The 485,127-nt window shown below is 40.3% G+C and overlaps 2 protein-coding genes, 1 long non-coding RNA gene and 1 other non-coding gene across 20 annotated transcripts; 2 read left to right on the forward strand and 2 right to left on the reverse strand.

The window, feature by feature from the left end:
- Nucleotides 1-2,602: 2,602 nt before the first annotated feature.
- Nucleotides 2,603-2,676, reverse strand: trnat-cgu (transfer RNA threonine (anticodon CGU)). The gene has a single exon. It is a non-coding gene; the product is annotated as a tRNA-Thr (tRNA).
- A 61,989-nt stretch (nt 2,677-64,665) lies between these two features.
- Nucleotides 64,666-86,648, forward strand: cln5 (CLN5 intracellular trafficking protein). 2 transcript variants are annotated; one of them, XM_069890309.1, is made up of 4 exons: nt 64,666-64,880; nt 70,166-70,340; nt 74,289-74,514; nt 82,650-86,648. In XM_069890309.1, the coding sequence occupies exons 2-4, from the start codon at nt 70,257-70,259 to the stop codon at nt 83,168-83,170; spliced, it is 831 nt and encodes a 276-aa protein (XP_069746410.1). In that variant the 5' UTR covers nt 64,666-64,880; nt 70,166-70,256; the 3' UTR covers nt 83,171-86,648. The 2 variants fall into 2 exon arrangements, with proteins under 2 accessions (XP_069746410.1, XP_069746409.1); XM_069890308.1 differs by lacking the exon at nt 64,666-64,880 and adding an exon at nt 67,374-67,578.
- Nucleotides 86,649-90,668: 4,020 nt separating this feature from the next.
- On the reverse strand, nt 90,669-381,994 carry mycbp2 (MYC binding protein 2). 16 transcript variants are annotated; one of them, XM_069890291.1, is made up of 82 exons: nt 381,848-381,994; nt 378,037-378,233; nt 374,362-374,604; nt 344,785-344,856; nt 344,223-344,319; nt 342,801-342,874; nt 342,521-342,659; nt 339,823-339,899; nt 338,783-338,987; nt 336,634-336,798; nt 336,380-336,538; nt 333,913-334,117; nt 329,117-329,262; nt 328,215-328,319; nt 324,066-324,173; nt 319,880-319,999; nt 309,145-309,226; nt 308,941-309,058; nt 303,983-304,187; nt 303,252-303,405; nt 293,557-293,729; nt 290,428-290,553; nt 290,206-290,333; nt 289,731-289,822; nt 285,818-285,952; nt 285,052-285,135; nt 284,836-284,932; nt 282,914-283,106; nt 277,601-277,875; nt 276,443-276,664; nt 275,058-275,249; nt 274,242-274,448; nt 274,005-274,136; nt 273,522-273,700; nt 265,018-265,160; nt 264,045-264,145; nt 263,726-263,944; nt 263,109-263,328; nt 258,277-258,395; nt 254,229-254,316; nt 254,000-254,049; nt 253,749-253,921; nt 253,522-253,666; nt 240,937-241,143; nt 235,827-235,882; nt 235,622-235,737; nt 234,112-234,209; nt 233,446-233,562; nt 231,589-231,729; nt 216,637-216,861; nt 214,921-215,053; nt 199,716-199,841; nt 198,494-198,538; nt 190,652-190,735; nt 187,965-189,620; nt 187,239-187,408; nt 178,322-178,566; nt 175,835-176,002; nt 175,566-175,723; nt 168,053-168,276; nt 167,714-167,863; nt 164,448-164,608; nt 157,679-157,835; nt 156,128-156,355; nt 155,064-155,129; nt 154,423-154,659; nt 146,627-146,716; nt 145,575-145,652; nt 141,812-142,078; nt 141,133-141,407; nt 138,474-138,570; nt 129,571-129,690; nt 129,368-129,469; nt 116,490-116,618; nt 113,297-113,429; nt 111,678-111,781; nt 111,347-111,535; nt 99,141-99,248; nt 98,566-98,775; nt 97,635-97,742; nt 96,734-96,899; nt 90,669-91,846 (listed from the first exon to the last, which is right to left on the reverse strand). In XM_069890291.1, exons 1-82 carry the CDS (start codon nt 381,900-381,902, stop codon nt 91,731-91,733), a joined length of 13,479 nt encoding a protein of 4,492 aa, XP_069746392.1. In that variant the 5' UTR covers nt 381,903-381,994; the 3' UTR covers nt 90,669-91,730. The 16 variants fall into 16 exon arrangements, with proteins under 16 accessions (XP_069746392.1, XP_069746399.1, XP_069746396.1 ...); XM_069890298.1 differs by having other exon boundaries at nt 216,745-216,861; nt 333,913-334,120; XM_069890295.1 differs by having other exon boundaries at nt 156,128-156,352; nt 168,053-168,252; nt 333,913-334,120.
- On the forward strand, nt 262,858-264,585 carry LOC138738994 (uncharacterized). The gene is made up of 3 exons (XR_011341941.1): nt 262,858-262,998; nt 263,490-263,661; nt 263,749-264,585. It is a non-coding gene; the product is annotated as an uncharacterized lncRNA (long non-coding RNA).
- Nucleotides 381,995-485,127: the final 103,133 nt, after the last annotated feature.

The following is a 485,127-nucleotide window of genomic DNA, read 5'->3' on the forward strand; positions in this document are numbered from 1 at the left end:
TTCTTTTGTATTTTGAAAAAGATAATCAAAGATTGACGTATTCCTTACTCTTGCAATTTAAAATAAATTTAGCAGTTTCAATATTTTCCTTTTTTTTCTACAAAACATCTGTTTTTGAAAATCGAAACTGGAAATTTTTTTTGGGGGGTGCGGTGCAAGTTGTGGGCCTTGCCTTGGGTGCAAAATAGTCTGGCCCTGACCCTGGGGGGAGTGTATTGTAATCTTTTAAGGCACAACCTTTGAGATCAAGGTGCTGCATTTATTAACAAGTTAAAAAGAACCATCACAAAATAGAAGAGTGAACAGATCTTACTTTGAATAAACATCTGGGGCTGTCACATACAAGGAGCAGCTATCATCAAAGATGTTCTTTGCTAATAGAAAGAAATTACCAGTAAGAAACTAGGAAGGACTCAATTATAGGCTAAAACATTGAGGCAAAGGACAACCTGGGCCACATTACATGCACACAAAACGGTGATCACGTGATTATCACAATAATAGCATTGCTATGATGTCCTCGACATTACGCCAAAGAGAACATGCTCGGTTCTTGCTATTGCTATCAGGAAAGGAGTACAGGTGCCACAAGACTCGTATCACAAGATGCAGGAATACTTGCTACCTTTCTGCCATCAGACTCTTAAACAACACACTTAATGAGGAGAACACAAACTGACATGGTTAGAGGTGTGAAGCCCTCGTCTGAAATATCGGAACAAATCAAATGTATTCCTCCGTGCATGTTATTGACTAATTAGGTGCTTTCAAATTGCAACTCCTGGGTAGCCCACCTGGGGCCCAGGTGAGATGACCGAGTCCTGCACCTTTCAAATAGCAGCCTAGCCTTTCTTTTAAATCGCCAACCTGGCAGTTTAAGGGGGAATCCTGCCCCTGCGATGATGTGGTGAGTGACACGTCACGCAGCCAGAGGGAATTCCCCTGGTCCCTGTGTTCTTTCTGTTTATAGTTCCAGAGTAACAGGGTGAGACATTTCCCCTTTTCAAATAGGTGGAGGAAGACACCTGGGCAGGTTTTGACCGGGTTTGCCTGCTTCGGCCCTTTCAAATAGCCCTGTATCTGGGTCTTCAACTTAGTAAATTGCCCGATAAACCCCATTTTACAAGGCAATTTGAAATGGCTTACTGGCAACAATAACAATATTTCTTAATTGAACTGGATGGTGGAGATTGCAATAGAATAGTTCAGTGGTAACGGGATGAAGAAGGAAAAAATGAGTTGTACTATTGACCTGGTGTCATTTTATTCATTATGAATAGGAGGGAAATAGGTATTGGAGACAGAATTTAACTCCTTTCCAAATCTCACACACAGTGTTTGTGCAGAAATGAAACCAACAACCTGAAAGGTGAGTTCCGGGTCTGGGACCCAGAGAACAGAGCAGAGACTAATCAGTTTTTGTTTATTGGGGTCTAGTGTGGTGCAAGTGGTGAATATTTGTACGTCACCTTTCCAAACAAGAGCTTTAATAATCCAGTTTAAATGTAACAATTTGTGAGGAGTACTTCTCGTATAGTTAAGTGGTGGTGGCCTAAGTGCAGAATATTAGAGGCAAAACTCTTCCCGCCATCGAAAAAACTGACTTGGAACACGCTGCCATCAGAGAGCAGCAGAAACCATCAAGGATCTACATTACGCCAAAGAGAACATGCTCGGTTCTTGCTATTGCTATCAGGAAAGGAGTACAGGTGCCACAAGACTCGTATCACAAGATGCAGGAATGCTTGCTACCTTTCTGCCATCAGACTCTTAAACAACACACTTAATCAGACTCATCTAAGGAATTTACTTTGCACTTGATTTATTATTGAATATTTATTTTTTCTGTATTTGCACAGTCAGTTTGTTTACACTTCTTTCTTTTATATACATATATTTTCTTGAGTTCATTTTACACTAAGGATAACTAGAACTTCTATCTAGCCCGCAAGAAGAAGAATCTCAGGGTTGTATGTGATATCATCTATGTACTCTGATAACAAATTAAAATCTTGAACTTTCAGAAACAACAGCTGCTGATCTGACCTCAGGAACTTTCTTTGCCCCATCGTTAAACAACTCAATCATATATGTGAGATATGACATTCTACACAATATTGTGCTGACCGTCGCTAATCGACTTTTGTTCTTCCAGGTGCATGTTCTTCCAGGAGTATTTATCTCTTGGAATACTCTGGTCTTACCAACCATGGATGTTAAGCTCGCTGGCCTGTAGTTCCCAGACTTTCGCCCCTGCAGAGCTTCTTAAATGGAGGCACCACATTTGCTGCCCTAATCTTCTGGTATCTGAACTGTCTTTAATGGGGGATAATTTTCCATTCTCGCTTTCCCGAAATCCAGCCCGAACCATTTCTGAATTAAAATTGGTGTCTCGACAGCATGGTATTTATTTCAAAGTTTCGCCCCTTCTTTCTACTTAAATTGTCAAACCTTTGGAATACAAAGAGAAATTTATGCTGTATTGCTGTTCTTTCTTATTTCATTTACATCTTTGATGGTTGCAAACTTATTGAGGGCCTAAATTACAGCATTCTTGAAATTCTGTAGTAATGCTGAGAGAAAATTAGCACTTTCATGCAAAAGGCTTCGCTGGGATTTGAACCCAGGATCTCCTGTTTACGAGACAGGCGCTTTGACCAGTTAAGCTACGAAGCCAACACATGGAGGAAATTACTACCAAATTCAACTCTATTTGCATATGCTTGCAACTTTCTGTATACCTTAGTGTACACTTACTTATATTCTAGTAAAAACTCAATGCTGGAGAAACTCAACAAGTCAAACATAGCAAAGGCAAACATACATAACTGACATTTCGGGCTTGAGCCCTTCATCAAGGTCTGGGAAAATGTCAGCAGGCGTCCAAACAAAAGAGAAAGGGAGAGAGGTGTGGTCTCAAAGGCAGGAGGTAATAGGTGGAGAAGGGAAAGAGGGCACAGCACCGAGCAGGGGGAGAAGGGATGGTTAGGTTAATAGAGAGGGAAGGGAAGTTGGGAGGGAAGGGGGAAGAGGAGAGCAGGTTAGCAGAGATAGGAGAAGTCGATGTTAATGCCATCCGGCTGGAGAGTGCCCAGACAGAAAATCAAGTGTTTATCCTCCAATTTACAGATGGTCTTTGACAGACATATGAGTGTGGGAGTGTGGCACAGAACTGAAAAGTTTGGCTACTGGGGAGTCTCTGTCACTGGTGCATACAGAGCGAAGGCCTTCTCTACACTAGAGAGACTGGGCACAGACTGGGAGATCATTTTGCTGAGCAACTTCACTCCATCTGAACCAGTGACAGAGACCTCCCAGTAGCCAACCATTTCAGTTCGGTGTCACATTCCCATCCACACGTCTGTCCATAGCCTCAAGTATTAATCAACTAAGACCACCTATAAATTGAAGGATCAACACCTGATTTTCCGTCTGGGCACTCTCCAACTGGATGGCATGAACATAGACTTTTCCTGTTTCTGCTAACCTGCTCTCCTCTTCCCCCCTTCCCTCCCAACTTCCCTTCCCCCTTCCAGCTCTCGACCCCCTTCCTTCTCTATTCACCCAGCCACCTCTCCTCTCCTTGCTCACTGCTGTGTCCTCCCTCCCTTCTCCACCTATTATCTTTGTGACCTCACCTTCCCCTCTACTCTTTTATTCAGTTGCCTGCCGACATTTTTCCATTCCTTGCCCGAAATATTGGTTCTGTATATAACTTTGGTACATAAAGGACACTGTTTGACCTGCTGAGTTTCTCCAGCTTTACGTTTTTACTTCAACCATGAAGATTTTTGTGATTTACCTCATTTAAATTCTAGCCCTTTTGCTCTCCATCTATTTCCAAAGATTGTATAATCAGATCCAGAATCAGATTTTGGACGTTACTCAACCAAACCAGTCATGAATTGATAAAGTTTGCTGGCAAGGGTAAAAATTTGCTGGAGCTATTAAATACTATTAAATCACTCAATGACAGAATCATCCGAAGAATAGTCGACCTTTGTTCACCTGAAGTACACAATTTGACTCATTGTCTCATCCACATTGAGATTCAGTTTGTTGTCTGGCACCATTTTACGAGCCTTTCTCTGCAGATGGGGCCAACTGATCACAATCTGCAAATGATGATTCTGTTGGAAGTGAATCTGGTGAGTCAGCAGGATGACACAGCCTGAATTCAGTTGGAGAGGCAACTGGCGGGTAAACTGTCCTTGCTGGGATTCATCATCACTCTCTGCAGCTGGATTCTGGACTTCTTGTCGAGAAGATCACAGTCAATATGGGTTGGTAGCAAAGCCTCAAGTCCCATCACTGAACTCAATTCAGACTGTGTCATCCTGCTGACTCACTAGATTCACTTCTTCCAACAGAATCATCGTTTGCAGATTGTGATCAGTTGGCCCCATCTGCAGAGAGGAGGAGAAAGGCTCATAAAATAGTGCCAGACAACAAATTGAATCTCAATGTGCATGAGGCAATGAGATAAATTGTGTACTTCAGGAGAACAAAGGTCGACTATTCTCCGGATGATTCTGTCATTGAGCGATTTAATAGTATAACATTCCTGGGCACTCTCCAACCGGATGGCATTAACATTTGTTTGTCAAATTTGTGCAAGACTGGGGGGCCTATATAAGTTGATTTGAGTTTTTATATAAAGATATTATTGGTATTTAGTAATAATAGTAGATATTTCAAAGTTGAGGTTTGCTACTTTTAATGTTCGAGGATTGAATAGTCTGATTCTTCTTCTTTGCTTTGCTTCGCGGACGAAGATTTATGGAGGGGTAAATGTCCACGTCAGCTGCAGGCTCGTTTGTGGCTGACAAGTCCGATGCGGGACAGGCAGACACGGTTGCAGCGTTTGCAGGGGAAAATTGGTTGGTTGGGGTTGGGTGTGGGGTTTTTCCTCCTTTGTCTTTTGTCAGTGAGGTGGGCTCTGCGGTCTTCTTCAAAGGAGGTTGCTGCCCGCCGAACTGTGAGGCACCAAGATGCACGGTTTGAGGCGAAATCAGCCCACTGGCGGTGGTCAATGTGGCAGGCACCAAGAGATTTCTTTAGGCAGTCCTTGTACCTCTTCTTTGGTGCACCTCTGACACGATGGCCAGTGGAGAGCTCACTATATAACATGATCTTGGGAAGGCGATGGTCCTCCATTGTGGAGACGTGACTTACCCAGCGCAGTTGGATCTTCAACAACGTGGATTTGATGCTGTCGGCCTCTGCCTTCTCGAGTACTTCGATGTTAGGGATGAAGTCACTCCAATGAATGTTGAGGATGGAGCGGAGACAACGCTGGTGGAAGCGTTCTAGGAGCCGTAGGTGGTGCCGGTAGACGACCCATGATTCGGAGCCGAACAGGAGTGTGGGTATGACAACGGCTCTGTATACGCTTATCTTTGTGAGGTTTTTCAGTTGGTTGTTTTTCCAGACTCTTTTGTGTAGTCTTCCAAAGGCGCTATTTGCCTTGGCGAGTCTGTTGTCTATCTCGTTGTCGATCCTTGCATCTGATGAAATGGTGCAGCCGAGATAGGTAAACTGGTTGACCGTTTTGAGTTTTGTGTGCCCGATGGAGATGTGGGGGGGCTGGTAGTCATGGTGGGGAGCTGGCTAATGGAGGACCTCAGTTTTCATCAGGCAGACTTCCAGGCCAAACATTTTGGCAGTTTCCGCAAAACAGGACATCAAGCACTGAAGAGCTGGCTCTGAATGGACAACTAAAGCGGCATCGTCTGCAAAGAGTAGTTCACGGACAAGTTGTTCTTGTGTCTTGGTGTGAGCTTGCGGGCGCCTCAGATTGAAGAGACTGCCATCCATGCGGTACTGGATGTAAACAGCGTCTTCATTATTGAGGTCTTTCATGGCTTGGTTCAGCATCATGCTGAAGAAGATTGAAAAGAGAGTTGGTGTGAGAACGCAGCCTTGCTACACGCCATTGTTTATGGAGAAGGGTTCAGAGAGCTCATTGCTGTATCTGACCCGACCTTGTTGGTTTTCGTGCAGTTGGATAACCATGTTGAGGAACTTTGGGGCGCATCCGAGGCGCTCTAGTATTTGCCAAAGCCCTTTCCTGCTCACAGTGTCGAAGGCTTTGGTGAGGTCAACAAAGGTGATGTAAAGTCCTTTGTTTTGTTCTCTGCACTTTTCTTGGAGCTGTCTGAGGGCAAAGACCATGTCAGTAGTTCCTCTGTTTGCGCGAAAGCCGCACTGTGATTCTGGGAGAACATTCTCCAATTAAGCATAAACGATTCTTGGCGTATATTAAGAAAATTAAAATTGATATTGCCTTTTTACAAGAAACACATTTGAATGTGAAGGAAAGTGTGAAATTAAAAAGGGACTGGATTGGGCATGTATATTCTTCCTCATTTAATTCTAGAGGTAAAGGTGTAGCAATTTTGAGACATAAAAATTTATCTTTTGAATTACAATTAATGGAGGAAAAGGCAGGATGTAGTCTTAAATTGAATTGTAAGATTTTTAGTGAATTTTGGACTTTACTTAATATTTATGCCCCAAATGCAGATGATGAAATATTTATTTCAGATGAATTTTTATGTTTGGGTGCGGCTAATGATAATATTTTGGTTGGTGGTGATTTTAATTTTGTTTTGGAACCTTTATTAGATAAATCTCCAAAGAAAGTTAAAAAATCCAAGATGGCAATTCAGGTCCAATCGTTGATGAAAGATCTTAATTTAGTAGATATTTGAAGATGTCTTAATCCGATAGAAAAAGATTTTTCATTTTATTCATCTAGACATGAATTGTTTGCAAGGATTGACTTATTTTTAGTATTGGCACATTTACAAGGGAAAATACAACAAGCAGAATATAAAAGTAGGGTAATTTCAAATCATTCTCTGTTGTATTTTACATATGAAACTTCTGAGAAAATTCAAATAGCTTATCGTTGGAGATTTAATACAATGTTGTTAAAAATATGGAATTTATTGAATTTTGAAAAAACAAATTAATTTTTTTTGAAAGAAAATTCTAATTCTCTTCAAAGTAAGATTGTATTATGGGATGCTATGAAAGCCTATTTGAGAGGACAAATAATTAGTTATACTTCTAAAATAAAAAAAGAATCGATTAAATCAGAGTCTTGAATTAGAGAAACAGATTGCTGGGTAAGAAAAGAAATTTCAGAAAGATGCTACAGAAGATCAGAAAATAGAATTATCTAGGCTGAAATTGAAATATAATACTTTGCAATCTTATCAATTTGAATGTGTGATTAATAGGACTAAACAATGGTATTACGAATGGGGAGAGAAAGCACATAAGGTATTGGCATGGCAATTAAAGAAAGAACAGATATCGAGGATTATTGATGCTGTTAGACGGAATTCTCTTATTATTTATAAACCTCATGAGATTAATGATGAATTTTACTCATTTTATAAAAAGTTATATACATCTGAAGGAAAACAAGAAAATGGATCAATTGATCTTTTTTTAATCACAGTTGAATTTACCGATATTAGAGGATGCAGATATACAGGAGTTAGAAGAACCAATTACTGATTCAGAAATTAAAATGGCTATGCTGGAAATGCTGAACGGTAAATCGCCTGGTGATGATGGATTTTCGGTTGAATTTTATAAATGTTTTTATGATGATTTGTCTACAGTGTTTGGGGATGTATTACGTCAAGTTGGAGAACATTATGAATTACCTGAGTCTTGTCTAGTGCTTTAATTGCAGTAATACAAAAAAAAGATAGAGATCCTTTGAACGTATCTTCATATAGACCAATTTCATTGTTAAATGTAGATTATAAAATAATAGCTAAAATATTAGTGAATAGATTGGCAAAATTTTTACTAAAGTTGATTCATATTGATCAAACAGGTTTTATCAAGAATAGATATGCTTCAGATAACATTTTGCGCGTGATTAGTTTGATTAATAGATTTCTACAATCTTTAGATCACCCGATGGTGATATCCTTAGATGCAGAAAAAGCATTTGATAGAGATTTTTTTAACTTTACTTAAAATTTTATGACATGAATAAAATAAAAATTACATTTAAAGAAATAATAAAAAATAAGATAATAAAAATTAGAATACTACATCATTAAACTACACAAATTAACCCCCCCAATAATAACACAACATTAATCATCTAATTTAAAATTAGTCCAACCCTCCCCCCAAAATAAAGAGTGAAGAATTAATTAACAATATTGTAAATAAAATAGAAAAAAACCCACTTACAAAAAAAAGGATAAAATTTAACAAAAAAAATTACTAACAACAAAAAAATATCAATACTAAAATAATACCCTTAAACATATATTTAAATCAAACATAATACATGTATTTAACAAATGAAATCCACTTTAAAACTAAGTTCAAATATCAACCACATATCTGTTATACAAAAAATCATAATTAATGATACATAAATACAGAATTTCCATTAATACCAAGTTTCCTTTTATGGTTCGAGAGAACAAAAACATCCCTTAGAAAAACAATCAGATAAACTTTTTATTCCCTTCCCCTTCCCTTATATAAAAAAAAGAAAAAAGTTCAAACTCTTATAAAATTCTCCATATTCTTCATTTATAACATCTTCAAAATTCTCTATCGAAATTAACTTAATTTTATTAAACTCTTCTCCCTAAATGTATTTGTACTTAATTTTCTTCTTTTTCTTCTTATCACCTTTCCCCTCATCTTCCTCTTCATCTAATTCAACATCCTCAATTTTTGACTTATTATCTTCTGTGACATCATCCTCTTAAAAAAAGAAAAAAAGAGAAAAAAAACCTTAAAAAAAGAGAAAAAAAAGGAGAGAAAAAAACCTCCTAATTCCCTCTCAATTACAATCAGAAAACAAAAAGAGTTTTTTAAAAAATTATTTATTTTTTAAAAATAATTTTAAAAATCCTTCACTTCTTAACCCAAAAATTAAAAAGAAAAAAAAACAGGTCGGAGGTCACAACTACCTCCTCCTGTTTAAACCACCCAAAGCGGTAACTCCCCCAAAATATTGGGTGTGAGATAACTCACAGATAGCTGATGACTTCTGGAAACTAGTGTCCACCCAGTTCCCTCTCCCAACTCCCATTTCATTAAACTATCATCATTATTTAAACTATTTAAACTCTTCTCAAAAAAAAGATAAAAGATTTATTTTTTTAAATCAACGTTACCACTTCAGTCACCATTGCTTCCATTTCTTTTAAAAATCTGGATCCCACCTTACATCTCTACTCTCTTTGGAGACCTTGAAGGACTACATCGGTCCTGAAACTGCATGATTGGTAGAGACTGAGCAAAGTCCATAACCTCTTTAGGATTGTCAAAGAACTTTGGCTAATTTCCATCCTAAAAAATCTTCAGTACTGCAGAATACCTGAATGTTGCCTTATGTCTTTTTTTCCACAACCGTTCTTTCACAGAATTAAATTTGCGTCATTGAATCATAATTTCTTGACTCAAATCTTGATAGAAGAAAACAGGATTATTCTGAACCATCAAAGGAGATCTATTTTGCTGGGCATTTCTAGTGACCGTACGTAAAATTGTCTCTCTGTCACAATAGTTTAAACAATGGATCAAAACAGATCTTGGATTTTGTCCTGAAAAAGATTTTCTTCTTAAAACTCTATATGCACGTTCCAGTATTAAACCTTCAAGGAATTTATCCTGTCCTAACACTCGTGGAATCCATTCAGTAAAAAATTTCTATAAATTTCTATGCCTTCTGGCAAACCAACAATTATAACGTTGTTCCGTCTGGATTGATTCTCCAAATAATCAACCATTTTTGCTAAATTTTTATTTTGGATCTGCAATGTTTCAATTATTCTATTTTCATCTTGCAGTTGATCCTGTACATCGACTAAACCTTGATCACACATTTCAAATCTTTCAATGGTTTCAAGCTTAAAAGCTCCATTAATGACTTCCGCCATCGCATTAATCTTGGAAATAAATTGTTCAGAAAATTAGCTAAGTGACTCGATACAGAATATATCTTAACTTCAAGATCCTTAACAGACATTTCAACAGAAGTAGATTCAGGCATAATGGAGTCTTGCTGTTCCTTAGAGACCACGGGATCTTCTGTCCCTTCCCTTAATTTTGTATCTTTTCTAGCATTTTGACTTCGTTTAAAAATCCCTCTCAAAGTCCCCCCAGCAATGCCAGGAGACTGAAGATCAGAGTTATCTTTAAGCCAAATCTCTTTAATCATCTTCACTGAATCGATGTCTGGAAAAACCTTTGTAATTGAAGATGCATTTTGCAGCGCCACCACTGTAGCAGTCAAATGACAGCTCTTTAACTCTCCAGCTGGTGGCGCCCCAGCTGATTCAACTGTCAAAGACTGAGTAACAGCACTCACAATGGCCGTTGTGTGAAATACTGGCACCCGTCCAGTTCCTTGGTCCAAAAGCTGTTGAATGTGACCTTCAAAGAGCCTCACCGGCTTAAAACAGAGCTTCAATGCCGAACTCTGTACGTCCTCCTCTGGATCCATTCTACACTGAGTCCTGGCTTCTTGTAAACAAGTAGGCTCAGACAATTTCGGAAAATGTAGTTTTTTAACAGTCTGTTGATGTTTTCTTTTACCTCTTTTTTTGCATATAAACCATTAGGCACTAATCCAACACCTCTTATTATTTATAAACTTTTAAAAGAACTTTAATGGGCACTTAAAGACAAAACAATAAATCAGAGTCAGGAGAGGTCTGCAAGGCACGTCTGTTCCCTACGCCATTTTGCCACACCCCCACACCCCCCCACCCCCGCATTTGATAGAGTCGAATGGAATTTTTTGTTTAAAGTTTTGGAGAAATTTAAGTTTTGTCCTTCTTTTATTGGTTGGATTAGGGCTCTATATAGTAAACCGGTAACTAGAGTATTGACGAATGGTTTGATTTTGGAATCTTTTAAGTTAACTCAATCAACTCGTCAAGGTTGTCCTTTATCACAAGCTTTGTTTGCATTAGTGATTGAGTTAGTGCACAGTTGATAAGACAAAATACACAGATACAAGGTATGAAAGTTTTAGATGAGGAGTATAAAATTAATTTATTTGCTGATGATGTATTGGTGTATTTAATAAACCCAGCTCAGTCACTTTTGCATTTGAAGGAATGTTTAATACAATATGGATGTCTTTCTGGATATAAAGTTAATTGGGAAAAAAGTGAAATATTACCAGTAAGTGAAGGAGATTATTCAGTTTATAAAAATATTATTAATTTGAAGTTGACTGATCGAATTTAATATCTGGGTATAATTTTGAATGTTAATTATCAATCTTTATATAAATTAAATTATGCTCAGTTAATGAAAAAAAATTAAAACTGATTTGATTAAATGGAAAGATTTACCTATTAATTTAATGGGAAGGATAAATACAATTAAGATGAATATCTTTCCGCGTATACAATATTTGTTTCATTCTATTCCGTATTTACTTGATAAAATTTTTTTTGAGATTTGAATAAAAGGGTTAGGGAGTTTTTGTTCAGGGGTAAATTTTCAAGAGTAGCTTTGAATAAATTAACTTGGAAATATGAGTTAGGGGGACTACATTTACCACATTTTCAAAATGATTATGAAGCAGCCCAACTTAAATTTATTAGTTCATTGATGGATTTCGTACAGGCTCCTAGTTGGGCTAAAATTGAGATGGCAAATATTTCTGAATTTGAAATACATCAATTTTTGTTTAGGTGCAATATAAATTTGTTACAAGAAGATAATGTGCCTATATTAAAACATTTAATGAAGTTATGGATAAAGAAATGTAAAATGATAGGCTCTAGGGGTAAATTATTGGCTTTGACTCCATTGTATAATAATCAACTTATTTCTTTTTCAATACATAATCATAGTTTATTGCATTGGAGATTTAAAGGTGTGAAATAATGGGAGATTCTTTTAAAGAGGGTCAGTTTTTATCTTTTAATCAGATGAGGGAAGATTTTGGTATTGATAAGAACTCTTTATTTCTTATTATCAAATTCGATCTTTGGTAAAATATATGTTTGGTAGAGATATAATTTTACCTAAAATGACTAAATTTGAGACTTTTCTTATGAAGGTACCAGAGAAGGGTTATATTTCATCTATGTATCAAATATTACAGGATGGTATGGATAAAAAGGGTTAGGATAGATCTAAAATTAAATGGGAAGCGGATATTGGTTTTATTTTTTCTGAAGATGATTGGTTAGATATCAGTTATGATAGTGTAACGAGATTGATAAATGCACATTATGCAATGATCAATTACAATTTTTTACATCAATTATATTTGACACCTGAAAAATTTTAAAAAATAAGGTTATAATGAATCAGATTTGTGTTTTCGATGTGGTGATACAGTTGGAACTTTTTTTCATGCTGGTTGGTTATGTATACATGTACAATCTTTTTGGAAGAAAATTCAATCGTTCTTAGAATACCTGTATAAGATTAAAATAGTTGTAGATCCAACAGTATTTTAATTGGGTAGTTTGCAACCTCTGAAAGGTTTAGGATTAGATAAGTTCCAGCTTGCTTTTGTATATTTAGCTTTATCCATAGCTAAAAAATATACTGCTAGTACGTGGAAAGATACAAATATGATTGATATTAATAGATGGCATAATGAGATTAAATATTGTTTAATAATGGAAAGATCATGTTTCATATGATAAATATAATTTTTTAATTAATAAGTGGCTGTTATACTCAGAATATTTACATTTCAATTTAGATTGACTAGATTTCAATATGAATATTTAACTTGTTCTTTAATATTCTTTCTTTTTTTCTTTTTTTATGGCTCTCCTTAGGAGAGTTGGCTGAAGGGTGGGGGGTTCTTTTCTTTTTTTTCTATATATAAAAAAAGTTCATGTTCATGTTTACCTGCTGCATATGTCATATATTTGTTTTTTGAATGAATAAATAAAGTTTAAAAAAAAACTATGTGCAAGAGCAGAATTGAGAGTGTAGTATTTGGGTGCATCATTGCAAGGGACAGCAGTTGGAAAGAAATGGATTAGCAGTCAATACAAAAGGTAATTAAAAAGGTGGCAATCACTGGGGTCTCCCTTTCCTCTATTGACATCATTCACTGAGAGCATTACTTAAATAGTGCTCAAAGAATCATACAGCAACCTTTCCATCCCCTACCATCAAGAGGAGGAGGAACGGATCTGCTAGAATGGCGAATAGCTGCTTCCCACAGGCTGTGTGCTTGATGATCAGTATTCTGTAACTGAGTAAATCATTCAAAAATATTGATATATTTTATATTTGTATATTAATTTTAAATTACTTGTGCAGCCAGATGACAATAAACTTGAACTTGATGTGGGAGAAAAAATGTTGACGTTTGTGCTGCAAATCATCATCTAGGGCAGAGAGAAGGTAACCAATTTAACGAGAAAGATGGATAAACTGGGGTGAGTACGCAGTTGCTGAATTAGGGAGGGATGACAGTTAAGGGGTAGGGGTGGAAACTGAGGTGTTGAAAGACATTGGCACTAGACTGGCAGGTGCCAGACAAAGTGGGAGAGTTGGAATCCTATAAGAATCGTCAAGATAGACTTCCATTGATGATGTTCATCCCGATAATTTCACCAGCAGATTAGTTTGTACTCCACATTCCAGAATCCACTGGCACTGCTTTCTTTCAGAGGAAAAAAAAGTTGTCAGGATCCTAATAGACAGTGAGACCTTTGACTACATGGTGAAGATGGGTGTCAAAGATTGCAGTAGGATCTTGACCAGATTGGCAGGTGAGCAGTGAAATCATGATGGAAATGGAATAGAACAATGCAATGTCATGTTTTGGAATGTTTAACATGGGTAGGTAAATTGTAGGGATCTGGGGAGTTCACTGAGGCAGAAGATCCTAGGACGAGATGTTCTCGAACCTTGAAAATGGCATCATAGTGAGATTAGGTGGGCAAATGATTTTCAGTCCATTGGCCTTGGTCAGTCAAGAGTAGTATTGAGTAGAGAAGGTGGCAGAGAATTTTGCAGTTGTGTAAGACTTTGATGAGGGACTTCTGGTTGGCTGCAACATACAATCGTCAGAAACTCCGACATACTTATATTTTTTCTACCTATTTTACAACCAAAATTCTCCTTTCCTTTATTCATGCTTACTCTAAAATGGCCAAAAGAAGTAACCCCAGGAAAGTCACAGCCTGGGAGGACGTGCTCTGGAGAGTGAAGAAAGAAAATGGTACCTCGATGCAACAGATTGTTAGGCCTTGCACACAACCAGCAACAAGGCCACAGCAAGCAGAGAGGCAAGTGGACCCCCCACTACCCAACAGTACTGGTACTATCACCAACGATGGGGTGCGGGGACCCATCGATGCCGCCCAGCCTGCGCATTTCTGGGAAACAACGTGGCCTACTGTCATTAATGGCTGAGGTGGTTGGCCAACATGACAGCCTCCTCCACATGTGGGACTCTCAGCACCGAACCCCCCCACTGGCCTATGACTCCGGGAACAGCAAGCCAGGCCCTGACCTGAGGGCAGCGAATAGCCCCATCATAAGAACTTTGGGCATCTGCACCATCCCCTTCCGCTTTGGCAGCCACCAGTTCACGTGATCATACATGATTGCAGTAGTAGCACAACCACTCCTGGGAGCAGACTTCCTGTGAGCTCACTGCCTGCTGGAGGACCTTAAAAGGCAGCGTTTGGTGCATGCCAGGACTTTTCTAACAACACCCCTGAGGGAAGCCAAGTTACTTGCTCCCCACTTCGACTCCGTCACCGTGTCTAACAACACATTTACGCGGATCCTAGTGGAGTTCCCTTTGATGGTGGCACCAATTTTTCTCCACTGAACCAAAGCACAGGGTAAGACACCACATCCTCACCGAGGCCCCCTGCTCCACACCAGGGCATGCCGCCTTCCCCCCGAGAAGCTCACACTTGCCAAGGAGGAGTTTTTAAAAAATGGAAGAACTGGGGATAGTTCCGACAGCCCCTGGGCCTCCCTCCTGCACTTGGTCCTGAAGGCAGCAGGAGGGTGGAGGCTGCGTAATGACTGTCACCACTTTAACGAGGCCACCATACCCGACAGGTACCCTGTGCCCCACATCCAAGACTTTACCACCAACTTACAAAGGGCACAGGTGTTTTCAAAAGTCAATCTCATCAGGGGTTATCCTCAATCCCAGCCCATCCCGATGACATCCCCAAAATCATCATCATTACCCCCTTTCAAGTTCATGAGAATGCCCCGTGGACTTAAAAATGCAGCCCAGACCTTTCAGAGGCTGATGGATGTGCTGGGTCAAACCCTCATTTTCTCCAATCTTTCATTAATTCCACGACACTGGTGGAGGCTGCGGCATTTTTTGAAATTGTGCTAAACTCTGACGAGAGAGTTTGCTAAACATGGTCTCTCCTCAGCACCAGCGATAGCGGATATTTGTGACGAGCAACTTCAGAGAAGAGAGTAGTTCAGTTGTGACTAACTTATTCAGATTTATAATCCTATTTCCACTGGTGTTTCTTGGTTCCACTAATAAAAGAGGAAACGTGCACATCACTGCTCCAATGGTGCACACACCACTGGACATTTTCTTTAATTTCTCTGGACATCTGAGATTTTAATCAACCCTTGTGAACCTTCAGTCACATGTCAAATGTAGCACAACCTGAAACCAAGAGCCCTTCATCCTGAATGCCAAATTTAATAAAATGTACGCTCTGGTGCACTCAGGCTTGTCACTATGTGCCACCATGATAAATATATCACAATCTTGTTTGAAAATACGCTAGTTCTCAGCAATGTTACCCTGGAAGCCAAGTGGGTTGGGTCGACTGAATCCATCCTGGAGTGCGGTGCTGGTTCCTCACTTTCAAGTCCTTTGGGAAGCCTCAAGCTTGGGTCGTCCCTACCTGACACCATGTTTGTCAATGGGGTAGTAACAACATGACTCGAGGAGAGGTTATAACAATAACTATTTATTACTATCTGCAGGTAAGTGGGAGCTCTGTACATGGTGGCCACAACGCGCCTGGATTCCGTTGAACTCTGGCCCACCAATCTGGAGCTCGCGCGTGCGCAGACTGCTACCACGAGCTCTGGGGCTGCAATGTGATTGCAGCAGGGGCCGAGCAGCTGGTCTACAACAATCAATACTTCATTTGGAATCTCTTCAGCTACCCCTTTCGGAACCCTGGCAAGAGGCTTTGCATCCAGTCAAGGTAAATTAAGCGACTTCTGTGCTTTCAACATATCAAAAATCTTCTCCTTTGGTAAGAGCGACACATCACTTCTGCCGCCTGAATTGCTCGGACTTCAGGCTTGATACTAATGCGTCCCGTGGCGAAGACAAAATAATAATTCAGTTTGTTTGTCATTTTCCCCCATGTTGGGTGCTATTGGTAGCCCAATAATGATGCAGACAGAAGACTGAGGGGAACGATAGGCTTTATTAAGCAAGAGACTGCTGACCTGGGTCTAGGCTGGGAAAATGAGCAGGAAGGAGAGGGGACTCAACATTTATGGCCAGGGGTTACATGGGAAGGATCAAGGGAGGAGCTAAAGTAGGTGGACCCTCGGAAGGTGGGCCAGCCAGTACATACAGCCATATCACCACATTCACCCCCCCCCCAACCTTTTTCAAAAAGAACGCACTGGTAATAAACAAAACCTGGAACAGCAAAGACAATAAGATTTAACAATCAACAAAACTGGCCGAGGAAGCAGGACCCCCTCCCCCCTCCCCCCCCCCCCCCCCCACCACCGGCTAGAGGTTGAGCAGCACAGATGGCCTCCTCTGTCTGCCAAGCTGCCAGGGAACTGGCGTTTCAGTACGGTGCTCCTCCAAAGAGGGGGCTGACAGGGGAATGTCTGCTGCCGGAACTGTGGGGGTTTGGGTGCTGGTGGTGGACTCCTGAAGTGCTGGGGGGGGGGGGTGTTCTCCGCTGCTGCAGGAGGGGTAGGAGCCTGGACATCCAGCTGCAGGTTGGGCAGCTCAGACTCCAGGGCTGTGCCTGGGTATGGCACCATAGGGTCCGCGGCGTTGTCAGCAGCTGGCAAGGCAGTCTTGGGATCTCCAGCCCTTGCCAGGTCTTGTAAGGGCACCATCTCCTCGTGGCCATCCGGATACTTAACAAATGCATACTGGGGGTTGGCATGAATGGGGTGTACCACTTCAACCAGTGAATCTGTCTTATAGCCTCTGACGTGCTTCTGAAGGAGAACCGGCCCTGGGGATGTCAGCCAGGGAGGGATGGAAGAACCATTCGCCGACCTCCTAGGGAAAGCAAAGAGGTGTTCATGTGGGGTGGTGTTAGTTGTGGTGCAGAGTAATGACTGGAGAGCATGGAGGGCTTCTGGCAAAATGTCCTGCCAGCGGGACACTGGTAAATATTTGGACCTGGGGGCCACGAGCACTGCTTTCCAGACAGTGCTGTTCTCCCTTTCCACCTGGCCTTTACCTCTAGGGTTATAGTTGGTGGTCCTGCTGGTGGCTATGCCTCTGGCCAGGAAGTACTAACGCAGCTCCTCACTCTTGAACGAGGTCCCCCGGTCACTATGAATATAGTCGGGATACCCAAACAGAGTGAAGATACTGCTCAGGGCCATGATGATCGTGGTTGAGGTCATATCCGGGTAGGGGATTGCAAAGGGGAACTTGGAAAATTTGTCCACCACCATCAAGAAGTAGGCATTCCTATTTGTGGTAGGGAGGGGGACTGTGAAATCAACACTGAGTCGTTCGAAAGGGCGGGTGGCTTTGATGAGGTGTGCCTTCTCTGGCCGGTAGAACTGAGGCTTACATTCAGCACAGATTTGGCAGCGTCCGATCGTGGACCGATCATCCTTGACAGAGTAGGGGAGGTTCCTTGACCTAATAAAGTGATAGAGCTTTGTGACTCTGGGGTGGCACAGACTACTGTGCAGGCCCTGGAGATGGTCGAGATGTGTACTGGCACACGTCCCCCAGGATAGGGCATCCGGGGGATCATTGAGCTTACCCGGCTGGTACATGATGTCATAATTGTAGGTGGATAACTCAATCCTCCACCTCAGAATCTTGTTGTTCTTGATTTTACCCCGTTGTTTGGAGCTGAACGTGAAGGCCACTGTCCTCTAATCAGTCAACAGGGTAAATCTCTTACTGGCTAGGTAGTGTCGCCAGTGGCGCACTGCCTCAATCATTGCCTGCATCTCCTTCTCGACAGAGGAGTCCCGGTGTTCGGGGCCATGAAGGGTATGGGAAAAAAATGCTACCGGCCTGCCTGCCTGGTTTAATTTGGCGGCCAGCGTGAAGTTGGAGGCATCACTTTCCACTTAGAAGGGGATGGAATCAACCACGGCTTGCATCGTGGCCTTAGCGATGTCTCCACGGATCTGATTAAAAGTATCTTGGGCCTCCGCCGATAGTGGAAATGTGTTTTTTTTTAAACTTTATTTATTTATTCAAAAAAAAAATAATTTATGACATATACAGCAATTAAACATAAACATGAACAGTTTTTTTATATAGAAAAAAAAGAAAAAATAAAAAATAAAAAAAAACAATATTTAAAAAAAAGTTTAATATACATATTAAAATCTAATCAATATAAATTGAAATATAACATAACATAACATAACAATTACAGCACGGAAACAGGCCATTAGGCCCTTCTAGTCCGCACCGAACCAAACACCCCTTTCTAATCCCACCTCCCTGCACAATGCCCATTACCCTCTATCTTCTTCTCATCCATATACCTGTCCAACCTTTTCTTAAATAATACAATTGACTCCGCCGCCACTATTTAAATATTCCGAGTATAACAGCCACTTATTAATAAAAAAATTATAATTATCATGCGAAACATACATAATTTTTTCCATTATTAAACAATATTTTATCTCATTATGCCATCTATTAATATCAATCATATTTGTATCTTTCCACGTACTAGCAGTATATTTTTTCGCTATGGATAAAGCTAAATATACAAAAGCAAGCTGGAACTTATCTAATCCTAAACCTTTCAGAGGTTGCAAACTACCCAATTAAAATACTGTTGGATCTACAACTATTTTAATCTTATACAGGTATTCTAAGAACGATTGAACCAAACAGCATGAAAAAAAGTTCCAACCGTATCACCACATCTAAAACACAAATCTGATTCATTAAAACCATATTTTTTTTAATTTTTCAGGTGTCAAATATAATTAGTGTAAAAAATTGTAATTGATCATTGCATAACGTGCATTTATCAATCTCGTTACACTATCATAACTGATATCTAACCAATCATCTTCAGAAAAAATAAAACCAATATCCGCTTCCCATTTAATTTTAGATCTATCCCAACCCTTTTTATCCATACCATCCTGTAATATTTGATACATAGATGAAATATAACCCTTCTCTGGTACCTTCATAAGAAAAGTCTCAAATTTAGACATTTTATGTAAGATCATATCTCTACCAAACATACATTTTACCAAAGATCGAATTTGATAATAAAGAAATAGAGTTCTTATCAATACCAAAATCTTCCCTCATCTGATGAAAGATAAAAACTTACCCTCTTTAAAACAATCTCCCAAATTTTTCACACCTTTAAATCTCCAATGCAATAAACTATGATTATGTATTGAAAAAGAAATGTTGATTATTATACAACGGAGTCAAAGCCAATAATTACCCCTAGAGCCTATCATTTTATTTTTCTTTATCCATAACTTCATTAAATGTTTTAGTATAGGCACATTATTTCTTGTAACAAATTTATATTCCATCTAAACAAAAATTGATGTATTTCAAATTCAGAAATACTTGCCATCTCAATTTTAGCCCAACTAGGAGACCGTACCAAATCCAACAATGAGCTAATAAAGTTAAGTTGGGCTGCTTCATAATAATTTTGAAAATGTGGTAAACGTAGTCCCCCTAACTTATATTTCCAAGTTAATTTATTCAAAGCTACTCTCCATGTAACTGTTTATGGCATGGAAACAGGCCATGTCGGCCCTTCAAGTCCACGCCGGTTCACTTAACCATATAACCACTTACAGCACAGAACAGGCCAGTTCGGCCCTACTAGTCCATGCCGTAGCAAATCCCCACCCTCCTAGTCCCATTGACCAGCACCCAGTCCATACCCCTCTAGTCCCCTCCTATCCATGTAATGATCCAATCTTTCCTTAAATGTAACCAATGATTCCGCCTCAACCACATCTGTCGGAAGCTCATTCCACATCCCCACCACCCTCTGCATAAAGAAATTTCCCCTCATGTTCCCCTTATAATTTTCCCCCTTCAATCTTAAACCATGCCCTCTAGTTTGAATCTCCCCCTTTCTTAATTGAAAAAGCCTATCCACATTTACTCTGTCTGTCCCTTTTAAAATCTTAAACACCTCTATCAAGTCCCCTCTCAATCTTCTACGCTCCAGAGAAAAAAGCCCCAGACTGCACAACCTTTCCTGTAACTCAGACCCTGAAATCCTGTCAACATTCTTGTGAACCTTCTCTGCACTCTTTCTATTTTGTTTATACCTTTCCTATAATTTGGTGACCAAAACTGCACACAGTACTCCAAATTTGGCCTCACCAATGCCTTGTACAATTTCATTATAACCTCCCTACTCTTGAATTTAATACTCCGATTTATGAAGGCCAACATTCCAAATGCCTTCTTCACCACACCATCTACCTGAGTATCAGGCTTGAGGGTACTATTTACCATAACTCCTAAGTCCCTTTGTTGCTCTGCACTCCTCAATTGTCTACCATTCCATGTATATGACCTATTTAAATTTGCCTTTCCAAAATGCAGCATCTCACATTTCTCTGTATTAAATTCCATCAGCCATTTCTCAGCCCACACCTCCAGTCTTCCTAAATCACCTTTTAATCTATGGTAATCTACCTCACTGTCTACAACACCACCAATCTTTGTGTCATCCGCAAACTTGCTTATCCAATTCTCTACCCCTACATCCAGATCGTTAATATATATAACAAATAATAGTGGACCCAGGACCGAACCCCGAGGTAGTCCACTAGTCACCGGCCTCCAATTGGACAAACAATTTTCTACCACTACTCTCTGACACCTTCCATCCAACCACTGCTGAATCCATTTCACTACCTCCTTATTTATACCTAATGTCTCCACCTTTTTTCCTAACCTCCTGTGGGGAACTTTATCAAAAGCTTTACTAAAGTCCAAATAGACAACATCCACAGCTTTCCCTACATCAACCTTTTTTGTAACACCCTCGAAGAAGAAAATTTACCCCTCCATAAAAACTCTCTAACCATTTTATTTAAATCTCAAAAAAAAATTTATCAAGTAAATACGGAATAGATTGAAACAAATATTGTATACACGGAAAGGTATTCATCTTAATTGTATTTATCCTTCCCATTAAATTAATAGGTAAATCTTTCCATTTAATCAAATCAGTTTTAATTTTTTTCATTAACGGAGCATAATTTAATTTATATAAAAATTGATAATTAACATTCAAAAATATACCCAAATATTTAATTCAATCAGTCATTTCAAATTAATGATATTTTAATAAACTGAATAATCTCCTTCACTTACCGATAATATTTCACTTTTTTCCCAATTAACTTTATATCCAGAAAGACATCCATATTGTATTAAACACTCCTTCAAGTGCAAAAGATTCCGAAATCAAACCATTAGTCAATACTCTAGTTACCGCTTTACTATATAGAGCCCTAATCCAACCAATAAAAGAAGGACAAAACTTAAATTTCTCCAAAACTTTAAACAAAAAATTCCATTCAACTCTATCAAATGCTTTTTCTGCATCTAAGGATATCACCATCGGGTGATCTAAAGATTGTAGAAATCTATTAATCAAACTATTTAAGCGCAAAATGTTATCTGAAGCATATCTATTCTTTATAAAACCTGTTTGATCAATATGAATCAACTTTAGTAAAAATTTAGCCAATCTATTTGCTAATATTTTAGCTATTATTTTATAATCTACATTTAACAACGAAATTGGTCAAAATGAAGATACTTTCAAAGGATCTCTATCTTTTTTAGGAACTACTGTAATTAAAGCACTAGAACAAGACTCAGGTAATTCATAATGTTCTCCAACTTGACATAATACATCCCCAAACACTGTAGATAAATCATCATAAAAACATTTATAAAATTCAACCGAAAATCCATCATCACCAGGCAATTTACCGTTCGGCATTTCCAGCAGAGCCATTTTAATTTTCGAATCAGTAAATGGTTCTTCTAACTCCTGTATATCTGCATCCTCTAATATTGGTAAATTGAACTGTGATTAAAAAAAATCAATCAATCCAGTTTCCTGTTTTCCTTCAGATGTATATAACTTTTTATAAAATTCATCATTAATCTCACGAGGTTTATAAGTAATAAGAGAATTCCGTCTAACAGCATCAATAGTCCTCGATATCTGTTCTTTCTTTAATTGCCATGCCAATACATTATGTGCTTTCTCTCCCCATTCGTAATACCATTGTTTAGTCCTATTAATCACACATTCAAATTGATAAGATTGCAAAGTATTATATTTCAATTTCAGCCTAGATAATTCTATTTTCTGATCTTTTGTAGCATCTTTCTGAAATTCCTTTTCTAACTCATCGATCTGTTTCTCTAATTCAAGACTCTGATTTAATCGATTCTTTTTTTATTTTACAAGTATAACCAATTATTTGTCCTCTCAAATAGGCTTTCATAGCATCCCATAATACAAACTTACTTTGAAGAAAATTAGAATTTTCTTTCAAAAAATATTAATTTGTTTTTTCAAAAAATCAATAAATTGTAAAAAAAAAATTAAATCTTCAACGATAAGATATTTGAATTTTCTCAGAAGTTTCATATGTAAAATATAACAGAGAATGATCTGAAATCACCCTACTATTATATTCTGCTTGTTGTATTTTCCCTTGTAAATGTGCCAATACTAAAAAGAAGTCAATCCTTGAAAACGATTCATGTCTAGATGAATAAAAGGAAAAATCTTTCTCTTTTGTATTCAGACATCTCCAAATATCTACTAAATTAAGATCTTTCATAAACGCTTGGACCTGAATTGCCATCTTGGATTTTGAACTTTCTTCAGAGATTTATCTAATAAAGGTTCCAAAACACAATTAAAATCACCACCAACCAAAATATTATCATTAGCCGCACCCAAACATAAAAATGCATCTGAAATAAATATTTCATCATCTGCATTTGGGGCATAAATATTAAGTAAAGTCCAAAATTCACGAAGAATCTTACAATTCAATTTAAGAATACATCCTGCCTTTTCCTCCATTGATTGTAATTCAAAAGATAAATTTTTATGTATCAAAATTGCTACACCTTTAGCTCTAGAATTAAATGAAGAAAAATTTACATGCCCAACCCAGTCCCTTTTTAATTTCACACTTTCCTTCACGTTAAAATGTGCTTCTTGCAAAAAGGCAATATCGATTTTCATTTTCTTAATATACGCCAAGACTCGCTTATGTTTAATCAAACTATTTAATCCTTGAACATTAAAAGTAGCAAACCTCAACTTTGACATATCTACTATTATTACTAAATACCAATAATATATTTATATAAAAACTCAAATCAACCTATATAGGCCCTCCAATAAAAAAAAATCACAAATGAAAAACTATAAAAAAAGAAAATCCCCCCCCCCCAAAAAAAACTACCAAAAGGTAGTAATCCCCTAAATAAAAATTGGGTGTGGGTCACCCACCAGTGGCTGATGAACTTAGTGCAAATCTCTCCCTCCCCAACCAAACAATCAATAACATCAAACTATCATAATTACAAAAGAAAAAATAGAATAAGAAAATTCTTCTTTTCATCCAAGAGATTCCAATCTCGAAGATCCCATTTCAGAAGAAGTTGGACTCTTTCCATTCCCGTTTTTCCCAATTCTGCCATTTCTTCTATTTCTAGAGCAACCAGATTTTTCTTTAGGAGATAATGGTGGACTACGTCTTTGTCCTCTTATATCTGGCAATTAATCAGCAAAAATCATTGCTTCACAATCAGTTTCAAAAAACCAAAATTGATAGTCTCCATAAAACACCTTCAACACTACAGGGTAACCAAAAGTAGACTTATTACCTTTACGCCACAAAACTTCTTTAACTGGATTGAATCGACGTCGATGTTGAATGACCTCTTGACTCAGATCAGGATTAAAAATGACTCTGCTGTTCTGAATCAATAATGGGGTTTGTCGTTGTCTCACATTTTGTACTGCAAGTTGAAGTATTGCTTCTCTATCCAAATAACTCAAACATCGAATTATTACCGGTCTCGGTTGTTGACCAGCTGAGGGTGTTCTTCTTAAAGCTCTATGGGCTCTTTTCAGTGCCAATCCCCCCAGAGAAATATTCTTGTCCTCATAGTTGCAGAATCCAGTCTTTAAAGAAACGAAGAGAATCTTGTCCTATACTTTCTGGCAAACCAACAATTTTCACATTATTCCTTCTGCTTTGATTCTCCAAATAATCTATTTTTCTTTCTAGCTCCTTCTCATGTTCTCCTAATTCTATGACTGATTTTTCCACCTTCAACACTTATTCTGTGTTAGAAGTCAGTTGTTGTTTACAGTCCAAAAAAGTAGTCTGAATTTTTTAAAATTCTTCATAAGATGCATCCACATGTGTCTTAACCATATTTTATTCTGAACTTATACCAGCATTCATTTGAGCCATTTCATTCATTTGAGATGTCAACAAAGGTTTTATAACATCTTGAACAATAGCATTCAATTGCATACACTGTGATTCAGTAAAGCTCAGTTCTGCTCTCTCTGACATAGTGGCCCAACAAGGTAACTGCAGCTCCTGCTGCAACTCAACAGAAGGCATTTTAAAAGTTTTACTGCGGATCTGGATTCCCAGTGACGGCACCCCAACTTCCTCAGGGGGTCACCGCTGGTCTCCCCCTGTATCTCGTTGTTTTTTCTTCAATTCATGAAGAAAAATTATTTCTTCATATTGAAATGCTACCTGATGCATTACCAACAATGGAGTCATCTTCCTGTGTGCTCCCTCCATTGAAATCGAAAGGCTTTCCAAATCGGGGTCCACTTCTTGGGAACCACCACTTTCTTCCAGAAAACGGGTAATTCCAGCGCCATCCTTCATTTGGTGAGTAATAGGTTTTTTTTTCAGCCCCCATAGGCAATCTTTGGGGTTTAGACAATTAAGAGATTAAGCCTAGGCCCCAAGATGTCTAGGCCCCAAATCTTCAGCACTTCGAAAATGTAACTTCTTCTCGCATTTTGCACCGCCAGTCGAAGTATCACTTCTCTATCCAAATAATTCAAACATTGAATTATTACAGGTCTCAGTGGCTGACCAGGTAAAGATGATCTCCTTAAAGTTCTATGAACCCTTTCCAATACCAGGCCTGCAGAAAAAAAAAATTCTTGCCCTAGTACTTGTGGGATCTAATCTATAATGGATTTTTCAACCTTCAACATTTTTTCTGTATTAAAAACCACTTGTTGTTGACATTCCAAAAAAGCAGACTGAAATTTTTAAAAAATATTCACAAGATGCTTCTACACATACTTTAAGTTCAATTCTGAACTTATCCTTTGAGCCAGCTCATTCATTATACGCTGATTGACAGCATTTAATTGGTTAAATTGTAATTCAGAAAAGCTCAGCCCTGCTTTCTCTGACATAGTGGCAGAACCAGGTAACTGCAGCTCCTGCTTTAACTCAACAACAGGCGTTTTAACAGTCCTACTGCGAGTCTGGACTCCCAGCGACGGCATCCACACTTCCTCAGGGGGTCGACGCTGGTCTCTCCCCGCAGCTCGCTTTTGTTTCAAAAACTGATGGAGAAGATCAAGATATTCAGGTTGGAGTGCTTCCTGAAGTGTTTCAGGCAATGGAGTCATCTTCCTGCGTGCTCCCTCCATTAAAGTCGGCAGGCTGCCAGAATCGGGATCCACTTCGTGGGAACACGCACCTTCCTCCTGAGAATGGGTAATTCCAGCGCTGTCCTTCACTTGATGAGTAGTAGACTTTTTTTTTCCGCTCCCACAGGCAGTCTTTGTAGTTTAGGCACTGAAGAAATTAAACCTGAGGCTGTAGCAAGCTGTTTAGGCCCCAAGTCTTCAGTACTTTGAAAATGCAACTTCTTCTGCACTTGAGATTTAATCTTTTTACCATTAATGGCCATAATAGTTCCTTAATACTTTAAACTAAAATTTAAGAAGTTTAAACTTGAAAACAAAGGGTTAAAAAACGGGTACTTAAAAGTCCGGCCAGAGAGGTCGAGATTACACGTCTAGACTCTACACCATCTTGCCACGCCCCCGTATTGATTCAGAACAGCAGAATTTTTTTCTATCTTGATTTGAGTCAAGAGGTCATTCAACATCAACGTCGATTTAATCCAGTTAAAGAAGTTTTGTGGCGTAAAGGTTATAAGTCTACTTTTCGCTATCCGGCAGTGTTGAAGGTGTTTCATGGAGACTATCAATCTCGGTTTTTTGAGGATGATCAAGAAGCAATGATTTTTGCTGATTCATTGCCAGATATAAGACGTAGTTCACCATTGTCTCCTAAAGAAAAATCTGGTTGTTCTGGAAACGGAAGAAATGGTAGAAATGGGAAAAACGGGAATGGAAAGAGTCCAACTTCTTTTGAAATGGGATCTCCGAGTTTGGAACTTCTTGGATGAATAGCAGAATCTTCTTATTCATATTTATCTTTTTACGTTATTATGATATTTTGAGATTATTGCTTTTTGTTTGTTCGGCTGGGGAGGAAGAGATTTGTTCTAGGTTCTATTAGTCATCAGCCACTGGTGGGTGATCCACATCCAAATTTTGTTTAGGGATTACTACCTTTTGGTACTTTATTTTGGGGGGGGGGGTTTCTGTTAATTTTTTTTATTTTCATTTTATTTAGCTTTTATTTTGTGATTATTTTTTCTCCTATTGGAGGGCCTATATATGATTATTTGAGTTTTTATATAAAGATATTATTGGTCTTTAGTAATATTAGTTGTCAGCCACAAACGAGCCTGCAGCTGACGTGGACATTACCCCTCCATAAATCTTCGTCCGCGAAGCCAAGCCAAAGAAAGAAGATATGTTAAAGTTGAGGATTGCTACTTTTAAGGTTCGAGATTTATACAGTTCAATTAAACGTAATGATGAGGGACAGCTATGGTATTGATAAGAATTCTTTTTTTTTTTATTTTTAAATTTGATCTTTGGTAAAATGTGTGCTTGGTAGCAATATGATTTTGCCTGAAATGACTAAACTTGAGATTTTTCTTATGAAGGTACCAGAGAAGGGTTATATTTCATTTATGTATTAAATGTTATAGGAGGGTATGGATAAAAAGGGTTGGGATAAATCCAAATCTGTATAAGATTAAAATACCTTTAGATCTGATAGTATCTTTGGATTTTAGATAAATTTCAATTTTCTTTTGAATATTTAGCATTATTTGTAGAGAAAAAATGTATTGTTAGTATGTGGAAAGATACAAATATGATTGATAGTAATAGATGGCATAATGAGAGGACATACTGTTTAATAATGGAAAAAATTACATATGTTTCGTGTGATAACTATAGCTTTTTTATTAGTAAGTGGTTGTTATATTCAGAATATTTACATTTTGATTTATGTTGATTAGATTTTAATATGTCTGTTTAATTTTTCCTTACTAGTTTTTCTTTATAACTCTCCTTAGGAGAACTGGCTGAAGGAAGGGAGGGGTGGGGTTCTCTTTTTTCATTTTTTTTCTATAAAATATAAAGTTCATGTTTTTGGTTTACTGTTGTATATGTTATTTACTATCTGTATTTTGAACGAATAAATAAAGTTTAAAAAAAAAGAAAATGTAACTTCTTATGAACTTGAGGGTTAATCTTTTTACCATTAGTGGCCATAATAATTCCTTAATACTTTAAACTAAAATTTAAAAAGTTTAAACTTGAAAACAAAGGGTTAAAAAACAGGTATTTAAAAGTCTGGCCAGAGAGGTCGAGATTGCACGTCTAGTCTCTACACCATCTTGCCATGCCACCGTAGTGGAAACGTGGTTGACCGAATTAGGGGATGGGCCTTATTGGTGTAGTTAGGCACCCACTGCGCATAGTATGAGAACAGCCCTAGGCATCGTTTCAGTGCCTTCAGGGTGCTCATGACAGGAGTTCTCGAAGTGGTCGAATGCGGTCAGGGTTGAGAGCAATGACATCATGTGCCATGACGCATCCAAGAAGGGCCAAGCGCTCCGTGTTAAACATGCACTTGTCCTTGTTGTACATGAAGTTAAGTAACTCATCTGTACGCAAGAACTTGGCGAGGTTTGCGTCATGGTCCTGCTGATCATGGCCACAGATGGTGACATTGTCGAGGTAGGGGAACGTTGCTGTCAGCCCGTATTCCTCCACCATCCGGTCCATTACTCTCTGGAAAGCAGAAACACTGTTAGTAACACTGAAGGGTACCCGCAGGAAGTGGAAAAGTTTCCTGTCGGCTTCAAATCTGATATAGATTCGATCGCTTGGACGGAGGGGAAGTTGGTGGTAAGCCAACTTGAGGTCAATGGTCGAAAAAATTCCATATTTGGCGACCTTATTGACCAAGTCGGCTATATGGGGGAGCAGATACGCATCCAGCTGGGTGACGTGGTTGATGGTTTGACCATGAGGACCTGTGCTCTCCAGGGACTGGTGCTAGGGGCTATGATCCCCTCCGCCAGGAGTTGCTGAACCTCAGCCAGGATAAATTGAATATCCTCCAAACTATAGCACCGAATCTTGGTAGCGATAGGTTTGCAATCTGGCGTGAGGTTCGTGAACAGCGATGGAGGGGGCACCCTTAAGGTGGTGAGGCCGCAGGTCGTAGCCGGAGACCGAGTGCCGGATGGTGCCAAGGACCGAGTGCCCATACTGCTGGACGGTGCTGGGGATTGGGTGTTGAGACAGTAATGGGGGCTGTCCATTTGGTCAGGGATGGTCACCCGAACCGAGGGCTGCAAACGGTCAACGGTGGTTGGGGGGCCTCTGAACACCATCGCCACGCTCCTAAACTGACTCTGAAAGTGAAGCCCTAGGAGGATCGACGCGCAGAGGCGGGCATGACTAGTAAAACAAAGTTGTTATAACATTCCCCCCTCCACCATCAGCAATGCTACAGAAAACCCCTGAATACTCATCTGTTGGTCCTTGGCCGCCATTGAAACCATCCTGGTCATGGGTCTGTCCAGGTGGGAGAGTCTTTGGACCACATCAGGGTGTATGAATCTTTCTGTACTGCTGCTATCAAAAAGACAGTTAATTTTATGTCCATTCACCTCGATCTGCATAATTAACTTTGAGATTGGGTGAAGACCAGCTTGATTTAGTGTCACTGAAGTGAGGAGTGGCATTTCTTCATCGTCCTCGTCGGTGGGGAGGCCCGTCCAAGATGGCGACCTCCATGTTGACCATGCCGCATAGAATGAAGAAGAAGCCAGAAGTGGAGTCGAGGTGACCAAAAGTGATGTCACTAGTGCGGTAGGCCAAGGTACCGAGGCTGGGAGTGGTAGCCAGTAAGATGGCGCTCCCCTCACCACACAGAGCTTTCAATGGTTGCTTCTTCAAGTTGTATAGAATGTATCGGCAGCCGACTATATTCTTAAACCTGGCAGAAATTATAAAAAAAATTTTACTCCTGTATATAATGCGACCCCCCCTACTTTGAGCTCGAATTTTGGTACAAAGTTTTTTGCATTATACTCGAATATTTACGGTAATTACTATTGAGCGAGGTTTTTCATCTGACTGCAGCCATGGTCTGAGGGCTCGATGTGCTTTTTCAATTGGGCCTTCAAATTGATTTACCCCCAGAACCTTAATCGTCCATCCTTGGCGGAACTGAATCATGTCGTGCTTCCTCCTAGCCAACAATTTTAATGTTGTTCCTCCTACTAAACTTTTCTATCTTATCATTTTTTGCTGAATTTATCTTCTTCTCAACAATTTCTTCCTTAACTTCAGACTCCAATTTTTCCAGCTTCTGCTCTACATTTTCAAGCTTTTGTTGAATTTTCATAACTTCCTGATTTTCCTCCCCCTCTGTTCTTGTACTCACATCATGTTTGTTGATAACTGCTTGTAATTTTCATTCATATCCTTAACTTCAGATCTTAAATCTTCTATTTCTTTTTGCATTATCTTCATATGATCCCACGTTTCCCATTCCATCTGTTGAACAAGCAGGAACAGGTCAGGGACCAAGCCAGTTTCATGGACTAAACTGCATATATTTTAATCTCATTAATCAGAATGGCTGCAAAATATTCATGCGTATGTTGCAAGGGAGGGCTAGAGACTACTAAACTGCATATATTTTAATCTCATTAACCAGAATGGCCGCAAAATATTCATGCGTATGTTGCAAGGGGTGGTTAGAGACACAAGGGGTGAGATTGAGTAGGAGAGGAGATTTATTCATCGAGCTTTGAAGGCTGAGGGGGACATTTTTGAGGTATAAAAATAGGTGACTGGTGACAGTCATTTCCCATGGTTTGGAGAATCTAAAACTAAGGGCATTAGCATAATTTGAAGGGCAACTCTGTGAACAAGGCTGGTGCGGGATGTGGAATGAGCTGCCAGAGGAAGATGTAGATGTGCCTACAATCACGACCATTACAAATCAGCCAGAGGGACTGCAACTTGGTTGCAATGGACGTTGGGGAATCAGAACCTTTGAATGGATTCCACAAATATGAAGGATGTGGGCAGAAAGAAGGCAAACAAATCCTTGCCTTCATTTATGGGACATTGGGGAGAAGAGCAGTGAGGTTAAGCCACATTGATCAACGTGGGTTAGGTAACAGCTGTTGTAAGGTAAAACATCATGAGATGGGAATGTGTAGGGAGTTACCCTGTACAGGGCAGTAACAAGAAGGGGAGGTGTCCTTGTACTCCTGTTAGGTAAAACATCATGAGATGGGAATGTACAGGGCTGTAACAAGATGTAAATGCATCCTTGTACTTACAAGATAAGAGAGACATTGATGGATTGAGAGGCAGGAAGCTAGCAGGGAAAGGATAGCAACAGTTTTAGTCATTGGACAAGTAATGATATGATGATGTTCTAAGCATGTATCCAAGGGTATAAAAAATCACCATTTTGCTGATAACGGCAGAATGCATTCTCCGACTAACTTTGTTAGTCGCAAGTGTTACAATCCGGTAATAAAGAACAAAGAACCCTGATTTCGACTCAGCCTGGTGTTTGTCTCACTCATTCATGAACAAAGCAGACCTAACAATTTGGTGACCCCGACGTGATGGGTGAGTGAACACTGGACGACGGTTTCTGTTTTTTCTGACAATCATCTCAGCCGGCTGATAAAAAGGTCCAGAGAAGCCTGTTTTAACAAAATTCTCTTTTTTTTAAAATCTTTATGATTGTCAGTAAGAACTGGAGATCGGACAAATTAGACGACCACAATTGAAGGTCGCATGCCAGGATTGTAACACGTAAGTGATTACAGACAAGATAAAAGTCCTTAAGGTGTTTGAATGACATTTATTAAGTGCTTCGCAAGAAACTACTAGAGTTTAAAAGTCTTTATTGTGTCGTTGCAAAGTCCAATAGAGTGAGAAGGTGGTCTATAAACAATTGAGGACCTGAGTTTTCTGCCCTAAACTGGTTATTAAGAGGAGAAATCTCCCACGTGAAGGTTGGGCTTTGAAAGAAAACAAAGGTTCAGGCTTATTGGCCTCAATTGTATCTGAGAGACTGACTTATAAATGTCCGGTAGGTATGATAATGTCTGTACACTTGAGAAGTTAAGAATTTATTTCCCCAATTCGCCGTGGTTGAATACCACAGCAGACACTAGAGACCTTGAGACAACAAAAAAAGTACTCAGGGACGCCTGCCTGGTGAACAAGAACGACGACAGAAGGCTGCGACAGCTGTGTCCGGATCAGGTAGGAGATATTAATGAAAAAGTTGACAAACTCCTAAGAGACACCCAGTTTATTCGAAATACTTTTGATAAGTTAAATGAGGGTATTCCCAACATCACCAAGGAGATAAAGTTACGTAAATTCATAGATTGGTACAGGGAAACAGGACAAAAGTATAGCCCAAATATTTGGTTTTCTAGTTGTAATTTAACTTTCAGACCCCTTTGGGAAAACAGAGAGTGGAAAACGAGCAATCAGAGTATACAGGACAGTCTGAAGTCAATTGGAGGACAAGACTTAGAGACTGTTCCTTTAAAAGATATTAGTCATCCAGCTTGCAAGGAGACATTTTTAAAAGCAATTTTCGTTGACATAGATCCCCTAAACGGACAAAAACCTAAATTAAAACAGGCATTAGAAAGCGGTCCCGCAGCTATGGCTGTACAGTTGCCTGCTAAGACTTTTGACCAAGTTATTAAGGAAATTAATCAGGAATTAGAGGAGCGAAATACCAGTAATGCGGCATTGGAAAAACAAAAAATGCTCCGAAAATGTGTAGACCGCTGGAGGAAGAGGGGTTGGTTACCCGGGGGCACTGAGATGTTCCTGACAGGTGAGGGAAAAAAATTTTAAAACGTAGAGGCTTAGATAAGCTGGAAGAAACAAAACACAGAAGGGAAAGGAAAAGTGCCTGTTTCCAGTTTCCAGCCACGAAGTGTCCGGGTTTGCTCTCTCCCTCCCTCCTTTCACCCTCCCCCCTCTCTCTTCTCTCCCCCTCTCTCTCTTCTCCCACCCCCCCTCCTCTCTCACCCACTCCCTCTCCCAATCCCAATCTGTGGCGGTGCTGCCCTGAAATCCCCAGGTTGGGCAGGGCAGAGAAATACAATTTGGTTTTAATTTTGTGCCCACAATTCCAGCTCCGCATCAAATGGGATCCTGTTTTATCCTCTCTCCCTCCCTTTTTCCCGCACCCCCACCATTGCGGGATCAGGGCAGACATTGTGGGCTGACGTGTAGCTCACTCGAGGTGGGAGGGAAGGAAGGAGTGATAGTTCCCAGTGGTGGGAGACCCAATCTGATCCAGACCAGTGATCACAGGATGAGAACCTTTTAAAACCTTTGAAACGAAAGTGTTAATCTGAAGACTTTTCTCCCAGTGGGGCCAGTGCAAGGCATTTTCTCTCTCTATCTCTTGTGCTCTGTGTATCTGCCTCTCTATCTCTTTCTCTCGCTATGCTCTCCCTCTCTCTCTCTCTCTCTCTCTCTCTCTCTCATAGTCTCTGGATGTATGTGATGTCATGTATGTACTCTGACAATAAATCATTTATAAGTGAGTCTTATACAATTAAACAAAACGGGACACAGAAAACAAAATCTTTAATCGCGAGTCAGCAAAAAAGAGGGTGAGAGACAAGGAGATGCAGTACCGCGATGTCCTAGCTATATTCGAAGAATTTGGTCTCCCTGATAACCCACCTATTATGGCCCCTGTAGAAATAGCTTGTAGACCCCCGCCCTATGCATATGTGGAGTCACAAGGTGCCCCTGGCACCCCAGATGGGATCCTGGAGTCACGTCCCTTATATCCAGATATTGAGACACTGGGGTGTGACAAGAGCCTCGGGAATAGGGACACATCAGACGAGGTACAGGCCCCTTTAATAAAAATAGAAGGGGGAGTAATAGATGTAGAGACCCCTCTGGAGTCCAAGAAAATAGAAAAGGAGTTAGAGATACAGAAATGGAACATGAAAAAGGTTCAGGATAACATTAAAAAATTAAACAGAGATATTAATGTGCTGGGGCAGATCAGTGAGGATCAAAAAGAATTAATGGTAGGTGTATTGAAGGAAGTGGAAAAGATAACTACAACACTGTCAGGAGAAATTAAAGCTGAAGGAATGGTAATAGGAGTAAAGGACGAAAAGTGTAGTACAGATGAGGAAACGAGATACGATCCACCATGGGAGGAAAGTAGAAGGAAAAGACTCGGGAGGGAGAAAAATAGACATGCCTACCTGGACATAGTTAGAACAAAAGAGAAAGATGTGAAACAACTAAACTATGGCCGAAAAGATTATCTTAGAGATGAACGTGACCAATATACCTTTGACCCTGAGACATTGGAAGCTGATAGGGACAGTGACAGTGACGAAGAAGAGTCAGAACAAGGTGGGATAAATAAATGCATGCCAAGAGTAAAGAAGGAGCAGAAATCCCCAAAATTGAGATATCAATGCCCATTACTGATCACGGGACGGGGAACTCAAAAATATGTACCCTGGTCACGAATGGACTTAGAGAGTTTAACGAAAAAACTACCTCCGTTGAGTAATGGGGCTAGTCCATGGATTTCTTGTTTTGAGCGAGAAACCTGCCAAGAACAATTAGCACTCGCAGATGTCAGAACTATCATGATAAAATTAAAGGCAGAAGGGGCCCTGAAGCAAATAGAGAAAATTGTAAGAAGCAGTAAATTGGGGGATGAAATAGAATTTAACCCACTTTGGAATAAATTTTGGGAAGCACTTAGAGAAACATTTCCTACACCCTATAGTTTGGATGCCTTGGTAACCCTTCAACTAAAGGAAGGAGAGACTGCACACGAGTATTTCACTCGAGCATGGGACTTATGGGAAACAGGGACTGGAGAAAGACCCGACCACAGCCCCTTAGGAAGGGCTCACTTTCGTAATGGGATAATAAACGGACTACCTGCTACGGTTCAAGCAAAATTAAGGGACATTGTGGGATTAGAGACAATGTCAGAGGATTTGTGGAAAAGACACCTGACACATGCAATCAAACGACATCGTCAATCAGAGCATGCTAAGTCAGAAAGTGCGTCCCAGAAGGAGGTGGACAAAACAACCGATAAATTGGTGAGAGCCATAGAACATATAGGGGTTAAATTAGCGGCCCAACAGATAGTCCCACAGGTCATGGGGCCAGTGATAAATCCGGGACCCCAAGTAAGAAATGGTTGGGAAAGACAGCTAGGTACAATGTATAGAGGGGAACATGCAGTATGCTGGTACTGCCAAAATCCTGGACACTACCAGCGGAACTGTCCGGAGGCTGGGAGAGCAAGGGGAAAAAGATTACCCTCTATGAGAGGCTATCGGGGAAGAGGAGGAAACTTAAGAGGACAAGCAAGGGGTAGGGGTGGACACATTGATGGGCCCCAGAGAATCGGGGGGTGGCAGAGTGATCAACAAGTCCAGGCACCTCAGTGTAATGACTATATTGAGGAAGGTGCTGAATTTGATTATTGAAGGTGCCCAGGAGAATCAAAAATCACGCCTCCCTGGGAGCCACCAAAAATTTGGGGGACGGTAAATGGAGAAAAAATTGAATTTATGGTTGACACAGGGGCAGCAGTTACGACAGTGATTAAAAAACCCCCAGGGAGCACATTTTCGGGCAAAACATTATCTACAATAGGATTCTCCGGGATAAGGGAAACACAGCCCTATACAGATAACATCGACATGACATTTGGACGACAAAGGGTTAAAACGCCTGTCCTGGTTGTGCCAAGTTGCCCCATTAATTTATTAGCAAGGGACATTCTTACCAAACTAGGAATAACCATACAATGTTCTGAGAAGGGCCTTCGGTTAACATACCCAGGGGATACAATAAGAAGGGGAGGACAGTTTATAGTAATGACCCCATCTAACGCTTCAGAAGACTCTGTGGAGGTTAGTATTTTCTGGAGTCGGCTACTGTATGATGAACCAGGCCCAGGGCTGATTAAACAGTTTTTTGAGTGGAGGGCCAGTATTCCTCGGTATGGGGATTACCATTATCCACTAGATCCTATGCATGTTACATTAAACTACACCATCCACGCGGACCAGGAATATGAGGAGAGGTGGGACTCTCTAAAAGAAGGGAAGACAGAAACGATACATTGTCCATTTATCTTTGTAGGTAAGGAGGGAATAGCTGCTATGGTTGTCATGACAGAAGAACAAATGGAGTGGTTCTGCTTAGGAGTAGAAAGTGTGCCTCATGTGACCTTGGGTATTGACAAAGATCATCACGCTCGACAGCTGGGTCCGATGGTAAAGGAAGCGATAGGGTGTGAATACAGGCAGACAGAAATCCCGGGATATTCCACCCCGGAGGGAGGAAAATTTGTCAGACTGAATATTGAAGCATGGGACCAGGTAGTGAATGAGAAAGTAGAAAGAGACCGAGCCATAGAAGGAGAAAATATTGATCACAGAGACTCAGACAAATATCTTTCTAATCTGAGTCCACATATATGGACAACGGGGCCCTATGATGTGGGAGTAATAAAAGGAGAGGTATTTCTAGAATTGGCCAACCCCGGGCAGAAACCAATATGGAGAAAACAATACCGCTTGTCGCCCAGTCAGGAGGAGGGTATTAAAGGAACGATAGAAGGGTTAATGGAGTCAGGGGTTTTAAGGGCGGCACCTGACAGTATGTGGAACACGCCCATCATGCCTGTTCCCAAACCGGGTAGAAAAGACTGGAGGATGGTACACGACCTCCGGGAGATTAACTTGGCTACCAAGACCATCGGGAGACCAGTCCCAGACCCATATGTAGCACTTAGGGCTCTGAGTCCGGAGCACGAATACTATACTGTCATTGATCTGGCAAACGCATTCTTCTGCTTGAATTTAGCTGAGGAATGGCAAGACTGGTTAACTTTCACTTACCAAGCACATCGGTACACATACACTAGATTACCTCAGGGTTATAAGGACAGTCCAGGATCAGGCCCTTAGCGAAATCCTAATGAAATTAAAGCTCCCGGAAGATGTTACACTGATTCAGTATGTAGACGACCTACTATTAGCAGGGAAAACGCCACATGGGTGCCTGACAGGGCAGCCAAACAGGTTACTGGTTATCATGAACATATACAGGGGATGATTTTGAGGTCCCATAACAAAAAAAAATGAATCTGAAACTAAGGAGACTTGTAGCAGATTGAATGACTACACAGATGAGTTTTGTGGAGGAAGAGTGCTGTACAACTGGCTCCCCGCTAACTGGGATGGTCGGTGTGCTCTAGTAACCCTTAATGCGCCAGTGCTGATTGTCAAAAGGCAGGAGGGAGACGAGGATTCCCTAGAATTGCGCCACACAGAGAGTTGGCTGTGGAGAAAAAGGAGGAGTGTTGGACTCTTGGGCCCGGGAGGAAGGAACCCTGATGGGGTATGGATTGATGCCATTGGCCAAGCCCGGAATATTCCGGACGAATTTAAATTAGCCGATGAGATTGCAGCTGGGTTTGAAAGCTTTCCTGTTTTTAGTGCAATATTTCCCATCACTGTAAATAAGAATGTTAATAGAATCAACCTTATTCACTATAATGTCCAGCGCCTTGCAAATTTGACCAGGGACGTTGTTGAGGCAATACATCAACAACTGTCAGAAACTTCCCTTATGACACTTCAGAATAGGATAGCGATTGATATGGTCCTGGCAGAGAAAGGTGGAGTGTGTGCTATGTTTGGAGATCTATGCTGCACTTCTATCTCTAATAACACAGGGCCAGATGGATCACTCACTAAGGGGTTAACGAAACTTAGGGCATTGGCGAAAGAATTAAAAGCCCAGTCTGGAGTCTCCAATCCTGTTTTATCCTGGTTACAGGGAGTGTTTGGGAGATGGAGCACATTGTTAGGACAACTTTTGCTGGGTTTGTTCATTTCTGTATCAATTTTTATCACTTGTGGCTGTTGTTGTATTCCATGCATTCGAACGCTGGTCACGAGGACCATAGAGAAAGCCTTTGCTGACCGTGATGAACTGCCTCCGAAATATCAAGCTGTGCAGGCTGTGGAGCAAGACTATCTCACATTACAGGAGGCGGAGAAAGTTGCTGAGATCGATCTGGAGTCTGAAGGGGAATGTGATGGGAAGGAGGGATTGTGAATTAGATTGTTACACATATAATTTTAACCTTGTTTGTAACCCAAATATTATAACATTGATTGTAACACAAACATTATTAATCAGATTGTAGAACAAGTATTATGAATTAGATTGTAGACCATATGTTAACTTGGGAATTTACTAATGTACGGGGGGTTAGCTAGTTTTTTGCTTGGGGGCAAATGGGATGAAACTTGTAAACGGGCAATGGGATCGGGGTGACGGATGGGGGGTGTACGCAAAGGAGGGTTGGGGGAGCCCTCGCCCACCAGCCGAACTGCCCTGTGAACAGAACCCGTATAGAGCTTGGCAATAATAGGCGAACTAATGTAACGCGGTGGTAGCATAGTCAGGGCGAGATTGTCCTCTAAAGAGGACAAAGGAGGGATTGTAAGGTAAAACATCATGAGATGGGAATGTGTAGGGAGTTACCCTGTACAGGGCAGTAACAAGAAGGGGAGGTGTCCTTGTACTCCTGTTAGGTAAAACATCATGAGATGGGAATGTACAGGGCTGTAACAAGATGTAAATGCATCCTTGTACTTACAAGATAAGAGAGACATTGATGGATTGAGAGGCAGGAAGCTAGCAGGGAAAGGATAGCAACAGTTTTAGTCATTGGACAAGTAATGATATGATGATGTTCTAAGCATGTATCCAAGGGTATAAAAAATCACCATTTTGCTGATAACGGCAGAATGCATTCTCCGACTAACTTTGTTAGTCGCAAGTGTTACAATCCGGTAATAAAGAACAAAGAACCCTGATTTTGACTCAGCCTGGTGTTTGTCTCACTCATTCATGAACAAAGCAGACCTAACACTGTCCATGGGTTAATGTGTTGGGCCTGGCCCTAATCGCCTGAGAACGCAGGTCTATGAGGCTTATTCAATACACTGAGATCAGATCCAATTTCAGATTTCAAATTTCATATTTATTGCCAGAAAATATACATGACATCACATACATCCCTGACATTGTTTTTCCTGTGGGCAAGGCAGAATTATCACTTATTGGTACTGCAAAAAGAAAACTGATTCAATGTAAAGAAATGTAAACAAACTGACTGTGCAATACGGAGAGAGAAAAAATACAACACAAAACAGGTCCCTTCATCCCTTCTAGTCTGTGCCAAACCATTTTGTTTTGCCTGGTCCCAGTGACATGCACCCAATCCATAGCCCTCTCCCATCCATATACCCATCCAAATTCCTCTTAAATATTAAAATTGAGCCTGCATTCATAACTTCAGCTGGCAGCTCGATTCACACCCCCACCACTCTCTGTGTGAAGAAGTTTCCCCTCATGTTCCCTCTAAACTTTTCCCCTGTCAACCTTAACCCAGTCATCTGATTTTTATTTCACCTACCTTGGTGGAAAAAGCCAACCTACATTTACTCTGTCTATCCCCCTCATAATTTTAAATACCTCTATCAAATCTTCCCTCTTTCTTCTATGCTCAAGGGAATTAAGTAACTCAGTTCCTTAAGTCCAGGCAACATCCTAGTAAATCTTCTCTGCACTTTTTCTATCTTATTGATATCTTTCTATAGTTAGGTGACCAAAACTGCACACAACACTCCAAATTTGGCCTCACAAATGTCTTATACAACTTTACCATAACATCCCAACTCCTGGACTCAGTTCTTTGATTTATGAAGGCCAATGTGCCAAAAGCTCTCTTTTCAACCTAATCCACCTGTGATGCCCCTTCCAAGGAATTATGTATCTGTATTCCCAGATTCCTCTGTTCTACCAAACTCCTCAGTGCCCAACCATTTACCGTGGATGACTTTTTTTGGTTTGTTCTTCCAAAATGCAACAGAATCGATAAATTGGAATGGGACTTCCTGTTTAAGGTACTGGAAAAATTTGGATTGGGACAAGCATTTATAAATTGGTGAGAACATTATATCATAAACCCCAAGCCAAAATTATCACAAATAGACAAATATCTCCAGTGTTTGAGCTGAGCAGATGTAGTAGACAAGGTTGTCCTTAGTCGCCAGTTCTGTTTATATTCGCAATTGAACCACTTGTGGAAACCATTCGACGGGATCCAGACATAAATGGACCAGGTGGATTTGCTGATGATGTGTTAGTATATTTGACAGACCCTGAGGGATCATTGGCCAGACTAAGGATGACACTGAAAGATTATGGGAAGGTCTCAGGATTTAAAATAAATTTGGACAAAAGTGAAATTATGCCTTTGACTAAAAGTGATTACAAACCATATCAACAAGGAAACAAGAAGGTATCAGATATTTAGGGGTAAGAGTAGAAAAAGATTTAAGCAATAATATGTTATTGCTCTGGAAGATAGAGGAGGACTTGGCTAGATGGAAAGGTCTGCCTATAACGTTACTGGGCAGAGTAAATTGAACCCCATTATAATGTGGTGGTTCGGGTCCAAAAAAAATTGGATCACACTAAATTGGGGACACAAAAACATGGTTTTCAAAAAATAAAAAACATGTACATTACCTCTATTTGCAATCATCTTTTTTATTTCTTACAATCATCATTTTATTTTGTAAAAAAGCAATCGAGTGTTTGTTGCCTGAACGCAGCAGGTCGCTGGCGGCGAGAGAAATCCAAAATGCTTCTGGCTGGAGGAGCTTTCTGTGATCCACATCCTGGCCAGGTGTCGAGGTCGTCAATGGCTTCATACACTTACGGGGGGTGGGAGTGGAGGTTCCTCACTGTCATCCTCCTGTGGTTCGGAACCGGTGTTATAAGCAGGAAGAAAAGTTTTGTAAAACCAATCCTCAAAGATGACACTGGTCATCCAAACATTGCTGCTATGCGTGTATTCGAACGGTAACAACTTCATGTTGACATGGTGGAAACAGTGGGGCAAGCAAAATTTGCCAATCATGAGTATTTTTAACTCATGTTCCAGTCATGTTAACACAAAACAACAATGTCCCATGATCTTTGCATTGTTTGAACCCCTCACATTGATGGGTGTCATCTTTGCTGGACAGCGTATGGTCTGGGATCATTTTGTAGCAGAGGCCTGTTTCATCACAGTTGTTCACTTGTCCTTCGATGTAGCCACTTTTTTCTAAGAGAATTTTTAGTTCTGCCGGGTATTTTCTGGTGGTGGCACTGTCAGCTGAGCGAATTTCTCCAGACACTAACACTTGAGAAATCCCGTGACGGTGTTTAAACTGGTCTAGCCATCCATTGCTAGATTTGAACTATGGGGTTTCACAGTTGATCAGCTGGTCAAACTTCTCGGCTTGAACTTTGAGAATAGGCCCAGAAATTGGAAGGCATTCTGAGCGCACTTGAATGAATCACTTGTACAGGGAGTCAGAGGCCGACATCTTTGGCTGTCTTCATGCATTTGGCCTTTAGTCCTGCCTCTTCTTCAACTTTCCAAAGTGACGCAGGTAACTTAACTTCCTGAGATTTCCAGCCACGAAGTTTGATTCAGGTATGTTGAGGTCACGTGCAACTTGGGTTTAACTTGTATTCCTGATCGCATCCAGTGCGTGGTTTATCTTTCACTAAAAAAGATGGTTGTCTTCTAACGGTGTGCTCCATTTTGATCTGAAAACAATTTCAATTCCGGAAGAAAGGAAAAGGAGTCCACTGGCTGATTGCGCTATACCAGGATTTGTGTTAAATCGGGTCGCATTAAATCGGGGTTCCACTGTATCAAAATGAAGGTGATGATAAAACTGCAGTGTCTTTTCCAAACACTGCCCATTCCGTTGCTCTAGAGCTTCTTCAAACTGCTCAGTGAACGTGTCAGGAACTTCTTGTGGAATGGGAAGGTGGCGAGATTCTTCATGGAAAAATTAACATGGGAATGTAAATTAGGGAGTCCAAAACTACCAGATTTCAAAAAATATTATTGAGCTTCACTGCCCCAACTCTCTGCCTCAGTTTTAACATTCCCATCTCGAGTTCAAACGTCTCCTTATACCTCCAGTAACTTCCAGTCCTGTGACCTCTGAAATCTACGATTTCCCCCATTTTGTACCTTCACATCCCCTCTCTTTTCAGATAGGATACTGTGACCAGTGGAGTTGTTTCTGGGTTCTCTGGTACTGGTCACATGTATGAATGATTTCCATGAGAATACAAGAGGTTTGCAGAGGACATCACAATGGATGGTACAGATGGTGAGAATGGAATTCTCAGGTTACAGCAGATAGAGATGAACTGAGGAAGTGGACACAGGAATTGCAGATGGAACTGAACAGTTAATGCAGCATGCTACATTATGGTAAGTGTAGTGATAGAGTACTGTCACTTGACAATGGATCATGCTGCAGTTTAGAGAATTCCAGAAATCTGCAGGAGAGTATGTTTTCCAACATGTGACTTCTCAAGCCCTCTGCATCCACAATCAAACGGTAAAGCAGAGAAAGGAGTTCACGTAGTTAAACAGTTGCTCAGGAAAGCAAAGGACAGTGGCTCAGATCTGTATCTAGCTTTACTGAGTTACAGAGATTCACCACTTGAACATGGCATGTCACCAACTGAGTTTCTGATGGGACGTAGACTATAAGGTGACATGGTCCTATGGAGATCCACACAAAAGCAACATTCCCCAGATGCTACCATGACACAAAATATAGATATGTTTTTGGGAGATAAACGGAGGCAGGTTTTTTTTTATAAGAGTAGGTCACATACAAACACTTTAACAGATCTTATTTAAAATATTGGAGCTTGTTCATGCTAGGAATGTCAGGCCCAGAACCTTTACAGAAGCTCTGGAGAGTCCCCAAGAGACTTCACTAATGGATTGTTGTTTACAGAAAGGCAACAGATAAAAGAACTTGTCGGAGCTGCCTTCTGACTGGAGTGGAACTTGCAGATCTAGGAAGGTTATGTGATTTTGCAAGTAGAGAGAGAAAAAACAGGTTTTCTATGTGTGTGTGAGAGCGAGAGAGATCACTTTTACAGTTTTACAGTCAGCAGCAGCAACTGGGACTGGAAGAGGACAAGCTGGCAAGCTTGTGGAAAACCCCATTTGGAAGATGGATTGTGAGTGCTTAGTTCAGCCTGGTCAAAGCCCTTGTGGTTCATGCAAGAGGAGAGGACTGGCTTTCTAATGTTTCACTTGAAATAAGAGAAACAAGAAGGAATTCTGTGGTAACCAAAAAGAAAGAGGTTATCATCTGGAGAATCATGAGGGGGCAAGTTTCTTCGGCATGACACTGAAGTGGCTGATTAAAAAAGGAATCAGTTGTGGGTGTCAGTGTGCAACAAATCTCTCTATGAAAACTGACAAGAACCTTCCTGAGTGGTAACCATTTACCTTTCAAGCACCACAGCCTGGTGAACTTTATAAATGTTAAATTCTGTGCACAGTATAAGAGTTGCTTGCAACCAGTGAACTTGGAGGAGTGAGAAGTGAGATTGGTTTGTGAATCAAAGAACATTTCTGAACTTACACACACATTACATACACATGCGCTTAGAATTAGAAGGGGGCTAAATTAGGTTAATTAAGTCAATAGTGATGTTAAAGTGTGATTCTGTTTTCATGTTTAAAGATAATTAAAGGCAACTTTTCTTTAAGTAACCATTTGTTTTAGTGAATATCTATTGCTGCTGGGTTTTGGGATCCTCTGGGCTCGTAACACTACCCACTCTGTCCCTGACTCCTGGTTGTAGCACTCTCTCATTATGTTTTATAAAGAAAAAAGAGATGCACACCTAAATGTTTGTTTTGCTGATCTTCCTGTCATGTTTGCGTTGAACTTTAAATTGAAGGAAAGCTGTATTAATGTGTCATATTTGATTAAACATCTCAAGGAAAGGGCATGTAGTGATAGAGTTCTACACCCAGGAGGAGTCAGAGACAGAGTGTGTAGCATTGGGGGAAAGTTGTTGCTTCTTTAGCAGATTCAAGGTGGATGCCTTCCCATAAGGTCTGGCATGTGTTTGTTCTATTCTTAGTGCTGGTTGCTTAGTTAACAAATCTAGTTGTTTTAAAAAGAGCCCAAGTTTCTTCACTGTAATAAAGAAAATCACAGAAAGTGAAATGAGGACAGGAGTGTTGTGGAACAGTGTACACAGTCTTAATTTTAATTTAATTATTTTGAGTTTAATTTAATTTAATTTAGACATACTGCACAGTAAAAGGGCATTTCAACCCACAAGTGCGTACTGCCCAATTTACCTGCATCCCCAGTATGTTTCAAATGGTAGGAGGAAACGGGAGCCCCAAAAACTCACACCATCGCAGGCAGAACGTACAAACTCCTTACTCGCAATTCAAACCCCGGATCTGATCGCGGCCACTGTAGAGGCCCGTTAACTGCCACGCCAACTGCGCCACCCGTTCCCATGAAAATTGTGTTACAGGAAGGCAGGGTGGGGAACAAGGTGAATGGCATGCTTGCCTTTGTCAGCCAAAGTAATGAGTGCAGAAGTTGGGGTGTGATGTTCCAGTTGTACAAAATGACACATTAATACAGTTTTATTTCAATTTCAGGTTCAATGCAAACATGACAGGAACATCAGCAAAACAAACATTTAGGTGTGCATCTCTTTTTCTTTATAAAACATAGTGAGAGATGGCTACAACCAGGAGTCAGGGACAGAGTGGGTAGTGTTACGAGCCCAGAGGATCCCAAAACCCAGCAGCAATAGATATTCACCAAAACAAAAGTTGCCTTTAATGATGTTTAAACATGAAATGCTAGTTGGTTCACACTTGAGAGTGTGATGTGCAGTTCTGGCTGTCACATTGCAGGGAATGTACAATTATACTGAGATTCATGAGATGTTTTCTGGATTGGAGGGCCTGAGTTACTAGGAGAGGTGGGATGGACTACTTCCTGGTTTCACTGGAGTGAAAGAGGTTGAGGGTGATGTGAAATGGAACATAACATTAAGAAGTTCCCTGATAGGGTTGATAGGATCTGCTTCCCGTGGAGGGGTGTGTAAAACAGGAGCGAATGAGTTGAAGGTGAGAGTGAAGGAGTTTGAACGAGATTTGAGGAGTAAATGTTTCACACAGAGTGGTTGGTGTTGGAATGAGCTGCCCAAGAACGTGGTGGACACTGGACACAGGAACAGTGAAGGTGAATAAGCATCGAGGCACGTGAAATTAATGCAGCCAGGTGGGATTAGTGTGGACAGTGATGGTGGTTATCATGGAGATGGTGGGCTGAAGGGCCAGCTGGCAGTGGCTTTACTGCCAGGGCTCTCAGCCTCTTTCCTCACTGAACCTCTTGACTTCTGAGATGATTCGAGCTGAGGTTTGACAGACTGTGTTCCCACAGGACTGTGGTTGGTCTCTCCTTGTCCATCTCTTGCAGAGCAATACTGGAGATGCAATGGAGAGACTTTGTGAGTCCTGAGCTGGGTTGAACAGGTCTGTGTCCCTCCAGAGTAGGGGTGGCTGATGCAGAGTTCTCTGTCCACACTGGTCTTAATGGGCTGTGACTTCGCCGTGACTTTCCCTTATAGTTGCTACCCTATAGCAGTGTCCCCGCAGAGCAGTGCTGGGGTTGTTGGATTCAGACTTCAGATTCATTGTCAGAGGACACACATACAACCCTGAGATTCTTTTTCATGCCAGCCAGGCTGAAAACAACTAATTTAACATATACATGTAAACAAATAAAAAATTGTAAACAACTGATTGCAATACAAATAAATGAAAAACATAAATAATGTGCAAAAGTAAGAGTCCTTAAATGAGACTCTGATTGAGTTTGTCGTGAAGGAGTCTGATGGTAGCAACTGTTCCTGAACCTGGTGGTGCGAGTCTTGTGGCACCAATACTTTTCCTGATGGCAGCAGTGAGAACAGAGCGGGTGCTGGGTGGCGTGGATCCTTGGTGATTGCTGCTGCTCTCCGACAACAGTGGTCCCTGTAGATGTTCTCGATGGTGGGGAGGGTTTTGCCTGTGAAGTCTTGGTCCTTTGTCCATTTCATCATGCTGAGCTTTACACACAGGTGTATTGGTGTTCCCATGATGCAGCTGGTCAGCACACTTTCCACCACACATCTGTAGAAATTTTCCAGGGATTCTGGTGTCAAACCTCTCCAATCTCCTGAGGAAGTAGACGCACTGACGTGCTTTCTTCTCAATGCCATTGGTGAGTTGGGTCCAGGAAAAGTCCTCTGAGATAGTGAATCCCAAGAACTTCAATTTACTTATCTTCTCCATCTCTGATCCCCAATGATCATATGTACATCTCTGGTTTTCCCTTCCTGAAGTCAACAATCAGCTCCTTAGTTTTGGTGACATAGAGTGCAAGGTTGTTGTTGATGCACCATTCAGCCAAGTTTTCAGTCTCCCTCCAATTTGCTGACTCATCCCCTTCCTTTATACAACCCACTACCATGGTATCATTGGAAAATCTGTAGATGGAATTATTGACATGCCGAGTCACTCAGTCATAGATGTAAAGTGAGTAGAGCGGGGCTACGAACACAGCCCTGTGGTGCTCCAGTACTGATGGAGATTGTGGAGGAGAAGTTCTTGCCAATCCTCACTTATTGTTGTCTGGAGGTGAGGAAATCCAGGATCCAATTACACAGTGGGGTGTTGAGTCTCAGGTCTTGGAGTTTGCTGATCAGTTTTGAGGGGATGAGGGTGTTAAATGTCAAACTGTAGTTGATAAAGAGCATCCTAATATATGTATCTTTGCTCTCTAGATGCTCCAGGGTTTTGTGTTGAGCCAGTGAGATGGCATCTGCTGTAGACCTGTTGCTACAGTAGGAGAATTGGAATGTTTCTATGTCACCACTCAGACAGGAGCTGATGTGCTTCAATACTAATCTTTCAAAACACTTCATCACCATTGATATGAGTGCTACTGGTCGAAGGTCGTTAAGGTAGGTTACCACAGTCATCGGGCCTGTCTTCTTGATTGACGCCTGTTTGAAACAGGTGGGTACTATGCCCTGCTGGAGTGAGATGTTGAAGATATCCATGAATACATTGATAAGCTGGACAGCACAGATTTTTAATACTCGGCCTGTACTCCATCCAGACCAGATGCTTTCCTTGGATCACTCTCCTGAAGGCAGCACACACGTCATCCTAAGATTCATAGAGGAGAGGATCAGGGACATGGGAGTACACAGAGGTTGTTCTTCCTTGTTCATGTGGTCGAATTGGGCGTAGAAGATATTGAGTTAATCTGTGAGTGAAGTTTTGGTATCTCTTACTGCACCAGATGTGGTTTAGCAGCAGGTTATGTCATTTAGGCCCTGCAACAGCTGTCGAGAATCCTTCATTGTTTCCATTTTCTTCTAGAAACTCCACTTCACTCGGGGGATGGCTTTTCCTTGATCATACCTGCACCTTCTGTAGTGATCTGGATCTCTGGACTTGAATGCCTATGATCTGGCTCTCAATTCCAATTTCATTGTTCATCTGGGCCCTTTGCATGGGGAAAACCCTCAATGATTTGATGGGGATAGACTCATCCACAGCTGTTTTGATAAAGTCTGTGTCAGCCCTGGTGTCCTCAGCTGAGTCCTTGAACACCACCTAATCTGCTGACGAAGAAATCCTGTCACCATCCATCAGCCTCCTCAACCACCTTCTAGCTGTCCTGATCCTGAAGTCTCTCTTTTTAGACTCTGTCTGTATGAAGGCAGAAGGAGCACAGCCAAGTGATCCGAGTTGCCAAAATGCGGTCTCGGGAAAGAACGGTAGGCCTTCTTTACCTTTGTGTAGCAGTGACCGAGTGTGTTGGGACCTCTGGGACAGCAGGTTACACGTGGTTGGGCAGGGTTTTCTTGACACAGACCTGGTTAAAGTCACCAACTAAGAGTTGTAGTGCATTGGGGTGGGCCATCTCTTGTTTACTGACCACATCATGCAAGTGCCTGTTTATAATTGGCATCGGGAGGGATACAAACTCCAGTGAGAATCACTGACAAAAACTCTCAGGATAGATGGAAAGGCCTGAACTTAATTTAGATTTGCTCTAAGGCAGTAGAACAGGAGGTTGGCATAACCCCAACATCGTGCACCACCCAGTATTAACAAAATAAATCACACACCAGCCCCTCTCTCTTTTCCAGAATCCGAGTTCCAATCCAGTCTATGAATAGTGAAAACGTCTGGTTGGACAGGGGTGTGTTAATTTATCAATTTAAAAAATAAAAGTAAGCTGCGTATATTAAAATCAAAAATTTGAAATCCTAATAAATTTCCAAAGATGGGATTTCCCGCCTGCAAGCTCACACCAAGACACAAGAGAAACTTGTCCGTGAACTACTCTTTGCAGACGATGCCGCTTTAGTTGCCCATTCAGAGCCAGCTCTTCAGCGCTTGACGTCCTGCTTTGCGGAAACTGCCAAAATGTTTGGCCTGGAAGTCAGCCTGAAGAAAACTGAGGTCCTCCATCAGCCAGCTCCCCACCATGACTACCAGCCCCCCCACATCTCCATCGTGCACACAAAACTCAAAACGGTCAACCAGTTTACCTATCTCGGCTGCACCATTTCATCAGATGCAAGGATCGACAATGAGATAGACAACAGACTCGCCAAGGCAAATAGCGCCTTTGGAAGACTACACAAAAGAGTCTGGAAAAACAACCAACTGAAAAACCTCACAAAGATAAGCGTATACAGAGCCGTTGTCATACCCACACTCCTGTTCGGCTCCGAATCATGGGTCGTCTACCGGCACCACCTACGGCTCCTAGAACGCTTCCACCAGTGTTGTCTCCGCTCCATCCTCAACATCCATTGGAGCGCTTTCATCCCTAATGTCGAAGTACTCGAGATGGCAGAGGTCGACAGCATCGAGTCCACGCTGCTGAAGATCCAGCTGCGCTGGATGGGTCACGTCTCCAGAATGGAGGACCATCGCCTTCCCAAGATCGTGTTATATGGCGAGCTCTCCACTGGCCACCGTGACAGAGGTGCACCAAAGAAAAGGTACAAGGACTGCCTAAAGAAATCTCTTGGTGCCTGCCACATTGACCACCGCCAGTGGGCTGATAACGCCTCAAACCGTGCATCTTGGCGCCTCACAGTTTGGCGGGCAGCAGCCTCCTTTGAAGAAGACCGCAGAGCCCACCTCACTGACAAAAGGAAAAGGAGGAAAAACCCAACACCCAACCCCAACCAACCAATTTTCCCTTGCAACCGCTGCAATCGTGTCTGCCTGTCCCGCATCGGACTTGTCAGCCACAAACGAGCCTGCAGCTGACGTGGACTTTTTACCCCCTCCATAAATCTTCGTCCGCGAAGCCAAGCCAAAGAAGAATATGAAGAAATGACCAAATCTAATGAATTAAACAAGGATTTAGAAATAAAAATTATTCTCCAAAGCACCAGAGAATAATGTACAAACCCACTTAACATTTCCCTGTAGCTCAGCTCCTCAAGTTCTGGCAACATCCTAGTAAATCTTGTCTACACAGTGCAATCTTTTTGATATCTTTCCTGTAGTTAAGTCACCAAAACTGCACACAATATTCCAAATGTAGCCTCACTAATTTCTTATTCAACTTCACCAGAACATCCCAACTCCCATACTCAATATTTTGATTTATGATGGCCAATGTGGCACAAGCTCTCTTTTTTTTGGGAAAGAATATTTGGGTCAGCTCAACCTCAAGGGCTGAAGGGCCTGTACTGTGCTGTATTGGTTGATGATCTACCTGTTAGGGAATTATGTTTCTGTATTCACACATCCCTCTGTTCAACTGCACTCCTTAATGCCCTATCATTTACTATGTCTGTCCTCTCCTGATTTGTCCTCCAAAGTGCAATACCTCACAGTCTCTCCCATTAAATTCCATTGGCCATTTTGCAGCCCATTTTTCCAGATCTTGCTACAAGTGTTGAAAGCCTTCCTCACTGTCCAAACACCTATCTTTGTGTCATCATTATTTTCAAGGTCTTCAGTTATCATTTTAGGTTTGAGCATCTCCCTGACTTTGAGATGTTTCCTATCTCTTTCCTTTCTGAAATATGAGGACCACAGTTGCTATAATTCAATGAACAGGAACAATTCCAGAACACTTCACTTGAAAGCTATTAAACATAATGATCGCTGTTCAATCCAAACTCCAGGATATATGTAATTGTGTCTTTAGAATTTGCAGGCTTTCATAATTTCCCTTTGAATATTTTAACAATTTGTTTTATCCCTTTCTGCCATATTATTTGTTCAGAATCAGGTCAATTTTCATGAATGTGTGTTGTGAAATTTGTTGTTTGAGGAAGCAGCATTGTGTTTTGAACAAGATGCAAAATTACAATTTATCAATTACAATTCCATAAATACAAGATTTAAAAAACACTAGTGCAAAAAATGTGAAAAAGTGAGATGTGTCTATAGGTTCATTGTCCATTCAGAAACTTGACAGGAGAGGGGAGGAAGTTGCTTTTGTAGCATTGAATGTGTGTCTCAGTCTCCTGTACCTCCTTCCTGATGCTAGCAGAGAGAAGAGGGTATGGCCTGGCTGGTGAGAGTCCTTGATGTTAGAAGCTGCTTTCCTGAGGCACCACCTCTTAAAGATGTCTTTAAGGGAATGAAATGCCATAAAGCACAGAAAACAGGCTATGCAGCCCTTCTAGTCTATGCCACTAGTCCCAGTGACCTTAATCATTCCGTAACCCTCCAGGCCTCTCCCATCCATGTATCTATCCAATTTACTTTTAAAACTCAGGGGTGAGCCCACATTTACCACATCAGTTGGCAGCTCGTTCTACACTCCCACCACTTTGAGTGAAAAAGTTCCCATAATGTTTCCCCGAAACCTTTCCCCTTTCACCCTAAAGCCAGGTCTTCTCGTATTTATCTCTTCTAATCTAAATGGAAGGAGCCTACTCACATTTACTCTGTCTATACCCCTCATAAGTTTGTAAACTTCTATCAAATCTCCCCTCATTCTTCTCTGCTCCAAGATATAAAGTCCTAACTGGTTTAATCTTTCCCTGTTACACAACTTCTGAAGACCCAGCAACATCCTAGGAAATCTTCTCTGCACTCTTCCAATCTTTCTGTAGTTTAGGGACCAGAACTGCACACAATGTTCCAAATGTCGCCCCACCAACCTCACCAGAACATCCGAAATCCTGTTGTCAATACTTTGATTTATGAAGGCCAAGATGCCAAAAGCTCTCTTCACAACCCTGGCTACCTATGACACCATTTTCTGGGAATTCCCGGTTCTGATACCTGGTACTCCTTCAACCAGTTCGAGCCAGTCTCCAGCAGTTCGCAGTCCGGCGCAAGTCTCCCAACGGCAGTCTCCAGCAGCTCACACCCTCTGTGGGTTTCCTCGCCTTGAGTCACCAGCAGGCCACCTCTTTCAACTGTAGAGCCCCCTCATTGGTCCGCCACCATGGTTACTGTCCCCACAGATCATCTCTCTGGTTCTCCTTCTCAGACAGGGGATGGTCTCCTCGTTTTCTGTTACCCTGTGCCAGTCCTCGACTTCCCTGGAGTCTGCAACCCCTTGAGGCTGCTGTCAATCAGAAGCACCGCCATCTTCGATGCAGACCCCGCAGTCGCGGGATTTTAAATAAAACCTCCTTCTTCTCCTTTAATGAGCCATTCAAACCCTGTATGGAGATGACAGCAGTCATCTGGGCGGTAGGATCCTGTGGGAGTGCTCCTCGCTCCCCATGGGTCCACGCCGGCAGCGCCGCCATTTTATGTATCTGTACCATGGCTGCACCATTTCATCAGATGCAAGGATCGACAATGAGATAGACAACAGACTCGCCAAGGCAAATAGCGCCTTTGGAAGACTACACAAAAGAGTCTGGAAAAACAACCAACTGAAAAACCTCACAAAGATAAGCGTATACAGAGCCGTTGTCATACCCACACTCCTGTTCGGCTCCGAATCATGGGTCCTCTACCGGCACCACCTACGGCTCCTAGAACACTTCCACCAGCGTTGTCTCCGCTCCATCCTCAACATCCATTGGAGCGCTCACACCCCTAACGTTGAGGTACTCGAGATGGCAGAGGTCGACAGCATCGAGTCCACGCTGCTGAAGATCCAGCTGCGCTGGATGGGTCACGTCTCCAGAATGGAGGACCATCGCCTTCCCAAGATCGTATTATATGGCGAGCTCTCCACTGGCCACCGTGACAGAGGTGCACCAAAGAAAAGGTACAAGGACTGCCTAAAGAAATCTCTTGGTGCCTGCCACATTGACCACCGCCAGTGGGCTGATAACGCCTCAAACCGTGCATCTTGGCGCCTCACAGTTTGGCGGGCAGCAGCCTCCTTTGAAGAAGACCGCAGAGCCCACCTCACTGACAAAAGGCAAAGGAGGAAAAACCCAACACCCAACCCCAACCAACCAATTTTCCCTTGCAACCGCTGCAATCGTGTCTGCCTGTCCCGCATCGGACTGGTCAGCCACAAACGAGCCTGCAGCTGACGTGGACTTTTTACCCCCTCCATAAATCTTCGTCCGCGAAGCCAAGCCAAAGAAAGAAGATTCCCAGATCTCTTTGTTCCTCTGCACACCTCAGTGCGTCACCATTTACTGTGTATGTCCTATCTTAGTTTGTCCTTCCAAAATGCAACACCTCACACTTTTTCTGCATTAAATTCCATCTGCCTTGTTCTTGTCAATTTTTCCAGCTAGTCCAGAGCTCTCTGCAAGCTTGGAAAACCTTCTTCACTGTCCACAATGGCTCCAATCTTAGTGTCATTTGCTAACTTGCTGATCCAATTTACCACATTATCATGCAGATCATTCATATAGATGACAAACAACAATGGTCCCAGCACCGATCCCTGAGGCACCCGACTAGTCACAGGCCTCCAGTCTGAGAAGAAATCATCCACCACTACTCTCTGTCTTCACTCATTTAGTTAATTTGGAATCCAGTTTACAACCTCTCCATGGATACCTGGTGAGTGAACCTTGTGAACTAGTGTCCCATGTGGGACCTTGTCAAAGGCCTTACTAAATGTCCTTTTTAGCCAGGCGGTCTCACTTCTTGGGTTGGGCCATAACTACTGGCTCGGTGGGGTCGAGGTGGGCTGGCTTTAACCTGTCCACCATAAACAGTTCCGTCTTACCACCGATATCCAGTGTGAAAGTGGATCCTGAATGCTGGACAACTTTATACGGCCCTTCGTATGGTCTTTGTAGAGATGCTGTGGACGTGCCCCACCTGATTAAAAATGTACTCTGCTGAATACAGCTCGCTGGGGATGTAAGAGGCTTATGTGCCATGTCTGGGCAGCGGTGGGGGTGTAAAGGAGTCCAACTGGGCCCGGAGGTGGAGAGGTAGACCGTGCGGTGACTGCTGGGGTTTGTGAGGTGCGTTGATGAACTCCCCAGGTAGGGCTAGCGGTGCACCGTAGACCAGCTCAGCTGATGACGCCTGTAGGTCTTCTTTGGGTGTCAAGCGGATGCCCAGGAGCACCCAAGGCAGCTCGTCCACCTAATTGGGGCCGGTGAGGTGGTCCATCAGTGCCGACTTAAGGTGGCGGTGCAATCTCTTGACTAGCCCATTGGCCTGTGGGTGATAGACCGTAGTATGATCAACCCCCAGCCTGTTGGCAAAGACAGAGGTGAACTGGGTGCCTGTTAGGTAAAAACATCATGAGCTGGGAATGTAGAGGGAGTCTCCCAGTGCTGGACCGTAACAAGATGCAGTTGTGACCTTGTACTCTCAAGATAAGAGTGGGGATGACAAATTGATGCGCAGGAGGCTAGCAGAGAGGGACAGCAACAGTTTATTCATTGGACAATGTCATGGTATGATAATTTACTAAGTACGTATCCTAAGGTATATAAAAAACACCATTTTCTGATTACGGCAGAATGCGCCTTCTCCAACTAACACTGTTAGTTGCAAGTGTTACAATCCGGCAATAAAGAACAAAGAACCTTGAATTCGACTCAGTCTGGTGTTTGACTCACTCATTCATGAACAAAGCAGACCTAACAGTGCCCCGATCACTGGTGAGGTAGTTCAGGACGCCAAACCGGGCATCCCAACTGTTCAAAGGCGCACGGGAGCAGGAGAACATGGAGGCATCTGGCATCGGGATCGCCTCAGGCCAACGAGTGGTGCAGTCTACTACTGTGAAAGGTAACGGTTACCTCGGGAAATGGGTAAGGGTTCGACAATGCCCACATTTATGTGGCTGAACTGTTCTCGGACGTGTTCGAAATCTTGTATGGGCACTCTGGTGTGCCTGTGTACCTTAGAAAGCTGGCAATGGGTGCAGGTTCTGGCCCAGACCACAATCTGCTTCCGAAACCCGTGCCAGACAAAACGTTCTGCCACCATACAGACCATGGACATGATGGAAGACTTGCCTGCACCACTGCTGGGGAACCACTGGATGCAGGGTCTCCATGGAGACATCACACAGGACGGTGCCCTCACCGTGTGGAGTAAGGAGGGCCTGGATCTGGGCGAGCTGGTCGAAGTCGAGGCCAGTTGTCAGCGCGCAAATGGCCGGTCATGCGAGTGCGTTGGCGACCACATTGTCTTTCCCCGCCTTGTGCCAAATGTCGGTGGTGAACTCCAACACGAAGGAGAGGTGACGCTGTTGGCGGGCCAACCAGGGATCTCTTGCCATAGTGAGTGCCTGAGTGAGGGGTTTGTGGTAGGTAAAAATGGTGAAAGGCCTCCCCTCCAAGAAATACAAGAAATGACGCACCTCCAGGCACATGCCCAGCAACTCACGATCGAAAGCGCTATACTTGCGCTCTGGCAGGTGAAGGAGTCGGCTAAAGAATGCCAGTGGTTTCCTCTGTCCCTTCACCTGCTGCTCCAGGACGGCGCCGACGGCAGATGCATCGAAGGAGAGCACCATATGCAGGTCAGTGCGTGGGTGGACTAGCAGGGTAGCCTTCACGAGGGCATCTTTCGTGGCTTTGAATGCCCCGCTGGCCTCTGGAGTCCAGGTGAGTGTCTTGTCTCTGGCCATGATGAGGGCGAAGAGCAGTGCATGACGTGCGCAGCACCTGGAATGAAGCGGTTATAGAAATTGACCATACCCGCAAACTCCTGTAGCCCCATGAGGTTGTCCAGGTGTGGGAACTCCTTGACTGCAGCGACCTTCGTAGCAGCAGGTGTAGCTCCTTCGGCTGTGATGGTATGGCCCAGGAACTGCACGGACTCTTTCACGAACAGGCATTTGGCCGGATTGATTGTTAGGCCGAAGTTGGCCAGTTGGGGGAAGAGGGTACGCAGGTGAGACTTGTGTTGTGCTTGGTCTATGCTGGTGACAAGGATGTTGTCCAGGTAAATGAATATGAAATACAAATTCCTGCCCACCGTGTCCATGAGGCGCTGGAAGGTCTGGACAGCACTCTTGAACCCGAACGGCATGCGTAGGAATTCGAACAAGCTGAAGTGGGTGATGATTGTCGTTTTGGGTATGTCCTCGGGGTGCACCAGGATTTGGTGATACCCGCTCACCAGGTCAACCTTGAAGAACACCCTCGTGCCATGCAGGTGGGCTGTAAAGTCCTGGATGTGAGGGATCAGGTAACGGTAGGGTACTGTTGCGCTGTTAAGCTGTCGATAATCTCCACAGGGCGCCAACCGCCGGAGGCTTTCGGGACCAGGTGGAGTGGTGAGGCCCAAGGACTGTCGGAGCGTTGAATGATCCCCAGTTCCTGCAGATGCGAGAACTCTTCCTTCGCTATCTGGAGCTTATCCGGCAGGAGCCGGCGTGCCTTGGCATGGACCCGCGGGCCTTGGGTGGGGATGTAATGAAACACCCATGGCGTGGTGAGACGGTGGAGAACTGCGGCTTGAGGAGGGATGGGAACTCGTCCAGGATCTGCTGAAATTCATCCTTGGGTGTGCTGACCATGGCCATCTGCGGCTGCTCTGTGCGGGAAGTGTTGAGACGAATGGATTGGAAAATACAGGCATCTACCAGTCGCCTACCTCGAATGTCAACCAGGAGTCCATGGGCGAGGAGGACGTCAACACCTAGGATGGCGGTTGGGAGGGACGAAACGGTGAATCTCCGCGAGAACTTCTGCTGGCCAATCTGGAAGTGGACGGTCTTGTCTCCATACGTTCAGATCTCCGTTGAATTGGCTGCACGGAGGGGAGGTCCTCGAGGCCAGTTCCAGGACTTGATGGCTGTGGCTGGGATGATGCTGATCTGGTCCTTGGTGTTGACGAGGAAGCGTCGGCCGCTGACTGAATCCCTCATGTAGAGAAGGCTGTGTTCTTGTCCAGCCGCCACAGCCATTGCTCGTTTCCCTGGAATGAGCAGGGCTGATGTCACTTCCAAGCCTTGGCTCCCCAATGCTGGTGGATGAAGTGGATGGCTTGCTTCTGGCTATGCTCTTTGAGGCCCCTGCAGGGGCTGGGTGTTCCACCACAGTGCTAGAGGAAGGCTTGGCGGGGTCATGCCCGTGACTCATAACCTGCTGGACTGCTGAGCCCTTTGGGAATTGTTTGAGCCATAGCTCCTGACGCTTTTGAGTGACCTTCCTAGCATCAACGAAGCTCTCTTGGGACAGTAACGGCCAGATGTCTTCAGGTAGATGGTCGAGAAAGATGTGCTCGAAGAGTGGGCAGTTGGTGTGATCGCCCATGAACACGAGAATCTCATCCATCAACTCGATTGGGGTTCTGTTCCCCAAGATGTCGAGACACCATGCTGGTGCCTGGAGAGTCCAAGGGAGCCGGTGAGCACCCGCTTGATGGTCCCGTACTTATCTTCCGTGGGTGGGTGCTGACCGAGGTGCAGTACTCGCTTGGCAGTAGCCTGGTCCAGGGCGGCGACCACATGGTAAAACTTGGTCGAATCTGATGAAATCTGGTGGAGTTGAAACTGAGCCTCTGCGTGGCTGAACTAGGTCTCCAGCTCCTGAACCCTGAAGTCAGGAAACTTGATGGCTATAGCATTGATTGAAGGGTCATTCATGTCGGGTTCACCAATTGTAGCGGCGGCTACACTGCTAACTGAAGGATCACACAACCAGACGGGTTGAGTTCAGTGAGCAAAACTTATTTATTGCAGGCTACCTGGCTGGTCTTGTACTCCCAGCACAGCCACTCCATCCAGGTTTGGTCATTCTCTCCTTTCATCAATTCCTACGCTATCCTGTCAGCTCCATTCATTTCCGCTTATTCTTCCTGTGCCCCACTCTCGGATCCAGGGAGCGAGAGACATAACAAGAGAGGGTGGAGGAGAGAGGGGAAAGAAAAAGAGACAGGGAGTGGGAAGCAGGAAATGGGAAACGGGACAGGAAAAAGGGGTCGGGGTATGGGTGGCTGGAAATAGGGTGATGGAAAACAGGAGATGGGAAACAGAGTCGGGAACAAGGTTGTGGAGATTTCAGAAAGGGACACACTGGCGGGAAACGGGTTGGGAAAGAGAAGGCGAGAAAAAAGGAGGCGGGAATCAGGGGTGGTCAGCAGTAAGCGGGTAGCTGGGGCAGGGAAACATGGGGTGGGAAACAGAGCAGGAATCAGGGGGCCAACTTTTCCACACACACTTTCACTCTGTCTATTTCCTCCCTTGTCCCTGTTTCCCGCCAATTCTTCCAACACCCTCTCCTTCCAGCTCTCTGCCTCGCCCCCCTACTTTCTGCAGACTCTTTCACTCCCATTGTTTCCTGTCCTGTGTTATGGCAAACAGGGAATGGATCACATTGGGCAGGCAGCAGGGGACAGGAGGAGATTGGGAAACTCGGGGTGGGAAAGAGGGGTCAGAAAACAGGGGGCAACAACAGGGGACAGGAAACTGGGACTAAATTAGGGAGAAGGGAGTAGGAAATACGAGGCTGGCAAGATGAGACATAAATTGGGGGTGGGAAACAGGGGAGTGAAAAGGGAATCTGAACAGGGGGTGGGAAACAGGAGCAGGGCAGAGGTGCCGGGAAAGAGGGATGAGAAACAGAGAGTGGGAATTGGGGCAGGGAACAGGTATGATACATGCGTCGAGAAACAGTAGGTGGGCAGCAGGGGGTGGAAGAAGGGGACAAAAAATGGGTGGTAATCAGGAAAAGAAGCAGGGTGCAGGATCAGGGGTTTGGATCAGGCAGGAAATGGGGCAGGAAGCAAAAGGAAGCAGGGAAAGGAAATAGAGGGCAAATGGGTCGAAGCAGGAAAAAGGGTCAGAAAGAAGGGGGTGAAAAACAGGGGGTGGGCAACAAGCAGTCAGGAAAACAGGGAGAGTCTCCTGCTGGCACAGCATGGGGTAAGTTGCTGAAAGCACTGCTCCGATCTTATTTTAAAAAAAATCTCAGTTGTAAATAACCATTATACTTCTAACTCGAGCAAAAGTGGATCTTTCTGTTTTATGGTTTTGTGTCCTCTGAGGATGACGATTGGAAAAGATGAAGATCTTAAAGAATCTTCATCAGTGTCTGAAGGTATTATCCAGGCTACGTCTTGGCTGGAAACGAAGATGGAACATGTAACAACATCTACGTAGAATTTGGAAAGAATTGTATCGAGCATGAAAAGTCAGCAAGAAGCTTAGGGCCACTGGTACAACAGTGAGTCTCGGAGATTCCAATACCTGGGTCAGGAAGACCACTGCTCTGGAGGAAGGAAATCCAAGATCCTACACGGTCAGAGCAGAGGATGGTCAAATACTGAGGAGGAATCAAAAGAGCCTGCTGGAAATGCAAATGTCCAGCCTGCACAGCAACGGAGGAAACACCAACAGTGCTAGACAGTAGTGGACCAGTGGAACCGAAACGTGCACCTGTGTTGAGAAGATCCACATTATCAGCATTATCCAACAGACTGAATCTCTAAAAGAAAAAACTTTAAAAGTTTGTGCTGTTGATGTTTGTGTTTATGTTGGTGTTTAACTTAACATTGAAAAGAATACTGTATTACCATTTAATGTAGCTAGATTGAATATTTTAAGGAAAGGGGATGTGGTGATTGGGAGTTGGTAATCCTCCTGACAACTAGAGGGCATTGAATGTGTATTAGATGCACAAAATAGTTGTATTCCACGAGGTCATGAGTTGTTAATAAAATATAAGTAATATAGAAGAACCCAAGTTTCTTTATCACAATAGAAAAAAAAACACAAGGGGGTCCTGGCACAGGGAGCTTGGTGCAGGAGTTGTTGTTGAAGCTTTGGCTCGAGAGGATTCGGAGAGCAGAGGCAAAGAATCTGCTTATTTAAGTTAAGCTATGTTCAGATATGAAATTGGCATGTTAACAAAGAATGGTTCATGCAGATGGCAGCGAGGGTGGTGGAATGATCCAAATGTAGTATGTGGAAAATCTGGAAGAGCACAATTGTCACTGATGACTACACCTGCAACATTTGCATCCGGCTGCAGCTCCTAACACACTGTGTTGCAGCGGTTAATCATTCAGGAGATAGAAGGGGTGATAGATGGGATCTACAGAGAGCCCATTCAGAGCCAGCTCTTCAGCGATTGACGTCCTGTTTTGCGGAAACTGCCAAAATGTTTGGCCTGGAAGTCACCCTGAAGAAGACTGAGTTCCTCCATCAGCCAGCTCCCCACCATGACTACCATCTCCATCGGGCACACAAAACTCAAAATGGTCAACCAGTTTACCTATCTCGGCTGCACCATTTCATCAGATGCAAGGATCGACAACAGGATAGACAACAGACTCGCCAAGGCAAATAGCGCCTTTGGAAGACTACACAAAAGAGTCTGGAAAAACAACCAACTGAAAAACCTCACAAAGATAAGCGTATACAGAGCCGTTGTCATACCCACACTCCTGTTCGGCTCCGAATCATGGGTCCTCTACCGGCATCACCTACGGCTCCTAGAATGCTTCCACCAGCATTGTCTCCGCTCCATCCTCAACATTCACTGGAGCGTCTTCATCCCTAACATCGAAGTACTCGAGATGGCAGAGGCCGACAGCATAGAATCCACGCTGCTGAAGATCCAACTGCGCTGGGTAGGTCACGTCTCCAGAATGGAGGACCATCGCCTTCCCAAGATCGTGTTATATGGCGAGCTCTCCACTGGCCATCGTGTCAGAGGTGCACCAAAGAAGAGGTACAAGGACTGCCTAAAGAAATCTCTTGGTGCCTGCCACATTGACCACCCCCAGTGGGCTGATATCGCCTCAAACCGTGCATCTTGGCGCCTCACAGTTCGGCGGGCAGCAACCTCCTTTGAAGACCGCAGAGCCCACCTCACTGACGAAAGACAAAGGAGGAAAAACCCAACACCCAACCCCAACCAACAAATTTTCCCCTGCAACCGCTGCAACCGTGTCTGCCTGTCCCGCATTGGACTTGTCAGCCACAAACGAGCCTGCAGCTGACGTGGACATTTACCCCTCCATAAATCTTCGTCCGCGAAGCCAAGCCAAAGAAGAATAGAGAGACAGTCACCCCCAAAAGACAGGAAGCAGCTAGTTGGGTGTCCTTTAGGAGAGGGAAGGAGAAGAAGCAGTCAGTGCAGAGCATCCTTGTGGCTGTTCTCTTCAACAATAATTATACTGTTTTGGATACGGTTGGATGGAGGGAGAAAACGGTCTACTAAGGACAAGTCATAGTGGTTGTTTCTGGAACAGAGTTTGGCCCTTCAACTTAGAAGGGAAGCAGGGGAGAACAGGAAAGTAAAAGTGATTGAGGTTTTAATAGTTAAGCAGACAGATAGAAGATACTGTGAACAAGATCAAGACTCCTGGATGGTCTGTCCCAGGGGCAGTGATGACTCCGATTGAATCCACAGCATTCTCAAGTGGAAGGGTGAGCAGCTCGATGACATGGCCCATGTTGTTTTCATTGACATAGGAGTAGGGATGAGATCCTGAAGAGAGAATATATGGAGTTAGGAAAGAATTTAAAAAGCAAGACCTCAGGGGTGGTGATCTCAGGATTGTTGATCTCAGGATTGTTGCCTGTGCCACGTGCCAGAGAGGGTAGGAACAGGAAGTTGTGGAAGATGAATGCATGACTGAAGAGTTGGGGCAGGGGACAGATTTGTGGATCATGGGGATCTCTTCTGGGGAAGGTCTGACCTGTACTAAAAGGACGGGCTGCACCTGATCTGCAGGGGGTCCAATATCTGGATGGGCAGGTTTGCTAGAGCTGTTGGGGAGGGTTTAAACTAGTTTGGGAAGGTTGGGAATCAGAATGTGAGGGCAGAGATTAGTGTAGAAGGACAAAAGCAGGATGCCATGTGCTCTTGAGTTGGGATGAAGGACAGGGGGGAGGAAGCAAAAATGTAGTCATTTGGAGGGAATGAACTTAGAGCATGGATCAGTGTGTGCAACTACGATGTTGTGGCTATTATAGACACTTGACGTGAGGAAGGGCAGGATTGGCTGATGAAGGTCCCATGGTTTAGGGGTATGAAAAGGAATAGGATGGGAGGTAGAAAGGGTAGGGGTTGGAGGAGTAATGTTACTGATCAGGGATAATATCATAGCTACAGAAATGGAGGACACTGTAGAGGGATTGTCTACGGAATCAGCGTGAGTGCAAGTCAGAATAGGAAGGGAGCTATCCTCAGGATAACTGAGGAACTGATTAGTATGCAGATTTTGGAACAGTGCTGGAATTACTGGGAGACTTCAATTTCACAAATATTGATCGCCACCTCCATTAGGTGGCACGGTTGGCGAAGCGGTTAACACAATGCCATTACAGCGCCAGCGATTGGGACTGGGGTTCCAATCTCATGCTGTGTGTAAGGAGTTTGTACCTTCTCTCCGTGTCTCTGTGGGTTTCCCCCAGGAGCTCTGGTTTCCTTCCACCACTCGAATCCTACTGGGGATTGTAGGTTAATGGGTGTAAATTGAGCTGCATGGACTTGTGGGCCAAAAGGCCTGTTATCGTATTGTATGTCTACATTTCTCCTGAATGCAAGGACAGATGGGGCAAAAATTGTCAGGTGTACCCAAGAAGGATTCCTTTTCAGATTCAGATTTATTGTTAGAGTACATAAATTACATCACATACAACCCTGAGATTCGCTTCTCTTGTGGGTGTGGCAGAGGCAGGGTCAGTGCCAGAACGTATGTTAGAGAGGGGCATTAGTGATTTAAAGGGATCTCATTCAGTGGGGCGGGCAGCTGAGCTGGCTGGTTTACAGGGGGAGGGGTGCTAGCCGTGGATGGCGGCGACCGTATGGGAGGCACAGCACCTTGTTTGGGGGGCAATGGGCTCCCCCCTAGGTGCTGACCCTGGGAAACAGAGGGTGAGGAAGAGGTGTCTGGAAAAAGAGAGTGGGAGCCAAAAGGTGGGAAACTAGAGGGAGAGGATCAGGGGTCAAAAAACAGGGAGCGTAGAACAGGAGGAATGAAACAGGAGGTGGAAAGCAGGATCCAGAAAGAGTGGTCGTAAAAGCAGTGGTGCAAAATAGGGTGTTGAAAGAGGACCAGGAGCAAGATGTAGGATGTAGGAAATGGGCGGGAATCAGGGGGCATGAAATAGGGGACAGGGAAAACTGAGCTGGAACCAGGGTAGGGAACAGGTAGGCAGGAAATGAGTGGGGGGAACAGACAGGCAGGAAATGAGTGGGGGGAACAGGTAGGCAGGAAATGAGTGGGGAGAACAGGTAGGCAGGAAATTAGTGGGGGGAACAGGTAGGCAGGAAATTAGTGGGGGGAAATAGGTAGGCAGGAAATTAGTGGCGGGAATAGGTAGGCAGGAAATAATTGGGGGAACAGGTGCACAGGAAATGAGTGGGGGAACAGGTAGGCAGGAGATGAGTGGGGGAACAGGTAGGCAGGAGATGAGTGGGGGAAACAGGTAGGCAGGAAATGAGTGGGAGAACAGGTAGGCAGGAAATGAGTGGGGGGAACAAGTAGGCAGGAAATGAGTGGGGGGAACAGGTACACAGGAAATTAGTGGGGGAAACAGGTAGGCAGGAAATGAGTGGGAGAACAGGTAGGCAGGAAATGAGTGGGGGGAACAAGTAGGCAGGAAGTGAGTGGGGGGAACAGGTACACAGGAAATTAGTGGGGAGAACAGGTAGGCAGGAAATTAGTAGAGGGAACAGGTAGTAAAAAGGGTGCGGGAGAAAGGGGGAGAAAATTGGAAGGGGGCAGGAAAGTGCATGCTTGGGGTGGAATACAGGGCCATCAGAGATAGAAATGGTGGAAAGAGAGAGCGGGAAACAGTTAGTGAAGTTCTGGGGGCTGGTACAGGCAGCAGGGAATAGAGGTGGGTGAGGAGGCATGGAACAGGGGGTAAGAAAGAGGGGTCAGAAAAAGTGAGTGGAAAAGAGGGAGCGCAAAATAGGGCATGGGAAAGTGGAGTCCGGTAAAAGGGCGGGAGAAGGAAGGTGGGAGGTGGGTGCCAGAATGGGGGTTGGTAAGCACAGGGAAAGAATGAGGGGACGTGAAAAAGTGGGTGGACACATGGGGTGGGAAACTGGTGGCAAAAAACAGGATGGGGGGAAGAGGGGGTGAAAAACATGAGGCAGGTAACAGGGAGCAGTAATCAAGCAGCTGAAACCGTGGTGAGAATCCTGTAATCGGCAATAGCCAACTGGTGTATGTAGACTATCAGCCCGAACCCCTCCAGAAGTGCTCAAGGAGTAATTTGTGAAACACCTATTTGCAGATGCTGTGGTTATTGTAATGCACAGAAATGTTGGAAGAACTATTGCTGCAGACAGAGCCAAGGTGCTCAATGAAGTGATCTCCCAGTCTGCAACCTGTCTAGTGGGCTGGATGCAGTAGGTGACCCCTGCAGATTCACAAGTGTTACTTCACTTGTAAGGACTGTTTGACTTTAAGGGCCCCCGAATAGTGGTGAGGGAGGAGGAGTGGGCATAAGTGGGGCACCTCCTCCAGTCACAGGGATAGGTGCCAAGGTGGTGATTCGCGGGAAGGGAGGAGTAGATGAGGGAGTCACAGAGGAGCAGTTGCTGCGGAAGGTGGAGAGGGGAAGAGAAATGAAGATGTTTCCCGGTGTGGGATTACAACTCAGGTGGCTGGAAAGGCGGGGGATGATTTGTTGGACGTGGAGGTTGGTGGGGTGGTTGATGAGGACAAGGGGAATTCTGTTTTTATTGCACATGGTGACAGGGGTAGCAGATGTGATACAGACTGGGAGATCACTTCATTGAGCACCTCGGTTCTGTCTGCTGCAATAAGTGGCCTGCCCCATTCCCTGCTGACATCTCTGTCCATAGACCACCCGCACATTGGAGAAACAGCACCTGGGCACCCAAGCTGGATGGCATTAGCATCGACTTCTCTGGTTTCCATTAGCTTCCCCCAAACTCAGCTCCATTTCTCCCTCTGTCTCCTTGAGCTCTGTCCCTCTCCTCCTTCTATCTCCTTTCCCCCAGCTCTGCGTTCACAGAGCCACCCCCCACCCTGTCCCCTCCCCTCCTATCAATTCTCATGTTTCCCGTCTCCTGTCCATTAACACCTTTTGTCTGTTGATCTGTACTCCTCCCTCTGGCTTTTCCTTCCTTCTCCCCAGCCTTTTTTCAGGGGCCCATTTGTTTTTTTACACACATAAGAAGGGATCAGGTTCAAAATGTTGGTTATATTACCTCCTGTGGACACTGTGGGAACTGCTTCCTTCCTCCAATTTCTACTAAGAAGTAATTTTTGCTCAGTCAGTTAAAAGCAGGAAGGAAATGCTACATAATAAACAATTAAAACCAATCTAGTCATAAGCCCCTTTCACACTTGCCAGTAATCGAACACCAATCGGCCTTTCAAGTGTCCAGTGTGAAAGCAAAATCTGCTCAATGCCGGCGTCAGGTGACATCATCTCGCCAGGGTTTGCTGGCCTTGACCCCCTAGTACAATCCCCGGCGTCAGCATACGCCGGCATTGAGATTAGGCAAGTATGAAACAGGAAATTGCATTACAGGCACTTCCTATTGAAGTTAGAACACCAGGGATAGACCCTTGCAAATGTGAAAGAGTTCAGTGTCCCGGTTAGGAGTGGTCTAGTGTGAAAGGCCAAACCCCCATTCCTACCCCCGGGATACTGCATGGCCGATTTACTGGGATGCAAGTGTGAAAGGGGCTATAGTTACAGCTGGCCCTGCTGCAAGAATTTATATCTCAACAGTAAAATGTGACGAAACATTCCAAGCTGCTTTCAGAGGGAAGCCTAGGAAGAAGCAATTAGTCTGAGGAGAGAATTGCAAGTAAAACACCATGCATTTTGACATTTTAAATCCATTTCTTTCAAATTCTGATGCTCTCAAAAGGATTCTCATAATGATTGTTGTAAAAGTGCTTTTTTCTAATTACCCATTTTGCATTCATAAAATGAGAATTGGACAAATATGTAACAGCTCTCCTGTGCAGGAATTGCATGGATTGTACTTGCCACTCTTAAAACCCCAGGTTTATGAGACTGATCTTCTCATTTTAAAAAGCGGATTTACATTGCAACTTACATATCCCATATGTGGAAATGCAAAAACTGCAGATGTTGAAATCTTTAGTAAACAAAGACGAGTTGGAGGGACTCAGCACGCCAGGCAGAATCCGTGAAGAGAAACAGACCATGCTTTGGGTCAGGGTTCTTTCATTAGATTGAGGTGGGAAAGCGACTATTGATGGTAAACAGTAAGGCAACTGGTAGAGCTACTGCCTCACAGATCCAGTAACGGACTTCAATCCTGGCTTCCAGAGCTTCTGTTTGGAGTGTTACGTTGCACCAGTGACCATATCAGTTTCTTCCATAGACTTTTGGCCAGATAAGTTTATTAACTACTCTGAATGTGTGCAGGTGGATGGGAGAATCTGGGGGAAGCTGATGGGAATGTGGAGAAGATAAAGTAAGAGTGTAAATGGACTTTTCAATTTCAGCACCGACTTCAAGGGTCGGTTTCCACACCCTAAAACAGACAAAACAGAAACATTCGTTAACTGTTTTAACTTTGGAACAATGGAGGATAAGAGGCCTCTTTTTAATGTGCATAAAATTCTGAGAGGCAGAGAGGATGGACAGATATTGCCTTTTTCACAAGGCAGCAATAGAACATATGTTTGAAGTAAGTGGTGGCAAGTTTAAAGGAGATGCCAGAGGTTGTTTATTTTGCACAGAGTGGTGGGTGTCTGGAATGCATTGCCGTGGGTGGCAGTAGAGGCTGTTACAACAGGGACATTCAAAAGACACTTAGATAGGAAAAAGTATGCAAGAAAAATGCAGGGTTATGGACTTAAACAAGAAGGTCTGCAGATGCTGAAGTTGAGTGCAGCACACAAACGTGCTGGCGAAACTCAGCAGGTCACGCAGAATCCTGAGGGAGTAAAGGGGAACTGATGTATATTGGGCCTGGGCCCTTCATCAGGTTAAGGCAGAGTTTGTCAACCATTCTCTTTCCACTCACATCCCACTTTAAATATTCCCTATGCCATCGGTGCTCTGGATTGCTTAAGGTGGGATGTGGGTGGAAAGAAAAAGTTTGAAAACCAGTTTTATTCGTACCTAATTGACTCGTTATGTGCACAGTTTCATAACTCCAAAGGAAATAGGCCAATGACAAATTTTCTCAAAATATTTCAGTAACAATTGGGTCTCGAGCAGTGATTCTCAACCTTCCCTTCCCACACACATCCCACCTTAAGCAATCCCTTACTAATTACAGAGCACTGATGGAATAGGGATGACTTAAAGGAGTATGTGAGTGGGAAGGGAAGGTTGAGAACCACTGGTCCATGAGGTGAGGAAGGGAAGGTTGAGAACCACTGGTCCATGGGGTGAGGAAGGGAAGGTTGAGAACCACTGGTCCATGAGGTGAGGAAGGGGTCGATTGGTCGTGGAGCAGGATTACGCAGGTCAGTACAACATTGTGGGCTGAACGATCCGTGCAATGTTACAGGTGTCGTAAGCTCAAACAGTGCTGAGAAACAGCAACACGGTCTATCGCACTTCCCAGCTGCCAGCCGCCAAGACGTCGGTCACTCCCCTCCCTCAGCGGGATCCGCGTCTCCAGCAAGTGCCACCCATCAGCAGACCCTTCAGTTCTCGCCAAATCCACCTGGCCGTGCCCTCGCAGGGAGAACCACACACACACACACACGCAGATGATAGGATCAGCGGAAAAGAGAAATTGTATCACGGTCTGTGGTTGCCGAGGGGTCTCCGGGTCCCCACCCTGGTGGCTGAACCCCACGGGTGACCGGCTGGGTCCCTTTGACTGGACTGGGAGGTATGAACTTTATAAAGTGCCCCCAGGCCACTTGCATCTTTCAGAGCACGCCATGAAGTTCGATACAACTGGCCTCCTCGTCCTGTCCCACCGCTGTTTGGAGTGTTACGTTGCACCAGTGACCATGTCAGTTTCTTCCATAGACTTTTGGCCAGATAAGTTTATTAACTACTCTGAATGTGTGCAGGTGGATGGGAGAATCTGGGGGAAGCTGATGGGAATGTGGAGAGATAAAGTAAGAGTGTAAATGGACTTTCCAAGTTCAGCACCGACTTCATGGGTCGGTTTCCACACCCTAAAACAGACACAATACAGAAACATTCGTTAACTGCTTTTCACTTTTCCACTGAATGCACAAGGATGCAATGAGTCGGATTTAGATGCCATTCGCCTGGGTCTCCCTTTTCCGGATTTCTGTTGCTGAACATCTGAATCACTGCCCCCCTCCCCTCCCTCCCTCCCTCCCTCCCGGGACCTGCCTCCAAACACTGACCAATGTTCCAGTCGGCGCGGCCCAGGAAGTGATTCGTGCGGCGGCTTCGGCTCGCGCCCGAGGAGGCCGGCCCAGCGAGCTGCGCTGAAGGATGGCTGAGCCCGGCCCGTGCTGGCTGCTGTGTCTCTGGCTGGCCCTGCAGCGAGTCCCGCCGGCTGGCACACAGCGCAAGTGGCCGGTGCCTTACAGGTGAGCCCTGTAACGGAGCGCGCCCCCGGCCCCGCTCCTCCCGGTTCCCGCTCCCCTCGGCCCGTGTGTTTCCCCAAACCGGGGTGGGTTTGACTCAGGGTTGCCCGAGAGAGCAGGGCGGAGTCATGTCCGCGATCCCTTCAATGAGCACGGTCACAGGCCCTTTCAACCCGTGTCGCCTAGGTTTAAATCTCCTTCCTAGGAAGACCAAGGCTCAAATCTTTTCCTTCCTTTCATCCGGTGAGTGCGTGACGCGCCGTCGCGGGGGGCAGCCGGATCCCCCTGAAATCGCTGGGTTGGCGAATGAATGGGGCGACCCCCCCTGCAGGTTTAAAAAGTGCTGGAACTGCCTTCGACCCATTCAACGCACCTGGGACCCAGGAGCCCCTAGAACGTTTCGGATGGAGGGAGGAAATCGGAGGACCCCCCCCCCCCCGGGGAAAACCCACGCAGACGCGGGGAGAAAGTACAAACTTCTTACAGACAGCGCGGGATTCGAACCCATGTCCCGATCGTTGTCGCTGTAATTCTGTCCGTTTTACTCTCTCCCCCCCCCCCCCACCCCCCCCATAATTTCCGGGATAATCCACATTCACAGGGAGAACACACACAAACTGCAGATGCTGGAATCATAAAGAGAAATTGTATCATGGACTCAGCACGTCAGGCGTGTCCATGGGCTGTCGTTGCCAAGTGGTTCCAAACCCCCCCACAACCCCAACCCCAACCCCACTGGTGACTGAAGATAATCCACAATCGCATCATTAGAACCTGTTTGCTTAAATTCACAAAAGTGAATGCAAAGTAATGATCACAAACCAGAATTTGACCGATCTTGCACCTGACCGTGACTGTATTACCTTTGCCAAGTTCCCAGGACCTTTAATATGCTGTAACTAATTACCAGCCACTCAGTCTTACACTATATCTCGTTTTGAACGGCTGGAGGAAACTGGAGCCCCCGGGGAAAACCCACGCAGACACAGGGAGAACTTACAGACAGCACGGGTTAAGTGTAAATTGAGCGTTGCACTTACTGCGATTTAAGATACAACGCTGAGTAGAGGTTTAAATAAATGTATATACAGTGCATACCTAGGCCAAGTGGCATCGCTCTTCCCGTTAAAGAAAATTGTCACATACTAATCCTTCAACTAATTGGATAAAAAGAGTCCTGGGGGCCAAATACTTATTTTTGAGACTGACCCCTGGTTCTAGACACCCCAGCCAGACACACATCCCTGTATCTCCCCTGTCAAGTCCTGTTTGAATGAGGCCACCTTTCATTATCAGAAGCAGAAAGAACCCAAACCCACTCTCTTGGGGATCCCAAAAACCAGCGGCAGATATCCACCAGGACAATAAGGGGTACTTAAACAAAAGTAGTTTTTAATTATATTTGAATAAGAAAACAGAATTAAATTTTAACTTATTGCTATCAATTTACTTAACATACTTAATCCCCCCCCCCCCCCCAATACTAAGTGCAGGTGTGTGTAATGTGTATATAGGCTTAGAAAAGTTCTTTGGATCACAGTCCAATCTCACTGGTTGCAGGCAATTCTTGTACTGTGCACAGAAGTTGGCATTAATAAAGTAAACCAGGCTTTGGTGCTTAACAGGCAAATGGTTACCACTCAGGAGGGTTCTTGCTGATTCTCAGAGAGAGAATGATTCCTTTTCCAGGACATCCGCAACTGATTCCTTTCCAATCAGTCTTGCTGACGAAACTTGCCCCCTTCAGGGTTCTCCAGATGATCCTCTTTCTTTCAAGTCACCTTTCAGACCGCCAGTCTTCTCCTTTGACTAGGCCATCTTTCAAAGTTTGCCTGCTCGTCCCTCTGGAACTGATTTCTCTATCTCTCCTTCTCTCTTAGCTCCCTCCCTCTCTGAGAGCAAAGCTGTTCTCTTCTGCCTGCAAAGATCACATGCTCTCCCAGGCAGGCTGCTGTATGTTGCTACTTTGTGCATATTTTGCAAAAAACATTCTGCAAAAGTCCTGGAAAAATTTTGTGTTTTAAAATGTTTGTATGCAACCTGCTCTAACAATCTTTCCAATCCACCTCTAAATACTCTGTCACACAAGTAAATCCTTCATTGAATAGGAAAGCCAGGTTCTATGCAGAATATTCTAGATGTGATCTTATGAAGACTCAGTGTGACCAGTAACTTGCAAGACAAGAAACAATATGCTACATAATTGGGGTAAGATAATCCTGGAAGTAATGGTTAATTTGTTAAAAATGAATCACATTGTACACTTAAAGCCAAGACGATCTCAACCAATTTTGAGGCAAATCTTGTTTATTTCGCAATGAATTTATCTTAATTAACAAAAGCTTTTTTTAAATCTCCTTTTTAAATGCCCATATTCTATATTTTTGCATCACCAATCAAAAGATTACAGTCACTGGAAACTCTCATTCTGCAGGTAAATAACTCAGCTGCTGTTTGTCAGGTCATCTTTATTACATGGGCGACGAGTTGGTTCCTGTCACCCCACTAGATGTGGGTCATGAATATGAAGTGTTCTTGTATAGATTTGTGTTGCGATTCCTGCTCTATCTCACTTTTCTCATCTTTCTAGACGATTCGATCACCGGCCCACACCTGACCCATTCTGCCAGGCCAGATATCCTTTCTGCCCGACAGGCTCTCCTGATGGGCAGATTCCTCTAATGAAAGACCAGGATATAATTGAAGTTTATCGGCTTCAGACTCCTGTCTGGGAGTTCGTTTATGGAGATCTTCTTGGACTTTTTGTGAGTGTTTATGTTTCTTAACGCTCTGAGATTTTTTTTCCAAACTTTATTTATTTGCTCAAGATACAGGTAATAAGTAACATATATAACAATAAACTAGACATAAACATTATATTTTATAAAAGAAAAAGGAGAGAAAAAAAAAGAGAAACTCCCCCCCTTCAACCAACTCTCCTAAGGAGAGCCATGAAAAAAAGAGAAAAAAAAATAAAGAAAAATGAAGCATACTTATTAAAATCTAATCAATGTAAATCAAAATGTAAATATTCTGAATATAACAACCACTTATGAAGAAAAAAATTATAATTATCACACGAAACATATGTAATTTTTTTCCATTATTAAACAATATTTCATCTCATGACACCTATTAATATCAATCATATTCATATCCTTCCATGTACTAGCAATACATTTTTTAGCTACAGATAATGCTAAATATACAAAAGCAAGTTGAAATTTATCTAATCCCAGACCTTTCAAAGGCTGCAAACTACCCAATAAAAATACCGTCGGGTCTAAAGGTATTTTAATCTTATACAGGTATTCTAAAAACAATTGAATTATGCTCCGAGATTTTTTTTAAAAAGTTCTATTTTAATGCAGCCACAATCTTACCAGCTCCCTGCAATTTTGCAGCAAGACCTTAAAAATTTTAAAATTCCTCCATTATTTTAAGTTGTCTGAAATTTATTTCTTTCAGTCAGCGGCTTTTTTAAAACAAAATCATGAGTTTTTTTTCTGTGAGGAACTGACCCTCACTCTTTATCGTGGGGGTGAGGAGGGGGGGTTTAGGGGTTAAAAATAGTTTTTTTTTAGTCTTAGTCTTTAGTTGTTAGGGGGAGATGCCGAGATTGGTATTGTATTAACTATGTTACTTTATACTTGTATTACTTTATTTTGTATTTTTTCTGTACGTGAATTACTTACTTTCTTTATATGTTAAAATTAATAAATAAAGTTTCAAAAAAAAAAGAAAGGAACTGACCCCGAGGATTGATCAGGGCAGGATGTGAAAGTTGGATATTTGGTCTGCCTTTGTCCAGAAGGGCAGAATACATAAATTCAAGGTGACATTGCAATTTAATACAAAATTAGCATGATGATCAGAAGCAGTAAGTGTTTTTTTTTGGGAGTAGAGAAGCGGGGATCGGCACTGAACACTTTACTGTTTCGCGTGTATTTCAAAGTGAATGTAGATTATACAATGAGTAATTATGAAGATGCTGCCAAAAATGAGAGAAGAAGGTTGGCCATTTTCCCACTTGATCAAGATCTTGAGATAAAGGAACAGAAGTAGGCCATTTGGCCCATCGTGTCTGCTCCGCAACGCCACCCTGAACTAAACCATTTGCACATCAAGTTCCAAATTTCAGCCTTTTCCTCATATCCCTTGATTAATTAGATACCTATCAATCTCCCCCTTAAACTCCACCAATGATCTGGCCTCCACAGCTGTATTCCACAACGCATTCCACAAATCCACGACCCTCTAGCTAAAGAATTTTCTCCTCATCTGTTTTAAATGGGTACCTTCTAATTCCAAGACTGTGCCCTCATGTGCTGAATTCACCAACCAAGGGAGACATCTTATTCACATCGACTCTGTCCAATCCTTTCAGCATTCAAATATGTTTCTATGAGAGCCCCTCTCATTCTTCAATACTCCACAAATATAGGCCAAGAGTTGTTAAATGTTCCTCATATGTTCACCCCTGCATTCCAGGAACCATCCTGGTAAATCTTCTCTGAAGTCTATCCAACATCAATACATCCCTTCTCAGATAGGGGGCCCAAAACTGCACACAGTTCTCCAAGTGAGGTCTCACCAGTGCCCCTCTTTACTCTTATACACTATTCCCCTTGAAATGAATGCCAGCATAGCATTTGCTTTCTTTACTGCCAATCCAACCTGATGGTTCACTTTAGGTTCTACTGCACAAGGATCCCCAAGTCCCTTTGCACTTCCTAATTTAGAATTTTCTTCCCATCTCCAAATAATAATCTGGTTGTTTATTTCCTCTTTCAAAGTGTACAACTGTACATTTCTCAATGTTGTATCCCATCGGCCATTTCTTTCTCCCCTCCTCCCTCTGTCCAAGTCTCCCTGCAGACCTTGTTGTAACTTAAGACAAAGGAATAGCAGATGGATTCAACTAAAAAAATGTGAAATGATACATTTTGTGACATAAAATGAAGTCAGGAAACACAGAGTGAATGGCAGGGCCCTGGAGAGTTTGAGTTAGATCTTGGTGCACAAGTATCTCGTTCCAGGCAGACCGGGATGAAAGTGTGCAGAATGCTTGTGCTCATTGCCAAAGGCACTCGACAGAGGAGTTGTGATGTCAAGTAACAGTTGAACAAAGGGTTGGTTGGGCTGCACTTGGAGTCCGGTGCCCATTTCTGGTGGTGTTGCAGGAAAAAATTGATTAAGCTGGAGAGGGTGCAGAATGTTTCACAGGAATATTACCTGGATGGGAGGACGTGCATTACAAGGAGAGATTGGATAGGCTGGGACAAGTTTCTCTGGAGTGGAGGAGGCTTGAGGAGAGCGAGAATATAAATATCTACAGTTCAGTACAGGCCTGTTGGCCCACAGTGTGCTGACCGAATAACCTACTCAAACAACTGCCTAGAATTTCCCAACTGTGCAACCCTCTTTTTCTCCCCCAGTTTTATTTCCCCATCTAATAGTCTCATTAAACCAGTAGTTCCCAACTTTTTTCTTTCCACTCACATACCACTTTACATATTCCCTAGGTCATCGGTGCTCTGTGATTAGGAAGGGATTGCTTAAGGTGGGATGTGGATGGGAAGAATAAGGTTGAAAACCACTGTTTTAATCATCGCTAGTTGACTCGTTATTTGCACAGTTTCATAACTCCAAAGGAAATGAGAATATGACAATTTATCTCAGCAAAATATTTCAGTAACAATTGGGTCTAGAGCAGTGATTCTCGACTTTCCCTTTCCACCCACATCTCACCTTAAGCAATCCCTTCCTAATCACAGAGTACCAATGGCCTAGGGATTACTTAAAGTGGGATGTGAGTGGAAAGAAAAAAGTTGAAAACCACTGTTTTAATCGTCCCTCATTGATTCGTTATGTGCATGGTTTCAGAATTCCAAAGGAAATGGGCCAATGACCATTTTTCTCAAGCAAAATATTTCAGTAACAATTGGGTCTGGAGCAGGGATTCTCAACCTTCCCTTCCCACCCACATCCCACCTTAAGCAACCCCTTACTAATCATAGAGCACCGATGGCACAGGGATTACTTAAAGTGGGATATGAGTGGAAAGGAAAAAGTTGAGAACCACTGGTCTAAAGTTCCCATTGTACCTGCCTCCACTAACGTGCAGATTGGAGGAGCAATGGGGTAGTAGCAATATGGATTCAGCTGCCAAGATACATTGATAGAAAAAATATAGGAAAATGGGATTGGAGTTGATCATTGGGTTTCCTGGTTGGTCTGGATAAGTTGGACAGTTTGAGCTGTGAACAAACTTTGGTAGTTATCCATTTTGCAGTCGGGAGGTTGGCGGAGGGGGACACTGTTATTTGGCAATGGCGCTGCCGCTGCTTTTCTTGAAATGAGCTGCTGGTCACCCAATGCCCAATTGATGTGATTATTGATTAGAATCGTTCCAGTCGTAGATGGACTTTTTTGAGCATTTTATCTACACTCATTAACAACCAAGAATTAGGAATGAAACAGCTTGGCCCAGCAAGAAAGAATGGGATAGTTGAACTAGAAAACAAGGTGCCTGCTGTAGGTTTGCCTTGATATTTGGAGGTTGAGATATTCATTGTCCTTATATTTGGATGAAAAATATGCAAACTTTCTGCAAATCAAGCAGATGAAGGGCATTCTGTCTATTTGTAGGGTGCAGGCAGATTATATTTAATTCTGCATTAGAACAATGATAATTTCATCCCTCTTCACAGCATATTATGCATGATGCAATAGGCTTCAGGAGCACCCTGACGGGTAAAAACTACACAATGGAGTGGTATGAGCTCTTTCAACTTGGGAACTGCACCTTCCCACATAAGCGACCGGGCCTGGTTGCTCCTTTCTGGTGCAATCAAGGAGCAGCCTGTTTCTTTGAGGGAATAGATGATCTGCATTGGAAAGAAAATGGGTCCTTGGTGAAAGTTTCTGAAGTAACAGGTAAGTGTACAAGGATTGATTTATTTTCCAGGGTGGGACTTTCAGCAACAATAAATGGGAAAAGGTGAAAGATTAGAATACATGGAACATGAATCAGTCTTTCATGCTTCTAGAAAATGCTTTTTAAAAAAAATCAATGAAATTATTTAGGCTTTGTGGTCTGCACCGTAATTCAAAGTTGTTTGTTGCATTTTCACAAAACATTTGTTGAGATTGTGATAGATTTCAGAGCAAAACCAAGTCGTGTTGTCCCACTTAATTTGCTGTACTTTATTCTCCCTCATTCCCAACCCATCCAATCATTCAGTTACCAGAGGCAATTTACATACCTAAAATAGCCTTCCAGCATGGGGTACGAAAAGAGAAAGTAGAAGGTCCTGGAGGCCGATTATAAAATCGCAGCCGCACCGGCTGCCCCGACGGCTCCCGCCGGCCACCCCTGCCCTGATGGCTCCCGCCGGCCCCTGCTTTCCTGATGGCTCCCTCCCACCACCCCTGCCTTGAGGGGGTCATGGAGGGAGAGGGGTGAGTGGGGAGATGGGTCGCGGGCTGACGGCGTCATCAGCCCGCCCCTAACCAGCCACTTGCAGCGGCTGTAATTTGTGTGGGATGGCGGATCGCAGCGCTCCACCAATTATCATTCCCTGAGAAGGGTTGCATTCGGCGGCGGCTTTGGTGCATTCAGAAAGGTGAGTCTCTAGGCAGAAGGGTGGAGAACCTCTGCCTTTACAGTCGGGCATTTTCCTTGCTTTTTTTTTGAAGACTTTATTTAAAATTTTATAACATGAATACAATAAAGAATTACATTTAAAGAAAAATAAAAAAAAAAAATTAAAAAGGTATGATTACAATATTACATCAGAAAACTACACAAAATAACCCCCCCCCCCCCGTTAATTGTAACACAATATTAATAGTCTAACTTAAAATTAGTCCAACCCTCCCCCCCAAAATAAAGAGTGAAGAGTTAATAAAATTGACAATATTATATATGGAAAAAAAATACTCACTTACAAAAAAGAGATAAAACTTAACCTAAAAAAATTCTAACAACAAAAAAAAATTGTCAATACTAAAATATCACACTTAAACATATATTTAAATCAAACTTAAATGCATATAATTAGCAAACATCTTATCCTGAATTGAAAAAGATATCCTTTCCATAGTCAAACAAAATTTCATTTCCAAATACCACTTATCTAAAGTTAGTATATTTCTATCTTTCCAAGTAAGTGCTATACATTTCTTAGCCACAACTAAAGCTAAATAAATAAATGAAATCTGATAATCCTCTAAACCTAAATCGATTAATGATTGCATGTTCCCTAATAAAAATATATCGGGATCTAATACAAGATGGATATTATATAAACTGTTAAAAACAGATTGAATACCTTTCCAAAACTGTTGCAATCGATCACAAAGCCAAACAGTATGCAAAAGTGTATTGGCCGTCTGATCACATCGAAAACAAGAATCCAACTTACTAAAACCAAATTTTTTAAATTTCTCCGGCATTAAATATAGCTGATTAATAAAATTATAATTAATCATCGCTAGTCTAGCATTAATTAATTTCCGAATACTATTCTGACAAATTTCCATCCAAGCTTCTTCAGCTATTTTATGTCCTAAATCTTTTTCCCATTTCAACTTATCTTTATCCCAGTCTTTTTTACTATCAATTTCTTGTAAAATACAATACAAATCAGATATATATCCCATTTTTGGTATTGAAAGTACATATTCTTCAAAACTAGATTCAGGCAATAAAATCATATGTCGACCACATAACTGTTTTACAAAAGATCTTAATTGATAATATACAAATATAGAATTTGCACTAATACCATATTTCCTTTGTAATTCATCAAAGGAACAAAAACAACCCTCAGAAAAACAATCAGATAAATTTTTTATTCCCTTCTTTTCCCATTGTTTCAAAGTGGCATTGGAGACCGTAAAAGGAACAAGTTGATTATTATATAATGGCAATCTTCCAGAATATATATTTTTAAGTCCCAATTTTTTAAGTTTACTTGTCCATAAATTCAATAAATGTTTCAATATTGGCACATCATAAGTTCACAATAAATTTTTATTCCATCGAAACAAAAACTCATGAGGAAATTTTTCTAAAATAACCGCCATTTCTATCTTTACCCAACTAGGTGGGTCGTCCATATTCATTAATGCACTAAGAAATTTGAATTGAGCTGCTTCATAATAATGCTGAAAATTCGGTAATAAACCTGCATTTTCCTTGCTTGAAGAGGCCTAAAGTTTCAGGGAGAGTGCATGAACCTGGGCACTGGAAGGGCACAGTATTAACATATGAACTCTCTTAAAACCTATTGGATCCAAGTTGTCATTTGAAACCCGTGCACTCATCGCCTAAGGTCTGCACAAATTCAAGAAGGTAGCTCACCAGCGCCACCTCGAAGGCAATTGGAGATGCTCATTCAGCCTGTGAAGTCCACACCTCTTGGGAAAAAAAAGTAAAGAAAGTGGAGAAATGTGATCTTGTCACAAAGTTGGCATTTTACGATAAAATCAGCCTTGGCTGTGTGCAGTTTTGATCTTAATAAGAGCCATCCACAAGGACTTGAAATGCATGGAGCCATCTGAGTTTGTTCAGTGAGGTTTGCACTTGAGTTTGTCATAAGTTCGGTTGCAAGTTTACAGAGTGGACTGTATTGATCTGCTTGCAATATAGTTTATCTGATGAAAGTGGCTGTCCAGTGCACCCAAGCTACAATAGAACAGGCATAGTGCATATTCAGATCAATGAATAACCTTTTAAAGTGGAAGCGATGTTGAAATTGATCGTAGCTGAAAGCAGGAAATAAGCCACTGCATTTTGACGGCGCTAGTCTCTGTTACCAAAGATGGATGAACTCTGATTTGTTACCCAACACGCAACACACTTAGAAGATTAGCTAAAACACAGCATATAATGAGGTCAGATGAATGTACAGTTGAGTCTGGATTCTGGCCGCAGCAGTTTTGTGCAAAATTTCAACTCTTGGCTAATTATTTCTGGTGATAGATTCAATTTTTCTAATTAAAATCAGGCTAATGCTATGTTAACAAGCTGAGTCAATTGGATTGATTTTTGGAGTGCAGGATTTATCTCTGACAGTAGCTGTATGCTAATCAGCATGGAGCTCATGTATTTGTTAAAAGAAAGATAAAGCAATAGTAAAAATAAGCAGCTGTGTTCCCACATAACCCATCCTTATTAAAAATTCCTCTTATATAGAGTGTGCGAAGACAAACCTATTTTTTTCTGTTATTTAATAGGCCTTTTCAGATAGCCCAAAAGTTGGTATGTAAAGGCGGAGAAACTCCGCCAAAACGCATAATGACCTACCTCTCTGAATGTGCAGATATGGTCTCTGAGCCGCATATCCAACTCCTCTCCGAGAGGGATAATCTCCACAGTGCAGCCCTCCACCGATCTATCTGAATTGGCATCTGTGCTAGGCGACTGTTTGGGGGCGGGCTGATGATGCCGTCAGGCTGAGATCCATCTCCTCGTTCACCCTTCTCCCTCCGTTAGGTGTGGCGGGGCAGTGGGGCCGTCAGCGGGGGCAGTCAGAGTAGCGGGAGCTGTCAGAGGGTGATGGCGGGTCAGTGGGGACAGTCGGGGTAGTGGAGACAATCGGGGCGGTCGGTGCGGGCTGGGATAGCTCGGCCTTCGGGGCCGCTCTCTGTGGCTCAAAATGCGGCAGTGCAATGACCATCTTTCCTACCCACAATCCCCCACGCAGCTGGAACTGTTCTGGGAAACATAGCTGCATGGGGGATTATGGGTAGGGAAGACGACCATTGCTCTACCGCATATTGATGATGAGGTGGCACTACGGCACCAGTCGCCCCGCCTCCACGGGGATCCGGAGGTGCCTCTCCTTTGAATTGGATGCTGGAGCAGCCTTTTAGGGCTGATTTTCCAGATTTTCGATCCGCCCCATAGCCAGTCACCAGGCAGAGGTCCAAACTGAAGTGGCTTAATATCATGGATTTTTTGGGTGGGAGGGGTGGGGAGAACAAACCCCTGTTATGTACCTCTGCCCTATGAAAATGCTAAACAGGGGCCCATACAACTTGAGTTTAAGAATGGGGGGTAATCTATCAAATTGATTGTAACATTCCAAGGGGCCATGACAGGGTGGATAACAAGTTTTTCATGTAGGAGAATGTTGAATGAGGGGCATAGTTTCAAAACAGTTAAACACCCAGGTTTGTTTAAAAATTCTTTGTTCAGGTTAGTGAATCTCTGGAGCTCTCTGTCACAGAATTGTGGAGCTTGCTCACTGAGTTTAAAGTTATTGTCAGAGTGCATACATGACATCGCATAAAACCCTGAGAATTATTTTTCCTATGGGCCAGGCAGAGGTAATTAAACTGTATTTGAAGCATTTGAATTGGAGCTAGATATATTATTGAAAGAATGGGGGATTGGCATTTATTGGCACATGGACGGCCTGATGATCAGATCAGCCATGAACTGATTGATTAGCAGCACATTCTGAGCGGATGTGGTCCACTCTTGCTCCTATTTTCTTGTGAGAGTACAATCCTCCATCCTCAAATTGCCCATCACATGGCTGCTAATTTGTTCCTTTCTTATACCAAAAGGCCTTTCAATCAGGGAAACACACGTCTGTCAAAGCGGAGGTCCTTACGCCTAAAGACGTGGCTCTCTGGAAGCGCTGTGACTGGCTCCGAGGTGCCGATTCCAGCCATTCTTGGGGGAGGATAATCGGCGTGTGCAGCGCTTCATCACTATCAATCCTGGGCAAATCAGCTTGCATCAGTAGGAAGAGAAACAGTTTGGGATTTCATTAAATGTTTCCTGACCTGGAGAGAAAAAAGGTCTGGTTTAATATTTTATTCATTTACTGTATCTTTAATATTTTTATTCTGAACATCCCATGTTATTTCTGCATAATCATAAGATGACTTGAAGTGGGGTCAGTCACGTACGACCAATCTTGGAGGTTATCAGGAAAGTTGACGAAGGCTGTGAATGTTGGGTACATGGACTTTAGAGGGGCCTTTGACAAGGACCCATATGGGAGGTTAGTTCAACTGCAAGCGGCTGGTTAGGGGCAGGCTGATGATGCTGTCAGCCCACGGCCCATCTCCCCATTCACCTCTCTTCCTCCAAGGCAGGGGCAGCAGGCGGGAGCCGACAGGGTAGTGGGAGCTATCAGTGGGGGACGTCGGGACAGCAAGGGGCAGTGGGGCAGTGGGGCAGTGGAGGCCATCAGCAGGGACTGGCGGGGTAGCGGGAGCCATTGTAGCCTGTGGGAGCCATCGTGGGAGGCCGACGCGAGCTGCGTCAGCCACATCGGGTCGCTTCAGCCTTCGGGGCCACTCTCTGTGGCTCAAAACATGGCAGAGCAATGACTGTCTTCCCTACCCATAATCCCCCACATAGCTGGAACTGTTCTGGGAACCACAGAGTGGTTCCAGCTGTGTGGGGGATTATGGGTAGGAATGATGGCCATTGCTCTGCAGCATATTTAGGACGGATTCTTAACATATGCCTTCTGGCAGGGTCAGTGCCAGAATGAATTTTAGAGGGGGGCATTAGTGTATTAGAGGGCTGCACAGAGCAACGCTCGTAAACTCACTTGGGGTGGGGGATGGATTGCCCGCGGATGCCCCCCCTTGACACCGAAGATGAAAGTGAAGAGGTTTATCAGGAACACGATAGGAAAGTGGTGTGAGTGTGTAAGTAAGCTGCCATCTGATGTAGTAAATGTGGGCTCAATCTTGAGTTTTAAAAATAGATTGGATAGGTACATGGATGGGAGAGGCCTGGAGGGTTGAGGGGTGGGAACAGGTCAGTGGGACTAGCGAAATAGTAGTCAGCACAGATTAGAGGGGCCGAATTGCCTGTTTTCTCTGCTGTAGCATATTTATTTTTCATTAATTCTGCAGTTTCCAGGTAAGAACCTATTGATCAGAGGACATTGGCCTCAAACTTCAGTATGGGTGATCCTTTACCACATGTTTATCTTTCCCTTGATTTCCTGGGCCCTAAAAAATCTAACAATGTCAGGTACCCACTAATTGCACATTGAATTGCAAGATCCCAGTCCCCTGCCCTATACCAACTGTGGCCTTGAGAATGGTGATGGTCTTTTCAATTACTGTTAGTAGCTTGGTACATGAAGTGTTGATGCCCTGGATCTAGAATGAAGATTGGTGATTGACCACATTTGTAGTATCCCAGGAAATGGAAAAATGACTTCCTCCTAATCAGCAATGCATTTGAGGAAAAGAAAATAATCTTCATAGGTTTGAGGCCAATGTACTCTGTTGAATAGGTTCTTTCCTGGAAACTGCAGAATTAATAAAAAATAACTATGTTCTCAATGTGACACTATATAGAATGCTACAGCAGAGAAAACAGGCAATTCAGCCCCTCTGTCTGTGCTGACTACTACTTCGCTAGTCCCACTGACCTGTTCCCACCCCTCAACCCTCCAGGCCTCTCCCATCCATATATCTATCCAATCTATTTTTAAAGCTCAAGATTGAGCCCACATTTACTACATCAGATGGCAGCTTACTTACACACTCCCACCACTTTCCGATCGTGTTCCTGATAAACCTCTCCACTTTCATCTTAAAACTATGACCTCTCGTATTTATCTCCCCCAATCTAAGTGGAAAAAGCCTACTCACATCCACTATGTCTTATACCTCTCCTAATCTTGTAAACCTCTATCAAATCTCCCCTCATTCTTCTTTGCTTCAAGAAATAAAGTCCTAGCCTGTTTAATCTTTACCTGTTACTCAACTCCTGAAGTCCCGGAAACATCCTAGTAAATCTTCTCTCCACTCTTTCAATCTTACTGATATCCTTCCAGTAGCTAGGTTGGCCTCACTAGTGTCTTAAATAACCTCAACATAACATCCCAACCCCTGTACTCAATACTTTGATTTATAAAGGCTAAGATGCCAAAGCTTCCTATACAACCCTGACCACATGCGACACCATCTCTCTCTGCTCCTCTGCACTCCTCAGTGCCCAACCATTTAATGTGTATACCCTACCTTGGTTTGTCCTTCCAAAATGCACCACCTCACACTTGTCTGAATTAAACTCCATTTGCGTTTTTTTTTGTCCCATTCTCCCATTTGGTCCAGATCTCTCTTCAAGCTTTGAAAATCTTCTTCACTGTCCACAACCCCTCCAATCTTTGTGTTACCTGTAGACCTGCTGATCCAATTCACCACATTATCATCCAGATCATTGATATAGACAACAAACAATAATGGTCCCAAAACAGATCTCTAGGCACCCCACTCGTCACAGGCCTCCAGTCTGAGAAGCAACCATTCATTACTACTGTCCCACACAGACAATTTTGAATCCAGTTTACAACCTCTCCATGAATAGCTAGCGTCTTAACCTTCTGAACTAACCTCCCATGTGGGACCTTGTCAAAGGCCCCACTAAAGTCCACGTACCCAACATTCACAGCCTTCGTCAACTTTCCTCAAGATTGGTCGTACGTGACTGACCCCACTTCAAGTCATCTTATGATTATGCAGAAATAACATGGGATGTTTTGAATAAAAATATTAAAGATACAGTAAATGAATAAAATATTAAACCAGACCTTTTTTCTCTCCAGGTCAGGAAACATTTAATGAAATCCCAAATTGTTTCTCTTCCTACTGATGCAAGCTGATTTGCCCAGGATTTATAACATTTCCTTTGTCATAATCCTGTGCCTAATCTGCTGTTGTGGCAGTAGAAGTATGGATTTCATCGAGAAATACTGAGGAATCCCTTTGTTTTGTTATTGACTTTTTGTCATGCCAGTGAGGCAGAGAAAGATGCCCTCATATTGGTTCGTCACCTCCCTTGGTATTTGTAGCTGGGCAGTGTAATTTGGCACGGGATTGACCTATTTCCATGCTTCCGAACACTTACGGCAACCAGCTTGATTTGTAAAATCTTTGCGCCAATCTATACAAGTCTTGTATTAGGGTCCACTTGTTTCTCTGACCTTGTGACACAATATCCTCCCAAAAGGATTAATGAATATTCATTTCATACTTTCATGTTTATTTCAATATATTAACTCTTATTTATCTCTATCCAGGTGAAATATTTAACCAACTGGCCAAATGGGTGAAAGAAGACAACAGAACTGGTATATACTATGAAACATGGACCGTTCAATCTGATCCTAGTCCAGGCAGCAAAATATGGTTTGAATCTTATGACTGCACAGCATTTGTGTTGAGAACTTATCAGATGTTGTCAAAATTGGGCGCTGTCTTTAAGAGCCCAGTACAGACCAATTATACCAGAATATTTCTGTATAGTGATGAACCTACTTACCTAGGTAATGACAGCTCTATATTTGGGCCACACGGCGACAAGACATTAGCAGAAAAGATTATTTCCTTTTATCTTCCATTTAGACCTCCACATTCAGCAAAAGAATTCATATGGAGTCTTTTGGAAATAGTGGATGAAGTTATAATGCATAAAACCTTTTACCTTTATTTCAATTATGAATATTGGTATTTGCCAATGAAACGACCCTATATTAAAATAACGTATGAAGAAATCCCTTTGCCTTCTCAACAAAACAAATCCAGTACTTGGCATACTTGAGGAAAGCGAATACTCACCTGCAATTCTTGGCTGGTTTTCCAAAAGCGTGTTATTGTGTGCGCGTGCCTGTAATTTTTTAAATTCATTTTTGTGTCAGTAGACATTCAAGCAGCAGTAGAGTGAACTTCACGGCTGAAGAAGATTAACTGGTCATAGAGTAATTAACACTTTTTAAAAACATTTCAGTGATTTTATTCAAAACTTCCCCAGTGTTGATTATCAAACGCTCAGAAAAGGCTGCTAAGGTTGTTGACAGGTAATCAAAGAACTGGTTAGATATTGGATTATTAACAGATTGTAGAGTTACGGTGAAATTGGAGTGGTCAAATGTGCCACATACAGCACAGCCAAGGTCCAGAATGAAAGAAATGCATTGGAAAATGGTGCAATAGGCATGTTGTAGAGATTAGCACAGCGGCCGGGGTTCGATTCCTGCGCTGTCTGTAAGGAATTTGAACACTCTACTTGTGTCTGCGTGGGGTTTCCCTGGGGGCTCTGGTTTCCTCCCACCATTTGAAATATTCCAGGGGTGTAGGTTAATTAGGCAGTACGGGCCGAGGGCTGAAATGACCTGTTACTGAGCTGCATGTATAAATTTTAAAAAATTATGATCTCACCTTCATGGTCTAACTTTGATGTCACACTCATGTGGATATCATGGATTAACATTTAAAATGATTGCATTTAGTGTTCAGCCTTGTGATCAGCTGTTAGGCCATTATTTAGAATCCATTACATTGATGGATCTTGGTCATGTCCGTGTTAGACAAAGCAATGCAGGTTTATTCCCTGAAAGACATCAGTGAACCCAATTTTTTTTGTGGCTGTACATCAGTTTCAGGGCATCACTACATTCCAGTCATTCCATCCGGCCTTAATTGCTTGATTAATCCTGTGGCGGGAGTCAAACTTGTCCAGATACCTCTATAATAGATCAGGAGATGAACAGTTGTGCAACTTGATCATTCTGCTACATTTGCTTTTCTTCCCTTTACTGTGTGTTGAATTGCTGATTTACATTTGTATTATCCCTTGATTAAAACTCTCAATTATCAACTAATTGTACATCAGCTTTTCACAGCATCACACATGCTAAAGGTACTAATTTCACAGCTATTAACACATCCCTTCTTTGTTGTTCAACTGAAAATATTTTCTGTGAGTCAGGATCTTAATGCAAACAGTCTTGCTGGGACATCCTGAATAATTGTCATTCCCAATTCTGTATAAATGTGTTAGAAGGAGGGACAATGAACAGATGTCACCAGTTATATTTAATGAGTGGGTGAGTGTACTTGCATTCTCACCAACCTTTCTAACAAATAAGAACTGACATGAATGTGACAGCCCAGTAAAGAACTCGCCTTACATGGGCGATGTTATGTTGCATGTCTACTGTGTTTGATGACATTTAATATCAGCCTCTCCTAACCAAGGTTATATAAACATTTAAAATGTTTTGTGAATTCATGTTATGAAGAGTTCTACTTAATAACTGTAAAGTGGGGAAGGGGAGGGAGAAGGCACAAAAATTAATTAAACGTGCAGGCCTATCTGGAAAATTCAACCCGATTATCTGCACTGATTTAAACAAAAATTACTACCCAACCGCACCAGCAAACATTTCTCCATGCTGCTTGTGAATACATGCAGACCTATTGGACAATCGACGTTTTGGTCTCATTAGGTGAAGAGAGGTGTGCCTGGTCTTTTGCCAGTACTAGCTCTGACTCTGTTAGCTGGAGAAGCATCATCCTGAGTTTGAAGGACTGCCAGATTACATGGTGTCTGAGGTGCATGGAAGTTCATTGCCTGTGTCATCTCTGCATCTTGCAGTGCTTCCAAAGCACGTCGCCAAATGTGTAACTATTGTAAAAGCATAAATGCTGGAGGAATTCAGCAGGTCTTGCAGTGTATATAGATATATAACCCACATTTTGGGCCTGAACCCTTCTTCAAGGTATGAGTAAGGCAGGTGGCTAACTTAAAAGGCCTGGTTTTGGTGGGGGGGGGGGGGTTGGCAGATAATGGGCAGTACAGAACAACAGACAAAAGGTGTTAATTGGATATGGATGGGGCATGAGAAGGTGAGAATCGACTGGGGGAGGAGGGAGGATAGTCTGGGGTTCTGGAAGCAGAGCTAGGGGAAATGACACAGAAGGAAAAGTGGAGAGACAGCTTAAGGAAAGGAGACATGGGGGGGGGGTGGGTAGAGGGTGTTAATGAAAACCAGAGAAGTTGATATTAATGCTCAGACAATATGAGGTGTTCCTCCAATTTGGGGTGGTTGCAGACTGGAAGTGCACGAGACCAGACGAGGAATTGGACGGGGAATTGAAATGGATTAACACTGTGAGATCCACCTTATTGCAGCGGACAGATCCAAGGTGCTGAATGAAGCGATCTCCCAGTCTGCTTTGAGTTTCTCCAATGTGGAGACCACAACTGGAACACCAGATACAGTAATGACTCCTGCAGATTCACAAGTGTTGTTTGGAAGGATGGTTTGAGGCCACAAATGGAGGCGAGGGAGGAGGTATGGGTGCAGGTGGAGCATCTGCAGACACAGGAGCGGGCGATTGGTGGGAAGGGAGGGTGTCAAGGAACAAGCAGTCCCTGTGGAAATTGAAGGTGGCTGAAAAGTACCATTAGAATGGTTCTACAGTTAGCGAACCAGTTAACACTAAGTGCTAACATTAGCAAACAATCCCAACATGTATTCCAAAATGAAAGGCTGATGATAAAGCACATGCTTAATTTTCACCTTAATTTCTGCTACAATGCAGCACAAAAGGTCATTTCACAGCTCCCCCAGTATACAGATTTATTTTAGTCACCAATTACATGGTCTTTTCTCTTTAGTTTTATATTCAGGAATCTTTTAATCAAGTTAATATACAGGTTGAATACCATACTCATATCCGAAGTTCTGAAATCCAAAATGCTCCGAAATCCAAAACTATCGACACCGCCAGACCTATGTGCATTACTCACTGTGTTTTGCCATCCAGTAGAATATCTAGTACTTGGTGCTGCATTTATCTTCTTTTGTAACCAGAGATCAAGAACAAGACATTATTTTCATGAGAATTCTGAAATTCATCTCCACCTAAAATGCCATGTTTGAGTGTAACGTGACCAGCAACATTATTGTGTACTTTTGATCAAAACTCAGCATTGCAGGTGGAGATTGAAAGCCTGCCGTTGTTTAACACCTGATACAGGTGTTTCTGCTGATGCTACTGTGATGCTTGTTACCCATAATCCAAAAAAAATCCACTTCTGGTCCCATCCATTTCAGATAGGGGTACTCGACCTGCATAGGGAACTTTAAAATTATAATGAAGCTGCATTGTATTTACTGGAGTACCAAACCTGTTAATTCAATTTGTAGATGTATTAGAAAGTGTTCCATGCTTTGGTTGTAGAAGGTAATCACAGCTGAAGGAATAATAAAAAAAAACTGATGGTTTCTGAATTACTGACATGTTTGTTGCATTATCTGCAGAAACAGCTTAACAATACCTACATTACATCAGCCTGGCCTTGTTAATGGCACACGTATCCAGAGGATGGCCAAAATGTCATGAGAAACTGAGATCTGCCATATAAACAAACTGCATCATAAGAGACAGGAGGGTTCAATGCACATTTGCTCAATTAACTATTTTTCTTCTCAGGATCTGTAGTTTTATCCATCAATTAGGCTGAAATTTGCACAGTAGCACAAAGAATGGATCTTTGTTAAAACAAAAGACAATCTAAATATGTTGACAAATGGGAGATATTTCCATCAATGGCCTTTTGGTATTGTGTTGGTGACATTGGAGCTCTGGTAGTAAAGGATTACTGAAGGTGGTAGTTGAGTGGAAAAAAAGAGGTTGAGAACCACTGGTTGAAGATCAGAAGGGAAGCCAAGTGTCAACAAAACACAGATAGGTGCAGGTTACTCAGGCCCTGGAGCCTGATTTGTTGTCCAATAGGATTATGGCTCATCCAATTTTGAATTCTGAAATCTAAGACCGAGTTTATTAATTACAAGTTTTAAAAGATACTTGTGTGCTTGAAACCAGTCTGTAGTATCATTGGCTTTGAAGCACAGGAAATTTATCTAGATCCTTGGCAGGTTGCAATGGACATTTGGATGAATATTTCCAATCAATGAAATTTGGCCATAAACAATTTAAACAAATCACCTAACTTCCTTCATCATTTGTATCATACATGGAAAGGCATTTACAACCAGATGACTATTTTCACTTCCATGCCTATCCTACAGCCAGCTCTAACTAAATCTCACTTAAAGCTGCTTCTATGCTGAGCTTTTCCAAATGCCTTTAAACTTTCTGGAACCAATATTGTGTTCTGGTCAGCTGCAGAATTCAAAGTATATTATTTGATCTGTGAATTCAGCAAATAGTTTGTTATTCTGACCTTGTTTGGTGTAATGATTTCCTAGTGCTTTAAGTTGGAAAATGATCACTGTTTTCACCCAACTAGTGGTGATTCTAGAATCTGATCCCTAAATCGATTCATTAATAGCCTGAATATGTCTGAGATTGTCCGATCTCAGAAGCTAAGCAGACTCAGGACTGGTCAGTACTTATAGGGGAGACTGTCTAGAAACACCAGGTGTTGTGAGGGGCACTGGAGAAAGTGGCGATTCTCTGTCTGCCTTACGGTCAACAAAAGTTGAAGAATTTCATGTATGTTACATTCTAAATGTAGTATTATGTGACAATAATGGAACCTTTACATTCTTTTGCAAGCAAATACTTCCCTTCTAAAATGCTCTGTTTTGATATTCATTTTCAATAGTCAATTAGACCATAATAGAAATAATCCATTGAAGCTTTCTGTACATTTCAACACAATATTCAATAACCATTTTAAATGAAAAATCATGCAGTTATATATATTCACTGTACAATCTAAAGCATGACTACAATTTGGGGAAGAATTCAATGAATGGAGAAAACTCAACGATGCACTAAATTTTTAAAGATAGTGTGAATCAGACTCTTGTTGCCAGATTGTGGAATCACACTGAACATTAAGGTCATCCGTGAGTCTCACATGTTCTTGGGTTGACTGCTGGAGTGAATTGTGTGTACCTTGAATCAAAATATTTTCAATTAATTGATTAGCTTATGAATAGAGTCCAACTTGCTTTCTTGGAAAGGCATTTTCCTCTCTTGACTAACTTGTACTCAAACAAAATATTATAAACTATTATGGAGAAGTGTTGTTGCTGGAAAGGTACTTCAGTATGATTTGACATTTCTTTTATGGCAAATGTCTCAGACTATCCATTCACATTAAAGGATTGCGATTCTGGATTTACCATCAGTTTAGGAACACTGGGAAATAGCAACAAGGTAACATTTTATTATGGAAAAAGGTAACCAAACAAGGAAGCAGAATATAAATTAACAAATCTGCACTGAACCATAAACATTGCTTCAAGATGCATCTTCAAAGTTAATCCTTTGGTAAGAATCCTACAAGAATGGAATAGAAATATTTGGAAATTTGCTGACAGCTTGGGGTGAAGAAATTTCATTCAAAATTGCATTGAGCACAAATGGATCAAAACTTGAGGAAAATGTTCATTTGAATTTGGTCAAACAAAATTATCAATGAACCAGAAAATAATTTTTGACAACCACAGACTCTATAACAATGGTTTGTGTGCAGTCAGTTTCTTATATTTATAAGTTTAGACATACAGCACAGTAACAGGCCCTTTTGACCCATGAGCCCATGATATCCAATTACGCTTGATTGACCTACAGCCCCAGTAGTGTTAATGAAATGAAATATACACATTTAGATTCAAAAATTAAAGTTAAGGGACTCCTCTGAGGTCTGCAAACAATTCAACTGTGATGAATGCCAAATTTATTTGGAACAGGACAAAAAAAAGTGTTATTGACATTTTGAATTCTTAAGTTTGGCTTTACCAATTTGAAACAAATGCTCAAAAAAGTGCAATTTGGTGGATTTCCAAGTGAAGGTACCACAGGAAAAAAATATTTGCAGCATCTTGGGTCAAATGCATTAAAGGGCTGAAGGTTTTGCAATCCTTGTCATTGCTGAATGGAATACATACACATTTAGAATTTCTGCTGTTTGGGCAATCCTTCTGTGCACTTTGATGCATGTATCTGACGCTTTCAGTGCCATCCTGATGGTGCCCTTCCATTTGGAGCAGTCATGAATGAGAGATTTCCAGGCATCTGGAGTTTGAGCAGATTCATGCACATTTTCCTCTGCCCACCTGTTGATTGTTTCTCATCAGAGTGTCAATTGCAGGTTAGTGTTAAGCATGTAAGTGATGTGGTCTGCCCAAAAGAGCATGCTGAGTCCAAGTGCAACCTCATGCCAGTCAATGTCACAAAGTGTTTTTTTTTTAAAAATCCCAGGAGATGGTATCCAAATCAAGAATGGGCAGGTCAATGTTTGGAATGAAATTGATTCACATCATTTTGCCCACATGGAAAGGAATATGTGTAGTGCTGAGAAAGAAGTTGTTTGCTACCATTGCTCGTCTGTGACGGCCTGCTGCTTGAGCTTTTTCAATTCAATATCGAAGATTAAATAGTTTGAATGTTCACACATTAACATTTTATGTGTTGCTTTGAGACATGGGGATAAGTAACCAACAGATCACCCATTGACATTAGAAACTAATCACCCATTGACATTACACGTTTAAAAAAAGTACCTTTTCAATGAATGGCATAATTTTGGGAAAATGCCATAATACATTACTCCTTGCACAAGCACATTTTAACCACAAATGGAACAAAATTTGTCATTTTAAAAAATATTTTAGGCACAAATACCTCATGCATCATAAATCTGAGAACCTTATGTTTTGATCATTAATTTTGATCATTAATCCTTGGTTATTTCAGTTCATAACTTACATTTAAACTCTCAGGTTTTTCCATATAAAACCATTTTTGCTTTGTATGCATACAAAGCAAGCTTTTGCTTGGTTTCACTTGCATCTAGTCAATAAAATATTGCAAGAATGTATTTGTGATTTCTTCTTTTATTTTACAAAATCTGAACCTTGGCAGAAGAGTGAATGGAGAGCAGTGAGAGCACAGAGAAGGAACCATTATTTTGGGGATTTAAAAAAAAATGAAAATAGGAGGCATTCTACTCGTGCAGTTGGGATGTTAGGCTTTGCATTTTGGGAAAATGCCACACGAGGATTCCTTTCAGAAAGCTGAAGGGATGGAATTCTGGTTTTCCCATTTGCAAGCTCTGGTGCTTGGAAAAGTAGATTTTCAATATGGAAAATAGTGAATTTTATAACCAATGACAATTTAAAATAGCACAAAGCATTTAGTCTTCTATCACCCAAGTGGAAAATCTTGCTTGAAGCAGCATTCGATTAAATAAATAAATAAATAGATAGATTTTTGTAAAATATATATATATTATAGTCAGAGATACAGAAAGATAACAAAGGGACATTCAGATGCACTATTTAGTACTTTAATAAACATGTTTAGTTGAAGCAAAAGTCTTACTTATATAGGGTAAGTTTACAGCATACATGGCAAGTCCAATCAATGCAATTTAAAAAAAAAACCTTTGAAACTTGTGTGACAAATTGACTAAGCAGATTATTTCTTCCCATAACAGGGGAAATGTTGCTCTAAGACAACTGTGCAAAACAGATGTTCTGATATGCTTTTGAAGTGAAAAGTTATAAAGCCCCTGAAACATGAAGGCAATTTTAAAATGTATCTGCACCTGATTCACAAAAGTGAATACATTAGCACAATGCACTCTTCTGAATTATGATTCAATTCCCACTTCCAACTAAAACTCAGTCAGTATTCTATGTACATGTACATATACACACACAGTGACTGAATGATTTCCCATTCACACAACAGATTTTCACTGTATAAAAATGTACAGCGGTTTTATTGACATATACATTCCATATGTTTGCAGCTGCAAGATAGGAGGCACACCCAGTATTGCACTTCATTAAAATTTCAGGCTCAAACATAACCCTAGAAGTTTAAATGAAAATTGCAGTGTAACATAGCAAATTTGTAATACACCTAACACTGATACCATATATACATTATGATATTCATACACAACAAGCCCTAACACATCCTCAACAGTCTATCAAATGAATCGGAATATACTCTCAACCTGTGACATGTTGCAATTTCCAAGAATACTATACAGGGTGAGCCAAATGTTTTACTCGGCGTACTTATCACAATTCTTCAAATGGGAGCTGTCCTCGCATGAAATCCCAATTGCTTTCATAAAAAGCATCTCCGGTCAAGGTATCGTCTGGGTGTGTGATGCTTTACAGCCGAGGATTACAACTGCAGCATGCGAAAACTTCACAAGTTAAAGCCTTTTAGAAAACTTGAGTCACTTACAGCAATATGTACACATTTTTTTAAAACTTTTGTGCACCACATTAGTCTCTCATTCTGATGATTGAACCAACCTAATTTGCTGACTTCAGAAACTGAAGATACAAAAAGGTCAAAAGAAATCTCCATTACATTTAGAATGTATGAGCATTTCTGCATACGCCACAACCCAGAGCAAATTCCTCTCCAGTGGACGGGTGAACAACATGAAGAGGACATTCAGGTCCTTCAAGCTGTTTCCCTTTTGGACCTGAAAAAGATAAAATGCAATTATTAGAACCAAATTAAAAGTGGGAATCTATTGTTTCAAAATCTTTCGATAGCTCCTTGGCAAGGTGTGAAATTAAAAACTGAAAATGCAATTCCACTGCTATTCTACTTGTATAATTAAAAAAAAAGACATACAGCAAGGGTACAGGCCATTTTGGCCCACAAGTCCATGCCATCTAATTTACACCAAATTAACTTACAACCCGGTAATTTTTCGAGTGGTGGGAGGAAACCGGAGCCCCTGGGGAAAACCCACGCAGACATGGGAAGAACGTACAAACTCCTTACAGATAGCACGGGATTTGAATGCAGGTCCCAATCGCTGGTGCCATAACAGTGTTGCGCTAACCAATTTAGCAAAAGACAAACAAACAATAAGCGATTAGAAGAACCACGCTCATTATGTGAATCATTGCAGACTTTTGGGCATCAGAATGAAGGAACCAGAAAGGGAAAGTGGAAATAAGTTGAAAAGTGGACTTGAAGCAGTTGCTTCTTCTGTGAGATCTGTATATTTCATACATCATACACATGGTATAAAAATGCAGGATGGAAACACATTATAACAATTTAAGGGAAAGCTGAGAGGAAAGGCCAATGGAAAAGCCAAGTTAAAATCTTGATACATTTGACTTATGGAAAAGGTTGATCATTGAGAAACAGTAGAAAGGAAATGTCTTACTGACAGGAATATCACACCAATATCTCTGTCCTCCCCGGTAAAAGTACAAATGCCAAATCAAGTTGATGGTCTGATGAGAAAAATATTTTTCTGCTACAAATTAGTTATTTCAAGGTTAAACTCCAAAATACATTTTTTTCCTGACAAATTCATAGCTTTTGTTCACAACTACAAAGTAATTTGGTATCCTCTCGAGGGACTGTTTGTTGGAGTTTATTTCATTTTAGACCCACAAGAGCTCAGAACAGTGGGGGAATGAACTCTGAATGTCATATATCATTGTTGAGAAAGATTGTACTGTTGTTTTGGATTTGTGTGAGCCTTGTAAAAATCAAAAATAAAATATTTTAAAAATACTATTTTTACCCTGAAAATTAGGTATCTGAGAATGGAGAAACTGTCTGAGTTGCAAATATATGAAAAAAAAAAAATCGGTATTTGGTAAATTGAACTTTTCAGAAAGTTGTTCAAATGATGCAAAGCAGTGATCAACCTTTCAAGGTTGGAAGAAATTATTGGATAGAATAGGATTGGAAAGAGAGAAACCATAAAATCCAAAAAGTTTTCTGAACCTGGCCTATATCCTTACAGTGCATCTAACCACCAAATTAGATTTATCGAAAGAAAAGGGCAGTGGGGATCCAGGAAAATCTGGAATAGAGAGATTTTTAGCTGTTCGCAACTCCATTGCTACTGTAAGGTAAAAACATCATGAGATGGGACTGGAGAAGGAGTCACCCAGTACTAAGGAGTAACAGGATGGTGTGACCTTGTATGCTCAAGATAAGTTTGGCACTAACAAGCTGATGAGCAGCAGACTAACAGTGAAGGGTAGCAACAGCTTATTCATTGGACAGTGTAATGGTATGATAATTTATTAAGTGCGTGTCCTGGGGTATAAAAAAAACACCACTTGCTGATATCGTTAGAATGCGCCTTCTCCACTAACACTGTTAGTTGTAAGTGTTACAATCCGGTAATAAAGAACCTTGATTTCGACTCAGTCTGGTGTCTGACTCACTCATTCTCGAACAAAGCAGACCTAACACTACCCACAATTGGCAGTCGAGTTGTTTATGGAAGTGTATCCAAAACGCAAGGTTATGTATATTGGAAGTGTATATTGGAAGTTTATGGAAGTGTATCCAAAACGCAAGGTTATGTATATTGGCTGTCCAATCATAAAATCTAATGAGTTTAAAAAAAAAGGTTTAGGGATAAAAGTCAGTACTGACTGAAAAAGACAGAAGAATTTAGGCAAAATATTCATTTTGATAGTTAATTCAGCCCAACAGAGATGTGGACAAGGGTGTCCACTACTTTAGGCACTGTTTCACGTTTTAACAGGGTAAGGACATTTTCTTTAAAAATACACTTGTGTTTTCTTGTAACTGTAAAACCTAAATAAGTTAACCGATCTTACACAACCTTAAAAGGAAAGTTAATATACACTGATGCAAGTATATTCACAGGGAAAAGTTCACTTTTATGCACATCTAGTTTGTACCCTGAAAACTGACTAAATTAAGTAAGTAACAATAGCATAGGAGGTAGGGAGGTATCAGGGCATGATATGAAAAGCAAAAGATCATCTGCATAAAGGGAATCCCTTAATACATGTTTAATACATGTTAGCATTAAAACATAGTTATCAGCACTGAAATGGATATTAGGCCACATTACCCACCCACCAACCCCTCTCCCTTCCCTCCCATACACTAATACAACAAGGAAAAGATTATGTAAATTAAACAAATATAAAGAACCAAAAATCTATTGAGTCACTGACCCTTAAAGGAAAAAATATAAAGCCAAAGTAAAATTAAAAAGATACGAAACAAGAGCACATCATCTGCGCCCTGACCCACTTCATGTATTTCAGTTGTTCCACTATTAGTGTGGATTTTTACCTTTCTTATATTTTGGAAGGGGTGTAGTTCTATCTGCACACCAATGTGCTGCAGATACGGCTGCCACATTCTAATGAATGTGTCATATTTTCTCCTTAAATTGTACATGATTTTCTCTCCATATTCCACAGTGTAATATTTGGTTGGGAGTTAGACTTCTACGTGACTACTATACATTCCCAGGCTACTGACAAGGCGACCTTCACAAACTGAATTTGGTACCTGGACAGTTTAAAACTCATGTCCATAATGTTACCCAGAAGGTACAATTCTGGATCCTGTGGAAAATCCATCTTTGTAATTTTTTTCAGAATGTCCCCCAGAAGGATCTTACCTTTGTACACAACCTGGTTGTGTACAAACTTTATCCATGGATAAAGGTTCCAATCTCCACACCACATCTGAAGCACAATTCTGAGATTTCTAATTTAGATTTATGTAATTTTTGTGGTGGGAGGTGCAGTTGATGCAGGAAATTGTGTTGCACCAACCTGTATCTGACATTAATAACTGCTGTCATGCTGTCAAGACACAGGTCTGACCAGCACCACTTGTGGTTTGTTTTGCCCAAGTCAGTCTCACACCTTTCCCTCGACTTCTTTAAGCCTAGCTTTCGGCCCTCACTTTGGAATAGGAGATAAACTGTAGAGATGAACTCGTATTTATTCCCCTTTTTGAATTAGGATCTCCATGTCACTACAGATGGGCAGGGCCTTAGATGGTCCCAAACTATCCCTTAATAAAGAACTTAACTGGAGATAGCAGAAGAAAATTTTATTGGACAAATCATATTTCTTTCTTAGCTGCTCGAATGACATGAGTTGTCCTTGATACACCTGATCCCCTTTCGGCGCCAGGTGTCCAGGATTTTATTATCTAGAGTCATGGATATTAATTTACTCTGGGACAAGGGAGATAGCCCCACCTTTATTCCATTACATTATTTTTTGCCGTCTGAATTATATGTTTTAATATGGGGTTACCTGTTTTCTTTAATATCAATTTTGTATCCTATTTATACATGAACTCTCCTGCCACCTTTTCTCCTACCCGTGTGTCCAATTTGTGCCCTGGTCGGGGAAACCACCTCCCTCAAAGAGTGAGGAGATAAACCTTGACATATGAACATTGTTGATGTGTTTTTTAATTTACAACCCACTCTTAAAGGTTTAATATCCATTATTTATGATAAGCTGGTAGGTTTAAGATCTGCCCCCTTGATAAAATTAAATCTGCATGGTACAGGATTTAAGCCTTTTATTGTTGGATGATGTTTGGGATTTAATCTTTAAATTAGTTAACTCCACATCCCTTTGTGGCTGTCATTGTTTGTTGCAATTGAAAGTTGTGCAGAGGGCTCATATGTCCAAAGCTAAATGATCTCTTATTTATCCAGATGTAAATTCTTGTGATAAATGCAAGAGAGACGAGGGTTCTCTTATCCATATGTTTTGGATGATCCCTAGCCTTGAAAAATATTGGAGGGATGTTTTCCAAACCCAATCCTCAATCCTTCAGTTGAATCTTGAACCTAATCGTCTGGTCGCCCTCTTTGGTACCTACCCCTGGAGAAGTTGATGTTGGTTTGACTCCAATTAAATCTCAGGTTCTGTCTTTTGCTTCTCTTTTGGCCAGACATGCAACATTACTAAGATGGAGGGATGCTGCTCCTGCCCTGCCCTGCCCACCCTTGCTAAATGGTTGTGGGATATTATGTTCTGTTTACATCTAGAAAAGATTAGTCATTTTATTAGTAACTTGGATATGTTTCCAAACTTATGGGAACTCTTTCTGAACTAATTTTAGAACCTCTCGTTTTATTATAAGACCTGTCTTCCAACACTTTATTGTTCCAGGTACAAGGTAAACATGATTCTAGCACTTCGGCTTGGTAACGGGCTCAAGAGGTGGGGGCGAAAATGAAAATATAATATTCAGGATAAAATTATATGATGTTCTGTTACCTTATCAATGTACCCTATAAATTAGACAACTTTGTTGATTTCTGTATATTTGACATTTCTGTTGTGTATTTTACAAATTTTCTGAATATATCTGTTTACTCAATAAAAATATTTAGAAAAGAAACGTGTAAATAAACTAATTCCCCTTAACTGCATCGATGATGATTGAGCTTGGATTATCTTTTGAACCCCTCAGCCCACAATAACGTCAATTTTTGCATTGGACACTCATTGATAAAAGCTTATTGAGGCAGAGTTCCATTTCCATTCTCCTTGGCATTTTCTCACCCAAAATAGGAAAAGCATACTACCTGCAGGACAATGGGGAAGTTCTTCCTTCGGGATACTTGTCATTCGTTGGAAGTCGTCATGGCAAGCATTGCAGAAATGTGTTGTTCCAAAGCAAAAAAACACTGCCACAGAGCAGCAATACCGACACTTGTACTCCAGGAAGTCTGTACCATGCTTGGGACACATCTGTTGATGATCATTATACAGTAGTATAAACAGAGAGTATTTTTACTAAATAACTCAAATTATTCACACAATTGAGAGGAATTTCTGAAAAAAAATCCTTTTTTGATGGCTTAATTTTCAAGTTCTCTGAATTAACTTTCAAGCCATCAGTGCTTTAATATCGAATAGGAAGAAAGACAACGCTCGAATAAACAAGTCAGAGGCTATACTTCAGTTAAGTAGCGCATTTGTGAGATCAGTACTGTATGAAATAGGGGAATCTTTCAAGATGAATTTGAATGCATTGGAAACAGACAGATGGTTTACTGGACTAAGACCTGGAGCACGCACTTTATGAGTACGGATGTAGTAGGTGGCGTGTTCTATCTGTTGGAATTTAGAAGAGGGAAACTGATTGAAACAGGAGATTGTGAGGGATCTTGACAAGCTGGATGTGGAGAAGATGTTCCCTCTTGTGAGAGAATCTAAGACAAAAGTCATGCTCTAAAAATAAGGGCTTCACTTATTTAAGAGAGAGATGAAGGAAATTCTTTTTAGAAATATAGTCTGAATATTTTAACGGGAGATGTAAACATATACCAGATAGGAATACAGAGCTGAGGTTAGAGTGAAATCAGCCATGATCTGATTGATTGACTAAACAGACTTGATTCACCGACTGTTCTATTTCTGCTTTTAATCTGTATGCTCATTTCACATTTAAGTAAATGGCAGAACATGCTAAACAAAGAATACCTGTGCTCTGGAGACATCTGAGCAAGCACCACAAATCAATTCCCTTGGGTCGTAGTCATCGCCCTGGCCTGCTTCAGCATCACATCTTGCTTCACCTCCAAAATAAGCCTATTCAAAAAGACGTCAGAATTGTGCCCTTAGTTTCTTTTTGGCAAGGAAAACTAAGTAAGACTTGATTGAATAAACAGTTTAAATATAATCCCTTGGAACTTAAAGCCCAGAAATGGGTGTTACTTCCTCCAATATATCTTAACATCCATTTTGATTGCTTTATGTAATCCTCAAGTGAAAATAAACTGGGAAGACATTTCATTAAATCCAATCTACTATTCATGTATTTTTTTTAAATGGCACTAGAAATCCTCGTTAAATTTTTGATTGGATCAATACAAAAGGACCAAATGGTGAAACTAGGAAATAAAAATTGCATAAGTAATTGATTGCATTCATTTTTTGGGCAGCTGAGGAACAGCTCACCCAACTGCTTCTTCTTTCCTTTGGAGCCTCTCCTCCTTGGGAAGCCCTCAATGGGGTGGCACAGCCTCGAGGGGCAGGCAAGCATCAAGCCGCAAAGTACCTGAGCTGAAGGGTCATTACTCTGGTAAGGTGGCCTGCTGGTTACTGTGGAGAATGGAACCTCCTGGCTCCATAGGATGTGGCTGGTGCACTGCCTGTAGAGCCTGTCTGCCTTGTTTCAGTCTTTGGAAATCGCCTCCCAACCAGCAGCCTCACAAAGAGTCAATCACGATCTTCAAAGAGGTTATTGTTCCCCATTGACAACATATGCCTGATGGGGAGCTAATGCCCTGTGAATCTCTGAAATAACTTGACAAAATGATTTTGCAAAAGGGAAAATCATATCAATTATTACAAGCACAAAATGACAAATGACTCAAAATCCAAATACAACATCTGCAAATGTGTAACCTACCTTTTTACATTTATAGCAGACATAGTAAGCGTATCTATTCATTGCAAAACCAGCAGGATCATTATGAAAACGAACACCGGGAGTTGTGATGGCATCACTTTTGTGTAACCCTTCATATTCTAGCCTCATTAGGGCCTTCCTTTTTACATCTTCATACAGGCCTTTGATAGGATCAAGCAAGTCCTTCAATACAAGATGATATATTTTGTTCTGAAAATATATAATCACATGAAGTTCATCATTTATGTAAACAAGAAATGTGCAGATGCTTAAAAAAAACTCAAGCAACATACAAGTCCTCAGAAGACCAAGCAGCATCCTGGGAGGCAACAGTCAACGTTTCGGGTCAGAATCCTTTCTTTATCAAGAGGAAGATACAAAGGTGAAATTACATGTTTAAAGGGGGAACGCAGGAAGAAGGGGCCAGAAGGTGTGAAAGGTGGAGTGAGGGTAGAGAGGGAAACCATCAGGAGGGGAGGGGAAGAAAAGTTAAAAAATAAAAGTTCATTAGGTGGTCAGTTCAGAGATACCAAGTTTAATCAAGTGTCATTGAAACAAATCCGTTTGATGCTCACCTTACATATTGGACACGCCATAAAACCAAAGGTTATTCTTGGACCAAGCCACTGATTTTCAAGAACCCGTCTACAGCAATGTAGATGGAAAACATGACTACACTCCAACTTGACAGCAAAAAAACCCAAAAAAAAGTCAATCAGTTATGTAGATACAGGCTTTAGACATTCAAATAGACAACAGATTTTTTTCCTGCAGAACATTACAGCGCAATGTAGGTAGGCACTTTGACCCACAATGTTGTGCCGACCAATATATACCGACTCAAAGAAACTAAACCTTCCCTATCTCATAACCCTCTATTTTTATTCCATTCACGCGCCTAAGAGTCTCTTAAATAGCCTTATTATTTCAGCCTCCACCACCACCCCAGCAATGCATTACAGACACCCAAAATTCTAGTGTAAAAAAACGTACTCCAGACAGAGAGCAGCGAGTGGTGGGAACCAGCCTAGGTGAGTGAACAGTTTTAAAAAGGGCAAGGGCAACTGAAGAGTTGAACAGAGTGTTGATTTGAGGCAGTATGCACTTGAAATAATTGGCAGGGACAAATAAAAGGAGGGGAAGCTAAAGACTCAAGAGGCTTTGGCAAGCTTGCTTCCAGTGGGGTAAGGCCAGGTGAGGTAGTGTAATCCTTTAATTAAATTAGGAGTAGATAATAGAGTCAGCTAGGGCAGTGGATTGCTCTGATTGTGGGAAACCTGGGACAGCATAATTGTCCCTAATGTCTACCCCTGCAAAACGTGCATCCAGCTGGAGACAAATTGAGTTAGGGATCTGGATGAATTCTGTATCATTTGAGAGGCAGAGAAGATGATAGAGAGGAGTTTTAGGGAGACAGTCACCCCCAAAAGTTAGGAGGCAGGTAGCATGGTGACTGTCAGGAGAGGGAAGGGGAATAGACAGAGTGCAGAACACCCCTGTGGCTGTTCCCATCAACAATAAGTATATGGTTTTGGTTACTGTTGGTGGGAATGACCTACCAGGGACAAGTTGTAGTGGTCACGCACCTGGCATTGAGATTGGATCTCAGAAAGGAAGGAGGGAAAAAAAGAGAGCTGCAGTGATTGTTAGGGGGACAGATAAGAGGTTCTGTGGGAGAGATCCAGAATCCCGGATGGTCTGTTGCCTCCCTGGGGCTGCTATCTCTCGAATCCAGTTCTTGATATTCTCAGGAGGAAGGGCGAGCAGTCAGATGTCGTGGTCCATGTAGGGACCAATGACGTGGGTAGGAAGGAAGAGGAGGTCCTGCGAAGAGGGTTTAGGGAGTGAGGTATGAAGTTGATGGACAGGACCTCCAGGATTGTGATCTCAGGTGTGGTACCCATGCCACGGGCTTGTGAGGCTAGAAATATGAAGTTAATGTAGCTAAATATGTGGCTAGAGAGATGGTGCAGGAGGGAGGGCTTCAGGTTTGTGGACAATTGGACTCTGGTCCTGAGAAGGTGGAACCTGTTCGGATGGGGTGGTTTACACCTGAATAGGAGGGGGACTAACATCCTTGTAGGTAGGTTTGCTAATGCTGCTCTGGGTGGGGGTTAAACTAGATTGGCAGGGGGAGGAGAACCAGAGTGTTACAGCAGATAGTGAGGTTGAGGGGGATAAAGGTCATGCAGAAATCAAATGTTTGTATAAGTCAGATGATCTTCAGGCGTAGATGGCATGTGGGATTATGATATCATTGCCATTAGTGAGACTTGGTTGTAGGAGGGCAGGACTGGCAGCTCAATGTTAGGGGGTTCCATTGTTTCAGACGTGATAGAAGGGAAGGGATGAAAGGGGAGGAGTGGCATTGCTAGTCAGGGAAAATATCACAGCTGTACTTATAGAGGACATCCCAGAGGGTTCATTTACAGAAGCCATATGGGTGGAGCTGAGGAACAGGAAAGGTGCGACTGATAGGGTTGTATTATAGACCACCCAATAGTCAGAGAGAATTAGAGGAGCAAATCTGTAGAGAGATAGCAGACTGATGTATGAAACAGTAAGTTTTAACTTTCTACATATTGACTGGGACTCCTGTACTATAAAAGGGCTGGATGGCTTGGAGTTTGTCAAATTTGGTCAGGAAAGATTTTTCTAAATCAAAATATAGAGGTACCAGATTATAGAATATAAAGGAGCTACTATTCGCTTCAGGGAAGATTATCCACAAGAAGTTCTTATTGAAAGAGGCAAATACAAAGGAGTAATGGCTGAGCTCCACAACTGGCAATGCAGACCTTCCCTCTGCTTTCCTGCATGTTGAAGATCTTTCCATAGGTTGGTTAATCTATGTGGTTGAATTCCATAGGCCAGATGGAAGTTCCTCCAAGAAAATGTTAACATAAGAGTACAGCAAGCAACCATTTAACTAGATTTTACTTTTTTATGTCAGTTTATAGTCATATTAAAATGGTGGAATACTCTTCTAATTTTTTATTTTCTGCTGTGAGAGTCAGAATTAAATATAATGTTAGAGACTTCCCAGTTTGAGACCGAGGATTTGATTAGGTTTAGGTTTGCATGTAGCTCCATTGTGGAATTAATCAGCAATGGGATGAGAGTGGGGGATTTTCTAGGTTAGTTTTATTGTATCTGGGTATCTGTGGGATTTCACTTTTAAATATAAAAATCTGTTCCATATTTTGGTCTTTGCCAATTTTTTGGGTTCCTCTTCCAAATGTGGTCTACGCATGTGCAGAGATTTTCACTTTTACAATTTTTAAATAAACTTTTAAATGGATGTTAAAAAATTGTAACTTTGTTTTTTTTTCTAAATATTAATAAGCAATTAAACGAAAAAAGATTTAAAAAAAAAAAGTTTCAAGCCAATATTACTTTTGCGCAAGAGATACACATTTGTAAGGAGGATGAAAATTGCTTTTTTTCCAAGTTATACAGAGGTTTGTAATTTCATTCCCTGTCTCAGTTTAAAGTTAAAGGTGCATGATCTTTATTAATTCTAAAGATCCATTTGGGGATTTAAAAACTATTATGGATCCCAATGGGTAGATTGTTAATAGTGACAGGTACATTGAATAATAAAAAAAGTTGCTTTGGTTAACATACATGCTCCTAATGTTGACAATCCAGATTTTTTTTAAGAAGGTGTAGAACTCTGATTATCTGAAATCGGATTCTCCAAAATCCTCATTTATCTGAAAATGTTTTAAAATTCCAAATTTTTTTCGGAGCTGAAATGACCTCACAGGTTGGAAAATACAAACACCTGACATGAAGTGCGAACGACGATTGTCCTCGTTTCAGGTAACTCACTCCCTCTCATTCCATTTCTTCTTTCCCTTCCCCTATTGATTTTTCTCTTCCTCTCAAATTGCATTCCACTGTCTCCCAGCCACAAGCGGTTGGAAGAATCCTTTGTCATCATGGAGAGCAGGCTCCTGGCAGCAGTGGGGACTTTGGGGTCTCAGCAGCAATGGGGCCTTGGAGTGGAGGTGTTGGTGATTGGCTGCAGCCAGCACTTTTTTGGTGAGGATTAACTTAATGCTTAGAAAGCCTTCTCTTGTTTGTTTTCGTCTAAACTCTGATACAAGTGATTTGTTGTTGCTATTGGGCTGTTTTTAAAAAATTACCAGTCATCTGCAAAAAATGTTTATCCGACATAGGCCTGGTCCTGACCATTTTGGATAATTGGAGTTGTAGTTTATACACTGATTATGGGTGGAGATTTTAACCTTATTTCAATGATTGATAGACCTTCCTCTAATCAGAATCTTCCTAATAAATCTGCTAGTTTTATTAACTTTTTTTTGGTTATTATGGATTGGTTGATATATGGAGGCTTTTACATCCTAAGGACAAAGACTTCTTTTTTCTCATGCTTATCATAGTTATTCTAGGATTGATTATTTCTTACTCGGACTGGTTCCCTTGGTAGCGGACTGTCTATATGATCCAATTGCTGTTCCCGATCATGCACTCTTGAAACTCTCTTAAATTTTCTGATGTCATTTCCAGAGTTCAGTAGTGGCAATTCAATTCGACTTCAAGATGAGAAGTTTGTAGACTTTATTAAGGAACAGACTTCTCATTTTTTTTAAAAAACAAATTCAACTGAGGTAATGTCAAGTCTAATTGTTTGGGATACATTTAAGGCACACTTGCAAGGACAAGTAATTTCTTATTCAGCAGGGTTAAGGAAATGTACAAAAGAACAATTGTTATTATTGAGTTAAAACAAAAATTAATAGAAAATACTCAAGGAAACCTAATATGGATCTCTATAAGGAAGGAGTAGAACTCTAAATGCGATATGATTTGTTATTAACATATCCTAATGAGATACAATTGTTTAAATCAAACCAAAAGGCCAATTTTATGTACATGAGATAAATCAGGTAAATTATTAGCTGGACAATTAAAGGTAGCTATGGCTAAAAGACACATTTGTAAAGGAGATGGCAATATTGCATACAATCATGATCAAATTAATAAGACATTTCAGGATTTCTATTCTGATTTTATATACATCTCAAGTTCCTGATAATACTATAAGTATGGATAGATTTCTGCAACAATTGAATATCCCTAAAATTTCTTCTAATGATCAACTTTTATTGGAAGCTCCAATATCGGAAATGGCAATATTTAAAGCTATTTCCTCTCTTCAATCCATCAAAGCTCCAGGCCTGGACGGTTATACTGTAGAGTTTTTTTAAATGCTTTGCTAACATACTAACACCTTGGTTGTGTAGGGTATTTAATGATTCTGCGCTGGATGGGTCACGTCTCCAGAATGGAGGACCATCGCCTTCCCAAGATCGTATTATATGGCGAGCTCTCCACTGGCCACCGTGACAGAGGTGCACCAAAGAAAAGGTACAAGGACTGCCTAAAGAAATCTCTTGGTGCCTGCCACATTGACCACCGCCAGTGGGCTGATAACGCCTCAAACCGTGCATCTTGGCGCCTCACAGTTTGGCGGGCAGCAGCCTCCTTTGAAGAAGACCGCAGAGCCCACCTCACTGACAAAAGGCAAAGGAGGAAAAACCCAACACCCAACCCCAACCAACCAATTTTCCCTTGCAACCGCTGCAATCGTGTCTGCCTGTCCCGCATCGGACTGGTCAGCCACAAACGAGCCTGCAGCTGACGTGGACTTTTTACCCCCTCCATAAATCTTCGTCCGCGAAGCCAAGCCAAAGATCTCTTGGAACTTTGCCATGGACATGTTATGCAGCATCAGTTTCAATAATTCCTAAGAAAGACAAAGACCCTTTAGATTGTGTTTCCTATAGACCAATATTATTGTTGAATGTTGATTCCAAAATTCTTTCCATTATTTTAGCTTTCAGATTGGAAAATATTCTTGAGTAATTTCTAAAGAACAAACAGAATTTATAAGAATTGATTTCACATTTTAATATCTGTAGGTTAATGAATATCTCTATTGACTAAAATACCGGAATGTATATCGTTAGATGCAGAAAAGACTTTTGATAGAGTAGAATGGAAATATCTATTTGAAATTTTGGAAAGATTTAATTTCAGACCTGCTGTGGCTACATACTCCTGTTGCTGTAGTAATTACTAATAATCAAATATCCTCTTTTTAAAACAAAAATATGTTTTGAGGAACTAGACAGGGTTGTCCATCAAGTCCTTTATTATTTAACCCAGCCTTGGAATCTTTAGCGATAGCATTTTGTGACTCCAGTGATATTCAGGCTATTAACAGAGAAGCTGTAATTCATAAGGTATCTTTATACACAGATGATCTTTTAGTATATATTTCAGATTCTAAGAAATATATTACTTCAATGCTGATTTTTCTTTCCCAACTTAGCATTTTTTTCAGGATATAAATTGTATCTCCAGCAGAGTGAACAATTTCCAAAGAATATGCATGTACCTATCTAAGAGCATACACCTTTTAGAGTGGTTAAAGAACATTTTACATATCTTGGAGGTTAAGATCACTAAAAATTTAAAGATTTATACAAATTTAATTTTCTCCCTTTGATTGATGATGTGAAATAAACACTTTCGCCATTGGCCATAACTTTAATAGGTCATATAAATGCTTTGAAGATTATACTTTTTACCCAATTTTTTGTATATTTTAAGCAATTCCAGTATTTTTTTTGACAATATTAACTCTAAAATTTCTTATATGGAATAATAAGAAATGTACTCGAGGGTGAGTAAATTTAATTTGCATAAATTTAAGAAAGATATTGGTATGTCTTTATCCGGATATCAAAAATCCAGAAAGCTCCAAAAACCGGCCAAGTTGGGAGAGAGATGGCAGCACGAGTTGGGTGGGTGAGGGGGACGAGACCGGCAGCGCGAGGCAGGCGGGTGAGAGACCAGCAGTGTGAGGCAGGCATGGAGGTGAGGGGAGATGGCAGGGCGACTGGAAGGGGGTTGGGGCGGATACAGCAGCACAATTCAGGTGGGCTTAAATCTGACTTTCTGAAATCCGAAAAAATCCGAAATTCAAAACATACTGTCCCCCAAGGGGTCCGGATAAAGGATTGTGTACCTGTATTAGATTTCATTACTGGGAAGTTAATACTTGTTATAATATTTTCTGGGTATTTTATTCTGACACACCTGATCGCTATCATTGGTCAGATTCGGAATTGAAATCCGTACAGGGGTATTCATTAGCTTCCTTATTGGGAGCTGCTCTTCCTTTTCCAATTTCTAAGATTAGTCGATATACCTTTAACCCAATATTTAAACATTGCGGATTTGGTTTCAATTTTGGAATTTTTTTTTATTTAAAACATTTTAGTTTATCGAGTACAATTTATATCAACTATGTTTTTTCTCATCACCTATAATGGATCAAACCTTTACTTTGTGGAAAAGAAAAGGAACTGTCTATTTTTGAGATCTGTTTCTAGTGGATGTTTAATGTCTCTTGATATAATATCTAACAAATATAATATACCTAAGTCACTTTTTTTTAGATATTTCCAAGTTAGAAGTTTTTTTAAATGAGATGTTACCTAATCTTCCTATATATCTAGCTGATTTGGTTGATTGTCTTTCATTTGAATCCCTCCCATAAGGAGGAATAAGGTATCAGTAATATTTACAATAATTTACTAAAATTGCAATTGATCTCTCATGATAAAATTAGAGGAGCTTGGAAATTGGAACTTCAGTCACTTCTCCCAGAGGAAATTCGGGAAAATATTTTTGGAATCGTTAATACCTCTTCATTATGTGCTCAAAGTGGTACATTGGGTCCATAAGTCGAAAGATAAATTGGCCTGTGTCTTTCCTAATTTTAGTCTTATGTGTGATAGACACATACTTCTTCTTTGGCTTGGCTTCGCGGACGAAGATTTATGGAGGGGGTAAAAGTCCACGTCAGCTGCAGGCTCGTTTGTGGCTGACAAGTCCGATGCGGGACAGGCAGACACAGTTGCAGTGGCTGCAGGGGAAAATTGGTTGGTTGGGGTTGGGTTTTTCCTCCTTTGCCTTTTGTCAGCGAGGTGGGCTCTGCGGTCTTCTTCAAAGGAGGTTGCTGCCCGCCAAACTGTGAGGCGCCAAGATGCACGGTTTGAGGCGATATCAGCCCACTGGCGGTGGTCAATGTGGCAGGCACCAAGAGATTTCTTTAGGCAGTCCATGTACCTCTTCTTTGGTGCACCTCTGTCACGGTGGCCAGTGGAGAGCTCGCCATATAACAGGATCTTGGGAAGGCGATGGTCCTCCATTCTGGAGACGTGACCCACCCAGCGCAGCTGGATCTTCAGCAGTGTGGACTCGATGCTGTCGACCTCTGCCATCTCGAGTACTTCGACGTTAGGGATGAAAAACCTCACAAAGATAAGCGTATACAGAGCCGTTGTCATACCCACACTCCTGTTCGGCTCCGAATCATGGGTCCTCTACCGGCATCACCTACGGCTCCTAGAACGCTTCCACCAGCGTTGTCTCCGCTCCATCCTCAACATCCATTGGAGCGCTTTCATCCCTAACGTCGAAGACACATACTTAGTGGCCACACTAATGAACATGTTTTGGTCTTGCACTGCATTGGAGATATTTTGGATGGATATTTTCAAGATTTTGTCAATTATACTGGGTGTTAGATTGCAACCTAACCCACTGACTGCTATTTTTGGAATTATAATTTCAGATGTGGGTCGAGTTCCCACTTCTGCACATTGGGTTGTAGCCTTTACTACACTGTCCGCCAGAAGAGCCATTCTATTTAAATGGAAAGATCCTAATTTTACCATCTTTGATGCATTTGCTCTTTCAAGTTATGACATGTTTAAGTTTAGAAAAAAATTAGAAGTTGTACTTTTGATACCTCTTAAATTTGAAGAGACTTGGTGTCCTTTTATAAACTATTTTTGTCGGAGTTAATCTTGTTTTGACTTCACCTTTCAGACTGTTTTACATTTCAGTTATACTTTTATTGGAAAAGACCAGATAAATAGTTTGTATTGATCTGTTGTAATGAACTCTCAGTTTAGGCTGCCAAGCCCTTTTTTTTGTTGTTGATGTTTTTTGTCTATTTTGGTAGGTTAGATGGGGTTTTAATAACTTTTTTTTCTCTTTTTTGAATATTCCAAATTGAGGAGAAAGGGACAATATTGTTCAAAATGTTATGTTACACATTGTATTATTTATTGCAATATATTGAGGTTTCTGCTTTTACTATTCGATTCTGTATTCAATGCTCCTCAAGTACTGTTTACTTCTCATGTGTTTTAAAAAAAGATTCAAATATAAGAAAATATAGAGGTACCAACGAGAGAGGATGCAATATTGGATCTCCTATTAGGGAACCAGACAGGTCAAGTGACAGAAGTGTGTGAAGACGAACATTTTAGGTCCAGTGACGATAATGTCATTAGTTTCAAGTTAATTATGAAGAAGGTCCTAGAGTTGAGATTCTAAATTGGAGAAAGGCCAAATTTGTGGAAATGAGAAAGGATCTCAGATTGGGCCAAGTTGTTTTCTGGTAAAAATGTGTTCAGTAAGTGGAAGGCCTTCAAAAGTGAAATTTTGTGAGTGCAGAATTTGCACATTCCTGTCAGGATTAAAGGCAAAGTTACCAGGCGTAGGGAACGTTGGTTTTCAAGGGATATTGCCGATCTGGTTAAGAAGAAGAGAGAGTTGTACATCAAGGTTTAGGTAACAAGGAGCAAATAAGGTACTAGAAGAGTACAGAAAATGTAAGAAAATACTTAAGAAAGAAAACAGGAAAGAAAAAAGAGACAGGTTGGCAGATAACATGAAGGTAAACCTGAAGGGTTTCTACAAGTATGTTGAAAGTAAAAGGATAGTAAGGGACAAAACTGGTCCTCTAGATCAGAGTGGTCGTCTGTGTGTGGAGTTTCACGAGATGGGGGAGATCTTAAACGGTTTTTTTTTTTGCTCAGGAAATTGGCAGAGTGAATGATGAAGGAAGCAGTAGTGTCAAGGAACTTATCGAGATTGATGAGGAGGAAGTGCTTGCTGCTTTACAGTGAATAAAGGTAGATAAATCCTCTGGGCCTGACATGATATTCCCTGCGACCTTGAAGGAGATAAATGTAGAAATTGCAGGTGCCATGACAGAAATATTTAAAATGTCCTTCACCATCGATGAGGTGCTGGAGGACTGGAGGGTAGCTCATGTTGTTTTGTTCTTTAAAAAAAGCTCCAAAAGTAAGTCAGGAAATTACAGGCCTGTGAGCCTGATGTCAGAAGTAAGTAATTTATTGGAGGGTGTTCTGAAAGATCAATTCACAATTATTTGGACAGCCAAGGGCTGATTAAGGACAGTTAGCATGGCTTTGTGCGAGGTAGGTCGTGTTTAACTAATCTTAGTTTTTCGAGGAAGTCACCAAGAAAGTAGATGAAGGAAAGGCTGTGGATGTTGTCTACATGGACTTTAGTAAGGGCTTTGACAATTTGGTTCAGAAGGTTCAGACACTAGGTGTCCATGGAGAGGTTGCAAACTGGGTTCGAAATTGGCTGAATGGGAGAAGACATAAGCCTCTTTTCCACTGGCATCTTGTCCCAGGAATCAATTGGGACAGGGTTCAGTGGAAAAGGAATTACGTCATTTCTTACCTCGACCCCTATTCATATCCCCGACGCTGATAAAACTAGTGGAAAAGGGACAACAGAAAGTTGAAGGTAGAACACTTCGATCCCTGGGAATGAGTATATTCAATGAAAAAGCAATTAGTGTCCCAGTTAAGGGTGGCCCAGTTGAAATGGGACAAAAGGCTTCCTATCCCAGGACACTGCACAACAAATTAACTGGGATGCCAGTGGAAAAAGGGCGAGAGAGTGGTATTGGATGATTGCTTCTCAGACTGGAGACCTGTGACTAGTCGGGTGCCTCAGGGATCGGTGCTGGGACCCATTGTTGTTTGTCATCCTATATCAATGATCTGGATGATAATGTAGTAAAATGGATCAGGAAATTTGATGATGACATTAAGATTTCAAAGCTTGCAGAGGGATCTGGACCAACTGGGAAAATGGGCCAGAAAATTGCAGATGGCATTTAATGCAGAGTTGCAATTTGGAAAGACAAACCAAGGTAGGATATCTACAATAAATTGGTTGCAAAGAAAGCTTTGGCATCTTGGCCTTCATAAATCAAAATATTGAGTACAGGAGTAGGAATGTTATGGTGAGATTGTATAAGACATTAGTGAGGCCAAATTTGGAGCATTGTGTGCAGTTCTGGTTGCCTAAAGATTGAAAGAGTGCAGAGAAGATTGACTAGGATGTTGGCAGGTCTTCTGGAGTTAAGTTATAGGGAAAGATTAAATGAGTTAGGACTTTATTCCTTGGAGCATAGAAGAATGAAGGGAGATTTAATAGAAGATTATATAATTATGAGGGGTACAATGAGTAAATGCGAGTAGGCTCGTTCCAATAGATTACGAGAGATAAATATGAGGGGATGTGGCTTTAGGGTGAAAAGGGATAGGTTTAGGGGGAACATCTTCACTCAGAGTGGTAGGAGTGTGCGATGAGCTGCCATCTGACATGGTAAATGCAGGCTCACTCTTGAATTTTAAGAATAAATTGGAGAGATACATGGATGGGTGAGTTCTAGAGGGCCATCAGAATTTTTCAGCGGACTAGATGAGCCAAATGGCCTGTTTTTTCTGTAGTGTTCTATAGTTCTATGATGTCTTCCCTAAACCTCCCTCCCTTCAGTTTGTACAGATGTCCTCTGGTGTTTGCTACTTTTGCCCTGGGGAAAAGTTGCAGGCTGTCTATCTACACCTTTCAATCTGTAGACCTCAAAGTCGCCTCTTGCCTTCCTTCACTCCAAAGAGAAAAGCCATATCATGATGCAAAACACAAGAGTTCTTCAAATGTTACCAGTTGAAATCAATATGTATTCTTGATACACAGCAAAAAGGGTTGAATAATGTTATAGGAATGGATGTCGTGACAGGAGAAGCCAATCAATTTCTATCAATGGAAACACGGTACATTTGGAGAAGAATTAGTCCAATTAAAATTGTCAGCAAAATCGATTTGTATTTGCAGTTGCAGAGTAAACACACACGGTACATGAGAAGTATCAATTTAGTCATGCAAGAACTTAGAACAAATAATAAAGGTTTAAACATGCATCCAGAGGGTGGATAAGTGAATATGGGATTCAAGAAATGAACTCCAGTTACAGGCATGCTTGTTGATAGTAGTCAGGTGAAAACAGGGATAGAGAGTTGAAAGTTTAGATCTGCTGCAGGAAGTAATGAAGTGATAACGCTTTAAATGTGGAAATTTAAAAACATTCAGACTAGGAGTTAACGTATCAGCGATTTCTTGGGACAACTTTAGATAGAGGTAGCAAAAGATACCAGTCTTTTTTAATATATAAATTTGCTAAATATTACTCACAAATTGCTGCCAAACTGCAAAATCAACATTTGCCTAAGTGTGTGTGTGTTTTCTTTCCCAATCATCACTGAACAGTTTTAAATGAATTTTAAACTGCAGGAAAGGACACTCTTTTGATAAGAGACTGTCTCCTGCACCGTTTAACATTACTTTTCTAGATAGCCTGCATTTTGTCTGTGTAACACTGTACTCTGCACTTTTTGCCACACTGTAACACTATACTCTGCACTTTGTTATTGACGCACTACTTATTTTCAAAGGTTGATGCATGGAAGGCACTCAACACAAAGCTGTTCACGGTCCTTCACTACATGACAAACAATTCAAGTTTTTAGATTCTAAGTTAATGTCCATGAAAGAAATGCTTTACCTGAACTGCAGGAGCTGCCGAAAGTGCCTCTGTAAAGCATATCATGCACATATCATCAGCATCTTGCTTGAGAGACACTGCATTTTTGTCACAGCCGTGCAAGCAAGGTAAACAGTGCTCTTCATCTTTAACTCCCCCACAGAGATGGCCGCAGGAATGGGTCTTGCCACAGGCGGTCTTAGCATATTCCTTGTTATGATGAGTAAAAGATATTGTGGTGAAACTAAACATCTCAGAAAACCCACGATACATTTTGTGTGTCAAATTATTTGTACTGAACTGTTAAATTCGTGCTCGATAACATTCCGCATGAGGGTCTTATTTTACTCACTTGACAGTCTGCATCTGAACACACCCCACCCACTGCTGATAGCTCTGTTCCATTTCTTGACCCGCAGAATCGACATGTTTCTGAACTGCTTGATGCAGGTTTGCCTATAAATGAAGAACCATTTCAAATTCAGTTGTCGCTTAATGTGAAACTAAAGCAAGCCCTATATTGATGCACTACTTTAATAACATACTGACCACATATACAAGTGCCAGTAACTGAGAAGATCACATGCAGCAGATTCAACTGATGGCTATGATCAGAAAAGGCACAATATCCGTAACTGAATTTCTTTCCCAGCTGAAAACCTAGATTAAATAAATTCATCAATGTAACAGATAACTAGTGGAAGAACTCAGAAGGCCGGACAGCATCCATGATGAATTTGGGATGCCCTGACGCCAGCCCCGTGGATGCAGTCTGATCTATTGAGTCCTCCAGCAATTCCTTGCTTGCTCAATTTTCCAGGACCTACAGATTTTGTTTCTAACTGATTTAACTTACCAGTTAGAACGAGATGAAGGAACAGTTAACATGTATCATGATTTGTCATAAACAATCTATTTTCTTTGCAGAGCTTGCTTAGCCTATGATCTTTAGTTTTTAATCTTGGGAAGAATAACATGATATTCAAAGTTGCAATGTTCCTAGCTCTTCAGATGTGGTTTTATCTCCATATACAAATCCAATAATATGTTGAAACCTGTCAGTATGAATAATTGCATAGATTCCTAGATAGGCAGGACCTATCTGCCTGGCATTTTCCACTGTTAAGTGAGGTCCAACATTATCTGGAGGAACCACACCTTGTACTCCACCTGGGCAATCTACAGCTCAATGGTAAGAACACAGAATGTTCTAATTTCAGGTAATGTCCTTTCTCTCTTCCTCTGTACCATTTCCTCAATTCCCCTTTTTCCTTCCATTTTCCCAACTATTTTTTAATATCCCTTTTCCCGACCACCCCTCTCCAGCATCCCACCCGTTCTCATTGCCATGCCCTTTCATTCGCTGCCCTCCATCCCCATTTCCTTTATGGATTCTTCTTCCCTGTTCCCTGCCTCTGGTTTCATTCCTATCTAATCACTCACTTCTCCCTGTTATGTTGCACCTTCCACCATCTGACCCTTTTTCTTGCCTCTCTCTGTTTGTCTGGCATCTGCCAATCTACTGCCTCTGTCTGTAACTCCCAGGTTCATCAATCCCATGTGGCCTCCTGTCCTGCCCCTCCTACCCTTGCATTAGTTTTTCTTCTCCCTAACCACAGTCTTAATGAAAGGTTTTTTAAAAGCAACATTAACCATTCTTTTTCTCCCACAGGTGTTGCTTGACCTGCTGAGTTCCTGCAGCACATTGTGCTTAGTACATGAAAGTCAGCCTTTGTAAGAACTGCTATGTTGCACACATTGATTGCCATGAGATTTAAAGCTGGTATAACTGGTAGAAAAGTGACAGTCATTTGCTGTCTTGAACTTTTGAACATGCTGTCTGAAAATACTTTTATTATTTGTATTTTATAATTCTGACTGTGAACAAATATTTCTACAACATTAATTTAAAAAATGCAAGAGAAGCAATTCTAATAAAATATGGTATAATGTTGGGATTTCAATCCTGACCTGTATGTTCTCGGAACTCCACCATTGCTTTCATGGTTTTTGAGTCTGCAAGTGCCATAAGCCAGAACAGCTTGGTTCTTCCACAGCCTTCATGAAGATCCACTTTAATTGCTTCCTCCTCCTCCTTAAATACCTATAAGTTCAAAACTACATTAATTCAATTGGAACAATCAAGTGATTTATCATCTTGATAAAATTCTGCTCAATAAATTAGCCATGCAGTGAGCAGCACCTTTCAGAATAATGACAATTGGTGTTAATGATAAAAAGGAAAGCCCAAGCAGAGCAATACATGGGCATGAGGGAGGAAATGGGGGGGGGGGGGGGGGGGGGCTGCTTCTTACAGGTAAGGTAATGTCAGGTAGGATCTTAGCATATTAACAAAGAATAAATAATGGAGATGGCAGTTAGAGCAGTGGAGTGCTCTGAATTCAGGATGTGGGAAATCGGGGAGAGCACAATCGTCCCTGATGACAACATCAGCAAGAGGTGCATCCAGCTGCAGCTCCTAACATACTGTGTTAGGGATCTGTAGCTGAACGAAGTCCGGATCATTCAGGAAGCAGAGGGAGTAATTGAGAATAGCTACAGGGAAAAAGTCACCCCCAAAGGTCAGGAAGATGGGTGATTATTAGGAGATAGAAGGGGAATAAGCAGTCAGTGCAGAATACCCCTGTATGAATATACCACTTGAAGAATGTGACCATTCCACTTAACAATAAGTATACTGTTTTGGATACTGTTGGGGGTGGGGTGGTGGGTGAATCCACTAGGGTCAAGTCATAGTGGTCAGGTCTCTGGCACAGAAGGGAAGGGGGTAGAAGAAAATGATTGGGTATTCGTTAGTCGAGCGACCAGTTAGGAGTTTCTGTGAATGAAATCAACATTCCTGGATCGTATGTTGCCTCCCGGACATCTTTGGTCAAGTCCACAGCATTCTCAAGTGGGAGGGTAGGCAGTTAGATGTTCACATTGGCCCCAATGACATAGATAGGAGTATGGATGAGGTCTTGGAAGGAATATAGAAAGTTAGGAAGCTAAAAAGCAGGATCTTAATGGTGGTAATCACAGGATTGCTGCCTATGCCACGAAACAGAGGGTAGGAATAGGAAGTTGTGGCAGATGAATTTGTGGTTGAAGAGTGGGTGCAGGGGGCAAGGTTTCATATCATTGGAATCTCTTCTGGGAAAGGTCTGGTCTATATAAAAAGGATAGGCTACACCTGAACTGGAGGGGGATCAAGACCCTATTAGGTAGGTTTGCTAGAGCTGTTGGGGAGGGTTTAAACTAGTTTGACAGGAGAATGCGAATGCAGAGAATATGGCAGATGGCAGATGGAATGTGTTGTGGGTTTATGAGGAAGGTCAGGCAGGGACTAAGCATACATGCAGTCAGTTTCAGGGTTTGAATTGTGTCTATTTCAACCCTAGGAGTATTAGGAATAAAGGGGATGAACTCAGAGCCTGGATCAGTGCGTAGAACTACGATGTTGTGGCTGTTACTAAAACTTGGCTGGAGGATGGGCAGGATTAGCTGATGCAGGTCCCGGGGTTTAGGGGTTTTAAGAGGAATTGGATGGGAGGTTAAGGAGGGAGGCGTGGGAGTAGGATTGTTGTTATGGGAGTCTTCAATTTTCCAAATATTGACTGGCACGTCCTGACTATAAGAGGGATAGATGGGGTACAATTTATCAGGTGTGTCCAGGAAGGGCGGTACGTTTAGCATAGTGGTTAGTGCAACACTGTTACAGCACTATCAACCAGGACGAGGGTTTGAATCCCACACTGATTGCAAGGAGTTTGTATGTTCTCCCCGAGTCTGCATTGGTTTTCCCTGGGAGCTCTGGCTTCCTCCCATCGTTCAAAATGTACCTGGGTTGTGGTCTGTTGGGTGCAGTTGGGCCAAAAAGGGCCTGTTACTGTGCTGTATGTCTAAATTTAAAAAAATAAATTTAAAATTTAAGGATTCCTGGCACAGTATTTGGACCAGCCGAAGAGAGGAAGTCATACTGGATCTCAAACTGAATAATGAACCTGGTCAGGTGACAAACCTCTCGATGACCACATCTTGACAATAGTGACCACAACCTCCTGAGTTTTAGCATAGCTATGGACAAGGATAAAAGAAGACAAAATGGGAAAGTGTTTAATTGGGGAAAGGACTATGGAGAGAAAATTGGGATCAGATGCTCATGGGAGAAAGGTCGGAACTATCGGGGTGGATGTTTAGGGACCACTTGTGCTGGGTTCAGGAAAGGTTTGTCTCACAGTGACAGGGAAAAGATGATAGAATAAGGGAACAGTGGTTGAGAAAACAGGTGAGGCAGCTGGTTAAGAGGAAGAAGGAAACATACATCAGATTTTGGAAGCAAAAATTAGGAAGGGCCCCTGAGAATTATATGGAGTGGAGAAGGATGAGAGGTGACTTAATAGAGGTCTACAATATTCAGAGAAGTGGAGCATTTTCCCCAGGGCAGGAGTACCAAACACCAGAGGACATCTGTACAAAGTGAAGGGAGGAAAGTTTTGGGGAGACATCAAGGGTAAGTTTTTTGCAGAGTTATGGGTGCCTGGAATTCCTTGGCAGGTATGGTGGTGAAGGCTGAAACTTTAAGGGCATTTAAGAGACCCTTAGGCTCATGGATGGAAGAAAAATAGAGGGTTATGAGATAGGAAGGGTTTAGATATTTTTGGGAGGGTAGAAATATATAGGTCAGCATATCACTGAGGGCTGACGGGCCATATTAACAGTCAGATGAATCTACATTTTTCCTTCTGTTAATAAGAGTGATTGCTTTTCAATATAAACTCAAATTTGTTCATTTAACTTTTTTTATAAACGGGGTAAAATAATTTTTTTTTGTCATTTCCTGACGGATAAAATAATACAGTAAATTTTGTTTACTTGCAGGAACATTTTCAGAAACACCACTTGAAGAGTGTGGAAATTGATAACAACTGAACTTTATTTTCACTTTTCTAAGATTTTGGTTCTGGATTAATTAGTCTTTTTACCAACAATTGTTTGTAAACCATTTAGGGACCCGAGGTTTCTGTCATTAAGCCTTCTACAAAAGTGCAAAATATCACAACAAAGCTGCTCTAATATTAATTAATTGCTTACAAAAAAGAAATTCTAAATCCTTGCCTGGCCTTCAATTGTATTTTGTGACTACTTTAATTTTAATTCTTGCCTGTCTTTGATGAGATCTCGTCCTTCTGTGAAGATGGAGGAACCGGTCACAATCCGTGCAAAGATTCCCACACACATTGCAGTGGATAATTGCTGGAGTCTCACCATCATCATGGTTGTCACACATTGGCTACAATTATCAATGAAAATAAATAATGTCAAAGACCACACCTGTCATAAACTGCACATTTGATGAGCATTATTGTCTGTTGTACATCTGTGAAAATTCCTAGGCAGAAGACATTGCAAAAAAAAATTACAATCTTTAAAATATTTAATACCTACAATGTGATTTGGACAAACAATACATTTCATTCTTGAGTGCAATATATGTGATTTTTCCTTTCTTTGGCTTGGCTTCGCAGACGAAGATTTATTGATTAAACTGGACTTTATTTGAAACTTTTTTCATTAATTTGAACTTTTAATTTTTAAAAAATATTCTGTTACTTTTTATCTTTCTTTCTTTCTTCTCTTTGGCTTGGCTTCGTGGACAAAGATTAATGGAGGGGTAATGTCCACGTCAGCTGAAGGCTCGTTTGTGGCTGACAAGTCCGATACGGGACAGGCAGACACGGTTGCATCGATTGCAAGGGAAAATTGGTTGGTTGGGGTTGGGTTTTTCCTCCTTTGTCTTTTGTCAGTGAGGTGGGCTCTGCGGTCTTCTTCAAAGGAGGTTGCTGCACACCGAACTGTGAGGTGCCAAGATGCACGGTTTGAGGCGGTATCAGCCCACTGGCGGTGGTCAATGTGGCAGGCACCAAGAGATTTCTTTAGGCAGACCTTGTACCTCTTCTTTGGTGCACCTCTGTCTCGGTGGCCAGTGGAGAGCTCGCCACATAACACGATCTTGGGAAGGCGATGGTCCTCCATTCTGGAGACGTGACCTACCCAGCGCAGTTGGATCTTCAGCAGCGTGGATTCGATGCTGTTGACCTCTGCCATCTCGAGTACTTCGATGTTGGTGATGAAGTCGCTCCAATGAATGTTGAGGATGGAGTGGAGACAACGCTGGTGGAAGCGTTCTAGGAGCCGTAGGTGATGCCGGTAGAGGACCCTTGATTCGGAGCCGAATCTATACACCACATAACTGGAGGGACAGGATCACCCTGATCTTGCTGTCAAGAGGTAACAATGCATGTACAACCTAGTCATTACTTTCAACTTTAACAACTTTCAACTTCAACAATAGACACAAGGATTACACTGTGTTACAAGCCCAGAGGACCCCAAAACCCAGCAGCAATAGACATTCACCAAGACAAATGGTTACTTAAACAAAAGTTGATTTTAATGATCTTTAAACATGAAAATAGAAACAAACTTTAACTTATATTATTATCAACTTACTTAACATAACCTAACCCCCTTCTAATTCTAAGCGCACGTGTGTGTAATGAGTGGTAAGTTTAGAAAAGTTCTTTGGTTGACAAGTCCAATCTCGCTTCTCATTCTTCTAAGTTTTCTGGTTGCAGGCAATTTTAATACTGTGCACGGAATTTAACATGTATAAAGTTCACCAGGATTTAGTGCTCAAAAGGTAAAAGGAAGGTTCTTGTAGGTTTTATAACCATATAACCATTTATGGAGCGGAAACAGGCCATGTCGGCCTTTCGAGTCCACACCAGTTCACTAGAACAACTCCACTAGCTCAAACCTCCTGCTCACCGCCAATACCCTCCAACCCCCTCACCTCCATGTACACATCATCCAACTTTCTCTTAAATGACAGAAGGGACCATGATTTGCTCGATACGTTAGAATTCATTTTGCCATGGCCATCAGCAGTTATATCATCAGTGAAGATAAGTGCGCCAGTACCTGTGGCAGCCAAATATGCATAACACCCCCACTACCATGTTTCACAGAGGGGGTGGTATGCAGTTCCTTTACGCCTCCACTTTGCATACAGGTTAATCCTGGTTTCATCTGTCCATAAGACCTTTTACCAGAATTCTGCAGGCTCTTTTAAATACTTCTCGGCAAACTGTAATCTGGCCAACTATTGGTTTGCATCTCACAGTATAACCTCATGTATTTCTGTTCATGAAGTCTTCTGCCTACAGTGATCATTGACATATCCACATTGGCCCCTGAAGAGGATTTCTGATCTGTCTGACATACATTTGGGGATTTTTCTTCATTATGATGAGAATTTGTAGAGAGAAATATTGTTCCAGGACATCCACAACTGAGGTATTTCCCTCAGTTACCTCAGTGTCTTACTGATGAAACTTGCCCCATCAGGGTTCTCCAGATAATAACCTCTTTCTTTCAGGTTACTACAGAGTTCTTTTGTTTCTCTTATTCCAAGTGAAACATTAGACAGCCAGTCTTCTCGCCATTTTCTACTCTGGAGCTTCTGTTTCAGTTCCAGCAAGCTTCTGCTGCTTTCTCTCTCTCTCTCTCTCTCTCTCTCTCTCACACACACACACACACACACACACACACACAGTCTGACCCTCAGTCACTGCTTTCTCCCTCTGCTTGCAAAAACCACCTGACCTTCTCCATCAAACAATAGGAGTCAGTCTTTCTGGTTCATCTGTTGTCTTTAGGTAAACAAGAACCCATAATGACCTCTCTGAGCACTCTTGTGAAAAGCCATCATGTCTCTGCTGTTGCTTTAAAGATAATAGTCCATTCATTCCACATCAGTCCAATTAACACCTACTTGTGAAGTCTCCATAGCCATTCTTCATTATTTCTGTAAAGTCACTCTGAATATGAATTCTTTAGTATTTCAAATAAGATCTGTTTTAAAGTGTTTGTATGTAACCTACTCTAACTTTTCCCAATTTATCTCCTGCAAAATATTTCTATATATTCTGTCACAAGTGCAATATACAAAATTGCCAGAAAAACTCAGCAGGTCACACAGTATCTATAAGAAACCCATGATGAAGGGTTCAGGGTCAAAACATCAATTACCCTTTTTTCCTGTAGATGCCTTGGGACCTGTTAAGTTTCTCCAGCACTTTTGTGTATTGTGAATACTTTCAACTATTCAGTTGCTATAAGATAGTAATTAACAATGAAGCATTGTATCATGAAGGGGCATGACAGCACTGCCCTCTAGATGGTCAATCAAGGGTTGGCCCTGCCCCATCCATTAGTGCACACATTGCCATTGGCTAATTTAAATTCCTCTGTAATAATCTTAACTGGTTTTGAATATTTTATTTTAATTTTGTGGACAACATGCATTAAAAAAATAACTATTACAACTATAAAACAACTATTAGTTGTCCATATCTCCAAACAATCCCAGCCCTCTTCCCCCAAAACAAAGCCCCGAAGTAAAGAAAATAGATAAGAGAACAGAAAATTCAGGAGAGAGAAGAAACTGTCGGGATCTGGGATCCAGTTAATCGGATCTGATTCCTTTTTTTAACTAGATCTCTAATAGGGGAAAGAACAGAATAAGTGTCCCTCATATTTAACCCTGTGTTCTGCAAATATGATCACCATTCCAGCAAAAAAATGTAATACCTCTTCCTTAAATTGTACTAATTTTCTCCAGAGGAACACAACTATGCATTTCTGCGTTCCATCGGGCTATGTCCAGAGGTAAAAGAGACTTCCAAGTAACTGCAAAACACTTCCTGGCCACTGCCAATGTAATTTTAAGAAATTCTAATTGATACTTAGTTTCATTTTGGATTTTATGTCCACAGTATTTCCGAGGAGAAACAATCCTGGACTTTGTGGTAATTGTTTCCCAATAATTTGGCCTAATAAAATTCTTAAATTTTCCCAAAAGGGTTTCATTTTAGAGCATGAGCAGATAGAATGTAAAAAGGTACCTGTTTCTTCACCGCATCTAAAACATATCTGATATATTGGAATTTTTTTGAATGTTTTATTTTAAAAGTTTTTCATACATGTAATAATTACAATATAATAAATTTCAAAAAACTAATTAAAGTTACATACATAGTAATTTCACCCCATCCCAAAACCCCCTCCCTTCCAACTTCCCTCCTCAGAAAAATGTATATATGTGTGTGTGTGTGTAAGTATTGTATTACTCCATAAGTATAAAAAGAGAAAGAGAGGTGTCATCCAGCACATATCTCCAAATTCTTCATAAACACTCAGAAGAGAATCTCTAAGGTCTAGAGGCATAGGAAGGATGTCATTACAAATTTAATCAAATTTGGGTATACGGGCACTTAATTTGCAAAAAATGTAGAGTACTTGTTCCTCAAATTGTATGTAATTTTTTTCCCAAAGGGACACAACTTTGAATTTCTGCATGCCACCTTGGCATACCCAAAGATATATCAGACTTACAAGTAACTGCAATGCATTTCTTCACTACTGCTAACACTAATTTAACATGCTCCAATTGATAAATTGATCATTTTAATTTTGGTCTCGTACCTTCAATAATTCCTAATTAAAAATAAATCAGGACTTTGCAGAAAGACAATTCTTATAACTTGTTCAAAAAAATTCCTTTGATCTGTCCAAAAGAGTCTTATATTGGGACAAGACCAAATTGAATGTGTGAAAGATCCTACATCTTCACCACACCTAACTCATTGATCTGATAAATGTATTTTGATCTATTCAAACTTCTGTGGTGTAAGATATAGGTGATGTAAAAACATTATATTGGACTAATCTATATCTTACATTAATAGTATTAGTCATACAACCCTACATAAATTTTCCCATATTGTTCATCAATTGTAATATTTAAGTCTATTTCCCATCTTCGTCTAGATCTATGAAGTACTCGTTTGGGAGTTCCTGCTTGTAATAATGAATATACCACAGAAGTAACTTTTTGAACAATTCCTCTCCTAATAAGTTCTATTTTAGTACAACATAGTTGATCCAAACTTATCTTTGAAATATGCTCAATTGAAAATAACAAAAAAGAATATTTATGTGGTATAGCATATTTGTTCCTTAGCTGCTCAAATGACATTAATTGACCCCTTTCATAACAATCTTCAACACTTACAATCCCCTTACAAAACCAAATGTTCCCTTGAAAACTAGAAGGGGATTTTGAATCAGTGGTTTTTTTTTAGGCGAAATAGACCCTCTTACACCAACATCACCATTTATTTTTTTCCAAATATTAAGCAAATGTTTCAACAATGGTGTTTCCTCACCAGCAACATTCAATTTTGGTTCACACTTATACACAAATTCTTCTGCTTTCCTCTCTCCTATTTTATTCAGTTCTATATTAACCCAAGTCAATTTTTCACTTTAAATAAAAATGCAAGAAATCGCATTTGCAATAATAATTTCTAAAATTAGGAAGCTGTAGACATCCCATTCATATTTCCATATTAACCGTTCTATAGAAACTCTTGACATTTGACCTTTCCAAAGAACTTCCTCATGTTTATTTAATTCTTGAAAAAAATTTTTGAGGTATTAAAATAGGTAATGTTTGGAAAAGATATTGCATTCTTGGAAATATACTCATCTTTATACAGTTAACCTTTCCAACTAAAGCTATAGGTAAATTAATCAATTTTAAAAATCTTCCTCAATCCTTTTACGCAATGATAAATAATTCAAATTATATAAATTCTTCTAATTACTCTCCATATGTATACCTAAATACCCTCTTTTGGCCATTTAATCTGAGTATCCTTTTGACACTTTCTGTTAATGGCATAATTTCACTTCTATCCCAATTTATTTTTATAACCCAAGATTTTACCACATTCTTCCAATTGAACATAGAGTCTTCGTAAAAGATGTCTCGGGGTCCATCAAATATATTAGAACATCAAATAAACTAATTTTATGTTCTTCTTGACCAACCCAGAATCCCTTAATTTGTAAATCAGCCCATATTACCTGGGGAAGTGGTTTTATATCTGAAATAAATAAAGCTGGGATAAAGGACATCCTTGTCTATTAGATCTTGTCAATTTAAAAGGCATTGACACTTTAGCTTTAGAATTATTGTATGATGCTCGAATCCAATTTAAAAAATCTTTGCAACAATGTTATAATCCACATTTAATAATGAAATAGGTCTATAAGAATAAGTTTCAAAGGGGCTCTATCTTTTTTAGGAATCACTGTAATTATTGCTATCGAAATTATTTTGGAAGAGTATTGTGACAGAGTATTTTGAGGTGGTTTGGGAGGAATTGTTAGAGTAGCTTGGATACACACATTTTAAAACACAATGTTTGCAGAACTTTTGCAGAATGCCTTTTGCAGAGGAGCAACAAAGTAGCAACATTCAGTAGCTTGCCTGGGAGAGCATGTGATCTTTGCAGGCAGGCCAGAACAGTTTTGCTTGCAGAGAGGGAGGGAGTGAAACAGAGAGGAGAGACACAGAAATCAGTTCCAGAGGGACAAGCTAGCAAACTTTGGAAGGCTGCCTGGTCAAAAGAGAAGACTGGCAGTCTAAAGGTGATCTGAAAGAAAGATCTGGAGAACCCCGAAAGGGGCAAGTTTCGTCAGCAAGACTGATTGAGAAGGAATCAGTTGCGGATGTCTTGGAAAAGGAATATCTCTCTGAAAACCAACAAGAACCCTCCTGAGTGGTAACCATTTGCCTGTTAAACACCAAAGCCTGGTGAACTTTGAAATGCTAACTTCAGTGCATAGTACAAGAATTGTCTGCAACCAGTGAGATTGGACTGTGATCCAAAGAACTTTTCTAATCTTAAATATACATCACACACACCTGCGTTTAGTATTAGAGGGGGCTCTGGAGATTTTTTACCATGTAAGGAAGCCATGGCTCTACCTCCATAAATGGGGCATTAGGTTCAGTCTGTTCTTCCAAACAATCCAAGGAGTATAATCCGTGATAAATAATTATTTATTTTTATTTTCATATCTTAAAGACTCCAAACTATATATTTCAAATAAAAGATTCATTTATTTCTTATATGAAACTACATCAGTATCTTTTTGAATTGTATTAATTATTTTTAAAGCTGATTCCACCTTTAATTGCCAAGCCAATACTTTGTGATCTCTCACTTAGTTCATTGTATCTTTGTTTTGTTCTTATAATTGCTTTCTCAGTTCTAAGTTTGTAATATATTAAACTGGTTTTTTATTAATCAAATGCCTACTTTTATCTTTGGAAGTACAATTTTGCAGGTCCTTCTCCAAAACTGTAATTTCTCTTTCTAATTGGTCGACCTCTCTCATATATTCCTTTTTAATTTTAGAAGTAAGACATAATTTGACCTCTTAAATGTGCCTTTAAGGTATCCCATATAATGAATTTACCATTTACTAAACTCAAATTTGTATCACTAAATATCCAAATTTGTGTTCGAACAAACTCACAAAAATCCTTTCTTTTCAATAACAAAGAGTTAAATCGACTTCTCCTTATCAGGCATTTCAAACATTATTAACAAAGGTAAATGATCAGATAAAATTCTCAGTTTATAATCTACTTCAAGGATCCTAGCCTGCATTTGAGCCAAAATCAAAAATAAATCAATTCCAGAGTAGGAGCCAAATCTACTTGAATAAAATGAGTAATCTTTCTCTCTAGGATTAAATCTTCTTCATAAATCTATTAAATTCAAATCACTTATCGAAACCAATGTAGTAGCTTTAGCTGCTTTTGCGATATGTTAGTTTAATTTATGCAATTTCTGTAAGGTAAGAGACAGCTGATACAAAACACTATATTGTACAAATCTATATTTTTCACTAATTGTATTTTTTCATATAGTCCTGACATAAATTGGACCTGTTTTCTTCACCAATACTAATAGTCAAGTCTGATTCCCACCTTGTTTTGATTTATATAACTCCTGCTTAGGAGTGCCCAACTGAAATAAAGATTACATTACAGATGTAAACTTGCTTGTGCTCCCCTTTCGAATCAGAATCTCCATTTCACTACATTGGCAACATCATGGTCGGTCCTAATTAATCTCTTTAAAAAAAAAACTCTTGATTGGAAGTAGAGGACAATTGTTTTATTAAGAATATTATATTTATTTTTTTAAACTGTTAACAGGTCATTAATTTTCCTTACAGATAACAATCTTCCACATCCTTGATCCCTTTATGGGACTATGCATGTAGAATTTTATTATCCATTATTAAAACAGAATTAATCTGTTTTGAGTCAAGGGCATTTTTGGAGATATTTTTCTTTTTGATCCAATTATTCAATTTGTACCAAATATTCAAAATGTGCTTTGTTAAAGGTGCTTCCTTTCCACCAGAAATAGAATTAATATCCCATTTATATACAAGATCTTCTGCTACTCTCTCTCTGACTTTGTGCAGTTCATTTTCCACCCATGAAGGCTTGTCTTTTCTGTCAGAGAAATTTCATCTGGGCCACCTTATAGTAAGTAATCAGCTTAAACCTGCTGGCACTGAGCCATTAGTCCCCTGTAAATACCTAGGCTGGACCTTCCAGCCCTCCTGTACATGGCCTTGGACTATTGTAATTGGCTGTTGTAATTGATTAGTCCATGCTGGCAATGAGCCATTGGTGCTCTGTAAATGACCTGGCTGGACCCCCTAGCCCTCCAGCACTATAAAGGCTTGTGTGTTTGAGTCACCCTCTTTGCCACCTTCAAGGGACCACCCTGATTAACTTCAGGTTGAGGATCGTTGAACGGCGCTGGATAAATTGCTAATAATGTGTACATTGTTATAGGGTTGGGAGTATTTTAATTAGTATCCCAAGTCTGTACTTGCACTGTCAAGGGGTGGCAGGAATTGTATTGTTTTTTTTCCCTTGATTGTTATATGTACTCAGTTTGTGTTTTGTGTGTGTGTGTGTGTGTGTGTGTGTGTATTTCATCCTTGGTGTGATTTTCCCACGCTCGCTATAAATTATGTGTTTTATTCCTGCTACCACTTTCCCATGGTCACTGTAAACTGTGCACATTTGTGTGTTATTCCTGTTACCATTTTCCCATGCTCATCTTTTGTCAATAAAATAATTTACCAGAAGATGGTGTCCTCGCTTTTGAAACCCATCAAATCTGTTTTCTCATTCATAACAAGTGGTTATTAACTCCAACCTCAGTTATTCAGTTTCCATGGGGGAGTGGATTCAAAATCTCTAGCTCCACAGACAAATGCACCACAGTTGAAAGAAAGCACTTCAAGATCAGTTAGGATAGCAATGAATGAATGGTTTCAATAAGGAATTTTATTCAGAAGATGGGGCAAAGATGTATGGAAAATGAAGACATCAGACTTTTAGCCAAATTATTGGAGATATAGCAACATTATTCTAGAGGAAAAGATTGGGACAACTTATTATTTTAATCATTAGATTTTCTAGTAAATTCAGATTTGTTTTACCATGGTATTTATTTGCATAACTCAAAAACCCACATCTTTTCTTAAAGTTACACATAGTGAGCAGCCTATTACATTTCTAATTAAATGCAAAAGGAAGAAAGATATTATTCATTACCTATCTTTTGTATTTATTATCTTGTGCTAATTTAATGTAGAACATGGTAGCATTTTTTCTTAATAAAGTTCCTGTTCAACTGCAACAAGTAAAGAATTTCAGTACATATGTACATTGTACAATGTATATGACAATACACATTATCATTATTAAATGTATATTTCTTACATCAACAATAATGTAGTGCATATAGTTTAAAAATAACTCACTAACTGGAAGATGTACCACTGGCCAATCAACAATATCCTTTTACCGAAACCACACCTCACTGACCAGCAACCAGCCCATCAGGTGTGTACCTGCCCACAAGCCTGCATGCGCACTGCCATTGGCTGGCCCCAGTCATTGGCCCATGCTCAGCAGTGTGGGGCATATTTAAGTCTGTGCGAGCTTTTTCTTGCTCTCTTCCACATGGCAATGATCCTGCCTGGATCGTGGTCGCTACGGTAGACTTTGTCCATGAGGATTACAGGTAATGGGACACTATATCCCCTAAGGCCAGCCAGGGTATCCTGGTGTACAGAGACACTGGAGCAGAGCCACAATCCTCCGTACTCCCCAGGGTGGGAGATTGCGAAATCCCCGCGGGAAGTTTATTCCCTCAGGATCTAGCACTAAGGGAATCCTCCCCTCTTGCCTCCCATTGCACTGAGCCCCTTCCTTCCCTGACAGGTCCCATGGTCTGCATGTGAGTTAGTGCAAATGCTTGTAGGAGTGTATGCAGCTAGAGAGCCATTATGCTGTTCTGTCGGTTGATTTATTAAAGATCATTGGTGATTGTGATCCGAGTCTTGGAGCTTGCTTTCTGCTGCACCCCACGAACCCTTCCATGCAATAAAGAAGGCAACAACCAAAAGCAAAAGAACAAGTTTCTAATGATTAAAAGAGATAGCAGACTACCATATATACCGCTGTATAGGACAACTCTGTATAGGACGACACCAAAATTTCCACACAAAATATTGGTTTTGAGCAATACCCTTTGTATAAGACATTCCCACCCCTCACCCCAAAATCTGGCATTTACCGCTGACCAGAGGATGCTGTTAAAGGCAAATCACAATATTTTAATTATAAATTACCACATAAATTACCATGTTATTTGTTCATTTTAAAATAAACCATTGTAACAGGCCATTTAAATCCTGTACAGAGCCAATGGCAGTCAGACCAGGTGGATGGACTCCACAGAGGAGTGCTGAGACTTTGCTGATGACCAACAGAGCATGCGTGAGATTGCATCGGAGCCAGAGGGAAGATGGCAGAAGTATTGAGACTTCATCGTCAAGCGAAGATTTTTTAGACCCAGCATATAGGACGACCTGATTTTGAGGTAAAATTTTCAAGTTTCGAGGATCATTCTATATGACAGCATATACAATAAATCAAATCTTCCCTGGCCTACATTTATTTAGCTTAACTATGTCCAACATTCAGGTAGCTTTGTGGACAGCTCATTATCATTGCCAGATATATTTAAAGTCTAACCCTAATTATTGTCCTTATTTTCAACACCATTTGAGATTGATGAGACTCCATGTGTTCAAGTACAACCCGACAAAACAGCATTCTCCAGCCCTCAGTGCAAAATATGAAGATACACAATCAGACATAACACAGACAAACAATACATAGACAGGATAAATATACATTTATACAAACACATAAATAAATAAAAAACTAAATAAATATTGTTCAGTAAATATTAGAGTCGCAGATGGTTAGGTAAGTTGTTCCTTTGGTCGTTCAGCATTCTCACATGGGAAGTTGTTCCTCAGCCTGGTGGTGCTGGCTCTGATACTCCTGTACCCCTTTCCTGGCAGGAGTGGCTGCAAGATGCTGTGTATGGTGTGATAGTGGTCTTTAATGATTTTGCGAACACTCTTTAATCAACAATCCCACTAAATCATGGTGATGGGTGTGGGGGGACCTTAGAGATCCTCTCTGCTGCTTTTATTGACCTCCAATCCATTTCTCTACAGCAACCATACCACTCTGTGATGCAGCCAGCCAGGATGCTTTCCATAGAGCTCCTACAGAAGGTTGACATGATGGTGGCCGGTAGCCTTGTCCACTTCAGTCTTTTAAGGAAGTGCAGCCACTGTTGCTCCTTCCTGATAAGTGAGTTGTGTGTCCAGGATAGGTCACTTCTTAAGTGGACTCAGAGGAACTTGGTGCTTTTCACTCCCAAGCTATTAATATGTAGTGGAGGATGGTTGTCCCCGGACCACGATTATCTCCTTTAACTTGTCCATGTTGAGAATCGGGTTGTTATTTTTGCACCACATCATGAGATTTTTCACTTTTTCTCTGTAGTGCGACTTATCGTTGTTGCTGATGAGGCCAACTACTGACGTATCATCAGCGAAGTTAACGACTCTGTGGGAGTTGGATCTGGTGATGCAGTTGTGGGTCAGTAGTGTGAATAGGAATGGGCTGAGCAGATAGCTCTGAGGTGCACCTGTGATCAATATGACAGTGCTCAATGTGGTGCTTCCCACTCAGCCAGGCTCTTGTCTGTTAGGAAGTCCAGAATCAAGTTACAGAGGGGTGTTGAGTCCCAGCTTCTCCACCCAGCTGTTCTGAATGCTCAGCTGGAGTTGATGAACAACAGCCTGATGTTCACTAGGTGGGTCAGGACGGATTGGAGGGACAGGGTTACAGCATCACCAGTGGAATGGTTTCTTCTATCAGTCAATTGAAATGGGTCCAGTGAGGTACACTTTGATTTATTCCATCATCAGACGCTCGAAGCATTTCATAATAGTGGAGATCAGTGCGGCTTGTCATTGAAGCTTGTTGCTGTCGCACTCTTTGGTACTGGGATGATAGAGGCTGTCTTGAAACCCACAGGGACAATGGACTGGTGCAGTGAGGTGTTGCATGGCTTCCTCATTTTGCACATGTAATAAACCAGTCATACGCTACTCATTACTTATCTAAGTACATTCATGACCCTGTATTTGCCTAGATTAAATCTCACCTCCCATTTATCTCCACCTCTTTTCTTTGGCTTGGCTTCGCGGATGAAGATTTATGGAGGGGTAATGTCCACATCAGCTGCAGGCTCGTTTGTGGCTGACAAGTCCGATGTGGGACAGGCAGACACGGTTGCATCGATTGCAAGGGAAAATTGGTTGGTTGGGGTTGGGTGTTGGGTTTTTCCTCCTTTGTCTTTTGTCAGTGAGGTGGGCTCTGCGGTCTTCTTCAAAGGAGGTTGCTGCCCGCCGAACTGTGAGGCGCCAAGGTGCACGGTTTGAGGCGATATCAGCCCACTGGCAGTGGTCTCCACCTACCTCACCACTAACACACCACACTAATTACTTTGTGTAAAGCACTTGATAGTTTGAGACCTCAGTGGCCTTCCTGTTTGAATTATTGTCAAATACTAATTGCATTGGATTTGAATCCAGCTAACTTGTATGAAAAAGAATCAACAGTCGTCCAAATGTATTTAAAACTCTTTTCCTTACCATTTGTTTTTGCTGGCCATCCTTCCTCATCCATCTGCCAGAGGAAAGCCTATCAACATGGTCTTGATCCAGCACACACAGTGAAGCCAGAGCCAGCCATAACTGTGAAGCAAAATGACAGAATTTCAATCCAAGTGCCAGGTACATTCACTTTTGCAAACTTTATTTCTTATATACTTTCCACATAAAGCAAATATTATTACCCTGGTTGTTGTTGTGCACTGAACAGGCACCCTATATTCTTCCTCCATTTTTGTTAGGGCAATTATTGTTTCAGCGATAGCATTCTTTGTAACACGAGACCACGCTTCTGACAGGTGCCCCTATAAAAAAAATCCAAACACAAGATAATATGTTGGTCTATTTCTTGTTTTTAAACAGTTCAAATTGGAAGTCCTTGCTTTTTTTTGGTTTTTTCCCCCCAACACTAACGCATATTGTTCAATGGAGTACGGCAGGGTGTGATCTGCCTAGCTAGAAGATGAGGTGTCACTCACCACACTTATATTGGACTTCATTGGTAAAAGCATGCAAGGCCAAAGTGAGCACAGGATTGAGAAGTAAAATGACTAAGGAATGGAAGTTCAAGGTCATGTTTACAATCTGAATGATAGTGTTCTGCAAAGTCGTCACCCAATCTGGGCTTTGCTTTTACTCATTTAAAGGTTAATAAAGCAATGCATTTCAGTCTATACCAATTTTCATTCCTAAATCATTTTTTGATTCACTTGATTCGATTATATCATCTTGTATATGGAAGGGTAAGGTTCATCTTCAAAAACCTAAAAGGAAAGGAGGCGTGGTTTTATCTAATTTAATATTTTACTACTGGGCAGTCAACATATGTAACTTTATGTTCTGGATACATTTTCATAATTGAGTGGACAGTCCAGTATGTGTAGCAATGGAGCTGAATTCTGCCAAAAACCTTTCCATTCTAGCTCTTAGATCCTTATTTTCCTTTTCTTTAAATAAATCAATGGATAATCCTATTGTCAGGCAAGCCGTTAGAGTTTGGGTGCAGTTTAAAAAACATTTTGGACTTCATGGTCTTTCTCTTTCAAGCCCTATTTTATCCAATCATCTTTTTCAACCTTCTTTACAAGATCCTGTATTTTCATGATTGGTTTAGATTAGACATTGAACGTTTCATTGATAATAGTTTTGTGCCATTTGAACAGCATTCTAAGGAGTTCAATTTACCAAATACTAATTTTTTCAGATCTTTGCAAATCTGACATTTTCTTAAATTTCTTATCTAAGTACATTCATGACCCTGTATTTGCCCAGATTAAATTTCACCTCCCATTTATCTCCACCTACCTCACCACTAACACACCACACTAATTACTTTGTGTAAAGCACTAAGTTTGAGATCTCAGTGGCCTTCCTGTTTGAATTATTGTCAAATACTACTTGCATTGGATTTGAATCCAGCTAACTTGTATAAGAAGACCTGATGCGAACATTGGTTATGTATTATTCAGTCTACAACATTCTCGCACAGGTTAATATCCATTATTTATGATAAGTTGGTAGGTTTGAGACATGTCCCTCTAGTTAAAATTTAAAATGCCTGGAAATAGGATTTAAGCCTTACATTAACCGATGAAGTTTGGGATCTAATAGTTCATCCTTATGTTCCCATCATAGTCCATTACAATTTAAAGTTGTATGTTATCAATTTAAAGCTCATATGTCTAAAGTTAAATTATTTCGTATCTACTCAGACACAAATCCTTACTGTGATAAATGTAAGAGACAAGATCTTTAATTATATGTTTTGGACATGTTCTAGCCTTGAAAAATACTAGAGGGAGGTATATAAACTCTCTCTTTAATTCTAAACGTAAATTTAGAGCCTAATCCTCTGGTTGCTGTTTTTGGTACAATTGGAGAAGAAGATATTCTTCTAACTCCAATTAAATGCTGTATTCTGTCTTTTGTATCTCTCCTGGCTAGACATGCGGTAATATTTAGATGGAAGGATGCTCACTCACGCTCAATGGCTGAGGGACATTATGTCCTGCTTAAATTTAGAAAAGGTATGTTATCAATTAATAATTCAAACATAAGGATTCAAAAGTTATGGGGACCATTCTTGAATTACAATCACATCCTCTAGACTTAGTTATTTAATTTTTTAAATATTTGCTGTTTTATTTCATGAACAAAGTACATATTTTCTTTAATCATACACTTTGGGTTAGGGGATAGGTTTAGAATCATGGTGCATGTAAAAAAAAATTCTTGATGTAATTTTGAATTATGGTTATATATGCTTTATAACTTGTTGAGTTATCTAATTTGTCATTTGTTATTAATATTATGAATTCCATAAATGTTTTGAATGTACATGCTCATTACTGAAAATCAATAAAAATATTGAAAAAGAACAATGCAATGGAAATAACTGGATGTGCAAATGAATAGTAATACTTCAGATTTTCAGATTTATTGTCAGAGTATATACATCACATACAACCCTGAGATTCTTTTTACTGTGGGCGAGGCAGAATTACCACTTATTGCAAACTGTACACAACTTACACATGTAAACAAATAAAGAAATGCAAACAAATTAACTGTGCAATACTGAGAGGAAAAAAAAATCAAAGTGCACAATTAAGAGTCCTTCAATGAGCCCTGATTTGAGTTTGTTGTTGAGGAGTCTAGTGGTGGAGGGTAGCAGCTGTTCCTCAACCTGGTATCTTGTCGCACCTTCTTTGCTGATGGCAGCAGCGAGAACAGAGCATGTGCTGGGTGGTATGAATCCTTGATGATTGCTGCTACTCTCTGACGGCAGTGTGCCCTATAGATGTTCTCGATGGTGGGGAGGCTTTTGCCTGAGATGTCCTGGGCTGTGTCTACTATCTTTTGCAGGGTTTTCAATTTGAAAGACAGTTTGATCATCTAGATAGTGAGGAAAGATCGCCATTCCATCTCTTGGGTAAGTGCTACGAGGGGATTACGTGAAGGGCATTGAGTAGTGAATGAGGGGATAGGAAAAAAAAGGCTATTGGAAGAACTCAGTGGGTCAGAAAGTTTCAGAACAATGCAGGGTATCAACCGGAAATGTTGACCCTCCCTTTGCATTCACAGATGCTGCCAGCACCCTGAGTTTCCCCACAGCTTGTTTCCTTTTGCCCCAGTTTCCAAATGCAATATTATCAGGAGGCACAGTGGAATTTCACTGAATTTTGAGCAATGAATAAACAAATGTTTTGACAAAAAGAACGGTGACTGCACTTAGCTTTTGATTCAAATTTCCAATATTTGCAGTTTGTTTCTCATCTGGAACTGCAAGAGCAGGACTTGGAACAAGAAGAGGAGCATTAAAAAGCTTTGAGAAAAGTTGGTGCTCATTTGTTTCTCATTGGTAACTGCCAGAATGGGATTTGGAACGAGAAGAGAGTGTTAAAATAGCATTGGGAAAGTAAGTGTTGTTTCAATTTCTCCATTGGCTGCATTGGGTCCAGCCCTTTGAGGCTTGGGCTTGAAAGGCTTTGGCAAGCAGAGGCTGAGATGGTTGTGCAGGAGTTGAGATAAAGTAAGGACAACCTGGTCGAGAAACAAAATAATGCAGCAAGGAGGAACACTTAAGGGCAGCTCTTACATAATGTGGCTAGTCACGGAAGCCAACAGTATGACAACTTCATTTGTGAGAATTGCATCCAATTGGAGCCCCTTACAAACTGTGTTAGGGAATTGGAGCTGGAGTTGAATGAACTCCAGATCATTTGGGAGGCTGAGAAGGTGATAAACAGGAGTTACAGGGATGCAATTACATTTAGGAGGCAGGACGAAGGTAGCTAGGAGGCTGGGTGACAGTCAGGAGAGGGAAAGGAAACAGGCAGGCAGGGCAAGGTACTCTGTGACCATCCCCCTCAATAAGGATTAAAGGCAACGTTAACAGGCCTAAGGAACCTTGGTTTTTGAGAGATATTGGGGGATCTGGTTAAGAAGAAAGATGTATATTGCAGGTATAGGAAACAAGAAGCAAATGAGGTACTTGAGGAGTATAAACAATGCAGGAAAAAAATTAAGAGGAAAATCAGGAGGGTTAAAAGATATCAGGTTGCTTTGGCAGATAAGGCAAAATTCTAAGGGCTTTAACAGGTATATTAAGAGCAAAAGGACAGAAAGGGGAAAAATTAGTTCTCTCATAGATCAGAGTGGTTGGATATATATGGAAATAAAAGATGGGGGAGATTTTAAATGAATTTATTTCATCAATATTTACTCTGGAAACTGGCACAGAGTCTATGGAAGTGGGGCAAATAAGCAGTGAAGTTATGTGACCTAAACAAATTGGAGGAGGAGATGCTTGCTGTCTTAAAGTGAATAAAGGTGGATAAATCCCCGGGGCCTGACAGGGTATTTCTTCGGACCTCAAGGGAGGAAAGTACAGAAATTGCAGAGGCCTTGGCAGGTATATTTAAAATATCCTTAGCCAAAGGTGAGTTGCTGGAAAATTAGATGATAGCTCATATTATTCTGTTGTTTAAAAAATGCTTCAAATATAATCCAGTAAATTATAGGGCAGATCCTGACATCAATAATAGGCAAGTTATTTGGGGTGATCAATGAGATCAGATATAAAAGGAGTTCGATACAGGTAGACCCTGACTTATGATGTTCTGACTTACGATATTTTGTTATCAGAATCTGTTTTGAATAAAGGTAAGTCAGGGGTCAATGACTTTTTCAATAAAAGGTGATTTGGAACGTGTGCATAGACGGCTGTCACTGGAGAAGAAGGGAGAGAGAGCGACAGTGCATGCGTTCCAAATCGTCACATAGGTTGCAAGGTGATGTCACTGCCCCTAGTTACCCAGCGCCATTTTGGGCTCCCGGCAGGAGCGGGGACTTCGGCCTTTCAATGGCAGCAGCGAGGAGCTTGGCCTCCTGGCAAGAATAGGGCAGGTTACTACCAGAACTGGTAGAACCCGATTTACGATAATTTCACCTTACGATGTGAGTCCCGAATTAAACTCCATCATAGGTAGGGGTCTACCTGTAGTCAGAGAATGATAAGGGATAGTCAACATGGCTTTGTGCATGGCAGGTCACATTTGACATATCTTATCATTTTCTGAGGAGGTTACCAGGAAAGTTGATGAAGGAAAGGCTTTGGATATTGTCTACATGGACTTTAGAGAGGCTTTTGACAAGGTGCCAATGGGATGCTGGTCAGGAAGGTTCAATCGCTCGGTATTCATGGTGAGATAGTAAACTGGGTTCCACATTGACTTTATGGGAGAAGCCTCCAACCGTGCATCTTGGCGCCTCACAGTTCGGCGGGCAGCAACCTCCTTTGAAGAAGACCGCAGAGGCCACCTCACTGACAAAAGACAAAGGAGGAAAAACCCAACACCCAACCCCAACCAACCAATTTTCCCTTGCAACCGCTGCAACTGTGCCTGCCTGTCCTGCATCGGTCTTGTCAGTCACCAACGAGCCTGCAGCAGACGTGGACATACCCCTCCATAAATCTTCGTCCGCGAAGCCAAGCCAAAGAGAAGACATGGACTTTAGAGAGGCTTTTGACAAGGTCCCAATGGGATGCTGGTCAGGAAGGTTTAATCGCTCGGTATTCATGGTGAAATAGTAAACTGGGTTCCACGTTGACTTTATGGGAGAAGCCACAGAGTGGTAGTGGATTATTGCCTGTCTGTTTGGAAGCCTGCATCTAGTGGAGTTCTCAAGGATCACTGCTAGGTTTATTGTTGTTTATCATCTATATCAATTATCTGGATGATAATATAATAAATTAGATCAGTAAATTTGCAGATGACAAAGAATCGATGTGTAGTGGACAGCAAGGAGGGCTTTCAAAGCTTGCAGAAGGATCTGGACCAGCTGGAAAAATGGGCTGAAAAATATAAAATGGAATTTAATGCAGACAAGTGCATTTTTGAAGGACAAACCAAGGTAGGACATACACGATAAGCAATAGGGTACTGAGGAGTGCAATAGGACAGAAGTATCTGGGAACTGTAAGGTAAAAACATCATGAGATGGGACCGGAGAAGGAGTCACCCAGTACTAAGGAGTAACAGAATGCAGATGTGACCTTGTACACTCAAGATAAGCTTTGCACTAACAAGAATGATGAGCAGCAGACTAACAGAGAAGGGTAGCAACAGTTTATTCATTGGACAATGTCATGGTATGATAATTTACTAAGTACGTATCCTGAGGTATAAAAAAACACCATTTTGCTGATAACGGCAGAATGCATTCTCCGACTAACTTTGTTAGTCGCAAGTGTTACAATCCGGTAATAAAGAACAAAGAACCCTGATTTCGACTCAGTCTGGTGTTTGTCTCACTCATTCATGAACAAAGCAGACCTAACAGAACATAACTGCTTAATTCCCTAAAAGTGGTGTCACAGGGTACATTGGCCTTCAGAAATCAAAGTTTTGAGTGGAGGAGCTGGAATATTATGGTAATGTTGACTAAGACATTGATGAGGTCAAATTTGGAGTATTGTGTGCAGTTTTGGTCACCTAACTATAGGAAAGATATCAATAAGATTTCAAGATTTACTCAGATGTTACCAGGACTTGAGGGAAGAAGTTACAGAGAAAGGGAAACTTTATTCAGATTTATTGTCAGAGTACATATAGGACATCACATACCACCCTGAAATTATTTTCCTGCGGGCAAGATAGAATAACCACTTACTGGTAGTGCATAGAGCATAGATAAATGCAGGGAGATTTGATAAGAGGTATCCAGAATTATGATAGGTATAGATAGAAATGCAAGTAAGCTTTTCCCACTTCGGTTAGGTGAGATCCAAACCAGAGGACATGGTTTAAGGGTGAAAGAGGAGAGGTTTAGGGAGAACATTCAGGAGAATTTCTTCACACAGAAAGTGGTGAAAGGATGGAACAAGATGCTAGTTGAAGTGGTGAATGCAGGCTCAATTTTAACAGTTAAGAAACATTGGACAGGTACATGGATGAGAGGGGTATGGTCTGGGTGAAGGTCAGTGGGTCTGGGCAGAATAATAGTTTGGATGAAAAGAGCCAAGGGGCTGTTTTACGTGCTGTAACGTGGTTTTTTCAGCATATGCCAGTTTCAACAACACATGGGGAGGTAAGTTTGTAACCTGTGCTCTTCTAATTCTGATTTATGTCTCAAATAAATGTACAAAGACAAATTAGGAATGACTGTCCTTACCTGATTTCTCATAATTGCCTTTTGGATAAACGTAAAACCAGTTGTAACAACAGTTTGTTGCTGTCCTGTTACCTTTCCAATCCAATCTTTGATCATGAGAGAAATATTCTGTCTGTATTTCTCAACGAGACCAAGTAAATATTATAAACGTAGAAGGGCAGCATGATGCTGAACCAAGCCATGAAAGACCTCAACAATGAAGACGCTGTTTACATCCGGTACCGCACGGATGGCAGTCTCTTCAATCTGAGGCGCCTGCAAGCTCACACCAAGACACAAGAGAAACTTGTCCGTGAACTACTCTTTGCAGACGATGCTGCTTTAGTTGCCCATTCAGAGCCAGCTCTTCAGCACTTGACGTCCTGTTTTGCGGAAACTGCAAAAATGTTTGGCCTGGAAGTCAGCCTGAAGAAAACTGAGGTCCTCCATCAGCCAGCTCCCCACCATGACTACCAGCCCCCCCACATCTCCATCGGGCACACAAAACTCAAAACGGTCAACCAGTTTACCTATCTCGGCTGCACCATTTCATCAGATGCAAGGATCGACAACGAGATAGGCAACAGACTCACCAAGGCAAATAGCACCTTTGGAAGACTACACAAAAGAGTCTGGAAAAACAACCAACTGAAAAACCTCACAAAGATAAGCGTATACAGAGCCGTTGTCATACCCACACTCCTGTTTGGCTCCGAATCATGGGTCCTCTACCGGCATCACCTATGGCTCCTAGAACGCTTTCACCAGCGTTGTCTCCGCTCCATCCTCAACATTCATTGGAGCGACTTCATCCCTAACGTCGAAGTACTCGAGATGGCAGAGGCCGACAGCATCGAGTCCACGCTGCTGAAGATCCAGCTGCGCTGGGTGGGTCACGTCTCCAGAATGGAGGACCATCGCCTTCCCAAGATCGTGTTATATGGCGAGCTCTCCACTGGCCACCGTGACAGAGGTGCACCAAAGAAGAGGTACAAGGACTGCCTAAAGAAATCTCTTGGTGCCTGCCACATTGTCCACCGCCAGTGGGCTGATATCGCCTCAAACCGTGCATCTTGGCGCCTCACAGTTCGGCGGGCAGCAACCTCCTTTGAAGAAGACCGCACAGCCCACCTCACTGACAAAAGACAAAAGAGGAAAAACCCAACACCCAACCCCAACCAACCAATTTTCCCCTGCAACCGCTGCAACCGTGTCTGCCTGTCCCGCATCGGACTTGTCAGCCATAATCGAGCCTGCAGCTGACGTGGACTTTTACCCCCTCCATAAATCTTCATCCGCGAAGCCAAGCCAAAGAAGAAGAGAAGGGTAGTGGAATAAGTCATCCATTGGTTTAGCATGCAGGACTAATTTGCAAGCCACTCTGAAAAGCTTTTGTTCTGAGAGAACAAAACTCTTAATTTTCAAACTGAAAAAAAATCTTTTACACAATTAATTTGGTGCAAACTCTGATAATGTTTTCATGAAATTAGATTCACCTTCATATTCTTGCATTTAAAGCATTTAGGTTTGTCATTTTAACATGTTGATATACAGTACAACTCGAATTATCTGAAATCAGATTCTCTGATATGATGGGGATGTTATAGTTTAGTGACTTGATTTAAAGGACACACCAATACCACAGGGTATTGGCGGCAGCCAGGATTTTTTTGGTTAGATTTAATCATTATTTTAATGCTTTAAAAGCCTGCCCTTGTTTGTTGATTTTTAAACACTGTTACAAGTGATTTGTTGTTGCTACTGGGCTGTTTTTTAAAAATTACCAGTTCTCCGAAAAAAACTGCTTATCTGACATAAGCCCAGCCCCGTCCATTTCAGATAATCGGAGTTGTACAGTATTTATTCTATTAAATTAATTTTTTTCATGAAGGTTTATTTTAATGAAGCACAAGATCAGGTAATTGAAACTTACTGCTGCCATATCCTTTATTAGCTTGATTATTATTTCAGAGATTTGTGGGGGTGTGGAGCCTTTCATCCACCAGTGACTTTCCCCTCGTCGAATAGAGCTGTGGAAAAACCATGATACATCAGGAAAATTATTTCATATTATTTGGAAGTAATTTTAGCTTAGCATTATAGTAAAAAAAAACAATTCTTTCAGAGTTAAGAAATAAATCATTAAATTAACTTAACTATGTAAAAAGTAGGTGACTAAAGTGACTTGTGCATCTTTCCAGGTAAATCATTGAGAAAGTAACATGCAAGTGCAGCTAGTAGTTGAGAAAGCAAATGCGATGTTGGACTTTCTTGCTGGAAGATTTACCTGTGAGAGTAAATGTGCCTTATTATAGTTACCTCGGGTTTTAATGGGACCTCATTTGGAGTATTGTTGTCAATTTTCATCTTTTACCTAAAAAGACAGACTTACTAAAGAGGGAGTGTGGCAAAATTTAAACGTGCTGGTTACTAGGATGGCAGGTCCTATTAGGTATATTAAGCCTCTGCTCTCGAGCGTTTCGAGACTGAAATTTAATATTCTTAAATGGTTCAATGTGACTTGACTTTAATTTTACATAAACAAGGAGAATGTTTCTTTTGGCTGAAGAGTCTCGAACTAGTGGGTGAGAGACACAAATTTCTCAAGGATAAGTAAATTGTGTTTTATTCATAGTAAATACTTTCATCTTGGAAGGCTGTGGAGGCATTCAATTTTGTTTAAAATGGAGTCTGATTGTTTTCTGGAACAAAGAAGATCAAAGGATATTGGAATTGGGCAGGCAAAAACAGGTAGAAAAAACAAATACTACAATCACAGCAAATGCATATTTTGTGTTTCACTCTGTTGAGGTAGAAGTTAGGTTTTGGTCTTATTGAATGGTGGCAATCAAAGAAAATCAAATCACGAGTGGAAGGGGCAGAATTGTAAGCAGAAGTGTGCAGCATAAATTGTAATAAGTCAAAGTTTAAGGTTCAATATCTGAATGTTTGTGGCATTTGTGACAAGATAGATGATTAAGTAGCCCAAATAAAAATGTTGGATTTAATAGCTCTTATATTGACAATGTTTCAGCATGACCAGGACAGGGACTTGGTGTTCTAGGTTATTTGCTGTTCTAAAATTCAAGGCAAAAGGAGAAAGGAGGTGGCATAGTAGTGTGAATTAAGGAAGGTATCATCATGGCGGTGACCTCAAAACATACAATATCCTGAAGCCAATGACAAGTAAATGATAAGATGTTTTCACCAATGGTAGAGTCTTCAATGAGGGTACATGGATGCAAAACAAGGTGTAGTCATTCTAAACTACACACTGTGGGATTTTTTTTAAAACCTCTCAGAACTTGGTGAATCTCTGGAAATCTCCAGTCCAGAGGGTTGTGGAAGTTAGATCAATGAAGGTACATGGAGATGGTAGATGCATTTTTGAAAGTTTGGGGAATTAAGAACTACATGGAACCACAACAGAAGAGAAGATCAATCATAATCACATTGAATGGCTTGAGGGGTCTACTTTCTTATGTTCTCTTTAGTACGGAGGAGCAGGAGCTGATGATCCATTTAACAATATATTTAATCTGTTCAGATTGCTGCCCTAAGAAATTGATTTGTTTTGTATGCATTGACAAAGCCAAAAAGAAAAGTACATTTTTTTTTTAGGTTTTTAAATCCCTCCTCCAAAATTAATGCTATATAAAGTAACTTCAGTACCGAGACAGAGGTGCACCAAAGAAGAGGTACAAGGTCTGCCTAAAGAAATGTCTTGATGCCTGACACATTGACCACCACCAGTGTGCTGATATCGCCTCAAACCGTGCATCTTGGCGCCTCACAGTTCGGCGGGCAGCAACCTCCATTGAAGAAGACCACAGAGCCCACCTCACTGACAAAAGACAAAGGAGGAAAAACCCAACACCCAACCCCAACCAACCAATTTTCCCTTGCAACCGTATCTGCCTATCCCGCATTGGACTTGTCAGCCACAAACGAGCCTGCAGCTGACGTGGACATTACCCCTCCATAAATCTTCGTCCGCGAAGCCAAGCCAAAGAAGAAGAGTATAAATATCACATTAAGAATTTTGAGATTCCTCCAAAACCAGTGAGACTTTCAATGGGTGCCTGACACCACCACCACAAAGATCCCCCTCAAACTAGATCTAAACCCAACTTAAAACTGTTGTTTCTGCTTGCTCGCATAGCCTTACAAAATCTTTGAACACCCGATCAAACAACATTGTAGCAATATCACCACATACTCTTCCGTGCACTGGCACAAAGTTAGATTGACACTATGTTCCGAAAAATTAAAAGGCAAATCATAATACTATAATAATGGTAATCATGCCTAATGAGTGAATAAAATACAGGCATGGCATTCCTTCAGATGTCAAAATATATATGTAATTTAATTTCCATCTTATCATGGCGAATTATGCCAACACAATGTAAAGCATGTACAAACAAAATAGCTAACTTTAGACCAAACACTATTTTAATTTTTTTAGCAATTTTAAATTAAAATTTACCATGATAACTATTTCTCCTTTCTGACTGCAATAGCGAGAAATACATTATTGTTAAAACATTGGTAGTATTAACATGACTTAACTGGAACAGAGATGATCTTACCCAGAGTTGAAGACTGATGGCAATGTAATTGAAGTCACCCCTTTCCCAGCAACCATGCCAGGAAAACTACTCCCTTTGGCTTTTAACTGCACAGTGAGAGCTTTAGAAATGCATCCTAAGAACATATCCAAAATTCCTAATTTATTCCAATCTCCTTTTTCGGTAGAGTGAATAATGTCACTGATGTCTGCTGGAGGAAGAGATTTCACCCCTATTATACTAGCAAGTCGGACTGGTGTTACTTCTGGCAGAACGCGACGCAGCAAAGATGTCACCTGAAAACAAAGGAGACTGAATTTTAGACTATTTTTAAGTGGACTATTCCATAAAACATAAATGGAAGATAACAGTGTAGAGCGCATCGAAAGAACCAGACCTGTTGATCCAAACGAAGGCTTTTATTAACTAAAAGACTGGAGCATATCACAAGTAGGTCGACCAGTCCAGAATGACCTGGTCTGGCTAGGAGCAATCCTTTCAGACCTGCCAGTAGGTGTGACTACACTCTCAGCCAATCACAGTCATCCTACAGTACAATCTATACATATACACATTGGTGATAGATTCTGTACTATCACATTCAGCAATTTACAAAATATTAGCACAAAACCAGGCATTGCTGGTCCTAAAAAATTACAACTGATAACTAATATTTTTCTTCACCAGAACTAATACTGACCTGTCTTTGAACCCTCGGTGAAGCTGTATGCAACAAAGAGAAAAGGTCTTGTAATAAAGTGAGTTGCTGGGCCAAATATTGTCTTCCTACATTGGACCCACTCAGAGCAAGCACCATGGATAGAAGCTCAAAACAGTATGCATCTGAAGAAGCATCCTCATCATTTGGCTGAGAATTAGCATTTTCCTTGCTGGATATGGCATGTTCCCATTCTTCACGCACCCGTGTGGCTTCCATTCGTATGGCCTGGACTATATGTGCACATACCTGTCATGAGAGATAATCAACTGGTCTCAAGGATGAAATCTAGTACAGGTGTCAAGATCAAGTTTGATTCAACAATTTTCATTTCATTGTATATTTAACAAAAATATGCCAAAGCATAACTTACTGACAACTTGGGCAGCACGGTTGGCGCAGCGGTTAGCTCAACACCTTTACAACGCCAGCGATCGGGACTGGGGTTCCAATCCCATACTGACTGTAAGGAGTTTGTACATTTTCCCCATGTCTGTGTGGGTTTTCCCTAGGGGCTTCAGTTTCCTCCCACCATTCAAAACATTATGGGGGGGGGTGTAGGCTAATTGGGTGTAAAGTGGGTGGCATGGACTTGAGGAACAAAATGGCCTGTTATCGTGCTGTATATGTCTAAATTAAAAATGTAAAATTAAAATAAATAATTTTTTTTTTAATTAAAATCTGATACTGAAACAACAAAGTATTGAAAGCTCAGACAAGAGGTTTACTTCCAAAAGCATCCTAGAAACCAGAGGAAAAGGCCTGGAGAGATTTAGGGGTGAATTTGAAAACATGAAGCCATGGGCAAAAGAGGAACTACAGACATGGTCTTTGCCCTCAGACAGCTCCAAGAAAAGTGCAGAGAACAAAACAAAGGACTCTACATCACCTTTGTTGACCTCACCAAAGCCTTCGACACCGTGAGCAGGAAATGGCTTTGGCAAATACTAGAGCACCTCGGATGCCCCCCAAAGTTCCTCAACATGGTTATCCAACTGCATGAAAACCAACAAGGTCGAGTCAGATACAGCAATGAGCTCTCTGAACCCTTCTCCATAAACAATGGCATGAAGCAAGGCTGCGTTCTCGCACCAACCCTCTTTTTAATCTTCTTCAGCATGATGCTCAACCAAGCCATGAAAGACCTCAATAATGTCTTTATTGTTTACATCCGGTACCGCACGGATGGCAGTCTCTTCAATCTGAGGCGCCTGCAAGCTCACACCAAGACACAAGAGCAACTTGTCCGTGAACTACTCTTTGCAGACGATGCCGCTTTAGTTGCCCATTCAGAGCCAGCTCTTCAGCGCTTGACATCCTGTTTTGAGGAAACTGCCAAAATGTTTGGCCTGGAAGTCAGCCTGAAGAAAACTGAGGTCCTCCATCAGCCAGCTCCCCACATCTCCATCGGGCACACAAAACTCAAAACGGTCAACCAGTTTACCTATCTCGGCTGCACCATTTCATCGGATGCAAGGATCGACAACGAGATAGACAACAGACTCGCCAAGGCAGATAGCGCCTTTGGAAGACTACACAAAAGAGTCTGGAAAAACAACCAACTGAAGAAACACACAAAGATCAGCGTGTACAGAGCCGTTGTCATACCCAGGCTCCTGTTCGGCTCCGAATCATGGATCCTCTACCGGCATCACCTACGGTTCCTAGAACGCTTCCACCAGCGTTGTCTCCGCTTCATCCTCAACATTCATTGGAGCGACTTCATCCCTAACATCGAAGTACTCGAGATGGCAGAGGCCGACAGCATCGAATCCACGCTGCTGAAGATCCAACTGTGCTGGGTAGGTCACGTCTCCAGAATGGAGGACCATCGCCTTCCCAAGATCGTGCTATATGGCGAGCTCTCCATTGGCCACTGTGACAGAGGTGCACCAAAGAAGAGGTACAAGGACTGCCTAAAGAAATCTCTTGGTGCCTGCCACATTGACCACCGCCAGTGGGCTGATATCGCCTCAAACCGTGCATCTTAGTGCCTCACAGTTCGGCGGGCAGCAACCTCCTTTGAAGAAGACCACAGAGCCCACCTCACTAACAAAAGACAAAGGAGGAAAAACCCAACACCCAACCCCAACCAACCAATTTTCCCCTGCAGCCGCTGCAACCGTGTCTGCCTGTCTCGCATAGGACTTGTCAGCCACAAACGAGCCTGCAGCTGACATGGACATTTACCCCTCCATAAATCTTCGTCCGCGAAGCCAAGCCAAAGAGAAGAGCCACAGAACATCTGTGGCATAGGGTGCCATAGGTGTTCTGTGGTTAATAAGGTGGTAAGTGAATGGGGAAAAAAAAGGTTGAGAACCACTGGTCTAGGTATAACTGGAGCAGATATTTTGAAGGCAGGAGATTACAAAGAAACATGAAAGGAATTAACCATAAATCAGAATAGGTCAACAACAGAGATGTTGTGTCAACGGATACATATTGTGGAGAAGTACATAGATTTGAATAAAGCCCATTTGATTTTGATTAGAAGCCGAAGTGCTACTTGTTAATAAAAAGGTTGAAGGGAGCTCAGTTGGGTAGCAGTAGTTCTGGTGACAGCAGCGGAGGCCCTGATAGAATTATGACCTCAGGTATAGTTTGTGGCATTTGCAATTTCTTGTAAAGACAGTTTCCCCCGGGTGCACATGTTTCTTTCCACATTTGTAGAATGTATCGGTTGATGGGCTACTGCAAACTATCCATGGTGTAGGCGAGTGGCAGGCAAATCCAAGAGAGTTGATGTGAGAAAGAATAGATTGCAGACAAAGAGTGGGGGCATGTAGATGGCAGGATTGCACTGTGAGCTGGCAAGGCTGCATTGCCTCCTTTGATGTCGAAAGGATATGTGAGATGCCAAAAAAAAAAATCAAACATTTTTTTTGCTGGAAAACTAAAGGATTTGTGATGGGTTAGGGTCCTCGTACAGGTCTTGAGAGACTGTGCGGTCTTGAGAGCATATGCGGTTATCCCTGTTCTGATTGGTAGGGGACATGGATAATCAGTGAAGCAGCTTTAATATCCTCTGCTTATTAGGTTGTGAACAAAGCAATCTGAAATATTTGAGACAGTGAGCCTGCTTCTAATTTATTACCGGGATGATTGGATGTTTCCATATTAATTGCCCATTAAAATACAATCCATTCCAGTCACCAACTCAAAATGCTGCTTCTACCACCAAAGTAATAAGTACAAGTTAACTTCAGACATGAAAAATATTAAAACTTTGAAACAAAACATGAGCAATAATTATATCCAATACTGTAAAGTTGAAGCACCAAGATAAAGCTATATAATTACTTTCATGTAATATTACATGGCATTGGTTCGCTGGCATTCTAAGAATTTTGCTACACATTATGTTCAGCTCAGCTGATTCCTATCTGACACATTCTAGCATTTCGAACTTGAACCACGCATATTACATGCTAAGCGAGAAATGAATAATTTTTGGCTCTTGAAAGTGGTTTTTCTTTGAGGATTATCTGAATCACCAGCTACAACATCTTTTTGAAACTGTCAGTTGCTGTGAAACAGTTACTTTTCAATGCACGCTTCAAAAGACTCTATCTTTAAAGAACTATGAAGTCTGTGAAAATTTAATTTGAGAGAATTACTTAAGACCAACTAAACTATAAGAAAGAACAAGAGGAGGTAATCAAAGTGGAGCATGAGGTAGTTTCCAAGTAGCAATCCAAATTCATCAAATGCCATTTAGGAGAAATAAAAATGATTCGCTTCAGACCTGTTTTTGTAGATTGGTTAACTTGCTTCTGCTAAATATGATTCCGACCATGTGTTCTTTTAAGTCAGCATCAGATACCTCCAAGAAAAGATTAAATAGTCATTTTAAAGGCAGCAGCAGCACTTGACAGAAATTATTCCTCGACTTGATCCACAACAAACTATTTGGCCCCATCCAAATCATCGAAAAGCCATATTCCAACTGAAGAACCAAAGCTCAGAAATGGTAACCTGCTGACATTCCAAACAAAAATAATGAGTTCCTTGTCACCAATCAGTAACATCACTGGGGGGTGGAAAGAGATTGTATGACACTGCATTTGTGACCATCCTCAAGGAAGGAGACTAAAATTACAATTTGTAGAGGAGACATGCCACAAGACACGTCTTTGCCAGGGCCTTCCTCCACTGCTTTCTTCAGGGGGCTAAGGAACTGCTATTGGATTAACAGTTTGTGGCCACTTAATAGCACAACTGGCATAATCTTCACTGGGCAACAACTTGGAGAATCACATGGAGCAGCAACCACCATAAGATATAAGCCTTAACTGACTTTGATTCTGTTCATCAAGAGGGACAGTGGATTATCATTAAAACTGGCTGTTTGTAGAAAGTCTTGCTTCTATTACACAATGGCATACAAGCTGACACCTTAACCAAATGGTTCACAGCAGACCTATTCTCAGTGCAGACCAGAGTCAAGCAATCCTACATCTTTATCTGAACATTTAACATTTGTTTGAACCTTTCTCGAAATAACTGCAAAACTCACCAATAAGCACCCTCAGGACACATTGGAACCTACTCAATCGATGCCACACCATTCCACTCACTGAACTAAAGTATTCACTTTATATTTGGAAGTTGAGCTCGAAGTCATAGTGCACTCCATCTTCAGTGGTGGGGCTAATGAATCCTACACAGGCCTCAGAATCCACCCCAGAACCAAAAGGAATGGCATGGTATCAAATTAAGTTTGACTCAGTGGCCACTGAGTGGGTAGAGGAACTATTGACAATAAATATCTACCAGGGCATAGTTTCATTCTCATACCTTTTCTTCTCCCTCAGGTGAGGACAAAATTGTTTTATCTTCCAACTCAGGTGTAGGTTCTGCATCACCACATATTAGTTTGCCAAATACCTGTAAACACATTAAAAAAAAACACCAGATCTATTCAGCAACATTGACAACTTAGATAATTTCATTCTAATTATGGAATTAATTCAAAGACTGTGCAGTATATTGCCTACTTTTACCTGGATGGCCACTAAATGCATAACATCACTGGTGAAGAGGATCAAACAGGTATTTTTAAGGAAGCAGATAAAGAGTAAATTATACACACACACACACACACACACACACACGTATTTTGATTGAGTAAATGCTGCAAGTCCAATGATTTGTTTGTGAAACTGTTGCTAAAATCTTAAAATGATTACAGAAGCAGAAGGAAATTGATCAGAAGTCCTTTGAGGAGCAAGCCTGTTAGAAGTTGCAGATCAGCAAATGTCATGGCATCTTTTAAAAGAGTAGAGAATGTCTGCTATGGAGAAGGTATGCAGAGCAAAATGAAGTCTGGGCAATGTGATTAGTCTTACAAAGACAAGTGTAGATACCACAAAGAAAAGAATAACACCAAAACAGTGAATGCAAATACCGTATTTTTACGCATATAACACGTGTGTTACATGCATATTTTACAAACCAGGCATTCCCTGCATGTTACATGCATGTGCACGTTTTATGAGAATATTTTTACATGTTGAAAGAACGTGCACAATTAAAAGTGGGCATTTGAAAGTCAAACTAGCAATTTATAGTGAGCGTAGGAATATAATAGAGGTATTGAACGAATGCACACAATTTATAGTGGCCGTGGGAAAGACATGCCAGCAATGTATACAGGATGTGGGAAGATAAAACGAGCATGAGAATATAATAGTGGGGTAGAAAGAATGCGCACAATTTATAACGTTTGTGGGAAAGATGCGCCGGCAATTTAAAGTGAGCATGGGAATGTTATAGCGAGCATGTGAATGTAATAATGGCAAGGAAAGAACATGCACAATTTATAGCTAGCATTGGAAATTTTGATTTTGGGAATATCTCTTTGCACTGAATGCCAAGGTATTCCTATAAACAGGACATTCTGGCCAGGGCACTACACCTTATCAATGTAAATTGTCCAGACCCCTCCCTGAGGGAGGAGATTAACATATCAAGTCCTCTGATTTGAGACAACATTAGAATTAAAATCCTGCTCAACTTTGAAGCCTATCTTCGATCTATTTAATTGATTCCTCTCCAAAGCTTGTTAACGTGTTGCAGAAGGATATCATCTATATAATGGGCAACTCTGGGTGTTATTTGTGGAAGATCATCTGTGGCTGAAACTGGCGCTTTGCCTCATGTCCCATTTAAATGCTTTTGCTAGTTGGAATTTAGAATACTACATCTGCACATTATATGAGTGTGTGCGTTATTTGAGTGAAAATACGGTAGTTGTGTCATGTACACTATCTACTTACATTCAAAAATACTATTCACTATCTCTTTAAAGATACCTTAAAATCTCCTTGCCATTTATGCCTTTTCTCCAATCTCCCTTTTCTTTTCAGAATCCTTTCAGTAGTATTGGCTTCTTTACAAATGGGAAATTTCCATGCAACTTCATTTTCTCTTCTTAGATTCTGTGTTGTGTATTCTACAAGAACCATATTTATTGCCCATTTCCAACTGCTTTTGAGAAGATGGTGAATTGCTATAGTCCTTCGGGAAACGATACTCTCAAAATACTTTGGATGGATGGGATATTCCAGTATTTAGTTGAATTTAGACGGAGAAGTGATATAATTTCATGTCGGAATTGAAATAATTTGAATCACTTATCATCAGTTGCACCGAGTTACAGTGGAAAAATTTGATTTTGCATGCCATCCACTCAAGATAACCCTTTGTAAATACACCAAACGGTGCAAAAAATAAAACAAAAATGCAGAACCTGGTGCTGAAGAGAAAAGTATATTTTAAAAGAAAAAATGCAAGGGCTATGATGAAGAAAGTTTTGTGAGATGGAGAGGTCACCTTTTACTTATTAAAGAATCTGAGAACAGTAGGAAAGAAATTGTCCTTGAATGTGGTAGCACATCTTCAGACTCTTGTATCTTCTGCCTGACGGAAAGAAGAAGAGGGTGTGACCAGAGTGGGAAGGATCCTCAAATATGTTGGCTATTTTCCCAGAGCAATGGAAAATATAGGTGGAGTTGATGGAGGGGTGGTAGGTTTGCTTGATGGCCTGAGCTTCAATCATAACTCTGGAGTTATTTGTGGTCTTTGGCAGAGCAGTAGTTCCCTCACTGTGATGCATCTGGACAGGATACTTTCTATATTGTATCTATAAAATTTGGTAAGAGACATTAAGATCATGCCAAATTTCATTAAGCTTCTGAGGAAGTAGAAGTGTTGGTGCACTTTCTTGGATATTTTTAGATTTAAATTTAGAGCACGGTAACCGGCCATTTCCGCTCACAAGCCCAAATCAACCTACACCCATGGTACGTTTGGAATAGTGGGAGAAAACCAGAACCCCTGGGGAAAACCCATGCAGACAGAGAGAGAATGTACAAGCTTCTTACAGACAGGATTTGATCCCCGGTTCCGATCACTGCTCCTGTAACAGTGTTGCGCTAACCACTACACTAAACATGGATGCTCAGACTGGAAGGCTAATTTTCCCTTGTACCAGATGGCACTTGTCCTTGGTAGTAGAGGCTACAGTTTTGTTGGTGCTGTCAAAGTACCCTAAATGCGTATTTTATAGATGGTGGAGTGAAAAAACGTTCAGCGTGCAGGCTCACTATGTCCTAGATGGTGTTAGGTTAGTGGGTTGCTGAACCTATGCTCATTCAGCCATATGCATAGTTCATCATTGTGTATTGTTAACACTTTATATGGAAATGTAATTCAAAATCAAGGGATGGTATTTAAGCTCTCTTTTTTTATAATATTGAAATTGACACAGTCTGCCACTTACATGACATACATTAGTATCTCAAATTTACTTTAGTTCAATAAGCTTTGTGAAGGAGTCTCCAGCAAATCAACATTATCAACTGTTTTCCCCATTATTTCCCTCTAAACTTTGGCAGTACCATTTCTGCACTACCCTTCCATTTATTACTGCAATTCAAGCTCAAGTTTATTTGTCATCCAATATACCAGTATAACCCAATGAAATGTTTTCCAGTCCACAGTGCAAAACATGCGTACAAACATGACACAGATAAGCAATACATATACACAGTACATATATTAAAATAAATATTATTAATAAATAGTAGAGTGTTGGGGGGTTGTTTTAGCAGGGATTCAGTAGTCCCACTGCCCATGGGGGGATGCTGTTCCCAGCCTGGTTGTTCAGGCTCTGATAGTTCTGTATTTTTTTCCTGACATGAGTAACTGGAAGATGCTGCCTGTGGGGGAAGCACTGGTCCTCCCTGATTTTGCAAGCTCTCTTTAAATAATATCCCAGTAGATTATATTGATGGGGGGGCGGGGGGTTGAGGTGGGGAAGTAGACTCCAGTGATCCTCTCTGCTGCTTTTATGGTTCTGTGAATTGACATTTGATCTGGTGCTCGACAGCAACCATACCACATTGTAATGCAGCCGGCCAGAATGCTCACGATAAAGCTCATGACAGAATGGTGCCCTGTAGCTTTGCCCGCCTCAGCCTTCTAAGGAAATTATAGGTTGGTGAGCCTGACATCGGTAGTAGGTAAATTATTGGAAGGTGTTCTAAGAGATCAGATATACAATTATTTGGATAGTCAGAAACTGATTAAGGATAGTCAACATAGCTTGTGCGTAGTAGGTCGTATTTAACCAAACTTATAGTAGATTTTCAAGGTTACCAGGAAGTTGACTAAGGAAAGACTGAGGATGTTGTCTACATGGACAAGCTCCCACATGGAAGGTTATCCAAGAAGGTTCAGTCATTAGGTATTCATGGTGAATTTGACAACTGCATTTGATAATGGCTGGATGTGAGAAGCCAGAGAATAGTGGTGGATGATTGGTTCTCAGACTGGAAGCCTGAGACTAGTGGTGTGCCTCAGGGATTAGTGCTGGGACCATTGTTGTTCGTCATCTATATTAATGATCTGGAATGATAATGTGGTAAATTGAATCAGCAAGTTTGCAGATGACACTAAGGTTAGAAGCTTTGTGTTCAGTAAAGGTTTTCATAGGATTGCAGAGGGATCTGGACCATACATGGTAAATGGTGGGGCACTGAGGAGTGCAGTAGACCAGAGGCATCTGGGAATACATATACACAATTCCTTGAAAGTGGCATCACAAGTGAATAGAGTTGTAAAGAGAGCTTTTGGCATATTGGCCTTCATAAATCACAGTATTAAGTATAGGAATTGGGATTTTATTGTAAAGTTGTATAAGACATAGATGAAGCCAAATTTGGAGTATTATGCGCAGTTTTGGTCACCTAACTACAGAAAAGATATTAATAAGATATAAAGAGTGCAGAGAAGATTTACTAGGATGTTGCCCAACTTCAGGAACAGAGTTACAGGGAAAGGTTAACAGTTTAGCAATCTATCCCCTGGAGCGTAGAAGAATGAGGAGAGATTTGATAGAGGTGTTTAAAATTAACAGGGGGGATAGTTGGCTTTTTCCACTGAGGGTAGGAAAAATACAAACCAGAGGATGTAGATTATGAGTGAAAGGGAAGAAGTTTGGGGGAACATGAGGGGGAATTTCTTCAGAGAGTGGTGGGAGTGTGAAATGAGTTGCCAGCTGTAGTGATGAATGTTGGCTCGATTTTAACATTTAAGAAGAATTTGGACAAGTACATGGATGGGAGAACTGTGGATTGGGTGCAGGTCAGTGGGACTAAGCAAAACATTTTTTTTTGGCATAGACCAGAAGGATGAAAGGGCCTGGTTTTGTGTCGTAATATAGAAGTGTAGGCACTGTTGCTCCTTCCTGACAAGTGAGATATTGTGATCCAGGATAGGTGACTTCTTAAGTGAACTCAGAGGAACTTGCTGCTCTCCACTACCGAGCCATTAACGTGTAGTGGAGGATGGTTGTCTCTAGTCCTCCTGAGGGTGGTCCGCTGGTCCATGATTATCTCCATTATCCTGATATTGAGACTCATGAGTTTTTCCACCTTTTCGCTGTACAGGTATCCCCAGCTTTTCAAACATTTGTTTTATGCCACTTTGCTGTACATTAGTACCTGTTTTCGCTAATCCAAAGAGGATTTTCGCTTTTACAAAAAAAGTGAGTGAAAAGTTGCAGTCTCCGGACGGGCTGTCAGTTGCCATGGCCAGACTCAGGGTGACAGAAGTGAGCAAAATAAACCGCAACAAGAAGGACTTGCGAGAGCTGGCCTTGGTGGCTGCCATGTTGTATTTGGCTTTGATCTTTTAATAATTTGAGAGCAAACAGGAGGAGGAAGGGTGGATGGAATGATAGAGGAACTGAGCGTAAGAGGCTTGGGAGGGAAAGGCTTGGGACAAAATGCCCAAGGATATAGAGACCCGAAGGCGGAGCTGGCTGAGGAATGAAAAGCTGGAGGTGAGAGGTGGTGAGTGGGTGAGAGAGAAGAGGTGTGTGTGTGTGTGTGTGTGTGTGTGTGTGTGTGTGTGTGTGTGTGTGTGTGTGTGTGTGTGTGTGTGTGTGTGTGTGTGTGGGGGGGGGGGATGCGTGCATGGGGTGGTGCTCGGGTTGTGATCTGGAAAAGTCTGGGAATGCTCAAAAAGTTTTCCCATATATATTAATGGTAATTGCTTCTTCATTTTATGCCATAGCAGAGGAGAGCAGGGGATACTTTTCATGCGACTCACCGTTGTTGCTGATGAGGCCAACTACTGTTGTGTCATTTACAAATTTGCTGACTCTGATGGAGTTGGATCTGGGGTCAAAGTCGTGGGTCAGCAGCGTGAATAGGAATGGGCTGAGCATACAGCCTTGAGGTGTGCCAGTGCTCAATGTAATGGTGTTTTATATTCTGCTGCCAACACAGAGACTGTGGTCTTTTCTTTTGGAAGTCCAGAATCCAGTTAAAGAGAGGGGTGATGAGTCCCAGTGAGGACAGCTTCTCCACCAGCCTCTGGCGTATCATTGTACTAAACACTGAGCTGAAGTCAAGGAATAGCAGCCTGGAGTATTGATTTACAATATGTCTACTTTTGGAAAATTTACCTTTTTTGTGACATATTTGTTAAAACACATTTGCAAGCTAAAACTGACAACTCTAGTCTTCCATCACTTGTCATAACACTTCATTATCTGCTTTCAGATTCCTTGATAGCCAACATGCACAGAAAACATTCATATCTAATATAGAAAAAATAGTTCATAAAAAAAGTGATGGACAAGAAAATATTTCAGCGAGAAGAAAGATAATTAGAGGCCTGGAGACGAAATTTTGAGATGGGTGAAAGCAAAGATGCCAAATGTGAAGGGAAGCAGAATATATAAAAGAGGTCAATCATTGAAAGGGAAGAGATCTTGGAGCTCCATAGTGCCCATCAGCCAAACCAATCCAAAAACAATGCAACATCCCTGACCCTCCACTCCGACCTGACCCATCTAGAGAATTATGCCTCATACACCTGACAGTTGTTCTTTGACTTCAGCTTGACACTCAACACAATCATACCTCAATGGGACTCAGTACCCCTCTCTGCAACTGAATCGTGAATTAATGATTGAAAGGCTACAGTCTGTCCGGGCTGGCAGCAAAACCTCAAGCCTAAGCACTGGCACACCACAGGACTGTATGCTCAGCCAACTACTGTTCACACTACTAACTCATGACTGTACTGCCAGGTTCAGCTCCAATAGAATCATCAAGTTCACAACACCTTCTCATTAGACAGGAAGGCACAACAGCACCTAAGGAGGTTGAGGAGGGCAAGGCCACCATCCTAACAATGTTCTACAGGAGCACAATAGAGAGTATCCTGGTTGGTTGAACCAAGGTGTGGTATGATAGCTACAAAGCATCATATTGGAGGTCAGTACTGAGGGTGATTCAAACTGTTGAAATGACTGGGGTCACTTCTATCTATGGGGAGAGGTGCTTAAAGAAAGCTTGGAGAATCATTGAGGACCCTTATCATCAATCCTGAAGTATCTTTGAGACACTAACTTCAAGGAAGAGATACAGGAGCATAAAATTCAGGACAGCCAGCCTGGAAAAGTTTATTTCTGCAGGCGGTGAGACTGTTGAACAATCCTAGAAACCTGTAAATTATTTTTATATGCATTTATTTTTGGATTACTATGAATATATGCCATTTGTGTGTAGGTTGTCCTGTGTGTTTGTGTGCATGCACAATGGTTTCATCGGGTTGTGTGTGTATATATACATACACAATCAGATGAAAACAAACGAACTTGAACTTGATGGAGTTAGCAAAGGCAAGGCCACGGATGAACTTAAATACATAGTTAATATTTTGAAACAAGGCCCTGGTTGATAGAAAGCAAATGTGAATCAGCAAGTGGATGCTGAATGAACAGGAATTAGTGAAAGTCAGAGTGCAAAGAGGACATTTTGAACAGTATTAGTGGTGATGGGCGATAAGATAGTGGGAAGAAAACAAGAATAAATGAATTACATCATATTTATGACAAAATCCACTTTTAGTCAAACACTTTTTGCCAAGTAATGGAGTTTTCCTGATGCTTAAAATCTTTACGAATTCACATTCTTCCTTGAAATATCACTTTCTGGTTTGCCACATTGCAATGCCAAAGATGGTTAACAGTGGTCAATTAAAGATTCTGAATTATGTCCAGAAGTTCAACTTGCCTGTGATGTTATAAGTCGGAAAACTCGAAGTGTCTCCGCTTCACAGTTTTTCTGTTGAGTAACACTTGCTGACATTTGCTCTCCAATTTTGATGCTTTCACTGTCCTTCCATCCCAAAACTTTGACTTGGCGAACTCTCAGCGTGTTCTCAGGGCCTTTGAGTTCTATTTTAATTGTATGATTGTCTCCTGGAAGCTCACTAGTTACCCATCCCATATGCCTGGAGTCCATGTCAGCCTTCAAATACATAAGAGAGAAGAGTTACCCATTTTTATTCTGAAAAGCAAATCCTGCTGAAATACAAAACTAACTTTTAAACAAATCAACTTCGTCTTATAAAAAAACCCAGCAGAAATAAGTTTCTGACTGAAGACAAAGTCTGATACAGAAAAAAAACCCAGCCGACATTTTAATTCATTGTTCTTGCATAAGTCTCATGGGAAATCCTCCCCCTGGTGCCTGTTTTACTTACATACAAATCAGTGATGAATATCCGCACTAATCTCTTTTTATGCAAGGGATTTTCAAAGTTTTGACAATGGTTATGACATCCAATGTTTAAATTATTAGTAAATAAATCATGAAGCTCGCAATGACAGATTTCATAAAGGGGGTGGGGGGGACGGGAGAATAAAACATACTTGTTTAATTCTGCTTAGATCTTCAGTTGCTTTTCCAGAATAAAATGTCATGGAAGATACCTTGTTCTGTATTGAGAGGAAAATATACATTTCAATTGCAAATACCTAACCAAAACAATAACGCTCATGTCATGCTACAGTTTTTGGTTAAAATGTTGAATAAGATGATAATATGCTGTTATTTTGGTTACAAATTAATTATACAATGGATCCATTCATGCGAAGGGGAATAATAGAAGGGATATAGAAGTGGGAGTAAGATTAATTAATGTTTTGTTTTTAAAGAGAGCCAACACAAGGAACAGTAGGCATATGGCTTACAACTATAATGAATAATCGCCATATAACACGATCTTGGGAAGGCGATGGTCCTCCATTCTGGAGACGTGACCCATGGCGAGCTCTCCACTGGCCACCGTGACAGAGGTGCACCAAAGAAAAGGTACAAGGACTGCCTAAAGAAATCTCTTGGTGCCTGCCACATTGACCACCGCCAGTGGGCTGATAACGCCTCAAACCGTGCATCTTGGCGCCTCACAGTTTGGCGGGCAGCAACCTCCTTTGAAGAAGACCGCAGAGCCCACCTCACTGACAAAAGGCAAAGGAGGAAAAACCCAACACCCAACCCCAACCAACCAATTTTCCCTTGCAACCGCTGCAATCGTGTCTGCCTGTCCCGCATCGGACTTGTCAGCCACAAACGAGCCTGCAGCTGACGTGGACTTTTTACCCCCTCCATAAATCTTCGTCCGCGAAGCCAAGCCAAAGAAAGAAAATAATGAATAATATTTGTAAGAGCAATATTTGTCCAAAACACTCGTGATTTTGCAGAATTACCATGATAATTAGTCTGAAGATTTATGGACTTTTGTCAGATTGAAAAGATTAAAAATAGAGTGGGGACATAAAAATGCCGGCCTTGCTATTCAGAAAGCATTTAGAAACTACGCAATGCATCCACAAACCATAAGCTTAGAGCAAGTGTGAGCTTGACTATGGAATACCTGTGAAGAGTATTGGAAGTGTGCCAAACTTAGAAGACATTAAATATTCCTTATTCTTACCCCCAAGTCACGAGAATTATCCACATGCACAGATACATAACGGGCACATATTCCTTTCACACAATTTATGGTGATGCTCTTTGTTTTGTTCTTGTCTTCATCACCCGATTCCCAGAATGTTTCTGTCGATCCATCTGTCAAACTACCAATCATGGCTGGTCTACTTGATGTTTTAATATCTACAATCCCTGTGAGATCCTTCAAGCATGTTACTGCACAAAGCTCCTGCTAGGAAAGGTAAAAGAGAATTTGATTTTCCCTCTTAATAAAATGCTGAAAGTGGACTTTTAAAAAAACCCAAAAGCAACAATAATTCTGAGCTCTTATTAGAATTTCTGTGGTAGGAGAGAGATGGAAGGAGGAAATAAGGGAATAAAGGATCAATTTGCTACTCAAACCTTGTTGTCCCAAGGTTCTAAGTAGCCAATTTATAACTGGGTTGGTGTAAAAGTTTCAACCATATACTAAAGGAAATCTTTAAATATGCATTGGGCAAAAATACAAAATTAAAGTGATTAGTACTATGTTTGAAATGATGAGAAATTATCAAATCAACTTCTCCCACAAATTCAGAAAATGCAAGTGTTTCTCCACTGGGTCAATGAGCTTGTGCAGCTGAGCAAGATATCAGATGCCTCAAAACTGAGCCAAGATCGCTGACTTTCAGAGGAAGGACAGATGAGCAACATACAACATCTGACAGTTTTGCTAGGGAGGGGGTGGGGAATGGGAAGCAATATAACATTTTCCTCACTATGTACTTTTGGCAAGTATATTGGGCAATGACGGATTAACCGTTAGGCTAAGTAGGCTTAAGCTTAGGGGCCCAGAAGGGAGGAGGCTCTGGCAGGGAGGGGAGCCCAACAGAAGCTGGGACATTGGGATCCTGGGTAGGAGTTGAGATGTTGGGCTCCGGGCACCAGTGGGGGCCACGGGCAGGAGCGGGGGAATCACGGGCTCCCGGGCAGGAGTGGAGACCACGGCTCCCGGGCAGGAGCGGGGATCCCAGGCTCCTTGGCAGGAGCAGGGGATCACGGGCTCCCGGGCAGAAGCAGGGACCTCAAGCTCTACAATTCTTTCAACCCCAAAAGTTCAATCGATCCCCCCTCTCCCAACATTAATCAATCCCTGGCATTTCTTGATCCCTTAGATAGTCCCATCGACTCTCCAAGGGTCAATATCAACCACTTTAGAGACCCCTGATATGTTATTTGAAGTAATTTAACATCATTTTATTCTATTCAAATAATGGTGGGGCGGGGGCAAGGTCAAGGGGAGCCTTACTAAAGCTCAGACTAGGAGCCCGGGTGGTAGTTAATCTGCCACTGACACTGGGTGAGAAAAGTACGAGGTTCATTATAAATCTGTTGGTGAACATCAACATTTTGAACCAGATAGTATATCCTCAACAATACATTAGACCAGAAAATCGTGGACAAATTTTACACCAGATCAACTCAATTTGTTAATAAACCTCTATTCATCCCCATGAGCTTCACTTCATTTTATATCTGTTAATAAAATAAAATATAACACAAACATTAGTTTTACCTGATTTAATACTTCATAACCAGATTGAACACTGATGTTAAAGCTTTCTTCACTGTCACCATCATCAGATTTAGAAAGAATGTTATTGATGTGGTGAAAAACATTGCTCTGATGAAGGAATTGATGATCAGACTGCTTGAATTTCAGACTCCAGCATCTATATTAAAAAAAAATTCACAGAGTGATTTCAATACATTGGAACTTGAGATCGTACAAGGAGAGGAAAATAAAAAGCTTTTTGTCTGGAGAACCAAGGATTTGACCTGATGTGTACTAGTTACCCACTAAGAAGCTATTTTCAACAGCAATTTTAGTTATGCTCATTGGGATGTAATGTGCAATTTTACTTGACTCTAAATGTGTGCATTCCAAATCACTAAACAATGCAAATCTGAGCAATCCTACACTTCCAAGTGCCACATCAAGTACTGTAAAGGCAGTGCTGCTGCTGGTACAGACCAAGGAGGGTGGAGAGCGGAGACACAGTACTGGTGCGACGGGTTCATCCACACGGTCCAAATGCGGTGGCTCCATATAGGCTTTAAACGGTCTAATAAAGGACTTGACTATATTTGTGAGCAAAATCCTGCAATTGCGAGGTCTGTGCCCTTGATGGCAGCGCCTGTGCTCAGAAGCAGCCATGAGAGGTTGCAAACTTTGGAGGAACAGTGAACCAGTATAGGGCACCAGAAACAGGGATAACACCACGCCACCCAACACACCCCCCCGCCACCCCGCTGAGAAGGAGAAGCATGGGGGCCAGCCCTACAGGAAGGTAACAATGGCAGTAGAACAGTAAAGGCCTCAGTGGCTGAAGGACCCACACAGGCTATGGATGGCCTATGGTCAGAGACCCGCACAGGGAACCAAGTGTCAGAGCCTGATTTCAAGAGGATGCTGAGGGCAAGAAGGGATCCTGAAGAGTCTTGGGCGCTGAAGGCTTCTTCATCATAATGGAGATTTGGATCTGGATCTCAGGTTGCCAATGGATTTGTGCCTGTGCAACTGCAGAGACTGCAGGTGCACTGGAGGCAAATGCACGAACACAGTGAGTGAAGGGACACTCTTTTGCTTCTCTTTCTCCTATTATTAGGGGTACTGGGCAGATGGCAACTGTTTGTTTGCTTTACGACAGATAAATGTACGTTACATTTTTGATGTGTTATTACATGACAATAAAATGAAACTTGAACTCTCAAATTTTATGTGTGAGAAAACATCAGTGAAACATTCACACTGAGGTGATTTAAATAAGCATAGAACATTACAAGCCAGAAACAGGCTCTTCACTCACTATGTCTGCACAGAACATCATGCCAAAGTAAAATAATTCTCTTCTGCCTGCACATCATCCATATCCTTCATTCCCTGCATATTCCATATCTATCCATCAGTCTGTTACATCCAACCCTGGCAGCAAGTTCTGAGCATGAAAAACTTCAGTATGAAAAACATTATACCGCACACCTCCTTTTCTACTCTCATGTTTGAGATTTTTACTCTGGGAAAAAGTTTCTGACTGTCAATCCTTTCATAATTTTATAAATTTCTATCAGGTCTTCCCTTAGCCTCTGCCTCTGCAGTAAAAAAGACAATCCGTTTGTTCATACCCAAGCTCTTGGACCACCTGTACATCATAGCTGTTAAGAGTTATGCCATTAACCGTATACTTCCCCATAATATTTGACCTTCCAAAGTACACCACCACACATTTGCTCAGATTGAACTCCATCTGCCATTTGCCCACCCATGCCTGTAGATACATATCCAGCTGTCTCCTTTGACAGCTATCTACAACTCCAGTAATTAAAAAAAAAATTAAGTTTAGACAAACAGCACAGCAACAGGCCATTTCAGTCAATGTCACCTAATTAACCCCCAATACGTTTCAAACAGTGGGAGGAAACTGGAGCCCCCGGGGAAAACCCACGCATACACGGGGAAAACGTACAAACTCCTTACAGACAGCACAAGATTTGAACCCCTGGCCCGATCGCTGGCGCTGTAACAGCGTTGCCAACCGAGCCACCCAACTTTATATCAACTGCAAACTAACATACTTACCATCTACATTTTCATCCAAGTTATTTCCATTTAGCACAAACAAGGAAGGTCCCAGCACTAATCCTACACTAAACCTGCAGCTGGAGTAACACGTATCCACCACTACTCTCTTCTATGGGCAAGCCAATTCTGAATTTAAATGATCAGTTCCATAGCCTGAGAGCAATTTGTTCCCCACACCCAGTAAAAATAATTGAAATTTGTGCTTGGCCCGAAATGTTGGTTATGTATCTTTATCTTTGCAACATAAAGTACACTGTTTGACCTGCTGAGTTTCTCCAACATTGCGTTTGTACATTTATAGCTTATCTGTTGAAATAGAACATTCAAGTGGGTAAGTTAATACCCATTGAAATTTTAAATTTCATCTGGGAACTTCAACAGAAATCCTGCAGCAAAACAAATTTCAGGATTTAAAAGATAATCAGATTGTGGTTTTATTAAATAAAAGCACAAACCGACATTCTGAAAGGCATGGATTAAACAAGGACATTAGCATGGGCTTAAGAAACTCATGTCCAACTAACAATTTACTATTTTATGAAAACAACAAGTTTTACGAAATACCCCCCCCCCCCCCCCCCGCATAACACTAATATGTAATGGAAATTCACTCTATGATATTCACAAAATGTAAGATATAGAATAATGTTTTGCTTTTATGGAATTTATGTGAGAATAAAAAAATAAACACAAAATATGAAAGAAACAAGAATTTTTGTCAAGAGTTCATGTTATGAAAAATTGTGATATTGTTGATATACTAAGATCACAACCTCTCTGTAACATGGGGGTTCACTGGCATAATCTACTGTCTTTGAGGTTGAACTGCCACATCACTGTCTCACTTCCACTCATGGGACCACCACAAGGTCCTTAGGAGACTAATACCCAGAAAAAGTACAATTGCAAGGTGAGATTGTAGCTGCAAGCGTTGCTCGAGCACAATTTCATGCATTACATTTTTTCTTAGATGATTCTAGCCAGGTCCAATACCAATGCCTACAAGCCTAAAAGAGAAACTTAAATTTGCTGACACCCCAAGATACTTTAAGGTATGTGTCTTCAAATAAGGTATGTGTCTCCATCCACACCAGTTCTAAAGCAGGGTAAGAGAGGATAGTTACTGAAACACAAAAGTCTGCAGATGCTGTGATTGTAGTAAAAACACATAAATGCTGGAGGAACTCAGCCAGCCTCACAATGCCCATAGGAGGTAGATATATTTCCGACATTTCAGGCCTGAGCCTTTCTTCAAGGAATAAGCAAAGAACATGAAGGATCTGGTAGTGCATGAGACCATTGATAGACAAGGGAATGGGACAGGGAAATGAAAAGGGCGGCCACTGGGAGATTCACACTATTGTGGCAGACAAAGTGTTCAACAAAGTGATCTCCAGTCTGTGCCTAGTCTCTCCAATGTAGAGGAGACCACAACAGGAGCACCAGATGCAGTACAGGACACCTGCAGCTTCACATGTGAAATGTTGCTTCACTTGGAAGGACTGTTTGGGGTCCTGAATGGTGGTGAGGGAGGGGGTGTGGTGTAAGTCACAGGGGTGGGTACCAAGGGGACAATTGGTGGTGAGGGAGGAGTAGACAAGGGAGTCACGGAGGAAGTGGTTCCTGCGGAAGGCGGAGAGGACAGGAGAATATGAGTCTAGTGTTGTGATCATGTTGTAAGTGGTGGAAATGGCAGAGGATAATGTGTTGGATGCGAAGGCTGGTTGGGTGATAAGTGAGGACAAGGGGAATTCTGTTTCTATTGCATCTGGTGGCAGAAAGGGCCAGGGCAAATGAGCAGAAAGTGGACGAGTTGGGGGATAAGGGCTGAGTTCCTTGCAGGGGACTGGGTGTAAAGAAGTGTAATCAAGTTAGTTATGGGAGTTTGCGGTTTGTCAAAAATATAACCAAATAATTATTACAGCACAGAAACAGGTCCTTCTAATCCATGCCCAACACCTTCTCCCATCTAGTCCCATTAACCCACACCCAGTTCATAACCTTCCACACCTCTCTTGTCCATATACTTATCCAACTTTTCCTTAAATATTAAAATCAACCCCTTCAATCTCATCCATGTTCTCTTGTTTGAATTTCCCCCACTCTCAATGGAAGAAGCTTGCCCACATTTACTCTATCTGTCCCCTTGATAATTTTAAATACCTCTATCAAATCACCCCTCAATCTTCTATGCTCCAGGGAATAAAGTCCCAGCCTGCTCAACCTTTCCCTGTAACTCAAACCCTGAAGCCAAGGCAACGTTCTTGTAAATCTCCTCTGCACTCCCTCTATTCTGTTTATATCCTTCCTATTATTCAGTGACCAAAACTGCACCTAATACTCCAAATTTGGCCTCACCAATGCCTTATACAACTTCAACACGACATCCCAACTCTTGTACTCAATACTTTTGATTTATGAACGCCAACATGCCAAAAGCTTTCTTCACCACCCTATCTACACGTGACTCCACTTTCAGGGAATTAGGTACCAGAATTCCTAGATCCCTTTGTTCTACTGCACTCCTCAATTTTCGACCATTTAACATGTATGACCTTTGCTGATTAGTCCCACCAAAATGTAGCACCTCACACTTCTCAGTATTAAACTCCACCTGCCATTTTTAGCCCACTCTTCTAACTGTCCTATATCCCATTACAAGCTATGATAACCTTCTTCATTGTCCACAACATTACCTATCTTCATATTATCTGCATACTTACTAATCCAATTTATCACTGTATCATTTAGATCATTAATATATATGACAAGAATTAATGTATCCAGTACCGATCCCTGAGGCACTCCACTAGTCATCCATCTCCAATTTGACAAACAATTTTCCACCACTACTCTCTGGCATCTCCCATCCAAACATTAGTGAATCCATTTCACTACTTCAGCATTAATACCTAATACTTGAACATTCCTAACTAACCTCTTATGCAGAACCTTGTCAAAGCCTTACTAAAGTCCACATAGGCAACATCCACAGCCTTCCCATTGCCAACCTTCTTAGTAACCACCTCGAAAAAGTTTATAAGGTTTGTTAAACGTGATCTACTACGTTCAAAATTCTCAATCTCCCTTGAAAACCAAGGCTCCCTATATTTTCTAACCTTTCCTTTAACCCTCATGAACAGACCGACTCTACTCTCAGTTTCCTCTTCGAATATCCTCGATTTATCTGTTACATTCTTCCCAGAAAACCAAATATCCCAATCCTTTTGCATCTCCTTGCAATTTGCCTTGTTCCAATCAAGAATCTCAGCCTGAAGCCCAGCCCTATCCTTCTCCATAATTAACCAAAAACTAATAGTATTATGATCACTAGACCCAAAGTGTTCCCCAATGCAAACCTCTGTCACCTGACCTATCTCATTCCTTAATAGGAGATCCAATACTGACCCCTCTCTAGTCGGTTCTTCTATGTATTGAAATGTCTGTGGGATGCTTGTCTCTCAAAATGGAGTCAGAGAGATCTAGAAAGGGGAGAGTTTTGCAGGAGATGGGCGAAGTGAATTTGACTTTGGAGTGAAAGTTAGCAACAAAGTGAATGAAGTTGATGAGCCCAGCATGAGGTAGCACCGATAGAGATAAAATGCAGATAAAGCAATTACAGGACTTAACAGGAGCATAAGAATCTTGCAGTATCCCAAGACAACTTTTCAAACCAAACTAAAATTATTTACAACTTGCTGCTGATAAAAATTCATGAGAAATTAAAATATTTTACAATTAGATAGGAAAATATTGTCCAGGTAAGTGAATTTCAAAATTGGTCATCATGCTCTTGGAGGCATCACTGAAATTTTATATGTACGCAATATCACTAGCTCTCCACTCAGCTCTGGATCACCTTGAAAACATAAATACAGCTCAGTCTTCATTCTTCCCTCAGTGCTTGTCAAGAAGCTACAAACTCTGAGCCTCTGCACCCCCCTGACTTCCTCATCGGAAGACCACAGTCAGTACAAATTGGAAACAATGTTTCCTTCTCGCTGATTATCAACACAGGCACACCCCATTATACACCCACAACGGTGTGGCCAGGCACAATTCCAATGCTATCTATAAATTTGCCGATGACACCACAGTTGTCGGCAGAATCACAAACAGCAATGCAGAAGCGTACAGGAGGGAGATAGATCAGCTTGATGAATGTGTCACAACAACAACCTTGCATTTAACGTTGGAAAAACAAAGGAGATGATTGTGGACTTCAGGAACATAACCCAATCCTCATTGAGGGCTCAGCAATGGAGAGGGTCAAGAACTTCAAATTCCTGGGTGTTGTCAAAATCTCCAAGGATCTGTCCTGGAGCCTCCATGTTGATGTAATCACAAAGAAGGCTCGCCAGCGGCTATACTTTGTGAGGTGTTTCAGGAGATTTGGTTGGTCACCGAAAACTCTCGAAAATATCTACAGATATCTACCACCATCAGGAAAAAGGTACAGGAGCCTAATGACAAGCCCTCAGCGGCACAAGGACAGCTTCTCCCCTGCTGCCATCAAATTCCTGAATAATCAATGAACCAAAGACTTTGACTTTTCGTGCACTTTTTTAAAAATTTATTGTTATTAGGTGGTTTATATGAATGTTTCCACTATGATGTTGCAGCTGCAAACACTGAATTTCATGACTTGTTAATGACAATAAATCCTGATTCTGATCTATTCAACAGAAGAGTAATAACCTACCGTAAAGCCATCTGTTGCAGTGAACTGCCACTGGGGAGTGACATCATCAAGTCTGAAATAGTTTGCAGGAGACGGTGGAAAGTTTGAGGTAAAGGGTGAGCTGCTTCCCCAGCGATCACAATATCAGACAATGGATGCTCACACACTCCAATATCTTTCTCCTAATAGATATTAAGAATAAAGGCAATTAGTAGAATCATCAAGAAAACTGTTTCAGATCAAGAAATGTTGATACTTTGATGGTCGGTTTTGTATTGTTATCTTTGCTGCATGAAGTACACTGTTTGATCTGCTGAGTTTCTTTGGCATTGTGTTTTTACTTCAGATTATCAACATCATTGCTCATTTTCAGATCATCTTCTTGGGAGGACATAACTAGGGCAAAGATACTCCGTATCCATCATTACGGTACAAGTGGTACCACAAGATCAGATGTGGAGTTGACCTTTGGAAGGTGCCATTTAATCCTGACCAATGCAAGACCAGAAAGACCTGAGAGTTCAAACTGATTGATGGCCGCGAGCCTTGCCTACCTCAGGCTTCTAAGGAAACCCTTTCTATCCACATATCTGTCTAAATATCCTTTGAACACCACAACCATACGAGAGGAGTCATGTGATGGAGTAGTGGCCAGGAGGGTAAAACCAGCCCTCTCCAGAAAAAAATAAAAAAAGTCAAGAAAAGACAAAGTTCAACACTTAAATCGGTACGGACTAGAAGGGCCGATATGGCCTGCTTCCATACTGTAATTGTTATATGGATATATGGATATGGATTGTTTCTTGAAAGTGGCAACACTGATAGAGCTCTGAAGATGGCATGTGGCACTCTTGTGTTTATGTGCCACATGCAAAATTGTGCTTCAACTTTACAAAACACTGGTTAGGTCAGGATTGTGTGGACAGTTTGGGTCACCACACTAAAGGAAAAACGCAATTGTGGCAGAAAGGGCGCAGAGCAGATTCACCAAGATGCTGTGCACTTTGGAAGACTTTAATTACAAGGAGAAATTGGTTTGCCTGAGATTGTTTTCCTTGCAGCAAGAGCCGGAGTGATGACATGGCATGTAAAATTATAAAGGTAGATAGAATTATTTTCCCATGTTGGGAAACAAGAGAGCATAGGTTCAAAGTGAGAGGGAAGAGTTTTAAAGAGGATCAGAAGTGGCAGAGTTGTTTAAATTAGCACTTGAAAAGGCAAGGCATGGAGCAATATGGGCCTTATGTGAGCAGAGGATTCGTTAACATGGAATTAGTGGGGCTGTACATCTCTAACTGTTGAAGTTATTGATCCATTTATAATAAACTTATGAATGAATGACATGCTATTGGGTGAACTGGTAGCAGAAACAAAGCAAAATGTACTGTGTGTTTACAGAAGAACTAAAAAAAACCACACATTTATAACCTACAAAAACCACAAAGCACATGATCAATGAAGGACCTCCTACTTTGTGCAAGCTACTTATTTGGCTTCCATTCTATCAGTACCTAGACAGTATAATTTTTTCCAAGTATCACATGCTCCAGTTTTCATTTGTGGCCAGAAACTTCTTTGAAGAGATACCAAGTCAAGGAGTTTTAATTATATGGCTGAATCCTAATACACTTCAAATTGGGGCTCATTTTTGTTTGCTTCTGCTCAAAGTCAGCTTTACCCCAGATGCATCAACATCTGAAAGCCAAGCCAATGGTCTGGATAACTGTGATTACCAGCAAATCTCTATCAGTACTGGAACACCACAGGACTGTGTTCTTAGCTCCCTGCTCTATTCACTTTAGACCAATGACTGTGTGGCTCAGTACAACAACACCACCTACAAATTTGCCGAAGACATACCAAGGTAGTGGATTGTACCATACAAGAGGGATAATGAAAACAAAGCTGAATGGTGCACCAACGACGACCTTGCACTCAATGTCACCAAAAGTAAGGAGCTGATTGTTGACTTCAGGAAGGGAAAGCCAGAGGTGTACAATCCAGTGATCATTGGGGGATCAGAAGTGGAAAAGGTGAGCAAATTTAAGTTCTTGGGAGTCACTATCTTGGAGGATCTTTTCTGGACCCAGCACCCCAATGGCATCATAAAGAAAGCACGTCAGCATCTCTACTTCCTCAGGAGTTTGCGGAGGTTTGGTATGACACCAGAAACACTGGTGAATTTTTTTTACATAAGTGTGGTTAAAAGTGTGCTGAATGGCTGCATCACCAATGGGGGACACCAATACCCCTGAGCATAATGCCATGCAAAAGGTAGTGGACACTGCCTAGGATATCACAGGTAAAACCCTCCCCACCATCGAGAATACCGACAGGGAACGCTGCCGTCAGAGAGCAGCAGCAGCAATCATCAAAGACCCTCACTACCCAGCACACGCTGTGTCCTTGCTGCTGCCATCAGGAAAGAGGTATAGGTGCCACAAGACTCACACCACCAGGTTCAGGAGTAGCTCCACCATCAGGCTCCTCAACAACAAACTCCATCAGCGACTCATATAAGGACGCTTACTTGTGCACTTCATTGATTTTTTTAAAATTCTCTCTGTATTGCAGTTTATTTACATTCATTATCTGTTCACAGTTCTTTATTTGTTTACATGTATACACTGTGTACAGTTGTTTTTGCACAGCCAATTAGTGGTGATTCTGCTTCGACCGCAGGAAAAAGAATCTCAGGGTTGTTTGTGATGTCATGTATATACTCTGACAATCAATCTGAAATCAACAATAGTCTGTTTGCATTGACTTGAAGAAAGCAGACTTCGAATATCTGTTGATGGCTATCAGTTCAAAGTAACCTTGAGCATGTGGAAAAATATAATTAAAATGGTTAACCAGCCAATTGTCAAAGAATCCTCATATTCAGCTAAAATAAAGCATGACTTTTTTTTAATAAAAAACAGCCAACATGGAGTAAAAATAATTACAATATACAGAAAATTATGAGGAAAAAATGAAATATTACACATGTAAATTGCCATCCACATCAAAGGGACTTTGTTTCAGAGCCAGAGTTTGTTCACCAAACCCGTAAAAATTCAACTTGCTGTATCTGAATATAAAACAAATTGAGGAATTGCTTGAGGTCAGTGAGCACCTATGGAGGAAAATAGACATGACACCTCAGAATACCACCTCAGAACAGAAAAAGGAGAGGCAGTGGAGAGGGAGAGGGGTCAGTGGGCAATAAGGTTAACCAAGGAAGAGGGAAGATGATGGACAGATGGAGCCAGGTGGGGTGAAAGCAGAAGCAGTGTTTAACTAACCTGTTCTCCATTCTCTTTGTTCACTTTGTTATCATCAACTTCTTCATCTTCTGATTCCAAGGGAGCTGGAGTCAGAGATGCCACAAAATACCACAGAATGTCATGGAGGGCAGTTGTCTGAATTACACTGCACAACAGCCAATTGAAGGCCTGTTAAAATTGAAAAACAAGCACAAAATTAAGGCTTTTTTTTTTAGCTGAAATTTCAAAGTGATAATTAAATAAAAACGATGCATATATTGATCCTGTATTGAATATTAGAATTACCTGATCATTAGAATGATCTGATGAGAACATCAATGCAGAAATTGAATGAAAATAAGTACCAATTATACTGACCTCCAGTGCATACACTCTGCAAGCAGATTTCCTAAGGGCATGTCTCATTGCCATTTCCAACCCTTCTAAATCATGGTGCTGGATGACAAATGCTAGAACAGGCCACTGGAAATTTCTCTCTCCCTTGGACAGAGAACTATGAGCCGAGATAAGCCGAGAAAGCTCAGGAGATGGATGTCGAAGAAGAGATGAACCCACTTCTACTCGAGAAGAAAATTTAGTAACTAAAACATTTAAACATAAATAAAACACAATGACATTTTTCAATTCTAATTACTTTAACCGATGTTGTGATTAGCACAACATTACAATGGCGCTAGCAACCCGGGTTCGAATCTGGCGCTGTCTGTAAGGAGTTTGTATGTTCTCCCTTTGTCTGGGTGTATTATCCCCAGGTTCTCTGGTTTCCTCCCACTGTTCAAAGTGTAGAGGGGTTTTACTTTGATTGGCGTATTTGGATAGCAAGGGCTTGTAGATTTGAAGGGCCTGTTACCGTGCTATACATCTAATTAAAAAATTTTTTTTTTTGGTCTATCTAAACTTCCAACAACTTGCTACAATCAGTCCAAACACCAATATGTTGAGAAGTGTGGCCTATCACTGTGTGATGAACCAAATTCTGATTGTAAAACCTGAGTTTTAACCATGTAACTAACTCAAACTTCCCACAGAAACACCAATTCACCCATTTTGCTTCCAAGACTTCATCTTCTTCAAATAACCCCCCTATTTGGCCTCTACTTAAGCCCAAGCATGTGTCGTGCATCTAATTTCATTCAATATTCCACAAGCAAGCCAGGCTCGAGGGACATAAAACCTGTCATTTCCAACATCTTGAACCAGCTTTTATTTGCCTAGTTAATCTACACCATCCTGTGCTGCCGTGGCTTTCTGTAGAACTTTCCTTTTGATGCTTTTCCTTGATTTATTATTTCTTATCTTTCCATTTCTGAAAATAATACATGAATTTGAATGACTCCTATCTCTCCACAGACAGCTCCAGATCCTTCATAAGTCTGCAAGCCCAAGCATACCTTTTAGAAAAAATCAGAACGAAATGTTCCAATTAACCAGCTTTCTTTTAAGAATTTTTTCACACTTATTTGGATTTTCTTTTGCTGTGAAAAGATATGCACTGATCTCGCGCTATCTGTAAGGAGTTGGTACATTCTCCCCATATCTGCTTGGGTTTTCCCCAGGCGCTTCAGTTTCCTCGCACTAATTGAAATTGGGTGGCACGGGCTTGTGGGCCAAAATGTTATCATGCTGTATGTCTAAATTTAAATGATAACATTTTTAAAAATATTCAAAATGAGATACAAATGTAGCGCATTCAGAATCTCCTAGCCTTTCCTGAATATGAGAAAAATATTTTTTATGTAGGTGTAAATTGATTAAAATAAGAGTAAAGAAACAGCAATTAAATTATACCAAATTATGGACAAATCAGTCCAAAAGGATATGATTTAGTTGCCATTTCAGAAATGAGTTTGCAGGGTGGAGAAAATTGGAAATTAAATATCCAAGGAATTGATTAATGCAGAAGAATGGGTGGGATAGTGCTCTTAGTTAAGGATGAGATCATGGCAAAAGTGAATTATATAAGAAGCAAAATGTTGAATCCATTTAGGTAGAGATTGGGAACAGTAAAAAAAAATCACTGGTGGCAGTTGTCAATAGCCACCCAATAATAACATTACAGTGGCAGAGGCTATAAACCAAGAACTAGCAGAGACATGCAAGAATGGAACATCAGTTATTCAGGTTGGTTGAGGCAACCTTAAATGAGGACTTCATAGAATTAATTCAAGATAGCTTTATGAACATGCCATCTTGGATCTGACCCTGAGCAATAAGACAGGTAAAATTAGTGATCCTCTTGGAAAAAGTAGCGGTCCTCTTGGAAAAAGTAATCTGCCCCAAGCAATAAGGCAGGTAAAATTAGTGATCCTCTTGGAAAAAGTATGACTGAGTTTCTCATGCAAAGGAAAGGTGAAATAGTTCAGTCTAAAACAAGTATAATATGCCTGAACAAGGGTATGAGGGAAGCGTTGGCCAGAGTAGACTGGGAATGCAGGCTATATGGAGGGACAGTTGAGGAACAGTGGAGGACTTTCAAAGAGACTTTTCACGGTGCTCAACAAAAATATATTCCACTTAAAAGCATGGACAGTCAGGGTGGGGAAATCCAGCCTTGGATCACTAAGGAGATAAAGGAAGGCATCAAACTAAAAGCTCATGCGTACAAAGTTACCAAAAGCAGTGGGAAATGAGAAGATTAGAAAATTTTAAAAAGCAACAAAGAACCACAAAGTGAGCAAGAAAGAAAGGCTAGATAGATTATGAAAAAAAGATTTGCACAACATATAAAAATGAATAATGAAAATTTTTATCATTATATAAAGTCGAAAAGAATGGCTAAAGTGAAGGTTGGTCCCTTGGAAGATGAGAAGGGGGAATTGATATTGGGTAATGAAAACATGACTGAGGCTATGAATGACTATTATATGTTTGTATTCCTAGCCAAAGGCAGAGGTTATGGATGTGATGGGAGGTGAGGACCTGTCACTAAAGAGGTCATACTGAACAAATTGTGGGTCTATAGATAGATAGAAAAGTCCTCTGGTCCTGATGGAATACACCCTAGGGCATTGAAATAAATGGGGGAAGCTTTGGTGATTATTTACCAAAATTATTTGGACTCTGGGCATGTCCTGGCATGCCACTTTTCAATAAAGGATGCAGGCAAAAGACAGGGAACTACAGACCAGTTATTTTAACATCTGCAGTTGGGAAAATGCTCGAGGAAATAGCGATCCATCAGCCAGACGCATCATGGATTCAACAAAGGCAGGTCCTGTTTGACAAACATTGGAGTTCTAAAGGGATATAATGATCGCAGTAGATGGGGGGAACAGATGGGTGTTGTTTACCAGGATTTCCAGAGGCGTTCAATAAAGTGCTGCATAAAAGACCTTCATAAGGTAGAGTTAGGGGTAATGTATTAGCATGGATAGAGGATTGGTTAACCAATAGAAAGCAGAGAGTTTGGATACAGGGGTGTTTTTCTGGTTGGCAATCAGTGGTGAATGGTGTGCCACAGGTGTCAGTGCTGGGTCAGCAACTGTTCGCAATATGCATGAATGATCTGAATGCGGGGACAGAGTGCAGTGTATCTAAGTTTGCTGATGATACTAAATTGAGTGGAAAAGCAAATTGTGCAAAGGACACAGAGAGATATAGATAGGTGAAGTGAGTGGCAAGGATCTGGCAGATGGAGGACAATGTTGGTAAAGGCAAGGTCATCCACTTTGGAACAAAAAATGGAAGATCAGATTATTATTTAAAAAGCACATGATTGCAGCGTGCTGCCATGGAGAAGGACTTGGGAGGGCTTGCGCATGAATTACAAAAGGTTGGTTGGCAGATGTTGGAGAACCAATTGGATCTAGTGATCATAATTCTGTTAGTTTTAGGGTAGTTTTAGGGAAGAGCAAGGAGAGGCCTAAAGTTGAGGTTGTGGATTGGAAAAGAGCAAATTTCGAAGGGATTTGGGGAGTATTGAGTGGGACAGGATATTTTCAGATAAGGATGTTAATGAAAAATGGAGGATATTCAAAAAAGAAATTTTGAGGGTACAGAGTAGTTATGTCCCAGTGTGGATCAAAGGAAGGGCTGGAAGTCATAGGGAGGCTTGGTTTTTGAGGAATATTGGAAAATTGGTTAGGAGAAAAAGGGAGGTGTTCAAGAGGTATAAAGAGCAGGGAGCTGAGAAGTTGAAGGAGGACTACAAGGAGTGTAGAAGGAATCTTAAAAAAGAAATTAGAAAGGCCAAAAAAAGGCATGAAGAGGCTTTGGCTGACAGAGTAAAAATAAATCCAAAGGGTTTCTATAAGTACATTAAAAGTAAAAGATTAGTGAAAGATAAAATTGGACCCCTTGTAGATAGCAAGGGTAGGCTGAGTAAGAAGTCTGAGGAAATGGGGGAAATTTTGAATGATTTCTTTGCCTCGGTATTCACTAGGGAAAAAAAATGTTGAACCAGTTGAAGTAAAGAAAAATAGTGGGGAGGTCATGAAGCATATAAGGATAACCGAGGAGGTAGTGTTGGCTGTGTTAAAAAAGATAAAGGTGGATAAATCTCCCGGACCGGACAAAATATTCCCTAGGACACTCAGGGAGGCAAGTGGACAGTTAGTGGGGCCATTAACAGAGATATTTAGGATGTCACTGGCCACGGGGGTGGTGCCAAAGGATTGGAGGGTGGCGCATGTGGTTCCTCTGTTTAAGAAAGGGTCCAACTGCAAACCTGGGAATTATAGGCCTGTAAGTCTGACGTCTGTGGTGGGCAAGTTGATGGAAAGTGTTCTGAGGGATGCTATTTACAAATTTTTGGAGGTACAGGGATTGATAGGGAGTAATCAGCATGGTTTTGTCAGGGGTAGATCATGCTTGACAAACCTGATTGAGTTCTTCGAGGGGGTTACAAAAAAGGTTCAGGAAGGGAAAGCTGTGGATGTTGTCTATTTGGACTTTAGTAAAGCTTTTGACAAAGTTCCCCACAGGAGGTTAGGAAAAAAGGTGGAGGCATTAGGTATAAATAAAGAGGTAGTGAAATGGATTCAGCAGTGGTTGGATGGGAGGTGTCAGAGAGTAGTGGTAGAAAATTGTTTGTCCAATTGGAGGCCGGTGACTAGTGGAGTTCCTCAGGGTTCGGTCCTGGGTCCACTATTATTTGTTAGATATATTAACGATCTGGATGTAGGGGTGGAGAATTGGATAAGCAAGTTTGCGGATGACACAAAGATTGGTGATGTTGCGGACAGTGAGGTAGATTACCGTAGATTAAAAGGTGATTTAGGAAGGCTGGAGGTGTGGGCTGAGAAATGGCTGATGGAATTTAATACAGATAAATGTGAGATGCTACATTTTGGAAAGGCAAATTTAAATAGGTCATATACATTGAATGGTAGACAATTGAGGAGTGCAGAGCAACAAAGGGATTTAGGAGTTATGTTAAATAGTACCCTCAAGGCTGATACTCAGGTAGATGGTGTGGTGAAGAAGGCATTTGGAATGTTGGCCTTCATAAATCGGAGTATTGAATTCAAGAGTAGGGAGGTTATGATGAAATTGTACAAGGCATTGGTGAGGCCAAATTTGGAGTACTGTGTACAGTTTTGGTCACCAAATTATAGGAAAGATATAAACAAAATAGAGAGAGTGCAGAGAAGGTTCACGAGAATGTTGACAGAATTTCAGGGTCTGAGTTACAGGGAAAGGTTGTGTAGCTGGGGCTTTTTTCTCTGGAGCGTAGAAGATTGAGAGGGGACTTGATAGAGGTGTTTAAGATTTTAAAAGGGACAGACAGAGTAAATGCGGATAGGCTTTTTCAATTAAGAAAGGGGGAGATTCAAACTAGAGGACATGGTTTAAGATTGAAGGGGGAAAATTATAAGGGGAACATGAGGGGAAATTTCTTTACGCAGAGGGTGGTGGGGATGTGGAATGAGCTTCCGGCAGACGTGGTCGAGGCGGGATCATTGGTTACATTTAAGGAAAGACTGGATCGTTACATGGATAGGAGGGGACTAGAGGGGTATGGACTGGGTACTGGTCAGTGGGACTAGGAGGGTGGGGATTTGCTACGGCATGGTCTAGTAGGGCCGAACTGGCCTGTTCTGTGCTGTAAGTGGTTATATGGTTTAGATGCAGCAGGCTGTCAAGAAGGCAAATGGAACGTTAGCTTTCATTGCTAGATGGATTGCTGCAAATGAACAGGGAACAGGTGAGACCACATCTGGAGAACTGCGCACAATTCTGGTCTCTTTACTTGAGGAAGGATGTTCTGGCTTTGGAGGCAGTGAAGAGGAGGTTCACCAGGTTGATTCCAGAGATGAGGTATTAGCCTTTGAGTCGTCTGGGACTGTAATCGCTGGAATTCAGAAGAATGATGGGCATCTTCTTTCTTCTTTAGCTTGGCTTCATGGACGAAGATTAATGGAGGGGTAATGTCCACGTCAGCTGCAGGCTCGTTTGTGGCTGACAAGTCCGATGCGGGACAGGCAGACACGGTTGCAGCGGTTGCAAGAGAAAATTGGTTGGTTGGGGTTGGGTGTTGGGTTTTTCCTCCTTTGTCTTTTGTCAGTGAGGTGGGCTCTGCGGTCTTCTTCAAAGGAGGTTCCTGCCCGCCGAACTGTGAGGCGCCAAGATGCGCGGTTTGAGGCGATATTAGCCCACTGGCGGTGGTCAATGTGGCAGGCACCAAGAGATTTCTTTAGGCAGTCCTTGTACTTCTTCTTTGGTGCACCTGCCTCAGTGGCCAGTGGAGAGCTTGCCATATAACACGATCTTGGGAAGGCGATGGTCCTCCATTCTGGAGACGTGACCCACCCAGCGCAGCTGGATCTTCAGCAGCGTGGACTCGATGCTGTCGGCCTCTGCCATCTCGAGTACTTCGATGTTGGTGATGAAGTCGCTGCGATGAATGTTGAGGATGGAGCGGAGACAACGCTGGTGGAAGCGTTCTAGCAGCCATAGGTGATGCCGGTAGAGGACCCATGATTCGGAGCCGAACCGGAGTGTGGGTATGACAACGGTTCTGTATACGCTAATCTTTGTGAGGTTTTTCAATTGGTATGTAAAATTACCAAAGGCATAGACAAGATTGAGGAGAGAAGTTGTTTCAATTGGTAGCAGAGACCAAAACTAGGGATCATAGCCTTAATATGCATGGCAGTAAATTTCAGACAGAGATGAGGAGGAACTGCTTTTCCCAAAGGGTAGTGAATCTATGAATTTTTCTTGCCCATTGAAGCAGTGGATGCTACCTCAGGCAATATATTTAAAGAAGGTTAGATAGATTTAAGGGATATGGGGAAAGGCAGCTAGGTGGAGATGAGCCCATCATCAGATCAGCCATGATCTTATTGAATGTTCAATGAGCCATATGGCCTAGTCCTGCTCCTATTTCTTATGTTCTAAATTTTACATTTTGGTGCCTGAAGACTGGAAAGAATAAATAGGGAGAAACAAGAATGTGAGGTATTCAGTCTCAATTTAAATTCAGGGACAAATATGAGAAAACATGTGGGTCTTCAATATGAAGGAAAATTGCCAATGGAACTGGTTGTATCCACAAGAGATCAGCGAAATAAAACATCTTTAACAATTAAAATAAGACTTAACATTTTCTCACTAAAAGGGTTGTATGACCATAATTAATAACAGTCACAATGTTCAAAGTATACGTAAACTAAACTGAGCACGTCAGATAATAGACAGCGACTCCCCTGTGCCTTGCAATATAATAATACATATAAATAACATCAAGTTTCCCATTATTTTGACAAAGTTTAAGGCAATGTATATTCTTTAGGTTGGGCTTTTTGTTCACCACAAAGATGCTATTTCCCATTTTATAACTGCACATAATTTTAATACATCTTTGAGACAAAAGAAACCTTTAAATTATTTATGCATTATGAGAATTGTAGGTTCAGAATTGTCTGACCTGCATCACCACTGTTAACTCTGCGCCTGGGAATTGCTTTCACGCGAGCAGGTGATGTTGAGTGTTGTTTGTCATACTCTGATGCAACAACTGAGTATGATCGTTGAAACACACTACGTTTTGTTGTATCATTTTCCATGATAGGACTTGTTTCAAGACTATAAAGAGGCAGACACAATGCACCAGTGAAAAAAGAACAAATAAAAAGGGCACTGAGGTTCATGAGACTCAATCAAATGTTCTGAATAAACAATTTTGCTTGAACATACCTGGGAGGCATTGATTTCAGATTAGTTTCTGGCTCATCAAATACATGAGGGCAAGCATCAGGTGTGACAGAAATGTAGGGTGCTGGTACAGAGGTGGAACGTAGATACCTCATTTCATCTTGGAATAGGTGATCGTCATGGAAGCCAGCAAAGTTTTCTGAATGTTGTCTATTTGGCAAAGTTTTACAATTGTGAATCAAATTTGAATTGCAGCAGCAAATAAAAGGTGTTTTATAAATTAATACCTGCTCAGAAAGTAAAAAATGGAAAACAAAATTTTATCTTAAAATTAATTTTGAGGATCAATATTATTCAGTGAATGAAATTCAGTCTGAATCAGGTTCATAAATCAGAACTGTCTTTTCCATTTGTAATAATGCAATGGCCAAATGGCATTCTGGTGTGGTACACCATATCAGAACAGCAAGGAGTTGGACTTTTGGTAATATCTGGAATCTCAGAGCTAAGGAAGGCAATTAATCATCTTTGCTCCTGGCTATTGAGTAAGGTAAGAAAATAAAATAGGGTTTCTAACATTTAATGTCTCGTGACTTCCTACAGGCATTTATGCGGAGCAATAATTTCAATTCAGCCCTGATAAACATTACAATCCATTTTTCACATTTCCACAATGACTTGTGTTCCTAATTTTGAAACAGTCGAGTGAGAAATTTTTTTTAATGCAATTCTGTACGCAGCTCCATGCTGCTTTAATAAAAGCCAATCACCCACTTAATATTGAAAACCTGCTTTTTATTTCCATCAGTCCTATTTCTCTCCCCTTCCTACACTCCCATAAACTTCCACCTCAACCCAACTAACAACCAGTTTCACTGTAAGATGTTCAAGCTGTGATAAGTTTTAAGACAATGTCTGTCATACTTTAACCAAAACAGAATGTATTCGGTTTAAATTGGAAGAACGTTATTTAGATTTGGGAGGGACACACATAATATTACTGAGTTTCAGTATTTAATGTCATTGGGCATACTGATTCCATTACCTTTGTTCCTGGTTATCTAATACCTGTACTTTTCTCAGTTATAACTAAAGAACATGACATACACGCATTGAAATGAATGTTTCTGAAAGAATTGTATCCAGAATGCTAGAATTCTCATTTTGCCAAGTTGTAATCAACGTGCAAATGAGTCAGAAAGTTCAGGTAAAGTGAAACAAATCAAAAGTTGCAAATCTCTACAACATAGTACAGGATACAGGTTGCCTATGTTTTCATTGCCTTGTTTTATTATTTTACCTTGTTGGATAAGCATATTAATGACTCAGTAAACGTACCACTGAAACTTTGTGCTGGAACAATTTTACTACCTTAAGTTGCTTGTCAAAGCCACATAAACCAATTACAGTACAACTCCGATTCTCCAAAATCCAATTCTCCAAAATCGGCCTTTATCCAAAAATTTTTCAGAGCTGAACTGACTTCACAGGTTGATAAAAAATCCACTCGACATGAAATTAGAAGGACGATCGTCCTTATTTCAGGGAACTCCCTCCCCTCTCTCTTTCCATTTCTTCTTTTTCTTCCCCTATTGACTTTTCTCTCCAACTTTCCCTCTGAAACTGTGTGCCACAGTCTCCCAGCCAGAAGAAGTCGGACGAATCCCTTGTCCCGGCGTTATCAAGGAGAGTGGCCTCATGGCAGGAGCGGGGACCTTGGTGGGGAGGTGTCAGTGATCGGCGGTGGCCAGCAGTTTTTTTTGGTGAGAATTAAATATTATTTTAATGCTTAAAAAACCTTCCCTTGTTGCTTGTTGCCTTTTCAACATTCTTATAAGTGATTTGTTGTTGCTACGCGGCTCTTTTTAAACAATGACCATTTATCCAAAAAAAAAACCATTTATCTGACATAGGCCTGGTCCCAACCATTTTGGATAATTGGAGTTGTATTATATAAATAATGAATTATAAGAATTTCTATGGGGCAAAAGATTTCATGCCTGCAAGTAATAAAATCATTTGAGAACATTATGGGATAAAAAAAAATGTTGATGTGCAACAGCCTCAAAGCAACTTGATAGTTGGTTGAAATGAATTAAGTGTTGATTACATTTTCAGGTAAAACACATGTTCAAGAAGCCAGAGACAAAAGTTATTTAAGTTCCTTGTAACAATGCTATTCCTAGCTTTAAGAACTGATGTAAGAGCATTTAGCCTAAAACATCAACTACGTAAAACGCCACAGTTTTTACCTGCCCTGTTGAGAACACCCTCCCACGCCTAAATCTTTTGCTTTTATTTGACATTTCCAATATTTGTGTATTTTAGTTTACATTTTCTGTTTGGATTGTATTGACTATGACAAATACAGATAACTGAGCTGGTACTCAGGTAAACAAATTTTTTCCCCACTAATGTATACAGCATATTTTCATTAAAGTTTGTTTGTACTAAGAATGTCACCATAAAATGTTATCAGATTTTGTGAAGCATTCCTTATTAATTTTGAACAAATCTTTTCTACTGTACCTGGCAAGTGTCTGCAGGTATAAGCATGGATATTTGTTGGGCAGTTCGTCAGAAATGCCCTCTTTCAAACTTGGAAGATGTTGATGGAAAGGTCTTGAGTTATGGTAACAGAGGATATTTGGCTCTGCTGCACTACTCAGTGAGAGCAAGAACATGGAGTTTGCTTTAATCACTTGATGAGCTTCCATGGAAGGCAACGCTCGTGGTGTCTTCACCTGCACAGGTTTTTTCCTGGCTTGCTTAACCTTGAAAGGAAGAGCATCACAAAGTGTAAATCAAATAAAAAGTCAAAACATTCACATAAAATATTATAATTATTGTATTTCCAAAATTAGTAATGCAGAAATCAAAATTATTCATCAAGGACTTAATGAACATCTAAATTTGAGTGAATACATAGCAATAGTACATAACATCATGCACAAAAGCCACATTCGCCTGCAGTGCTTTAGAAGAGTCTTAGTGTTTATGCTTAACTGGTCAGGAATGAGCATACATTAGAGTGACCATTTCATGCCAGGCCTCTACCACCTAGAGGCCAGATACAAGCACGGAGGGAAAACATAAAACTTACCTTTAAAGGAGCAGTCCCTCCTGCGCCACATTCACGTTGAGCGACGCCTCATAGCACCTTCTGAAGCCAATGGAGGAGGGGTGACAGGTGCCATAGTGCCACCCGTCATAAATATGCGGAAGAGCAATGGCCGTCTTCCCTTCCCATAATCCCCCATGCAGCTGGAACTACTGTGCTTCCCAGAACAGTTCCAGCTGAGTGGGGGAATTACGGGTAGGGAAGACAGCCATTGCTCTGCCGTGTTTTGAGCCGCAGAGAGCAGCCCCAAAGGCAGAAGGGGCCCGATGAGCCTATCACAGCCCCCGCCTGCCGCCCCTGCACTGAAGGCCCCCACTGCCTAACGGCTCCCACTGCCCCTGCAGCCCTGATGGTTAGCGCCGCCCTGACGGCTCCCACCCGCCGCCCCTGCATTGAGGGGGTCATGGAGGGAGAGAGGTGAGCGGGGAGATGAGTCGCAGGCTGACAGCGTGGGGGGGTGGGGCACAGTGCTGCGCTGATTATCCTTCCCCGAGAAGGGTTGCATTCAGCGACTCAGAGCTGCCCACAGCACATTCAGAAAGGTAAGTCTCTAGACGCAAGGGCAGAGAACCTCCGTCTTTGCAGTCGAACATTTTCCTTTCTTGAAAGGGCCTAATAATGAACAGAGTGGCAGCAGAAGCCTGTGGTGCCACCAGGACGTAGACTGTGAACGCAGCTTCACAAGACTCGTTTCCTTCTAATTGGTTCACTCAATAGCCTTTCTCTTCACTTTACCTCAGTGACAAGAGAGGGGTTACAAATAAAATCACAACAATGGCATCCTTAATTTGAAATCTTCATCATTCAGATAAATTGTTCTCAAATTTTTAATGTGGCTTCTCAAAAAGTTAGCATGACAGCAAGTTGAATGGTGTCACAAGAACCTTGCACTCAATGTCAGTAAACCAAAGATTGTGGACTTCAGGAAGGGGAAGCTAGGAGTGGGTAAGAAACTTGATTTGGTATGTCACCAAAGATTGGCAAATTTCGACAGGTGTACTATGGAGAACATCCTGACTGGTTGCAAAACTGTCTCGTGTGGAGGTGCCAGTGCACAAGTTAGGAACTAGGTTACGGAGGGTTGTAAACTCGGCCAGCGCCATCATGGGCATTAATGACATATTTAAGAGGAAGTGTCTCAAGAGAGCAGCATCAATCATCAAGGACCCTCACCATCCAGGTCATGCCCTTTTTTTCATTCCTACCATCAAGGAGGAGGCACAGGAGCCTGAAAACACACACTCCACATTACAAGACCATCTCTCTCCCCTCCAGCATCAGATTTCTGAACAGACAATGAACCTATGGACATTAGATTACAGATTCTCTTTTTTTGCAGGACTTACTTCTTAAAAATTTTGTATTTAAATACCATATATTTTGCTCTATAAGACAACCTTCAGATGAGATGGGTCCCCAATTTCAGCCTGGTTTCATAGTTTTATCATATAAGATGACCTCCAAAAATAAGTGTGAAGACTGATCTGGTGATGCGTTGACTGAACTGTTGGGACAAGGCCAGAAGGCGGATGTTATCATGTCTTCCCAGCAAAACAAAGAAAGCATGAAGCAAGTCTGAAGTTAAAAGTAATTGAAGTGGCCAAGGCAAGGTTCACACATGCCCATCGTTATTGAATGAAGATCTACCGGGACCAATGCCTGAAGAGGGCGCACAAAATCAGTGAACCGGTGCGGACTCGAAAGCCCAACATGGCCTGTTTCCGCTCCGTAAATGGTTATATGGAATCTAGCAACCGTGCTGCTGCGAGGACATTTGAGATAAATGAGAAGATGGTAAGAGAATGGGGGAAAGAATGAAGATGTTTTAAGAAAAATACCGATGTTCGATGAGAAGAGGAATCATTCGTTGGCAGAGTTGGAAAATCAGGTTGCAGAATAAGTACTCGAACAGAGGCAAGGTTGCTACCTAGTCACAAGAAATAAAATCAGAGCTTATGTTCGAGGTGGGCAAGGTCAAACCCAGAGCACAGTAAATTTTAAAGATACAGTCAGCTGGTGCAGCTGCTTTCATGAACAGGAAAAATCTGGTAATATGATTTATAGTGAGACACTGACGATAAAGTCTGAATTCAGACTGGGACCTGTATGACAGTGGAAACAGTGAGACTCTGGATAAGCTTGCTGAGTTCTTTGCCTTAGTGATTTTAGTGAAATAGTGATTTCGAAGGATTTTCTACAATGAAAATTTCTTCCTAATATACCAGTAGCTTAAAAATTTGTTGTTGGGTGAGGTCTGATTGAGTTATGGAACCAATTGAGGGGTATTTTCAGTAGAATTTCAAAGTTATGTTTTTATATCTAGCCTATAAGTTGACCCGTTTTTGGTTTATTTTTAGTGCTTCAAGGGTCGTCTTATACACCGAAATATAATTTGGTTTTTTTTTTGTAATTTTTGCAACGTACTGCTGCTGCACAACAAGATTTCAGGTCAGGTATTGTTTATTCGTCGCAATTAACATCGAGAGAGCTGGAGAGCGAGAGAGAGGGGGGAGAGAAAGAGAGAGAGGGAGAGAGAGGGGGAGCAAGAGAGAGAAAGTGAGAGAGAGAGGAGAGAGAGGGAGAGAGAGTACCCTGACCCACAACAAAAACTGCCTAACAATTCAATGCAGCAATTTTCCAAGGCCAAACAATGGTACAAGGAGACAGCTATATGTTATAAATTTTTTAAATGACATGTTCATGAAAAATCTGATTATGAGAACCACACAGAATGGAGGTGTTTCAGTTTTCTCTCATTCAACGGTACTGAAGATAATTTGTATTGTAGCACAGAAGCTAAATGATGTGAAGCTGTGAATAATTAAATTCATTGTAACTTTATTTTATTAGTTAACATTTGCATAGTTATATTTGCATATTTTATTTGTATTAATAAGAGTGGAGGGAGAGGGAGAAATATTATATATACACACACATACATGCATACACCACACATAATTCTTATATATCTATATGTATATTGCAGCATTCGTGCTAAGTGGGCATGGAGAAGAATGACACATACACCAAAATCTAGAATTCAAGACTGCTTTATTGCACTGGTCGTCGCATTTATATGGGGTCCAGGCACGGACATCAGGGACCCGTGTCATTGGAGCAGGTTGGCATTCCCACCACAGCTCCTGTCTTTCTGCAAACTGGAGTTCACCTGGGATGGCCAGTGTCACCCCCAGGTCTGCACAATTGCCACATTTGTCAGCCATTTTGTGCGCCAGTCCACGTCTTCTTGCGCAGGCCACTACTATATATATAGGCATACTTTATATAACACGTTTAATATGTTCCAAACAAGTTCAGTGCTATGTAAAACTGCACTGTTCAAAGCATTATTACAATGAACTTTAATGTAATATGTTCCAATCTATTCTTTTACCTTGAACTCTTATGCAACATGTGGATAAAATATTTAAAAGGGATATATAAAACTGAAAAATGACAAAGATCTTTATTGGCAATAAGTGAACATTGTTTATTTAAGGAAATATTTGTATAATGTAGTTTGCAACTTTTAGATCCAGTTCCCTCTGCCAGTCTCTGGCAAACTCAGCACACAAAGCTCATCATGCATGGTCCATCAAGTGAGGAGGGCTGGGGGTGAAGGGCGTTTCGTGGCTGCGGAGTCACAGAGCCAGGTGATAGTTGGATGCCTGCCTTCGGTTCGGGATGTGGACCTGGGAAGGGGCCCGACTGCCCAGGACAGGGATCGACCTCTCGGGTAGGGATTTGCACTTTTAATTTGAAAATAAGTAAATCATTGAGCAAGTGGGATTTTGAATAGACTGTAAATTACATGCTGAAAGAATGGCTCACCAACCTGAAATCATACCAAAATAGGCACAAGATCAATCAAATATATCATCAATTATACAAGATGCAAAGAGAAATAAAAATTAGGCTATTCACTAATTGTTTCTGGTGAAGAAGTGCAGAACTTTTATTTGTCTCTGATCAAAGATAGAATGAAAGTAAATGACCGACTGCTCAGGATGGGGACTGACTGCATTATATCAAAACCCATGTAATTCAAAACCATGTGGGTTACGTGGGCAAGTTCTGTGGGTGTGTGTGTTTTGTGCATGTACACATACAGTACAACTCCGATTACCCAAAATCAGATTCTGAGATCCTCAATTCGGAAAAATGAGAATATCCAAAGCACATCAGAAATCCTCATTTATCCAAAATTTTTTGTAACAGATATGACCTCTCAGGTTGAAACAAAATTCATTAGAATTAGAATAACAATTGTCCTCGTTTCAGGTAACTCCTTCCCCCTCTCACTTTCTCTTTCTTCTTTATTTTCCTCTATTGACTTTTCTATCCAACTCTCCTTCTCAAACTTTGTGTAACTGTCTCCCAGCCTCAAGCAGTCGGAAGAATCCTTTGACCCGGCAACATCAAGGAGAGTAGTTTCTCAGAAAGGAGCAAGACCTCGGGCTCCCAGGTGGCATTCTCTCCCCTCCCCCTTACCCTCTTCCCTCCCACCTCAGCACACCAGATGCTGACTCTGAACCCTCCCCTTAGCCTACTTGCCCAGTGTGTGTATGTGGTAGGCCTAGGAGAGGATTCAGATTCGGGATTCTGGCATTGGAAGCTCCGGTGACCAGGGAGACCAGAGCTCGCTGATTTGCTAGTGAGTGTTCCACCGGCCCGGGAAGCCTCCGCAGGGATTAACAGTAGCAGTGAGTTCCTGTCGGGGACTGCAGCAGCAGTAGGGTGGTCTCGGTGATCAGCAGCAACCAGCATTTTGTGGCGAGAATTGAACATTATTTAAGCAGCCCATTAAAATCAGCAGAATACGTGTATCGGCTGATGCCAATCCTGACACCTCCCCTCCACCGTCGCCCGACCTGCCTAAGAGCCCCGCTCGATCCCAGACACCTCTCCACTGCTGCCTGAAGTCCACATTCCAATCCCCAACAGCTCCTCATTGACAATCACCAAACTAGCCCAAGAGCCAAAGGTCCCCCTCTGAAGACTGACACCTTCCCATTGCCATCACCAAACCTGCCCCAGAGCCCGAGGTCCCACTCCAATTCCACCCCCCTCACTGCCACCTCTTTCCCCCATCTGATGCCACAAAAATATCAGTGCCCCTCCCCCCCACTGCGGTTACCATAATTCCACTGATTAGCTTGTTCTCGCGCCAACTCTGGGGACAGCAGAGAACCAAGTATAGTGGAGGGTAAAGAAGAAACAGAAAGAGAGAGGGGAGAGAGTTACCGGAAATGAGGACAATTTTCCCATGCGATGGCTGGCCCATCAACTTCCTCCAATTGCTCACTGATGTTACCAAACTGGCGCTCACAGCACGCCAGAGCCCCACATGAGCATGTCGGGTGAAATGATTTTTTCCAACTTGTGATACGTTGCCACCGAAAAATATTCAGATAACTGAGAATTTCAGTTAAGAGGTTTTCAGATAATCGGAAACGTAGTGTGTGTGTGTGTGTGCACGTTTGTGTGCGTGATTTTTTAAAATTGTATAGATTATATATATATATATATATATATATATGTGTGTGTGTGTGTGTGTGTGTGTGTGTGTGTATATATATATATATATATATATATATATACACACACATACACACACACAACACATCCATATTTTCACACTCACGCTTAAATATAAAAATGGTAAAGCTTTCTTCCTGGGACCTACATGCAGAAATAATATGAAGACATTTGCTTCTCTTTTTGCAGGTTGCAAATATTCCACAAGGAAATATTCCAATTCAAAAAAGAGCTTCAACACCAATCATCCTCAGATTGCCATGGTCTCTCACACAACCAGAACTGAGGAATGATTAATTATCAAATGCAAATTATGCATTATGCTCTAAATTGGGTGCACAGTGTGGGGATTGCTCCTTTGCCTTTGGGTGTAATGCATGTCATTAATGGAAAGTCAGAAGCAGAATTTATTGTCATGAACAAGCCACAAAATTCGCTGTTTTGCAGCAGCGTCATAGTGGAAGTGTTTATATAAAACATCTTACAAAACTAAATTAAAATAGTGCAAAAAAGTCAAAGTTAGGGAGTGTCTGTGGTTCATTGACGATTCAGGAATCTGATGGCAGTGGGGAAGAAGCTGTCTTTGTGTGGCTGAGTGCTCATCTTCAGGCTCCTGTACCTTTTTCCCAAGTGGTAGCAGAGTGAGGGCATGGCCTGGATGGTGGGGGTCCTTGAGGATAGAAGCTGCTTTCTTTAGACACCGCCGCTTGTAGATGTCCTTGGTGGAATAAAGACTGGTGCTCGTGATGTCAGAGGCCAAGTTAACAACCCTCTGGAGCATTTTCTTGTCCTGAGCGATGGCACCTTTGTGACATACCGAATCTCCTCAAAAACCTCACAAAGTCTGCAGATTTTCGTGTTTTACTTCACGAAGTATAGCTGGTGGTGAGAATTCTTCATGATTGCATCAATATAGAGGCTCCGGGATCATTGACACCCATGAATTTGAAGTTCTTGACCCAGTCCACTACTGAGCCTTGATGAGGACGGGTTCATGTTCTCCTGCCTTCCTCCTGAAGTCCACAATCATCTGCTAATGTTGAGTGCAAGGTTGTTGTAATTACACCATTCAACGAGCCGACCTTCTCCCTCCTGTACGCTTCCTCATTGCAGTTTGTGATTCTGTCAACAATTGTGATGTCATCAACAAATTTGTAGATAGCACTGGAATTTTGCCTGGCCACATGATCATAAGTGCATAGTGAGCAGAGCAGTGGGCTAAGGAGGCATCCTTGGGGTGCGCCTGTGTTGATAGTGAGGAGGAGACATTGTTTCAAATTTGTACTGACTGTGGTCTTCCAATGAGGATGTCAAGAACTTTTCTCGACAATCTCTTTCTGAATGGTTTATCTGGAAAACTATAAAGTTTCCTGCTAACAATATCGATATCACTAGGCATCTTAACACTGCAGGAAAGCACTGATTCTACTTTGTCCTGGAGAAATTCCCAGGAATTCTGGACCTCCCGGCCCTTTCCTGGGAATTTGTCCTCTCCGGCAATTTAGGCGGAGTCTTGCCACCAACTGATGACACATTATGCAGGAATGAGTAGGCTCCACCCATTCGTCGATTGCCCATCTGCTCCCTCTCGGCTGTCAGTTGCTTGCTCACCCGCTCCCTCCCTCCCCCCTGGCCATCTGTTTGTTGGTCACTTGCTTGCCTGCCCACTCCCTCTCCCTCCCTCCCCAGCTGACTGTCGCTCACTTGCCTGCCCGCTCCCTCTCCCTCTTTCTCCCCTGGCCGTCCGTGAGTCAGTTGCTCACTTAGCTGCCCGGTCCCTCTCTCCCCCTGGCTGACTGTCGGTCGCTCACCTTTCTGCTCTCTCTCCATCACTCTCGGCTATCTGTCTCACTCGCCTCCTCCCTCCTGTTGGTAGGTCATTCACTCACCTGCCTACCTGCTCCCTCCCCCACTCTGTCCATCGATGGCTCACTCACCCACCCCCTCCGTACTTTGGGGCCGCTTCGGCATGTTGCAATGGTGGCACAATGAGGGATGAACGGCTGACTTTGTTTCCCATAATCCCTCATGCAGCTGGAACCACTCTGGGAAATCTACCTGCGTGAGGGATTATGGTTAATGAGGACAGCCATTCATCCCACATTATGCTGCTGTTGTGACAGGCCAAAGTGGCCCGATGTTGTCCAGCGGTTAGTATCTCTTAATTTTAAATCGCCTACATGATGCAGCACGCAAGTGCAGACATCACAAAGCTTCCCTGCTTGGCCATTTGACTCTTCGCACTGCAGGGAGAGGGTGGCCCGTTAAAATTTCCTGGGGCCTACCTCCCCATTTAAAATTCCTGAGATGACCTTTTCACACCGCAGGTTCACAGGAAAATTTCTGGGGCATTTCCATTTTACAATGCGGTGTGAAAAGGCCCACCGTGGAGAGAGATCCAGAAAGAATACAATTTTGAAAATAATTCATTTTTCACGTAATACATGTTTAAATATTTGTACCATTTAATACCTTGAACTCAAGACATTTGATATTAAAAGATCAATATCATAAATGTGTAGCTAATGGTAAACGTGAACTCTGCATGAACTTCTGTCAGCATATAATCCAGCAAATGTCATGACAGTGCCCAAGAATCACAGGATTGCAACACTCATTAAAAGTCTGACAGTACACATCAATAAAATGTGAGAAATTTTTACAAATTTAGCCCAAATTCAAAATTCTCTTAGGATTTAAGAGACAGCATCCAATTGCACAATGGAACAATATTTTCATGGTGGTGCCTTTCGGAACATTAGCCAAATTTCATCACATGGCACGTACCTTTTCACGCGCTGCAGCTTGTTTTTCCCGGAGATATTTCTCCCTGCAACGATCACATACCAGATACCAGGTACTTCCTCCAACACCTCCATCACCACAGTTCCCCGCCCATCCACCACAGAAGTGACCAATGCTATTATAGCCCTGTCCTCCAGCATAGCGACCACAACCTTTACCAAGATAAAAAAAAGTCTTTTATAGATGAAATAGGAGGATGAAAAATTATGTTTAGAACCATATCAAAAAATCTCTCATAAAATTGACTTGAATCATAGATACAAACCCTAGCCCATATCCATTTCTCCAATTTCAGCTGAACAGGAGTGAGGATCTGCACTTCAAAATGGATGGAATAGGTGACCTGTTGTCCAATGCTGAAATACCCATCCTGACCACAGGAGCAGCGTAATCCTCTCATGTTGGGTAGAGGTTACTACTCAAGTCTCAATGAACATTGATTGCATTAATTATAACAGGGATACTTATCAGAGGCTCAAACTAAACCAATTGAAATAACACCACCCATAGCATTTACAGGCAGCAAGACAGTTCAAACATTCTGTTCAATAGCAGTATCACTGGCTCAGACCTCAAACTCAAGCTCAATTTGCCACTGCCTTTCAAACATAATCAGAAAACTAATTCAATTAAGTTATAATGTCAAAAGTATAATCCCTTTTGATTATTATGGACACTTTAAATTGGTTGGACAAATAAATTACTGACCTGGATGAACTTGTCTCATGTGATACGTTACTGGATATTGATGAGATTCACCACACAGTTCACATATAGTGTCTTTCTCAGGACCTCCCATTGCAAGCTGCGCCATTTCTCCAAAGAGATTTCCTCGTGGTCTTGCTTCTGCTTTGTCTTTCTTCTTCTTTTCTTTCTTGCTCTTTTTGTTATCTTTCTCATTTTCTTTTTTCTTCAGTACAGCACTTGAACCAGGACTAGGAAAGATCATGTTCTGAGTGGCTGCTTTTATGGTTGCCATTGAAATATCCTCCCAAAAGGCAACCAAATGCTGCAAAGTCAGTGGCAACGGGGACTTGCTCTTCATGGAATAAAGGCTCGAAGGTTCGTAGGCTGATGAATCTACCTTTCCATCTTCATTTTTCTCAGGCAATGGAGGTTCTTTAAGCATTGAGAGGACTTTATTTTTATTAATGCTGCCCATTTTCGATATATCTGGACCATGAGGAGAAATATTAAACATATTTAGAGCGGATGATATTTCCAGTGAGTGCCTGTTCTTTAACTTTATCTCTCTTTCCTCTATACCTGGTTGGTTGTAAAGGCTGCTTCTCATGGGTGTGTGTTCTTTACTCAGATCAGGATTGAACTTCAGGAAAGATGAGCACGCCATCGCATCATGGACAATCCCTTCATGCCACAGAAAAGCTGCAAACACAGCACGAGCACATTCTGCAACTGAAGGAGACATTGCTCGTTTCGGAGGCTCAACAGATAAAGAATTACTTTCTTCCTTGAAAATAGTCGCCATCATTTTCTCCTTCTTGGGTCTCGTGTGTCTGCCAGTACTCTTCCGACTCATCTTCGGGGATGATCGAGTTTCTTGTTCTTCTTTCGGTGGAGCTTTTCCGATGCTGAAATGGACCTTTGGGGAGGAGTCATCAGAGTTTTGTATTTCAGATATTCTTTCAGACACTGTATCTGAATTGCTGGTTGTTGTCAGAGTACTCGATGTACAAATCGCAACTATCTCACTGTGAAGATTTTCTTGCACGACCTGAGGGGAGGGCACTCTGTTTTCCATATTGGTGACAGGTTTAACCTCCTTGGGTAGCAATTTTGGTTTGGGCGAAGTTGAGCGCCCACGCAGGTTCTCGGTAAGAGGAACTCTTTTCTTGCGAACTGTGTCAGGGTCCAAAGTATATGAATCAGACTTTGATCTCTCCCGTGGTGGATCCAGTCTAATCTTTGAAGCTGTATTAACTTTATGAGTTAAGTTTCTTTCATGTGGAGAATATGGCCGTGAAGAATTAGGACTTGATGAGTTGCCCTTCCCAGATAACTTTTGTTTTGGCAACACTGATCGTGAACCTGGTGTTGGTGACTCTGCCCTTGGTTCGATGGTCGTCTTCTCATCTGTTTTCAGAGACTGTAATGTATTGTGATTTGGTGAAAGAGATCTACTATGAGAGTCTGACCTCAACTTAGCAGCATCAGATTTAAGAATTAGAGATTCACTAGCAGTCAAATATTCCGCATTTTTGGTCTTTGTTTGCTCCACAGCAGCTTTGCTGATCCGACCCTCAATTTTTTGCAATCGATTTTCAGTTTTGTATTTGAAAGGCAAATCAAAGTTTCCAGAAGGAGTGGAAGATCTTCCAGATATTACAATGTTTCCTATATCACCTAAAAATTAAATTTGGAAAATATTCATGTTATCATCTCTGGAACAAAACCAGCCTATTTCATTATATATCCCAAGGCATGGCACATTGGGTACGAATTTCTGGTAGGGTTTCTTTAATTTGTGAATTTAATGTACCGGCAGATTTTCTTTTCAATAAAAGGGTTCTTTATTGTATTTCAATAGAGGAAGGTTTAAATATTTTCTTCAGATGAACATTGAAACTGCTGTCTCATTCAAGTGAACAGGAGATTTGATCTCAAATTTCCTTCAAGTAAGCTGTTTACTTGACACTGTATTTCATCTTTAAAAAAAAAGTTTTGTTGCCAGACCACCCTTGAAAAGTGATACCACTAAAGGGCTGTTGCCCGTAGTACAACTAATTCCTTCCATGACTGCAATGGGAATAAAGTACAACATAAATAAACTTTCCTTTAAAATCCTACACAAAACATTTTAAAGCCAAAGTGAAAATGTTATCAAACACTCCTGTTCCTCCATGTCGATTCTTGAAAAGAAACCTGTAGTCAAGCTTGGGTTAAATTTCACACAGTCCCACATTTTGTGAAACTTCTCTTACAAAGAAACAAATACTGTAGTGAGATTGACAAAATGTAATTACGTTCTCAGTTGATTCCACTTGGATGGATAACTATTCATTCTGAATTGAATAAGATTAATTTTCATATTATTAAATTGAAGCCTTCAAATATATCACAATCAATAAACCACATTTGGTTTACCCAAGTCCTTTCAAAAAAGGAATTAGCATTGCTCACAGACAATGAAATAATTAAATCGTCAACTCCATCTTCAGGAATCTCTACAACTTTGCGAAAATACTGTTACTGCACTAGAATCGTGAGATAAAATGCCAGGAGCAAGTATGGTTAGTGTATTACCCTACAATTTTGAATTTCAATCTGCAAATAAGAATCAACATGAATGTATAAAGAGCAAAAGCAGCACTGTTGTCTTCTGCAGGATTTCAAAAGTTACACAGTCAGATAGCGAATGAACACTATATACCCACCCTTTGACTTCAGAGCTATAGAGCAGACACTTGAACCAGGCCCTGTACATGAGCGCTCACGTGAAGCAAGGCTGCGTGAAGTGTCTACAGAGGAAGACAGTGGCAAATAAGCAGCAAAAGATCCAATGATAGAAATACCACAGCAGCAAGAACAAGCAGAGCTATTTGCAGATTTTTTAAATCTACAAACTTAGCTTTTAAACTAAGCTTTCAAAAGATCTAAAATAGTCTTGTTTCTAATTCTTACAATTGACCACATTTTGACATTTTCAGTACTAATCCAATTGACCCAATCATTTTTTTGTTAAGACTAAAACTTTGCAGACAATAAAGAGCACCCCAATGTGCACAAGTTATTAACATGCAAAGGAATGTGGCAAAGTATGAAGATAGGCATGGAAACTCAAAATTAATTTGGTGCACTACTGTAGGAAGAGGTGTTCAAAATACAACAGTAAAGCCACAGGAAGGAATATGTTAGGCTGATGAGACAGACTTACTCAGAAGCTGCGGTTGAGACTGTGGCAAAGAAAGGGGTTGTCCAAACACAAATGGGCTGTGAACAAGGGAAGAAGAAGGTTTTGCAGCTTGACCAAAGACACTAGAAGCTGGAAGCAAAGGCTGTGACTGAATAGTATTCAGTATGGCGCTGAGCTGGTCACCTGTAGCAGGTAAAATTATGTAAGACGAGATTTAACTCCCTTAAACCCTAGTGATATTATAAAGCTACTGAAATGCATTTGATCTTTGATGCCAAAGCTCCACAGCAATTTATATAAACACATTCAATGAAGAAATGAAGACCTGCATTCTAAAATCATTTATTCAAATAAAACGCATTAATTCTTTGATTAGTGGGATAACCTAACAAACAAGACTAAAGTTGTAGCAATTTATAGTTCACTCAGAATAATTCCATAATCAGTGACGTTGTGAACATCTACGAACTAATTTCAAGACAAAGGCCATCATTGATTATGACAAGCCGTGTACACCAGGAGCAAAACAGACAAACAGGATTAATCACTGGCTTGTACAACCTTCTGAACAAAACATCCCAACTCCTCAACTCAATACTTTGATTTATGAAGGCCAATATGCCAAAAGCTCTCTTTACAATCCTATCCACCTGTGATGCCACTTTCATGTAATTATGTATTTGTATTCCCAGATCTCTTTGTTCTACCACACTCCTCAGTGCCCCATATCCTTTCTTGGTTTGTCCTTCAAAAAGGCAACACCTCATACTTGTCTGCATTAAATTCCATCTGCCATTTTTTAGCCCATTTTTCCATCTTGTCCAGATCTCTCTGGAAGCTTTGAAAACCTTCGCTGTCCTCAACACCTCCATTCTTAGTGTCATCTGCAAATTTGCTAATCCAATTTACGACATTATCATTAATATAGATGACAAACAACAATGGTCCCAGCACCGATCCCTAAGGCACACCACTAGTCACAGGCAACCAGTCTGAGAAACAATCATCCACCCCTACTCTTTGGCTTCTCCAGTCCAGCCATTACCGAATTCAATTCACTAATTCACCATGAATACCTAGCATCAGAACCTTCCTGACTAACCACCCGTGCGGAACCTTGTCAAAAGCATTACTAAAGTCCACGTAGACAACATCCACAGCCATTCTTTCGACAACTTTCGTGGTAACCTGGAAAATCTCAGTAAGATTGGTTAAACATGACCTACCAAGCACAAAGCCATGTTGACTCTCCCTAATCAATCCATGGCTATCCAAATAATTGTATATCCAATCTCTCAGAACACCTTCCAATAATTTACCTATCACTGACGTCAGGCTCACCAGCCTATAATTTCCAGGGTTACCTTTGGAGCCTTTTTTTAAACAACGGAACAACATGAGCTACCCTCCAATCTTCCGGCACCACTCCCAAGGCTAAGGACATTTTACTTATTTCTGCCAGACCCTGCATTTCTCCACTAGCCTCCCTCAAGGACCAAGGGAATATCTTACTTAAAGTAAGTAAGGGTGGATAACAGCAAACACTTCTTCCTCTTTAATCTGTATAGGTTCCATTACCTCACTGCTTGTTTTTCTTACATCCACAACTCCCCTTTTTCTGAATGAATATTGATGAAAAAAAAAACATTGAAGACCTTTCCCATCACTTTCGGTACCATACAAAGCCGACATTCTGATCTTCAGGGGGTCCAATCTTGTCCATTACTATCCTTTTACTCTTCTTTGGCTTGGCTTCGCGGACGAAGATTTATGGAGGGGGTAAAAAGTCCACGTCAGCTGCAGGCTCGTTTGTGGCTGACAAGTCCGATGCGGGACAGGCAGACACGATTGCAGCGGTTGCAAGGGAAAATTGGTTGGTTGGGGTTGGGTGTTGGGTTTTTCCTCCTTTGCCTTTTGTCAGTGAGGTGGGCTCTGCGGTCTTCTTCAAAGGAGGTTGCTGCCCGCCAAACTGTGAGGCGCCAAGATGCACGGTTTGAGGCGTTATCAGCCCACTGGCGGTGGTCAATGTGGCAGGCACCAAGAGATTTCTTTAGGCAGTCCTTGTACCTTTTCTTTGGTGCACCTCTGTCACGGTGGCCAGTGGAGAGCTCACTATATAACACGATCTTGGGAAGGCGATGGTCCTCCATTCTGGAGACGTGACCCACCCAGCGCAGCTGGATCTTCAGCAGCGTGGACTCGATGCTGTCGACCTCTGCCATCTCGAGTACTTCGACGTTAGGGGTGTAAGCGCTCCAATGGATGTTGAGGATGGAGCGGAGACAACGCTGGTGGAAGCGTTCTAGGAGCCGTAGGTGGTGCTGGTAGAGGACCCATGATTCGGAGCCGAACAGGAGTGTGGGTATGACAACGGCTCTGTATACGCTTATCTTTGTGAGGTTTTTCAGTTGGTTATTTTTCCAGACTCTTTTGTGTAGTCTTCCAAAGGCGCTATTTGCCTTGGCGAGTCTGTTGTCTATCTCATTGTCGATCCTTGCATCTGATGAAATGGTGCAGCCGAGATAGGTAAACTGGTTGACCGTTTTGAGTTTTGTGTGCCCGATGGAGATGTGGGGGGGCTGGTAGTCATGGTGGGGAGCTGGCTGATGGAGGACCTCAGTTTTCTTTAGGCTGACTTCCAGGCCAAACATTTTGGCAGTTTCCGCAAAGCAGGACGTCAAGCGCTGAAGAGCTGGCTCTGAATGGGCAACTAAAGCGGCATCATCTGCAAAGAGTAGTTCACGGACAAGTTTCTCTTGTGTCTTGGTGTGAGTTTGCAGGCGCCTCAGATTGAAGAGACTGCCATCCGTGCGATACCGGATGTAAACAGCGTCTTCATTGTTGGGGTCTTTCATGGCTTGGTTCAGCATCATGCTGAAGAAGATTGAAAAGAGGGATGGTGCCAGAACACAGCCTTGCTTCACGCCATTGTTAATGGAGAAGGGTTCAGAGAGCTCATTGCTGTATCTGACCCGACCTTGTTGGTTTTCGTGCAGTTGGATAATCATGTTGAGGAACTTTGGGGGACATCCGATGCGCTCTAGTATTTGCCAAAGCCCTTTCCTGCTCACGGTATCGAAGGCTTTGGTGAGGTCAACAAAGGTGATGTAGAGTCCTTTGTTTTGTTCTCTGCACTTTTCTTGGAGCTGTCTGAGGGCAAAGACCATGTCAGTGGTTCCTCTGTTTGCGCGAAAGCCGCACTGTGATTCTGGGAGAATATTCTCGGCGACACTAGGTATTATTCTATTTAGTAGAATCCTAGCGAAGATTTTGCCTGCAATGGAGAGCAACGTGATTCCCCTGTAGTTTGAGCAGTCTGATTTCTTGCCTTTGTTTTTGTACAGGGTGATGATGGTGGCATCACGAAGATCCTGAGGCAGTTTACCTTGGTCCCAACAAAGCTTGAAAAACTCATGCAGTTTGGCATGCAGAGTTTTGCCGCCAGCCTTCCAGACTTCTGGGGGGATTCCATCCATACCTGCTGCTTTGCCACTTTTCAGTTGTTCGATTGCCTTATATGTCTCATCCAGGGTGGGAACCTCATCCAGCTCTAGCCTTAGGGGCTGTTGAGGGAGCTGGAGCAGGGCGGAATCTTGGACTGAGCGGTTGGCACTGAAAAGAGATTGGAAGTGTTCTGACCATCGGTTGAGGATGGAGATCTTGTCGCTGAGGAGGACTTTGCCGTCTGAGCTGCGCAGCGGGCTTTGGACTTGGGGTGAGGGGCCGTACACAGCCTTTAGAGCCTCGTAGAAACCCCTGAAGTCGCCAATGTCCGCGCTGAGCTGGGTTCGTTTGGCGAGGCTAGTCCACCACTCATTTTGGATCTCCCGGAGTTTACTGCAGAATATACTGCAGAAACCCTTGGTATTTTCCTTCACATTATCTGCAAAGCAACCTCATGTCTTCTTTTAGCCTTCCTGATTTCTTTCTTGAAGTTTTTCTTGCATTTTATTATACTCAAGAATCTAATTTGCTCCATAATGCCTATACCTGTCATACACCTCTCTATTCTTCTGAATCAGATCTCCAATATCCCTCAAAAACCAAGGTTCCCTATGCCTGCTAACCTTGCCATTGATCCAGACAAGAACATACAAACATTATACTCTCAAAATTTTACCTTTGAAGGTCCACCACTTAACTCGCACGTCCTTGCCTGAAAACAACTTATCCCAATCCACACATTCAAGATCCTTTGTCATTTTCTCAAATTGGCCTTTCTCCAGTTTCGAAAATCAAACCATGTTGAGCTACATTATCCTCCTATTTCTAACCTCACTAGTAAGTGGGAGGGGTAGCAATCCTGAGATCGCAACCCTGGAGATCCTGTCCTTCAACCTAGCGCCTAACTTCCTGAACCCTCCCTGCAGGGCCTCCTCACCCTTCCTACCCACAACATTGGTCCCTACAAGGACCACGACATCTGGCTGTGTTCCCTCCCTCCTAAGAATATCGTGAACTCAATCAGACCCTGGCACCAGGGAGGTAACATGCCATCCGGGATACTCAATCTCTTCCACAGAACCTCTTATCACTGCAGCTCACCTCTTCTCCTCCCTTCCTTTAGGCACAGGACCAGACTCCATCCAGAGACCTGAAATCCATGGCTTTTTGCTAGTAGGTTGTCCCCTCCAACAGTATCTAAAATGGTATACTTGTTATTGATGGGGATGGCCACAGGGATGCCTGTCTTTTCCCTTTCTCTCTCCTGACTGTCACCCATCTACCCTCCTCCTGGCTCCTAGGTGTGATAGTATCCCTGTAACTCCTATCACTCCCCTCTGCCTTTCAAATGATCCATAGTTCATCCAACTCCAGATCCAATTCCTTAACTCGTCTTGTCAGGAGCTCCAGCTGGATGCACTTCTTGCAGATGAAGTCATCAGAGATACTGCTGACTTCCCTAAGGACCCACATTTTGTAAGAGGAGCATTCCACTGCCTTAGCTGCTATTCCCACTGTTTATGACGACAGGAACAAAATATGATATCTAAAAAACCTGCCCTTACCTGTGCCTACCTGTTGAATCCTTTTAGTTCCTTGAATAGGGTGGCCCTTTCTGACTTCAACTCCCAACTATTCCTTGCCTCTTACCTGTTCTTGCTGAAGCCTGTTGAACCAAAGCCTTACCCCTCCGACTCAGCCCATTTTGACCATAACCACTCCCCCCTTTTGATTAAGTTGTTGGCACAATGCAAAATAAATAATCTGCTTACAAAACCTCAAGAGGTACAATTGGTCACAATTACAAAGAACTTGCACCCAGAAATTCATATTAGTACACAAGTAATTAGCCTTCCATCTTATTGATTTCTTTGCAGGATTTTCTTTCTTTAGTTTCCCACCTAATGTGTTGGGATTTGAACTCGGGTCTTTAGATAAAGAATTCAGGTCTCTGGATACCTGTGAGTAATTTTATGCTACCATTGCTCTGTAATTCACAACATTGACTGAGACATCACAACAGAACCTTGGTGGGCTGGAGAAGGATGTAGTGAGAGAATCACATGGAGGATGTGCTAGGGGTTTTCAAACTCCCCCTCTGAACTCAAATTCCACTTTAAGTACTTTGCAATTAGTAAGGGATTGCTTAAGGTGGGATGTGGGTGGAAAGAAAAAGTTTGAAAACCACTGTTTTATTCGTACCTTATTGACTTGTTATGTGCACAGTTTCATAACTCCAAAGGAAATGGGCCAATGGCAATTTTTCTCAAGCAAAATATTTCAGTAACAATTAGTTCTTAACCTTCCCTTCCCACTCACATCCCACCTTTAATAATCCCTTACTAATTACAGAGCACCTATGGCATTGGGAATACTGAAGATGGAATGTGAGTTTAGTCGGGAAGTTTGAAAACCACTGTGCTAGATGAATCTTTACTGCAGTCATGCCTACTAATACACAAGGAATGAGTGAAAGAAATTTACCTTTGCACTCCTTAAAAAGGGATTTGAACATGCTCAATTATTGGAACCCATTAGAAAGGTTTTTGTATGAAAAACAAGGTGTAGAAATGGTGTTTTTATTTCTTTTGGTTCCATTGTGGCTTTCCCAGCTCATGAACCTTATATGCAGCACATTAAAACAGTGTATGAAACAGCAGCTATTGTTTCACTATGAGGAAGAAAGTATAACATATTAATCAGTTAATTCAATGGTTCCCTTGTATAACACTTTATAGCTAGTTTTAGGCAAGAATGTAGAGTGTAAATCAGTTCTGATTATGGTTAGTGCTGATCTAGTCAAGAACCGGGATAGGAAAACAGTCTGTCTGATGCAAAATAAATGTAGAATTAAATTATCGTATATTTTGGCGTAAAAGTTGACCACCAGATAGGTCGACAACCCCCCCCCCCACTTTTTTTTAAGCCTAATTTTAATTGTTTTATGGTATATCCGGCATACAAGTTGACCCCCATTTTCTAGCTGTCCGGGCCTCCCAGCAACAACCCAACATTTTTTAATACATCTCAAATCGGCAAGTAACAAAGCTGTAAATTACCGTAAACAAGTAAAAAGAAACAGTAAAAAAATCCTTGGCCTACTGGGCAAGAGCAGGAATCTCAGGTTACGTGGCAGAAGTGGCACCCTCATTCTCCCAGCCAGAGGGGGAACCTCGGGAAGGAGCAGTGATTTTAGGCTCCCAGGTAGGAACAGAGACCTTGGGCTCTATAATTGCAGAATGTGGGTTTAGGCGGTGCTCGACAGTGAGGACCTGTTGGGGAACGGCGCCGCTAGCAGTGGGGAGGTGCTTCTAGGGTCAACTAATACGCCGAACTGGTGATTCCAGGGTTGACTAATACGTCAATTTCAGGGTCGACTTGTACACCAAACAGTTTTTTCAAACAGTTTTTTCCCTGAATTTAAAGTGTCAAAAGTATATCTGGTGTACAAGTCGACCCCAATCATTTGAGTGATTTTTGAGGGTTTTATGACTCGACATAAGCCCAAATATATAGTAAGTAGGATGCAAACAGAACATATCAGTGAATAATTTTTTTCACGTGACAGATTGGCAATCTTCAGCTGCTGTCCTTGAAGATATTTTTTTTTAAATAAAGGTGGAAAATTTGAATTCAGAATCTTTCCAATCAACTGAAAACACGCAAAACATCAGAGGGCACAAGAATTGTTGATTAATGCAGTGTGAGACTGAAAGGATAATCTTATGAACAATTTTGTTGAAGTTCTTAAATCACACGCTCAGAGTTCAATTTTACAAATTAACACACTCAGATAACATTGATTTACCAAAAGAAGTTTCTGTTGAGAATGTCATACGTTACTTTATACTTGATCAGTGTCAAGTGTCTTGGTGGGTTTACTTGAATGAAATTACATAAGCACTGTATTGCAACTTACCCGGTTCAGTAAAGGATTCCAAATCAAGGTCAGTCGCCACTTCATCTTCAAAAAAATACAGAAATCTAACATTAAACTTTCCTTGTCATAGTCTAGTATTTTAATTGCTATAATTGCTAATATGGAAACATGGGACACAACTAGCAAAACAATGGTAAACAGTGCAATTTATTGTACAAGTTATAAGATGCCATTCCCTTACCCTCAATATTTCCTTTGAAAGCTGCTGGGCTGTTTTGAATGACATCCTGTGCCCTCCATAGCTTATAGAAGCACTTATGCTTCAAAGTTATTTGTGCAATAAAGTCCACCTCTGCAATACAAACTCCAATTCTAGCCCAATACTAAGGAAACCTCTGCTGCTCAAAGTTTAGTCATTTGTTGCATTAGATATTAAACTAAGTTCTTTCTGATTTACATGTATTTTTATGATCTCTAAATTTTCCCAGTCATCCTGATGCATATTAAATTTCTTAAATGTCTTAATATTCCACAGCAATTCTATAGGATACCCAAAAGACCCATTTGACTTGTTGGCTGTAATTTATGCAGAAAACGATTTGTTGTTAATTTTTTTGAATAAATCAAAAACAGCAGAAATATCACCAGAAAGTGAGCCAACCAGAGATTCTCAAGAAAAAATACAAAATATGATAGCTGCAACCAAGTCAACTGTTCATAGAATTCTTTCCATGTAGAAATTATATGTGGGGAAACAAATAATTTGTAGTGGGCGGCATGGTTAGTGTAGCGGTTTGTGCAACGCTGTTACACCACCAGCAATTGGAACTGGGGTTTGAATCTGTTCGTTCTCCCCATGTCTGCATGGGTTTTCCTCAGGAGCTCTGGTTTCCTCCCCCTGTTCGAAACGTACCGGGGTGTGGGTGGTGATGAAGGTTAATTGGGTGTAAATTGGGCAGCATTGACTCGTGGGCTGAAATGGCTTGTTACTGTGCTGAATGTCTAAATTTAAATTAAAAAATAATTACCTAGTATAATACTATAAAACTATTCTACATTCATTTTTCATCTTTTGTGCAAAAAAAAGATACATTTTGTAATCTGGCAGTATCAGATTATTTCTTCATATCCAAATATTTGGCATAAAGAAATTTGAAGCGTGCTGAAAAATAAAGTGACTATGGTTTATCCTGTATGGAAGAGAAACAAATTTATTAAACAACATGCAAGTTCAATAAACTACACAAATGAACTCACACACCTTTCGTATTTGCAATGCTATAGTCAAATCCTTCAGTGTTGTTGCCACCAGCACCTCTGTTGAAAGCAGGAGCTGTGAAAGGACTGGGAGGCGGTGTCTGAGGTGCTTGATCCAGTAGTGCTTGTTCTGTCAAAGACAACAAATTAAGGGCTTTTTTGAAACAAATCTAGAGGAAACAAAAATATTTTTATTTGAAGTCAAAATTCATTAGCTCAAATGTGACTTTTTTCCGCACTTAATTTTCAAAATTGAGACATGTTTGCAAAAGTTTAAGGTTAATCAACAATGTGATCCTTCCAGCTTGCATCAGAGCAATCTAGAAAACCTCTTCCTGATGCCAGTGGAAGAGAAAGAGTGGAAGAGCGAATTGGAGGTGGAGGTGCGCAAAACTCCAAAAATGACAGAGAAGCAAGAATAATCCTTTGTTGTAGCATACTAAGCCTTTTTAACAAGTTTATTTTAAGAACGGTGTTTGAACAGCTTTAGCATTTCACCCGGTGAGATTACATTGAAAATAGTTCTGGTGGACTTCTGGACTGGTGACTGCATGGTATTGGAGGCAGTGTTAGGTTATTCAATCAATTTTAATCATTTCCCACTTAATAATCTTTAATCTTTAACCAAAGTGGCTTAAATTTGATCTCTTCAATATTTAACATCAATGCTTTTGAAAATTATGACAACCAGAGGAGCCAAAGCTGCTAAAAATGGTAAAAATGGTCACTTTTGACTTCAGACATATTGAAAAATTAAGCATGAGAAATAACTGCAACAGTGAAAGAGAGTCTAAGAGAAATTGATTCTAAGCTTGAAAAAGCAATTGAGGAACATTTAGAAACTGCAGAGGTTGGTTTAGTGTCTGTTAACGACCATATGGATAAACTAGAAACTCGATGTGATATATTGTCTGCCAGCAACTCCAAGTTAACCTTGAAGGTGGTTGATTTGGAGAGCTGAAGCAGATGCCAAAATGTTTGGATCTTGGGCTTAAAGGAAGATACTGAGAAAGGCAAGTTAACTGATTTCTTCTCAAATTTACTTGTGGAAGTGTCTGGAAGAGTTTTTTTTTACTACTAAGCCTGAACTTGACAGAGCACACTGGTCTCTGGTCCCAAGGCAACCTCAGAACATCATTCATGTTTGGTAATTCTTCATTTTCATTACAAGCAAGAGAAGGATCATGTTATTCATGAAGCTCGACGGAATAGAAATTTGATATATCAGGATCAACAAATTAGATTCGTTGAAGATTTTTACTTTGAATTTATGGAGATGCAGAAAGAATATAGAGAAGTAATGATTGAGCTATATAAGGATTTAGACCTACTTTGTTGTATCCAGCCAGTATATGGATCACCTTGGAAGATGGCTATAAGAAATTTTTGAATTGGCTGGATGATGCTCACAATGTTTAAGCTGACTCCATCTCAACTTCAAGTGTGACATGAACTAATAGTCTGTGCCTGAAGTTGTTCTCGTCTTGATAGGGGATTTTTTTCTTGGTTGAGGGGAATTCTGACTGCTCTTTTCTGGTGTTAATTGAAGGGTTAAATGAATTTATTAATCTTACTTTATTCTTTCTTTTTTTTTTGGCTTAGCTTCGCACACGAAGATTTATGGAGGGGTAAATGTCCACGTCAGCTGCAGGCTCGTTTGTGGCTGACAAGTCCGATGCGGGACAGGCAGACACAGTTGCAACGGTTGCAGGGGAAAATTGGTTGGTTGGGGTTGGGTGTTGGGTTTTTCCTCCTTTGTCTTTTGTCAGTGAGGTGGGCTCTGCGGTCTTGACAGTATTCACTTATTTTGATTATTCATTTATCAGTACCAAAAGTGATAAACTGTATGCATTTTATTATATGACCATGGGAAAGTAAGTTCACACGGTTAGTTTATTATTATAAGACCGTGGGAAAATGCAGTCAGCACTGAAATAATGAATACACACTTAATCTATTTTAGGCCTGGAAAATTTTATAATAATCAAATATAAGTTTTAGAGTTCATATTACTGAGCTTGGAAAGTTAAATATGGATTTTTATAGTTAAAGGAGCCTTCTTTCTTTAATTACTAATGATTTGATATTATTCTGAAGATTTAAGGTTTAAAGGTTTTGATGATGTTAACAATCTGCATGTATTTTTCCATTTTAGCTGATAATGGGAATGAGACATGTTTCTACAGTGCATGTTCGTATATTGTTTATCTTTACAGATAACCTTGTATTTCTCACTTTGGTTAAAGTTCCTTTCTATAGAATTCTTACCTTTTTTAATATATTAAGATTTACAGTAGAAGTGTGAGGGTTAAATGTATTTTTTGAGCGGGTTGCAAACTTGTCTTGCAACCTTCAGAGTTGGGAAGCTTGGTGGGATGGGTTTTTGTTTGGGTTTTTTATGTATTTGCAAGGTTATATTTGTTTCATTCTTTACATATTTTGTGTTACTGTGTGGTTTTAAGGTGACAGTTCTTGGAATGGTGACACAGTTAGATAATTTTCATAGTATTAATTAATATTAATTAAGACTCATGATTAACCCAATTAGATGTATCATGGAATATTAATGGTATGAATGGTACAATTAAATGCTGTAGGGTATTTGCTCATGTTAGGGATCTAAAGGCTGATATCGTTTTTCTTCAAGAAACCCATATCAGGAAATCTGATAAGGATAGGTTTGTGTCTAAATGGAGATGACAATGTTTTCATTCTTCTTCTGATGCTAAAAATCAGGGGAGTTACCATTTTAATTAAGCAAAATATCCCATTTGTATATCATAACACTTTATCAGATAATTAAGGTTGTTATTTTACTCTTATATGTAAATTACATAATAAAATGGTTGTTTTTGCTTATGTATATGCCCCTAACAATGATGATCCAGAATTTAAAAAAATATTTTTTTCAGCTCTACCTGAGTTAAGTCAATACTCACTGGTATTGAGGGGCAGGGGTGGGGGATATTTTAATTGTTGGGTAAATACTGTTCTAGATTGTTCTTCTTCTAAACCTGCTGTTCTAAGTAAATCTGCTGCTGTAATTCACTCTTTTTAACAAATTTTGGTATTTCAAATGTTTGGCTTTTTTTTAAGATCCTAATAGCAGAGAATTTTTTTTTCCTAACTGTGCATCGTAGCTATACGAGGATTGATTCTTTTTTAATAGGTAATCGATTAATTTCATGTGAATACCAAGGAATAGTGATCATGCTCCTGTTATATTGTCTTTGAACTTTCCTGACATCACTTTTACAAAGAGGCATTGGCACGTTAATTCTACCTTACTCTCAAATAAAGATTTTTTGAACTAAATGAAGAGCAGATTCAGTTTTTCTTCACTACAAATTCATCTCCAACAATTTCTAACATGATTGTTTGGGATACTATGAAAGTATATCTGAGAGGGCAAATTATTGCTTTTCAGCTAATATTAAGAAGAAAACTAACAAGGAAAAATTAGATTTAATCGAACAGATTAAATACATTGAATTACAGTCATCACAAGTTAAAAATCCTGATTTATATGAAAGGAGGTTTGAACTTAAAACTAAATTTGATCTTCTTTCTACTTATCCCATTGAGCAGCACCTTTTGAAAAATCTAGTAATCTTTTGGCTAGCCAATTGAAAGGAATGGCTGCTGAGAGACAAATGAATAAAATTCAGATGAAACTATACTACTGACCATTCAAAAATAAATGATGCATTTAGAGAATTCTATACCAGATTGCATACTTCTGAATCTAGTAATGATAGTACTTCAACGCCAGATTTTCTGGACCACCTTAATTTGCCTACACTTTCTCAGGATTAACGTACAAGTCTGGAGGCACTAATTTCTCAAGAGGAAATACTTTTTGGCAATTTCCTCCTTACAATCTGGTAAATTTCCAGAACCTGATGGGTACCTCATGGAATTTTATAAATCCTTTTCCAAATTGCTTGTGTCACAACCAAGTTCTGTGCTTTTTTTAAAAAATATTTTATTTAGTAAGCATATATAATGTCAAAAATTAAGAACATTACAACATAGTTACATAATAAAAAATTAACAAGTATATGTTGAAAATCTATTTATAAAAAAACTAAAAACTACAAAAATCCCTAGTGACCTACCAACAAGGTCGGGTCAGATACAGCAATGAGCTCTCTGAACCCTTCTCCATTAACAATGGCGTGAAGCAAGGCTGTGTTCTGGCACCAACCCTCTTTTCAATCTTCTTCAGCATGATGCTGAACCAAGCCATGAAAGACCCCAACAATGAAGACGCTGTTTACATCCGGTACCGCACGGATGGCAGTCTCTTCAATCTGAGGCGCCTGCAAGCTCACACCAAGACACAAGAGAAACTTGTCCGTGAACTACTCTTTGCAGACGATGCCGCTTTAGTTGCCCATTCAGAGCCAGCTCTTCAGCGCTTGACGTCCTGCTTTGGGGAAACTGCCAAAATGTTTGGCCTGGAAGTCAGCCTGAAGAAAACTGAGGTCCTCCATCAGCCAGCTCCCCACCATGATTACCAGCCCCCCCACATCTCCATCGGGCACACAAAACTCAAAACGGTCAACCAGTTTACCTATCTCGGCTGCACCATTTCATCAGATGCAAGGATCGACAATGAGATAGACAACAGACTCGCCAAGGCAAATAGCGCCTTTTGAAGACTACACGAAAGAGTCTGGAAAAACAACCAACTAAAAAACCTCACAAAGATAAGCGTATACAGAGTCGTTGTCATACCCACACTCCTGTTCGGCTCCGAATCATGGGTCCTCTACCGGCACCACCTACGGCTCCTAGAACGCTTCCACCAGCGTTGTCTCCGCTCCATCCTCAACATCCATTGGAGCGCTTACACCCCTAACGTCGAAGTACTCGAGATGGCAGAGGTCGACAGCATCGAGTCCACGCTGCTGAAGATCCAGCTGCGCTGGGTGGGTCACGTCTCCAGAATGGAGGACCATCGCCTTCCCAAGATCGTGTTATATGGCGAGCTCTCCACTGGCCACCGTGACAGAGGTGCACCAAAGAAAAGGTACAAGGACTGCCTAAAGAAATTACTTGGTGCCTGCCACATTGACCACCGCCAGTGGGCTGATAACGCCTCAAACCGTGCATCTTGGCGCCTCACAGTTTGGCGGGCAGCAACCTCCTTTGAAGAAGACCGCAGAGCCCACCTCACTGACAAAAGGCAAAGGAGGAAAAACCCAACACCCAACCCCAACCAACCAATTTTCCCCTGCAACCGCTGCAATCGTGTCTGCCTGTCCCGCATCGGACTTGTCAGCCACAAACGAGCCTGCAGCTGACGTGGACTTTTTACCCCCTCCATAAATCTTCGTCCGCGAAGCCAAGCCAAAGACATAATAAAAAATTAACAAGTATATGTTGAAAATCTATTTATAAAAAAACTAAAAACTACAAAAATCCCTAGTGACCTACCCTCCCCCCAAATTAATCTAATCCCAAAACTAATCTGGATAAATGTGAGGTTATCCACTTTGGTAATACAAACTGGAGGGCAGATTACTATTTGAATGGCAATAGATTGGGAGATAGGGAAGTGCAGAGAGACCTAGGGGTTCTTGTGCACCAGTCACTGAAGGCCAGCATGCAGGTACAGCAGGCAGTTAAAAAGGCAAATGGTATGTTTGCCTTCATATCAAGAGGAATAAGGAATAAGGATACCTTACTGCAGCTGTACAGAGCCTTGGTGAGACCACACCTGGAGTATTGTGTGCAGTTATGGTCGCCTTATCTGAGGAAGGATGTTCTTGCAATGGAGGGAGTGCAAAGGCGATTCACCAGGCTGATACCTGGAATGGCAGGAATAACTTATGAGGAAAGATTGTGCAATTTGGGATTGTACTCGCTGGAGTTTAGAAGATTGAGAGGGGATCTCATAGAGACATATAAAATTCTGGCAGGACTGGACAGAATGGATGCAGAAGGGATGTTTCCAATGGTGGGCGAGTCCAGAACCCAGGGCCATGATTTGAGGATAATAGGCAAACCATTTAGAACCGAGATGAGGAGGAATTTCTTTACAGAGGGTGGTGGATCTGTGGAATTCATTGCCACAGAGAGCAGAAGAGGCAGGTTCATTGAATATATTTAAGAGGGAATTAGATATATTTCTTCAGTATAAGGGAATTAGGGGTTACGGAGAGAAGGCGGGGACGGGGTAATGAACTTTAAGATCAGCCATGATCTCATTGAATGGCGGAGCAGGCTCGAAGGGCCGAATGGTCTACTCCTGCTCCTATCTTCTATGTTTCTATGTTAATATACAAAATATTAATTGAAACTATGACAAATAATTCAATCGGATTTCATCAGTTTACACTCAAAGACCTCAAAAACATCATAGTTATATTTTTAGGGAAAACTTCACTGATCAAGAAATTTTAAAAATAATTTAAATTTCATTAATTTTGCATACGCACCTCAAATTTGCAAAATAAAAAAATATATATTATTCCTTAAATTATACGTATTTTTTTCTAATGGAATACAACTTTGAAGTTCAGCATGCCATCTGTCTAATGTTATTGAAACATCAGATTTCCATGTTACAGTGACACATTTCCTTGCTATTACTAAAACCTACTTAACAAAATTTAATTGAGAATCTGATAACAATAACTTAGGAGTAACACTTTTAAAATTTCCTAACTAAAACAATTCAGGATTTAAAGGAAAATTCACTCCCGCTATCCGTTGTAAAAATTTACTAATAGAAACCCAAAAAGGCCTTTAAACAAGACCACGTGGAATGAAGGAAAGTTCCAATTTCTATTCCACATCTAAATCACTGATCTGATCCATCTACTCAACTTCTGAGGAGTAATATATAATTGATATAAAAAAATATAATTAATAGTATTAATAGTATTTGTCATAACTTCTTTACACAAATTCTGCCAAACATTGATCTATTATCATGTCCAAATCTCATTTCCATCTTTCCATTGAATTAAACAACCTATTTTAGGTGTCTTTTCTTGAATATATATTCAATTGAAATAAATTTTTTAACTATTCCATCAACTATAATTTGTTCCAAATTTGAAAGATCACTGAAAATCATTTCCAGTCCCAATTGTTCTCTCAAAAAAGCTCTTAATTTAAAATAACAAAATAATGTGTTAAAAGATATACCATATTTAACCATTAATTGATCAAAAGACATCAATCTATTATAATAATGCCCTAAATTAGATATTCCCTTATTATACCATATATTTAAAAAAGGATTATCTTTTTAAAAAAAAGCAAAGGATTAATTATTGGTGTTTTTAATGAAAGAATATATCTATCAACTTCTAATTTTACTTTATTCCAAATATTCAACAAATGTTTTAATCTTGGAGCTTCCTTATCTATTACATTAGATTTAAAATCCCATTTATAAATAAACACATCTGATTTAACCTATCTTATTTAGTTCAATAATTTTACCAAACAAAGACTAAAAATTTTAATTGTGCTGCTCTCTAATAATTTTTAAAATTGGGAAGTTGCAATCCTCCTTGCTCATATTTCCATGTTAATTTTCCTAATGACTTTTTTTTAACATCTTCTCTTTCCAAAGAAATTCCCCAACTTGTTTAGTTAAATCCTGAAAAAGTTCTGTGCTTAATGACTCATTTAAACAAGGGAATCTTTCATCATCTTTTGATGAAGCATGTATTTCTCTTATTCTGAAAAAGGGAAAGGATCCATTTGAAAGTGCTTCTTACAGACTTTAGTATTCTTTACAATTCTTTAGTATTGTAGATATCCTGACAGGCAGGTTTAATATAGATGTTGGATATGGTTTAAACTAATTTGGCAGGAGGATGGGAACCTGATTGATAGGGCAATGGATAAGAAAGAGAAAATAAGAGAAGCTTTTGATAAGGTCCCGCACAGGAGATCAACTGAGGGTGGTATTGAGCATGGTATTGGGGGTAGGGTGCAGACATGGATAGAAAATTGGTTGACAGACAGGAAACAAAGAGTAGGGATGAACGGGTCACTTTCAGGATAGCAGGATGTGACAAGGGCTCAGTGCTGGGTCCTCAGTTGTTTATCATATATAATGATTTAGATAAGCCGATTATAAATAACATTAATAAATTTGCAGATGACACGAAACTGGATGACAGCGTGAAGTGTGAGGAGGATGTCAGAAAACTGCAGGGGGACTTGGACGATTAGGTGAGTGGGCAGATGAATGGAAGATGCAGTTTGGATAAACATGAGGTTATCCACTTTGGTGGCAGGAATAGGAAGGTTTATTATTTAAATGGAGTCAAATTAGGCAGTGGGGAAGTGCAACGTGATCTATGTGTACTTGTACGTCACTAAAAGCTAGCATGCAAGTTCAATAAGCTGTGAAAAAGGCAAATGGCACATTGGCCTTCATAAAAAGGGGAATAGAGTATAGGAGTAAAGATGTACTTCTGCAGTTGTACAGGGCCCTGGTGAGACCACACCTGGAGTATTGTGTCCAGTTCTGGACACAATTACAGTTCTAATTTGAGGAAGGACATTCTCGCTATTGAAGGAGTGCAGCATAGATTCACAAGGTTAGTTCCCGGAATGCGGGATTGATGTCTGCCGAAAGGTTGGATAAACTGGGGTTGTATACATTGGAATTTACAAGGATGAGGGGAGATTAAAGGAGTGGACACAATAGAAACTGATTACATGTTGGAGGAGACTAGGACGAGAGGCCGTCGTTTAAGAATACAGGGAAGGCCCTTTAGGAAAGAGATGAGAAAATTTTTTTTTACCCGGAGAGTTGTTGGTCTGTGGAATGCTTTGCCGCAGAGGGTGGTAGAGGCAGGTTCTCTGGATAAGATCAAGAGGGAACTCGATAAGTTTCTTGTGGACAGGGAAATTACAGGTTATGGGGAGAAGGCAGGGACAGGGTACAGATAGTGGAAGATCAGCCATGATCTAAATAAATGATGGTGCTGCCTTGATGGGCCGAATGGCCTTCTCCAGCACCTATTGTCTATAGCAAAATTTTGTCTAAAATATTGGAGAATATTTTACCATTAATCTTTCCTGAAGATCAAACAGGTTTTATTAAAAACTGTTATTCTTATTTTAATATACTCCATTTATTTAATGTTTTATATTTATCTCCCACTCCTGCCCAAGAATGTGTTCTCTCTTTAGATGCAGAGAAGACTTTTGATCGGGTGGAATGGGGTTAGCTGTTTGCCACTTTGGAAAAAAATTAATTTTGGACCATGTTTTATTAAATGGATTAAATTATTATATTTATGTCCTACTGCCTAAATTCTTACTAATTAATGGGGTACTCATCAAGGTTGTCCTTTAGGTCCATTACTTTTTGACTTGGAATTAGAACTTCTAGCAATTGCTCTTCATGAAAGTAGAGATTTTATAGGAATCCATAGGAATGGTATTGGACAGAGGGTTTCTTTATATGCAGATGATCTTTTGGTTTTTGTATCTAATCTAGATATTTCTATACTAAGCATATTAGCTTTGCTTTCTCATATTTGTCAGTTTTCTGAGTACAAGTTGAATCTGCATAACATTTACCTTTAAATGGTTCTATATCAAGATATTTTAATTTTCCTTTTAAGATTGTGAAGGATCAATTTACCTATCTCAGTATTACAATTATTAGGAATTATAAACATCTTTTTAAGAAAAATTTTTCTACTGTGGCGGCCCTTCACAGCTCCCCCACGGGCCCTCACAAAATGAAGGACGAACACGACGATCCAGCAGGCTGCATAAGGCCCGCAGCACTGCCCTCCAATTGGCCACAACCAAAGGAGCTTAACTGGCCTATCAGGGAAAGCGACTCAAAATCAGTGCTGAGGGGGCTTTGAGCACGCCCCTCAGCTTGAAAATAAAAGCAGGGGTGTGAGCCCAATAAAGCTCAGTGTTAACTACACTCAACTGGGTTCGTGTCGTTCTTTCTGAGCCAACTTGCACGCAACTATAACCTCTTCTGCGCTATAAGCTCCGCAGAGCCATAGCTTGTAGCAGCTAGCTGCTACTTTATTTAATCAGGTAAAATTACTGCTATCAAGATGGTCACCTTTATCTATTCCCATGATTGGTGGCATTATTTCTATTAAAATGAACATTTTACCTAAATTTTTGTATCTTTTCCAATCTATTCCAATTTTCATTCCCAAATCCTTTTTGACTTATTGGATTTGATTACATCTTCCTGCATATGGCAAGGAAAATGTCCTCACTTAAGTAAAGCTGATCTTCAATAAAGCTAAAAGGAATAGTGGATTAGCATTTCCTAATTTTAGATTTTATTATTGGGCAGTCAATATAGGTAATTTGCTTCTTTTGTTACACTTCGATAATCTACTTGACCGCCCTCCATAGGTAGAAATGGAACTGAATTTTACTGAAGTACTTCTATGTTGACAATTGCAGGGTCATTTTTTTTATCCTCTTCTTTATATAAACTGAATGATAATCCGATCATTAGACATAGCTTGAGAATATGGGCACAATTTAGAAGGTTTTATGGATTTCAGAATTTTTCTCTTGCCAGCCCTATTATATCTAATCATCTTTTTTAACCTTCTTTGCAAGATACTGTCCTTAATGACGGGCACAGATTGGGTATTAAATATTTTAAAGACCTTTTTATTCAATCATCAGAAATGTGGGTACGTTCCACCACAAGTCCATTGATATAAATGGGGACATAAGTGTGGTTTCCAGCAGGCTTGAAGTCCACAATGATCTCCTTGGATTTCTGAGTGTTAAGTGCTAAATCAGCATCTGGCTGTCTGGTGCGCTGACAGCAATTTAGCACTTAACACTCAGAAGTCCAAGGAGATCATTGTGAATTTCATCCCTATAGGCCGTATCATCATCCCCTCAGATTAGACCAGCCACTGTGGTGTCGTCTGTGAACTTGATTATGGAATTAAAACCATATACAGGAATGTAGTCATAGGTGAAAAGGGAATTCAGGAAAGGGTTCAGCATATAGCCCTGGGGCACACCAGTGTTCAAGGTGAGAATGGAAGAGAAGAGATCGCCTAACTTAACAGAGTGGGGCCTATTAGTCAGAAAGTCCAAGATCCAATTACAGATTGAAAGCCAAACTAAAATCAATGAACAGCATTCTGACAAAAGAAGTAAATCACGACAATCTGTAGATATCGTGGTTAAAGTAAAAACACAAAATGTTGGAGAAGCTCAGCAGGTCAAACAGTATCCTTTATGTAGCAAAGGAAAAAATACAGAACTGACATTTCGGGCTTGAGCCCTTCATCAAAGTATGAGAAAATGCTGGAAGGTGTCTGAATAAAAGAGTGGGGGGGGGGGAGAAGGGGTGGCAAAAGCAAGAGATGATAGGTGGAGAAAGGGGACAGCAGCAATGATGGGGGGATGGCTGGGTGGGTGAGGAGGAAGGGAGGGAGAACTGGAAAGACAAGAAAGGGGGAGGGGGAAAGAAAAAGTGAGCAGGTTTAGGAGAGGCAAGAAAAGTCAATGCTAATGCCATCTGGCTGGAGAGTGTCCAGATGGATGGACGGAAGTCATTCAGACTCGTGGCGGTAGGACGCTTCAGCACTAGTACAATAGTGGCATTCCTGAAGCTCATGGGAACAACTGCCTGGGCCAGGGGCAGATTGAAAATGTCCATGAAGACCCCAGCCAACTGTTCTGCATAGACACTAAGCACAGAGTATACTCTAAGTATACCATCCGGACCAACTGTCTTCCGTAGATTTACCCTACTCAGAGTAGCCCAAACATCAGACATGGAAAATGAGAGAGGCAGATCATCAGGTGCAAGATCCACTTTGAAGGTGACCTCCTTGTTCTATCAATCAAAGCAAGTGTAGAAATAATTAAACTCCTAAGAGTGGGAAGAACAGCTGGAAGGTAAAGGTAAATGTTCCATTTTTGCCATGTAATACAACATTTTTATAATGTAACATTCTTTAACTTTTGTCTACTGTAAGGCAGACAGAGTCAGTACTTTGTCCAGAGCCTCTCACAGAAACCTACAGTACCTGGAGTTCCTAGATGGTCGTTCCTCCAAGTACTGACCAGCCTGTGCCTGCTTAGCTTCCGAGATGTCACAATCCCAGGCATATTCAAGGTATTAGGTGCACAATTCTAGATGGTTTATAGTCTGAAATGATCTGTATGCCATGCCACATGAGCTGGGGCGGGGGTCCAAGGAGTTGAAATGTTCTTTGGTCTTTTGTTTGTATCTTTTGTTAAGTCTGAGAGATTCCCTCCTTAGGTTAACCCTAGCTGAGCTGTAGGTTTCCCAGTCTCCAGATCTGACAGCTAAATCTGTGCCTTAGAGCAGATGGCGAACCTCACTGTTCATCCATTGTTTTCAATTAGCAATATTTTTATTTGGTTTTGTAATGTCTCTCCATCCACACCCTTGTTGATATATTCAAAGACAGAGTTGGCATATAAATCGATAGCAATCTGAGAATCTGTGATAGTACGTGAAGCAAAACACTCCCATCTGTATGTTAAAAATGTTGTTAAAGAACAAAGCCAGCACCCTCAAGCCAAATCTTAATAGTCTTCATTGTGGGTTTTACACATTTAATGATTATTTAATCTCAGATCCCTGACTTTCCGCAGATTTCTGAGGCAAACATTCTTGATACACTTTTTGATCTACAACTTTCTCATTATGGTTCAATAGGATTTGAATCTTTCATTCTCAGATAAGGTGTGGGACTATTTGTAGTCTGATTAATATGACCTCTCTTTGTCCACAGCACTGTTTGTTGTAATTTGAAGTGACCCATAGAGTACATTCTGAATAAAGTTAAATTGTCTCATTTTTATTCAGATATAAATCCTCTATGTGATAAATATAAAATTGGTGAAGCTTCTTTGGTTTACATGGCCCTAGTTTAGGAAAAGTTTGGAGAGATATCTTTCAAACATTATCGGTGATTCTCAGGGTCAAATTTCAACCCTGCCCTTTAATTGCTCTATTTGGATCATTTCAAGATGATGTTTTACTGAATCCAACTCAAAATTGAATTTTATCTTTTACTTCATTGATATCCAGGCATGCAGTTTTGATTAAATGGAAAGACATCACCTGCACATGATATTATTTAAATTATATTATGTCTTGTTTAAGTTCACAGAAAATTAGAGTCAAATAATAACTTTCAAAAGACTTTGGACCCATTTATGGACTATAATCATAACCTAAAGAATTTGGGTTGTTCTGAAGTTTTGGTGCTGTGCTGTCCAACTCCAGGTTATTGTCACTGGATTCCAACGGCTCACCTTTTAACCTTACTTAGTGGTATGGGTTTTGAATTATAAGGGGTTTTTTTTAATCTTATCTTTTGAATTGTACATTACACTATATAACTGTACTGTTCAATTTAGCATAATATAAACAGCAATAAAAATATTTTAAAAAGAAAAATTTGAAGCCTAAAGGATAATTTTACATCTTTAGTATTCTCAATAAGATATGTGTAGACAAACAAAGCTTGCATTGTATCAAATAGATTTCCCAAAATATATCCTTGAAACTGGTAAGGTAATGTAAAGGGACTATTTCATGGTAAAAATCAAAACTTTTATAGTTTTAAATATTAATGTGTGCTCTGTGCAAGAATTACAAAGTAGTTTCAAAGGCTGCCCACAATACAATGTTGGATGGCGCTGCTTCCTTCTCTATAGTGACATTATTAAGCTTAATACAGGTTGTAATGCCCCCCATTTCTCATCAACTTCTATTGGTGTACCATCAACAGCATACTTATTGGATGCATCATAGCATGGTACTAAAGCTGCCCAAATCAAGATCAGAAAAAAAACTACAGAATTCAGTGAATATAGCTCAGATCAAAACATAAACTTCCTTCCCCTCCAAGGACTCTATCTACATATTCCGCTGATTCAGGATGGCAGACTGAAGGACCCATCGGACCATGGACATATCCTCTTTTACCTCTTCCCTTCAGAAAAGCTTAAGTATGTGAAAATAGGTACCAAGAGGCTGAGAGATATTTTCTTCCCTGCAGTTGTCAGGCTCCTGAATGAACCCCATAAAAGTGCTCTCATGCTGCTCCTCAATTGTGATAATTGGTTTTCTTTTTATAATTTTAATCCTATAATGTGTAAACTGTGCTCTTTACATGGCTGTATGTAATGCAAGAGATTACTGTTGGCCTGTCGCAGAAGAACACTTCACAATCTACAAGATAGTTTTCAACAAATCTCAAACTTCCCACCAAATGCTGGTAGATACTACACTCCACATACAGGCCCTGATTTTCAGCATTTGAATTAATTCATAAAAATCTGACTTCATTTCTACAAGCTCTCTTTCCAGAATTAAAACAGGGGTAAGGGCCACTATCTCCAGGATAAACTTTAAATTAAAATTTTTAATTTATAAATTATTATACTTCAACATACAGCACGGTACAGACCATATTGGCGCACACGTCCATGCTGCCCAATTACACACAATTGACCTACTCCCCCACATGTTTCAAACAGTGAGAGGAAAATGGAGTGCCAGGGAAAATCCACACACACACGGGGAGAACGTACAAACACCTTGCAGACATTGTGGGATTTGACCCTGGTTCTGATCACTGGCGCTGTAAAGATGTACGTTAATGCTATGCCAACCGTGCTGTCCTACTTTTATGGGACAAGAATTTTATTATCCCTCCAGTTCTCCAGGTTTAATCTATTTCCTTGTCACATGGTTGATTGAATGTGGTTGGGCTCCTACCAGATTAATTTAAGAAAAACTAATTTCTAGGTGTGCCATATTTAAAAGTGATGGCACCAAATGTGAAAGGAATATTATAAAATCGTCTCTTGATGACAGTCATCAATCCTTAATACTGTGAGTGCAATTAAAATAAAGCAGCTAGTTTGTTCATTTTACAAGATAATATTGATGTTAAATTTTGGATAAAACTTGGTAGCTCTGAAAGGCTTTTAATGTCAGATTTAGTTTTCGATAAAGTTGTATTACACATTCAAAATACAGAAGAAAACCTCACAAGCTTTACTAATGGTTCTTTAGTATAAAGCCCAAACTCAAACAAATTATTTGTACTGGCATGTCTGAAAATTTAATATGACATCTTTACTCTAATTTTCTCTTTCAATAGATTGACAATAATCTTGCAGATAGAAGTATTCCAATGAGAATAAATAAATTATGAGCTACCTACCCTCTTGATGCCTCAAGTACTGGTTACCACCTCTGTCTCTGGCCAACGACCACGCCTCACCATCACCACTTTCACAGAACTCCACCATGCTGTTTTTATCAAGTTGGATCCACGTTCCCTCATGGTTTGTCACCTATTATACAAATTACACTTTCATTCTCATTCATGCTTAACAAGGGAATTGTGATCCTTGTAGAACTCAAATGGTTTCATGTTTTACAGTTCATAATTGATTAAAAATACCCCTTTTACCTGTGAAACATTGCTAAAAGCAATGTTTAATTAAATACTGAACCTGAACACGGTTGCTTCTTGATTTCCAAAGTTTTAAGCAATGACTGAATTGAGACACAATGGGCCAGAATTTGCTGGATCTCACCACACCTGGTTAGTTGAGATTTTTTTTTAACAACCTAAATCTCCAAATATTCTTAATCTTCAATCTGTTGGACGTGTGAGCTGATAGTGCAAGAGACGGAAAATAATCTTAGGGACTTGATGAAAACAAAACCATTGCACAACAAAGCAATTAGATGAAACAAAAGCAAAATAAAAGGACAACAAAGGCGACATTGAGAGAAAGAAGAAATGAAATGAGAGATGGAAAGAGCAAAAAAGTATAAGAAATACCTTAAAATTGAGTTTCTACAATTTTCATTGTTCTGTTTCTGGGCCAGAGAGATTAATTGGTGATCATTAATAATGATGTTGAAAAGGTACCAATCATACATATAATTACTAGATTTAATTATTAGTCTGAATTAGAAAAATAGTTAAGATACAAAGAGAGCAACCAGGAAAAATGCAGAGTTTAAGTACAACATAGTTACTGAAGTTAATGTTGGAGGAGGTTCAGTTACCCAGCAACATGCAGCAATTCACAATTCATGGGGGAATTTTATCCTTACCCTAATTGCCAGTCTATTTGCCCATTAGTTACAGCATGCCTCTTTCACATTATGTTATTTTATTCAGCAAATTCCAGCCCAATATATTTCCAAGAGTTGTCTGTTGTAATTGATTTGCAATGTACAAAACTATTTGCAATATGTCTTTAAAGTACCATAGTTTATAAATAAGAAGGACTGCAAGAGCAATGTCTGGGTCAGAGTAACTACAAGATTAGAAATGAGTCCTGGTTTTCACAGTTCCATTTAACATACTAAATTTGAAAATTAATTTCACATTAAAATGCACAGAAATATCAGGTTCTCTTAATTTCAGTAAAATCTGGTTTATAACTCAATTATTTAAATGACTACATATAGCTTTCAAATTATAGAAAAGCAAAGAAAACAGAGATGTGTATCATCAATTTGTATATCACTAAATATAGCATTTTTTCAATCAAACGGCCATTTAAAGATGAGATTAACGTGTAATATAATTAATAATGAACATTAGTTTCCGAAATTTAGAAGAAATGAAAAAAAAATCAAAGCAACAGATCATGTTGAATCACTGACAAAAATAAAAATTACAGCTCAGAGGCAGAGTATGCACCAGCAAATTAGCAATTTTGGTCAGCATGGTATAAAAGCTCCATCATTTGTTAAGCACCCAAAAGCCACAAGACCTAGTTTAATGAAGAAATTATACCAATATCAGATGTCCTCATATAAAACTATGCAAAAGCTTGAGAAGACATCAATTTTGAAGCATTTGCTCTAATGTGTTGATTGGTACCTGCAATAACACACTTTCATGAATCCATACCTCGCCTAATGCCTTGACTCTGTTCCCAAGTACTAACATTCCAATGGGGATACCTCTAAGGTTAGGGCAGCTCCTGATGTTGTGCCCTGAAGGCCCAGTCTTCACTACCTTATATACTCCTGGTCCGCCTTGCAGGAACATCTTTTCCTGCTCTTTCAACACTACTTCATGGGACCGACGTGAATTTACTTCTCTGAAGTAATCATCAGTGATGGATTTGGGTTCCTACAAATACAAAAAATCAATTGATACATTTATGTATTTACACATTGCTCATTAGTCAATTTAGAATGCAGAACAGAAACTTCTGGTTCTTTGCTTGATAGACCAAAAATAGTATTCATGCACAAAGCACAATGTAATCTATTTAAAAGGTATAAAACTACTGCCTTTGCTGTCGAAGTGCGTGTAAATAGCCCAAGTTGGAATGTAATAAAGGGTGCTGATTGAAAGTGTCGTAGAATGAGATTCACACAATTCTTCCCACCAAAGAATGGCTCAAGGGATATTTTGGCTCTAAGATTCAAATTTGGAACACTTTTCAGGATCAAAAGCAAAAATGATTTCTGCAAGGTCATCGTAAAAAATTGTAAAAAGGCATCCTGAAGCATATTTGTGGTAGAGAAAGCCACCACAATCATTTAATTAGTAACTGGCATGAACTATTCTAGATACTTAAAATATTTATATCTTGCAGAAATCTGAACAATTATAATCTAGTGAAAGAAAAATAAGACTTTGATATTGTGGCTGATAGAACAACAAAACATAATATGAAACTGATGCAAAATGAATAAGACTAGAAATATTCAGCAATTCCAAAAGCATCTGAAAAATACATAAGAACATATTTTAATGAGGTAAAAGAAATAAAGTTGCTCCAGGTGGAGAATAAAATGATGCAGTTACAAGTTGTATAAGATGCTGTACTTTGATTGGGCAAACATGGTCCAGATAATGAACTGCACAAAGGAAAAGCCCACAGGGGAAAAACAGAATAAAAAGAACATTAACATCCATAAAATAAACCTAGAAATGAAAACATAAATTTATAGCAAGGGGAAATACAAACCAATCACACCTCCTTCATGAAAATGCAAAACACCTGCAATATCAACAAGATACTTCCCATATCCCGAGCAACAGGTTGTTGTCCTTAAACTTACTAGCAATTCATCTGATCTCTTCGAAGTTTCCTTCATACATTTTCATGACTTTTAATCTATTGATCCCACTAACAAATATGTTGGATCACAACAGCTTTCCAGGGAAAATATTAATGGACTCCTTGATCCAGAAATCATTCCCACCTTGCTATCCACCGACAGAAACAAATCTCTTCCCAGAAAGTAAAATGCATCAATTCACAATGAGTTCAATAAGTAATCAATATTTAGAAGGTAGCAATTTTGAATACTGTATAAAAAATACAGAGAGATGTTTTATATTATGCCTGTTTGTACCCTGTGGAACTGGAAAAATTAACCTGGAAAATGCCAAGTTATTCAGGAGAAACTGGTATCAAGATAGTCAATAAAGACATTCATTGTTGGCATGACAAGTTCAGATATGTTCAATATCTTTGTTTAAAACCACACATGCCCATTTTTAAACTTGGCTGATAACAAAAAAAGTCTCAGAAGTCCACAATCTAGTATCCATATACCTGATTAAAGATAACGCAAGCAACATAGCTCGGCAAACGTAAAGCTGGTCCTTGAAATGTGATGTCAAATGATTGTGAAGAATTTTTATCTGAGACAGTCACCATATTAGCACTGCATTCTTTTAGTCCAATTTAACATTATCATTTCTAATTAAAAAGCCACAGTTACAAACTTGAGGCCAAACTGCAAAGTCACATAATCTTGCCAGATGTTTGTATTTGACATCATTAATGAGTTTATCGTTGTATACATTGTATAATGCATAAATGCATCTTCCTTGCTTCAGCCCAACAGGTTAGTCATTAAAATAAAAGACTACAATAGCATTCATAATTGAATTAAAAAGAGACAATAAATACAATAGATTTAAAAATGTACGCAATTACCATGATGCAAAAAACAATGTGACAAGGCAATTGTGCAGTCCTTTTGTGATATTGGAGAAGTCCATGATTAAAACCAAGTACCATAAATATTTGAATATAATGCAAAAAAAATTTCCCACTTAAAATTAGGGTGGAGGGGAGGGGTCGCATTATACATGAGAGTAAAATTTAAACAAAAAATTCTGCAACTCGCGACTTGGGCCGGAGAGATGGCAGCGCGACTCGGGCGGCCGGGTGAGCAGTATACGGCAGCATGACTCAGGCGGACGAGCGGTAGACGGCAGCGCAACTTGGGCAGGCGGGTGAGGGGAGGTGGGGGGGGTTCTTATTATACACGGGGGTAAAAAATTTTCCCCTTTGCCCCTCAAAATGGGGGGGGGGGTCCCGCATTATATATGGAAAACATTATACACGAATTTTTATGGTAAGTAATCCAGGACAAGGGGAGGTTCAAGAGCCTGATAGCTGAAGGAAAGCAACTGATCTTGAACCCAGAGGTGCTGGTCTTCAGGCTTCTGACTGAAGGTAGCAGTGAGAAGAGGTTGTGACCAGGGCAATGTTGGCTGCCTTTTTGGGGCATCGCCTCACATAGATGTCTTCAATGGGTGGTAGCTCAGAGCCTATGATGGACCTGGCTATGCTTGCTAACTTCTGCAGCCTTCTTTATTCCGGTGCAAATCAAACCGTGGTGCAGCCAGTCTGGAAATTTTCCACAGTGCATCTATGAGTTTGACAAAATGTCCAATGACATACCAAATCTCCTCAGACTCCATTGAAAGTAGAGACATTGGTGTGTCTTCTTCACAGGTGCCTCAATGTGCTAGCTCCAGCAGAGGTCTTCTAAAATATGGACTCCAAAGAACTTAAAGTAGGTAAGATGAAATGAATGAAGATACCCTCCCCACCTCTATCCCATCAATGAAGACACGTACATGGTCCCTTACCCTCCCTTTCTGAAAATCAACAATAAAATGATAAGCTCCTTATGTCTTGGTTACGTTGACAGCAAAACCCAAACAGATACTTCCAATTGATTTAATGATGGTGAAAATGACATGGTCAATCCCCCAGCAAAACAAATAAGTCAATTAATCTATTCTCTTTCTGATTGAGATTAAACAAATAAAATAGCCACAAACGGAATGAGATTAAACATAGCAACTAAAATGCTGAAAATATTTAATTATTTTTAAAACATGAATTTCATTTATGATCCATTTTATCACATAAACATTTTAAATCTCTTTATTCTTGCATTGGACATGTTTCTGATGCAACACCAAAAATAAAGTTAAGTAAAACTGTCTCAAAGTATTCTTTATTGGTTTTAATGAAGGGAGGTTGGAGTTCAAAAAATGTCAAATTGGATGTTCTTTTGTTGAGGTAAATTCAAGACAAGGTGCAGTAAAATTTTCAAGACCAAGTGAAATCAAAGGATACGAGGTTCAGGCAGTCAAGTGATTCATAAGCTGTGATCTTAATAAATACTGGAAAGGCAAAAGCCAAATAGATCACTCTCTCTTTTAATTAGGAAACCAAAATGTCACATCTCAAATGTAAAACACAGGATTCTGTTCACAGATATTCAGAATAGTCTCATGCAAGACTGAATTTCATTTTTCATATCTCAAATGTGGTTGGCATCCATCAGTCTTCCATGAGACCATTCTGAAGACCTGATATTTAATGCTGTAGCACAATTCAACTTTTGAATGATCTTTTTCCACTACTTTAAAGAAAATGCACCTTTACATGATTATGATACCTCATGCTACAGTTGCTTCCCACAGGAAATTACCCTGTTGCACCAATTCTATTACAGTAGTTAAAAGGGCCTGCACTGCAATGCCCACAGCATTTGACCACAATTAATGCCAACATCATCATCCCAAGTCCCTTCACATCTAACTTCTTTCAGGTCTCACATTTCAATCTGTGACTTCAACGTTTTTTCCTCTGTCTCAGCACTCAATTTTATTTAACCTTCCAATAGCACAGCATCGATAATCACAAACCCCTGATCACTTATAGTTCAAGTCTCCTTTTTTGTTCACCATTTATAATCAGGAAGTCTTATGCATCATTCTTCCAATCCACTTCATCCACTAATGTTGCACATTAGAAAACGGCTCCCAGTCTCCCAATCATTCCTTCCCCATCTATAATCAAGAGAAGTAAAAACACAATGCTTGAGAGACTCAGCTGGTCAAAGAATGTAGCAAAGATAGATACACAACCAAAGTTTCGGTCTTGAGCCCTTCATCAAGGGAGGAGCATGGTCCCAACGGCAAGAGCCAATAGGTGGATAAGGGAGGGAGGGCATTCCAGCAGCCAGGGGAAGATGGCTCTGTGAATGGAGAGGAAAGGGGGTGGAGAGCTGGAGGAAAGAAAACAATGGGAAAGGGAATGGAGGGAGAATGGAGAGTATGATAGCAGAAACTAGAGAAGTCGATGTTAATGCCACCCAGTTGGAGAGTACCCAGATGGAAAATCAAGTGTTGTTTCTCCAATTTACTGCTAGTCTTGGTGGGATAGTACATGAGGCCATGGACAGACATAGTAGTGGGGCACGGAATTGAAGTGGTTGGCTACTGGAGATCCCTGCCAATGATGTGGACAAAGTGAAGATGCTCAGTGAAGCGATCTCCCAGTCTCCATTGTAGAGCAACCTACATAGGAAGCAGTGGATGCAGTAGATCACTTCCACAGATACGCGTGTTGCTTTATTTGAAAGGACTTTTTGGGGCCTCGAATATTGGTGAGGGAGGAGGTGTGGTACTTACTGCAGCCACAGGGGTAGGTGCCAGGGTGGGAGGTTCAATTGGTGGGGAGGGATGAGTGGACGAGGGAGTCACGGAGGGAGTAGTCCCTATGGAAGGCAGAGAAGGGAAGATGTGGTGTAGCTCTGTTGTAGGTGGTGGAAATTGTGGAGAATAATGTGTTGGATGCAGAAGCTAGAGGGGTGGTAGGTATGGACAAGTGGAAACCTATATGTTGTGTCTGGGTGCAGAGGGGGCCAGGTCAGATGAGTGGGAAATGGAGGAGATGAAGATATGGGCTGAGTTGATGGTGGTGGAGGGGAAGCCATGTTTGTGGAAGAAGGCAGACATTTCAGATGATCTGGACTGGGTGTGAAGAAGTGTGGTCGAGGTAATTGTTGGAGTTGGTAAGTTTATAAAACGTCAGTGGAAAGCTTGTCTCCCAAGATGGAGATAGAGAGATCAAGAAAGGGGAGAGTGTTGCCAGAGATGGACCAGGTAATTTTAAGATCAGGGTGAAAGTTGGCAGCAAAATGAATTAACTTGACAAGCTCATCCCAGTGCATGAGGTAACCCTGTTTAGTCATCAATATAGCAGAGGAAGAGTCAAGGGGTCTTGCCTGTGTAGGCTTACAGCATGGATTGCTTCATAAAGACCACAAACAGGCAAGCATTGAAAAATGTTTGTTGAGTCAAAGGAGAAGTTAATAAGGGTAAGAACAAGTTCTGCCAGGTGTAGGAGGATGGTGGTGGAGGGTGACTGGTTTGGTCTCTTGTCAAGAAAGAAACAAAAGGCCTTTGAGACCTTCTGTTATGGAGATGGAGGTATAAAGGGATTGGATGTCCATAGTGAAAATAAGACTGTCAAATTCAGGGAATTGGAAGTCATTGACAAGATGGAAGGCATGTGAGGTATCACCAATGTAGGTGGTGAGGGATTGGACCAGGCGAGAAAAGATGAGCCATGACTATACTAGTTCAGTGGGGCAAGAGCAAGCAGAAATAGGTCAACCCAGATAATTCGGTTTATGTAACATGGTTAAGAGGTAGAACCGGGCAGTGGGGGTTGGGAAACAATGAGATTGTAGGCTTTGGGAGGGAGGTGACCAGAGATGATGAGGCTGGAGATGGGTGTTGGAAACAGTGGTTTGATCTGGTGTGGTCAGGTCCTGGGGAAGGCATAAGTAGGAGGTGGTGTCTGAGAGGTTATAATCAGAAGAAGTCCTTTGAAACAAAATTCATTCCAAAATGGCACACTGACCATCAGCTTGCTGAACGAGTTTTGTGGCTGTAATAAGATATTAGTTAGAAATGCAGTACTTAAATAGGAACAAGCTGAGAGAAGAGTACACACAGAATAATGAATATAAACCAGACATTTTACAAGTCAGAGACCAGAAGGCAGGAGGAAGAACAAAGAATGAAAGAATCTTAAACAAAATACAAGAAACAATAATGAGAGAAGATTTAAAATAAAATCATCGACAGAAAGAGATACAAATCTGTTTTTTTCTATTAATATCAGAGAGCACAATTAACTTCAAACTTTTGGTCCCAGGGAGGGAGGAGTCACGTGATGGAGTAGTGGCCGGACGGTGAACTCCAGCCCTCTCCAGAAAAGTCGGGAAAAACAAGAGAAAATACAAAGGCACAGAAATACAAGTTAAAGAAAAGTGAATATAAAGGTGGAAAGAAGATGGAGACAAAAGGAGAAAAATCAAAATCAACGGAAAGAAGAGAGGAAGAGAAGACAACGGAGGAAAAAGGTGAAGGCCTTACCTGTCCGAAGAGGCCCGCTGTGGAGAGAAGACCCCACTACCTCAGGTCGGTAGAAAGAGAACTACAACAATGGCTCACAGAGCCGAGTAAAAGTGCGCAACCGCGCATGCGCGACTCCTCGCGCATGCGCGATGCGCATACAAAAAAACACACGGACGGGAGGGGGGACCAGCTGGGGAGTCGATCTCCACAGCCGGCAACGACAGCTGCAGAACACCTGCAGCAAGAAGAGACCACAGAAGACAATAGAAACAAGAAAGAAGAGGAGGAAAGGGCAGCAAAGAAACAACAGATGGTCAACCTAGAGGAAGAAGAAGAGGAAGAGGAAGAGTACAGGGAAATAGAAGAAGAAAAGATAGGCAAGGTAAAGGAGGTACTGGCTCTTGTTAGAGGATACATGGAGTCATTTAAAGAATGGCAAACACAGGAATTCAATGATTTAAGAAGAAGAATAAACAACACAGAAAAGAAAATAAATAAAATGGATATGACCTTAACAGAAATGGGGAAAAAAATGGACAAGATGGAAGAACGGGCAATAGCAGCAGAAATGGAGGTAGAAGACTTAAAAAAGAAATTGGAGGAATCTAATAAAAAAACTAAAGAGACACAAGAATTACTAGCCCAAAAAATAGATATAATGGAAAATTATAACAGAAGAAATAACATAAAGATAGTGGGCCTTAAGGAAGATGTAGAAGGCAAGAATATGAGGGAGTTTATAAAAGAATGGATCCCTAAGGCCCTAGGATGTCCAGAACTACAGCAAGAAATGGAAATAGAAAGGGCACATAGAGCATTGGCCCCTAAACCACAACCACAACAAAAACCAAGATCTATTGTAGTAAAATTCCTAAGATATACTACAAGAGAAAAGGTGCTGGAGAAGACAATGGAAAAAGTAAGAGAGGGCAACAAACCACTGGAGTATAAAGGGCAAAAAATCTTCATTTATCCAGATATAAGCTTTGAACTCCTAAAGAAGAGAAAAGAGTTCAATGCAGCAAAAGCGATTTTATGGAAGAAAGGATATAAATTTACACTGAAGCATCCTGCGGTATTGAAAATATTTATTCCAGGACAACAAAACAGACTATTCTCGGATCCAGAAGAAGCACGAAAATTTGCAGAACAATTACAAAAATAGACTGAGGGATGAAGACGGGTAATGAGAGCAAAAATTATCACGATTCATATGTATGTGGGTAAAGACAAAAATAGACTGAGGGATGAAGACGGGTAAGGAGGGTAAAAATGACCACGATTGATATGTATGCGGGTAAAGAGGTATAAGAGTGAATAGAGACAACGGGCATATGTGAAAGTATCTGTAATTAGAGGAAAACATAGAAAGTATAGACAAGAATTAATAAGGGAAGGTAATGGAATAGAGAGAATAAGGAGGGAACTAAAAGAGTGACCTCTGTGACATATAAAAAACGAAATCTTTTCTGGGGGGGGCTGGGTGGGGGGAAAAGAGCGGTCACTGCAAAATCAGTTGACGCTTGCGAGTGGATTCGCAAATCCAAATGGAGAGGGGAGATGTGGTTGTCCGACAAGGGATAAAGGGCAACTCAGGAGGGGAAGGGGAGATTGGGGATAAAGAAGATAGAAATAGGAGAATAAGGAAAATGTTGGATGTTGTAGGAATGTTGTCTGGTAAAGAGTTGAAAATAAGAAAACAGAAATGGAAAAGGAGGAAAGGTAATGATGGAAAAACGGAAAGAGAAGATAAACAAAATATAAAATGGCTACGCTGAACTATATGACTCTAAATATTAATGGAATACATAACCAAATTAAAAGGAAGAAACTACTAAATTTACTGAAAAAGGAAAAAATAGATATAGCATTTGTCCAAGAAACACATTTAACTGAATTGGAGCACAAGAAATTAAAGAGAGATTGGGTAGGACATGTAACAGCAGCATCGTATAATTCAAAAGCAAGAGGAGTGGCTATATTAATTAGCAAAAATGTGCCATTTAAAATAGAAGAGGAAATAATAGATCCAGCAGGGAGATACGTTATGATAAAATGTCAGATATATTCAGAGCTTTGGAATCTACTTAATATATATTCACCTAACGAAGAAGATCAAAAGTTTATGCAAGATATCTTTTTGAAGGTAGCTAATACGCAAGGGAACATACTAATAGGAGGGGATTTCAATCTGAATTTGGATCCAAATATGGATAAAACGGGGAAAAAAATTAACAGGAAGAACAAAGTAACCAAATTTATAATTAAATCAATGCAAGAAATGAAACTTGTGGACATATGGAGGAAACAAAACCCAAAAGAAAAGGAATACTCATACTACTCGACTAGACATAAAACATACTCAAGGATAGACCTATTCCTGTTATCAGCCCACATACAAGGGAGAGTTAGGAAAACGGAATATAAAGCTAGACTATTATCGGACCACTCACCCCTGTTATTGGCAATAGAGCTAGAAGACATCCCTCCAAGAATGTATAGATGGAGATTAAACCCCATGCTACTTAAAAGACAGGATTTTAGAGAATTTATTGAAAAACAATTAAAAATGTACTTTGAAGTAAATACGGAATCAGTGGAAGATAAGTTTATACTATGGGACGCAATGAAAGCATTCATTAGAGGGCAAATAATAAGTTATGCAACCAAGATGAAGAAGGACTATAATCAGGAAACAGAGCAGTTGGAAAGGGAAATAATAAACATAGAAAAAAAATTAGCAATAAAGGAAGATACAACCAAAAGAAGAGAATTGGCGGATAAAAAAATAAAATATGAAACATTACAAACATATAAGGTGGAGAAGAATATAATGAAGACAAAACAGAAATATTATGAACTAGGGGAAAAAACACACAAAATCCTAGCATGGCAGCTTAAGACAGAGCAAACTAAGAAAATGGTATTGGCAACAAGGAAAAAAGACAAACAAATTACATATAATCCAAAAGAAATTAAGGAAAACTTCAGAGAATTCTATGAACAATTATACCGAACCGAAAACGAAGGGAAAGAAGGGAAAATAGATGAATTTTTGACTAAAATTGAACTACCAAAACTACAAATAGAGGAACAAAATAAATTAACAGAACCATTTGGAACAGTAGAAATACAAGAGATAATAAAAAATTTACCAAATAATAAGACACCAGGAGAGGATGGACTCCCAATAGAATTCTACAAAACATTTAAAGACCTAATAATACCGCCCCTCCTGGATGTAATCAACCAGATTGATGAGACACAAAACTTACCAGATTCATGTAAAACAGCAATAATTACAGTGATACTAAAACAAGGGAAAGATCCACTCTCACCAGCGTCATATAGACCAATATCTTTGCTAAACACAGATTATAAGATAATAGCTAAACTATTAGCGAACAGATTAGCAGAACAGGTACCGAAAATGGTAAATTTAGACCAAACTGGATTTATCAAAAAAAGACGCACAACAGACAATATTTGTAAATTTATTAACTTAATTCATGCAGTAGAAGGAAATAAAGCACCGGCAGTAGCAGTTGCTTTAGACGCAGAGAAGGCCTTCGACAGAGTAGAATGGAATTACTTGTTCAAAGTATTGCAAAAATTCAGTTTACCGGAGAAGTATATTAATTGGATTAAAGCATTATATAAGGGACCGTTAGCGAAAGTGACAGTAAATGGACATGTATCAAAGCAATTTAACTTAAGCAGGTCAACGCGGCAGGGATGCCCACTATCACCATTATTGTTTGCGCTAGCTATAGAACCACTAGCAGAATCGATAAGAAGAGATAATAATATAAAAGGAATAAAAATAAAAGACAGGGAATATAAAATCAGTCTGTTTGCGGATGATGTGATAGTGTACTTAACAGAACCAGAACTATCAATAAAAGAACTATATAAGAAATTGAAGGAATATGGAGAAGTGTCGGGATACAAGATAAACGTAAATAAAAGTGAAGCAATGCCTATGAATAACGCGGATTTCTCAAAATTTAAGGAGGAATCCCCATTCAGATGGCAAACGCAGGCAATAAGATACCTAGGTGTGCAAATAAACAAAAATCTAGGCCAATTATATAAACTCAATTACAATCCACTAATGAAAAAATTACAGGACGATTTAGAGCATTGGAAAGAGCTACCACTAACACTGATAGGAAGGATAAACTGTATTAAAATGAACATTTTTCCAAGGATACTATACTTATTTCAGGCATTGCCAATACAACTGACAGAAAAATTCTTCAAAGAGTTAAAGAAAATAATAAGGAGATTTTTATGGAGAGGGGGGAAACCGAGGATAGCACTAGACAAATTAACAGAATGGTATAAACAAGGAGGCTTACAATTGCCAAACTTCAAAAATTATTATAGAGCCGCACAATTAAGGTACCTATCAGATTTTTATCAAACAAGGGAAAAACCAGACTGGACGAGACTAGAATTAGATAAAATAGGGGAAAAGATACCTGAACACATATTATATAAATGGGACGAAAAATTGGTACAACATAGAACTTCTCCAGTATTACACCATCTCCTCAATATATGGAAGAAGATACATGTAGAAAGAAATAAAATAAATTACCAAATACCAAAACTAATATTGACGCAAAATAAGCTACTCCCTTTTACAATAGACAACCTTGCCTTTAGAAAATGGGAAAAAAAAGGGATTAAAAGAATAGAAAATTGTTTTTCAGGAAGTAGATTCTTATCCTTTGAACAAATGAGAGATAAGTACAATATAACGGGAGATACAGCGCTGGCATATTACCAACTGAGATCCTACTTGAAAGATAAATTAGGAAGCAACTTGAGTTTACCAGAGGGAAGTAACCTTGAATATGTGATTACAGATACAATGTTAATCAAAAGATTTATAAAAAATATGTATATTAAACTGCAAGAAAAGGAAAATGAGGAAACAAATGGTAAAACTAAACAAAAATGGGAACAAGATTTAAATATAAAGATAAAAAAGGAAACATGGGAGAAATTATGTTCTGGAACGATGAGAAATACAATAAATACGAGGCTACGTATGATACAATATAATTGGTTACACAGACTATACATTACACCGCAAAAGTTAAATAAATGGGACCCAACAGTATCTGATAGATGTTTTCGATGTAAAAAAGAAAGGGGAACAACAATTCATGCAATCTGGACATGTGAGAGAGTAGAAAAATTTTGGGATGATCTCAATCAGATATTAAATAAAATAACAGAAAACAATATACCAAAGAATCCAGAGATCTTTCTCCTAAGTAACATAAAAAATAAAGAATTTGGAATTGACTTGGAGGATGCACAAAAAAGATTTGTTAAGATAGCCCTAGCTGTAGCAAAAAAATGTATTATGTCAACCTGGAAATTGGAAGATAATTTGAAAATACAACAATGGTATATAGAAATGAATAAATGTATTCCATTAGAAAAAATAACATATAGTTTAAGAAATAATATTGAAATATTCGAACAAGTATGGGAGCCTTACATTAAATACAATAGCGAAAACCTACCGGGAACAAACATTACCTAAGTTGATGGAAGGAGAAGAGAAGAAAAAAATGGACTCAGTAGAATTTCTGGTGTATTTTTGTTGAATGACAACATTGTCTAACTGAATTAATGCAACCTAGATTGTATAACTAAAATGGATGAGAGGGGGGAGGGATGGGGGGGTGGCTTGGGAGGAGGGAGGGGGGAGGGAGAAAAAGTCACTGTAAATGTGTGGAAAAGAAAAAGTGTATATCATGGCTATTGTGATTTATGGTGTGAAAAATAAAAAATTTAAAAAAAAAAAAAAAAAAAAAAACAACTTTTGGTCCCAGGTCATAGAAACATTTCAGTGGTTTTAGATCAATTGCAGAAGTTCATTCTACGCAGCACAGCACAAATATAAATTGTTTTACTTAGAACACCAATGGGGGCAAATAGCAACAATGCAGGGCCAGCCCAGGAAGAGTAGGTGAACTAAACATTTGATTTAAAAGACTGCAACTGTATTTGAAATGAGTAATTAAAAGACAGAGTTTTTGCACTAATGGGCAAACCGAGAAGTTAAAGGATGAGAAGCTAGCAGGCTGCATCAATTTCAATAGTGAGAGTTTTGAGGAAGAAAACAATGGATTAAAGTTCTTGCAAGGTTATAAAAATTCAGATATCTTTTCTTCTTGCAAAGAAGTATCATCAATGTTGGAAGATCTCATGCTTTCCATCAAAAACATTGTTTTTAGGACAAAAAATAAAGACTTTGCAATCTAACAATCTCTGCACTGCAATTTCACTTTTATTAAGAAGAAATCTGCTTAATCAACTAGAGGATGTAAACTGAGAAACAAAACTGCAGTATAACAGTAATTTAATATGAACAGCATTTATCTGTAACGATATAATGCCACAACTAGTGCACACTGTATGACACGACTGGAAGCAAAAACCTAAATAGCAATTGGAATTAACTGCTGTTTATAATAGCATTAAAAGGTAGTAATTTCACAATGTTTCCTTCCCCCCTCCCCCAAAAGAGTGTTGCATTCATTAAAATCAAAACCTATTTCATTATATTTATGGATAAAAGCAAAATGTGAAAATTAAATGCAGAAAAATGAATGTTACTTAGTATAAAGCACGGTTTTAATGTGCGTGATTAATTTCACCAAAGCAATAAAGCAAAATTCCAATACACAACACTGAATGTACTAAACTAGTACCTCTCTTTTGACTTTTTCTTAAGCTTAAATATATGTAAGGTAAACCTCCACTAGCAAATTTTGTACTGCATGCAACACATTCCACCACTTATCTTGCAACACAGAAGTACAAGCATTAGCAATAAGACCCATGGCATACACATTAGATATCTGCATTTGAACTGTTGGTAATAAACCAGAATGATTTGGTTTGCTGGTATTTATAATTAACAATACATGTGTTTAACTTTCACTTGAACACCACTGTATTGCATCCTTCCATTAACCCATATGCTGCCATTAGTGAATAATTTGTAAATTTAGACATTCCTTAGTGCTTATACATTGTATTCTACTGAAGCTGGCTTTGCTTACATGCATTATGGTTTAATTTTATGGATGTTTGAAAACAAGTTAAGTTGCAATAGTGTATTTTAGGCACAAAATTTAAACACTGGAAGAGTCCACTCTTTTGCATTTTTTTTCCATTTAGTTTGAATATCAGCACAGGTTAAAAGCGCAAGCCAAAAATGATTAAAAACCTACCAGTGTTGCAAATCTACAATCAAGTACCTTCCATATGTCTTTATTGTTCTAAAAGAAATTCCAATTCCTTCCAATTTAAAACATTTTTATCTCTTATTTTTATTTCATAGAATGAGAACTGCCATTGTATATTTAAATTCTGCTACTGAAGTGGACCTTATTTAAAATTAAATTTATCTGTATTCTTCCCTTATCCCCTACTAGAAAACAGGTAGAAGCAAAGGTATAGCATGTGGCCAACTTGAAGAAAGGACAAAAGGCTTCAATTTAAATACAGACCTAAACAATTGACAACTGGATAGGATTTTCTAAGTATTCATTTTCCTGCTTTTTCCCCCATATAACATTATATTTTGAATATTAATGGTGTAGATAATTAAAGAATCGAGGACAAATAAAAAATGGTCCACATATTTGAAAAATCACTCCCCAAAGTGGTTCACATTAGTCTACACTGCATCAGCCATCATTCTCTCTGCACATCCAACAAAAAAAATACCTGACTGTTTATCAACATCTTGCCTAACTAAATGGGATTGAACAATAAAATGGCATCAGTGACTCAAGAATTACGGAAGGCACTGCAGCAATTAAATGGTGATTTGTTTAGATATTTAATCAAATATTTCTTAAAATCTATTTAGTCCATATGTTGGCAGAGTTGTATCTCCTGTTGATATTTTCAGCTACTCAGTCAACATGTTTCCCTCAATTAAGCTCAAGAATGGTTTTCATGAATTAACTAAAATAATTTCACTCTCTCATCTACTAAAAATATTAGGAGCTGCATTGAATGTTTCAAATATTTAATTAGCTTGGTGCATTAGTTTCCCTGCATTAACTTCATAACATGAAAGCAACTCCTTGATTAAGAACAGACTGTCTCTTCTCATCAAACTAGATTTTAGGCTTTATTAAAATCATAGCCTTCCAAATCAATGGGCTTCATCCTTTAAGAATTAAAATTGCTGCATGAATTCTAAGAGTTAATATTAAAAGGTGGGAGCAAATAGATTTTTAATCAATGCATTTTTAGCAAATAGTGCATCACACTGCTCAGACAGCAAAGGGGTTAAACTGCCAAAACAGGCATTTCACCATTGGCACCTTTACTTACATCAATAGGGACCAGAAGGCTCTTGCCCAGGTGTTGGTTAAAAGAGAGGCACCAGGCTTCAGTGTAACCATTCATGTTGGGAACATACTTCTTTACAGTCTCATCATTCAGTCTCAGCCATACCCCATCATCATTGTGGATCTATGGGAAACAAGCAACAAAAACGAGCCGTGCCCTCCTGTAACTGCCCCAGTGCTAGAAAGGACTATGAGGCTCCAGACTAGAGAAAAGGTGGGCATCGTAGACTAGATTTTAGCCTGGAGTAAACTGTAAAATATTTTTTGAATAGATGACAGAATGACCAGCAGAAAATCAGAGCTCGTATCTTTTATTTAACATAAACTGCAATGATAAGTTGCAAGTTGCTTCTGTTTAAAATGGTGCAAAAGGGCCCATTAAATGCAGGACAAAGCAAGTCCAGGGAAGTAACTTCCAAACCACTATTCATCATGTATTAAAGTTCCAGCCATCCTGTGTACATTACTCTCATTGCAAACTTATGACACACAAATTAGTTTTAATATATTTAACTGACCCAATTTGCTAATTACACTGGACAAAGCAGATTTTGCTTCCTGAACATTTTTGGGTGATTTTTATAGATTTTGGGCTGGTGATCATGAAAAATCACCTTTTTAGATACCACCTATTTTTCTGATTTCCTGTCATATTTTGTCTACTCGTATATTGCCCACAAAGCAAGCTGCTTTGGTCAGTCCAAGCATGCCTGAATATGCAAATGTCTTAGGTCTGGGCATGCTTAGACAGGCTGTAAAAGCAGCTCACAGATACAGATGCTGTGCATTATATTTGATAGACTGAATGCATGTTGATACACATGTTCTTTAGCAAAGTGAGTGGATTTAACAGCAGCTCTTATTGTCTTCTGGAAGATTCAACACAGCAGAAATATCTAGTCAATGTCACAACAGTTTTGTTACATTTGTGACGATTATACATACACTTAGTGCTCAAAGTCAAAGCATAATTGAACTTATTATGAAAGCCTATGAGCTTTAATTTGGTTGTAAAGACAAATCCTGGGCTCCTCATATTTGTTGTACAATATTTAGTCAACATGAGAGCTTGGCTCTGAGGTACATTATGCCATTTAAACATTTAATAAAAGTTTATTTACTGTTTCTCCAACTTCCTACGTGATACAGCAAATCTGAAATTATCTTTGTGTTCCATCAAAATCCCCAATTTGTTTCTCAGGAAGCAAACCTTCTGAAAAAATTTGTTGTGCAGTATTATATTGCCTTTCTACAGTAATGGTTCTGTACATCCCAGCTCTAAATCTGCCCATATTTAGTTATTGGTGCGGAGCTGGAAAGCCCAATAATCCCATTTCTAATGGGAATACAGAGTTTGTTTCTTCATCCAATAAGCAGACCTTATCTGTTGGCAAGTAACATCTAGAATTCACACAATTTTCATGTTGGTACAAACTTATCTGAACATAATTAGCATATATTTTATTGACTGCATGAATACACTAGAATATTGGTAATGTTCCTGACTATTCATGGAGATACATTTTATGACTCAAGATTAATTTTTATTTGACATGTATCAAGTAATACATGTAAAGCCTAGAACAAAGATGCCCACTTACAGTATTTCCAGACTGTAGCCTCAAAGTTACTTGCATGTGTCAAAGCAAATCAAAAATGAAACTGCACATATAATCTAACTTGCTGCAAAAATTACTGAAGCTTGCGATGGATAGACTAATAACTTTGTTCCTCTATTGCTAGCAAATTATTTAAAGAACTTCCCCCAATATTTATGCAGAATTTTTTTTTTTTTTAAATACCTAATCTGTCAATCCTCCTCTTAAGTAATGTTCTTTACCTCATCATTGAAAGTGATGGTTCCATTGACCTTTACTATGCCTATCTGCTCACTCTGAAGAGAAGGATGGCTACGTATACGAAGCCCTGCACTGTCCTTTGTCACAAATTTGCGGACCTGAGAGAAGCAATGAAACAGTAAGACAAAGAAATAAGATAAAAAGCTGTTCAGGTTAAAAAGCCACATGTTAAACAGGTAAACTAATATAGCTGTAGATTAAAAAGCTGACACCAAGGAATTTGTTTGTATTAAGTGAAAGTTTCATGAAATTGGCTGCTTCATTGATATAGTGTGAAAATGTTCCATGCACATTATTGTTTTATTGTAGATACAGCAAGCTGAACCGGTATTTCTGGAGTCAACCGGTAAACCCTTAAATTGCATGAACATCGACAAAAATTGGGTTATTCCCAACATGTAGCAAACAAACTGTATACAAGTGTCATAATCAATCTGTAAAAGAGTATAACAATTAATACAAGGGGACGAGTATAAACAGTTACACAGGAGTTTTACATGATCTGTAAAACTTTTTTCCAACACAAATATATTAATTTATGAACACTTAGAAATTTGATGTTTCCATTACTTTCACAATAAGAATATTAAAGTACCAGCCACTCTCCTGCAGTAAAACACATTTATGGTGAGTTATCTGGTTTGTACCTTGTTTGGTTGTTGTTCAATCTTTGGTTTAACCATTTGAGAGCATGGAGGTATCATCCCTTTTGGTGGGTCTTTTACCTCAACTTCCAGACCAGCATCTGTCAAGGTAGAAAAAGAAACTTCATTTAAAAATACAGCACATCAAGAAAGAATACTTTAAAAATAAGTCAGTCTTAAAATCGAACTTTTTAATATATAGGCAAATGTTGAGTTCAAAATAATGGAATTAAAACATTTTGCAATAACTGATTCAATGCACATGAGAATTTCAAAATGATGAATCCAAATAGCTAAATGAATTACATCAATAATGCTTCACAGTGAAAAATCTAATTTAAATGCCATTCAGAAAATCAGAAATTGTTCACTATTATTAATAAAAATCATTTCTTGGTGTGAGTGTTTGAAATGGGAGAGATATTCTTGTGCTTATTGGAAAAAAAAATCAAACTTAACTTGTACAGATGGTCTGAAGACTATTTGGTTCAAATCATTGACTTTAATCAAAGCAATAAAGGCCAGAACAGCCTTCTGCTTGTAAATCTTCAAGCAAAAATATCAAAACATGCTCCTCTCACAATACAGAAAAGACTGACAGCTGATGAAGCCACATGCTCATCTTAGCCAATTGCCAACATATCACATTTGGGATTCATAATATTCCAAAACTGAATTAATTATAGAAATTTAGCATTTATAATTAAAACTTCAAAAATAGATAAATTGAAGTACAAAAACAAAATAAAACAATTTAAAAAACCTTGAATTAAAAACAGTGGCTGTTCTTTGTGAGGTGTCTGAGGAGATTCAGTATGTCACCAAAGACTCTCGTAAACATCTACAGGTGTACAGTGGAGAGCATTGTGGCTGGTTGTATCCCTGCCTGGTATGGAGGCACTGAATCTCAGGACAAGTATAAACTCCAGAGGGTTTTTAACTCAGCCTGCAATATCACAGGCACCAGATTTCACTCTGTTATTATTATTTTATGTTTTTAGTAATGTCGTAAGATGGTTATAATATGAATGTTTCCACTATGATGCTGCAAAACATCAAATTTCATGACTTGTTCATGTCAATAAATCTTGATTCTGATTAACTTTGATTCTTTTCAGTCAAGATCTTTCATCCAAATCAATAAGAAGCCTGTGTGGATGCCCCTGCAGGCACATTGTTGGTGTATAGCAGTGACAAGCTCAGACTATGTATATTCATACACAGCTGGTGCAAAAATCCCAAAGTACCTGGTACTTAAAAGAGAAATCTATATCATGTAAGGAAATTTTGGCTTTTCTCCACACAATACAACTCGATATTGAAGTGGATGATTGTGCTTTCAAAATTCCAAAGGGCTACAATGGCAGAAAACAATGCAAAGGACAAGACTAAAATAATAATAAAAAACAATTTCCAAAGTATTTACAGGTAATTGTGGAAAATAAGACTGAAATCCTAAACCAGATCTCTATGATGGCATTTTCCAATAATAATTGCAATTCAATATGCTTACCTGTTTCAATCCCATCTATTGTGACATGGATAGTGTAAAGACCTACAGCCCCAGGGGTCCAGTTTGCACTGTATGTACCATCATTATTTGCCCGTATTAACATATTTTCACTTGGTCTAAAAGGTTTAAGCAAATTATAAAAGAAGTCAAACTCAACCTTTGTTATGGTGCTTCACAACAATACTTTTTAGGTTTGTAATTTTACCTTTTAGGTGTGGGTGATGCAAATCGAAGTTCTTCAAATGAATAATTTTCATATGCCTGCAGAAAGACAATGTCATATAGAAGAAATGCAACTCAAAGGGAAAATAGCACAATGTTACAAGTTGACTCACCAGATAGCTACTTGGTTAACACCTGTCAATGTGTTTCGCATTATTTCAAGACTGGCTAGAGAACGTAGGCCCTTTGGAAGATGAGAATGCAGAAATGGCAAGGGCTTGAATGACTAGTTTTCACAGTGGAAGACATGTCTAACATGTCAAAAAGTAATGTTAAAGCTGCAATGAGATTCAAGGACCTCAATTCTACTGCTATTGCTAGAGGTAGCACTGAGCAAATCAGTGGGTCATATAACCATATAAAGGTAGACATAACCCCCTAGTCATGATGGAATGGATCTCAGTAAACTGAAAGAAATGGTTAAAATTATGGTGGATGCACTTGTGATAAATTGACCAAAATTATCTACTCTCGAGGCAGATGCCAGCAGATTGAAAGACTCCAAAAGTCAAGCTATGACCAAAAAAAGTAAGAAAAAGGCAGGTAACTAGGGCTAATGTCTGCAGTCAGGAAAACCTTAATGCTATCATTAAGGATGAAATATTGAAACATCTGGATTGTGATCATTTCATCAGTCATAAATTCTGGAAGGGCAGGTCACATTAACAAATTTAATGGAGTTCTTCGAGGATAGAATAAGAGCAATGGACAGATGAGAACAGGGGAATGTTGTATTCTCGGATTTACAGAAGGCATTCGATAAGGTGCCATGTAAAAAAATTATGAGGATACATGAGTTGGGGGTAATGAAATAAATATAAGCCAAAGAGTTGGGATAAATGAGTCTTGCTTTGGTTGGCAATCTATATAAACACACACCCACACAAACACATACACCCACACACATATACATGGTAGAATCAGGATTTATTGTCATGAACACGTCATGAAATTTGGTGTTCTGCAATAATAGTGCATGAAAAGTAAGGCAGTGTCTTTGGTTCACTGATTATTCAGGAATCTGATGGCAGAAGGGACGAAAGTGTCCTTGCGCCATTGAATCTTTAGACTCCTATACCTTTTCCCTGATGGTAACAGAGTGAAGAGAGCATGGCCTGGGTGGCGGGGTTTTTGAGGATAGAGGCTGCATTTTTAAGACATCGCCTTGTATAGATGTCCTTGATGGAGTGAAGTCTGGTGTCTATGATGTCGCAGGCCGAGTAAACAACCTTCTGGAGTTTATTCTTGTCCTGAGAGTTGACACCTCCATACCAGGCAGTGATGCAACCAGTCAGAATGCTCTCCACAGTACACCTGTAGAAATTCACAAGAGTTTTGGTGACATACCAAATCACCCTCACAAAGTATAGCCGCTGGTGAGCCTTCTTTGTGATTGCATCAACATCAAGATTCCAGGACAGATCCTCAGAGATGTTCTCAACCAGGAATTTGAAGTTCTTGACCCTCTCCACTACTGAGCCCTCAATGAGGACCATGTCATGTTCCTCTGACTTCCTCCTGAAGTCCACGATCATCTCCTTGGGTTTTGGTTTCATTTAGCACTAGATTGTTGTCGTTACATTATTCAACGAGCTGATCTATCTCCTTCCTGTACATTTTCTCATTGCCATTTGTGATTCTGCCAACAACTGTGGTGCCATTAGCAAATTTGTAGACAGCACTGGAATTGTGCCTGGGCACACAGTCATGGATCTAAAAGTAGACCAGTCGGCGAAGCACACATCCTTGGGGTGCACCTGTGTTGATTGTGAGGAAGAGACATTGTTTCCAATTTGTACCAACTGTGGACTTCCAATGAGAAAGTCAAGGATCCAGTTGCAGAATGGGCATCGAGTTTGTAGCTTCTTGACCAGCCCTGAGGGAATAATGGTATTGTAGGCTGAGCTGTAGTTGATGAAGAGCAGCACTATGTATGAATTGCTGTTTTCTAGGTGATCCAGAGCTGAGTGGAGAGCTTAGGTACGTGTTAATTCTGGTCATTATCAAACTCTCAAAGCATATGTGCATATATATGTATATATCAGGGTTGTGTGTGTGCAATATATAGGGGTTGTGTGTGTGCAATATATAGGGGTTGTGTGTGTGCAATATATAGGGGTTGTGTGTGTGCAATATATAGGGGTTGTGTGTGTGCAATTATATAGGGTTCTGTGTGTGCAATATATAGGGGTTGTGCGTGTGCGCAATATTTAGGGGTTGTGTGTGTGCAATATATAGGGGGGGGGGGGGGGGGGGTGTGTGCGTGCATGCGTAAGCCATACCACAATTTATTCCCGATCAAGTATTGTCCAATCACAGATACTCCGAGCTCACCATGAGCTTAATACACATATATTCTTATTACTAATATTACCGATGTAAATTTTAATAGGTACTGTTGAGTTTTTACATTTTATTCATTATGGTATTTAAGCATGCATATGTACAATATAGAGGTATAGGCAAATATGTATGTGCACATTGACCTCACCAAAGCCTTCAACACCGTGAGCAGGAAAGGGCTTTGGCAAATACTAGAGCGCATCGGATGCCCCCCAAAGTTTCTCAACGTGGTTATCCAACTGCACGAAAACCAACAAGGTCGAGTCAGATACAGCAATGAGCTCTCTGAACCCTTCTCCATTAACAATGGCGTGAAGCAAGGCTGTGTTCTCGCACCAACCCTCTTTTCAATCTTCTTCAGCATGATGCTGAACCAAGCCATGAAAGACCTTAACAATGAAGACGCTGTTTACATCCGGTACCGCACGGATGGCAGTCTCTTCAATCTGAGGCGCCTGCAAGCTCACACGAAGACACAAGAAAAACTTGTCCGTGAACTACTCTTTGCAGACGACGCCGCTTTAGTTGCCCATTCAGAGCCAGCTCTTCAGCGCTTGACGTCCTGTTTTGCGGAAACTGCCAAAATGTTTGGCCTGGAAGTCAGCCTGAAGAAAACTGAGGTCCGCCATCAGCCAGCTCCCCACCATGACTACCAGCCCCCCCACATCTCCATCGGGCACACAAAACTCAAAACGGTCAACCAGTTTACCTATCTCGGCTGCACCATTTCATCAGATGCAAGGATCGACAATGAGATAGACAACAGACTCGCCAAGGCAAATAGCGCCTTTGGAAGACTACACAAAAGAGTCTGGAAAAACAACCAACTGAAAAACCTCACAAAGATAAGCGTATACAGAGCCGTTGTCATACCCACACTCCTGTTCGGCTCCGAATCATGGGTCCTCTACCGGCACCACCTACGGCTCCTAGAACGCTTCCACCAGCGTTGCCTCCGCTCCATCCTCAACATCCATTGGACACATAACATATAAACACCAATTATAGGACTGGGCCTATGTTGGATAAATGTTTTTTTTTGGAGAACTGGCCACATTTTATAAAGAGCTCAGTAGCAACAGAAAATCACTAGTAACAGTGTTTACACAACAATAAACAATAAGGGAAGGCTTTTTAAGCACTAAAATAATGTTTAATTATCACCAAAGAAAAATGCTGCCCGCCGCCGATCACGGACAAACCTAATGCAGCCGCTGATCATCAAGTCCATCCAACTGCTGCCAATCTCCGAGTCCACTCTACTGCCACTGCTGATCCACGACACGAACCACCACTGCCACAGATGTCCGTGGTGGGGGGGGGGGGGCTTCCTGGGCCAATGGAACACTTACTGGTGAGTTAGCAGGCTCCTGTCTCTCTGGTCACTGGAGCTCTCGACTCCAAATCCTCCTCTAGGCATACCACACATGCACACTGGGGAAGTAGGCCAAGGGGCGGATTCGGATTCTGTGTTCGGTGAGCCATGGATGGGAGGGGAGAGAACTCCACTAGGCCCAAGGTCCCATTCCTGCCTGGGAGCCCTTGGGACATCATTCTCCTTAATGATGCCGGACCAGTTTGAGAAGGAGAGTTGGAGAGAAGTCAATAGGGGAAGGTAAAGAAGAAATGGAAAGAGAGAGGGGAGGGAGAGAGAGAGGGGATGGAGATACCGGAAACTAGGTCAGTCATTGTTCTAACTTCATGGCGAGTGAATTTTTTCAACCTGTGAGGTCAGTTCGGCTCCAAAAAGTTTTGGATAAATGAGGTTGGAAGAATCCCTTGTCCGCGCATCATCAAGGAGAGTGGCCTCCCAGGCAGAAGCGGGACTCGGCATGGGTGATTGGTAACAGCTGATGGGAGGAAATTATGTACAGGTGAAGACTGGGTCAGTGTCAGGCTGCAACATCGAGAACCAGGATACCAAGCCAGAACAGCCCCTGCCGCAATGAGCCCATGGGGAGATTGAAGGCTGCTGACTCAACAGTAAATGTTCCACCAGCCCGGAAAGCCTCAGCTGTGGATCGGCGGCAACGGTGGGGACATGTTGGGAATTGGTGGCGTTTGAGAGGTCTCGGTGATTGGCGTGGCCCAGTATTTTTTTGGTGAGGATTAAATGCTTAAAAATCCTTCCCTTATTGTTTGTTATTGTTTAAAGATTTACAAGTAATTTGCTGTTGCTACTGGGATGTTTTTTTTTAAATGACCAGTTCTCCGAAAAATTCAGTCATTTGAAATGGGTCTGGTCCTGACCATTTTGGATAATCGGAGTTGTACTGTTTTTTTTATATATATATCTCACACAAACACACACACACGCATGCACACGCGCACACCTCAGTGACACTAAATTGATTGGAAAAACAAATTTGCAGAGGATGCAGAGATATTCAGGCATGTTAAGTGGGTGGGCAAATGTCTGGAAGATGGAGTATAATGCTGGTAAATGCAAAGTCATCCACTTTGTAAGGGAAAATAAAACATCAGACAATTTAAATGGTGAAAGACTGCAGCATACGTTTTTTGCGGAGGGACTTGGCAGTGCTTGTGGGTGAATGACAAAAGGCCGTCTACAGGCACACAGGTATTCAAGGCAGCAAATGGAATGTTGGACATCATTGCTACAGGTATTGAATTTGTGAGGAGGGAGCTTCTGTTGCAAATGGTGCAAGTACTGGGGAGGCCGCATCTGAAGAATTGCAAGAGTTCTGTCTGGCCTCTCACTTATGGGTGAGGAAAATACACATAATTACCTTCATCATAGTGATTGCTGTATATCGAGCTTCTTTTACAACCATTGGTTCATAGGATGCTTCCAGCTTGGGAGATGGCAATCCACCAAATGTCATATCAGTACTTGAAGCAGCCATCGGAGGGTTCCCGGGAACACGGTGCATTTTTTTAGTATTCTCCTGCTGTACAGATTTCTTTTGAGAGAGAGGAACAGCCTTCACCTCAACCTGCCATGAACAAAAATAAACATTTTAATAGATGTCACTACTGTTATATGCTGGGTAGAAGTACAATAAACTTTAATACAGAAATTATTTGTGTTAATGTGATAATGTATGCCAGTAAAATTGCATTTTTGTCCATCAGAATCACCCCATTCCACTCTACTTAAGTATATTTCCTCATGACGAGAGGTATTTTAAGAAAAAGGACAAGATTAAATAGAGAAAACAAAATAGGACTTTCATTCCTCTCCACCCCAACTCCCCTCCCCCCCATGAGAGTTAAGATTGAATCTCATTCTTCTTCAACCGTATGCTAAAGCAGCCAACTCAACCTTATGTATTTCAATGGTTGTAATACATTTAAGTCCCCAATGATTTTATTTAAATTTAGATATAACATCAAGGCAACAGGCCTTTCAGGACTACAAGCCCATGCTGTTCAAATACACCCAATTAACCTACAACCCCTGTACGATTTGAAGGATGGGAGGAACCAGAAGCAACCGGAGGACACCCAAGCAGATATGGGGACAATGTACAAACCCCCAACAGACAGCACTGGATTCTAACCCGTGTTGCTGGCACTGTAATAGCGCTGTGCTCACGGCTACACTAATCATACTGCACTTAGATATTATGCACCAAAAAAGATTGATTAGTGGGCCAATAAATAAGAGGGGAGGCACAGGGAGCGGCCAGCGAGAAGCAGCCGAGTGAGTGAGTGGCCCAGTTGGTGAAGGAGTGGGGCTTTGAGGCTCATGAGGCTTCGGCGAGCAGAGACTGAGGATGAGCATATCTAAATTGAGGTAAGATGGTCACATTTAGTTTAATATATATCTTTTAATATTTACACTGATAAGGTACAAGGAGAAGGAGGAAGGATGAGTGTGAGGGCAGTTTTCTGCTCCCTTCCTCACATGTGGGAAGTCATCTAACCTCCCAGATGTCCACAAGTGCACGAAGTGTACTGAGCTGCAGTGCCTAAGGGACCGAGTCAGGGACCTTGAGCTGCAGCTCGATGACCTCACTATGGTCAGGGAGAGTGAGGCCATCATAGATAGGAGTTATAGTCAGGTGGTCACAGGAGGAGGGGCAGTGGGTTACTGTTAGGAAGAATAAAGAGAAAGGTCGGGCTCAAGAGATAGCATCTGAGCCTGAAATCCTCAGAACTCGGTACTCCTCCTTGAGTACTGAGGAAGGGGATAGTCAGGCTAAGGTAGGCAGAGGTGTAGGGTCAGCCTCTGTAGCCCAGAAAGGAAGTAATAGGAAGAATAGGGTGATAGTTATCTGTCTCTGGTGAGACAGAGGATTTTGTGGACGAGATAAAGAAAACTAGATGGTGGTTTGCCTCCCTGGAGCCAGGGTCCCGGATGTGACTACGCAAGTCCAGAACATCCTAAAGGGGGAAGGGAAAGAGCCTGAGGTCGTGGTTCATGTCGGTACCAACGACATTGGTAGTAAGGAAGAAGTGGTCCTACAAAATGAATATAAGGAGTTAGGCAGGAAGGATGACTAAGGGTGTAATCTTTGGATTACTTCCTGTGCCACACAATACAATAGTGAGGATAAAAATAGAGTCAGGTGGAGATTGAATGTGTGGCTGAACGGGTGGAGTAAAAGACAAGGTTTTAAGTTCTTGGACCACTGGGACTGTTTCTGGGAGAGATGGGACCTATACTGTAAGGATGGGTTACATCTAAATCCCAGAGGTACCAGTCTCCTGGCAGGAGCATTTGCTAGGGCTTTAAACTAGTAAGGTTGGGGACAGGGGTTCATGTCAGGGAGGATGACAAGAACAGAGTCTTTAGGCAAAGAAAAAAGTTTTTTTCGCACAATCTGGAGGTGGAACAGCAGCAGGTAATAAATAGTGGCCATAGTAACAATTGTAGAGAGAGTGAGACGCAGAAAGTTAAATGTGGAAGATCTCTGAGATGCATTTATTTCAATGCAAGGAGTGTGGTAAACAAGGTGGATGAACTAATGGTGTAGATTGACACATGGCGTAATGATGTGATAGCAATTTGTGAGACATGGTTGAAGAAAGGTTGTGACTGGCAGCTAAATATTCCGGGATTTCGCTGCTTTAGATGTGACAGAATTGGCGGGGTACGAGGGGGAGGTGTGGCGTTGCTTTTCATGGAAGATATTACAATGGTGCTGAGACAAGATAGACTGGAGGAGTCATCGCGGGAGGCTCTGTGGGTTGAACTAAAAAATAAGAAAGATGAGGCTACAAAAATAAGGATATATTATAGGCTGCCAAAAGACGATAGGGAACTGGAAGAACAAATGTGCAGGGAAATAGCTGAGATGTGTAGTAGAAATAAGGTTGTGATAGTTGGGGATTTCAGTATTCCTAACATTGATTGGGAAACACGATCAGTGAGAGGGCAGGATGGCTTAGTCTTTGTATAATGTGTTCAGGATTGCTTTTTACTGCAGTATGTTGACGTGCCTACTAGAGGGGAGGCAGTTTTAGATCTATTGTTAGGGAACGGAACAGGGCAGGTGACGGAAGTGTGCGTTGGTGAAATCTTTGGATCCAGTGATCATGGGTCCATTAGCTTTAACTTAAATATGGAAAGGGATAGGTCAGGTTCGAGGGTGAAGGCCTTCGAGTGGGGGAAGGCTAGATTTGAAGAAATTAGAAGGGATTTGCAGAAAATTATATCGGCTGATCTTTTTTCTGGAAAAGATGTAGAGGAGATTTGGAGGGTATTTAAAGAAGAGATATTGAGAGAACAGGATCTTTACGTGCCAGTCAGATCGAAAGGCAAGGCCAAAAGTTCAAGGTAACGGTGGTTTTCTGGAAAAATAAGGAAGTTGGTTCAGGATAAGCGGGGGGCATATACTAAATTTAAGAAGCAAAAAATGGATAAGATGTATGATTATTACATAGATTGCAGAAAAACCTGAAGAAGGAAATTAGAAAGCCAAAAAGGTATGAGGTGTCAATAGCTGATAAAGTAAAAGTGAATTCTAAGGGTTTTTACAGATATGTGAATACTAAAAGGAGGGTTAAGGATAGAATAGGACCGCTGGAAAATGAGAGTGGTGAACTGTGCGAGGAACCGTATCAGATGGGAGGAATATTAAACAATTTTTTCTCATCTGTGTTCACAAAGGAAAAGGACATTGGACGATGTGAGATAAGTAAGGGAAATGGCTGAGTTATGGAAAAGATAGGGATTAGTAAAGAGAGGATTTTGGAGCTTCTAAGGTCAGTAAAATTGATAATTTTCCTGGTCCTGATGGGATTTTCCCCAGGACGTTAAGGGAGGTCAGGGAGAAAATAGTGGAGGCACTGTCAGTGGTTTTTCAAAGGTCACTGGAGGAGGGTGTGGTGCCGCTGGATTGGAGGGTTGCTAATGTAGTTCCATTATTTTAAAAAGGCACGAGGTGTCGGCCAAGTAATTATAGGCCTGTAAGCTTGACTTCGGTGGTAGTTAAAGTTATGGAGGGTATTCTAAGAGATGGTGTGTACAAATATCTAGATAAACAGGGATTAATCAGGAGCACCAAGCATGGGTTTGTGAAGGGGAAGTCATGTTTGACGAACTTTGTTGAGTTTTTCGAAGAAGTGACAAGAAAGGTGGATGAAGTTGTTGATGTAGTTTATCTGGATTTTAGAAAGCTTTTGATAAGGTTCCACATGAAAGGTTAGTAAGGAAGGTTCAGTCACCAGGGATTAATAGAGAAATATTAAGATGGGTTCAGAGGTGGCTGGAGGATAGACAGCAGAAGGTCATGGTGGACAATTGTCTGTCAGGATGGAAGCCTGTGCCTCAAGGATCGGGGCTAGTTCCCCTGTTGTTCATAATTTATATTAATGATTTGGATGATGGGGTGGTTAACTGGGTAAGTAAATACGCAGACGATACAAAATTAGGGGGAGTGGTGGATAACGAAGAAAGTTTTCAGGGATTACAGAATGATTTGATTTGTCTGGAGATTTGGGCTGAAAGATGGAATTAATGTAGAGAAGTATGAGGTGCTTCATTTTGGTAAAAATAATCAAAATAGGACATGTGTTGTAAAGGAGAGGACATTGGGGAACACACAAGAACAAAGAAATCTTGGAGTTATGGTGCAGCATTCCTTGAAGGTTGTTTCCCATGTTGACAGGGTGATTAAGAAGGCATTTGGTATGCTAGTCTTCATAAATCATAGCACATAGGAGCTGGGAAGTGATGCTGCGACTGTTAAAGGCATTGGTGAGGCCAGGTTTGGAGTATTGTGTTCAGTTCTGGTCTCCAAATTATGTGAAGGATATAGATAAGGTGGAGCGGGTGCAGAGAAGATTTACAAGGATGTTGCCTGGCTTAAAATACCTAGAGTACAGAGAAAGATTGAAGAGGTTAGGACTTCATTCATTGGAACGTAGATGGTTGAGAGGGGATTTGATAGAGGTGTTTAAAATTTTGAAGGGAATAGATAAGGCTAGATGCAAGTAGACTCTTCCCCGAGAGGAAGGGAGATTAAAACAAGAGGACATAAGTTGAGGGTAAGGGGGCAAAATTTTAGGAGAAACATTAGAGGATGCTTCTTCACTCAGAGAGTGGTGGCTGAATGGAATAATCTTCCAGAGGAAACAGTTGAGGCAGAGTTAATTCTTTCATTTAAGAGGAGGCTGGATATATACATGGATAAGAGGGGGTTGGAGGGTTATGGGAAGAGAATAGGCAGGGGGATCTACTGGAGTTGTTTGAGTGAACCAGTGTGGACTTGAAGGGCCAAGATGGCCTCTTTCCATGCCATAAACTAAATGGTTATATGATTCACCCTTTTAAACCAGAAAGGAATATTGACATTTTTAAAATCAATCAGGAGACCAAAAGCATGAATAGTGCTTTTTCATACATCTATTATTCTTTAATTCATCTCACAGCATTCAGTGAAATTAAAAAAAAATTCTTAACTGAGCCAATCAGAAAGTAGGCTCTATCTTCAAACTCTTCATATTCCTCTTTTTCATTTCAATGTGACTTTTAAATGAACGACATGATGCAGATTCACACAATTATGTTTCAACTATTTGAGGCAAAAAATCTCAAATGAAGGCCTGATGAAGTTCAAAAGTGAAATATAAATGGATGATTTCTTTTTTTTAATATTTTATTTAAAATTTTTAAACTCAAACAGTTCCAATAATTCACAGTACAACAATCACATTCATCAAGTATATACACATTCTTCTGTGGAGTCTGGTTCTATCCCACCCTCACCACCTCAACAGAAATCAACCAAAAAAACACTGACCATTTAAATAAAGAAACTTACATAAAAAGGCAAAAATACTCCAGACAAATCTAATCCTTCTGTAATCCCTGAAAACCTTCCTTGCTATCCACCACTCCCCTATTTTTGTATCGTCTGCGTATTTACTTAACTGAAGACAAGTAACAAATTAAAAAGGAAAAAGGGAAGAAGAAAGAAAAAAAGACCACATCAACCACAGGGTCTGTCGGGACTGAACACCCATCCTCTCAGGTCTCTTACATTCATCTTAACATGATTGGCCTGATTGGAATGGACCCTCCCACCCTTCCCCCCAGGAGAGGAAGAATAGGGGGGAGGAACAGGCAGCTAAGCATGGGGTGGGGGGGGGGGGGGTGGTGGGAACACCATATCCTTGCACCTATATTACACAGGTATTGTTACAAGATTTTTAAGTACAGTTTCATATTTTTTCCTTAGGTTATAGGTAATCTTCTCCAAGGGAACACAGATCTGCATTTCCATATTCCAACACACAATGCCCAGATGAGAGTCTAACTTCCAAGTAACTGCTATGCACTTCCTGGCCACCACCAATGCACCAAAGCGATCAACACAAACTGGATTTGAAATTTGGACAGCTTCATCGTAATCCTTAGGTCCATGATGTTTCCCAACAGGAATAACTCTGGGTCCTGTGGAGTCTCTTTACCTATGATCTTCTCTTAGGGCTTGGCCTGGCTCTACCCAAAAGGGCCTCACCTTGGAGCATGACCAGGTTGAGGGCACAAAGATTCCTGTCTCTGCCTCACCTGTTCTGAAATTTCTGGTTTACCTATATTCAATTTCTGCAGCGTGAGGTATATCTGGTGAACAAAGTTATAATGCACCAATCTATATCGTAACACCTAGGTCCAACTCCCATCTCTGCCTTGACCTATGAAGCCCCAGTTTCGGGCCTTCTGCTTGGAACAGAGAATGCATTGCCAAAATAAACTTTTTTGTGTTCCCTCTTTGAATCAAAGTCTCCATGTCACTGCACTCTGGTAGCTCGATGGTTGGACCCAATTTGTCCCTCAAATCTTTGAAAGTAGCAAAAGAGTGTCTTATTTGACAAATCATATTTAATTCTTAACTGCTCAAATGACTTGAGCTGCCCCCACTCATAACAGTCCTTGATACACTTGATCCCCTTATGGCACCAGGTGTCCAGGATCTTGTTATCAATAGTCAATGGTATTAAATTATTTTGAGTCAGAGGGTTTTTGGAGCCAACCCCACCTTCTGACCAATACATTGATTAATTTTGTTCCACACTTATAGTGTATGTTTTAGTATGGGGTTGTCCTTCTTGCCAGATAATAATTTGGCATCCTATTTATAAATAAATTCTCCTGCTACCTTCTCATTTACCGTGTGATGACCAGTTTGCACCCTTAAAAAACGAGGCGATCCACCTCGACTGGGTTGCCCAAAAATACTTTTGAAATCAAGTAATCTCAATTCACCCAGATTATAGTCCTCTGCATTGAAACCCTGGATACCTTTCTGTTCCAAAAAAATCTACTTACCTGTGTGTAGAGGTTTTGGAAGAATCTCCGGGGCAATGCTATGAGCAAAGTCTGGAAGAGGTATTGGAGTCTCGGCAACACATACATTTTTACACAACTGACCCTGCCAATCAATGTGATAGACAAGGTCATCCACCTATTTAGGTCCTCTTCAATTTTTGTGAACAAGGAGACATAATTAAGATTGTACAAATTTGATATATTGTTGTCGACATTGACTCCCAGGTACTTAATCCCCATTTGTGGCCATCTCAAATTGACTTTTCTTTTCCAATTCACTTTTGTCCACCTTTGTGAGTGGCATAATTTCGCTTTTACCCCAATTAATTCTGTACCCAAAGATCTTCCCATAATCTTCCAGTGTGGAATGAAGCCTGGCCAATGAGTTTACAGGGTCTGCCAGATATATCAGGACATCATGAGCAAATTGAGATTTTGTTTTCTTCCTGGCCCACTGTGATTCCTTTAATGTTAGAATTTGGTGATTGACTTCTGCCAATGGTTCAATAGCTATTATGAATAGAGCTGGAGAAAATGGACACTCCTGTCTGTAGGATCTAGATAGTGGGAAGGCTGAAGGTACTTGCCTATTGGTCACAACTTTAGCCTTGGGCACATAGTGCCCTAATCCAATTTATAAAAGTTGATCCCAACCCCATTTTCTCCAGCACTTTGAATAAATAGTCCCACTCTAATTTGTCAAATGCTTTCCCTGCATCCAGGGCCATAGCTACACTTGGATCACCCCTTGATTGTGCCGTGAAGAATGTTCAACATTCTACTTATATTATCTGCAGCCTGTCACTTCTGCACAAAGCCTGCTTAATCAATATTTATTAATTTTGGCAAATGTTTTGCCAATCTATTTGCGAGAGCTTTGGCAAGAATCTTACTGTCCACAATCAGTAACAAGATGAGTCTGTTTCAGTGGGTCCCAGTCCTTTTTGGGAATCACCGTGATGACTGCTGTTGAAAAGGATTATGGAAGAGTACGGGTCTCCATTGCTTGATCCGCAACCTTTCTTAAAGAGGGAAATCAAAAGATCCTTAAATTCCCTGTAGAATTCAGGGGGAACCCGTCCTCCCCTGGAGACTTGCCAGCTTGCAGTAGACCTAATGCTTCCTCTATCTCTTCTGTTGTTAAAGGGGCATTTAGCCCCTCCTGATCTTCTGGACCTAAATTTGGTAGTTCCAATTTTGAGTCTGTTCTACATAACTGCCAGAAATTGCCAGAAAGTATCATTAATTTCCTTCGGCTTGTACGAAATCCTGTCATTCCCCTTTTGTATTGCATTAATTGCTCTCGAGGCCTGTTCTGCCCTCAGCTACCAGGAGAGAACTTTATGGGCCCTTTCCCCTAGCTTACAATATTTCTCACAATGGTCTTCTCTATTCTATAGGTTTGAAGTGTATTATACCTGAGCTTCGTATTTGATAATTATATTTTTCCTCTGCCTGTTCTTTGAAAATCCTTTTCTAATCCAGTAATCTCTTGTTTCTTGTTTCAATTACTCCACCTCTCTCGAATATTCTCTCTTAGTAGTTTTATATCCAATTATTTGCCCTCTCAAATATGCCTTTAAAGTGCCCCACATGAGAAATTTATCCGTAGTAGAGGAACAGTTAACTTCACAGAATACATCTATCTGGGTTCCAATAAAGCTACAAAATTCTGATTTCTTCAACAGCATCGCCTGATTATCCAGTGTAAGTATAAGGAGGGAATGATCTGACAAAAGTCTTGCCATGTACTCGGTTTCTGTGACCCTTCCCTCTATTTGGGCTGCCAAAAATAAATCTATGCTAGTACAGATTGCCTCAAGTAAAAGGAATAGTCCCTCTCCCTTGGATGCTGCCTTCTCCATGCATCTGTTAAACTTTGCTCTTTCATAAAAGTCAATGTGGCTTTGGCGGCCTTAAGCCTTGTTACTCTTTTCATCGACTTATCCAAAACCAGATCCAGACAAAAATTAAGTCCCCTGCTTTCTCGACCCTCCCCCAATTTTAAAAAGATATCTTGAATAAATTTCTCATTCTCTAAATTAGGGCATATTATTCAATAGGGTGCAGGACTCCGAATATATCTGACAGTGTTCCACTACATATTTTCCTGATTTATCCTTGACCACATTCTCCACCCTAACTGGAACATTTTTCATATCAAAATCACTACTCCCCTTGCCTTAGAATTAAAGGAGGATGACATTACCTGACCCACCATCTTTTTAACTTCTGATGCTCTCCTTCTGTAAGGTGTGTCTCTTGGAGAAAGGTTATATCCACTTTCATTTTTTTTGATGTGTACCAAGACTCTTTTCCTCTTCAACCATTAATTCATTAACATTAAAACTCAGATAATTAATTGTATTAATCATTGTCTTGGAGATCCTCCCCACATTTATGCTTCCCACCCCCCCATCCCCACCACTCCCCGTCCAATGTCCATCCAATCTTTTATCCTTGACCTTCCGGACCAGCACCCTGAGTCTACAATACATCCTGCAAAAACAGCCATGACAACAACGCAGACCCAACATCTTACAACATAAACCCCAGTCCCCTTGTTTCCTCTCTCCCTAATCAATCCTCTTTTCTTAGATCACTCCTCCTTCCTCCCTCTCCCATCTGTTCTCTAGCTCTAGTGCCTCTCCCTCTATTTTATGGATCATGCATGATGTACCCATTCTCCTCCCCCTTTTCTACTCCCCCACCCCATAGCCCTCCCAGATAATCCATTTTTCTCATTGACAAATATATACATAGAGAATCAATAACCTTTCCTGTTTAAATATCATCTTATGAACTTCAACTCTTACAGTTAACAATTAACTAAATTTGAATACAACTATTCAACCCTTAACGACATAATCTTTCCATCTCTGACATTCACATATTGTTTTACATATTTTATCCAAATTTACCAAGCTATCATACTGAATGATCACATTTCAGTTTTCAGACAAGTATTAATCATATATATTGCTTATATATTGACTCTATGTTCATCTTTCCAATAGCTCAATATTTTTAACGTCCTCTCTTCCTTTAAATCATTAATGTTCACTTTTTGACCATTGGCAGTTTGTTGGCATATTCCATAAAATTCTTTAAAAATTCCTTTTCCCACCGCTGGGCATCATTACTTTCAGTGTCACTGGATGGCAAAGGGCAAATTCATGTTCTTTCTGCCTGAGTGCCCTCAGAGTTAAACTCTTTCCTCCTTTTTAACAGTTCTGTGCTAATGTCTGGGTAAAAAAATATCTTTTGCCCATTAACCTCCAATGGTTTCCCCTTTCATTTGCACCAACTGCTGCTGCACGCAAAATTCTTTCCCTATTCTGGAACCTTAAATGCTTCAAGATAGAGCTTGGCTTCTGACCAGGACAGAGGCAAAGGACTGATGCTCCCTTCCTATTTCTATATTATCCCCCACTTGTCTCCGCCCAATGACTTTGAGATCCAGTCTTGAAGGAAGGTAGTGATGTCCCTCCCTTCTATACCCTCCCTTAACTGAACAATTTTAACATTTGTTTCTTCTTCTATAATTTTCCAATTTTAGCCACATCTTCTCTTTATGCTTCCTTTTCTGTCTCCATTGTGTTAACTCTATCAGAGTTTTCCTCCACCTTATCTTCCACATCTGCCACCCTGTTTCTTAACCTACTCAGGGTCCCCTGAATTTTATTTAGCCCCTGGTCCAAGAAGTCTATTTTTTTTTAAAATCTAACTTTTCACAGAGGTGTCTCACCCCCTCTCCATTGCTTTCAAGACATCTCTTGGGGAAGGGTCTATATCCCCTCTCTATTGGATCACTCCTTCTGATTTGCACCTCCAGTTCTCGTTTCTACTATCACTGTCACTCCTCCATCTCCTGCTGTTGCTCCTCCACCTCCTCGCACCATTGTAGGGCTGATCTCTGCATTTGCAGGGTCCTCCCATCTATCCAGACTCTTCCCTTGCTCCGGGACGTTCCTGTTCCGCCTCTCGGCCGCCATTAATGCTTTGAACATGATCGTTGTTTTCAAGGCCTCGTCCCAGGCTCTTCCTCTTATGCTGGCTGCTTAATGCCCTTCAATCCCATTGCTCATTGGGAGTTTCAAACCTTTCTGGCTCCTTCTGTGTTGAAGGCCCGTCTCCGACGTTCCTTAACTCCTCCCACAATTCCACTGAGGGTATCTCTCGCTGGTCGGTTCCCAACTCCCAGCTGTTCCAGGAGAGGGAAAGCACCACCCCCCCCCCACCTTGACCTCGACTCACCTCCACCTACTTTCTTATTTTGTTCTTCGTATTGCAGGGAGGGGGTCTCTTCCACTCCATTCTTCGTCTCCAGTGCTGGCCTCGGGTCGCTTCCGCCACTTGGCAGGCTGGTTCAGTTACTTGCTTGTTTTTCTTCGTCCTTTTCATTTCCTTGTACCTTCTTCTGGCTCCTCCTATGTTTTTATTTTTTTGGCCGTTTTTAGTAGGTCTCAATTATTTTTGTCTTCTCAATCTGGGTTCGCTCCTCAGCTCCCATCAAGCGACACCACCACCCCCCCCCCCCCCCCCCCCACCCCATGAGATGATTTCTAACCAAAATGTTTCAAGTAAAAACTACTGGATTACACGATATTTACTCAAGTTCACCAAAGAAAGTCGGGACATTTAGAGTATTGTGTGTTGTTCTGCTCATCATATTACAGGAAGGATGTGGAGGCTCTGGGGAGATTGCAGAAGAGGTTCATTTGGATGTTGTCTCTGTTAGAGAGTAATAACTACAAGCAGAAATTGGACAAACCTGGACTGTTTTCTCTGGAACTGAGGGGGTGAATTGATAGAAGTTTATAAATATAAAGGGTTGTCTTTTTTCCCTTCGGAGTGAAAAAAATCAAATACAAGACGGCATCACTTTAAGATTGAATGGGGGTGGGGGAGTGGGAATGAACTTAAAAGATATTTACAAGGAAAGTTTTCTTAAAGAGTGGTAGGTACCTCTCATGTGCTGCCAAATATGATAACAATGCTCGGGAGACATTTAGTCAGCATATGACAGGTGGGGAATAGAGGGATTATGGACCGTGTGCAGGCAAAAGGGAGTTGTTTTAAGTCCTTGTGCAATACTGTTCTACATTATACAACTAAAGAACTTAAATAGTATGTAACTTGAATATAAGCATTAATTGTTGGTCACAATAAACTATCTCCAGGTTTCAAGTTATAATTGCACAGATGGAATCTATATTGGATATCTTGTTCAATTGTGTTTAGATTTTGTAAAGCTCAATCAATGTGATTGATAGAAATGGAAATTCATCACTTTTAACAATAATGTTAATTGAGATGGTAATGCAAACATCTAACATTTAACCCTAGTACTGTCATCTCTGTACTTTATGAAAGAAAATGTGTTTGAACTGAAAAAATATTACCTAGATTTTCCCCACGAGTGACTCAGAGTATTAATTGAAATGTTTCTTTATTGTAATTATTTCTACCAGCAAGACATTTCCTTTCCTTCCAAAACATAGGCTTATGTTTAATCACATATAGTTTATTACTAAATAATACGATCTTCAGTTTGTACTTCGATCACACTTTCTTTTAATGAGTTTTATACCTTTAGATTTTGAACATGAACGACATCTCCATATTGGTCCTTAGTCTGAACTGTGATGGTGGCAGGCCAGCTGCATTTGATGTAATCTTTATTCAATATCAGGGAAGTTTTCTGTGGATCTGCGTAGGAATCCGGTTGAAGCCATCTAACAACATGGAGAACAGCAAAAGAAATAACTTATGTTTTAACAAATGGATGAAGTTTAAGATTCTAGATTAAAATATTACCTTGCAAGTCGTCCACCACTGGAGCCAGGTATGCAGGCAATGAAATCCTCCAAAAATGAATGTTCATTGCTCTGCAGGTGGAGGGGAAGATTACCATCAAGTGCCTCCAAAATAGTCGGTGAATGAGACAAAGCAAGCCCCTTTCCTAATAAGCCAGCATGGTTTTTGCAGACCTGATAAAAAAAGAAATATGTGAGAGCTAAAAATAATGAAAACAATCAGCTATTTAAATATTGCAATTGACAGCTTACCTGCAAAGCTGATTCCTCAAGGAGTTCAAGATCTTCCTCTACTTCATTGCCTGTCCAAACACAGTTGATTTAAAAGCAGTGTAATTTTTATTTTACATTGTATTTTTTACTACTAATCAAAACATGACAATATAATTCTAAGTAATGCATGATGAATCCACCAATAAACTAAGAATGTTGCACAAATTCCTCTGAGTAAATTTGTGATGGTTAAAAGTAACATCCATACCAACAGGAAGTGCGAGGTCTTTTTTCATTAGCGATGCTGCACACATACTTCCAAGGTATGCCAATTCCTTTTCTAGTTGTAGGATTCCCTGTAAAACAAATATACTTCTGTGCCATGTGCCTCATTTAAAATTAAAGAAAAAGAGCTTTTGGATGGGACTTACAAAAATAAACAAACCTAAGGTTTACTTTTCCAGTATGCAAGGGCAGTCTTTGTATGGTTTTGGATACCCGAGTTAAGATCATAAATTAAAATCAGAAAGTCTAACCCAAAATATTTCAATTACAGGAGGTCTGTACAACATCATGGATTTGGATTTGAAAATTGGTGCAACCTTGTGGCAGTAGTGGTTAACTGTTCCATTCTCTAGTTCATGAATTCATTTAATTATTGTTCAACTCCAACTAGATGCATGAGAAAAGACTACAATTGACCCTCATACCAAATGTTATGTCAGACAAATGTGAGAATTTTCTCTCCAAAGAAACTCAGCATTTTCAAAATGCTTTTATTTCAGATCTCCAGCATCTGCAGTGTTTTGCTTTTGAATACAAGGATTTTGAGGCCATCCAGAAATTCAAGGGAAGTATACACAATAAATGACAGCTCCAAGGTGATTACAATAAAACAAAGCCACAGCACACTTGCAGCAATGCTGAATTTTGCATCAGTCTGACAATTTCAACAAAAATTACCATTTATCAGTGTCATTTTCCACTCTGTATGAGTGGAAATGAATAGGCATCAAGACAACAAAATCTGTAAATTATTGAGACTCGAGCACCAAGAGTGACACTTTTAAAAAAGAAACATCTCCATCCAATTCAAAATAATCACTGCACACAAAAACACTGGGAATCTTTTGAAATCTAGAGATGAGATCGGCATCCGATAATTTAAAACAATTCTAAGACTCCAACACTCAGTCTAATTAAAGGGTGCTTCACTCCACTCCAGGAATGAGTTTTTTTTAAACTCTGTGCTTGCTAACATCAATGATCGTAACACCAACAGAATGATGAATAGGATTGTCTGTAACACTCAATAAATTTCACTTTCAACTCCACTCCACTACTCTCACCTCCTGAAATTGGTTCCCCTCTGCCTTAACCCCATTCCTCATTAATCTTCCGTTACATTTTTGGGATGGATGGCAGGTAGTAGAGGGGTGGTATGCGCACAGATACAAGGCCTGGTGAGTCACTGATCTCTAAATTTGTCCCAACTTCAAAGGCCTTCACTTAAATTCTGACAACTGATCATCAAAATTGCAGATATCTATATAGATATGGTGCATCCAGCACTGGAACGAAAACCAAGGTGAATACATAGAAACATAGAAGATAGGAGCAGGAGTAGGTCATTCGACCCTTCGAGCCTGCTCCGCCATTCAACAAGATCATGGCTGATCTTAAAGTTCAGTACCCCGTTCCCGCCTTCTCTCCGTAACCTTTAATACCCTTATACTGAAGAAATAGATCTAATTCCCTCTTAAATATATTTAATGAACCTGCCTCTACTGCCCTCTGTGGCAATGAATTCCACAGATTCACCACCCTCTGGGTAAAGAAATTCCTCCTCATCTCGGTCCTAAATGGTTTGCCTATTATCCTCAAACCATGGCCCCGGGTTCTGGATTTTCCCATCATTGGAAACATCCCATCTGCATCCATTCTGTCCAGTCCTGCCAGAATTTTATATGTCTCTATGAGATCCCCTCTCAATCCCAATTTGCGCAATCTTTCCTCATAAGTCATTCCTGCCATTCCAGGTATCAGCCTGGTGAATCGCCTCTGCACTCCCTCCATTGCAAGAACATCCTTCCTTAGATAAGGTGACCAAAACTGCTCACAATACTCCAGGTGTGGTCTCACCAAGGCCCTGTACAGCTGCAGTAAGGTATCCTTGTTCCTATACTCAAACCCTTTTGATACGAAGGCCAACATACCATTTTCCTTTTTAACCGCCTGCTGTACCTGCATGCTCGCCTTCAGAGACTGATGTACAAGTACCCCTAGGTCTCTCTGCACTTCCCCATCTCTTAATCTATTGCCATTCAAATAGTAATCTGCCCTCCGGTTTGTATTACCAAAGTGGATAACCTCACATTTATCCACATTGTAGTGCATTTGCCATGATTCTGCCCAGTCCCTCAATTTATCCAAATCACACTAGAGTTCCTGACCCCCCTCTTCTGTGCACACAACCCCTCCTAGCTTAGTGTCATCTGCAAATTTGGAGATATTACATCCAATCCCCTCATCCAGATCATTAATGTAAATTGTGAACAGCTGGGGTCCCAGTACAGATCCCTGTGGTACCCCACTGGTCACCACCTGCCACTCAGAAAACAAGCCATTTATCCCAACTCTCTGTCTTCTATCTGCCAGCCAGTTCTCAATCCACATCAATACTTTGCCCCCAATCCCATGAGCCTTGATTTTGGAAGCCAGTTGTTTATGCGGGACCTTATCGAAGGCCTTTTGGAAGTCCAGGTACACCACATCCACTGGCTCTCCTCTATCTATTTTACCTGTCACAAAGTGATGTGGAGTGTTTCAAGCCCAAACTGCTGTCGGAAATTTGTTATTTACACGTGAGAAATTTTGGAATTGAAAATTATTTGATTTTCATCTCCTTTTTTATTATTTTACTCTCCTATTTTGGGTTTTTTTTAAAACTGTTCTCAGTCCCTGCAAAATCTCTTCGTTGGTTTACCAGACGAGGTTGTGCTTATGTGTGTATTTTTATCTATATATAATATACTTATATATTTTGGCGAATAAGTCGAGACGCAAAACCTTCAAAAATCACTTGAAAAATAGGGTTCGACTTATATGCAAGATCAGTGGTTCTCAACCTTTTTCTTTCCACTCACATCTCACTCTAAGTAATCCCTATGTCATTGGGGCTCTGTGATTAGTAAGGGATTGCTTAAGGTGGGATGTGGGTGGAATGAAAAAGTTTGAAAACCACTTTTTAATTGTACCTAATTGACTTGTTATGTGCAGGGTTTCATAACTCCAAAGGAAATGGGCCAATGACAATTTTTCTCAAGCAAAATATTTCAGTAACAATTGAGTTCTAGAGCAGTGGTTCTCAACCTTCCTTTCACACCCTCATCCCACCTTAAGCAATCCCTTACTAATCACAGAGCACCGATGGAATAGGGATTACTTAAAGTGGTATGTGAGTGGAACAAAAAAGTTTGAGAACCACTGCGCAAGATATAAATTTTGAGACCTTAAATTCAGATCAAAAACTGTTTGATGCTGATTCTGCATGTAAATCAACCACTGCCAGCGGTTCCATTCCCCAACACCTCTCCTGGGCACCGTCATAACCCACCGAGATTTTCTACAATTATAGAGCCCGAGGTACCCGGTCCTATGCAGGAGCCTGAGGTCACGGCTCCTGCCCAGTAAGCCAAGGTTGGTGCTCTGGTGAAAAAGGTCATCAATCCTGCCACGTGGTAGAAGCAGTGCCCTCATTCTCTGGAGCAGGAGTGAGAAGTTCCCGGTCCTGCAGGGAGGACGAGGTCGCCATTTCCACCGGAGGATCAAATCGCTGCTCCTGCTCCAGAGAACGAGGTCATCACTCCTGCCACGTCGGCCCAAGATGCCCATTGCTGCTGGAAGAACGATGTTGTTGCTCCTACTTGGGAGACCAAGTTTGCCGCTGCTGTCCCGTTAGGCCGAGGATTTTTTTAACATGCTTAATTTACAGGTTTGTTACTTGGTGATTGGGATGTTTTAAAAAATGTTGGGTTGTTGCTGGGACTGATATACAATAAACCTTTAAAGTTAGGCTAAAAAAGGGGAGTCGACCTATCTGCCAGTCAACTGAAATGCCAAAATATATGGTATATTAAAAATATATCTATCTGCATTATGATATATATATTTTTTTAAAGTTTAGCAATTTGATGAATTCATTTTTAAAGATGTCCTCATTTTTATTTTATTGATTCCATTATTTTGTTTTACTTCCACAGCCAAACTTTTATATGCCTTTCATCTTAATTGGATAATTACAAAAATAAAAGTACCTCTTCAGGACCAGGACTGAATTCGTAACCCACAACCACACATTTGAAACCATAAAATGAGGCCTTTTCGTCTTTCACATAGTCTGATGCAGTCTCCAAAGAGAAGATGGCTTCATTTCCTATATATGTATATAAAAAAATTACATTTGAATCTTAAAATAGAATGCAAAAAAATCCACTGATATTTCCATGTATCATCTGGCATGCAAACATTATATTTTGGACCACTTTCAGCTTCATTCATTTTCACAATTTGATTTCTCCAAGGTATTTTCATTTTCACAAAGATGCCTGAATTTTTACTTAAATTCTTAAAACAATAGAAAAGGTACTGCCTCTACACATACCTCTTGGAATGTTTAAAGTTAACTGCTGGAATTATTGAAGAGAATGTGAGGAATTTAGTTAATGGTAATTATTGCAGGATCAAACAACAAAAGGCAAGAGATGAATCTAATTTCAGGACACTTATCCAAAAATCTCTGCCTCACAATGGGAAATTTCAATCCCCCGGTTTGCCTTCCACTTCTTTTATTACCCTAAGTTTTGTTTCCTGTTTCTTTGCTACAGCATTTCTCTCTCACTCCTCCCAAGTCCAGTATTCTTCATTTAAACGTTATTCCTCAAGACGCAGAATACATCCCAAGGTAATGAAACATTAAGAAACTCTTGGTATTGTAGCAACCGTGTTGCAGTACAAAATGAAGAACAAGAACATGATCAGATGTAGTCGAGTCACAGTTCAATAAAAGTCATTTACTCAAACAGTCACATGCAACTTTTATAAACACCGTGCATGCCAAATGATGTCATTGCACTGTGACGTCATGACATCACTCAGAACTCCCGAGCCGGTTTGATTAAACCTCCAGTAAGCCGCTACATTCCCCACCCCCCACCTCACCCCACGAACCGGTGATAGGAGACTAAACCTCTGGTGCCATTATTGTCCACCGCTTTTGGGCGGTGGTCGTCCACGCCTTTGTATTGGGGTTCGTGGCAAGGGCCGATCAAGGTCAAGATGACCGTGCCTTTGTCAGTCAATCGTAAATGTCTCTGGATATCCAGTACACAAGCTGTTTCGTAGCACTCTGAAGGGGCCCCCATAGGCCCGTGTGCACCTCTACACACAACCACAAACTCAACATTCCCGGATGGAGGTCCTTTGGGATGAAGGGTGGCATTGTTCCATGCCTTGATGTGGGAACTGGGGCCAATTTTCCAAGTTGCTCCTGAAGTCTGCCTAAGACTTTAGTCGGTGGTACCTCCTGTGTGCGTGCTGTGGGCACGATCTCCCCAGGTACCACAAGCGGGGCTTCATAAACCAACACTGCCAATAAGGAGTTGAGATCCTCCTTGGGTGCTGTTCTTATTCCCAGGAGGATCCAGGGCCGCTTGTCCACCCAATCAGGCCCTGAAGGTGGGCCATCAGTGCAGCCTTCATGTGCCTATGGAACTGCTCCACCAGGCTGTCGTATGTTGGAGCTGCATTCACAGCAGTCATGACAAAATATCACAGAGTGCGGAGGTAAACTGTGGGCCTCTGTCGGAGGTGACGTGTGTGGGTAGGCAGAAATAAAAGCGCATCAATCAATCATAGGAACTGCCTCAGGCCATCCAATGAATATAGTGACAACTACCTAGATCCTCATGATACCGGAAGCAGGCCAACAATGTTGACGTGAACGTGGTCGAATCTGACTGCGGTGGCTGGAAAAGCTGAAGCAGTGCCTTTCCATTTTTTGCAGACTGGCAGCCCGTCCACATCTTTGCTCAGAACATGACCTACTTTTTGAGTCCATGCCTTTCAAACTTGTTTGCTATCAGGCGGAATGCCACTCTAATGGAGGGGTGGGACAGTCCATGAATGAATGGCATTGAAAATGCAACATCTCCACGCAGCAGGGACAGAAGGGCAAGGCTGACCTGTGGAAACGTTGCACAGAAAGGTGGTTCCTTGCGGCTCAAAGGCTACATTCTTGAGTTGCAGGCTTGTGACAGCAGTTCTGTAAGCCTGGAGTTTGTTGTCCTGGCACTGAGCTTTGGCGAGCGCCATGTAGTCTACACACGGAGAAAGGGCACGTACTACTTAAACAGAGGAGCAGGACAGGGAGTTTGCCACCACATTACTCGTACTAGAGATATGTTTTATCCTGGTTGAAAACTCGGATATGTAAGATAGGTGGCGTTGTTGACAGGCTGACCAGTGATGTGAAGGCGAGCGTTAGCAGTTTGTGATCAGTAAACAGCGTGAAGTCACTGCCTTCCAAAAAACAGCGCAAATGTCTGACCGCTAGGTACAGAGCCAGCAGTTCCCAAGCAAGGGTGCTGTATTTTGTTTCCGGAGGGCGGAGGTGTCTACTAAAAAATGCTAGAGGTTTCCATTGTCCATTGGTGTACTGATCCAAGACCCCCCCCCCACTGCCATGTTGGATGTGCCTATTGTCAAGGTGGTTGGTGCATCCATTTGTGGATGGACCAGCAATGTAGCCTTCACTAGGGTTTCTTTCATCTGCTGGATGCTACCGTCATCTTCTTTGTCCACTTGAATTCTTTGGTATCGCTGGGCATGAGGTCGAAAAAGGGTTGCATAATATGAGCTACAGAGGGTAGAAAATGATGATAGAAACTGACCATCCCCACAAATTCCTGGAATCTTTTGATGGTATCGAGCCTCATGAATTTGAGGATGGTTCCCACCTTGCTAGGCAACGGAATGACATGATGACCCAAGAACTCAATGGAGGGCTGTCTGAATTTTCGCTTGGCAGAGTTCACAGTTAGCTCGAACTCCTGTAGGCAGTGGTAAACGCAGATGCTGTAGGAGCTCTTTGTGGGGGTGGGTAGCTGGCGACGAGTATGTTGTCCAAGTATACAGAAAGGAAGTCCGTGCCACGCCCCATTGCATCCATCAGTTACTAGAATGTTTGTGCCCAAAAGGTATTCTCAAAAATTCTAAGGGACTGAATGGCATTATGATGGCGATCTTGGGCACATCCTCTGGGTTTACAGGGATTTGGTGGTACCCATGCACCAAGGCAATTTTAGAAAATATTCTGGCCCCCTGAAGATTAGCTGTCAAGTCCTGTATATGGGGCAGTGGGTAGCAGCCTGCAGTGGTAGTGTCGTTAGGACACCTGTAATTCCCACCAGGTCTCCAGCCTTCCTTGAGCTATCAGACCTGCGTATGATTCAAAGTTCTTCCATTTTGTGGAACTCCTGTTTTGCAAGCCACAACTTGTCGGGTGTCAGGCACTGGGCTTGGGCATGTAGAGGAGGTCCTTGAGTGAGGATGTGGTGTGCAATGCCTTGTTTGGTGTGGCAGCGGAGAACTGGGGAGTGACAATGTCCGGAATCTCCGCAAGAAGTTTGGCGAATTTGTTGTTCGAGTACTCCACGATGTCTAGGTGCGGGGTGAGTAGTTTGGCTTTTCCAAGGTGGAAGTTTGGAATGTTGTGGTGTTCACCAACCAGTGCCACTAAGGAAGCCGGCACCCAGCAATTGCTGGGACATAGAAGCAAGAATGAAATTCCATGTGAACATTGTCACCGAATTTTGGGGTATAGTCCATGTGCCGTACATATGAATCAAATTGTTATTCACCGCAGTGATGCCAGCCCCATGCTTCTGGTACAGGTGTCAAACCCTGAAGGATGAAGGACACTAACCTCCGCACCTGTGTCGACTAGAAATTTGTGCTGGGGCAGTTCATCCCAGATGTACAGTAGGATGTTACGGTGGCCAGCCGTTGTAGCCATTGTCATGGAGCCATATTTGTCTGGGGGAACGTGCGCTCTCGGCACCAGTACTTATGGAGCCTGGGCCTTTGGGTGGGACGCAGCACTAATTTCTTTGGGCCTTGTGCCTTCCTGTTCCACGCGCCACAGAATGTCTGCACGGGCGGCCACTGTTCGAATGTTATGAATGTCCTCATCAGCCAACATGAGGCGGATGTCTTCTGGCATATGCTCTAAAAACAATTGCTCGAAGTGCAAGCAAGGCCTATGGTCGTCTCCCAGTGCCAACATGTTGTTTATTAGCTCCGAAGGGGCACAGTCCCCCAGGCCATTGATATGGAGGAGCAGCTCGCCCACATCATGAGAGACTGTAAATCCAGAGAAGGAGGGCTTTTAGGACTTCATACTTGCCGAGAGCTGGTGGGTCCCAAGGGAAATCCATTACTTGACTGGTCGTGTTCTGATCGAGGGCACATGATAGTACTTAGTGGCATCCACTTTGATCTCGCAAATGTGGAACTACACCTCAGCTTGCCCGAGCCAAACTTCAGGTTGAGTGGTCAAAAAGATAGGTAGTTTGAGCAAAACCACTATGTTGTCCATGTCGGGTCCAAAATCTGTTTGGGCCCATCAGGGTCACCAATGTAGCAACTGGGTCACAATGTGAAATGAAGAATGAGAAAATGATCAGACCTCGTCGAGTTGAAGTTCAGTAAAAGCCGTTTACTCAGTCACACACAGCTTTTTAAAACCCACACGTTCCAAATGACATCTTCGCATTGTGACATCATGACATCACTCGGAACCTCCTGAGCCGGTTCGAATAAGTCTCTGGTGAGTCTGCAGCATCTCTCTGCTGAGAACTGAAATTTCCATTGTTGAATATAGATATTACTCAAGCATTATTAAGCAATACTCCAGCCTAGACAAAAGCTGTGAAGCAGGTCTGAGAGTCAGCTATTTCACAAAAAATGAATGTCACCAGGTATTATTTTCCTTTTGATACAAATATCATAAATAATATAAATTAATATATTTTAATCAGGTTTCCATATTTTAATAAAATATGTGCCACATTGGTTTTCTTCCTCATACCTGGTAAAATAAGGACTGTGGTCGGCCATCCAGTGGAACCAGAAAATTTCTTTAATTCTATCCATGAATTAAGATCATGGGTTGTATTTTTAGGACCAAATCCTGAACTTTGGGCAGGTTTATTTGGAATCAGCAAACGGAGGGCATCTTCCGGCTGTGCGGTACCACATAATGGGTCAAACTCAACAGACATCCACCTCACACAATCTGGAAAAGTTACCTAAAAAGAACAAAGGCACTATTTTGATCTCCATAGCTTCAACTATTCAATGTTTCCTTGTGAGGATCCAAGTTTCAGTATAACTTAAAAATGATTAAAATTGAAACACTTTCAAACAACCTTAATCATTTTGTTATAATTTAATATTCCAATTTTTACAGGTCAGAAAAATAACAGCAATGAATGGAAAACATAGAAAAAGTACATACAACACATGTCCACATCTTCAAGGTATTATTTGCCATAACGTGAACATTGACAAATAACCTGATTTCGAGACCTCACTCTCGCTACTTATTATCCCAAATGTGACGTGGATCTTGAAATGAACTAGTGAGTTTTAGAAGTCATATTTATTTAAATTAACATTTGTAATTCTGATTGAATTAGTACATACCTTTAATTGACTGACACTTGCAGGCTTATACGGATGATCACTCTCCACCACAGAATAATGATTAGATGTCGTACAAGCTGAGAGGCCTTGCTCAGGCTGGTTGCCTGTTGCACTGTCTGTTGACTGATTTGGATTGAAGGCAGGTGGAGCATATTTCTGATTTAATGTTGCAACTGGAGGCAAAAGCTCATGTACAAGACCAAAAACTTCAACTGCAGCCTATTCAAGAAAAGCAAAACGATAGGAGGCAAAAGACAAAGAAATAATTCTGAAGATAACCACATTAATAAAACCAGCACTGAAATGAAAAAATACCTACTTTTGGTACATTAGCAGCAACTGGTGCAATGTAAGCCAAAATAAGTGGAAGCAGCATTGATAATAGGCTGGACGAGCTGAGTAGTTCTGGAATATCTTCAGCTGAACAAAAATAGAAACTGTTTTATCCATTCTTATAGTTTGAGATCAAAACATTGCATTGTTCTGATGTAAATATATATTACAAAGGAAGATCATTGTTTTAGATAGCTGCATGTTTGCTTTTTTTCTGCAATTAAAACCAATTTGTTGAATCTAATGAAAAGGAACAACTTCAGTGCAACACCACTGAATCAAAATAGGCTCAAGATAAATGAGTCTGCATCACACTTAACATCATCATCAAAAGTAAACTGATATACAAGATCAATGGAAAGGAAGCTTCAACTAGTTTATGTACCAAATATGTAAATATTGCTTAATCCATGCTGGCCTGCTTAAGGTCAGATAGATACTTTCTTCCCAAACTATTTAAATATTGCTTTTCTCAATTGTGCAAGGTCTGAAGTTCAATAAATACCAAGAAAATTCAATGTAGCACCTTTAATACCAAAATACAATTTTTTAAAAATTTAGACATACATACAGTGCAGGATCGGGCCATTTCAGTCCATGAATTGTGCTGCCCAATTTACACCCAATTAGCCTACAGCCCTGGTATATTTTGAATGGTGGGAGGAAACCAGAGCACCCGGGTAAAATCCATGCAGGCAGGGGAAGAACGTACAAACTCCTTACAGACAGCATGGGATTCGAACCTCGGTCGCAATCGCTGGCACTGTAAAGGTGTTGTGTTACCAACCATGCCAATTTTTAATCTGCTCAATTTGACTTGCTCTTCCCAGCTCATATTGATTCCTTCAACAGCTCAAACACAGCAATTATGTTACAAATTATTTGCTTTGTGGAGCATGATTTACATACAACTTTATAGTTTATTTCAATTGAGCAATTTAAGAAGACGCCATTTTTACCATCAACTGCCAGAGCTCTGTGCAACAAATCTTTAGCTGCGTGAACAACAGCAGACACAACAGAAAGGGCTCTGCTGCAGTTTTTATCTTCCTCATTGGCTTTGCTAAGCAATTGTGACTGCAGATCTCCATCAAATTCACTCCTATAATTTAAAAGAGCACATGTTAATGGCGCGAATCCCTCTTTACTGGTGATTTATTGTGCGTTATAATCAAAACATTGTGACATTAGCTCTTTTGTTCAAACCAAAAACCAGTCAGTCACCACACTGTAGAAAAGAGTATTTACGACAGTGAACAGAGAAAAAACCCAGACATCATATTATTGATAATGCAAAAGGAAAAACAAATCCAGGAACAATGCTTTCAGTCAATATTATGACCTCAAATATGAGCAGAATCGACATATACATAGAGTGAACTATTTCAAAACATGTTCTCGCACTAACTAATCTGACCCATAGAATAACATCAGAATTGGTGGCAATGTTCTAATTTTACAGCGACAAAATAACCTGGTATAATTTGCACTCCTCCTTACTAATCCATATTTGCACTGTAAATTGACATGCATGGTTTTGAAGTAAGATGATCTTCACTTTGATGCTTTCAATTGGCTTTCCGCACACTGACCTCCATTTTCATCAACTGAACAACAAGATTAAAACCAGTATTAAAATTCTATCATCCATAATCTACCCAGAGCCTTCAACCATTTCATTATCTTTCTTTGGGTTTCCCTATGAGTCATTTTTGATCCAATACTTAAACTTCAAAACTGTCTCCAAAGTCCACCACGACCTCAGTCTATCTCTTTTGTTTTGCAGCTTTCCTCAATCCAGCATTCACATTCCACTCAATTCAGGATAACTGTGCATGCAATTCAACTTGCTTGATTATCTTGAGTAGTTTTGTTTGAAAGCCAGCTTCATTTCACCTCTAATTATCTCCTACTCTGGCCAGTCTTAAACCACAAAACAAAAAAACCTAAAAGTTCCCCGAATACTGTGCAATCCTCTGACCTGAAGATTGAAATTAGTAATAAAAACAGACAATATTAAAAATATTCAACAAGTCAAGAACCAAGAACAAATTTTGATTTTCATTTCAGGTTGCAAATATCGCTTCGATTTTCTCATAACAACAGGAAAGATATCAATAAGATTGAAAGAATACAGAGATTTGCAAGGATGTTGCTGGGACTTGAGAAACTGAGTTACAGGGAAAGGTTAAACAGGTCAGGATTTTATTCACTGGAACATCAGAATACAGGGAGGGTATTATGAGGAGCAAGATAGAGTGAATGCAGGCCAGCTATTTCCACTGAGGTTAGATGAGACAAGAACTAGGAGGAAAGGGAACATTAGGGAGAACTTCACACAGCATGCTAAGAGTGTTGAACAAGGTGAAATGTTGAAATCGATTTTGACATGTAAGAACAATAGGACAGATACATGGATGGGAGGGGTATGGAGGACTATGGTCTGGGTGCAGGTCTCTAAGTAGAATAATAGATCAACACAGGATAGATGGGCTGAAAGGTCTTTTTCTGTGCTTTAATGTTCTATGGTTCTATGGGTAGGAAAGGGGATCAAATTGACATTGGCTCAAAGGCATTTTTTGGGATTCAGCAAAGACAGGAATTTGATTAATGTGGAATATTGATTTTATTATCAGATTTGGAAACTTTAGCATGCAAATTTATCTTGACTTGAGTTTGAATCCAATCCAGAATGATAACTTTCTTTCACTGACACCTGACATTGTCTACAAAATCTGTCTGGACATAAAATCTAATACTAACCAAAAGTTAGAACATGATGACAAACTGTTCCAAATTCAGTAACTCAACAATATTTACCATGGTAAATTTATTGTTTAAGCTACAGTGAAACCCTGATTTTACACGTGCCGATTTAATGAGAATTCAGATATAATGCAATGATTGATTTTATATACTTGTATACATATACATGCATATGTAGCACATTAATGGAATGCACAATATAAATAGTAATTTACATAGCTCAGCAAATTATAAAGGTATGTAAAGCATATCAATAATATATAAAACATAGAAACATCTGATTACTTTAACACGGATAGTTATAATTCTAAAACCCATCCCCTTATGGCTAAAAAAGAAAATAATGTAACTGATTCCTGGAGTTAAATAACAAAATATTAAAGTTTAAGTTTTCTATTATGCCTAAAAACTGTGGAAAAGATTCAAGAATGGTTCCCACAACATTTGAAACCTTCTATTTTGAGTTATTAATTGAATAACAAATCTTTTGTTGGTTTAAACAGGACATAATGTCCCTTAGCTACTGAGCATGGGTAGGCGGGGCAGTATCCTTCCATCAAAGCAATATTGCATGCCTGGCTAAGAGAGAGGAAAAAGACAGAACTTTTGATTGGAGTTAAAAGAACCTCATCCTCTCCAATTGTGACTAAAAGAGCAACCAAAGGATTAGGCTCTAGATTTAAATTATGGATTAAGAATAAAGTTTGAAACACATCACTATCCTTCAAGACAAGGACACGTCCAAAACAAGTGGATTAAAGAAGGCTCTCCCCTCTTACATTTATCAGTGCAAGGGTCTTCATCTGAATAAATACAAGATAATTTACCTTTAGACATATGAGCCCTATGAACAAATTTAAATTGTAACAATGACATGCACATAAAGTTATGGTATTAACCAAAAATATTGAATCCCAAACCTCATCCAAAATCCTGTTCCCAGCCATTTTTAATTTTAACTAAGGGAACATGCCTTAAGCCTATCTTAAATAATGGATATTAGACCTTTATGAGAAAGTTGTAAATTATAAAAAAAAATCAATAAAGTTCACAACAGGCACCCGAGGAAAATTAAGTATCTGAGATTGGTGTCTGATTTGCAGATATTTGAAAAAAAATGAGTATTTGGTCAGTTGAACTTTTCAGAAATCTGTTCAAATGGCACAAAACCAATCTGTAGCAATCATGAAAAGCAAAATCAAGTAAAGGTTAAAAAGATGATTGGACAGAATAGGACGTGAAAGAAAAAAAAAGCCATGAAATCCAAAATGTTTTCTAAACTGCACCCAAAATCTCAGAGTTAGCCTGACAACCAGATTGTCAATTGATTTATTTACGGAAAAAGCAAGTGAGGAACTAAGTGCTGAGATTTAAAAAGAAGTTTTTAGCAGAATTCAACTCCATTGCTACCCAAACTGGACAATCCATTCGATTATGATAATGTATCCAAAACATAAGTTTATGTATATTGACCACCCAATAATAAAATCTGAAATTAGGTAGCGCCACAAAATACCTTTGGATTTTTGAAGATGAACTTTAGACGAGGGTACTTACCCTTATTAAAAGATGATATAATCGAATCAAGTGAATCAAAAATTAATTTGGGAATGAAAATTGGTAATGGATTGAAAATGATATAAAAATGTTGGTAAAATATTCATTTTAATAGAATTAATACAACCAATCAAAGACATAGACAGGGGCAACATTGGAGACTGTTTCACGTGTTTTAATAAAGCAAGGATATTTTCTTTAAAAAGCTGCTTTTGATTCTTTGTAACTGTAATACCAAGATGGGTAAATTGATTTCTCACAATTTGAAAAGGAGATAAATGTATACTGATGCAGGAACATTCAAAGGGAAAAGTTCACTTTTATGCAGGTTTAATCTATGTCCTGAAATATGACTAAATTTTGAAAGTAATGATACCAGGGAGGGTAAGGAAGTGTCAGGACTAGATACAAGAAACAAAAGGTCATCACCATAAAGGGAAACTTTATGTTTAATTCCCTTTCTACAGATCCCTAAAATATTCTCACCCTCTTGAAATGCAATCACTAATGGCTCTAAGGCCAAATCAAGAAGTAATGGGCATAAAGGACACCCTTGGCGGGTTCCCCATTGGAGATTAAAAAGGTGTGACTGTTGAAAATTAGTAAGAATTTAAGCCGTAGGGCATGAATACAGTAATAAAACATGGCCGAAAATTGAATTTTTACAAAATTGCAAATAAATATCTCTATTTTACCCAATCAAACACTTATCTGCAACTAAAGATAGAACACATTCAGGAACCACACTGGGAGGTAAATACAAAATATCGAATAATTGACGTATGTTAAAATAAGAAGTTTTTAATAAAACCAGATTGATCTCCAGAAATGATTGATGTTAAAATATTCCCATCCATGGGCCAATACTTTCACCAAGATTTTCACAACAATATTTAATAAAGAAAATCGGCCTGTAGGAGGAGCACTCAGCTGAATCTATACCTTTCTTTACTATGAGAAATATACATGCTTTGTTAAAGGTTACTGGAAGATTACCTTGCTTAAATGAATCCGATAACAGAACTTAAGTGCAGTGAAAGCAATTGAGAAATGATTTAAAAAATCTAACAGGAAACCCATCAGGTCCTGGAGATTTTCCAGATTGCAAGCAATGAAAAAATAGCAGAAGCTATTTTCTCTTGCAATATAGGCTTATCTAATCTAGCTTTGTTAATGAAAGAAAGTGAGGGAATATTTAATAGATCCAAAAAAAAAACTATTCATCGAACTGTTATCATCTGGAAATTCAGAAGTATAAAGTTTCCTGAATGTATCATTTACCTCAGAATGATCTGCAGTAGTGTTATCATCTCCATTCAAATCTTTGTAATTTATCACTTGGCTTCAAAACCTCTCAACTGATTAGCTAAAAACTGACTAGATTTGTCGCCGTGAATATAAAATCAACTCTTTTCAAAAGTTGGCATTCAATCAAATTTAGTTTTAAGTTCAATTTGTTTTTTTTATATAAATCTAGGTTTTTAATTTGAGCATGTTTTGATCTATTTGTTTAATTTAATTAACTAATTCTAATCTTAAATTCACTGAATAAGAAATAATCTGACCCTGAGAAACACTTTCATAGCATCCCAAACAATCAAACTGGAAGAAAAAAAGTTATCTGCTCTTCCATAAATTTCACAAAATCATTATCTAATAGTAAAGTCGAATTTAAAAGTCTTTTTATTTGAGAGAGGCCAGGAAGGGTCATGGATACCACAGGGGTGTGATCTATACTCTAATAAACATAAAAACAAGTCCATGGGATCAATTGATTATCAATAAGAAAATAGACAATTCACAAAAAAGTGTGATGAATGCCTGAAAAGAAAAAAATACTCTTTCCAACTTGAATGAAGAAAATGCCAAATATCACAGATACCATAATTAGATAAGAAAGAGTGAATTAATGAGGCAGATTTACTCATTGTAACAGGGTTAGGGGACAAACGGTCCAAAGCAGGATCTAGCCAACAATTAAAATCCCAACCCAACACCAGAGAGTATAAACTCAAATCTGGTAGAGAAAAAAAAGTATTTTAAGAATCCACATTATCTACATTAGGGACATGAACATTAGCAAAAACTACTATTTTATTTAAAATTTCCCCAAAACAATAATACAGACACTCCCCGACTTACGACTGTAATTGGGACCAAAGGATCAGTCATATCTTGAAATGGACACAAGTTGGAATTTTGTCCATGTGTGTGGAGTATCAAAGTCTTAAAGTAAACTTTTTCATCAAATGTTGTATTTGACAAACTGTCACAGGGATACAGGGCACGCAAGAGCCAAAATGTGCATACTTATTTTGTTAGTTGGCGTCCCATGGTCCATCGGCTGGCCGCAGTCACCTTGATTCCTGTGCGCATGTGCGAGTCTTCGGTTGCCGCATGTGTAGTGGGTTCGTGTATTGGAGTTCAGTTGGTACATGTGTGAGAATTAAGTGCCCTGACGATATTGAATTTGCACCCTTAACAGTTGGTGCGCATGCACCAACTGAAGACTCGCACATGGGCACAGGAATCAAGATGACCACACCCAGGCTATGGACCCTAGGATGCTGACTAACAAAGTATATATGCACATTTTGGCTCTAACATGACCTTGTTATAGTTTTTTAAATATTATAAACTGCGTAATTTATATTTTTTCTCATATGTATATTTTTTTTAATTCAGCCATATGTGCAGGTGGATAGAAGACGCATTGGTCACAAGTCAGGGAGTATCTGTATCTCAGATACAACATTATAATGAAATAAAGGAATATTTTGATTAATAAGATCGAAATCCCTCTGGCTTTAGCCTGAACTGAAGAATGAAAATGCTGCCCAACTAAGGAAATTAATAGAATTATCCATATTTTTAAATTAAAGCTGAAAGTTGATTAGCACAATTTAATATCCAAATTTCAGGTGTTAGTCTTGCAGTTAAAAATTAACATTTTAATAAAGTGATAACAACCTTAAGAAAATAATCCCCCTGCCTCCCCTCCTTCAATCCCAAAAGCTAGACAGCTGTTGAAGATACCAAGAGGCTCAACAAAACATTCTTAACCCAATCTTCCTGTTGGAGATCTCAACTCAAGCTCCATTCTTGTTAATGTAAATATAGTCAAAACTTCTAAACATTACATAATTTTGCTAAAACTTCAGCCATATTTATGAAAAAACTCATTAGAATTTCTCATACAGTTCTAAGAAAAATATTATATAATAAAGACAATTTTACTGAGAAAAAATGTATAATTCTCAACATTCTTCACTTAGAAATGTAATAGCTCAATACTTTATACAAAAAAATACCTTTGTAATTTCAAACAAAGTGGATATTTTACCCATAAAATGTTGCCAAAGCAAAGTACTTTCCCAATAAATGTTATATAACAAGCGTTAGACACTTTAAAAGTGCCGCCACCAGCTACGTTCAAGCAAGGAACACTCGTTCACTTTTTTTAAGAAATAAACTGTAAATGATGATTGCTAATACTATTGAATTTTTTTTATTTGTTGTTTTTATTAAAAAGGTTTAATCAAAATTAATGCACTTTAATTTCTACTGTAACAACAATTTATTCGTGGAATTTTTTAATTCAAAAGGAAATATACTTGCCAGAAGGTAAATGTGTAAAAAACAGGTCAAATAGGGGTGTTTTAGGATGTTAGTTCAACATTGGGTCAGTTTTAATGCCGATTTTCATATAAACTGCAAAGCCTTTTAGGCTTTCCTGAACTAACTGAGGGGTCAAAACAGAGGAGACAGAATAAAAGATGATTGTCAAAATAACCAGCATCGGTGACCCCCCCCACATGAAGGCCACATGAAGAGACTGAAGGAGCAGAAATAGGCTATTCAGCTCATTGAGTATACCCCATCATTCAATCAAGGAATGATCCATTATTCCACTCAGCCTCACTTCTCCCCATATCCGTGGATACCCTGCCTAATCAAGAATCAACCAATCTCTGCCTTAAATACATCCAATGACACAGCCTCCACAACTGCCTGTGGCAACAAATTCCAGATTCACCACATTCTGGCACAAGAATTTTCTCTGCATCTCAATTCCAAGTGGACGCCCTTCAATCTTTAAGTTATACTTTCAACATTCAAAATGTTTCAAGAGATCCCCCCCCTCATTCTCCTAAATTCCAGCAAGTACAGATCAAGAGCCATCACACATTCTTCTTGATGATATCCCTTTCATTCCTGAAATCATCCTTGTAAACCTCCTTTGAACCATCCCTAACATCAGCACATCTCCTCTTCAAAGAGGAGTCTGAAGCAGCACACAACACAAGTGATGGGGTCATCATCACATCCCTGCTCTTATAATTTATTCCTCTTAAAATGAATACCAGCATTACATTTGCCTTCTTCACGACCATCACAACATACAAGTTTACCTTCAGGGTATCCAGCGTGAAGACTCCAGAGTCCCTTTGCATCAGGGAATTTTCAATTTTCTCCCCTTTTAGAAAATTTCTTCTACTAATGTGCATGATCATTCACCTTCCAACATTGTAATTCATTTGCCATTCTCCTCACCTGTTTTTAAGCCTCCCTGATTTCTCAACACTGCCTGCTCCTTAAGCTATCTTTGTACCATTTTCAAACCTGGCCACAAACTTATTATGTCACCTGTGCATTTGTCAATGTTGTCTTTACTTCTTTTCTCCATTCAAATTCTGTTATCACAAAAGTTACTTCTGACTCTCAAATACCTGGATAATGATTTAAGAGTTTTGTCAGGACAAATTTCCATTACCCAAATGGCCACAATATCAGTCATCTTCATCTTTTTTTTAGGGGGCAGATATAATTATGACATTCAAAAGGGAGCTGAATGAGAATCTGAAAACAAATATATCAAGACAAGAGCATGGAAATAAACCTAACTGGATTACTCGCATATGAGGCACAATGAGCTGAATAGGTTCCTTCTGTGCTGTAACCATTGTGATAGATGCATCAAAATACAACCGCATTAAAACACCACAAAAAGTTATGTTAGGAATGTGTATGGGTATCTATGAGGATAGGAAATGTCCTTTGTAACACAGTGTCACAATCTAAATTATGTCACCTCGCTAAAAAATGTCAATTTAAAATGAATAAAGATGTTTGCTCTTACCTGTAATAAAGAATCTGAGGGATCTGACCTCGAGTCTGATTAGTTCCATTACTGCTAAGACTGCATGTACTGAAAGTGAACGTTACACCATCTGGACATTGAACAGTGGTCAGCCCTCCATCTCCATTTGCAGTCCGACTTCCATAGTTCCTGAGGCGTACAGCATATTTTACATTGTCCTAGAAATGTAAAACATTTTGCAGATATTACATTGAATCCTAATTAATCCTGGAAGTTCTATAACTAATCCACTCCAACATTAAAAGCAGAAATTTCCATTTAACAGAGTGCATGCCCAAGGAGAACCAATTTTGAACAAAAGCTTCCAGATGCAGGAAGTATATCCTCTAAATGCAAGCAATGAGAAACTATAGAAACCATGCAGCATCCATGTGTAGAAACGGTCAGACAATGTTTTGGGTCAGGGGCCTTTTATTGAGACTGTTCTTTAAATGCTATCTGCTGAAATATATGGCAACATACCTTTAAAGGGATAGCTTTATCCAATCTAATCTCTGCCATGTCACTAGATGAGTCATCTGTGCTGTAGGTACCTTTTACTAGTTCTAAAGAAGTCCACCTATGAGAATGCGCTGAATCACCAGTATGCTCACTCTGTCAAAAAAGTATAATAAAGGGGGTTACTGAATCCCACGTAACATTTATACAAAAGCACACTGATCTTTTACTTCAATTAAAAAACAAAACTAGTGAACTTACATCATCAACCAACACTTCTAGCTCATATTCATGAATGCCCCCTCCTCCATATACATGGTACCCGACGACAACTACACCTGGTTTGTCTACAGAGAAACAAATTGCATCCGGTGACCCATTACCAGTATTCCAACTTCGCCCTTGGCTAGTTTTAATAAATCGGTTTGGTGTAGCTTTAACAGAATGGAGGGAACTCAATGCATCAACCTGTGAAACAAATCAAAATGTTCAAAGAAGTTGGTTTCTAACCAAATAAAGGTTTCTAGTCTTTACTGAAATTATAAAAGCAGAACGTGGAATGATAAAAAAACTTTGGCCTATAATATTTAGTAATTCGTTTTCATGATTGTTGTTAGAAGAATTGCGATGAAACTATGTACAGAACAATGACATCATGGGGAGAAATGCACAATCTTAACCTCTATTTCACAAAAAAATAGAAATTCAATTGAACTCCTAAATAGTATTTTTTCTTTCTCTATTCATTGTTGTCTCTAATATGCCCAAAGTATTAATTAGAAGTAAGTTGATAAATACAGCTAACTGTTGATTTGAAAGTGTATTCTCTTTGTACATCTGTGGCATTCCTCCCATTACATTGAATGAATGTAGTTTTTGATATGTCTGTATACAAAAGTGCATACTGACTTGTTACAAGTGCAACAAACTCTCTTAAAAACTATCACAATGCCTTCCAATTCGTACATTAGTAACAGGCTGTACATAAATACAAATTCTTTTGTGCAAATTTTCACTTTCAATACAACAAGCAACAAAAGCAAAGAATGATGGTCCAGTTCAGATCTGGATTTGTACCTCAGATCCTAGTGCTGATGCGGTGAGTTCACTCACTATACTGGCAAGAAGTCCGCAAGTATTGGAGACCAGGAGAGGAGAGAAGAGTTCTAGTTCTCTTCTAAGACTTTTGCGAACCGGAAGCACCACAATGACCAACATTTTTTCCAGCACTTCTCGAAAACTTGTCATACTTGTGACATTTTCTTCAATCTAGGAACAAAATATTTAATAAAGAATGGCGTTTCAGTTTACTATCAATTGATGCTCCTTTCAACAAAATACTTGAATCTTTAGTGTTCCTTGTTATCATCAAAATATTATCAGCATAAATTACAACTCTATTTTTAAAAATTAACCAGTTGCATATTTCCTCTGAAAACATTTTACGGCCATTCTATGAGTTTGATTCACATTTTGAATTCCAATTGTTCACGTAACATCTAGTGTTTTGTTTTAACATTACTATAAGGCAGTAGACCAAGCTTTATAGCCTTGCTCTGGTCTGTCAAATATCAAAAAAGTTATAAAAACAATAAATTGCAGGAACATTCAGCAGACTCACTTTTCTCTTTGAGAATAGATTTATTTTCATACACACAAATACAATGTACATAGGCACCAAAATTCATATTTATTGCAGTCAAACAAAAAAAAACCAAGGGTATACATTATCCCAGTATGGAAAGTATTTAAATATAAAAGATACTTAAGGGTTCAGTTAATCATTCACTTACAGTTTGTTTCTATTCTCACTGATGCAACCTGTCCTGGTGAATGTATCTAGTATTTTTGGGGGTTTTTTTAATCAAAGTCTGCTGGATTTTTTCTTGATCTTTTAATATAAACAGTATCTAGAGCATCAAAATACACAGTTAACCCTTTTATTGGAATATTAAAATGAGACCAAATTATGCAGAGAGCTGCTGAATGTGAAATGTCAACCTGGAAATTGGAAGATAATTTGAAAATACAACAATGGTATATAGAAATGAATAAATGTATTCCATTAGAAAAAATAACATAGTTTAAGAAATAATATTGAAATATTCGAACAAATATGGGAGCCTTACATTAAATACAATAGCGAAAACCTACCGGGGACAATCATTACCTAAGTTAACGGAAGGAAAAGGAAATGAAAAGAATGGACTCAGTAGAATTTCTGGTGTATTTTTATTGAATGACAACATTGTCTGACTGGTTTAATGTATCCTAGATTGTATACCTTAAATGGACGGGAGGGGGAAGGTAGGGAGGGTGGGATGGGAGGAGGGAGGGGGGGGAGAGAAAATGGCACTATATATGTGTGAAAAGGAAAAAGTGTATACCATGGTTAATGTGATTTATGGTGTGAAAAATAAAAAATGTAAAAAAAAACATATGACAGTAGTTGCTGTTCTTACTTGGCTGAGTTTCTCCATATGAGACACGAGTAGGCCAAATCTGTGAACCATGGCAGATTCATTCTCTGTGCTAGATTGTTTCACCAGGGATCGAAGCAGCACCTCACCATCATAAGCAATGGGAAGGATTGTGGTCAGTTTGACTGAAGAGTGGCAGAGTGCAGACATGACTGCTGCAAGCAACCGGCTACTTGATGTCTTGAAGTTTGCTTCCTGTATGTCCTGTTCACAGAAAATTACAAAAGTTATCTTGATTACAGAGGCTTTTTACTCAAAACAAAAAAAAATCATCCTTTGCTTACGACTGACAAATGATATGAAAAAAAAACTTTGCTGCACCAACATGCTTTCAGCTGCCTCTAAGAATTTTCATCCTGCATCTCTCTTTACAGCTTTTGCCCATAGGACTTAAACTGACCTCTTAATAAAATTGTTGCCATTCTTATTTTGCCAAAATGGATTGCAAAAAAAAAATATCAGTGCTTTCGGTACAGCAAAGTTTTCTTTTTAAAACATCCATAAAATTTAAGTTGAGAGGGGCAATATTTAATGGAGATCTGAATGCTGAGTTTTTTTCCACACAGATCATGGTTATAGCGAACTACCTTGCAATATGGAGAGAGGCAGGTAGAATTACTACAGTTAAAAGACATTAGTCAAGAGATTGGAAAGAAAATTAGAGGATATTGGCTTAATGGGTGCAAATTAGACTAAACAGGATGACTGTCAGCATGCACAAGATGGACGGAAGTGCCCATTGGTGAATTCCACGATTCTATGACTTGCTGGCAAGCTTGCAAGCCCAGCACTTTTTGGTCACCCTAATCTAACATGCTTTGCACTTTGAAGATTCAATTCTAGATGCAAAGAATAGCCAGAGCAATTTTCATCTGATCAGGAATTTCACAAGGCATCATGACAACAGAATACAAGAATTCCAAGAGCAGGAATTCTACTTCACAGAATTATTTATTAGTTGTATATGGAGAAAATTATTTTCATTTTAAAAATTCTAGCTTTGATTTTAATTTACCAAACATATAGAAAGAAAATACTAAAACTCAATAATCTTTGTCACAAGAGACCTAAATTTACCATTAAGTTTAACAGTAGTTCTTAAAACATTGGCAAAATAATCTGGTCCTCTCTCTAACTTACCTGATCTAGGCAATTAAGCAGGTCACAAAGGCAAGCCCACTGCAATCCAGGAGTAGGATAAAAAGAATGAAAGCAAGCGGTAAATGTGTTGTGGCATTCTTGAAGAACTGCTTCTAGTAATGTTTTCGGTTGTAAATGGTAGCCATGAGGATCATTGTCAAGTTTCAAAATACAATGGTCAACTCCTTCTGATAAAATCTTTCTCAGAAGAGACCGAGTCTTTCCCACACAATCTGCCAGTTTGCTGGTTTCCTCCACCACAGCTTTGGCACCAGCTGCAACAAAACATAAAACTAACCCATATGAATATACCTGCATCAGAATCATCATGGCATTATCCAGTGAACCGCAGGACACTAAATATGCGTATAAATAGACAAAGTTTGCACTCAAATTAGAGGCAGATTTTCTTCCCAATGTTCTGTAGCTAATTTGATCTAACTAAACATTTTATATTTGTTGCAAATAAAACAAAGCACCAAAAGTACAGTGGTGTAAGAGCTGCCAACCTTTCATCAACTATCCACCATTATTTTTTCCAGTTAACCACTGAAGGAAGTATGATGCGCACAATAAAAGAAACAAAAATAGGTTTTTTTGAGAGATTCATTTCCAGTCTGCACATGTGCCTTGTCAGGACAGAATTTGGAGCTAAAGTTAATTATCCCTGAGAAGGTGGTGCTTTCTTCCACCTTACACCACTGAAGTCCTCGTCGATTGGGAAAAGGAAACAAGGGCATTGTCATACAAACAGAACTGGGAGAAGATGAACTTTCAATCTACATTTTATATTTTTTATCCCTTTCTGTGCAGTCATTTAATGTATATGATTGTCGCTTTTTTTTTACAAAGTACCTGTTTGGCTGTTGCAAGAGTTTCAGTGAGTGTGTACTTCTTGTTTATGACATGAAACTAATCATCATTAAATGTTCTGTGGCAGGAAGGTGGATTGAGTTGAATTTGGCATCAAGGTCAGCACAGATGTGGTGGGTGGAAGGGTCTGACCCAGAGTTGCATTTATCTTTCTCCTCTGACAAATATTTATCAAACAACAGGTAAATAGTGGAAAGTATAGACTGGTTTGGATACTTGAACGTCCAGGAATATAAAAGACCGCAGAAAGTCACAGGTGGCCCCAAGTCAGCCTCTCAATGCCTGTCAACAGAAGGACTCTAGACTGTGGTCCTTCCCCACACCTCCCTTGTTTCAGAGCGTCCCTCAGCATGTACCTGGAATGTGCCAGTTGGCAGAATACCCAACATTGTCATGTGTTGAAAGATCAACAGATTTCAGGCAGACCAAAGTGCATCTCTCAGTGATGTTCTTCGAACAATTCTGGATTGCGAGTCCCTGGAACAGCCAGTAAATCACTAGCCCTGCTACTGCTGTGAATGAACCATGACAAGAACCCTTGTATCTTTCTCCACATAGACTATCTCTACTCCACTGTGGTCATCACAGAGATAATGTGCATTATGGGTGGTGTTCCAGTTGTACAGGAAGGATCTGACTGGGTGTGTTCCTCTCACCACTTGTTTGTATGCACTGGCAATGAGGCATTCCACCAGAAGACCTGGATGTTCTACACTGGGAACCACCCCATCATGTCCATCGAGTCTTCAACTCTCAGTTTCTGTAGGACATCCTGATTGCCTTGTGGTCAAAGGTGTTTGGAAAAACTTTGGTACAAAGGATGGATGCTATGGCAAAGTCTAGCTGACTGGGACGCTGCATGGCAACAGGGCCAGACCCAACCTTCCCAATGTCTGGGACAGATAGAACCTCAAAACATAGTGGCACTTGGTGTCCTCATACTTTGATTTCACACACAGCCCATGAATGTGGTCATCAGCCCATAGCACATGAATGTGGTCATCAGGATGAGGGCCACACTGAGTACATCCTTGACCCTGTTGTCTAGCAACATGCACACTTGACTCTTTCAGTCTTGGATCCCCACATAAACGAAGACTGCTCTGGTGACTGCCAGGTGCAGGGGTTGGGCCACATCTGCAGTTGTACCGAGAATACCTTGCACCTGTTGACCAGCCAAGCCCACAGGCCCTGGTGGATTCCAACAAATCTTGTTGCACACATTGGCCCCTCCGAACCAAATCCCCCAAACCTTCAGTTAGTCAGATCCGACTGCGATGGAGGAGGTGGACCACTCAGACCAGATAATGAAGATAATTGCCTTGTTCTTTTTCCAGTTTCCCAACACAGACTCAAAATGGCCTCAAATGCTGTTAAGTCTATGGACCAATCGTGTGCATGAATAGAAGATGTTGATTTTGTCTATGTACATGGAGCCCTTGACCTGAGTGCCTCCACTGCCTGGCAACAGCACACCTCTTAGGGCCTTGTCCTTTCCTGATGGATTCAGCAAATGGCTTTGTGCCACACAGAAGTAAGATGGGAGAGAGCAGGCAAGCCTGTCTGACTCCAAACTTGATGGGGAATCCATCCATTGATTTGCAGTCTGCTTTGGATGGCTGTTAAAACAGTTTAATCCAATTTTGGATCCCCTCCCCAAAGCCAGTTTGTCCATCATGCATCCGTGCACTATCCAGTGGAAGGCCTTCTCCTAGTCTAAGCTGTCCAGGCAAGTGTCCAGCCCCTGTCCTGTACTTAGGCGATGGTATCTCTGAGCAGCGCAAGGCTGTCAGAAATGTTCCTGTCTGGAATTGTGCAGGTTTGGTCTGGGTGGATCACCTGCCCCAGGGCAGATTTGATTTGATTGACTATGCCCTTGGACAGGATTTTGTCATCAATAATTTATAATGACAAGGACCTCTAATTCCCGATATCTTTCTCCTCTTCCTCCTGTTTGAAGATGAAGGTGATGATGCCCATCTTCATAGAGTCTGACATCCTGCATGACAGGAGCAATGGGTTGTATATTTCCTGCAGATCCAGCACACCCAGTCCCACAGAGCTGTGTACAACTCAACCAGTAAGCTGTTACTTTTAGCTTTACTCATCTGTCAGTTTCCCCAGCTGGTCCAGACTCTCCCATTTGCTATCATCTAAGTGGGCAACTTTTAAATTTTTAGTTTAGATATACAGCACGGTAACAGGCCATTTCGGCCCACGAGTCCATGCTGCCCAACTAACCTACACCCCCATTACATACACGTGGGCTGAAATGGCCTGTTATGTCTAAATTAAAAATTAAAAGTTTGGCCAACTCTGGTTTAAGACCTCCATGATAGAGGACAGTAAGTTTTGGGAGGCCATTCTATCTGTATGTAACCAATGTTTCAGGCCTGAACTATTTGTCAAGCTACGAGCAAAAAGCAGGCAGGTGCCTAAATATAAAATGTGCCTGGGTTGGTGGGGGGGAGAAGACCACAGGTCAATAGACAAAGATAGTTAAAGATAGTTGCATATGGACAGGAGGAAAGGTGATAATTGATGGGGGGGGGGGGGGGGGGAGGGAGGGGTGAAGCAGCAGGAAGGGTGCAGCTTTATGAATCCAGAGCTGGGGGAAAGACAGTGGAAGGGAGGGAGTGTTACGAGCCCAAAGGACCCCAAAACCCAGCAGCAATAGATATTCACCATGACAAATTGTTAAAAAGTTGTCTTTAATTATCTTTAAACATGAAAACAGAATCAAACTTTAATTTATCACTATTAACTTGACTAACCCAACTTAACTCCCTTCTAATTCTAAGCGCACGTGTATGTATGTGTGTGTAAATATAAGAAAAGTTCTTTGTTTCACAGTTCAATCTCACTTCTCATTCTTCCAAGTTCACTGGTTGCAGGCAATTCTTATACTGTGCACAGAATTTAACATGTATAAAGTTCACTAGGCTTTGGTGCTCGAAAGGCAAATGTTTGCCGTTCAGGAAGGTTCTTGTAGGTTTGCAGAGAGAGATGTGTTGTTCCAGGATTTCCACAACTGAGGTACCACCATTAGACACCTCAATGTCTTGCTGATGAAATTTGCCCCATCAGGGTTCTCCAGATGATAACTTCTTTCTTTCAGGCTACTACAGATTTTTTTTCTGTTTCACTTGTTCCAAGAGAAACATCAGATAGGTCTTCCAGCCATCCTTTTCTCTCTCTCTCTCTCTCTCTCTGAGACTCTGACTGCCAGGAAACATGTCCTTCTCTCTCTCACTTGCAAAACCTTGACCTTCTCCAGCAAACAATAGTTTGTCTTTTGGTTCATCTGTTGCTTTTAGGTAAACAAGAACCTCTCAATGATCTTTCTGTGAAGCAGTATTAGGAGACAGCTTGCTGTGGCTTTAAAGACAATAGTCCATTCATTCACTTCAATTAACAGCCACTAGTGAAATGTGCATAGCATTCTCCCTCCATAGTTTCTCTAAAGTCACTGAATATGAATTTGTCAGTATTTCAAATAGTATCTGTTTTAAAGTGTGTGCATATATGTCATTTACTCTACTTTTCCCAATTTATCTCCCCAAAACATTCCCAAATATTCCATCACAGGAGAGAACGAGAGAAAGGAAAGGAGTCCATAGAGATAAGGAAAGAAAGAGATTGCAGGGTGAGGGGGATATAAGGGAAAGCAAAGAGGTCAATGTTAATGAGTTAATGCCATTGGATTGGAGTGTGCACAGACACATCATGCCACTCTCCAACCACATGAGATTAACTTTGACTTTGGTTTCTGTCAGTTTCCATACCCCCCAACCCTCACCTCTCTTTTTCACTATCCCTATGCCTCCTTTCTTCCCGCTCTCCTCTGTGTCTCCCTTTGTCTCCAGCTCTGCATTCAGAGCCACCCCCCCCTCCCTACCCTGATCCATTGTCTCCGTTCCTTTCCTGTCCTCCTATCCATGCCCAATCATTACATTTTCGTTGTTTGTATGTGCTGTTCTTCCACCACCCTTTTAATTCAAATGCTTTTTGCTCATACCTTAACTAAGAGCTCAGACCAGAAAATATTGCTTATTTATCCTTACCTTCTATGGTCGCTGTGAAACCAGCATTTTTGTGCTTCATTTTATTATATCCTTATTGCCCATGAGGTTATCACTTTAGTCATCATTACCTGGAACCAAAATCTCCTCTGTCCTTAGAGAGATGCTTAATAGCATATCTAATATGTTGTTTAATATCAATTATTAGTTTTTTTTTGTTTAGACAGCAATTTTCTATATATATAAACCAATCCTTGAGTGATAGAATGAAATAAATACATTAAATCAAAAGTTAATCAAACTAAAGACCTTCTTTGTCACTATTTTGTCACTGAACACTGCAAAAAAAACAAACATCCTGATAAATTACAGAAAAAAAATCACCAATTGTCTTCATTTTATAGGCTTTCTACTGTACCTGCTGCTGGGTATATTTCGCAGATGTAGACACGTAGCAGACGCAGGCAACAAGTACCAACAAATTTTAGACGTTCCAAGTCCAGTAAAGTGGCAGTGTATTGAAAACCTTTTAACCCATGAAGCTCCTCCACTCCCAACACTAAGGTTGTCCAGCTCCACTGAAGAATGCTCAGCAATGATTCGAAACATTCCTAAAGTTAGAATTGTGAAGATTCAATAAATTTATATGTATTTTACTAATGTACTCAAGGAGGAGATTATTCAATTTTTTCAAGAATGAATGGTACAGTAAAACTCCCGGTATCCGGCACCTATGGGGATTGGTGGATGCTGGATAAGTGAATTTTTCAGTTGCTTGAGATTGCATGTAACACTAGGGGGGGTGGGGGTGGGGGTGCCAATTTTAAACTTTCGCATTTTTTTACCCATCTATTTTCCGCAAATTTTTTGGCCAGTTGCTTTGAATTCCAGATAATGGGGATTTTACTGCATCTCATTTCATCAATGTTTTCACCAGAACATTCAATTATTCAAATTATTAATCAGCAACTGAAATAAATATTTTTTCATCCAATGAGATAAAATGCTTGCAACAAGGTTTATTCTTTGACGAAAGATTGAATCCCATTCAATGTCTTTTTGCCTTCAACATAGCATAATAAATGTTTAAGTTTCTGAGCCAATCTTGTTCCTTTAGCTGAAGCTACTCTTATAAAAGGTTCTGCTACCAGTGAAACACATTCATGTTTAATTTTGAAGGATGGCAATAATTGAAGAGCAAGTCAAGTTTGCAGCAATTGGGAAAGTAGGAGCAGAAGGAGAGGGTAGGCAGAGAAGAGAATGAAAGCATGTGAAGAGTTAGCATTGCAGAAAGAACAAAAGGGCAAGACAAAAGGGTGATCGGAGACTCTCAAACTGTGACCCAATGCAAGCATGTGCTCACAAGCACCTTCACTTCAGAGTTAAACAAGAAAATCTGTATATGCTGGGGACTAGTGTAGCGTACAAAAGTGCTGGAGAAACTCAGAAGATCACTCAGCATCCAGAGAAATTAAAAGCCATTTGATGTTTCGGCCCCGAGACCTGGTTTTGGAGTACTCTCCTGAGGAAGGGCTCAGGTCCAAAACCATGAGCAACTTCCTTGGATGCTGCATGACCTGCTGAGTTTCTCCAGCACTTTTGTGTACTGCTCTTTCACTTCATAACTGAAAACAGGGTCCAAATAAAGCAAACATCTTGAGTTGCAGAATCTAAATTCAGCTCTGATTTCATTCAATTTGCTCAATATCTTGTTAATTTTTCAACATTCAGATGATTATTTCCCCCCCCCCCCCCCCCCATCTTTGGCTTCTTTAAAGCATGATACATGCAACAAACTTGCTTGGGCTCAAATGCATAATACTAATCAACCCACCTTTTCTCCATACAAGATACATGAACTTTTGTATTTAGAGTCTACACAAACAGCATTGTTCCAAACTCTCCACCCACTCCTGTGTTTTTAGATAGATTAGCTATGTTGAAGGAAGTTCATGAGATTAAATAAACAAATTTTTGAATTTGTTACTCGAATAAAACATCATGAAGAAAGCAAAAAGAAAGAAAATAAGTTGTCACATCTTTAGTGCAACGATATCAGTTTTATTTCAATTTGGATAGTGGTGTCCTTCACCTGTTGGTATTTGAATGAACAGAAGATCCAAATCCATGCTGCTGGTGTTTGAATATATTTAAGATTAAAACAGTCATCAAGATAGAGATTTTTCACTGGCTTTGTACAAAGAACTTCTGCTGCTTTATTTAATGATGAAATATGAATTTTACATTTTGCCAGAAAACTAAGAAATCCCTCATGGATGTGCATCTTGATTCAAATACAGTTGGAAAGAAAGTAATCTGCATTGTAATTTGTTCTCTCACCACTGACACAGTCCTTGCAAACGATCTTCTCAAAATATGCACCGGTTCACTGGGCTGTTGCTTGCCTTTTCCAGAATTGCCATCATTCGATGGTAACCTGCAACCCATTCAAATTTAGCACAAGACTACCAAGTGAATCAACCACATTATTGATTGAATAAAAGTGTAATTTCTTAATCAACCGGATATTTGTGAATTGAGAACAAAATAACTAACCTGTACAATAACTGTGGTATTTGACCTGCATTCACATCCGTCCCATTATTTGACTTTTTTGAGCTTTTGAACTGGAAAACAACCCTGAAACAGTAACATTGATAGTCTTAAATTATTGTTTTCAACTTCTCCCTGCTGTTTCTCAATTTATTGAAAACTCTCAAAGCTTCCTCGATTCACTGTCATCCAAACTCAAATTTAGCCTCAACTAAATAGAATACAAATCTCTTCCTTGAAAATGCATTCCAGCTGAATCTAGTGCAGATTGAAATACCGCAGATGCTTGAAATGTGAAATAAAACTAAGTGCTGGAAGTATTCAGCAGGTCAGGTGGTGCCTCTCCCTCAACATGTGCGTTCTCAGCTTCTGAATATATCCAACATTGTTTTTCATGTTAATTACAGGCAAGTTGACTCTTCATTCCATCAACTCTTGTGCCTCAAAGCCATGTTCTTGGAACAACCAAATGGCAGTGTAAATATCTTACAACAGGCATGCTTTCTGTTATTTGGAAATTGTATCACAGAACAAACTAAATGGAACAGAAACAAGGCTGTTGAAAGCTTTCACAGAAAGAAGGTTATTGTGAAAATATTTACTTTGACATTGGGTTGTACCATGTACATTGTTTTGATGCACAAACATTTGAATGAAAAGTGGAATGAAGCATCATACTCTGAAATTTGCAGTGACCTGGTTCAATATGTTGAATATTACTGAAAAATAAAATTGCAGTAGATAAGAATGGAGAAAAAAACCCTCCTACCCATCATCAGTGGTAATAGAGGCTTGTCCATGGGAGCCACAATCACTGCTGGGCCCTGAAACTCGAGCCCAAGCCACGTAACACCAGCCAGCTTGCAAAAGTACAGGTTCATCAAACATCATTGCATATTTCTCCCTGCAAAACACAAAGATAAAATAAATATAACATGAAATAAATGCTTTAATCCAATACAAAGTAACTAGGAAGAGGTGGCGCATGTAGCTTTCATGCAAAATAAATTTAGATGGGAGGGAAGAGTGGACTGTGACAGGTTCAATTAACTGCTCATTTTCAAGTCATTTTCTTTCAACAACCTGTAACCTTATGTTTTATTAGATGTATTTGGATGTATTGCATGCACCAGCATATTTATGATGGTTTGCATTTTTGTATCTGGGTTATAGGAAGCCAGTAACAATCCCAGGAAAATATAATGGATTTTTGTTAGCACAAGTCCACTTAAAGCAGCTCCATTTTGGAGGGACCAATGGATTTGGAAAAGAATTGTTAATCCAGGATGGGTATTTTTTCTACAAATTGTAGCTGTGAAATATAGCAATAGAAATTAAGTGGAGAGAAAAGAGGTGGGCATTGTCTGGCAGTATTTTCAAACTATCTATGCACGTTCAGAACCATAGAAAAGAAGAGATTTTAAAATTAAGTAAACGTTAGTTTCACTAATGAAGTGCTTTGCATCATCCCCATCAGGTGTTATAATGAGATTGAATTGTGAATACATCTTTGTGGTTGAATAGCAGGAGAATATAGCACCTCATAGCCTGAATATGCCTGGAATTGTCTGTTCTCGGAAGCTAGGCAGGCTCAGGACTGGTCAGTACCTGGAGGGGAGACCACCCAGGAACACCAGGTGCTGTAGGTTTCTGTGAGGGGTGCTGGACAAAGTGGTACCTTACAGTAGACAAAAGTTAAAGAATTTCATGTGTGTTACATTCTAAATGTAGTATTACATGACAGGAATGGAACCTTTACCTTTAATTGGGAACCTAAGTAGACGTACAAGAATTTCTCTTCAGATTTGTCAAAATAACTAAAGGGCAATTTTAAAAAACTCTGATAATTTAGAATTTGCTTTCATTATCAATTATACTTTTTGCAGAGAAATAGACAAGAACTTCTACATTTCAGAGATTTTTCAAAATTATAATTAGGGAAGACAATTCATAAATAAATCATTGAAACTAAAAATGACAAAATAAATTATTGACTCAAGTAAAAACACAAAGCTGGAGAAACTCAGCATGTCAAACAGTGTACTTCATATAACAAAGATAAAGGTACATAACTAACATTTCAGGCTTGAACCCTTCAGCAAGATTTGGAAAAATGTCAGCAGGTGCCCAAACCAATTAATGACTCATTTTAAATTATTTTGTTCATGTTTATTTGAAACAATAACATTGTTGTTGCTAAGCACATTAATACAGGGAAAATTACCAAAATTGCAAGTCATAATTCATTGTATTCAATGTAAAATATCAGTTCTTGAACACAAGAAGAAGATAAGTTGTCTCACATTCACAAGCTGCCAAAACAAGAAGTCCTTGGTTCCACTCAATTCTGAGAGCTTTCACTGCACTTATCAATAAAATAATGACAACATAACAATGTCACTTTTCTATCCAATCTCAGATATTTCTTCAAATAATTTAGGTCACATTTTTAAAAAATTTAGACATACAACACTGTAACAGGCCCTTTCGGCCCAAGAGCCTGTGCCGCCCAATTACACCCTACATCACCCCATATGTTTTTTGAACGGTGGGAGGAAACAAGAGCACCCGGAAGAAACCCATGCAGATACAGGGAAAATGTACAAACTCCTTTCAGACAGCGCAAGATTCGAACCCCTGTTCCAATTGCGTTGCCCTAACCGCTAACTGCCATCCTATTCATATTCGGACATGAAATTACTACACAAATTTCTTCAAGATAATCCGTAATTAGAATTTAACCATAGAAAGCCTCCTCAAAAGGATAAAAGACTACAATTTAACTCCACACTACCCTTCTTGTAGGGAATACATTTTTTAGAAAGTTTTCTTTCACAAAGCTAATGAAAAATATATATTTTTTTTTACTTTCTTCACTTCACTTCTCTAACCCAATTTATCCTGCAAATACATTTTTTTACAATCCTCAAGCCCATTGAGAAGCAATGCCCATCAACAAGTTATGGTTTAGTTCTATCCTAAAGTCCATCAGTACAGACAATTGCAACATCTAGAATTCAATCTACAGCCTCTTTTCCACTGGGATCCCAGTTAATTGGCCGTGAAGTGTCCCGGGATGGGAAGCCCTTTGTGCCATTTCCACTGGGCCACCCTTAACTGGGACACTAATTGCTTTTCCACTGAACAAACTCATCCCCGGGAATAGTTCTACCTTCAACTGGAAATGGGTGATTTTCCATTTCCATTGGTTTTATCAGCACGCCGGCGCAAACAAACGTCGGGGATATGAATAGGGGTAGTGGTGGTTAATCCCCGGCATGAAAGTACATCATTTGACACCTGCATTTGGAAAGTGCTTCTTTTCCACTGACCCTGTCCCAGTAAATTCCCAGTTAATTCCTGGGATAGGGAGCCAGTGGAAAAAGGGCTTTTCATACAGCAGAGGACTTTTTATTCATTTTCATTGCACACTTTTTTATGTCTTTGATTCAATGGGATGGTGCAATGGGAGCTTCACTCTATGTCTAACTATTCTATCCCCGTACTGGAATGTACATGGACAGTAGGTATGTGCATCACTGTAAAATGCTGTTGGAGTGGACAATGAAGAAAAATCAAAGGAATTGGGAATGGTAATAAAAAACGACTTTCTGGGTAATTTTTCAAAAGGGGATTTTTGGTATCTTTGTAGAGAAACGTATAAAAGAACTACTGCTAAGAGGAAATTTAAGAAGGGTGACATGGTGGTGCAGTTGTGATCACTTCTGTCTCAGATTCAGATTCAATCCTGACTTCTGATTTTGTGTGGCATTTGCATCTTCTCCCTCTAATTGTATGGCTCTCTTCCCACATTCCAAGTGTGGTTAAATTGGTTAACGGGCCACTATATATTCCCCTCGTAAACTCCATTAATGGCCTGAAAAAGGATATACAGTAACCTGATATTAGAAGAAATCCAAAAAAAGTTGCATAAAGCTTTTTATTAACTGTCGAGCATTGAGAAATTTTAGAAAAACTTGAGCTCACGTCTCAAGCCCAACATGCCAATATTCTCAATCAACTGAAATTTGAGAAAGAGAAATACAAAATAATTTAGACGATATCAATTTGAAGTAAAGGTTGGAAGAAGATTTGAAGCAGTCAAATAAAACAAACTATGTTTAGTAACCTCTGTCAATTGTGTGGATTGATAACTGGATACAGAGAGGTATCCAAGATTATAGACTTCACTCAATAAGAGAAAGAGTTCTGTGGAATGTGGAAGTTGGAAGGCATTTTCTCTGTGAGAACTTTGTTATAATGCAACTAGGTGGAACAAATAACTTGGTATAACTAATGGAGCTGGACAGATACACACAATTTTGTGTATGAAGTAGGATACCACTTATAAAGTACAGAAATTCATGATAGAATTACAGACAGCTGAGGTAAATTACTGTAAATTATAGAAGAGAGAGTAAATATTAGAATGCGAGAACAATGTCTTATTATTTCTTAGTGATTTGGATGTCACTGCAGCCATTAAAAGCAATTGTAATAAGTGTGAAAGTGTGTATCCTGCCATGACTTGGCACCTATGACCCAATGTTATCAATTCAGTTTTGTCATAAGTGCACAAACCAATTCTAGTTCAATATTCTGTCAAACTATTGGGATGAAAGAAGCTATGAGTCAAGTCAGTTTGATGAAAATACAACTCGAGAGACAAGTCAAGCATGTACCTTGCAGCACAGTCATAAGCCAGGACATCAGTTTCTGCCAGCAGGTCACCATCCGTTTCGTGATCTCCTCCATCAGGACCCAGCTCAAAAAGCTAATTTAAAAAAGGGTTTTTAAAATATCAAACCATATTTTATACATTCTGATTAAACTGTTATATTATCCTCAAGTTTTCCAAACCAGTACTATATTATTAGTTCTGCTTTTCCATATATCCCCCAAATGACACATTTAATCAGGCCTAATTTCCTTGCACTTCTTTAGCTCGCCTAGTAATGTTCAATCTGCCTTGAGATATCAGAAAGTTCACTTTGTGTCATTGGATAAAATAGTATCTTAGTATAATCAGTTTTGCCTGCAAATTATTATTAAGATCCTTTGAGCTGGAATGCAGTCTGCTTGCTCCTGACATAGAAGACGCACTTGAATTGCATTTAATTTGGTGATGAGAGATGCGAACTATCACTTGCGGCTCACCTTGATTTTTGCTGTGTATTCACCTCTCCCACCAAACAACCCAAGACCTCCAAGTAGTATGTCTGTGTCTGCAGTAAAGCGAACGGCTTCCACGGAATGAGCAGAATAGCCCCAGCCACCTCCATGACCTAAACATCAATTACAAGTACAAATGTAGTGAATCCAAAATCCTCTCCTCCTCTGGAGCAAAAACTCTTTAATTTATTATAGATGTAAACCTACTTTCAAATCTGTTAACCACACTATAATCTTCCTTGGAATAAACTTTAGTAACTGCTTGAATTTCCTCTTCTGTATTAGTAACTCCCATTTTCATGTCCTGCATAGCAGCCAATGTGTCTAAACAACCTGTTTTCATATTAGAAGAGAATTAGTCAGCAAAACTGAAATACTTTGCACATGCAGTCTCTGCTTCATTGGACCAAGGATATATAATTAACCATGCATATTTTCACTTCCTCTACCCAAACCATGCATCATAAAGTACATACATTCAAATGACTCTCATCTCCAACAATCACAAGTTGCAGTCCTTCACCAAAGCCGAATGGTTCTCTAATGCCTTTCAGGGAATGGAATCTGCCACCCTTCTCTAGTATAACCTATGCACCACTCCAGATCCAAAGCAATCTGCCTTCCCAAATTCGAATGCAATTAGAAAAGGGCAAAATTTCACTTATTTATTTATTCACAACACAGTAGAAGAATATTCTGGCTATTTAAACCTGTGCCGCCCAATTACTCCCAACAACCCTGTACATTTTGGAGGGTGGATGGAAACTGGAGCAACTGGGGAGAACCCACGCAGACAAAGAGAGAACATACAAACTCCTTGCTGAAAGTGCCAGATTTGAATCTGGACCACTGTCATTATAATAGTGTCACCCTAACTGCTACTCTAACCTTGGCATTACCAGCAGTAGCTAAGCATAACGTGGTTTTGAAGACATGGTCATTCAAGGAACCAGATAATAAAGAATTTGAAAACGACAATTTCAAGATCCTGATATTGCTTTTACTGGGTAACACTTTTACTGGGTAAACTGAAAACAACAGATATTCCTGATTGCATGACTATGAAGTTCCGAATAAATTAGACCTCATTGCTGTACATCAGTCATTAAGATGCAAGATGCATTATAGTTGAAACCTAGGTAATCATCTAGAATCAAATTCAGTCAGAAATGATCTGAAGCATTGATCCAGTATCCTTGACAAATAAACCCAATATGGGGTATGAAGCTCAGATCAAATAATACTGAATGATCTGCCAAATTAGGTCTTTAGAGAAGCTCAGTATGGACAGAAACCTAAGAGAATGGTTTCAAATTAAAGTTTGAAATTTTGACTGCATTTTAAGTAACATTTGTAGTCAGGTTTTGTAACAATGCGGAACTGATTTTGAAAATGAAAGGTGAAATTAGAAGATGCCAATCCTTTTATTGCAAATGACAACATGGATGGGGGAATTTGAAAAAAAGATGAGCAGGATTGGCATTTGGTCAAGATGGGAATACAACTGGTCTCTACAGTGCCCTCCATAATCTTTGCGACAAAGACATTTTTTTCCTTTATTTGCCCCTGTGCTCCACGGTTTGACATTTATAATCAACTAATTCACATGTAATTAAAGTGCACATTTCAGATTTTATTCAAGGTTATTTCTATACATATTGGTTTGAACACTTTTTGGACATAGTCCCCTCATTTCAGAGCATCATAATGTTTGGAACATTAGGCTTCACGGGTGTTTGGGATTACTCAGATATGTTTACTTGCTTCATTGGTGCAAGTCTAAGAGAACAAGGCTTACTTCAAAGCTTTTGATCACCTTTGGAGTCTGTAGTTGTCATTTTTCTAAATGAGGACCAGAATTGTGCCAGTGAAAGTCAAGGATAAAACAGTAAGACATCGCCCAAGCCTTAGGATGACTAAAATCAACAGTTTGGAACATCACTGAGTGGAAAGAGTGTACTGGTGAGCTCAGTAATCACAAAGGGACAGGTATTCCAAGGAAGATTGCCACTGCTGAGGACAGAAGAATTCTCATCATAGTGAAGAAAAATCCCCAAATGTATTCCTGACATATCAGAAACACTCTTCAGGAGGCAGGTGTGGATATGTCAATGACTACAGTCCACAGAGACTTCATGAACAGAAATAGAGGCTACATGCAAAATGTTAACCATGGCAAAGGTAGTTTGCTTTGAATCTTGGGCAGTTCTTTACGTCTCCCCACTTTTTTCTTGCCATCACTCCGATGCAGGTTAATCCTGGTCTCATCTGTCCACAATTCCCTTTTCCAGAATTCTGCAGGCTCTCTTAAATACTTCATGGCAAACTGTAAACTGGCCATCCTTTCGGTAGATTGGCAATCTTGCACTGTAGCCTATTTCTGTTCATGACATATCCAGAGCTGCCTTGTGAAGAGTCTTTCTGATCTCTTGGACATACTTTAGGGATTTTCTTCATTAAAATGAGAATTCTTCTGTCATCTTCAGTGCAGTTCTTCCTTGGAATACCTGTCCCTTTGTGATTACTGAGCTCACCAGTACACTCTTTCCACTCAATGATGTTCCAAACTGTTGATTTTGGTCATCCTAAGGTTTGATTCTTGTGTTTCAGCTTCATAATGGCTTCTTTGACTTTCACTGGCACAATTCTGGTCCTCATATTGAAAAATGGTAACTACAGACTCCATAGGTGATCAAAAGCTTTGAAGTAAGCCTTGTTCTCTTCTACCTGCACCAATGAAACAATTAAACATACCGGAGTAATCACAAATACCTGAGAAGCCCAATCTCCCAAACATTATGATGCCTTGAAATGAGGGGGAAATATACAAAAAGTGCTGTAATTTCTACATGCTCAAACTAAAATGAACACAAATAACCTTGAATAAAATCTGCAACGTGCACTTCAATTACAAGTGTTTTTTTTAATTATAAATGTAAAACTGTGAAGCACGGGGGCAAATAAAGGAAAATAGCATCTGTACCCAACATTATGGATGGCACTATAAGTGTTAATGATTGTTGTCAGAAGGGCCAGGGAGAAAATTAGGTTTAACCAAAAAAAATTTACATGAAGTCCACACAAATACTATTTAAAACCATACTTTTCTAAAATTGTTGTTACAAGTTGAACTGACAAATCATCACATGGATCAAATGAAAGCGGTTGGAATGTTATATTGTTGACCAATTCTATTCAAAATGTTCACTCAAGTGTCCAGTACGTAACAAAATGCAAAAACCTCATTGGAGCAGTCTTTAGATACAACTTTGCAATACTATAAATATTATGCATTGCTGCAGGGTTCTGGGTTACTGTACATATTATTATTCATACCTAGGATGTGCAAAGCCCCATGAGATCTGGTGGTATTTGCCTTACATCCAGTTGGCAATGCAAGTTCAGGACTCAGTATACTACATCTGCTGTGCATATCTGATCCAGCAGGAAGTCTAGCATCTGCTGTAACTGCATTGTAACACCAAACTTCTTTTCTACCTGGTATGAACCTTGAGAAAAAGAGAATAGTCTGTTAATTTTACTTCCGCTGGATTTTTAAGTTTTTGCATATCAGTATGACCCAAATTCATGTCTAAGTTTTATAAAAAAAAGATGATACACCAGAAATAATGTCACACTCAGAAATAGTGGGTGATTCAACTCTCAAGCCTAAACTCTTCTCACCTGTCCTTTGGGATCATGGATAATTTGATTCCATGCTGATTATATGGCTGCCATTCTAACTAATGAAAGCAATATGAAAATGGCAGGTTCTTCAAAAGATATGGTGGGATATATCTGATGGGCAGATTGAAAGGCATCTTGTGATGTGGGCAGTCCCTCTGCCATTTACACAGAGCTTCTGTACTCCCTTGATGCATGGATTTGTGTCCTTCACACCCAAGAGGGAATCTTTTATGGAGATCAGAATGGTTCAATGATTCAAATTTTCCAGAATCTTGCAGGAAACCTTTTTGTTTGAAGGCAGTTTGGTCAAGGTCATTTTGCAGATCACATTGTCTACAGAGCATAAAAATCCTCTGCCAAAGTGCACAGTCCATCTTCTCATCTGTTTCAGTGATGGCTTAGAATGCAACCTCTGAGCATACTCAAAACAAAGCACTGTATGCAGACTGCAGCTTGATTACTGAGGTTCAGATGACTTTGAGGGTAGCTGCCAAAGGGTGTAGAGTTTTCCACAAGTCCTGATGATGAATTCTACTCTTGTGATCGGTCAATTTGTTGGCAGTGAGGCCTACCAATTAATGCAGCTAAAAAGGTTGAGAAAATTGTTGGGGTGATAATACATCTTTAACACTGGCCCTCACTGAGATAGGCTTTGATGTACATCTCTATGTTAGGGTCACAGTTTAAAATAAAATGATGATGATGCTAAGGGCAGTTGAATTTGAGGATGGTTTGGCACAGTCCTTCCCAACTGACAAGAGTCAAAAGCCATGCATAGTGATTGGTGTTGCTCTCTCTGTTCCTCCCCCCCCCCCCCCGCCCCACTTGACAGTTGTGCATTGAAATAAATGTCCAGCACGTTTTTGCAATGGCAGTACCCAAGCTCCACTTTACGATCAGCTGTAGTCACCGTACAAAGGCAGATCAAGGCCTTACCAATAACTTTCCCTGCAGTCAACAAGAGGCAGAATAAACTGTAGTTACCACAGTCAGACTTGTTTTAGTTTTTGAAGAGGTTCACAATCACAATGCCTCAGAGATGTCCTGGATGTGAACAAATGAGATGAAGAATTTGTAGTGGAAGCGCTTCACTACCAAGTTTTAGAACTTCAATGGATCTACTCTCGAAGAATTATTAATTCCTTAGTTTGAAAATTACCTTTGATTTCTTGTCAACGTCAAGAGGGGCAGCAACACCAAATGGATCGAAGGGTGCTCACAACAGATATGAGGGTCTTCAAAGTGTTCCGTCCAGCACTCATCGACTAGCTATGCTGCTGAGTTCTCTCTTTTCTTGACTCTCAGTGGGATGGGGCCATAGCTGTTCACTCCACAGATATTTGTGACAGTGCTTAAGAACTCCCACCCCCACTGTTTTCTCAGCAGGTTTTTGAGCCTGCAACACTCTCTCCATTTCCACCTGCTCTTTCATCCAAATATTTACTGCTGTTCCTCTACTTTCAGGTGCCTGCAAAGCTGTTCCTTTCCCCTTGATTGAAGAATGATGAGTTAGTGAAAATGTTTCCCATAAAATCATTGCCAAAAATATTTTAGGAAATAATTCAACTCTGTAGTCTCCTGTGAGAAAAAGATCCATGCAACTAAAGAGCACAATGGTCAAATTCTGGCAACCTTGAGGGCTGTGGCTCGAAACGCCAACTGCTTATTGCTTTTCATGCTTCTGTATGAACTGCTGAGCTCCTCCAACATTGTTGTGTATTGTATCTGCAGAATCCTTGTTCACCTCAATTCCAAAAGGAAAAGCATTCAAATATGGCCAAAGGAAATTATAGAAGTGGGCACAATTGGAACATTTAAAAAAAAAACATTTAGATAGGTATATGGAAGAGAAAGGTTTAGATGGAGATGAGTAAATCCAGGCAAATTCACATTTCAGGCTTATTGTCAGAGTCCATACAACCCTGAGATTATTTTCCCTACAGGTGAGGCATTTAATGGTAATGAAAGAAAAAAAAACTGTTTACAACATACATATGTAAACAGATAAAGAAATGTAAACAAACTGTGCAATACCGAGAGAATTTGAAAAAAATCAATACAGTGCAAAAGTAAGAGTCCCTGATTGAGCTCGTCGTTGAGGAGTCTGATGGTGGAGGGGCAGCAGCTGTTCCTGAACCAAAAGATTCACACCAATACCTCTTAATTGAAGGTAGCAGTGAGAACAAAGCGTGTGCTGGGTAGTGTGGATCTTTAAATTTTAAATTTAAATTTTAAAATTTAAACATGTCCAGCACGGTACAGGCCATTTTGGCCCATGAGTCCATGCGCTCAATTTACACCTAAGTAACCTACATCCCAGGTATATTTTGAATCGTTGAAGGAAACTGGAGCACACCGGGAAAACCCATGCAGACACAGGGAGAATGTGCAAACTCCTTACAGATAGTGCAGGATTCAAACCCAATCGCTATAAAGGCATTGCACTAACCACTATGCCAACCGTGGCGCCCCATGATTGCTGCTGCTCTGTGACAGTAGCGTTCCCTTTAAATCAGGAGTCTCAAGCTTACGGCCCTCGGGACGATAGTTTGTGGCCCCGCCTTAATATGAAAGTTTAATGTTAGTGCGGCTTGTGTGTTTGATACGATTGGCACTTTTCAGTGTTGTGTGCGGAGCTGAACGAACCTACCAATCACGGTGGGGTATATTGCTCTCGGGGGCAACACATCGGCTGGGCTTATTGCGAATATAAATATATTTGTGTGCATTTTCTATTTGTCATTATATGCACGCGGCACATGCGCAATTTCCGCGGCCGCTCCTGCTTCACGCGCTTCGGCGTCCAGTCTGAACCTGGAAGTTGTTGCTCAGCGGGACAGAAAAAGAAGCGGAAAAGACGCACTGGCTAAACACTGAAACTTCAACCAAAATGTTTCAGTGTATACTCAGTCGCTCTTGATGAGACCACAGACATCACCGACACTGCCCAGCTCGCAATCTATGTTCATGGTGTTGATGACAATTTTGAAGTCACAGAGGAGTTGCTCACAGTAATTCCAATGCATGGCCAGACCACCATTCAGGGGATATCTTACCAGCTGTGTGATGCCATTGAGAATGCCGGTTTGCCATGGAAGAGGTTTGTTGGAATAACAACCGATGGAGCGCCATCAATGACAGGCAGGAAAAATGGACTGGTGGCACTTGTTAAAAAAAAACTGGAAGAGGAGAGTGTGCATTATCCATCAGCAGGCTCTTTGCAGCAAATGCCTGAAGTTTGACAATGTGATGTCTGTCGTTGTGAAATGCATCAACCAAATCAGATCCAGGAGCTTAAAGCACAGAAGGTGCTTTTTTAGAGGAAATGGAGTCAGATTATGGGATGTGCTCTACTTCACCGAGGTACGTTGGCTCAGGAGGGGAAACATATTGAAGAGGTTTTTTGAGTTGAGAGCAGAAGTGAAAGCCTTCATGGAGAAAGATGGGGTTGCTGTTCCCGTGCTAAGTGATCCCAAATGGCTCATGGACTTAGCTTTTCTTGTTGATATTACACATGAGCTTAATGTACTGAACAAGAAGTTACAAGGCCAGGGGCAACTTGTCAGTGCTGCCTATGACAACGTGAGAGCATTCTCTGCGAAACTTATGTTATGGAAAGCCCAGCTTTCTCAGACAAACCTTTGCCACTTCCCAGCATGCAAGGCACTCATGGATTCAGGCACACCATTCAGTGATGAGAAGTATGTGGATGTCATTTTGAAGCTCCAGGAGGATTTTGATCACAGATTTGCAGACTTCAAGATGCACAGAGCCACATTTCAAATTTTTGCGGACCCCTTCTCCTTTGATGTGCAAGATGCCCCTCCTGTGCTTCAAATGGAGTTCATTGACCTGCAGTGCAACTCTGAACTCAAAGCCAAGTTCAGGGAGGTGAGTGGAAAAGCAGACAAGCTTGGGCAATTTTTGAGAGAATTGCCCCCCAGTTTCCCTGAGCTTTCCCGAATGTTCAAGCGGACCATGTGTCTTTTTGGGAGCACATACTTGTGCGAAAAACTCTTCTCCACCTTGAACTTCAATAAGTCCAAGTACAGGTCCAGACTTACTGACGAGCATCTTCAAGCCCTACTGAGGGTCTCAACTGCCTCCTCCTTTAAGCCAAATGTGGCTCGGCTATGCGAGAGGAAGCGCTGCCAGATCTCTAGCAGTAAAAAGTAGGCAGAAGACATGTTCATAACAGTTTATGTTCAATGTTCCATTCATGTTCAGAAAGTTAAAGGTTAAAGAACTGTTAATACAGACATTTGAATTTGAATAATAATAATTACATTTCTCCAGTCAGCAATTATATGTAGTTTCTTCAGTCTTCTATATCTGCTGTATTATTATTATTTTCAGTATTATTATTATTTTCATTCTATTTATTTATTACTGATTGATTTTATTTTTTTTCTTATGAATTGTTAATTTATTTATTTTTTCATCTTATTTGGTGTTAAAAAATAAAAATTAAGACATTTGATAACATTGGAATGTTTTTGTAAGAGCTTTTCTTGTGGACTCAGACTCTACCTCCAGCGGCCCCCGGGTAAATTGAGTTTGAGACCCCTGCTTTAGATGTTCTCAATGGTGGAGAGGGTTCTGCCTGTGACATCTTGGGCTGTGTTCAACTACTTTTTGTAGAGCTTTACGCTCAGTGGTATTGGTGTCCCCATACCAGACCGTGATGCAGCCGGTCAGCACACTTTCAAAATGAGACTAGCTTGGGTCCACACCTTCATCAGCATGGTCAAGATGGGCTGAAAGGCTCGGGTCATAGTTATTTCGGGACCGCTGCTGGAAGAGGAGGAGTGAGGGACTCGGGAGAACTGTGAGTGTTGGGAACCAGTTTGATGTGAGTGCATTTAAAAAGTAAGCAGAGGACAAGTTAAGGGTGGAACATAATGGTGAATGGTGAATGGTGGGAGGAGTAATAAAGATAAGGGGCAGTAACAAATAAAAAGAGGGGTAGCTCAAGACAAGGCTTCAGCACCATCCATAGCTCCTCCAACCTTCGTGTCATCTCAAAACTTATTGACCCATCCTTTTGCCTCTTCATCCAGCTCATTAATAAAAATCACAAAGAACAGGGATCCCAGAACAGATCCCTGCTGCACTCCACTAGTTACTGATCTCCAGGAAGAAAACTTTCCTTTCACTGCTACTCTGCTTTCTACCTGTAAACCAATTCTTTAATGCACAGACCTAAAGTTCCATTCCTCATGACTTTCTGGATGTGTCTCTCGTGGGGGACCTTATCAAATGCCTTGCTAAAATCCATGTAGACCACACCTATCACCTCAACCTCATCAATTTTATTTGTTCCCAGGATTCTCCTCACTATTACCTTTTTTTTAAACAAAGGGACTACATTGCCATTCTCCAATCATCCCTGCAGCCAAAAAGGACTCAACGGTCATAGCTACTGCACCCACTATATCTCCCCTCACTTACCAGAGCAACCTGGGGTATATTGCACTGGCCCTGGGGACTTAACAATCTTAATGTTTTTAAAAAGATCTAACACCTCCTCTTCCTTAATCTCAATACTGTCCAGCTCTCAAGCTTGTTCTATTTCAACCACCCTGATCAAGGTCCTTTTCTTTTGTGAATACTGAAGCAAAGTATTCATTTAGGGCTTCCCCAACCTCCAGGCACATGTTGAAGGCTCACCAGCGTTAATACTTTGTGAGGAGTTTGAGGAGATTTGCTATGTCACCAAAGACTCTTGCAAATGTCTACAGGTGTACCATGGAGAGCATTCTGACTAATTGCATCTCTGTCTGGTATAGAGGGGCCAAAGCACAGGTGAGATGTGAACTCACCCAGCATCATCATCATGGACAGGAGTCTTCACTCCATTAAGGACATTCACAAGAGCTGGCGTCTCAAGAAAGTAGCCTCTATCCTCAAGGACCCTCACCACCCAGGTCATGCCCACTTCTCAATGCTACCATCAGGAGAGAGGTACAGGGGCCTGAAGTAAAGCCCTCTACAGTACAAAAAACACTTCTTCCCCTCTGCCATAAGATTTTGAATGGACATGACATCACTTTCTCTTCCTTTGCACTAATTTATTGATTTTTTTTAAATGTAATTTATAGTAATTTTGCATCTTTTACTGCTGCTGCAAAACAACTAATTTCAGGATTCGTTGAATGAAAGTAAATTCTGATTCTGTCTCAAGGCCTCACTTCCAGACCACAATCATGAAGATTGGTAAGAACTTCTCCTCCACAATCTCCATCACTACTGGAGCACAACAGAACTGTGTTCTTGGCCCCCTGCTCTACTCACTTTACACCTATGACTGTGTAGCTCGGTACAATTACACCTTCTACAAATTTGCCAACAATACCACGGTAGTGGGTTGTTTAAAGGAAGGGGGTGAATCAACATACAGGAGGGAGAATGAAAACTTGACCAAATGGTGCACCAACAACCACCTTGCACTCAACTTCACCAAAACTAAGGAGATGATTGTTGACTTAAGGACAGGAAAGCCAGAGGTTTACAATCCAGTGATCATTCAGGGATCAGAGGTGGAGAGGGTGAGCAAATTTAAGTTCTTGAGAGTCACCATCTTGAAGGATCTTTGCTGGACCCCACACACCAATAGCATCTTGAAGAAAGCATGTCAGCGCCTCTACTTCCTCTGGAAGTTTGCTATGATGCCAGAACCCTGGCAAATTCCTAGAGGTGTGGTGGAAAGTGTGTTGACCGGCTGCATCACAGTCTGGATACCCTGAGCGTAAAGCCCTCCAAAAGGTAATGGACACAGCCCAGGACATCACAGGAAAAGCCTCTCCACTACTGAGTACATCTACAGGGAACACTGTTCTCACTACTGCCATCAGGAAAGAGCTATAGATGTCACCTATACTCACACCACCAGGTTCAGGAACAGCTGCTCCCCCTCCACCATCAGACTCCTCAACAACAAACTCACTCTTACTTGTCCACTTTATTAATTTTCTTTTGTTCTCTCTGCATTGGATAGTTTGTTCACATTCATTATCTCTTTTATTTATTTACATGTTTACGCAGTGTATTTTTAGTTTATTTTTGCACTACCAATTAGTGGTAATTCTGCCGCGCCTGCAGGAAAAAAGGAATCTTAGGGTTGTATGTGTTGTCACGTATGTACTCTGACAATGAATCTGAAATCTGAAAATAAATTTAATATCTAAAGATGATAAATCATTGCCCACTCTTGTGGTTAATCTTAAAAAGGTTCAGTTCTAAATACTGTACATTTTATTCATGCAAAGTTCCTAAACATTGTCCTTTTGAACAGAAAGAGCTCCCACTAAATAACTATTGTCTATTTGTAAATGCAAGTAATATTTAACTATTTTACCATGGAATGCAGAGAAGTTTGAAATTCATCTTTAATGCAGTAGGAACTTCTTCAGCCATGCAAAAAACTACAATTAGCATAAACTCTCGCAAAGCAGTGAAATCATGTTGTGTGATGTCGACTTGGAATTGGTTTAAAATGTTGGATGTCAATCCAATTAGCAATTGGAATGTCATCTACTCCTCTTTAACCACATTCTCTAGAGATAGAGAAAGCCATGTTGAATTAGAACACCTAATGCATAGAATGTATTCATTAAAGATTTGAACAAATCAATTCAGTTGTGCATGCGGACACTGAAGGTCTTAACCTCATACTGGGAAAATGAAAACACAGGGCCACTCTTGAAGCTTGAAAAATTATAACTGTTGACTTACTCCATTCATTCCAATAGGTATGTATAGCCTTGCAAATAAACTCATTTGACTCTTTGCCACAAACCACAAATATAATTTTCTAACATGTTCTTGTGTTAACAAACTAATTTCAGTAAGCACAATAAATGTCCAAGTCCTTGATTTACCTTAAAAGCGAGTCACTGTCATTTTCATTGAGAGTCGGAGAAGTACCTAGGCCCTTCAGCCCACACCAACCATCAGCTACCCATTTACAGTAAATCTACATTAAAAAATTCTTCATTCCTTCTCATCAACTTCTCCAAGATTCCTATAAACTAGAGGCAATTAATTGACAAATCAGTTGGTTAACCTGTCCATGGGTCAATCCTGGCACTCTGGTATTTTTCAAATTCACCGTGGCAAATAAAATCAGGTACCTATCTATTAATAAACTGAATGTCTAAGTAAAACATTTTTTAAACTTTTTTTGCAGGTCCTTGAAGTTTTTTTCTCTGGTAACATTTTTCCGGGACCTTTAAGGTTCTTCAATACACCCATGAGAATTATGCACAAGGACCAAATTGTCAGCAAAGGTAAAACAATAAACATTGTCTGTACCTGATCCGAAACCATATCCATCCCCATCTAAGGAACATCATAAACATGCAGAACTATATTAAATAAAACAGGGGAAAGTGGATTGCCTTACTTGACTCCTGTCATAATAGAAATGGGTGCAGTCTAATTATTTCCAATTTCAATACAAATATGAATTAGTGTATAAATCTGAGGCAAGATGAACAAAAGATGTCAAACCCCAATCCCGCATAAATATTAAAAATATAATTAGCGTGGGCTAACAGAGTCAAAAGGTTTGGCCAGCAGTAAATAAGACTGCTTAATTTTATGATTCCTTTTGGCTACTGTTATTAAATTATTAAAGAATAACTGCTGGCTGCTCCACTGTGCCACCCAAGTACTATACTCAACAGAAAGTGACAAAAGTGAACAAATTTAATATATTCACTTTTTATTCCTGACGGTATCTGTATATGCTGAGAACCTTTAATTGCCAGCAGCATCTAATATGTTGACACTGTTAGGTAAAGCTGCAAACTCCCATTCCAAAGACTTGAGCATAAAAATCTACCCTGTGACTAGAAATCCAGTCTTAAATTAATACCTGTCTGTCCTTACAGGTAAACAATAATCCATAAAAATAAAGGCATAATTTTCAAAATTTGCATGGTTCTGCTTTTCTAGACATTGAATCCTCAACTGTTTTTGACATTATTTTTTGACATCTGAGTTGGTTACCAAGATTCCTACCTTTCAACAATTACTTTTCTGCAAAAGTACTTCATTGATCCCAATTTTCTGATGATTGCAAATTGGGAAAAGCAGTAATTAAATAATGTAAAAAATATGAAAGGACATGGCTCAATAAATTGAACAGCGTTTCAATAAGTATATGTCATGAAGTATTCTACATTATTAAACCAAAAACCAAATTAGATTCTTTACTCATATTTTTCAAATCTAAATTAACAAAGTATATTTCATGTGATAATGTAAAATTCATCACATGGAAAGAGACTCTACATCTCTATCCTCAAAAGTTGTTTGGTACAGATATATTGGGACATTACCTCCAAATTACATCATACACAGGATCCAAGCACACTCCAAATCCTCGCAAGTCTTCCTGCTCAGAATCATTAAATGTCCTACAGCTTCCGTCCATCTTATTGATTAGCAGGGATTTAAAGGGTGGTGGCTCAGTTAGGGACGCAGGTACCAAACCTTTTTGAACAAAAACAGTAATTCACACTAGCATTATATCACTTCAAAAATCACAGCAGTTTGCGGAATGGAAATTCATCCTTCCTGAATTAATAAATTTCTACCAAAAAATCTTCAATATGGAATTCACTCTTCAAAATTTATGTGGGGAAACAAAAGTATATAAAAAAACAACATTTTTTCAACCCTCATTTCTTAATAGATGAGATGACACATTTTTATGTAAGGAAAATTGCAACATAGATGGTTTTCTAGGGTGCAACCCTTTTCCACCCTCCATATCGCACTAATGAATCTGAAAATCAGAGTTTCCTCCATTTCCTTTCTCTTCCTAAATTAGGTGCAGCAATTAGTTCCTAATTTGCATTAGTAAATGCACAGAGTAACTTATTTGGCATTGCACCATGAAAGGTTATCTAATTTTATTTAAAATAGATCACCTCGCTTTGTGGTTTACTATTCAAGTTGCAAGTTGATAAAGTTCTATGGTTCAAAGTCTGGATTCTGAAAGCACAATTTAAATGAACAACGATCCTTTAAGTTTAAAAAAATCCACTACATAAAGTCATCGACTTACCAATTATGCTTCTGCTGGCAAAGATTTCTGAAGTTGATAAAACATGAGTGTTGATAAGTGCTTCGTCGATGCGCAGAAAGGTTTGGTCTCCACTTGCACCTATCCAGGTTGCCTTTCTACCAAATTTTGATCCTATATTTGGCATAGGAGATGGCTTTGTGTTCCAGAAAGGCATATCCAAAATTGGTCGACCAAGTTGTCCTTTCTAAAAGGGAAAGGACATCATTAAGATATCTCATTTTAATTTCCACTGATACGAAATCAACATGATTTGCCTAATTTGGCCGATGGTGGATTTACACACACTTAATAGAGACTATGTTTTCAAAATATAGACAAGCACAAGAGACAACAAAGGACAATGTAAAAACCCAGCTCCTTGTTCAAGGTTTAACTACACTAATTAAATGTAATTAAAGATATAGTTTATGTGTACAATTGTTAATGAAAGAAGGGAGAGTGATTATTCAGAGGATGAAATCTGATACATGGAGGGATGATTCAGACTGAAGACTAGAAGAGATACGAGCCAATGGAGAATTTAATCATCTGGATAAGAACTTTAAATTCAGGAGTCTGGGAAAACATGAGGTCACGTAGATCAACGAGTAACACTAGCTTTGGTCAGAAAAATCATCAAACAAAATTGGAAATATAATTCGGTTAGGTGGCAAGTATGAAAACCAGGGGATAAAAAGGAAGCCACGCCTTTTGAAAAGGAGGTTGGAAAGTATACTCTTTGGACAGGAGCGAGGTACACAGTGTTGTTCCCTAAGATTTAGATCAGGGACAACTGGTTTATTTGTTGTATCTCGATGTGTTGTGCTTGAAGGACAGTGTATTACTACAAAGAATCCAAAAGTTACAAATGCACATTTCAGTGTAGGAGTGGAGAGTGAGAGGGGTGGATCAAGAAGGTTCAGTGAGTAGATGCTGATGACATGCTACAGGTAAAGGCAGGTAAAGTCTTTTCATAATAACCCAGAGTAGGTAGTGCAGATGGCAGCTAAGGCAGTAGAATACTCCAATTGCAGGATGTGAGAAATTGGGGACAGCAGGTGTCCCTGATGACTACACCTGCAAGATGTACATCCAGCTGAAGCTCCTTTCAGACCATGTTAGGGAAATGGAGCTGGATGAAGTCTGGATCATTCAGGTGGCAGAGGGGTGATAAGACAGAAGTTTTAATGAGACAGTCACACTATAGAGCCAAGAAGCAGGTAACTGGGTGACTATTAGTAGAGAGAAGAAGAATAGGCAGTCAGCTCAGAGCACGCCTGTGGCTGCTCACATCATCAATAAGTATTCTGATACTGTTGGGGTTGGGGGGGTGGGTGAGGGGGAGGGGGGGAAAAGAAGGACAAGTCGCAGTGGTCTGGGAGGTTATGTGGATGTTTGAGACTCCTGGATGATATATTGCCTCGTGGGTGCCAGGGTCAGGGACATTTCTGATAAGAGTCCACAGCATTCTCAAGAGGGAGGGTGAACAGGCAGATGCCCTGGCCTACGTTGGTACCAATGACATATACAAGAAAAAAGGATGAAGAGGGAATATAGGGAATTAATTAAATTAAAGGAAATGAAAAGGCTAGACTTGGATTGTTGCCTGTGTCATGTGCCAGTGAGGACAGAAATAGTTATGGCAGATAAATATGGGCTAAAGAGTTGGTGCAAGGGGCAGGGTATCAGATTTATGGATTATTGGGATCTCTGCCAGGTGTGACCTATACGAAAAGAATAAGTAACAGTGTATTTTGGAAATATTATTGAAAAAGGAGATGAATACTGCACTGAAGCTCTTTTATTTAAATGTCTGCAGTATTTTAAAGGTCATTGATCTTATAGCGGAGCCGGAAGTTGACAGGAATGACATCATGGCTATCACTGAATCATGGGTGAAAGAAGATCACAGCTGGGAACTAAATATCATTGGATACCCAAGTACATAGGAAGGACAGGAAGTAGAGAGTGGGGTGATCCTGTTGGAATTAAAGCTTTGGACAGAAGATACAGAATCCCTGTGGGTAGAATTAAGAAACTGAAAGAGTAAAAAACCTTGCTGGAATTGTACACAGGACTCTGAACAATAGCCAGGATGTGACAGATAAAGGCATGCAAAAAGGGTAATCTTAAAATAGTATGGGGAATTTGAATGTGCAGGTTAATGGGAAAAAAGCAGTTTGCTGGTGGATCCCAAGAGAAGGAAAGCATAGAATTTTTTCAGGATGGCTTCTTAGTACAGCTTGTGGATGAGCTGACCAGGGAAATGGCAATTCTAGATTGGGTATCGTGTAATGAACCAAAGTTGATAAGGTAGGTGAAGGTAAGGGAACCTTTCGGAAGCAGTGATCATAATATGATAAAATTCGCCCAGCAGTTTGAGAGGGAGAAACTAAACTCCGATGTGTCAGTATACCAGTGGAATAAAGGGAACAACAGAGGTACGAGAGAGGAATTGACCAAAGTTGATTAGGAAGGCACACAAGGATGGAGGACGGTAGAGCAGTACTGGCTAGATTTCTGAAAAAAATAAGGAAGGTGCAGGACAGGCATAGTTCAAAATAAGAAAAAATGTTTAATGAAAAAATAACACAACTATGACTGACAAGAGAAGTCAAAGCCCAGAGTAACAGCAAAAGTGTATACAAGAAAGCAAAAATAAGTGGGAAGATAGATGATTTGGAAGCTTTTAAAAATTTACAGGTGGCAATTAAGGAGGTCATTAGGAAGGAAAGACAAACTTTGAAAAGGTAGCAAATAATATCAAAAAGGATATTAAAAGCTTTTTTTTAAAAAAGTATGTTAAGAGCAAAAATAAGGCAACGATAATAGGATTGATAAAAAATGACGCTGGAGAAATTATAGTGGGAGAGGAGGAGAAGGCAGAGGAATTGAAAAAGTATTTTGCATCAGTCTTCACCAAGACAATAGCAGTGTACCTGAATTTCAGGGATGTCAGGGAAGAGGGGCAAGTGCAGTCACGATTATCAGAGAGAAGGTGCATGGGAAGCTGACTGGTCTAAGAGTAGACAAGTCTCCCAGACAAGCTGGAATCCACCCTCAGGTTCTGATAGGAGATGGTGAAGGCATTTGAAATTATAGACTTGTTTGCCATTCATTGAGTGGTTAGAAAGTTGTTGGGAGTCGATTATCAAGGATGACAAAATAGGCCAAAAACAGCAGAGTTTCCTTCAGGGAAAACCTTGCCTGACAAACCTACTACAATTTTTTGAGGAAGCTACAAACAGGCAAAACAAAGAAGATGCGGTGGATGTTGTATATTTGGACTTTCAAAAAGCCTCTGACAAGGCACCACACAAGAGGCTAATTAAATAAGAGTCCATCGAATTACAGGAAAAATACTTACATGGGGAGAGTATTGGCTGATGGGCAGGAAACAGTGCGAATAAAGCAATCCTATTCTGGTTGGTACCAATGATGTTCTGCAGGAGTCGGTGTCGAAGCTACTTCTTTTGACATTGTATGTTAATGATTTGGATTGCAAAATAAATTGCTTTGTGGCAAAGTTTGCAGATGAAATAAAGATAGGTGGAGGGGGAGGTAGTGATGAGGAAAAAAAGATGTGTATAGATTTGGAGACTGGGAAAAGAAGTGGCGAATAAAATGCAATGTTGGAAAGTATATGGTCAAGCACTTTAGTGAAAGGAATAAAAGGTTGACTATTATTTGCATGGGGAGTAAATTCAAACTTTGGAGGTGCACAGGGACTTGGGGGGGGTGGGGGTCCTTGTGCAGGACCCCTAAAAAGTTAACCTCCAGGGCTGAGTCGGTGGTGACAAAGGCAAATACAATTCTGGCATTCACTTCCAGAGGAACAGAATATAAGAGCAGAGATGTGATGTTGAGGTTTTATAAAGCAATGGTGAAACCCAACTTGGAGTATGGGGGAGTATTTTGAGCTTTGGAAAAGGCATTGGAGAGAGTTCAGAGAACATTAAAAAGAATTATTCCTGGAATGAAGGGATTAACATGCAACAAGCGCTTTACTGGCCTTGGACTGCATTCTTGGAGTTCAAAAGAATGAGGAGGACCTCAGAAATATTTGGATAGCATTGATTATGGTAAAGTTATTTCCCATGGTGATGAGTCTAGGACAAGAGGGCACAACTTCAGGATTGAAGAATGCCCATTTAAAACACAGATGGAGATTAATTTCTTTAGCCAGAGAATGGTAAAACTCTGGAATTTGCTACATTGGGCAGATGAGGAGGTGTACATGGCAGAGATTGATAGGTATCTGAATAGTCAAGTATCTAGGCTTATGGAGAAAAGGCAGGGGAGTGGCAATGAGTGGGAGAATGGATCAGTTCATGATGGAAAAGTAGAGTGGACTCAATGGGCCTCCTTCTGCTCCTATATCTAATAAAAAAGGTAATGTTTGACTTCAAGCGCAGAAAAAGATTAGGAAAAGAACAGATGACTTTTAAAAAATGAGATTATAAATCTTGGTGTATGAATCATGAAAATTTGAAATTTTAGAGATGGTGCAAGGGGAAAGAAACGTGGATTTTGTTTCCATCAAACTTTGGAGATAGTTGGTTAGGCTTATACAGTTAAAAATAGCCAATGGGCTCCAGACTTAAATACTCAAGTACAGAAACTACAAAGTTACACTTAACCCATGCAGCACTGGGACTATGACTTCATAAATATGCATTTCTTACTTAAAATTACAAAAGTTCATGAAAGGCAGAAATTTTTTTTTAAGAATGGGCCAAATAGATTTGTAAAGCATAGGAAACAACTATGATTCTTGGAGCAAAAAGATTTAGAAATTGTCTGAAAAAGCTGATGAAGGATGAATACAGCTACCTTTTCACAAAGTTTAATTTAACTGAATGATGCATGAAATATAATGCAATTAAAACAAATATCAATATTTTTTGAAATATTCCTTATATTTCATGATTTATATGTTGTACTATGAGTTTTCTTACAGAGAAGCTTCCAAATGTGAAGACTTGCCCATCCGCTAAGAGGAGTGCTGTATGGTTGCTGCCTGCAGTGACTTGGGTGCAAGGAACTGGTAAACCTTGTACCAATGTTGGAACACCTCTGAAACAAAAATAATATTTAGCAAGGCAATCACAGTAATGACAAACAAAAACAAAAAATCTTAAAGTTTGCATTTCATATTGTACCTTGAATTTACATCTCCATGTCCAAGCTGACCGTGTTGTCCATATCCAAATGTATACACATCACCATTCTCCATTAGAATCACTGCAGGTCATTTATAAAACATCAAAACTCATATTAATAGATATTAGTAACATATAAACATCTATTTTATTCCAAAACATGCAATTATTAATAGGTATTAGTAATATATATATGTATATATATATTTGTATAGCTCCAGAAAATGCAATGATATTCACTAGTTCATATCAATATATCCTTACAATTTCATGTGCAAAAAAAATTGAAATATTTCCTCATAAAATTTCAGAATAAAACAAAATATTTAACTCTCCACAGCAATCGAGTTTATCCAGCAAATAGTTTTGTGATATTTCACAATTGGTTAACTCCTTTTAAATAAGCAAACTTAGTGCAAGAGTGGAACAGTGATAACGGAAGGCTTCACCTCAGACTGGCATGCTATTTTCAGTACAACGGGAGAAGGTGATATTTTGTTGACTCCAAATAAATGTCGTATCTTGTCTGTAACTTTCCTTTTGGCGAGACGTGCTGTACTACTCAGGTGGAAGGATACCACCTCGCCTACTTATGCTCAGTGGCTGAAAAATATTTTGTTTTGTTTACATTCGATATTCAATTAATAATTCTAGCATCAGATTCCAAACATCGTGGGGACTATTTCTGAATTATTATCACAATCTTTGGAAGTTTATTGTTGTTTCTTTCTGTCATGCACATTGTCAGGGGGATGGAGTTTTGATTAATTTTTGATTTTGTTTTCTTCTGATGCTTTTTTTTGTATTTGTATATTATTTTTGTTATTTTATGGATGCAATATACTATGTTAATTTGTGTAATTTTTTACTTACATTTTGCATTCCATATAAACTAGCTTGGTTTTTTTGTGTATAAAATCAAAAATATTTTAAAAAGAAAGACTGGCATAAGGAGGTGATAATGTTTGAATCTTTGTGATCAAAATATTTCTTGGAAGAAATGCGAGCTACTATTTTGGGAACACCTAGTATCAAGTTTAGAAGAGATACTGAGGTAAAAACAATGAGAGAAGGGCTGACATCAACAAGATGAGAGCAGAAGAACTAAACAATGAACAGCCTTTAAAGAGAAAATCGTTGAGACAATCTAGAATAAAATAGGACCACAAGAACATAAGAAATAGGAGCTAAAATGGGCCATCTGGCCCATACAGTGCATTCAATAAGATCATGGCTGATCTGATGAGAGGCTCATCTCCACCTACCTGCCTTTTCCCCATATCCTTTCATTCCCCCACTCAAAAAAAATCTACCCAACCTTGACTTAAATATATTTACTGAAGTAGCCTCCAACAGCCAGAGAATTCCACAGATTCACCACTCTCTGGGAAAAGCAGTTCCTCCACATCCATCTTAAAAGTACTACCAGAGAACATCACAGCACTGAAAAAATGCCATTTGGCTCTTCTAATCAGTGCCAACCATCATTCTGTTAGTCCCACTGACATATTCCCATTCCAGAAACCTCCAGACCGCTCCTATTTGTCCAATTTATTCCTAAAACTTATGATTGAGCCTGCATTCACATCAGATGGCAGCTCATTCCACACTCCCATCACCCTCTGAGTGAAGAATTTTCCTCTAATATTCCCCCAAACCTTTCAGCTTAAAACTATGACCTCTCATATTTATCTCCCCCAATCTGTGGAAAAAGCCTACTCACATCCACTCTGTCTATACCTCTCATAATCTTGTAAACCTCGATTAAATCTCCCCTCATTCTTCTTCGCTCCAAGGAATAAAGTCCTAACCTGCTTAATCTTCCCCTGTAACTTAACTCCTGAAGACCCAACAACATTCTACTAAATCTTCTCTGCACTCTTTCAATCTTATTGATATCCTTCCTGTAGTTAGGCACCCAGAACTGCGCCCAGCCCTGAATTTATTTATTGTTTTAAGGTGGTTTATATGAACGTTTTCACTGTGACGCTGCTGCAAAATGAATTTGGTGACTTGTTCATGACAATCAATTCTGATTCTGTATGTTGACTCCCTGGGTCTAGTTTCAGCTACTAGCAGAAACAACTTGCCTCTCTTATGCCTTTCATTACTTGTTTCGATAAGATCCCCTCTCATTCTTCTAAATTTCAGCGAGTACAGCCCCAGACAATTTCTCCTCATATGCTAACCCCCTCATCTCAGGAATCAACCTGGTGAACTTCCTCTGCTCCACCTCCAAAGCCAATACATCCTTCCTCAAGCAAGGAGATCAGAACTGCATGCAGTTCTCCAGATGCGGCCTCACCAGTACCCTGCACAATTGCAGCATAACCTCCTTGCTCTTGCAATGAAGGCTAATATTCCATTTATTTTCTTGATAACCTAATGCACCTGTAAACCAATATTTGCTATTCATGAACAAGCATTCCCAAATCCTTCTGCACAGCAGTATGCTACAATTACTTTCCATTTAAATAATCTTATTGATTTTTCTTAGAAAGTGGATAACCTCACATTTACCAACATTGTACTCCATCTGCCAGACCCTTGCCCAATCACAACCTATCCATATCTCTGTCTGCAGACTCTCCGAATCCTCTGCACAATTTACTTTTCCACTCAGTTTAGTGTCATCAGCACTAAAGACGGGTCATGTATATGGCAGTACCACGGCTTTCGGTGTAAAGGGCTACACTCTGTCCCCTCTTCCAGATCATTTATATATACTGTGAACAGCTGCAGGCCCAGCCCTACACACCACCAATTGCCAACCAGGGAAAACACCCATTATCCCAACTCTCTGCTTTCTATTTCTTAACCAATCCTCTCCATATGCTATCACCCCAAATTCTATGCATTCTTATCTTATGAATGCCTTTCATGCAGCACCTTAATTGAACCCCTTCTAGATATCCAAGTAAACAACCCCATCCCCTCTATTCTACTGCACTCATTATACCCTCAAAGAACTCCAGTGCGTTTGTCAAACATGACCTGCCTTTGCTGAATCCATGCTGCATCTGCCTCATAGATCCATTTCATTTCTTCTTCAATGATAGTTTCAAGCACTTTCCCAACTACAGATGTTAAACTATCTGTCCTATAGTTCCCTTCCTTTAGCTTGCATCTTTTTTTGAACAGTGGTGTGACATTCGTCATCTTCCAGGACCTGCCCAGAGTCCAGAAATTTTTTGTAAATTATCTCCAAACCCTCTACTATAATTTGTGCCATTTCTTTCAGTACCCTGGGACGCTTTCCATCAGGACCACGGGACATCTATCATTAGGCACACATGTTTGCTAAACATTACCTCTTTTGTGATAGCTATTTTATCCAGGTCCTCAATTCCATTGCATCCATAACCTGTGTATTTGGCATGGTAAACATATCCTCTGCTGTGAAGACTGACAGACAAAAAATAGTCTTTCAAAGCCTCAGCCATTTCCTCATTACCCAATATCAATTTCCCCTTCTCATCCTCCTAGTGATATCCTTCCTGTAGTTAGGCACCCAGAACTCACTTTTTTTTTAAATTTTTTTATTTTTCACACCATAAATCACATTAGCCATGATATACACTATTTCTTTTTCACACATATACAGTGACTTTTTCTCCCCCCCCCTCCTCCCAAGCCACCCCCCCACCCCCCCTCTCATCCATTTTAGGTATACAATCTAGATTGCATTAAGCCAGTCAGACAATGTTGTCATTCAACAAAAATACACCAGAAATTCTACTGAGTCCATTCTTTTCTTTCCTTCTCCTTCCATCAACTTAGGTAATGTTTGTCCCCGGTAGGTTTTCGCTATTGTATTTAATGTAAGGCTCCTATACTTGTTCGAATATTTCAATATTATTTCTTAACCTATATGTTATTTTTTCTAATGGAATACATTTATTCATTTAAATTTAGTAGTTTCTTCCTTTTAATTTGGTTATGTATTCCATTAATATTTAAAGTCATATAGTTCAGCGTAGCCCTTTTATATTTTGTTTATCTTCTCTTTCCGTTTTTCCATCATTACCTTTCCTCCTTTTCCATTTCTGTTTTCTTATTTTCAACTCTTTATAAGACAACATTCCTACAACATCCAACATTTTCCTTATTCTCCTATTTCTATCTTATTTATCCCCAAACTCCCCTTCCCCTCCTGAGTTGTCCTTTATCCCTTGTCGGACAACCACATCTCCCCTCTCCATTTGGATTTGCGAATTCACTCGCAAGCGTCAACTGATTTTGCAGTGACCGCTATTTCCCCTCACCCCGCCCCCCCCAGAAAAGATTTCACTTTTCATATGTCACAAAGGTCACTCTTTTAATTCCCTCCTTATTCTCTCTATTCCATTACCTTCCCTTATTAATTCTTGTCTATACTATCTATATTTTCCTCTAAGTACAGATACATTCATATATGCACATTGTCTCTATTCACTCTTATACCTCTTTACCCGCATACATATCAATCGTGGTCATTTTTACCCTCATTACCCGTCTTCATCCCTCAGTCTATTTTTGTCTTTACCCACATACATATCAATCGTGATCATTTTAACTCTCATTACCCGTCTTCCTCCCTCAGTCTATTTTTGTAATTGTTCTGCAAATTTTCGTGCTTCTTCTGGATCCGAGAATAGTCTGTTTTGTTGTCCTGGAATAAATATTTTCAATACCGCTGGATGCTTTAGTATAAATTTATACCCTTTCTTCCATAAAATCGCCTTTGCTGTATTGAACTCTTTTCTCTTCTTTAGGAGTTCAAAACTTATATCTGGATAAATGAAGATTTTTTGCCCTTTATACTCCAGTGGTTTGTTGCCCTCTCTTACTTTTTCCATTGTCTTCTCCAGTACCTTTTCTCTTGTAGTATATCTTAGGAATTTTACTACAATAGATCTTGGTTTTTGATGTGGTTGTGGTTTAGAGGTCAATACTCTATGTGCCCTTTCTATTTCCATTTCTTGCTGTAGTTCTGGACATCCTAGGGTCTTAGGGATCCACTCTTTTATAAACTCCCTCATATTCTTGCCTTCTTCATCTTCCTTAAGGCCCACTATCTTTATGTTATTTCTTCTGTTATAATTTTCCATTGTATCTATTTTTTGAGCTAGTAGTTCTTGTGTCTCTTTAGTTTTTTTATTAGATTCCTCCAATTTCTTTTTTAAGTCTTCTACCTCAATTTCTGCTGCTACTGCCCACTCTTCCATCTTGTCCATTTTCATTCCCATTTCTGTTAAGGTCATCTCTATTTTATTCATTTTCTCTTCTGTGTTGTTTATTCTTTTTCTTAAATCCTTAAATTCCTGTGTTTGCCATTCTTTAAATGACTCCATGTATCCTTTAATAAGAGAAAGTATATCCTTTATCTTGCCTTTCTTTTCTTCTTCTATTTCACTATACTCTTCCTCTTCTTCTTCCTCTGGGTTGGCCATCTGTTGTTTCTTTGGTGCCCTTTCCTTCTCTTCTTTCTTGTTTCTATTGTCTTCTGTGGTCTCTTCTTGCTGCAGGTGTTCTGCAGCTGTCGTTGCCGGCTGTGGAGATCGACTCCCCAGCTGGTCCCCCCTCCCGTCGGTGTGTTTTTTTTCATTCGCATCGCGCATGCGCGGTTGCGCACTTTTACTCGGCTCAGCGAGTCATTTTTGTAGTCCATTATTTACCGACCTGAGGGAGCGGGTTTCTCTCTCCGCAGCGGGCCTCTTCGGACAGGTAAGGCCTTCACCTTTTTCCTCCTTTGTCTTCTCTTCCTCTCTTCTTACCGTTGCTTTCGATTTTTCTTTTTTTGTCGCCATCTTCTTTCCACCTTTATACTCACTTTTCTGTAACTTTTATTTCTGTGCCTTTGTGTTTTCCTTTGTTTTTCCCGACTTTTCTGGAGAGGGCTGGAGTTCACCGTCCGGCCACTACTCCATCACGTGACTCCTCCAGGCACCCAGAACTCACTTTATGCTCACTTTATCCACCCTTTTCTGATTTGTATAAATATGACCATTAAAGCCAGAGGTCCCTGAGTGACCAGAGAGAGCAAAGTAAAACAGAAAATAAAGAGCATATGCAGATGTCAGATTGATAAAAGAAGTTCCGATCAGGCTGATGAAAGAAAATGGAAAGTAAGAGAGGCAAAGAGAAAAAGGACAGCAAGTAAAATTAAATTCTGGAACATAGGTGTGTAAACAGTAACCAAGTAGTAAAAGACAAGGCCAATCAAAGACTAAAAAGAAAATGAGGTTATCAACCAGAATGCCCTACATCAGCAAAGGAAGCTATACTTCAGAGACTTGTTGGGCAAAAAATTGACATAGGTACCAGAAAACATGGAATATACTTTAAGTGGATAAATTATCCAGCCGAGATTGTGATGGAAGAGTGAAAATGGTAATATTGGCTACAATTGTCTAAATGTGTGCTGTTACATAAATGGTACCAGAAGATTGGAGAATTGCGAACATTAACACTTCAATCAATAAAATAATGCCGAGATAAACGCAACTACATCAAGCCAATTAGTTTAATCTAGTGGTGAGGAAACTCCTGTAAATGTTCAAGGAGATAAATTAATGGCTTAGACAAGTATAAATTGATTTTAAAAATCCATGCTGGCTTTTCCTGCAAACTAACAGTGTTTAATTAAGTTGGTAAAGTTTGTTTTGAGGTAGCAGAAGGTTCATTAGGGGAATTCATGGAGTGTATCTAGACTTCCAAAAGGCAATGCATGCTAAATGGTGGTGCTGCCAGGGCCGCTTTAACAGCAGTGCTGCTGCTTGTGTAGACCAGGGAGAGGGGAGAGTGGAGATCGGAGATGCAGCTCTTCTCCAAAGGGTTCAACCACCTGATCCTAATGCCAGCTACTCCATATGGGTGTTAAATGGCCTGTTGTAGGAGTCAATGGTGTTTATAAAACTAAAATCCTACAACCTCGGGGTCGCTGACCAAGATGACGGCCCCTGCGCTCTGCAGCAGCCATGAGAGGAATAGTGAACTGGCGCAGGACACCAGTAATGGGGAAAGCACCACCCCAATGATGACCCTACAGAACAGTGACCAAGGCAATAGATCAGTGAAGGTTCGGCAGCCAAAGGATTCACATAGGCTGCGGTGACTTGCAGTCGGGAGGCATGCCAGGTCTGCTGGGGACTGACTCATGGGAACCAGATATTGGAGCCAGGATTTGAGAGGGAGCTGGGGGCAAGAAGGGCTTCCAAAGGGCCTTGGGGGCTGGTCTTTTTTAAAAATATAATATTGAAGGTTTGCATCTGGAGCTTGGGTTGTCGAACAGGAGTCTATGCAGCTGCAGGAGGCAAATCTATGGACACTCAGTAGCCCTTTACACCGAAAGCCATGGTACTGCCATATACATGACCCGTCTTTGGAAGCCAGCTTGTTTGTTCACACAGAAAAGATAAAAGCCATGAGTCCCATTACACAGCAAGCCGGCTTCCCAAAGCAAAAGAGGCAGGACGTGTAGCACAGCACCATTGGTGCCTAGTGTGATGTTGTGTTGTGTTGAGAAAAGAATCAGATTCGGTGGATCTGGACATAAGGGTTTGCAATCACATGTAGCTTTTATTAACATAATTATAGAAGAGCATGGGAAAATGTTACGGGAATAAAGCACACACACAAAGTTTATAAAGGAGTGTAGGAAAGTGTTACAGGAATAAAGCATACACACACACACACAGTTTATAAAGGAGCATGGAAAATTGTTATAATGCTATGCATAGTTTATAAATGGTTGACTATTTCTGTTGATTTTAGCAATTTCCACAGACATACAAACCTAAAAAATACAATTGTTATGGCTGCTGAGATTGAGGTTACAGAATGGTTTTGCATTATACCAACTGTAGCTATCTGCCAACACATGCATACCATCTTATTAAGTGTCTATAAATGTTCCATGGTTGATATTATAGGTAATCAAATTGTAATCTGAACTAATGCATGAGATATGCTTTTCCTGCCAACTTCAATTGGCATTTACAAGGGCAGGCTAAGGCTAATTGTATTCAGCACCCCTTCAGTACACTTTTATCAGACCATAAGACATAGGAGCAGTAACTGTGTACTGTTTAACATTTCCCCACGTTCTTCTACAAATTGTTGTGTGTTAATAAAAGCTACGTGTGATGGCAAACCCTTGTGGCCAGACCCATTGAATCTGATTCACACAGGTGGTGCAAACAGTCGCACACTATGCACCAAGTAGTGTCCACCATTCTGTTTGCTACCATGAACCTTTTCTGGACATGACATCATCTTCACTTGCCATTTTGACCCGGCAACATGGGTTTACCATTTTAGATTGGTCCCACTGCTAAGAGTACCTATCTTGGCAAATCGAAGACGTGCAAGTCTAGACCCACTCCCTCTCCCCCCCCCCACCCCCACAATCAGACTTCAAATCTTTCTCTTTATTTATTTTTTTTACAGAGCTCAAAAGCCAGATAAAACCCAGCTTTCAAGCTCTGTGCAAAAGGGGCAGACTATTGATTGCTTCTCTTTCTCTCGTACTGTAAGGGGTGCCAGGCAACACTAATGGTGACTCTGTCTGTCTTACAACAGGTAGAAGGCAATTTTGTGTATTATTACGTCCTGTATTATTATATGACAATGAAAGAATCTTGAAGTAATGCACATTTGGCCTATCATACAGATTAGTCCAAGGGGTGATCTGCAGCATTGATAGAAAATTAGCAAAATGACAGCAAGGTGAATCAGACTGAAAGAAAACAAACAAAGGTGAAGCCCAGAATTCAGCAATGAGGTCCCTCCCTGTTTTTCTAAATATTAACGACTTCAATTTGAATGCAGAGAACTTTCCAAATTTGCAACTTGGTTAACTGTGCGGAGGATAGTAATAGATTTTGAGTGATAGAAAGATTGATGGAATAGCAAGCAATGGTCTGACAAAGTAATCTAAAAGAAACCTTTAACTTTACTGATCCATCAGCAGCTCTGATTCTCTTCAGTGTTCAAATAATGATCACGCAAATACATCTTTTAAATTTAAGTTTATAAATGTAGAATTGTTTTAAATATGAGCCAGCTCTTTTACATGACATAACTTTTACTGAACAAAATGTGTACCTGTGAATACTATGAGCTTTCAGCTTTGGACTTGTTAATAAGACACACTTTATTAATATTAATACATTTCCTTATAGGATTACAATTCTAGATTAACTATGCATTATTCTTGAGATGTCAACATTGCAGTAATTTTGGATCAACTTTTCTACAAATTCCAATTTACAATAAAATACATGAATTTGTACACTTTCTGGAAATTTAAAGAAAATTTCTACATTAGAAATTCTAGTAATAGGAGCACTAATAGAATGCAGGATATTGAAACCTCTTAATGGGACAAAGAGTTGTGGGTGTTACAGAATTATGCTATTATTAATCTTTAGGTTATAATACATATTTTAGAGGGATACCTTGTGGGTTGGAAACCAGGAAACACACACAAAGACACTTACACTCAAATAACACATACTGGAGACTATTTGTCTGAAGCTGGAGAGCCATAAAAGAGTAAAAGCCATAAAAGTTCCATAGAAATACTGAAGACCACTAATGTTTACTCAGAAAGACATCTGGTCAAAAAAAAACCATTTGCTTCATGAAGTGGTTTCTGAAGAAATGATACTTCAGAGCCAGTAGTGATGTCATGTCATGTGATTACGAAACTTCAAGAAAACATCTTTAATATGATGAACATTTTCATCTGGTCAGAAATGCAATGGCATTCTATGTGAAGGACTGTTGTTGTGCTCTCCATATCTGGGGAGGGACACAGAATTGGAGTGGCTTCAGAAAGGATGGCTACTTTGCTGCTTCTCTTTGTCAAGAGAGAGTGCAGTGCTGCTGTGGCCATTTTAATGGTCACATTTGACTAAAAGAAAGCAAGATCATTTTGCAGTTGAATAATAACTAATCTGATGGTGATTTCATTTAATCTTTGCCTAGGTTTGTGAAAGCATCACAGAAATCACAAGTTCCGTTACCTATACACAAGAGAGGGGATTTATGAAATCATTGATTTGTGAAATCATTTCATATGTGAAATCATTCATCTCTTTGAAAGCAACTTGACAAGAATTAATGAGTTTTAAGAAATTTGATGACTTGGTGTCTCAACTGCATAATTACTTCTGAACAGCAGTTTTTAAAAGCTATGGGTTTCAACACAAGATTTCTGAGACTGAATTGTGAATCTGACTTTTCAAAATTGTGTCTGAGTTCTAATGGTTAGAGTTCTGCCACACACATATACACATTTGCTCATAGTTGGGGGTTAAGTTTAGAGTTAAGTAAGATTTTATATTATTAATAGTAATTAATAAAAAATATTGTTTTGAAGATACCACTGACTTGGTGAATGTCTATTGCTGTTGGCCTCAGTCGTAATATGGGATTCATCAAAATGGTCAGTCAGTGATGATTAAATAGAACTCATCTGTAAATCATCTGTAATTAGGTAGTGTATATAATAAAAGGTATCCCAGGGAAACAATTTGTAAGTATATTGCAAGTTAATCAGATGCAACTGAGAGATCATGCATTAAAGCTTTTGAACTTCAGGAACAAAAAGAACTTCCAGTCCCACACATTCCTTCAACAAATTAATTTACTGAAACTGAAGCAAAATTAATTTCTGGAGAATGACATAACATAGGAATTAGTTCTCCTTTTCCTTCTATTTATTCTGATCATAACAAAGCATGCATACCTGAGTGGTGGAATCCACAGCTAATCTGGATGGCCTGGAGCTCATAATCAAGACATACAGCACCTGGAGGGTATGTTGTAATCTTGCTGGTGTCTTTGTCTCCCCTTTCTCCATTAACATCTGAAAATGAATGTTCAACTTCACAATGATTGGCAACATCAAAACACAGAGAGAAACTAATAGCAACAATTGAGCCTGATAGTTCTACAAGATTCTCAGTCATAACCCATAGAAACTTGGGTTTCAACGCAAAGCCAAAACACACTTTTTGGAAATATTAAAATGGTCTCCTTTGTACTTTCCCAGTATTTTTCATTTATGAATGCACTCTTTTTGATCATTTGAAGAGAGTGATGATATATTGCCCGCAACAGAGTAGGAAAATCTACAACATTTAAATCTATTCAATTTTCTTACAACTATCTTTACCTTTTTTTTTTAAAGAGTAGTGAAGCAAAGGATAAACACGATTGTGTGAATGTAATTATATTAAAATTTACAAATCATTACATGACATAATTCCATAATCGCTAAAATGGAACAAAAATGTCCTTTGTAACTGATGAAAAGTAGTAAAAACACAAAAATAATGGAGGAACTCAGTAGGTCTCGAAGTGTCTACAGGAGGTAAAAAAAAAGATACAACCAACCTTGAGCCTGAGCCTGCGAAGAAAAAAAAAGCAAACAGACCACTGAATAAAAAAGGCTAGGGGAGAAAGGAAGCAGCAGCAGAGGGCTGACAGAGGCCAACAGACAAAAGGTGATAATTAGACAGGATAGGAAAATTGGACAGGATCATTGGATAGGAGGACAGGAGAGGAAAGGTGAGAATTAATTGGGGAAGGGGGTGGCTCTGTGAATGCAGAAATTGGGTGCTGACGGAAACCGGAAAAGTCAATGTTAATGCTATCTGGTTGGAGGGGGGGTGGGGGGGGGGGGGAAGGGGGGGTTGTCCAGATAAATACAAAGTATTGTTTCTCCAATGTTTTCGTGGTCTCAGGCTGGCAGTGCACGTGACCACAGACAGACATTTCTGCATCAGAATGAGGCAAGGAAGTGAAGTGGAGATCCAAGCTATTAAGGCGAACAAAGCTACTAATTTTTTACCACCTATTTAATGCATCATCTATTTGCAGTATGTGTATTTTAGGGAAATATGTTTTCTATTGGCTGGCTGACTTGAAGATTCACTCTCTCACTATCGACCAGAATCTATTCTATTTATCTTTAAAGATTTTATTTGGAGACATTAAATTTCATTTTGGTTTATGCACAAAATAAGCCATTTAATCTGACTAATGGAAAAATTAGAGAAATAGTTTAGATACAAGAGGGTACTTCATGATTTAACACTGTAAATTTATTAAAGAATGAAGCAATCTCCCAGTGTGCATCCAGTCCCTCTCTGATGCAGAGATCACAAAAGGTGCACCAGATGTAATAGATGACCCTTGCAGATTTACTAGTAAGATTCACTTGGAAGGACTTTTTGGAGCCTGGAATGGTGACGAGGAAGGAGGTGAGTTATGGAGGAGGTGGTCCTTACAAAAGCCGGAGAGGAGATGTGTCTGGTGGTCGGATCATGAAGTAGGTGGCATGGTAGGTGCAGACATGAGGAATCCAGTCCTTTTTGGATGTAGGGGTGGCCCTCCTGGCCAGGGCAGTTTGGATAATGCAGGACATGCAGGAAATGGAATCCTTCCCGGGAACAGGGTGTTATGATGTGCAGTTGAGGTCTATAGATAGATAGTTCTATCTATGAAAATCTTTTTGAATAATGTTCCCTTTGGACGACAACTGAAAGGCTAAATGAACCTTTCTGGGTGCAGCTGCCACTTGTATTCACATACATTTGTACAAAATATACCAAGATATTTATGGGTCATTTGAGCTTTCCAATCCAATTTGCTTGAGTCTGTCAGGTATCTGACTGATAACAGAAACCCATGGTGAAGAATCCAGAAAAGTTGTACCTATTTCAGGCAGATTGGATTGGCTCACAAAGTGCCCATTCCCTTCATTTGAATCATTCCATTTGCTGATACTCAGATTGACAAAGCCATTAGAATTGCATAGAATGTAATATCAAACAAAAAGCCAGGAACACCATTTTTTGGCTCTCATGGCTTTTCCCCAGACTAAATGTTCAAACTGTGTCTTCAACCAGAGATTCAGATTAAATGGCTTCCAGTTCAAATAAATGTGCCAGTGATAAAGCAAACAGGTGACACATAGATTTGGCATATAGCTAAAACATTGAGACAAATGATTTACAATGCAGTATACCCTGCTCCTGAAAGTGGATTTCATTTACTTCTGCATTTTACGCACTTTCCTTGATTAAACTTTGCACCTAATGGTCTTGGTCAATTCATTAAGCTGCATGACCATAAATGGAAGGCTGCATTAATTTAATAAAAGTACTCTTGACTGAAGATGCAAATAAAATGAAAGACTTGGTCAAGAAGGAAACATTTTTATTGAAGTATGTTTGAATGTGATTGAACTTTACATGATTTTGAACAAACTAATTTTCACCTAAAAATAAGAATTGTAAACACATTCTGACATGGGATTAAGTACTGGTCTATATTTGACAAAAAGGAAATGAAAGACTCATTGACAAACCTGAAAGAAAAACAGGAACCAAAAATTCCAGTTCTAATGTTCAATATTTATAAGAAAAAAATAGTCTGTTTTTTGCTGGGATTTATGTAACGAAGAGCATTTTCACTGAAGTAACAAGTTCAGTAGAAGTACAAAATGAAGTCATAAGGAATCAATCCTATTGATGTGCAGTTTTAGCATTCCCTGCTTGCAAATAATAGAACCCGATAAAAAGTGTGCAATGGCTTTATGATTAATCCTTGTACACAATCACACAATTGTTCAATAAAAATAAAAAATAGTAAAATCTAAAAAGATGCTGCCACTATGTTTACAAAATATTAAGAGCAAAAATACTCAACAGTAACCGCAAGAGCAATTACACAGCTCAGTTAAGATCTTTCTGAAAGAATACATATCAAAGTATCAGAGGTTTCCTGTCATGTTTGGTGAGAACAACCTTGAAATGATTTTAAAAGCACCACATTCAATAAAGCTATGCTTCAATTAAAGTTTAGTTTCATATCATTGTCTGAATACATTTTTAAAGAAGCCTAATGACAATACTAATATATTGTTTCGTAAATTCCTGTGAGCATTTAAATTGTAGAGGAAAAGAATGTTTAGCTTGAGCCAGAACAGTGCAGAATTGTGCTCCATTTGGCCAAATCACATAGTAATTAGAGATTAGCAATGCCATTGCATCTTAATTTCAAAGAAAATTAATTAACCCTATTCAAGTACACTTTGTATAAAGAGTTTAGGTTCAAGAGAAAAAAAAATCATACATTTAACTCTTTTTTGTCAAAAATCAAAAGCGATCTGATTTTCCATCTGCCCAAGTCAATAGATGTCAAATGGTGAAAATTTTTGTACACAGCAATTTACAGAAGTAATCATGAAGTGTATCTAAAGTGTTTCTCTATTTTTACCATTAGTTAGATTGAATGGCTTGTTTTATGCACAGACCAATATGAAATTTAATGACTCCAAATAGAATCAAATCAAATAGATTCCAGTCAATAATGATTAAATCATGTCAGTCAATAGACAATGGAACCCCTAAAATACAAATACTGCAAATAGACAATGCATTAAATAAGTGTTAAAAATTATAGAAACTAATCACTTTCAATCAAGACAATTTGACTGGAAAGAGTTCATTGCAACTTCATCTCAAATCAGCAGGGAAGTTTTATTTCAAGAGAAAATAGAAAGCACAAATACAATGCATGTTATACAATGTACAGCAACCTGTAAGTTGAGTAACATTTTAGCACATAATTTATTCTCCTTCTCTGCCAAACCATCTCTATTCAAAATAGAATTGCATAATTTGAGAACAAAACAATGAAGTACAAAATCTTTCTTGAACAAAATAAAACCATGTCCCCATTCCATCTCACCGATCTTAAACCAAAAACATAACTTTCTTTTTGGGTTGATCAACATTAAGACATCAAAACCAGAATCAGTTTTGTACAGTTGTCCACTTTAGACAAAGATTCAGCTGACAGAAGAATATGACTGGCAAGATTGATGGTAGTCTTCCAGCCAGTAAGGAAGGGTGACTAAGTACCTTTATGCTTGTCCCGTTTATGCTTTAGCTTTGCTGGAAGGGATCTTAGTCTGGCTATGGCCTGTTCTCGATGATTCAAATAAATGGGACCAGGAAATACAATGGGGCCTGAGGAGAAATAACTTGCACATGCATAGGAAATCTCACAAATGAAATAACAAAAAATATATTGTTTGTCGATAATATAAAAGGGAAATGGCAACCACACGATATGAGACATGAATTAAATGATACACAAAAGTTATGAAATAGGAAACTAAAATGCCTATGAACTGTAATTTGATAAGAGTATAAATTAACAATAAATTTCAAGCAAATTCTGCTATGTTGTTTAGTGACAGCATCAGGACTCAATTCAATCTTGTACACTGTTCAAATTGGCTTTATAAAGTGGCAATTTGGAATTATTTTCATGTTAAAAAAAATACTTAAAATATCTATTTAAAAAAAACATACCACATTGAGAATTTAGTTTCATATATCTTGATAAATGTAAAAAGATTCCATATTTTGTTGCAGATGTATTTAAAAAACTTCAAGAATACATATCAAAGTATCAGAGGTTTCCTGTCACGTTTGAATTTTTATTTTCAAAGTTTCATGGGAGAACAGAAAATATAATTTTCCACCAAATATACAAAATTATGAGGGGCTGAGATATGGTGGACAGGTAGCACCTTTTCCCTGAGGTGACAGTAGCAAATACCATAGGAGGTATTTTTTTGTTACTCAGTGGTAGGTGCAGGTGGAGGCTGGTACAATAGGGACATTCCATAATACCTTTAGGCACAAGGATATAATAAAATTAGGTGGTTATGGTGTGAGGATGGGGAAAAATTAAATTATTATGGAAAACATTAACATTTTGATCTGAAGAGTCTGTACTGTGCTGTAATGTTCTATGGGTTTTTTTTTAATTTTGCTTTCTCAACTTCAAGAATACATATCAAAGTATCAGAGGTTTCCTGTCACGTTTGGTGAGAACAACCTTGAAATGATTTTAAAAGCACCACATTCAATAAAGCTATGCTTCAATTAAAGTTCAGTTTCATATCATTGTCTGAATACATTTTTAAAGAAGCCTAATGACAATACTAATATACTGTTTCGTAAATTCCTGTGAGCATTTAAATTGTAGAGGAAAAGAATGTTTAGCTTGAGCCAGAACAGTGCAGAATTGTGCTCCATTTGGCCAAATCACATAGTAATTAGAGATTAGCAATGCCATTGCATCTTAATTTCAAAGAAAATTAATTAACCCTATTCAAGTACACTTTGTATAAAGAGTTTAGATTCAAGAGAAAAAAAAATCATACATTTAACTCTTTTTTGTCAAAAATCAAAAGCGATCTGATTTTCCGTCTGCCCAAGTCAATAGATGTCAAATGGTGAAAATTTTTGTACTCAGCAATTTACAGAAGTAATCATGAAGAAGCGTATGGGAAAATGAATGTAATTCAGTAACATTTACTGTTCTACTCAGCGTAACATTATGTGCCTCTGATGTTGAGATGCTGTTCTTTGAATGTAATGTAAAAGTTGAGCATCCTCGATCTTTTTCAGAAATTCAGGCAGATTTGTAAGATTCCTTACCACTACTTTAACAGAACCAGGAATATCTAATAGAACCATCTAATATTTATGTGTGTCAAGATCAAAAACAAATTAATTGTTTTTTTTTCCTCTACAATTTAAATACTCAAAACTATTTTGAGGCTTTTATGATCTTTCAGCTCTTGCTGCTGAGTTGCCTGGATAAAAATAACTATTTATGAAGCAATGCAAGTGACTGAAAGATGTCTTCGGAACCGTATCTATTTGAAATGTATCCTATTATTTAATGCATGGAATATTGAAGTCTCTGAAGATAACACACTTTCCAGCTCTCAGTGAAGGCAACAAAGTGGGCAAACAGCTGTGTTACATGTTAACTCAACTAAGCAACTGAGAATATGCATACCAAATGAAGGGACTTCCTTTGAAATGAAAATATTTCTTTTAAAGTATCATCCCCTGCCTCTCTTTCCCTCCATTGTTCAAAATCCTTTAGCACTACAATTGCACAAGATCTTTTAATTGCCACTGTCTTTCTGGGTCAATGACAGTGAAATTAATAGTGTTTGCATATTTATACATTATAAAGCTGACAGCAATTTTGGGATTTCATCAAGCACCATTTAGAAAAGAATTGCTGTCAGCAATTCAACCCTCCTCCAGTAGTCATCTAGCTTGGAGCCTTCCCCATTGACATTCAACTAATTACTAAAATTGGCAAGAAATAATCCCATCAAGATTTCCCTGAAAACATTAATTTGTCACATGCAGTCTACTTTTTAAATGAGATACCAAACTATAACGAACCAGCTTTTTATCCTGAAGGACTATTTTGCATTTTTGTATTGCAGTTCACTTATATTTCAAAATAAGAAATTATATTTCTTTAAGATTTATTAACAATGTGCTTTTTATATGCTTAAAATTGTTATTAAAGGTGGCATTTTTTTTTGTCTCTGGTTAACCATCTGCCCTTTAGTCCATTAACTAAACAATCATCTTTTCTTGTTCATTTGTGGGATGTCTCTCTTGCTGGCAAGGCCATCAATAATTGCAAATTCCAAACTATCCTGGGAAAGATGACGACAAGCCACTGTCTTGAAGTGCTGCAAGCATTTTTTGTGGAGGACCTCCCACAGCATAATGTAGAGAGTTCCGAAATTTTAATCCAGGAATGATAAAGGATGGTAATGTACTTCTATATCAGAATTGCTGAAAGATTTGAACAGAATGTGTAATATCAATGCTTTGTATCTCTCATTCTTGTCTATCAGAGTGGGTGACAGAGGAATTGAGGGACATGGGGAGGTATAAGGCTTGAAAACACTGTTGAAGAAAGCTCAATAACATCACAATTGTTGAGCTCCAGAAATCTCAGACCCGATGTCATATAGCAACAGAAAGAGGTAAACTTCTCATCTCAGAAACTGTAAAATAATGGTTTGCCGTTCTCTTTGTGTTTGACAGCAAGCAACACTCTCCTAATGGTCATTTCTAGGCTATTCCCTTTTGACATGTCATCATACTTTGTTTTATAAGCACTTTTAGCTTGATTGCACTGAAAGTATTCCATGAATTCAATTTAAGATATCCTTGATTCAAGTAAAGTAAAAACCACTGGTATTGGCACCTATGAGGATTGTTAGATGCTGGATCAGTGATATTTCTGGTTGCTTGAGACTTACTCTTACAATGCCTAACTAATATAGCTGCATTAAGCATAAATATTTTAAAAGACAAAACATTATATTGTACTTACACTGAACAAACTTCACTTGCATGAATATATAAACCTCAAAGTATTTTACTTTATTTTCAGTCACATTCTATGAAAACATTTAACTATCGCTGCATCTGCAGGTTCCTCCCCCTCTGCACAGCCGTCTGAAAATTTAACAATAACATTAAAGATAATTAACCCCCCTTTCCCCCAAGTTTACAAATAAAGCCTCTGACCAGGGTGACTCTTACTAAGCAGGGATAAGGAAACACTTTAGAAGAGTCACTCCAACGGTGAGCGGCATCAACCTGAGCGACACCATTGCTGTTTCACACAACTTTATTTAAACAGCTGCTACGAGTAAAGCACAAGCAAGGCACTTCACTGACTGAATATATTACTTCAGAGAATTTACTTTAACTATTTTAAACTTATGTAATTTTTACCTATTATTTTATTTTATTCTTATTTATTTTAATTTTTAAAATTTATTTTCTTTTTTTTGCTGGTTGCTTGAATTCCAGGTGCCGGGGGTTTTACTGTATTTTTAGTTCAATTTCTTCAGTAACAATAAGGTACTATATATTAAGCCCGTAGATATTTGCTGGTAGTTTAAATGGGTAGAATAATGGGCAATTAATTCTGTTGGTTTAATCAAACAAGAAACCTACAACTCTACAGGGTGGAGTCCTACAATTAAAATTGATTCAGGATGTCATTCAAAATTTAGCTTTTAATACTGTGCATAATTAAGGAAAATTAACATGTTCAGCCTACAGACTAATTACAATATGTAAATATCATCTTTACTCATATCTGAAAACACAGCTTCAGAAAGATGCCAACCACTATGCAAGCCTTTGTAGAAGACCTACCTCTTGCTTCTTCCAGCCTGTGTCTTCTACTCAGTCGCTGTCTCTTTTCTTCTTGCCTCAGATGAATATGTTCTTCTATGTTAACTCCAGGCGGGACAGGTCCCGCTGAAGAGATCAAAATCAACAAAAATAAAAACAATGCCAAGATATTCCATTCAAACATCTCTTCAATATTCTCAGCTTCATTTAAGCTTGTAGCAAAGACACAAAATATTCGCTGATGTAATTTTGTGAAAATGTTTGAACTAAAATTAACTTTATACATGGATTATAGTTTTTTTTAATCTTTTAACCCAAATGCAGAACATCTTATTGGCGACAGCTGACAGTGGCCAAAAACTGAATTTTATAAAGGCAGCATTTTTTTTTTTACATATGCCAAGAACTGAACTTTCTCTGGAGTAATATTCACAAATTTGTTAAAGCACTAATGACCAACCTCTATAATACATGGCATGTCTTGCCACAAAATAACTTTTATGCTAATTAGTTCTTTCATAAAATGACTGGATACAACAGGGTGCCACAAAATAACTTTTATGCTAATTAGTTCATTCATAAAATGACTGGATACAACAGGGGACAAAAACAGAGAAGTAGAGCAGGCTGAGATCTAGCAATTGTACAAATCCAGTGTGCCAAATGACTTTTATTTGTGCTCTATTTCTTTCTTCGTTAAATGCATCTTGCTGGATTACGTAACATGACACATTGCTAAAAGCAGCATCAAATTTGAGGTTTTTTTGGGGTGTGCCTGTAACATTCACATTAATCTAATAAACTGCAGTCCAAACCAATTCTGTTTTTTAAAGAAGTTCCTTTCAGGTGAAATTCATACCACGCTTTTTTTGGGCCTTTCATTGATATCATGCTAATCAAAAACTCAGTTCAAAAATACTCACCTAAAAGAAGATCTAAAGGGATCATCTCTTTAACAGCATCTAGAATCCCTCGCTGCCTTGCCTCTTGGCCATCTAGTTCACGAGCACAGGCTTTACAACAACCACAGAGTGCGCATCCAGACTCACCAGATCCACATCCACAAAGTCTGGAGTAATCAATGAAACCAAGCCATTAAAAGAAAATTTCCTTTGCATATACCAAAGTCCATAAATACCAAGGCCATTAATATTTATAACATGAATATTCAAAACACTATAGATACAATATTGTCTTTATAAGTTGCAACACACTAGATTTCTTATGAACAGAAGATGAATCAGCAAAAGGACAATGCGGCGGTCTGTAGCCTGGAGAGCACCGTGCAGCAATGAATCCGGAGCCCATCGATGCTATCACAATTGATGCAACTGATTGGATTTAGTACAATTAGAATTTAGTGACATTAATCAAAGTATTATAATTGTGGATATGCAAATAATAAATGGAGCATTTATATTCAAGATGCCTGCATGAGTCACTTGTTTATCTTCATAAGAACATTGACTGAAATTGGACTCCAACTATTGACTGAAGTTCAACTCTAATTAACGTAGAGGTGAAAAATCATCTAGGAGTGTTGCCATATTTATCAGGTGACTGCCCAATGTCTCATGTCTTCAGATATATCTTATTCTGAAACACTTGCTACTTTGAACAGAACAGCAAAGAAATTTAAAAACAAAAATCTATTTCTAAGGTTGATATTAACAGCCATCAAAGTATAATTGCTTGCTTGTTAGTTGTTTAATTGAGATGCTCATACTTCAGAAGTTCTATTTATGGAAACTTAACTTTGGGTGTATGACCCAAAGTTATTTTTCCCAAAATAGATGTTCTGAACCGAATAGAACTTCAATCAAAATCAATATGTTTGAGCTTCCCTATTGTGATGGTAAATTGTATTATTTTTAAATATTATTTTGTAAACTTCCAACCACAAATAAAAAGTTAATAATTGAAGGCCAAATGATTTATTTTTTTAAACAACTTTGAAAGGATGTGTACTAATGTTATTGACATTGTTAGTGATTAATAGTTGGTAAATACTACAATTGCACATGTTTGTATTTTGTGAAAGTCCTGGTTTGAGGAGACTTTTGGAGGAGCAGAACAACCAAGATAGGCAGTGTCAGATTAATGTCCATAACTATTTACCTGGGAACACTGCAAATTGCTATCCATTTCACACATTAACAATAAATGTCAAGGGTTTCATTGTTAATTTTAAACTCAAAGTCCTAATCTTGTTCTACTGCTTGGATTTGCTGTAACACCTGCTGGATGCAGCTGTCATGAAACTGAACCTGAGCATAGTGATTGGAAATACATGAAACTTTGGGTACAATTGTGGATAACCTGAACCAATCTTTCAACGTCTGGCATCTCAATGCATTGTGAGTTCATTCTAATTTTTTTGGGCTAATGAACATTTGTTATAAAAAAAACATTTTCTGATTAATTCTTTACAAATGTAGTTGCTGCCATTATCTCTTCAATTTTCACTACAGCAAGCTGGTTTGGAGAATGGCCCTAAAATCTTCAAGTATTCTTTCACTTTCATTAACAAACCCCATGAGGTAATAGTCAAGATTGTATATTTTGATGACCAGACAAATGACAAAAATCATAATTTTCTGCACTAACAGCCTTCTAAATTTAAAATAATTCAATGATAATCGAACAAATTATACAATTACCAAGTTCTTCACAGTTAAATCTCTAATCAGCCTTCATATTAAAAGGGATTGAAAGCAACAGGAACTTTTGGTTTGAAAAATTGTTGTTTCTGTGAACTACCAATGTGGTAAATTTATTTCTGACTGTTCAGACAATATTTAATTGCACTCCAAAAGAATTAATTTTTTTTAAAGAATTTCCAGCTGTGGATAAACTCCAAACAAATCTCAGTGTAAATTTGAGGAACCATTTTCAATGTTCTAAATATATCAAGTTACTTCCAAAATGATCAAAAAGTATTCCTTTTATAACTTAAAAGTAGCTGTTTCTGATTATCAAAATTCTGAGAGAAATTTTACATTCTTCCTCTGCTAGAATATCTAATGAGATGACCACAGAAGCAAATATAAGAAAACACTTGTGTCTATCCAAGATAACTTCATTAAATTTCTGGTGCCTCTGGGCTGATACTTGCCAACCAATCTGCTACTCGTTGCCCGTTTAGGACTCAGAATTTATTTTGCAGTGAAAGAAGAGGAAATAGCAATCAATCAATTATGATGCAGTTGTAATACTTTCATTAAAGTCAGAACAAGTTGAGATTTGACTTTGCTTATAGGCTCCCATTCTGATTTACTGTTTTTAAGCATATCAGGCAACCTAAAGGACAAAGAACTTCATTCCTAATTACACAAGCACCCATCTATTACGCACACAGGATATTTCCCACAGCATAACCAATCAAATCTCATAAGCTTTAAAAAAGAGATCAAATATGAAGTGATTCAGTGCTTTGAACCTTGTTATTTACTCTTAAGGAAAGCATCTTATTGTAGAGTCCTTTAAGAAAGATCATTTAGATTCCCATCTAACAGGAAATTGCTAATCCAGCAAGGAACACCCAGATAAGAAATTTTTCCAATGAACCATCGCAGCAATAGTCATTGTGTTCATCCAGTGCAGCAAAGTTCTGGTTCTTTGGCTCAAGTTGTTGTATTGAACTATGCAAACCTATTCCGCCACAATCTAATCCTTTCCTACCTCATATCTGAATCCCTCTTTTATTTCATCCATGTGCCTATGTAAGAGTCTTAACAGCCTCCACCACCACCCTTGGCAATGCATTGCAGGCACCCAACATTCTCTAACAAAAACTTACCTCTGAAATCTCTCCTCAACTTTCTTTGATTCAGCTCAAATAGATGTCCTCTCCCATTTGTTATCACCACCCCAGGAAAAAAGGTGCTGGCTGACAATCCTATCAAAGCCCCTCAATCTTATTTACCTAAATTATTTTACGATAGAGGTCATTTTTTTCCACACATGGACATGCAAAGATATTCTTATACAGATATTTCTTGAGGAAAAAAAATCCTGAGGTCAGGAAACTGTTGTTTTGATTTGAACTACAAATTTTCTTATGCCATTGTAACTTACATGCTGCAGTAATTGGATTACTGGGTGGCATGAAGGTTATATGACTAATTGGACTGTATAATAGTTTCATTATCAAAAAGAAACGAAGCACTGAAGACCACCTGAGAAGACAAGATTAACAAACGTGTGTATAGATATGTTTTTGGAAGATAGATTATGGGGTTTTTAGTTAAGTCACATACAGATACAGACCTCATTTAAAATGCCAGAGCTCTGCTCAAACCAGACTGTCCAGGCTCCGAGTGCCTTTGCAAAAACTTTGAAGAATGTCTATAGAGACTTCACAAGTAGGTATTTATTGGACATGCTGGGAAGTAATGGATGATTGTTTTGGAAATCAACAGATGAATGGACTCCGAAGATCAGGTCCGGTGTGGCAGTCTGTTTGAATGCAGTCTGCTCTTCTAAGAGGGTCATGTGGTTTTCTCAGAAAGAGAGAGAGAGGGAGAGAGAGAGAGAGAGAGAGAGAGAGAGAGAGAGAGAGAGAGAGAGAGAGAGAAATAATTCAGCTCTACAGTTCAGCAGCAGCAGCTGGGACTGGAACAGGACAAGCTGGCAAGCTTGTGCAAAAACCCCATTTTGAAGATGGGTTGTGAGTTCAGCCTGTTCAATGCCCTTGTGGTTCATAAAAGAAGAGAGGACTGACTGTATAATGTTTCACTTGAAATAAGGGAAACAAAAAGGAACTCTGCGGTGACCTGAAAGCAAGAGGTTATCTTCTAGAGAACCCTGTCTTCAGCAAGACATTGAAGTGGCTAATAGGAAGAAATCAGTTTGTGTCCAAGGAGCAACAAATCTCTCTCTGAAAATCAACAAGAACCTTACCTTTCAAGCACCAAAGCCTGAAGAACTTTATAAATGTTAAATTCTGTGCACAGTATAAGAAGTGCCTGATACTGGTGAACTTGGAGGAATGAGAAGTGAAATTGGACTGTGACAAAGAACTTTCCTGAAATTACACACACATTACATACACATGCGGTTAGAATTATAAGGGGGTTAAGTTGATAGTAATAAGTTAAAGTTTGATTCTGTTTTCATGTTTATAGATAATTAAAAGCATTTTTTGCTTAAGTAACCATTTGCCTTGGTGATCGATTGCTGTTGGGATTTGGGGTCCTCTGGGCCCATAACACAATGAACAAATCTTGCAAAAGCAGGTATATTTTTACAGAAAAAAAATTCAAGCTATTTATTTATTCTCTTTACTATTTCTTGCAAAATACAAGGCCATGATAATAAAATCAGAAGTGCAGAAACAAAAGGGTTCCAGAAATTCTAATACTGACCATGTCAATGGGCTCCCCAGGGATGACCCCATTCCATTACCCCAAGTACATTTTAAAAAAAATAAAACACCCACAGAGAAACATTATAAAAGGAGGTGGATTAAAAATGATTTTACATTTAAAAAAAGTGATGGGAACAGAAAACTAATTTCATATTAATCTGAGGATAATTAAATTTACCAGACAATATGCAACATTAGACTTTTTTCTCTAAAGACATTTTCTTGCATATTTCTATTGATATTTTACTTTTTAGTTTTTCTTTTTGTTCTTTGAATCTTGCTCAATTACTCATTCTTTGTCATTTAACATATAGATGCTCAATTTTGAACAACAGCAGTTTGCGAACTCACCCTCCAGGGACTCTGTCTGGCCGTCCACTGCTGACACAACTGGCTCCATAGCCTGTACAGTCCCCACACACAGTGCAGACCATGCACTGGTCTAACTTCCATTTGTGCATTCCAGGAGAGCACATTATGGATTTCTCATCCTTTTCATCCAGCTCCTCTTCCAAATCTTCATCCATCGCTGTTGCCATATTTTCCACATTAAAACCTACTTGAAAGCCAACACAAATGCATTTGTGCTACAGTAACTTTTACATCTACATATCCTAATTAAAATTAGAATCAGGCCCAAAGTATTGGCTATATATCTTTGCCTCCTAGTGAAAGATGCCAAGTTCCACCAGCTGGTAGATGCTGGATAAATGTACTTACTGGCTGCTTGAAACTTACGCTTACAATGCTTAACTAATGTACCTGCATTGAGAATAAACAGTTTAAATGATAAAAATACTATACAGTACTTGCACTGAACAAACTTCAGTTACATGAATATATAACCCTTAAAGCATTTTTTCTTTATTTTCAGGCACATTCTTTCTAAACATGTAACTGTTGCTGCATCTGCTCCTCTTCCACAGAGCTGCCTGAAAGACTAACAATAACATCATAGGAGACAGTTTCAGAGAGTCAGCTCAATGGTGAGTGGCATCAACCAGCTCTTCATCCTGGGGAAAGCCATTGCTGTTTCACAGAAATTTATTCAAACAGCTGCCATGAGCAAAGCACGACCAAGGCACTCCCCTGGCTGAATATTTGCTCCCATCTTCACCAAATGTTTGTGTTATTTCAGAGAACATTTACTTTTACAATTTTAAACTTGCATATTTTACCTGTTACTTTATTCTTATTCATTTTAATTTTTAAAATTTATTGTTCTCTATTTTTTTGCTGGTTGCTTGAATTCTGGATACCAGCGGTTTTATTGTACATAGTTTCATTCATCATACAAGCTTCAAACTGATGGCAACTGGACTGCAAAAAATTATGCTGTTCGAGTATCATTCCTCCATTAGTGGGCCAGAACAGACTGTTTTTTCCACTGAAAACAGCTGACTTATTGCTGTGCCTGGTTGTCTGGTTTCTAACTTTTGCATTTATACTACATCCCAACTTGGAAGTCAGGAACAAGCTGAAGGATTAATACCGGCAAGGCAGTATTTGAAGGTCCCCATTACATCTTTTATGCCAATAGAATCTCCTAATCAGTCTTCTGGATTTAGCATGTTACTCTGACACACAAGCTTCTTATGAACGATTGCAGTTTGCATTTGACTCCTTAGTCCTACACGAGCTGACTATGTATCATCACTCGATCCATCTGAATCACACAATTTATTCAAGTACCAATATTTTAATTTGTATCTTAATGTTTTAATTTCTTGCATTTTAAGGCATTTATTTTATTAAATTTTAGGTATTAAATTTAAATTTCTAAATGTACCTGATAACAAAAAAAAATCATTTAGTAGCAACTCAGCTGCGAGTTGGTAAAAAGTGGTCAGAGAGCAACTGCATGAGGCCAGTAATGGCTCAGGAAATGCTGGAGGAACTCAGCTGGTCCTGCAGCGCCCATAGGAGGTGTCTGCTCTTTGCTTATACCTTGGAGAAGGGCTCAGGCCCGAAATGTCAGTAATATATCTTTACCTCCTATGCACGCTGCGGAACAGGAAAAGTTCCTCCAGTATTTCGGTGCATTTTTACTCTAATTACAGTGTCTGTAGACTTCCATATTTCACTCCAATACTGTCTCAGCTTCAGCAGTGAGGCCTCCAGTATATGTGTGCAAAGAGCATGGTGGCTTACTTGACTGAGCATGTTGTTGTGCAGTTTTCCCACTTTTAGTCCACGTATTCAGGCCGATCGAGAAAATCATAAAAACAAAAGTGTTGTTTTAGCAGTCATCCCAGAGTCTGATGTACTGACAAGACTTAAAATTCCAGAATAACTGCCACATGGAAAAAATTTCAAAACTTTCTCCTTCTTTCATGGAAGATTTTTACCAAGCTTACACTCAAGGCATAAATATTTTCTTCTTTCAAATCTTTGTATTTAAATTTTAAATTTAGACTTACTCCACAGTAACAGTCTCTTTCAGCCCATGAGCCATGTCGCCCAATTACACCCAATTGACCTAAAACCCCGGAACGTTTTTAAGGTGGGAGGAAACTGAAGCACCAGGAAAAAAATCTATGCAGGCATGTGGAGAAAGTACAAATTCCTGACAGCGTCAGATTCAAACCCAGTCGCTAGTGCTGTAACAATGTTACGCTAACCGTGCTGCCTAAGTAGGAGTTCTACTACTTTCAATTAATCGACTGATAATATCAAGTTACAAGCTTATAGATTTTATACTTTTTCTGTCAAGCATCAAAGCTTGCAAAATGAGAAAACAAATTACATATTTTAACAATCTACTATGAATCATGAATGACAACTGAGCAGTGAGGTAATCTTGAAAAATCTTCCTTACCTTTTCCTCCTTGACAGAGCGCACCAGTTTCCCTGCCACATTGTCCTTTGTTGTTCACACCAAAGGTCCAAACTTCTCCATTCTTCGTCAAAACACAGGCATGTGCTTTACCCAAAGCTACTTGACTCACAAAATACCCCTTTAACTCAGTCACAAGACCTATTTAGAGATTCAAATGAAGAAAAAGAACATTTACTTTGCCCAATGATTATCAAGACGATATATAAATGTTGGTGGTATTCAAGATTACTAACCTGAGCTGTCACAGTAAACTGCATCTTTTCCAAACATGTACAGTTCTCCCTCCTTTGTCGTGATAGCACTACTTCCATTGTTGCTTGCTGTATAGATTACTGTTTTACTTTCCATTTTAATCATTTTCTTTGGCTTATAAGGTTTTGGTTGGCGTCTGCTTTTAGCTGCAAAAGAGCAAATAAAAATCTAAATTGAAAACTGTTAGGGGTTTTTGAAAAGGAAGACAATTCCAGAGAAAACCAACTCAAGGATTTGAATTTCATAATGCATTCAAATTCTTAAATGTTAAATCTTTCACCAAAAAGGACAAATGTATGAAGGTGCATAGTTTCACCATTTGATGTAAATGTGTCATCAGATGTAATTTCTGCCCTTAGACACGTGGCTCTCCATCAGCTTGTCAGTTGGTCCTTAAGCACAAAGAGCACTGAAAGAATGGGCTGTTCCTGTTTAGACACCAGCATGCTATCACTGATAGCAATGGAAAGTACTTTCAAACTGAGGAAGAAATTTGAAACAATCTGTACTTTGCCTTATTTCTTATTGGTTCAGACACTTGAGACCCTTCAAAATAAATTACATGACAGGAAGTGGTTCAAGAAATACACCAATTGCATCGTAGCTCCAGAGATCAGAGTTCAATCCGAGCCGACAATGCTCTCAGTGCAGACTTTGTATGTATTCAGTGTGTCCACATAGTCTATTTTGCCCCACTTCTCAAAGAAAGTCAGTGGGTTAATTAGCCACTGTAAAATTGTCCCTAATGTGCAGGTGATTGGTTGATCTGTGAAGAGGTGATGAGAATATGGGGAAAAATAACAGTGTAAATGGGTGTTTCATGGCCAGTGCAAACGTAGCAAATGGAAGAGCCATTTTCTTTGCTGAGTGACTTTATAACTAAGGTGCATGTAGTCATTCAGCCCATCAAGTCTGCATCCATTGTGCAGAAACAATCTCAATAGATACCACTCTACACTTTTGCTCCACATCCCTATTTTTCTCCTTCAAACATACACATTTCTCTTTGAATATGACAAGTGGATCCATATCCACAATCCAGCATCCAATACTTAACAAATGTTAAACACTAATTTGTAAAAAAATCAATTTTCTCACATTTTGCCTATAACATGAAAATATTAAACACAAATTTCATCCAATACAAGACAGTAATTCAGTTATAAACTATTATAAAACAGATGCTGGACCAAGAACTTTAAAGTTTGGATTAAAATGTTTCTACACCAGTAAAAGGTCAAAAATTGAAAATGCAGAAAAGTCTCCATTATCCAGGACTTACAGGGTTCACTGGTGCTGGATATGAGAATTTTCAGTTGACAAAATCTTACAATACCTACAAATACATTTGTATTAAGGATACACCATTTAAAAATCAAAGCAGTGCAAAAAAAAGTAAAATTTGAAAGAAAAAAATCAGTACTATATCCTTTAATTATGTGAAGTTCACATTAATCAGGTAATTCTTGTAACTTACAAAATTTAAATTTGAACCCCAGTCACCGACGCTGTAACGGGGTTGCCTAGCCACTATGCTAACCATACTGCTGTCATACTGAAACCACTCCCTCCCCCAAGTTTACAGATAAACCCTTACTAATACATTTAATACTAATGAAGCTTTAGACTCTTACTAGGCAGGGATAGGGAGACACTTTGGGAGAGTCACCCCAGCGTCGAGCGGCATCGGCCGGCTCTTCATCCTGGGCACTGCCATTTTGTTCAAACAAACTTATTTATACAGCTGTTTTGGGCAAGGTACAACTGGGGTGCACTGCTAGCTGAATGTTTGCTCCCAAGTAGTTGCATGTTGTTTTGGAGAACATTTATTTTACAATTTTAAACTTTATTTATTCTTATTTGTTTTCTGAAAAATTTATTTTCTTGATTTTTTTTTGCCTGGTGTTTGAATTTCTGGTTGATTAAGTGCTGGATAATGGGAATTTTACTATACTTTTATTGATTTTTTTTTCCCTTTTCACCAATGTCAATTCTGAACCCAGCAATTAGCCTATCAACAAATTTATTTCAGAAGCATCATTTCTACTGAAATAACAAACTGATGTTATTCTTCAGCTTTATAATATGGCTATTATTCATCAAAAACATGACAGAATGTTCTTAATATACCTGATTCACCATCCTCTCCTTTACTTGCCAGCCCAGTGAAATAAACACTTCCATCTTCAGCCACCATTAAGGCATGAGACCCATCATGACCCACAGAGAACTGTACAATCTTTGGTGATTTTGTGATGGGTAATTCAACCCATTTTCCTGCAGTAGGACCTCCTTGTTTGATTCCAAGGCTCTGATATTTGCCGGTATAATACATCTAAGATTTAAAAAAAAAGGTGCATTTTCTATAGTCAAATAATAAAACAATCCAAAACTACTCCATTGAATATTCATTGTGCTTATCCACATATCTGACAAATAGCTACCCACTGAAAAAGTTTATAAATCATAATTGAAAATAGAAATTGGATCTATAATGTTCCTTGTCATAAATTATTCAATCTCAAACACTGAAATTGGTCAAACCCAAGTTATTACCTGGCCTTTGGTTATATTTTATCAGGCTACAATGATCAGTTTTAGAGCTGAAAGTCGGGTCAGGGTCATTTGTGGTGTGTAGCCAGGGGAGGAAAGAGACAAGAGTTCAAAAGAAAAAGTTATTTGAAAAATAGTCTGACCATAAAAATCAATGTTACCTCGATGAAAGATGATTCAGTGTTAATTACCACAGCACATTTTTAAAATTCACTCACATTTGTACTGTCTTCAATAACGTGTGCCATGTTAATCTCACTTTTATCTATTCTGGAAAAATCTGAGCGTTTGCCATAGAGTACATCAGAACTTTAAGTTCACAAGAGTCTTACAGTTTCCATTTAATTAGTGCAACTTTCAGTTCATAGCGATACACTATTTTGATATATCAAGGCACTATTATCAATATTATTTAAAACCAGCTAGAAATTCCACGTTGTCACCTCAACCTTCATTCACTTCAACGGCAGAATTTAGTTCTGAACACATCACCTTCCAAACATAATTTTCTTTTCTAATTCTAAATCAGTTTTTCTTTTATGGTTACATTGATCTTGTGTTCAAAGTAACTTTTTTTAAATTAAAGAGCTCCAAATCATTAAAATCTTGACGCATACCTTTCCATTAGCTGCTTTCATTAGTGCAAATTCTCGACCTGCTCCGACAAAAGCTGACTCCTCATCAAATCCTGTATCTGGTAACAAATTTGTGCAAGGAATGTTAGTCATGCATCATGCAAAATTGCTGTAAATTCCTCAGCAAGACATCAAGGATTTATCAATATATTAAATCTAAGATGCAATGCTCAGAAAAATTAATCAACTTTCCATTTTCAAATGGTAAAGTTTGTTCAATAACCAATGTAGCCAATAAAAAAAAATGGTGATACACTCTATCAAATAAAAAAAGTATACAAAGCAATTTTCATTTGTATCTTTGCATTATGATTTATGCAAGAATGTTTGCAAGTGTTTCAAAATTGGTTGTACCACAAGCCAGCAATAACTAGCAACTTAGATCATTTGATTAGCGGTGGCATATAAAATCAGGCAGCAAATGTTCTGGTGCACCTCAAATCATTCTTCTGTTGCAAAGTGCAGAGTAAAGAAACAATCAACCAAAAGGAACAACTTGAGGGAAAAGAGACCTTGGAAAAAATACAATGCAATAAAATGGGAGCTTGGGAAGAAGCATAAAAAAATAAAATAGTGGCTAAAACCTGGTAAAATCATGAGCGCAAGAACTACCAGGAGCAGAATAGAGCAACTGCCAAAAAAAGTGATTGTTATTCTTCTCTTTTAAGAACTGCAATTCAGAGGCCAGCATTTCCTACCTTTTCTTAAAAACCCTGGAACTAAATGATTTGATATGCCATTTCTGACAGCAGATAAATGCCAACTGTACAACTGTAGTCCAGAAACACATCCAAGCCAGATTTTCTCCCCTCAAGGAGAGCAATCCGATGGATTTGTGCACATTACTAACGCTAGTGGTAAATAGGATTAAATTAACATTTGTATTCTACAGGCGCAAAATTAGAAGTGCACATTATATCAGTGGTGTCTAATCTAAGCCTCTGATATTAGTTGAGCAATCATGCATTATGCTGTCACAGTCTTGTTGTCACAATTACATTTTTGTGTAAAATTGTGTTTCAGGTTCGCCAAGTTGCCACCGCTATCCAAAATTGTTGAAGTGCAAAATAATCATAAAAGATGAGAAACTGACGACAACGGCCAACTAAGATCAATCAGCATCCAGCAGCAGTCAAAAGGGAATATTATTCCCACCATCTCAAGTAAACCAACAGATGAAGATGTACTAAGATTAAATGATGAAAAGAAAAGCAGTATTACTATGCAGATGCAAGTCACACTTCTGGTTCTGAGGAAATGTTGACATAAGAATGCATTTCCCCATAAACAGCATGACACTGGACTCTTCACAGAAGAATGTTACAACCCTCTCAACAATATTCAGATTATAAACGTTATCTTGTGGTCCATCCATTTACCCCACTGATTATTTTTACTACTAATTATTCGAAATGTGATCTTGTGCTCCATCCATATTCCCCGCTGCCCATTTTCACCACTAATTATTCTAAACTTGATCTTGTGTTCCATCCATTTTCCCCCCTGCCCATTTTCACCAATTATTCTAAACGAGATCTTGTGCTCCATCCATTTACCCCGTTGCTCATTTTTACTACTAATTATTCTAAACGTGACCTTGTGCTCCATCCATTTTCTCTGCTGCCCATCTTCACCACTAATTACGCTAAACGTGATCTTGTGTTCCATCCATTTTCCCCGCTGCCCATTTTCACCACTAATTATTAGCTCAATCAGCTAATTTCCTCCGGAACAGTTACAGTGAGAGCCCCCCAAAAAATGATTGCATCATTACCCAAAGTTCAAATATATCTTCCAGCAATTATTATAACCTAACAGATAAAGATTTAGATCCAAGTCTCAAGCTGAAAGAACTCAAATCAGTTTTGCTTCACAATTCTGTCCAATAGCCATTAAAGGCCTCTTTTGAGATCATTGGCAGGAATTACCCCGAAAAAAGCCTTGGGTGGGCAATAACACAGCTGGAAGAGCTGGTGCCTCACAGCTCCAGCAACCGTGATTTAATTTTAATTTAATCCAGTGCCTTAGGTATGGATCTTGCACATTCTCTCTGAGTTTCTCCCTTGCTCCTGCTTCCCCAAACAATTGAAAGACTTGGATGTGTCAGTTTAATAAGCCACCGTGAATTGCCCCGAGTGTGTCATTAATTCATAGAAAGTTGGGGAAATGATGGGAATGAGAGGAAGATAAAGTGAGATTCATGTTGGATTAGAAGAACTGGGTGCTTGAAAGTAGGAACGGACTCCATGCAATCTAAACAGGTGGAGTGGCCTGGATTTTTTTTAATTGTGTGGATATCTGGAGAAAGGATAAGACACTGGAATGGTTAACATTCACTAATTACAGGATATGTTGGCAAGTCTTTTATCTAAGCTGGCTGCTTGTTAGCCAGAAAATCTGGGGCAGAACTCTGGAGGAGCAGATAACTATAGAGAGTCTCTCTCTCTCTCTCTCTCTCTCTCTCTCTCTCCCCCCATGGAAAAATGTTGAAACGGGAGGGAAGATTCTGCTGAATGGGTTTATGTGGCAGTTTCGCATTTCCCCAAAATTCGGGAAAGGAATCAAGAGGAGACAAGACAAAATTATAAATATAGAATCCACCTCAAAATACACTAAATATATTCATAAAACAGACAAATATATTCATGAAACATGATGCAAATTAAACATGAATCCTTACTAATGATGTGCAAGTCTTTCTCGAGATCAAATAATGAGAGGCCACAAGCATGTAGACACTTCCTGGCTAACTTGAGCTGCAGCTCCTGTTGAAGTACGGGCTCAGTGCTCGTTGTGTATCTCCGAACGACAAAACCATCCTGCAAGGGAGCAAAGCATCGCAGATTACAGTGGGAAGATATTGAAGCCTTTGAGCTTCATCGAAGTGTTGAGTAGAGAGCAATCGCAAAACAATCTTTCATCAGAATTGTTTGAAACACAGTGGCACAAAATATACTTGCATCTTTTGATGCAGTAATCTGATTGATGTATTCTCCATCTGTGAAGAAAATGTTCTGTCCTCCAGCTTGACAACCTGAAATAAATTGAAAATCTGTTTGTTACTTCGCACAAAATATTTTGAAGTTATCAAATTCACACAAGCTCCTTGTGCAATGGATTTAAACATTTCAATTTTGAGATTATTTTTATCCTTTAGTTCACACATCCAAATTCCATACCCTAAACACTTGTAATCAATTCCAGTAAGGAACAAATTTTAAAAATTCTGTCTTTAAAAGAATGTTCCCTCTAGTGGGTACTTTGACACACCAGGTGTGGTGACAGTGATTAGGATGAAACCTTCTGATTACTGGCATAAAGGACCACAGAGAGAGGAGCATTCTTTTAAAAAAACAGAGGACACTTTAACAATTTAAGCACTGCCTGAAAAGGTAGAAGAAGCAGGTTCAACAGTAATATTTCAAAAGAATACAAAGAAAAATAGCTAGAGGAACTCAGCGGGTTCAGTACAATCTGCACGCCAAAGGAATAGTCAACATTTTAGATCAAGATCCTGCAGTAGGACTCCTGATGTAGGATCTCAGTCTGAAATGCTGACTATCTGTTTGCCTCCACAGATGCTACCTGATCTGTTAAGTTCCTCGAGTAGTTTGGTTTTTTTTTGCTCCAGACTATAGCACTTGCAGTCACTTGCATTTCCACTATACAATTACAATTGGGATTAAAGGAAAATACAAGGTATGGGTTCAGAGCTGTAAGAGGGACAACATGCCAAATTGGCTTCCTTTGTTGTTTCAAAGATCTTGGTTACCTGGTTAAGAAAATTGCTTAATTATATTTTGAGTTAGGGTTGGAATTCGAATGGACTATTTTCTTGTTGACAGTGGACAAAGAAAGCAAGATTTATTTAAAAAAAACTGGGAATTCAATGCGTCTTTCACAATTGCTACTTATACACTATTGAAATGCACTCCAATTCACAAAAATAGAAATGAAATTAAAAACACAAAACCGTGTAAAATAAGTACATCACTGAAAGAACCAAACCACCCCCATCATTGAAGGGAACAGCACAATCAGCGTAGCAGTTAGTGCAATGTTGTTACAGCACCAGTGATCGGGACCAGGGAATCCTGCGCAGTCTGTAAGGAGTTTTTAATGTTCTCCTTGTGTCTGCGTGGGTTTTCCCTACGGACTCCCATTTCCTCCCATTGTTCGAAATATGCCGGGAGTTGTTGGTCAATTGGATGTAATTGGGCAGCATGGGCTCATGGGCCAAAAAGGCCTGTTACTGTGCTACATGTCTAAAGTTAAAATTTATGGCCTTGTAAAATTACAATGTGAGTAGAATTATAACTAATTCTCTTTTCCCACCCCCAAATACAAAATATTTTATTATAAAATGGCTTTCAGTAACATACCTGGAAGATTAACGGTGCTTTCTTGTTCCAAGGTTTCTGGATTAATGGACATTGCTGTCATATTATGGTTATTTAAATCCCTGTATAGCAAAGAACCCTATAAAAATGGATAAGAACATGACACCTTGGGTTTCACTTTCATTTTAATGGAAAGAGCCCATATTTTTAAAAAAAGAAACAGATCAACATTATTCTTGATGCCTTGTTATCTATCGTGATATCTTAGATTAAAAACAACACTGTGAACACTATGAACATGTAAAATTGAACACATCCAAATGTTAAGAATTCTTTTATCCTCATAGTACAAATAATACTTTAATTCAGTTTTGGTTTAAAAGAAATTCCATCTCAAAATTCATAATTTTGTATTCTACCCTTACAACATGAATGACAAAACAAATACTAGCCACCGATTTTCTGCACAAATTTCCTTTGATTAAAATGTACTCAATTAGTTGCTTGACTAATGCACAGCAACGCAAGATCTCTAGGGATTCTTCTCAAATGACAACAAACTAACAAATGAAAAGTGCAGTCAGAATTTTCCAATTTGTCATACCTGTGCAAATCCCAGCCATGATCTTCTATCCTTCCTATTCCTTATCCGGGAAGTTGAGTTATACACATGCCCCTTTTAAACAATGAAAAATATAACATTTTAATATTTATATAAAGTAGTAATAGTGTCTCAAAACATCCACTATTTTTGTTTAAGAGTTCAGAATAATAAGTTTTAAAAGTTGACTGGCCTATTGCTCACGGCAATGCTTTTAAAAATACATTCCTGCCATCCTCATTTTTTAAAAAAATTATCAACTAATTATGTTTAATCCCTTTCTCTTTTCCCTTCTCTGATACCAATCATAATCTCAGGGAAAGAATCAATAAGCAATTTTGAAGTCAGGAAAGTACAAATAGGTTTGGCTCAGTTCCAGGAATTTAATAGCAGGTCGTAATTACCATTTTTGTTAATCTCATGCTGAGAACGAGACTGATAAGAGGTCATACTGTTGAGCAGGTAGGCCTTGAGCAACAATCTGCAGCCATGGAAGAAAGAGGGGAGAGATAATAACAAAAGACAAGAGTACAGGTGGAGAGTGGAGAAGAGTGGATTGGGAAAGAGGGAGGGATAATCAGAAGGGTGACCAATCTCAAAACATTGGTTCAGCAATTAAGTACAAGATCAAGATTTAATTTATTGTCAAGTAATAAAAAGTGTCATATTACACAAAATTGCCTTGTCTACTATAAGGCAGACAGATTTGCCATCAGCAGGAATTGCCTAAAGTGCCTCTTACAATCAGAGAAAGAGGAACAAAAGAGAGTTGCCCCCCCTGATTCACCGGTAACCGAGGGTGCACCTCCAATGTTCCTGTAACCTCCTCAACCACATGCAATCTAAACTATCAGCAACCCAAGCTCCAAATCCAAACCTCAAAACAATTAGGAACCCTTCAGCTCCCTTGGCACCCTTTCGCATCCTAGTTCTGATTCCTGGTACACCTTCAGCCAGTTTCAAGCCAGTCTCCAGCAGTGTGCAGCCTGGTACAAGTCCCTTGACCGCAATCTCTAGCAGGCCACAGCCTCTGTGGGTTCTTTGCTTCGAGTTACCAGCAACCTGCCTCCTTTCGGCTGCAGAACTCCTCACCAGTCTGCCATCGTGGTCATCATCCTGTGGGTCGTCTCCTCTTCTCCTTCTCAGATAGCGGTGGGGGGGGGGGGGTGTGGTCTCCCTGTTTTCTGATCTCTGTGCCAGTCCTCCTGGAGTCTGCAACATCTCGTGGCTGCTGCTGATCATAGGCACCACCATCTTCTGGGCATAGACCCCGTGGTTGCGGGATTTTAAATAAAACTACCGTCCATTCCTTTAACAGACCATTCAAAGCTTGTACATAGCTGACAGTAGTCATACTGGGCAGTTGGACCCCCTGAGAGTGCTGTGTCTCCACTCCCCGCAGGTCTGCACCAAGACCTCCACCATTTTTTTTTAGATTCAACAACCAAATTCTTTCATTATGGGTCTTTCAATCCCACCCCAATTTCTTTCATTCTCATCCTTACAGCCAGAATTCAGTTTAAAATGCGGGCCAATTCTGAAGCATGCAGATTCAATTGACAAATAATGTTAGTTGTTTGGATGCCTACAATATCCAATATCTTGGATATTAAAATCAGAAATGGATAGGTCTTCCTGAAAAATCGACTTCAATATCAGATGATTATGTTATCACATTTAATATCTTTTGCCTTATACTCGAAACCTTGTGGAATGTTTATACAAATGTTTATTTGCATCCTATACGAAGCAGCCCCTGGAATTTTGAGGTTAAAAACAACCTTAGAATAAATCCACACCAAAGTTCAATCATCTGCTTTGTCTGACCACACACCACACCCCCCCCCCCCCCCCACCCCTCCACCCAACATCCATTGGACAGGCTTAGGTAAAAATTAAAATAAATTGGAGATAATTCTCCATGATTCAAAAGTTAAAAATCACAAACTTGAAGACCATAGGGTGGCACGGTTAGCGTAGCATTTAGCACAATGTTATTACAACGCCACCATTCAGGTACAAATCTGGTGCTCTCCGTTAAGGATTTTGCATATTCTCCCCATGACTGCATGGATTTCCTCCCACCCTTCTAAATGTTCAGGGGTAAATTGGGGTCTTGAGGCAGAATGGGCTCATGGGCCAGAAGCCATGATACTGTGCTGTATCACTAAATTTCAAAAATGTATTAATTTATCTATTATTTCCAATGAACTCCAACAATGGGCTCCAAGAGGGAAGGTCTAACAAGTGTTCAGTCAAGTTTATTGTCACTGATTGTAGAAGTATAACCCAATGAAACAGTGTTCTCGAGTCCTTAGTGCAAAACATGCAGACACACAACCAGACATAACACACATACAGACAAAGAATTCAAATGCAGGACAAGTATTTAATCTATACATAATAAAGAAATAAATATAATTTTATATATATGAGAGTCTTGGATGGTTACTGTGAGCAGTTCCTTCAATCGTCCAGCATTCTCCCTGCCTGTGAGAAGAAGCTGTTCCTCAGCCAGGTGGTGCTGGCTCTGATACTCCTGAATCCCTTCCCGGATAGAAGTAGCTGAAAGATGTCGTGTGCAGGGTGGAAGGGATCCTCAATGATTTTGCTTAGGTCACGTCAATATTGCCGGGGGTGGGGGGGAGGGGAGAAGAAGGAGACTCCAGTGATCCTCCCTGCCACTCTTATGGACCTGTGAATTGACCTCATATCCATTTCTCTGCAGCAACTGTACCACACTGTGATTCAGCTGGCCAGGATGCTCTTGATAGAGCACCTACAGAAGGCTGACATAATGGTGGTCAATAACCTCGCCTTCTTCAGACTTCTCGGGAAGTTGTGCACTGTTGTGCTTTCTTGACAAATGAGACGTTGAGTATCCATGATAGGTCACTAGCTTAGTGAACTCCAAGGAATTTGGTGCTCTCTACTCTCTCCACTACAGAAATGTTGATGTGTATTGGAGGGTGGTCATTTCTGATCCTCCTAAAGTCTATGATCATCTCCTTCATCTTCATCCAGTCCACATTGAGACTCAGTTTGTTACCCCCGCACCATTTCATGAGATTTTCCATCTCTTCTCTGTAGTGCAACTCATCACTGTTTCTGATGAGGCCAACTACAGTTATGTCATCTGCAAACTTGATGACACTATTGGAGCTGAATCTGGCAATGTCAGTAGCATGAACAGGAGCAGCTGAGTACACAGCCCTGAGATGTGCCAGTGCTCAGTGTGACGGTGCTCGATGTTCTGCTAACAACCCAGAAAGACTGTGGTCTTTCCATTAGGAAGTCCAGGATTCAGATACAGAGAGAGGCGTTGAGTTCCAGCGAGGACAGCTTCTCCACTAACAGCTAGGGAATGATTTCATTAAACATCAAGCTGAAGTCAATGAACAACAGCCTGGCATCCGAAACTGTGTTCTCCAGGTGGGCCAGGATGGAGTGAAGCAACAAAGCTGTATCATCATCTGTGGAATAGTTTCTTCTGTAGGCAAATTTGAAATGGGTCCAGCATCTCTGGAAGGTGTGCTTAATGCATTCTGTTACTAGACGCTCTACGCATTTCATAATGGTAGAGGTTAGAGCCCCAGGGTGGTAGTCTTTGTAAACAATATGCAGTGCCTGGCATTTGTGCAGGAAATCCACTCAATGACCCAGGAGTTATCCTCCATTAGAACATTCTTTGGCTTGGCTTCGCGGACGAATATTTATGGAGGGGGAAAAAAGTCCACGTCAGCTGCAGGCTCGTTTGTGGCTGACAAGCCCGATGCGGGACAGGCAGACACGGTTGCAGCGGTTGCAGGGGAAAATTGGTTGGTTGGGGTTGGGTGTTGGGTTTTTCCTCCTTTGCCTTTTGTTACAGCATAGAAAACTGACCATTTAACCCTTCTAATTTGTGCCAAAGTATTATTCTCCCCAGTTCCACTGGCCCTCACCCAGTCCATAGCCCTCCATACCAAAATGGCAATGCTGCCAGAGATGTGGGGTGCGGAGATCAGGGAATGGAAACACAGCACTTCTGTGGGGTCCAACCACCATCCGACTGCCATCAGCTCCGCACATACTTTAGACGGACTGTTAATGGAGCCAGCAATGATTTTATTTAAAAATTCTGCAATTGTAGGGTCAGCGCCCAATATGCTGGCACCTAATGCAGACTTCGGGAAGCAGAGGACTGGCACAGGGCACTGTTTAAGAAGGAGAAGTAGAGGAGACAACCCATGGGATGGTAACCGCAGCAGCGGACCAGTGAAGGGTTTTGCAGCTGAGAACATGCAGGAAGAGGACTGTTGATGACTTTAGGTGAGAAATCCACGCAGGTTGTGGGCTGCTGGTGTCTGCAATCGAGGGATTCACACCAGGCAGTGGTCTGCTGGAAATTGGCTCAAGACTGACTGAATTGGAACCAGGATGCGTGATCGTGCTGAAGGTTTTCTATTCTTGTCGGAGATTTGGATCTGGAGCTCAGGCTGCTGATGGTTTGGACTGGACTCTATGCGGCTGCGGCAGCAATCGAGGCGAATCCATGGACACTTGGTGACTCTGAGTAGACTCTTTTGCTTCTCTTTCTCTGACTGTAAGAGGTGCTTCAGACAATTTCAGCCAGCGGCGAATTTGTCTGACTTACAGCAGACAAAATCAAATTCTGTGTGACATTACATGACAATAAAGGAATCTTGAATCATACCTCTCCCATCCATGTACCGGTCCAAATTTTTCTCAAATGTTAAAATTGAGCCTGCATTCACGACTTCAGCTGGCAGCTCATTCCACACTGCCACTACACTCTGTGAAAAAGTTCCCCCTAAACTTTTCCCCTTTCACCCTAACCTCAGTGGCAAAAGCTTACCTCTGTCTATTCCCTTCATAATTTTGTATACCTCAATCAAATCTCCCCTCATTCTTCTACACTCCAGGGAATAAAGTTCTAATGTTTAATCTTCCCCTGTAAATCAGTTCCTGAATTTCCAGCAACATCCTAGTAAATCTTCTCTGCAGTCTTTCAATCTTATTGATATCTTTACTGTAGTTAGGAGATCAAAAGCCTCACCAATGTCTGATACAACTTAACCTATTCTCAATACTTTGATTTATGAAGGCCAATATACCAAAAGCTCTCTTTAGAACTGTGACACGACTTCCAGGGAATTATGTAGCTATATTCCCAGATCCCTCTGTTCTGCTGCACTCCTCAGTGTCCTACCATTTATCATATATTTTCTTCTTTGGTTTGTCCTTCCAAAATGCACACCTCTCACTTGACTGCATTAAATCCCATCTGCCATTATTTAGTCCATTTTTCCAAATGGTCCAGATCCCTTTGTAACTTTGAAAGCCTTTGTTGCTGTCCACAGTGCCTCCAATCGTAGTGTCACCTGCAACCTTGCTGATCCAATTTACCACATTATCATCCAGATCATTGATATAGTCACAAACAACAATGGTCGCAGAATCAGAATTTACTGTCATGAACAAGTCACGAAATTCAGTGTTTTGAGGCAGCGTCACAGTGTAAACATTCATATTATGAACCATCTTCCAACAATGATATAAAAAATAAAAAGAGTAGTGCAAAAAAAAATTAAGTAAAGCAGTGTCTTTGGTTCATTGATCATTCAGGAATCTGATGGCAGCGGAGAAGAAGGTGTCCTTGTTGTGCCGTTGAGTGCTCATCTTCTTTAGGCTCCTGTACCTCCCCCCCCCACCCCCCCCCCGACAACCGATGGTAGCAAAGTGAAAAGGGTGTGGCCTGGGTGGTGGGTGGGGTCTTTGCTTTTTGAAGACACCACCTCATGTAGATGTCCTCAATGGAGTGGAGTCTAGTGCCTATGATGTCGCAGGCCAAGTTAACAACCCTCTGGAGTTTATTCTTGTCCTGAGAGTTGGCGTCTCCATACCAGGCAGTGATGCAACCAGGCAGTGATGCAACCAGCCAGAATGCTCTCCATAGTACACTTCTAGAAGTTTTTGAGAGTCATCAGTGACAGACCAAATCTCCTCAAGCACCTCATTAAGTATAGCCGTTGGCAAGCCTTCTTCATGATTGCATCAACATGGAGGCTCCAGGACAGATCCTCGCAGATGTTTCACACCCAGGAATTTGAAGCTCTTGACTCTCTCCACTCCTGAACCCTCAATAACCCTCCTGAAGTCCACAATCATCTGCTTGGTTTTTGCTGACGTTGAGCACAAGGTTGTCCTTGTTACACCATTCAATGAGCTGATCTACCTCCATCTTGTATGCTTCATCAAGGACATGCACATGAGGCGGTGTCTTTAAAAAAAGCAGCCTCTATCCTCAAACACCCCCACCACCAAGGCCAGGCCCTCTTCACTCTGCTGCCATCGGAAAAAAGGTACAGGAGCCTGAAGATGAGCACTCAGCGGCACAAGGACAGCTTCTTCCCCGCTGCCATCAGATTCCTGAATGACCAGTGAACCAAAGGCACAGCCTGACTTTTCATGCCCTACTACTGTTATTATTATTTTATTTTATTTTTAATAGCAGTCGTAAAATGGTTATATTATGCATGTTTGCACCATCAAAACACCATGACTTGCTCATGACAATAAATCCTGATTATGAAACATTCAAATTTTGTGACAGTTTTTATAGCCAAGATGACAGATCAGGCCAACCTTCAAGGATTTGCGTTTCGCTGATCTCCTTTGCCTACCACATTTGTGTGAATCTGTATGGCACCTTAAATTTACTGCTGAGGTAGGATATGGCTCTTCATCAACTTGGCATCAGGAGATTCACACAACTCATAGCTTACAAAACATCGAGCTCACTGTTGATCACAAACTGTGAAGCAGTCCTATTTTCTGAAGTCACAGTGTGAGAGACAAAACTAATGCAGGCTGAGATTATTCATAACCAGTATCCCACGGAACTCTTGAGAAACTAGGCATGTTCTGGAGATTTTTAACATTTTAAATGTTTTCTAAATGATTAAACATTTATGTATTTCTGATCATGTAGGTCAATTGGGTATAATTGAGTGGCACAGGCCTATGGGCCAAAAGTGTCTGTTACGTGCAATCGAGGCGAATCCATGGACACTTGGTGACTCTGAGGTGAAAGGTGAAAAAAAATTAAATTATTGAAGGAATGATGGATGTGTCATTACTCTGCAATAATTTGGCTGTGAGGAATTTAATAACACTTTTGAAAATGTGCAACAGCATCAATTCACAACCATTTTGGAAATAGCTAAAATTTTAAAAAGACATACCCCACCCAAAACTGCCTGATGATGTCAGAACTAATGCTTTTAAGAAATTAGGATTACATCTTTGGAGTTCTTAGGTCTTCAAATAGTCTCACAGCCAAGGAGATATTTCTTTTTATTCTGACAATTTATCTAAAATGTCATTTTTTTTTTAAAGACACACATCACGACAAGAGGCCCTTCTGGCTGGCCTTCGAGCTTGTGCCACCCAATTACACCCAATTGGCCTACAACCCCTGTAGGTTTTGAATGGTGGGAGGAAACTGGAGCACCCAAAGGAAACCCACACGACTGTAGGAAAACATACAAATTCTTTGCAGACAACGCCGGATTAGAACCTGGGTCGCTGGCATTGTGACAACGTTGCACTAACCACTGCACTAATCATGTTACTAAAGCTTTGTTTTCCCCATTAGATACAAACTTTGTCCTGTAAATTCTCATTGGAGGTCTTGAACTTCAGCTTAGGAATTACTTTGTTCTTCTTTCTTTCTTTGGCTTGGCTTCGCGGACGAAGATTTATGGAGGGGGTAAAAAGTCCACGTCAGCTGCAGGCTCGTTTGTGGCTGACCAGTCCGATGCGGGACAGGCAGACACGATTGCAGCGGTTGCAAGGGAAAATTGGTTGGTTGGGGTTGGGTGTTGGGTTTTTCCTCCTTTGCCTTTTGTCAGTGAGGTGGGCTCTGCGGTCTTCTTCAAAGGAGGCTGCTGCCCGCCAAACTGTGAGGCGCCAAGATGCACGGTTTGAGGCGTTATCAGCCCACTGGCGGTGGTCAATGTGGCAGGCACTTTGTTAGAATTATGCTAAATTATTAAAGAATAAATTTGTTCAAAATGAAAAAGGTCTTCAAAATAATGACCACTTAATTTCTTTTCCAGTTCTAAACAAGCTTTCAATTATTTTAAGCCCGAAATGTCGGTGATGTATTTTTATCTTTACTATATAAAGGATACTCTTTAACCAGATGAGTTTCTCCAGCATTGTTTTTACTTCAATCATGTTATCTGCAGACTTTTGTGTTTTACTTTTGTATCAATTTTTAGCAGTTGTAACAAGACAACCAAATTGAAGATGATACAGCTCAGCAACAGAATTTTGATATTAATCAGACTTACATTCCAATAAACCCATGTAAGTGGAAAAAAAAATTATTGAAAAAAATTCTAAGTTGAAAAAGAATACCGCACCAACTGAACATCATAGCCTAGCCTACCTTAAATGTGCTCAGAACACTTACTGTAGCCTACGTTAGGAAAAATCACCTAACACAAAGCCTATTTTATAATTAAATGTTCAATACCTTTTATTCCGCACTGAATAAAACAATTTTTAATCATGAAATATAGCCCCAGCTGTTACGTTGGCAAGGTAATCATACCTCTGTGATCAGAAGCCACATCTAACTGCCTATCATCCCCAGGCACCGCCCAGTCGCTTGAGCCTGCCAATCAGGTGTGTGCCCATCCACTAGCTAGAACATGCCCTGCCATTGGCCAGCCTCACACATCCCAGGCCCTGCTCAGCCAGAGGGCAGTATTTAAACTGGACTACACTATTATTCATCTCTGTTGCCACATACAGAAGGTGCTCCTGGTCATTGTCGTCACAGTGGACACCATCCGGAAGGGCTTGCAGGTAAGGGGTTCAAAACCCTTAAGTGGACCAGGGAATCACTGTACTCACAGCTCTCCTCATGCCTCTGGGAGGGAACTGTGCTATCCCTGTGATTAGCCCAAGTCTAGCAAGACCTCCAAAGGTCGTAACTAACCACTTCCCTGTGGTCAGTATCCGAGACTGGGTGAGTGTTCGTACAACTTCCATGTCACTGACTCCCCCTCTCTGCGGTTGGGATTCCAGGTTGGGTGCTAGCAAGTGTGCATGTTAACTGTTGTTAATCTTTAAGGTGTGTGTACCATACTTTCACTCATATAATGCACACACGCATGTTACAAACAGAAAATCATAAATTGTGTAAAAATATTTCATGTAATTCAAAAGTATTCCAAATTCTGACTGCCAAAAATAATTTGCATTTAAATGGGACATGAGACAAAGCACATAGCAGTTAATCTCTCTCAATTAACACCCAATCAACTTCCTCCAGAGGTGTCAATCGCCCATTATATTGTGTACATGGAGGTGAGGGGGTTGGAGAGATATTGGCGGAGAGTGGGAGGATTGAGCTAGTGGAGTTGTTCTAGTGAACCGGAGTGGACTCAAAAGATCGACATGGCCTGTTTCCACTCTGTAAATGGTTAATATTCTGCTCCAATGCATTAACAAGCTTTGGAGAGGAATCAAATAGATCAAGACAGGCTTCAGAGTTGAAAACCAAAGGTACTTCATATGTTAATCTCCCTCAGGGACGGGTCTGGCCCCTTTCACACTTGTGTTCAGTGTTCAGGTATAGGAATGGAGGTTTGGCTTTTCACACTTGACCACTCCTAACTGGGACACTTGCAAGAAGCCATCCCCAGGGTTAGGACTTTTCTACTTTCTACTGGTGACATCATGACACATCGAGCAATGGTGAACCTGCCCTAAATCCTGACGAATGTATTATGATGTTATATTTAAACAAAATTAATTATGCCTAATTATAACATAATTAAGCTTTATGTACAGCACAGTATGAGCCCTTCAGCAGTTGTTGTTGTCCTAACCTATGTAAACCTTTATGAGGGACCGTGGGAAAGTGCTAGCAATAAATAGCAATTCTTAAACAGCGTGGGAAAGTTGGTAGTGCTATAGTGCACAAATTATAAAGACCATGGGAAAGTTGGTACCACTATTGCGCACAATACAGAAATACCGTGGGAAAAAGTGATGGCAGACCTGCCCTCCCAGAATGCCGTGCAGTAGAAAAGGGGCTGTATACACAGCTGCATGCAAGGAACACTCAAGAAAAGATTTCTCTGCCGCACAGCATTCTGGAAAGTCAGGTTCGCCATCACATTCTTTCCCCCACCCCTCCATCCCTTCCCCCCACTCCCCGGTCTTTATAAATTGTTTGCAATTTCCCAATCTGTTTAAAAAATGTCCACTATTGCTATTTATTTTCTCTCTCTCTCCCCCCCCCCCCCCCCCCACCCACTGCAACTTTCCCACAGCAAAATTTATAACTTAATTTTAATCTTTTCTCCTTTCACATTCCTGTACTGACACAAAATTTTGGGTCATTTTAATCCCACAATGCAATTGCTCATTCTACGAGGAGTTGAGGCTGTGAGATAACATCATCTGATGCTGGCATTGAGACAATTTTTCTTTCATACTAGACACTTTAAAGGCTGATTGGCCATTAATTCCTGGGACCACTTGCAAGCGTGAAAGGGGCTACTGATAAGGTGCAGTGCCCTGTTTATAGGAATAGCATGGCATTCAGCACAAAGAGATATTCCCAAGATCAAAATTTCCCACATTTGCTATAAATTGTGTGTGCTCTTTCATTGCCACTATTGCATTCTCATGCTCGTTATAACATTCCCACACTTGCTATAAATTGAGTCTTTCCCACAACCACTATATATTGTGCATGTTCTTTCAATGCCGCCATCATATTCCCAAGCCCGCTATAAATTGCTGGTTCGACTTTCCCACACCTGCTATTGATTGTGTGATTGTTGTGCACGTTCTTTCAACATTTAAAAATATTCTTCTGCAGCACACACACACACAAAATGCACGAGGGTGTGTCTGGTTTGTAAACTATGCATTTAACGTGTGTCAAAAAAATATACACACACACACACACATATCTTTCTTTGGCTTGGCTTCGCGGACGAAGATTTATGGAGGGGGTAAAAGTCCACGTCAGCTGCAGGCTCGTTTGTGGCTGACAAGTCCGATGCGGGACAGGCAGACACGGTTGCAGCGGCTGCAGGGGAAAATTGGTTGGTTGGGGTTGGGTGTTGGGTTTTTCCTCCTTTGCCTTTTGTCAGTGAGGTGGCCTACACACACACACACAGTAAGTTTTCAATTATCCCAAACCAACTTTACTGAAATTTTCAGTTATTTGCAAAAAATTTCAGTGAATTGAAAAGAAGTTGAATTTTTTTTAAACTGCCATGCTCAAGTGGGACTCTGATGCACTGTTAGTGCCATTTTGATTCCAAAATCTCATGTATACTCAAGGTAAGAATTAAACTATTTTGTGCTTAAAAAACCTTCCCTTGTTCTTTGTTGTTTTAACTGCTGATACAAGTATTATGCTGATGCCACTGGGCTGGGATCGGAGTGGTGTTGGAGATTGGCAACAGTGCAGGGATCTGGGGCTCCAAGGCAGGTTCGACAATGGCAGTGGGGAGGTGTCAGAGGTTGGAGCAGGGACCTCTGTCTCCCAGCAGGATCGGCGACAGTGGTGGGAAGGTGTCAGCGATTGGTGACAGCTGATACAAGATGTGTGTGCATGTACATATATCACACATATATAATGTTAACAGGCCATTTAGGCCCACGAGCCTGTGCCACCCAATTACATCTAATTACCCTACACTCCTAGTACGTTTCAAACAATGGTAGGAAGCTGGAGCCCCAGGGAAAACCCAAGCAGACGTGTGGTACAAATTGCTTACAGACAGCTGAGGATTTGAACTGCCATCCTGATCCCGGTCATACCAAGGCACATACCCAGACATAAAGAGAAATACGTACCAGCCTCAAATTAGTCCACACATTTTTAAAAATACCATCAAAGCCATAAACACACAAAATAATGATTGAACAATTCTGAATAATCTGCAGTATTTTCAGAGAATTCTAAGTGCTGGAGCCAAGTAGTCATGAAATTATCTCAGAATTACACTGGGAAAAATTTAAGACTTAAAACTGCATCTAAAAACCAAATCTCTGGAACAGTTCCATTGAAAAGTCTTTTGAAGCAACATCAGTACTGCTATTGTATCTTATTCAGAGAGCTAAAATTAATGATTACGATATCAGTGATTCAATGTCCACATATAGAAAGATTCAGGCAAGGTGAAAAGATACAGGGCCTCTACACAAATAAAACCCTTTCAGGTAAATGAGGAGGCTCAATCACCCTCATGCCTAACAGCAAAAGCAAGACCTCAATCAGCACCATCCAATCTTGCAATATAAATGCTTTCTGATAAGAAGGTCTCTGGGCTAAGTTCCATTTCAGAATCAGAATTTATTGTCATGAAATTCAGTGTTTTGTGGTAGCATCATAGTGAAAACTTTTGTATTATAACCGTCTTGCATTACCATTAAAAAAAATGTGCACAAAAAGTAAGGCAGTGTCTTTGGTTCATTGTGATTGCATCAAGGTGGAGGCTCCAGGACAGATCCTCGGAGATGCTGACACCCAGAAATTTGAAGTTCTTGACCCTCTCCACTACTGAACCCTCAATGAGAACTGGGTCGTGTTCCCCTGACTTCCTCCTTAAGTCCATAATCATCTCCATGGTTTTGCTGACACTGAGTGCAAGGAGCACAAGCTGCATTAAGTTTTCAGACCAATTCCACACTATCTTCAATGTCAGAGTATTCAGAAAGGATAAGTTTTCTGAATCACATAGTTTGAAGAACCTTAACTTCCCCTCGAGCATCCTCACCCCACACCTCTCCTCCCTCATATTAAAGGAACAAATGTTGACGTCAGTCCTTGTGTGGAATGAAGGATATGAATGAAATACAAGACAAGAACACTGCAGAAGTGGAGTGATATGACATAACAGATAAATTTATGGAAGGATTCTGAAATCAATATCCTGGGAAAGATTGAAACAATAGGTCAAAGGGACAGGACATTGACAGGAAAGATATAGAAAATATTTTGGAACTTATTGCTTGAGAGAGGGGAGGGGGGGGGAAGCATAGGATACACTGAAAAAATTCATCATAACAAAAAGTTTCTGAAATAAAGAACAGAAAATGCTGTAATAATATATATATATTTTAATTTGTAAATTTAGACATACAGCACTGCAACAGGGCAATTCAGACCTATGAGTCAGTGCCACCCAATTTACATCCCATTAACCTACACCCCAGTAAGTTTTTGAAAAATGGGAGGAAACCGGAGCCCCGAAGAAAACCCACACAGGGAGAACGTACAAACTCCTTACAGACAGCAGGGGATTTGGTCCGGTCCTGATCGCTGGTGCTGTAAAGGCAGTGCAATAACCACTATGCCAACCATGTTGCCCCAAATGCTGGAGAAACTCAGCATTAATCGAGGATAAAGATATACTACCAGTGTGAGCCTGAGCCCTTCTTCAAGGTATAAGCAAAAACCAGTAAGGCATCTAAAAAACTAGGGAGAGAGAAAGGGGGAAGAATGAGAGGGGGAGGAGCCCAGATCAATAGACAGAAAGTGTTAATTGGATAACAGCAAAGGTGAGAACTGATTTTGCAGGAGACAGATAGCGGGACAGACAGACAGAGAGATGCCAAGATGGAGAGACATTGAGACAGAGAGGTAGAATTCGAGGAAATGAGACTGGAACAAAGATTAGGGGGATGGGGTTTGTTAACGGACATTGGAGAAGTCGATATTAATGCCATCTAGTCAGCTAGTGCCCAGAGGAAGATGTCATGTTGTTCCTACAATTTGCGAGTGGTCTCAGTCTGGCAGTGCATTAGACCTTGGACAGACAAGACAGCGTGAATGGGATAGAGACCAGAAATGGGTAGCCACTGAGAGATGCCCGCTACTGCGGCGGAGAGAGCAGAGGTGCTCAATGAAGCAATCCCTCACTCTGTGCCCAGTCTCTCTGATGTAGAGGAGAGCACAACAGGAAAGCCGTATGTAGTAGAATGTCCCAGGCAGATTCAAAATAAAGTGTTCCTTCACTTGGAAGAATTGTTTAGGCCCCTGAATGATGGTGAAGGAGGAAGTGTATGCGCATTTAGAGCATCTCCTGCGGTCACAGGGGTAGGTCCCACGGGGCCAATTGGTGGGGAGGGTAGAATCGATGAGGGAGTAACAGAGGGAGTGGTCCCTGCAGAAGGCATTGAGGGAAGGGGAAAATAGCTCTAGTGGTGGAATCATGTAGTGAGTGGCAAAAATGGTGGAGGAAGATATGTTGGTCACAGAGGCTGGTGGGGTGGTTTGTGAGGACATGGGGAATCCTGTCCTTATTGCATGTGTGGGAGGAGGCGGCCAGGGCAGATGTGCAACTAATGGAGGAAATGCTGGTGAGTGCCAAGTTGATGGTGTTAGAGGGAATGCCACATTGTTTGAAGGAGGTGGACAACTCTGATGATCTGGCCTGGAACACCTCATCCTGGGAACAAAAGCGATAAGGAATTGAGACAAAGGAAATGAAATCCTTTGGGTGCCCCAAACAGTCCTTCCAAGTGAAGCAATATTTCACTCGTGAATTTCCAGGGGTCGTCTACTGCATCCGGTGCTCCCATTGTGATCTCCTCTACATTGGAGAGACTGGGAGATTGCTTTGTTGAATTCCTCAGTTCTGTCTACCACAACTGCGTCAATCTCCCAGTGGCCACCCATTTCAATTCTCCACCCCTTTCACTTGGTGACGTCTGTCCATGGTCTCATGCATTGCCAGACTGAGACCACCTATAAATTGGAGGATCGACAACTCATCTTCCATTTGCCAAACTTTTGAATGTAATAATATTAATGGAGCTTGTACATATACACAGGTATCCATAAGTCAAGATATGTATAACCTAGGGACAGCCTGTATCTAGATGTCATCTACAATAAAACTAAATGGAGTTAAGGTGATGTACTGGATGTGAAACTCAAGGTCAAAGCTGACTATTAATTTGCATCTTCATCATGCAGCTAAAAAAGTAGATGTCTAAATCTGGGGGTTAATGAATAAAATATTACTTTTGCCAGTCTTCAATTTGAATTATTCTGGCATCACCAAACAGCTGGGTAATATGGCAACAATTCAATATTGGAAGGGTTCATTAAAACAGGAAAGGGTTATTTATAAAAGTGCTCACACTGCAGAGGACACAGATATTTTGCATGAAAGATCAAAGTAATTATATTGGAGAGCAGAAAAAAAGTAATTGTGCTATGTGGACAGCTGAATTCATCAGAAGACTAAGTATTTCCAGGTTAATGAACTTTGCCCTTGTCCTAAACTTGACTAAATTAATAGAGTTGAAATCTTTTGTTGGGCAAAGAATAAATGTTCCTCAAGACCTTCCAGCATTGCTTCAAATTACACCACAGAACTTTACAGGTAAACATCAGCAAAAACAGGCAGGGAATTCTTGAGCTCATAACTGAGATGGCTGATGTACAAATTCAGTATTGGAAGGATGCAGAATTCTTAGAAGATTGTATGCCTGGGAGCCCACTGGAAAGAGATTTGAAAGCAAACTCTAACACATGCAAAGGTAATCACAACATACAAGCCCGGGAACTAACAAAATTTGTCCACAATGTGATTGACGTAACAGGAATTTTTGATGAAGCAGATTTTGAGAATGTTTGATGCAATATAGAATATTCAAGACTAATCCACAACTAGATTTCCAGATATAACTAAAACTGAGTAAGCAAGCTTGTGATTTTTGCCACAAATTTGATACTACTTCTTTCCAAATTTAAAGTGGCTCAAAATTTGACTGAACCCAAGAACATTTATTTCAATTGATTTCCACCATTCAATACAATCAAAGTTGATGTTCTCAGTGCCATGGCCCATTCCTCATATCCTTGGTGCCTTGCGCAACTAGAAAATAAATTTAATGACTTGGTCTCCACAGGTCTCACTGGAGCTAAATTCCACCAGTTAGAGAGGGGGAGGGAAACCTCATCTATGTCCTAAATGTCTTACCGATAGCTCAATTCTCTAACCTTTAATGCTACTAGTCAGGGAAAATGTCTCTGCATCCAACCTACATAGCTGTTACAGAATGTTGCATGCTCTCCTTATCCTTCTAAACTCTAATGAATTTAGGCCTAATCAACCCAATTTCTATTTCAACAACAGCTCTGCCATCCTTGGAATCAATCCAATTAATCTTTGACACATTCTCTCTGGCAAATATATTCTTTCTTAGATAAAATTGCTGTTTATAGATTAGACAAGCATATGAAATGAACAATATTATTTAAATAGAATGTAAATACAGAAAGCTGCCAAAGGAGATTATAGTCATGCATGAAACAGAAATATAGCATTCAAGTGAAACAGGTATTAAGGAACTAGTTCTAGACAGTTTTACTAGCATGTTATACAATTGCAGTAAGATTCACATTGATAATCCAACCTCCTTGAAATAGGGGTTGATTTACTTCGTTCAACAGAATTGAATGGAGCTTAGAATGAGAGATGATCTTAAAAGCAAGACAGGAAATGCCAAGGATGTTCCTTTCCCCATATCCAGATCTGAACAGCACGATCCCAGAATAATGTGGTGCCCATTTAAGACTGAGATGAATAATTTATTCTTTGATAGTTCACTATCTGAACTCCTTGTCATTAAAAGGTGTGGGGACTGAGTCCTTGACATATTGAAGACCAAGTTAAGGAAATCAAACATTATGGGAAATAGACAAGAAATTGTGTACTTCAGAAATATCAGATTAATCACCATCCTACTTCTTATGGACTTGTATGCTATATTCCATGTACATTGACTTTGTAAAGCATTTAGTTTTGCAGATGCAAGTTTGAGCAAAGAAGTGAAACATGGAAGTCTGCAGATGCTGTGATTGTGATAAAAACACACAATAAATGTTAAATGTACATTAATATATCTGTACCTCCTACGAATGCTGCAGTACTAGCTAAGTTCCTCCAGTATTTATTAGGTTTATTTACAAAGTCAAGCACTGATACTGCTCGACCCACTGAGTTTCTCCAGCACATTGTATTTGGCTTCAGATTCCAGCATCTGCAGTCTCCTGTGAATCTCCAATGTTGAATAGTCCCTTGGGTTTAAGCAGGCCTGTTTCCTCTGCAATTTGTCTAATATGGCTAATGAGGGAAATGCAGACTCTTTCAAAAAGAGAGGAGGAAGTGTGTCATGATTGGGTAATGTGTGAACTGGTCATTCCTCCTGAAGGGCTTGTGCGTTTTGAGATTCTCAACAAATTTCTAAAGCTTCTCTTCCACTATGTCCCAGAGATCTCCAAGAGTCTGTGGGGGCATCGTTTCTTCATGGAGATTTAGAGCAATTTGTTGAATCTTATGGTCTGTCCACTTTGTAAATCCGTCCCATGACAGATAAACAGTGCCTATTGGGAGGACCTCCTTTCATGCAAACAACGTGATCTGTCAAAATATTAGCCCGTTGAATGAAACAAGGGCTTCAATTAGCCTGAGAGAGGAACAATGACATTGCTTTGCACATCCTTCTGGTTAACTCTGAAGATTTTGCAGTGTTTGTGATTTTTGTTTCCCCTTTCTAGTACCTTGAGATGCCTGCTATAGGTAATTTGGATCTCAGAGATTTTCTGGCACCCATCATTGACATTCCAGATTTGAGAAATTTAGTTTTAAATGTCCTTTTTCTTAAGCAATCTGTGTGTTCGAACACAAAGTAGCATCAAGTATCAACATTGACGTGTGCCTTTGAGGTTCACAGTTTTTTTTGTAATGCAAGTAATTTATTTTTACTTTTGTTTGCCTGTAAAAGCTCTCAAGGAGACACCATCAGCCACCATCCCAACAAAGTAAAAGAAGAGTTCCTTTTAAAGACATTGTGGATCCTGACACCACCCTCTATGATCCCATAACCTCTGTAGCCACTGATCCTCAAATACTGAGATATGAAAAACGTGGAACATTTGCCAAGATTTCATCATAAAACTATCAACATGTAGTACTATTTGGTTGGGACAGTAGGTAGAGAATCATGGTGTCAGAGAATTGCTTGTTCAGCACATATCCTCTTACAATTCTCAATGATAGCTCAGAGATCAGTCAGGTGTAAGCATAATCCACATATTACAGCTTGATTACTGAGCTTCAGTTGACCTTTCTTCTGGAGTGCAAGATTGTTACTGTATCTTGAGTAGATTCTCAGTATTTCCAGATTAGTTTAATTCCCACAGAACTATTTCACAGTGACATAGTCATACTTTTCACCAGTCCCATTGAAAATGCTATCACGAGACCATACAAATGCTCTCCAAATCATAGTATTGATTTCATAGAGATGTGGTGTCACACCAACAACCTTGCACTCAACTTTAGCAAAAAAACACGGGATGATTTTGGACTTCAGGAGAACATGATACAGAGTCCTCATCAAGGACACAGTAGTGGAGAGGGTCAAGAACTTTAAATTCATGAGTGTCAACATCTCCAAGGATCTCTCCTGGAGCCTCCATGTTGATGCAAACACAAAGAAGGCTCGCCAGCGGCTATATTTAGTGAAGTGTTTGAGGATATTTTGTAAGTCACCAAAGACTCTTGAAAATTTCTACAAGTGTACCATGGAGAGCATTCTGACGGGTTCCATCACTGCCTGGTACGGAGGTGCCAACGCTCAGGACAAGAACAAACTCTAGAGGTTTGTTAACTAGGCCTGCGAAGTCACGGGTATTAGATTTCAACAGGTGGTGCCTTAAGAAACCAGCTTCTATCCTCAAGAACCCCCACCACCCAGGCCATGCCCTCTTCACTCTGCTGCCATCAGGAAAAAGGTAAAGGAGCCTAAAGAAGAGCACTCAACGGGATGGACAGCTTCTTCCCTGCTGCCATCAGATTCCTGAATAATCAATGAACCAAAGATACTGCATTACTTTGACTTTTTGTACATTTTTTTTAATGTATTGTTGTAAAGTGGTTTACATGAATGTGATATTGCCACAAAACAACAAACTGTGTGAATTATTCATGAAAATAAATTTTGATTCGGAGAAACACTGCACATGACTGTCATTTGATTACTTTAAAAAAAATGCAGGGACCTCCAGCAGCCATTATGCCCGGCCTTGTCCGTATCCATCATCTTGGACAGATTCATTACAACAAAGTAGAGGCCCTTCGCCACTTGATGTTATGCTGACCTATATATATACATATATATATATAGCCGAGAAATTTTTTTTTTTTTTTTAAACTAAACCTTTTCTACCTCTTATCCTTCAATTTTTCTTTCATTCATGTCTAAAAAACTCTTAGATGCCCTTAATATTTCAACCTCCAACACCATCCCTGGCAAGCCATTCCAGTCATCCACAACTCTGTGTAAAAAAAAAAAAAAAAAAATCTTACCCCTGATGTCTTCCCTCCCTTCACTTTCTTGAGCTATCTCCTAGTGTTTGCTATTCCTGCCTGTGAAAAAGGCACTGGTTGCCCATCTTAACTATGTCTCTCAGAATATTGAAGATATCTATTAAGCCACTTCTCATCCTATTTCACTCCAAAGAAAAAAGTCCCAGCTCTGCTAACCTTGCCTCTTATGACTTATTTTCCAATCCAAGCAACATCCTAGTAAATCTCCTCTGCACTCTCTCCACATCTTCCACATCCTTCCTATAATGAGGTGACCAAAACCGAACACAATACTCCAATTGTGGTCTCACCAGAGATTTGTAGAATTGCAGCATGACCTCTCGACTCCTGAACTCAATCCCCCTATTAATGGAGCCCAGCATCCCATTGGCCTTCTTCAATATCCTATCAAATGTGCGGCGACTTTGAGGGAGGTCCCTCTGTTCATCCACACTTTTAAGTAACCAACCCTGTACTCAGCCTTCTGGTTTGTTCAGTTGCATCATCTCACACTTATTTAGATTGAACTCCATCTGCCACTTTTCTGCCCAACTCTGAATCCTGTCTATATTCTCTTGTAACCCTCGACAACCTTCCATTCCATCCAGAACTCCTCCAACCTTCATGTCATCCACAAACTTCTTCATTCAAGTAATTTATAAAAATCACAAGAGCAGGGGCCCCAGAACAGATCCCTGCTGCACTCCACTAGTCACTGACCTCCACGCAGAATATTTTCCTCCCACTACTACTTTCTGCTTTCTACGTGCAAGACAATTATTTTTTTATCCACACAGCCAAGATTCCATGGATCCCATGCCTCATGACTTTCTAAATGAGTCTCTCATGGGGAACCTTGTCACATGCCTTACTAAAATCCATACTGACCCCACCTTCATCAATTTATTTTGTTACTCCCTTAAAAAAACTCAATCAGGCTTGTGAAGCACAACACTTCCTTCACAAATCCATGCTGATTATCCTTGAGTAGACTGAACTTCTCCAACGCTCATAGATCCCTATCCTTCTGAATCCTCTCCAATGGTCTGCACACCACTGATGCAAAACTCACCGATTTATAATTCCCAGGATTCTCCCTATTACCTTTGTTAAACAAATGGGCCACATTATCCATTCTCCAATCCTCTGGCATCTCCCAGTGGCCAAGAAGGACATAAAAATCATAACCAATGTCTCAGCTATGTTTTCCCTCCACTCCCACAGCAAACTGGGGTATATCGCATCCAGCCCCAGGGATTTATCAATCTTAATGATTTTAAGAAGATCCAATACACCCTCTTCCTTAACCTCAACGTCGTCCAGCACCCAAATCTGTTCTATTCCAACCTCACCCTGATCAAGGTCCTTTTTTCTAGTGAATACTGATGCAAAGTTTTAGTTTAGGACCTCACCAATCTGCTCCATCTCCAGGCATGTGCCTCTGTAATGGAGGGTTAAAACCATGTGCTCAGATGCTTCCTTGCTTATGTGAAACTGACAACACTGGGGCCACACTCAGGTCACCTTACTTTCAGAATTAGCAGATGTAATTAAACTCAGCCATGGGGATTTATCTGAAGATACACTTTGAAATGGAATTCCACCGTGAGGCCCAGGGAAAGCAGTTGTCAAATACGACACTCTGAAATTGACGTATTGGTCACAACCTGTCTTGCTCAAGAAGTTTTAATGAGTCCTTGTATCTACGAGATAAACCAGGAAATCATAGCATCCTGGTTCCATAATAATCAATCTTCTAAATTGTAGAATAGTATGCTCAGCTTTGATTTTGACTGACAAATGTTAGAGGGAGTGGGTGCATGATTAATTGTTTTTGGGGTATAAAAGTCTGTGGTCCTGCTGCTGAAGTTTAGACTCTCCGAGGGATGGGAACATCCCTTGTCAAGAAGGAAGAACAGCTAGAGTCCGAGCAACGTCCCGGTCGGGGGAGGTGAAGGAGCTGCTACCGGCGCCCCGGCAGCCTACTACAAGTGTGCCGTCATTGCCTCACTTCGGCAGTTGGGACCAGTCCAGGCGTTGTTAAGTATGATTAGGCAGGCTTGCATATTGTAGTTTGAAACCTGCTTTATATTTGTAATAAACATTTGTGTAGACTGAACTGCTCTCGGTGTGTGTCTCTATTTTCTTTCGGTAGCTCAAACACTGTGACCAATCTAAAACGAACAAAGTGAAAGGTACAAGTTTACCCAAGACAATTGGCGCAGCGAGCAGGGTTGGTCTCAAGATGTTCCGCCGAAAGAAAGAGGTGAGCCCTGAGCAGTTTTTGATTCTGGGATGGACTTCCAAAGATGATGGGTTTGGCATGCTGGCTAATACCCTGTCTTTGTTGGGACCACCCATCAGTTGGGATGAAAGGTTAGAACCCTTAAGTGTGCCTCTGGGAGAGCGGGTTGCCACTCTCCTTCAAGAAAGTAAATTTCCAAAAAAACGGGGGACGCTGACGGACGGTTTTTGGCTGCTGGCCAAAGCCTTACGCCACTCCGTTCAGCGTGAAGTTGAATTAGTTCAGCAGCAGGTGAAGTCTGAACATAAGAGAAAACAACTAGAGGAGGAAGTAGAGACTCTGCGACAGCGCTGCTCGATGATGAGCAAAATTGTTAGCACCAGTCAGGATCGAGCCAAAGAATGGGAGGATAAGCATGTTCAAACAATTTGCTGTAATATTAAACTCCGGCAGCAGCTCTGTGCGAATAAGGAAAAGCAAGGGGTAGAACCTGATCCACATCGTATTCGTGCCATGATAAGGAATGGCCATGATCCTGATGTAATTGATGATTGGGACGGGAATATCTGGTATGATGATAATGGTAATAATGCAGATACCCCCCGGCATGTGCCTGGCATACTCCCCTCTCCCTCCGCTGTTCAAGCCCGCCCCGTAAGGCAGCGGACTGTCCAAGCAGATGAAGGCGAAAGGGGGGATGATGTAAGTGTAGAAACTGAAGAGACCGGTGCTCCGATCTCCCAAGCGGACCCAGGGGAAGGCTCCCAAACCCCTGCTTATGCTAGGTGGGCTCCCCCCTCAACGGGATGGTCTCAGCAGCCTCCCGTCCATTGGGTAGAGGGCCCTATGTGCCAGAGTGGTAACAGGGGTCGGGAACAGTCAACAACAATACGTGACTTCACTATAAAAGAGCTGGCCGCCATTGGAGATCGTTTTAGGCAAAAGACAGGAGAAACTTTGGCGGCCTGGCTTCTGCGGGTTTGGGAGCAAGGGGGAGGTAGTATATATCTGACCCCTGAGGAATTGTTGGGGTTAGGATCATTAACTACTGATATTCGAGTCACTGCCGAATTACGTGGCAGAAGGAGAGATGTAGACTATTTACTTGCTACTCTAGGAGAAGCCCTGTTACGGGTGTATCCGTCACCAGTAGATTGGGATCTGCATTTGCAGAACCATTGGGGCACACCAGAGGAGGGTATAGCAGTGATTCGCCAACAGGCCGTGGCCTCTGCTTTGTATGCGGGGCGCCTGAGGCTGTGGATGCATGGGGGGAGCCCTGATGAAGAATTATTCACAGCTGGAATGCATACCCGATTGGTTCGTTCAGCCCAACCTACTATACGGGGACTGGTCCTGTCTGTAACTAGTCCGCTAATTGGGCACCTCGTGTCTGAGGCGGTGCACGCCCTAACTGGACTCCAAGAACTGGAGTTGGGAGGTAAAATCCACTCACGTACAACCCAGGTTAAAGCAGACAGACAGGATGAAAGGAGAGGGGCTGCTGTTAATAATGGACTGACCAGAAAAGAGCTTTTTCTAACTTTGTTAAAGTTAGGCGTACCTAAAAGTTATATTGATGGGAAACCTACTGCAGTCCTGTATGCCCTTTATAAGAGGAAGGCAGGGGAACATCATCCCCAGATGCTGGGTCCTCCCGGCCCAGCTGTGCCTTCTGCTCCCACTGCTGCTTCTATCGAGTCAGCTTCTCCTGCCCCAGTCACCCGTGATGAGGTACAACAATGGGTTAAACAGGCTCTTAAGGATAACAATAGCATGTGGTCCTGGAAACCCCCGAACCCTTCTGAAGCCTGAAGGTGTGGGCAGGATTCCCGTGTCTATTCCATCGAGACACGGCGCACACACGGGGATCCGCGGCCCTACATACCGTTAACAATTCACTGGGGTGGGGGTAATGATCGCCAATACTTGGCTTTGGTTGACACCGGTGCAGAGCACTCGGTGATTCCTGGTAACCCCGACCTCTGGAACGGACCCACATTTCGAATAGAAGGAATGGGAGGGGCAATCACCCTGGCGAAGGAAATAAAAGTCCGTGCCGTGGTGGGTGATGGCCCTTCCCCCATATGGTTACATGCGTTGGTAGCTGCCACTGACGAGTGTATTCTGGGTATTAATATGTTGGCCGGTACAGCCCTTAATACTAGCCAAGGGGGGTTTGCATTCGGAATTCGGACTATTACAAAAAGATTAGTGGTGGGTCAGGCCAAGTGGGATCCCGTGGTGGTGCCACCCCCCTCAAAACCTGTATGCATTCCGCAATATCGCCTCCCTGGAGGGCAGGAGGAGATTACCGCCACCATTGATGCTTTGAAAGAAGAAGGGGTAGTGAGGCCTGCAACGTCGCCCTTCAATAGCCCTGTTTGGCCTGTCCAGAAGCCGGACGGCTCCTGGAGAATGACGGTTGATTATCGTTTTTTAAATAAACATGCCCCACCACTTGCTTCGGCAGTTCCGGACATTGTTACCCTTATTGAAAACATTGCTACTGGGAACTCAGGAACATGGTATGCTGTCATTAATCTCGCTAACGCCTTCTTCAGTATTCTTATAGATGAAGTCTCACAGGATCAGTTCGCCTTTACCTGGAAGGGGCGCCAGTATACCTTCACCCGCCTCCCTCAGGGCTACGTACACTCTCCCACTATTTGCCACGGCCTAATTGCTCGTGATTTGGAGGCAGTACCAGTGCCGCCCTCCCTCTCGATCCACCACTATATTGATGATGTGATGATCCAAGGCGCCTCAGAAGAGATGGTACGAGAAGGTATGGAGAATGTCCAAGGTGCCCTGATGCAGAGGGGGTGGGCCATTAACCCCGCCAAGATACAGGGCCCGTCCCAGACAGTTATTTTCCTTGGGATTCGGTGGCATGCTGGAGAACAGGTGGTTCCTGATAAGGTTCGCAATAAGATCGCAGTCCTAGCCAGGCCTGCGAATAAAAAGGAGACCCAGCGTTTCCTGGGGTTATTGGGATACTGGCGACGTCATATTCCACACTTGGCATTGCTTTTACGCCCCCTGTATAAGGTTACCCGAAAGAAAACAGACTTTGTATGGGGTGACGATCAGGAGAGGGCATTCCAGTCCGCCAAGCAGGCTATTCTTCAGGCCCTGCCCATCTCCCCCCGCATCCCAAATACCCCCTCTGAATTACAGGTCTCCGTCACTGATCGGGTGGCATCCTGGAGCCTCTGGCAGAAACAAGAGGGTCGCCGAGTCCCGCTGGGATTCTGGTCACGAACTATGCCCGAGGCTGCCACTCGTTATTCTGCTTTTGAACAACAGCTACTAGCCTGTTACTGGGCCCTGCTGGAGACGGAAAGAATGACGGGCGATGCAGGTATTCAGTTGCGACCTGTGCTCCCCATAATGAACTGGGTCCTGGCTAATGATGCTAATTTAAAGATTGGACGGGCTCAGCAGTCTTCTATTGTTAAATGGAAATGGTACATTCAGAGTCGCGCCACCAGTGGGCCTGAAGGGGTGAGCCACATACATGAACAGGTGGCTGAACTTCCGTCTCTTCGTGAGGACATTGAACCCGCCCTGCCCCCTCCTTTACCCCCTTCACCAGTTCAATGGGGTAAACCATATGATTCACTCACTCCAGCTGAACAAGAGGATGCCTGGTTTACTGATGGTAGCAGCCGGTGGGTGCAAGGAAAGCAGAAGTGGAAGGCAGTAGCATACCACCCCAAGTCAGGAACTCACTTATCAGAGGAGGGGGATGGTGGCTCTAGCCAGTATGCCGAGTTGAAGGCGGTCACCCTACCACTAGACCCCCATGATCACCCTCTCCGCCTGTATACCGATTCCTGGGCTGTGGCCAATGGACTTATGGTATGGATGTCTGATTGGCAGCAGAATGACTGGCTGATACATGACCGTCCTGTATGGGGCAAACAACTGTGGCAGCTGTTGTGGGATGCCTCCCACCATCGGGAGATAACTGTATACCACGTTGACGCCCATACTACTGCAATGACAAACATGGCCCAACATAATGCGGTGGCAGATCAGCTTGCCACGATCAGTCGCACCGATACTGTTCCCCTGGCTCGATGGGCGCATGAACAGAGTGGCCACCTGGGGGAGAAGGGATCAGCTATGTGGGCCCGTACCCATGCCTTACCCGTCCATCAGGATGATGTCCGCGAGGTCGTACGTACATGCCCAGCCTGCCAGCTAGCAAAGTCCCGCACCGTTCCGCCTGGTCCGCATGGCCGAATAAGTAGGGGAGCTCGCTCTGCTGCAGTCTGGCAAATTGACTATATCGGTCCCCTGCCAGAATGTATGGGTAAGCGTTACGTCCTGGTAATGGTTGACACCTTTTCGGGCTTGGTCTTTACTTTTCCCACCAAGACAGCTGACCAAGCTAGCACTATTCAAGGACTAAACCATCTACTTTCTCGTTATGATGTACCAGAGGAAATTCAGTCTGATAATGGCTCCCACTTCTCCGGGAAGACAATCTGTGATTGGGCAAATGACAACAGTATCCTATGGGTTCATCATATTCCTTATTACCCACAGGCTGCAGGTTTAGTTGAACGGATGAACGGCTTATTGAAGGAACAAATTCGTTTGTTAACACCACAGGGAACTCTGAAGGGATGGTACCATGTGCTGCAGCAGGCAGTCGATAATTTGAATCATCGCCCTTTAAAGGGAGGTACACCTTTCCACCGACTTCTTCACGCTTCTGAACTACAGCCTATTCCAGAGGAACGGTCAGTGCCTCCTTCCCCCATTCCCGAACAAGAGAACGTCGGACAAAAGGTATGGGTGGCACCACCAGGTAGTGGCCCTCCCGTAAAAGGGGAAATAGTGACACCGGCCCAGGGTAACACTCGGTGGGTTGCTATTGCGGGACAGGATGACTTGATGTGTTTAAATACTGAACGCTTACGGCGTCGTGAGTGACTTGTGTCAGAATTCTTTGTTCCAGGTTCTCTGTCCTGTGTTCTTGTTGATCTGGCTTAACAGCTGCTTTGGTGCCAGTAATTGGATTTACAATGTGGAAGCTGTTCCCAAGGAATTGCCTGTGGGGGACACGGCCCAATGCGTTACACCAAAGAAGTCCTCGGTCACCCGCCTCAAGTGCAGCTTGTATAAATATGTTATTGCCGATCACGGTTCCTTTGTTTTGTTTGTGGATGGACCGACTGATGGAGTCGCCCCCTACTTCTGTGATGATCGTGTATGTATCCACTTTGCATCCTGTAATACCTCTGCACCGTCTGTAACTAAATGGTGGGCAGATTCTGGGTCCGTGAAGGATTGGTGGCCTTCATCAAACATTAACATTCCTCCAAATTTGTCCGACAATTCCTTTCTTCATGTTTCCTATGCGTACGCTCACCGATTGAATGTTTCTGATTGTTGGGTTTGTACCATAGGCCCTTTGCATTCCGGTTCAGGTATTCCCATGATCCCCATCCCTTTCACCCGGAAGGAGGTTGCTGCATGGAAATATTTTGATCCCTCCACAGGCAGGGTTGAAATTGATGAAACTGAGACTGCGCCTGAGGAGGCCCAGTTTTTTAATATACGTGACATTTTGGGTATTTTTCCAAGGATGGCATATTCCGACCCCTCCTTATAATATGGTACCCCCCCATTTTACCGTTTCTCAACATGTGAAGGGTTCTGTCTGCTTCTGTAAGTTCCCTAACAGGTCTGCTGATGCTTTGGGATACAGCGATTGTCCAGCATATTCCTCTTTTATTTCCAAGCACCCGATGAATGGAACATATTGGGTGTGTGGGTCCCGCGCCTACGCATGGTTACCCCTTACCTGGGGTGGTTGCTGCTACCTGGCATATGCTGTGCCCTACATGCATCATATTTCCCGTTTACAGAACCATCCCTCCCTTATGCGTGTGTCCTCTGTCCTGCGGCATAGGCGTGCCCTTTCAGGTGCAGAACCTTTCTTTGGCGCCCTGATCCCAGGTTACGGCGTTGTTCGCCTTTCCCGAGAAGTTCATAAATTATATAATCTAATGAGCTCTATTGCCAATGAGACATCCTTTGCCCTTTCATCTGTCAACCGGGGCCTGGATGACCTTAATCACGAGCTTTCTGCAGTTAGGACGGTGGCCTTACAGAACCGTATGGCCCTGGATTTCCTTTTAGCAAAACAAGGTGGCACATGCGCCGTTGTCGGCTCTGAATGTTGCTCATATGTCCCTGATGTATCCAGTAATGTTTCTAATATTGTTCAGCATGTTTCCAAATCTGTTCGTGAGCTTCAGCGTCTGGGTACTGTGGCCCATATGGACAGTATGAGCTTCGGGTGGAATCCTTTCTCATGGCTGACTGCTACATTTGGGGGAGTGGGCCACACTATCTTCTGCTGGTTGCTCGCATCATTGCTTATCTTTGTAATTGTTGTTGTTTTAATTTCTCTTTTTCGCTCCCTTTGTACTCGAATACTGGTTGGGCCTCGCAAATGACAGATTGTGACCAAGGGGTGGAATGTAATGGAGGGTTAAAACCATGTGCTCAGATGCTTCCTTGCTTATGTGAAACTGACAACACTGGGGCCACACTCAGGTCACCTTACTTTCAGAATTAGCAGATGTAATTAAACTCAGCCATGGGGATTTATCTGAAGATACACTTTGAAATGGAATTCCACCGTGAGGCCCAGGGAAAGCAGTTGTCAAATACGACACTCTGAAATTGACATATTGGTCACAACCTGTCTTGCTCAAGAAGTTTTAATGAGTCCTTGTATCTACGAGATAAACCAGGAAATCATAGCATCCTGGTTCCATAATAATCAATCTTCTAAATTGTAGAATAGTATGCTCAGCTTTGATTTTGACTGACAAATGTTAGAGGGAGTGGGTGCATGATTAATTGTTTTTGGGGTATAAAAGTCTGTGGTCCTGCTGCTGAAGTTTAGACTCTCCGAGGGATGGGAACATCCCTTGTCAAGAAGGAAGAACAGCTAGAGTCCGAGCAACGTCCCGGTCGGGGGAGGTGAAGGAGCTGCTACCGGCGCCCCGGCAGCCTACTACAAGTGTGCCGTCATTGCCTCACTTCGGCAGTTGGGACCAGTCCAGGCGTTGTTAAGTATGATTAGGCAGGCTTGCATATTGTAGTTTGAAACCTGCTTTATATTTGTAATAAACATTTGTGTAGACTGAACTGCTCTCGGTGTGTGTCTCTATTTTCTTTCGGTAGCTCAAACACTGTGACCAATCTAAAACGAACAAAGTGAAAGGTACAAGTTTACCCAAGACAGCCTCCTTTTTCCTTAAGCATTCATTCTTGTGTTGATCTTATCAATTTGAAGAATCTAAGAACACCCTCCTCAAATTTGGCTATTTGCAGTACTGTAATTTATCTCCAGCTTCAGTTTACTCCACAATGTTGTGAAAGCCATGATAAAAACTGCAGTTATGTAATGGTTAGAGCTCTGGACTATTTAAAACAAAATATCAAATCTGATTTTCAAAACTCCAGTACATTGTGAACTGATACCAGAACATGGAAACTAGTTGATCGTAGTCAGTTCAAGCTCAACCATTTACAAAATAATTTGTGAAACAAAATCATTTCTCATCTTAACTAGGCTATAATAATTATAATTAATATAGTGATTCTGGCCTCTTGAGTTTGATTCTTCATAACCTGTGCACTGATTAGACAAAGTAAACACATGCAGAAACAATTACTGTAAAGAAAGGTAAATATGCAATATTGCTGCAGTCTTTCAAGAAACAGAGATAAGCAAACTGACAAATTGATAAACAATGAACTAAATACAGCAACAAATATTTCAGTTCTATAAAGTTAAGCACATTTTTCACCATATGTATACACTTTGACAATTATGATTTGTAATAAGGTAATTATAATGCTTTTGTTTCTTACCCTCACTGTCCCACTGTAACCAGAGCCAATCTTGTACAGTCCATCTTTTGCCAAAAGATACAGAAACGAGCCATCACTCTGCAGTAGGCACTGATCATCTTCATCTGTAAATATTTCCTTTAAAATCCATTTGTGCATTAAAGCTACCTTCTTTATTCCATTACTGAACCAGTCCTGAATTTGGATTTTTCCAACTAAAACTGCTTGCACACTTCTTTGAAGAGCATTTAGAATGTCTGGCACCTAAAAACAAGTAATAATGATGTGTTTAGATGAATATTCACATGCAAGTGCAAGTATGGTATTTGCTTGGTGCAAAATCTGATTTAGATTTGATGAAAGAACAGCCTACCTCACATTTGTATTACACACTTCCATTATAAATATGATCAGGAAATATTGTTGTCCATTTAAGAAGCTTAACAAAATCTCCCTAGGGCTTGTATCTTTGTGCACAGGTAAACAATTTTCAAAAGGAAATGATGTATTAAAGTCAATGTTTCACATTAAAATGTGTCAAGTCAATTATCCAAATTATTAAATGATCTCCTAGGATTCCTACACCAACAAACAAAATTAGAGAACCCACTAGCTTCATTTATGCCTTACATTTCTTTCAAGGAACAAGATTACACTTTGTAAAGTTAGCAACTCACGCCTCTCGTATTTATACTTCTTGCAGTCAAAATCACAGGAACAAAAAGCAGCTGAAAAATTCCTAATTTGGCACAGAAAAAATTATGGTCTCTATTCTCTCCACGAGGGAGTTATTGTTGTGTAGTGGAGAGTGGTTGCTCCTGGTCCTCCTGAAGTCCAGGATCATCTCCTTTATCTTGTCCATATGGCAACTCAGGTTGTTATTCTCGTACCATATCATGAGATTTTCCACCTTTTCTATGTAGTGCGACTCATCATTGTTGCTGATGAGGCCAACTACTGTTGTGACAACTGCAAACTTAATAACTCTGTTGGACCTGGAGCTGGCGATGCAGTCATGGGTCAGTAGCATGAACAGCAGCGGGCCGTGCACACGGACCTGCGGAGTGCCTGTGCTCAGCATAACAGTGATCTAAAATCCTAAATACAGCACATTCGTTCGTTCTACCTTTTCTACTGTTAATACCCAAAAATATCCAGGATTGCAATACAAAAGATCCCTTTCATATAACCACATAGATTTTGTCTCACCTCAGTCATTTGTACATGTTTTATCAAATACTTTATTGCCTCTTGCAATTTTTGCTGCTGGTGTTAGGTCAACTGATCTGTAGCTCTCCACTTCCCAAATCCCTAATTTTTTATTGTTAACCATGTTAATGGAAAAATTAATAAAATATTTTATGCTTAATTCACAATTAAAAGTACAAATAAAACAATTAAAATCCCATCCAAGCATTCAGCAAAACAAATTATTTATTTATACCAGTAAAACTTGTGGATCAGATATATACTGTCAAACCCTTGGTATCCAGCACCTATGGGGAATGGTAGATGCCAGATAAGTGTATTTTCTGGTTGCTTGAGACTTATTCTTAAAATGCCTAATACACCTGCATTAAGAATAAACAGTTTAAAAGACAAAAATAGTATGTTTAATTTTAAAATTTTAAACTTCTGTATTTTTAACCTATCGTTTTATTCTTATTTATTTAATTTTATTTTTTGTTTATTTTCCTTGAAATTTTTGACGATTGCTTGAGCTGCCGGTTGCTTGAATTCCAGATACCAGGGGTTTTACTGTATTCAGAAAGTATTTTGGAGTTTGAACTAAAAATTCATACCTATTGTTGGAAAATATAATATAACTTTGTTTTGTGCAAGAAAGCGATTCAATACAACAGAATTGCTGGAATGTATGATTTAGTATGTCTAAATTCAATCGATTCTTGCCTAACTCTCAAGTCCCTCAAACCTCCACACTTGAATAATGATTTCCCATAGGAAAAGGGACTTACATCAACCTTTGCAAACAAGAAAAATCTTTAATGCAGTAGGCATCACTTATTCCCAATCTCATCTCTCTTAAGAAATAATGACATAATTGCAATAATTTCTCTTCTGAACTTCAAAATTTATCTCTCAACTCCTAATGCACCATCCTATATCTCTTTCACATTGTGATTGGAATCCATTTCATAAACACTGGAATTTTATTATGGTCCAACTTATTTTGAAACACAATCAAGTTTTCTCTAAGAACCATAGAACATTACAGCACAGAATCAGGCCCTTTGGCCCTTCTAGTCTATGCCAATCCATTTTTCTGCCTAGTCCCACTAACCTACACCCATCCCCTAACCCTCTAAACCTCTCCCATCCATGTACCTGTCTATATTCTTCTTAAAATGTTAAAATTGAGCCTGCATTCACCTCTTCAGCTGGCAGCTCGTTCCACACTCCCACCACTCTCTGTGTGAAGAAGTTCCCCCGATGTTCCCCCTAAACATTTTCCATTTCACCCTTAACCCATAACCTCTGGTTTGTATCTCATCTACTCTCAATGGAAAAAGCCTACCTACATTTATTCTGTTTATACCCCCCCAAAATTTTGTATACCTCTATCAAATCTCCCCTCATTCTTCCACACACCAGGAAATAAAGTTTAACCATTCCCTGTATCTCAGTTCCTGAAGTCTGGGCAACATCCTAGTAAATCTTCTCTGCACTCTTTCTATCTTATTGATACATTTCCCGTAGTTAGGTGACCAAAACTGTCCAAATGTCTTATACAACTTTACCAATACATCCCAACTCCAAAACGCAATATTTTGATTTATGAAGGCCAATATGCCTCTCTTTACAGCCCTATTTACCTGTGATGCCACTTTCATGGAATTATGCATCTTTATTCCCAGATATCTCAGTTCTACCGCTCTTCTCAGTACCCTACCATTTACTGCGTACGTCTTTTTTTCGTTTGTCCTTCCAAAATGCAACACCTCACACTTGTCTGCATTAAATTCCATCTCCCATTTTTTAGTCCATTTTTCCAGCTGGTCTAGATCCCTCTGCAAGCTTTTAAAACCTTCCTGTCTGTCCACAACACCTCCAAACTGCAAACTTGCTGATCCAATTTACCATCCAGATCACTGATGTAGATTGCAAACAACAATGACCCTAGCACTGATCCCTGAGCCACAGCACTAGTGTCAGGCCTCCAGTTGAAAAGTAATCATTCACCTTCAATCTCTGGCTTCTCCCATCTAGCTAATGTTGAATCCTGTTAATCACAATATTGTAGTTTACATATCTCTGTATTGTGTGCTTTCCCTTTGGCCTTCCGCTTTTATCCAACTTGTGCAAAGCAAAATGTTAAAACACCATTTTTGCACTATAGGCATTTGTCAAAATGACACCGTCTAGTCGTGATCTTAAATCCAACTTTGCTTAATATCCCCAACAGCCTTGCACAACCAAATAACTTATTGATCCGAGTCCTGAAATCTCCAGTTAATGCAGAATTCACAGCCTTTGGGACAAGTGGTTCTCAACCTTTTTTTTTCCCCACTCACATAGCACTTTAAGTAATACTTTACTAACCACAAAGCACCTATGGCATCCGATGGGATTACTTAAGGTGGTAAATGAGTGGGAAGAAAAGGTTGATAACCACTTTCCAAAACAGCCAAAGTACATATAGTAAATTTAAAATAATTTTACCAACTAAATCATTACCTGAATAGCTTGACAAGCATGGCTGCCATTGCTGGTAAGAATCGCTGACACAGCTTGTAGAATTTTGCCTGTATCTCCCCAAGCAACTACCAAACTGAATAGGCAGGCACAAGAAAAAGCCGTAAGGGATTGGCTGATATTATCTGCCATTCCAGTGCTTCGTATCGTTGTTTCCAATAATAAATGGAAAAGAGATTCTGTGGACAAATATCACAAAGGTTTGACCATTGTCAGGTGCAACTGGTTCAATGTACTATTACATTAAAGCCAAATTTACTGAACCAAATCTTTAGCTTTCACCCATACAAAACATTACACTAAACATTGAAAATATTTCTTCAGTCACAACCCCCTCTTGTTTTGACATCTCAATTTACGATAGAATGAACTAGATAGAAACAGGGTGAAGAGCTTGTCTTAGGATTAAATAGAAACAGCCCAAAAAATGTTTTTCACCAAGTCTCCTTGTCAAATTAGTAGATCTCTGTGATGATTGGTGCTGAAACTGACATCATACATATAGAACAGTGGATGCTTCATGATGAATGATCAATTATAGTTGATAAGCAAACAACATTGTCATTCAAGATGGAAATCAATGTAATTTTGTTGAAAAGATCATTTACAATTTAATTCACATATTTCTCATCTCCAAGCTCTCATGGGTTTTATGGCAGGAGCCATAAGCATTGCTTTTTAAAAAAAAAAGGTATTATGCAATTGATAGGGCAGGGATTGAACAGTTCAAAGTGTATAAAATTACTTACACATGAATCATTTTACTGAAACACTTAGCTCATCAAACCAATCACATGCATCACTTTAAATCTGGTATCTTTAACCGGTCCCAATGAGATTGACTTTGTGGAACAAATCAGAACACAAAAGAGATTTCCATCCAAGAGAATAACAATAGGTTTATCACTAAAGAACAGGCAAAAATAGGGGCCATGACATCTTTATCATTCAATGTCCAAATTAAATTTTATTCCTTAATGGAATGAGTGCACCAATATCTCCCAAACAGGGTGAATATAGCTTTTTTTGCTGTACTATTTGGATTTGAGTTTCCTTACCAACTTGATCCAAAAATAGCATGATTTCAGGTGAAATAAAGGCAGCATTTGACTGAGTGCATCATCAAGGAACAGCACTAATAAAGCCAGTGGAAACCCAGAGCAAACAACAATTATTTTGTTTTGGAGAGAAATTGTCATGTTTGCAGGACCCACCATCGTTAGCCATGGCCAATATTTAACACTGAACCCCAACCAAAGATATTGACCTTTTGCTGCAAGAGAAATTATCTTCACAATGCTGTGGATAGGAAGCCATGAATTTAGTCCAAGAAAGGAGGGAAGAGTGGCCATTTTTGAAGTAGGACCTGTAGTTGGTGACGTTCAAATGTGCTTGCCCACCTCATCCTTTGCAGTGGAGATAGTGTATTATGGAAGTGGTGACCGCAATAGCTGAGGAGAGCCCCAATTCATTTGAAATGCAGTACAATCACACGACATCAGCCATAGTGATGGGAGTGACATTTAGGTTAGCTGATGTAGTAACCAATGCAATGCCATGAAACAAGCCAGATTTTGAGTTTTGTCACATCTGAATAGATCCCAGCAGATTCAAAATGTTTTATCTCACTCGACTCCTGCCTTGTAAATATAGAATTGGAAAGTGAGCTGCTTGTTGCAGGAATCCCATTTTATGACCTGCTATTTTAGCCATTGTCTGAGAGAAACATAAAAGTCTGCAGATGCTGTGATTGTACTAAAATCGCACGGAAATGCTAGAAGAGCTCAGCTGGTCTTTACAGTGTCCACAAAAAGCAAATATATATTGCAAATTCCTTGAAGAAGGGCTCAGGCCTGAAACATCGGCAATATATCCAAGTTCCTCCAGCATTTCAGTGTGCTTTTAGCCATTGCCTGAGAATGGCTCAATAAATTTGTAATCAATGTAATCTTAAGAAACACAATGCCATTGACTGTCAAAGCCAGCTGAATGTATTTCTGGTTTATAGTTATGAATATTGCCTGGGATTTCTCTGGTGCAAGGGTTATATCAGAATCAGAATTTATTGTCATGAACAAGTAACGTAATTTGCTGCATCATCATAGAGCAAACATTCATATTATGAACCATCTTACAACAATAATATAAAAAAAATTTTAATAGTAGTGCATGAAAAGTAAGGTGATGTCTTTGGTTCATTGATTATTCAGCGGGGTCAAAGCTGCCCTTGTGCCTCTGCGTGCTCATCTTTAAGCTCCTATACCTTTTTCCCAATGGTTGCAGAGTGAAGAAGGCATGGCCTGGGTGGTGAGGGTCATTGAGGATAGAGGCTGCTTTTTTAAGACATCGCCTCATGTAGATCTCCTCAATGGAGTGGAGTGGAGTCTGGTGCCTGTGATGTCGTAGGCCAAGTTAACAACCCTCTGGAGTTTTTCCTTGCCCTGAGAGTTGGTGCCTTCATACCAGGCAGTGATGCAATCAGCCAGTGTGCTCTGCAAAGTCCACCTATAGAAAGTTTCAAGAGTCTTCAGTGACATGCCGAATCTCAAGCATCTCACAAAATATAGCCGTTGGCGAACCTTCTTCGTGATTGTATGAACATGGAGGCTCCCAGACAGATCCTCGCAGATGTTTCACACCCAGGAATTTAAAACTCTTGACCCTTCCCACTACTGAGCCCTCGATCAGGACTGGGTCATATTCCCCTGACTCCCTCCTGAAGACCACAATCATTTCCTTGGTTTTGCTAACATTCAGCGCAAGGTTGTTGCTGTGACATCACTCGAAGAGCTGCTCCATCTCCTCACTGCTGTTTGAGATTCTGCTGCCAACTGTGGTGTCATTGGCAAATTTGTAGATAGCATTGGAATTGTGCCTGGCCACACAGTCATGGATGTAGAATGAGTAGAGCAGTGGGCTAAGCACACATCCTTGGGGTGCACGTGTATTGATAATCATTGAGATCTTGCTTCCAATTCATAATGACTGTGGTTTCCGATGAGAAAGTCAAGGATCCAGTTGCAGATTTATAGCTTCTTGACCAGCAGGGAATAATGGTATTGAAGGCTGAACTGTAGTCAATGAATAGCAGCCATATATATGAGAGTTACTGTTTTTGAGGTGATCCAGAGCTGGGTGGACCTGCCAATTATCACAGAAGTCCTGCTGCAAAGCCATTGGCTGCTTCACTTGCGACAGAATTGGAAGAACACTGATCATTGTATTAACATCAGTAAACATTTTACTTCTTCCCAATAATGGACAAAGTGGCTAATGAAGGTGGGTCCTGCAAACAAAACAATTGTTTTTTGCCCTACGTTCCCACTGACTTTATTAATGCAGCTCCTTGATGCTGCACTCAGTCAAATTCTGCCTTAATGTCACCTGAAATCGTGCTATGCTTGGATATAGTTGGTAAACAAACCCAAATCCAAATTGTGCAACAAAAAAAAAAAAACCTATGCTTACCCTGTTTGGGGAAGCTTGAGTGAATAAGTGTTATTTGACAGCAATAACAACACTTTCCATTGTACTGATGAACAAATGTAGATTGTGGGATGGCAATTCATCATTTTGGTTTCATCTTACTTTTTGGGGTCAATAACCAGGCATCAACACTGGATGGACAAAGATGAATGCTGAAATTGTACTCCATTTCTGCTCTGAATACAGTCAATACCTTATAAGGCACATTATAAAGACCCATTGCAGTACATCTCATTCTTATCTGACCATCCAATTAATGTCTATGTTCAAATCTCATTGATTCAAAATTTTATCTTATTAATTGTACCTAAAACATCAGGTGGCTCTGACTGGAGACCTTCTGGCTGTTGCCCCTGAAGCATGTCAAGAAGAGCCTGTAAACTTCTCAGACACAGTGCAGGATGAGAGAACCTGGTCTCTTTTATAAGCTCAAATACGCCACAAAGCCCAATTCCAATTATCTGTTGAAACAAGTTATACAATACATAATTTAAACAGAAGTGAATAAATTGTTTTAGGGAGGCATAAGGCAAAGTTTACTCAACACAATTCAAAATGTTGCACACACTAATAGGTCGCTGTCGCTAGAGGCATTTTAAGTGAGATGATAAAGCACATTTCAAAAGACAGAAGTTATTATTAATGCATTCAGTTTTTATTGGTCACCATTTGCAAATAATTTTTTTTTTTTTAAAAACATTAATAACTGACATGGGAAATTTAATAAAATTAGAAAACACCAGCAAATATAATATTGTGAAGCCTAATCATGCAGACAAAAGCAAGATTAAGACTCACACATGCAGTGCATTTAGAAATACTTCCCAATTTTTAAAGAATTAAAAATAATTCACCCTCCACCTCTGCCTTCTCTCCATGTGATATTGATATGTTTGTGTTGGAAAGAGATAGGAAGTAAATTATCATTGATAACTGGTGGTTTTATACAGAGATTTAACATCTCTCAAGATATCACACAAGCAGAATACATTTCTTGTCCATTCCAGACAAAATGGCAGGGGAAAAACTTTTTAAATTGACTACTATTACCTTTGCTTAAAGATGAACATAATGAGATCTATTCTCAACAGGGACCCCTGGGGGAAGGTTGGGGGGGGAGGACACAGACTGAAATCATGAATTTTTTTTTAATGTTTTTTTATAGAGTTAGTCTGAAAAACGTACAGAAGAATCCAAATAGACTTGTCTGTTTCACAGGGAAGGGGACCCATAAACTTTGAGCAGAGTCCCAAAAAAAAGGTCAAAAATTGCAGATCTGGCACAGGGGCTGCCCCTGAAATTCAGAAGGGAAAGAAGGATAAGAATAGGATTCTTGTAGTTGGGGACTCATTAGTCAGAGGGACAGATAGGAGGTTTGTGGGAAGAGATAGGGGATCCAGGTTGGTATGTTGCCTCCCTGGTGCCAGGGTCAGGGATATCTCTAATCGAGTACATAGCATTCTGCAAGGGGAAGGAGAACAGCCAGAAGTCGGGGTCCATGTGGGGACCAATGACTTAGTTAGAAGTGGGGATGAGGTCCTGAAACAGGATTATGTAGAATTAGGTAGGAAGTTAAAAAACAGGACCTCCAAGGTAGTAACCTCTGGATTGCTGCCCATGCCACGAGCTACTGAGAGTAGAAATAGGAGGATGTGGAGGATGAATGTGTGGCTAAAGAGATGGTGCAGGGGGCAAGGGATAAGATTTCTGGATCATTGGGATCTCTTCTGGGGAAGGTCGGACCTGTACAAGAGGGACGGACTCCACTTGAACTGGAGGGGGACCAATGTGCTGGCAAGTAGATTTGCTAGAGCTGTGGGGGTAGGTTTAAACTAGTTTGGCAGGGGGGTGGGGAACAGAAGGTGAGAGCAGTGTCCAGGGAGTATGGCCACCTAGCTAGGAATAAAAAAGATAAGAAAGGTAGGATGGAGATTAGGGTAGAAGGTAAAAAAGTGAATATATGTGAGGGTCATTCTCTGAGATGCATATATTTTAATGCAAGAAGCATAGTGAACAAGGTAGATGAGCTGAGAGCATGGATAGATACTTGGGGTCACGATATTGTGGCAATTAGTGAGACCTGGCTACAGGAGGGGCAGGACTGGCAACTTAATGTTCCGGGATACATTTGTTTTAGATATGATAGATCAGGGGGTAAAAAAGGAGGAGGAGTTACTCTGCTTGTTAGGGAGGACATTACTGCCGTGAGGTGGCAGGATGGTATGGAGGGATTGACCAGTGAGGCTGTTTGGGTGGAATTGAGGGGTGGAGGAGGCAGGAGGGTGCTAATAGGAGTGTATTACAGATCACCAAATGGGCCAAGGGAATTAGAGGAACAAATTCGTAGGGAGATAACGTATATGTGTAAAAATCATAGGGTAATGATCATGGGAGATTTTAACTTCCCACACATTGATTGGGATACCCATACGGTTAGAGGGCTGGATGGGCTGGAGTTCGTTAAATGTGTTCAGGATTGTTTTCTAAATCAGTTAGTAGAAGAACCGGCTCGGGATGGTGTAATACTGGATCTCCTGTTAGGGAACGAGCTAGATCAGGTAGCGGACATTAATGTTGGAGAACCAATTGGGCCTAGTGACCATAATTCTGTTAGTTTTGGGGTAGTTTTAAGGAAGAGCAAGGAGAGGCCTAAAGTTGAGGTTCTGAATTGGAAAAGAGCAAATTTCGTAGGAATAAGAAGGGATTTGGTAAGTATTGAGTTGGACAGGATATTTTCAGGTAAGGATGTTAATGAAAAATGGAGGATATTCAAAAAAGAAATTTTGAGGGTACAGAGTAGTTATGTCCCAGTCTGGATCAAAGGAAAGGCTGGAAGTCATAGGGAGGCTTGGTTTTCAAGGAATATTGGAAATTTGGTTAGGAGAAAAAGGGAGGTGTACAAGAGGTATAAAGAGCAGGGAGCTGAGAAGTTGGAGGACTACAAGGAGTATAGAAGGAATCTTAAGAAAGAAATTAGAAAGGCCAAAAAAAGGCATGAAGAGGCTTTGGCTGACAGAGTAGAAATAAATCCAAAGGGTTTCTATAAGTACATTAAAAATAAAAGATTAGTGAGAGATAAAATTGGACCCCTTGTAGATAGTGAGGGTAGGCTGAGTGAGAAGTCTGAGGAATTGGGGGAAATTTTGAATGATTTCTTTGCCTCGGTATTCACTAGGGAAAAAAATGTTGAACCAGTTGAAGTAAAGAAAAGTAGTGGGGAGGTCATGAAGCATATAAGGATAACCGAGGAGGTAGTGATGGCTGTGTTAAAAAAGATAAAGGTGGATAAATCTCCCGGACCGGACAAAATATTCCCTAGGACACTCAGGGAGGCAAGTGGACAGTTAGTGGGGCCATTAACAGAGATATTTAGGATGTCACTGGCCACGGGGGTGGTACCAAAGGATTGGAGGGTGGCGCATGTAGTTCCTCTGTTTAAGAAAGGGTCCAAATGCAAACCTGGGAATTATAGGCCTGTAAGTCTGACGTCTGTAGTGGGCAAGTTGATGGAAAGTGTTCTGAGGGATGCTATTTACAAATTTTTGGAGGTACAAGGATTGATAGGGAGTAATCAGCATGGTTTTGTCAGGGGTAGATCATGCTTGACAAACCTGATTGAGTTCTTCGAGGGGGTTACAAAAAAGGTTGATGAAGGGAAAGCTGTGGATGTTGTCTATTTGGAATTTAGTAAAGCTTTTGACAAAGTTCCCCACAGGAGGTTAGGAAAAAAGGTGGAAGCATTAGGTATAAATAAGGAGGTAGTGAAATGGATTCAGCAGTGGTTGGATGGAAGGTGTCAGAGAGTAGTGGTAGAAAATTGTTTGTCCAATTGGAGGCCGGTGACTAGTGGAGCTCCTCAGGGTTCGGTCCTGGGTCCACTATTATTTGTTATATACATTAACGATCTGGATGTAGGGGTAGAGAATTGGATAAGCAAGTTTGCGGATGACACAAAGATTGGTGGTGTTGTGGACAGTGAGGTAGATTACCTTAGATTAAAAGGTGATTTAGGAAGGCTGGAGGTGTGGGCTGAGAAATGGCTGATGGAATTTAATACAGAGAAATGTGAGGTGCTGCATTTTGGAAAGGCAAATTTAAATAGGTCATATACATTGAATGGTAGACAATTGAGGAGTGCAGAGCAACAAAGGGATTTAGGAGTTATGGTAAATAGTACCCTCAAGGCTGATACTCAGGTAGATGGTGTGGTGAAGAAGGCATTTGGAATGTTGGCCTTCATAAATCGGAGTATTGAATTCAAGAGAAGGGAGGTTATGATGAAATTGTACAAGGCATTGGTGAGGCCAAATTTGGAGTACTGTGTACAGTTTTGGTCACCAAATTATAGGAAAGATATAAACAAAATAGAGAGAGTGCAGAGAAGGTTCACGAGAATGTTGACAGGATTTCAGGGTCTGAGTTACAGGGAAAGGTTGTGCAGACTGGGGCTTTTTTCTCTGGAGCATAGAACATTGAGAGGGGACTTGATAGAGGTGTTTAAGATTTTAAAAGGGACAGAGTAAATGTGGATAGGCTTTTTCAATTAAGAAAGGGGAAGATTCAAACTAGAGGACATGGTTTAAGATTGAAGGGGGAAAGTTATAAGGGGAACATGAGGGGAAATTTCTTTACGCAGAGGGTGGTGGGGATGTGGAATGAGCTTCCGGCAGACGTGGTCGAGGCGGGATCATTGGTTACATTTAAGGAAAGACTGGATCGTTACATGGATAGGAGGGGACTAGAGGGGTGCTGGTCAGTGGGACTAGGTGGGTGGGGATTTGCTACGGCATGGACTAGTAGGACCAAACTGGGCTGTTCTGTGCTGTAAGTGGTTATATGGTTATATAAAACAACTCTGTCCTAGACTGCACATGGAACTGACTGGAATGTTTATCAACAGCATTTAAAAGCAATTTCTGTCACCTCTGGGCATCATGTAGCAGTTAGCGCAACCTTATTATAGCACAAGTTCAAATCTGGTACTGTATGCAAGGAGTTTGTACGCTCTCTCCGTCTGTGTAGGAGCTTGTAGGTAAATTGGGATATTTGGATGGCACAAGCTCATGGGCATTAAGGGCCTGTAACCATGCTGTATGTGGACATTTAAATTTAAATTTCCATTGAAATCTGCAAATACAACACTGGGAAAGCTTCACAATGAGATTTAAAATGCTTGGCAACCAACAACTAGCTTTCACGACTTTGCCCATGAAAGCCAGGACAAAGTTCCCTCAGAAGATGTTAGTAACTCTAGAAAAATACAAAAAAGTATATCCAATTCCTTGTAGTAGTAGTAATTTGCAACTTCATTTGTGTCCGTGTCACCGAATGGGATGGCAACTAAAGGAACTGACACAAAGAAATATTGCTGATTATCAACTGATTTATGACTTTGAAAACTGAGTCAAAGCTCTAAAATATTGTACATGTTAACAAAGAAACTTTAGTTCATCAATAAATATATTTGAATAAACAGACTTTACCTTAGGTAATTTAATTGGCGGCTCTCTTGATTCCTCTTCCTCATCACTGTCCGACTCTCCACTCGGAACTGAATTCTTGGAGGCCAAAGTCAGGGAGGCCTCTTTCCGTTGCCATTCCAGAACACACTGACGCACATTACAATAAACATTGAAGGCTGAGGGGTTGCTATGAATTTTGGTATCTGGAATTGGTGAAGCATTTTCAAAATTCTCTACCTGAATAAAATAAGCAAAATATTCAGATTTTTTTTTGAAGCTCAAATCCTTAATCAGTTTGAATTTATATGGTCAAATCAAATCTAGCTGAAAATTTTAGAGAACCATCATCAATTTACAGGTGCCTTGAAAATTGTTGTGCCACAAATATTAATCTTGCTTTAACTAAAGGAATTTGGAGAGGAGTCACGTGATGGAGTAGTGGCCGGACGGAGAACTCCAGCCCTCTCCAGAAGAGTCGGGAAAAACAAGAGAAAATACAAAGGCACAGAAATAAAAGTTAAAGAAAAGTGAGTATAAAGGTGGAAAGAAGATGGAGACAAAAAAAGAAAAATCAAAATCAACGGTAAGAAGAGAGGAAGAGAAGACAACGGAGGAAAAAGGTGAAGGCCTTACCTGTCCGAAGAGGCCCGCTGTGGAGAGAGGAGCCCGCATCCTCAGGTTGGTAGAAAAAGAACTACAACAATGGCTCGCAGAGCCGAGTAAAAGTGCGCAACCGCGCATGCGCATGAAAAAAAACACACCGACGGGAGGGGGGACCAGCTGGGGAGTCGATCTCCACAGCCGGCAACGACAGCTGCAGAACACCTGCAGCAAGAAGAGACCACAGAACACAATAGAAACAAGAAAGAAGAGAAGGAAAGGGCAGCAAAGAAACAACAGATGGCCAACCCAGAGGAAGAAGAAGAGGAAGAATACAGTGAAATAGATGAAGGGAAAGGCAAGGTAAAGGATATACTTTCTCTTGTTAGAGGATACGGAGTCATTTAAAGAATGACAAACACAGGAATTCAATGATTTAAGAAGAAGAATAAACAACACAGAAGAGAAAGTGAATAAAATAGATATGACCTTAACAGAAATGGGGAAAAAAATGGACAAGATGGAAGAACGGGCAGTAGCAGCAGAAATGGAGGTAGAAGACTTAAAAAAGAAATTGGAGGAATCTAATAAAAAACTAAAGAGACACAAGAACTACTAGCTCAAAAAATAGATATAATGGAAAATTATAACAGAAGAAATAACATAAAGATAGTGGGCCTTAAGGAAGATGAAGAAGGCAAGAATATGAGGGAGTTTATAAAAGAGTGGATCCCTAAGACCCTAGGATGTCCAGAACTACAGCAAGAAATGGAAATAGAAAGGGCACATAGAGCATTGGCCTCTAAACCACAACCACAAAAAAAACCAAGATCTATTGTAGTAAAATTCCTAAGATATACTACAAGAGAAAAGGTATTGGAGAAGACAATGGAAAAAGTAAGAGAGGGCAACAAACCACTGGAATATAAAGGGCAAAAAATCTTCATTTATCCAGATATAAGTTTTGAACTCCTAAAGAAGAGAAAAGAGTTCAATACAGCAAAGGCGATTTTATGGAAGAAAGGGTATAAATTTATACTGAAGCATCCTGCGGTATTGAAAATATTTATTCCAGGACAACAAAACAGACTATTCTCGGATCCAGAAGAAGCACGAAAATTTGCAGAACAATTACAAAAATAGACTGAGGGATGAAGACGGGTAATGAGAGTAAAAATGATCACGATTGATATGTATGTGGGTAAAGACAAAAATAGACTGATGGATGAAGACGGGTAATGAGGGTAAAAATGACCACGATTGATATGTATGCGGGTAAAGAGGTATAAGAGTGAATAGAGACAATGTGCATACGTGAATGTATCTGTAATTAGAGGAAAATATAGATAGTATAGACAAGAATTAATAAGGGAAGGTAATGGAATAGAGAGAATAAGGAGGGAATTAAAAGAGTGACCTTTGTGACATATGAAAAGTGAAATCTTTTCGGGGGGGGGGCTGGGTGGGGGAAAATAGCTGTCACTGCAAAATCAGTTGACGCTTGCGAGTGGATTCGCAAATCCAAATGGAGAGGGGAGATGTGGTTGTCCGACAAGGGATAAAGGACAACTCAGGAGGGGAAGGGGAGTTTGGGGATAAATAAGATAGAAATAGGAGAATACGGAAAATGTTGGATGTTGTAGGAATGTTGTCTTGTAAAGAGTTGAAAATAAGAAAACAGAAATGGAAAAGGAGGAAAGGTAATGATGGAAAAACGGAAAGAGAAGATAAACAAAATAAAAAATGGCTACGCTGAACTATATGACTTTAAATATTAATGGAATACATAACCAAATTAAAAGGAAGAAACTACTAAATTTACTGAAAAAGGAAAAAGTAGATATAGCATTTGTCCAAGAAACACACTTAACTGAATTGGAGCGCAAGAAATTAAAGAGAGATTGGGTAGGACATGTAACAGCAGCATCGTATAATTCAAAAGCAAGAGGAGTGGCTATATTAATTAGCAAAAATGTGCCATTTAAAATAGAAGAGGAAATAATAGATCCAGCAGGGAGATATGTTACGATAAAATGTCAGATATATTCGGAGCATTGGAATCTACTTAATATATATTCACCTAACGAAGAAGATCAAAAGTTTATGCAAGATATCTTTTTGAAGGTAGCTAATACGCAAGGGAACATACTAATAGGAGGGGATTTCAATCTGAATTTGGATCCAAATATGGATAAAACGGGGAAAAAAATTAACAGGAAGAACAAAGTAACCAAATGTATAATTAAATCAATGCAAGAAATGAAACTTGTGGACATATGGAGGAAACAAAACCCAAAAGAAAAGGAATACTCATACTACTCGACTAGACATAAAACATACTCAAGAATAGACCTATTTTTGTTATCAGCTAGTATGCAGGATAGAGTAAGAAAAACAGAATATAAAGCGAGAATGCTATCGGACCATTCACCCTTAATACTGACAGTAAAACTAGAGGACATCCCTCCAAGAATGTATAGATGGAGATTAAACCCCATGCTACTTAAAAGACAGGATTTTAGAGAATTTATTGAAAAACAATTAAAAATGTATTTTGAAGTAAATATGGAATCAGTGGAAGATAAGTTTATACTATGGGACGCAATGAAAGCATTCATTAGAGGGCAAATAATAAGTTATGTAACCAAGATGAAGAAGGACTACAATCAGGAAACAGAGCAGTTGGAAAGGGAAATAGTAAACAGAAAAAAAATTAGCAATGAAGGAAGATACAACTAAAAGAAGAGAATTGGCAGATAAAAAAATAAAATATGAAACATTACAAACATATAAGGAGGAGAAGAATATAATGAAGACAAAACAGAAATATTATGAACTAGGTGAAAAAACACACAAAATCTTAGCATGGCAGCTTAAGACAGAGCAAACTAAGAAAATGGTATTGGCAACAAGGAAAAAAGACAAACAAATTACATATAATCCAAAAGAAATTAAGGAAAACTTCAGAGAATTCTATGAACAATTATACCGAACTGAAAACGAAGGGAAAGAAGGGAAAATAGATGAATTTTTGACTAAAATTGAACTACCAAAACTACAAATAGAGGAACAAAATAAATTAACAGAACCATTTGGAACAGTAGAAATACAAGAGATAATAAAAAAATTACCAAATAATAAGACACCAGGAGAGGATGGACTCCCAATAGAATTCTACAAAACATTTAAAGACCTATTAATACCGCCCCTCCTGGATGTAATCAACCAGATTGATGAGACACAAAACTTACCAGATTCATGTAAAACAGCAATAATTACAGTGATACTAAAACAAGGGAAAGATCCACTCTCACCAGCGTCATATAGACCAATATCTTTGCTAAACACAGATTATAAGATAATAGCTAAACTATTAGCAAACAGATTAGCAGAACAGGTACCGAAAATGGTAAATTTAGACCAAACTGGATTTATCAAAAAAAGACGCACAACAGACAATATTTGTAAATTTATTAACTTAATTCATGCAGTAGAAGGAAATAAAGCACCTGCAGTAGCAGTTGCTTCAGATGCAGAGAAGGCCTTCGACAGAGTAGAATGGAATTATTTGTTCAAAGTATTGCAAAAATTCAGTTTACCGGAGAAGTATATTAATTGGATTAAAGCATTATATAAGGGACCGTTAGCGAAAGTGACAGTAAATGGACATGTATCAAAGCAATTTAACTTAAGCAGGTCAACGCGGCAGGGATGCCCACTATCACCGTTATTATTTGCGCTAGCTATAGAACCACTAGCAGAATTGATAAGAATAGATAATAATATAAAAGGAATAAAAATAAAAGACAGGGAATATAAAATCAGTCTATTTGCGGATGATGTGATAGTGTACTTAACAGAACCAGAACTATCAATAAAAGAATTATATAAGAAATTGAAGGAATATGGAGAAGTGTCGGGATACAAGATAAATGTAAATAAAAGTGAAGCAATGCCTATGAATAACGCGGATTTCTCAAAATTTAAGAAGGAATCCCCATTCAGATGGTAAATGCAGGCAATAAGATACCTAGGTGTACAAATAAACAAAAATCTAGGCCAATTATATAAACTCAATTACAATCCACTAATGAAAAAATTACAGGACGATTTAGAACATTGGAAAGAGCTACCACTAACACTGATAGGAAGGATAAACTGTATTAAAATGAACATTTTTCCAAGGATACTATACTTATTTCAGGCATTGCCAATACAACTGACAGAAAAATTCTTCAAAGAGTTAAAGAAAATAATAAGGAAATTTTTATGGAGAGGGGGGAAACCGAGGATAGCACTAGATAAATTAACAGAATGGTATAAACAAGGAGGCTTACAATTGCCAAACTTCAAAAATTATTATAGAGCCGCACAATTAAGATACCTATCAGATTTTTATCAAACAAGGGAAAAACCAGACTGGACAAGATTAGAATTAGATAAAATAGGGGAAAAAATACCTGAACACATATTATATAAATGGGACGAAAAATTGGTACAACATAGAACTTCTCCAGTATTACACCATCTCCTCAATATTTGGAAAAAGATTCATGTAGAAAGAAATAAAACAAATTATCAATTACCAAAACTAATATTGACGCAAAATAAGCTACTCCCTTTTACAATAGACAACCTTTCCTTTAGAAAATGGGAATAAAAAGGGATTAAAAGAATAGAAAATTGTTTTTCAGGAAGTAGATTCTTATCCTTTGAACAAATGAGAGGTAAGTACAATATAACTGGAGATACAGCGCTGGCATATTACCAACTGAGATCCTACTTGAAAGATAAATTAGGAAGCAATTTGAGTTTACCAGAGGGAAGTAACCTTGAATATGTGATTACAGATACAATGTTAATCAAAAGATTTATAACAAATATGTATATTAAACTGCAAGAAAAGGAGAATAAGGAAACAAATGGTAAAACTAAACAAAAATGGGAACAAGATTTAAATATAAAGATAAAAAAGGAAACATGGGAGAAATTATGTTCTGGAACGATGAGAAATACAATAAATACGAGGCTACGTATGATACAATATAATTGGTTACACAGACTATACATTACACCGCAAAAGTTAAATAAATGGGACCCAACAGTATCTGATAGATGTTTTCGATATAAAAAAGAAAGGGGAACAACAATCCATGCAATCTGGACATGTGAGAGAGTAGAAAGATTTTGGGATGATCTCAATCAGATATTAAATAAAATAACAGAAAACAATATACCAAAGAATCCAGAGATCTTTCTCCTAAGTAACATAAAAAATAAAGAATTTGGAATTGACTTGGAGGATGCACAAAAAAGATTTGTTAAGATAGCCCTAGCCGTAGCAAAAAAATGTATTATGTCAACCTGGAAATTGGAAGATAATTTGAAAATACAACAATGGTATATAGAAATGAATAAATGTATTCCATTAGAAAAAATAACATATAGTTTAAGAAATAATATTGAAATATTCAAACAAGTATAGGAGCCTTACATTAAATACAATAGCGAAAACCTACCGGGAACAAACATTACCTAAGTTGATGGAAGAAGAGAAGAAAAGAATGGACTCAGTAGAATTTCTGGTGTATTTTTGTTGAATGACAACATTGTCTGACTGGCTTAATGCAACCTAGATTGTATACCTAAAATGGATGAGAGGGGGGGGTGGGGGGGAGAAAAAGTCACTGTATATGTGTGAAAAAGAAAAAGTGTATATCATGGCGTGAAAAATAAAAAATTTATGGTGTGAAAAATAAAAAATTTTAATAATAATAAAAATAAATAAATAAATAAAACTAAAGGAATTTAACAGTCACTGCGAAATCAGTTGACGCTTGCAAGCGGGTTCGCAATCCAAATGGAGAGGGGAGTTGTGGTTGCCCAGCAAGCGACAAGGGGCAACTCTGGGGGGGTGTGGGGGGGAGGGACATTTGGGGTTAAGGGAATTTTAGATGTGGGAATAGTGGAAATAGTTTATGTTTTAGAAGTGTTCTCATACAGTGCATTCAAAAAAAGAAAACTGAGAAATGCAAATGGGGAAAAGGGGAAAGGTGGTGGTGAGGAAGCGGAAATGAGAGGTAAACCAAGTATGAAATGGCCACGTTGAACTATATGCCTATAAATATTAACAGAATACGTAACCAAATCAAAAGGAAGAAGCTATTAAATTTACTGAAGAAACAATTGATGTAGTATTCGTGCAGGAAACACATCTAACTGAAGTGGAACACAAGAAATTATGGAGAGACTGGGTAAGGCATGTAACAGCAGCATCATATAATTCAAAAGCCAGAGGAGTAGCTATATTAATCAACAAAAATGTACCAATCAAAATAGAGGAGGAAATAATATATCCAGCAGGGAGGTATTTAATGATAAAGTGTCAGATATATTCCGAATTTTGGAATTTGCTCAATGTATATGCACCTAATGAAGAGGATCAAAAATTTATGCAAGATATCTTTTTGAAGATTGTAAGATACGCAGGGGAATATAATGATAGGAGGGGACTTTAACCTTAATTTGGACTCAAAGATGGATAAAATGGAACAAAAGACTAGCAGAAAGAACAAAGTACCCAAATTTATGGTTAAATCGATGCAGGAAATGCAACTTAAGTATTGATACAAAATCAACTAATCCCTTTCACAAAAGATAACCTTTAGAGAATGGGAGAGAAAAAGGATAAAAGAATAGAAAATTGTTTTTTGGGAAACAATTTATTATCTTTTAAACAAATGAAGTACAAATATGATATAACTCACGGTACAATGTTTGCATACAACCAACTGAAAACCTACTTGAAATTGGGAAGCAGGTTGAGGTAACCAGAAGGAAGCAGTTTTGAATATGTGATTACAGACACAATGATAATTAAAAGATTTATAACAAACATGTACATCAAGCTGCAAGAGAAAGAGAAAGATGAAATAAGCTGTAAACCCAAACAAAAGTGGGAATAAGATCTAAACAAAGATAAAAAAATGAAAAATGGGAAAAGCTATGCTATGGAACTATGAGAAATACAATAAACACGAGGTTACGCATGATACAATATAATTGGTTACACAGGCTATACACCATGCCCCAAAAGTTAAATAAATGGGACCCAACAGTATCAGATAGATGTTTTCGATGTAAGAAGGAAACGAGAACAACAGTACATGCAAGGTCAGACTCGGGGTCGGAGAAGACAGTGAGTCAGTGCCTGGTGTCGGGTGAGAGGAGGAGGAGCCAAGAGACAGCATCAGAGGGTGAGTAGAATAAATAGCTGGACTTACTAATTTGGCTAGTCCAATCTATATGTAAATTCGAGCTGGGAGTCGAAGGAGGAGAAGCTCGGAGAGAGTGACGTGGAGGTAAGCAGTCAAATACAAGGGCTTGCTGGGGCTTGGGCCTACTCAAATCGGGCTGGGAGTCTGAGGAGGCAGCAGCTGGAGTTTGAGCTGTGAGTCAGAGGAGCAGGAGCTTGGAGAGAGTGACTGGGTTAATTGGTCAAGGTTAATTGGTCAAGGGGCCAGTAAAAGGAGTAAAAGGGGAGGGAGTGGCCAGCGAGGAGCGGCGCACTGAGTGAGTGGGGCACTGAAGGAGTGGGACTTCCAGCTTTTGGCTCAACAGGCTTAGGCAAAAGCAGGCGAGGAGAAGGGTAAGTGGCATTATTTTAGCTCAGTCATGCCTATGGGGTTAGTGCTTTGTACTGGATGTCAGATGTGGGAACCATGGGTGAGTCCCACCCTCCCAAATAGCCACATCTGCGTCAGGTGCACCGAGATGCAGTTCCTTAAGGACCGAGTTGGGAACTGGAGCTGCAACTTGAGGACCTACGGCTGGTAAGGGAGAGTGCGGAGTTGATAGATTCAACTTTCAGGGACATAGTTACCCCAAGACCAGATGTGTCAGGTAAGTGGGTAACTGTCAGGGGTGGGAAGAAAAATACCAGGAAAATGGAGAGCACACCTGTGAATATCCCTCTCAGTAACAGGTATATTTTGTTGGATGCTGTTGAGGGAGATGACCTGACAGAAGCTGGCAGCAGTGACCAGGTCGCTGGCACTGAGCCTGGCATGGTGGACCAAAAGGTAAAGAGGAATGCAGTGGTCATTGGGGACTCCATTGTCAGAAATACAGACAGGAGATTCTGTGAGCCAGATAGGTATGCCCGCATGGTATGCTGCCTCCCTGGTGCAAGGGTGCGGGATATCTCAAATCGGGTCCAGGGTATTCTAAAAGGAGAAGGCGAACAGCCTGATGTCTTGGTACATGTGGGTACCAATGACATAGATAAAAAGGAGGAAGTACTGAAAAAGGATTACAGAGAGCTAGGACAGAAACTAAGACAGCCAGGGTGGTGATCTCTGGTTTGCTACCTGTGCCAAGTGCAACTGAGGACAAAAATGGAACGTTAAGAAAAATGAATGTGTGGCTGAGGGGCTGGTGTAAAGGACAGGGTTTTGGCTTCTTGGATCATTGGGATCTCTTTTGGGGAAGGCATGACCTCTACAAGAAGGATGGGTTACATCTAAACCCAAAAGGGGTCAATATATTAGCAGCTAGGTTTGGTACAGCCGTCGGGTGCGGTTTAAACTAATTTGGCAGGGGGGTGGGAACCTGTATGATAGGGCAAAGGACAGAAAAGATAAAACAGGAAAAGTTAGGTTAGGCAGCGAAAGTAAAAAAAAATCAGAAAGAGCAAGGAGGGTGAAAAAAGCAAATCTGAAGGCTTTATATCTTAATGCAAGAAGCATTCGGAACAAGGTAGATGAATTAGCTGTGGAAATTGAGATAAACAAATATGATTTGATTGGGATTACAGAAACATGGCTGCAGGGTGGGCAAGCCTGGGAACTTAACATCCCGGGGTATACGATATTTAGGAGGGATCGGCAAGAAAGAAAAGGGGGTGGGGTAGTATTGATGGTGAGAGAAGGGACCGACATGATTGACAGAAAGGATATCAACTCGGAAGATGCAATATCAATATGGGTAGAACTGAGGAATAGCAAGGGGCGGAAAACGTTAGTGGGGGTGGTATATAGGCCTCCAAATAGTAGTGTAGAGGTGAGGGAAGGCATTAAAAGAGAAATTAGAAAAGCGTGCAATAAGGGAACAGCTGTCATCATGGGAGACTTTAATTTGCATATAGATTGGACTAGCCAAATTAGTAAAAATACTGAGGAGGAGGAATTCCTTGAATGTTTACGGGACGGTTATCTAGACCAATATGTCGAGGAACCAACTTGATAGCAGGCCATTTTAGATTGGGTATTATGCAATGATAAGGGGCTAATCAACAATCTTCTTGTACGAGGCCCTTTGGGTAGGAGCGATCACAATATGATCGAATTCTCACTCGACATGGAGAGTGATGAAATTAAAAACGAGACTAAGGTCCTGAATTTAAATAAAGGGAATTATGATGGTATGAGACGGGAGTTGAGTAAGATTGATTGGGTGGTGTTTATGGGGGATTTGACTGTGGATAGACAATGGAAAGCATTCACAGATCTAATGGAGAAATTGCAAAAATCATTTATACCGGTTTGGCATAAAAATAAACCAAAAAAGGTGACTCAACCGTGGATAACAAGGGAAATTAGAGATAGCATTAGGTCCAAAGAGAGAGCATATCAATTGGCCAAAAAAAGTATCACAACCGAAGACTGGGAGCAGTTCAAGATGCACCAAAGGAGGACAAAGGGATTAATCATGAGAGCAAAAATAAATTACGAAAGTAAGCTTGCGGCAAATATAAAAACCAACTGCAAAACCTTTTATAAATACGTCAAGAGGAAAAGATTGGTGAAATCCAGAGTAGGTCCTTTGCAGTCAGAATCAGGGGAATAAGGAAATGGCAGACCAATTAAATTCTTACTTTAGTTCTGTTTTTACAAGAGAGGATACAAATAACCTCCCAAGGATGTTGGGAAACATAGAGACTAATGCAAGGGAGGAACTGAAAGAAATCAGTATCTCTAAGGACATGGTCTTGGGGAAATTGATGGGATTGAAGGCAGATAAATCCCAAGGGCCTGATAATCTACATCCTAGGGTACTTAAGGAAGTGGCCATTCAGATAGCAGATGCTTTAAGAATTATTTTCCAGAACTTGATAGACTCAGGATCAGTACCCATGGATTGGAGGGTAGCTAATGTTACCACACTATTTAAAAAGGGGGGTAGAGAAAAAGCGGGGAATTATAGGCCAGTGAGCCTTACATCAGTAGTGAGCAAAATGATGGAATCCATTATTAAGGATGTAATAGCGGAGCATATGACTAGCAGAGAAGGGATCGGACGGAGTCAACGTGGATTTACAAAAAGTAAATCGTGCTTGACAAATCTATTGGAATTCTTTGAGATGGTGACAGGTAAAATAGATAGGGGAGAGCCAGTGGATGTGGTGTACCTGGACTTCCAAAAGGCCTTCGGTAAGATCCCGCATAAACGACTGGCTTACAAAATCAAGGCTCATGGGATTGGGGGAAAAGTATTGATGTGGATTGAGAACTGGTTGGCAGGTAGAAGACAGAGAGTTGGGATAAATGGCTCATTTTCTGAGTGGCAGGCGGTGACCAATGGGGTGCCACAGGGATCTGTACTGGGACCCCAGCTGTTCACAATTTACATTAATGATCTGGATGAGGGGATTGGATGTAATATCTCCAAATTTGCAGATGACACTAAGCTAGGAGGGGTTGTGTGCACGGAAGAGGGGGTCAGGAAGCTCCAGCGTGATTTGGATAAATGGAGGGACTGGGCAGATACATGGCAAATGCACTACAATGTGAGGTTATCCACTTTGGTAATACAAATCGGAGGGCAGATTACTATTTGAATGGCAATAGATTAAGAGATGGGGAAGTGCAGAGAGACCTAGGGGTACTTGTACACCAGTCTCTGAAGGTGAGCATGCAGGTATAGCAGGCGGTTAAAAAGGCAAATGTTATGTTGGCCTTCATATCAAGAGGGTTTGAGTATAGGAAAAAGGATACCTTACTGCAGCTGTACAGGGCCTTGGTGAGACCCCACCTGGAGTAATGTGTGCAGTTTTGGTCACCTGATCTAAGGAAGGATGTTCTTGCAATGGAGGGAGTGCAGAGGCGATTCACCAGGCTAATACCTGGAATGGCAGGAATGACTTATGAGGAAAGATTGTGCAAATTGGGATTGTATTCGCTGGAGTTTAGAAGATTGAGAGGGGATCTCATAGAGACATATAAAATTCTGGCAGGACTGGACAGAATGGATGCAGAAGGGATGTTTCCAAGGATGGGAAAATCCAGAACCCGGGGCCATGGTTTGAGGATAATAGGCAAACCATTTAGGACCGAGATGAGGAGGAATTTCTTTACCCAGAGGGTGGTGAATCTGTGGAATTCATTGCCACAGAGGGCAGTAGAGGCAGGTTCATTAAATACATTTAAGATGGAATTAGAAATATTTCTTCAGTATAAGGGTATTAAAGGTTACGGAGAGAAGGCAGGGACGGGGTACTGAACTTTAAGATCAGCCATGATCTCGTTGAATGGCGGAGCAGGCTCGAAGGGTCGAATGACCTACTCCTGCTCCTATCTTCTATGTTTCTATGTTTCTAATTTGAGCATGTGAGAAAGTGGAAAAGTTTTGGGAAGATCTAAATCAGGTATTAAATAAAATCACAAAAAGCAACATACCAAAAAATCCAGAGATCTTTCTTCTAAGTAATATAAGAAGTAAACTAGGCCTCGATTTGGATGAAGCACAAAATTTTTTTATTATGATAGCCTTAGCAGTAGCAAAAAAAATGTATTATGTCAACCTGGAAATCAGAAGATAGCCTAACAATACAGCAATGGTACATAGAAATGAATAAATGGAAAAAATAACATACAATTTAAGAAATAACGTCACAGTATTCAAACAAATTTGGAAACCGTACATGGAACACAACAGAGAGGGCCTACCGCGGATCTCCACCCCCTAAAATGACAGAATGAGAAGAAGACGAAATGAACTGACCCAGTGTGTAAAAGTAGATGACACAATTTTCTTGTTTATTTTCATTGTGTGATGACATTCTTTAATGGTTTTAATGTATTGTATATGTTGTACGTTTTGTGAGTGGGAGGGGGGTGGGAACCATATTTTTTTAAAAATTTAAAAACTAAAGGAATTGAAAGTCAGCGTAACATATCAGAGACTCTGGTAATATGGACATTGACTAGTTGCTCAAAGATAATTCATTTGTGAGAAATAAAAAATGTAAAAAAAAGATGTTTCATTTATTTTTATACCATTTTCCTTGATGAAAAATAAAACAACATTCATGATAGTATGATGGCCAGAATTAAAAAAACAGAGAGGCAGAAAAGATTGAAATAAAAAAAATGTTATTTTCAAAAATTTTACCAATCGATAATTTACAAGAGTTAATTAGTAAAATATTAAATAATATTTTTGAAATTTGACGCAAAAATTAAGAGCCTCCAAGCCACAAAATCTTTGTCACTGCCAAGAGCAAAAGGTACAAGATAATTAAAATTTGGAGAGACACAAGCATTGCAGATCAACATGTTATTTAGATCAAGATTGCATAGGTTAAAAACACAAGTACACACTAGCAGGTATCAAGACAGAGCATGTAATTCTTTACACAAAGAACTAGCTCCATAACATTTGGGACAAAGACATTTTTTTCCTTTATTTGCCCCTGTGCTCCACAGCTTTAAATTTGGAATCAAACAATTCACATGAAATAAAAGTGCACATTCCAGATTTTATTCAAGGTTATTTGGATAAATTTTTGATTGACCAAGTAGAAATTACAGCACTTTTTATACATAGTCCCCTCATTTCAAGGCACCATAATATTTGGGACATTTGGCTTCACAGCTGTTTGTGAGTACTTGGGTTTATTTAATTGCAGCATTGGTACAGGTATAAGAGAGTAGACTTGTTTGCAGCTTTGCATCACCTTTTCAGTCTGTAGTTGCCATTTTTCAACATTAGGACCACAGTTGTACTATTGAAAGTCAAAGAAGCCATTCATGAACAGAAATTATAGAGGTTACACTACAAGATGGGACCATGGCAAAAGGTGGAATAGAACATAGAATATTACAGCACCCTGCAACACTATTTTTCTATCATTCATGTGACTATTTAAGAGTCTCTTAAATGACCCTAATGTTTCAGCCTCCAAGGCATTCCAGGCACCTACAACTCTGTGTGAAAAAACTTACACCTGATGTGTCCCCTAAACTTTCCTCCCTTCATTTTGCAGATGCTCCCTGGTGTTTGCAATTCCTGCCCTGGGAGAAAAGATGCTGGTTGTCCATCTTAACTAGGCCTCTTTTCTTTTTCTTTTCTTTGGCTTGGCTTCGCGGACGAAGATTTATGGAGGGGGTAAAAGTCCACGTCAGCTGCAGGCTCGTTTGTGGCTGACAAGTCCGATGCGGGACAGGCAGACACGGTTGCAGCGGCTGCAGGGGAAAATTGGTTGGTTGGGTGTTGGGTTTTTCCTCCTTTGCCTTTTGTCAGTGAGGTGGGCTCTGCGGTCTTCTTCAAAGGAGGTTGCTGCCCTCCAAACTGTGAGGCGCCAAGATGCACGGTTTGAGGCGATATCAGCCTCAAATGTGGCAGCCTCAATGTGGCAGGCACCAAAAGATTTCTTTAGGCAGTCCTTGTACCTTTTCTTTGGTGCACCTCTGTCACGGTGGCCAGTGGAGAGCTCGCCATATAACACGATCTTGGGAAGGCGATGGTCCTCCATTCTGGAGACGTGACCCACCCAGCGCAGCTGGATCTTCAGCAGCGTGGACTCGATGCTGTCGACCTCTGCCATCTCGAGTACTTCGACGTTAGGGATGAAAGCGCTCCAATGGATGTTGAGGATGGAGCGGAGACAACGCTGGTGGAAGCGTTCTAGGAGCCGTAGGTGATGCCGGTAGAGGACCCATGATTCGGAGCCGAACAGGAGTGTGGGTATGACAACGGCTCTGTATACGCTTATCTTTGTGAGGTTTTTCAGTTGGTTGTTTTTCCAGACTCTTTTGTGTAGTCTTCCAAAGGCGCTATTTGCCTTGGCGAGTCTGTTGTCTATCTCATTGTCGATCCTTGCATCTGATGAAATGGTACAGCCGAGATAGGTAAACTGGTTGATCGTTTTGAGTTTTGTGTGCCCGATTGAGATGTGGGGGGGCTGGTAGTCATGGTGGGGAGCTGGCTGATGGAGGACCTCAGTTTTCTTCAGGCTGACTTCCAGGCCAAACATTTTGGCAGTTTCCGCAAAGCAGGACGTCAAGCGCTGAAGAGCTGGCTCTGAGTGGGCAACTAAAGCGGCATCGTCTGCAAAGAGTAGTTCACGGACAAGTTTCTCTTGTGCCTTGGTGTGAGCTTGCAGGCGCCTCAGATTGAAGAGACTGCCATCCGTGCGGTACCTCTTTTAGACTCTTATTAAATCTCCTCTCATCCTTCTGCCCTCATCTTTTCTCCTAACCTTGCCTCAGATGACATTTTCCAATCCAGGCAACGTCCTGGTAAATCTGCTCTGCAACCTCTCCATAGCTTCCACATCCTTCCAATAATGAGGTGATTAGAACTGAACACAGTACTCTAAGTGTGGGCTCACCAGAGATATGTAAAGTTGCAACATGACGTCTCAACTCTTGAACTCAATCCTCCTATTAATGAAGCCCAATATCCCATAGGCCTTCTTAACTATCCTATCAACCTGCATGACAACTTTGAGAGATGCATGGATTTGGACCCCAAGGTCCCTCTGCTCCTCTTAAGATTCTACAGCTTGAATGTAGAATGCAGAGAGTAGTAGTGGATGGAAAGCATTTTGCTTGGAGGTCAGATCTATTCTGGGACTCCTCCTCTTTGTGTTTTTTTTTAATAAATGACCTAGATGAAGAAGAGGAAGAATTGCTCAGTAAGTTTACGGATGGTATGAAGATTGGAGGAATTGTGGATAGTCCTGAAGGTCATTGTAGGTTACAAAAGGATATGGACAGGTTGCAGAGTTGGGCGGAAAAAGCGGCAGATGGAGTTCAAACCGGATAAGTATGAGGTGATGCATTTTGGAAGGTTAAATCAGAAGGCTGAATTCAGGGATTCGGGATAAGTATGAGGTGATGCATTTTGGAAGGTCAAACCAGAAGGCTGAATTCTGGGATTCAGATTCCAATCATTATTGGTATATTGCAGCCAGCCCTAGAGTATTATCAATCTTAATGTTTTTAAGAAGATCCAGCACTTCCTCTTTCCTAATTTCAACGTCCAGCTCACAAGCCTGTTCTATTCTAACCTCACCTTGATCAAGATCTTTTTCTCATATGAATGCTGAAGGACCTCCCAAACCTTATCTGCCTCCATGCACGTTGCCTCCTTTATCCTTAAGTTTCCCCCCTTCATTCTTGTCATCCTTCTGTTCTTCACATATGCATAGAGTCTCCTGGGGTTCTCCTTAATATGTTAAGGCCTTTTCATGCCCCCTTCAAACTCTTCTCAGGCCTTTCTTAAGTTCCTTCCTGACTACCATATAATTTTCATCAGCCCTTCCTGATTTTGCTTCCTTCTTCCACTTGACTGGCTGACTCACCTGTTTTGTCAACCACAGTTCCCCTTTTCCTACCCAGTGGAACAAACCTATCCTGAACACAGCACAGATGGTCCCTAAACATTCCTCCACATTAGTTCTGTGCTTTCACCCTTGAATATCCCGAGTTCCTGCCTCATCCCATTGTAATGAACACTTCCCTAATTAAATACATTCCCATTTTGTCTGCCTTTATCCTTGTCCATAGCTATGCTGAAGCTCAGGGGGCTGTGGTCAATCTCACTGAAGTGCTTCCCCCACTGAGAGGTCCACCCCCTGACCAGGTTCATTAACATGGTTCCAGTATGGCCTCTCCTCTCATCGGCTGGTCTACATACTGGGTCAGGAATCCTTCTTGAAAACACCTGACAAATTGAGCCCTATCTATCTGTCGTGCAGTCAGGAAGTACCAGTCAATATTAGGGAAGATGAAGTCTCTCATATTAACAATTTCTGCACCATTCCAAAATCTGCCTGCTTATCTGTTCCTTGGTGTGGCTAGTGTTACTTGGGGCCTATATACTACACCCAGTACAGTGATTGCTCCCATCCTATTTCAGACTTCCATCCACACCCACTCAGTAGACACTCCCTCTGCAGCATCCTCCCTTTCTATCCCTAACCAGTAATGTTACTTTTCCCCACACCCACCCCCCCATACCTCCCAGCCTATTCCTTTAAAATACCAAAACCCCAGTACTTACATCAGCCAATCCTGTCCTTCTGCCAGCCAAGTCTCTGTAACAGTCACAACATCATTGTTCCACATACTGATCCACATTCCATGTCTCCACACTTTCCTTTTGTCATCACTCTTGATACTAGTTAATCTTGGTCTCATCTGTCTACTATACCTTTTTCTCCCCCCAGAGTCCGACAGGCTTTTTAAAATATTTCTTGGCAAAACGTCATCTGGCCATCCTTTCTGTGGCTAACTAGTGGTTTGTAATTTGCAGTGTAGCCTCTGTCTTCTCCAGAGTGTTTCTGATCGGTCTGACATATATTTGGGGAATTTTTTTAATTATGATGAGAATTCTTCTATCATCAGCAGTGGAGATTTTCCTTAGAATACCATTCTCTTTGTGATTACTGAACTCACCAGTATGCTCTTTCTTCTTAATGATGTTCCAAATGGTTGATTTTGATAATCCTAAGGTTTAGGCAATGTCTCTTACTGTTTGATTCTTGATTTTCAGCCTCAAAATGGCTTGTTTGACTTTCATTGGCTCAGCTCTGGTCCTCATGTTGAAAAATGAAAACTAGAGACTCCAAAGATAATCAAAAAGCTCAGAAGCGAGCTTCGTTCTCTTACACCTGCACCATTGAAACAATTAAACATATCTGAGAAGCCAAATGTCCCAAACATTATGATGCCCTGAAATGAGGGGATTCTATCATTTCTACATGATCAAACAAAAATGTATCCCAATAACCTTGAATAAAATCTGGAACCTACACTTTTATTACTTCTGAGTTCTTTGAATTTAAAACTGTAAAGCACAGAGGCAAATAAAGGAGAAAAAAAAGTGTCTTTGTCCCAAGCATTATGGACGGTACATGCACAATATTTCAGTTAAATGAAAAATGTTATTAAAATTATTTCCTGAGAAAGCTAGTTAATATTTTGGGGTTAATAGGATTAAAACTGAAAATTTTGATATTACATTTCAAGACCAGAAGTTTCCCAAGCTTAGCTTGCCACACATTCCCCTTCTGTTGGTTTGGAAAACCAACCTCACTGTCACAGACTAACTGAGAGGCTATGCAAGGAGACCCAAAACAGCATTGGAACCATGTTTACAAAATACAAAACTCTTTGGGGAAATCCTTGAAAGCGGGATATGTCAGAGTTCCAGCTTTCCCATTTACCAAAATGTTGTTTTCAAATCTTAATAAACATTAACATAAATTAAAAATAGTCCAAGAATAAAAATAAACAAGAAACATATTGTTGTTAAAATGTAATTAATTTCTGGATGTGAAATCCAAAAATCAAAATTTCCATTTCAAAGGATAGGCTCATTGATTGTAAAATTTAACTCAATACCGCATTAGAATGCAGATTTCAGTGTAAATGCTGGGTTCTAACTCCACCACTATGCTCCATCAAATGTACATCAGAGTTCTGTAAGGCCAAACAGTCAGCAGAACATAGCATATTTAATATGCAACTTCAACATTTGTTTAGCTTCCTTAAATTAAGATTTGCTAGCTGCTCAATGTGTAACTGCAAGCCAATGCAGCAAAATAAAGGCCAAGCAGTAAACTTTAAAAAAATGCTCACCCTGAACTCTACAAGTTCACTCTACAAGTGTATTATCATGTACCCATGCTCAATTAACTTCATAGATTGGAATAATTCTGTAGTTTTGAAACTCCTCCAAATAAATCCACTCACGCAGTAATGATCTACAAGATTTTGAACAGAATGGGAAAAATAAAGAGCAGATGGAGGAGCAAGGTGTTCAAGGGAGATGGAGAAAATAGTGTGGAAAAGGAAGTGAAGACCAAAAAAAATTTGGGCTGCACCTGGTGGTCCAAAATGATCTTATGATTAATGACAAAGTCACTATTCACATCGCACACAATGCAATAAAAATTACTTAATTACTTTTCACATGGGAATGATGCGACGAGAAAATAAGATTAAATTACCATATTTTAAAGTGTAAAGACAGTGCCTAATTAAGGCAAATCTCCAAGTGCTGCTTGAAGGTGGTTGACAGTTGTTCATTACATTAATGCATACCATCAAGGGCCAATTAAAAATGTAATTCTTTAAAAGGAATGGTCTTGAGGGTCAAGATTTCCTCAAAAAGTATTGATTTATGCCAAAGAGTTACTCATTTTATCAAGATGGTAATCTTCCACCACTTCATGTCACATTACAAATTAAGCATGCAATGTGGATTTTTTGAGAAGATGTTTGTCTATTCACATGTTCACGAGATTTACTGCCCAGCACTATTGTGAAACACACCTTTAAACAAAACAGCGTAATTCGTCCTGATTAGTCTCAATGCTCTCTGTTGGAAATGTTCCATTCTTTACCAAGGAACAGAGGCAGTCCCCGGGTTATGAACATCTGGTTACAAACAACTCATACTTACAATTCGCACGTGCGCATAATGTTACCTCACGATTGCTAAATAAAAACCGTAAGTACTGTTCTGCCTTATGTAAAATTTGGCTTATGGGCAGGCTCATTCATAACCTGGGGACTGCCTGTAGAATGAAGGAAGACCTTAAAAATGCTCCCAAGGCTGAAATGCCTGTCACTATTCACTGTTAAAACTCACAAATAATAGCAGCTCAATGTACTACCTAAAACTGTTAACAAAAGAAAAGGTAACATAGAAGATTACTTGGAAAAATTATAACATATAGGATTCTTCAGACATTTGCTGAGAAAAGGCTTCCACACAGACGCCATTCGTCAGTACCTTCACCTCTGAAATCAAATTCTTTTTGGAAAAAAAAATCACATCTATGTTAATCCAACAACAAAAAAAATCTTCAAATTTCACTGATTGTATGCAAGGGATATCACTCTACCGCTAAACACTTTTCCAAAAGTTCTGTCTCACTATTGTTTTATATCTAGATACAGTTGTGATATTGACAATTCGACTATGCGAGCATTCTGGACAATACCATGCAAGGCTGGTTTCTTTTTTGAAGCTCGTTTGATAGTGAAGGATGGAGAATATTTATCATGGATTGAATCAAGGTAGGGGAACCTCAGGTCTACTTAAGAGTTCTATCCCACAACTGTACTTAAAAGACCCAATGCAGAATCTATTGGGAATGACATTAAAACCTACTACAGTTGTTCCCTTGCCACAAGAATTCAATCTTCTGCTCCGACATTATCTGCCTCATCCCAAATTTATCTTCAGTGATGCTGTTCACATTGACACTACTTCATTCATTGAATTTTTAAAAATTACTTTACTTTTATTAATTGTTTCCCACTTGTGACTGGATTGAGAAGAATATCAAAGAAAGAAAATCATGCAGAAGAGTGACAATCAAGAAGACACACAGAATTACTAAGAATTCTATCTTTAACAAAGATTAAAGTTTGAAACTACTGCAGAGAAATGTGGAGGAAAGCAATTAATATTCAAAGTATTACATGGGCAAAAAGATGGATATAAAAAGGTTTCGAGGGTAGACTAATGTACAGTCTAGGACAGCTAATGGATATTTCACATCAATTATGACTAATCATGTACCAGTATGGTTGCTGCAAATTCAGCTTGTTGTCTTTATACTATTTCACAAAAAGATACATTTACCTTTGATCGTGTTTTCACTTTGGACTTGGTCTTCTGCTTCCTTTTAAGTTTTTTCTTACTTAAAGCTTTCTTATTTCTGAAACAGAAAATTATTCATTTTAGCATTTTGATACATGACACAATCTAATCCTTCATCCTGCATCTGTTTTTCTTGCTGCTATACCTCCAGGAAATCTTAGGTTTGTCTTTTCAGAAGAAAAATCTATCAAAATAAATTTGAGTCACATCATGAGTCACACAATGAGATTAACTTGTACATTCGTTTTGATGCCAAAATGTTCTTGTTAATATCCTTGTGGTATTCAGTACTAGCACAGTTGGAAAATTATTAATTATGTTTCCACATTTCACATCTGCTATTTGTTGTATAGAAATCCTGGTATAGATCCCCTGGTATCTGGGACCTATGGGGACTGGTATATGCCACATAAGTGTATTTTTTGGTTGCTTTTTGTGTTTTTATTTCAACCATGGTGTCTACAGATATTTGTGATTTACTTCTTCCTCTTACAATGCCCTAAAACACCTGCATTAAGAATAAACAGTTTTAGTTCTACACTGCAATCCCTACAAGTTGCTATGATACTGTCTACTGTACTGGCTGCATATGGAAAAGGTCATATAACCATATAACCATTTACGGAGTGGAAACAGGCCATGTTGGCCTTTCGAGTCCGCACCGGTTCACTAGAATCCTGGGGAAAGAAAAAAGTTTTTAAAATACTTAAAATTCACTGGCCCGACCACCTAATGCTTTCTCTCCTGAGACTGAGGAACACCTAATAATTACCAATCTGTCTCAGCTTCTTCATTTAATTCAAAATCAAAGGGAGTAGCAATGTTAATAAATAAATATTTCAGTTAAAATACAAAATTTAGTTATTGAGCCTGCAGGGAGATATATTATGGTACATGTCAATTTTCTTTCCTTTTTTTGGACTACTGGACACTTATGGATATACATGCACTGAATGTAAGTGAAGAAAAAATTATACAAGAAACATTTAACTTAACAAATGCAAATGACAATATATTAATGAAGCCTCATTTTATTATTTAGCCTTAATACAAATCTCAGGGGATAAACTTCTGTTGGGTCTTAGAAGACCATGGAGGATAGACCAGAGTGTTGTTTTTGAGATGGAAGAATGAGAAAAAAAATTGTAAAACTATCAAAATAATGTCACGAGACCTGAGGGTGCATCTAATTCAGTTTAAGATTCGACACCGTTTTTATTAGACTCCAACAAGGTTATATAGATTAGGGTTGGAAAATACCCCTGAATGCTGGTACTGTGAGGCAGATACAGGGGACTTAGTACATGCGCTTTGGTCTTGTCCCAGAATTCAAGAATTTTGGATTAGGATACACAAGTATATTGGTGAAGTTTCAGGTATTCAAATTCATTTTTCCCCCAGACTCTTTGTCTTTGTAAACACACTTGGGTTATTGGGGATAAATAGTCTCAAAATTGGATTCAGACAAGTCTAATGGTAGGAAGACAAATTATATTTAAGAATTTGGGGGGGTGGGAACACCATCATTTCAGGTGTGAGCCTCAGAAATGGCCAAAGTGGCAGCTTTTGAACACATCTTACAAACAGTTTGATAAATTGAACATCTATTCACAAAAATGGAGCAAATATCTAGGTTTCCTGGAGGGAGGGGAGAATACTGGAGGATGTTGTGGTGAAACACATTAATAGACAAATAAGGTTATTACAGAACAACTAGAGTATCCAAAATGGTCAGAACCGGGCCTATTTCAGATAAACGTTTTGTTCGCAGAATGGGTCATTTTTTTTAAAAAACAGCCCAGTAGCAACAGCAAATCACTTGTAACAGTGTTTAAACAACAAACAATAAGACAAGGCTTCTTAAGCATGAAAATAATGTTTAATTCTCACCAAAAAAAAAATGCTGGCACTGCCGATCACCGACACCTCCCCACTGAGTCCCCTCTTGTGCCGGGAGCATGAAGATCCCTCTCATTCCCGGGAGCTTGAGGTCCCTGCTGCTGTCAGGAGCCCGACATCCCCAGTCAGTTCGGAACGGAAAATATTTTGGATAAATAAGGATTTTGGATATCCTCATTTATCTGAATTTGTTTTTTAAATTTAAGATAACGGAGGATTTCAAACAATCTGATTTTGGATAATCGGAGTTGTACAGTATATTGATATTTTTGTTACCACGTTTGTTTCTATTTTATGGATAAGTTTATGTTTTGTAACTTATGATTTACATAACTTTAACACTGACTCAAGGGTTTGGGGAAACTTTTTTAAGAACTTTTAAAAAATGTAAATCATAAAAAATAAACATTTTATTTTCATCCACTGAAAGACGAACAATAACATTATAATCAACTCCCCTTCCCCCAAGTTTACAGGTAAAACCTCTGGCCAGGCAACTCTAACTAAGCAGGAATAAGGAGATATTTTAAGAGAGTCACCCCAACGGCAAGTGGCATCAACCAGCTCTTCATTCTGGACGACGTTAGTTCATTCAAACACAACTTTATTCAAACAACTGGTATGAGCAAAGTACAATCAAGGCAATCAAAACTGAATATTTGCTCCTATCTTCACCAAAGCTTTATTTGTTACTTCAGAGAACATTTATTTTTCCAATTTTAAACATGTATTTTTTACCTGTCATTTTATTCTTTTTTAAATTTAATTTCCTAGATTTTTTTGCCATGGGGGTTGCTGGAGGCTGCTGATTGTTTGAATTTCAGAATCCAGGGGTTTTACTGTATCTATGCTAATACAGTGGAACTCCGTTATAATGCAACAGTTGTGGTCCAGAAAAAACTGCGGGTCGCGCTAAACTGAACGTCCTCGCTAGCCCCAAGTATCTGCATTCGCTCCTGGCAGCAATCTGAAGCCCGGGTCCAATGACTCATTGCGTTATTTCTGAATTGGTGTTATATCGAGGTTCCACTGTATGTAGTACAACTCCGGCGATTATCCAAAATGGTTGGGATCAAGCCTTTTTTGAATAATGATATTTTTGGATAACTGGTCATGTTTTAAAAACAGCCCAGTAGCAACAGCAAATCACTTGGAACAATATTTAAACAACAAACAAGGGAAGGCTTTAAAAGCATTAAATAACATTTAATTCTCCCCAAAAAAACAACCTGAACAAGATAAATCCAACATCACAAACTCTAAATTCTACTCAAAGGTTTTTCCAAAATTCCAAATTTTTTTCAACCTGTGACATCAGTTCATCTCTGAAAAAATTTTGGATAACTGAGGATTTCTGATTTTTTCAGATATCCTCATTTATCTAAAATTTTTTGGAGGCAAAATGACATTTATCAGAAATAGACCTGGTTCTAACCACTTTGGATAATCAGAATTGTACTGTGCAACTATTTTACGACATTACTATATAAACAACAATAATGGACGAAAAGTAACGCAGTGTCTATGATTATTCAGGAATCTGATGGCAGTGGGGAAGAAGCTGTCCTTGTGCCACTGAGTGCTCATCTTTAGGCTCCTGTACCTTTTTCCCAATGTAGCAGAGTGAAGAGGGTGGTTGGGGGGGGAGGGGTGGTCTTTGAGGATAAAGACTGCTTTTTTTAAAGACACTGCCTCAGGTAGATATCCTTGATGGAGTGAAGTTTGGTACCTGTGATGTTGCAGAGTTAACAACCCTCTGAAGTTTATTCTTGTCCTGAGAGTTGGTGCCTCCATACCAGGCAGTGATGCAACCAGCCAGAATGCTCTCCACGGTACACCTATAGAAGTTTACAAGTGTCTTCAGCGAGTCTTCTTTGTGATTGCATCAACGTGGAGGCTCCAGGACAGATCTTTGGAAATGTTGACACACAGGAATTTGAAGTTCTTGACCCTCTCCATCACTGAGCCCTCAATGAGTACTGGGTCATGTTCCCCTCACTTCCTCCTGAAATCCACAATCATCTCCTTGGTTTTGCTGACATTGACTGCAAGGTTTTTATCATTACACCACTCAACGAACTGATCTATCTCCCTCCTGTACACTTCCTCATTGCCGTTTGTGATTCTGCCGACAACTGTGATGACATCAGCAAACTTGTAGATAGGATTGAAATTGTACCTGGCCGCACCATCGTGGGTGTATAACGAGTAAGGCAGTGAGTTAAGCACACATCCTTGGAGTGTGCCTGTGTTGATAATCAGTGAGGAGATGTTGTTTCCAATTTGTACTGACTGCGGTCTTCCAATGAGAAAGTCAAGGATCCAGTTGCAGGGGGGGGGTACAGAGGCCTAGAGTTTGTAGCTTCTTGACCAGCACTGAGGGAATAAAGGGATTGAAGGCTGAGCTGTAGTCGATGATGAGCTGCCGTATGTATGAATTGCTGTTTTTCTAGGTGATCCAGAGCCGAGTGGAGAGCTAGCGTTATTGCATCTGCTATGGAGCGATTGCGATGACAGGCAAATTGCAGCGGGTCCAGATCTTTACTTAGGTACATGTTAATTCTAGCCATGACCAAACTTTCAAAGCATTCCATCACAGTAGAAGTTAGTTCTTCTGGCTGATAGTTGTAGAGACAGCCCACACTACTCTTCTTGGGTATCGAGATGATTGAAGCTGGTGGGAACCTCTGAATGCCATGAGAGGATTTCTGACAATCCGAATAACTGAGGATTTTGGATAATCTGATTTTGGATAATCAGAGTTATACCGTATAACAAAGCCACCGTGAACACATCCATTATGAAGTGAAATGCTAAAGTCTACGGATGCTGTGATTATACTAAAATAACAAAAATGCTGGAGGAACTCAGCAGGATGTTATCTTGAAGAAGGTCTCAGGCCCAAAACTTTGCCTCCTATGGACGTTGCTCCTCCAGCATTCCTGTGTTTTTAATTTGTTACACCTCACCAACAGCAATTGAGAGACGCATAAACAGATGGGTTAAGTTTATCTCAAAATTTATTAATAATTGCCAATAATACAATTAACTCAATAAACTCAACACCTGAACATAAGCCTTTATGGTAGCTATATACTAAAAACAGATATTCATAACGTGTATGTGGGGGAAAAAAACCCAGACCATTACATTCCAAGCCCAAAATGCCTCAAAATATAACCCCCAAAACAAAACCTCAAATCATGTCATCAAAAGAACATCCACAGAATCTGGTCTCCAGGCATGGGTTTCTTAGTTTAGTTGCACACAGGTCTTTTAGTTGGACGTGGTGAGAGATGATGTCATCAATGCAGACTTATGATCTTGACAGAGGAATACGAGAGACTTTCCTGAGTTTCTAACATGGTAACAACTACCTTTAATTTCTTCACAAGGGAATTTTCACAAAGTACCCTCCAAGTCACTAACACTAGGTCCGCACCTCTGAAGCCTTTTTTTCAGGGTTGTCAAGTGACCTTCTGTCACACAAAGTCCTCCTCTTGAAAAGGGACTGGAGAAGCTCAGGTCAGACACACACACGGGAGTCAGAGTGCTACAAACTGCTGTCCAGATAACAGTGCTAACATCTGCAGACAAAGTAGCTCAATCTCCTTTCTTCTAACTGAAGCTGCTGCACACTGACAGACAGTTCCTCACAGCAGTGGTGGCACCCATGAACAAAGCCTCCTGCCTGCTGACACTGCTGGCTGAGCACCCACACACATACACCAACCATCTAACTAACCATCGTCTGATTAACTCTCCTCAGACTAACTGTTCAAACTCAGTGCGCTGGGCTCTTCAACTACCCAAGCACGTGCCTTCAGCTCTCCTGATTGGTGGAGAGGAGTTGGTAACAACAGGCGCACTCTCCATGAGCCCACTGGCTTCAGTGCAGGGCTCTTGCTCCTGACAGCAGTCAACTTTCCCAGTGCGTAGCTCTCATGCTCCAAGCAGCTGCTCACTTTCTCAGCACGCTGCTTCAGTGCTTCCCACAGCATGCGCTCCTTTCTCTCCTGCTGCATATTCAGTCCTGTCCCTGGTCCAAAATAAAGCTGTCCAGGGTCCATAACAAATTATAGCCATCATGTAGTCATGATCGACTTGTGCAACACAAACTCATTTTTTTAAAATTATATATTAACTGTAAAATCTGAACACTCCATTTCTCCCCCAGTTCACAGCAATTGTTCACATTGATTGCATAATTGTGTAATATCATCATCTGGTTCATTTTAGAATTGTGCAGAGATCATTTTGAATTCTTCGTAAGTTGTTCTATTTTATTAACTTTTACAATGTGTTAGGTTATCTGGCTGACTAAGTTTGTCACTGGAGAAAGGATTATCTACACTTGCATATCATTGGAATTATTCCAGTACAATAAGGAAAAATGGGAGTTAAAAAAAGATACATTGGAAGTTTAAAATGCGTTAAAGTGGCAAGGTTAGCGCAACACTGTTACAGCGTCAGCAATTCGTACTGGGGTTCGAATCCCACACTGTCTTTAAGGAATTTGTATGTTCTCCCCGTATCTGCATGGGTTTTCCCCGGGCACTCTTCGGTTTCCTCCCACCATTTGAAACATCCTGGGGGTTGGTGGTCAATTGAGCGTAAATGAGCAGCATGGGGTTATGGGCCGAAAGGGCCTGTTACATGCTGTATGTCTAAAATTAAATTTAAAATTTTTAATTTTTTTTTAAAGAATGAGGCCTTACTGAAACAGTATGCAACACAAGACAATGTGGATGCTTTTAAGATGTTTCACCTGGTTGGGGGTGGGGGTCCAGTCAAAAACTGGGGGTAATGTCTCAGCAAAAAGTTGTCAATTGTTTAAGACTGAAATCGAGGTTCCTCTGATGAGGGTTCTGAGTTTTTGAAATGATCCATTCTAGTGAAACAAATAATTATCAAATACCAGCATCAAGACAAGAATACCTACATTTCCACTTCACAGCAGCAGTTACATTGAATTAGAGTTACTATTTGGTACAGATTTGTCAAGATAATTTGTCAAATTTGTAAAATTTAATATCTTAGAAAAGAGATGGATTATTGAGAAGGGTGATGATAGGCAATGGGGAAAACCGTAGATTAGGTGTGAGAACTACTGTTAACTTACCACGGGAACCAGGAAGGAAGAATGGGCCATCAACAATTGAGTTAGAAAATCATTAAGAGGAAAAGGGGGTGAGAATTGAACATGGTAAGATTCATGCAGAACATGACAAGATTCAGAGACTCAGAACTCGGGAGGGGTTATCTTGACAATTTGGCAATGTAGATAGGCAGCTGACCAAATGACCTCAATATTTTGTAACCAAAGTCATAACATCCTGGCACTTGAAGATGAGAAAGATGTGCTTAAGATAGTTTCAAGGAGAGATACAAAGATGGAGTCATCTTAGTTTTCCAGAATATTGTGGCAATGAATGACAAGTTAGCTAATGTGTCTTTTCAAGTCCATTTTCATGAAACATTGAGCCTGAGGAGAGGAACTCCGTGAGGAAAAAGCTAAAGTGAGAAATTATTTATTATAATGGAGATTAATCGATTAAAAAAAGAGAGTTAAGTATATCAGAATAAATCAAAAGTTCCAAAAATGCTGTATTATACACTGCACAAAAGGCATGACTGCTGGGTATTGATTGAGCAGCTGTAACAGAAGAGGAAACCATTTTTTTCCCCCTAAGCAAGCACAGGACAAAAATATCGTATTTGCTGGCATATAAGACAACTTGTGCATAAAATGTTCCCCTGATTTTCTACTTAAAATGTAGGTTTTGAGCTCTACTCTCCATATAAGACTGTCCCAAGACTGGCACTTTCCGCTGACCAGTGGAGCAATGCTGCGAGGCACATTTAATGTACTAATCACAATTTTTAAAAGCAAATTACCCAATAAAGGTTTAAATTTTATTAGCATTTTAAAAATAAAACATCGCCTGCCAGCTCCTTTAACAGGCCATTTTCAGCCTGTACAGAGCCGACAGCAGTCGGACTGGGCGGATGGCCCCATGGGGGAGCGCTGAGCCTTCGATGTTAAGGTTCAATTTTAAACGCAGCAGGGAGCGCTGAGACTTTAACTTTCAGATTTTATATGGAGTACAAGACAACCTGGTTTTGAGGTGGCATATTTAATATTCAAGGACTGTCTTTATGCTTGCATATATGGTTGTTGAGAGGACACTGGTGAAAGTGATCAAAAGAGGCACTAAGAAGCTGAGTGAATTTAAGGTGAAATGGTTGCTATCAAACCATTATGGAGAGTATGTAGGAATTTGTATGGAGAGAAATTAAGGAAAAATAGTAGGGCTGTGATGCTGTAATTACAAAGGATAAGAAATAACATTGGGGGATGGCTGAAAAGCAGTAAAGATTTTTATGGATTTGAGCATACAACAAAAGAACCTTAAAATGAAAAGTATGATAGGAACAAGGCACATTGCTCAAAATACCACATAGATGGAGACAGATGATTTGGCAAGTTAAGTCAATTCACAAATTTTAAGTTAGTTATGTATAAGTCTAGACCTACATTGGGGAAGCTTAGGCGGAAAAGTAGATGGACCTATTATTTGGCAAGTCCACATCTGACATATGGGAGACATTTAAAGGCCGACGAGTCAGAACTCAGGACTAATATGTTCCTTTCAGGAATAAAGACAAGTAAGGCAAGGTTTAGGAATCTTGAATGACAAGAGATGTTAATTTACTTAAAGGGAAAGGAAGTATGTGTATGGTTTAGGAAGCTGAAACCATAGAGTTGAAGAATATAAATGAAGCAGGAAAACATTTTTTAGGGGGAACCAAGAAAGCAAAAGGGGATAGAAAATATCCTTGACAAGTAAGAATTCCAAGGCATTTTATAGATCCATTGCAATTAAGAGGATAGATGGGGAGATGAAAATGGAGAGAATTTATGCCTGGAGACAGGGGAATTGGATGAGATAGTAAATGAGAACTTTGCATTATTATCTACCAAGGAGAAGAACAGAAAGGATTCTGAGATCAGGGAGGGCTATGAATGATGGGATCCCAGGTTATTGAGAGGGGAAAATGCTGGGGCCTTGACATAGACTTGTGTATCCTCTGTAGCTTCAGGCAAGTTCTCAAATAACTAGAGAATAAACCGTGTTGTTTCATTAAGAACGGTAATAGGGACAAATAGGAAATTATATGCCAATGAGTCCATCATCAGTGGAGGGGAAAAAGATTCTTAAGGACAGAATGTAATCACATCTGGAAAAGCATGGACTTATTCAGGATTGCCAGTCTAGCTTTGGCAAAGGAAGTTAAGTCTTACAAATGAGAGGTTTTTTTTTAATTTTTTATTTTTCACACTATAAACAATACTGACCAAAATACATACAGACATTTTTTCTCTTGAATATATAGTGTCATTTTCTCCCCTTTCCCCCCTCCCTTCCCTTCTTCCCTCACCCCCCTCCCATTTATTTAAAGTTCAATCTATAAAATACATTAAACCCGTTAAACAATGTCATCACTTAATAAAAATAAACAGAAATTTTTTGTCTTTTACTTTTATATACTGAGTCAGTTCATTTCATTGTCTTCTCCTTCTGTCATTTTAGGTGGTGGAGGTCCGTGGTAGGATGTCTCTATTGTATTTCATGTATGGTTCCCATATTCATTTGAATATTGTGATATTATTTCTTAAATTATATGTTATTTTTTTCTAATGGAATACTTTTATTTATTTCTATGTACCATTGTTGTATTCTCAAGTTGTCTTCTAATTTCCAGGTTGACATAATACATTTTTTTGCTACAGCTAAGGCTATCATAACAAATCTTTTTTGTGCTCCATCTAAATCAAGTCCAAATTCTTTATTTCTTGTATTACTTAGAAGGAAGATCTCTGGGTTTTTTGGTATATTGCTTTTTGTGATTTTATTTAATATCTGGTTTAGATCTTCCCAAAATTTTTCCACTTTCTCACATGTCCAAATTGCATGTATTGTTGTTCCTGTTTCCTTGTTACAGCGAAAATATCTATCTGATACTGTTGGGTCCCATTTATTTAACTTTTGAGGTGTGATGTATAGCCTGTATAACCAATTATATTGTTTCATGTGTAACCTCGTGTTTATTGTATTTCTCATAGTTCCGGAGCACAGCTTTTCCCATGTTTCATTCTTTATCTTTATGTTTAGATCTTGTTCCCATTTTTGTTTAGGTTTACAGTTAGTTTCATCGTTTTCCTTTTCTTGCAGTTTAATGTACATGTTTGTTATAATTTTTTAAATTATCATTGTGTCTGTAATCACATATTCAAAATTGCTTCCTTCTGGTATCCTCAGACTGTTTCTCAATTTGTCCTTCAAGTAGGTTTTCAGTTGGTGGTATGCAAACATTGTATCGTGAGTTATATTATATTTGTCCTTCATTTGTTCAAAAGATAATAATTTATTTCCCGAAAAACAATTTTCTATTCTTTTGATCCCTTTTCTCTCCCATTCTCTGAAGGAAAGGTTATCTATTGTGAAAGGGATTAGTTGATTTTGCGTCAATATTAATTTTGGTAGTTGATAATTTATTTTATTCCTTTCTACGTGAATCTTCTTCCAAATGTTGAGCAGATGGTGCAATACTGGTGAATTCCTACGTTGCACCAATATATCATCCCACTTGTATAGTCTATGTTCAGGTATCTTCTCCCCTATTTTATCTAGTTCTAATCTGGTCCAATCTGGTTTTTACCTTGTTTGATAAAAATATGATAGGTATCTTAATTACGCTGCTCTATAATAATTCTTAAAGTTTGGTAGTTGTAAGACTCCTTGTTTGTACCACTTTGTTAATTTATCTAGTGCTATCCTCGGTTTCTCCCCTTTCCATAAGAATTTCCTTATTATTTTCTTTAGCTCCTTGAAGAATTTCTCTGTTAGGTGAATTGGTAATGATTGAAATAGGTATTGTATCCTTGGGAAGATGTTCATTTTAATACAGTTTATCATTCCTATCAATGTTAGTGGTAAGTCTTTCCAGTGCTCTAAGTCGTCTTGTAATTTTTTCATTAATGGCTGATAATTTAGTTTATATAGATGGCCAAGATTATTATTTAGTTGTATACCTAGGTATAGAATTGCTTGTGCTTGCCATCTAAATGGTGATTCTTTCTTAAACTTTGTGAAATCCGCATTATTCATTGGCATTGCTTCACTTTTATTTGCGTTGATCTTGTACCCCGATACTTCTCCATATTCCTTCAATTTCCTATGTAATTCTTTGATTGATATTTCTGGTTCTGTTAAGTATATTATAACGTCATCTTCAAATAGACTGATTTTATATTCCTTCTCTTTTATTTTTATCCCTCTTATTTTATTTTTTTATTCTTATCAGTTCTGCTAGTAGTTCTATAGCTAACGCGAATAGTGAGGGAGATAGTGGACATCCCTGCCTTGCTGATCTGCTTAAGTTAAATTGTTTTGATATATATCCATTTACTGTCACCAGATTCATGCAAAACAGCAATAATTACAGTAATACCAAAGACGGGGAAAGATCCACTAACACCAGCATCGTATAGACCAATATCTCTACTTAACATAAGATAATAGCTAAACTATTAGCAAACAGATTGGCCGAACGTGTACCAAAAATAGTAAAACTAGACCAAACTGGATTTATTAAAAAAAGACGAACAACAGACAATATCTGTAAATTCATTAACTTAATCCATGCAGTACAAGGAAAAAAAACTCCAACAGTAGCAGTTGCTTTAGATGCAGAGAAAGCCTTTGATAGAGTAGAATGGAATTATTTATTCAAAGTACTACAAAAATTCAACCTACCAGAGAAATATATTAATTGGATTAAAGCATTATATAAGGAACCAATGGCGAAAGTGACAAATGAGAGTTTTTTGAAGAGGTGTTGAAGATATTTGAAGATTTATATGGCAGTGAATGTTGTTTATTGATCTTTGGTAAAGCATTCATCAAGGTCCCTCTTGATGGGCACATTTGGAAGATTAAAACACATGGGATCCATGGAGACTTGGTGAATTACATCACATTATTGCACAAGATTTAGATACAATAGACTAATACTAAATAATCTTAAAAGAAATCACAGATGGGAGGAGTCACGTGATGGAGTGGTGGCCGATAGGAGAATACCAGCCCTCTCCAGAAAAGAAGGAAAAAAATGAAGAAAAAGCAAAGCCTCAGACACACAAATCACAACAAATAAAAAATAAAGGGGTGGAGGAAATGGCACCAAAGAAAGAAAAGCCAAAAACTATGGGAAGAAAAGAAGAAGGAAAGATGCCAGAAGAGAAAGGTGAAGGTCTTACTTGTACGAAGAAGCAGGGATCCCGCCGTGGAAAGAGGAGCCCACGCCCTGAGGTCACTGGAAACCCCGCAGGGTCGCGACCCACAGAACGCAGGTCTGCAAAGATGGCTCACGGAGCCAAACAGAGGTGCGCAAACGCGCATGACAAAGACAACAATGACGGGAGGGGCGATCAGCTGTGGAGTGAAGCTCCACAGCATATACAGCTGAGAAAGACCCAACAGCAGGGCTCCCAGCGGGAAGATACAGAAAATAATGGGAACGGGAGGGATGAGAATGAAAAGAGGAAACCAGAGACACAACAGATAACCAGCCCAGAAGAAGAGGACCAACATCAAGACACCATAAAAAAAAATACCCAACAAACTGAGACAAACAGCCCAACAAGAAAGTCAGAAGAGACACAGATACAAGGAAGAGAAGTAGAAGACACAAACCCTAGAGCAGACACAGATGAAGAAGGAGAACATCAAGCTCTGCAAATAGAAATAGAAGATAAAGGGAATGGTCAGTACATAGATAAAAAAAAATTCAAGAATATATGGAAGCATTAAAAGAATGGCTGCACGAAAATTTAGTGAAATAAAAAGAAGAATGAAAAGTACAGAAGAAAAAGTGAGTAGATTAGAGCTGGTCATGACAGAAATAGGGAAAAGAGTAGACAAGGTGGAAGAACGAGAAACAGCCGTAGAAATGGAAGTGGACGACTTAAAAAGAAAATTGGAAGAAACTGATTAAAAAGTTAAAGAAACACAGGAGTTGTTAGCTCAGAAAATGTATATAATAGGAGAAACAATATCAAGATAGTGGGCCTTAAGGAAGATGAAGAAGGCAAAGATATGAAAGAATTTATAAAAGAATGGATCCCCAAGGACCTGGGAATGCCAGAAATGCAGGAAGGAATGGAAATAGAAAGGGCACACAGAACATTAGCCCCGAAACCATAACCACAACAAAAACCAAGATCCATTTTAGTAAAATTCCTGAGATATATGACAAGATAAAATATATTGGAGAAGGCAATGAAAAAAATGAGAGAAGACAAAAAGCCACTGGAATACAAAGGTCAAAAAAAAATTTTCTATCCAGACATAAGTTTCGAGCTCCTAAAGAAGAGGAAGGAGTTTCACGCAGCAAAATCGATCCTATGGAAGAAAGGTTATAAATTTATGAGAATTTGCAGAATGCCTGCAAAACAGAAGGAGAGATGAAGAGATGTAACAAGAACAAGAATGACAACAAACTTCATATAAAGAAGAAAAATAATGCATAAGTAAGAACTAAGGAGGGGAAGTAAAGGGAAGAAAGGAAGTAAGGGGGAAATTAAGAGGGTGAGCTTTGTTATATGTGAAGATAAAAGTCTTTTCTGGAGGGGATTAGGTGGGAGAGAATAACAGTCACTGCGAAATCAGTCGACACATGCGAGCAGGTTCGCAATCCAAATGGAGAGGGGAGTTGTGGTTGCCAAGCAAGGGACAAGGGGCAACTCAGAGAGTGAGGGGACATTTGGGGTTAAGGGAATTTTAGATGTGGGAATAGTGGAAATATTTTATGTTTTAGAAGTGTTGTCTTACAGTGCGTTCAAAAAAAGAAAACAGAAATGGATATGTGGGAAAGGTGGTGATGAGGAAGAGGAAATGAGAGGTAAACAAAGTATGAAATGGCCATGTTGAACTATAGGACTATAAATATTAACAGAATACAATACAAAATCAAAAGGAAGAGGCTGTTAAATTTACTGAAGAAAGAAAAAATTGATATAGCATTCGTGCAGGAAACACATCTAACTGAAGTGGAACACAAGAAATTAAGGAGAGACTGGGTAGGGCATGTAACAGCAGCATCATATAATTCAAAAGCCAGAGGAGTAGCTATATTAACCATTAAAAATGTACCAATCAAAATAGAGGAGGAAATAATAGATCCAGCAGGGAGGTATGTAATGATAAAGTGTCAAATATATTCAAAATTTTGGAATTTGCTCAATATATATGCACTTAATGAAGAGGATCAAAAATTTATGCAAGATATCTTTTTGAAGATTGCAGATACGCAAGGGAATATACTGATAGGAGGGGACTTTAACCTTAATTTGGACTCAAAGATGGATAAAACTGGAAAAAAAGACTAGTAGAAAGAACAAAGTAACCAAATTTATGGTTAAATCGATGCCGGAAATGCAACTTTTGAATATATGGAGGAGACAACACCAAAGGAGAAGGAATACACATATTATTCGGGTAGACATAAAACATACTCAAGGATAGACCTGTTCCACATCCAAGGGAGAGTTAGAAAAACGGAATGCAAAGTTAGATTGTTATCGGATCCCTCACCCATGTTATTAGCAATAGAGTTGGAGGACATCCCACCGAGAACATATAGATGGAGATTAAACTCCATGCTACTTAAAAGACAGGATTTTAGAGAATTCATTAAGCGACAAATTAAAATGTACTTTGAAATAAATACGGAATCAGTGAAAGATAAATTTATACTATGGGATGCAATGAAAGCGTTTATCAGAGGGCAGATAGTAAGTTATGTAACTAAGATGAAGAAGGACTAAAATCGGGAAATAGAACAGATGGAAAGGGAAATAGCAAGTACAGAAAAAGAATTAGCAACAAGGGAAGATACAACAAAAAGAGAATTGGCGGACAAAAAAAATGAAATATGAAACACTACAAACATACAAGGTGGAGAAGAACATAATGAAGACAAAACAGAAGTATTATGAGCTAGGAGAAAAAGAACGCACAAAATACTAGCTTGGCAGCTTAAAACAAACTAAAAGAATGTTATTGGCATCAAAGAAAAAGGACAAACAAATTACAAATAACCCAACAGAGATCAATGAAATCTTCAAGGAATTCTACGAGCAATTATATAGAACTGAGAACAAAGGGAAAGAAGACAAAATAGATGAGTTTCTAGCTAAAATTGAACTACTGACATTGCAAGAAGAGGAGCAAAACAAATTAATAAAATCATTTAAAATAGAGGAAATACAGGATATATTAAAAAAATACAGAACATTAAAATGGCGGGAGAGGGCAGACTCCCAATAGAATTCTATAAAACATTTAAAGACTTATTAATTCCTCCTCTCCTGGAAGTAATGAACCAGATTGAAGAAACACAAAACATGCCAGATTCATGAAAAACAGCAATAATTACTGTAATACCAAAGACGGGGAAAGATCCACTAACACCAGCATCGTATAGACCAATATCTCTACTCAACACAGATTATAAGATAATAGCTAAACTATTACCAAACAGATTGGCCGACTGTGTACCAAAAATAGTAAAACTAGATCAAACTGGATTTATTAAGAAAAGACGAAAAACACACAATATCTGTAAGTTCATTAACTTAATCCATGCAGTACAAGGAAACAAGACGCCAACAGTGGCGGTTGCCTTAGACGCAGAGAAAGCCTTTGACAGAGTAGAATGGAATTATTTATTCAAAGTATTACAGAGGTTCAACCTACCAGAGAAATATAATAATTGGATTAAAGCATTATATAAGGGACCATTGGTGAAGGTGACAGTAAATGGATATATATCAAACCAATTTAAATTAAGCAGGTCAACTAGGCAGGGATGTCTACTATCTCCCTCACTGTTCACGTTAGCTATAGAACCATTGGCAAAACTGACAAGAACAGAAAATAAAATAAGAGGGATAAAAATAAAAGAGAAGGAATATAAAATCAATCTATTTGCAGATGACATCATAGTATACTTAACAGAACCAGAATTATCATAAAAGAATTACATAAGAAATTGAAGGAATATGGAGAAGTATCGGGGTACAAGATCAACGCAAATAAAAGTGAAGCGATGCCAATGAATAATGCGGATTTTGCAAAGTTTAAGAAAGAATCACCATTTAAATGGCAAACACAAGCAATCCGATACCTGGGTGTTAGACTAGATAATAATCTAGGCCATCTATACAAGTTAAATTATTAGCCATTAATGATGAAATTACAAGATGACTTAGAATATTGGAAAGATTTACCACTAGCACTGATAGGAAGGGTAAATTGCATTAAAATGAATATCTTCCCAAGGATACAATACCTATTTCAATTGTTACCAATTCACCTAACAGAGAAATTCTTCTTCAAGGAGCTAAAGAAAATAATAAGGAAATTCTTATGGAAAGGGGGGGAAACCGAGGATAGCACTAGATAAATTAACAGAATGGTACAAACAAGGGGGCTTACAGCTACCAAACTTTAAGAATTATTATAGAGCAGCACAATTAAGATACCTATCATATTTTTAATCCAGTTCTGGTCTCCATATTTGAGGACGGTCCAGAGGAGGTTTACTATGTTGATCCCTGGGATAAAGGGGTTGACTTCTGATGAAAGATTAAATCATCTAGGATTGTATTCGCTCGAGTTCAGAAGAATGAGAGGAGATCTTATAGAAACATATGGGATTATGAAGGGTATGGACAGGATAGATGTAGGAAGATTTTTTGAGCTGGCCAGGGAAACTAAAACGAGAGGACACAGTCTCAAGATTCGGGGGAGTAGATTTAGGACAGAGATGAGGAAAAATAGTTTTTCCCAGAGAGTAGTGAATGTTTGGAGTTCTCTAACCAGGGAAGTGGTTGAGGCTGCCTCGTTGAATATATTTAAAATTTGGTTAGATAAATTTTTACATGATAGAGGAATTAGGGGATATGGGGAGAAGGCAGGTAGGTAGAGTTAGGTCATAAATTAGATCAGCCATGATCGTATTGAATGACGGAGCAGGCTCGATGGGCCATTTTTGGCCTACTCCTGTTCCTACTTCCTATGTTCTTATGTTCCTAACTGAAAACCTATTTGAAGGACAAATTTGGAAGCAGGCTGAGGTAACCAGAAGGAAGCAGCTTTGAATATGTGATTACAGACACAATGATAATTAAAAGATTTATAACAAACATGTACATCAACCTGCAAGAGAAAGAGAACGAGGAAATAAGCTGTAAACCCAAACAAAAGTGGGAACAAAATCTAAACATAAAGATAAAGAATGAAACATGGGAAAAGCTATGCTCCGGAACTATGAGAAATACAATAAACATGAGGTTACGCATGATACTATATAATTGGTTACACAGGGTATACACCACGCCCCAAAAGTTAAATAAATGGGACCCAACAGTATCAGATAGATGTTTTCACTGTAAGAAGGAAACGGGAACAACAGTACATGCAATTTGAGCATGTGAGGAAGTAGAAAAATTTTGGGAAGATCTAAATTAGGTATTAAATAAAATCACAAAAAGCAACATACCAACAATCCAGAGATCTTTCTTCTAAGTAATATAAGAAGTAAAGAACTTGGCCTCGATTTGGATGGAGCACAAAAAAGATTTATTATGATAGCCTTAGCTGCAGCAAAAAAATGTATTATGTCAACCTGGAAATCAGAAGATAGCCTAACAATACAGCAATGGTACATAGAAATGAATAAATGTATTCCGTTGGAAAAAAAAATAACATATAATTTAAGAAATAAAATCGCAGTATTCGAACAAATTTGGAAACCGTACATGGAACACAACAGAGAAGTCCTACCGCAGACCTTCACTGCCTAAAATGACAGAATGAGAAGATGAAATGAACTGACCCCAGTGTGTAAAAGTAGATGACACAATTTTCTTGTTTATTTTCATTGTGTGATGACATTGTTTAATGGGTTTAATGTATCATATATGTTGAACGTTGAGTGGGTGGGGAGGGAGGTGGGAAGGAGGGAGGGGGGAAAAAGGGGAGAAAATGACACTGTGCATCTTCAAGAGGGAAATGTTTGTGTGTATTTTGGTCAATATGGTTTATAGTGTGAAAAATAAAATTAAAAATTAAAAAAAGAAATCACAGATTATCCAAAGTGATCAGAAATTATCTGTGAATTATGTCTTATAATTGAAAATCAGATATTTTCCAAAATCACATTCTCATGACAGCTATTTTTACTAATACCTGTACCAGTAAAAAGCAACTAAAGATCCTACAATTAATGATCAGTTGGAATTCTTGTTTTTATCTGAAGCTCACAAATTGATCCAATAATTGGAAATGTTATCCTTCCCCTCCCCCCACCCCCCCCCCCCCCACCCCCACCCCATGAATCATCTCCCAGTAAACTCAATTCCCACTGTGTTCCTTTTGCAAGGTTAGCTTTGTATTTCAAGTGATTCATGGACAAGTTGCAAACTCATTTGTGGAGATGCACATTTCCAAGTACTCAATTGGAGGTTTGCTTCATACACACAGAAAATACCTTTCTAAATTATTTTGTATGACATCACACATTTGGCCCAATAATCTTTGTAAATGTCACCAATGTATAGAGGCACTTATTTTCTTTGCCCAACTTTGTTTCCTTGAAATTTGATAACAATTCTTGACATTTTAATGATACCTCTCAGCAAAGTGCTCAACTTATACTTGCAAATATACTGAAATGGCAAAAAAAAACAATGGGTATTTACAGTAATGCATTCAGTCCACATTGCTGTTTCTCTTTTCACAAAACTACTTCTAGGCAATCCCATATGTCCACAATTTTACATATCCCTTTATTCCCTATTTCAATGCCATACCTAACCACTTTAAAGTCTACTGATAAAGCAAGGAATAAGGACATTCATTTATGAACCCTAAACTGGTCTGCTCTTTTACACTCAGCATTTTTCTGTTCATTTTCTTAAACAATACTACTCCCTCCCATTGACCTACCACTGCTTGGCAATCCATCATCTTAACACCAATTATTTGCAGCTTTATTTCAGATTTTAAAATAATATTGTATACTTAGTTTTACATCGTCTACAAATTTGGATAGTTCAAGACAATGAGGAGTTGCAGACTTAGGGGAGCAGCAGACCAATGCAAGGCACCAGAAATGGGGACTACACACCACCACCCCCCAACCCCAATATTGAAAGCATGGAAGACAACCCTACAGGACAGTGAGTACAGCAGCAGTCCAGCAAGTAGCTCGGAGGCTGAGGGACCAACACAGGCTGTGGGCAACTTAAGGTCAAGTAACCCATACGGGCTGCAGGCTGCTGGACACTGGCTCATGTGAACCAGGTATTTGAGCTGGGATTAGAGAGGGCGCAGCACAGTTGGCACAACACTTTTACAGTACTAACGATCAGGACCAGCTGTATTTAAGGAGTTTGTACATTCTCCCCATATCTCCACTTTCCTCCCACTGTGCAAAACGTACCAGGCAATGTAGGTCAATTGGGTGGCACAGACTCATGGGCTGAAAGGGCCTGTTACTGTGCTATATGTCTAATTTTTTTTTTAATTTAAAGGGTGCTGAGGGCAAATATGAGCTCCCGAAAGGCCATGGTGCTAAGGGTTTCTTGATCGTGTTGGAGGTTTGGATCTGGTGCTTAGGTTGTTGATGAATCTGTGTAACTGTAGAGGCTGTGGGAGCACTGGAGGTGAATCCATGGACATTTAGTGACTCTGAAGGTACTCTCTTTTGCTTCTCTTTCAGTAAGGGGTACTGGGCAATACTAATGGATACTTTTTGTTTGCCTTTCAGCAGTTAAAAGTTACAGTAAAACCCCTGTTATCCTGAATTCAAGCAACCAGAAGCCTCAAGCAACCGGCAAAAATAAACACAGAATACAAATAGGTAAATGCACAAGTTTAAAACTGGCATGCCTTGCCATTAGTTCACCAATCATGCCACATGCAGCCTCAAGCAAATGGAAAATTCAGTTATCTGCCATCTACCAATCCCTATAGATGCCAGATATCAGGGTTTTTACTATATAACATGAATGTAACATTTTCATTACATGACAATAAAAGGAACCTTGTTGCTTGAATAGTTCCACACCTGACTGTGTGCACACTACTTCTCCATTCCAGGAAACTAATCACAAATTTTTCATTACAATTTTGAATTTGATATCAAATTCGCTGGCAACTAAGATCACCAGAAAGATAAAAAGGTAGAAATCCTCAACTTAACCCGATCTTTAACTTCAGCTACTGGCAGCTTTAATGAGCTAAGACAGACCCAAAACACAGAGTAACCATGAACAATGAAGTGTAACAACGGAAACCACCAAAACCGACAGAGGATCAAAGATCAAAGAGTTAAAGCATGGAAACAGGGCCTTCAGCCCAACGTGCCCATCCTGACCAAGGCTCTCTCCCTGAATTAGCACCATTTGCCAGTGTTTGGCTCGCATCTCTCCCAACCTTTCCCAACCAGGCACCTGTTTAAATGTCATTTAAACATTGTAATTGTACCTGCCTCCATCACTTCCTATGGCAGCAAGTTTCATCTATCTACCACACTCCATGCAAAAAAGTTGCCTGTCTGGTCCCCTTAAAACTTTCCCCCTCTCACCTTAAATCAACATACTAATTTTAGATGCCCCTGCCCTGGGTAAAAGACCACCCAGCTTATCTCTGAATGTCATGATTTTACATACTACTACAAGGTCATCCCTTTGCCTCTTTCTCTTCAGGGACAAAAATTCCCAACCTTACTAGTATCTCCTTACATCTCAAGGTCTTCTGCCCTGGTGACATCTGCACCCTTTTGGCCACAGGAATTAAACATAATATTCCAAGTGTGGTATCGTCGTCTTGTACATCTGTAACACTTGTATTCTACAATCTGACCACTGTTTCCATCTGCATTTTTCACCACCCTGTCGACCTGTGTCCCCTCTTGAGGACTGTGCTCTCCAGAGGCCTTCTCTTTATTGTGCAGGTTCCCGTGCCTGGTTTAATCTACTAAAATAAAATGCCTTGAACCTGTTCTGCTTAAATTTGACCTTCTATTCACTTCCTCAGTTTATCTAGCTCTTGTTGTAATCTTAGATAACCTTCTTTACTGTCCACTACATCACCATGCTTTGATGTCAACTGCAAACTTACTAATCATGTCAACTTTTATCCATATCATTAATATAGATAACGAACAACACTGGATCCAGCACAACTCCCTGTACCACACCACAATTCAAATCACAAATTTCCATTACCAACCTGACCTTCCACCAATTTTAAATCCAATTACCTAGTTCCACCTGGATCCCACATGATCTATTCTAACCTTATAAACCAGCCATTCTCAGTGAGGGCCACAGCAAATTTAAGTAAAAGCATTGTTTACTTTTCATCATATGTAACACATATAGTTATGTAGTTAGTAGGAGAGAAGTTTGGAAGAAACCAAACTTGACTGCTTCACAATGAAAGGGGGCCCATAACCTTAAGCAGAGCCTTTAGGAAGCCATAGTCAAAAGAAAGGTTGAGAGTGACTGTTCTCAACCTGCTGACCATATGGGATCTTATCAAAATCCTTTCAAAGGTTCATGCAGCCATCCACCACCCTGCCCTCATCAATCCTTTTTTTTTTGTCACTGCTTCAAAACAAGTTATTGGAGGGGGTTTTGTGTGATACAATTTTCTATGCACAAAGTCATGTTGACTACCTAATCAGATCTTGCCATTCAAAATGCACATCAATCTTGTCCCTCAGATTTGCTTCCAGTAACTTTCTCATCCCTAATGTTAGGTCTAGTTTCTTGGCTCATCTTTGCAGCCTTTCTGAAATAAAGTGACAATAATAGCCATCCTCTAGTCATTCGACACCTTGCACATGGTTAAAGATGATGCCAATATCACTGCCATGAGCCCTGCAATTTCTTCTCGAGCTATCTTCCCACAATGTCTGATGATACAGTTGATCAAGCACAGGGAATTCTTCTCCCTGGATATCCTATCGGACCTGATATGTACTACTGATATGTTCCAAGACATCATTATTCATTTTCCTTAATTGGTCATGGTCGAGAGTGTGGCCTGCTCCATGATAAATACAGATGTGAAATACTAAATTAAGACCGGGTCCTCCTCCTGTAGTTCCACACATACAAAACCACATTGATCTTCAGAGGACCATAGTTAGCGTAGCAGTTAGAGAAGCAGTATTACAACTCTGCCGATCCAGGTTCAAATCCAGTGCTGTATATAAGGAGTGTGTGTAAGTTCTCACCATGTCTGTGTGGGTTTTCTCCTGCTGCTCTAGTTTTATCCCACTCTTCAAAATATATTGGTGTTATCAATTAATTGGGTATTTGGACAGCACAGGTTCGTTGGCCGAAAAGGCCTGTTACTGTACTGCATGCCTTTATCCCACTCTTCAAAATATATTGGTGTTATCAATTAATTGGGTATTTGGACAGCACAGGTTCGTTGGCCGAAAGGGCCTGTTACTGTACTGCATGTCTAAATCTAAATTTTAAAACATTCCCTAGTTACCCTTTGTCTCTTGATAGGCTTTGAGGATATCTTAGGATTCCCCTTTAGTCTTCTTTTTGCTTTCTTGATCTCCCCTGGAGTACTCCTGCATCTCTTCAAGGGATTTACGATTTCCAGCTACCTATACCTGTCATACATCTAGTTTTTGCCCAAATATTTCAACCAGAGCAAGCAAACCTGAAATTCACTCAACTTGGCTTGTATCTTTTCACTTTACTTAACACAAATAGTTTTTAGGTTTTTTTTAATGCAGTCAGTAGGACTTAAAATAATTCAGGTTAAAAGAAATGTCAGATTGTTTTCGTCGTCCAAGCAGGGAATCACCACAAATATGTTTTGATCAAGAGACCCTTTCTCTAAATAATTAAACCTTCATTTAATTTTTGTTTCTGGAGAACTCAGGGCTACCACACAAAAACAATTAAATTGTTGTTCTATAAGAACAGCTTTTAAAATATGCTGAGGCATTAAATGCAATTAAATAATGGGTGGCACTTCTGCACGAGCTTACAGTCTGCTTCTGAAGATATGTCAACACCTATGTGTCACTGAAGAGAGACAACAGTATCCACTAATTCTCCAGAGTTTTTCCGGGACCAGTCGGCACCACAAGAACTAGGATGGTCACATTATCATTTGAATTTTGTAACATACAAGTAGATTGGGAAAACGAGGTTGGGACTTGATCTCAAGAGAGAGAATTTGTAGAAAGCCTACACAATGGCTATTTAGAGCAGCTAGATGATGAGCCCACTAGGGGATCAGCTGTACTGGTTTGTGTGTTTTGTAGTGCACCAGAGATGATTCAAAAGCTTAGAGTAAAGAAACCATTACGGACAGTGATCATAATATGATTGGTTCAATTTGAGATTTAACTAAAGTCAGATGCATCAGAATTTCAGGTGAGAAAATGGAATTACACTGGCATGAAAGGAACTGGTCAATGTATATTGAAAGAGGGCACGAGCAGGGAAGACAGCAGAGCAGCCATGGGTGGAGCTTCTGCAAAAAATGAGGAAGGTGTGGGATAACTACATACCCAAAAAAAATTCAAATGGAAAAATGTCACATCTGTGGCTGACAAGAGTAGTCAAACCAAGGAAGCAAAAAAAAAGTGAGAATATAGATTGGGAAGTTTTTAAAAACTTGCAGAAGGTAACTAAAAAAAACACATAAGGAGGGAAAAGATGGAAGTATGGAAGTTGGCTACCAAATATCAAAGAGGATACAAAAAGCTTTTTCAAAAACATAAAGAGAGGTGAAAGTAGATAAAAAAAACAATGCTGGAGAAATAATGAGGGGAGACAGGGAAATGGCAGAGAAACTAAATGAACATTATGTATCAGTCTTCACGAGGCAAGATGTCAAAAGATATCAATGAAGGATAGTGAGTGCAGGTACTATTTCAAGAGAGAAAGTGCTCAGAAAGCTGAATGGTTGAAGAGTGGATGAGTCTCCCGGACAAGTCAGATTCAGAAAGAAGTTGCGATAGAGACGGAGGAGGCGTTGGTAATGATCTTTCAGGAATCAATAGATTCTGGCATGATCCCAGAGGAATGGAAAAACAAAAATATCACCCCACTATTCAAGACGTGAGTGAGATTGAAGAAAGGAAATTATAGGGCTCTTAGCCTCATATAAGTGTTTGGAAAGATGTTGATTGTAAAGAATGAGGTTGCAGGTAGTTGGAGGTACATGACAGGATAGGCCAAAACCAGCATGGTTTCCTTAAGGGAAAATCTTGCCTGGCAAACCTATTGGAATTCTTTGAGGAAGTGACAAACAGGCTGGAATAAGGCAGATGCAGTGGGTGTTGTATACTTGAATCTTCAGAAGACATTTGACAAGGTGCCGTTCATGAGGCTACTTAACCAGATAAGAGCCCACAATATATCAGGAGACATACTAGCGAGGGTAGAGCATTCGCTGATTGGCAGGAAGCAGAGAGTTGGAATACAAGGGTCTTATTATAATTGGCTGCCAGTTGCTGGTGATGTTCCATAGGAGTCTATGTTGGGGCCATTTCTTTTTCTGTTTGATTTGGATTCTGGAATGAATGGCTTACTGGCCAAGTTTGCAGATGATACGAGGGTAGGTGGAGGAGCAGGTCATGGAGAGAAAACACAGAGGCTGCAGAAGGACTTAGACAGATTAGGAAAATGGCCGGAGAAGTGTCAAATGAAATATAATGTTGGAAAGTGGACATTCATGTGCTTTGTTAAAAAATAAATGGGCAGACTACTTTTTAAATGGGTAGAAAATTGAAAATAGCCAGATGCAGGAATGACTGAAGGTAAACTTGCATGGTTTTTGTAAAACTTTATTAATTTGTTCAAAAATCAAATAATATGACATATACAACAATTAACCATAAACATGAATGTTATTTTTTATATATATAAAAAAGAAAAGAACCCGCCCTTCAGCCAACTCTCCTAAGAGAGCCATAAAGAAAAAAGAAAAAATATTAAAGAAAAATTAAATATACATATTAAGATCAAATCAATGTAAATTGAAAGGTAAATATTCTGAATATAATGACCACTTACTAATTAAAAAATTATAATTATCACGCGAAACATACATAATTTTTTTCACTATTAAACAATATTTCATCTAATTATGCCATCTATTAATATCAATCATATTTGTATCTTTCCACATACTAGCAATACATTTTTTTGCTACCGATAAAGCTAAATATACAAAAGCAAGCTGAAACTTATCTAATCCCAAGCCTTTCAAAGGTTGCAAACTACCCAATAAAAATACTGTTGGATCTAAAACTATTTTAATCTTATACAGATATTCTAAAAACGATTAAATTTTCTTCCAAAAAGACTGTATATGTATACATGACCAAACGGCAAGAAAAAAAGTTCCAACCGTATCACCACATCTAAAACACAAGTCCGATTCATGAAAACCATACTTTTTTAATTTTTCAGGTGTGAAATATAATTGATGTAAAAAATTATAGTTAATCATTGCATAACGAGCATTTATCAATCTAGTTACACTATCATAACAAATATCTAACCAATCATCTTCAGAAAAAATAAAACCAGTATCCGCTTCCCATTTACTTTTTTAGATCTATCCCAACCCTTTTTATCCATACCATGCTGTAATATTTGACACATAGATGAAATATAACCCTTCTCTGCTACCTTCATAAGAAAAGTCTCAAATTTAGTCATTTCAGGTAAAATCAGATCTCTACCAAACATACATCTTACCAAAGATCGAATTTGATAATATAGAAACAAAGAATTCTTATCAATTCCAAAACCTTCCCTCATCTGATTAAAAGATAAAAATTTACCCTCTTTAAAACAATATCCTAAATTTTTCACACCTTTAAATCTCCAATGCAGTAAACTTTGATTATATATTGAAAAAGGAATAAGTTGATTATTATACAACGAAGTCAAAGCCGATAATTTACCCCAAGAGCCTGTCATTTTATTTTTCTTTATCCATAACTTCATTAAATGTTTTAGTAGAGGCACATTATATTGTTGTAACAAATTTATATTCCATCTAAACAAAAATTGATGCATTTCAAATTCAGAAGTATTTGCCATCTCAATTTTGGCCCAACTAGGAGGCCGTACCAAATCCATCAATGAACTAATCAATTTAAGTTGAGCTGCTAAATAATAATTTTGAAAATGTGGTAAATGTAATCCCCCTAACTTATATTTCCAAGTTAATTTATTCAAAGCTAATCTCGAAAATTTACCTCTCCATAAAAACTCCCTAACCATTTTATTCAAATCTCGAAAAAAATATTATCAAGTAAATACGGAATAGATTGAAACAAATATTGTATATTCATCTTACCCATTGTATTTATCCTACCCATTAAATTAATAGGTAAATCTTTCCATATGATCAAATCAGTTTTAATTTTTTTCATTAACGGAACATAATTTATATAAAGATTGATAATTAACATTCAAAATTATACCCAAATATTTAATTTGATCAGTCCATTTCAAATTAATAATATTCTTATAAACTGAATAATCTCCTTCACTTACTGGTAATATTTCACTTATTCCCCAATTAACCATATCCAGAAAGACATCCATATAGTATTAAACACTCCTTCAAGTGCAAAAGTGACTGAGCTGGGTTTATTAAATACACCAATACATCATCAGCAAATAAATCAATGTTATACTCCTCGTCTAAAACTTTCATACCTTGTATCTGTGTATTTTGTCTTATCAGCTATGCTAAAGGTTAAATCACTAACGCAAACAAAGCCGGTGATAAAGGACAATCTTGACGAGTTGATCGAGATAGCTTAAAGGGTTCCGAAATCAAACCATTCGTCAATACTCTAGCTACCGGTTTACTATATAGAGCCCTAATCCAACCAATAAAAAAAGGACAAAACTTGAATTTCTCCAAAACTTTAAACAAAAAGTTCCATTTAACTCTAATAAATGCCATTTCTGCATCTAGAGATATCACCATCGGATGATCTGAAGATTGTCGTATTCTATTAATCAAACTAATCACGCGCAAAATGTTATCTGAAGCATATCTATTCCTTATAAAAACTGTTTGATCCATATGAATCAACTTAGCAAATAGATTGGCTAAATTTTTACCTAATATTTTAGCTATTACTTTATAATCTACATTTAACAATGAAATTGGTCTACATGAAGATACCTTCAAAGGATTTCTATCTTTTTTTGGAATTACTGTAATTAAAGCACTAGAACAAGACTCAGGTAATTCATAATGTTCTCCAACTTGACGTAATATATCCCCAAACACTGTAGATAAATCATCATAAAAAAATTTATAAAATTCAACCGAAAATCCATCATCTCCAGGCGATTTACCATTCGGCATTTCCAGCATAGCCATTTTAATTTCCGAATCAGTAAATGGTTCTTCTAAATCCTGTATATCTGCATCCTCTAATATCGGTAAATTCAACTGTGATAAAAAAAAAATCAATCGATCCAGTTTCTTGTTTTCCTTCAGATGTATATAACTTTTTATAAAATGAGTAAAATTCATCATTAATCTCACGAGGTTTATGTAATAAGGGAATTCCATCTAACAGCATTAATAGTCCTCGAAATCTGTTCTTTCTTTAATTGCCACGCCAGTACCTTATGTGCTTTCTCTCCCCATTCATAATACCATTGTTCAGTCCTATTAATCACGCATTCAAATTGATAAGATTGCCAAGTATTATATTCCAATTGCAACATAGATAATACTATTTTCTGATCTTCTGTAGCATCTTTCTGAAATTCATTTTCTAACTCATCAATCTGTTTCTCTAATTCAAAACTCTGATTTAATCAATTATTTTTTATTTTAGAAGTATAACTAATTATTTGTCCTCTCAAATAGGCTTTCATAGCATCCCATAATACAAACTTGCTTTGAACAGAATTAGAATTTTCTTTCAAAAAAAGTTAATTTGTTATTTCAAAAGATCAATAAATACCGTATTTTTAAATAACATTGTATTAAACCTCCGATAGGCCACTTGAATTTTCTCAGAGGTTGCATATGTAAAGTATAACAAAGAATGATCTGAAATCACCATACTTTTGTATTCCGCTTGTTGTATTTTCCCTTGTAAATCTGCCGATACTAAAAAAAAGTAAATCCTTGAAAATGATTCATGTCCAGATGAATAAAAAGAGAAGTCTTTCTATATCTACTAAATTAAGATCTTTCATCAACGCTTGAACCTGAACTGCCATCTTGGATTTCTTAACTTTCTTCGGAGATTTATCAATAAAGGTTCCAAACCACAATTAAAATCACCACCAACTAAAATATTATCATTAGCCTGACCCAAACATAAAAATGCATCTCAAATAAATATTTCATCATCTGCATTTGGAGCATAAATATTAAGTAAAGTCCAAAATTCACTAAAAATCTTACAATTCAATTTAAGAATACATCCTGCCTTTTCCTCCATTAATTGTAATTCAAAAGCTAAATTTTTATGTATCAAAAATGCTACACCTTTAGCCCTAGAATTAAATGAGGAAGAATATACATGCCCAAACCAGTCCCTCTTTAATTTCATACTTTCCTTCACATTCAAAAGTGTTTCTTGTAAAAAAGCAATATCAATTTTCATTTTCTTAATATATGGCAAGACTCACTTATGCTTAATCAGACTGTTTAATCCTCGAACATTAAAAGTAGCAAACCTCAACTTTGACATATCTACTATTGTTACTAAATACCAATAATATCTTTATATGAAAACTCAAATCAACATATACAGGCCCTCCAATAGGAAAAAAAAAATCACAAATTAAAAATTAACTAAAATGAAAATAAAAAAAAGAAAATCCCCCCCCCAAAAAAAACTACCAAAAGGTAGTAATCCCCTAAGCAAAAATTGGGTGTGGGTCACCCACCAGTGGCTGATGACTAGTAAAGAACTTAGAGCAAATCTGTCCCTCCACAGCCAAACAATCAATAACATCAAAAAATCATAATAACAAAAAAATAGAGTAAGAAAAAGAAAATTCTTCTTTTCATCCAAGAGATTCCAATCTCGAAGATCCCATTTCAGAAGAAGTTGGACTCTTCCTATTTCCGTTTTTCCCATTTCTGCCATTTCTTCTGTTTCCAGAACAACCAGATTTTTCTTTAGGAGTTCATGGTGGACTATGTCTTTGTCCTCTTATATCTGGCAATGAATCAGCAAAAATCATTGCTTCACGATCATTTTCAAAAAACCAAAATTGATAGTCTCCATAAAACACCTTCAACACTGCAGGGTAGCGAAAAGTAGACTTATAACCTTTACGCCACAAAACTTCTTTAACTGGATTAAATCAACGTCGACGTTGAATGACCTCTTGACTCAAATCAGGGTAAAAGAAAACTCTGCTATTCTGAATCAATAACGGAGTTTGTCATTGTCTTGCATTCTGCACTGCTAGTCGAAGTATTGCTTGCCTGTCCAAATAATTCAAACATCGAATTATTACCGGTCTCGGTGGTTGGACAGCTGAAGGTGTTCTTCATAGAGCTCTATGGGCTCTTTCCAGTACCAATACCCCAGAAAAAAAATCTTGCCCTAATACTTGCGGGATCTAGTCTTTAAAGAAACGAAGAGGATCTTGTCCTTCTATACCTTCTGGCAAACCAACAATTTTCACATTATTCCTTCTGCTTTGATTCTTCAAGTAGTCTATTTTCCTCTCTAGCTCCTTCTCGCGTTCTCCCAATTCTATGACTGATTTTTCAACCTTTAGAAGCCACTTGTTGTTTACAGTCCAAAAAAGCAGTATGAAATTTTTTAACTTCTTCATAAGATGCACCCACATGTGTCTTAACCATATTTAATTCTGAACTTATACCAGCATTCATTTGAGCCATTTCATTCATTTGAGGTGTCAAAGGTTTTATAACAGCTTGAACAATATCATTTAATTGCATACACTGCAGAACAAGGTAACTGCAGCTCCTGCTGCAACTCAACAGAAGGCATTTTAAAAGTTTTACTGCGGGTCTGGACTCCCAGCAACAGCATCCTGACTTCCTCAGGGGGTCGCCGCTGGTCTCCCCCCGCATCTCGTTTTTCATGAAATCACGAAGAAAAGCGATTTTTTCAGATTGAAGTGGTTCCTGATGCATTTCTTCTTCCAGAGAACGGGTAATTCCAGCGCCATCCTTCACTTGGTGAGTAATAGACATTTTTTTTTCAACTCCCACAGGCAATCTTTGAGGTTTATACGCCGAAGAGATTAAGCCTGAGGCTGTATCAAGTCGTCTAGGCCCCAAATCTTCAGCACTTCAAAAATGTAACTTCTTCTGCACTTGAGGTTTAATCTTTTTATCATTAGTGGCCATAATAATTCCTTGATACTTTAAACTAAAATTTTAAAAGTTTCAACTTGAAAACAAAGAGTTAAAAAACAGGTACTTAAAAGTCTGGCCAGAGAGGTCGAGATTACACGTCTAGACTCTACGCCATCTTTCCATGCCCCCCGGTAAATTTGCATGTTGAAGATGGTGGTGAGCAAGGCAAGTGCAGTGCTGGCATTCATTTCAAGAGGAACATAATACAAGAGCAGGGATGTGATGTTGAGGCTTTATAAGGCACTGGTGAGACCTCACTGGTAGAATTGAGTGTTTTGGACTCCTCATTTAAGAAAAGATGTACTGACATTGGAGAGGATTTAAAGGAGGTTCACTGGGATGATTCCAGATTGAAAGGGTTATCACGTGAGGAGTGTTTGACAGCTTTTGGCCTGTACTCATTGGAATTTAGGAGAATGAAGGGGGAATCTCATGGAAACATTCTGAATGTTAAAAGGCATTGACACTAGCGTAGTTGTAGAAATGTTGTTTCCCATAGTGGGGGAGTCTGGGACAAGTGGGCACAACTTTAGGATTGAAGGACATCTGTTTAGACTGAGTTGTGGAAAGGGTAGTAAATCTGTGGATATTTTTTTAACCATAGACCATTGTGGAGGCCAGGTCATTGAGTCAATTTAAGGCAGAGATATATACGTTCTTGATTAGCCAGGGCATCAAGGTTATGGGGAGAAGGTCTGACAGTGGGTCTGAGTGGGAAAATACATTTGCCTATGATTAAATGGCAAGGCAGACTCAATAGGCTGAATGGCCTATTTCTGCTCCTATGTCTAATGGTCTTATGGACTTCCACCTCAAAATACTCTCTTTCTCTTTGGCTTGGCTTCGCGGACGAAGATTTATGGAGGGGGTAAAAAGTCCACGTCAGCTGCAGGCTCGTTTGTGGCTGACAAGTCCGATGCGGGACAGGCAGACACGATTGCAGCGGTTGCAAGGGAAAATTGGTTGGTTGGGGTTGGGTGTTGGGTTTTTCCTCCTTTGCCTTTTGTCAGTGAGGTGGGCTCTGCGGTCTTCTTCAAAGGAGGTTGCTGCCCGCCAAACTGTGAGGCGCCAAGATGCACGGTTTGAGGCGTTATCAGCCCACTGGCGGTGGTCAAGAGATTTCTTTAGGCAGTCCTTGTACCTTTTCTTTGGTGCACCTCTGTCACGGTGGCCAGTGGAGAGCTCGCCATATAACACGATCTTGGGAAGGCGATGGTCCTCCATTCTGGATCTTCAGCAGCGTGGACTCGATGCTGTCGACCTCTGCCATCTCGAGTACTTCGACGTTAGGGGTGTAAGCGCTCCAATGGATGTTGAGGATGGAGCGGAGACAACGCTGGTGGAAGCGTTCTAGGAGCCGTAGGTGGTGCCGGTAGAGGACCCATGATTCGGAGCCGAACAGGAGTGTGGGTATGACAACGGCTCTGTATACGCTTATCTTTGTGAGGTTTTTCAGCTGGTTGTTTTTCCAGACTCTTTTGTGTAGTCATCCAAAGGCGCTATTTGCCTTGGCGAGTCTGTTGTCTATCTCATTGTCGATCCTTGCATCTGATGAAATGGTGCAGCCGAGATAGGTAAACTGGTTGACCGTTTTGAGTTTTGTGTGCCCGATGGAGATGTGGGGGGGCTGGTAGTCATGGTGGGGAGCTGGCTGATGGAGGACCTCAGTTTTCTTCAGGCTGACTTCCAGGCCAAACATTTTGGCAGTTTCCGCAAAGCAGGACGTCAAGCGCTGAAGAGCTGGCTCTGAATGGGCAACTAAAGCGGCATCATCTGCAAAGAGTAGTTCACGGACAAGTTTCTCTTGTGTCTTGGTGTGAGCTTGCAGGCGCCTCAGATTGAAGAGACTGCCATCCGTGCGGTACCGGATGTAAACAGCGTCTTCATTGTCAAAATACTGCAGAATTGGGAATGTAACCATGACAAACAATGGTGCACACCAGGTGCTAAGAATCTAATGAATCCCATTTCAAACAATACTTTGCAATTGCACCATCATGAAACATTCCCAAATCCTACTCCAAATGAATCATTCACTTGTGGCCAGATTTTGTTTCCCTCAACCACTCTGCACCAACAACATCTGAATTTAGCCTGTGCAGATTTATAGAGCCAAAAAAGTGAAATGCCAGTACCAATCCTACTGCAAATACAAATCCCAGTGCAACCTTCAGCTGTTCTTTGTTATAATTTGCTGCCAGGATAAAATGGGAAAAAAAATAATGAGCAAGCACAACTTTGCAAATACACGAGAAATACACAATCTACCCATCTGTCAAACATACTACAATTTGCCTAACATTAAATGACAAAATATATAAACCACTTTGTGCAACAAAACAAATGTATTAATATCCAAAGCAAAATAAAACTGTTGAAGGGACTTGGCAAGTTGTATAGCACACCCATCGAGGGATATAAATTGTCAGCATCTCAGGTTGAGATCTGCATTAGTGCTGAGAGTGCAGAGACAAGATAGCCAGAACAAAGAGGCTGGGGGAAGAGGTGAGACAGATGTCAGTAGGTGAGTGAGTGATGGGCAGAGGGAGCCCATAAGTGGGGTAAGGCAGAGGGAGAGGGAAGATTCCCTGAAGCATAGAAAAATGAAGGGAGATTTGATAGAGGTGTTTAAAATTATGAGGGGGGTAAATGTACATAGGCTTTTTCCATTGAGGGTAGTGAGATACAAACCAGAGGACATGGGTTGAGAGTGAAAGGTGAAAAGTTTAGGGGGAACATGAGAGGGAACTTCTTCACACAAAGAGCAGTGGGAGTGTGAAACGAGCTCCTAGCTGAAGTGGTAAATGCAGGCTCAATTTTAACATTTAACAAGAATTTGGACAGGTACATAGATGAGAGAGGTATGGAGGGATGTGGAATGGGTGCACGTCAGCGAGTCTAGGCAAAAAAAGTGGTTGGGCACAGACTAGAAAGGCCGAAGGGTCCTGTTTCTGTGCTGTAATGTTCCATTGTTCTATTAAGGTGAAGAAGTAGCATGAGGGCGATAAGCAGGGACACAAAGGCAGCAAGTGCAGGAATCCAATAAGTAAGGAAGACGTAATAAGCAAAAAAAGAGGCTGAAGAGAAACATGAAAGTCTACAGACATCGTGATTGAAGTAAAAACATAATGCTGGAGAAACTTAGCAGGTCAGTGCACTTTATGTAGCAATGATAAATATGGATAACCAACATTTCAGGCTTGAGCCCTTCATCATATCTTGATGATACCAGGTCCCTTTCTCAAGATTCAATGAACAGCCCGGACACAAAATGATGACTGACCATTCTCTGACTGACCCACAAAGCCTCACCAGCTTCCCTTTGCTCGTGATTATTGTGTTTTTCAAATCTTTCAAGGATAGATGGGCACAGGGTGAGGACCTAGTGAGTGAAGATCTAATTAGTGAAGTGTGTAGATATTGGTGGATGGAGAGGGTAAAATCAGATGATCTGGCCTGGATGGGAAAGAGAAAAGAGGACTGGGGTGGAGGGAAATAGCGAACACACTCATACATACACAGAGAGAAGAACACAGTTATTGAAAATTCAATGCTCATACAATTGGGTTATAGAATATCCAAACAGAATACAAGGTATTGTTGTTTGCTCTGATGGTTTCCAAAGTTAATTTCATTAGATCATGCAAATTGCAAGGCAAAATAAGGCAGCATTTTAATATGTGCCTTACAATTAGTGACCCAGGTTCCAAGAAACTATTCCACAACACAATATATAACTAACATTCTTACACATGTACAAACACCTGGGTTTGAATTTATTCAAAAACAAATCAATGTAAATAAATTCCTTTATGACAGTAATTTTAGAGAATTTGCACTTTAACTATTCTCCACTATTTTTCCCCAAATGTATTGGTTTTGATGATTTCAATCCATATAATTGGTGAAATTCAAAAGAACAAAATGATTTTAATATCTGGATATGAAATTTCAGCCATGATTCTGAATTTAGCTTTAATGAAGTGAGATATAAATTATGAACATATGAACAACCTTAAAATGTGGTTACATGGTTATTTTAAGAATAAAATAGAGCATATTACTATCTTGAATGATGTTTGGAATAGTGTTTTGGAAATAAAATATGCTACTTTTCTATGTCACATAAAACTGAAAATACTATTATGGTTTTCAAGGTAAAGATTTATCAATGAATTAAAAATCTAAAAATCAAATGAAATCATCAGTACATCATATGCTTTACCATTTGCCACTCAAGACTACAATTTCTGGTCTATAATGGAAAAGAAAAACTGGATTTATACACTCACACAACTAATCATTTAGTAATGATATTCTTTCTCCATGTAGTAAAATAAATTTCTTTGGAACAGCAGTTAATGACTTTCCACATATCCAAGTTTATTGCCTAGACTGTAACATTGTGCAAGTAGCAAAATGAACAGTAAACAAAAGCATTACCAATCACTAAACCATTTAGCTCAAACATTGTGAGTCATGCAGTTTTAGGCATCTTTTAGCATCACCAATTATTTGAACTTGAGACCTAACAGTTGCTATTTTGTTAAAAAAATAAAATCAAAAGTATTCTAGGAGCTTAAGGTTTCTGGTCCCAAGTCAAAAGTATTCTAGGAGCTTAAGGTTTCTGGTCCCAAGTTATGTAATTGATCCCAAAAAAGGCATCAAAAAACATACTTTAATTAACTCAAAATTAAGGTGCATAATGCACCTGTAATTCTGTTACTGAATTTCAATGCATTGTCATAGGACCAGTTGGTTGAATTGATATACAGATTAAGAATACAGAATATTTTGTTGATTTAAACGTTGCTAAATTCAAATTGGTATCACAAAACAAAAGCACTGCAATGCACACTTCATCTCTGTACTAACTGTACATAACAAATTAGGTGGCATGGTACAACATCAAAGTTACTTTGATAACAGTCCTCAGGCCACAGTAATGTACAGAAATACAATGTTCTCATGGTCACTGATTATTTTATTATTTTGCCACCTCAACAAACTACAACTCAAATCATTATTTTGAACCTAAAAAGATGAAATATTTGTCAAACAGGACACATGGATTCAAACCTTTTTTTTGTTTTCATGAATGAAAGCAATTTGTATCTATACATGGCTTTGGATATTCATTGATAACATTAACTCCATTATTGGTAGTAAAAAAAACACAAAAATGCTGGAGGTCCTCAGCAGTTCTCATTAGCGTAAATAGGAGTTTGATATCTAACCAACGTTTTGGACCGGAGCCCTACATCAAGGTGCAGTATGGGCAGAAAGCAGCCAAGCACATGAATAAAAAGACTGGGGAGAAAGGAAGGGCAAGAAGAAAAGGGGATAATTAGACAAGGATTGGAGGATAAGAGAGGAAAACTGAGAATTGAGCAGGGGAGGGGATGGCTCTGTAAATACAAAGCTAGAAGAAAGGAGACATGAAAGAGGAAGAGAGATTTGAGCTAGAGAAATGGGAAATGGGGATAGATTTAGATTAGATTTCATATTTATTACCAGAGCACATACATGGCATCACATGCAACCAAGATTCTTTTTCCTGCGGGCGAGGCAGAATTATCACTTATTGGATAGGGGAAGGGGGTCGGATGAAAGGGTGGCTAGCGGAAACCAGAGGTCGATGCTAATCCTATCTGGTTGGAGAGTGCCCACGAAGAATATGAGGTGTTGTTATTCCATTTGCAGATGGCCTCAGTTTGGCGGTATATGGGATCATGGACAGACAGGTCAACATGGGAACGTGGAGGGGAACTGAAGTAGGTTGCCACTCAGAGATCCCCGCTCTCGCAGCAGTCAGAGCGCAGATGTTGAACAATGCAATCTTCCAGTCTGCATTCAATCTCTCCAATGTGGAGGAGACCACAACAAGAAGACCGGATGCAGTAGATGACCCATGCAGATACACATGAAGTGCTACTTCATTTGCAAGGACTATTTAGGGTGCCAAATGATGGTGTGGGATGAGGTGTGGGTATGTGTAGCACTTCCTGCAGTCACAGGGATAGTTGCCCTTGGGGCTATTGGTGGGAAGGGAGCAATCCCTGCAGAAGGCAGAGGTGGAGAAGAGAGAAAGATGTGTCTGGTGGGGGATGGAAATGGCAGAGGATATGTTGTTATGTTGAAATGGGATGGATATGTTGTTATGTGGAGGTTGGTAGGGTGGTAGGTGAGGCCAAGGGGAATCCTGTCCATGTTGCAAGTAAGGGTGGAGGGGCCTAGGCCAGATGTGGATATAATGGAGGATATGTGGGTGAGGGTCAAGTAGCAGAGGGGAAGCCATGTTTCTTGACGAAGGAGATGATATGACATGGAGGACCTTGCTTTGGGCAGATATGGCAGAAAGGAAGGAACTGTAAGAAAAAAAATGGAATCCTTATGGGGACAGAGTGTGAAAAGATGTAGTGAGGTAGCTGTGGGAGTTGGTGGGTTTGTAAAAATGTCTGTCGAGTTTGTCTCCAGAGCTAAAGACAGAGAGATTGAGAAAGGGGAGGGGAATTTGAGGTCAGGGTGAAAGTTGGCAGCAAAGTGGAATAAAGTCAATGAGCTCATCATGGCTACAAGATGCACACACCAAAGTCGTTGTCAGTGAAACAGAGGAAGAGTTGAGGGGCATTGCCTGTGTCGGCCTGCAGTTTGGATTGTTGCGCATGGCCAACAAAAAGGCAGTCATAGCCGCGACCCAAGGTGCCCATATTTATCCCGTTGACACATTGAAAGTGGGATGTGTCAAAGTTGTTGAGGGTGATGACAAGTTCTGCCAGCCAGAGGATAATGGAGGAGGGCCATTGGTTGGATGTTGTATTTGAGTTTTTTTTTAAGTGTGTGGCACAGTAATGTCGTAATAAAACCCTTGCAGTGCAGGGTGTCTCAACTCAGTAGATCAGACTCTAATAGATCCTAAATAACAGCCAGTAGTTATTCAGCATATCCTGACAGTACAACGTGTGTAAATCCTTATCATGTGCTCCTTGCTGTGTTTCTAATTTGCACCATCTCGGTATTTGACAACATGCCCCGATGCTCAAAATGGTGCGAACTGAGGAGTCTCACAATCGGTCTGATGCCTTTCAAGGAGATGGTTGTAATTTTGTGTCCACTGCATGTCTAAAAAAAATCTGAAATTCTGACCCCTCTCGAAATGAAAAAAAATCTCATTTTGCATAATTCCGCAAGATCATTTCGGTTGCAAAGTGCTTTCACCGATTTTATGGCTCAGCAAAAACACCGCTAACAGCGGTTTGTACATTCATTGTCCAACTGCGTTCGCTGCTGATTTGCCATCGAATCAAAAAAAGTAACGCTCCACCCTACAGCGTTCAAATGGATTAGGTAATTCACGCACGATACGTACTACTTCATGTTGCAAATAGAAATTATATTCCATAACTACACCATTTTATAATTCAAACTCCATTGTATAAATGACAACTTAGCAACACGGGCCATTAATTCGGCTAAAACGGAGTTTCGTGCTTTCATTTTCCTGCAGCAAAGGTTTCGTTTACAGCGGCGCACGTGATTAAGGGAACAGATTTCACAACATTAGGAAATCTTTTGTGACCCATTACATTCGGAAATAAAGCCGTAGGTTCCGAAGGTGAACAAAATGTAGCTTTTTTTTTAAAAAAAACCGTTGTTGTCAATGTTTCATCTTCGTTGTTTAAAGAACCCAACGTCTAATTCGCCCCGAAACGGACACACACACAAAACGAAGGGTTTCTCAGCCACTTCTCAATCTACTACCACGAAAGATGGACAGTCATTTCCCGAAGGAGCCAACATCCACTCCAAAAAAACCGCAAAAGAACCAAAAATGCTCCTCCACGCACTTCACGCCCTCCCCCTAACACGGGCGCACAACGTTACTGGGGAAAGGTGCCTAGCCTGAAAGTCGCCTCTCGATTCTCGACAAGTCGTGTTCAGGGAATTAAAGCTGTCACTTATAGCCTGAGGTACACAAGAGATGAGTTTATGGGGTAAAAGGGCTCGTCACTAATACTGAACACTGCAAGACGTTTTGTTGGCCAAACCTACATCGAAGCACGAATGTACTCCCGAAGCAGCACAAAAATTCAACCCTGAGCATAATGGTGTTTATAACCCTTCGAGGTTATAAACACGTCCAACGAAACGCTTAACATCATATCCAACGTGACTCGCAGACCATCTCATGCAAGCCGCGATTGCATTACAAATTGTAAATATTCAATGGCGTTGATGTTTTATTGTAATCGCCTTGGGAAAGTTACGTTTGAAAAGGTCCAATATTAATTTTTTTTTAAATCTGCAACGAGCGAACGTCTGAATTAAAAGGAAAATGCTGGAAGTACACGTCTTCCTGGCGGGTTTGAGCACGGCCTACTTTTAGTCTTGCTTTTAACTCCGTGTGCACTTACACCCTTTGTGTCATGTTTATGTCAATGTGCAAAGTCCAGCTGACATTCTTCCCCGACAGCTTTACCTGCCATGCTGAAGATCCAGGGCGGCGGCGAAGAGCTGTTGGTACTTGTTCCCGAGGAGCTTCCCTGAAAGCAGCTGACGCCCGGCCCCGTCCTCCATCCCCCCTCCTCCTCCTCCTCCTCCTCCTCCTCTACCGCCGCCGGCTCCAGCAGCCCGGACATCAGCCGCCGACCCAGGCGGCAGCAAGAGCAGCGAGTCCGTGTGAGGGCAAGCAGCAGAAGAGTAGTCCAGTTCCTTGTGCGAGAGGCAAGAGGAGAAGCCGCCGCCGGACCCGGGTGCAGGAGGAGATGGAGACGAGCACATCATCGTCCGGAGAAGGGAGGGGAGTCAGGGAGGGAGGGAGGGGGCGGTGAGGAGCTTCACTCCCCAGGCGCGAACACTGGGAGGGAGGGGGGAAGGAAGGCGGTGGAATGAACCGTGACAGGAGGCCGGCGGCCGCGGCTCCGCACCCGGACGGGCGCCTCGTCCAGTCTCAATCGGCCAGCCGCTCTCTCCACATCCTCTTTGGCCTCCTCGGGTCAGATCAGAAGCGTCAGTGGGCAGAAGGTCGCCGCTTTCCCCATCGTGCTCAGACTCTGACCTGACCACGCTGCCATCTTGAAATCGCCCGTCCTGACGGTGGGAATGCCGCATGCCGGGATAGGCTGGTGGGGCTGGGAGGACCGGCGCGATCCTCCCAGCCCGCTGGGAGGCACCACGAACTGCTGCATTGCAAGGCTCGTCCAGCGTGCTGCACTGCCCCTGTTGTATGTGGGTGCAATCAGATGAGCTGCATTCATTTTGTATCTGGTGGAAGATCCAAAGCTCTTTGCAGCTTTTGAAATACCTGTACATTTTAAAGTGTAATAAGTGGCAATCAGTTCCAACTTCCCACGAGCAGTAACGGCCACAGCACGTTATAAGGTTTAATACTATTGACTGATGCATCAATTTTGTCGTGTATTTGAACACTGCGTCTTTTTACAAAGGGGGAGAGGGGGACAGGTACTTCTCATAAAAGTTGGAACTTCTGATCATCACCTTCACAACTGCCTGACAGCGTCAATTTCCAATTGTGTTCACTACAAAAATGTTGGACTCTTTTACCTAAAAGACATCAATGGGTACGCAACTGGTTTAACAAGGGGGGTCTGTGATACTCGTGCGACCCAATTCATATTCATATTATTTCAGTTTTATTTTAGATGATACAATTGTTAGCTGATAAATACTATTTCTTGGTTAGGTAGGCAAATAAATAAGTTATTTGAGCTTATGTGAGCCGTTACCCCTTTTCCCACTTGCATCCCGGTTAATTGGTTGTGCAGTGTCCCAGGATGGGAAGTCCTTTGTGCCGTTTCCACTGGCCACCCTTAACCGGGACACTGGCCCCTTTTTTTTGACTGGCATCCCAGTAAATTGGCCATTCAGTGTCCCGGGATAGGAAGCCCTTTCGGGTTTTTCCACTCGGGCACCCCTTACTAGGACATTAATTGCTTTTCCACTGAACACTCTCATCCCTGCAGATCAATGTTCTACCTTCCCGGAAATATCACGTGTGATGTCACGTGCATAGTAGGAAATGGCATCGTTATTCATCAGAACAATGCCTGACATCAGGCAGATCGCCCTGGACATGTGGATCTGTTGCTAGACAATCAGGTCTTATAGGTTTCCTTATCTACAAGATGATGCAAGCAATGTGGGAGGCTAATGGATACCGTGTATCTGCTTCCAATAATATCATGCGGATAACCTGGGAGGGTTTTGAGGGGAGAGTCGAGCTGTGTCGACCAGCCACCGGTTGTAATGAGGTATTTTGAAAAGGTGCATAAGAACAGAAAGATGTGGAAGAGGGAGAGACCTCACAGACCCGTGTTCTGAAGCAGTCATCGATAAATATGATGATGAGGAATGGTCTGAGAATGTGTCCTGGTACATTTAATTTCATTATGGGGATCCTTGAGCCACTGTTGAGGCGTAAGATCACCAACTGCTGAAAGCCTCTGGAGCTGTGTATCAGACTTGCAATAGCTCTGTGGTGGTATGCCATCCCTTGTGTGTATCGTTCCATCAGCGTTCTGTTCAGTGTATATTCAAGGTGAAGAAGCACCTCATGAATTGTTTCATTGAGCTGCCGAGTGGAGAGCATCTTCAGGAGACAATCGCTGCATTCAAAAGAAGGGGTGGATATTCGATGTGCGCTGGTGCCATTGATGGCACACATATCCCCATCATAGCCCCCTGCAAAATGATCCATCTTCCTACTACAATCACAAAGGTTGGCACTCAATTGGTCTGCAAGCTGTTGTTGACCACAACTGCTGGGAAAGGATGATGAATCCATTAATATCAGTTATCCTCATTTAATGAATTAAATCTGATTGTCCCTTTGTGTTTCCAGCTTCACAGATGTGTATGGGGTTGGCCAGGTCACACCCATGATGCTCAAATTCTTATCAACTCTCCCATTTACAGAAAGCCTGAGGATACAGGTGGTTATCTATTCCCCCATGACCTAAGTGAATATCACAATATTAGATCAAGCTTGGGACATGTACGTTTAATCAGCTAGAGTGCCAGGCAAAGGTCTCGGGTGCTTTCTTGCGTGCCCTGAACTATGTGAGTGTCTAATCTCTTCTCATTCCTTTGCTCACAAGTTTCCAAAGTAGTCAATGGAGTGGAAGTCCCTGCACATCCATTCAGGGACCCGGCCTACTCACGAAGAAGATGGCTGATGAAGGGATTCACTCAGCATCATGTCATAGATCGGCATAAGCAAAAATTAAACTTTGAACTGAGCTCCACGCGGATGGTCGTGGAAAATGCATTTGGACGTCTCAAAGGCTGCTGGAGGTGCCTGTCTAAAAGAATGGACATCAATGCCACTTTCCTGTGAGAGGTTGTCATTGCCTGCTGTGTCTTGCGTAACATTTGTGGGATCAACAAAGAACATTTCCTGGAAGAATGGAAGACTGTAGAAACAGATCTCCATCCAGCAGGAAGGGTTCCCTTCAGGGGTCCATGGGCCAGGGTTACCAGGCTATACGTGAGGCAATTATTACCATCTTGTGTCGACATGAGGAAGATAACTGAGACATGGCTGAAAAATGTTAAAAGAGTTTATTGCTCATCTAAGAACATAGTGAAATGACAACTTCTTTAATTGTAAGAATAAAGTACTGAATGATCATAGTAAAGTAAATATCTGTAAATGTTCACTTAAAATGTCATTAAAGGTTATGCATTTCTGAAACCAAAGAACAATGTAAGAGTCAGGTAAACATCCTGCAATTCCTTGTGGTCCACTAGAGTCCTTAGCCACATTTGTAACTCAAAAATAAGCTGGTGTGACATTTTGCACTCCTTATCAACAATTACAACCAATAACAAGTGTAAACTTTTTAATTTTAGAAATAAACTTCTGATTTTCTTGCAGATCATGTGCAATTGCTTGTTTGGCATTCTCATCTCATTCTCTTCCTCTAGAAACTGGATGTAAGAGAAGGGGAAAGGGGAATTGAGGGTGTAATCTGCATCATCACCACTCTGGGTCTGGCATTCCCTTCCTGAGGGTGTCATGGCAGTGGGCATGTAGGTGGAGTGCACAGATGCAGGATTATGGCAGCAGGAGGAGGAGAGGATTTGGAAGGGGGCAGAATTGCAGAAGGTGGTAGGATGGAGGAGAATTGGATGCAGACAGCTCATGGTAATCAGAGGATGGAGGGCTATGGAATGAGGTATGTGGCGCAAGGGAGGAGGCAGCTGGTTGGAGGGAGGATGCAGGAGAATGGCCAATGGTAGAAGGAGAGTGGCTGGTGGAGGGCCAAGGCTCGACACGGGCATTCGGATTGACTGATGGTGCCAGGTTCCTCATCACATCTGTCTGGGCCTGCATCTCCTGCCTGATCTCACTGATCAGGTGTGATAGTTTTTCATTGTTTGCCTGCTGGCTTCACGTTCCCCACTTTCTGCCTGCCTCTCCCTATGTTCCTATTTTCGTTCCTGGTCCACCGGGTCCAGTTTGCGTAGGAGACCTTGGAGCTCAGTTTTAGCCTCCTGCTTTTTTGTGGGCTTCCTGCGTCATCGTCTCCTCCCTTCAATTCCTAGATAACAAGTGCAACGCACACGTCATGTCCATAGACCTGTAAACATATATGCAATGATGAACAGATGAAAAACGATTCTTACCAGCCTCTGATGCAGCATCAGACAAGGTGCCTCTTTTCTGGACTGTTGAGGACCGTTGTGGTGCTGAGCAGTGGATGAGGCAGCGGGAGAGCATGCGTTATAGGGGAGTGAAGATGCAACTGAGGCAGATGAGGGACTGAGGGCATCAGATCCTGCCACCTCCTCCTCTTCCTCTATCTCTGGTCACAAACTGTGTTCTGGAGTTTGTGCAGTAGCCCCCTGACTAGTCTGCATGTTGGCTACCAATGGAGAGGGGCTCAGCTTTCTTGCTGGTACCCCAGGTACTATAAGCCTGGTTGAAATAAGGCCAGTCCAGTCAGTCCTTCCCACTCCTGGTATGATCCATGGCCTGATGGAACCTCCTCCAAAGTGTCTTGTTTATTGATTCCCTGAGTCTTGTCCCTGTTATAACCCCATTTCCCTGAGCTTGAATGCTATCCTCTCATACAACTTGCCATCTTTAATGGTGCCCATCAAATCTTGCCCTGCAGCCTTAGTGAGAGTAGCTCTTGGTCTTCTCTATCACACTAGTTTGTAGACATTATTTATTTTGTTTTCTGAGTCTGATCTTTTAAAACTACCTAGCAGATCTGACTTTGCACACTTGAATGCCATAAATTTGAATTGCACTTGAGGAGAGGAAGAGGCTCTAAGGAGCCAATCATCTTTACCTTACGACTCCCACAGACAGCCTCAGCATGTGGTGATCTAAGAAAATGACATAATTTCTGTCCCAGGATGTACTACAAATATTTTTGTATAATGCAAAAAATTTTGTATCGAAATTCAAGCCCAAAGTAGGGGGTGGGGGTCACATTATACACAAGGTTATTATTTTAACAAGTTTTTCTGCTGGGTTTAATGATAAGTAAGATTATCAGCCGCTACCTATATTGATGGCAGTGCAACTAGGGGAGGTGGGGGGGAGAGATGGCAGCATGACTTGGACAGGGGAGGGGGGATAGATGACCGTGCAAATTGGGCAGGTGAGGGGGAAGAGAGACGCCAGCATGAATCGGGTGGGAGAGGGGGGAGATGGCAGTGTGACTCGGGCGGGCAAGGGGGAAGAGGGACACCAGCGCGACTTAGGTGGGTGAGGGGGGAGCGATGGCAGCGTGACTCAGGCAGATGAGGAAGAAGAGAGACGCCAGCATGAATCGGGTGGTGAGGGGAGGTTGGTCATATTATACACGGGGGTAAAATCTTTCCCTTTTTCCCCTCTAAAATGGGAGTCGCATTATACACGAAATGTATTGTACATGAATATTTACAGTAAGTGTTCCTTTTTCTACTAGTTTTATCCGAATGCCGCCATCTGGAAACGCCAGGGACATGTGTTGAGGTAGGGGTAGTTAAATCCCTGCCATGAAAATATGTAATTTGACGCCCGCATTCGGACATTGTTCCTTTTCCACTGGATCCTGTTCCAGTAAATTCCTAGTTAACTCCTGGGACAGTGTGCCAATGGAAAAGGGGTTACTAATTGCTTTTCCAATGGCATCCCAGTTAATTGGCCATGCAGTGTCCCGTGTGTAGCGTGACAGAGAGCATTCAAGACCAGAGAGAGTACAGCACGCTTTTATTCAGTAAGAATGTCCCACACGGACTGTGGACTGAACAAGGGTTTTGGTGGGGGTCCAGGGTTTATATCAGGATCTGCGGGGGGTGGTGAGGGGGAGGAGCCAGTCCTTAGAGCATCGCCCCAGAAGTGAATTCCCAGTTCACTTCATTCATCCCTTCCTATTGAATGAAACCTGTGGGTGAAAATAGAGCACATCGGAGAGTCAAAAAAATTTTACAATATTTAAAATTTCGACCTGTCAGGAGGTCTGGAGATGCAGGCAGAGTGCGACCATGTCGCCACCTTCCTGTGGTTCTGGGTCTTGGGGTGTGGGTGATCTGGCTCTGAGGGGTGACTGGAGCCACTTCCTGCAGCAGCTCACCTGAGTCCTTTGATGTTTCTCCAGAAACCCTGAGTAGGTCAGAGTCCTGGTCCCCTTGAGGAGTTGGACTCTCATTTCTGGCGGGTGCCAGGTCCTTGATCAAGAGAGGGTCCTCCCTGTCACCTGGGTTTGCTACGTAGGCATAAATGGGGTGGACCTTTTCAAGCAGGGGGTGGGATTTGCTCCTCCTCGCATGCTTTCAGTGCAGCACTGGGCCTGGTGCTGTAAGCCAAGCCAGGAGGGTTGTCCCTGACGTTGACTTTTTCTCAAAAGAAAACATCAGCTCATGGGGAGTCACACTGGTCGCAGTGCAGAGTAGCGACCTAATAGAGTGGAGCGCCATGGGTATGACATCCCGCCATTTTTACGGCCTTCCAAACTGTAGTGTTCTCTTTCTCAACCTGTTCATTCCCCCGGGGGTTGTAGCTGGTTGTCCTGCTGGATGCGATGCCTCTCACCAGCAGGAACTGGCGTAGCTCCTCGCTCATAAACAATGATCCCTGGTTACTATGGATATAGCCAGAATACCCAAACAGGGCAAAAATAGAGTCTAGTGCCCTAATGACGGATGGCGTGGACGTTTCCGGTCAGCGAATGGCGAACGGGAAATGAGAATACTCATCAATGACAGTGAGAAAGTACACATTCCCATTTGTGGAGGGGAGGGGTTCAATTAAATTGACACTCTACTGTTCGAAGGGCCTGGATGCCTTTATCATGTGGGTCTTCCTGGGATGGTAGAAATGCAGCTTGCTCTCCACACAGACCTGGAATGATCTGGTCATTTTCCTGACATCCCCAATCGAGTAGGGTAAATTGCATGCCTCAACAAAATGAGTCTTTCATGTGATGCCTGGACGGCAGAGCTCATTGTGCAGTGATGACAACTGGCCGGTGTGTGCAGAGGCACAGCTTCCTCTGGACAGGGCATTGAGGGACCCAGGTCGATAGTTGAAGGTGGAGAGTTCGATCCTCCACTGAGCAATTTTATCATTTTTAACTTTTCCCTGTTTTGTATTATTGAACATGAAAGCCACCGATCGCTGGTCCGTGAGGAGGGTGAATTTCCTACCCACCAGGTAATGCCTTCAGTGCCTGATGGCCTCTACAATGGCTTGCACCTCTTTCTCCACTGATGGATTCCGAAGCTCATGGCCTTGTAGGGTCCTGGAAAAAAATGCAACCAGCCTACTTGCCTGATTAAGGGTCACAGCCAGGGCTATGTCTGAAGCGTCAGTTTCCATCTGGAAAGGTACATTTTTGTCCATCGCGTGCATGGTGGCCTTAACAATGTGGCTTCTGACATAGTTGAAAGCTGTTTGAGCTTTGGCTGTTAGTGGAAAATAAATGGATTTTAGGAGGGGACAGACCTCATCAGCATATTGAGGGATTTGTTGGGTGTAATATGAGAAGAAACCCAGGCATCTCCTCAAAGCCTTCATGGTCCTCAGGATTGGGAGCTCCAACAGGGGCGCATCCTGTTGGGGTCAGGGCCAATGATGCTATTCTCCACCATGTAGCCCAAGATGGTTAGGCATCTAGCCATGAAGTTCCGGGCTTTAGCTGCGTGGAAAAAGTTCTGGAGGTTGGCATCATGGTACTCCAGAGTGTGGCCACAAATGGTAACGTTGTCAAGGTAGGGGAATGTGGCCTTCAACTTAAATTTGTCTACCATCTGTCCATCTGTCTCTGGAAGATTGAAACCTCATTCGTGATACCAGATGGTATCAAAACTGATAATTAGCAGGATACACTTGGAGATTGAGATTTTGAACCGTCTCTCTGTCAAAAAAGCTTTCAGTCAAGCCAGCGTCAATTAAGTATTTCAGTTTATGCTTGTTAACCCACACCTTTGCCATAGAATTGTTCAGTTGGTGTGATATCTCCTGGTCTAACACCATCGCTGCCAAGATCCAGAAACACCGTGATTCCCTCACTGGTGTTGCTCCCCCCGTTCAAGTTCTGTGCCATTAACAACGGTTGCGTGTTTTACTCACTCTGGTCTTGAATACTCTCTGTCGCGCTACAATTTTATTCAATAAGAATGGCACACATGGTCTGAGGTCTGAACTGGGGTTGGCAGGGGTCCAGGGTTTATATCAGGATATGAGAGGGGTGGAGTCAGGGGAGGAGACAGTCCTTAGAGTATCACACCAGTAGTGAATTCCCAGTTCACTACACCGGATAGGGGAGCTGGCTGATGGAGGACCTCAGTTTTCTTCAGGCTGACTTCCAGGCCAAACATTTTGGCAGTTTCCGCAAAGCAGGACGTCAAGCGCTGAAGAGCTGGCTCTGAATGGGCAACTAAAGCGGCATCGTCTGCAAAGAGTAGTTCACGGACAAGTTTCTCTTGTGTCTTGGTGTGAGCTTGCAGGCGCCTCAGATTGAAGAGACTGCCATCCGTGCGGTACCGGATGTAAACAGCGTCTTCATTGTTGGGGTCTTTCATGGCTTGGTTCAGCATCATGCTGAAGAAGATTGAAAAGAGGGTTGGTGCGAGAACACAGCCTTGCTTCACGCCATTGTTAATGGAGAAGGGTTCAGAGAGCTCATTGCTGTATCTGACCCGACCTTGTTGGTTTTCGTGCAGTTGGATAATCATGTTGAGGAACTTTGGGGGACATCCGATGCGCTCTAGTATTTGCCAAAGCCCTTTCCTGCTCACGGTGTCGAAGGCTTTGGTGAGGTCAACAAAGGTGATGTAGAGTCCTTTGTTTTGTTCTCTGCACTTTTCTTGGAGCTGTCTGAGGGCAAAGACCATGCCAGTGGTTCCTCTGTTTGCGCGAAAGCCGCACTGTGATTCTGGGAGAATATTCTCGGCGACACTAGGTATTATTCTATTTAGTAGAATCCTAGCGAAGATTTTGCCTGCAATGGAGAGCAACATGATTCCCCTGTAGTTTGAGCAGTCTGATTTCTCGCCTTTGTTTTTGTACAGGGTGATGATGGTGGCATCACGAAGATCCTGAGGCAGTTTACCTTGGTCCCAAAAAAGCTTGAAAAACTCATGCAGTTTGGCATGCAGAGTTTTGCCGCCAGCCTTCCAGACTTCTGGGGGGATTCCATCCATACCTGCTGCTTTGCCACTTTTCAGTTGTTCGATTGCCTTATATGTCTCATCCAGGGTGGGAACCTCATCCAGCTCTAGCCTTAGGGGCTGTTAAGGGAGCTGGAACAGGGCGGAATCTTGGACTGAGCGGTTGGCACTGAAAAGAGATTGGAAGTGTTCTGACCATCGGTTGAGGATGGAGATCTTGTCGCTGAGGAGGACTTTGCCGTCTGAGCTGCGCAGCGGGCTTTGGACTTGGGGTGAGGGGCCATACAAGTCGCCAATGTCCGCGCTGAGCTGGGTTCGTTTGGCGAGGCTAGTCCACCACTCATTTTGGATCTCCCGGAGTTTGCGCTGAAGATGGCTGCATGCGCGACGGAAGGCTTGTTTCTTCTCTGGACAGGACGGCTTTGTAAGGTGCGCCTGGTGGGCAGTTCGCTTCTTTGCCAGCAGCTCCTGGATTTCTTGGCTGTTTTCGTCAAACCAGTCCTCCATCAGCCAGCTCCCCACCATGACTACCAGCCCCCACATCTCCATCGGGCACACAAAACTCAAAACGGTCAACCAGTTTACCTATCTCGGCTGCACCATTTCATCAGATGCAAGGATCGACAATGAGATAGACAACAGACTCGCCAAGGCAAATAGCGCCTTTGGAAGACTACACAAAATAGTCTGGAAAAACAACCAACTGAAAACCTCACAAAGATAAGCGTATACAGAGCCGTTGTCATACCCACACTCCTGTTCGGCTCCGAATCATGGGTCCTCTACCGGCACCACCTACAGCTCCTAGAACACTTCCACCAGCGTTGTCTCCACTCCATATTCAACATCCATTGGAGCGCTTACATCCCTAACGTCGAAGTACTCGAGATGGCAGAGGTCGACAGCATCGAGTCCACGCTGCTGAAGATCCAGCTGCGCTGGATGGGTCACGTCTCCAGAATGGAGGACCATCGCCTTCCCAAGATCGTGTTATATGGCGAGCTCTCCACTGGCCACCGTGACAGAGGTGCACCAAAGAAAAGGTACAAGGACCAGTGGGCTGATAACGCCTCAAACCGTGCATCTTGGCGCCTCACAGTTTGGCGGGCAGCAACCTCCTTTGAAGAAGACCACAGAGCCCACCTCACTGACAAAAGGCAAAGGAGGAAAAACCCAACACCCAACCCCAACCAACCAATTTTCCCCTGCAACCGCTGCAATCGTGTCTGCCTGTCCCGCATCGGACTTGTCAGCCACAAACGAGCCTGCAGCTGACGTGGACTTTTTACCCCCTCCATAAATCTTCGTCCGCGAAGTCAAGCCAAAGAAAACACCGGATAGGAAGCCGTTTCCACTGGGCCACCCTTAACTGGGACACAACTCATCCCCGGGGATCAGAGTGTTCTACCTTCAATTGGAAATGGGTGACTTTCTTTTCCACTGGTTTTATCAGCACATCGGCATCAGCAAACACTGGGGATATGAGTAGAGGTAGAGCCAGTCAATCCCCGGCATGAAATGACCTCATTTGATGCCAGCGTTTGGACAGTGTTCCTTTTTCACTGGACCCTGTCCCAGTAAATTCCCAATTAATTCCTGAGACAGGGTGCCAGTGGAAAAGGGGATAATTATGGTCAGCTTAATGGACATATCAGCCTTTTTGATGAAAAAATCGTGTATTGATTGCTCTTGTTTTCGTCATTCCTTCATTTTTTCACTATTCTGTGAAGATCCTGTTGTCATGTTGTGATGTCTTTTCACATTCTTATTTTTGATGCCACTAATGTATTGATTGACCTTGTTAAATGAATCTGTTCCTTCCTGCACTGGAAAACAAAGAGCCAATTTCTTGTTTCCATGGGATGTAAGATCTTTGTCTCATTAATTCTGTTTGCTAAGTAAACAGTTACAAAACCTTTATCATTGAGGCATAACTAATAATCATTTGAACACCTGAAATGATAACATTATGCACTTATTTCCTGTACTGTATTAATGATCATTTATATTTAATGGAATTTCAAGAAAAGGCTCAGCATTAGGAAAGAAATATATGGGATAAGAAATAATTAGAATATAAATTACAGAGAAATTTAATCATGCATTTTGAAAATGACTGTGTTATCCACTGAGCAAAATTCCACATTGAGAAACCATGAAGGGGAAGGAGTCACGTGATGGAGTAGTGGCCGGACGGTGAACTCCAGCCCTCTCCAGAAAAGTCGGGAAAAACAAAGGAAAACACAAAGGCACAGAAATAAAAGTTACAGAAAAGTGAGTATAAAGGTGGAAAGAAGATGGCGACAAAAAAAGAAAAATCGAAAGCAACGGTAAGAAGAGAGGAAGAGAAGACAAAGGAGGAAAAAGGTGAAGGCCTTACCTGTCCGATGAGGCCCGCTGCGGAGAGAGAAACCCGCTCCCTCAGGTCGGTAAATAATGGACTACAAAAATGGCTCGCAGAGCCGAGTAAAAGTGCGCGATGCGAATGAAAAAAAACACACCGACGGGAGCGGGGACCAGCTGGGGAGTCGATCTCCACAGCCGGCAACAACAGCTGCAGAACACCTGCAGCAAGAAGAGACCACAGAAGACAATAGAAACAAGAAAGAAGAGGAGGAAAGGGCAACAAAGAAACAACAGATGGCCAACCCAGAGGAAGAAGAAGAGGAAGAGGAAGAGTACAGGGAAATAGAAGAAGAAAAGAAAGGCAAGGTAAAGGATATACTTGCTCTTATTAAAGGATACATGGAGTCATTTAAAGAATGGCAAACACAGGAATTTAAGGATTTAAGAAAAAGAATAAACAACACAGAAGAGAAAATAAATAAAATGGAGATGACCTTTTAACAGAAATGGGAAAGAAAATGGACAAGATGGAAGAGCGGGCAGTAGCAGCAGAAATGGAGGTAGAAGACTTAAAAAAGAAATTGGAGAAATCTAATAAAAAAACTAAAGAGACACAAGAACTACTAGCTCAAAAAATAGATACAATGGAAAACCATAACAGAAGAAATAACATAAAGATAGTGGGCCTTAAGGAAGATGAAGAAGGCAAGAATATGAGGGAGTTTATAAAAGAGTGGATCCCTAAGACCCTAGGATGTCCAGAACTACAGCAAGAAATGGAAATAGAAAGGGCACATAGAGTATTGGCCTCTAAACCACAACCACAACAAAAACCAAGATCTATTGTAGTAAAATTCCTAAGATATACTACAAGAGAAAAGGTACTGGAGAAGACAATGGAAAAAGTAAGAGAGGGCAACAAACCACTGGAGTATAAAGGGCAAAAAATCTTCATTTATCCAGATATAAGTTTTGAACTCCTAAAGAAGAGAAAAGAGTTCAATACAGCAAAGGCGATTTTATGGAAGAAAGGGTATAAATTTATACTAAAGCATCCAGCGGTATTGAAAATATTTATTCCAGGACAACAAAACAGACTATTCTCGGATCCAGAAGAAGCACGAAAATTTGCAGAACAATTACAAAAATAGACTGAGGGAGGAAGATGGGTAATGAGAGTTAAAATGATCACGATTGATATGTATGTGGGTAAAGACAAAAATAGACTGAGGGATGAAGACGGGTAATGAGAGTAAAATTGATCACGATTGATATGTATGCGGGTAAAGAGGTATAAGAGTGAATAGAGACAATGAGCATACATGAATGTATCTGTACTTAGAGGAAAATATAGATAGTATAGACAAGAATTAATAAGGGAAGGTAATGGAATAGAGAGAATAAGGAGGGAATTAAAAGAGTGACCTTTGTGACATATGAAAAGTGAAATCTTTTCTGGGGGAGGCGGGGTGGGGGGAAATAGCGGTCACTGCAAAATCAGTTGACGCTTGCGAGTGGATTCGCAAATCCAAATGGAGAGGGGAGATGTGGTTGTCTGACAAGGGATAAAGGACAACTCAGGAGGTGAAGGGGAGATTGGGGATAAATAAGATAGAAATAGGAGAATAAGGAAAATGTTGGATGTTGTAGGAATGTTGTCTTATAAAGAGTTGAAAATAAGAAAACAGAAATGGAAAAGAAGGAAAGGTAAGGATGGAAAAACGGAAAGAGAAGATAAACAAAATATAAAAGGGCTACGCTGAACTATATGTCTTTAAATATTAATGGAATACATAACCAAATTAAAAGGAAGAAACTACTAAATTTAAATTAATAAATGTATTCCATTAGAAAAAATAACACATAGGTTAAGAAATAATATTGAAATATTCGAACAAGTATAGGAGCCTTACATTAAATACAATAGCGAAAACCTACCGGGGACAAACATTACCTAAGTTGATGGAAGGAGAAGGAAAGAAAAGAATGGACTCAATAGAATTTCTGGTGTAATTTTATAGAATGACAACATTCTATAGGTTGGCTTAATGCAACCTAGATTGTATACCTAAAATGGATGAGAGGGGGGGGTGGGGGGGTGGTTTGGGAGGAAAGTGGGGGGGGGAGAAAAAGTCACTGTATATGTGTGAAAAAGAAACAGTGTATATCATGGCTAATGAGATTTATGGTGTGAAAAATAAAAAATAAAAAAAAAAAAAAAAGAGAGAGAGAAACCATGAAGGAAGATGGGCAGGAAGAAATGAGTGAGAGAAGAAAGGTAGAAAAGGGGTTTGAGGAAGGCCAGGAAGAAGAGGAAAGGGTAGCAATGAAAGCAGTGGTGTCACTAGGGTTTGGTGTCACCCAGTCTGGTAATTCATGGTGTCACCCCACCCCCTCCGCCCCCCCCCCACCCCATAGACCTCTTCCCATACCAAACCAAACAGAATCCTAAGTAATGTTTTTTGACTCATAAATCATAATTCCTGTATATCACTGAATGTAATGGCAGCAGAAGATAAATAACTAGCAAACTGTTTCTCTTCTTTTCCTTTAATTACTACTTAATTCTCAAAAAAGTTATTGATACATGTTCACAAATACTAATGACCACAATATCACTAAAACACCAAAACATTTGACAAAAGCACTGACTATAAGAACACCAGCAGCATTGAAAACAACAGCGCGTGGTTGTAGTGCATGCAGATGAAACCACGTGATTCGAAGCATCATTATCACTGGGTAATAATGACAGCTCCAATTGGAGCACATTAGAAGGTTCAAAATGTCAATGAGCATCAGGTTTTAGCCTTGTAGGTGTATTGATACACGTAAACTAGGCTTATGAAAAATGTTTTTGTTGTTATAACTAATGACAGGGATATTTTTATAAAAAATAATACATTTCTGCTGAAACACTGCACAAAAATATATCACCCCCTCTGACAGTGTCACCCAGTGTGGTCTACACTCCCCTGCAACCCCTAGTGACGCCAGTGATTGAAGGCAACATATTATCCACAACCTCAAGCTATCACCCCTATTAAAAACAAATGCTTCCAGGCATTGAACTATATTTGAGGTGTATTTTAATGTTGGCAGCATCGCAACAATTTTACTCAACTAAGTCCCACAATCTGCAATGACTATCATTGAAGAATATAATATCAGCCAGAAATTATTCTCCTCGTTTTCTTCAAAGTAGTGGGATGGAATTCTTTATATCCACTGGAGAGTGCCTGAGTTAACTTTCATTGAAAATATAGCACCACCTCAAAAAGTGTGTTGAATGGCATCTAAATTATATGCTCAATTTTCTGGAGTGCAACTTGAATCTATAATTTTCTGTCTTGAAACCACAGTAAATACTGATTATGCAACTGGCCTATAGCAAACTATGGTCTGATTCTATCTGGTTAATACAGGAGTCTTCACTGATAGATTTTGAAGCCAGTCAGATTTGCAGGCTCTTTATCTATGTACAAAGCCCATCAATGATTTTAGTCAACTTTGTGGGTGGGGGGGTGGGGGGGGAAATTACTAAACATATATTTGACAGAATTATTCAAATCCTTTGAGTAGATCAAGTTCAATGATTGCACTGATCAGGGGTACATCTACAATACCAGTTCCAATAAATCCATTTTTAATCAAACTGAATTGTTTGTTGTCACGTGTACTAAATGATTTGCTTGCAAGTGTAAAAAGGTGCTGTGTTAAGCAAAGTACAGTGTAAAAGACTGTGTTTGTGAGGTAAAAAGATAATCTTTTATGATTGAGATACAGAGATCCTGATAACAGTGGGAAATATATTGTCCTGAAATCTGGTGGTGCATGTGTTTAAACTCAAAAATCTTCTTTCTGAGGGGAATGGAGAGGACAAAGTGTAACCAGGAATGATTCCTTTAATATAGTGGTGTCTTTCCCAGTAGTGAAGGTTGGTTTGTTGGGGTCTTGAGCTGTGTTTACAATTCTTTGCAGTTTGTTGCAATCTTGGGCAGGGATGCTCCCATTACAAACTGTGATACAACTGAATGAGATACCATCTATCATGGTAGAGACACTGGGGATGTTGAATTTCTTTACATTTCTGAGAAAGTAGGGGAACTGGTTCTCTTTCTTGGCCATTGTGACAATGTGGTTGGACAATAACATATTGTAGATGACATCAATAACTAAAACCATAAAGCTCTTTACCTTCTGCATCTCAACATCTTTGCTACAGACAGGGAGGGATGTGTGATTGATCTGCCACTATTCATTTTCCTGACATTTTGGAAAAGGTTGTTGAACTGACACCATGACTCTAGAATAGATGGCTTATCTCCTTCCTGTGATCATCTTGTCATTGATTTAGATCCAGCCTATCTGCAAACTTGTCAATGGAATCAGAGCACTATTGGCACACACAGCCATGAGTGTGTATGAATATAGAAAGGGCCGAGCATGAAGTCTTACAGGGCACAGTTGTTGACCACTACTGTGGAAGAGGTGGTGTCACCAATCCTCAGATGGTGATCTACAAGTCAGGAAGTCAATGATCCAGTTGCAAAGGAGAATCCTGAGATCTATGTCCAAAAGTTTGGGGATTAATTTGTTTGAACTGTGGTATTGAAGATGGAGGTATACTCAATAAATAGGAGTCTGACAATGCTGTGGTTTTCCGTATGTTCCAGGGCTGAGTGCAGGGCCAGGGAGATGAAAACAGACAAATCATAGTGGATCAAGGGTGAATATGGGCAATGACCAGCTTCTCGAAGCATTTCATAACAATGGATGTCAAACTCACTGGGTGGTCGTCATCAAGGCATATTTTTTTCTTGTCTTGCTTTGACACCAGGATGTCAGTGCTTTTCCTAAACACTATCCAGTGGGAACTTCAGATTGTGGCAGGGAGACGTTGAAGCTGTGTTTGAATATGCCCGCCACTTAGTTTCCACAGGCCCATAGAACACATCCAGGGACTTCGTTGAGGTCAGTCACTTTTCCTGGGCCACTCTCAGGAACCCTAATTTGATATTTGCAAAGATAATCATGGGTAGAGGTTTGCATGAAATTGTCATTGTGGTTGACATCATCTCACTGACCTTCTGTTCAAAGTGAATTCATCAGCAAAGCTTGGGTTATCATTGTGGTTTTGTCTGACGTTGCTATATGGCCTTGTTGCCATCAACAGGTATCCTTGAGGTTTAGCTGAGACTCTGGCTTGGTCTAGTATTGCCTCTTGGTACCCATGGTAGAGATTGTAGTTGGATTTGTGAACATCAGTGTCACTCAAAATGAATGCTTCAGATCTAGTCTGCAGTAGAGAGTGGATCTCCAAGATCAGCCATGTTTTCCATTTAGGAAATACCTGGATTGTTAACCATCCAGTATGCTGATAAAGTCAGGGTTACATATGGTCCCCAAAAATAAACAGAAAATAAAAGAAACATGAAGCATGGCTGCTCATGTTTAACCAATGTTATAGAGGTTTTCAAGGAGGTTACCAGGAAAGTTGATGAAGGAAAGGCTGTGGATGTTGTCTACATGGACTTTAGTAAGGCTTTTGACAAAGTCCCATATTGGAGGTTAGTTCAGAAGGTTTAGATGCGAGGAATTCGGAGTGAAGTAGTGAACTGGGTTTGACAATGGCTGGACAGGAAAAGCCCAAGAGTAGAGGTGGATGGTTGCTTCTCAGACTGGAGGCCTGTGACTAGTGGTGTGCCTCAGGGATCGGTGCTGGGATCATTGTTGTTTGTCATCTATATCAATGATCTGGATGATATTGTGGTAAATTAGATCAGAAAGTTTGGAGATGACACAAAGATTGGAGACGTTATGGACAGTGAAGAAGAGTTTCAAAGCTTGCAGAGGGATCTGGACATGTTGGAGAAAACGGCTGAAAAATGACAGATGGAATTTAATGCGGACAAGTGTGAGGCATTGCATTTTGGAAGGACAAACCAAGAAAGGACATACATAGTGAATTGTAGGGCACTAAGGAGTGTGGTAGAACAGAGGGATCTGGGAATACAGATACACAATTACCTGAAAGTGGTGTCACAGGTGGATGGGGTTGTAAAGAGAGCTTTTGGGCTATTGGCCTTCATAAATCAAAGTATTGCATACAGGAGTTGGGATGTTGTGGTAAAGCTGTTTAAGACATTGATGAGGTCAATTTTGGAATATTGTGTGCAGTTTTGGTCACCTAACTACAGGAAAGATATCAATAAGATAGAAAGAGTGCAGATAAGATTTACTTGGATGTTGTCCAGACTTAAGGAACTAAGTTACAGGGAAAGGTTAAACAGGTTAGGACTTTATATCCTGGTGAATGAGGGATTTGATAGAGGTATTTAAAATTTTGAGCGGGATAGACAGTCTAAATTTAGATAGACTTTATCCACTGAGTGTAGATGAGATACAAACCAGAGGTTTGTTGAGTGTGCAAGGTGAAAAGTTTAAAGGGGACTTGAGGAGAATTTCTTCACAGAGTGGTGTGAGTGTGGAATGAGCTAGCAGCTGAAGTGATTAATGCGCGGTCAATTTAAAAATTTTAAGAAGAATTTGGTTGGGTGAATGGATGGGAGGGGCATGGAGGGCTATGGACTGGGTGTAGGTCATTGGGGCTAGGCAAACAAAATGGTTCGGCACAGACTAGAAGGGCCGAAGGGGCCTGTTTTGGTGCTGTACTGCTTTACAGTTCTATGAATATTATATAACTTCTCAAATGGCTGAGGAAGCTTTACGTACCATTCAAGAACACAATGAATGCAAAACCATGGAAAATAAGGAGATTTCTGATTATTAATCATTAAAATACTTTAACAGAAAAAAATTGTACAACAATTTATCAAGCCATTCTTAAAATGTCACAAAATCTGGTTTGGCCACTGTTTTCCATGATAAAATCAGAAATTAATTAGCCAGGCGACTCAAGGTTATACAAGGCAAAGTTTTTTCACTTCCTGACAGAGAAAAAAAGTAGCAGTGTCATTTCAGTCCGTGGGTGAAGGTGAGGCTGAAGTTACGGAAAGGGTTGCAAAGGCAGCCAAGCAACAATTTATCAAAAGATAGATTTACTTTACTGAGAAAATGCTCCTTCAATTAAACTTATCTTTCGACAAATTACAAAGATCAAGTTATGATTGGACCAAAAACTTATCAGCATTATAAATTATTTCCAGTAAACAAAACAATTGAATGCCATTTTCATACCTTGGAATTTACATTTTCAAATTGTATTTGTTGATCATAAAGAAAGTTCTAATATTGCTCTGAAGAAGTTTATTCCATTAAAAGTACAGAGAAAACACCAGAAGCATCTTTTAAATTAAATTAAATTTTAAATTTTATTTACAGCAGGCAAGTAGCTGATTCTGGGCATTTAAACCTGTGTCATTCAATTACAACCCAATTAACCTACAACCCCATAGGGTGGGAGAAAACTGGAGCCCCCAGGGAAAACCCACCCAGACATAGGAAGAACATACAAACTTCTTAGGGACAGCATTGGATTCGAACCCAGCTCGCTGGTGGTGTAATGACACCGTGCAAACCACGATGCTAATCATGTCGCCCAATCTTCAAGTGTCAATGGCAATGAGTATACTGATCCACTGACCTTTTACTAAATCTATTGGCTTTCACACTGCAGAGGTTTGCATTATTCTGATAATTCATTATTCAAGGCAAGAGTCAGCAGAAGCAAATAGGCTAGAACCAGTCTATGCATTTTGGTATCTTTGTATATGTTAAATTATATGCATTATGTTAGCACTTTATTTAAGCAGAAAAACATTGCATTTGCCTGCACAGTAAATGCAATGGAGAGTTGTTTAAAAGTTAGTTGTAACCTGTCAGCAGATAAGAGTTCCAAGCACACATTGTAGAAACAGAACAGTGGGTTACTGAACGAAATTTGCAAAGATGTCGACCAATACCTCAATTTTTAGAAAAGAATAAATATGAAGTAGAAAAAGGCATGCTGAAAAAAAGCACTGTATCATTTGCACGGAAATGAAAGAGTCCACTCTGAATTCAGTGGATTTCTTTCATTCTATGAAATGCAGAAGAGTGCAGCAGAAGATTCAATGATGCCAGGAGTAAGCAAAGAAAAAGGATGCACTCTCTCATCCGACTATCTTTTCAGATGATATTCAGCAAATGTTCACCTCTTCATTCTGCATTGGGTTGAAAGGTTTATTGAGTCTTAATCTTTCACTGGCTTTCAGAATCTAACTTTGTATGAAAAAGTTGCATCTGCAGTCTCAACGTCCTTTGTTTTAACAGGAAGCAGACTAAAACCACCTGGGGCTAATATGTAAATATTAGACTTCATAGTTGAACAGCTTTGCTCTTTCTGCCTTCAAACTTCATCTTGAAATATCATTGGAACAGAAAAAAAAGGCAGGTTGACACATCCAGGAGGAGAATGGATCAACAAAAAACTTTCATAAAAAACTGCATTAATTTTAGTGACAATGAATGAGTGGGCCCATTTACAATTTGCTCAATTATCCATGAACTATATTAAAAATTTCAGGTCTAATTTTTTAATACATCATTAGGTATTGGAATTCCCAAGCAGTCACTATTGAAGAACACTCTTAATGTCAGCCTTCGTAATGTTCAGCTCCAAAGATTCTTTGTTGCCTGAGCATTTTCTTGAGATTTTCTCTTCACCTATAAAGTTATGCCAAGAGAGTAAATTGATATTGTGTATACTCAGTAGCTTCCTCATATGGGTCCAATAAACCAGTAAAAATTGTGCCAGTTATACTTTTTAGGAAGCATGTATTAACATTCCCAGTGACACTCTTGTAACACACATGCAGGTTATTACCCAAGAGTTATGCTTTGATTTTTACAATCCTGCATGGAGCTTCAGAATTTTCTTTGATTATTTCTGAAGGACAGTGCATCATGGATAATTATAGTAGACCTGATGCTGACATTCTCAAATGTCTGAAAGATTGGAAAATGAACAGTTGTATGTTTACATAAATCTTTTTTCATTCATAGTGCCCATGAAGCATATTATACAATCAAGTACTTTTGAAGAGTCGTCACTGTTGATTCTTCAGAGATGCATTAGCCAATTTATGGACAGTATGGCCCCTCCAAAAGCCAAACAAATAGAAGCTGGAGAGTCTCAGTGGGTCAGACAGGATACATGGAGATAATTGAACAATCAATGTTTTTGGTTGGACCTTTTCTTTTGGGTTAGGATATTCATACTCAAGTTTCTGCAGTGGGAATTGTATCATGTTCTGGATTCCATTTTCTTGCATGTGCTTGACTCCCTCTTCATCCAAAACATCTATTTATCTGAGACTCTAGCATTCAACTTCCTCCCTTCTCTGGAATGGAGAGTTCCAAAAATTCAAGGGAAATTCCCAAATTGGAATCCCTTCCTTTAGTTTAAAATCCACCATAAAGAGAAACATGCAATGAATTTCTTCAACTCCAGCTGCAAACGTGTACAAGTGCTACATTTCGCCTGTGGATGAAGGAACTCTCTCTCTCCTTCTCCTCCATTCCACCTCCGCGCTTCTTTCATTATCTGCTTTGTAAGGGGTGAGAAAACTTTCTGCTCCCTGAAACCCCAGAAAAATTTCCCCAAACTGTCCAGACAGTGGACATAACTAGGCCCCCACTCTTACTTTGGAATTCTGTTGGTCTCTTGTCGGTGATACAGTAGTATGAATTTTCACAATCAGTTTGTGCAGGATTTGGTTCACTGATTTCAAAGAACCTTGTATGTAATCTAAGTTTCACTGAAGATGTGCTGGGGATCCATTTGCTTAATGTTTAAATTATTCATGGTGTGGGCCAAAGCAAATGAAATGATTGCATCCTACCATGTAATTAAAGACTCAAAATGAATAAAAATGTGGTGTTCATGCCACTAATTGGTATTATCTTCTTTAAACCACTTGATTGGTAAATCCTAAATAACACCAATGGACAAGTCATGTAACAAAGTCAGCCCTTTTTTTGTGATGTGGCCTCAAAGGAGTTGTACATTATGAAATGCTGCCAATTTAACTTTTATTTATTTTTATGCTGGTGTTATGTAGAGGCTGCAACCATATAAATAACAGCGATTAAAGTTAGGCCAATGTTAAAGTTCAGAGTTCAAAGTTCAGACATGACATCACGTACAACATTGAGATTCCTTTACCTGAAGGCCACTTATCGGTTGGGTAAAAAAAATTGGACAGAAAAGAGAGAAATATAAACAAACTGATTGTACAATACTGAAAAATATATTCAATAATAAAGTGTGCAAAGTAAGAGTCCTTACATAAGTTTCTGATTGAATTTGTTGTTGAGGAGTCTGATGGTGGGGTGGGAGCAGCTGTTCCTGAACATGGTGGTGCGAGTCTTGTGGCACCAATACCTTTTTCCTGATGGCAGCAGTGAGAACAGAACAACGCGCTGGGGTGTGTGGATCTATCACGTTTGCTGCTGTTCTCCGACAGCAGTGTTACATGTAGATTTTCTCGACGGTGAGGACAGTTTTGCTTGTGATATTACTGGCTTAGTCTACTACATTTTGCAGAGCTTTCTGCTCATTGTCCCATGCCTTGAGCACAAATTTACACAGCACATCAAGTGATGCAGCACACCTTGCCCCGCCTTTTGTCAACGACTTTTTTGCACTTGATATCTATGTTTTCCATTCCTTGCGCATATGGTGTTTGACTGGTTTATTCAAGCAGACAGAGAGGTTGCAATAGAGAGGTCAAACCACCCGGGAGAACTACCATTTAGAGCTAATCTACTTTTAGTCTTCTTCATTAAGTGGCTACGAAACATATCACAGACCAGCAAACTCCATTCCTTGTGTAAACTGCCTGTTCCACACATTGTCTATCCATAATTTTACAACCTTTTAATCCATCCTTCCTTTTTCCTGAAAATGTACAAAAATACCTGCAGGGAATTTCATTTTTGGTTTAATTTTCCATCTGAAGATTACAATGGGTCTTAAATTTGTCCTGTCAACCATGCACATTAACACTAGGGTAAACTGGCCCCTTCATGGCCTCTTTGGTGCAGTGGTAAATATTTAGGTGCAGGAGCTCATCAAAATGGCGACAGAGGTTTGTTGAGATTTGAGAACCGGGGGGAAGGTGAAGGGTCCTGCCGAGAATGGGGCGGGGGGGTGGTAGATGGTGGGTGCTGCCTCTGGGTCTGCTGCTGCGATGTGCGGGAGTGCTTCTGTAGCGGTCCCAAAGCAGTCCGGTGAGATGCCAGAGTGACCCAGTGAGGTGCGGGAGTGGCACTCTGGTGAGCTCCTCCAGCACTGCACCCCTGCATGGCCTGTACATCTGCTTTGGTCAGTTTTCACTCCTTTCCATTCCACTGTTCTATTGCCTATCATATCAGAATTCATGGGGTTTTGCCAATATCTCCAATATTTGCCAATGCAAAATGGTGTTTCTGTCACTCCCATATAATAAACGTGAAAACTTACAATTTAATGATCAAGATCTTGTCGTAGTTTCTGTGCAATTTGTGCTTTTTGGTGGAATACCAGATTTTTCTTGCACCAGCCGACTATAGACTCAAAATCATCGCTGAGGTCAGGGTGCGACTTGGCCCACTGCAGTACAAATGTTCTTATTTCATTTTGGGTGACTATGTAGCAATCTTACCTCTGTTCACGTACCCGTTCTGCAACACAATTTTCCAACTCTGACCAAAGAGTGATTCCACTTCTCATCAAAATTTGTCGTTTTGGTATTTTTCTTAAAGTCTCTTCTTTCTTCCTGCAATCTCTTACCAACTTCTCATGCACATCAAATTTTCTTGCAGCAGTGCAGTTGTTGGTTTTCTTGGCCATTTCTATCACTTTCAAATTAAAACTTGCTTCAAATTTTTGTCATGTGCCGAGTTGTGTCGATGGACACTCCATGATAGCAATCACCTCCAGCCAGCACCCAACAGATCAATCCGCGTAATCTATGGGTGTTGATGTATACACCGTTCAATGGCCCATCTCAGGCATCGCGATCTTTGGAGGTCGACTTACACGTTGGTCAATGGGACAACTCAGGCAAATGGGGGTCGACTTATATGCTGGAAATACCATAAAAACTTTAAAATGAGGCTGAAATTGGGGCTTGACTTATGTGCCAGTTGACTTATACACCGTAATATACAGTACATATGTACAAAGTTAACAAAAATACATAAATAGTGCAAAAAGAGAAAAAGTGAGGTAATGTGCATTGGTTCATTGTCTATTCAGAAATCAGTAATGCTGAGTGTATGTCTTCAGGCTCCTGTACCTCTTCTCTTATGATAGCAGTGGGGAAAGGGCATGTCCTGGATGGTGAGGGACCATGATGACAGATGCTGCTTTTTTGAAGATATTATTAAGAAAGTGAGAACATAAGAATGAGGAGCAGGAGTCGGCCATTCGGCCTGTCGAGCCTGCTCTGCCATTCAATGAGGTCATGGCTGATCTGATGATCGGCTCATCTCCATCCACCTACCTTTTCCCCATATTCCTTAATTCTCCACTATGTAAAAATCTATCCAACCTAACCTTAAAAACAGTTACTGAGGTATCCTTCATTGCTTTAATGGGCAGCAAATTCCTTTGGAAATAACTGTTCTTCCTCATCTCTATCCTAAATCTCTCAGCCCAAATCCTTAGGCTATGTCCCCTAGTCTCCCAATTTACCTACCTCTAACTTAACTATGCCTTTCATAATTGTATATAATTCCAGAAGATCCCCTGTCATTCTTCTAAATTCAAGTGAGTACACACCCAGTTGATTCAATCTCTCCTCATAGGCTAACCCCTTTATCCCTGGAATCAACCTGGTGAACCTCCTCTCCTCCTCCTCCAAAGCCAGTTCATCCACCCTTAAGTAATGAGACCAGATTTGAACGCAGTTCTCCAGATGTGACCTCACCAGTACCTTGTACAGTTGCAATATAATCTCCCTGCTCCTAAATTCAATACGTCCAGCAATGAAGCCAAAGAATTGTTTTCTTGATGACCTGCTGCACCTGCAAACCAACCTTTGGTGATACATGCACAAATACTCCCAAGTACTTCTGTATGGCAGCACACTCTCTCTGCAGACTCTCCATATCCTCTGCATAATTTGCTTTCCACTCAATTTAGTGTTGTCGGCAAACTTAGATACACTACACTCCATCCCCTCTTCCAGATCATTTATATATATTGTAAACATTTGCAGGCCCACCACCAATCCCTGAGGCAACCCCATTCACCACTGATTGCCAACCAGAAAATACACCTGTAACCCAACTCTCTGCTTTCTATTGGTTGACCAATCATCAATCCATGCTAATACATAACCCCCCAATTCTATGCCTTTATCTTCTGTTTGTCTTTTATGTACCACCTTGGTGAATGCCTTCTGAAAATCCCTGTAAACAACATCCATCTGTTCCCCTCTATCTACTACACTCATTATATCCTCAAAGAACACCATCTTCTAAGCTGCTGTGACTTTGGAAAATTATTACCAAATCCTCTACCAAAACTTCTGAAATTTCTTTGAATATTCTGGGGTGCATTCCATCAGGACCAGGGAACACATCAACCTTTAGACCTTTGTTTGCTCAGTACTATCTCATTAGTGATAGCTATTGCATTCAGGTCCTCGCCTCCCATCCCATCCACAACATCTGTCTTTGGCATGCTTCTCCATGGATTGTCACCTTGTCGTGGTGGTGAAGTCCTGAGATCCCGAGAGCAGGGCCACCCATGGCAGTAAGGTTGAGGGTGAGGTCTCTGACAAAGAACAATCCAACCAAGACTTCAACGGTGGAACAAGTGGATGAAGTTACTCTGAATTCAACGGCTGTGAAGGCGAATGAAGGCTGCAACAAGCCCATCAGCTCCATCATCATAGTTTCTCAGCCATTGGAACTAGTTGGTTGATTGGTGAAGTATCATGTGCTTCTTGGAGTTCAACAGCAAGTCCATATTAAACAAACACACACACACAGGCGTCTTCGATATGTGGATCAACAGAATGAAGGCCATCATCCTCAACTACAAGGGATAACCATAACCTATTTTGGCATGGTAGAGTATCCAACACAAAATAGTCATTTAAATCTTCAGCCATTTCCTCATTACCCTTTTAATCTTCCAAGGGACCAACTTTCACTTTATATAATTATAAACCTTTTACTGTCCATTTTTATTTTTTGTCCCAATCTTTTCTCATTGTCTACCTGCCCTCTTTTTATTGCTCACTCTGTGCTTCTTTGTGTCTTTTAAAGATTTCCCAATCATTTATTTTCCCACTTGGCGATCTTGTACACATGAGCTTTTAGTTTGATTTTCTTACCAATCCAAGGCTGGCTGTCCCCACCCTGACTGTCCTTGCTTGTTACTGGAGTATAATTTTGTTGAACACCATGAAAAGTCTTCCGCTGTTCCTCAACCATCCCTCCATGTAGCCTGCATTCCCAGTCTACCCCGACCAACGCTTCCCTCATCCCCTGTAGTTTCCCTTGTTTAGGCATATCACAGTGGTTTTAGACCAAACTATTGTACCCTTCATATGTATGATAAGCTCAAATATACTGTGATCACTCTTTCTAAGAGGATCCCTAATTTTACATCTCATTGCACAGATCAAAGATAGTATGTTCCTTTGTAGTTTCACTAAAATACTGTTCAAAAAAGCCATGCATTCTCTGAAGTCCTTCTCAAAGTTGCCTCGACCAATCTGATTCACCCAGTCTCTGTGCATGTTAATGTCCCCCACGATAAATAATGTTCCATCTTTAAATGCCTCCAGTGTTTCTAGGTTTATTGCCTGTGGCACTGTCATGTTATTATTGGGTGGTCAATGGACAACTTCCACCAGTGATTTTTTTTCCATTTACTATTCCTAATCTCTACCCAGATGGATTCAACGTTTTGTTCCTTAGATCTTACATAATCTCTCACTATTGGCCTGATCTCATCCTTAACTATAGCGCTACCCAACCTCCCTTCCTTGATATCCTTGGATATTTAATTCTCAATCCTCTCCACCCTGCAACCAAGTTTCTGTAATGGCTACTAAAACATACCCCTTTGGACAGAGATGAGGAGAAATTTCTTTAGTTAGATGAGGATTTGTGGAATTCATTGCCACATACAACTGTAGAAGCTGGATCAATGGGGGAGTTTAAAGGGGAAGAATGATAGATATCTAATTAGTCAGGGTTTCAAGGTATGTAGGGAAAAGGCCTGAACTTGGAACAAGATGTGAGAATGGTTTAGCTCAGGGTGGATTTGTGGAGCAAACTTGATGGGCCAAAATGGCCTATTTCTGTTCCTTTATCTTGTGACTGATTTGTCCCACAAGTTCACAGACCTTGTTTCGAATACGACGGGCATTGAGATAAAATGCTCTTGTGCTCATTATGCCTTTAGAATCTGTTCTCTTTTCCTCTTTTGCACTTGACTTTTATACACTCGACTCTTACTTTTCCATTTTTGAACTTTTGCCTTTACTTTATCCTCCCTCTTCTCTTTCTCCTCTCCAGTCTGTTGATCCCACCCCCCTACTATTTCGTTTAAAGCCCTGTCCACAGTTCTACTTATGCGATTCACCAGGATCCAGGGGTCCCTTCGCAATTCAGATGGAGCACATCCCCTTTGAACTTTTCCTTCCTTTCCCAATAATGGTACCTACTGGAACCCACTTTTCCCACACCATTCCTTGAGCTTTGTTTCTGGATTCTGTGACAATTTGCATGTGGCTCATGTTGCAATCCAGAGATTACTCTTTGGTTCTGCTTATTAATTTTGTCTTTAGATCCTCAAACACCCTTAGCAGCACATCTTTCCTGCTTCTACCTATGCCGTTGGTGCCCACGTGGACCTCGACAATTGGATCTTTCCCCCTCACTGCAAATTCCTCTGGAGGTGAGATAAGATGTCCCGAACCTGGGCACCATGCAGGCAACACAGTATTGGGGACACTCCATCCCTGCGACAGAGAACCTCGTCTATTCCCCTAACTATATCATGGCCAATTGGTGTACTGGACCATGGTGCTACAGTTAGGTTGCTCATCATTCCTTGAGCCCCCACTCTTATCCACACAAGGAGTAAGAATCTTTGACGTGTGAGGCAAGATCAAGGGCTGAGGATCCCTCGGATCCTACTACCTGCTTCACTCACAGTCACAAACTCTTGTCTCTGACCACAGGCTGAATTTGAACCAGCTATTCTAATGTGTGTGACTGCCTCCTGAATAAAAGTCTCCAGGTACCTCTTTCCCTCCCTGGCATGTCGCAACATTTGAAGCTCAGATCCAAGGTCATCAGTTTTGAGCCTGAATACTTCCAGCAACCAACACTTGCTGCTGGTGTAGCTGTCAGGAACCACAACAGGGTCCACCTGCTCCCACATCAGGCAGCTGCAACACATCACCTGGTCCTGCATGCCTACTTTATCTAGTTACCTCTAATTTGATGACTTTTATATAACTACTACAAAAGCCTTACCTGCTCCTTGCCAAAGGCTCTCGACCCAAAGCCTCAAACTCCTCCACTATGCCACTCATACACTGGCTGCTTTGCTTTACTTTAATTTCCTCCTGCTCCTGTGTATAACTCTCACGCTTCGCGAGCCGATTGGTCCACTTTGCACTGCTTCCCTTTCAAACACATAAACAAAGTCCAGCTCCTAACACTCACCAGTTGCCGAGTCCATTTAATGGAGTGAAGACTAATATCCATGGAAGTCTACATTCAGTTCCTTTGTTTTACTGACATCGAGGACAAGATTGTCGTTACACCATTTAACGAGCTGATCAATCTCCCTCCTGTATGCTTCCTTGTTGCCGTCTGTGATTCTGCCAACAACAGTGGTGTCATTGGCAAATTTGTAGATGAGATTTAGATTTTTCCTTGCCACACAGTCATGGGTTTGAGAGTCCAGCAGTGGGCTAAGCAGTGGGCTAAGCAAGCACCCTTGAGGTGTGGCTGTGGTAAATGTCAGTGAGGAGATGTTGTTACTGATCTGCACCGACTGTGGTCTTCTGATGAGGAAGTCAAGGATCCAGTTGCAGAGGAAGATACAGAGGCCCAGAGTTTGAAACTTGCTAACCCATACTGAGGGGATGATGGTGTTGAAAGCTTAGCTATAAATCAAGTCAAGTATATTGTCATCTGATTTACAAGTGCAACTCAATGAAACAGCATTCTCTGGACCTCAGGGCAAAACACGCAGACACACAACCATACGTAACACACACAGACAAGAATACATGTTCAGGATGTATTTTATCTATAAAACTAAAGAAATAAATATTGTTTTATCTATAAAACTAAAGAAATAAATATTGTTTTGTACAAATGAGAGTTTCAGGTGGTCAGTGTGAGCAGTTCCTTTGGTGGGTGGTTCAGCATTCTCATTCCATAACTGATGAAAAGCAGCCTGATGTAGGCACTGCTGTTGGCCAGGTGATCCAGGCCTGAGTGCAGAGCCAGATAGATTGCATAAAATGTGAAACAACTGTGGCAATAGGGAAATTGCAGCCTGGGATGATGGCGGAAATCTCCCTTGGTGGATAGAATGGATGACACTTGATTGCCAGATGTTCCAGGTCAGGGGAATATGATGGAGACGTAACCATTATGTTTGTGCACCATGATGAAGTAGCAGCACTGCCTTTGCTTTTACCTGGCATATGGGAGAAGTCGAAGTCCTTGGGGTGCGGCGCTACATCTGGAATGCTTTCATCAGTCACGTCTCAGTGAAACACATCAAAAAGCAATCCCTGATGTCCCTCTGTATTCTTGCTCTAAATTTGTAATTTATTCTCCAAAGACTGCACATTATCCAAGAGAGATAGTAGGACAGTGGATCTCAACTTTTGTCTTTCCACTCCCATACCACTTTAAGTATTCCCTATGCCTTCGGTGCTCTTTGATTAGTAAGGAATTGCTTAAGGTGATTTGTGGGTGAAGTGAACTCGGATTCACTGGCAGAGTTTTGAGCTGATGGCTGTTCCCACCTCCTGGCCCCACCCCTATCTGCTCACATATAACCAAGGTTTTCTGCCTAAACCCAGAACCCTTCTGAAGACCACTGTGAAACTCTACCCTTAGTTATAAGCTAATAAAAGCATTTGTTTTTCCCTCCAGTCATGAGAGCTTTTATTTATACCTCAGAGGGTGGAAGGAAAAAGTTTGAAAACCACTGTTTGAATCGTTTCTAATTGGCTTGTTATGTGCATGGGTTCATAACTCCAAAGGAAATCAGCCAATGACAATTTTTCTCAAGCAAAATATTTCTTTTAAAAAAATGTTATTTAAGAATTTTACAAAAGATTACAAGAAAAACAAAATACAAAATTACAAATACAAATACAAAGAAAAGAAAGAAAGAAAAAAACTGTAATATCCCCCCACCCCCCACCCCCAACAACCTACACTATCTCAACTATCTTCCCCAACCCCTCGGAGCCTTACAAATTAAAAAAAAATTTTTAACGTTTACAATTAATAAATCAATGTGCCAACATTTACTTAAAATCAATAGCCATATATTCCAAATATAAACTCCACATTTTGACAATAAAAGAATAATTATTTTGTAAATTATAAGTTATCTTTTCCAAGTCTAAACACGATTGCTGTTCACTGTGCCATCTTTGTATATTCAATTCTACATCATCTTTCCAAGTTATCGCTATACATTTTCTAGCAACCGCTAATACTAGTGGCAAAAATGGCAATTATAACTTTTCAGCTAATCCCGGAATAACCCCAATAAACACATCATTGGATCCATTTGCAAATCAATTTTAAATAAATCTCTCAAAAATGTTATGACTTTTTCCCAAAATATTTTAACTGTTTTACACATCCATATAGAATGCATAAAAGTATCTGTCTCTTTTCCATACCTAAAACATAAATCTGTTAAACTAAACCCATATTTTTTCAACTTCTCGGGAGTCAAATATAATTGATGAATAAAGTTATAATTAACCATATTATATCTCACGTTAATTAATTTTGTAACACTATCAGTACATCTGTTTGACCATTCCTCCCAAGACAACTCAATATTTAAATTTTTCTCCCATTTCTCCTTTGTCCTATATACCCCAACTTTCTCCAACTTTTCCTGCAACAACCTATACATATTTGATATAAACCCTTTTGTTTATCAACCATTAAATTCTCAAACTCTGATTGACTTGGTAAAACTAAATTGTATTTGCAAAAAATCTCGAATTTGTTGATGAGCCAAAAAAGAATTTGAAGAAGTACCAAATTTTTATTGTAATCTATTAAATGTAGAAAATTTACCTGCCTCAAAACAATCCTGTATAGTAATTATTCCCTTCAATTTCCAGTTTTTCAAATAAAAATTATTTAAAGAAAACAGAATTAATTTATTATGATACAACAGTGACTTAACTGAAAATTTCCCTTTAGAACCTATAAGTTGTACTGCTAATTTATATTTTTGTAACAATAAAGGATTCTATTTATAAATAAATTGACATATATTTTTTGAAAATTTGGTCCATTTCAACTTTGGCCACACAGGTGGTTGTTGAACTTCAAATAACCAATGAATAAATTTCAATTGTGCCGCTTCATAATAATTTTGAAAATGTGGTAACTGAAGTCCTCCTCATTCACACCGTCACATTAATTTCTGCATAGAAACCCTAGACAATTTATACTTCCACAAAAATAATCGAATTACTTTATTTAATTCTTTAAAATTTTATTTGGTATCATACATGGAATTGATTGAAAAATATATTGTATACGAGGATAAATACAAGGGCTTTGACCAGGCCATTTTACAAATAGGTTTTCCATAAGCTTGCCAGCTTGTCCAGTTCCAGTCCTAGCTACTTCTGCTGGCTTTAACACTGTACAAGTGAACTCTGTTAATCTCTCTCTCTTTGAGAGAAAGCCTGTTTGACTTTCTCTGCTTGCAAAACCCTTTTACAACAGCAAGATCTCTTCCAGACAGCAGTGGCTCCGACAAGCTCTTTCATTCGTTGCCTTTGTAGACATCTATCCATTAGTGAAGTCTCTTGAGCATTCTTCAAAAGCTCTTGCAAAAGCTCTGGAGCCAATATGTCTACCATGGGGCAGAGCTCCAGTATTTTAAATGAGATCTGTTTTAAAGTGTTTGTATGTGACCCTCTCTAACAAACCTTTCCCAATTTATCTCCCAAAAACATATCTATATATACCTATATACTCTGTCACATTCTCAACCTTTTTCTTTCCACTCACATACCACTTTATGTATTCCCTATGCCATCAGTGCTCTGTGATAAGTAAGGAATTGCTTAAGGTGAGATGTGAGTGGAAAGAAAAAGTACAAAAACCATTGTTTTAATCATTCCTAATTGACTCGTTATTTGCACGTTTTCTGAACACCAAAGGAAATGGGCGAATGACAATTTTTCTCAAGCAAAATATTTCAGTAACAATTGGGTCTAGAGCAATCATTCTCAACCTTTCCCTCCCACTCACATCCCACCTTAAGTAATCCTTTACTAATCACAGAGCACCAATGGCACAGGGATTACTTAAGGTGGGATGTGAGTGGGAAGAAAAAGGTTGAAAACCAGATTTAAACTTTCTAAAGGGCATTATTTTCAAACGCAGATAGATGATACATAGCTTGAAATTGTGAAAAACTGTGAAAAAGATAGCAATAGATGCTGGGAGAATATATTTTGGGTGGTGGAATGGACGTTGAAATTTATGAAGGACACTGCCACAGTTGGTAGGGTTAATGGATCTGCTGCCTCACAGCTCCAGTGATTCAGCCTTAATTCTGACCACTTGTGCTGTTCTGTGAGGAGTGTTCACATTCTCCCTCTTCTTGATGCTCTTATTTCCTCAAACATCCCAAAGAGATGACAGTCACTGGGTTAATTGGCCACTGTGAATTGCCTCTATTGTATATTTATGTTGTAGACTCTGGGAGAGCTGACGAGAATACATGGAAAATAAAATGGGATAGGGCTTGTATTGGTGCAAGAATGTAATTGATGGTCATCACAGATATTTTGGGCCATAAGGCCAGCTTCTGTGATGTTTGACTCCATGATTCCAATGAGGAGGTGCAACATGGACTAGAGAGCACAGTTCTAAAAGGATATAAGAATGTAGAGAATAGGCTGTGGAGGGTGTGTGTGTATGTGCATAAATAATTGAAAGCTCCATTAGGTTAAGAAAATAGTTAAATTGCTTATGGGATTCTAGGTTTTGTAAATAGAGACATAGAGTATAAGAATTTAAGAATATATGAAATAGTAGCAGGAGTCGGCTGTCCTGCCCATCGAGCCAGCTCTGCCACTCGATGTGATCATGGCTGATTTGATGATAGGCTCATCTCCATCTATTTTCCATAGAATCAGAGAAGTATAGAACATTACAGCACAGAAACAGGTTTTTCGGCACTTCCATTTTGTGCCAAACTATTATTCTAACTAGTCCCACTGACCATACCTCTCCAATCCATGTACCTGTCCAAATTCTTCTTAAAAATTAAAATTGAGCCCACATTCACCACTTCAGCTGGCAGCTCAATCCACACCCCCCACCACTCTCTGTGTAAAGAAGTTCCCCCTCATGTTCCCTCTAAACTTTTCTCCTTTCACCCATGTCCTCTGGTTTGTATCTCACCTACTCTCAATGGCAAATGTCAACTCACATTTACTTTGTCAGGACCCCTCATAATTTTAAATACCTCCATCAAATCCCCCTCATTCTTCCACGGTCCAGGGAATTAAAGTCCTAACCTGTTTAACCTTTCCCTGTAACTCAGTTTCTGAAGTCCAGGCAACATCCTAGTAAATCTTCTCTGCACTCTATTTTATTGTTATCTTTCCTGTAGTTAGTTGACCAAAACTGCACACAACTCTTATCGACATGTGATGCCACTTTCAGGGAATTATGTATCTGTGTTCCCAGATCCCTCTGTTCTACCACACTCCTTAGTGCCCGACCATTCACCTTTCTTGGTTTGTCCTTCAAAAATGCAACATTTCACATGTGTCTGAATTAACTTTCATCTGCAATTTTTCAGCCCATTTTCCCAGCTGATCCAGACAGCTTTGTAATCTTTGAAAGGCTTCCTTGCTGTTCACAACACCTCCAATCTTTGTATCATCTGCAAATTTGCGGATCCAATTTACCACTTTGTCATCCAGATCATCGATAGAGATGACAAACTTACAATAGTCCCAGCACTATTCTCCAAGGCACACCACTACTCACAGCCTCTAGTCTAAAAAGTAATGATCCACTACCACCATGTAGCTAAAGTTGAATCCAGTTGACTACTTCCCAATTAATACCTGTTATCTGAACCTTTCTGACTAACCTCCCATGTGGGATCTTGTCAAAGGCATAATTAAAGTCCACATAGACAACATAAAAAGCTTTTCCTTCATCAGTTGTCCTGGTAACCTCCTTAAAAAAAAACTCGATAAGATTGGTCAAGCATGACAGACAATGCACAAAGTCACATTGACTATCACTTTTCCCAAATCCCTTAATTTCCTTACAATGTAGAAATCTATCCAACTTTGGCTTAAATATATTTACTGAGGTTGCCTCCACTGCTTCAATGTGCAGTGAATTCCACAGATTCATCACCCTCTGGGAAAAGCAATTCCTCTTTATCTCTGTCCTAAATTTATGATCCTGAATCTTGAAGTTTTGTCCCCTAGTTCTGGTCCTTCCACCAGTGGAAACAACTTACTTACATCAATCTTATTGATGCCTTTCATAATTTTATATGTTTCTATAAGATTCCCTCATTCTTCTAAATTCCAGTGAATACAGTCCCAGATGACTTACTTTCTCCTCATAGGCCAACCCCTTCATCCCTGGAATCGACCTGCATTGCCTCCCAAGCCTCAAGTAAGTTTGTGTGTATTTGGATTAATATGGTTCATAGTGTGAAAAATAAATTTAAAAAAAAGTAAGGAGACCAGAACTGCACACAGTTCTCCAGATGTGATTTCAGCAGTACCTTGAACAGATGCGGCATAAACCCCCTGCTCCTAAATTCCATCCAATGCTGCACCTGCAAACCAACCTTTGGTGATTCATGCACTATTACTACCATCCTTCTGCACATCAGCATGCTGCAATCACTTGCAATATCCTGATCGTTCATTCTTCCTTCCAAAATGGATAACCTCACATTTGCTAACATTGTACTCCATCTGCAAGACCCTTGCCCACTCACTTAACCTATCTCTAGCTCTCTACAGATGCTCTGTATCCCCTGCACAATTTGGTTTTCCATTTGTTACAAGATCAAACCAGCAACCACAAAGAAGGCATATTACACAGGGGTAAAGATGAACAATTACTTTATTAACAAAATTTCACCTTCAAACTTTAATTCAAAACTGATAAATTCCCCAGCCTAAATATAACATATATAATCAAAGTATAAGTTATATTTCCAACCAGCCCATAGAAAAAATTAGACACAAAAAAACCCAAAATGCATAAGACTCACAAAACTTTGATTACAATCGAAGTAAAGATCATAAACAAAATTCAGTTTGTTGGTAAACTGAAGCCAAAAGATCTTTTAGAGAGAGAGAGAGAGAGCACAAAATTCAAAGTTGTCTTCTTGTGTTGCTTGCAGAGAGAGAGGAACAAGGGCTTGGTCCGGATCCTTCTGGCTGTCTTCAGAATCTTCATCCCTTTTAAAATGCCCAACATTCTTAACTGCCTCCCAGTCAATTACTCTGCTGGGGCCTCCTTCCACTCCACAGCCACACCCAGCCGTGGCTTGTCTTCCAAATCTAGAAATTTCTAGATCATCTTTTGCACATGCTCAGTCCATCTCCCACTCTCTCTTACTCTCAGCAGTTCACCTTCACCTCAGCTCTCAAAGGCAAACTGTCACTTTTTAACATAAAACCACACAACACATAGGTCAATACACAACACATAACTCTGTAACACACTCAATTTAGTGTCATCAGCAAAATTTGATACACTACACTCTGTCCAGTTGCAGGCCCAGCACTGACCCCTATGGCACCCCTCTCACCATCGGAATGCCAACCAGAAAAATACCCCTGCACCCCAACCTCTACTGGATAATCAATCCTCTATCCATGCAAATACATCACCTACAATTTCATGTGTTGTGATCTTCTGTACAAGTCTTTTATGCAGCACCTTATCGATTGCCTTCTGAAAATTCAGGTAAACAGCATCCAGTTGCTCCCCTTTATCTACCACACACCACAAAGAACTCCAGTAGTTTTGTCAAGCAGGACCTGTCTTTGCTGAATCCATTCTGTGTCTGCCTGATGGATCCATTTTACACCAGATGCCTCACTATTTCTTCTTTAGAGATAGCTTCATGCATTTTCCCAACTGCAGATGTTAAACTGACTGGCCTGTTTCCCTTCATCCTTTTTTAGTGACGTTACATTCATCATCTTCCAATAGATCAAGACCTGCCCAGACTCCAGAGAATTTTGGTAAATGATCACCAAAGCCTCGAATATAATGCCTGCCGTTTTTTGCAGTACCCTGGATGCATTCCATCAGGACCAGGGGATTTATTTATCTTTCGTCCTTCAAGTTGGGCTGCACAGCTTCAGCGATCGGGACCAAGGGTTTAAATCCTGCGCTGTCTATAAGTTTATACATCCTCCCCATGTATGTGTGGGTTTTCCCCGCGGCCTCTGATTTCCTCCCACTGTTGGAAACATACCGAGGATTGTCCGTCAATTGGATGCAATTGGACAGCACGGGCTCATGGGCCAAAATGGCCTGTAAGCATATGCGACATGTCCTCTACCATGAAGATAGTCATTCAAAGATTCAGCCATTTCCTCATTACCCAATATCAATTCCACCTTCTCATGGGGTCATGTGATGCAGAGAGAGTAGGAGAACATGGACCCCAAGAGTTCTCAGACCATAAACAAAAATAAGGCACAAAAGTCAGTTAGAAGAAATAAAAGGTGCAGAGAACAAGACTGGGTTGCTTACCTGTCAAAGATAGGGAAGGAAAATGCCAGCCAGTAGAACGATCGGCTTGATTCAGCCTGACTCAACAGGATCAAGATGGCATGGGAGATTGTGGACCCGGAACCCTAACAGCCTCAACGGTGGTGCCGGGGATGCGACCTGAAGAGAGTACCCGAGCCTCAACAGTAAGGCCACTGTCTCAAAAAGATGCGTCAATGTGGTTGGGGACCAGTCATTGGTATACAGGGGGTCCAGGGAGGGGACCAACTCCCATGGCAGTCAGAACTCTGGGGCACTCAAGCCTGAAGCCCAATGGATGGTAAGAGCATGAGGAGGGGGCGTGCGGGAGACCTCATCCCCACCGCAGAAGAGGCAGGATATGGTAGTGCGTCAAGTGACGGAGGAAGCAGCCCCCCTCGTTCCAGAGGAACGAGCGCAAAGCACACAAATGTGAAGTGCGATAGTCAGCAGGCACAGAAAGAAGGGAGCGCGAGAGACCTCGGCCCCGCGGCAGCCAAGACGGCAACTGACTCATCCAGTAATGAGGCAAGGAACACGACGGCCGGCAGACACGGGAAGAGGAGAGGCGCTATTGAACCTGATTCTGCAGAGGCAGAGGCAGCTGATGCTGTGTCGGACCCATCCAGTGCTGGTGGAGGCGACGTGGTGGCCAGTAGCAGTGGCCAGAGGGACATCGGGCAGTACAAGGCGGCTAAGATGGCGGTGACAGCGAGAGGAGAGGAACGCTCGTTGTGGGTTATCTTGTAGACAATGGAGAAAATGGAAAAAAAACAATGAACTTTGGATATCAGCAAAAAAATTGGACAGATGTGAAAGTAGTTTAAATATTTTAAAAGGAAAAGTGGCTGAGGCAAAGGAGAGTACAGGGGACAATGAAGATAGAATAGTGAAGCTGGAGAAAGAGGTGACAATGTGGGGGGGCAGAAAGGAGCCTCCTCTGGCAGAAAATGGATGCCTTCGAAAATTATAAGGTGAAATACAATTAAAATTGTGGGATTGAAAGAGGGCAAAGAGGGGTGGGGGGGGGGGAAATCCTGTGGCCTTTTTCCCAGCGCTGGTTGCCGGAGACCCTGGGGAGGGAGAAGCTGGGGTAGTCAATGGAAATAGAATGAACCCATAGGTCCTTCCTCTCTCGTGCCCAGGCCTTGGTCAGAGGCCGCACTCCGTGCTGCGCCACCAGAACTGGGAAAAGATTTTGAGTGCTGCGATTGTGGAGGGGAAGGTGAGGGGGGGGGGGGTGCCCTGAATTGTATGATAAAGTGTTTTTGTTCCCGAACATAAGTGGGACCCTGCTGCGGAAAGAGGAAAGAGCTGGAACCAATAAAGAGGGTAGCAAACCAGAAGGGATATAAATCTACAATGACATTCCCAGCCACTCTGAAGATATAAATGCAAGGGGGGTGGGGGAGAGAAAATTCTCCAATGCAAAGGAGCCTTGCAGTTTGTCAGACTGCTTGCAGTCTGTAATAATTAACAATACTGGAATGGGACTTCTTGAGATTTTATGGGTTAACAATGATTAGGAGCCGAAAGGAAGTGGTCAAGGTTCCAAGGAAAGTGAGAATGCATTGTAAATAATGATAGTGGGCTAATAAGTATTAAGAGTCCATGGTTTGCAAATAACAATAAGAATGGGGAAAGAATGTGACAAGAGGAATGGTCTGGGGTGCTCTGAGGAGGTGGGTGGGAGGAAGATGGCCATGAGATGCACAACCTTATATATGTAGGGGGATGGTGAAGAAGAGGGGAAATGGTTACAAAAGGAGGGAGAGGGGGTCAATGGATGGAACGAGGGTGTGGATCAGGGATCTATGTGGGGTCGATTAACTGTCTTATTATAATTTTTCTGTTTTTTCGCCCTCGTTTTTGGGGTTGTTGTCTTTGTCCTCATCTTATTTTTCCGGGATTTGTCACGGGCCTGACGGGACTGGAGCATACAGCTGAAAGTTAAAGGTTGCATGAACGATGGATATGGGTTGGTTGAGGTGCAGGGGAAACACAGGGCTGAGAGTCTCCAGGGCAATGGCTAAAAGTATAAAGTATGTTAGTTTCAACATTAATGGACTGAAGAGAAAAAGAGTCTTGGCACACATTAAAAAATTGGGAGTGGATCTGACCTTTCTCCAAGAAACTCAGTTAACAGAGCGGGAACATCAAAAATGAAAAAGGGGATGGGTGGGCCAGGTAATAGCCTCCTCGTTTGGTTTGAAGGCAAA

The sequence above is a fragment of the Narcine bancroftii genome, chromosome 7 (assembly GCF_036971445.1).
Source record: "Narcine bancroftii isolate sNarBan1 chromosome 7, sNarBan1.hap1, whole genome shotgun sequence".
In the NCBI taxonomy this organism is placed as follows: domain Eukaryota; kingdom Metazoa; phylum Chordata; class Chondrichthyes; order Torpediniformes; family Narcinidae; genus Narcine; species Narcine bancroftii.

Bases quoted from the DNA above. Each gene is read 5' to 3' on its own strand.
- cln5 (XM_069890308.1), top strand. From the start codon at position 67,481: ATGGCTGAGCCCGGCCCGTGCTGGCTGCTGTGTCTCTGGCTGGCCCTG. The intron at 67,579-70,165 runs GTGAGCCCTGTA...TCATCTTTCTAG, and splicing joins AAGTGGCCGGTGCCTTACAG to ACGATTCGATCACCGGCCCA. The intron at 74,515-82,649 runs GTAAGTGTACAA...ATCTCTATCCAG, and splicing joins GAAAGTTTCTGAAGTAACAG to GTGAAATATTTAACCAACTG.
- mycbp2 (XM_069890290.1), bottom strand. From the start codon at position 381,902: ATGCTTCAGGGGCAACAGCCAGAAGGTCTCCAGTCAGAGCCACCTGAT. The intron at 258,396-263,108 runs GTATGAGGAAGA...ATACATATATAG, and splicing joins CACAGTCCTTATTTTACCAG to GAAATGAAGCCATCTTCTCT. The intron at 91,847-96,733 runs GTAGTATGCTTT...TATCTTTTTCAG, and splicing joins ACTTCCCCATTGTCCTGCAG to GTCCAAAAGGGAAACAGCTT.